This window comes from Apis laboriosa, unplaced genomic scaffold (genome assembly GCF_014066325.1).
Source record: "Apis laboriosa isolate Shangri-la unplaced genomic scaffold, ASM1406632v1 scaffold170_cov151, whole genome shotgun sequence".
In the NCBI taxonomy this organism is placed as follows: Eukaryota; Metazoa; Arthropoda; class Insecta; order Hymenoptera; family Apidae; genus Apis; species Apis laboriosa.
The window spans coordinates 3180-508484 of NW_025222134.1; the positions used below are offsets into that span (position 1 = coordinate 3180).

The 505305-nt window shown below is 25.8% G+C and overlaps 59 protein-coding genes and 3 long non-coding RNA genes across 144 annotated transcripts; 30 read left to right on the forward strand and 32 right to left on the reverse strand.

Annotated features, from left to right (window-relative positions):
- Positions 1 to 13233: 13233 nt before the first annotated feature.
- Positions 13234 to 25014, forward strand: LOC122711516 (putative uncharacterized protein DDB_G0287265). The gene is made up of 6 exons (XM_043930343.1): positions 13234 to 13372; positions 16783 to 16891; positions 23576 to 23611; positions 24034 to 24277; positions 24516 to 24702; positions 24793 to 25014. Exons 2-6 carry the CDS (start codon positions 16798 to 16800, stop codon positions 24817 to 24819), a joined length of 588 nt encoding a protein of 195 aa, XP_043786278.1. The 5' UTR covers positions 13234 to 13372; positions 16783 to 16797; the 3' UTR covers positions 24820 to 25014.
- Positions 25015 to 26180: 1166 nt separating this feature from the next.
- Positions 26181 to 34282, forward strand: LOC122711511. The gene is made up of 3 exons (XM_043930338.1): positions 26181 to 26332; positions 32510 to 32765; positions 33761 to 34282. The coding sequence occupies exons 1-3, from the start codon at positions 26274 to 26276 to the stop codon at positions 33848 to 33850; spliced, it is 405 nt and encodes a 134-aa protein (XP_043786273.1). The 5' UTR covers positions 26181 to 26273; the 3' UTR covers positions 33851 to 34282.
- LOC122711510 (protein hairy) lies at positions 27380 to 32576 on the reverse strand. Of its 4 annotated transcripts, XM_043930334.1 has the most exons (5): positions 32187 to 32576; positions 31978 to 32073; positions 31170 to 31377; positions 29922 to 30149; positions 27380 to 29623 (listed from the first exon to the last, which is right to left on the reverse strand). In XM_043930334.1, exons 3-5 carry the CDS (start codon positions 31350 to 31352, stop codon positions 28394 to 28396), a joined length of 1641 nt encoding a protein of 546 aa, XP_043786269.1. In that variant the 5' UTR covers positions 31353 to 31377; positions 31978 to 32073; positions 32187 to 32576; the 3' UTR covers positions 27380 to 28393. The 4 variants fall into 4 exon arrangements, with proteins under 4 accessions (XP_043786269.1, XP_043786271.1, XP_043786270.1 ...); XM_043930336.1 differs by lacking the exons at positions 31978 to 32073; positions 32187 to 32576 and adding an exon at positions 30233 to 30310 and having other exon boundaries at positions 31170 to 31305; XM_043930335.1 differs by lacking the exons at positions 31978 to 32073; positions 32187 to 32576 and adding an exon at positions 30233 to 30353 and having other exon boundaries at positions 31170 to 31305.
- An 11495-nt stretch (positions 34283 to 45777) lies between the features above and the next one.
- On the reverse strand, positions 45778 to 48288 carry LOC122711457. The gene is made up of 3 exons (XR_006346102.1): positions 48162 to 48288; positions 47109 to 47683; positions 45778 to 46490 (listed from the first exon to the last, which is right to left on the reverse strand). It is a non-coding gene; the product is annotated as an uncharacterized LOC122711457 (long non-coding RNA).
- A 4203-nt stretch (positions 48289 to 52491) lies between these two features.
- On the reverse strand, positions 52492 to 57425 carry LOC122711430 (uncharacterized protein CG3556). 11 transcript variants are annotated; one of them, XM_043930205.1, is made up of 10 exons: positions 57282 to 57425; positions 56308 to 56454; positions 56075 to 56217; positions 55887 to 55961; positions 55688 to 55808; positions 55182 to 55422; positions 54776 to 55023; positions 54211 to 54597; positions 53609 to 54097; positions 52492 to 53471 (listed from the first exon to the last, which is right to left on the reverse strand). In XM_043930205.1, exons 5-10 carry the CDS (start codon positions 55794 to 55796, stop codon positions 53410 to 53412), a joined length of 1536 nt encoding a protein of 511 aa, XP_043786140.1. In that variant the 5' UTR covers positions 55797 to 55808; positions 55887 to 55961; positions 56075 to 56217; positions 56308 to 56454; positions 57282 to 57425; the 3' UTR covers positions 52492 to 53409. The 11 variants fall into 11 exon arrangements, with proteins under 11 accessions (XP_043786140.1, XP_043786138.1, XP_043786143.1 ...); XM_043930203.1 differs by having other exon boundaries at positions 56302 to 56454; XM_043930208.1 differs by having other exon boundaries at positions 54217 to 54597; positions 56075 to 56454.
- A 1569-nt stretch (positions 57426 to 58994) lies between these two features.
- Positions 58995 to 61575, forward strand: LOC122711501 (protein I'm not dead yet-like). The gene is made up of 8 exons (XM_043930321.1): positions 58995 to 59156; positions 59230 to 59610; positions 59749 to 59801; positions 60114 to 60426; positions 60490 to 60632; positions 60745 to 60839; positions 60940 to 61223; positions 61297 to 61575. The coding sequence occupies exons 1-8, from the start codon at positions 58995 to 58997 to the stop codon at positions 61564 to 61566; spliced, it is 1701 nt and encodes a 566-aa protein (XP_043786256.1). The 3' UTR covers positions 61567 to 61575.
- A 180-nt stretch (positions 61576 to 61755) lies between these two features.
- LOC122711507 (PAXIP1-associated glutamate-rich protein 1) lies at positions 61756 to 62690 on the reverse strand. 2 transcript variants are annotated; one of them, XM_043930330.1, is made up of 4 exons: positions 62661 to 62690; positions 62487 to 62549; positions 62226 to 62386; positions 61756 to 62131 (listed from the first exon to the last, which is right to left on the reverse strand). In XM_043930330.1, the coding sequence occupies exons 1-4, from the start codon at positions 62673 to 62675 to the stop codon at positions 61906 to 61908; spliced, it is 465 nt and encodes a 154-aa protein (XP_043786265.1). In that variant the 5' UTR covers positions 62676 to 62690; the 3' UTR covers positions 61756 to 61905. The 2 variants fall into 2 exon arrangements, with proteins under 2 accessions (XP_043786265.1, XP_043786266.1); XM_043930331.1 differs by lacking the exon at positions 62661 to 62690 and having other exon boundaries at positions 62487 to 62653.
- Positions 62691 to 63398: 708 nt separating this feature from the next.
- On the forward strand, positions 63399 to 66214 carry LOC122711440 (gustatory receptor for sugar taste 43a-like). The gene is made up of 7 exons (XM_043930231.1): positions 63399 to 64353; positions 64481 to 64697; positions 64781 to 65132; positions 65290 to 65379; positions 65474 to 65748; positions 65805 to 65963; positions 66057 to 66214. The coding sequence occupies exons 1-7, from the start codon at positions 64178 to 64180 to the stop codon at positions 66210 to 66212; spliced, it is 1425 nt and encodes a 474-aa protein (XP_043786166.1). The 5' UTR covers positions 63399 to 64177; the 3' UTR covers positions 66213 to 66214.
- Positions 66215 to 66282: 68 nt separating this feature from the next.
- LOC122711439 (myotubularin-related protein 4) lies at positions 66283 to 72877 on the reverse strand. Its single transcript, XM_043930230.1, has 15 exons — positions 72425 to 72877; positions 71121 to 71435; positions 70866 to 71052; positions 70612 to 70790; positions 70324 to 70516; positions 70061 to 70251; positions 69759 to 69954; positions 69493 to 69678; positions 69257 to 69421; positions 68829 to 69079; positions 68476 to 68718; positions 67956 to 68268; positions 67745 to 67846; positions 67375 to 67559; positions 66283 to 67211 (listed from the first exon to the last, which is right to left on the reverse strand). The coding sequence occupies exons 2-15, from the start codon at positions 71426 to 71428 to the stop codon at positions 66896 to 66898; spliced, it is 3015 nt and encodes a 1004-aa protein (XP_043786165.1). The 5' UTR covers positions 71429 to 71435; positions 72425 to 72877; the 3' UTR covers positions 66283 to 66895.
- A 178-nt stretch (positions 72878 to 73055) lies between these two features.
- LOC122711550 (protein OPI10 homolog) lies at positions 73056 to 74885 on the reverse strand. The gene is made up of 3 exons (XM_043930435.1): positions 74701 to 74885; positions 74198 to 74327; positions 73056 to 74118 (listed from the first exon to the last, which is right to left on the reverse strand). Exons 1-3 carry the CDS (start codon positions 74728 to 74730, stop codon positions 73688 to 73690), a joined length of 591 nt encoding a protein of 196 aa, XP_043786370.1. The 5' UTR covers positions 74731 to 74885; the 3' UTR covers positions 73056 to 73687.
- A 701-nt stretch (positions 74886 to 75586) lies between these two features.
- On the forward strand, positions 75587 to 86768 carry LOC122711547. 5 transcript variants are annotated; one of them, XM_043930427.1, is made up of 15 exons: positions 75587 to 76969; positions 77211 to 77359; positions 77470 to 77630; positions 78099 to 78172; positions 78252 to 78361; positions 78444 to 78658; positions 78751 to 78859; positions 79078 to 79172; positions 79250 to 79313; positions 79750 to 79828; positions 79988 to 80215; positions 80334 to 80487; positions 80576 to 80804; positions 81665 to 81734; positions 86597 to 86768. In XM_043930427.1, exons 3-15 carry the CDS (start codon positions 77488 to 77490, stop codon positions 86659 to 86661), a joined length of 1635 nt encoding a protein of 544 aa, XP_043786362.1. In that variant the 5' UTR covers positions 75587 to 76969; positions 77211 to 77359; positions 77470 to 77487; the 3' UTR covers positions 86662 to 86768. The 5 variants fall into 5 exon arrangements, 4 of the variants coding, with proteins under 4 accessions (XP_043786362.1, XP_043786364.1, XP_043786361.1 ...); XM_043930426.1 differs by lacking the exon at positions 86597 to 86768 and having other exon boundaries at positions 75609 to 76969; positions 81665 to 82978; XM_043930428.1 differs by lacking the exon at positions 86597 to 86768 and having other exon boundaries at positions 75615 to 76969; positions 80382 to 80487; positions 81665 to 82978.
- Positions 82507 to 92881, reverse strand: LOC122711548 (GPI transamidase component PIG-S). 5 transcript variants are annotated; one of them, XM_043930432.1, is made up of 10 exons: positions 92682 to 92877; positions 92511 to 92597; positions 84968 to 85030; positions 84699 to 84887; positions 84379 to 84597; positions 84134 to 84322; positions 83930 to 84068; positions 83688 to 83835; positions 83208 to 83554; positions 82507 to 83118 (listed from the first exon to the last, which is right to left on the reverse strand). In XM_043930432.1, exons 2-10 carry the CDS (start codon positions 92557 to 92559, stop codon positions 83016 to 83018), a joined length of 1446 nt encoding a protein of 481 aa, XP_043786367.1. In that variant the 5' UTR covers positions 92560 to 92597; positions 92682 to 92877; the 3' UTR covers positions 82507 to 83015. The 5 variants fall into 5 exon arrangements, with proteins under 5 accessions (XP_043786367.1, XP_043786365.1, XP_043786368.1 ...); XM_043930430.1 differs by having other exon boundaries at positions 84968 to 85198; XM_043930433.1 differs by lacking the exon at positions 84699 to 84887 and having other exon boundaries at positions 84968 to 85198; positions 92682 to 92881.
- LOC122711546 (protein I'm not dead yet) lies at positions 85670 to 92342 on the forward strand. Of its 2 annotated transcripts, XM_043930423.1 has the most exons (10): positions 85670 to 86820; positions 88528 to 88609; positions 89130 to 89247; positions 89430 to 89701; positions 90353 to 90467; positions 90572 to 90630; positions 90705 to 90830; positions 90964 to 91293; positions 91485 to 91863; positions 91957 to 92342. In XM_043930423.1, exons 2-10 carry the CDS (start codon positions 88557 to 88559, stop codon positions 92206 to 92208), a joined length of 1704 nt encoding a protein of 567 aa, XP_043786358.1. In that variant the 5' UTR covers positions 85670 to 86820; positions 88528 to 88556; the 3' UTR covers positions 92209 to 92342. The 2 variants fall into 2 exon arrangements, with proteins under 2 accessions (XP_043786358.1, XP_043786359.1); XM_043930424.1 differs by lacking the exon at positions 85670 to 86820 and having other exon boundaries at positions 88594 to 88609; positions 89134 to 89247; positions 91957 to 92337.
- Positions 92882 to 93080: 199 nt separating the features above from the next.
- LOC122711415 (protein Dr1) lies at positions 93081 to 97448 on the forward strand. 3 transcript variants are annotated; one of them, XM_043930174.1, is made up of 2 exons: positions 93081 to 93141; positions 96760 to 97448. In XM_043930174.1, the coding sequence occupies exon 2, from the start codon at positions 96766 to 96768 to the stop codon at positions 97267 to 97269; it is 504 nt and encodes a 167-aa protein (XP_043786109.1). In that variant the 5' UTR covers positions 93081 to 93141; positions 96760 to 96765; the 3' UTR covers positions 97270 to 97448. The 3 variants fall into 3 exon arrangements, with proteins under 3 accessions (XP_043786109.1, XP_043786110.1, XP_043786111.1); XM_043930175.1 differs by lacking the exon at positions 93081 to 93141 and adding an exon at positions 95650 to 95741; XM_043930176.1 differs by lacking the exon at positions 93081 to 93141 and adding an exon at positions 96461 to 96518.
- On the reverse strand, positions 93178 to 96312 carry LOC122711414 (mast/stem cell growth factor receptor Kit-like). The gene is made up of 8 exons (XM_043930173.1): positions 95942 to 96312; positions 95629 to 95860; positions 95375 to 95538; positions 95067 to 95298; positions 94755 to 94931; positions 94256 to 94679; positions 93925 to 94184; positions 93178 to 93846 (listed from the first exon to the last, which is right to left on the reverse strand). Exons 1-8 carry the CDS (start codon positions 96169 to 96171, stop codon positions 93367 to 93369), a joined length of 2199 nt encoding a protein of 732 aa, XP_043786108.1. The 5' UTR covers positions 96172 to 96312; the 3' UTR covers positions 93178 to 93366.
- A 38-nt stretch (positions 97449 to 97486) lies between the features above and the next one.
- LOC122711431 (protein SMG9) lies at positions 97487 to 99610 on the reverse strand. 3 transcript variants are annotated; one of them, XM_043930216.1, is made up of 9 exons: positions 99490 to 99610; positions 99224 to 99410; positions 99098 to 99144; positions 98831 to 98900; positions 98453 to 98749; positions 98233 to 98377; positions 97993 to 98113; positions 97786 to 97897; positions 97487 to 97687 (listed from the first exon to the last, which is right to left on the reverse strand). In XM_043930216.1, exons 2-9 carry the CDS (start codon positions 99385 to 99387, stop codon positions 97609 to 97611), a joined length of 1035 nt encoding a protein of 344 aa, XP_043786151.1. In that variant the 5' UTR covers positions 99388 to 99410; positions 99490 to 99610; the 3' UTR covers positions 97487 to 97608. The 3 variants fall into 3 exon arrangements, with proteins under 3 accessions (XP_043786151.1, XP_043786149.1, XP_043786148.1); XM_043930214.1 differs by having other exon boundaries at positions 98831 to 98909; XM_043930213.1 differs by having other exon boundaries at positions 98831 to 99020.
- A 518-nt stretch (positions 99611 to 100128) lies between these two features.
- Positions 100129 to 103238, forward strand: LOC122711458 (exocyst complex component 8). Of its 2 annotated transcripts, none has more exons than XM_043930258.1 (8): positions 100129 to 100342; positions 100422 to 100783; positions 100873 to 101175; positions 101265 to 101412; positions 101492 to 102001; positions 102093 to 102223; positions 102363 to 102779; positions 102862 to 103238. In XM_043930258.1, exons 1-8 carry the CDS (start codon positions 100288 to 100290, stop codon positions 103063 to 103065), a joined length of 2130 nt encoding a protein of 709 aa, XP_043786193.1. In that variant the 5' UTR covers positions 100129 to 100287; the 3' UTR covers positions 103066 to 103238. The 2 variants fall into 2 exon arrangements, with proteins under 2 accessions (XP_043786193.1, XP_043786194.1); XM_043930259.1 differs by having other exon boundaries at positions 100130 to 100346.
- A 196-nt stretch (positions 103239 to 103434) lies between these two features.
- On the reverse strand, positions 103435 to 104073 carry LOC122711523 (sperm-associated antigen 7 homolog). The gene is made up of 4 exons (XM_043930358.1): positions 104048 to 104073; positions 103743 to 103980; positions 103640 to 103694; positions 103435 to 103538 (listed from the first exon to the last, which is right to left on the reverse strand). The coding sequence occupies exons 1-4, from the start codon at positions 104071 to 104073 to the stop codon at positions 103435 to 103437; spliced, it is 423 nt and encodes a 140-aa protein (XP_043786293.1).
- LOC122711484 lies at positions 103839 to 107879 on the reverse strand. 5 transcript variants are annotated; one of them, XR_006346105.1, is made up of 9 exons: positions 107469 to 107592; positions 106820 to 106936; positions 106485 to 106726; positions 106043 to 106417; positions 105693 to 105873; positions 105339 to 105554; positions 105063 to 105228; positions 104048 to 104136; positions 103839 to 103980 (listed from the first exon to the last, which is right to left on the reverse strand). XR_006346105.1 is itself a non-coding variant. In XM_043930290.1 (8 exons), exons 2-8 carry the CDS (start codon positions 107475 to 107477, stop codon positions 104989 to 104991), a joined length of 1380 nt encoding a protein of 459 aa, XP_043786225.1. In that variant the 5' UTR covers positions 107478 to 107509; positions 107783 to 107879; the 3' UTR covers positions 104913 to 104988. The 5 variants fall into 5 exon arrangements, 3 of the variants coding, with proteins under 3 accessions (XP_043786225.1, XP_043786227.1, XP_043786224.1); XR_006346106.1 differs by lacking the exons at positions 103839 to 103980; positions 104048 to 104136 and adding exons at positions 104215 to 104274; positions 104354 to 104451; XM_043930290.1 differs by lacking the exons at positions 103839 to 103980; positions 104048 to 104136 and adding an exon at positions 107783 to 107879 and having other exon boundaries at positions 104913 to 105228; positions 107469 to 107509.
- Positions 107725 to 111302, reverse strand: LOC122711551 (nucleolar protein 10). The gene is made up of 11 exons (XM_043930436.1): positions 111124 to 111302; positions 110979 to 111024; positions 110634 to 110848; positions 110417 to 110553; positions 110111 to 110323; positions 109779 to 110007; positions 109272 to 109691; positions 108895 to 109186; positions 108203 to 108422; positions 107964 to 108060; positions 107725 to 107892 (listed from the first exon to the last, which is right to left on the reverse strand). The coding sequence occupies exons 1-11, from the start codon at positions 111187 to 111189 to the stop codon at positions 107791 to 107793; spliced, it is 2037 nt and encodes a 678-aa protein (XP_043786371.1). The 5' UTR covers positions 111190 to 111302; the 3' UTR covers positions 107725 to 107790.
- A 643-nt stretch (positions 111303 to 111945) lies between these two features.
- Positions 111946 to 119267, forward strand: LOC122711480 (profilin). 2 transcript variants are annotated; one of them, XM_043930285.1, is made up of 3 exons: positions 111946 to 112140; positions 115593 to 115874; positions 116721 to 119267. In XM_043930285.1, the coding sequence occupies exons 1-2, from the start codon at positions 112030 to 112032 to the stop codon at positions 115860 to 115862; spliced, it is 381 nt and encodes a 126-aa protein (XP_043786220.1). In that variant the 5' UTR covers positions 111946 to 112029; the 3' UTR covers positions 115863 to 115874; positions 116721 to 119267. The 2 variants fall into 2 exon arrangements, with proteins under 2 accessions (XP_043786220.1, XP_043786219.1); XM_043930284.1 differs by having other exon boundaries at positions 111947 to 112140; positions 115593 to 115862.
- Positions 119268 to 123195: 3928 nt separating this feature from the next.
- On the reverse strand, positions 123196 to 154230 carry LOC122711391. Of its 7 annotated transcripts, none has more exons than XR_006346089.1 (14): positions 153826 to 154229; positions 152066 to 152125; positions 146989 to 147053; positions 139460 to 139689; positions 138155 to 138335; positions 136968 to 137100; positions 135533 to 136484; positions 134145 to 135373; positions 133777 to 134067; positions 133239 to 133594; positions 132656 to 132966; positions 126118 to 126180; positions 124361 to 124695; positions 123196 to 123683 (listed from the first exon to the last, which is right to left on the reverse strand). XR_006346089.1 is itself a non-coding variant. In XM_043930144.1 (14 exons), the coding sequence occupies exons 6-14, from the start codon at positions 138307 to 138309 to the stop codon at positions 124607 to 124609; spliced, it is 3579 nt and encodes a 1192-aa protein (XP_043786079.1). In that variant the 5' UTR covers positions 138310 to 138335; positions 138425 to 138539; positions 139460 to 139687; positions 146989 to 147053; positions 152066 to 152125; positions 153826 to 154229; the 3' UTR covers positions 123196 to 124606. The 7 variants fall into 7 exon arrangements, 5 of the variants coding, with proteins under 5 accessions (XP_043786079.1, XP_043786078.1, XP_043786074.1 ...); XM_043930144.1 differs by adding an exon at positions 138425 to 138539 and having other exon boundaries at positions 123196 to 124695; positions 139460 to 139687; XR_006346090.1 differs by lacking the exon at positions 123196 to 123683 and adding an exon at positions 129798 to 130037 and having other exon boundaries at positions 124644 to 124695; positions 132725 to 132966; positions 153826 to 154230.
- On the forward strand, positions 140373 to 147099 carry LOC122711392. Its single transcript, XR_006346091.1, has 3 exons — positions 140373 to 140573; positions 146571 to 146685; positions 146977 to 147099. It is a non-coding gene; the product is annotated as an uncharacterized LOC122711392 (long non-coding RNA).
- A 4824-nt stretch (positions 154231 to 159054) lies between the features above and the next one.
- LOC122711494 (sodium/hydrogen exchanger 9B1-like) lies at positions 159055 to 162559 on the forward strand. The gene is made up of 7 exons (XM_043930309.1): positions 159055 to 159668; positions 159788 to 159963; positions 160203 to 160321; positions 160543 to 160704; positions 160768 to 160914; positions 161438 to 161542; positions 161900 to 162559. Exons 1-7 carry the CDS (start codon positions 159088 to 159090, stop codon positions 162152 to 162154), a joined length of 1545 nt encoding a protein of 514 aa, XP_043786244.1. The 5' UTR covers positions 159055 to 159087; the 3' UTR covers positions 162155 to 162559.
- A 1856-nt stretch (positions 162560 to 164415) lies between these two features.
- LOC122711489 (putative mannose 6-phosphate receptor-like protein C530.09c) lies at positions 164416 to 166209 on the forward strand. 4 transcript variants are annotated; one of them, XM_043930302.1, is made up of 6 exons: positions 164416 to 164613; positions 164821 to 164899; positions 164997 to 165075; positions 165165 to 165371; positions 165472 to 165678; positions 165795 to 166209. In XM_043930302.1, exons 2-6 carry the CDS (start codon positions 164850 to 164852, stop codon positions 165849 to 165851), a joined length of 600 nt encoding a protein of 199 aa, XP_043786237.1. In that variant the 5' UTR covers positions 164416 to 164613; positions 164821 to 164849; the 3' UTR covers positions 165852 to 166209. The 4 variants fall into 4 exon arrangements, with proteins under 4 accessions (XP_043786237.1, XP_043786235.1, XP_043786236.1 ...); XM_043930301.1 differs by having other exon boundaries at positions 164417 to 164613; positions 164973 to 165075; XM_043930300.1 differs by having other exon boundaries at positions 164416 to 164899.
- Positions 166210 to 166244: 35 nt separating this feature from the next.
- On the reverse strand, positions 166245 to 169418 carry LOC122711418 (D-3-phosphoglycerate dehydrogenase). Of its 2 annotated transcripts, none has more exons than XM_043930178.1 (7): positions 169305 to 169418; positions 168754 to 168894; positions 168089 to 168240; positions 167661 to 168013; positions 167345 to 167563; positions 166841 to 167278; positions 166245 to 166785 (listed from the first exon to the last, which is right to left on the reverse strand). In XM_043930178.1, exons 2-7 carry the CDS (start codon positions 168886 to 168888, stop codon positions 166541 to 166543), a joined length of 1542 nt encoding a protein of 513 aa, XP_043786113.1. In that variant the 5' UTR covers positions 168889 to 168894; positions 169305 to 169418; the 3' UTR covers positions 166245 to 166540. The 2 variants fall into 2 exon arrangements, with proteins under 2 accessions (XP_043786113.1, XP_043786114.1); XM_043930179.1 differs by having other exon boundaries at positions 168754 to 168889; positions 169305 to 169385.
- An 8867-nt stretch (positions 169419 to 178285) lies between these two features.
- Positions 178286 to 181504, forward strand: LOC122711433 (sodium-independent sulfate anion transporter-like). 3 transcript variants are annotated; one of them, XM_043930221.1, is made up of 11 exons: positions 178286 to 178641; positions 178753 to 178934; positions 179024 to 179219; positions 179313 to 179533; positions 179663 to 179807; positions 179939 to 180103; positions 180345 to 180506; positions 180668 to 180808; positions 180935 to 181023; positions 181088 to 181249; positions 181356 to 181504. In XM_043930221.1, the coding sequence occupies exons 1-11, from the start codon at positions 178605 to 178607 to the stop codon at positions 181464 to 181466; spliced, it is 1611 nt and encodes a 536-aa protein (XP_043786156.1). In that variant the 5' UTR covers positions 178286 to 178604; the 3' UTR covers positions 181467 to 181504. The 3 variants fall into 3 exon arrangements, with proteins under 3 accessions (XP_043786156.1, XP_043786155.1, XP_043786157.1); XM_043930220.1 differs by having other exon boundaries at positions 178287 to 178641; positions 180878 to 181023; XM_043930222.1 differs by lacking the exon at positions 178286 to 178641 and having other exon boundaries at positions 178756 to 178896; positions 180878 to 181023.
- A 320-nt stretch (positions 181505 to 181824) lies between these two features.
- LOC122711434 lies at positions 181825 to 183234 on the reverse strand. The gene is made up of 3 exons (XM_043930223.1): positions 183018 to 183234; positions 182304 to 182435; positions 181825 to 182139 (listed from the first exon to the last, which is right to left on the reverse strand). Exons 1-3 carry the CDS (start codon positions 183171 to 183173, stop codon positions 181936 to 181938), a joined length of 492 nt encoding a protein of 163 aa, XP_043786158.1. The 5' UTR covers positions 183174 to 183234; the 3' UTR covers positions 181825 to 181935.
- A 1036-nt stretch (positions 183235 to 184270) lies between these two features.
- LOC122711572 (autophagy-related protein 9A) lies at positions 184271 to 188623 on the reverse strand. 5 transcript variants are annotated; one of them, XM_043930468.1, is made up of 8 exons: positions 188443 to 188623; positions 187577 to 187681; positions 186996 to 187315; positions 186462 to 186916; positions 186119 to 186303; positions 185072 to 186019; positions 184635 to 185006; positions 184271 to 184517 (listed from the first exon to the last, which is right to left on the reverse strand). In XM_043930468.1, the coding sequence occupies exons 2-8, from the start codon at positions 187628 to 187630 to the stop codon at positions 184332 to 184334; spliced, it is 2520 nt and encodes an 839-aa protein (XP_043786403.1). In that variant the 5' UTR covers positions 187631 to 187681; positions 188443 to 188623; the 3' UTR covers positions 184271 to 184331. The 5 variants fall into 5 exon arrangements, with proteins under 5 accessions (XP_043786403.1, XP_043786404.1, XP_043786405.1 ...); XM_043930469.1 differs by having other exon boundaries at positions 187577 to 187867; XM_043930470.1 differs by having other exon boundaries at positions 188342 to 188623.
- A 3043-nt stretch (positions 188624 to 191666) lies between these two features.
- Positions 191667 to 202379, forward strand: LOC122711482. The gene is made up of 3 exons (XM_043930287.1): positions 191667 to 191792; positions 192595 to 192672; positions 199750 to 202379. Exons 1-3 carry the CDS (start codon positions 191775 to 191777, stop codon positions 202300 to 202302), a joined length of 2649 nt encoding a protein of 882 aa, XP_043786222.1. The 5' UTR covers positions 191667 to 191774; the 3' UTR covers positions 202303 to 202379.
- A 1967-nt stretch (positions 202380 to 204346) lies between these two features.
- LOC122711534 (low-density lipoprotein receptor-related protein 2) lies at positions 204347 to 238595 on the reverse strand. Of its 2 annotated transcripts, XM_043930388.1 has the most exons (18): positions 238032 to 238595; positions 222742 to 222864; positions 221485 to 221616; positions 220921 to 221175; positions 220260 to 220514; positions 219883 to 219999; positions 211608 to 219812; positions 210954 to 211521; positions 210631 to 210874; positions 209919 to 210526; positions 209543 to 209835; positions 208661 to 209416; positions 208329 to 208583; positions 207738 to 208244; positions 207286 to 207662; positions 206608 to 207206; positions 206220 to 206319; positions 204347 to 205952 (listed from the first exon to the last, which is right to left on the reverse strand). In XM_043930388.1, the coding sequence occupies exons 1-18, from the start codon at positions 238186 to 238188 to the stop codon at positions 205677 to 205679; spliced, it is 13827 nt and encodes a 4608-aa protein (XP_043786323.1). In that variant the 5' UTR covers positions 238189 to 238595; the 3' UTR covers positions 204347 to 205676. The 2 variants fall into 2 exon arrangements, with proteins under 2 accessions (XP_043786323.1, XP_043786324.1); XM_043930389.1 differs by lacking the exons at positions 204347 to 205952; positions 206220 to 206319; positions 206608 to 207206; ... (1 more) ...; positions 207738 to 208244; positions 208329 to 208583 and having other exon boundaries at positions 208719 to 208971; positions 209042 to 209416.
- A 3310-nt stretch (positions 238596 to 241905) lies between these two features.
- LOC122711562 (aftiphilin) lies at positions 241906 to 246317 on the reverse strand. Of its 3 annotated transcripts, XM_043930449.1 has the most exons (8): positions 246156 to 246317; positions 245587 to 245703; positions 244338 to 245527; positions 244031 to 244243; positions 243818 to 243964; positions 243492 to 243552; positions 243174 to 243302; positions 241906 to 243031 (listed from the first exon to the last, which is right to left on the reverse strand). In XM_043930449.1, exons 2-8 carry the CDS (start codon positions 245687 to 245689, stop codon positions 242463 to 242465), a joined length of 2412 nt encoding a protein of 803 aa, XP_043786384.1. In that variant the 5' UTR covers positions 245690 to 245703; positions 246156 to 246317; the 3' UTR covers positions 241906 to 242462. The 3 variants fall into 3 exon arrangements, with proteins under 3 accessions (XP_043786384.1, XP_043786387.1, XP_043786385.1); XM_043930452.1 differs by lacking the exon at positions 243174 to 243302 and having other exon boundaries at positions 241906 to 243022; positions 246156 to 246316; XM_043930450.1 differs by lacking the exon at positions 243174 to 243302 and having other exon boundaries at positions 246156 to 246312.
- Positions 246318 to 246577: 260 nt separating this feature from the next.
- On the reverse strand, positions 246578 to 249378 carry LOC122711563 (zinc finger protein 678-like). Its single transcript, XM_043930453.1, has 5 exons — positions 249088 to 249378; positions 248224 to 248849; positions 247855 to 248148; positions 247182 to 247742; positions 246578 to 247111 (listed from the first exon to the last, which is right to left on the reverse strand). The coding sequence occupies exons 1-5, from the start codon at positions 249355 to 249357 to the stop codon at positions 246676 to 246678; spliced, it is 2187 nt and encodes a 728-aa protein (XP_043786388.1). The 5' UTR covers positions 249358 to 249378; the 3' UTR covers positions 246578 to 246675.
- Positions 249379 to 250281: 903 nt separating this feature from the next.
- Positions 250282 to 251755, reverse strand: LOC122711437 (spindle and kinetochore-associated protein 1-like). Of its 2 annotated transcripts, none has more exons than XM_043930227.1 (5): positions 251611 to 251755; positions 251358 to 251528; positions 251141 to 251262; positions 250559 to 251021; positions 250282 to 250484 (listed from the first exon to the last, which is right to left on the reverse strand). In XM_043930227.1, the coding sequence occupies exons 2-5, from the start codon at positions 251437 to 251439 to the stop codon at positions 250324 to 250326; spliced, it is 828 nt and encodes a 275-aa protein (XP_043786162.1). In that variant the 5' UTR covers positions 251440 to 251528; positions 251611 to 251755; the 3' UTR covers positions 250282 to 250323. The 2 variants fall into 2 exon arrangements, with proteins under 2 accessions (XP_043786162.1, XP_043786163.1); XM_043930228.1 differs by having other exon boundaries at positions 251358 to 251532.
- A 917-nt stretch (positions 251756 to 252672) lies between these two features.
- On the forward strand, positions 252673 to 254913 carry LOC122711438 (transmembrane emp24 domain-containing protein bai). The gene is made up of 5 exons (XM_043930229.1): positions 252673 to 253128; positions 253427 to 253571; positions 253646 to 253716; positions 254462 to 254588; positions 254695 to 254913. Exons 1-5 carry the CDS (start codon positions 252958 to 252960, stop codon positions 254814 to 254816), a joined length of 636 nt encoding a protein of 211 aa, XP_043786164.1. The 5' UTR covers positions 252673 to 252957; the 3' UTR covers positions 254817 to 254913.
- A 411-nt stretch (positions 254914 to 255324) lies between these two features.
- On the forward strand, positions 255325 to 256154 carry LOC122711521. Its single transcript, XM_043930355.1, has 2 exons — positions 255325 to 255589; positions 255966 to 256154. Exons 1-2 carry the CDS (start codon positions 255418 to 255420, stop codon positions 256034 to 256036), a joined length of 243 nt encoding a protein of 80 aa, XP_043786290.1. The 5' UTR covers positions 255325 to 255417; the 3' UTR covers positions 256037 to 256154.
- A 1259-nt stretch (positions 256155 to 257413) lies between these two features.
- Positions 257414 to 258397, reverse strand: LOC122711505 (mpv17-like protein 2). Its single transcript, XM_043930328.1, has 4 exons — positions 258329 to 258397; positions 257759 to 258201; positions 257539 to 257664; positions 257414 to 257451 (listed from the first exon to the last, which is right to left on the reverse strand). The coding sequence occupies exons 1-4, from the start codon at positions 258351 to 258353 to the stop codon at positions 257434 to 257436; spliced, it is 612 nt and encodes a 203-aa protein (XP_043786263.1). The 5' UTR covers positions 258354 to 258397; the 3' UTR covers positions 257414 to 257433.
- A 1003-nt stretch (positions 258398 to 259400) lies between these two features.
- On the reverse strand, positions 259401 to 264494 carry LOC122711452 (translation initiation factor eIF-2B subunit gamma). 5 transcript variants are annotated; one of them, XM_043930252.1, is made up of 8 exons: positions 264367 to 264381; positions 264105 to 264208; positions 261304 to 261987; positions 260904 to 261216; positions 260599 to 260825; positions 260277 to 260424; positions 259973 to 260037; positions 259401 to 259536 (listed from the first exon to the last, which is right to left on the reverse strand). In XM_043930252.1, coding segments are annotated over exons 3-8 (1431 nt in total). In that variant the 5' UTR covers positions 261981 to 261987; positions 264105 to 264208; positions 264367 to 264381; the 3' UTR covers positions 259401 to 259535. The 5 variants fall into 5 exon arrangements, with proteins under 5 accessions (XP_043786187.1, XP_043786188.1, XP_043786189.1 ...); XM_043930253.1 differs by lacking the exon at positions 264105 to 264208 and having other exon boundaries at positions 264367 to 264494; XM_043930254.1 differs by lacking the exons at positions 264105 to 264208; positions 264367 to 264381 and adding an exon at positions 263768 to 263886.
- LOC122711454 (tRNA (adenine(58)-N(1))-methyltransferase non-catalytic subunit TRM6) lies at positions 262406 to 263942 on the forward strand. Its single transcript, XM_043930255.1, has one exon. The coding sequence runs from the start codon at positions 262429 to 262431 to the stop codon at positions 263839 to 263841; it is 1413 nt and encodes a 470-aa protein (XP_043786190.1). The 5' UTR covers positions 262406 to 262428; the 3' UTR covers positions 263842 to 263942.
- Positions 264124 to 265472, forward strand: LOC122711455 (beta-1,3-galactosyltransferase 6). The gene is made up of 2 exons (XM_043930256.1): positions 264124 to 265099; positions 265177 to 265472. Exons 1-2 carry the CDS (start codon positions 264372 to 264374, stop codon positions 265460 to 265462), a joined length of 1014 nt encoding a protein of 337 aa, XP_043786191.1. The 5' UTR covers positions 264124 to 264371; the 3' UTR covers positions 265463 to 265472.
- A 1487-nt stretch (positions 265473 to 266959) lies between these two features.
- Positions 266960 to 268346, reverse strand: LOC122711490 (inhibitor of growth protein 5). Its single transcript, XM_043930304.1, has 4 exons — positions 268153 to 268346; positions 267507 to 267956; positions 267249 to 267427; positions 266960 to 267164 (listed from the first exon to the last, which is right to left on the reverse strand). The coding sequence occupies exons 1-4, from the start codon at positions 268187 to 268189 to the stop codon at positions 267063 to 267065; spliced, it is 768 nt and encodes a 255-aa protein (XP_043786239.1). The 5' UTR covers positions 268190 to 268346; the 3' UTR covers positions 266960 to 267062.
- A 410-nt stretch (positions 268347 to 268756) lies between these two features.
- Positions 268757 to 270247, forward strand: LOC122711496 (synaptobrevin homolog YKT6). 2 transcript variants are annotated; one of them, XM_043930314.1, is made up of 4 exons: positions 268757 to 268921; positions 269023 to 269257; positions 269323 to 269594; positions 269689 to 270247. In XM_043930314.1, exons 2-4 carry the CDS (start codon positions 269068 to 269070, stop codon positions 269827 to 269829), a joined length of 603 nt encoding a protein of 200 aa, XP_043786249.1. In that variant the 5' UTR covers positions 268757 to 268921; positions 269023 to 269067; the 3' UTR covers positions 269830 to 270247. The 2 variants fall into 2 exon arrangements, with proteins under 2 accessions (XP_043786249.1, XP_043786250.1); XM_043930315.1 differs by having other exon boundaries at positions 269060 to 269257; positions 269689 to 270246.
- A 951-nt stretch (positions 270248 to 271198) lies between these two features.
- Positions 271199 to 273086, reverse strand: LOC122711520 (NADH dehydrogenase [ubiquinone] 1 alpha subcomplex subunit 10, mitochondrial). The gene is made up of 4 exons (XM_043930354.1): positions 272873 to 273086; positions 271997 to 272638; positions 271521 to 271913; positions 271199 to 271423 (listed from the first exon to the last, which is right to left on the reverse strand). The coding sequence occupies exons 1-4, from the start codon at positions 272939 to 272941 to the stop codon at positions 271280 to 271282; spliced, it is 1248 nt and encodes a 415-aa protein (XP_043786289.1). The 5' UTR covers positions 272942 to 273086; the 3' UTR covers positions 271199 to 271279.
- A 499-nt stretch (positions 273087 to 273585) lies between these two features.
- Positions 273586 to 284236, forward strand: LOC122711519 (activated Cdc42 kinase-like). 5 transcript variants are annotated; one of them, XM_043930353.1, is made up of 8 exons: positions 273588 to 274012; positions 274930 to 275022; positions 275093 to 276679; positions 276790 to 277014; positions 277154 to 277290; positions 277601 to 277831; positions 282228 to 282829; positions 282917 to 284236. In XM_043930353.1, the coding sequence occupies exons 1-8, from the start codon at positions 274009 to 274011 to the stop codon at positions 283878 to 283880; spliced, it is 3843 nt and encodes a 1280-aa protein (XP_043786288.1). In that variant the 5' UTR covers positions 273588 to 274008; the 3' UTR covers positions 283881 to 284236. The 5 variants fall into 5 exon arrangements, with proteins under 5 accessions (XP_043786283.1, XP_043786284.1, XP_043786288.1 ...); XM_043930348.1 differs by lacking the exons at positions 282228 to 282829; positions 282917 to 284236 and adding an exon at positions 278514 to 282221 and having other exon boundaries at positions 273586 to 274012; XM_043930349.1 differs by lacking the exons at positions 282228 to 282829; positions 282917 to 284236 and adding an exon at positions 278514 to 282221 and having other exon boundaries at positions 273586 to 274012; positions 277154 to 277275.
- Positions 284237 to 288839: 4603 nt separating this feature from the next.
- On the forward strand, positions 288840 to 353379 carry LOC122711517 (cordon-bleu protein-like 1). 4 transcript variants are annotated; one of them, XM_043930344.1, is made up of 14 exons: positions 288840 to 288997; positions 294501 to 294784; positions 340448 to 340591; positions 341598 to 341742; positions 342774 to 342860; positions 343075 to 343201; positions 344977 to 345338; positions 345554 to 345836; positions 346115 to 346534; positions 348074 to 348997; positions 349656 to 350872; positions 350945 to 351042; positions 351111 to 352206; positions 352355 to 353379. In XM_043930344.1, the coding sequence occupies exons 2-14, from the start codon at positions 294645 to 294647 to the stop codon at positions 352370 to 352372; spliced, it is 5061 nt and encodes a 1686-aa protein (XP_043786279.1). In that variant the 5' UTR covers positions 288840 to 288997; positions 294501 to 294644; the 3' UTR covers positions 352373 to 353379. The 4 variants fall into 4 exon arrangements, with proteins under 4 accessions (XP_043786279.1, XP_043786282.1, XP_043786281.1 ...); XM_043930346.1 differs by lacking the exons at positions 288840 to 288997; positions 294501 to 294784 and adding exons at positions 304728 to 305047; positions 325530 to 325596; XM_043930347.1 differs by lacking the exon at positions 348074 to 348997 and having other exon boundaries at positions 288844 to 288997.
- A 692-nt stretch (positions 353380 to 354071) lies between these two features.
- On the reverse strand, positions 354072 to 355776 carry LOC122711485 (xyloside xylosyltransferase 1). Its single transcript, XM_043930293.1, has 3 exons — positions 355144 to 355776; positions 354590 to 355063; positions 354072 to 354478 (listed from the first exon to the last, which is right to left on the reverse strand). Exons 1-3 carry the CDS (start codon positions 355534 to 355536, stop codon positions 354272 to 354274), a joined length of 1074 nt encoding a protein of 357 aa, XP_043786228.1. The 5' UTR covers positions 355537 to 355776; the 3' UTR covers positions 354072 to 354271.
- Positions 355777 to 367137: 11361 nt separating this feature from the next.
- LOC122711514 (basic helix-loop-helix transcription factor amos) lies at positions 367138 to 370017 on the forward strand. The gene is made up of 6 exons (XM_043930341.1): positions 367138 to 367271; positions 368125 to 368261; positions 368606 to 368763; positions 368974 to 369085; positions 369498 to 369709; positions 369868 to 370017. The coding sequence occupies exons 2-6, from the start codon at positions 368158 to 368160 to the stop codon at positions 369972 to 369974; spliced, it is 693 nt and encodes a 230-aa protein (XP_043786276.1). The 5' UTR covers positions 367138 to 367271; positions 368125 to 368157; the 3' UTR covers positions 369975 to 370017.
- A 746-nt stretch (positions 370018 to 370763) lies between these two features.
- Positions 370764 to 374074, forward strand: LOC122711552. Its single transcript, XM_043930437.1, has 4 exons — positions 370764 to 370820; positions 371179 to 371561; positions 372012 to 372309; positions 372425 to 374074. The coding sequence occupies exons 1-4, from the start codon at positions 370764 to 370766 to the stop codon at positions 374072 to 374074; spliced, it is 2388 nt and encodes a 795-aa protein (XP_043786372.1).
- Positions 374075 to 374672: 598 nt separating this feature from the next.
- LOC122711513 (transmembrane protein 26) lies at positions 374673 to 378336 on the reverse strand. Its single transcript, XM_043930340.1, has 6 exons — positions 377814 to 378336; positions 376816 to 376993; positions 376310 to 376717; positions 375596 to 375951; positions 375180 to 375515; positions 374673 to 374803 (listed from the first exon to the last, which is right to left on the reverse strand). Exons 1-6 carry the CDS (start codon positions 378005 to 378007, stop codon positions 374767 to 374769), a joined length of 1509 nt encoding a protein of 502 aa, XP_043786275.1. The 5' UTR covers positions 378008 to 378336; the 3' UTR covers positions 374673 to 374766.
- A 2528-nt stretch (positions 378337 to 380864) lies between these two features.
- LOC122711527 (serine/threonine-protein kinase OSR1-like) lies at positions 380865 to 395454 on the reverse strand. 4 transcript variants are annotated; one of them, XM_043930369.1, is made up of 14 exons: positions 395230 to 395454; positions 395081 to 395156; positions 392760 to 393320; positions 390145 to 390199; positions 388851 to 388979; positions 386149 to 386486; positions 385068 to 385180; positions 384493 to 384743; positions 383900 to 384074; positions 383289 to 383524; positions 383095 to 383209; positions 382768 to 383021; positions 382233 to 382419; positions 380865 to 382163 (listed from the first exon to the last, which is right to left on the reverse strand). In XM_043930369.1, the coding sequence occupies exons 4-14, from the start codon at positions 390156 to 390158 to the stop codon at positions 382086 to 382088; spliced, it is 1890 nt and encodes a 629-aa protein (XP_043786304.1). In that variant the 5' UTR covers positions 390159 to 390199; positions 392760 to 393320; positions 395081 to 395156; positions 395230 to 395454; the 3' UTR covers positions 380865 to 382085. The 4 variants fall into 4 exon arrangements, with proteins under 4 accessions (XP_043786304.1, XP_043786303.1, XP_043786301.1 ...); XM_043930368.1 differs by lacking the exon at positions 390145 to 390199 and having other exon boundaries at positions 383909 to 384074; XM_043930366.1 differs by lacking the exon at positions 390145 to 390199.
- On the forward strand, positions 387892 to 395693 carry LOC122711531. 2 transcript variants are annotated; one of them, XM_043930378.1, is made up of 4 exons: positions 387892 to 387998; positions 394597 to 394815; positions 394881 to 395030; positions 395313 to 395693. In XM_043930378.1, the coding sequence occupies exons 1-4, from the start codon at positions 387972 to 387974 to the stop codon at positions 395478 to 395480; spliced, it is 564 nt and encodes a 187-aa protein (XP_043786313.1). In that variant the 5' UTR covers positions 387892 to 387971; the 3' UTR covers positions 395481 to 395693. The 2 variants fall into 2 exon arrangements, with proteins under 2 accessions (XP_043786313.1, XP_043786314.1); XM_043930379.1 differs by lacking the exon at positions 387892 to 387998 and adding an exon at positions 393767 to 393898.
- A 2-nt stretch (positions 395694 to 395695) lies between these two features.
- LOC122711526 (tRNA-dihydrouridine(47) synthase [NAD(P)(+)]-like) lies at positions 395696 to 399894 on the reverse strand. Its single transcript, XM_043930365.1, has 6 exons — positions 399348 to 399894; positions 398143 to 398385; positions 396621 to 397890; positions 396162 to 396529; positions 395964 to 396092; positions 395696 to 395869 (listed from the first exon to the last, which is right to left on the reverse strand). Exons 2-6 carry the CDS (start codon positions 398229 to 398231, stop codon positions 395797 to 395799), a joined length of 1929 nt encoding a protein of 642 aa, XP_043786300.1. The 5' UTR covers positions 398232 to 398385; positions 399348 to 399894; the 3' UTR covers positions 395696 to 395796.
- On the forward strand, positions 398310 to 402783 carry LOC122711525 (putative sodium-dependent multivitamin transporter). 4 transcript variants are annotated; one of them, XM_043930361.1, is made up of 10 exons: positions 398310 to 398357; positions 399426 to 399547; positions 400189 to 400317; positions 400391 to 400612; positions 400701 to 401041; positions 401109 to 401228; positions 401285 to 401502; positions 401663 to 401880; positions 401990 to 402216; positions 402300 to 402783. In XM_043930361.1, exons 3-10 carry the CDS (start codon positions 400198 to 400200, stop codon positions 402619 to 402621), a joined length of 1788 nt encoding a protein of 595 aa, XP_043786296.1. In that variant the 5' UTR covers positions 398310 to 398357; positions 399426 to 399547; positions 400189 to 400197; the 3' UTR covers positions 402622 to 402783. The 4 variants fall into 4 exon arrangements, with proteins under 4 accessions (XP_043786296.1, XP_043786295.1, XP_043786297.1 ...); XM_043930360.1 differs by lacking the exon at positions 398310 to 398357 and having other exon boundaries at positions 399288 to 399547; XM_043930362.1 differs by lacking the exons at positions 398310 to 398357; positions 399426 to 399547 and having other exon boundaries at positions 400188 to 400317; positions 400408 to 400612.
- Positions 402784 to 407793: 5010 nt separating this feature from the next.
- On the forward strand, positions 407794 to 414753 carry LOC122711528 (sodium-coupled monocarboxylate transporter 1-like). 5 transcript variants are annotated; one of them, XM_043930373.1, is made up of 9 exons: positions 407794 to 408162; positions 410639 to 410978; positions 411349 to 411702; positions 411963 to 412258; positions 412363 to 412581; positions 412733 to 412916; positions 413089 to 413373; positions 413479 to 413744; positions 413831 to 414753. In XM_043930373.1, the coding sequence occupies exons 2-8, from the start codon at positions 410649 to 410651 to the stop codon at positions 413725 to 413727; spliced, it is 1917 nt and encodes a 638-aa protein (XP_043786308.1). In that variant the 5' UTR covers positions 407794 to 408162; positions 410639 to 410648; the 3' UTR covers positions 413728 to 413744; positions 413831 to 414753. The 5 variants fall into 5 exon arrangements, with proteins under 5 accessions (XP_043786308.1, XP_043786310.1, XP_043786305.1 ...); XM_043930375.1 differs by having other exon boundaries at positions 411349 to 411574; positions 411635 to 411702; positions 413479 to 414753; XM_043930370.1 differs by having other exon boundaries at positions 413479 to 414753.
- Positions 414754 to 415817: 1064 nt separating this feature from the next.
- Positions 415818 to 418603, forward strand: LOC122711530 (45 kDa calcium-binding protein-like). The gene is made up of 5 exons (XM_043930377.1): positions 415818 to 416336; positions 416807 to 417260; positions 417567 to 417830; positions 418034 to 418215; positions 418339 to 418603. Exons 1-5 carry the CDS (start codon positions 416319 to 416321, stop codon positions 418513 to 418515), a joined length of 1095 nt encoding a protein of 364 aa, XP_043786312.1. The 5' UTR covers positions 415818 to 416318; the 3' UTR covers positions 418516 to 418603.
- Positions 418604 to 421299: 2696 nt separating this feature from the next.
- On the reverse strand, positions 421300 to 438319 carry LOC122711529 (PDF receptor). Of its 4 annotated transcripts, none has more exons than XR_006346110.1 (13): positions 437760 to 438319; positions 436896 to 437003; positions 430584 to 430741; positions 429963 to 430066; positions 429258 to 429402; positions 428763 to 428865; positions 428165 to 428285; positions 427748 to 427826; positions 427583 to 427668; positions 427136 to 427316; positions 426035 to 426149; positions 422557 to 422732; positions 421300 to 421451 (listed from the first exon to the last, which is right to left on the reverse strand). XR_006346110.1 is itself a non-coding variant. In XM_043930376.1 (13 exons), the coding sequence occupies exons 1-13, from the start codon at positions 437839 to 437841 to the stop codon at positions 421444 to 421446; spliced, it is 1389 nt and encodes a 462-aa protein (XP_043786311.1). In that variant the 5' UTR covers positions 437842 to 438319; the 3' UTR covers positions 421300 to 421443. The 4 variants fall into 4 exon arrangements, 1 of the variants encoding a protein (XP_043786311.1); XR_006346108.1 differs by having other exon boundaries at positions 421300 to 421456; XR_006346109.1 differs by having other exon boundaries at positions 421300 to 421456; positions 422553 to 422732.
- A 168-nt stretch (positions 438320 to 438487) lies between these two features.
- LOC122711404 (cytoplasmic phosphatidylinositol transfer protein 1) lies at positions 438488 to 463551 on the reverse strand. 4 transcript variants are annotated; one of them, XR_006346096.1, is made up of 12 exons: positions 463324 to 463551; positions 462969 to 463117; positions 462797 to 462885; positions 462701 to 462708; positions 462567 to 462638; positions 462398 to 462496; positions 462167 to 462322; positions 461975 to 462100; positions 458881 to 458946; positions 448085 to 448360; positions 443738 to 443863; positions 438498 to 438586 (listed from the first exon to the last, which is right to left on the reverse strand). XR_006346096.1 is itself a non-coding variant. In XM_043930155.1 (9 exons), the coding sequence occupies exons 1-9, from the start codon at positions 463372 to 463374 to the stop codon at positions 458896 to 458898; spliced, it is 801 nt and encodes a 266-aa protein (XP_043786090.1). In that variant the 5' UTR covers positions 463375 to 463550; the 3' UTR covers positions 458764 to 458895. The 4 variants fall into 4 exon arrangements, 2 of the variants coding, with proteins under 2 accessions (XP_043786090.1, XP_043786089.1); XR_006346097.1 differs by lacking the exon at positions 443738 to 443863 and having other exon boundaries at positions 438488 to 438586; XM_043930155.1 differs by lacking the exons at positions 438498 to 438586; positions 443738 to 443863; positions 448085 to 448360 and having other exon boundaries at positions 458764 to 458946; positions 463324 to 463550.
- Positions 463552 to 463848: 297 nt separating this feature from the next.
- Positions 463849 to 468016, forward strand: LOC122711459 (protein SMG8). The gene is made up of 15 exons (XM_043930260.1): positions 463849 to 464038; positions 464240 to 464384; positions 464468 to 464742; positions 464811 to 465041; positions 465114 to 465307; positions 465405 to 465508; positions 465573 to 465766; positions 465839 to 466078; positions 466148 to 466351; positions 466423 to 466526; positions 466589 to 466747; positions 466817 to 467027; positions 467100 to 467411; positions 467485 to 467664; positions 467839 to 468016. The coding sequence occupies exons 1-15, from the start codon at positions 463998 to 464000 to the stop codon at positions 467957 to 467959; spliced, it is 2715 nt and encodes a 904-aa protein (XP_043786195.1). The 5' UTR covers positions 463849 to 463997; the 3' UTR covers positions 467960 to 468016.
- A 942-nt stretch (positions 468017 to 468958) lies between these two features.
- Positions 468959 to 472406, forward strand: LOC122711478 (protein brambleberry-like). The gene is made up of 9 exons (XM_043930281.1): positions 468959 to 469222; positions 469324 to 469711; positions 470226 to 470411; positions 470504 to 470726; positions 470798 to 471094; positions 471182 to 471394; positions 471467 to 471703; positions 471772 to 472090; positions 472185 to 472406. Exons 2-9 carry the CDS (start codon positions 469340 to 469342, stop codon positions 472315 to 472317), a joined length of 1980 nt encoding a protein of 659 aa, XP_043786216.1. The 5' UTR covers positions 468959 to 469222; positions 469324 to 469339; the 3' UTR covers positions 472318 to 472406.
- Positions 472407 to 473163: 757 nt separating this feature from the next.
- On the reverse strand, positions 473164 to 474862 carry LOC122711400. Its single transcript, XM_043930151.1, has 5 exons — positions 474760 to 474862; positions 474402 to 474591; positions 473736 to 473844; positions 473471 to 473593; positions 473164 to 473399 (listed from the first exon to the last, which is right to left on the reverse strand). Exons 1-5 carry the CDS (start codon positions 474860 to 474862, stop codon positions 473235 to 473237), a joined length of 690 nt encoding a protein of 229 aa, XP_043786086.1. The 3' UTR covers positions 473164 to 473234.
- A 5334-nt stretch (positions 474863 to 480196) lies between these two features.
- LOC122711401 lies at positions 480197 to 481827 on the reverse strand. Its single transcript, XR_006346094.1, has 4 exons — positions 481583 to 481827; positions 481259 to 481405; positions 480762 to 481095; positions 480197 to 480471 (listed from the first exon to the last, which is right to left on the reverse strand). It is a non-coding gene; the product is annotated as an uncharacterized LOC122711401 (long non-coding RNA).
- Positions 481828 to 494707: 12880 nt separating this feature from the next.
- LOC122711446 (protein twist) lies at positions 494708 to 498442 on the forward strand. Its single transcript, XM_043930243.1, has 2 exons — positions 494708 to 496133; positions 497980 to 498442. Exons 1-2 carry the CDS (start codon positions 495167 to 495169, stop codon positions 498114 to 498116), a joined length of 1104 nt encoding a protein of 367 aa, XP_043786178.1. The 5' UTR covers positions 494708 to 495166; the 3' UTR covers positions 498117 to 498442.
- The last annotated feature ends 6863 nt before the right edge of the window (positions 498443 to 505305 follow it).

Below are 505305 nucleotides of genomic sequence, written 5' to 3' on the forward strand. Positions count from 1 at the left end.
CTTTGTCACTGTGCTCGTTGTTAATATGTAGTGTAGTAATAGTAGTAGTAGTAGTTGTATTTTCTGGCCGATGGATATTCCGGCCCAACGTGCATTATGGGCAAATGGGCAAATCGCGATTTTTTAATTAGTGTTGCGATAAATAAAGTACGGTTTGCATTAGTGTTGCGTTAAAAATAATGAACGCGTTTGTTGTAGTGTTGCGTTTTACGAGACATCGCGATTTTTGAAATTAATAATTTTCTAGAATAATTCTAGAATAGAATTTTTTAAAAAGTAATATTAAAATTTTGCATGCTTTCTTTGATTTGAGTTTTAAGTACTATTAATTTTATTGATTCATTTGAATTTTTATTAAATTCCTTTTTTGAAAGTAGTGTTGCGTTAAAAACGATCGCGTTTTTTAAAAGTAGTGTTGCGTTAAAAACGATCGCGTTTTTTAAAAATAGTGTTGCGTATATAAAATGCCCATGTTTCTTCCACTTATATTGTGGAAATGGTCCAGTTTTTGGATCACCTAATGCAGCTGTAAAAGTTGCAAAAGGGTGGTCACTTATCCCTTGATATTAAAGCATTTGTTAATGAAAATACTGCTAAAAAATTTACTTATATGAATATTTTTTGATTCTTGTAGTATCATTTAAAATCATTATTTTCGAAATTGCTGTGTAAAATATCAAAATTAAATTATATTCACTTATTTTATGATTTTTAATTTTTTTATTAATTATTTGTTATTAATGAAGTATATTATAATGTATATTTACTATGATCTAATTAATTATATTTATAATATATATATAATTTAAAAATATATATATATATACATTATAATATATTTCATTAAAAATAGTATTTAGGAAGGTTTAAAATGGTAAGTCAAGAATTATGTACTGAAGTCCACTCTATATATATACATTGCATAATTCCTTTTGATTATTTTAATTAATTTATTTTATTGCAGATTGGATTACAGAATAATATTTGGACAAGGATTATCTCCTTAACTTTTTCTCTTAGTATAGACTGACCAAGAATTATGTACTGCAGTCCACTCTATATATACATTGCATAATTTCTTTTGATTATTTTAATTGATTTATTTTATTACAGATTGGATTACAGAATAATATTATTTGAATCAATAATACAAGGATATTCTCCTTAACTTTTTTTCTTAGTTTAAATTGGTAAGCCAAGAATTATGTATTTCAGTCCACTCTATATATACATTGCATAATTCCTTTTGATTATTTTAATCGATTTATTTTATTGCAGATTGGATTACAGAATAATATTTGTACAAGGATATTCTTCTTAATTTTTTCTCTCTTTTTATTTCATTTCTCAACTTTTACTTTCTTTAAGTAGAAAATATTTCAAAATTTCTTTGACTATAATAATACAAAATTAATTTTTTTTAACCAAATTTTCTTTCCCTTCTCTCAAACGAGAATATCCTTGATACAGATAATATTTAATAATTAATTAATATTAATTAATAATGCGGATTTATTGTAAGCAAATTCTGTTCGAAGATATTCTCTCTAATTTAAAGCGAATAAATTCTTTTTTTTTATTTATTTTTTATTCGTCGATCTCTCTTATCTTCGTCTTCTATCTTCGTTCCAATCTATTCTTTCTTCCTTTCTTCTTCTTCATTTCTTATTTTTAAGGATAGTTGGAATTGCATTCATCGAATTCCATTTGGTGTTAGATCCATTCTCATTCGAATCATTGTCGATCATGCATTACGCGACAGTTGCAGGTATCGTCGAGCTGGTGCTCTACTTCCGGTGGTCAGTCAAAGGTCCGCGCTCTGGCCGATTGGTACGCTCGCGTACTCGGCCAGAGTTAGGTTTTGTGGTTGAACGTCGTCTTTGTAAATCGGCTCCGGTGGCCAAGGATCTAGTATCCTTGCTCCTTCCTGTGTCGTTGGGACAAGGCGTTCGATTATTAGACCGCTGTCGTAACCTTTCACTGACCACGACTGGTAAGTATCACCTAGTTCGATGACTTCTGGTAAGTCAATTGACGTAAGTCGTGATGTGAGATCGGCAATGATTCAGAGAGATTTCTGAGGTTCTTCTTCGAATGGTATGTTTTGGTTTCTTCTTTTTAACATTTATCTTCTTGTTGGCTTGCGTTTTGCTGTTTTCTTTGTGGGCACTTTGTGGGCATTTCGATTTGTTTTGGGCATTGTAATGCTATTTAAATGAAACATTTTAAATTTAAAATTTTTCTTTTTTCGCTTTAAATTAGATGAGAATATTCTTCGTACAGATATTGCAAATAGATAAAATTATAGATTTTAAATTTAGTATTAAGATTAAGAATAAGTCTAGATTAAGTTTAAGTTTTATTAAAATTTAATATTAAATTTTAGTAAAACTAGATTAAGTTTAATGTTAAACTTAAATTAAGGATAAGTCTAGATTAAGTTTAGTATTAAGTTTAAGAGTAAGTCTAGATTAAGTTTACTATTAAGATTAAGGATAAATCTAGATTAAGTTTAGTATTAAGGTTAAGGATAAATCTAGATTAAGTTTAGTATTAAGATTAAGGATAGTCTAGATTAAGTCTAGATTAAGTTTAATATTAAAGTTAAGGATAAGTCTAGATTAAGTTTAATATTAAAGTTAAGGATAAGTCTAGATTAAGTTTAAGATTAAGTTTAATATTAAGTTTAAGGATAAGTCTACATTAAGTTTTAAGATTATTCTAAATGAAGGTCTTAGATTAAGTTGAATTAAGTTTAGTTAAGGATACATATTTAATTTTAAATAATAAATTTATAATAAATTCTTTTTGTATATTTCAGCTTTTAATATTTTAATATTTATATTTCAGATTCTTTTTATATTTCAGGTTCTTTTTATCTATTTAACTTGTATATATTATAGCCATTTCCATTATATTAATATATTCCAATTTATACATATATATTCCAATTTAGATTAATATTTATATCTGTGATTCCTTGTTATATGTTCTCAACTGTAAATATGTTCTCAACTGTTGTGTTCCAGATTTTTCAAATTTCTTTAATATTATAACTAATTTTATTTTATTTTTATTAAGTTTTTTTCAGGTGGGTCTCGATACGTAGTCACCTCCTCGTGGTGAGACCTGGTAATTGACATCGCTTTTCAAAATATTTTTAATTAAAAAGATTAGATTGGAAAAATTATGTTAAATTATATTATAAAAATTATAAATTGGAAAGCGATGTCAAGCTAAGAACTACGTATTTTCAATCTATTTATTCTTTTTAGATTTTTCTATTATTTAGACTGAATAGCAAGATATTTTAAAAAATCGTCATCGTATCTAAGAAATACATTAAAAGCAGGAATATAATATGTATGTATACTTTTTTACATGAAAGATTAAGAAACATTATAATTTTAAAAGTGAAAATGTATTCTTTTGGTATTTCATATTTTATGAGATCGCGCGCCAATGACAAGCGTAGATAAGGAGAGGAAATAGTTAGAGAAAGACAGAGATAATAAAAATTAGAGCCATCAGCGCCATCTTCAGTGTGCCGTAAATGAAACAGAATAAAAATTAGAGCCATTAGCGCTATCTTCAGTGTGCTGTAAGTGAAACAGAATAAAAATTAGAGCCATCAGCGCCATCTTCAGTGTACCGTAAGTGAAACAGAATAAAAATTAGAGCCATCAGCGCCATCTTCAGCATACCGTATGAAATAAAACATAGAAGAAAGAAAGGATAGAAATATATTTAGAAAAGCATAGAGGTATGGTAAGAATTAATCGCTAGCGCCATCTCTTGAGAATTAAAATAATTATTTTTCTAAAAATTTTCAAGAGATGGCGCTAGCGATTAATTCTTACTATATCTCTATCCTTTTCTAAATATATTTCTATCCTTTCTTTGCATGTTTCATTTACGGCACACTGAAGATGGCGCTGATTCTCTAATTTTTATTATATCTCTGTCCTTCTTCAACTATTTCCTTTCCTTATCTATATCTTGAAAATTATACTACAAAATTTATGCATTCGAAAAACAACTTCGATATATGATTCTTCTTATCAATTTGTATGCTTAATTTTTTATTTTTTAAAAAATATTTTAATAGAATCCATTGGATTTAATTTTTATATTTTTAATGGAATTTTCTAAATTATCGATGGATAGTTTGTATAGCTTATATTATTATCGAGGTAACAGCGCTACTGATGTTAGACGAGAGAAATTGTAATTAAATATCATGAAATGTGTAAAATGATCGATTCATAATCGATTTAATGTAATCGCGATCGATTTATAGAATTCAGATTTAGTATGATTTGTCGATTATTTATTATTTTCTATTTGAAAATTGTTAATGTGCAAGTTCAATGCAAGTTTGGGAATTGTAAATGTTAAGTTTAGTTTTGAAAAATGTCGTTACTGCATTTTCATATGTGTAGTTTGGTTAACATTAAAGTGAATGAATTTGCCACAATCATGATCCAAATATCGTAAGTACTAATTTTAAAAAATCATATAAATTTAATAATTTTTTCAGTAGTATATATATTTAATAAATTTTTATTCGATTATATCAAAATGATGTGTAGTTAAATTTCTCAGAAGTATTGTTCACATTTTACGTGAAAGTATCGACATGAAGGTTAGAAGATAAAATCTTTTAAAATATCCTATTTAATATATCGAAATTTTAATCATTTTTGTTTTTCTAATTAAGGAAAATAAATTACATCTAATTCTAGATTTTCATAAAACATGTAGGATTTTCTAAGAACTTTATTTAAAAATTAAATATAAAATTTCAATTATATCGATATATTATATTGGAAAATAAAGAATTGCTAGATGGAAAATTTTAACTAAAGAAATAGAGGAATGACATTTTTCAGAACCATTGAATAGGATGGACGTAGTTAATAACAGGTCACGTATATTCACGTATTTTCATTGTCAGATTGACATTCGAAATGTGTATCTGAATGATGTTTCAAGAAAGGCTTTCGACATCAGTTTTCACTCACCATGCCTGATTTTATATTCGCACGTATTCGTAAAATTTGAATAAAATACGAATGACGCGACGCGCTACTTTGTCATCTTCTATAATATCAATGTTGAGATGCAATCAGATAATTTATAAATGACTACTGAAAAGATTATATTGTATTTTGGAAAAGATCAATTTTTCTATATTAAAATTTACTTATTTATTTATTAGTTAATTAGTTAGTCATTAATTATTTGAAAATTTAAAAAAATAAAAATTATGTAAAGGTTATGTTTCCTTATATGTGAACATAAAACTAAAAAAAATTATAAAGATATACATATAGATGAGCACAAAATCCAGAAAAAAATAAGATTCTTTCGAAGCATGAAAATCCACGGAAAGATATTTTTTATTCAAATAATAATTTGCAATGTTAATGCTCAATCTCACGATTTACTTTGAGTTTAAATTTATTCCTAAATTTTTTACTAAAATAGGATATAAAATATATCTATTTCTCATTTTAAACTTTCATAGAATATTATGATAAGCATTAATGATTCATTTTTGAAAAGACTTTTATTATAAACAATAATTCTTTATATTTTATAATATTTATGTACTATATTATTAATATAGTATTAATGTGTTAGTTTTTATGCAATAATAATATCAATATAATTTTAATGTCCTAACTAATTTTTATTTAGTTAAACTATGTTAACAAAATAATTTTGCAAAATTATTTATCATAGTTTTATAACTATATATATATTTATTTCGCAAATTATTATCAATGAATGAATATGTAAATTTCATTCTAATTGATCATCAATTGATCACTGTTTATTGGATAGACATTCATCACATCTTGGTTATAAATAAAAATCAGATAAATTAGATCTATTAAGGTATAAAATTTTATATTCTTTAATCATTGATAACTAATAAAGTAATAGTATTAGTAAATCAAAAAAAATTCAAAGGGAAAATCACTTTTTCCTAATTGCTTGATTCTTGTATATTTATTATAATTTTATGAAAATTTAAAAGTGGAAAGATGCACTTTCCACAATGCAGAAAAGTTCATGAATTTTAATGGTGTCGTTGACGTGTCCTGTACGGTTATCTATCCGTCAAAGTCAACAGTAATTAAAAGTCTATTAATCCAGGTGTTCGTCGTTGTTCACGTATGTGTCCATTGCTTGTCCCAAAAAATAACATTACATCAATTGTCATTAAATAGAGATGTCTGACTGAAGTTTTTTCATTTATATTAAATTATCATTTGATAGATGATAGAAACGCATCTTTTAAGATATTTTGAATCCTAACAAAATACAAAAATATATTTAATTACATCTAAAATTACAATATGTATGTATACAATTATCATACATTATTCTCTCTCTCTCTCTCTCTCTCTCTCTCTCTCTCTCTCTCTCTCTCTGTATATGTGTCTCTGTCTTTATCTTTCTCTCTCCCTCCAGAAAAAGGTTAAACATTATTATTAATATCTTTTAATATCTAATGTAAATCAAATTCATTAACCATTTTAGAAACAGATCAAAACATCCCTCATTGAGTTTTCCGTTTGTTAAATGATCCACATATTTGTCCGATGCGTAAATCGGCAATTTTCGAGCGATTTCGAACGATACATTTATGCAAAACGGTATGTCCATCCATAACTGGACGCGCCATGTGAAGTCGAATTCACGAAGAAGCCCATTTAATCCGATACATCTGTAAAAATAAAAGGGCAACGGCGCGAAACACCGCCCACGAATAGGATTGACGGCGCTACGACATTTCACGCGCCTCGTTTCTCTCCCTTTTTTATTGCAAATGCGTATCGGTCGCGCTCCGGTGCAATGGCTTGTAATGCGTTCACTGCGCATGCGTCTTGCACTTTCCGTCCAAATTTCCCGCTCTTTTTGCCCGTCTCGGATGCATATCATTGTTTTCCATCCTTAGATTGGGTCAGTGGGGATTATAAATTTGAAATTAAATCGATTCAATCGCGATTAGAAAAGAATGAAAGAGAAAAGTCGAAGGATGATTAAATTTGAAGATAATTGGAAAAAAATGGGAAAAATCTATTTCAATTTGTTATCCCTTTTGTAAAATGGGCTTGAAAAATTGTAATAATAAAGAATCAGATTATGTATTGAACATTTTTCAAGATGTTTGATTTTCGATGGCACATCATAATATATACACAAAATGAAATATGAAGATAAGAGAAGAAAAGAAGTAGTTAATATCTTATGGATATAATAGATAGAAGAAACATTTATATGATTTCATTTTGTGGATTCAAGTTGAATTTCTAATTATCGGCTCGCAATCTCCGGGCTAAACGAAGGGCTTATTCGTTATTGATTCAGAACTATTAGTTCAGAAATAGAAGAGAAATATACTAGAGGGCCAAGCCAATTAGAATACTTCCTGTCTTTAAAACAACTTACATATTGCATACTTTTTTCAGGAAAATACTTCACTTCGCTCACGAATCGTATTAGCTTTTTAACGACTATGTATGTTTCAATCGATTTATCTATTCATTACTTCTATATGAACGAAATGTACACTGTTGATTATTTATTAAATGTTACGAGAATTTTTTTGTAAATTTAAATGTTTAAATTGCTTTCTTATGAGTTTAAAAAATTTTATTATTAAAAATATTAATTTCGTATGTGATTTATCAAAATTAAAGATTATCTATACGATCGCAAGCTTACATAAACATCTAAAGTATTTCTCGAGAAGAATTAAATGAAAGAATGGGAAAGCGTTCCATTGTTGACAAGTGACGAAGTAATTGAGGACGAAAGCCAATCTGCCACTCATTCTTGTTTTGATGACTTAGGTTTTACGACTGTCACGAACTCTACAATAAAACATTGTTGACAGCATTTTTCGCATGATGAAAATGCTTTGGAAAGATGCTTCCTCCTACATTTATATATCAAATTTTTAGAATGTGGAAATAATTATCTTTATATTTTTAATTTCGTGATTTAATAATATTTTTCTAAATCGTAGCGTTATTTATAAAATTTCTTCTTCGACTAAAAAGATGAAGAAAAAAAGAAAAGAAACGAAAAGAAAAAAAATTAGAATAATCAAATCAGATTAAAATCAGAATATAACATTATAAAAAGTTTGAAGTATAATATATTTATAAAACCAACGGATAGAAGTTCAAATTTTACAAATTATAAATTTCATATACACTTTCATAATATGAAAGCGTCTCATTAAATGCAAAATTATTAAATTGCAAGTATCTAACATATTCTGCATTCATTATTGAATTTATATATTCGTTTTATACAAAATTTCCACGCAAGTATTTTGATGATTTTGATTTTAAACATTCGTTTGATTTATACATTGATTTTAAATATTTGACATTTCAATTCAAAATTTCTAATGCTCAAAAGTAAAAAAAAAATTGCAAAACTTATAAAATAAGAAAATTAAAAAGATAATAATATCAAATGAATCATGCTCGTAATACTCAAATTGAAAAATTGATAAAACAAAAATAAAACAAAACAAAGAAAGAACAAGCATTGATGAAACAATTAAATTCCAAATATAATAAAATTTTGTAAGATATATAGTTAATGTTTAATGTTTATCCCATCAATTATGAAAAATTCAATTATAAATAGTCGAAGCAAACTATATTGCTTATGATTTTTCTTTAATTAATGCAAAAGTCAGCCGGCGTTTCGCACTATATACGTTAAATTCTAATTCTAATTCTCCTAGTTTACATAAACGATTCGAAATATCGTTATTTTCAACTATAAAATTACAGTAAATACGCAGATAATATCTCGACTGAAAACTCAGATGAAATATTAATACAAGAGATTTATGATCTTTGTATAATGATATTGGCTTAAAATAACTTGGTTCCAGGTGTGCTACTACGCGACATTATGTTATGTGGTCGGACTGTGAATCGTTGTTACCACTAGCTTAGAAACACATGGCTGAGAGAAACGTAACTTCTACCACTTGTTGGTTCTTTAAATATACAAGTGTCTCTCGACCAATGGAAATTATCATTTGTTTATGAATAATCCATTTTCGACCATTTTTCGACTCATTCTATATGAACGAAATATACACTAATAATTATTTATTAAATGTTACGAGCATTTTTTTTTTAAATTTAAATGTTTAAATTGCTTTCTTATGAATTTAACAAGGAAAGATATTTTTCTTTGAATTGCTTAAAAAACAAACTCGCATTTAAATATACTCATCTTTTATAGATGAATTTGAATATATGAAATAATAAAAAAATCCATAATTGTATCGAATAACATAGAATATAATTTATTTTTTAATGATATAATATTGTAGTCATGATATATAATTTTATTTTTAAAATTAATTTATTAATAAATTGTGATATTGTGGAAAAGTATAGCATCATTTTTTTGACGTGACAACATTATTTTTGAAGATTATTAATTTTACAGTGATTTAGTATACTTGGTAAAGTAAAAAAATTGTTTTCTAATTAGAACAAAGACAAAGATTTTCATCGTCTATAAAAATTAATAAAAAAATATTTAATGACTATTCTCGATAAAAAATTATAATTGTGGTAGCCATAAGCGGTTTAAGGTGCATTAATACAGAGTTTCTTGGATTAAGGTTGTTTAAATTAAAGGTTGACAACAATGAATTGCGATTCATTATTGTTAACGATGATAAATATCATTTGCAGATAAATTTAATAATATAACTTTCTTTAATCTAGTTACTTGTTGAGCTTGATTAGTTATTATTTATATTTTATTGTGAAATTTTTGCACGTATTTCTGAATGATTTATAATGATTTATGTTAAATTAAAAGTTATTTTATTTCAATAAATTTTGAAAAGGAAAACAATGAAGAGAAATTTTCTTTTCTTCTCGAATTTTAAATTAATTTTTAAATACTTAATTATTTTCTTTTAGATTTATATATATAAATTTTTTTAAATTTCAATCTTTTAGAAGAATTATATTTATTTCATTATATTAATAAGAATTTTTAGATCATCTTTTATCTTTTTTTCCCATTAATTTTCCAGGATTTAGAATTCAAAATTTAATTTTAGAATTATTCGAAATTTTTGTTTTTTCTAATCATCAAAAAATATATCGTGTCTTTAATTCTGAGAAAAAGAGAATAATATTCTCATAGAAGAGCTGCAACAGATGTGTCAATGAAAGTTACAATTAAGTTAAGTGGACATTGTTATATTTCTAGAAATTTTAAAATTTAAATTTAAAAAAAAAAAGATAATTTTGTAAAAACTTTACTTTTATGAATTATTTTAAATTTTATAAATGATTTTTTAATTGATATATTTATATATATGTTCTATACAATATAAATTTTTATACAATATAAATTTTTCGAGGACTTTTTGATTGTTTTATTTTTTATTTATTTGTTACATTTTATCTTTTTTTTTTTACATAGTAATTACTTTCCACTCTTTGTATTATATATAGTTATGTATGTTATATAGTATTAAAATACTATAAATTTCTATTTCTCACTTCAAATCTCGACTAATATGTACAACGATTTAATTCAGTATTGGGGGTTTAATACATCCCATAGTTTCATCAAGGATGACACGCGTCATAGAGATTTTCCTTTATTACGCTCTGTTTAAGAGCGACGATAGGCCTACTCTGTCCGCGTAATTAAATTTCATCCTGTTCATATTGTTACAGTTGAATTCATATACCGTATTTCAATTCCTGAAATACGTTTAAATAAAGTTTAACATGAGATTTGCGTAGAAAAATTTTCTTGTTAGTTCTAAAAAAAAGTCTAAAAAATAATCTCTTTTAAAAGTACTTATTGTTAATATTATTAATTATATATAATTATTTTTTATTTTAAATCGATTCTCATTTATTTTCATTTATTTTCACTTATTTTCATTTCAATTTATTTGATTATAATAAGACTATTATAATAATTAAAAGATTGAAATGAATATTATAAAAATTATAGAATGTAATTAAATGTTGAGATAAAGAGAAAAAAAAGGAAAGGATAGAATGTTTTATTCTGGTCTTATTAGAGAAATTAGTCAGTAAATAAAGCTATTTAACAGACATGTGTTTTAGACATCAAGATCTTGGAGATTATGTCAAAAAGTGTACTTGTAAAAAATATGATCCATATGAACTTTTCTAGTGGTGAATATAGGAAACCTGTGGCAATATTGTAAATAATAAACAGTATTGTAAATAGAAGATTGAAATTTTAAGATGAACAGAATATTAAAAAATATATTTTTTTACTAAAATCCTCTAAAAATTATAAATCTCAACTTCCTCTCCGAATCAAACAATATATTTGTAGTATTGAAATCATTTTGTCTTATTTTACATTCTTGATTTTTTATCAAAAGATTTTTTTAAAAAATATTTGATTCCACTTTTATATCAATGTTTGTATGTTCAATGTGGGTTTCATAGTATTTATAATATTATACTGAAAAATACAGAAAACAATTTATATTTATTCAATGTGTAGAGTTAGAATAAATATTCGTTTATTTACACTTTTCATAAGCTTTACTTTTTTTAAAGTAAAAATTTATTTTATTATTTATATTTGATTATTTGGAAAAAATATAACATATTTGAAAAACATTAATTTACACATATTAATACACATATGACATCAATTAATTTCTGAAACAATATCATTTTAGGTTATAATTGAATATTCGTAATATCATAATTCTATCAAAAAATCATAATAAAGAAATATTCGAATATATTTCATAATAATATTTGAAAATATTTTAATTTTAATTACTTATTTTTTTATAAAATAAGTAATTAAAAGTCAAGTTAAAATAAAAATTCTGAAAAAACGATGTGCCAAATTTTTATTTTTACAATTATATATTAATATATTAGTTATGATAATTTATTAAACTGTAATTTGTAATATTTGCTAAATGTTAACAAACATTAACTTTCAAAACGACTATCTAATTCGATAATGTCTTTACTTTAAAACTTTACACATTTTCGTAGGCGCTTCCTGCACGTAAAAACCACTTTCATAGAGCTATACAAGATACTATACTATACTCGTAAAACTTCAATCCAATAAAATCGCAATTTCCATCTAATAGGAGCATTATTACCTTAGTACTAATCAAATTTTTCCAAGCTCGTTTATATATGTTAATTGAAATTTAAAGATTTATTTAAAAAAATAATTAATTATATATAATTACCACGTGGATTGCATACGTGAAAAGTTACTAAAAATCAGTTCTGAAAGGAAAGTATTAATTTAATTGATAATCTATATATATTATTAATCATAATTATTTTTACATTATAATACAAATAAAATATCTTACTATTTTTATTAAATAATACAGGAAACCTTTCTATCTAATCCAAAATTTTTCATTGTTTAAAAATAATTCTTGAAATTAAATTAAATTTATAAACAATTGTAATTGAATCAATTTTCTTTCTTTTATATGTGACAAAATTTTTAATTGATCTAATGAATAATACAGTATTGTCTACTATAAAAAGAAATATAGATATATATATTATCGAATATCAACACTATGGATGATATTAATATGTTTTGCATAATCGACATCGCAGTAATTTCATGTATGATTTTTAGAAGAAGGAAAAATTATATCTTACATTTTTATTTTATCTTATATTTTTGCATAAAAATTTTACATATTTTGTTTAAATAACTAATGTAAGAATTTTTTATGAACACGATCCTATTCGATAAATTCGAAAAAACACGAAAATTCGTAATTTCTATACGATTTATATTTTTTCAATCCCAAATATTGATCGATCGATCGATCGATCGACCCGATCTAACTCTAAAATTCACCAAATCGAACGGAACATTGCATGGAATCGCGAAATATATCTCGATTCTCACGTGTCGGGATTGGTTTAACACACGATCCCACGTAAATTCGAAAACGCGAATCCGTAATTTCAAAGGATATACACACACGATCGCAGTGGATGATTCGGTACGAAAGAACATCCCAATCCGCCAACGCAGGTGCGCGCTCAGAAGGCGCGCGGTGAGTTAACCCCACCACCATATACCACCATACTCGGCCGTGTTGCAGACACGTCTATAAAAGCCTTCATCGTGCCCGCTCGCTTCGAGTTAAGTCGGAAAACCCTTCGATCGGGATCCTACAACGGGTCGAACCGTGTCCGTCACTCTACGATTTTGGTGAACTTGTGCGAGCGGATCGGTTTCCCTGGAACTACGATTCCTGCCTGAAAAGGACGTCTTTTCTGTTTTTTCAATCTCGAAGGTGAACAAACTAATTGGGAATATGAATTTACAAAGTTGCAGAATTGGTATACTGGTTTTAATTTTATTTTTGAACGGAGAATTTTTCGAAAAAAGTGTTCCATAGTTGAAAATTTTATTTTTTCGAGTCTGATTTTATCTTTAATTTTTTTTTTTCTTTTTTTTTTTTATTCGTTCGTGTTTTTGAAGGAAGCAGCTTATTTTTGAAAGTGATACAGGGAGAAATTAATGAAAAAGTGATGGAGAGAGAATTTCGAAGATATGGAGAAAGTGTGCATGAAATTTATTTAGATTTAAGTTATACAGAATATTTTGAATTCCTTTTAAAATATTTTTTTTAATACTAAAATTCTACAAGATATTTTAGACTTTGTTATTCCACTTTTGTTTAATTTTGAGATTTGTATAAATTTGAGATCTGAGATTCTTATGAGATTCTCTTTTTGGTCTCTTTTTTACGATTTTCATAGAAAAAGATGAAGAAGGAAGAAAAAAAGAGATTTAACAAGTATACAATTTTTTTTATTAAGATTATATTAACAATTAATTAATTCTTTAAATACAGTCCTTTTTTTCTTTTTTATTATATATATCAAAATTGTAATACAAATTTTCTATTGAAATTTCTAAATATTTTTATGTAAATATTATCTATAAAATTTTTAATTTTTAAAAAATAGTCATTTTTTTTACTTCGAAATAGAGTTATATCAGTATTAACTAGGTAATTTTTTAAGTTAAACATCATCAACAGTTTAAAAGAATTTAAAATGTCGAATAAAAAAGATTTTACTTGAAAAACAGAATATTTCAAAATTAATTTTGATGTAAAATTTTTAGTTACAAATATTTCTTAATATGTTAATTTTCCATAAAACAAGAAGAAACAAAGAATTTGTTAGAAAACGATATTAAATTCATATTTGAAAATATTTTATTTATAAAATTGCATTTGTGTGAAAAACATTATTACATTATTAAGTTTTATAATAATATAAAAATATTTTTGTGAATTCAATTTAAAAACTGTTTTGATTCAACACATCTTCTATATCCAATATTTAAAATGTTAAATTAGTTTTTTCAATTTTCAAAATTGCTCTTAATTTAAACCTAATTCAATCATTCTTGCTTCTTCGTTCTTTTTTCCAAAAAAAAAAAAAAAAAGAAAGAGGAATTAAACTACTAAAAGAATTTAAATTGCAAAAAAGAATATACTTGTATAGAAATGCGAGAAAGATTTTCAATCAATTTATTTTTACAGAATGAACATTTTATCGATTCATGTAATAAGTTATATGCAACATTTTTTCATCTCAAACAATTTTTTATCATTTATTATATAGTTTCAGGATCATTTGGCAATCTTTCTTTTTTTAAATTATTTTTACGTAGATTTCCATATCACATCCAATTTTTTTCCTTTTAAAGAAAATTCATAAAGAATGGAATAAACGATATAAGCAATAAATAAATAAGATGGAACATCCCAGCTATGATAAATCTATTAACACTTTTTCACTTTTTTCGACATTTCTCTCTGATATTTCTTGCTGCGTTTAATGTCCAATTAGGATGAATATTTATCAAAATTTAACATTTTATTACATGGAAGCTAATAGATAATACTCTTTCATTCCAATTAAATATACAAACAAGATTGGATTGAAACTTGTAAAATATAAATATCTATATTGTCTACTATTTTTTAAAAATAAAATTAAATATCTTAGATTTATTTAATTCGAAAATAGATATTTTTATTGTAATTTGTATATCTTCAAATTTTTTATTTCTCCTCTTGTTGATTTATAAAAATCATATATTGATAATTTGATAATTAACATGTTTAAGATAGGATATATGTGTGACTATAATATTCAAAGTATCACATATTTAATTAAAAAATTTTATTATTCGAAATTTATAAAAATTGTTGATTTTGAAATTCAACAATTCTTCAAATTTTTTTCTTATATAATTCTTCATTTTCATTAAAATTCCTCTTAGAACAATTTATTACGTATGAAATAGATATAGAGAATATTCTGAATCATTTAAAGGTGTTAATATTATTTTAACTTTGCATTAATTGCTCTTTTGTCAAGTATGAAATTCATATAAGAAAGTTGCACAAATATTATTGCATATGATTGTTCATAATCAGTGGAGATTTTAATATTTATAAAACTATATTATTCAAATTCAAACTTTAAAAAAAAGGAAATTTCATATGCATCAATAAAATATAGATAATAAAATAAGATTTGCATATAGTTATAAGAATATCTGTGAATATTCTTAGAATCAGTTTCACATATTAACTTTATGGAAGGAAGCTTTAGTGCTGTAGCAATTTCATATTGTTATTGTATTGAAACTTAAATTTATGTAAGGGAACAATGAAATAACGTATAAAGCTATTCAATATACCGTTTCTGAATTATTATTGCACTAACTGAATAATTCTACTTAACATATTTCAATATGTTCTTCTAAGCATAACACAAAGTTGATAATATTAGTTATAAATAATGAAGATAAAGAGATAATATATTTTAAATCTTATCCAATCTTGAATTTATTTTATCAATCTGTTATTTTTATTATTCTTTATGTTTAAATAAAATCGTTATGAATATTAGAAATTTTATTAGATTTTTTTTTTTTATTTTCAATTCGAATCTTCTCTTTTACTTTATTAATATCGTTAATAAACATTAATAACATAAAAAACAAAAAATATTGTATATTTTATTTGATTTTTATCATTTTTTAATTCAACAATGGAACGTATAAAATTTTTGAAAATTGATTAAAAATTTCTATTATTTTTTAATTTATATAAATACATATTTAGAGAAAAACAATGAAAATTAATCAGAAAATACTTGCACGCCAAATATGTATTATCGCAAAAAGGAGGAAGAGAGAGCTAAATATTTTTATTTTTTCTAAATTCTTTCGTGTCATTATTATTTTTCACTAAACGAAAATATTTAATTCCACGCGAAAAAAAAATATATATGTATCGTATTCATTAATCACGTTTATTTTTCGAATAATTTTTTTAAAAATTGTCGAAATTATACGAATTCCTTTAAAAAAAAAAATATTATATCTCTACGCTATTATACGCAACGTATAATCGATGAGCATGATTTAATTTAATATTCTGGGAAAGATAATACAATTCTAAAATAAAAAATTGAAAATTTTATTATAAATTACTATTTTATTTATATATATATTGTAGAAATAATTCCCTTTCCTTTTCGTGCAAAATTTGATTAATATTCAATATTACAATTTATCGAGATATTTCAATCTTTCACTGAATGTTAAATTGATAAAAGATTTAATTATTTAATTTTTAAGATTTAATTTTTTCTTTATTGTTATTTTATGTAGAACACCAATAATCACATGGCGATCACTTCGGTCAACTCACAATCGGTGACGGTTCTTATACGCGCTTGGATTTTCATGATAATCTTTTGTTTCGCGGGTGGTGTAGCAGGTATGTATGTATATGTTTTTTTTTTTTAATTATACAAATAATATTTGTTCAAAAGCAAAAAGAATTCGAACGAATATTTAAATAATATATATATATTTTTTTAAAACTTAACACGAATTCTACATCTCAAAAATAATTAAAATTACACTAGAGATTATTGAATACGTTTTGATATTAAATAATTTAAAGTTCCATTAATTACAAAATTAATATTTAAACAATTTGAAAGGAAAAGAAATTTAGCAAAATGAGGAAAGTTATTGGAAAATATTTAATCGTAAGGAATTTGTTTACTCACTAGGGACCCTAAAGATTAAACTTCCTAACCTCACTTTCTGCAAATCTAGCAACATTTGTGCTTGAGGGCACATATGTAGACCAAAATGAAATCTCGCATTAAATGGGCATAAAGAACCTTTGACTACAGTCAAATGTCTCATCATTAAAGTTTAATATAAATTTATTCATCAAGAAATAATTATCTAAATATATATGAAGAAATCCCTCGAGCTATTAATTTACATATCTTGGTTATTCATGGTCTCAATTTTCAGAAATTATATCTCATAGGGATAATTATACTTATTCGTAATACAATTTTAGTTTTATTAAACGAACAAATTATAAATTCTATTATGCTAAATTTTATTGAAGAATTATGTATCGATAACGAGAATAATTCGTTATTTCCGTTTCCATGAAAAAAAAATACATAAATATTTTTAAACTTCCATTGAATTTAATTCATCGAAAATTTAGAAAATTTATATGTAAAAGATCAGAGAAACAATATTTTCATTATACTTTCGATAATTTTGAAAGTATTATTAAATTTTATTTTACATATTTGTTTCATTGATTTTCTAATTAATTGCCAGATAAATAATGGATATAATTTAAAAATATTACTGCAAAAATCAATAAAATTTATATTAGTAATAGTAATTAAACGTTATCCTTCATTAACCAAGTAAACTTTTTGTAAATTTTTCATATTGTTAAATTTTATTCATATATATCTATATTAAAATCTGATATTTATGAACAAAAAGGAATGGAACAATTAATTCAATTTCAAATTCAATCGTTCCGATGTAAAATATATATAATTTTGTGAAAATAGTACAATTTTAATTGCAAATCGTATCTGTATCTACTCTGAATTAATGCCACGGTTATAATAAACAATGTAAGGGATATTGCAATAATACAAGGGAAAAAAGTGAAGCATGAGAGAAATATTTAAAAAGATTGGTCAATTCATCAGCGCATGCGAATATTATATTTAAATGAAGAGGGGAAAAAAGTTGCACGTTTCTTGAAAAAATAATAACCATTTTCCTTCTTTTTATTTTTATCACTTCTGTTTCCATCATGTTTCCGATATATCTTCGATTAATAATATTTCCAAACAAATTTCTTTATTTAATTCAATATTATTACTGTTTATATTACTTATTAAATTTAATAATTTTTGAAATTATGGATTATTCAGAATCTCGACGTTGAGTTTGAAATTATTCGTTGTTTTTTCATATTATATATATTTTGCCTGAGTTTTAAAATTGCAAATTATGGAGATGTTCGTTAAGAAATAATATTAATAATTTATACAACTGTAATTTATATAAAATAAATTAAAGAATTGATTATATTATTTATATTTTTGAATCGAGATATATTAATTAGAAATATATATTATAATATTAGATTAAAATTTTTATAAAATAGGAAATCGATTCATATAAAATTATAAAATATTACTACTCGAGAATCGGTATCCAAAATTTTCGACATCGTTCAATTTCTTTAATTTCTTTTAATTTTTTAATTAATAGCTTTCAATTCTTTTTATGATAAAATTCTAAACTTAAATTGTAAATTGATTGCAAGTATGTCAAACAATAACTAGTGATCCAGTTTTTTATAGCAATTTTTATAACAAGATAAAGAAATTTAAATTGTATCCCAAGTAAAATGATATTTTTACTTTTTAGACTTATCTGATTTATTTGGCTGTTTTCTATTGATTTTTCTATTTCTCATTTTTTAATAATTATATTTACTTATATTTTCTTGTATTTCTTCTCTTGAATCCTTTTTAGTTTTTCAAAGAGATGTAGACAAATAAAATTTTAAATAAAAGGAAATAAAATATAGAAAAATATATTTTTAACTTAATCATTTTAATATGATTATTAAATCGAATAAAGCAATATGAAAATTTTAATCTTGTGTAATAATATATGGAATTTTATATAGTTAGCGATAATATGAAATACAAATTTATATTTTTAATAATCGAATATTGAAATATTTCAACAAGTATAAACTTATAACTCGGACAGTTCGTTACTATAAAACAACTCGACAAAACTCATTTAACTTTCACCTTCCAATAATTTAATTCATTATATTGAAATTATTATATGGATTATCATTTGTTCTTTCAAAATCATGTCCATTTTGTATATTATATCTATTTAATACATATCCATATTTATAATGACAATAAATTAGATTAGGTTAAGTTTCATTTTTTAATCTTTCTAATTGAAATTCTAAGAATTTTTTATTTTTACTTAACAGTTAAAAAAATCATTTCAAAAATTAAATAAAATCCATTTTCAAATATTATCGTCATCATCTTTGATCGACATCCTCATATCAATACTCCAATTTTTGTTTCTGGTAATTTTTTAGTAACTTTCTAGTGTAATATAATTTCATACTTGAATTCAAAATTCTCAATATCATTCTGTTTCTTATCTTCTATATCTTAATATAATTCTGAACTTGAAATATGAATTTCTCATTCGAGTAAATGAAAAAATTTTTTAATTGGATGATAAAAATAATTTAGACTTTATTTTAAAATAAAAAGGTACCCGGATACTCACTTATTGACGTAAGGGTGAAAAGGTGGACCTATTTTAAAAATTTTCCATGAACCAATTCTAAAAATATGTTTACAATATATCCGCATAATTATCACATCATTTTTCATAATATGTCTTCATATAATTTATTACATTAAATAACATAAATAATTTAACATAAATAATTGTTCGTTTCGTTTTCCTAAATATCTTGTTTTTTCAAAGATTAAAAATTATAAGTAACGATAATATTGTGTGGGCAAATATTTCTAAAGTAAGTTCCTCAATATTATTAAATCATGAATGAAAGTTCCAGTCGAGATAAATAGAGATCGTTATTATATGAAACGAAACCCAGGGTTAACAGAAAGGGTTGCTTAAGAAGGTGTAACGTGAACAATAATAACAAAGTTGGTGTAACTTCGATAATGGGATCATCTGTGGTCTAGCGATCCCTGCTTCCATCCATGGGCCGCGTTAAATTTTAATTACACATTGAGAATCTCTGCGCATTTACAAGTTATAAGATTAGCAACTTCACACGTTCCAACAGTTTTGTGGTGGTAACCTGTTGCAGCTAATCCTCGCCAGTCGGCTCTCTCCTCCTTCGTGTGTTCGTTGATCGATATTCGAATGGATGGACAATCTGATACTTTGTGGGAAAAGAAATGAGTTAAATTGTTGAGAATAATGAGAATTTTATACATGGAAATTATTATCTTTTGTGAATTGGATTTAGAAATTGAATGCTCTTTTCGTGAAAAATTTTAAAAGATCCATTATTGGAATAAATTTTTTTTTCTTTTTTATTATAGTTGCAGTTGTTATATTTTTTTAATTTTATATATATAATGTATATTTTAATTTTATATATTTATTTCAATTTTATATATTGTAAATTTAGTTCTTTTTAAATTAATATAAATCATTTCAAGACATTTTGAGATTTATTTTAATAACGATGTTTTTTTTTTAAATCTGTCTTAATGACAAATTATTATTTTATGATACGATGTAATTTTATTATTTAAAAGTCTTGTTGCATATCAACAAATTGCGGTATAAATTTAAATGAACATATGCATATGAGATTTGTGTATCTACATGTATATTAAAATCATGGAAGTACTGTCATTCTCTTCATGAAAGAAATTAAATAATATTTCATAAAATTTAGAAAGAAATATATATAATTGTTATATATATTATCATATATATTATTTCTTTTTGTTAATAAAAATTTGTAAAAAGTTATTGATCTAAATTTTTACAAATTTTGATTTTTTTATGATCTAATTATAAGAATTTTTATTGTCCTATATTCAGCATAATGAAGAATAGATAAAAAATAAGTTTCAGAAAGAAATAAAAACGTTTAAGAAAAAAAAAAAGGAAGAATATCCATTTCCATATCTATCCATCGACTCAGCTGACAAAAGTAACAATTGATTTTGCTGTTCATGACATTCTTCCCTTTTTTTGTTACTTTTCTCACTTGAGAGAAACGTGTGCAACACAACATGATACATTCTTTTTATTTTCTTTAGTATATCTTAGTATGAAGATATTAGAATATATAGAATGAATCACATAATATGTGTGTCAATTAGAAACAAAAAATTTAAAATGTATAATTATTTCTTGATGGATAAGAAAGAAACTTACTTGTCTTTAATTTTCCAAATTTTCGAGTAAAAGAAAAGAAAGATATTCTGTAAAATTAATTTTTAAAATGTTTTTTTCTTAAATCTTTCAATATTTTATTTTTATTTTTAAAAATATTCTTTTACTTCCAAATGATACTCACAACATAATAAATTGAAAAATGATAATTTTCTTAAAACTTCTTTAGCTTATTCCAAATCTAATTTAAATAAATATCTTCGTCCAAAATTATTTATCTATTATCATTATTATCTTGTTTGTTTTAAAAAAAAATTCATGATCTTTTTATAATTTATTCGTAATAATTTGCAACTTTGTTTGAATCATCATGTATAATTATAATTTCTACATTGATAATTCTTTGTAACAAATATTCATTCAAGTTCCATCCAAATTGCAAGTATATAGAACACGAAAGATTAATCTTTATAATATTACACCTACGAAGAAATTTGATTAACATTCTAAAATATAGGTTTTTTTTTTTTTTATATATATATATTTCACTTTCAATAGAATTTCGAATGAAATCCGTGTAGCTTTTCATTTTCACGTATCAGCCTCTTAGACGTCTTGTTGAATTTTTAATTAAGCCAATTTATCGCGTAGATAACCATACTCGTATTGTTTCATATATATCATAATGAGATAGATTCGCCCACCTTAGATTATCATTCAGAAAGATGAAAATCATTTTTTCATTCGATATATATAATATATGTTTAATTTATAATTGATATATAATTATATTATATATCATATCAATTAATATAATTATATTATATATCAATTAGATATATCAATTATAATTTATAATTTATAATTAATATATCTATAAATTTCATTAATAAAACATCGATATCGATTTTTATTTCATAGTGTTCTTATTATTATTCTTTCTGTGAAAAGTAGAAATATGCAACCAAAATAATATTTTTTTTTTGAAAATTAAATTAAATTAAAATTGAAAAAGAAAATGAAACAAAAGAATATTTTGTTAAATTCTAAAATAATCTTTCCCTCTCCCCAAGTGAAGAATACAAGGTTAAAACTTCCCAGAGTTAACTTCTACAATTATTTTTTCATCAATGGACTCTGTGTCCATTGACAGTGAAAGTTACTATCGTTACTATAGCAATCTTAACACACTATCCACCGACTATCAAGAATTATTTTTAAAGTATACTAAAACACACAAAAAAAAATACGTATGTATGAAGAATAAAAATTTTTATTCAAAATTTTAAATATATCGTTTTATCAAAAGTTCAATTGCATTTTGTCAAATTTTCTTTTATCAATATTTTATCAAAAACAATCATATCTCCTTTCACATACTTTTTACTCTGATTAACTTAACTCAACTTCGAATGTATAAGAGTCACTTTTACATTCTTATTAGAAGAGTTTTAAAATTTCAAAATGGAAGCTCCATTGAGATCTAGGGAGGATCCATTAGGATATCCTTAAAAATATATTTTGTTTCAAATTGATATTCAATTGATTTCGAAATACGAAACATCTTTGAAAAATATGAAAATTTGAGTAAGGAATTCCCGCAAGTACCTAAAATCTTTTTTATCTTAAAAATAACATCGGTGAAACTAGATGAAAGGTAGCATTAAGTATATCAGAAAGTTCACGCATGATTTTATATCATTCGTTTGTCAAAGTATTTTCTTTTATCTCTATATTGCATTTACATACGTTCCATATGCTGAAAATATGCAGACAAATAAAAAATGGTGAATATGGTGAATATATATATATATTATATAGTCATCGGTGAAAAAGCTTTGATATCGGAAGATAATAATTGTATTGAAGATTATAATTTGTATTTTTATTTCAATTTTTATTTCAAATGCGAGGAGATAATATTAAAAAGGTGTTTAAAAAAAAGTTTACAAATTTTACATTATTTTTTTTTAAATTATTTTTATAACACAAAAATGATTTAAAATGATTGGAAATAATTTTGGCTTAAAAGTATATTTATAAAAATTATAAATTTTTAATTTGTATATTTTAATTGAAAAATTGAGATTTCTAAAAATTACCTTTTGTAAACATTTTGTAAACATGAGATAATTCAATAAATTCAATGATGAAATAAATAATTATAAAATATTTGTTCCAGGTTCTTGTTTAAGCTATGGACATTCATGTTGGGGAGGTACGTTTTCACCTTTGATTAATTGTAAAAGGATTTTCACTATAGCGTGAAAAATTTTTTTCCCTTTTTCTGGCCTTTCCTAAGATAAAAAAAGATTTTAATAATAAATTATTAGCATGTTTTTTTTATCCAAAAATTTTATAATGAATTTGTTTTATATTACTTGTAAATTATAGATATACAAGATTTAAAGTGAATTATGAAAAAACGTAGACTAATAAAAAAATAAAGAAAATGCAAGAAAATCATATATATAATACAATTTTTATGAAGGATTTTTATGAAGGATATTAATACAATTTTTATGAAATTCTGTTTTTTTTTTTGTGTGTGTTTCTATTTCTCAAGTAGTATATTCCTAGCTTTATTAAATATATTATAAAATTATATATAATTATTTTAACATAATATCATAATTACAGGTCATGGTAAACGCAATGGAGGACATAACAATGGATATTTAATGCCATCCAAGACAATAAATGAACAAGGTGTACCATATCTTACAAAAGATCAATTCATACTTTCCCGTTTGATTGGTCGACCATTAGTATCTAACAAATATAAAGGAAGATGGGACAGGCTTTTCAAAATAAAAGCTAGTTTTCCAGAACATTGGAATGACGATGAATTTGATACCCATCTTATTAACAATGAACCTATTCGGTAAAAAAATATTATAACAAATAAGAAAAATTTAAAACATTTTATTTATTATTTTATCATGACATATGATTTTTATTTATGATATGTTATTTATAATTAAACTCATATTTGATTTCAATTAATTTAAAATAAAATTTTAATCATGAAATATTCTGAATGATGAATATTTGAATGATTTTCTTATATCTATTAAAAGATAACTTTCAATTTCAAATTATATCTTAAGATTGTGTTACAGAGATCAAAACAACAATGAAAACATGGACCAGAATAAAAGGAAACATATCGAAAATGTGCAGAATATGGTAGAATACGATAATATCAACGACGAAAAGAAAGAAATTCCAGAAATACTACTGATATCGAATAATGAGAATAATCATCATAACAGTAAACCACAAAATGTAGAGTTATTCAAATTTTTGGTATGATGAAATACTGTTTTGTTAAAAATACACTGCATTGTAAAAATTTAAATATTAGTTGTGATTAATTATGTTAATTATTATTTTCAGAGTAACACAAATGGTAATTTCGAATAAGAGAAACGAATATTGCTATGAAATATGATGTAAAATAAAAATTGTCATAACTATATTGTAATTGAACTAATAAGAATATTGTTTAAACTAATTTATTAGAAATTCTGTTTCTCATATTTAAAATTGAATTACTCGATTATTCTGTTAGTAGTTTATATAAATCCTATTTTTATCTTTATAAGATTTTATCTTTTAAAATCTGTACTATCTAGTTAAAATTTTCATCGCAATATATGAAAAAATAATTTATATTTTTTTTATTATTTAATAAGAAATAAATCATTTTTATTATATGTTATAGGACGAATATGTAATTTAAATAATTAATTAATTAATTAATTATTAAATATAATATTTATATTAGTAGAAGTATATAAAATAATAAATGAAATATTACTGATAAAAAATTTCTTATTTTACGATTTTAAAATTTTTTTCTATTTTTTTCAAATCAGGTTTTCGTGTATTTAATATTGCTACTGCATTATGAAAGACTTATATTTATTAAAATATATTTTACATTGAAAATTAAATCGCATTATAATATTAAAAAAGAATAAAAGAATGTTCAATTGACATTTCGTATTTTATTTATAATTGTGTAACAAAAGACAAAGAAAGCAAATAATGAGAAAAGGATAGAGATATGGAAAAAATTAGGCATTCAGCGCCATCTCGAGAGTGCCGCAAATGAAACATGCAAAGAAAGGATAGAAATATATTTAGAAAAGGATAGAGATATGGAAAGAATTAATCGCTAACGCCATCTCTTGAGAACTAAAAAAAATCATTTTTCTAAATTCTCAAAAGATGGCGCTAACATTTAATTCTTATTCTATTTTACTCTTCTTTTAAAAATGTATTTAGCACTCAACAGATGGCACTAGTAGTTAATTCTTATTCTATTTCTATCCTTCTCTTACAATTTTCTTTATCTTTTGATATGTTTAATCTACGGCACTCTGAAGATGGCGCTGATTCCCTAATTTTTTACATATCTCTGTCTTTTTCTTATTATCTACTTTCTTTGTCTCTACTTATTATAAATGCGTTCAAGAAACAATTCAAGAAATAGATATTTAACTTTTATTTTTTTTGTCTAATCTATTAATTATAAATATTAATAGAATCTATTTCTTATTATCATGCAAAAAATTTAATATTATCTTCTCGAAACCATTCATTTTTTTTATTTTATATTTTTTAATATTATCAAAAAAGAGCAAGATATTCTAAATAATAGATAGTTTAGCATGAAAAATATTTAAATTTTACGAAGTTGGTATGCGTGAACAAAGTGCCGTTAAATATCAACTTGTCAATTAATATAATTATATATCAATTAAAATATCAATATAAAGTTCTTTTCCATTTTATTTAAATAAAATCATCACATTTAATTATGAAGTTATTAATATTTAATAATGCAATATGATTTTATATATAAGTAATCTATGGTGTTTCGCGACAATCAAAAAGTCAAGTTGAAAACACAAGATCTTTATCATATATGGTATGAAAAATAATATTTAACATTGATATCTTATATTAGATTTGATCCATTTAAGTTTTACTTAAGTTTAATTATTAGATCTAGTAATTGTAAATAAAATTAAATTTGATTAGTTATTGTGATTAAATTAAGGTTAGCTATGAGATCAGGTTAAGTTTTATTCAGTTAATTTGAATTAAGCAAAATGCAGCCAGATTATATACAATATTTGTAAAAAATATATATCGCACGTGTCAAAAAAATATTTGATTAATGACTGCTGCTATTGTGTGTATTTTATGAAAAATGTTTATTATCGCTGATGTAATTATAATGTGTACTTGCATACAGATGTAAATACATGTTATATTACGTTAAAAATATAAAGTATAAAAAAAATTGCACTTGCACAAAAAAAAATTTGGAATTATTCAATCTTAGATTAAATATATAAAATAAAATTATAAATAAAATATCACGGTGAAATTAAGAGAAAGATTAATAATTAAAAAACGCGCGGATTGGCTGTGTGTTTCGCGAAAAAAAGGCGCGGAAATTCAGTGGCGCGAATTGTGACGTAACAGGTGGTTAAAGTGCTGTAAAACAAATACAAGGTTTGAAAAAGTCACTTACTTTATTTTTATTATTTTAAATAATGTCAGACCAAATCTTGTCCTGTTTCCTTTTTTTTTTTTATTTTGAATTATTCTTATCACTATCATATTAATTTTTTTGCAATTAATTAATATATTCTTGTTATAATGTTAAATTCATTTGTATTAATCTTATGCATAATAAAAATAATATATAGCTATAGCTATAAGCAATTGTAATTTATTATTATTAATATGAACATTTAATATTTTACACTAATTTTATTGATAATTATAGTAAGCACGTAAATATGTGCTTTGAAAGCACATATTTTTATCGATTCAATTAAATTTAATTAAATTGCTTTCTTTATAACAAGTGTAACATATTTTATAAACATAAAATAAAAATGGAATAGTAAGAAGTAAAATAAATACAAGCAAAAAAAAAATAATGTCAGGAAAAGATAGATAATTTGTCAGTATGCTTATTTATATTGATCGATGTCTAAGTACATTGAATAAGGAATTTTGAATCTCAACATAGTAATTAGAGAAGTAAATTGTGAATGAAAACTATGATTTTATCTAGAACGTGAACTTTTGCATTTTTCCAACACACATTCGATACAGATTCATCCGCATTCGCATCATTCTACATTTTCTTGTATGCATATACACCTAGTTAACATCAAAATAAATCTATATCCGGCATTAATTATAATTCCAATCGGGGTTATGTACACGACGGCGGAATAAAGTACTATGCATGAAACCCTCTCGTTTCTTCGGATCCTATAAATTTTTATCATATACATGTATATATATATATATATACCGTTATTTTTTAACGTTTCGAACAGGTAACTTATCTCGAATCCGTAATACATAGATAGATCCAGCACAGTGTCTTTTCCTTCCCCCCTCCCCCTGATAGCATTTCTTTTCTTCATTAGGCACTCCTCACATTAAACGAATGAACAACGATCGAATTGCAATAAAATGCTACGTAATATTTTGTATATCTAAGTAGCAAGTGTACATGATTTTTAGAACACTGACACTGTAAGTAATTATGTCGGTAATTAAATTAATTTCTCATATTCGTTCGAAATGGTTGATCAATAGCGTACATGCTATTTTTCAAACTAGTCATTCGTTTTAAGTGTCCGTTCTATTTTTGACAGATTTTTTCCACGCGCGTTATTGCGTTCTTTAACAATGACGAGATTAAAAGTGTTCTCAAACGCACATTTCACACATTTTTATGATCCACAATATACAATGCGTTCGAGTATCACCGTACACAACATGCAATAGTACATACTTTGTTATATTCGAAGAATTATTTTTACAGGTAATTCGTATATATTTCATCGTTCCATCGTCCATCAATACAGTTATTATATGTAACAATACACGTAACACATTTAACACAATGCGCACATTTTCGTATAATCCATAACCGCGAATGTTATTAAATCACAATCTACCAAGGCCTCCACATTCCTTCCTCATCCTTCGAAGGTTGTTGTGGGATTGGAGATGGTGAACGAATTCCTGTGACCAATTCGCTGCTCGTATGACTGGACGGTCTGCCTTCCGAATGCGGTGCAACTGATCCTTCCGTGGTTAAACGGCCTACGAATTGCTGTTGTTGATGATGGTGTTGTTGTTGCTGTTGTTGTTGCTGCTGCTGTTGCTGCTGTTGAAAATGATGATCGATGTTGCTCACAGCGGTTACCGATGATTTCGTGCTAGATTTTGGTTTCTTGGAGGTAGTTGTGAAGTCGAGCGGTTGTTCCGGTTGCTCGAGCCTTGGACTTTTACTTGGTTTTGTACCAATGGCTGAGATCGCATTGGTAGCGAAGGTAGAAACGGGGGCGGAAGCGGAAATGGAAGCGGAAACAGAAGCGTTGCCGGACGTAGCGGCAGCGGCAACGGTTGCGGCAACAGCAGCAGCAGCAGCATTAACGGCAACAGTGGCCGCGTCCTGCCATTCTTGTATATCTTCGTGCGGTCGTTTCGCGGCGAGTTTATCCGTAGCCTTGAGAAGAGACATGTTAGTTGCGGCCCATATGGCCGTGGGTGGATTCGGCCCGATACTGATACCGTTCGCCGCAGCGGCAGCCGCGAGTTGTACGTAATGACTAGGAAGCAAGAAAACTACCTGACCGTCGGGTAGTCTGGAAGGTATCACTTGCACGACTGACAACATATTTGGATTTTGTTGCGAGTTGGAAGCCTGATCGATAACCGATATACCGGGTGGAGGAGGTGGAGGTGGATGATGATGATGATGTGAATCAAGATTGGTGGTGTTAACCTGACCAAAGGCAGAAGTTGGCCGGCTGTTGCCGTTGCTACTGCTGTTGCTATTATTGTTGTTTTCGTCGCCGGCGGTAGTGCTACTATCCGGTCTAGCTGGTTCAATATCCGGAATCTCGGCTTTTATCAAACCGACCGGATTCAAAGATGTACTACAGTGTGCAGTCGATGGCACATGATGCTCCAGCGGACCGGGACTTCCCGAGCCTGTCACTCGATCCGTCACGCTTCCGGGACTGCTGCCTAATCCGCTATCCGGCCTCGAACCCAAATCCAAGTCTAATTCTGACACGCAACTATCCAAATGTCGTAGTAGCCTTTGCTTCACTGCAGGGTCCATCGGTGTCGTGTTCCCCGTAATTATGTCCGGGGCATCGAGATATCGACTTACCTGAAACGCAAAATCAAAGCGAAAGTGCAAAGTGAATGGAATATCGACAAATCTGAATTGTTCCTCATTATTCCTTGAACCGTGAACTCGTATCTTTTAATAGGATGCTAAATAAATATGGGGTCAAAATTGATTTATATCAGTAGCACTATCGCCAATCGCTAAATCGATCCAGTCATGAGTTCACAATTGATAGTTAATAAATAAACTATGTTGTATAGATAATATTTTTTATAATTATATAAATCATTACTTATATCTTCTCGTAAGAGACAAATAAATATTGAATGAAATGTACCTCTCTGGAACAATCTTGATAGCCAGCCTTATATCTTGATAAACCAGGCTGAGCAAGAGATCTTTGCCTTTGTAAATGCCGTACTGTTAATTCTAAAATGTCAGCTTTTTCAAGTTTGCTATGCTTCGTGTTCTCCAGCCGGGCGCTGTCAAGGATGAGCGCTTTCAGCGCCGCCAACGACTGATTGATTCTAGCTCGCCGTCGCTTTTCCATTAGTGGTTTGTTAGCCTGAAAAATAATGATGCTATTGCTAAATAGTATAGTAAAACATTAGAATATGGATGACCGTCATTTCTAAAATGTTCGCCTACCAATATCATCTATTCCTCCCTTCTTCTTCTTGCTTCGCGTCTACTCTTTTCTTATTCCATATAATACATAGGTATAAACTACGTATCACAATACAAATAAAAGGATTTAATCATTATAGAACTGAAAGAAAAATTTTTTTATATCAAAATTCAAAGAAATTATAAGAAAATCAAAAAGAAAATAAAATAGTGAGAGTATTGAATAGTTGAAAGAATAATTAACTATTTTGTCACATATTTTGTACATTCTATATATTATATTCTAATTAACAAGATTTAAATCTATCACCATATAATTAATATTTATATTGTTTTTACATATAGTATTATAAAATTGTGTTGAAAATTCAACTTTAATAAAAATAATAAATATTTAAATATTTATTTCAATTAGTTAATATATACATATATTGTTAGTTACATATAGTTATTTATATACATACTCAAAAAATTCTCAAAATTATTAATAATATCAAGCAAATTAAGATTTTTATTCAAAACTTATTTGTTATCTCAGTTTCATTAATCAAATATGGAACTGATCATCAGCATGAAAAATAAAATATAAGTTTTATATAAGCAAGTAACATAAGCAATAGCATACAATAAATATATTTATAATCATCAATATTCCCGCGCTTTTTTACGTATCCTAATTTAATTGAAACAAATCATTAAATTTTATCATGTCAAGATGTTATAATGTTAATGAAATCAAATCGAATATTATAAAATTAACAATTTTCAAGAAATTTTATTAATACATATAAAGTACAACAAAATTACAAAAAAAGTACAATATAAGATAAACGAAAAAATTTATAATACAATATAAAAATAATTTACAATACAATATAAGAATAAAAGAAAAAATTTAAAAAAAATTAAAAGGAAAAAATAAAATGAACAAATAATATAAAAATAAATATTTACTCACTCGACGTCCGTCCGAGTGTTTAGGGCTCGGGCTGAGACTAGGACTGGGACTGGCTGCCGGACTTGGTCCTTGATGTACGCTTTGTTGGTGTTGGGATTGTTGATGATGATGATGGTAATGTCTATGAGTGTTGCCGGCCGATTTCTTTTCTTGATGCCTCAACGAATGAAGACGAGCGGTCATTTTAGTAGGCCACGCAGGCCCTCCGCTGTGACGACAATAATGAGAAGGATGATAACGACAAAATTGATAATAGTGACACTAACAACAATGACAATAACAGCAACAACGATGGCAATGATGATGGTAATAACGAAGACCACGACGACGATGGTGATTTCGATAACAATGACAAAGATGACACTAACAACAGCCGCCGCGACGACGACGTCGACGACGACGTCGACGACGACGACGACGACGACGACGACGACGACGACGACGACGACGGCGACGACGACGACGGCGGCGGCGGCGAGGACGTCGACGACGACGTCGACGACGACGACGGCGACAATAACGGTGTGGGAGTTGTTATCGGTGTCGGTGTCGGTGTCAGTGACGATGACAGTGTCGATGACAAAATTGATTTTAGCGTCCAAAGTAATCGACTGGACGCAGCTGAGACACTCAGCATTTCGCGTTCTAAAAAATTACGCGCACTACGCTGACACTCTAATATAAATCGAAAAGTTTCAACACTGATACAATCGCTTGATTATCGTCTTTCAATATATCTTTTCATTTTTCTTAACATATTATTCAAAAATGTTCTATAGTCACAATATAAACACGCATATATACACACGTTGTATCAGCTGCAACTCCCTCTTTGCATCTTATTCCATTTCACGTAAGCCTGTCGATATAATTCCTCTACGATATCACGCGTTCCTCGTGCGATCTATAAGCACAATTCGATCACTAAACTTTTTATTATACAATTTTATTTTCATTTTGATAAAAGCACATTTCGATATAAAATTCAACACCACGTGGTTTCTCATACACACTTACAACGACAAATTTTCAATCATGTTTCATCGAACATAACCGTTTATAATTCGAATTATGATTTTTTTCGAGGATTCCATTCGATATATGTTTCATTTTCAAAGTAATTATCCGTAAGAAAGAAATTCAGAAAATTGCACGATATTCGTGTCTTGTCAAGCCACGTTGCAGTCACAAAAAAATTGAAGTTTCTTTCTATCATATTTATAATCTCTCAATAGAAACTGACAAAAAAAATTAGCAAGTTGAAAAAATTAAGTAAACGATCTTTAATTATCGAGAAATCAAAAGGAATAACGGAAATCTCATTTCGTTCTTTCTTCCAGTTTCTGTTCCTCCTTTATCTTCCTGTATCTTATGAGATCCACTTTCATCCTCACTGGTCGAGCAACGATGACGGACTGCGAATCGACGAGCGGTAGCTGGCGGCTCTTCACCAAGATTCGCGCGTGTGTGAGTCGTGGGCGAGAAGCCGGGAGCCGCACAGAGGATCGCGCCGCGGTTGGTCGTGCGTGTGGGGGGAGTTGGATGGTGGCTGCTTGCCAGAACCGCTGCCGTCAAGGGGCCGAGAGAGAGGATGAGGTTCGCTTGCCCGCTCACGCGCGCCCTTGCCTGCGGCTACGTATACCCCTCTCTCTTTCGCTACGCTCTTTCTCTCTTTTTGCCATTTCTAGCGAGTTGCTAGTTGCACGCGACCTACCTTGATCTCCTTTTTCTCTTTTTCGCAATGCCGCTTACCGTCTAACAACCGTGATGTGTCATTAAAACAGGAACCAATTTGAATTGTCTTCAAGTTTTTTTCTTCTTAAAATTTCAAATGGTTCAAAGATTGGACAGTAGATTTTAATAAAGTATGGGAAATGGATAATTCTTTATGATCCATGAAATACAATAGAGGAATAAGAATAAAATACCGGAGTAACAAAGTTGGAAATATTATGGAATAATAGAAATAATCGTTTATTGAAGATTTATACAATGCGAGATTTTTCAATTCTGCGTATTTAACGCAAAATTTTTCTTAGTAATCGATATGATTATGCATATAATTATAATTTACATTTTGATATATTGACGATTGTGTTTAAGAATTGTTCATTTTTTTCTTGATCTCAAAGAGAAAGATTATTTACTTTTTTTGATAATTTATTCTATGTTGTATATCTTTATAATAAAATAATTTTTTTGATTTAACAATTCGGAAAATAAATTACGTCACTGATCTTTGTTTATAATTCAAAGTTTTTTTTTTGGATGATTACCAAAAAAAAAATCATGTTTTAATATTTAGATTTGATAATTTATTTTATTTGTCTATTTCAAACATGAAAAAATTTTCAATTATATCAACAATATAATATCAATTTGTATATTTTTATTATAATGATTCTTGGGCATCAAGAAAAAGAAAATTTGGAATCGAGACATTTTTGTTACTGCCCACGATGATTTTTAATCTCTTTTTATTCATCCGTCTATCTGTGCCTACTATTCTGACTATTTCTCTCCTCACTTTCCCTTTTCTTTTTTTTTTCTTTTTATATATTTCTGTTCAGTCTTTCACTCGTTCTTTCTAGCTTGGTTGTCACCGTGCAAACGAAAAGGCGGCGATGGTAACGGCAGCGGCAGCAGGTCGTGTGCGTGTGACTGGATATAGACGAGGATAACACCGTGGCGTAGGAAATTACGACGAGTTGCCGAAGAAAGGTGGCAGTGGGATGAGTAAAGAGAGAGAGAGAGGTGGGGGAGGTGATGGCTCGTTGTCGGTGCTGGCATGGCACGAGCCAGCACGGCGCGGCGTGGTCTCTCAAGCGGCGTGGCACGATGCGATCCGACGCGGCGTGGCGCGATGCAACCCACCGCGGCGTGGCCCGAATCGAGCCGAGTCGGTTCAACGTAGCGCGCGATGGTCGAGGGAGTGGAGCAAGTGCCGTCACAGGACAAGCTCGATCCGTGCTGTTCGGCTCGTCGAGGTGATGAGCCCTCGAGGCGGGTGGCGGGCAGAGGGTGACGAGCGACTGGCGGCAGGCGGCGCACGGCGGCCGATGGACGGCATGCAGTAGGGGAAGAGGGGAGATGTTGGGCGGGCGTGCGGCCGTGCGGCGTGCGGCTATGAGGCGCGGTGTGAGGCGTGCGGCATGCGGCGTGCGGCAAGTATAGCGCGGAGACGACGGGCGGCGGCCGCTTCATGGCTTATAGAGAGGGAGAAAGAGAGGGAGAGAGCGGTCGAACGGATGGACCGTGGAGACCGTGAAGCGTGCAGCGAGTGTGTTGGAGGGCGATGAAGCGGAGGCGCTTGAGGGGAAATGAGTGAACCAGGAGGCAAAGAAGAGACGTGGGTGTAGAGAGTACGAGGAAATGTGTGCGATGGTAAGGCGTCGGCAGTGGGGTCGGAGGAGATAGTCGTCGGCACGCGCGGCGCAACCTCTCTCTACCCACGCAAACGTACGTGCGAATGCGCTCGTACGTGAGAGCGTGCGTGTCAAGCTGCCTGCGTGCCAGCGTGCCGCCCCTATCGGTCGCCCGCCACCGCGTGTCACCGTATATGTATAGTATACCATTTCCTCTACCTACTTCTATGCCTTTGTATATGTGAACGCACTAACTGATGTTGGTTGCACGCGTTCGTCCAGTGACAGAGCTAATCAAATGGTTCTACTATTTCGTGTTTCGAAATTAATCTCTCCCGATCAGAACAATTATGCCGACCGTAAAATAAATATTATAAATGTAAAAATATATAGTATTTATTTTTTCTTATAATCTTTGGATATTAGATATTCGATTACTTTAACTGAGTAATATGTATTACTTTATTATAAAGTTAATCATTCGCTTAATTTTATATATCTTGAGGTATCATTTTCTCATTATTTAAGATTTATTTAAAGTCTACGTATGAAATACGATATATATAAATTAAATTAATGTTATTGACATCGATGTTGCAAAACATATCGGAAACTATCCAAAGATAATAAAATTTAATAATCTTTTTAATTTAAAAATCATAAAATAAATAAATAAAGAAATAGAAACTGGGGAGAAAATTGAAAGAAAATGAAATATAAAGGAAAGGATTGAAGTAAAAAAAAAAGTGACAGATTACTTTTTCTTTTAGGGCAGACATACGTGAAGGAATCCGTTGTAAATGTAATTTGAAGTAGAAAAGGGAAGTAGAGGAAAATAGTGAGAAAGCAGCCGCGAAACCTAGGAACGCATACGAATAAGGAAAAAATTTGCGAAACTTTTTCGCGGTATGAGGTATCGCGATACGACCATACCATGGCCACGCCATTGCCAAGCCGTTACCACGCCGTTATCCCATCGTTCTTTACCACTCCAACCCACATATAACGCTATGTATCGCGGCATACCTCGCCACGTTGCAGTACACTTTACATCGAGGGCTCTCCTTTCTTTTTCTCTCCGTTAAAGCGCTTGCTTTCGTTTCAGTTCTTAAATACGACTAGGAGAGGTGAGGTGAAACGTACAAGGACCTATTTTATACGCACCTCGTCAACGTGTTTTACTTTGTATCTTGTTTTATAAGAAGGGACATAAAGGAAGGAAAAACAATAAAAAAGAAAGAGAGTGTGAACCAAGGAATGAATAATTGCGAAACATTAACGATCGTAATAAATAAAGGATTATCACCTAAAAATCTTGTTAAACATTAACTCATTTTTTTATCATTTTTTTGTTTCTATTATCTTATTTTTCTTTTTCTTGTATATTTTTATTTTTATATAGACACATATGTTGTATTTACAAAAGAAATAACTCTTATTAATTTTTGTTTAAAAAAAAAATAAAAATAGTATGATATATGTGCAATAGATTTAAATTTTCTTTAATGAAATATTTCATTATCATACAATGTTACATAATTATTGACAATATTATGAAATTGTGTACATTAAATTAAATTGTAATAAAATTGTACAATTGTCATTTTTGACATAGAAAATATTTTCTCAAAAAAATCATATATTCATTATAAAATCATATAATATTATATAATATACAATTATATATAATTGTATATTAATAATAAACAATTATATATAATTGTATATTAAAATAAAATATACAATTTTCACACGATTCTAAATATACAAATTTTTTATCTATTTTGATATTTATATTTGATATTTATAAGAATTTTCTGATTTCTGATGAATTCATTTTAATTCATATAAAAAAAAACAAAAGAATATTTTAATTATTTATGACAATTCAAATATTCAATAGTTTTTAAAAATTTTGTTAACACTAATATATACACATATATATAATGGTAATAATTCAACAGCTAGCAATTAATTGATCATTTTCAAATTTTGAAAAGTAGAAAACGTTTCATACGGATTCAATGAACAATTAAAAGGAAATATATATAAAAAATCTTATCGTTACTTTATATAGTTTTTCGAAAGATTCTTTCGAGGTTTCCGTCATCGCTCTTTGGAACTGTCGTCTCCATCGAGCACAACTCGATCGATCGACAGCAAACTCAACGTGCCACGTACTTTTCGCGATAAGGTGCAGGATAGAGAAAGAGAAGGGAGAGACGATAGTGTGACGAAGATAGGAGAGGGAAAGAGCGAGTTTGCCCGGTGGCTTCAGCATTGATCGTTCCTAGAAGAAGAGAAGGAGCCAAGCGAAACGAAGAAGAGGCGTACACGAGAAATTCGAGACGCCCGGCGTCGCCCGGCGGCGAAACGTTATCCGGTATGCAAGAAAGGACGTCCTCATTAGCGGGACCCGACGTCGTTTCAGCTCAACAGGAGCGATCGTGGCGTGGCTCGACGTGATACCGCGTCAACCCGTCTTGGTTCAGCTCGGCATAACTATCCCTCCCGCCTGTATTTACACTTTTCTTCGATACGTCCGAAAAATATGAAAAAAGCGAAAGAAAAAAATATCCGATTTGATTCGATGATCTATATTTAATAATGATTTCAATAATGATTGGAAAAAAGTACATTTAAAATTTCTGTTATTTTAATTGAATTAATTTAATAATTTGTCATACCTATTTTTTATTGCATTCTATGATTAACCTCATAATCATGCTCGATACTCTATAAATTCTTCAAACGTGATGCGTGATATAAGAGCATGGAGCATGGTAAAATTTCAGTTAATTTATCGTCAATCTTAGATATATGAATTTAGATATATGAAACATTATATATTCGTTATGTTAATATTGCAATATATTGGTATTTAAATAAAGTGTATATTGCAATACAATTTTCATTGTCATAATCGTAATTTATTCTATTTTCTTTAATCATTTTTGTAATCGCTCATTCACACTAGAACGTCTCCTGACAGAAGGCTGATCCCTCGAGCTGCGATGCCCAACTACTAAACTGCGACCTCCGTTCGAGTTCGCCGTTAATCCGTTTATCGCGTTACCGCCACCGCCAGTCTAGCAACCCCCGACCGATTTACCTACCACTCTCTCCCTACCGTCCAACACATATCAACGATGTTGGAGATGCACACCAACTTTAGACAGACGTTAAACTTTTACCACGAAATCTAATATTATATCTTATATCTGTCTCTATATCAATGTTGTAATTATACTTTTTTTACATTACATATATATAATATTACTTTATATGCATATTATATATATTTTTACACATTGCATTAATCCTTGGATGATCAATCATTAAAGAATTACTTATAATATACTTAAATAATTACTTAAAATATACTTTTTAAATTTTAAAAAACTGTTTCAATATCAAATATAAACTTTTGGTAAAAAAATTATTTTTAATTATTTATAGATATGTACTAACATATCTATAAATCATTCATCAGATCATAAGTGATTTTGTGTTAATTGATTATTAAAAGATAATAGTCTTGTGAAATATCATAAAGAAAAAAAAACTTTTTTTGATTTTTGAATTCAAAAAAAATACTACTGATAATTCATTTTATATAGTAAATTCTTTTTCTTATTGCAATGCAAATATAAATATAATTTGGAGCAAAAAGAATTTTTTTTTTGGAACACAAGTTACTTTAGAAATCGAAATAGTGTAGAGTTAAAGCATTTGAATATATTCCAGCATTCTAGTCTAGACTCAAGATAGAAGATAGTCTAGGTTAGCCGTAATCGTCACCCGCTACATTGCTGCATCTTATTGTCTTCTTTTCTCTTTCCATTTTTATCATCTCTTTTTCTTTATCCCATATACACTTTTACATATATACATACATACATACACTTTGAAACACATCTCTCGCTTTTCCTCATCCCTTTCGTTACAATTCTTTTATCACTCGCGCTTTACGTTATTCGTAACAGTGAGGTTGTATGCGTACACAAAGCACAAAGCAAGAAAGAAAAGGGACACAGATGAACGAACGAGTAACCGTTCTTCTCTTCCGTCGAGTCCCCTCGGGAATCCACAATCCGGCGTCCACGATCTCGTCATCCAAACCCTTACTTCACTCCGGCTCTCTTCTCAAGCCACATCGACCCTTGGTTCTAAAGATCCTTCGGATTTTAACTTCGTCCCTTGCAGAAACTACTGGCGAAAGAATTCTCTGGAGAATCAAACATGGACGATATTCTTCGTTGCTTGATTTACAATCTCTCTCGTAACTAAAAGAAAGTTTCTCTCTTGTATTTGGGTCGAATTTTTTGAAATATTATAGTTTTTTTGTAGTATTATTCTTAATCATTTCGTATTCATTTATCGCTCTTTAATATTATATTGAATTAATACATATATAAATATGTAAAATATTGTAAAATATTATTAAAATTTTATAAAACACAAAATGTTATATAAATTGACAATATTAATAAGTTTTTTGATGCAATAATAAGGAATTAATAATAAAATAATTAAAATAAACAAATTCAAACTTATTAAGAGTTATTTATAACAAAAATATTACGCATTAGTGATTCCTAATCTTTTCAAAATCACGAAACACTAGATTGCAAGAAAAATTTACGGAACACTAAAATCATCATCATATATTCTAATTAATACACGAATTTCATAATTTCACAAAACATTAATATTCCATAGAATATAAAAAATCACTGTTATACATTTTGAAAAATTCCGGATTTATTGATGTGAATAAAGAGATTGAAGGTTTTTATCGATATTCGAAAGTACGAATAAGACAAATTCCAAAGTAAAAGTATATCAAACTAAGAGAACAAAGAGTAGATTGTGTTAGAGCGAGAAAAGTAGCTAGCGTATGTTGCGTATTCGTATCTGGAGCCACCACGATACCAGTGGGAAGCCATTAGCCAAATTGCGAGGTGTCTGCTCGTTGCACCGCTCTATTACCTTCGAGCCGCTTTTCACCGCACCTCCTAACCCAGACTTGCCCATAGTCTTGCTATCTTTCCAACCTCTTTATTTTACACATTTCTTTTGCTTATTCTTCGATCTTATTTTATACAAATTTCTTTTTAATGATTTATGTAACCAAATTTTATAATATATAATGTGTACATATTAAGTTATTGAGAATTAAATTGTAATTTTTAATTTTTTTGAAGAAAACAATGCACTTTATTAATATATTTGAATTAAAATTAAATTTATTATTCAAATTAAATTTAACTATTCATGATAAGATTTAGTATGAGGAATACTTATTTATTTAAAATAATACTCATAATATTTGTTAAATTAAAAAAAACATACGTACCAATATTTTTTAATAAATGAATAATCTAATATAGAATATAAATTTTGATTTCATATTTTTTGTTATATAAACATTTTATTATAATTTAGGTTAAGTTATATATTTGTCTTTTATATATAATTAATTATTATATTTATCTATTGACAATAGAAACAAATTTATATAAATTTTTATAGGAACTCAATATTAAAACATTAAAAATTGTTTAAATTAACATAATAACTTAATCTTTGTTTATATTTTATTATATCAAAAGAACTATTTTTTTAGGGTATCATGCCAACTACTTACACACAAACTAGTGAAAAAAGAAAATAAACTAATCTACGCACGCGTTTGCGAAATTTTAATAAAGTAAATAATTGCGAAATTGACAAAGAATATCAGATAAGAAATGTTATATTTCCGTGAAATATTTTAAAGACTAAAAGAAATTAATTATAGAATTTAAAAAGATCTATTACACGAAAATATTAATAAATAAATTTGTGTTATTATAAAATTGTATTAATTATAAAATAAAAATAAAAAATATGATCGAAAATGAAGCTTAATTGGCATTTGTTCGATAAACGAGGAGAAGCAAAAGAATCTGTAAGCTTAGTGAAATCATTCGAACTTGCAGTGGTATTCCCTTGAATGTGGATCTCTCTCCATAGTATAGTGTGTGAGTTGACGTGCAAGCGTGCGGTCGTGCGAGCGTGCAGCGTGCGCGGCCCGGTTTCAAAGTGAACCGTTAAATTATTCGTGGCGCTTTCGAGCGACAAATGGACCAGTGAGACGTTTTAAAGGGTCTCGAGAGTCGGACGTCTATAAATAGGCAGGTTAAGGAAACGTTTAAAATTAGCATACAGAGATATATTGTAAACGCGCACGCGTATTTTATCGTGAGAAAAGCTGATTAAATTTTAAAAATCTAGTCACTTTTCGTTTGATTGATGAAAGAAAATGCGCTTTATGGAAAAAAATGCGCTTAAAAGGAAAAAAAAGGAATAGGGAATTTAACGAAACCGTTAAATCTATTCAAACATTTCATCTATAACTTAGATTCCATATACTTTATATATTTTAAATTCTATATATTAAGATAGAAATAAAAACAAAATATTATTCTTTCGATTTTTAATTCTTTCGAGAATTAGATGATTATATATACTAAATTTGAAAAGAGATAATGTTAAATGTTCTTTAGAATAAATCCATTCTTATCTCAATAATCTCGATTATTTAAATAATATTTTTTATCACATCACTTTTTAATCATTGAATCAAATAATATCAAAGAATTAAAAAGAAATGACAAATGCTTAGGTTCAAGTCGGTCACTAAAAAAAAAAAATAAAAACACACAAATGCATGACACATATCGACATCAGAAAAGTATGCATCCTGCTTAGCGACGTATCTGGCTGATACACGGTCATAGAATATTGATATGTAAATATAGCGGCACCGGTAGCGGCGGTGCAACGGCGGTTTATAGGGGCGCTAGCAGGTTAACGAGCGACTCGCAGAGTGCGCGACGGCGGGGTAAAGAGATAGATAGGAAAGTTAAGAGTGAGAGAGACTCTGAGAATGAAAGGAAAAGAGAGGTGGGTAGGGTCTCCCAAAGTCTGTAGGTAGGTTGATGGAGGTCGAGGGTGAGACAGATGGATGGATGGATAGATAGATAGGTGGTGAGAGCGAGGAAAAAGAAAAGAATGAGAAAACGACAGACAAAAGAGAAAAAGAAGAGAAAGATGGAAAACAGTGAGAGAGAAAAGGAGAAAGAGAGTTAAAGGAAGGAGAGACAAAGAGAGGTAAAATACAGTAGAGAGAGAAAGAGAGAGAGAGAGAGTGTAAGAGAGTGTGAGCACGAGAACAGCGGTAGGGGTAGAAAGCGGTAGCAGGAGACCAAAGTAGGGTGAGGTAGCATTGGGATGGGCGAGCGAAGAGTCGAGGGGTAGGGGAGTTGGGTCGCTGCCGGCAGTATAACAGAGACGGTCGGGCGTGCCGCGGAGCGTGCCACCAAAGGGGATGAGAATTTTCCACAGGTTGGAAAATTATTGTCGCAACTGATTCAAATTGAAATTTCGTAAAAAAATTAAATCGCACGTTAATGAGCATATGCATCTTACGTAAAGGTTACTTTCCATTTCAAAGAATGAATCAGAGAGAAAAATTTTTTTTTACGATTTGGAATAAATAATGGAATCACATGCATAAATGACAGTGCGGACAATAGTAAGTCAGTGGTGTATAGGGACATGCCCTGCGGGACACGGAACGGGGTGGTTGGAACGGGCCGCGGAAACACGGAGAGGGCGGGAACACGTCGGTCGAGCGAGGGTTGCCACGCTGCGAGCTGGAGAACGGGGATATAGGAGGGTGACTATGGCTTCGTATGTATGCCTCTCTACGAATAGACTTTTATAACAGTGTGCGAGCTCGCCAGCGCGCGTGACTGAAACCGCCAGTGGTACTATCTACGAGGGCACGTAGAGTCGAAGGGTATCATCTATAGACGAACACCTGGAAGAGATGTATCCTGTCGCTTCACCGCGACGTGTAAAATCTCTCTATCTTTCTCTTCACCTCCACCGATCTTCTCACGTCTGCATTTTTCCTCCTCGATTCAACAATCTTGTTCATTCGTTGCATTCTTTTCAAAGATTTAACTAAGTAAAAGTACATACTTTTATTACATTCTCTCTTTCTCCCCCTTCTCTTGCTTCGTTTATCAATTCATTGATAATCGTTTATCAAATTTTCTTACCGAGTCCAGTATTATCGATATTTTTTTTCTTTTCATTTTTTATTTCTGTTATTTATTTTTAATATATCTCTGATCTAAATTCTATAAAACTAGGATATTAATTTTGTGAAAAATTAAGATTGTTTTTTGAGAAAAAAATAACTTGAGAAAAATAAATAATTGATAGATATGAAAAAAAATAAACATCAAGAATATTTAAAACACAATGAAATATATAGAAAAATCAAACTGATCAAAATTATCAACATAAATCATTTGATTTCTCAGAAATAGAATATTTAATGCAAAAAATTTAAAATTCATAAAAAGCAAAATTAGTTCAATTTCATTTTTCAATCTTAGTTCAATTTCTAAATGATTCATGTTATTTATTAATTTCTAAAAGAAACAAAGTAAATAAATATTTTATTTTAGCTTATTTTTTTATTTTCTTAAATATGCACAAATATAGACAATTTAAATGCGATAAAAAACCAAGTCCTAATCATATAATTTGTAAATTTATAATGAACAGGAATAAATTGATTGGAATTTTCAGAAACGAAGACATATTTAAACGGTATCAACCAACGCTAGTATCGTGCACATTTGAACTACATATTAGTTTTTAATTAAAACGTGAATTAATGAAATGACGAAAGTAATGCAGACTTCTTGAAAAATACACACAACTCCACTGCGAGGAGACATAACCGTATTCCTCTTGGAAATGGTAGTGTGAAAGGAAACAGCCACCTCGTCTGCTTAGATGGTGGTGGGTAGCCGTGGGTAGATGAGAAGAATCCAAAACGATCGGAAGACTGAGAGAGAGAAAGAATGAAAAGAAAGAGAAGAGGCGAACAGCTAGGCGAGCATTAAATCGGAGAAAGATAGAGAGAAGATCGCGGCGGCAAAGGATAGTCGAAGTGGGAGGGATAGACGGGTGGAAAACGTTACGAGGGATCGGGAGAAAACGCAGCGGGTGTTGGCAGGCGGAGGGAGACGAGTACGATAGCGGCGCTGCGGCGTAACGACGCTATAACGCGAGCCGCCGGGTGATTACCTACCACCTCCGTACCCCGTTTACCCTCGTGCGTCGAGCGGTGCGCTTGTCGAGCCACGCCACGCCACACTGCGCCACGCCGTGCCGCGCCGTGTCGTGCCATGCCACTCGATACCACGCCGCGCGCCACGCCATCTCGCGATACGGCGTCACACTACGCTACCCCCTCCCCGCATCATACCACGCCATGCTATCGCGTTGACCGTACTATGCCACTACCACCGCGTCGGTAGCTCTGGATGCTACGCCATCGACCCGACATTACGCCCTACGAATTCCTCTCTTCCTCCATCTTTCTTTGCCTCTTTCGCATCCTGTTCTTCTCAGCCAAGTCCGTGGTGCACCGATCGGCGGCCTCGTGTGCCAGTGTCATATGTGTTGATCGCGACAGCCGCGTGTTCGTGTCGTGGTAAGCTCGACTAGCGAGGAACGTCGACGCCGTAAACGCGACGCCCTCGTAACGATGCCACCGGAGAGGTAAGAGGAGGCGGGTTTCAGAGCGGAGTGGCCTCTAGGCACGTCCGTATATACCCCCCACATACCTGACTCTGTCGTCTGCAACATAGCAAGAACGTATACGTGCGTGTAGTCCTACTTCTTCGTTCGTGTTGGTCGCCTATCTAGTTGGTCAGCTCTGCTTCGCCGACTCGAATCGCTCGATTCTCGTTAGAGGTTTCTAATGTCTACCATCTCATGGTTGCCTCTAACTTTTTTTTATTTTTCTTTTCTTGAATCGAAAAGGAAATTTTTATTTTATTCCCCTTGAATCGAAAAGGAAATTTTTATTTTATTCCGATTAAAAATACGTATTAGATACTTTCTTTTTTTTTTTTTTTGCTTCTTTTTTTTTGAATAAGTAGAATTTAAATACAGAAAGGCATTGAAAAAAAGAATGTTTTCATTGATATTTTTAAAAACCAACTTATAAATTATTAATAACTATAATTATTAATTATTAATAATTTCAGCTTTTATTTTCTACTCGTAGTCGATATCTATGAACTTAACAAATAAAAAACTTTTCGATTTTTAAATTTCCACTTGCTACTTTTTCTCTTTTTCAGTGTTTTGCTTTATCTTGATTTCATTACTTTATTCCACTTCCTTTCTCTCTTTTTATTCTTTTAAAATATATAAAAATTCTAAAATCATATTAGTTTTGAAACATTTTGTTTATTTCTTCATTTTTTTTTTATTAATTGCATTATACATTTAATCGATCAGTTAATTAACACATTGATCATCACGTCAGTTTTATATGTATATGTTTTGCTCTAAAAACAATAGAATAAAATTTTTATTATCCTAAATATATAATTATAAAGCATTGATTAGTATCATTAAATAAGATCAAATTCCTATTAATATTTTGTGTTCATTCTGTTCATTCATAATCACCGTGAAATAATAACACATTTGATTATTTTTAACACATCATCATTGATTTATAAACAAAAATATATGATACTTGCAATGCATCGAATGCAATATTGCGATAAAAGATACTTATTATTAAACAGTACTTTTTATATTACAATTTTTTCTAATTAATTATACATTTTACATTTTTTAATCTAATTCTTTTTGATTATTTACATTATTTGATATTTTTTTATCGATGTCATTTATTTTATTTTAATCCATCCTATAAATATAATAATATCAATAATAACGATTGGATTAACAAGAAAAAATTCATTACATGTGACTATCATAATTGTCAATATGTTAAGTGGATAGTTTTTGATAATAAAAGAATAATATAATGGAAAATAAATCAAAATAGATTATTTTGGTGAACGAATCACATATATTTTTCATATCGAAACTCTATTATTCATTCTATGGAACTTTAAATATACTCCTTTGTACTGAAGATAAAAGTTGATGACACATAACACATGCCAGTAAAGATCACATGTATTGTTACTTTCCTCATTTTCTTTACTAACTTTATTGCTAGTCTGAGATATTTAAAATATACAGAAATATTTTTATTCTGCTTTTTTTTTTAAATTTAATTAATAAATTAATAGTACTATTAGTTTCATGTGAGAAAAAATTTTTACTTATCTTTTTAAAAACTGTAAAAATAAATTCAAAAAATGAATTTTTCTTTCGTATATATTATTTCTTAATTAATTTTTAAGTTACAAATAATTGTAAATAATAGTGAATCAAAAAGAAAAAATTATAATCGATTCTATGATAAAAGCAATAAGAACATAATTTCTTTTCAAAAAAAATAAAATATTTTTCAATTTATTTTATTTCAGATAAGTAATTGAAAGAATCTCTATATCGATTAATTAATTTAATTTTCAATTAAGTAAATTAAAAATAAAATAAAAAAGAAATCAAAAATCTAAGTTTGACAACTTTCTTCCATTATTTCCATTTCTTCACACTCCCTGTTCGGTCTTTGTCTTTCTTCTCACGAAATCAAACATAAATTCATACGTGGTAAGTGAGACTCGCGTGCAGGCATACCGTCGATCGTTTGGTGTGGATATGTATGCGCACTCGCATAATAGCCTCGTTCCTGGCGCATTCGATGCTAGATACGTGAGACGTCGCGTAGATCCCTTCCAAGAGTTTGGGTCTCTGCGATAAACGATACTGTGCCACGCCACCCTAGGTCACGCTAGATGTAGTCTGGCGTGGCCTCGTGCCGTGAATCGGCAGGGGAATGGTCAGAGAAATAGTCACCACGGCATGGTATAGCAACGTGCTATTGGCGGCGCAACACGACGCTAACTTAACGGAGATAGCTTCGTAATAGTACCAGAACTTGATAAACCTTTGCAAAAAAAAAAAAAAAAAAAATACGAATAAGAAAATGCTTGGTTCAATTTCAATTCGAACTATAGGATTCTACTGCTCGTTTCAATTAAGATGTAAGTCGATGACGAAAAGTATGCTTTTTGAAATATATATATAAGTATATATATTATTAACTGCAAGTATATAATACATCTGTAAGGAATACGAAATTCGAGCCTGATTTCAATGATCTTAATCGATTGTAGAGAATAGCAGCTAGTGAAAAACGAAGAAGGATTGAAATCATTTGAAGAAATTTACGATATATTGTTTCAATATGATGTCACTTACTTCACTGAATGCAAGTGAATTCTTTCAATATTGGAGATGACTTTTAAATATATATATTTGCAATAAGAAACCGACCTATAACTTATCGAATATGTTTTTACAACAGGAAATCGAGAAATCTAAAAATTCATAGGAAAAATCTTAAATAATTCTTGATATTCAATTATAGAAGTTAAAACATATTGAAATGTTAAGAGAGTATGAAATGAACTTATGCTTCTTTTTATAAGAAAGGAGCAATAAGTTGGTAAAAAGTGAAAGTATAAAATATCTAATTTGATGAAGTAAAAAAATCGAAACGCACCTCGTATAGATTTCTGACGAACGATTTATCCAGTCAGATGGTTGGTTAGCTTGATAGGATGGGTAGGTGGCTGGATAGGTGGGTGGTTGGGTGGGTGGGAAACATGGATGGTTGGATAGTTGGGTGGTTCGGTGGTTAAGCGGTCGAATGGCCGTGCGATTCAAGTAAAACAGAAACGCGGGGTGAGGAAAGTGAGAGGAAAAGGTAGGGAACTAAAACAGGAAGGAAAGGGAAATAGGAAAGAGAAAAGAAATAGGAGAGAGTGACGACGGTATTGGATGGTGCGTCGTTAACGATAACGACGGCCACCGATTGTCCCGACGACGCCGGTCTGCACTCCGACGTTTCCCGCACTACTGCCGCTTCCCCTCCGACCTCTGGCTTGACGACACTCGGCCTCGAGCCGCCTTATTGCCGCGATAAATATAGAGCCTACTCCTCGAAAGCGTCTACCCACTCTATTTGGACTTTCTTCTTCCTCGTTGAATCTCTCCTTCTACTCCAAATTTTTAATTTTCTTGCTCTATATATATTTATATAATATATATATATATTTTTTTTTTAACTTTCTTATTCTGCAAATACAAAATGAAAAGTTATGAAAGGTGAGAAAATTATTAGGATATTCGGAAAAAATAAATTAAAGAAGTGATTGCAGAGATTGAAGAACAAACACGAAAAATATATGCACAAATGTCGATTGGATTTATTTATAAGCAATTTAATGTTACACTAAGTGAAATGGAATGAAGATAGGTGCAATAGAGAATGCAAATTAAAATTGTTAATTAATAAATAAATCTTGATCATTTTTGTATATCGACTTTTGTGTTTGTTTTAGAATCATCCTTATCATTCCAATTCTTAGAATCATCCTATTTTTTATCCATTATATAAAAACAGATATATTATTTATTAAGAAATTTTTACTTTGCAAAAATTCAAATATATAATTTAAAAAAAATATAATTTTTTTTGTAATTATAAAAATTAATTTGTCGAACTTATCGATAAAATAATAAAAAAATATGAAAAAGATCTGACAAAACTGACCTAATCCAAATGATACAATAAGTATAATTCGTTAATTTGATCATTAGACTAATTAGCTGATTTTTTTTTTTTTTTTTTACGTTCACGATGTTCAACCAGTTTCCACTTGCAAGTATAAGTGCGCCAAGTCTCTCTTTACCAGGCCCGACAGAGCGTCGTAATTTCAGCAAGAATAGAACGAGGTCGTGAACCAGACGTCCAACGAACAAACGTCAGACGAAAAGAGAAATGGTGAGGAGGTAGAAGAGAGAAAAGCAAAGATCGAAAGAACGAACAGAAACGGTCATATAGGTGGATGATGAGTTAGAGGAAGAAAAAGTAAGAGGAAAAGAGAACTGCCGAGAGAGGAACCTTGTTACAAAATCATTTCGTCGGCAGTACGATGGATCGATCGTAGCCATTTTGTATTCAGACATCGAAATACTGAGTTCAATGATTAATTATTGTATGCTTTGCTCTTTTTTCCTTTTCCTGCTGTCATGGATGCAATGAATTTGATTTGAAATCTCTTTTCTACTCTCCACATTAAGCGATAACGTTCTTATAATCTCGATGTAAATCTTTAATATAACAGTTATTTCGATAAGAGTTTTGAAAAAAATTACAAAATTTTTTAAAATTTATAAAATTTTAAAAAAATTTTGAAATATTATTTTTTAATCAATAATTTTTCAGTTTCTTTTTTTTATTACTACCCGTTATAGTGCACATTATCGTATAGTGTATATTATATAGCGCAAATTTAAAGCGGAAAATATCTTAAAGATGACAGTTCCATTCGAACAGCACAAGTTTCATTTAAATATAAAATTCGTGAAAAAACTTTTTTTTGATGAAATAAATGATTGAGCATGAAAAAGTGTAAATAAAAATAAGAATAAATAAGTAATAAGATAAATAATTTGTTGCTCTTTCAAAATAGAAATAAAGAAATATAATATAATAAGAGAGATAAAAAATGCAACTTATTCACAAATTCTTCAAATTTTTAGAATAAATCAATACAATACTCTTATTTGCAATCTTCTATGAATAAAAAATAATTTCGTATTTTCTCTTTTGTGGTTAAGATTTTTTTATTGTTTAAAATTTAAGATAACGCAATATCAAGTTAATTCATCTGTAAAATATTTTTATAATTTTATTCTCATTTATAGTATTATCTATTACTGAATATCTAAATGATTAACAATAAATCTTACAATCTTATTCTCACTGGTTGTATTTGCACAATCATAATCTATACATAATTAAATATGATCTATAATATATAATTAAAGACTGGATATAACAAACATTGAAAATATTAAAGGAATATTTTCGAAAGAATATTTTGATTATTAAAATGTAATATATATAGATAATATATAAAAATTTATTTTTTATGTATCATATTATATATTTTTAATTTAATAATTTAAAAAAATTTTAATTAACAAATATGATAATTATAAATATAATATTAATGATACAATATTATGGCATTTACAACTTTTTTTTAAGTCTTTTTCTTAATCTTAGCTATATTTATTATAAATCTATTAAATCGTTCAGAAATAAAATGTAGTAAAATTGTTAATCTTTCATGATTCTTCAAACGTTATAATAATAATATATCTATCTAATTTTTGGATAAAATACTGAAAATATCTGCTTTGAAAAAATGAAATGGAATGAATCAAAAAAACGAGAGAGAGAGAGAGAGAGAGAGAGAGAGAGAGAGAGAGAGATCAAACAAAAATGATACAGAATTGACGAGTAAATCAACAATTGATAACTTTATGACGACATATTGTATAATTACATGTATAATTATTCGAATAGAGTAAAAAAAAAATTACAAATTATAGAATTACAAAGATATGAATTCTCAACTTATCTAGTGATATCATTCGTTAATATGTCTATGGCCTGCAAACATTTATATATATGGCTATAATATATCTATCTATATTGGCAGCATCCCGAAATTTAAACATCGGCTTACCGCAAACCGATTACAAATTTTTCCACACGAATATCCTGTCAGCAATTTTCTGGCGAATATCTCGCCAACATAGATATCTATTTCGTTTTTTTTTTCTTGCTGATTTTTACTCTCTACCTGAGTTTTTGTTTTTACTTCAAATGCATCGATCGTCTGCATATGCTTGCTGATTCTCATTCACCGTATCCATATAATTGTTGTAATATAATCGATGATTATAAAGAATATAACATGAAAAGAAGATAAATGAAGAAAGAGAAGAAATTGATTTAAAAAAAAGAATTTTGATAAAATCTGCAACACATTCGGAAATGCAATAAAATATGTTGTTTATAATTTAATTTTTATATAAATTTATAGTTTTTGTAAAAAAAGATATTATTCAAAAATCATTTTTTATAAAAAAGATAAAAATGTATATTGAATTGTGAACTTAATTATCAATCATCAAAGATATAAAGGATAATTAAAATACAAAAAAATTGGAATATAATTAAGATTGGAATAAAATGTATAATATAATTTTTAAATTTATAATTTTCATTCAAATAATATTATTTGAAAATTATTTCTTACAAAAATAATAAAAATGTATAATAATATAAACCAGTTATTATTATGAAAGATCATCGATGAAAATGGATGAATTAAAAAAAGATTGAATATGATAGCCAAATTTAATTTTTTACGTAATTTTTTACGTAAAAAGTAGAAATGGATATAAGATACAGCTAGCAGCACATAGCACGACATCTATTATTCGTCACATTATGTGTATTTCATATGTGACTCTATACTATGCTACAATACTGCTCTTTTCAGATTAATTATCTTAATGTTTTGAAATATTTAAGAAAAATTAATAAACAACAAAGTTTTTATTTTTTATTAAAAATAAAAAATTTAATATTTCGTAATAGTTTATATTATTTTTTAGAATATATGTGTAGCAAATAATACATCATTAATATAGTTATCTATATATTTTGATTAACTAGATGTTAAAATATCGTGCAATGTTTAATCAATGATTGTTATTAATTATACTTGATAAATGAAGATAAAAATAATATATAATCATATTTTAAAAACAAGATAATCACAGAAAAAAAATTTAAGGTAATTCTATTTTGATCTTCTCATTTTTATATTATTTAATATAAAAAAAATATAAATTTAAAAAATTATTAACTTGTCAAAAACTAATTCATGAGATTCATCCAATCAATTAAATTCGCATTTCATAAAACTTTTTTATAGATCTGCACATTATATATATATATAGTATATAATATATATAGTATTCAATATAGTATTGAAAAAGAATCATAAATGATAAGCAATCAATTATTAGAATTATGGATCTAGTAATTCATCTAGTGATTCAAAATAAAAGAATGAAACAAGAAAACAAAAAAAGAAAACAGGTTAAAATGAAAGAGTTAAGTAAATCTAATAGAAATTGAGATTGATAATTATTATATTACAATTATCAAATATGAAACTTAAAATTGTAATTAAAAGATCAATTATATATAAAAATTACGTGAAATTTGAAATTAAAATTTTTCAACGAGATCTTTATTTTATAAAGTTGAAATTATACATTTTTAAGTATAAAATGGAAACGCTGAAACAAAAAATTAACAATGAAAGATAATATTGTTCGATATGTATGTGATTTTATAACTTTCAATTTTTTATTATTCTTTATAGGTTCTAATATGTTAAATACTAATCTGCAAACAGTTTTTCAAAATCCACATTTTTTAAAAAAATCAATTCTAAAAAAATTGAAATTCTTTTTAATTTTAGAAATATTTATTTTTACAGTAATAGTTATTCAGTTGTTCTTGATTTAAAATAATTCAATAAATTTTCACGAACACTATGTAAATAGTTATTAGATTATAAACATCTAAATATTTAAATAATAATCTAAGTTAAAAGGACACTAAAAATGCATTCATTTTTTTTTTATATTTTTCAATTTATTTTAAAAATTAAGAATCTAGGAGAAAATTTAAGTATATTATGTGATAGAGCGGAATTGCAGAATCGCAACAAAGCAATTTTTTATTAAAAGCAACTATTATTCTAAAAATATAAAATATTTTAAAATTAAAAAAATTATAATTTTTTTTAAATTAATTTTTTTTAAATTAATTTTTTTTAAATTAATTTTTATGATTTTTAGCAAAAATTGTTTGCAGGTTCGTATTCAGTATATTAATTTCTATAAGAAATATATATTGATTATGAAATTAAAAAAAAAAATTAAAATTTGTCAAAATAAAATCAATATAATTTATATATATTTTTAAGCATTGTGAATATACTTATTATATAAGTTTTTTTAAATAGCTAATCGATAAATTAGTTTTACTAAGAATAATCAATCTTTCGTTGATATTCATTAGTGTTATTAACACGAAGATGTAATCATATTTTATATATATAAATCTAATTCAAAAGAATAAAATGCCATAATACAATTAGTAATTCGACATTTTATTAATTTCAATATTATTTAATTTCAATATTAATTCAATATAGGAACAAAGGAAACTGTAGGTATATCATAATATTAGGCAAATTATGAAAAACTATTGATCAAAATGTATCTTCTTCCGGATTAATTTTAATGTATTGTGACAAGCAGATATTTTGTCTTGTAGCGCAGGTATTCGGTGATTATAAAGCAATATGCGCAGTAAAATATCAAGAAATAGATTAGTTACTAATACATATAGATATGGGATTTATTAAATATCAATCAATACGTTGATATTATATGGTATCGCCATATCATATAAGTAGGTACGATGTGGTTGTGCATTGCAGTTTCATAGAAAATATGCTGTTAGCTTAAATAACTATACGCATGGTACATCATTACTTTATACCACGTCAGTCCAATAGCGATGTCGTGTATTACCGACTTATTATTGAATCAGCTCGATTAGAGCAAAGTTTAAAGAATCAGTCACTGCCAACTCTATTTTTTCGGCACTTTCCTAAGAACACAACATACGAGCAATTCATACGAAGATATTCCAGGAAAATGCCGCGTACATTGTATGCCATACATATATTTAGCGATGGCAGTGAATAGAGTAAGCCCTCGTTTTCGAGCGACTAAGAATTATTTCTACTCTTTGTTTTTGTCTTCTCACAATCCTGTATGCACACACAGTTCCATTTTTCTATCATCTTTTGTTTTTCGTTTGTTTCGACTGAATGTCGATGTATTACTGCTTCTCATAGTTTTTTATACCAAAACAGATAATGATCTCCCTCGCTAATCTGTAGATCATCCACACCTAAAAAATAAATTTTTAGATAATCTTATAAAAATGATTTTAAAATGAGGAAATAACATAAACGCAATCTATAATTGATTATGCCCAAATAAAAAAAATTATATGAAATTATATGAAATAAAATTATTTTTACATACCACCAGGTGCGACTAGTTGATTACCCGGTGGTGAAGTTGAATCTGGTGGAGAATTAAGACGATATAACAACCAATAATGATAAGACATTGGTTCCTCCTTATAACCGGCTATCGTGTGGACATAATGTCCATTTGGCCATTCAGATGCAACGAATTGAAAATGTGGTGACATTTCTGCAGCTAGAAGCATCACTTCGTAAAATGTTTCATTTTTAGGAGCAGTCACTATCAAACTGTATGTCTCATTCACATTACTGCCAACCCATAAAGTATAAGAAACGTTCACCATGATTGGTGTTGTACTAGTAATGATTACGCCGTCTGTGTTATTCGTATTGAAAGTATTTGTTGCATTATTGCCATTAGTTCCACTATTACTATTATTTCCATTAGTTCCGTTATTTCCAGTAGTAACATTACTTGTGTTGGTTCCAGAAATTACAAATATTGATATACTATCGTTACGATTACTTGAAACTGGTGTTGACTCTGCATTATAACGAATATTATAACGAATCGAAATATTTATAAAAATACACAATAAAAAAAAGAAGAGAAATTAAATGAATGAAAGCAAAAAAAAAAAAAAAAAAGAGACTTACCATTACCATTTGTGGTAAATTTTGGTGATGAAGTTTCAGAAAATCCTTGTCCGCAATCAAGAGTTCTAATACTAGCTAAACCACGCGGTGCTATACCAAGTAGTGCTTCAGCAGTTACTCGAACATCCCCAAAAGAACCATCAGTTTGTTGTTGACTTGTTAACCAAGCTAAAGCGGTAGATCTATTCCAATTATCAGCAGGCTCATTTTCTACCTCTTCAAGAGCTTGCATTACCAAAGCCGTTGTTCGTATGTCTCCAAAACTACCATCGAGTTTTTGTTGCTGTGCTAAGCCGACCGATGGTTTACGCACAAAATGATGAAGATTTCGATGTCTGTGATCCTGAACAATGCACTTTAAGGCCAAGATTACCATTGCAACAGTATCTAAAATCAGAAAGATAAATTAAAAATTATCTGTAATTATTTTAAGAAAGAAATATCAATTAAAAGCTAACTATATATAATATAATCTATATATAATCTATATATAATCTATATATAATATAATATCTATAATCTATATATAATGTAATCTAGATAATATTGGAACAATAATACTCACCAATATTATGATCTTGAGCAGCGTTTGCAATATCTAATAACCGACGTATCTGTCTCTTTCGTACATGAGCTTGTGCATTACACGCAGCTAATGTTGTTAACGCAAATTCAAAATCAGTCGGTGGTTCATGATGTTGAAGCGTTCCAATCAAGTCATGACCATGGAATTGTCTTGGATCTGTGCACATAGCATTTAAGGCAAGTGTATAGCGTGCTAATCGAACAGGAGAAAAATTAACTTCTCTATGCCTATAAATAATATAATATATTACACAATTATATTTCTTCATTATCCAGCAAATAAAAATTAATCAATTCTATTTATTTATTTGTTAATAAATTGTTAATGAATTTCTATTTAAAATCTAGTTTCATCATGTAAATAAAAAGTATATTACAAATATTACCTCCACAATAGTAACACTATTTCAAGTTCCATTTGTTTACTACTCAATTGTAGTTCGAGAGGAGCTGCAGGTGCAACGTTATCATCTCGCGAGAGATTGCTCAATCGAAGAACTAACAAAACTCGATGAGTATCGTTTCCCCAACCGGCATCTTTATTACGTTGGCTCCACAACCATGTAGTTGCGCGTTCCAAAATGTTTTCTGCATTGATATCGCTCGAACCAGATTCTGAGATAGTATCTACAATAAATGATAAGCTTCTTTTTCTATTTTAAATTATCGTTTTTTTCTTTATCATTTTTTTCATTATTAAAAAATAAAAATTTTATTGTATTGAAGTATTGAAGTACGAACATTGATATAGAATGGCTAAAACAAAGTGACCTAAACCGATAGATCCAAATTTATTTAATTTTCATTATTTAATTAGCATTATCGCCGAATATTAATTTTAATAGATTAAAAATAATTCGATCATCGTATTAATAATAAAAAAATACTATACCTTTGGCATATACAATATTCAATGTGCACAAATATGTTAAAATCAGAATCATTATAGCTGCCATACTTGCTCTTCCCCACATTTTCACTGAATATCGAACAATACACATAAATAATGTTATCTGTAAAACAATATACATAATAATAAAAATGTTCAATTATTTTCTTCGTTGAAGCTAAACATTTAATTAACATCTTACTATTTTGTATTCATACTATACATATTACTTTTTCAGCCTGTTATATTTGAGTAATTTTCTTAGAATCTTAGAAATCTTAAAAATATCATTCATTAATAAAAATCGTGGGTGTTCAATGATCAAGAATAATGATGAATATTGCTCGAAAATTATATATTTGAAATGACATAGAAAATTAAAATAATCACCAGAATAATCAGACACTGGCAAAAAAAGATATGATTATCATCACCGCTACCACCACGATCACATTCAACGTCGCTACGCCCGCGGAAACGCTACTGGGTACAATGCGATATTGCGTGGGATCGATATCGCGGCACTCGCCATTCTACAAGTCGATATATATACATATACATACTACTTTCCAACTAAATATATGTAGCTGCTTTCTTTTTATGTCAGTGTCTCTCACCCTCACCCACTATCACCCTTTTAATCACACTGTGTTCCAACTTTGACTCGATTATTATAATTTCGTTTTTTATTTTCATTGTGAAATTTATTCATGACTCCTTATCAGCTCTATTATGCCTTTATGATCGTTTCTTTTTTTTTCATGAAATCGCTAAAAAGATTATACACTTTATTATTAATAAATAACTAACATTTGATTAACTTTTTTTTTTACCTTAGAAATAAGAAATATTCTTAAACAGTTGGAATACAATAATGGTAAAATTTTTAATAAATTTAATAATTATAAATGTTTGATAATATCTTGATTTTTTAATTGAATATTATAAATTATAAATTTATTATAAATCACGTTTTGTTTATTCATTGAAAGCATCGAATTTTCACAATTTTATATAACAGAAAAATAATCGATGATATAAATTTTAAATAAATAAAAATTATTATTCTTTTATTCTATCTCAATTCTATATTTAATTTCTTATTTTATGTAAATTTATATATATATTTTTCATCTATTTTTTCCTTTCATTTTAATCTAAAGAAAGTTTAATTAAGCCAATAATAATGAAGATATTGAAAACTATCATCTAAATTTAGTCAATATTCGTTTAAATTAGTCAATAATACGAAAGAAAAATAAAAAAAAAGAATAAAAAAAAATAAGATAATATAATTCCATTTATTTCATTATTAAAATTGAATAAGAAAGAAAAGAATAGTGATTAGTTTTTTGTATATAATTTATATTTCAAATGTTATTAAAAAAAAATGTCAAAAAACGAAATAGAATAAGAAATAAGAATATTGATAATAATAATAATAAATTATAATATAATATATTGTATTATCATATTATATTGTTTATTCTCTGAGAAAATCATAATTTAAATTAAGAAAAGATGTATTTCGTGAGTATAAAATTTTCGTGAGTCGAAAATAGATATATACAAATATGCATGCATATTATTTGCTTACCTTCCTAAAAATATATTATTTCAAATAATTCGTGTTTATTTTGCAACACACATTCACTCAAATGCATACAATATTTTCTAATATCTTTTAAAGCAATTAAACATCGAATATATTAACTTCAACAAATTTATTGATACGACTGACGCGGACAATCACTGTTGAGACCGATGCAATGAGAGGTAAAGGGTGTAAAGGGCTTCAAGATCGCCCTCTTTCTTTTATTATTGCAATAAATTGAGGCGCCATATTTAAGATTATATTATTGACTAGATATATCTACATTCTATAAATATATTATTAATCTTATTTTATTCAATAAGATAAATAAATCAAACTGGATGATATTATTGTTAAATTTGAAAAAATAAAATTTATTTTTTTTTCATTAATCATAAACAAACTCGTGCGCGCGCATGAACATATGCTACATCACATACGAGGATAAAAATAACCTAAGTACGAAATTCGTAATTTTATATTTATCATATCATATAGTATTCACAATTAAATTCAAATTTAATTTTAAATACAAATACAAATTATCACATAGAATAGATCTAATATTGCATTTTTTCCATTCCTCATTAATGTTGATTTACCATTTTATCATCATTTTCAACGTTATCAATTTGATTCAGAATAAAATTAAGCAACATTAATAATGTTTGGAATTAAAATTAAATTTCAATATAAATATTTTTATTTGTTATTATAAATAACAAATAAAAATAGTTTGTTATTGTATATCTTATAAACATATATAAAATATTGCATTTTATATATAATTATGTATATTTGTGAACATATATAGTTATGCACGACTTGTTTTTACTATGTGATATTTTATCTTTGTATAAAAATATAATAATGAGCAATTTTTTTTTTGGATTTTCTTTTTTTTTTTATCATATACATTTTTATGTAATATTATTCGCCAGACCACAGACTAAATGTAAAATCCAAGTGTTCAATGTCCGGTCGATAAAATAAATGTTTGTGATGTTGCTACAAGAATTAAGAATCAATGCCATCTCTTGAGTATTTTTGAAATGATGTTTTTTTGTATTTAGGAAACAATCAATTCTTATCCTATTTTTATCTTTTTCCTATTATTTATTCTTATTTATTTTTCTATTTTTCTATATTTATATTTTTTATATTTTCTTATTTATATTTTTCCTATTCCAAAATTAGGATATTATATATATTAGATAGAATTAAATAATAGAATGCAATAATAAAATTTTTAAAAATTTTGCGACTATCTCGAAAATTAAAATTCATCTTATTGTTAGTTTAAAAAAATAGTTTAAAAACATTTTTTTTAAATATTAATTTTTAAAAATTATCAAAATCGTAAAAGACACATTTTTTTAACAAGTTTACTTTGTAAAGATTATTTTAATTTGAATTGCTTATATATAAGAGAAAATCTGAAAAATATAATGATTTTTTAATAAAAACGCTTTATTCATTTTTTATTCACTAATTCATTGAACTCAATTTTTGTTCGCTTATTATCTGAAAAAACATTTATAAAAATCATCAAACATAAACATAAATTGTAACAAAAGAAATTAAAAACAAATAATACGTGCATAGATACATATATGATAAATAAAAACAAATCGATTAGAGCTAGTTTGTCACTCTTGATAAAAGAAATATTGAATTCGTTATTTAATCAATGTTTAGAAAAAATGATGTAAAAATATGGCCAATAGAGAAGATATAGTGGAACCGATACCAACGACACGACGGCTAATAGAAATTCTATGGCTGATATTACAATTTCTCAAAATATACTGGAAAATAGTGTTTGCCTTATCTTGGCTACTTATACTAATAATTTTACTTACGACTTATAATACTTCGGTATTATAATTTAGTTTGAAAATTAGTTTTAAGAAATTAAATTATAAAAAGATTTATTTTATGATATTTTTAGGAAACTAGATGCGCTTTTGTCGTATTATTATTGGCTGGTTATTGGATTACTGAATGTTTTCCTATGGCAGTTACTTCCATAATTCCAGTTGTGTTATTTCCAGCATTTGGAATATTAACTTCACAAGAAGTTTGTGGTTGTTACATGAATGATACTATAATGGTTTTTATAGGAGGTTTAATTCTTGCTATAGCAATCGAACATAGTGGATTACATTTACGAATCGCTCTTGGAGTAATGAAAGTAGTTGGATGTACTCATGCAAAAATACTTGGTAGTCTTTGTGCTGTAACCACTTTAATATCCATGTGGATTACAAATACTGCAACAACTGCCATGATGGTGCCGATCATATTCGCAATTCTGAATCAATTAGAACAGGTTCTTATTATTTTCATCTTAATTTTTTTTTTTTTTCATTCATCTGTAAATATATAATATATTTCTAATTATTTGAATATTACTGAGAAAATTCTCTTCTAATTTTATTTAAATCTTCAATCTTTTTCTTTTCTTTAGGCTGGACTTTGTGAAGTCTACATAGAGAAAATTGTTCCGGAATCTACAGAACCGTAAGATATAATAAATAACATAAATAAATAACAATAGAAATAATAAATATAAAGAAAGATAAGCAAAATATAAATGAAATTGAAATTAGAATGAAATAGAATAGGGAATAGAAATAAGATAAAAGGAAGGAAGGGAAAAAAAAAGAAAAGAGTAAAAAGAAACATCGAAAGAAAAAAAAAGGGAAAAATAAAAAAAAATAAGAAAAAAGAAAAAGAGGAGAAAAGAAGGAAAAAAGAGAAAGAGAAGGAAAAATTTACTTATTTGAATAATTATTATTATGATTATGATTTTCTCATTTTAACATATTGCAGAATACAAGAACCAACAAATATAACAAAAGCTTATTTACTGGCTGCTGCATATTGTTCAAGCATTGGTGGCACAGGAACACTTGTAGGTACGGGTACTAATCTTACATTTAAAGGAATTTTCGAAAGTACATTTCCACTTGCCGAGCCTATTACCTTCACAAATTGGATGATAGCTTCTATACCACAAATGGCTATTAATTCCTTCTTGACGTGGATTTATCTTCGCATAGCTTTTATGGGTTATCTTAGACCGAAAAGCAAAGATGCAGCAGCAGCAGCTATTGGTACAGAAGGAGAAGCGATTACGAACGAAGTAATCAAAAATTATACATTTTTTTATTACAGAATGATTTATTTATTATTCCTCTGTTTACAGGTAATAGGTCAAAGATATAAAGAACTAGGAAAAATGTCATTTCATGAATTATCAGTTGCTATCCTTTTTATTATTTGCGTAATTTTATGGTTATTTCGAAAACCTGGTTTTGTAGCAGGATGGGCAGAATATTTAACACAAATGTTAAATATCTTTTTATATGTTTTATTTAATTCTCATCAATTTAAAAAATATATAAATACACAAATATTTATTCATTATAAATCTTTCATTATCTATGAATTTCATTGACAGAGATGTTCGAGATTCATTGCCTGTCATAGGTATATCAGTCCTAATGTTTTATATACCGAAAGATTTAAATTTTCTTTCTAGTTTTAGCAGAGATCGTAAGTATAAAAAAAGCAATTGTGGATAATAATTTTCATTATATAATTTTTAGATATTCGAATTATCTATTTATCATAATGTCTTTCATTTTTTTCGTAGCGGAAATAAGACCTATTAAATCTTCTGAAGGTTTGATTACATGGAGCTTAATCCAAAAAAAGATGCCTTGGGGTTTAATGTTTCTTTTGGGCGGTGGTTTTGCAATATCCAGAGCCACTGTTGCTTCCGGAATGGCAAGAATGATTGGACAAGCAATGATACCATTACGATATTTGCCTCCAGCATTAGTTATGATTTTCGTTTCCTTTTTCATTGGCACTTTTACGGAATTTACTGCGAATGTCGGTGTTGCAAATATTACCTTACCAATTGTAGCACAAATGGTAAAAGATTACTTGAAAAACTAATATTACTTATAACTTATCAACCTGTTAATAATTACTTTTTTACTTACAGTGTATAGCAATGGAGATGAATCCATTATATTTAATGGTGCCAGCAACTATAATGTGTTCTTATTCTTTTCGATTACCGGCTGGTACGCCTCCAAATGCAATTATAGCTATGGTTGGAAAATTGAAAACTAAATATTTAATGATGGGAGGTTGCATTCCTTCCATATATACTCTTTTAATAAATTCTTTTTTTTTCATTATATGGGGTACTCGTGTTTGGAGTACAGATGAATTTCCAGATTGGGCTAAATACGAAAAACAAAACGTATAAATTTTTATATTTTTTTTTTATTTATTAAATAATTTAATATATTTAATATTTGTTAAATAAATATACATAACCATATTTAATTAAAAAATAATAAGTCGTATTGAAATACTTATATATACATATGTTCTGTGTCAAAAAAAAATACAAATAATATTTATCTACATATCTAATTAAATAATGCGAAAAATATTATGCTAATATAAAAAATTTTAATTAGAGTTTAAAATTGATATTAATAATCAAATTTAAATGTATTCAAATATTGAAGAAAAAAACAATCTACTAATCATAAAATTTTCATATATAAACATTTATGCTGAAATTGATGTAACGAGAGTTTTAGATTGGTTGTGTCTTTGATACAGATGATTCGATCTTTTTTGGACTTGAATTGATTTCCTGTTGCTCTAACCTACGATGTCGCAACATAGTAGATAGTACACCATTAAAGCTAGCAGTCTTCTTCTTAGCACTTCCTTTTGGAGTACTTTCTCCAGTTCTACGAACTGGTAATCTTGGTGATGACATTTCATCCATAAAATCAAAATCTGATTTTTCTTCCGCTCTAAATAAAAAAATAGAATGACAGTAACACGAAAAAATAAAATATGATAATAACAAAATTAGTGATAATCTTAAATATTAAAATCTATAAGTACTTGTATTCTTGTGAGCCATTATCTTGTTGCCGATTGTTTGAAGGAATAGGTGATGGACCTCTTCTACCAGGACATTTCCATTCGAGTTCTGAAACTCTATTATTAGTTTCAAGAGCTTCAATTAATGTTAATATATCATCAGGTTTCAAAGTCCATTCATTCTAAACAAATATCAAAATAAAAAAACAAAGAAAGAAAAGTAAACCATGTAAACAAAACTGTATATATTATTGCTTTTATTATTATTTCCTTTTTATTCACCTTTCCATCCATTTCATATTTCTCATCGTCTGAACATTCTATCGACCAATCTTCTTCGTTGCACTCCATTTATCAAAATATATAAAAATATTCTCAAATAATCATTTAATTAACATAAAATTTATATATTTAGAATCAAATATTTATATTTATATAAATATAAAACATTCTAACCTGTAACGAAACCATAATCTTGAATCAAGACTCACGACACAAGGTATAGTTGCAATTAATTTCACTAGTTGTCGCTTTTTAACAACATATAAATTCGAATACAAAGTTACAAATAATTATGAAAAATTAAAAAATATTTATATTATTATTGAAGATATACAAAATATGTATATTTTTTAAAATGATTTTGATTAATATAATGACTAATCGTAGCAATTTATTCTTCCAATGCACATTTTTATATTAAAAAATTATATTAAACAATTGTATTAAATAATGATTATAATTGTATATTTTATTCTTATTTATGAAATGATAGAAATGTCAAAATGAAAGGCAAAAAAGCAAAATACGATGAAAGAGAATGAAGGATTGATCAACAAATACGATAATGGTTAAAGATCAAATATCAAATATTATCAACGCGCATGTTCCTTCCCATAATTTTTTCAGCGTGATAGATCACATCGCATGAAAACGTTTTAATATGAATACTTATCATGTCGTTTTATCATTATTGAGTTTGTTGAAAAGAAGAATATTTCAATAAAATAAAACTTGCATTACATTTGTTTATCGATGCAATCTTATTTTCTTTTCGGTAACTTATATTACATGGTCCTTTATTTTATACTCTTATATTCTTTATAAATATATATTATAATTTATAATATAAATTACAATTGTTTTTTCCTTTTTTTATATTTATTAAATTTTTTATTCGTAAAATTAAATATTATATTAATAAAAAATAAAGATAATTATAAATAAAGGAAAATACACGTTTACATTTAGAAATTTATTTACAATCTCTTTCTTTCTTAACGCACGCGCGTATTATATTTTCAATAACTATATATAAACACCTGTTATGAACGCTCGCGCTCAATGATACCATTAAGCATTCACGGAGAAACATGTTATTTCTCAGGAAAGTCAATATTGTAATTTCAACAATAATTACCTGTCAACAATCTGACAAGAATGAATATATGGAGTTGAAACTAATATTTGATATCATATCCTTTTAGTAATAAAAACCAGAGAAAGAAAGAGAGTATACTGCAATAAATATTAATAAAGCAGTGTTTTTCTTCTTCGCTCGCAACTCATTTAAAATCATTTGGAATTTATTTAGACGAAGAAAATGTATTGTAATGTAGATGTTGTGGTACTTTTTATATATCTCTAATTTTACTTATCTTCATTTCTAATAATATTTAAAATATATATATATCAACCGAAAATGTGCATGCAATGGAACAACAATAATGAATGATGAATCATCGATAATGTCTCGAATAAAGTTTTTCACTTTATTCTGTTAATATTCATATATAATAATGAAAGGTGATAAGAAAGAAAAGTAAATGTGCAAGTTGAATATTGGTTTTTATTTTTTTAGTGTGATTCTCTTTGTGTTTGATCGATTACTCGTAGGAAAGCAACAAAAAAATATAGATCGAATTGTTTTGTTCACAAATACGATACAACTAAATTAGAAGATCGATTGAAAGATGGAGGTAAAACGAGTAGAAGAAAAAAGGAAAATTCTGTTTAACAATGAACTTTGCCAAGCAATCTTTCCGATATATTATCTTGGTAAATTGTGTGGCTTGATTCCAGTAAGATTTTTTGTGCATACTTCTGAAGGATGTCAGGCTCGTTTAAATATTATAGATCTTATCTATAGGTAAGAAAAAACAATAAATTAAATTGTTAAAAAATTTGTTTGTAACTCAAAAACATTTTTCTAATAGAAATGCAATAGGAAATATTAAAATAAAATTAAGAAATTATAATATTGATATATTTTATAGTTTATGTGTACTTATATTACTACTTAGTGCGGAAATTTGGGGTTTGTGGCGAGATTTAAAAGATGGTTGGGAATATAGTACCAGATTAAAATCTCGAACAGCAGTAATCGCAACTTGTAGTGATGTACTTGGGGTAATGAGTTTAACTGTGGTTTGTATTGTTGGCTCTCCTTTCCGTTGGAAATATTTGCAACTTGTTATAAACAAATTAATTGAGGTAAAGAATCAGTAAATTTTCTATTATTTTATCAATTATATGAAATGAATTTAAATATAAAATATATCCACATTTTTTTTTAGGTGGATGAAAAGATCGGTGTATCATCTGCAAAAGCGACTCGAAGATTCACGATTGTACTAACAATATGTAGCCTAAGTTATCTCTGGTTCAATTCAATTATAGATTTTTACACATGGAATCGTAAAACAAAAGTCAATAATAAAGCGATGACCGGCAAAGGTCCCATTAATTATGCACCTCTATATTTCATGTATACAGTAATTATTTCGACAGAAATTCAATACAGTGTCTCAACATATAACATAGGACAAAGATTCATTCGTTTAAATACTAGTCTCAAGGATTTGTTTAATGCAAATAGCAACAACAATGACAATGCAATGGATTATTTTCGAAAATATCCTGAGACAGGTAAATAGAATAAAATTAAAACAATCTTCAATATGATCGATAATAACTTTCTTTAATAATTTTTAATTTCATTTTATCAAAACAACTGAAATTATTTATTTAAAAATGGATATCATTAAAATTGAATATATTTCTTTTTTCTCATTCATTTAAGCAGCTGATGATATAGACGACAAAAAAAGATGGAACCTCAAACCAAAACGTCAAATTGTATTAGGCAGCTATAGACTATCGCGAAAATTAGATGGTATATTTTGTAGATAACTAATTAAAATTCAAATACAATGAAAATTGAATAGTAGAATAATATTTTTCATACTTTACGTATTATATATTTGCAGAAAATAAAATGTACGTAAACAACATATCTGAATTGATAATGGTTCATTCTTCGCTTTGTGATGCAGTCTCTCTTGTAAACAGTACATTTGGTGTTGTGATATTGGCTGTTACTGTAACCTGTTTATTACACCTAGTCATCACACCATATTTTTTAATATTACAAGCTGGTGAAAGACATGAATGGATATTTCTGATTGTACAAGGTGGATGGTGCATCTTTCATATAACTAGAATGCTGATAATTGTTCAACCTAGTTATTCTACAATTGCAGAGGTAGAAAAAAAATAGAAGAAAACAAAACATGAATTTGAAAAACACTTTCGTTTCAGGGAAAAAAAACGGCAGTTCTCGTTAGCCAGTTACTTTCTTGTAGTTTTGAAGCAAATGTCCGACGTGAATTAGAAATATTTTCGCTTCAATTGTTGCATCGGCCTCTCGAATTTTCAGCATGCGGACTTTTTTCCTTGGATAGAAATTTAATAACATCGGTAAGAATATTTTAAGTATTCACATAAAAACAAATGCATTTAAATAATATAAAACATATATTATTGTTGTACTGCATATGATATGTCATTTAGATTGCAGGAGTTGTGACGACGTATCTTGTTATTCTGATACAATTTCAAAATGCAGATGACACAAAGGACGATTTCGATATTATAAGAAATGCAACACAGATTTTAAAGAATGCATCACCGCTTCAGAATTTTACCGGATTGAAGACCATTGTATAAAAACCAACTAATTGCAATCATACGCATAAGCGAGAGAAAGAGAAAGTGAAAACAAAAAAACAATCGCATATTGCGATAATGACATTTAATATACCAATTTTCGTAAATAGCGGTAATATACAAATACAGATTACTCGTATCATTATTCAACTACTAATAATAAGGAGTTGTTTCATCGATCGATCGATTTATTTAAAGAGCACACCTCATATGGTATCTAGAATTAAACGTCAATCACAGCCTATCCAAAATATTTTTCGGTCTCGCTTGCTGTATCTTTAAGAAGGGAATAATATCACCTAAAAACAGGGAAACTTGAATAGGGTTTTGTGTTTGAAGAAGCCTAGTATCTCCTCGTTGATTCAACTAAGATATATACAATCTTTCGTATATTGACATTTTTTTCTCAATTTGTCCAATGAATTATACACTCTTTTCCGTACAAATGATTAATCTAGCAATAAATATTAGATCGCTCCAAATCATCTAACTGTAATTGTGAAACTATCGATTCACACGCAATATATACATCTGATCGAAGTATACATTGTACAGACATAGATGAAAAATGCGAGAACGCGTATCGCAGTTGATCGTATTAAAGATACACTCCTCGCGTCGTCGAAAACCAAATAAAAATCCGAATACTACAAATATTCCTTATTGAGTTCATGTGAGTTTTCTCAATTTACAGTGGCTGCTGTAACTGGAGGTTGTACTTTCTGATGCACAACTTGCAATAAATTATCGCAGCAATTGTCTTTCGTCAGATTCAAACCTTTTGATTTTTGACAAGTTGTCAAATTTTCAGAATTTGACGAGAGTTCCGTATCGTTTTCTCCTTTGCTTTGATGACGAATATTATACTGACAAGGACTTGTGTGTCGGTGAAGTCGAGAGAAACAATCACTACAAACTCTCACAGGATTGTATAGTTGTTCATTAGGAAGTGGTGTTGAATTCTCAGAACAATCCGCACAAAAGATTTTGCCACAGCATCTACGATAAAGAAGCAAATAATTCTATTTTAAACTTATATTCTCATATTTATTCTACACCTTTATTCTATACCTGGTTATATCATACAACTATTTTATTCAAAGAAATTATTATAAACAGTGATTACGATGTTACAAATGACATTGGTCTGCGTGCCGCATACCTGCAATGATGCTTACGTCGTCCTAACCAAAATTCTGTATCACATCCCATGCATCGATTTACAGCATGATCTGGTACCCAAAGAGTAGGAGCAGGACCTAATTCCTCCACTGCTTCCCATGACATGTCCGATGGTAATGATTCTCCATGATCGCCAGTACTTCCAACTGAATCGGGTAATGATCCCTAAAATAAATAATTACAGTGTTCGGATGTTTTTTTCTTTAATTTCTTAATAAATGTCAGACTTTTTCTTTTTTTCTTCCTTTTTATATATATACGTACAAATATTTTATCAATAAAATTATATTCTTATTTTTAATAATGAATCAAAGTTTAATCCAATCACTTTAAATAATTTTTCAACTCACGATATCATCAACGCGATCGGTTTCTGCGTTATGATTACAAACTTGTTTGATCAAAGCCATTCTTGTTGTATGTAATTCCTTCCTTAATGCTTCTTCCTTCAACTAAAACGTAATAAAAAAAAGAAAGAGAAAGGAAACAATATCATAATCATCCAACTCTAAACTTCTTCTTATTAATGAACACTTGTGTTCAACTAATTAAAATTAGTACCTTATGTTCCATGATAATCTGTTGCACACGCATCTGAACGTCGCAATGTATAACTGGAAGACCATCAACATCATCCAATCTATCAGGATTATCTGGTATTATGTCTTGGTAAATTGGTGAAGCTGGACAAATGCTACTAGGTGTTCTCGAAATTTGCGGCGCACTAATATCACTAACATCACTACCCTCATTATGATTATGATTGTAATTTCGATTACAAGAACAAATGATACGACTGGTTGAATTGTTCTCAATCCATGGAGATACGATGTCCGGTGGAGAATTTTTCTGCGTTTTGCTGTTCAAAAATTTGCTACGACAAATATTTTTATTGTTTTTATTCAAATTCAGATTTTTGATTCTATTTTCAATTTTGAATTTCAAAATTCAAAATTTAAGATTGAGTATATATATATATATGTAGATTTTAATTTATCGATTATTTTATCGATGATTTAATTAATTAAATCATCAATTTTAATTTTCTACATCGTGAATATATAGTTTTGATAATACTTACGTTTCCTTATCAACTGTATCAAATAAAAACTCGTTACTAGGTATTAGCGTATCCGTTGAACTATCTACTGATGGATTCAACGGCGAATCATTCAAAATTTGCATTGTTTTTGTGTAATGTTCCACTTTGTTCAAATCTTCCATGATATTTTTCTCTACTGTATCATCAATTTTACAACTTTCTGTACAATTGTGTTTCCCTTTTTCACCCGTTTCTGTGTCGAGTGTTAACGAATCAAATTTTCTATAATAAAATTATATGAATTACACATATATTATTTCATTCATTCTGATATAAAACATAAATAAAAAACATGAAATTATTATTATTAAAAATTAAATGAATTTAATTACTTTTCCATCGAAGCGCTTGGATCACTAAGTCGACGATGAAGATAGGCCGTATGATCGGGCGTGTGCATAAGATCGCCATATGAACGAGTTTTAGTCATTTGACCTTGAGGTTCTTCATTTTCAGCACCCTCAATATCTATCATTGTTACTTTTTGTTTATCATCTCTCATGCCAAGAGGACATTCCATAGAACCTAAATATACTTCGGACCATAAAACAAGATCACGGACATTACAACTTGGCCATAGTACCTAGCAAATAAAAAATTTTCTATAAAATGTTTTAAAATATGGAATGTGTCTATTATTACTATTATTCTATTACATTATTGAAATATTTATTATATGTAAATTTTACATAAAAATATCAAATTATCTAAATAATTGATAATGAATTTATCATAATATATATGATGAAAAATATCTTACTTGATTTTTTAAAGGAGAATACAAATGATTTACGAATGAACTGGTATTTAAAAAACGCCAAACAGAAAATGTACGTTCCCGTATTCTTAATTGTAATCTTTCTTGCATTGTATTACAAAGAAATGTGCCAAAAAGCTGAGAATATGTATGCTGTGCAAGTTTTACCTAAAATCGATTAATGTAATTAATTGAACTAATATTTTAAAACAGATATATATGAATTTCTGCCTATTTACAAGATATGCAGAGGACATTTGAAAACTGCACTTGAATTGTAAAATTAATTGATGTACACAATCGAGCCATTGTAAAAATACTGGACATCGTTCATTCGGATCTTCACAGCCTACCGTTTGTCCACAACGATCCGCAAATTTATGTCCAAAGTCTAACCATTCTCTCTCACATAAAATTTGGAATCCCTAGTAATGATAAAACGAAATAACGAAATGATTATTAATTATAAATTAATAACAAGAAAGAAAAAATACCTTTGGCATACCTCCATAGTTCGATAATAAGGATCAAGAAGAATTTGCGCTAGAGCAACAATCTGAGGCGTTCTATCCCAACCATCACTACAATGTACTAATACCGGTCGGCCATCCCTTTCTATTGCTGATGCTACAGTTACTGCAGCACGTAATAATCCAGACATATGTTGTAACCATCGTGTTCCTTCCAATAGACTGAGCCAACTATACAAATTGAAATATATATATGTATATATATCAATTTAATTCAAATAGTAAATGTTATTACCATAATAAAAAGAAAAGATAACTAAACATATAAAATATTTACTTAGGTTGATCTGCATCTGATGCACAGAGTTGTCTCACCGCGTGAAAACTTTTTCGTATCGAATGAATATTTGGTAAATTCATGAATTGTATATCACAACTTGGATAATATCCAGGATATTCATAACCACCTCCGCGTGCTCTATTAGCAAAAGCAGTTGAATATGACCTAGCATCCACGATTAAAACTTTCTATAAACAATATAAATTATTAATTCGCTAAAGATCAAATTAGTTTTAAATATTTATATATTCGATGCTCACTTTCGTTCTATTTGTCGTGACATTATCATCGCCAGAATCAGGGTAAATGCTAGACGAATCCGATTTACCTTTATCGTAGGAACATGCATCCGAAAGACCCTGCAAAAGCATTTCATCTTCCGGATTTCGCCAACCGAGCCATCCAACTTCCGGTTGACTGCTCCGTGCTATTACTGCACCATTATTTACATGCCTTTGAAATTATAAAAGACAAATGTGATATATTATAATAAAATGAATAATCATATCATCATGAATATTTTTTTTACTCTTTATTTTTTTAAGTACCTCCAAACAACGACAGGAATTCGTCGAAAACTTCTGTATTCTGCTCCAGCCTTGAGTTTATCATCAGGAACACAAGAAGGAACTAAAAGTAATGGTGGATAGGACGGGCATACGCGATAATCTTTATTGATTTGACTTATACGCCATGTAGTATGTAAATTAAATTTTAGTCGTTCTACCTAAGAAATAAACAAAATAATTAAATTATATTAAAATTAAGTTTACTTATGTTTGTTTTCTTATTAATTACTTACTTCTGAATTAAAGGTAGCACTATATGATATATTATCTTTTCCTAATTTAAAATTTTCTTTGCCTTCTTCCATAGACCAAGCATAATATGCAAAAGCAAATATATCTTCTACACTCTTTCGAGGATAAGTTACTTTATGTAATCGCTTGAACCATTCCAAACAATGTTCATTTGTTGCAAAAACACAACTGAAAATATTAAATTATATTATGATAAAAAACATCATAAACTTTAACAAAATAATAAAATGCCATACCTTAGTGAACGAGCATCCTTGCAAGCAATATGCAAGAAAAAAAGTTCTTTAACTTCTAACTGCTCTATTAAACCCAATGGAATATTGTAACATGCCTGACTTAATTGTAAATAGAGTCTGTAATTAGAAAGAGCCAATACTCCATCCGATGTACGTCCAAGTGCTACAATATTTTCTCCACTCAAAGGTGTAAATGGAACTGTAAGTGTTTGATCCTCGCATTCAAAATGTGTATGCTTTGGAAATAATTCCGAAGCATGTAAATGACAAATGGATTGCAAACTTGTTGGCTCTTCAGAATTCTCCATCTCCTCTCTATGTGACACATCATATATAAACTTGAATCTTCTTCTTGAACATGAAAAGTTCTTATTGCGAATTATAGATTATTCATATAGTTTATACATAATGTAGCATTGGAATATTCTAATTTTCATAATTATTTAATAAACCTGATTATTTATTAATAATTTATAAAATATTTTATATATATATTTTACATAAACATTATATAATTCTTCATAATATCGTTTCGTCTAAATTATATACATCTCTTATAAATTTTAATAAAAGCAAATAAATAATCATAAATATAAGTTATCAAAAATTTTCAATATTATATATATTTTATCGATTGATAAATATATATCATTTAAATCACGATTAGACATCAAATTCCATAAATCTATTCGAAATAAGATGATACCGCAAGTAAACGAGATATCGATAACATACGCTAAAGTGCTTATGTTTATTATCGCTTATTGATTTGTGTCATTTTAAAAATGTTATATATAAAAATATATTGATGAAATAAAAAATGTTTTGTATATAATATATACAAAACAATGTTTTATCTTTATGGGTTATCCGTTTTGTTTCAAAACAAAAATATTTACAAAAATAAATACAAAAAAAAATATATCATTCTTTATTGAGTATTAATCATTTAAATATACTTAAATATTATAACCAAAAGAATAAAATTTAAGAAATTAAGATAATAGAAATATAATAGATAATAAAATATATATTAAACTAATAGACATTTAAATTGACATACATATGCATATTCATGTTTGTTGAAGATTGATAATGCTACAAACTGCCACAAAATGTTTTAATTGCAATTATCAAACTAAATAGAATAAAAACATTTTATATAAAAAATTAAGAAAATGTTAAAAGATAAAAACATTTTCAAATAAAACAGCCGGATGTTTTTCGCATGTTCTTTTTTTCATAAATAATAATAAACTAAAAATAACAAGTTTATAATATAAGTAATAGTAATGATGTCTTACCTTGAATTGCGAAGTTTCTTCGCGATGGACGATATCCAATCGTTTTAATATTTCATACAAAATCCATGAATAATCGTTTATACAAGAAGTACAATGTAAACATTATTAAATTAAAAAAGAAAGCCTTTTTCCACATGGGAAAAAATATAACTATTTTGATTCCAAGCGTAACAAGTACCTAAGTATTTTAAATTTTTCTTAAAAGATACGTAGGTAGCTTACGGGATAAACGATTCTCTTAGTCTTATATGAACTCAATCCAAACGCGATCACTTTTCGTTACAACAATTCAGAAGAATGATCAGCATCATAAAGAGTGATCTCCATTAATTAAATTGTTTGTTTATTTTTTTTCTTAACATTTGCTGAATAATGATTTTATGAAGAATTCATTTTCTGATTAATTTTTTTAAAAAATACTCATTCTCACTCGATGCGAGAGTTAGAATGACAGATTAATCTATATACAAATTAAGCTGTTTTTCCACTATTCGGTATACTTCTTATTGGTTATTTTCAACATAAGAATTTTTTCTTAAAATCATTTTATCATAATACAAAAAATCACTTTTTATTTTTAAGAATCAATAAAATATAGATAACATAAAACTCTGGTCAAGTAATTGATATATTGAATAATTTTATTATGTAAATACATATTAATAGGTTTCAATTTTATCCTCATGAAAGTACAAATAATATCACTATGAAAATTTCTTCATCATTCATTGCTTTTCTCTTGTAACATAACAATCTATCTTTATAATTGTTCGTGGATATTCATAAACTTCACGAACAAAATGGAAGTCGACGCATGCGCCATTTCCATTGCTTTAATCATAAATTAGGTTTAATGGTTTTTTTTTTATCATATTATAAATTAAAAATATTTACATGTTTCTAATATTTTGCGTTATTTACGAAATATAGAATAATTAGAATGAAAATGATATAATTCTATTCTTTCATGACTAATTCAAAAAGCATATACTTGATATCAACAATAAAAAATGAGATGAATGTTTATATTAAACATTAACAGGTTGCAAGTACTGCATTTTGAATAAGGTACGCAATAGCGTCATAATTACTCTTATTATTATCATATTGTTCTTTAGTGAGAATATAAAAAAGTTGAATTTACGCGCACAATATGACGCATTTTGATACACCATACTTCGCGAACACAAAGCACGAGTGCTGAAAAATGACGCATCACTATGCAAAATGGAAATGAACTATTGAGAGTTGGTTGCTTTCTCATCATGCTTTCCAAAAATTTGGATTTTGTTGTAACCTCCTCTCAAAAGTTTCATACCATCCTTGAATAGCAGATAGCGGTACAAAGTTTTCTGTTGGATTTGGTGTCATTTGTGCTTGAGTCACAGAAAAACTTGAAACATAATTCAAAAAACTAGTAAGCATTTTTTGAACAAATTCTAAAAATGAGTTTGATGTAGCCTGTGTCACTGTAGCTGCTTGTTGTTCTATAGCTGCAATAGGTTCAACAGAAACCCCTATTTGTGCTACATGTGAAATTTTTCCAACTCCAAAAATTCCTAAATTGCTATTTTCAAACTCATGATTCTTCTTTAAATTTGATATTTTGAATATAGCAGATGGTTTAGCATTTGAGATATATCCAAGGAACTGCCAGTTAGGTGGAGCAGTTGGATCTGGCCAACTGAAATATACTATAAAAAAATCAATTCTTAGAATATCATTAATATCATATTTATATAATTTATATAATTATGTAATATTATAATATACCTGCACCACCTGTACCATCAGGAAATGGTATAGTACCTGTGAGAAATACCACAATATGATTTATATTATCTGCATCAGGTACTGTTATTAAAAACTGGTTTTCTCCTATCTGCTGAAAATCCGTTTGTACCTAAAAAAAATTTAATTTATAATAAATTTAATATACAATTACATATTATACATATATTTTAAATAATTCAGGTTTATTGACTGAAATTTGAAAAAGATTTAAATTTTTCGACATTACATTTCACATGTTCGATTAGATGCTCGTGTCAAGCTGACGACGGGGTAGGATGAGGTAGGGGCATTACTGAAAGGTAACAAAAACAAGATACGAAACAAAACCACATAATATATAAAGAATAATAAACTAAAAAAGAATAAAATGCACTTTAAATAGGAAAATTGATATATTTATGATTAAATAACATATTTGACAGTTTAATATCGAAAATGAAATACAATGTCGGTATTTATTATTATAAAACTTTAATACTTACGAGTCGACCAGATACAATTATACCAAGCATCTTTATGTCGAATCTAGATCATTCTACCGCCTTCTATTTATCAGGTTATACCAGTAAATATACGGTAAATACAAGACGTCGTGTCTCCGTCCAAACATTTACAACCGCGAGAATGGTGTTTATCACGATTTATACAACTATGTAGAGAGCAGAAACTAAAATAAAATTAGTAATTGCAAATAAAGCAGCATTTTTATGAGTACAAATGAAACAATAGAAATAATTTTCCTCAAAATTTTTAAATCACAATAAAAATAAATAAAAAGTATTTTATTGATCAATTTACTTACTTATTTATTAAATTATTTTTTTTTCTATTTTATGTTTCTTCACAAAAAAATTTTTAATCGATATATATAATAGATAAATATATAATAAATTCTAATTCAATTGAAATATAGCAATTTACCACCTGTTATTCAAGATTAATATCAAACTACATTTTAATAAATTTCTTAAGTATTTTAATAAAGCAATTTTATATATTTTATTTTTCATATTTTTATTTTTTCTTTTCTATATATTTTAAAATTAAATTTTGAAAAGATATATTTTTAAAATTTTCATTTTTTAAGAATTTACATATTACGCACGATTCACAATTATTTTATTTACATATACTATATCGAAACATTTTTTCTTACTTTCGTATACTTGACTCATATTATATAAATCTAAACAAATGATAATGTTTTTTTAAGTATATTTTTTGATTTTGTAAAAATAAATAATATACATAAAAAGTATAAAAATTATTGAAAAATATTCATTCACATTGAAGAAAACTTTCTTATTCTGGTTGAATCATTTTTCTATAGTAAAATTCTTCATATCAAGCATAGTAAAGAATCAGTTTTATAAATTATTTCTTATTCTCTACATGAATCTGTGTAAATAAAATGAATGAAAATGAACTAGAAAGAAATTATTAAAGGTATATTTATAACATATTTACAGTGAATGTGATCTTTTTTAGAAAAAAGAAAAATGAAATATATACGTAAAATGAAATGTACGTAAGTAACATGTGTAACATAAATCAATGACGTCAATAATTTCCTAAAGTGAATTTTTTAATCTTAAGCTTGATGACGAATTATTAAAAAAAACTTGTTTTTGATCATACTATTATTGTGTTTTTATTATTATTCGATTATTATGTTGAAGTATAGTGAAAAGTAAGATTTATATTAGAATATGATTTGCAATAAAAACATTCGGAATATTGTAAGTTAAAAACAAAATAAAAGAAAATTCTTGGATAAATTGCCATGGCGATGACAGTGATAGTGAGACCAAACCTCTACGAACTTCGCTGTGTGTGACATCACTCTTCATTGTTGGAGGTTTACGTCATTCTCGAGTCTGGTCCTAAGTCGGTGCGCGCGACCTACAGTAGTATATACACGCGTACAGCTAGTGGCGGGAAGTGATAGAGACGAAAAAGGCAAAAAACATAAATTATTATTGTAATTAAGTGAAACATATTAAACGTTTCGTTTTTCATTAAAATAAAATCATTATTTGCCTATAGTGACTTCTTTTTTTGAATCAAAAATTGGAAATTATTAAACTTATAAGTAAGAAAAGGAGAAAGGTGCCGATGGAATGGAGTGAGGGTAACTAATTGTAAGAAGAATAGAGAGGAAAGGGTGAAAGAAAAAGGAAAGAAGGTGCACGAGATAGAAAAGGAACATGATATGAAGCGCGACGTTTAACAGTGGTAGCGCTGATTTGTGATTTCATCAACGATTACTGATTTCGAGGGAACTTAATCTGAATCGAGTGTAGTGCTTTCGAACTGTAGAGTATTTTTCGCGCGGTAATAAAATTACGCGCGATATCACTGATATCAAAAGAATGTTCACGAGTATGTAATTTATTTGTGATTTGTTCACAGCAGTGCCTCTTTGACGACGCTCTTACATTTTAAATATAACGATGTATAAATAAGTATGAGCAATAGCGGGAGTGTACTATCAGATCTCTCATTGTTGATTTTTCCAGAGAATCTGAGTTTGATTACCGCGTTTTTTTATTCAGATTTGAGACTTATAAATGAATGCACATGAAATGCAGTCGAAATCAATGTTTTTCCCTTTGAAGTTTACCACATATGTTTTTTATGCGTGGGCATGCAGCACCGAACTATCATCAAGGTTAGTGTGCCTGACAGGTTCTCCATCGCCTTGCAAACTTACGCTAGTTCTCAATGGGTAGCAGTGAATAGCTGCAGTAGGTAATTAAATAGTGTACTTTAACGTGTATATTTATTAATAATAAAAATAACATTGTAAATGTTTCGAATATATACATTGTTATCATAATGATTACGATTTTCTTTATATTTATATCTCTGTTTACAAAGATGTAAAACAAATATGAATATTTTTCTCTCTATTCACTATATAATTTATAATTATGACATACTATATAAGAAAGAAAATAAAAAAAATAATAATAATCTTTCTTTTAAATAGGAAAATTCAAAATTCTCTTCTGTTGAATGATTAAGAGATAAATATATCAAATAGGCATAGATTCTTTGCCTAATTCATATTATTTTGTACAATGAAATCTTTCTGTATATCTGTTCAAGTTTATATCAACAGATATCGACAAAATCTATGTAAGTATAATTAACAAAAATATATTTATTATATCTTAATAATAACTTTAATATAAAAATTATACTTTGAACTAAAAAATTTCACTAATGAAAGTATAATTTTATTTCAGGGAAAAAAAACATACGTAATGTTGTCACTTGTATATTGGATACACATACACAAAGAGTGGCGACTTACTAAAAATTATCTGATTATTGGTCCTCATGCTTATATAATGCTCCAAGAATTTTATATTTTTATCATTGAATTGGCACGTTTGTGCAAAAAAAGGTAATGTAAATATTTTCTTTTAACTTATTGTTGCTTTATTTATTATGCAACAAAAGTGAATAAATATGTTACAGGCTTAAAATAATAAACAATTGGTTGTAATTAATGAAAGAAATAGTTTTTCAAAATGCAGCGTAACATGCTTTTCCTTGTTGCAAAAGGATTTGATACTTGGAAGTATGTTTAGCAGTACAATATTACATTAAGTTAATTGGTAATAAAATGATTTTAATATTACCACACTCTAACCAAAATCAATTCAACTTTTATCTATTATTTATTATTTATGAAATTAACAACTTCTAAATAGTTGGATGTATATAAAAAATGAATATATATATATATTGAATCCTCTTGCAAATCAGATAAAGATTGATATGTTCGCAGTTTGAGTGTGATAATACTGCTTTAAATCATAAACTGTTAGTCTTATGAAATTATGACTAATTTATGTACATCTTATTTCAGAACAGCCGCTTCTATGAATGCTACTCATTTGTTACACTGTGATGGAAAAGATATTAACAATAAAAGTGCTTCAAGTAAGTATATTTTAAACATGTACATTTTTCCACATATTAGCATATATCAATATATATATTATAGTATTTATTTTTGCAGGTAGAATGGCATGTGAGGTATTTCTGGGTGGATCTTGTAATCCAACCACATGGAGATCAGAAATAGCGATACCAACTTTACAAAAACTCGGAATTACTTATTACAATCCCGTATGTAACTATCGATATACGTTTTATCTTGATTTATCTGTTGTTAATAATTATTGATATAATTATAAATAATGTATTTCAGCAAGTATCACAATGGGGACCAGAATTGATAGCGCAAGAATATGAAGCAAAACAAACGGCGAAAGTATTACTGTTTGTAATCGATAATCAAACACGCAATAGTGCAGGCATCATTGAAGCAGCTCAGTTGGCAGCTACGCGCCGCGAATCTTTAATTCTTGTTATTTATCCATATCGTCAAGGTCAAACGATACTTGGCGAAACTGTATCTACTCAGTAAGTCCATTCTTTTTGATTCCGTTTATTTTTTGATCCTATAAATTAATGTTAATAACTATCAACTTATACAACAAACATTAATTCTTTAGAGAATATTGTGACCTGATGAATGGTTTGCTAGTACTTCAATATCTAATGGAGAAACAGAGGATACCAATATTCGAAAGTGTATCTGTTGCACTGAATTGTACATCTAAGGTATATATATACATATATCATTTTCAGAGAATGTGATTTACAATTAGTGATTAATTGATTTCTGAATTTTCCATGTAATATATATATTTCATTATATATTTCATATTATATATAATATAAAATAGAATTAAGATATAGATGATTGTTGTATGTGATATTTCATGAGTAAAATTGTTTTTAATTATTATTATTATTTATAAATCCTTTACTTTCACTAGGTGCTACGTGAGGAAATTAATGTGCAAGATCTGCATTCCGAAGATGGCATTAGACCAATTAAAATATCATTCAATCAAAATGGAATAGATTTAGTGTAAGAGTTTTTTTGTTGAAACTATATATATTTATGTAAATAAAATAGTATTAAATACTCAATTTTAATTTTATTAGTATACTCAGAGAGATTTTCAAGTCTATGGATATAAGTGACAGCGGAAGTGTAAACTTAGAAGAAGTAAGTTTAGCTATAATAATGTAAAATTATGATCTGTAATAAGCAATTTTTCTTGTTTAAAATAAGCAATTCGTTTTTTTTCTTTTTCTCGTTTTTATATTTTTTCTCCAAAGAAATGAAAGCAAGAAGTGATAAATCTTATTTCTATTCGGAATTGCTTAATGATAGAGTGAGAAAGCACGTTATTTTATTGTTTTTTTGAAAAATAATATTTATTGAGTTTATTATTTTATAATTTAAGTTTATCTCAATTTCCTTATTTCATTTGAAAACAAAATCAAGTTGAATAATATACTTAATCCATAATAAACAATTAGTCAATTTTGAATAAATTGCTTATTTCGAAATAAAACTATACAATTTATATAAAAAAATATAGATTACATAAAAAAGCACATATATTTTGTACATTTAGTTTGCATTTTTGATTTTGTAGGCTTGGATAGCATTACAATCGAGTGTTAAGTGCAATGTATCATCAATGCCGGAACTTCTTAGTATCGTGAACAAATCTGGTAATAAATTTTTATATTTATAATGAAACTCGATTATATATATTCATACATGCTATTATTTATATATTCAATCATACACATATTTATCACATATGATAGCAATGAAAACGGAAAATATTGGTTTGGCTATATTTTCTTTATTTGTTTTTATGTTTTCAGAAACTTATAGGTCATTGATAGATGATGGATTTTTGACCAAAAGGGATCCAACAGAATTGCGAATAAACTTTGAACAGTTTTGTGCCTTAGCTACTGAATCATCGTGGAGGATGAAAAGCAACGGCGTCTCTTGTGAAAGTGAGATACCTTCAATTTGGAGTATATTATGTAGGAAGGCAACGAAATTTCTTCGCAGAGCTATCGTGCAACCTTTTAATCGTTTCTTAGGTATTTCTTATTCTCAAAAATTTCCCACGACCTGTAGTAGTGTTTGTATTGTTAGCGTGTATGAACTAGCAAACAGGTTGTTAGAGACGTTCGTGCCTCGATTAATTGTTCACGAAAGCGTTCGAGCAGTCGAGTGTACGATTCGTTCGACCGTTCAACTTTTTAGATTGGACCAATTTCTTCGTGCCAGAATCCGAGAAGAGAGACTTGTACATTGGAGTAATCGGTAAAGATCAATTTTGGTTAGAAACAACCGCCATACCCTCGATCGAGTGAGCATTCGAGATGTAACGTTCTTTCAATTATTGCCATTTCGACAATATCGTTGTAAGTTTACATGTAAATTATTTATCATTTTAGATCTATTGGATTATCTTTATATCGATCAAGCCTGAATGAGTACAATGTAAGAGTGTTGCCACAAGAATTGCAGAGAATGAAAAATTCGCAGTTAATATTATTAATTGTACCGCAACATTCACGTGGTATCACTATAATGGCATTGGCAGCTCACCTCATTGGATTACGCGCAAAATTAGTCCTATGCGTTCAAATGCTTCCCGAAGACTGCGTAGTTTCTGGTGAAAAGGTGAATATTTTTGTATGTTTTATATGAGATATCTCTAAGAAATTAATTAACAAGATTTAACAGATAATCCTAAAAACAATTTTCAAGCAACTTTTTCCTTTGTAAATTTTCATTTTGATTGATTTTGTTTTAAGTTATTAATGAAAAATACTGCATAAAGTGCATAAAACTTTATTATATAGAATAGCATTCGTATGTGTTACCATATGTAAATCTCTGAATTTGAAAAAACAATCGAAGCAACTATAGTTGGGTAAAAAAGTATTATCCTTCAAAACAATTCATAATAATTGATTTCAATGAAATTTATAGCATATAATTGACAAGTTTACAAAATATAGTTTTTAAATTTTCATTAAAAGTTCAGATAAAAAAGTTGAAAAAAATGTTCTTCAATATTTCGATAATTTATAATTTTTGGAAAAATTCTTTTACTATTATCTAATAAACTAATTTATAAAAAAAAAAAAACTCAAATCATTAAATCCAATTGTAAAGAAATTATTATGTGTACCAATACTTTTTTGACCACTATATTAGATATATTGAACTTGACGATTAATTGATAGTTACAACGTTATTATCAAAACGCAATAGCTATAATGTTTTTCGTTAATAATTTATTAACAAAGTCGAAAATGCACAAAGAAAAATATTACTTAAAATGAAACTGTCTTAGAAATTATCAGTTAAGCTTTATCGATTAATTTCTGGAACAGTATAAATACCATATTTTATATAGATATATATTATCACATATTAAAAAAATATACAAAAATATTTTTCGTTCATATTTCTTGATTTTTTTCATTAAAAAAAATTCTATATATATTGTTATATAAAGTAACCTTTTTTTTTAGCTAACTGAACAAGCCATAAAAGACTACAATCGGGGAAGAATGTACCTGTCGGACTATGCGTCGCGCGAAGGTGTACCTGTTTTTCAGAATATCGTAGATGCTTTGCAACATGCGATACAACTAGTTCAACATCTCTGATTTTCTTCTTATTCCGATTCTTCTTTCTTTTTTCTTTTTGATTTTACACTCAACCCCTTCCGTCCTTTCCTCACTCCTATTTCTTCTTCATCTATGACTTCTATCTATTTTTTTATTATTATATTTTTTTTTTTTTTTTTTTTTNTATTTTTTTTTTTTTTTTTTTTTTGATATGAGTAAATGTTTCAATTCACCGATTAATTTATTTTTACTGTTAGCAATAATGTTCAACTACTAATCGAACGAATGAAAAATAAAATTGTGTTTGTTTCCGATTAGATTCCAATTAGATAAAGAATGTGGTATTAAATCCACAATAAATATGGTGTTTTACATGAATTTAAGAGTATATTAGATGAAAAAAGGAATAGTATTATCTCGATCTGTTAGAATTACGAAATATTTCATATAACGGATCGTTCCATTTTCATGAAGTTGCTCGTATCGAGTCGGCTACAGTAAAGTAATTTGAATTTCAGTGAAATTTCTTATAGTAGTTGAACATAGATTTTATAGTGATTCAATTCAATAATTTTGTAACCATTTGGTAACTGGTTGAGGATTGATATACGTGTATTGTATATAGATTATTAGCTGTTTCTAACGATCTAATGATAATTAATTTGAAATTTATTAAAAAAGAATGCATGAGAATGCGTGGAAGAAATTTGATAGGCAAAATGTGTGGATAAAAGACGCGTACCTGTGAATAAATAAAAATTTTATTTAGCTACTTTGTATTATATCATATGCTGTGACGTGTAATACGGTTTATCCGTGAATAACAGAAATTATGAAAAAATTATATTTCTAGAATTTAATCTATGTACGACAAAGATGCAGGACAAACAAATTTAGCTATATGTAAAATATCTTAAACTTATTTGATATTCGTTAGAACAATTTAAACTGCTCGACGCATTCTCTTCTCTTTTTCCTTTTCTTCTTTTTAATCTTTTAATCACTTAATCTTCTTCCTCTATTTTTCATTCACTCATTCATTTTACACTTTCTGCTGTTTTTATAACTTAATCAATATTTTCTTTGTACAATAAAAAAAATTGTTTTTATTTGTAATATTCGTTTCATCCAAATAAGATAATGTAACGTTTCGAAATTCGAAAATAAGAAAAAGAAATCGGAAAATTGATAAAAAACATTATTGTGAAAAATTTACAATTTTTATTTATTATAGTCTTGTGGAATCTTTCTTCTATGGATTATTTTTTCGAACAAAATAATAACGATAAATACTTTTTAAAGAAAGCAAGACTGGTACCATAGTTGGCAAAAATAAAGGTGTATATACAGCATATCTGAAATCAAAGAAAAAGAAATAAAATGAAAAAAACAATGAAGATTAGGATACTATGATGAATATTTCGTATGAATAAAGATATATTACTTTTGATCTGCAGGAAAATACAACAAAGCAAAAAGTGTTGGATCGGAAAATGCTGCTTCTGCGGTAATGAATGCTTCTTTGCTCAATAAGAAACCTGTAGCTAGATCACCCTGTGTTAATTGTTGAGCTGATTTTTCCACTAAACTCAAGGCTGTTTTTATTCTATTTCCTACAATATCTGTGATCACAATGTTACCAATTTCTTGAAGAAGTCGAGCAAGTGATTGCAAAGTCAATTTTGCTGATGTTAATTGCTCAATCGTGCGTACACGTAGCAATGCATCAACTTCCCAATTATGTAGTTTCAATCCTGGTAAAGGAACAATGGTAACACCATTCAAAAATTTCTAAAAAATTAAATTATGAAACTATCAAAAATCATGATTTTTTGTATCATTATTTACTTATATCATTACGTCATAGATAAATCAGTAATAAAAAATAAAAGAAACCTATAAAAATAGAGAAAGCAATAATTACCGGCTCAGGAATACCTAAGAGAAGTTTCAATTGCGTAAGAAATGTTCCAACAACGATAGTCTGTTCAGGAACAATGGTAACTAATTCATCAGATTTCACAGTCATACAAGTTTCCACGGGTGGATTGATTAATATTACACCACCCCACCTGTTCCAGGAAAAAATGACAAACACAATATTGTCAATAAAAGCAAAAAATCGTTTTATTTGCAAGATTTTCGAAATGATGAATTATGCATTACCTTGGAGAAAAAAATGCTTCAACGTTAGCGTTAATTTTTGATCGATGACCAGAACGTGTGTAAATATATAATGGAGCATTATCGCAAGGAACAACATAGATGACGAAATTAATAGTTGATCGAAGACTAACTTGCGAGGCTAAAAGAAATTTATCATTTATGTTTTATTTTTCATAAATAACTAAGTGAAATGAAGATACGAACCTAGTTTTTTTTCCAAAGGTGTGATTAGTTGTGGCAAAACATCTTCCGATAATGCAAAGTGTCTACCTAACGGACTACTATCAGGTACACGTTTCGGAGTCACATCCAAAGGTAATAAATACAACCACTGCGATTTAACCGAAAAATTACTCAAAATTGAAACCTCATCAAGAAAGGGTTCGACATATTCTAAAATCAAAAAATTAATCTCACACGGAGAATAGAGAAATTTTTTTCTTACCCACCTTCAACCATCTCGCGAAGATTCCAATCAATCTTCAATTTCTCTGGATCAGGATTAACGACAGTGATCAATATATCATACGCCGGACTAGTCGGAAATCTTCTTCTATTCTCCTCATCTAAACTATAAAGGGTTGGTTCAGTGAGTGCATTTCTTGTTAAAGCCAATGACTTTTCGTGCAACATCCATTCCGATAATATTTGTATCAAAGTGGAAGAAGCTGAAATAAAAACGATATCGATACGAAATTGCAATCATGGAGGAGATTAAGGATTGTAAGAAAGCAATGATATTTTAAAAGATACTTAATTGGCTGCTTACTGGTTTCAGTAGAAAAATAAATAGTTCTTTTCGAACCAACAAGAACTGCATTATTCAAGTTAGTTGTTTCAAAGAGTAAAAGTTGTCCTACATCAACATCAAAAGTAGATGCTATCTTCTCTAATTGATGATGCGTAAATGCGAAAGTATTGGATATTACACGATAAATGATCTCTATTTGACAGATACCTGTGAGAGATATCATGGATAAATGAAGAGAGAAGAAAAGAAAGATGAAAAATATGAAAACACAATTTTAAATTACTCACTGGCATTTTTGAAAGCTTCTTTTATATCATGAACCAATAATTCAGCACGATCTCGGGAAAGAGCTAGAACGATAAGTTTTGTTTTAATGTTGATTTCTAAGTTGGAAAGTTGCTCAATTCCATCATAAGGAAGCGGTACACGCGGAACTGCAGTAGTATGCCACCAAAGAGGAACTCCGATGCCCAATAATATTACAGCAAAGGATATACTCGCGTAAACTCTATATTTTTCTGGAAATTACAATAAGCTATAGTTAAAAAAAAGAAAAAAAAAAAAAAAGGAATTAAAAATAATGTTCAATTTTGTATTTACAGTTTGATATATAACTTATAATAATTATAAGTTATTGGCGATTTCAAATAAAAAACAGTTGTTGATGTAAGCATCGAACTTGAACGACTACGCTAGGTCAATGGTAATCGAATGTTCTCCGATTATGGTTACTAACGCTAAATTACATCATCACGTATATAGTATCTATGTATATCACGTACAGGATACAAAACGTGCAGTGAATTTGAAATTTTCTATTCAATTCTTTTTTTTTCTTTTGGTCATTTCCTTTCAAATGAAAATCAAAAGAAGAAGATGATAAATTTTTTAGCTGAGACAGAAAAATGATTAAATTAATTAAATTAATTGCAATTTACTCAATTTTAAATATCATTCACATTTATTTAATTATAAATACCCAATTCATTTGAAAAGAAATGATTATTTAATGATTATTTAGTAATTTATTAAATATATCCAATATTCGCTATATTATATATAATATATAATATATATATAACAATATTTCAAAACAATATTCTGTTATGACATCTGTTCAATTAGAATTTCGGTTGCGAAGAAACATGATAAGAATTTCATTCTCGGTCATCATATCGTGCATGATCTTTTCATAACTTAGAAAAACATAAATTTTTCTTCTTATATATATTTCTTCATCAATTTTTTATGAAGTAAGATAACTAACGATAGAAAATAGGGAGAATGTATTTCGTAATACTATTATGGATGGTTACATTTTCTACAACTATGTTTACCGGTCTATTTGAACCATAAGATGCGTCACGTAATAAACACGAGGACGAGTGATAGCATGAGCGGGATTAATTACTGGAGGGATTAAATTGATTCAAACGCCGCGCGTTTATTATACTGAAATGCGTATCTTGTATTCAAATCTCGAATTTAAATTATTTTTACCAAATTGATAATAATTATAAACTCTCATTATTTTGTTTATTCGGATGAATATTTTGTAATGTAATATATAATATTTCCTATATCAAGATAATACGAAATTAAAAATTTTCAATTATTATTTTTTGTTTTTTTAAAGATTAATATTTGTACAATGATTGCAAAAGCGATAAAAGTAAGGGAAAAAATTGAATTAATTTATTTTTAATTTTAATGTAATACATTGTCACGTTGATTTGCATTTTATAAATTATTTCTTATTCATGATCACTGGCACATTTGTTATTTGCAATCTCATATATCTAAAAAATTTAAACTTAATTTTATTTTTATCTTAATGCTCATTCGATTTTAGTCAAAATTTCATGTCGAATTCAAATCGCAAAGTATACATCTTAAACTGTGAATGAAAATTACAGAAAGAAAAAGAAAGAAGAAGGGAAAAGAAATTGATCGATTCGAAATCCGAATTCCACGTGGGTGATTGGTAAGTTTACGTTTGCAAGTAAACCTGCAATAAGAACATCGACGTACCAAGGACGAGAGACGGGGAACGATACCGTTTGTCACGAGTTGTTACTTCGTTGAGTTGACTTACCAGTCGTTGGAGAACCAACCAAGTAGGCAGAGGACAAACCACGAGGTAAGTAACAAATAAAAAGCATCAATATCTAAAAATGGGTAGGAGGTAGAAGAAAAAGAAGGAGGAAGAGAACGAGAAATTAGTAGCAATAACAGTGGCAGTAAAAAAAGAAGAAAGAAGGAGAAAAAAGAAATAAGAAGCAGAAGCGACCGCCGAGCAAGAGAAAGAAATCTAAAGGAGAGGGGTGATAGTTTAATCGCCAGTGGTCCGATTATGCGTGCCTAAGCGAAACCGAGCAGTGGTATAAAAGTTCGTGCAACGATCAAGAACTCGATTTGGAAGTCTCTTGGTGAGATCCATTCTTGAAACAGTATATACAAAAATATGCACGGGAGGCAATGATCATCCAACGATATACCGTACAACTTGTAATACGATGGTTCAAAATCCAGTATGCAAAGCGTTTATTCAGATATACGATATCGATTTAATCGATTCCGATCAGTATTATACTAGTACAATGCAATACTTAATTCGAATACTTAACTTCGAATCTTCCAAATAATTGATATTCGATATTCGTTGATAGAATTATCAATACGATTATTTGTTTAAAATATAAAATAGGATATAAAATAGCACCATAAAATAGAATTCCATAATATTCAAATAACTTTAAAACAAATGTTAGAAATTTTGTTTTTTCGCGGTTTATAATTTTATTTCGATTAGGATTTCATGATATCGATATATCGGTATAAGTTCGATATATTGATTGTTTTAAAATCGAATGTACTTATATCGTTGAGTTTATTACCAATTCGATGTCAGACAAAACGTAAGCTTTGTAACCAACACGATAAAAAGGCGATCTCGAATATTCTGGTGGCAATATAAGGGTATATGTACAAAGAATTGAATGTACGGATCAATTCATATCATATTCAATTCGAATATGATATAACATATGTTATTTCGTACGCAAAAATTCGATATAGAAATAGAAGCACAAAAATATTATACCGGTTCATCGATATCATATAAAACTATCGATAAAAGTATTCTTTTTTCTCGAAATCACTATTTTTAATTCAAAAAAACATACAAAAAAAAAAAGATTACGATTATTGTATTGAAAAAGTAATTTTGTTAATGTGATTTTCGATTTTCAAAAAGAACGCAACAGCATGTAATTACTTCATTAAAATATAAGCAAAATAAATTATAAAACAATAGAAAATTAAATCTGTTTAAAAACGCAAACATGTATATATAATGCAGAACAATTAGTAGCAATTAAAATATAAGGAAAAACTTGAATACAATTATGAAAATAGTAAAATGGTCGACAGGGTTAGATGACCCATTGTGCAAGACCTTCGAGGTCAATCTCGTTCAGTGTCACTTAGTGAAATTATTTAGCTGTAATCCGAGCACACGATACAAATGGGACCAGAAAGGAGGACAAAGGTAACAGGCAAAGAATAATAAGTTGCGCAATTCTTTGTATCATCGTGTGCCAATTCTATCATAAAAAATACATACTTAATTTCGATTGCCAATCTAACAGATATCTAATGTTATATTAGTCAATAATAAGGAATAAATGTTGGAATACTGAAACACAATTATCGTTCGATCATTATTTCAAATTAGCGATTATTGTATGATACGTCATGACATAAATCAATGTTCTTTGCAACGTTTTTTTTTTCCTGGATAAAAAATTACTCGTACAGAAGTATATATCTCACTTTTTTTTTTTAGGTACATGGCTTTTGACTAGACAAAAAACAATGGCTACACTATCTATTGATAATCCAATAACTACAGATTCTACGAACAGGAGGTACATATCTTTTTATATTGTAATTAAAGTTTACGTAAAAAAATAAAGAAATGTATAGAAATTATATACTGATTGATTCATAGTTAATTTAATGAACTATTTATCTATGAGTTTTAATATATAAAAATGATTATAATAATTATTATATTGCGGATGTATTTAAAATTTGAATGTATAAAAACAAAAAGTATATAACATGCAAAAAGACATAAGATATTTAGAATATTACACATTTATAATATTTGAAGAATAAAGCAAATTCTATTTGAGCTCTATTTTTTTAGTCATATTCATGAAAATTTGACTTTACATAAAAATACATAATTTAATAATAATTAAAGAATAATATATGACTTTGTGATAAAATATAGATCAATTAATATCAATCGTCATATTTTTTTTTTATTTATATTTTTTTTCTTTATTTTTTTCCTTTTTATTATTTCCAATTTTCCCTTCATCTTTATTCATTCATCAATGTATTCTTGATGTTTATTTTTGATTGATATGATTGTTTCAGAAAGACCGACAATTGTGGTAAACTGTTGATACAATTTCTTTTAATTTATTGGAAATCGTTTGTAATCATATTATGGCCACTGATTCTATTGCCCATTGTTATCATTGAAACTACCGAGGTTCGTTCTTCTTTTTTCGAATCTTCTTTCAATTCTCTTTTTTTTTTAAATTTGTTTTTACGTTATTCATTACATTTAGCATTTTTTTTTCACTTTTTCATTTGATTATTATACGTATAATGTACATCTATTCATTATCGTACATTATAATACGAAAAGGATTATGTATCGATTGGATGCAGGTAAAAGCGATGCGATGTCTATACGTGATTGGTTTGATGGCAATGTTCTGGATGACCGAAGTACTTCCTTTACCAATCACAGGTTTAATTCCTATTTTTCTTTACCCACTGATGGGCATAATGAGCACTGGTGACACTTGTATGTGTTATATGAATGATACTACAATGATGTTTATTGGCAGTATGGTGATTGCGATCGTTATTGAAAATTCTGGTCTACATATACGTATCGCACTATTGATCATTAAATTGATTGGTTGCAGTCATCGAAGGTAATTTAAAATGACTGACATAGTCTAAATGTTTTCAATAATCTTTCATTTAGTCTTTAAATCTTATCATACTATCAATTTTTCTTATATATTTGTATATATAAAATAGTAATAATAATAATATTATATATATATAATAAATATATATATATATATATGTTTTATTATATATCTTGTAATCTATTATCGTTATCTGTTGTTAATATAAATGGACAAAAGATGAAAAATAATTTGAAAATATAAAATAAATTTTTTCATTTCAAAATTTGTTTTCGAAAAAATTGAATTTGAAAATTCATCAATTACACGATTATATTTATTATATAATATAAGTAAATATTTTGATAGTATATATTCAAATTTGATTTTCTTTAAAAATTTTATTTTACATTTTATGTTTATTTTTATATGTTACATAAGAGAGAAATAGCCAATTTTAATTATATTTGAAAATTTTTCAAACTTGTTTTATTCGAAAACGAAGTTTAAAATAAAAAAATTTTATTCTATATTTTCGAATTATTTTTTCACATAAAATCACTTCTGATTATACTAGTTGTAAAATATTATTACCATATATATATCAAAATAAAATGTACATTATTTATAATATCATATGTATTACACTTTTATAAGCTATATCATTTTTAGATTAACATTGGGATTGTTTTGCGTAACTATGTTTTTATCTATGTGGATTTCAAATACTGCTGCCACTACTATGATGTTACCTATTGTCGAAATTGTTCTCTTAGAACTTGAAGCAGTAAGCGTTATTCCAATTTCTAAATATTTAATATTAATTTGATTCTCTATCATTAAATTCTTTTTCAAATTGATTTTATATATTTTTTATCTTTTAATTTTCAGCAAGGTTTGGGTGATATGTTCATACGAGAAGAAAATAATTGCGAAGAAAGTATAGAATCGTGCGTAATCATTTTATCAATTTTTCAAAGTTCTTCGTTAATGAACATTAATTAATTTATCTTTATTATTACAGATCAAAGAAACCAACACATATTACTATGACTTATTATCTTGTGACAGCATATGCTTCTAGTCTTGGAGGTGTGGGCACATTAGTCGGAACTGGCACCAATTTAACATTAAAAGGATTCTTTGAAAAGTAAGTGCTCTCTGATAAAAGATCCATTATTAATTTATCACCGATTTATCAATCGATCGTTCACAGACTATCAAGTACAATGTATTAAGTACAATGAGAAAGCAAGAGAAACAATCGTTCCTTCATGTCGCAGACGGTTCCCAAACAGTTCTGGCATTAGCCTAACATCGTGGATGCTTTATTCAGTCCCACCAATGCTTCTAATGGGATTCCTCACGTGGCTTTGGCTTCAAGTTATGTACATGGGAATGTTTAGACCAGGAAGCAAAGATGCAAAAGCTATTAATATTGGCAAACAGGGAGAAAAAGTTGCAACAACTGTAATCGAAAAAAGATACAAAGAACTCGGCCCGATTACGTGGCACGAATTCTCTGTTGGTCTCCTCTTCCTTGTAGTTGTACTACTATGGTTCTTCCGAAATCCTGGATTTGTACAGGGTTGGCCAACTTACATTACCGATTTGTATGTATAGCTTTTTTTTTTTCTTAATTATTGTTGTTATTGTTATTCTTTAAATCTTTCTTTTTTTTATATCTTTATATACTTTTGTTTGTCTGCTTTTCATCATTCTTATAGCCTTTTGCTACATAATAGTATTTTATTATAAAAATGTATTTCAACGACATATGCGCGAACAACCTAGTTCTTTATAGACACGTTAAAGATTCAACGGCAGCCGCTGGTGTTACTCTTCTTTTCTTCATATTACCATCTAAATTGGATTTCCTTCGATCATTCGACGCGGATCCTGTTAATCGTCCAACCAAACCATCGCCTGGCATGATTACTTGGAAAATGATTAATACGAAGATGCATTGGAGTTTGATTTTAGTTTTGGGTGGTGGATTTGCCATCTCAGCTGGAAGTACCACTTCCAACCTTTCTTCTATTTTAGGAAATGCTTTAACTATTTTGAAATCAATAAATCCATTTGCGATATTATTTATTGTCTGCCTATTTGCAGAAACTATCACAGAATTGACATCTAATGTTGCAATTGCAAATATTATTTTACCTGTTTTGGCAGAAATGGTAAGAAATTTCAGTTAATAAATTTCTTTTTTCTAGTCATTAATTTATTTTTCAATTACATCTAATTTATTATATATTTATATGTTGTTTCAGTGTATTGCTTTACGAATACATCCACTATATTTGATGCTGCCAGCCTCTTTATGTTGTTCTTTTTCATTTCATCTACCAGTAGGCACTCCACCAAATACAATTGCTATTACAGCAGGTCATATAAAAACTAGAGATTTCGCAATTGCTGGAATAGGACCTAGCATTATAACGCTTCTTGTAACAATATTTGCATTTTCCACTTGGGGCACCTACATCTTTAATTTATCTGAATTTCCTGATTGGGCAACTTAAAATTATTTCAGTGTTTCATTATTGTGTTTAGTACATCATTATCACTCAATGTTTTTAATAAATATCAAACTTCATAATCATATACATATATATTCTATTTTCCATTTTATTCCATATATTCCATTTTATATAGACTTATAAAAAAAAATGCAATAAATATTAAACTTATTATATTGTCGAAAAATATAATAACATTATTATATAATAGTCTTCAATTAATACAATTAACGAGAACAAAATTTTTTTAACAATACAGAAAGGTTATTATTAAAAAAACATAGAAGTCCAATAAATTAACTTACCATCTATAGTCGTATTGTAACCTATAGTGTCCATTATTTCTTCATTCATATTGTATTCACTTTATTTCGTTTTATTAATATTCATCACTAAAAAAATACAAATTATATTAATGTATATAATGTGTGTATATAAATTTTATGATTAAACAATACCAAAAAAACTTAACCAACCAGAAATTATATATAATTATGTTAATATTTTATATAATAAAAAAAATTTATTTCGCATTGCCATATTTTAATATAAACACATCTTTGTAATAAATGAACACTAATTCGCAGTCATATACTTAAAAATAGAACAAATTATAAAATATACTGAAAATTATTCCTTTTCTTCACAAATTTATCTTTCTTACGATCATTTTCATAAAAATTCCTTTATATACTGTTTATAAATTTGTCCGGAAGAGGGCACATACTATCTATAAATATTACTTATCTGTGAATTATATTAACTAGAAGGTTTGTTTTCATAAAACGAAAAGTTAATAAAAAAAATAATTTTTTATTGAATCAAATATTTTTTTTTTTTTTATTTTTCTAACTCAAAATATTAATTAACAGTGAAAAATATATCTTTTAACCACGCAGTTATTTTTATTATATTTGATTTATTTCTTTACTCTTGGTATGTATGTAACTTAATTTAATATTTTGACAATATCAAATAATACAATTTATATTATTTTATCGAAATCTTATATATTATTGAAATCATTTTTTTAAATTCATAAATATTTATTTATTAATATCCTGTTTGAAAATTCGATTTACATTGATATCCATGTGATTTTTCTTAACCTTTTTTATATTTAAACATATATTTTTTGTTTTTTAAAATAAATCTCTTCTTTTAAATGTTTTTTAACGAATAAATGCAATCGAAATTATTTTGAATAAAAGTTTTATCTGAAAGTGATAATGCATAACAAGGATTAGATATTGTCAAAAAAGTATTATCTAAAGATGCAATTAAAATTTGTAATTTAGAAAGCAGTTGTGTAAAATTTGGTCTGTTCTGAGGTTCTGTAGTCCAACAAGAATGCATTAACTTATAAATACTTGAAGGAACATTATCTGGTTGTTCCAAACGACCATTTTTATGAACAATATAATGTAATAAATGATCATCTTGTATATTAGAATAAGGAAAACCACCTAATGTACTAATTTCCCAAAGTACTATCCCAAAAGACCATACGTCACTTTTTGAAGAGAAAGCTCTATTATATAAAGCTTCAGGAGACATCCATCTTATTGGAAGATGATGTGTTTTTTCTTCTGTATTTTTTATTACATATACACCATTTCTTGAAAGCCCAAAATCAGAAATCTAAATATTATTATTAGATTTTGTTAAAACTTTTCATCTTTAAAAAAAAATTTCATATAATATTAAGTATTAGATTACCTTCACAGTTAAATCTTCAGTAAGGAGAATATTTCTTGCTGCAAGATCTCGATGAGTAATTCCTTTAGCTTCCAAATGTTCCATACCCATAGCAATTTCCTTAGCAAATTTTAAAAATTGATGTCCTTCCATTTTACCAATCCAACTTTCATTTTCATTTTTTGCTTTTTCTTTATAATTTTTAGTAATATTTACATATTGTTTAGATCTATAACTATTTGTTTTGTTTAATATAGTGGAACATATATTAGTATATAAAGCTAAAAATTAAGATTATATTAAAATTTTTAAATTTATAGTAAATAAATTTATAATTTAATAAATCATTTACTTTTTGAAACATAAGCTTCACATAAATCTTGTAAAATATTTTGATCATGATAAATGATTTTTTTATTTTGTTGATTGCTTTTTTGTTGATTATGTAAGTAAGTTAATAAATCTCCACCTTTCATATATTCAAGCAAAATGCATATAGGATTATTAGGTTTAATGCAATAACCTATGAGGCTTACTAAATGAGGATGATTTCCAGCTATTATCATTATTTCAATTTCTTGAATAAATTGTTGACGTGTTTCAGAATCAATAGATAGATCTATTTGTTGAGACATTTTTACTGCAACTAAACTATTATTTTTATCATTCAAACGACCAAGATATACTTTTCCAAATTGTCCAATACCCAATTTACGTATTAATTTTACACTTTCAAATGATTCTTTTAACTTATTTGTCTCTTCTATATGTTTTTCCTAAAAATCATTTTAATTAATATAAATTGTATAATATAATAGTTATTCATAATACACATAAAATTATCTTTTTACTTTAGATTCATGTTTGATATACAAAATATTATGCTGAAGTATTGTTTCTGTCCATTTGCATTTTGAAATTGTACATACTTTTTGCTTCATCATAAAAAAATTATAATTATGATATAATATAAAACTTAAAATTCCAATTAGAATACAACTGATTATTACTCCAATCAATATAAACCACTGAAAAATATAATTTGAAAAAATAATGAAAAATATTTTATTATTACACATTATTTTATATTATATAATTTTTGTTAATAATTTACGATATTGTTAATAATTACGAATTATATAATAATTATGATTGTAATTTACAATTTTAATATTTGATGATATGAAATATATAATAAAAGTTCCTTCTGGTCCAAAACATCCATAATTATTGACAGCACTAACTATTATTTTATAACCATTTTTAACTTGTATATTTTGATTGTTAATTTTTAAATCATATAAAAACATAGTTTTATTTACAGGTACCTGTCCTATTTTTGTTATATTATAAACAGGTAACCCTTTCCTTGATATGAAAAGAGGAATACCTATCCTATGAAATAATATATAAATGTTGAATAAAATCAAATATCAATTATATTTAAAGTTTTTTTAACTTTTAAATATACTTGATTATATAAAATTGAATATTGGATGTATTAAAAGTTGTACTCCAATTTATAACCATTTGATTTCCTCTTTGAGATATATTTACTTTTGGAATTGGTAGTGTTTTTTTAGCATTGATACAATTACATGAATTATTTATGCATTTAGGAACTGTATATAAAACCTATAGAATTTAAAAATTTTTTATTAATTTTATAGAATATATACATAAATATAATATATACATATTTATCATTGTGTATCAGTAACTTACTTCAGGAATATCTATCATATATTTTGTTCTTGGATTAGCAAGAACTTGTACTTTGTAAGAACAATCAGGTTTTATATATAGATCTGGTATATCATCTAAGTTACTGTATTCAGGTAATAATACATTAAATTTTTTGTCTTGTTCTTGTTTTAATATATAAAAAAGTGATCCTTCTGAACATTTTATGATGCTTGTTTTTTCTTCTATTGATGGTATGCCTGTGATTATAATACTATCATATACAAATATAGTACAAAATAAATTAGCAATAAATTGATTAAATTTTCTCTTATATTCATTAATGAATATTTACCTATAAGAAGAAGGTTGCCTAAAAGTACTTGGTGGTAACCAAGATATATTCAATTTTAAAAATTTATATGCATCTCGTTTTTCTATATATTTTGGATCTTTTAAAACTTCCACGCTTAAATTCCGCACAGTACCAACATATTCGCTCGTGCTTGTTACATATTTTCCATCACATAAGTAGAACAAAATGAGTATACCATATATCAATATAAATTGAATTCTTACTAACATTTCATTTTCTAATTATAACAGATTTGATAATAAATAATTACACTATTGCTCTATATTCAATCATAAAATCAAATGATATAAAATAATATATAAAATTTTCGCTATTTTTACAAAACGAAACAAACATATATTATCCGTAAACTCTTTATCTGATAATATTTTTCTTAGAAAGAGTATATAAAATTTTCAAGTATATGATAAAATGATAAGCTTTTAATATTTAAAATTAGAGATATGTATATATTAACAGTTCGAATTATTTAAAATATATATTGAAAAAAATAAATTTTCAAAAATATATCAAAATATGAAAGAAAAAAATAGAATTTTGAATTGAGTTGAAATATGTAAATTTTTTTTTCTTTTTTTTATGAATTACAATAATAGTTAATATAATAAATAGTTAATATATTGTATAATATATAATATAATATAATTATGATAAATTGAATAATTCGATAAAAATTAAAGAAATCAAAAAAAATAATAAGAATTAAAAATAATTAATAGCTTATAAATTTTTTATCAAAAAAATAAATAAAATAAATAATAATTAAATAAATAAATAATTTTTTTTGAATATTGCAGAAAAATATGGCCTCGGCTACTATATCACCAACCGAAGACGATGAATTAACTTTACCTCGTGCATCGATCAATAAAATGATCAAGGAAATTTTACCACATGTACGTGTAGCGAATGAATCCCGAGAATTAATATTAAATTGTTGTACAGAATTTATTCACTTACTTTCTTCTGAAGCAAATGAAATTTGTAATCAACAACAGAAGAAAACTATAAATGCTGAACATGTTCTTCAAGCACTCGAAAAACTTGGATTTGGAGATTATAGTGCTGAAGCGGAGGCAGTTTTGCGAGATTGCAAGGCTGTCGCAGCTAAACGAAGACGTCAAAGCACTAGATTAGAAAATTTGGGAATTCCAGAAGAAGAACTTCTTAGACAGCAGCAAGAATTATTTGCAAAGGCAAGAGAAGAACAAGCAGTAGCAGAACAACAGCAATGGCAACAATTACAAGCAGTTGCACAAATGGCTTCAATGCAACAAGTCGATAGTGAACAAGAAGATTACTCGTAAAAGTTTATAATTTTGTATTGATGTATTTAATCGATTCATTGACAACAAATAAGAGATAATTGTTTTCATTTTAGCAAATTTAAAATAATTGCAACAATATATCACTTTAATTTTTCTTTGATTTATTCATTACATATTATTACTTATACATAACATATACATAACTTTCAAAAATGCCAGCTTTCATATTTCTATGATTTTAAAATCTTATTGTGAATTTAAATAAGTAACAAAACATTATGATTTTTTTATATAGAATACCTAAAATTATTTGATACATAATGTACGTATATTTTTTTGCAGAAATAGTGTATAATACATATATATTATTATTAGAAATTATGGCATTAATCTTCCATACTCAGAAGAAAGATGACTTTTTTTAATCGCTTCCATTACTTTTGAAACGTAATGGTACCTAGATAATTCAATTATAAAGCGATTATTATGATTGTATGTTATATCATTATAACATACAATGAAGAAAAATTAATTTTTTTAATTTATTGCACTTACCAATTTTTTTCTGTTAAAGTAGATGGTGTCATTGAATTTCTGTTAACACCATGTATTTTTGTTTTTAGCTTTTCTATTAGTTTTTTCCCGTTTTGACGCATTGTAAATTCTTCTACAATTAAAAAAAAAAATTTAATCAAGACAAGCTTTAAAACATTTTCAATGTTTGAGTGAAAGTAAAATAAATAGAATAATGAAATACTGTACCTTCATTTGTAATACGAGGTATAAAAAACAAATTTAATCCTGCCTCCATAGAATGATTACTCATATCCAAACCACTATGAATTTGTAATCTAGAACTGGAGAATAATTTAGTATAAAATTCCTGCAAGTATAAATAAATAAACATCAGTGTAACTTTTCAAATTAATCATTTATTATTATTTTTAATATAAAAACTACATGTTTTAAAAACATATTAAAACTATATGTATTATATATTACCTTTACTTTTTCTATATTATGAGGAGTGAAATCTTGTAATTCAGCTTTATTATGTAAAAATACAATGTGTGGATAATATTCAACATAATCTTGGTCCATATTACTAGTTGAAGATGGTTTTAACATTTCTGCAGTTTGTAAAAATCTATGAAATATAATAAGTTTTAATTCTCACAAAAATTTATAACAAAGTATTATTATAAAATTATGCTCATTATACCTAACTAAATTTGGATCTACGAACCAATCTTGTACAAATATAATAACATGACAAACTGAAAAAAGAAATGCTGCAAACTGTGAAGATTGTAACTCTAAATTAGTTTCTATATTTATAAAATCTGTTGTAGGCTTTTTTTGATCATAACTTGTTGAATAATCTATTGTAGATCCAGACAATATAGGTTGTGTATCTAAATATATTACCCGATTTTTTGTTACAAAAAAGTCAATACCAATAGTACAATTTGCACCACTTTCATGATGTGATGTATCTTGAATTGGAAAAATACCAGTCCTATAATAATAAAAAAATGAAACAGAAATGATTTTCTTTAAAAATATAATATTTGCTTAAAGTTTTTGAAATAATACTGACGCAATGTTACATGTTAAAAGAGACATTATAGTTGATTTTCCTACACCTTGAGCTCCTAAACATCCTACAACTAAAAAATCTTGTTGATCATACAAGAATTCAAGAGGATATTCACAAAGTTGCATATTTTCATCCATAAATTTTACACAACTTGTCATTTCAAGACAAGTTGGTAATACAGTACGAATAGCTACAAATTATAAATCTATTAATATCATTGTATTAAAAATTGATATTTAAAATTTAAAATAAAAAGAAAATACTCACGATCTTGTATTTTTGATGAAACATTGGAAGATGCATCACCTTCTTTTCTGTAATTTAATGATATTATAATTTAAAAGTTCAAATATAGTTTAAATTTTTTTTATGCAAGAAATTATTTGTAAGTACTTGTTACCACCATTACGTTGATTTGGAGACACAGCTCTGTTTTCACCTTCTCTGGTTTTCAGTATAAATGTTGGGCGATCTATAACTTTAATTGTGCCTCTGCTATCGCTGTCTTTCACGTCTGAATCTTTAGAATTAATTGGTATCATTTTTTGTATATTCATTGCTTCCAATAATATTTCATTCTCTAAAATATTTATATAATAAATATTTTGATTATTAAAATTAAAAACAATTTTTATAAACAAAATTTATTAAGTACATACCTTTCTTTTAATTATTTATCCGTAAAAATTGTTTAGATTAAATTATTTATGTTTTCGACATAAATAATACATATATAGGTTATACAACTTTGATATTAAAGCTCAAAATAATAATTATTATAATAATATATTGTTATAAGAAATATTCAACGTATATATTATTTTAATAAAATAAATTAAAATTATATATATCTTTTCTTTTAATTATATTTTTTCATAAAATAAGACTAATAATTATGCGATCTATTATATCTCTTTTCATAAACAAATATAAATTTTTATATTAAATCAATAATATTAAATATAAAAGGAAGTTATTAAAAGAAATTATCATTAAAAAAAAAAAATAAAATTTATTATATTTAGAAATTCTCAAAATGAAATTTTTTTAGAAATATTATATTATTTACATTAAATATTATAGAATATTTTAAAAAAAATTTATATGATTAATATAATTACGGAAGAAACTATAATAAATAAAATATAACAATTTGAAATTTTCATTCTATAATATCATCGATATATTTTTTCATCTAGTAATTGTTACTATACAAAGTTTCAAGACTATATACTACATGACATTAAGAATAATATTTTTGTTGTCATTTGTGAGATATATCAAATTCATTATATGCATATGATTGCATTAGAATAAACGTATTTGAATGATTACAATTAATAAATATTTATACGAATATTGCTTATAAAAGGAAATTGAACATAATAAAGAATTGATTTAATCTTTTTTATTAATATATAAATGAATTTATTTAGGTCATAGCAAATATTTTTATAATGGCTAACAGTTTAGCAAAAGTTTTTGCAACTGAAGATTTTAATCCTGAAAAATGTAGGTAAATACTTATAAATTTTTGTTTATAAAACTTTAGAATTTATAAAACATAAAATAACATTTGTTTTGCTTATAGTTGTAAAAGAACTTAGCGCACAATGTGTTGGAGCAGATGAATTAAGACAACAAAGAGCTAAAATTCAAGAACTTGCAAATAATACTTCTGCACAATTAAAACGTAATGTTTATCAAAACTATATGCAATTTATAGAAACTGCCAAGGAAATTTCACATTTAGAAAGTGAAATGTACCAGTTATCTCAATTACTCAGTGAACAACGTTCATTGTTAAGTACATTAGGATCTACCAGAACTACTGGTGTTACTTTTGAAGATTTATCTGAATCCCAATTAGAAAATATTAATAATTCTACTACTAAAGAAGAAGAACAAAAACAAAAATTAATGCAATTACTTGAAAATGTAGAAGGTGCTATGGTAAGTTATTAAATTGTCATTTTTCTAGATTTGTAAATCAATAATAATAAATGAAAAATATTCATAATAATTGTCTTTTAATTTCATAGAGTTTAGCAGAAATACCTGGTCGTATATGTTTACATGAAGGATCTTTGTTAGAATTAGATCCATTAGAGGGGACTCCATTAAAAAGAGTTCATGCATATTTATTTACTGATATTCTAATGATTGCTTCTTGGTTAGCAAATGGAAATAGAAGAGGACCACCAAAATATAAAATGCAAGCTGTTTATAATCTTGAAAGTTTGGCAATTGTTAATGTCAGAGATCTTGGAACAGTAAAATTAGCATTCAAACTTTTAGCATTCTCTGATACTAGGGTATTTCAATGTGCAACTGCAACAAGTAAAGTTAGTATATTCAAAATAAATAATATTCATAAAAAATATTTTGAAAAAAATTGATTATGAAAAGATATAAATTATAATATATTTTTTAGAAAGAATGGTTAGATAAATGTGAACAAGCAAAAAGAATGAAATTGATTGAAGATAATCCAAATAAGACATCCGAAAATAATAAATGTTCAAAAGAAGAGAAAATAACGATGCCTTCTCGATCGATGTCACTCGATTCGAACACTCTCGGTATGAACGATAATTCAATAAAATTTGTATAATTAAATTAAATTAAATTTCATTCATTTTCTTAGTTATTCTTTTATAGGTATAGATGATGAAGATACAGAATATCATGAACCACCACCAGAATGGATATTAGAAGTGGCAGAAGATTTAGATTCTTGCATAGCACAACGTCATTTTGAGGAAGCTTATAGTCTTTTAGAAAAAGCAAAAACTTATTTAAAAGATGTACAAATAACACCACTTTTATTAGAAATCCAGTTAAAGGTAAATGATAGAGGAAAATCATTAATTGAAGTTTTAACAAAAGAACTTGAATTAAGTGCAGAAGCGAAATCTTTGCAAGGTGGTGGTTTAAGAAGTGCGCGTCGCGTAGTAAAACTATTGATACAATTAAATAGAAATGCTCAAGCCTGTCAATTATATTTGCGGCTATGTAGTGCTATGTTAAAAGCACGTTTAAAACGAGTTAAAAAAGAAGGAACTATTGCACCTTATGTAAAGCAACTTAGTGCAATTGCTTTTAGTAATATCGTTGAAATCACAAAAGAATTCTTAAAACTTTTCCCACAGTCAACAAATTGTTCATCTGGTAAGTTACAAATAAAAAAATCATGAATGAATGTTATGATTTGAAATCAAATCGTTTTTTTTAATTTTCTCCATTTTATATATATAATTAGGTTTGGTACTTTGGTGTAGTCAAGAAGTAAAATATTTAACAACACATTTAACTAAGCAACTTTTTATTCCACAAGTGTCTCTAAGCACTTTAGTAGAATGTATTGTTTGTGTTCGAAGTCACTGCGATCAGGTACGGTAATGATACGGCATTAATATTAATTTTTATTTTATATATATTATTATTAAAATAACAATTTTTTATAAATCATAATAATATATTTTCAAAAAATATAATTTTGTATATCTGTATTATACATTTTATCTTATAGTTAATGCAATTAGGAATGGATTTTCGTTATCAATTGGATGGTCAACTCAGATCCCCATTAGCAAAAGCTATACAAGATACGGGTGAAAAATACATTGATACTGTGAAAGAATATATAGCAAAAGATACGTGGCGGCCAACTAATTTAGAAAGTTACAAAAATATTCAAAAATTTCTATTAGAATTTGATGATTTTGGAATAACTGTTCCATCATCTTATATAACAAATGATTGTTGGATTGCATTAACTGATAATACTTTAACTTTTTCAAAAATTTATGTAAGTCTACTAGAAGATTGTCTTAGCGTTGCTACACCTGAATTAATGGCAATAATAGATTCAGTTTTAATATCAGTTATGCGAATTCAAGTGCAACATATAATAGTATCACTTACAAATCCAAGATTAAAGCAAGAGGTAATTAATTGCCTTTTTTTTTATATTATGTTTTTTCATAACCATATTTAAATAAATATTTATTTCTTTAATGTTTCTTTAGAAACAATTGGTGCATGATAATGCTTCATATATCCGAGATATTTTAATTATGCGGGGATTAGAATTGTATAAATCAACAACAAATCAAGTTTTTAAGAAATTGTTAGCTTTAAAAGAGCAAATTGTATTTGATTCGTCTCCAAGTAAACCAAAACCTGCTCCTAGGACTTCTGTACCTAAGTATTCTACCACAGAATATATTTAAAATTTATATTAAAATAAATATTTAAAACAAAATATAAATATACACATACATAGAAATATAAAAAACTGTTTGCAAAGGAAGTAATAGAATGTTTCACAATGTGCTATTTGTATTATACTGTATATATATAAGTTAATTTGAATTTTTTAATAAATACATATATTGCATTTCAATATTTTTCTGTTTCTATCACAGGCACATAATATTAATACATACATAAAATAAATAAGTTCATGTGTTATAATCAGTAAAATATGAATAATTTTGCATTTAAACATTTAATTTTATGTCATATCATTAATCTGAAATATTTACAAGTTAGAAATTAAATAAGTTAAATATTTTACATAATTTTGGACATTATTTATTTTATTTTGTACTTTCATCTTGATGATTTGACTCCTTGATACTCATTTCCAATTTTCTTTTCTTAGCTCGTATATCTGCTAATGTTTGTTCTATACTTCTTTGATCTTTTTTATTTTCACTAGGAACTAGAATAAATTTTAATTAATAACTAAATATATTTAACAGAGATATATATATATATATCTAATAACAATTGTTTATTTACCACAACCATAACTACTATTAGCTTCTGTTTTTCTAGCTGCTTCTAGAGCAGCTTCCTTTCCAATTAAATGTTGATATTTATCTTTATAATAACTATTTGGTACAAAATTATCTTTTCGTTTTTTGGGTTTAGTAGCAGCCTCCTCCTCTTCTTTGGCTCGCCTTTCTCTCTCCTCTATTAATCTTTTTGCTATTTCTTCGTTCCATTCTTCTCCTCTACGAAGTGCATTTAACTGATCTTCAGATGGAGCATGTTCCCTTTTAAAAATCACAATATGACGGTCAATGCCTTCTTCACCAAATGAATATGCCCATATATTTGCTACTTCAGCAACATCATGTCTATAATATAATAAAACATCAAGATATTATATTATTGATAACTGAAATGATTGTTTTTTTTATATACATTATACTCCTATAAATTTGATCCATTGGTGGAAATTTGTATTCCTTTGCATTGTCATCTTGAAGAAATTTATTAATTTTCTCTTCTACCTGAATCAACATAAAAGAAATAGTACACGTATAACCTCATTTAATAGAAATTAAGACGCAAAATTTAAACCTTTTCTCGGAAAACTTTTAATCTTTCAGCTTCTGCTTTTTGATGCTTTTGATACTCTTCTTTTTGCTCTATGTAATAAAAATTATTTTATAAATATCAAAATAATTAATTGATCAATTATAATATAGGTTAATTATTTTAACTAACTTTTCATTAAAGCCTTTTGTCTGTCACTAATTGTAGGAGGTTTATCCATTGAATTAAGAATAGATCCTAGTAAATCCATGATTTTTATATATAATAAACTGAAATAAATTTACATATACGAAATGAAAAAATTTCGGAAACAAATTTTTCCTTATTAGTTTTATCAGACGCAACAGCACGATAATACTTAGCAAATTCTCAATGTATTAACCAATGACAATTGATTTCATACAAATATACTATTGGCTTAATGCTCATTAACAAAAACAAAAAAGATATGATATACATTAATTTAATGATAATATTTATTAAATAAAAATAAAATCAAAAAAGATTGAAAATAAATTAGATATATTTATTATAATAAATATACATATTCAATTATATGTAGAATTTAATAAAAAGTTAATAATTCAATGTTAACTTTTCTTTTAATATAAGTTTTCTCTTTGAATGTAAATAATGATTAATTTAAATTAATTTTAATATGAATTATAATTTTGAAATTTCTAGATAATGAAGATATAAATGTTACTCTGATTTAAAATATCAATTACATATATATATATATATAAAATGAAAAATATGCAAAAAAATATTTGGTATAATTAGATTTATCAAAATATAAAAAATAATTAAAAAAATTGACATTGTCCTAATGTAAGGATCAAGATACTGCCTATAGTTAGGAGAAGACAAAGGTATCTACCCGTAATTGGTACTCTGAAGAGTTTGGCGCACATTTTCAATGACGATGTATACAAAAGTATAGTATCAAGGTCTTCACCCGGAGTGCTTTGATATACGAATGGTCTAATTCGTACTTCGTGTCCGATACTTTGAATCATAGAACAAGCAGCAGTTAAACGAGCTGCCTATTAAAAAAATAAAAGAAGTTCAAATATTTTTTCTTTATTTTGAATTTTCGAATTTTTGAATAATATCAAGTATTTATTTTGATCGTATTTTTTACAGATAAACATACCTGAATAAAGGGAGCTATTGATATTAAAATCCAAAGAATTACATTTATTATACCAATCCAAGTGACATGATTATTTGGCATATCGCTATTATCATACTGAAGCAACCAAACAATACTAGTGGCTGCCCATGATAAATTTACAATTGTATAAATACATACTGCTAATCCTAATTCATCATTGAAATATTTCAATAATTTTTTAAATTCACTAATTTCCTGTAAAGTAAATGCAGACCTGAATTGTATTCTTCTTTTTCTTATTCTTCTCTTTGTTTTTAATTTTTTAATTTTAATTTATTTTTTTTTTATCAATTATAAACTAAAATAATTATTTATAAAGGTAGATATACAAACCCTCATCCAATCAATAGGAGATAAAGTATGATAAAGTAATTTTCCACGAAGAAAATATAAATGTGCTAGTAAAAGTTGCCCTTGCAAACAATAGCTTGTAATAATTGTTCCTTGAACCATATCATGCCATAATGTACAGACAATTAAAAGTATCTTCAATATTATTTTTACTTGATTTGGACTACCCATAAAATAAATTTGGAAGAAATATAAATAATTTTAACAATATGAAAATAATTACTTTAAATGAAATGTTTCAAAATATGAAATTAAATATAGTTTAAAAATGAAAAAAAAATAAATTTTAATTATTATATTTTATTAAGCAAAAATTTTATATAGAAAATTACCTGTATTCTAACCATTGAAATATAATGCTTTCTTGGGCTATTAAGACATTTACTGTAATTAATGCCATAATTATCCATACAAGACTCAATGCTATAAATAACCACAGTATCCATACAAGTTTTCTCTGATTTCCACGATTTGCAGGATTAGATGATAAAAGAAATGCTCTTTCCATTAAATTTTGTAATTGTTCATTTTCTTTAATTCGAAATAGATATATAGTATATAAGTATGCAATTAAATGTAAAATACTGGGAACTAGATAACTAAATATAACATTTCCATAGCAAATAACTTTTTCTGAATGTTGCTTATTGATGGATGTCATTTGAAATTTCAAAGGCATTGTTTTATAACAAAAGCCTCTATCTCTCCTGAAAAATTAATTACTTAAATACTTAATAAAAATCATATTAAAAATACTATATTAGATATTATTACCTAAAACATGCCATATATTGTAAAATATATCCAATGCACATAAATATTGTGACCTGCAAAGTATGAAGATTTGCAAAAATACAATAACAAGAGCATCGTTGTGAATCATCACTACTCATTGGTTTTAAACCCATTATTCCTAATAATGTCAAATATGGTTTTAATATTTTGTGTTTACAATAATGAAGTACTGCAGATGTGTTTAATATTTCAAAATTTGGCATTTCTGTGATTTCACCAACCTATTAAGAGATAAAAATTATAACTTATATACATATTTATATATTTATATTTATATATATTTATATACTAAAGTGAGAAGTATTAAATCTTACTTCTGTACTTTGCATTTGTAAATCTGATAATCCAGATGGTGTAGATTCTTGCACTGTTTCTTCATGATTTTGTTGAGGAGGATCTTTTCCATTCTTTGATTCATTATGTGAACTTGCCTATAAAGAATAACAATTAGAATATAATTAAAACACAAAATAATTTTGTTATTTTAATATATTTAATATATATATTTGCTTTGATTTTAATATATTTGATTTTACAATATTAGAAAATTATTAAATCATTTATAATTATTAGAAAAAAAAAAGTTTAAAATAACAACATAATTATATTTTTTTTAAATGTAGATTTTATAATCTATTAAAATTGGAAATAAAATAAATAATTAAATTATAGATAGATTTAGAGAATTAACGATTTAAATGTAAATGTAGACAAATTAAAATAAGCAATACTTATTATATAATAAATTATAATAAATAAAAATAATCATTTTGGATTTCTCTTTAAATAAATATAAATTAATTTAAACTCTTTAAACAAATTAAGTGTTAATTTTATAAATTAAAATTTAATAGTACATACGATAAAATCGGGATATCATATTATATTTATCATATTATGTGATAATCTATATATGTAATTAATAAAAAAAAAGAATTAAATTAAATATGATATAAAACTTACTAATGTCATTTTTCTTGACAAACGGATACGATACTTTTGAACTTGAAAAGAAAACATTTGTATCACTATTTCGTATGATTCACCCTAATGTAAGAATTTCATTATATCACTCTTTTGAGATGACACTTCACCTCTGTCAAGATATCTACATACATCGCGTCAAAATAAATTATTTTATTCAATCTATAACTAACTTCTAGTACAGGATGACACTAAGGAATATAAGAGTTGTTCTTCAAAATAACAATGATAATAAGATAAAGATATTTTTATTTAAAAAAAAATAATTATTTAATATTTAATAAAATAATTACAATAAATATTAACGTTTCATCCTTTTCAAAATTCCTGCTGGTCTTAATAGATGTTTATATCCTTCTCCATGCCTCTCCACATGTAACTTTCTTCGTTTTGTTTGTTTATTCTATAAATAAACACAGATATAAAAATAGATATATATATATGTTTTCAAAGTATGTGTACATGTATATATACCTTTTCACTAATAAAAGTTATTTCTCTGTTTCCACGAGAAGCAGAAATTTTAATATCATTATTTTCATGATTTTTCAATCTTTCTCCTAAAGTAGTCCTAAAAAAAGAATAATAATGATAACAATAATAAAAAAAATTCAGAAGTTTATATTAGATATTTAGATATTAGATTATGTTAGATATTTATTTATTTTTAATCACATATATACATATATATAATAAATAATAAATATACATACTTGTTTTGCTTTTTTGCTATAGGTTTTGCATCTTTGAATTCTACATTTTCTTTAATTTCATAAAGTTGAGGTTCATTCTCAACATATTCATCATTATTTTCTTGTATTCGTTTTTCATTCTTCTTTATCAATCGGTATTGATTTTTCACTTCTTTAACCCATAATTTTTCATCTTCTGAACTACTATCATCATGGATAAAACTTTCATCTGAACTATTATCTAAAAATATAAATTTTTTTATTAAATTAATTAAATGTTATTTCTATTTCATTCAAATCAGTTTTCTAATATTTAATCTAGATTTCATATCTATCAAAGTTGCTAATATATTGTTTCAAGTGAAAATTAAATGATTTCAAATAGTATACATTTAATATAATTTTATATTAAACATAGAGAATATATAAAGATTAATTGTTTTTTCAAATAATATCATATAATTTCTTATATTAATCGATATGCAAATATAGATTATAGTTCTTTAAAATAAAATAAAAAATATTGTTCTCTAAAATAAAAAAGAGTTAATCATTATTCTTTGAAATTATTCTATTCTATTCTTTCTATTTAAAATATTTTTAGTATTATTCAATCTTGTAGATTTTCAAAAATAAATAATTTAAATTTAAAAAACGGAACAATATGTAATATATATATATATATATAATAAATATATCTATATTCATATAACCATAGTGTTCGTTTTCCACATCATCAATTTCTATTCTTTCTTCTATTTCTTTTTCAGCTTCTTTGGCCTTTAGCTTCTTTGCTTTACTCTTACTGAGTTGTGAAATGACAGGATTTAATAATAAGTACTCTTCTGAAGTTTTATCTACTTGAAAATCTGGATTAATAAACAATTCTTTAAAACGTTCATCTGTTAGAAGATTAGAAGAACTTTTTCTTTTTTTTTTCTCATTTGTTTCATTATCCATTAATTTTAATGCAAGTTCTTTATTTACAATTGGTATTTTTTGAATCTATAAATAATATAATATATTTAATATAAATGTATATTAAAAATATCACATAAATTATATTATAAAGTAATAAAGTATTCAATACCTGTACTCTACTACTGCAAGTTTCTTCTATTTTTTGTTGTATTTTCTTCTTTTTATATTGTTCAAATTCAAATGGTTTCATTACGTCTCTTGCTTTTCTATATAATCGCATATCTATAAAATAACCATGCATGTAAGCTCTAAGAAGATTGGTGCCTTTTAAATGTGAAAGACCTAATTCATCCAAATCTTTCTCAGTTATAAATTTATAATCATCATAGATTATTTCATAATTTAATTCTTCTAGTTCTTCTGTAAGATTATCCAGAAAACTACACCATGAGGGAGCTGGACCAAGAGATGGAACATAGAATGTTTGTATTTTTGTATGTTCATTAGCAATTAAAAGCATTCCTGTATTTGGTATAATACACATATCATTAAAATCATGTTGTGCTTCTATAGATGTATATAATTTACCCTAAAATATTATTTTAATATTTAAAAATAAATACTATTGTTATGTATTGTTTTCTTTATCACACATTAAATCACAAATTTTATTTACACTATTTTTTTCCCACATTTTTACTATGGAACTATCCATAGAATAAACTATATCCATTTTCTTATGGAATTCAATATTTTTAATAGGTAAACCATACATATGATCTTTTACTAAAAATGGTTTGTTTGAACGAATGTCATATAATAATACTTGTCCAGTTGATGTGCCCACTCCAAATGTTAAACTTCCTTGAAATTTTAAACTAGTAATTGCAGGAATTTTTTCTAATCTAAATAATAATAGAATAAAAATTTTGTTATTATAAAACAAATATTGTTATAAAAACTATATTTAAAAATACTATAAAATTATTGATATAATATATATCTTACTTATTATCTTGATTAATGCAATGCAAAGCACAATCCAAAATACCAACTTTATTTCTAGCACGAGGATCCCATGCTTCTATTGTTCCATCTTCTGTTCCAATAACAAGAAGATGATGTATAGGATTTATTTCACATTTATTTAATGATGATGCCTCTGTTAAAAAAGATTGTAAAAATTGTCCTCTTTCAAGATTTATTCTGTAAATTTCGTTACTGTAACATATACATATTGCAAATTAATGAAATATATTTTCAATAATTACAATTTTAATTAAAAATTATAACTCAAAATATTATGCACCAAACCTATCTCCTACAACAAAAATATCACAAGATGGATAATGATATTTCATATCTCTTCCAAAACGAGGTACTCTAAGTATGTAATATTTTCCATGAGCAACATGAAATTGAATGCTTCTATCGCAACATAAAAATATTAACTAAAAATAAAAAAATAATATTATATTTAATTATGAAAATATAATACTATATATAATATATATATAATGTAAATACATACTTTACTATAATCATCTGATAATATTTCAAAAGCAATAGCTTCCGAATCAAAACATCTTTCAAACTTTAAAGATAGATTCTTTACATCAAAGCATTTAACACGTGGTTTATATATACCTGTTGCTAAAATATATTGTCCATCATTTGTAATTTTGATAGAAGTACTAATACCAGGCATATCAAAATCTTGAATAAGTTCAATTCGACGTCGTATATCTATTATAATATTATGATTATATGTATAATTATATTTTATCATATTATCATATTTATTACATTTAATAAAATATTTATAATATATTTATATATTATTTATTATACCTGATAAAATATTTATGAAACTTACCAATATTTTTCTTTAATAAAGCACGTCTTTTTCGTTCAGATAACCACTGAAAAAAATTAAATGATGAAATGATAGAAATTAATATGTAGTTATATTTAATATATAATAATGATATATTTAAAAAAATGAAAATAAAAAGATTTACCTCTGGAAGAGATTTCCCAGCACTTAAGTTATATATTTTTACATTGTTTGGACAAGATACTTGCATTTTGAAAAGAGATTTAATAGCTAAAATCTATCAAATTTATTATTCATATTTAAAATTAATTAATCATGTTTAAAATTAATTAAAAATTAAATAAGCAAAACACGTGTATAATGTTTTTTACAAAGTAAAACTGTATATGCATATATTAAGTATACATGATATATATATATATATATCATGAACCTATGTATATATATTTTTAAAGAAAGATGTCGCTATAATGTTCTTTGTTCTGTATAAAATAAAAAAATGATTAAACAAAATGGTAAAGAACGAATGAATATTATTAATAAATTAAATAATAGTCATTTTGATTATTGTTTTATTAATTAAAAAGTATTAATTTCAATATAAAAAAAATTAAAAATATGTTAAATTAACATTTGAAATCGATATATATATATATATCGTATAAAGATATAAAGGAATAAAAAATAAAATTTTTATAAAACAATAAAAATATTAAATAAAAATTGTATCATTTAATGTTAGATTTAAAAAGAGAAAAAAAGATATGAATATAATATATAATTTTCATCAAAATAAGAAAAAACTCATTCTGGTTTTTAACATATTGATTGCAAAATCTATAAGTTGGCATAACTGTGTAGTCAATTACCGGCCGGTCATCAAGAGTGGGGGAAATACGATCATCGGCACCCGCGAGTCTGGAGGGGCCAAGAGGGGTCGCTACAAACCACGAAGAGACGAGAGGAGGGGCAAGAGAGAAGTGTGGCCGGCGTTCAGCGCATATAGGTAGTCGTGAGAAGAGTCAGTCGGTGACGGGTAGTGTCTTTAGTGGCGTGGTGAACGATTGAATTGAGCCGCTTGTGTTAAAAAATGAGCTGGCAGGATTACGTTGACAAGCAGCTGCTCGCGTCTCGGTGTGTTACCAAAGCTGCGATTGCAGGACACGATGGCAATCTTTGGGCAAAGTCTGAAGGCTTCGAAGTGAGTATATTATTCGACTAATGTCTCGCAAGCTTATTATTAGCTAGGCGACAAGAGGGAAAGTACGCACTGAATATATCTTGAAGAAATTTAGATATATAATAGCAGTAGCTTGTATTTGGTATTTTTTATTTCTTTTGATTTTCCTTTAAGTATTATTCACAACAAGTATCGAATATTTTCTATTTATTCAGACTCCAATCGCGTAGAATTGGATATATCTAGTATATGATATATTAATATGTAATGTATGTATTTATTCGTAATAGAATTTTATGCGTGTTGGTTAAGTACGTACAAGTTTTAATATATTTTATTGGAACTGAAGTGAATTTTGCAAAATAACATATATATATATATATATATGAATATATATATATATATATACACATATATATAGAATATATATAATAGTAATTTTATCATAAATAATAATACTGCGTAATCATTAAGACAATTAGTTCTTCCAAAACAAAGAAATACACATTCTCATGTGTTTAATAAATAGCAAAAATCGTTTAAGTTCCGCGTGTTGACCCGGCATGATTGTTCCCTCGTGTTAGCGACGCCGGTTAGATCGTTTAATAGTCCAAATTAAGTTGTGGGATATAGTTGAAATTTATCATTATATAATCTGCAATAATTGACATTTTTGAACATCTCCAGAATTTTGTCCACCGCCCAAATATGTCTGCAGCAAAGAGCCGGCCATCGTAGATGGTAATATTACTGAATCGATTGAAAAAATTAGTAATAGAATAAGTAAATGGATATATTTGTCTAAAAATTTTGAAAAAAAAATTCACTTGATATATTTAAAAAAGGAATCTGACAAGTTAGGGTGTGGCAATTTTTACTACAGAAAATTTTGCCTGGTCGAACTTGAATGGTTTTCGACTACGTTTAACATGGCTGCCTGCCGGGCACGTTGCCACTGCCGCCCATAGAAATGGTGGCTCTTATTCTCAGTGGTGGCTTCTATTTTTTGTTGAAACTGATTCATGCTTAAAATTTTTTCATTAGTTATAATGCACAGTAGCGAATATCTGAGAACTAACGAAAATTTGAACATTGATATTTGTTACAAAGCATGACTCATTTCGGAAACGATTCTCTGTTATCAAAAGACTATATATATATATATACGTATATATATATATATATATATACGTAGAAACGCCTACGTGTATGTTCAATGCATCAATCTTCTTTCTTTTCTTTTTTCCTATCCTTAAAATATTTGTTGAATAAGTAAAAAATGAAATAAAGATTTTATTACGCATATTGACATACGTCGTATGAAAATTTGTATTTTATATAATTTAAATTTTCAAGTATTATTTTTTAATTATTTTTTATTTTAATTATTTAAGTATATTTAACAATTAAATTTATTTAAATAATCAAGTTTTTGATATTTTATATTTTTTTCCTCATTAAAATTCTAAATTTATAATATTAGAAAAAAGGATCAGGGACAGTTCTAGAAAAGTTGATTCTGATCGATGCGCCATCTGCATTACATTTAAAAAAGCTTTTATGATCATGTCGGTAAAATTTAAGAGCCTTGAATTAGTCGTGTTAGTGAAATGAAATGATAGAGGTCAGTTAAGAATATTGAGAAAGTTTGAATAAGTGGATACAGATATAGGGAATTTATAATTAAAGTTTTCCTTGAATGTTTATTTGAATTTTGATAGATATATTATAAACGCTATTATAAAATCTTTTTTTTAAGAATTCTTTTTTTTTTTATTTTTATTAATCAATTGATAACATATTATTTAATTTTAAGATTATTTGTATAATTTGTATTAATCATGATTTTACTATACTTGCAAATAACCATCTTGAATTATGAACAAAATTAAAAATTTTGAAAATGTATAATTCGCAAATGACAAAATTTCTGTCAAATGTGAACAAGCGCTTTAATGTTGCGGGGAAAGAATAGCAATGCAAGAATGAAGCGTGTTCGGTTACAAGGTAAAGCAGTTCTTTCTTGATTTCAAAGAAAGGTTCTATGCGGAGAGACGGTAAAATGTAAAGATAAAGGTCGCCAGCTGCACCGTGGCCTCGCACGCGCACACACACTTTCCGGTTACGAATGCCAAAATGGCGATGCCGGCCGGGCAGCAACCTCCCACAGTACCGTACCTGAAATCGCGAAATGGTCGTTTTGGCACCCGATCAAATTTCTAATAAAATCTTGTTATTTCATTTTACTTTTAATTTTAATCTTTTATTTATTTGGAATTACATTATCTTGAAAACATAATATCACTTAATAAATTTTAATAATTAGAATATAAGATAATTAAATAAATAGAAATTTAGACTTAATTAAAAACTTGAAAATAAAACAAATGAAAAAAAAGAAAAAAAAATAATGTTTATTTTTATCTTGAAATGAATTTGTAATATTATTATTATTATAACAATAATTTATATATGATAACAAATTTTTGGATAACAAAGACCATATTTAAATTTTTATTCTAAGTTTAAATTTTAAAAAAGTTATTTTATTAAATACTCGTTATAATGAAATAAATAAGCAATTATTATTATATTTTTTCTCCTAATAGTTATATTTTATTTAAATATTTTTTTGATAAATTTGTATGTATAAATATATATATTTAATTTAATTCGAAATAATTAAGAAGGAATCCTTAAAGTATGATAAATATTCGATTGTGTTTTTTAAATATTCCAGTTATACTTATTTTTTCGTTAACAGAATTTTATTAAAGATCATATAATTATTTAAATGAAATTAAAACACAGCATTGTTTTTTAATATCAATATTAATTTTTATAACGTTGTAAAGTTAAATTCTATCATTTATAAAGTAGTTGCAATTTAAATGTATATTACAATTTTTCTTGTAATAATATAAGACAAAAATTATAAAAAATAATTATAAATATAAATATTTTTACTAACATGATATATTTCTAGTTATTTATCGAGCATATATATATATACATATATTTTTAATATAATTAAATTAAATATATTATAAATACTATTATAAATCAAATAAACAATTAATCTGTGTATTTTTATGATTATAATATATAATATTAAACTCTTTCTTTGTATGATATAAAAAAATGGACTTCTATGAATGTTATGAATTAAATACAAATATAAAGTAAATTGAAGTCCATAAAAACTTACAATATAATCTAAAAAAATATGTAAAATTATTTTTATATTATATATTATAAAAATATTTAATATTATTTATTTTTATTGGTGTATTGGTAATTGTATTAATTTTCGTTAAAATATTATTATAAAATTAAAACTGAGAATAAAACACAATAATGCGTTTGAATATAATAAACATAATAATTTCTATCATTTTTATCTAATTTTGATTTTATTTAATTTATTTCAATTTATATTAAGTCAACAAACATATGACGATTTGTATGTATAGGTAAGTAAAGAGGAGTTGACGAAATTGGTCCAGGGATTTGAAGAACAAGATATTTTGACGTCGTCGGGTGTCACCTTGGCCGGCAACAGGTACATTTACCTGTCAGGTACGGATCGAGTGATAAGGGCAAAACTTGGAAAAGTTGGCGTCCACTGCATGAAGACGACGCAAGCAGTAGTTGTCTCTCTTTACGAAGATCCTATACAACCACAGCAAGCCGCATCGGTCGTTGAAAAACTTGGGGACTACCTTGTGTCCTGCGGCTATTAGGTTAGTATATACGTATGTATCATTTGAGTATGGTATTTAGCATTGAATTTTTATTACATTTGTAGAGTAGTTTCTACGATATAATTGCGACGAAATAAATTAAAGCATTAAGTAGCGGCACCGATTAATAATTGTGTAACATACAGAAGTAGCATTTTATGCTTTTCAATAGAAAGATTGAATTAAAATTGAAAGTATGTGTTAAGCAATCCCAAGTTTAAGTTTTGAGTTTATATAACGTCAATTTGCTTGAATACATAAACGTTCCATATTTGATTTTATAATCTTATAATATAAAAGATTATTTATATGAGAGAATTTTGAATATGAATCCATGTAAATTTTCATAAAATAAATAAACAAACGATGAAATTCACAAATTTTTTTCACACGAATAAAAAGATATACGTATAAGTTCATAAGTCATTTTCGCATAATTTTAGTTAACCACTTTGGCTCGATGTATCAGTTTGCAATGATGACTAATCATAGACTTATGCTGTCCCTCGTTCTTGAATTGCGTGTATATTGCGAAGTATAAATATTTCTTACGGATAAATATTTCTTCTTTAATTAAAAAAAATGAACAATGCAAGAACAGCATAAATGTACTTTTTCATATCGTAATATTTTTTAAAAATAATTAAATAAGAAATAGCAATCAAATATGAGACGTAAAATTTTACAATTGAATGAAAAATGACTTAACAAAAAATAATATAAAAAATATATATAGAAAGTTTTAAATTTTTAATGCTTTTTTTTTTTGTTCATATCAATTAAGTAAATAAATATTATACAAGGAAATTAACAGTAAGGTATTTCCCACATTTTTTCTTTTTCTTTTTTTTGTTTCAGTAACCTCTGGGACCCAACATAAATATCTAATATTAATATTAAACGATCGATTATTTTAATGAACAGCGAATGGAATGCGTCATGCCGCACGAGTCGCGCCGGAACTGCCGCAAGCTTGCCGCGCGACATTCGATGAAAAGCAACTACATCAGCAACAACACCAGCAACACAGCTATCATATTCCAGTCGTCGTTCTCTCCTCTTCGATTCGGCTGGTCGACGTTCGAGGAACAGACGCAAGCGCTCATACATATGCGCAATAATTTTTGAAAAAACTCATAGGCATTTACTTGAAAAATGATCGCGCAAATTGTAATCGATGAAGTGCGGTCTTTTCATTGTTTTTGTTTCGATAGTAGCACTTATGTTTTGAATTTTTATTCCAATGTGTATTTACAATCGAGATGTCAATATTAACGACAGAATTCCAAAAACTTCGATGAAGAAAAAAGAAAAAAATGCTTTTTTACAATTGAATAAAAAAAAAAGAATAAAAAAAGAAATGAAAAAAATATAAACTAAAAATACATGCAGTTTTACATTTATACAGCTCCATATAAACAATAAATATTTACTTAAAAAGTGATAGTGATTGGGAATAGATCAAATAAACAATCTTTCATTTGCGAATGATCGTGTGTCGATTCGTCGATGGAGAGAAAAAATACACAAGAAGCATGCATTAAATATAAGAAATAATGATAATAAATAATAGTAAACTATTGCGTGTTAGATTTACAGTCTTTGTAGCGAATGAAAGGATAATAGAAATGGAGAGAAAGAGTGAGCGAAATATGAAAAGGATGAAAGAAAAAGAAAGAGAGTGAACGAAAGCGAGAAAGTATGTTAGAGAAAGTTTAAAGGGATAGAAACTAAAAATGGAAAGGGCGTGAAAGAAAAAATGAATGATCGAGTAAGAAAGAGAACGTGCGAATGAGAATAATAAGGGAAAAGGGGAGGTAGCATGAAAGGATTGATTTTTAAAGATTGAACAGCAAGAATCGTGAAACGGAAACAAGGAGCGGTTGTCTAAAGGTATGTCGGAGAGCGCAATAGAGGTACAATATCGATGATAAAGAACAAGAAAAAGAAATATGTAAAAGCGACTACGTCGATAAGATAGTGACGGTAAGGAGGACGGTGCGGATGGTGCGGGCAAACGTGCGGCAGAGGGTGAAAAGGCGTGGATTGATACGATCCTGGCCACCTCCCTCTCCCAGATCGATACAACCCTTTTAACTATTTACTCTCTTTAATATTGCTATGTGTAAGAAAAATAAAACAAACTGACAAGAGACATGTCATTTATCGAGAAAGAAATAGAGAGGAACGGGGATGAGAACTGGAACGAGAGTCGAAGATATACACCAAGATAATATAAATATATAAATATGACATTCGAGCGCGCGTGACATGCATACAGAACACAAAATATATGATTGCAAAAGTTGAAAGAACTATACACGGAACAGAAGTTAATAATTAAATTGTTCGATCTTCATATTTTCATTTATTCTTATATCTTTATTTTTCTTTCTTATTAAATGATCAATATTTCTTAGCACAATTTTTTATCAAAGATAATATTAATGTGGAACTAGTTGAAAATTAAATATATTAAAATGCAACATTGAAATTTGGATCTATTAAGCATTTAAAAGAATAGATTCCTTTGACCGTGTAAATGTTTCTCATTCGATTAATGCAGTCTTATACGAGTTATATCGAGAAATACCCACGCAGTCATACAGATGCGTTCACGCGTACACATACACACGCTCATATACATGACATACATACATTTAATACACGATACTGCTACCATTTATTATTACTGTAATATTATTGCTACTATTATTACTATAACTGATTGCTTGTCGATTCGGCTGGCGTCAAGCAGCAACCCAAACTACTATGTAACGATTTTTATTGATAACAAAATAAGGAATAAACATTGAAGTAATAATTGTAATAAAAGGTAACTCCCAGGCGTCGTTGAAATATTCGCATCTGCCTCATACTTTTAACTTTTCCTTTTTTATTTGGAAAAGGAATAATATATTTTGATCCTTTCATTTTATAAAATCATCGTATTTGAGATCAACGATGCGACTACTATATTTTTCGTGCTTTATTAAACTCAATGGCCGATAAACACTTCGACTTTTTAAGAATGTATAACGGAAGATGGTCGACGTTATGGTTCGGACAGGAAAAGCAGAAATAGAAAGCAAAAGCTGGTATATTGGACGGGGAGGGGGGGGTGAGCGAGTGAGGGTGATGGGTGCGCGCGTGAACGCGCGCGCCTGTGTGTATAAGAGAGAGAGAGAGCGAGGGGTACATTTTTGGTCGGTTAAAATTAGATATAACTTTGTAAAGCCGATATACTTGCTCTTAAGATTTTTTTGCATATGTCGATAAGAATCTTCGGAATCATAACACGAATAATGTTTAAAAAAAAAAAATAAATTTGTATAAAGCGGTGTAACGGAGCGTGTTTTGTTTCCATTTATTCATTTATTTCAAATACATTCATAATAATATTTATCGTGGAGTTTTTTTGCTTTACCACCAGATATAGTCGTAGTGGTATATATGATAAAAACCGCATTCTTCCGTCCATGAATGCGATTAAATCAACTTATAAACAATATGTAATTTCTCGGTTTCCAACACGTTGTTTTCGTTCCAATATACAACGATTATTCGAAATTTTATTTATTCGACATATCTTATCGGCAAATTAGACTTACCTGCATGTGCAAAATTAGCACTACATGAAATATTTGCGTTACATTTGTATCGAATGTTCCATTTTTCCGATGTTTTTAATATAAGCCAAAAGGAGATTTCTATAAAATGAATTTATTTGGATAAACGATAAAAAATCATTAAGGACATTAAACATTATTTTAGGTCTTCAACAGTTGCAAACTATTTGATATTATCAGAATTTTCCAATAATTTTTTCAATGATTAATATTATAATATTTTGTTTGATTTTATTCAGAAAGGAAAAAGAAGAATATACCTACGAATATTTCCATTTTCCATTCTATTTTGTTTTATATATTACTTTATTTTGTTGAATAATTTAAATGACTTTTTTTCTTAAAATCGGGAAATAATGGGGTATCCGGCAATATATATATATATATATATATATATATATATATATATATAAATATATATATATATATATATTTATGTACATGTGTACATGCATTATAACACATCATTTCATTTCATTTATAAACTGTTATTTAATTTATTGATAGATTAGAAGATTAAATAAGACTTTTTACAAAATTATCAAGAAAATTTACATAAAAATCGCTCTCGTTTACTTGCATTGATTTTTTTTCTTTTCTTAAAAAACATTACCTCTACTTATCGCGATCGAAATCGTCATATTTTATATTTTCTATCGATCAACGCCTTATAGTCTACTTTTTATCATTCTCGAAATTTATTCGATTTGTTTTGAGTAAATAATAGATGATAACTCAGATCTCTTTTCGCATACTAGAGATCGGTGACGCGTAAACCTTTGCAGTGGAAAAAATAATGCGTATAGATATATGAGATACAAACGAACATGGATGATCTCGGATAATACGTATATAATTCGAAGGAAAGGTTTGGATTGTAATTCACGGGATACGAAATGTCGTCGATATTAGTACCGAGGCGTCGAGCGCTTAATTCGTCGAACGACTTCCTAATCGTGTATTTGTAACCCTGCATTCGTATGTTGCATACTATGTGTTTATTGCCATATCATTTTTTTTAGTACCTTTTATTCTTGTTCTTTTTCACATCTTAAGCGATAAAGCTATTGAATTTGTACTAAAATTTTCCCCCTATCTCGTGTCAACGCGTTAATCCTTTTCCTTTCTACGTAATCTAACTATACAGCATATTTACCCGAGTTTGTTTTCATTTTTGACCCGTTTTTATCCGATTTACATATACTCGCCCAGATCACTTTCATTTAGGGAACAAAGACTAGAAAAACGATGCGCCCAACGAACCGGTCTTAACATCATGATTAGTTTAAATAATGTAAATTGATAATGGCGTACGAACATCGAATCATATCGTATAACTTGTTCGGTAACTTGACTTGAATGTGCGTGGTATATATCGGTATATGGAATTTGTCAGATACAATCATGTTAGAACACATGAAAAAAGTAGATGGTACCCATTAAGATAAGTCGATAATTTGTATTGCGCGGTGTACAAGTATCGTATATTTCTTTCTTCGCATTTGACTCGTAATTCTATAAATTTGTTGATTGTTCATATTTTTTCGATTCTTTCTAAAGATTTTAATCGTTTTTTTTTTTTCGGAAGAAAGAAAAATTTCTCATTCGTGTTTCGCTTCATGTTTATTTTTCAATGTTCATTTTTCTGAATTTAATTAGATTTATTAAGTATATGTATATCTCTTTTATATTGTTTCTCTTTATTTCAGAGAATCCCCATTATTATCGACAATGATTACACGATACCTGTTCTATCCATTAGACATATCTCGATACCCAAAGAAAATAATAGTTTGTATTTTTATTTAAATCGTTGATAAGGAGAAGAAAGAGAAAGAGAAAAAAGGGATGCAGGCAAATAAAAAGGAGGAAGAAAAAATGATGATATGATGAACAAAAAGAACAGCACTGACAAAAGTAATTGAACATGTAGGTTCACGTGCACGTACGCTTACATGCAAAATGATATAAATACCGATGTGGCGAAAATTGTTTTATAAACGTTTCATTTAAATGGCATTAAGTTTAAGTAGCATTAACCTTTATTAGATTAAGTTAAAGTCTTATCAGGTAGATGTGCATGCATCTCAACGAATATGCGACAAAGCGGCCAGCGTGCTCTCGACTTTGGAACTATGCTAATAACAGCAACGTTATGCTAGTAATAGCAACAATAGCAGCAGCAGCAACAATAGCACGCGGCCGAATGTATCTCGAATGCCCATCATTCTCACAGTCCAAATTCTAACATGCGATCTTTCGTCACGAATAGATCGCGGAATAGTTTCTCTTTATCTTCTTACACGTTCTTTTCCATGTTACACTCATAATTTATGATATTGTTATTTACAAGAATCATTATACATACATTGTAGCAAGACCGCGTATTATTTTAACTGTTAAAATAAATAAATATATCGCGTATAAGAAATGAAAACAATATCATAACCTACATTACGATTAAATAGCTTCCGCCATTTTTTTTCTTTCCTTTTCTTCTTTCTTATTTCTTCTTTCCTCTTCCAAGTTATAATAGAACCCTTTTAACCATTAAAGCACATTCACGTCATCGCTTTCGTAAATGTTAATAAATATCTACATACATATATATATTATGTGAAAACAATATGTATAATGCAAAATAATGTGAATAGAATTTTACGATGAATTTAATGATTCGTTCAGGGAATTTCTGTTTGAAAAATATTATTTTGAAAAATAAGAAATAACAACGATGATGATAACGATGACGACAACGACGACGATGACGACGACGAATTTGCGTCATTAGTTGGCACTTAAAACGAGAAAAGGAAAAGGAAATACATAGGAAAAGAGAAAGGAAAAAGATATTCGTTCAGTTAGTTATTTGTACAAAATAGAATCGATCAAACGAATACAAAGAAATGATTTTTATATCTTTGTATATCGGCGCGAGTTTTCGATTTACTTTAAGACAATCTTTGGCATTCAAGCGATTTTTCATTCGATTTTCTTTCGACTTCGTTAAATATCAAAGAGGAGAACGAATATATTATTATCGATTTTCAAACTTGTATTAAATGTAATTTAAAAAGTGTTATCGTTATTATCGTCACCATTTGTTACATTACTGGCTATAATCTTGCTTCTTTTTCCTTCGATATATAACATATCGAATAAAAAATTATAGATAATAATAAGTGAATAAGTAAGCAAGCAAAAAAGTAAGTAAATAAATAATTCAATTAATATGAGATTCGCAGCATTTTATAAAAATAATGCATTATTGTCCGCATTTCACTGCATGTTTCAATGTTTTTTTGCATGCATACAATTAAGTATTTTGGTGCTAGCATTAAAGAATTAACAATGATAGTAACAACGATCATAACAACAATTTATCATAATAATAATAATAAATAACAGCAATAAAAATGAAATTTAAAAAAAAGAAGAAAAATATAAATAAGGCTAATCACAATGATTATTCTGATAAAAATATTAGTATATCAATGATGATAAAAATAATAAATAAATAACTATGAGAAAGACAACAATAATGACGACATAGGCGATAATATAGTAAGATAACAATAAATATATTATAGATATTAACAAAAAAAAAATAATGAGAAGAGCAATAACAAGTTGATATTGCATTAATGGTAATGATAATAGTGATAATGATAAGAGTAATGATGTAATAAAAATAATTTAAATGGTAACGTTGAAACTCAAAAATATTTCATTCGTATAATTACAAATTTTTTAAATAATAATATATATGTAATACAATTTTTTTCTTTACATCGTTATGATTTTTCAACGTATTCGTTTTGTACGCTCTCCTCTTTCTCCTTATTGCTTGTGCCATAATATATATAATCTAACGCAATCTAACACGTATTGAATATTCGTGTACTCGAATACTGGATAACTTATAATTTATTACTCACTTTCTACAAACGTGCTCGCGCGTTGGATACACAAGGAAGATGATGGAAAAGAAACGCCTAGGTGACTGATGCTCGCGATCGGTCGCGACTTGTCGACCGGATGACTAACCACGATGATCGTCGATCGTCGTTGCGTCAATTAGAAAGCCGACTACTGTATTTTTGGCATTGCTAATCAAACAGCTGCCCGTTCCAAACGATTGATCTAACCTTCCACCCCGATGAGATTATTACGACTTAATCGGCGGTTACCTCTGTAAAGTAAAAGTTCCGTTCAATCGAAATCGATCTAGCAATTGGTAAAGCCATACAAGCTTGCGATTACCTCTCGATCCGAAAATTATCCAACTTTTTACCGCTCGAGATACGGAAGAGGGCGCGCGTGCGCATCTCGAAAGCGAAGCCTACGGTTATTGCGAGAAATCGCTATGGATATCGTGTTCGTTTTCAACACTTTCGGTTCGCGTTGAAAGGAAAAAAAAAAAAAAAAATAATAATTGAAAAAATAAAGGAACAAATTTGAAAATATCATCATTCAAATCTTTCGAATAAAAGTAAATATATATAACATTTACTTAAGTTGCGATTTGATCAAAGAATATCGAACGGCGAAAAATGATTTGATTTAAACGCCAGATGGAGATAAAATCGACACGATTCGCGCAGCACTTTACATTATTGCTTCTATTCTGTTTCACGCTTTAAAGTAAAATGCTGAAACGAACAAACGAGTTGTGCGAAAGGAGCTAAACAATATAATATACATAATACTTGTATCATGATGTAACGAAGTGAGAAATGAGATTGAATAAAAAAAAAAATAGAATGAAATAGAGAAAAGGGAAAAGAGAATGTGGGGGAAAGATGGAGAAGAGAAGGAAAAGAAATCAAAGAAAATTGAAAAACATAAAATACGCAAAATGATTTTTACCCACGGATTGACGTAGCTTGTTGTATTCGGAGACCACTGATCGGGCGGAATAAAAGCTCGATGAAATGGACGAAAGAACGCGAACCTTGTCGCTGGTTCTACCACGAAACGGGACCGAGGCTACTGGACGATGCAGCAACAAGCACTGTGCGTCAAAGCGCTTGTAGCGACGTGTTGTCGATAATGGTGTTGTTGCCGCGATGTCTGTCGTTGCTGGTGGCCCATCACCCTACCGCCTAACCTGGGCTATTGGTTCTCCAATGAATAATGACGTGATCTCTTCCAGAAACCTTTGAAGAATCCTTTCTTTTTAGGCGCGTCCCCACACTCGGCCGCTGAAACAAAAAGATGATATGGCTCTTTCGCCTATATACATGTTTCCTTTTTCTTCTCTGCTCTTTTATTACCAAGAATCATTCTTATTTATTTCTTATTTATTATTTCTACGAGAAAAAAATTGTTGCGGTAAGATTGCATTATCTATTGCGTTTATTTAATTTATTATATATCAAAATCCTTGTATCCGAGTTGGTAGTGGGGCGACGTACGTACCAAACAGCATCGTATATTTCAGCCACGTTTTTACTCTCACTATATGTTAATAGGGGAAGCGTTGGCAATTGTCTGTCGCCTGCATAATAATCAACGGTCTTTCCGGCCTTTCCTTCGAATCGACGGACGTTAAAAGCCGGCTACGATTGACGACGGATAGCCTCCCCCTCTTTTGATCAATGATAACTGACAATGAATAGAGAAAATTGCTATTCCCATAAATGGTTATTCTTGCAAATAGATTTTTTTTTCATCCCTTTATTATCTTATTATCTATCTAGAAAGAAAAGTGGAAAGAAAAAGGAAAAAAATAATTTTGTATCACGAAAATTATATATTTTTGCGATGCGAGGAGCTAGGGAGCGAGAACGAGAAAACGGTGCGTATTGGATCAATACCGATAGTGTGCGGCTATGTAGCGCGCGTAATAGACGCAAACTGTTGGGTGTGTCTGATCTCTGTTACTTTGCATCTCGAACTGTGTATCAATCATTTATTGCTGCTATGATCGAATCAATAAAAATAATTCTCAAGAGTTACATTTGTTTATAATATATAAATTGAATGGAACTCTTATACATAAATCTCTTCTTATTAAATTATTTCTTTGCTCTATTTCTCTTAGTAAGAAGTTTTCAAAAATAACTAAACAATATTAATAGAACTGATGTTCAGGCTAAAAGCGAAGCGTACATTACTAAACTTTTGGTGGGAAGGGAATGGATATTTTGGAATATCGTGTGTACGATTATATTACGCGTGTATATATATATTGCGTATATACATACACATGTGTACCTTACTATCAGCAATAAAATAAAAACTTAATATAAGTACATACTTACAAAGATTAAGCATCGGTATAGCATTGATCGAATAGTATCGTACCATATCTTTATAATCATAACTCGGTTTAATATTATATATTTTTTTAATATTTAATAATAATTTAAACCTTAAAATAATTATTTGATATTTAATTGAAATCAATATCAAGATCTATAATCTTTAAATTATGGAGATTTCATATTATTATATTATAATATTACGTAAAAGAAATCGAAGATTGATATTTTTTGAATTTAACTTACAACATGATTTGCTTTCTGAATCGTTTGCGTGAATTTGTAAAATGATGAGAAATTATATCGAATTGCGATTCATTTCTCAAACACATTTTTTTAAATGAAAAAAAGTAAACTTACCTGCATAAGGACCACACGGTGATGCATTATCTTTCCCACCTTTTCCATCTTTGCTTCCACTTCCTAGAACAAATCAATACAAGTTTCATCTTAAGAAGATTGAAAAATAAATTCTGTGCTTTTGTTCGTTGTTTCTGATTTCTGTATGTGACATATAATGAGAAATCATAGAACACTATGAAAAGCTAGCGAAAACTAAATGCGATGAAAAACATAGGAAACGCGTATATGTAGTATAAAAAGATACGACTACCTGATTTGTTTGGAGGTTAATCTCCAAATAGGCGCGTGTTTCCCTTGGAAAAATTAACCAAATAAAATGGCTGCCACATGCCAAGTATGAACATGACACAAGACAACGAGGACACGATATGATCCTAATGAAAAGCATTTATGACCAAAATTGTGCCTTCAACGATTAGATTAAGTTAGGTTACAAAGAAGAATATAAATATCGAAAAGAAAATATTCGAATAACTAAATTTCTGTTGCAAATATATACACATACATTTCTACTACAACACATTGATTCAATGATTGTTTCATAAAATTTTTATACGCACAAAAGTGTCTTTTTTCCATAATAAAAAATGAAATATTTTAAAAATATTTGAAAAAATAAAACTATTGAATGAACGGAACTAGAAGAGATGACGATACAAAAGAGATAATGACAAGAGATAGAGATAAATACATTCATAGACAAAAAGAGAGTTGAATATAAAATTATACTGCTTTGTGAATCAATAAAAACAAATTTATAAATCGAAACATAATAAATAGTGCAAACAGGTGTACATCTGGAATAAATTTATATACGTGCAAATGATTATAAAGCTTCAGACTTCTTTAGCCTTTGAACTATAATACAACGTTAACATTTTGATTAATGAATTAATTTATAATAAATATACACTATATACTGTTTTTTATATATTAATTTTTGATTTAGAATATACAAAATAATTATAAAATAATTGAATTGAAGAAAGACTATAGTTATTATTATCAAAACTATCAAAATATTGAATATTTTCCGAAATATAAAATAAAGAGGTCTAAATTTTTTGGCTGAATTTATCATATCCATGAATAGACAATCAACATATTAAGTTAATATATCAAAATCCTTTATTTCCTTTCCATCGAGAGTTTATTCGGCCACCAGTAACAACCACTAGTCTATACGTTCGCGACTCTATTTCTGGATGGATAATAATAACCTCTCTCCATATCTTGTTTCAACGGCTGGCTTCGGATGACAGAACGAGCTCTTTGCGAACAGTTTAACTTTGTAAAAGATGCGATGATTAGAAATGCTTGAAAAACACGAACGTGTGTCTTTTTCTGTTGCAAGTTCATTTTATTTCTATTCATCCATAAAATTTATTATATTCATCTTAAAGAAATTTTACACATCTTTTTTACAGTAATAGTTTTAAATATCCAAAAAAAAAAAAAAAAAAATTATATCAAACAAATTGAGGAAATATATACATACATGTAAATGTAAATGTATAAATGAATATTTGGTTTGTTTTTATTTATAAATATTTCTAATTTTTTTCTACGCATTTTTTCCATTATCAGTCATTATAAAGAGATTGTAATAATCGTTATTCAAAATTGATAATAAATAGCATAAATAATAAAGAAATAAAGAAAAAAGTAAAAAAAAGTACGAGAAACAAATACGTTACTTTCAATCGAGGTCAGGGTCGTGTCTAGAATTCTTATTCATTGCCATGGTTAAGTATCTCTACTATATCTATTATCTAACATCTATTTAAACGATAAGACAATTTTGGCTTATCCATGAAATTGGAAAAACATGATCAATCAAAAAGTAAACAAAATAAAGTTAATTAAAGTCGCAATGATAATTTTGAAATCTATATTTTGAAAAAGCAGATATTCATTGCATTTTCATGGAACTGACTTGCTATTACGTACCAAAGATAGCGAGAGTGATTACTCATCGAATCGATCGATTACTTTATGAACACACTAAACGCGTCTTTTATATTTCATTATTTTTTTTCTGTTTTTTGCTTTCTTCGAATATAAAAATTATTTAAATTTTAATATAAATATAGATATTTTCAATAATGATAACTTCACAATTTAATAATTTTTTCAATTTTAATTGTTTAATTTTTTCTTTTATTTTAAGAGAAGAATTTCTTTTAAAAATAGAAATTAATCGGATAATTTTTAAAAAATATTTATATTTAATGATTTCGTAAAAAAAAAAATAAATAAATAAAAAAAATTAATTTAGATTAATTGATCACTTCGCAAGTCTTGAGTTTGAATTTGATTAAATAGTAATTCATTACACAATTAATTTTTTTTTTTAATTAATTTTTTTCAATTATTCATTTGGAATCCAATATTTTTTATTTTTTCTTGTTATATGTTATAATAATATCATTAAGAAAAGTTCCGATAAACTTCTTCAAAAAATTACTTCATATATTTGAAAAGATTTTATTTATAATATTATTTTTTATAATATCCCCAATTGCTATTTCTTATAATATCAAAATTAAAAAAAAATATAGATTTAAATAAAAATTGAAAAAAATCATAAAACTGCTAAATAATTTTAATATTTGCTATGTTTAATATTTTATATTTGTTTATACCTACATAGATAGAAATATAAATGTAAAAAGAAACTTTTATATTTTAAAAATTTCGTTCACGTCTTGGTTTGAAGGAGATAAGACGAAGGGAAGCAAGATTAAGTTTGTTCAAGGACAAACAGAATCTCTCTTGGCAACATACTGAAACCAGCTGACGTTCTAAATGTCCAAACGTTCACGACTCAGTCTGGCATACAGTTCAGTCTGACCCATCCTTTTATGTCCCCACTCTACACACACACAGACACACACACACACACACACACACACACGACGAAATATGATAATACTAAAATTCCTCATCATAATAACAATGTTGTTTAAATTGATAATGATAAAAACAATTTTTGAGTTTGTACAATTTATCAGCTGTTTCTCCAAAAATTGAAAATTTTGTAATAAAAAGAAACGGAAGATAATTTCACATAATAAAAAATAAGTAGAAAAACAACTAAGTATAATGTTACATTTCAATTGCTGCTGTGCGATATTTAAAATGTTATCTTGTAGTTCAAAATGTTTCTAATAAATAATTGAGTTCATTATCGCAATGAATATAAAAGAAAGAAAAATATTTTTTTTTACAAAAAAAAAAAACAAACCAAGAGCAAAAAGAAATTATATTAAATAGATTTTAAAACTCTCGGTAGATCGAATCCGATACATTGATGATAAATATATATGTGTATATATATATATATATATATACATACTAGCATGTATTACGTACATCAACAGTGAGTCCTGTTTTGCAAACAGAGTGCAATGACGTAGATATAATTAGAAATATCGATAATAATAATAATAGCGTAGCTTTCATGAAAAATCAGTTATTGCGTGGGTGGATAACTATGTTTTCTTGTTGATTAACATTTATCGATTAAAATATTTTTATTTTTTTAAAAATCGTATAAGAATAGAGCAAAAGAGATAAAGAAAAGAAAAAAAGTGAAAAAAGAAGAAAGAAAGATAAGAGAGAAAAAAAGAAGAGGAAGAGAAAAGAAAAAAGAGTGAAAAAAGTGATAGACCGACATTTTCTATTGGGTTGAAAGATTTGTGACGAACGCAACTCGACCATGATACAAATCCCGGCTTTGGTAGGGATGGCATTTGGTTGGAGGGTTGCTAGACAGACCAACAGTAGACGGGAGTAACGATTGCCACCACCCTTGTACGAGGCGAGCTAGTCACCCCTTCCGTGTCCTTCCGACTTCCCACACGTCCCTGCTCTGCATCCAATCCGTCCAGCGAGCCGACCGCTTACTAACCAAACTGAAAACATCCCTTTGCTGGTCAATCGCCTTTGCTACCCCCTGCTGTTCTTCTACCAACCATTTTTTAACCGTTACACTATTAACTTCTTTCGATCTTTCCTATCTGTACAATATCCGTCGATCGATCAAAAAATTTTCGAATCGGAAAGGTATATTATAAAACAAAAGAGTTAAATGAAGGAAAACGTTATCTTGTTCGCATGCGCAGAAGGTCTTTTTCAGAGCATCGATACGACAGTCTATAAATAAATAATGATAAGACTCGAAAGGCTGACGTATAAATCTACATTTTTTCATTGTTTAATTGCAATTAAATTGAATGTAAACTGAAATAGAAGAAATATTATATATATATATATATACAAATAGAATAAATTCTGAATAATATTATTATGAATAGTATCATTCTTGTAAATAATATTTAATTTTATTTAATGTAGTTGACAAACACAAAAAAAAATGAGTATAGATTGTTCACTTGTTAATGCTGTATAAGCAACATTCAAAGAAAAAGGAAAATGCAGTTCGAGCAACTATATCTCTGCACGGATGAGTATTGATCCATGGCGCGCCCGTTTTCTGTATCAACATGACCAAATTCTTGTTGCTTACCATGAATTTATTAATGTTTAATTTAAATATCGTTATAATGTTTAATTTAAATTAAATAATTAAATTCGATAAATATTAATTTACATGTTTGTTAATTGTAAAATAAATATGCCATAAATAAAATATTTTTATAGAATCTAATATGACAATAAAACAGTAATGATATTTTAAAGACGATAGATAGAATGATATAAAAAATAATATTTGAAAAATAAAATTGAATATTTTTTTCTATACATATATATAGATAATGTGATAATAATACAAAAAAGAATATTGTTCATATTCGAAGATATTTTAATGTGAAAATCGTGAACTCATGCTCTTGTTGTAACGTCACTAGTTTTCTAGTGAATCTTTAGCATTTACCATTCTTATTATACCGGTTCTTGGACTGCCCTAACCGGCCGGCACAGCGCAACGTTGCGCTATTCGAAAAGAGAAGAGCACATACTTTGTCCATGTTACAAGATTCGAGAACAGTCAACGAATATGACTGATTAAAAATTCTGTTCTTGTATGATAGAATAGACATATGCAAAGCGAAAAATAATCTTCTAACAAGAAAAATATAATGAGATAGATTTATTTCGACGAAACAATGAAAATTAAAACTTATAGAAATAAGACTAGCTTGCCGCGTGTAACGCGGAGGAGGTCTCGTTCCTCCATCCTTCTTGTCTTATACATTTATATTTTCAAGGTCAGTTGATTCGTAAGTAGTTACAAAGTTTTCGCCAGATGGAACCACTGTACAGCTACGATATAACCGTAGCTTATCGAAAACTAAAGTTACTATTGCGAGGAAATGTGAATAGAGATTGACATTGATATCATGTTTACAACATTAAAACTTATTCACGTTTCATTAAAGTTTTTTATATGTGCAACGCATTGCCGATCGACCAAATGATAAAGCAAAATAAGAAAACGCATGATTTAAGCGAATTCTATTTATGAAACAGGAATAGCTGTAAAACTGCACAAATCTGTTAAATTGTTTTTCAAGTAATATAAAAGAAATCAAAGATTAAACTAATAGAAACAATAATAAATCAATCATCATCTACATATAGCTTATTATAGCAATATAAAAATGCAATAAATACATATACATGTATAAATATGTATTATCGTGAGAAAGAAACTAATTCTTTAAATGATAAGATTAAGAGAATCGTAAATTTCTTTCTTACGATAGAATCAGGCATGAAAATTATTTAAACAAACCATGTATAGAAAAAATATAGCAAGATTTAAATTGGTGACACTCAGTGCCACGAAAGGTCACGCAAGAAATAAGTTAGAGAAACTATTGACGCGTTGTTTTCAATAATTGTTACATGGATTCTGAAAATGTGTCACAAACCGTTTGAAAACTCGATGCAGGTGGTTTTTAAAATAACAATGATTTAATTTATATACATATACATACAAATATATATGTATATAAATATATATATGTATATAAATATATATATATATATATATATATATGTATATATATATTCCTATATTTTAATTTTTTATAATATCGATGTTGACTTCGAATTATTAATAAGTTACAACGTTGTAAAATCGAATAGAATAAAAAGTGTACTTTTTAAAAAGTGCACTTTTACAAAAAAAATTTCAAAAAAATTATTATATTGAATCGAAAATATGTAAACTTATCGATCGTTATTTTAAAAATCATGTTCGCAGCAATACTCGGTTTGCAAACATGTTTATGCGAAATATTGTTTTATGATTCATCCTATTTTATTACTTATGAAATTGTTTTTGAACACATATGGTCATGTAATTTGCATTATTTCATTTATAAGTTATTATGCAATTGCGGATCTAATCAGAAAACATTCATTCGGAAAATAAACAGGAATTGCAATGAACCGAGTTGGCTTAGCGAAAAGCATCGTATTTTCTACAGGCCACTTGATCGCGGTAGCGTTCACTGGTTCCACGATCATGGGCTCTTGTAATAGCGCAAATTCCAGCGCTTACCTTTCTTGATGAGCAAGCTAGTGACCCTCCGTAGCGCCTCGCGAGTACTGGAGGCGGAGCTGTGCTTACTTTGGCCGAAGTATTTGTTCGGTGTGATGTTTGTTGGTAGAGTCAATGGTTTCCTCTGGTCTCCGGAACCTGCCAAGCGTGGATCATACGCATTGTTCAGTCGTTCAAGATGTTCGATCGAAGCTGGTCGTGGTTGGTTCGCCTTCCTTGTTGGATACCATCCTCGATTCGGGCCACCGGCTAATCGCAATAATTCTGTCCCGATTATCGCTTGTTCCAGACCCGGATTATTCCTGCGATACCTATTTAAACAAATATCATTTATTTTTTTTCATCTATCTATTTTTTTCATCTTTTATTGTTATCTATCATCATTCATTTATTCATTAGTTCCATTATTTTTATTTTTTACATTCATGATACATATAATAATCAAATCTTAAAGTTATATATAAAATATATATATATATATAATTTATTATTAACCTAATTTACATAAGATATAAAACGCGATTTTCTATAAATACATGTAAATAAAATTCTCGTGAAATTGATAGTTATTGAAAATTCTTACCCGGTGGTAGCCGAGGTTGGGGCATACCAACCAGGTTGCCGACGCATTTGCGTAGGATTGCTGGCATGCTGAGGAGTTCTAGGAATATCGCTTCCTCTAGCAAAAACAGGAGTTTCCGGAAGCGAACAGGAAGTTTGCATCCCACTGGTACTGGTTGCTATATTACTACTGGTTCCACCACTAGTACTACTACAAGCTCCACTGTTAACTCCGTTTGTGACGGTATTACCACTGCAATTGCCATTTCCAACAGATGAGCATGGTTCTGCAGATGGTGAGTGTTTCTTTGTAAAAGGCCGTCGTCGCGATGGTCCTGGTAAATCCGTAGGCAAAGTTCTTCGTTCTACTGGTATTTGCTAAAAGGCATGAAGAAATAATATTAATAAAAGATAGATTTTTAATAATAATAATAATTATAATAATACTAATAACTGTTGTTATATAAAATAAGATCCAATTATTATTATTATATCATTATTATATAATTTTTTATCCAAAACATGATAAATTGTCCCGCGTAAATTTTTATAAAACGCACCTCACGTCTGGAAGTGGTGGCAGTAGGTGTTCTTTTACCCCGAGAGAATCCAGCATCCATGGATCTGGTATTGAGAGATATTTGTTGATCTTTCGAATCTGAGAACGAATGATTGGTAGTAACAGGGCCACGATGAGGTGGCACTCTAGGTCTATATTCCATTGTTCGATTGCTATGACTTTTTGGTTTCGAAACAATCATGGCACTCTGACCGATGTCCGAGCTTTCCTCATCTGCTTCTTCTACAGGGGAAGGTGGTAACGGAGGAAATTCGAGAACTTCTACACTTACCTAAAAGCAAAATGCGATCAATTATGATAAATTTCTTCGATTTTCAGAATATTTGATTTTATTAAATGAAAGCACACCTGAAAATCTGGATTTTTGGAATCCTCAAGAATGGCGTCGATCACATTTTCGATTTGCTTTTGATCGTTCCTTTGACCATCAACGACACCATTCTGTCGCAATCTTTTCCCTGATGCATAAATATCTGTTCCATTTATTCTTCTTCCCTCGATATCTGTCGTTTCTGGACTGGTCTTAGATGCTGAATCTGAATCAAGATCTGAATCAAGTTGTTTTTTCGCTCTAGCATCTGCAGTGACACGTTCATTGGATTCGTTATCGAGACTAGTTTTTCTTGTTAATGGCTGTTTCGCATCTCCACTACGGATCCATCGTTGTTTATTCTCCGAATAAGATTCACTGTTCTTCACGCTCTCAATCTCTTTTATAGCATCACTCACTTTCTCTAATTGTCGTCGATTTTCCTTCAAAGCTTTTTTTACAATTTGATCTTCAATTAATAAATTTACCGGAATCTTGGATGCTAAACGATTTTCATTACCAAGGCTGGAATTAGGTGATTTTCTCGCACTTGATTCTTCGATGAACGCGTTCCCGCTAGGTGGTGTTATAGCTAGACTAAATCCCTTAGAATAACTATTAGAAGTTGAAAAAGAAACTCCATTACATGTACTATTTGACTCATTATTTTCTTGATTTAAAGATTCAGCCAGATCGATTCGATCTTTCTCAGGCTTGTCATTCGATGATAATGAGGATGATAATTGGATCAATTCGTATATTTCTCGAGTCTTCTTATCTTTGTCCGAGAGATCTGAACTTTCTTCCTCTTCAACCGTGACTTCCAATTCCCGTGGCCAATTATCGGTTTCATCGTTAATCGCCGGAAGTGAGACTACTCTGACCAAATCGGGCGGAACAGATGGCGCAAATTCTATTGGCGGATCGTCTCGTCCGATCGGTTCGTCCATTTTATTTTCCCTTAAAAGACTTCTGATGTTATCAAAGGTACTCGAGTATCGTTTCACGTTGGACAACGGATTCTCCTCGCTGTTCTCGAAGGATAAACTTTTAGTTTTGGTAGGAGCTTTTGGCAATCCTTTTCGTTCTTTCTTTCGACCACGGCGTATCACATAGGTACCATTTTTCGTTAAATCTTGTGGCCGTATTTGATCAAGTTCATTTGTCGAAGAGTCCGAATATGGAGAGATTAAATCATCATCGGTAGTCGATAATCGTGGATCTTGCCAATCGTCGAAATCGCGAAGTTTGGATGCTGATCCAACACCTGAAAATTTAATCAATAATATTCACTATACGTTACATATAAAGGACAATAACTTACTAATATAAATAAAACTCAAAACTAATTTTTTCAAGATAACTGATTGAAAATTCCTGTTTGTTGTACCAAAAACAAATTTGAAGTTTGAAAAGAATAACTTACTGGACACATCGCTGCTCTTACGCCGTCTCCTACCGATCACTTTGGTACTTCCTGGAGCGTATAAAGGATCATCTTCCAGAGGTACTTCCCAAGCGATGGAATGCCTCTTGCTGATCGGAGGAGGAGGAGGTAAAAGTTCTTCCAATGAATCATCGGAAAACCGTTCCTCTTCGGATTGAGTTCTAAAATCCGTCGAGTTTCTGGTCGAGAAATCCGAGTTTCTGGTGGAGAACATGTCGGAATAACGCTCTTCGGAACATCTGTCAGAGGTTGGGGCCGAGAATCTTTCATTAGAATCGGTTCTCGTCGGTAAAGAAAACGAAACAAAGTCGAGGTTTCGAATTGAAAAAGGTTCGGATGTCGGCACGGAAACACGATCATTCGAGCTGGCACTGGCCACGGCTATCGAGAAATCTGAAGAATGGAATCTCTCGTTCGAGATCGAGTTCGCCCTTGAAAAATCGGAGGATCCGCATGTCGCTCTCATGGAAAATCTTTCGACACTGACCGAACTCGAGCGTGGGATCGAGGATCTCTCGGATTCGGAGTTTCTCGAGAATCTTCCTTCACTCGAATCAGAATCGTTCCTTCTACGACCGTTTTGTTCCGATTGTTCGTGATTCATCAACAATCGATCCTCTACACTGCTCGATTTCATAATTTCATTGTTTTGACGTTGTTTTCGCAAATGCGACGTTCGATCCTTCTCAAAATTCTGTCGATGGTTTTTGTTATTCCCTTCTAGTCCCTCTTCCTCGGAAGATCGACGTCTGACCTCGCGATGCTTCTCTATGGTCGTTGGATTGGTTCGAGGTGGGATCCAACCGAACGACACTTTACCATCGTATGGTAAGCTGGCGAATTTACTTGGTGGACTTGGAGGTTGAGCTAATTTTAATGGCTCACCATTACCATTTTCCCATCCATATGGTCTCTGGTGTCGAGTTTTAGGCTGCGAAAAAATATAATTCATCCATATTAAGATAAATTTTTGTCTTGATCTTTAAAATAATAAAAACGAAATAGATCAAAAGCTATACAGTAATTTGGATACATCGATTATTCCATAAAATCCAATATCTTTTGGTATTAATGATTATGGCATATATATTAGAAAAATATAATGTATTTTTAGATATTGGACAATTTTATCTGATTCTGCAGTACATGTATCAATGATAGATACGAAAAACAAAAAGTTGTTCGTTTAAAAAAAAATTAATTTAAATGTTCATTCAATTTGATTCGAATCTTATAAAGGATATAAAATGGTAATTTTATCTTGTGATTTTGATTTGAGTCATTAATAATAAGAAATTGTAAGAGTAACATATCATAGAGTCATATTCAGGCACTATTATATATATAAAAATGGTCGAATTTCATATTATTTTGATCGAATTTGTACGATCGAAAATGCTCGTTAGATACTCACGAGAGTTGTTTGAGTGGTAACAGTACCGTTTCCGTGTCGTATACTATCCTCCATAGCTATCATCCACTGTTGTCGTCCGCTTCGACGAGTTGATGGATGGCCGTTTCGTTTTGAAGAATTTCCAGGCGATACCCTATGGTTACATGCAATGAATTTAATTTGCATTAGAATTTGTATAAAAATTTGTGTTAATTTTTGCAATTGATGAATGAAAAAACTTGAGCGATTGTATTTTAATAACATTATATTTCATAATAAACTATATTTGACTTTATGTTAGCAAATTTGCATAACATAAAATAAATAGATTATAATTTGGATCAGAAAGTACATTCTAAGAAATCGTATGATATGTTTGATTTTCGTAAAAACAAAAAAGAAAAAATAATAAAAATAATAAAAGAGAAAAGAAGAGAATTTTTATTTTGTTATTCAATTATTATTAATATTAAATATTAGATTTTCCGTTTTTAAATATACTTTGATTGATATATGTAATGACTATTGTATATTGTTTCCATACAAACAAAATTAATATTGTTTTTAATGAATTATGTAGAGCAATCGTTTTTAAAAATTCTACGGAATCGAGCTTGATCAATGAACAGATATTAAAAAAAAAAAAAACGGTTCTGATGCTCACTAATTGCATATATACCGAGAGTTTATAGCATGTCTATTACTGTCGAGGATATGAATGTCACGTTTCTATGCTTAATATGCTATACAGAAACGTTATATTGTTACATCCATTAATACTTATCTGACCTTTATCTTTAATAGTTTAAATAGTATAAAATATGATTATCTCTGGAATAGTTGAAGGATAATCAATCCAAAATCAATAAAAGAATAATTAAACAATAAAAGAAAGAAAAGATTTATCTTTTTTTATTTTTTGTATTATCTATTGCAAAATTAAATTGTTCATAATTTAATAAATAAGTCTTAATTGACATTCTTGCAACGATTTTTATGCTTGACTTAGTGTCTATCGGTCCTTTAAAGGACGTTTATTAATATTATATTAATACTTTATACAGTAGCATAAGTCACAAATGATCCAGAATCGATTACCTGTATTGTACCTATTAATTAATTGAAAGAAATTGATCAAAGAATTAATACTTTCTTTAAAAATAATTTAATACAATTTCAACAGTTAGAAACAGAAATAGTGAACTTACATGGGCAACAAAGTAGAAATGATTCGTTCGGCTTCTTCCGGCGGTGGTGGAAATTCTTGGGTAGATATACCCGCAAGATCCTGTGGCTCTGGACAATCTGGAACCGGACGTAGTGCTACCAGAGCCATCTTCGCTTTCCGTCCATTCATACTCATGTAACCGTCGTCCTCGGATTGATGTCCTGTCAAGAGAGCGTGTATTCTTATAAATTTTATCTTTATCGCGATCGAAAGGATACATATCTTTCGGATACGTATTTCGATAGATTACCATTATCGTTCTTCCCTGCAAACACCTTCTACTTCGATCGAATTTTCTTCTTCCATATTATCCATTAATCTCGAACCATTTTCATTTTTTTTTCAAAAAGATCGAATTTCCGTTCCTTCATGTTATACAAATACTCGTTACATGATCGTTTTAGTTTTTTTCTCGAAGAATGTTCAAATTTTAAAATAAAATTTTAAAATAAAATTTCTAATAAATTTTTATTTATATTCTTCCTAATTTGATGAAATTGTTGATTTTTATTTTATATTTCTTGGATAGTTCTTATATTTTTTAAACATATATTATTCATTTTGTCTATATTATACGAAGAAGTCATTTTAGAATTAGAAAAAAATTCTAAAAAGATAATATTAGATAATGCACATAAAATTGTATTTTTTTAAAATTTGAATTCAATGAGTTATTATTTAATTTTTTTTTTTAATTATCTATCTATTCTATTAAGCAAAAAGAAATTTATAATAAATAGCATATTCTGAAAACTACATATATTTAATAAAATTTATCATAATATTTATGATTTCCATATATGAATTTAAAATCATCTTTTAATTGATCTACATCTACAAAATGAATAATTTTTTAATCAATGATCAATAAATTATTTAAAAAAAAAGACTCTTCAATTAAATATATATAATAACTTTAAATATATTGATACTTTAGAGATATATAATTAAATATATAGTTAAAGTAATTAATATAATTATAGTTAAAATAATTTTATTTTTAAAAAATTACATTTCATATGCACCAATCCAATATTAATTTTCGATCAATATCATCAAGCTTGATCGTGTGACAAGATGAACATAAATGATATACGGAAAATGGATGAAAAGAGAAGGAATGGATGAAAGAAGTAGAAAAAATAAAAAAATAAAAAAATAAACAGAATATCAATATTATCGCGAAGGTCATAGAGATGAAAGGAAGAAATAAAACGGAAGATGGCGTGAAGGAGAATGGAAAGGGAAGAAAGGAAAAAAAAAACGAAAAAGGGATAAAAGATACCTAAGGACGGACTTTCGTCGTCAGGTGTGAGACCAATACTTGGTTCGGTGCTGCTGCCACAATCCCCAACACCTCCGCCGCTCCCACCTCCACTACCGTCACCGCCGCCGCCACCGCCACTGCCGACGCCGACGCCGACGCCTCCACCACCTTCGCCCTCTGCTTCGTGCTCGTCGTACTCTGAGAGCACTTTGTCCAGCAGCTCGATCGATCGTTGTACATCGTCACCTCTGGAACAAACGTATCGTTCGATTCTATAGAGATCATGCATAAGATCTGTTTACTTTCTCTTGTCAAACATAGTATAATTTCTTCTCTTTTAGATTGCTCGATTTTATTATTTCGTTATATACTATATAGTGAGATGAAATTCTCTTGGATGGTACAAGAATAACGAATATTAGATAGAAGATGAAATAAATTATGCGATAATGATAATAATATACTTTTTTATATTAATGTTAGTTTGAACTTTTTGTTTAGTTGAAATATCTTACGTTAAAATTTTATTTGTATATATGTGAAATTTTCTACCAATAGGCACTCGTATCTTTATGATTTTATTCGATATACATATTAGAAATAACCAATCAAACAACCGCATTTCTTATTGAGGGCTTCTCCCCAGCAAGTATAGTACTCTAGGGAACTGAGAAGATGGCAGTAGGAACGGTATAAAAGGAAGGGAAGCGATGTTATTCGATCTTATTTTCGGCCAATAAACGTTTCCATTTTTATAATCGTATTCGATCTATCAGAAATATCCAATCAGATCTCTCATTCCTTATAAAGGAATCTCTGAGCAACACATAACATATACAGGTTATTTGATTAAAGATTTTCAATCAGAAAACGAATACGTTTCGATTATAACTTATAATATTCGATGTGAATCCATTTGAATGATCAAATATACATTGAATCAAACTTAATACGGAGTGTCTCGTATTGAATGACTATCAAAAAATATCAGAAGATTGGAAGGATGACAGAAACATTACTGTGCATGTCGATACTAGTGGTGATAGTAATGGCAGAAAATATAACGTCGAGATTGAGGAGGTCGGCGCCAAATAAGAGAAGGGAAAGGATGAAGCGGAAAAGGGAGAGAAAGGTAAGAGGGGTCGGATAGGGAGGAAAGGACGCGTAGAGGTCAGGGGGAGCAAAGAGGAGTATCAGATGGTGGGTGGTGAGAGAAATAGCAAGAGTAGCGAGGAAACGAGGGATGGTTGGCGAGGAAAATTGCAAGGCGGTACCGATAAACCTACTCGCGCGTACTGACGCAATGCGGTCTTTGGTTAGTGGTAATCGCGATTGTTAATTACCGTGGAAATACAACCATCGAGAGACAACTTTGTCGTCGAGATGAATGGGATGGGAGGAAAAAACTCGCTTATTATTCCAACTAATCATTGATCCATTTGTTCTCTCTTTCATCGAGAATATATATATGGTCGTCGTTTCACGTTTCGTTGAAAGAGGACTCAGACAACAATTTCTTGACCACCTCTTTGATACTTGTTTAACTTTTATTATGTCTTCGAACGTGTGCGGGTTATCTCGCATCTTCTCTTACACAATGGCATATAATAATTATTACAGATAGAAAAACTGTCTCGTAATTGCAATATGACAACCACTTCTTTCGATTCTTTTTCCTCTTCGCTTCCTCATTTCTATCGTTTGTTCGTGGTAAGTCATTATAATTGCGATATAACTGCATTGTTAAGAGAGAACGATTCAATTTATTTATTCATCAAGAGATTTGTGCAAATAAAAAAATAATATTATGTAAAGAAGATAAAAAATAATTGATTAAATAAGAGAGCGAAGGAATTTGAGAAAAACCGTTTTTCGAAAGTTTATCCAAAGAGAAATTTTTTTAATGATAGAAAAAAGACCATTTTCCTCTTTCCCCATCTTTCCCTCTTCATTTTTCTTTTACTTTCTTATTCGGCTTTTCAACATTACAGTACGAAGCACAGCAGCACTTCGTCATCATCAGATTCGTTAACGTTTGATTCATAATTCAAGATCATAATTATTCGAAAGTTGTTGGAATAAAAATCAGGAATATTCTCTTTTCTTTTTTTTTCTTTCTTCCTTTCTCGTCGAAGAATCATTCCAACGTTCCAATCATTGGTATAACGATTACAAATTTCAGATCGTTCTCTTTCATCAATGAATTGTAAATTTTATGCTATCGCGACAAATTTGTATCTTGTGTTATCTCATTTTATTACTTTTCACAATAGCAAATTTTCATCGATCGTTATCTTCGCCACAGAGCTTCGAATTTCGCTTGTAAAATAATCTTGTCTACTTTCTGCGGTTCAAAGAACGCCAAGCTGGTTTAGACATTCGATATTCCTTTCTTTCTTCATATTTATACGACTAATATTATGCACCTGCTTATGGATTCTGTTTTAGTTGATTTCTCTCTATTTGAGATATGAAAAAATATAAAGATAATCGTATCACTTGGTTTCAACTTGGCATAAAGCGTGCACGTATATGATCTTATTTATATAAATTGATATAAATTCAATGAAAAATGTTAGACCGAACTATCTAAACAACTTTCACGGATAACCATTCTGATGGTAACAGTGATCACGATTAAATCGTGTTTGAGATCAATACTCCTGAATTCAAACGTATTTATACTATTGTTCATGAGTATATAAAACATTCTTTGGTCAATTTGTTATAACAGCAAATTTTAAAACTTAAATTCTAATCAAATATGTATAAATTAATAATGAATTAATAAATGAGTAAAATTAATATTAATTATTATTTATTTATAATATTTATCCTCCTTCTCCTGATAGACTGAAAATTTAAATGATCTATTAAAATAATTCTCATTAACATATTACTTATATAAACTTATATAAATTTATATTTTTTTTGTAAAATTATTTTCTTTGTTATATTCTCTTTTATTAGGTAAAAATATCAGGTATATTTAATTATTTTTATAATTAATTCTGAACATTTATATAAATCTATTATATTTATATTATATATGAAACATTTGCCTTAATATATCAAGAGATAGATAATATATTGATTTATTAAAAAATTGTTTTCCAAATAATTTTAATTTTGTTTATTTAATTTTCAATTATAGACATCACATGACTATATTTTGAGTATCAATGCTCTTATATTCCCACTAATTAAACACTGTTACGTTGAAATTGAATAAAACTCTTTCAATCGGAACACAAAAAGTGCAAAAGAAATTCGATAACTCGAATCTGCTCATTAGCAGAGCTACGAGAAAGCAATAGAGAAAATTTTCTAATCAGCTTTCAACCGATGAAATTGTCTTCGCAAACAGTAAAATTACTCAAAGCTGAACGAGATATTAGGTAAACGTCGTATCGCGTCGCTTTTTCCTCTTTTCCTCTTTTTTCCTCTTCTCTTTCAATTGCTAGAAATTCCATGGAAAAAGCACCTCAATTTACGAAGAGAGCTCGTTCCTGGATTACCTTCCAATTAGAGTTGTTTACATACTAGGTGACAATCATTTTCTTTTCCAACAATGAAAAATTCAACTTGATGTGAAATTCGGCGTGTCTTTCGTATCATTAACTTTTCTGATTAATATTCTGCTTTATTGTTTAATCTTACATTCTGTATATTTGAATGAATACAACCGAAGAAAAATTATTTTACTCTTTGAGTTCGTATCCAAAGAGAATACAAATTAGTTGAACAAGAAATTATTATTCCAATTCTGATAGATATTCTCATGCCTCTTGAACCCTTCGAACTAATGAAATAATCGAGAATTTCGATTCCAGAACCTTTCAGTTATTTTCGATTAACTTTGGTAAGAATCGATTGCCCTTCGAGATTTTCTTTTTTTATCGGTCAATCAGAACTGATCGACTTTTAGCCATATCAACTTACCAAGATATATTAGTCGAAACTAAACGAAAAGAAAAGTATCAATACGCGAAATAATAAAATCGAACGCGCGGATATCCGTATATTTTGAATGTTTCATTCGAAGTAACAATCTTCGAAATTAACCGAAGAAACATATGATCAGACACTAAAAAAAGGAGAGAAGAGATAAAGAAGTAGCATGATTATCAGCGAGTTTCCTGCCTCCAATACATCTTTCATTTACTTCTTAGAGAAAGGATAACGCGTTCTAAATGAACGCGTACAGAATCTATATTTACGTATCTATGTAACTTCGCCTCTGGTGAAAGCAAAGAAAAAGGAAGCAGATGACGAAAAGGGAGAAGCTATTGTTCGCAAAAACATTGTTTCATTTAATTCAACGAATCGATGAGTATCGAGCGGCGCAGCCGTTTTCGGATATGGGTCAGTGGTCGATACGCGTGTCCTGCGTCGCGCACCTATCTACATGTATATGTATATAGCACATCCATAGAATATATAGGATATAGAAGCGAACGTGGCAATGCGCGCAATAATCGTAAATGCGCATGTACGTACGCACATACGTGTATACATACTTGTGACATTGATGATTGGTTGGAAAGTTATATAATTATATATATATATATATAAATTATGCGTCACAAACGAAACAAAATACACGCGATCATGATTGTGTTATAATTAATAATAAAATTATTGTTTATCATTCGAATCGAAGATGTGTTGCTTTACACGTATTGTAACCATAGAGACATTTAACTCAAGAGAAACGACCCATTTATCAAAGTGAACTCGATACAGTTTTGTCACGAATACCAGCACGAGTTTAAGTACCGATACACTCCATTTGAAAACTAAACTAATAGAGTAGAACGATAGCAGGTTCATCGACCTAAATCGCCATATCGATCGATTAAAAGGATGCGCGATGGATGTGCGGTTCTTCGCGAGTATATGGGTATGGGTGGGGTATGGGTGTGTCGGTCATACCTTGGTTTATTACTAATCGTTACATCAGTGTCTGCAATTACCATTTGATTCAGCATATTGTCTCGGGAGAGAACTATAGCTCATAATCGCGTTGTGAATATAACATGCAACGTATACGGTATAAACTTAAATCGCGATAAAGTCTATTTCAATTATGAAGTTCTTTTTTTTTTTTATTCTGCACAAGTCGGCGAGAAATGAAAAATAACGATTCGATCGAAATCGTAGATTGAAAATTGTTCGCACTAAAAGAACCATGTATTCATGGATTAATTTTTAATCTGTATTTTGTACATGAAGATCATAAGGGAAAAGACGATATAGCTTATTTTTTATGGATTTCTGATGTATATAGTGAAAAAATAGTTTCAAAAAAAAAAACTTTTTAAAAATAGATTGTAAATATATTCTATGAAATATATTCTGATTAATCTTATGATAAAAATATTTTTTAAATTTACAAAATTATGAAAAGAATATAGATTTCATTCTAAAATAAAACGAAAGTATCATGTTAGCAATGTAACATTACTTGATAATATTTTAAAATTATCTTTAAAAAAATAATTAAAATAATTATATGTTTATGTATCATGATCTTCATATAAATCTAGACTGGGATCAATACTTCTCGAGCGAAATAATTTTCGATTAATTCATCTGATGTAATAAGATCGCAACCCTTCCGGCATCCACTTTAACGCGCTGGCTAATGACTTAATCACATCCAAACCTAACTTTGAAACTTTCCATCGAATTATTCGGTGGCTAGACCTCGAGGATTTACAAGCATAACCTAACTTTTACTATAACTTTTTATATTTCCACGTCTTTAAAACGTATTTCATGTTTCTAAATCGCTAAGTATCCGAATACATGAAATGTTGAAACGTATACCAATCCGTTTCATTTCAAAGCGATTAATTTCAAAGACAAAGTATCACGGAACATTATAGGTTAGCTACTCTTGGGAGAGTCCTTGTCGTCTACACCTAATTACGTAATACTGTACTACTGGGAAGGATATACGAGTTCCGAGGATGGACGTAACATTAACTGTGAAGCTTCCAAGATAATGCAATTGCTAACGTCTGACAGGATTTTCAGTGCTGTCAATTATCGAATAAAGTGACATCGGCTCTACGTAAGTACCTTCGTGTACTTCCAGAGGGCGTTGAACTCGCTCAATATACGATGCCTTTCCAGTCGCAACGTATTGCATTAAAACATTGGCGATATACATAAATCCTTTCGACTTGAAAATGAAATTCAATATGACCAGGTAAAGAATACAAGATCTTTAACATCGAGACATGATATCTCGCAGTCTGTGTTCTCAAACGATTCGATTAAATCGTGCAATTACCGATTGTTACCTATTATAATGAGAAGAAAACAAATGCATAATATCAATAGCATTTTTTTTCTTACAAGAATACATTCCTTCCAGCCGACGGATTCAGAATCAAAGACTACCTATCCTTTCTACCTCTCCTTCTTCTCTTTCACATCCGTCCCTTCCTGTTTGCTTCTTTTTCCATCTTTCTCTTCTGTTTCTCTATTTATCCGAGCTAGAGAATACCTTGCGAATCAATAAATGGTAGACCCGATTTACAAGACCGACTAGTAACCGACCGAGTATGAAAGGAGCTTAACAAGCGGAAACGGACGGTGCGTATCCATCTCGGTCATAGATTCTACGCAATATCGGTAGAAACTCGACTAGAAAAGTTATTCACCCCGAATCGATCCGGTCGATTGTCGAGCTGATGAAAGCTGCCCTATAACTAGTTAATTGGTCTGCTACCGATACAGCTACTCTCCTTCACTCTGTTCCTCATACCCACTGCTCAATCCCGCTTCTATTCTCATTTTCATTTCTTTTCCATCATCAACAGCAGTAGCACCAATAACTGATAATTAATCCGCCCGGTTGCGCCGTCTATCAATCGAATTATGAGAGGAGAGGAAGACATTCTCGACTCTACCGCGATTTTTTCATCTTTTTCGATCCTTTTTTCCTTTTCTTTTTCTTTGATCGAAGTAATAAAATAAAAATAAACCAGATGAATAGAGAGAATGAAAACGTAAATGATTCAAAGTAAATTTGATTATTTTTTAACGTGACAACTAAAAATATTTTAATATTTTTGCATCGATTCTAAAAGGAAATAACGATATGAAATTTTTTTAGATTCGCTTCTCGATCAATCATAATTAGAATCACGACGAAGCATCCAATCGAGACTGATCAAAGATGTCCGAACTCGAAGACAAGAACCTTCTGTCTTATTCATCGAGATTGAAAGGTGGGTAGAATATTCGAGAGTAAAAGAGTATATACATATTGATTTCGCAGTCGAAAGAACTCGCCTATTACTGCCTCCACTTTACCATCCGGATTTCTCTGCGCGTTTCGAATCGATCGAAGGCCAATGTCGATGTCAAGCCGATACTTTGACTTTTTTCCCGATTCCTTCTCTCCCAATATTCTTTCTTCTCGGACTCAATTGGCTATACCATGCTTATTTTGATTTATTGAACAACGAGGAAAGTAAAAGGGCACGATAAACGATATTTCTATATTTTCTTTTATAAAGAGTTCTACTTACTCTGGAGCAGGATTTCTCCAACGTTGCGTTCCAGTCCACGCCATCGGGCATTGATCGCCCCCGACCTGGAACAAACAAAATATTTTCTGAATTGGTCTAGCTTGCTGCGAAGTGAAAAAGAACTAAAGTAAGTAATTGATTGCTTCTTGCAGATTAACATCTCGTGTTTTACAATTCAAATATCTTTGATGGTATGAGATCGCATTATATTATGTTTGTTTATCTATATTTTTATTATTTAATTATGTATTTAATTATGTATTGTATCCACGAGAAATTAAAAAAGATTGTGGATCTGATTGATAGATCCAATACATAAAAATAATATTACATTTGCAGATAAGATTATATATTTCATTTATATATATATATAAAATTGTTGTTGTATTATTATATAAATATGTATATAATAAGGCAGTTATAGTTCGCGCATGCATGTAACATGTATGTATACATGTATTGTATATAAAATGCATAAATATTTATATTAATTACTGCCATTAAATTGTAATGTTTAATTAATTTTAATAATTAAATATATTTCATATACGTAATATTTTATGTTATAATTTATGTTTACATTTATATTTAAATTTTTAGTAGACAAATTGTTTATATATGCTAATAAATGTTACGCGTAGATCATTAGATAAATAAATCTAAAGTTGATTATGTACGCCATCAAATCTATTCCATATGTCTTAATTATATCATAAAAATAGCAAAAAAGAAGAAACAGAAATTCACAACGCTAGATCGGTTAGTTATGAAAATTTTTCGCGAACGTAGCAGAAAGAAGAGGGACTCGCAGTTTCAGCAGTATTACGACCGCTGCTCTTCAAAACGCGCAGAGGGTACCCGCTTTTCCCTCTTCTCTTTTTCAGCTTTCTCTCCTTCTCTTTTTCGTCTCCTCTCTCAGAACCCTTTTCTTCCTGCCAGTAGTATCTGTCTCGGTCCACGATTCTACTTCTACACTCAACGTTGCTATCATCCCCCCACTCACTATTCTTTCCACTTTCCCCTTCCCCCCTTCACTTCGCAACTTCTCTATCCACCCTCTCTCTCTCTCTCTCTCTCTCTCTCTCTCTCTCNTCTCTCTCTCTCTCTCTCTCTCTCTATTCCTCCCTTCTTCTCTCTCTCTCTCTCAAGCCGCATCCCCCCACCCTACCACTCAATCTGCTCTCTTCCTTCTATTCGCTATCCCTTACGCGACTTTTCCTTCTTCTTCACTCTGTTCCTGACCTTTTCTATTCAAGAGACGTGATTGCAGCTTGCATATTTTACGAGACCAGCCTCGAAGCGTATGCTCATCTTTATCCATCTATCCGTCTATGTTGTATTCGTCTGTTCGCCAACTCAACCCCTTGCACTTCTCGTCGCACCACCAAGATTTTACCCTTCGCGCTCTCTCCCTCTCTCTCAATGCTTTGTATCGTGATTAACCTTTAAAGTTATTCGTTACGAAAATTTACAATGCAAAATCTTTTGGATTTACTTAACGATCAGTTTTATTTAAATAACGATAAATTGGGATTAGATAGATAAAATCGTTTCGGGATATCGTTGTTGTTTCGATATTGAACGAGATTTATCACGCTCGAAATGATCTAATTATTCCCCTCCTACTACATTGTTTACTGAATTAAACGATACATTCAATATGTTTCATCATATAGAAAATCATAGAAATAAAAATTCAATTGTATGGAGTAATAAAGATATTTGGAGATTTTATATATCGATATTTATATATCTGTATTTTATTTTTCTATAGATCGATCTTCGACTCATACGTCATACTCAAATCGATATAAAAAAAAGAGAGATACGTATGAAATAAAAAGATACGATATACGAGACACGTTCTTTCGCTGTATATACCATTTATAATCATCGAACGAACAAATTACATGTTTTTTACTTGAAAACATGAAATCTGGGTAATTATAATACTCCATTTTTTGGAGTATTATAGAGCTTTCACAGTGCTTTCATAAATACTGTAATTAGGGTAGATCTCCCTTCACCCAAGCTTTATCGTAATATGACAAATCACGCTTAATGCATCTTCTCTTCTCCCTTCTCGACTATAATACCATCTTTTATTTCTTTTCTTCTTTTTTTTTTCTTCTTGTAAATATATCAATTTATTTTATTACGATATAAAATAGTTTTAACAGTCTTTTCCATTTAATCCCAATGTTTTTTTCATCGAAAAAATTAGTATAGGTTAGGATTTAAATAACATAATATTTGTTATAGATTAGAGTTTAAATTAAGAAAAGATGGAAAGTGAAAAATTCGAGAGAGAGAAAAGAAATTACATTATGCAAAAATGTAGCGAATATGAAGAATGCAATAATCAATAGCTTTGCAAAGAATAAAATCCCTTGATATCGTCGCCCTATATCCAATGGTAATCCAGTGGAGGCTGTCACGCGAAAACACGTTTTGCATGCAAAATCGACGGACCAAATAACCGAGAGAAGCATTTCAAATTCCCTGACCAAGAGCCGTCTCTGTCGAGAATCGATATCTGCCTCCAACCGAGAGAAGCGATCGTTTTCGAAGGAACTGATTCGACCTTTCGTTGAAACGTAGATTGTATAATATCACGGCATGTACATGTATATATAAATCGATCTTATCAGCATGAAAATGGGATCGTAACAGCACCATTTCGCCTAGCTCCGTATTTCCGAAGATATATATATATATATATACATATCAAAGGTGTCAAAGATATTTCTTGGTTCGAATACCGTGAGATCGAATTTAGATTCCATTTCTCTGATTTTGTGCACACGTCAATCAATTACTTAATTTATTCTTCTAACAAAATTATATATATATATATATATCCTTCGATTAATAAGATGTACTCGTGTTGTATCATACTTCCTGTAATCAACCGCCGTGAAAAATTAATTTTCGTGCGAAAAATTTTACGATGTTTTAATAACACATACATAAATAAATTTTGTATAATTATAAACGTTGCATAATCATAGCGTGCAACGTTACATACATACTATACGAAAGAGAAAATTAAATTTTATGCACGTTTATACATATGTATCTTGCGCGCAGTATTACAGCCATTTGATATTATTCGTTGTCATTTTACGAACACGTTTGTCCTACTTTAGTAGTCGTATAAAGCTACATGCTCAATGACTATTGTCCCTGTCACGAATATGATAAAACAGTAAGAAAAATATTCGCATTGATGAAACTTCAAATTTCTACGATATATATATATATATATATTATATATACTTTCTATTCACAATTTAGAGTAATGGTATATAATTCTCTCGTAGGTAAGATAGGTGAAGCGCAACATTATGTAAGAGTACTAATAGAGAAAGTACGAAAGCAATCTAGCAACGAAATGAATCTAAATAAAAAAGTAAAAAGAATTTGGCATTGGTAGTGATGTCAAATGAATGAATCAATATATGTATGAATCAATATAATTTTTACAATGTTACAACATCTATTTGATAAACATTTATGATATTCAATTTTATTGCGCCAACTTTTTATATATATATATATATATATATTCAAAATTCAATGGAGAGGGAATGCTTTATCGTGTAGGCTTGTGTTTTTATTGCGTAGCTATTTGATGATTGCCTACGACGCTAAAATCGTCACTGACGTAAAGAAGGTGAATGGAGAGAGGGAAATAGATAGTTGAAAAGAATAAATAAATGACGAAGCGAAATGAATATTATAGAAGTCATTTAATACTTTGTTGAAAATTCTTGCTTACCAAAAAATTTACTGAGAAAAAGAAGTAATCGTGTCTGAAAATAAAATGAGAAGACAGTGAGGAGTTGTGTGAAATGCAGAATGCAACGTTCTCATATCTTTTATTCGTTGCATCGAGGTTGTTAGAGAAAGAGAAAGAGAAAAAGAGAGAGCAACATCCGCGTTTCACCGTTTCGTTCATCGATGGCATGTTGCTTACGGTTTTCTAGCTCCGTTTCAACTTACAAGTAATTAATTCATTGAACATATTAATAAGGAATTAATAAGGAATAGAAAATCACTAGATTTAAAAAATCACTAGAGCGATAAGATACGTGCTCGCAATTTTGAAATTATTTTACGTGTTTTGCAAAATGAAACGAAATAAACTTTCTCTCAGTTTGTAAGTTTTCCTCGATTTACCGTGGTAGCAGCAGAAGTGTATACTCGAGACTATTCAAATGTAAGCAAAACTCGATTCTATGTATGTATAGGTTATGTAGTAACTATCGAAGATTCCTGTAGACTGCGCGTTCAAACCGTACTTCGATGCATGTACAATTGCAAACAAACAGCATCTCTACTCACACGAATTGCTTCGAGAGCCATAAACGGAAGAGCTTATTCGTTAAATGTACGAACGTCTGGGCCATTCAATAAATATACACTGTGCATCTTCATTAAAAATATTTCGATACGATTTTTCGTTATTTTTTCATCGTGATTTCTATTTTTTTCTTTTTTACTCTCATTATTTTTCATTTCATTCGTGATCATCAACGAATCATTAATGAATCTTGATAATTTATACTTTTTTATCATATTTATTATATTTTAATGCAGTTGTTTAGAATATTAATTTATAAAAATTTAAACAATACAATATTTAACAAATTTTTTAAATCATATACATCCATATTATAAAATATATATTTTATGTAAATTTAATTCATATTTAATATTCAAATTTTCAAATATTATGTAATATAAAATATATTATATATATTTAAAATTGAAATTGAATTCTGAAATCTAGAAATTATATAGATTTTATTCGATTTTATAGCAGGAAAGTGGGAAAAAGGAAGCGCGAGAAGCAAAATTTCAACAGAGGAAGCTAATTCTAATAATATCTCGTGTTTGAAACGTTCTATGACACATGCAAGTACGTGCTTCTGTTGATTTGTCGAATCGACCTAATAACCTAATGATATCTAACAAGTTTTCTATTGCACAAAAAATTTCGCGGAAACTTAAATTAATAATCCAAAGATTATTAGCTTCATCTTAAATTTTTTCTATAATATCGAATTCGTACCTTAAATGATCCACGCGATTCTCGTTGTACGATCCATTGTTGTCCCGAAAAAGTATTGCTCTGGAATGTAAACGAAATACTACGATTAAATGTTACAAGAACACAATTGCGTAATACAAAAGCAAAGTATTCCGTCAGTTTATTGAAATTATTAATTGAAATATATAGAGAAATAAATATTCTTTATGTAATATTGTTCTTCGTTAAAGAATTCTCTCATGTCTTTCTCATGAAAGCAATCATTGCTTTCGACAAAAAAAAAAAACTAGTCTAAATTTAAGACAAATCATCTGGGATTGATTCAAGAAAATAGCTAATCCCACGAGATGAACTATCTTTTTCCCATTAATTAAGTTGATTAATTAAGAAGAAACTCATTTCGTGTACCAGTTCTTCGAGTATCCCGACGTCGAGACATAAAGTGTGAGATTAAACGCAAGCTTTTAATTAACAACATTATATTATCAATGATTGCGTATTAAAAATTAAAAAATGCCGGAAAAAATGTTATTATCATTTTTTTAATTTCCTTAAATTCGATTCGATGTGAACGTATATATAAATGATTATACGCGCGCGCGCGCACGCTCATATACAACGAACGAATGCCTTTGCCTAAGAATAACTTAGGTAAACCGGGTCACGTTCAATGCTTGCATATTCTTTTTTCATAGAACAGACATGCAATAATATCATTTTTAATAATCTTTTTTTTATTTATAATTCGATGAGTTATTGTAAGATTCATATTGTAAATATTTGTATAAAATGACGGACTGTAGATTGTTATCAATACGTGTTTTAGTTTTTCGCAAACTCAATATGAACTTGAATTGAAAAAAACAATCGGAAAAATCTTATAGTAGTAAAAGATGAATCACTAGAATTACGATGACCAAACTGCACGATATATTAGCAATTGTATTACGTAAGTTGTTGCATAGGTTAAAAGAATTGCATCCATCGATGACAATGAACAACGACAAAGACAGTAGAACTACAACGACAATTATTTAAAAAAGAATCAGCATTCGTTTTATCTTTGATTATTTAATCTTATATATATCGTTCGTTATTCTTGGATCTATCAGATTTTTTCAAAATTTATATATGTCAAACAGATGCACATTGGTATATCATAGAAAGGAAAACGAAAGTAAAGATCGTTGACGTCGAAAAAGAGATGAAAATTCAACCATTTTAGGAAAGATCAATTGGAAAAACACGAAAATTAACAATTAATTTTTTTTAATTTTCTGAATAATTGATCAATCATTTTAATCAACCATTTTAAAACGGTTCCTTAAATGTTTAATTATTCGATAAATATATTCGTGAACCTTGACACGAATATCAACATGCTATAATCATACCGAAGCCCGATAAATTGTTTTTGTTTTAAAATTGTAAATGTATTTATATATTTATATTATATAAATTTTTTATCGAAAAAATGTAATTCATAATTCTAATTAAAAATTTTTTTTTATATTTCTTATAGTTAAGTGATACAAATCAAATAGAAAGGACGCGACGGCCATTTTTCGACATTACGGTATAAATTTTTTTTTACATAGAAGTCATCATTGAAATCAAAAGAAATATAATTATTAGTGAAATAAAATATATCAAAAGAATTTATCTAGATTCATCATTTTTGACTATGTTTTTGTTTGAATAAACACGTCGCGAAAATATCATTCTTATTGATCAGTTTTTATATTAAAGAAATATAAAATCAGAAATGAGAATAAACATACCTTTTTAGCGCGAAACTCGCGCCTATTTAGCCCTTAATATACGACGTGTTAATCCAATATGGCAGAACACACACATGTCAAAACAAATCGGCGAATGGCGCGGAATGACGCGACGACGCTACACAATTCTACACAGCTACACGTTCGTATTCACTTCACCCGACATTGGATCGATATAGTTTCAGAGCGATTTTAAACATATTCAACGTTGCTATCAGAATTTATGTTGAATTTAAGTTACACAAATGTTAAAATATCATTTTTGAGACAATACAGGAAGCATCGAAGATATTCGATTGTGATTGGAAAAATGTTCTCGATCACAACTGTAAACTTGCTGATTTAAAGAGGCACGTAGACGATCAAGCTCCGTCGGTGACTGGCAACGCGAACCTATGTGCGTCGCGCCACTCATTGGCAACTTCGTGGCAGGAAAACCGAATGCACCCGAACGCTAGACTCTGTATGTAGCTATCCGAAGAGAGGCGCTGCTTCTCCCGACGTCGTTCATCGAAGTTTCAGTGACGCTCAATTCAAATGATTCAGTTTGTTTTCTTTTGTTTTTTTTTGTTTTCGATTTATTTTTTAATTTCCTTCTTCTTGTTTTAATTGTTTTAATTATAATTGTAATAATTTCATTTACAATTTGACTCAATAATATATATATATTTGTATATATGTGTACACATTTAAATGCTTGAAAAATTTATAGCGATATTTACAATAAAATATAAAATTTTACTTTTATAAGTCTTACATAAAGAATTATCATGTGTTATATATTTATATATCTTTATAATCAGTTACATAATTAACAAATTTAATATTTCAGATCAGATGATATTAAGAATATCAACATTGGAATAAGAGTAGATAAAACGAAGATAAAATTAAAGAATTAAAATACATGTGAGATATTCGATTTTTGAAAGTGATAAAATGAATAAATTAATGAATTTAATTTTCAAAGACAATTATTATATAACTAATTGATATTTATGCATTTATTTGATTGTACTAATTTCGAATCAATCAGCCTAAAAATTATACTTTTTTTAACACAAAGATAATATTTGAAATTTTAATTGATAGCGAAGCGTATTATCATCCAGATACCATCATTATCATCATCATCATATACAAATAAATTAAACTGAAAATTTCCAGCGATGTTACGCCAAATTTTTACGGTACATAAATATTATAAAACACAATTGATCGTTGGGTAATTAATCAAGCTTAGACTATCATCCGGTTGGACATAGTCCAACATTTCCTCCATCTGCCTACGCTTACCACTGTCCAATCGTATTCCGTATAATCCGAGTTTTCTAGTCATTCGAAAGAAAAGTATACTTTTCCTATATTAAAATGCAATACGTATTTCATGAAAATTAAAAGATTGCAATTTATAATATTATAAATATAATACATGTTATATTCTTCAGAATGCATATTCAATAAAATAAAGATATAAAATAAATCCGTTCTAATCGTGATATCTTCTACTCAACTGTCTGCCCTTTACAGTTTACCCTCGACTCAAGACCTTATTCTCGCTTTGTCCCTATTTTTCTCCCTTCTTTAGTTCCTCTTCAAGGACTTATACGTGACTCTAATTTTGATACGTCAACAAAATTTACCCTATGTACTTTACATTATTCTGGACTAGAGATGCACAATTTAAATTTTACCTTTGATTCCCAGAATGCCAATCTCATTTTAAAGAAAAGAAATATCCTTTTTTCTTCAAAAAAAAAAAAAAAAAAAAAACTAATAGTTGATTTTCTAGACTCAAAAACATCTTTGATATAGATTTCATGGATTCATAATTCTTGGTGAGTTTTCAAATAATATTATTCAATGATATTTGATCTCGGATAAAATAAGAAGGATACGTTTTATTATAAACATATGAAATTGACAATTAAATCAGAATATCACGTGATAAAGTAAAAGAAGCGGAATCAAGAAGAAAATCGAGGAAACGGTATAAGATGTAGAAAACAGTTTTACGCACGAATGTAGAGAAGAACAGAACGATGGATGACGAGTGCAAGAAAACTCTTGAGTTACAATACAGCCACGTCACATCGTATCCGTAGACGTCGGTTCGTGCTTCCCCTTCATGGTTTCGCGACTCTTCAACCCTTTTGCACAGCCTCTTGTTACACGGTTACCCTGCCCTTCCCTCTTTAAGGCTTCGTTTAGGATGGGGTTACCGGTCGTTACGGCCAGTTTGGAGGGTACTCTTTCCACGCGTACGACAGGAAACACGGACCCGTGTACTTTAAGTAGGCGCATCAAAAGAAGAAAAGCCTTTTTTCGCTCTTGTTCTTTGCTTCCTAACTTGGTCTCTTTCTTTGCCTCCTGCTCTATTCCCTCCCCGTTATCCTCTCTTTTGTCGAGATTAAAAATCGTCGCTAATAAACTAAGCGAATACTTGTTTCGACGGTTACCGTTTCGAAGAGATTTCGACCGGTCGAATGCAAAAGCTGCTTAACTGTATGGACGAAGAAGGGAAAAGGGTTATGAATATGAAAAATAATTGGTCAGAATCGTTCGAAAAGTTGGCAACAAGGCGAAAGATGAATTAGTTTTAGTATACATAGGTAATGGAGATCGAATCTTTGCAGATGTGAAATGTCAAGATAGGTATATAAGTATGTCGTTAGGAAAATGAGAAACAATGTTCTCTGAAGCATGTTGCACCGGTAACTAGTTGAAGCGTACAAAAAGGATCTTTGGTTAACAGGCAGACAAAAGAAGAGAGGGATGAGAGATGTCAGGGGTAGAGATGAACGGATAAACAGACAACGTAGAGCACGGGATGGACGAGCAAATGGCAAATGGACGACGAACACAAAACGCAAGAGACGCGATATGTAAAGCGATACGAAGACTAGCACATATTTTACGTATATACGTGTACATATTTTCGAGAAGATCGCAACGTACGATCATCACCGGTTTCAAATCTGCGAACGTTTTATTTTGTTTAAAAGCACCAGTCCATTTGAGAATTTCTTGAGAGTATTTCTCGTAAATTGTAATTTGTCGCACAATTTGAATATTACAAGTAACAATTATCTTCAGATAATCACTTTCAATACAGCATTCATTAGAAATAATTCTCAAAAATAATTTTACTTCTAAACGAACTTGTATCCTAAAAGAGTTTCAAGAATCGATATTATTGATTATATGCGATCTGAAAAAAATTAAAGAAAATTGAAAATATTACTGTAAAATTGACAACATTATTATCAATATTATTTACATATATGGACCTTATAATTTAATCTTTGGATAATCATTGCCATCCTCAATTTTTTCAAACTTCCAAATGGAATACTTTTCTATTTCGAATTTAAGAATCTGATCAAAATGTTAAAAAACAAGAAAAAAACATAGACGAGAATAAATGTATAATTAATGAAAAGTATGTATAAAATAGTTGAACATATTGATGTTTGCGCTCTGTCATTATTTGATGGTCGTCTCGCGATACGAATGCATGGGTGAATCAAGCGGCGCATTGCGACAGTTTGTCGAGAACTAGCTGACAGATGTATATATGTAAATTTTCCAGAAATAATAGTCATAGATATATCTTTCTTTTCTTCTGTTCTTTCTGTTTTCTCCTTTGTTTTATATATTGTACATTGCAAGTATCCGGAAACTTGGAATCGATCTTGTATTTCCAAGTAACAGTAAAGTGTACAAATTAACGATAAATTAATAAAGCAATATCTCTTAGTAAGTATCTCTTAATAAAACTAGATATTGATTTGTACTATTTATTAATAATAAAATAAAAGAAAAAATATGACTAGAGTAAAAAGTATTATTGGTATAATATTCTCTTAAAAGATATTGAAAAATAATATCTAAAACTTTGATATATATCGATACTGGCGTTGATAGACTCGATATCTTGAATTTGGCCCCTAACAATAATTAGTCGCAGTGTCAGCGAAATTGAGCTAAGGTGTTGGTTATAGGCGCTGCTTTTGCGATAACTCGACGGCAAACGCGCGTCGGTATACACGGAAAAGGATCAATGAGCAGGTTCAATAACCTGAAATCCACTTGACGTCCGACTATTGGTACGAACGACTGCGTCGTTTCAACAACCAAAATAGATATTCATTTTCCAAGAGTGCTATTTTCCCAGCCAGACACAAATCCAATACCTGGTGATTTAAGTGGTTTTGCTCGGGTCAAAGACCCGATGACAGAAACATGCTTGGATTACTCCGGCGTTTTCACCGAAATCACATTTACATATTGTCTAAACAGTAATTAACTGTTTATGATACACTTTTGGCGAAAGATAGAAGAAAAAAGCGATAAAAGCAAAGGGAAAGAGAAAAAATACAATGAAAAAATAATAATAGAACGATTTATTAATTGTATAAATTTAAATTTTGATTGTAATTTAATAAGTTGCAAATTTTTTTTTTTTTGAAATGAAAATGTGGCGAGAAATGTTAATGATTATAGTTTGATGGCATTTGAAAGAAGATGGGATTTGTATTGTAACTAGCGCGTGAATCCTATGTACAAATCGAGGTAAGTGGAACAAGAGGGAAGAAGAAAGGCCAAGTAAAACCAATAGAAGCTAAGAGTATTCATTAAGAAGGGCTAAGATAATGCATATATATATATCTATAATGTATATTTATATCTTACAGAACTTGACATAATTTTGCAATTTTCATAAAAAAGTCATCGAATTTGATTTGTAAAATTACTTAGCATATTTCACGAGAATGAGAACATGCGAAATGAATTTTGCGAAAAATTGATATCAATAGATTCTAATTTTCTATTCTATGATATTCTTTTTTTATAATTTTTAGATTTTTCCATTTATTAAAATCTATAGAATAATATTTTTTTTATTTGAAAGAAAAAATTAAAATTCAGATCAGAAATACTTAAAAAATTAAATTATATTGTATTGTATATATTTTAAAATTTATTTGTACTAATATACTTGTATTAATATTTTTGTATACATAATTTCGAAAATTCAATGATAAATCGATTATGAATATTCTTCGATATATTGGAGTATCAATCAATACTTCGAAGTCGAAGGAAACAATCGAAGAGAGACATAACCTCGATAACAAAATCAGTCATGTCTTGTAGAGAGTAACGAATATATCAATTTGGAACGATTGAAGAAAAAAAAATCTTAATTAATTAAAGTGTGATAAAAACAAAATAAAAAAAAATTAAAAATTAAAAAAAATGGATGAAGAATATGAAGATATCACGTGTTGTCATCGAATAACTATATTTCATCCCATGATACGAAACATACTTATAACGAAACCGGTTATACAGTATTTTGGATTCGATGTGACTTGGGCAAATTTATTTGACATAACGACTTACATAGGCATAATAGTAATGGCTTGGGCAGTATTGTATTTTTTATTGGACAAAACGATGATACCAAACAACGATGGTTTCGGTTTATTCTTTCTTGCAATATTTTCTTATTGTCTTGGCAATTTTTTTTCGATTATCCCATATGTAAAACTTCCACCCATGCTTGGAATGTTAATCGCTGGCTTGATTGTTCGCAACTCCGGACTTTACAATATTCACGAAGAACTTGGTATCATAACAACCGCTAAGATCAGAACATTTTGTGTAACTTTTATCATGATACGTTTTGGACTTCAATTATCATTTACCAGTATAACTAAGAATACAATGTTCATAATATTTTTGGCTATCGTTCCTTCTTCAATCGAAATACTCATGATCACAGTATATTGCAGATTCATTTTATTATTTCATTGGGACTGGTCCTTTATGACTGGGTGAGTGACCAATCGAAAGTAAATGTACTATATATATGCCATAATTTTTCTCCTACTGTTTTTTTTTCTCTTATTATTCTTTTATTATAATTTTTTCATTTTCGTATATTGGTACAAAGAACAATAGTTAGTGGTATATCGCCAGTGGTGATCATGAACACTTTCCTAACTTTAATCGAACAAGGTTATGGAGAAGCTAAAAGACTAGACACAATTCTCTCCACTGCTGCTTGCATCGACGCTGTGCACGTTATTTCCCTGTTCGTGCTTTGTTTTTCGATCGTTTTCGCTAACGGTAGGCTACCGTTCGTTATTAAGCTGAAATAAAATATAAAAACATAATCTTTTCTTGATTTCTAATAGTAAAATAGAAAATTATTTTCTATAGTTTTATTCGATTTTAATATTTGATTTATAATTTATATTCGATTTCAATTTTGATTTTTTCATTTTATTTGTTAATTTTTATTAATTTTATTCTAATTGTTTCCTGTGTTGAAAAACATAATATTTCCATGATTAATTCTTTTTCAGATGAATATAAAACTCAATGGTGGTTTTATTTATCCATCACTCTTCGCGATTTAATTTTGGGCCTTTCAATGGGAATATTTCTAGGGATTTGTTTCATCTTTTTCCCCCATCGTAGTCATGTAGGTATTTTATATGTTTTTTTTACTATTTTCTACTATTATTCTTCTGCTATTCTTTCTCTTTCTCTTTCTCTTTCTCTCTCTCTCTCTCTCTCTCTCTCTATATATATATATATATATATATATCTATCTATCTATCTATCTATCTATCTATCTATCTATTTATCTTTTTCTTTATTTCATTTATCATTATTAAATCAATTTATCAATACACCAATTAGAGATACGTAGATCGGTATCGTGTAATCTGCTTGATACTCGGCTCTTTGATGTGCACAACAGGAATTGCGAAGATAGCCATTTCCGGTGCAGGATTTTTATCCACTTTAACAATAGCATTTATCAGCATAAGTGGTTGGAAAATTTTGTCGCATAAATTTGATGTAAGTATCAGTTTTCAAGTTCATTTTCTGGTAGGTACATGTAAAGATTGCTAATATATTTAGTCAGCTAATTTACGAAGAATAATGCATACACTTTGGAAGCTGGCACAACCAATTTTGGTCGGAATTATAGGTGCTGACATTGATATCACACTGTGGACTATATCCAGATTCGGATTACATTTATTTTGCATTCTGATTGGATTAATGGTAAATTTATAAAATTTTAATACAGAATCTTAATTATTAAAATAAAAATTTTGGTAGCAACAGGAAAGAAAAAATATTTAAATTTCAATTAATTTAAAAAATTTATTAATTTTTTTTTAATGACAGTCATTTGAAAGACAGTGATATAACAAAATACCAGTCACTTTGTAAACATATGAAACTGGTGGAAAAAAATATGATTTTGAAAAAGTTTATAAATATTTATTCTGAACTAAAAATTTATTTTTATATGTCAAAAATTTTTATATTAATAAAACAAAATTTTTTATATTAACAAAAATAGCAAAAATATTAAAAAATTCATAATGAACAAATTAATCTAAATACAAAATATACAGTTCAGATAATTGTCTTGTTAATTGATGTTTTAATAATCGAATTTGTTGATCATAGAAGATATAATCGATTCATTCTGATAATCAAGATTCTATTTTATTTGGTTAAATTCTCTGCTTACATGATTAATTTGAACAAATATATTTTTTGTTATATACGAGCATAGGGACGATGCGTTACTGCTTATATTGTAGCATGGTCGATTAGTTCATTTACATGGAAAGAACGACTGTTCTTAATTACGGCTTCTATACCAAAAGGTACTTTGCAGGTATTTATATAATAGTTTTGATTACATTACATAATAATTGGATCAAGTTGAATATATATTTATAAATGCAAATCAAATGCAATATTCAAATTTTATTTTATAAGATTCAAATATTATTCATAAAATATAATTCATTAATATAATTCATTATATACTTTATTCATTATACTTTCGAAATATCTAATCTTATTCTTTGATCAGTTGGTTTCGAATCTTATTTCCTTCGAAATATTTGTAGAAGATATAAATCTGGTCTATTATCGAACTTATTTGTGATATTCGATATACTTGATCTCATTAAGATATTCATTATATTTCTATTTATCAATTCAAAAATTCATAAATTCAAATTTAAAGGCAGCTTTAGGGCCATTAGCATATGATCAATTAAGGAACAACGAAGGAAACGAGGAATTCGAAATGGCTTTAGACATCGTCAGATTATCCGTACTTACCTTTTTCCTGGCACCGATCGCATGCTTTTTGATGAACTACACTGGACCGATTTTCCTTGAACAAATTACTGAAGAGCAACGTCAAAAAGATCGCGAATTAAGTTATTTGCGAATTCTTTCTCTTTTGCCAGAATCATCTAACAATCAGGAATTATAAAGTTGTGCTTACATGCTTTTTCTATTAGAATCAATCGATTGCTGACATTGCAATATCGATAATCATGATCAATCAATCAGAGTTGTTGATATCTTCGCGACAAATGTTGCATGTTATAATATAAAATTTAGTAAACTTGATATGTATTAAAGTTTTCGTAGATAAATCCAATTGTTGATACGATTTTTCATCACTTTTTTTAAAAATTTTTTCAGAGCTGTTTGTTATGAATTTATGATTTTTATTTGATATTTTATCCTTAAAATAAGAAAAAATTTTTCATAATTTATAAAACTTTGTATTTGTAATATTAATTTATAACCTTAATTATATATAATCTTATATTGTCGTAATATCTTGTCTGATATCCTAATTGTATATTATTGATTAATTATGTATATAACAGTTATTGTTAAAAACTTTTGTCATTAAAATTAAACTTGTTTGTTGAAATATCTATTTTAAGAATAAACTCTCATAATCTCGTTTAATAGAATATGAAATACAAGATGAAATACAGGATAGATTTAACATTTAATATAGAATTTTGTGTCTCGTTTTGAAATACCGATTACATAAACAATTAAAATGTTTGATATGCTCTTTTTGATATAATTGCAGAAATTATATATATATAATTATATAAAATTATATATATATATTAAAATATTAAATATTATATATAAAATATTCTTATATATTATTACATTATATTCATAAATTTTTTAATTACTTTGAATTTATTGCTAGATTCATTTATGAATTAAATTATTCATGAATTAAAATTTATATCTGTATTTTTTATTATAATATAAAAATAATATCAATTTATGAAATTTATTTCTTTATATTACTATATTAAAAATTATAAATATTAATATTTATGTAACACAAATAACAAAATATCAAGAATTTAAGATCTGTAAAACTTTATGATCTGTAAAAATCTATAATTTTTAATATATTAGGCAAAGAAGAAATTAGAATCATAGAATTTCTGGATATATAAATCTTTATAAACTAAATAATATTAATATAAAAAATATTAATATAAATATTAATATAAAAAAAAGCAAATATTAGAATAAATACGGAGAAATTAAGGAATTAGCGCCATCTCTAGACTGTCATGAATAAAATAGTATAAACAAGAAAAAAAAAAAATAGGGATAGAACAAAAATTTAAGAATCAATACCATCTTTAAAACGGTATATATGAAATTAAATATGAACGAGAAAAGCAAATAATAAAAGAAGAGTAAAGATAAGATAAAATAGAATAGAAGTAACCATTAGCGTCATCTCTTAAAAAATTTTAGAAAATAATTCTTTTTCTAGTTCTTAAAAGATGGCATTAATGGTTACTTCTTATTCTATTTCTATCTTTTTCTAATATTTACTTTCTTTATCTTTATAAATTTAATCTATGGCATTCTAGAAATGGCATTGATTCTTTAATTTTTATTTTTTTTGTTTTTTTTTCACTATTAATATTTATTCATATATAATTATGACTAGAGATTATGATTAGAAAAAATATTGGATATCAATTGAATATATTTTATTTATTTATTTTATTTATTATTTCTCTTTGAAAACTACAATATGTTTTAATCTTTAATATAAAAGATTTATATATTTTCAGAATTATAATAAAATAACAATCTTATGTAGCTTATTTATATATAATATAGATATTTTGACATAAAGTATGATGACAGTATTTAATCTATTAATAAAAGAAATAAGAAGGAATTTTAAAATATTCTAAAAAAAAAAATGAATTTTCATTTGTCGAATCTATATATTATACTATACTACTATATTCACTATTTATGATCTTTTAAAACAGTTAATTAAAATAATAAATTGAATATAAGACACTAGAGATTTAATATTATTTAGTTTTATGAAAAAATATAAAAAAAAAAATTAAAAAATTTACAAATTAGTTTTCTAATTCAAGATTTAGAAGTTATTTACAAAATACATTTGACATTTGACATTTGCTATTTCATATTATTATTTTACTGTAGATTATCATTTAATTTTCATTTTTTATTTCATTGTATAATTTAAAAAGTTATTATTATATAACTATATATATTAATTACTTAATATAATAACTTAATTTATTAATAACTTATATATTAATTATAGACAAAAAAAATATTTAGATAAAAATTAATTTCAAATTAATCTTTACAGTTTAAATCTCGGATTGATTAGCAAAGTAATATTGATAATATCTATATTTATAAATAGATTTCATACGGATTTATCACTTTTTTGTCTCTACATATCTTTAGTAGATCTAACAATTATTTTAAATAGTATAATGCAATAGCATAATGTAATTATAATGATACAAAAAAGAAAAAAGAAAAGTAACTTTTAACCTGTTTGTAAAAATGAGTCTGATCTTAGTATCATTTAGATTGTTGTCGAATAGTTTTAAGGTTAGTAAATAAAAGTTTTTGTTTTATTTGAATGTTTTATATTTTTGGAAAAGAAATGTTGAAATTAATACCAATGATACCTTATATATGGTAATAGTGGTATAAGTGCTATAATTATGTATCAAAGATTATTAAGTATGATTGGGAAAAATGAAATATTACTCGTTGAGTTTTTTTTAATACTTTTTTGCAAACAAATATCTTCAGAATGTAGACAATTAACGGCTTGTTCGTGTATGTTTTCTAATGGACAAGGTTATAATTTGTCACCTCTGAGTAATTCAAGGTCAGTAGATTGAAAATTCTAACCTCTTTACATTTTACGCATTAATTTCTAATTAAAAATAAATATTTATTAGCTTAATAGCCACCGATGATTTCAGTAATTTCACTTTTTATTATCATCCTTGTATGAATACACCATTAGGCAATAAATCAACTGATTGTTATAAAGGTGTTTCTGTAAGTAAAATTCAAATTCATTAAAATAGCATAAATTTGTATTAAGTTTTATTGTCAATATTATTTAATATACTTCGTTTACATTCTAGTTATGTGCTGTACACGACAATCATACTTTTAGTCTAGGTAAAGCAGAAGAAACAAAAATAATTGTCGAAATAGATAATGCGAAACCGCCCGTTTTCATTCTTCGTAATGAAAATAATAGTATAACGACAATAGCTCTAGCTTGCTGTAATAATTTATGTGGTACTCATTTATATGTGGATTCTATCAATGTTGATAAGAATGAATACGTATGTTTTAAATTTTTTAATTCTAAAAATATATAATAATATAAAATAATATATTTTCCATTGTATGTTAAATATGCTTGCTTATATTTTCTTACTTCAGCATCTAATATTAACATCTTCTTATGCTTGTAAAACGACACAAATTAAAAGTCTTTCTACTGGTTCTATATTGCTTATCTATTTTTTTATATTAACTGGAATATATTTTATTGGAGGAACGATAATTTTAAAGTTTTTACGAGGAGCAACTGGTTGGGAAATGGTACCTAATCATGAATTTTGGCGGAATCTTCCTTCACTTGTTAAAGTAAGTGAGAATTTATATCATATTTTAATTGAATTTCTATCATATTCTGTTATTTTTTTTATATTAACATAATATAACTCATTATAAAATTAAAAAATTTTATTTTATTTTTACAGGATGGAGTTGTATTTACTTTTAATTGTTGTCGCTTAGACAGTTATGAAAGAATATAAAATTATATGATTATAATTTAAAATGCAATATAAATTTAAGAGATCATAAAAAGTACTCTTGTGGATTTAATTAGCCAATAAAACGCTAAAATAATTTTTTATTGTAAAATTATCAATGAATATATTCTTTAAGATATGTATATTTTTCAAAGATATAAAATGCTTATATGCAAATGTATATATGTGTATAACGCATTATGCATTCATAGTGTTTGATATTGTGTGAAAGTAGCTGAATATTTAATTATGTTACATACACATAATAATAATTTTATGATATGTAATATTTTATTAATGATTATTAATAATATAAAAATATAAATACTTATATATAAATTACATATACGGTCTTATATACATACACGTGTGCTTGCACACATATATATTTTTGTATATTTTTATTTTATAATACACGTGTATATATGAAAGATTTATAAAAATGTTTAAATATGTGCGATTGTGATGTTTTAAATAAAAACACAATCTATTGCGTTTTTACTTTCAATAAAATTAAACAATGCGCTATTTGTGCATCGATAATAGAGATATATCGGATATAACAAATAGAAATGACTTATATTAAATTTTAAAATACTGTGTTTTTTCTTTTTTATATAAAAATATAGAATAAATATATGCGATTTAATGTCACATATTTATCAAACCATTGTAATAAAAAAGCATTAATTTCAAAAGGATTCAATACCATTGACAGGTACAGAAACTTCTCGATCAGTTTGAATAATCATCCAACTTCCATTGATATTCAAGTTACAAATATTGATGTTTTTCAAGGAAAAAACGTTTACAATTTGCGCTAAATCTTGTATATTACTTGTTTGATATAAAGAAATGAAATCTCCTAAAGTTATTCCATCAGAAAACAATGCGTCATCTAATGAGAGTAACATCGGTTTGTTGTTACAAACGGTTCCTGCATAAAAATGAGAAATAAATCAATAATGCAATAATCTTTATTTCATTTTTACCTTTGATCCAATGACCCTCAGCTTGAATAACAATTGCTTCGATGTTCGTTGATTCTTCGTAGCTTCTTTTGATATCGATACCTATTTCTTGTGCTAATGTCGGTGCGTTGATCAAATTTAAACCATTTTTTGTTTGCCCTGATAAGATCCCAACAAGAACAGCTGTGTGAATGAATGTTTTTTTTTCCATTTCTTTATTGCCAATAATTTGATTATGTATGGTTATATTCAATTTTCCTTTCAAAATCCGACTGATCAAATTGCCTAATTTTTTCGATAATTCAATCCATGATGCGTTTTCATCTGACATAGCAGCGCTCAACATTGGAGCATTTACGATTCCGGTAATTATATATTCCGTTGATCTACCGGCTAACACCAAAAATTGTTGGGCTATTTCTTCGGCAACTCGTTGCTGAGCTTCCTCAGTACTTGCTCCTATACCATACAAAAAAAATTATTAATTTTTTGAAAAGGAATTTTATTTTATTTATCTTATTTTACCTAGATGAGGAGTAGAGATAACTTTAGGATGTGCAATTAATTCTAGAGTAACAGAGTTTTTTGGCGGTTCTTCTGTAAATACATCCAAAGCAGCGCCAGCACAGTGGCCCGATTTTAACGCATTCAATAATGCCTCTTCATCTACGATGCCACCACGAGCCACATTTATGATACGTACTCCCTTTTTACATTTCGCCAATGTTGTAGCATTGATTAAATCTAAAACAATTAGTAATTAATTATTAATAATAAACGATTTATTAAAAATTAAGAAACAATTATTTCGTAAATATTAGATAAAATTAAAAGATAGTACTTTTCGTTTGAGGAATAAGTGGTGTATGTACAGTAATATAATCAGCCACTGGCCATATCTCATCCAAAGAAAATTTCTCAACATCAAGATAGTCTGCGTCTTCAGATGTGAGTAGGGGGTCGAAGGCGATCACTCGCATTCCATATGCTTGCATCCTTCGTGTCACTTCACGTCCAATACGACCCATTCCAAGTACGGCAAGAGTTTTCTTGGATAATTCGAAACCGGAGTACAATTTTCTGTCCCATCTTCCGTCTTTTAATGATTGAACTGCTTGAGTAACATTACGCGCCAAATTAGAGATTAGAGCGCATGTTAATTCGCAAGCGCTAATGCTGTTTCCACCGGGAGTACTGAAAAAATTCAAATCGGTTAGTGTTTTCTTTTAAAGTTAAATAAAATTAAAAAGATAAAAAAAATGAGTATACTTCAATACAATGACTCCTTTTCGTGTGGCAGCTTCAAGATCGATGTTATCAACACCAGTACCAGCTCGGCCAACAACACGAAGGTTTGGACAACAAGCGAACACATCGGCAGTTACTTTTGTTTCTGATCGAACAATCAATCCTTCGTGATTCTGTTTTGAACATACGTATGTATATATATTATATAAATATGCAATTTTTTTTTTAATTATTTCGTTTCTTTTTTACGAATAAGTTATCATGGAGATTGCACATAACTGTGCATTCGCAGATGTATATACATGATAGAAGGGGAACTTGGGTAAAGTTAAGTACAACGACCCAATGAACCGGTATTCACATTCGCCAACTAAACTGGTTCTAGCCGGTTGAATCGACTAGAATGTAAGTGGTAATTTAGCGAGATTAAAAAATGAAAAGTGGAAGAAGGAAGAACGAGAAAGTTGAACTGTTACAGTTTAATACTATTGCTATTACATTTAAATTGAAATAAGTTGGTTTTGTCAATTGGTTTTTTCAAACAAAATAAAAAAATATAAAATAATTATAATGATTTCGCGATTTTTTGAAAATACTTGTTAATGTGAAATCGAAATATTTGCTAGGAGAAGAAAGACAAAAAGAGAAAAAGAAATAATTTAAATTAATATCAAATTTATACATACCTGTAGCTCTTTTATCAGTTTTTCCTTTGATAATTTACATTTGGTGGTAACTGAAATACCGTGACGAAGAAGTAACTCACCGCAACATGCGTCTACGGGATCGCTTATGAGAACGCTTCTAAGTGTGATTGACATGCTATCCTTGAATAAACAGAATTTAAGTATCTTGATTTCCGCTACTAATATATATCTTTTATTTTTATTTTTCATAATTCTATTTACATAAATTTCTTGTGTTTGATATATATATATATATATAACAACGAACCGATTGTTTTTATTTTACACGATTTGTTCTTATGTTCAAATTATTTATAAACTAAATTCCTTTTTTCTAACGTTTGATAATGATTTATATACTATTTAAGTAAAAACGATGAATTTGATTCTTAAGTAAATAATTATTAGTTATGTAAGTGAATGCGTAGAATATGCAGTATGAAAAATTGTAATGCATTTGCAACGCGATCAAAATGTAAAATAGTATAATGTTAATGTCATTCGTACATTCAATATGATCGATAGAAAAATGTTGATCGATTGACACATACCTTGAAGAAATGTTTTTCAATGTAGTTGAATATATATCTCTGACGATTCGTTGAAAACGAGCGTAAATTTCTACTGCTGCGTTCGGCAATCCAACCGTAAACTGTCTGTTCGTTGGTGATATATCTTCTTATAGTAGTGTCCCCACTCGGTCAGTGAAGCACGCATCTACCATCACTCATATATTTTGTTATTTTTGTTCAAATCATTATTGTTTCAAATAAAAAGGCGATTATCGATTTGGAAAGATTATTCGATTAATATGATAAATTTTTTACTATATAGTAGCACATATTTTATAAACTTTTTATTTGATAATAGAGAATAAATATGCATATTCTTTATAAAATCGATTGCTAAATTATTTTTTAATAGATTTAATTTTTATGACTTCAATTGAATATGAATTTTAAAGTAACTTTTGTTTAATAAGAAAACGATTATATTTATTACAATGATTATCACAGTCTAAGGTAATGATTTTCAGGTTAAAAAAAATTATTCTTATCGTTTATCGTTTTTAAATTCGTTTATGTTCATATTGTGTTTATGAATTCCTTTTCATTTTCATTAATTATTTCTGAAAAATTGAGAAAAAATACTTACGTTCGTGTTACACGTGCTTGATATACATCTACTGCAAACAGCAAAATATATTTTTCATTCTGGGGTCATCTAATGTTATGTGATGCAATTTCTGCTGGGGGTCTGATTTAGCAATAATAATAATTATTACATCGTTATCACGAGTTCTGGATTTGCTCAGCTCATTTATTTATTTTATTTTATTTTTTTTTTTCATTTTGCTTCTATTGTGAGATAAACCGCGAAACATTGCAAGTCTGATACATTTACGCGGCATCCAATTTACTTGAACTTTGAACATGTCAATCAATATTTTCCCATCGTCTTTCATTTTTTCAACTTTTTTTTAATTGTTTATTTTTATATTTCTTTGTCTATTTGCTTACGGCTTCTATTATCTTGCATTCGAAAATGTTTCAAAAATGTTTGCAAATGATAACAAATATAAGCGTATAATTTAAATAGTTATATTCTTTTTAATGAAAAATATTATCTTGATTGCAAAGTTTTTTTTTCTTATTCAATATCTATATATAATCAATTATACATATACATATAACTATATAAAAAAACTATATATAAATATAATAGTTTTTTTTTTATTAATAATTCTTGATATTAGTGGTAACTTATTATTAAAATTCATTTGTTTTTTAACAGCTATGATCTCATGATTATCGATTGAGATGCAAATGTCTTATTGAGAAATGATCAACCATTGTTTGATAAAATGCCTAGGGAGAAGTCGATGGACCGGAGTTAACCGGTTACTTAGCTGCGAACTCGTGACCCCAACTGATAACTTAAGAGGAAATAAAAAAAATGCAGATAATGCTCACATGATTCGACAGAAAGAAGGAAAAAGGAGAGAGTGGAAAAACGATGATGGATTGAAATGAACGAAGAGATAAACAGTGAATAAATGAGAAAGAAATTATATTGCATCTTAAATACTAAATGTCTATACAATATCTAACTGCGTTATTTAGATAATCCATGGACCTAGAAAAGGAATTTAAGTTTAGCTTTATAAATAAAAAAAATAAACTAAAGTCTTGCACTTTTTTATAATTTTAGTAAAATTACTCAACATTGAATATTTGTTTTATATAAAATTTTTATTACAATAATTCTTATTGAATATAGTGTATAATTTAATTTTTAGGTTAAAAATTATTTTATTGAACTTTGATATAGATAATAATTTTAATTTTAATTGATTATATAATTTTGATGCATTAACTGAAGAGAGAATTAATTTAAAATATAACAAAGCATCAAATTGAAATATTTGTCAAAGTTGAAAAGAAACGAAAAAAAAAGTTGCATGCAAGTTTCATGTGTAATGAATTGTAACAATATAATATTACTGATCTATTTTAACTCTGTTATAGTTTTCAAATTTTATAGCTTATTTTTTATTTTTTCAAATTTATAAATTCTTTAATAATAAGAAAATATAATTGAATTGAAAAAAAAATCAATATCAAAATACTTTATTATTAAATTATATGTATCTACGCAAACAATCGATAGAATATACGATAATATTTCCATATCATTTGACTATATCATTCTCCTTATTTTCATAAGGAAGTTTCAATTTCTAATGTTTCAATAATATTATTACGTTTTTGACCTAAATTAATATCTTGAAACAAGATATGTAGGATAACAAGATATATGGAAAATCAATTTTCTCGACATTTAAAATGGAATGATACAAAACATCGTATATTCCTTAATAAAATATTTATCGATTTTTACTTTTACTTTCTTTCCATTTCAATTATTGGATAATAATTGATCAATGTCATTTCATTAAAATTCTATTATAAATCTCGTTTTTAAATAAAATAAATTTCATTTTTTTTTTTCCATTATCATTCAATATGTATGATTTGATGTAGAAATCTTTTTGTCTGCTAAAACCACTTGTGCTAGTGCCAAATATGGATGATATGTTAACTTAATGCGAATTCCACGTAATTGGAAAACTCAACAATTCTGTTCTATTGATTCATCTTCTATTTCTTTATTTTAAAATTTTTTTTTTATATTTATTTTGCGAGAATAACCTTTAATCTTTTGATATAAATTTGTACTAGAAAATAATATTGAAATGACTATAATCTATTTTTATTTTATTTTTAGTATATATTCTTTTCTATATTCTTTTCTTTTTTTATATAGACTTCAGATCATGACAATGATATTATTATTATATTATATTATATTATTATATGATATATAATGACAAAAAAAAGAAATATAAAACAACATACACAAAGAAAATTAAAATATGGAAGAAAATGGAAGAAAATGTATATATTTGAATAAAAATAATTTCATTTTATATATTAAGAGAAAAATAAAGTAATAATTTCATATAGAAAAATTTTCGATTTATTTTAAAAGGATATTCTAATTTAATCATGAAAAATTTGTCAATGAAGCATATAAAAGAGTTTTGCAGCCAATAAATTAATTTCTTCAAATATTTGTTCTGTATCATATATATTATCATATTATATTGCAATTAAATTCTCGTTTAGTTTATTAGGAACTGAAATAAAATTAAATATAACAAATTATAAGGAAAAAGATTTATGTTCATTTTGTAATATTTGTGACGTGTTAATATAATTCTTTTAAGAAATTTTTTTATTTCTCTTCGAAAATTATATGAGAAAAAAGTATATAAAGAGTTTAAACAAGAGTTTGTATACGAAATAAAATTGGATAAGGTTAGAAGAGTGCTCAGATTCAACGTGCAATCATAATTCGAACTCTAGTGATGCTAGACTTGTTGCGACAAATTATACATGGTGAACATTCTCACCATAATGATCTATAACCGTAACATTCTAAAATTTAATTTTTTAATTTGATTATTATTCGATTTTTTTATACTTTAAGTATTTATATATATCCAATTAAATAAAATAAACTTATTATGTAAATATTTTAGAAGTCGAATCATTGAATGTAAACAAAATCACGTGACAAAATCTAGGGAAATCAGAGTTGCACTCAATATAATATAAGATATATAATATTAAGATATAAAATTACTTTTCGCACATAAATTTCTATAAATAGTTATTTGTTATCAATATAAACATAAACAATATAATAAAAAAGATAAATTGCTTCCAAGATAAAAATTTATAAATACAACTTATTTTCATGGAAATAAGCAATCAATATAGAAAAAAACTGGCATCAGTAACCGAAATATTTTACGTAATGATATAGTATATAAATCGATTCTGATATTGATTAGTTTGGTAACAAATATTGAAATTATTCGAAAGAAATTGAAGTTGCAATATCTGTCATGTGATTTGATTTGTTTATTTTTTTTTAAACGAAATATATGAGATCTATCTGGAATAAAAATTTATTCTTTTGAATATCTTAAAAATAAATCGCATAATCTTAATGTAATAATAATTTGAATTAAATTTTACTGTATGCATGTACATAATCATTGTTTTGTGCAATTCAATTATCAGTGAAATATTGTTGAATAAGTTTACATGTATTATGTGATTATCATGTCATTAATAATAATTGAATAAGATTTAAGTCTTAAAGAAACATTGTATAATTTAAGTTTGTTTTTTTACAAGATTTTTCTATAAGTTATAGTTTTTTCTAAATTGAAATCGCTATTGAATAAAAAAATTTCAAATTAGGAACAAAATATCAAATCATGATGGTGATTTTAAAAAGAAATTTTGCAAATTGTTTTGATATGAAAGATGATATGAAAGAAATAGTGAATTAAGTTTGTAAGTTTTGGATATTTTAGGATATTTTAAACTAAGAATTAAGAGATTATTCCCATATATGTTATGTTTAATAATAAATAATTCTTTTCCGAATAACCTCATATATGTAGTAATTATAGTATGATACATACCTTATCATACCATGTCTGATATAAAGTATATTTCTGCTTAATTTATGAACGTGATGAACACTATCGTCTTTGCTTTTAGCCGTTGAGCCTGATTCTCCAAGGTGCTACTTCGCCATAAACCGACGATAATTCTGTATAAAGGCAAGACATCAAGAGAAGTGGAAGTAAGTAAATAAAAATGAGATTTACCATATCTAATAGTATTTTGTTATACTTTTTGTTATTAGTTATATATATGATGGATATGATATATCCATTTTATTCATTAAATAATTTTTTGTGGTTTCAATATAGAAAAATTTTTGGCAAGCATAAACGGCTAAGTTCCAAACAATACCTATTGCGATTTATAATTGATTTCTAGTTTAATTTATACGGATTTGCATTTAATAAAATAAACAATAACTAAATATCATTCGATGCAAACTATTACTTAAATTAATATACTCGTTGTATAAGAGAAAGTATGAATGTGAGTTGTTAACTATTCATCAAATAATTTGTTAAAGTTTGGTATATGCAAAAAATATCGACGCAGAAATCAGGTATTGCCAAATTAATTAAAAAAAATTAATACTGCATAGTTGTCAAGAGAACACTATAAAGATCATCGTCAAATTATCTAAAATCAAATTTTATAAAAATATATTTCTGAATATATTTCATATGATCACTCTTATGTAATCGTATATTTATTAATATTTTCGAGCAATATATTATGAAAAGTTCGATTGTAGCATTTGTAAAATGAAGAGAAAACAGAGTTTAACGTAAAGAGTTTCATTATCAACTGAAAGCAGTGAGCGAATAAACAAAAGTATAATAAAGCTTCGATTAAACAAATCACTATTATTCATAATGTCAATCAGGATTTTAATTATTCTTAATCTTTTTCATAGACATAGAAAGAATTATAAGGCAGATAGAGTGGAAATATTCAATATTAGAAATGTATAAGAATTTGATTCTTATATATTTAAATTTAGATCGAGATAGTTCGATATATCGAAAAAAAATCGAGTCCGATTAGATCAAATCGGATTGGATCGATACTTGAAAACATTGAAATATTCGAAATATTAATTTTCAAGTATCAGAATTTTTAATTTTTGATTTTTGAGACATTTTATAGAAAAAACAATGCTATATTATAAAATCATAAGCTATATTATTTTCTTATTTTGTATATTAGATAACATTTTTCCAATTGTCATACAATAATTTATAATAATTACATTAAAAAAGTTAATCATTTTTTTTTCCAAATTTCGCTTATTCACTTGATTTATTCGCTCTTCTGATAATCGAAGTTCTATTGACATAAAATTCTGACATAAAAATAATTTCTGAATGACATGTCTTATGAAATTTTTTCTTTTGAAAACTTAATCTTCCTATTATGTTAAGATATAACCCAATCATAGTTTTAGATTAATATAATTTTTTAATATGAAATTTTTATTGAATGCAAATGTTGCTTTTTTCTTTTTATTAATTGTAACATACACAAATAAATTTTTAATAGATTTAAAAAAAAAACAATTATATCTGTTTCAGAGTTGGAATAAATTTTTACAAATATAATAAAAGGATTAATTAATTCTACTTTAGCATCGACATTTCATGAACACGAATATTTATTACAGAAATGAATTGAAATTTCGATTGAAGAACAGTTTTTATTGATTTACACCGATATTCGCGTTTTTTCATTTTGTCAAAAATTGAGAAAGAATACATTGGACACAATTGATACAAATCAATTTCATCATTGTATCAATCACAATATTTTGAGACTCAAGTAATAATCCAAGTGATCTAGATCAAGACGATCACTTACCGAGAAAGCAGAAAACGAAGACAATGGTATAAAGCATAATAAAAATTACTCTTATATCAATCCTGTCAAAAATGTACTCTTCATTTAGAGATATATCATACAAAGAAGTTTCGTTATCCATCAGCTTTTTTTATTATGAACTTCATGAATGATGATGTCACAGCTGTTGATCATTCTAAAATAAAATTGCAAAAAATACAAAATTATTAATTCTTAATATTTAAAATATAATTTGTTAAATATGAATTGCAATAATTAATTCCATCATGTCATTTTCGTTCTAATCATTTTTCTATTATTAAAAAATTTTTAAATTTTGAAAAATATATAAATAATTATACATTATATTTATAATGATACATCATTTTAAATTTCAAATATTACATTATAATTTAATATATTTTTTATCTATGTTCAACTATTATTAGATAAATCTATCATAAAATAGTTTATTAATAAGATACAGATATTTTTTGTATAAGTTGTAAATATTAATAGTATTTTTAGAAATATTAATATTATTTTTAAAAATATATCATTTTTAAACAAATTTCTAAATAAATTTTTTTTTATTGATTTTAGTTAAAATGAAAAGAAAAATAATAATAAAAAAATTCCAGTTTTTTATACGGAGAAAGAAAGAACAAGTTTTTTTTTTTATTATGCAGTATATTGCAGTATATTTTTGATTATGCTATACTTTTGACAATTGATCATTTCAAAAGAAGAAAACCACATTATAAAGAATTTATTAATCTTTAAATATTAATCAAGTTATGTAAGTAAATTTAATAAGCTGAAACAAAGATAAAATTAAAATTTGTATTATTTTGCATCCAATGTATGGTTTTTATCTTATTCTTCTTAGAAATATTATTTTATTTAATCTAAAGTATCATATTATATATATATTTAATATGTTAAAAAATACGTACTTATATATTAAATTATTTAAATATAATTCTATACTATTTTTTAAATTTAACTTTGACATTGTTTATGATACTATGAAAATTTAAATAATTTAATATTCTTATTCAAAAATTTATTCAAAAAGATACAAAGTATCATTATGAAAGTATCATAATATAGACAATACATATAGACAATTGTGACAATTTTTTCTGAGATTATTATTTTTAAAATATATATAATCTTCTATTTAATCCATAATATATTGTTCAACGATCGATTTTTGTTTTCGCGTATTAATCTAACATGTATTTAATTTTATCAACGATATCAGTTCAGTTAAATTCATACAAACAAAATATATAATTAATCAATTATACTTTTAATTTATATATGTTTCTATATACAAATAATTTCAATTATCATTGATTATTAATTGAAATAATTATGGATTGTTAAAATAATTAATAATGATATATTTAAAATTATAAATAAAAGAAAATAAATAGATAACTGAAAAGCAAAATGAATGATATTAATATAATCAATATAAATTTTATTGAAAAACACTGTTTTTATTTTATTACAAATTCAAAATATTCTGTAATATATATGCATTTCTGATATATTTTTTATGAAAATCATTAATATGCGTTATAAAATTTCAAGATACTCTGTGATGAATCTGTGTTTCTAATATATTTTTTTTATGAAAATCATTAATATTCATTATAAGATAATTATATTAATACAATAAATATATAATATACATAAATTAATATATTGGTACGTTTGGTTATACAATAAAAAATCTAGAATTGCAAGTTATGAAAATTTCAAAATTGTATAAACTGAATAAATCGCTTATTGTAATAAATTAATTTTGATAATTTATCGATGGATATTAAAAAAATAAGAATTAATTTAAATCACATAATTATAAATTAAATAGAATGCTGATGATGAATATTTTTTTTTATATTAAATGTTATATGATTACATTTAATTCTTTGTTTATAATTTTTATTATACTATTATCATTCATTATTAATGATATATAAGAAATGAATATTTTTTTATATTACTCTATGACTAATAGAAATTTTTAATCTAGTTTCTATCACATTACAGTAATCTTATTAATGATGAAATATTAAGAATTTTGTCCGATAATAATTTTATATAGGTTGATTATTAATGGAATTAATGAAATTGAATGTTAATATTTTTTTTTCTTTTGAATAATAATAGTTAACTAATTACGAAATTATAGTAACTAACATATAAAGTAATTAATATTAACATCTTTATTTTGCTTTATATTTTAGTACTGAAAACTGAAGACTTCCATTCATTCTTGCCAATTTGATCGAATATCCTTTTGCGCAGACATTTTCATTCTTTTTAATTTCTTTCAAATCATCAGAGAAATCATAAGTTGTTTGAATCATTAAAATTTAATTTTAAAAAATCATTAAAAAATCAGTATTGATAATTAAATGATTCTTTAAAAATAATGAATAGATATAATTAATGAAAAAATTATTATAACAAGAAAAGAAAAGAATTATAATGAAGATAACAGAAGGTAATATTAGAAGGTAATATTCAATATCTTGATAGCTTTAATAGTTATGATGATTGCTAAATCAAGTATTCGAGGAGTGGGAGTATCAGGATAAATACCGGCACTCGAAGCTTTTATAACTTCTTAGAGTAGCAACAGCATTTATTATAATCGACGACGTTATCGAATGATTGTGTTTTGTATCGAGCTCATGTTTCCTTATCATAAATAACTTCTTTTTGTATCATAATTATATTTGAGAACAACAAGAAATTTGAATATTTATTTTTCATTTTTTCATTGAAAGTATTTTTTATTTATCAAAATTATATTATCAAAATTTATTTGTAAATATTAAATATCACTCTAATAATAATGTGTACTAATAAATGTTATTTAAAATTGTAAATACACTATAGAAGTATAATAAGTTATTGTATTTAATATTTCACATAAAAATAATTTTAAATATGTTAAACAAGGCGAAGAACACGTTTTATCAGAAAAGTGAGTTTACATAATTTAATTTTGTGAAATATCGTTAGAAGATAAGGATTTAAATTTCTATTTTATCTTTTATTTCATTTTACAAACAAATTACTTATATATTTTTTTAAGTGTCTCAGTGTAACAAAAAATCTTGTTATGGATATATCAAACGAAGATTACCAATTTTATCGTGGGCAAAGGACTACAAATTCACATGGTTAGCGCAAGATGCATTAGCTGGCTTAACCGTTGGCCTTACAGCTATTCCACAAGGTATTGCTTACGCTATCGTTGCTAACTTAAGTCCCGAGGTAAATTAAAATGAAACGATATAACATATATCAATCATTGTATATTTACTTATTTGGCATTCACATTTTTTTTTAATTTTTTTTTCCAGTATGGATTATATGCATCTTTTATGGCCTCATTCGTATACATTGTTTTTGGTTCTTGTAAAAGTATTACTATTGGACCAACTGCTATTATGGCAACGATGGTGCAACCTTTGGTATCAAAATATGGTCCCGATATGGCTGTATTGCTTTCGTTTTTAAAGGGCTGTATGATAGCAATACTTGGATTACTTCATTTGGGTGAGCGATGAATTGATTTTTACTTATTTATTCCTCTTTTTTTATATATATATAAAGAGTGTATATAAAGAGTTTCAATCATATGGATTTTAGGTTTTCTGTTGGATTTCATTTCGTTACCCGTAATTACGGGTTTCACTGCAGCTGCGTCCATTAATATAGCTGCTTCACAAATTAAACCATTATTAGGTATCCCTGGTAGAAGCGAAGACTTGGTAGATGCATTAATCTCAGTATTTTCGAATTTTAATGACATTCGCTATCAAGATACGTCGCTAGGTGTTGCAACAATAATACTTTTGGTTTTATTAAAGGTATATTTGTATGCTTCATCGAAAATAAAGGATGAGTTAAGTGATACAAAGTCAAATTTAAATGATTTATTGTTATATAATTATAGATTTATTTGAAATTAAATTAATTTTTATTCGATTTTATTTAAGAATTTACCAGGGCGTCGAATTGGTAGCTGGCCACAGAAAATTGCTTGGGCTATTACTCTTGCACGTAATGCATTAGTGGTTATCATAGGTACTGTGACTGCCTATATTTTTTACACAAACAATGAAGAACCTTTCAAGCTAACTGGTAAGAGCAACATGATATTTGAAAAATTATATCATGAATATTTAATCATTTATTAAGTCATATGATAAACATTGCAAGTTATTCAATAAAAAAAACAAAGAAAAAAAATATAATATAATATTGCTTTATAGGATCGATGGGTAATGGATTACCACAGATTGGTTTACCACATTTTTCAATATCAGATGGAAATCGTACATACAATTTTCTTGAAACAATGGCTGCTATGGGAACAACACTTTTCTCTGTTCCGATTGTGTCTACGATTGAGCATATGGCGATAGCAAAAGCTTTTGGTATGCTATATCATTGACTGTTAGAATTCAACACGCAAGATATGGTGGCTGAATCAAAAATTATCCACATCAATAAATTCAAATTTGTTCAATTTTTCTTATTTAATTAATATTATTACTAATTACCATGTCGATTGCATAAAAAATAACTAGATCCAACCATTGATCTTTAATCATAAGAATTATACGGCTATACGACTTTATTTAATTATGATGAATATCTTTGAATAAATCGTTTTAGCAATGGGAAAATCTTTGGATGCAACACAGGAAATGTTCGCGTTAGGTTTGTGTAATATGTTTGGTTCATTCGTTCGATCAATGCCAATTACAGGTTCTTTCACAAGAACAGCTGTTAATCACTCATCCGGAGTTAAAACAACTTTGGGAGGTTTATTTACAGGTAAGTATATATACGATATCATCGAATTTATTATAGAAATTTTATTAAGTAAATAAAAAAGATATGCGTAAATTTGTCCTAATATATGATAATATGATATATATGATAAATGATTTCCTATAAATTATTTCTAATTTAATATCATAGTTCATTTCTTTCAGGTTGTCTTGTCTTACTCGCTTCTAGTTTGTTAACATCCACTTTTCGTTTTATTCCTAAAGCCACTTTAGCTGGTGTTATAATGTGTTCTATGTATTATATGCTCGACTTCAAAACATATGCATTAATATGGCGTGCTAAAAGTAGGTGAATTAGTATCGCGATAAACACAATTTAATTTTAAATTTATTAACATTACATTTGTTTTTCAGAAATTGATTTTCTACTGATGTTGATTACATTATTATTTTGTGTTTTTTATAAATTAGAATGGGGAATCATTATTGGTATAGTTTTGAATCTACTAATATTATTATATTTCTCTGCTCGACCTTCCGTCCATACCGAAATCGAACAGGTCAGATAAATGAATTAAATTTATTTTATTAATTGTGGAAAGAGAATGTATATTTTCTTTGTAGATAGAAGACAAAATCGCGATTCGTATTATTCCCGAAGAAAGTATTACATTCCCAGCAGCAGAATATTTTAGAGCCAGTATAATGCAACTTTCAGAAGAAAACTCGCTTAATGTTGTACTTGATTGTAAGAATGTAAAAAGAATCGATGTAACAGTTGCAAAGGTAAATGATGATTTGAAACTCTTATTAAAAAAAAATTCATTATTATATAATGAAAAACTTACATACATGATTTTTTGATAAAATCAAAATAATTGTTATTTTATAGAATCTTAAATTATTATCCAACGATCTACGACTTCGAGGACAAAATATTGTCTGTGAAAATTGTCCAAATAATATTGGAAATATATTAAAAACTGTTGCTCCAGATCTTTGAATATATACATGTACAAATTTATAAACTAATCCATGCAATCATGATTTTTATTTATTTTATAGATATGATATAAAGTATTTTAATATATATTTATATTTATATATATTTAATATATATTTTAATATATATTACAATATTTTAAATTAATGATGGATGATTGAAATATTATATAATATTATTATTATATTAATATATAAATGCTTATAAAAAATAATATTATTTATGATTATATCTATTTTATCTATATATCTATTCTAATAAAGAGATTTGAACGAATCTTATTTAAAAAGATATAATATTAATCAAACATCAGATCATATTTTAATCAAAAATTTCGAAGATAACAAATTCAAAAAGTTTAATCTACTATATGTATATAAATATGTTTATCGATAAATTAATCACTTTATCAACAATTTATGTACATAAAAAAAATATTATAGAGAATTATATTGCAATAGAGAATATATTAGATATTTGTTGTAATACCTGGATCAATTCGATGAGTATCTTCGAGATGTTTTTCCATTGTTTCGTTTCCTGATAGTATCCAGTAACAATATTTGCAATATCTTCGTCGATGACATTTTACGTGCGTAGACAATGATAAAAGTGTAGCTATTTGCTCGTGACAAAAATTGCATTCAAATTTCAAGGTTCGTTGTCCTGAAATCTATAATAAAAAAAATAATAAAAGGAAAATATATATACAATCACAAACATATCTATATTCTATTTTACTTATATTATATAATATTATTATTGATATACTTATATTTATACTTATATTTATATGCACATATTGTATTCATAGCAATTAAAAATGCAGTTACTTACATTTATTGTATTAACATTTTCGTTGTAATTGTTTTTTTCCGAAATAACAGCATATTGGGGCACTTTTGAATCAGTACTTTGTTTCTTTCTTAGTTGAAGTGGTAGTACAATTGGATATTTTCCTTCTTCCAACTATAAAAACATATTTTTTTTTTATAGTTTTATATTTTTATATTTCGAATTTGAAAAATAGATATCGTGCAGAAATTGTGTGACGCATATTACATATAATCATTATTATTGTTAATATTAAAAATAAATATTAAAAATATAACTAGTGTGAATTTAAGTGAAATTTCGTTAAAATTAAATACAAGAATTTATAGAGATTTGCGTAATTTATTAATATGAAGAATTTAGATTTCAAAATATTTTAAATAAAATATTTAATAAAACGCATAAAAAATATTTACAAGAAGTAATTGTTTGATCAACGAATATGTTAATATTTAACGTAATTTGTTAGAATTTCATTTCATCATTCCTTGAAAATTTTTCGCGGTTAAAAGACGCCATGTTTTAATGCACCAGTAGTGTCATCTTCATTTTAAACCATTAAAATTTGTATCTATTAAGTTTTTCAATTATATTTTAGTTAATAAATTAATATTCGATAATTCATTTTTAAATGCATTTATCATTAAAATAAACAATTATAATTCAAGTGAAGCAAACGCATCAAAGAGAAGATATACAAAGACTTTTGCAACTTGCCTTTCTGGAACTTTGAATTGGTGGGCGAATATCGTATACGAAGTCTTTTTTCGTCATCTTTTCGCTAATATTTCGGTTGCACCGTAAATTATATTTCATGGCGTCTCCTAATGTCCAATTTGTTGGTGAATTTCTATAACTTTGATGAGTGTTCATGTTTTATAAATAATATTTTTTCATCAGTCATATTTTTCGATAGTCTTTTGTTAAATTACATTTGTATACATATATGAACAAAAAAATTTCGTTTTTATGAAAATTATTATGTAACATATTTATTTTTTATATGTTATAATGGTAAATTACAAAGTATTCTTAAATTAATATCATCATTATTATTATTATTATTGTTTTTTTTTTAAAGTTTTTTTTATAGAATTATATTAAAATTTTTGTGAAATGGTTTCTTATTTTTTTCATTATATGTTGTTTTATTTGAAAGATTCTTAAAATATATGGATCGTAGCTGTTTGATCACGATAAGAATCTGTATTCATGAGTTATCGAATTCTAACGAAAAATAAACATAATAAATTAAGTTGTTATTAATTTATAAAATTTATGACTTATAAATTTTCGAAACATACAGTTTGCATTTTTAATGATTAGCTGCATTGTATAACAGTATTAAAAAAAAGAAATATATCTCAATATATCTTTTATAAGCGATTTTTTGCATATTGCAGCAATCATTAATATTCAGCCATCGTGCTTATCGAGAGTAACTATATTTTAATAAATAAATAATTCTTTATGCTATGGCGTGTGATTCACTTCATATGACTAGAGAATTGTGGCATTGAAAACTAGAGCTGATTTTATCACACGCAGACACACAGTGCATACATCCAAAAATATATTTTAGTATTTAGTTTCAAAAAAGAGAGAGAGAAAAAAGAATTAGTGTTTTATATTTACTATAATGAAATGTAAAAAGACTGAAATTTTTATTTCATAAATCTATGATAAGTGATTTCTATTTCATATTTCTATTATCATATTGTAATCCTTATGTTATAATGCAACATAATAATATTAAAAAATTTAGTACAATTTCAGGAAATATTTATAAGCATTTGATGCGCAAAATACACACACGTAGGCCTTTAGAATTAAAATAGGCATTTGAGATCGTTCATTTTCTAATCGAGTCTAATTAACGAATATTTCAATATTGTATTTACATCAATAACACAGATTCTTAAACGTTCAAGCTATTCTCTTGCTATAAAGTAAATCACGAGGACATCGTGTTGTAAAGCGAATTAAAATATTTTATTTTGTTAAAAGTGATGATATCACTGCACTTAAGATTCAGATGCTATCTAAATGAGTGTTTAAATTATATTTAAATTCTCTGTTATTTCTTATTGAAGAATCCTGATGTAAGAGCAAGGGTGCTCTTTCTTGTCTAACTTCAGGAAGGGTAGCAAGCTCTTGAACAGGACTTCGTTGCCATACACTTCTCATAGCCAATTCTTGATAGCCCCTTCTACGAACCTGTAATTTAGAATTATTTAATATTTATCATTTTTCTTAAGTTTTTTTATTGTTTTCCTTAGAATTTTTTTTTTTCTTTTAAAATAGTAAAGAATTAAATAGAGAAAAAAATCTTACTTGTCTATGATGAAGTTCATGCAGGTACAATGTAGATAGTGACATATCAGCAGCAATTAATTCCACTGGTATAGATAAATCAGTAGAAAATTCATGACTCGATACAAAGACAGAGGCGCCTAAAGATTGATTTGATATTTCTTGTTGTAACCCATACAATAATCCTTTTTCATTATGTACAGGACCTTCAGCTTTGCTTAAGCCACATTGAACTGCGTGCGGAAATATGTCTGATTTCATGTTCAACATTTCATTTCCGGAAGTACAAACAGAAGTGGTACAAGGTTGATTAGTAAACATAGTACTCGTGCTTGGCCCACTTGCTTGATTTACTATTGTGCTTCGAATTATGTTTGATATAATATCGTTGTACTGAAATAATTGAGCAAATTAAATTTAATGTCAATTTGATCTCAAATTAAAATCTAAACACTTACGCCTGGTCCTAAACCAGATAAACTATTTAAGCTTGCTAGAAGGGGATTGATTTCATGTCCGCCTCCATGTACATCTTTCTTTACTCTTTCTCTTAAGGCTGTGACAAAATTTTCAGCATGACTTGGTGGTTTCCATTCAGGATTCGTTAAGGTAAAATGTATAAGAGACAATTCCGTTTTCCCATCTTCTGCTTGAGTATACTGATCCGAAATAGGAATTTGAAGTTTCTCTGGATCTGTAGCATATTGATTATCATATTTCGCAGCCCGATCTGGGACAGGAATTTGAGCCGCTGTCTGCCACATTGGATTTCCATGTTTTCGCACATCCATTTGTGCAAAACTACAAACATCTCCAACTCCTGTGACTTCGATTGTAAAATTACGATAGAAGTCAACAATATCTAAGGCTCGTTGTCTCATACGAAAACATAGAATAAACGGTGTAACCAAAGGGGAAATTAGTTCTTCTAAAAGATGGACTGCACGATATTGAAATAATTGTGCTACTTCTGCTCTTGTAGTTTGAGTATGAGCATGACCTCGCCAACTATCAGGTCTATAATGTGTATGTGCTAGAACAGCGGTTAAAAGAGTCTCCGGACACCACACTAAATTTTCATCAGGTATAAATGCTCTTGCGCCTGCTACTATTGCACCTAGTATGGTTATAGTAGTCAATACATGTTCCACCGTTAGTACATCTTCATCATATACTGTTAATATTAATAAAACTGCCAATATACTTCCAGCCACAAAAGCAACATTCTTTGCAATAACTGTCATAATAGGAGATGTAAACATGCTCATATATTTCGAGGCAGGACGGTACGCACGATTTAAGCGGGCATTTAATTCATGATCGAGTTCGTTGAAATGACGAAGATACAATCGACCGTATAAAGACCACATTCTTGTACCTAAAGTTCCTGGTTCTCGCTTGATGATCTGTTCGAGACAGAAATATTTTCCAATACGATTATTCCTACGACACGAAATATATATATCGAGTGGGAAATTTATCGCGATTTAAATAAAATTACTCACCTCACCGTAATTAAAAAACGAATAGAGTATCTGCCATAATAAAATTAATGGGCAAAGTAGAAAATTTACAATTCCAACCCATAAAATATGTTTAGATAAAGCTCTTGCAAGCTCTTGTCTTTTATTTAATTTTTTATAGTCTTCTTTAAGATGCCAATTATTTTCAAATGGAGACCATGGTCCCCCTGTATATAAGAATAATTTATAGCAAACTGGCAAATTTAACTAATATATATAATATTTATTATATAAATATATATATATATATTTATATATATAATATATAATATATTATATATTTATTATATAATATTATATAATTATATAAATATTTAATGCTTACAAAACAAAAGTAATTCCATATTGTATTTTAATCCTCTTGTCAGGAAAATAATTTCTCCTATAATAGGGACTTTAAGTCGAATTGGTAACAAGGATTTATTGATCATAGCCACCATATAATTTTTAAATCTTAATATTCTATGATATATATCTAATTCTGTAAGCTCTCTTTTATGAATGCACATTTCTTGTTCTTTTTGCACTTCTCTGACACGCTTTTGTATTTCATGCCATGTAAGATTGTCCAGATCGCAGTCTTCAATTTTCAGCGCGGTGTTAAAAAAAAGCTTTATGTCCCAAAACTGCGTGCAATGATACAAAACTTTTACCAATCGCAAGATCCAAAATATTGCAGCTACTAAAATACAGATCCAAGTAATCAGACCCATAGATGCTACACATTCGCTCGTTGATAAAATTACGTCACTTATCGAAATTTTTCTTTCCTTTCCGTTCCTGGAATTATATCAATCTCATCAATCTGAATCTTCTTACCATATCAATAATTATATTAATATTTTTAACAAAATCTCACTTAAACAATAGAGAATAATTGATGCAGTGAAAAAGGAAAGTTGAAAAAGTAACTACAAAAATGAATTGTCCTAGTTCAAGCGCTTCTTGAAGTATCATACAAGCAAATCCATGTTTTTGATGATAATGGTACATTCTTGTAAAAAATGAATCTAAATCTTCAACATGATTCCATCTTGCTTTATTTCCTTCTGGTACTACATGTATCATAACACCAGATTCCTGTGGTGTTTCTTCATGTTCATCATCATCTTCTCCATCCTCTTCTTCTCCATCATATGGCTCCATACGTTGATAGCTGCCATCCAATACCGTTGTCATCTAGAAATATTATCTTTTTAAATTTATTATTAAATATTTCATGAATATAGCAAAAAATTTATATAATATTTGATAATAAATTAAAAAAAAAATTTTAAATCAATGCAAAAAATAGAATCATCATTTTTGAAAGAATATGAAAGCAAACTAGTTAATATGAAAGCAAATTAGTTAAAAATAATATTGAAAAAATAATAAAAACAACAAAATATATGTGACAAATACATCATAATAAATATCATCTTAAGAATATAATCTTACCGTTTTTGCTCGTCGGTTTGGCTCTACACAAGTAATGACAGTTTCTCGTTTCATTCTCACATGTCATTAAGAATAATTAACTACCGGTTGACGGTTGCTCCACATCTAAAATGTAAGGTACCCACCAAATGAACTTGTTAAAGCCATATAAAATGCATTTATATTTGTCTATTAGTTTGCATATTGCATTTCATTTTTATTATTATATATATTGAAAGGAATGAAACTTTTGTGAACTCTTCTTTGTCTTCTATTGATTCTTTGTTCATCACTTGACAATTCTTCTCTTATCTAAAGATTGCATCAATGTTTTTTAATCAATTATAAATTCACTCTTGAATCATATTTTTATAAGTATGTGCTTTGTATCAATGAAGATACTAATATTTAAAAAAAAAATTGTTAATCATTATATTTTCATTTAATTTTTTTGGAAGCATTTGAATGAAATTAATATCATGCAAAAAATATTAAAATATTCGCATCGCTGATATTGAAAAATTAGAAATGTACATACATACGTACATATATATATACATGTACAACAGTAAAGTTTAGATATATTAAAAGAATTAAGAGATTGAACGATCATTGAATGTGTCATAAAAATTGGACTTGCACTTCGATAAAAGGATTTTGTATTCAATTTTTTATGTTTTACGAGATGAAATCTTTCCGATTTTATAAAATTATCAATATAAGCCTAGCTTACGATGTATCGCGTTTGTGCATCAAGCATCACTTTTGTCTATGCTTTTGGCTGACCTTTATTCGACGAAAATAGAAGCGTCGTAGACGCTGCAGCGAAAGCGATAGGAATGTTTGGTAACACAGCTGATCTCCATAAACAAAGCATCCTGTCGTACCTTCGTTTTTGGCGACTTTTGTCCCACTTTCCAAATTGATACGTGTTTATTATTATCAGCTGCAAACTCATGAATCCTCACTTACATATTGACCGAAATACGAACAATTATTTACTACTAATTTAGATATTTAATTGTTAAAAGCATTCCACCAATTCCCCGTGTATCACCATCTTTACTGAATTTTACTTCTATTTGTAGTCTACTTTATTCTGCTAGTCACGAACCGTACGTTGATTTTAGGAAGTAAATCTAGTTGAACAGCTAATAAAAACAATTTCCTTGTTAACATTTATCGATTATATTTTATTTTGAAAAATTCTTTAAAATAAATGCTTTATGTAATAAATTTATTTTTTTATTTTATAAAATCTCAAAAGTTTAAAGTAAAAATGAAATTTAGTATATATTTATAAATATAATATAATATAATTTGAAAATTTAAATCATTGATCTATGGCACTCATGTACCTCTCTCCACTCAGTAATCATTCTTGGCAGGCAAGATGTGCGCTATCAGCAGTATCAATAATAGCAAAAGTAACTATCTGTAAATAAACTTTAAATGAATATATTTATATAATTTGAATCATGTTCGTAATTTTTATTACAACACAATTAAAATTAATATTAAAATCAAATTAAAATCAATCTGATATTTTTTTATAAAAATAAATTTATCAATTCTTCTAAACTAAAATTTTCTAATAATTAAATTATTTTCAAAAATACTCAAAAGATGGCACTGATATTTAATTCTTATTTTATCTTATCCTACTTTTGAAAAAATATCTCCTACACTCAAAAGATGGCGTTGATTTCTTAATTTTTAATTTATTTCTGTTTTTCTCTCACTATTTATAATTTTACTCTTACTTTTTTTGGTTGCACTTGACGTGAAACTAGATAAGATATGGAATGTCAATTGAATATACTTTCATCATTTCTTTTTCAAAACTATAATATATTTTAATTAACATAAAATATAGATATTATATTCTCAATTTTATAATATATTTCTAAGGCGATAACTTGTAATACACATATATATATATATATATATAAAACATATTTATATAAATTATTTTATATTAGTTTATTCATTTAGTTTTTTTAAATTTTTCTTAATTTTTATATTTTCCTATTTGATGACAGCGTTTACAATGATGATACTATTGGAATCATTGATACTATTGGAATATTTTTCTAATATTATTATTAGATATTTAATATTATTAAAATTTTGTTCAGATATTGGATGAGAAAAATGCAATAGATATGATAATTATAAATTTATAAATATTTCATGAACTGAGAATGGTTAGTATATCGTATATTCTATATTATATTATATTATATTATATTATATGCATGGTTAAGCTATAAAACTGTGTGATTTTGATTTCACAATTAAATTATTATTTGGGATTATAATTTTCTCTCTGTTATTAAATAATAACTACGAATAATAATATTATTAATTGTATTATCAAATTAAATAATGGTAATAATTGGTTAAAAAATAATTATATTATCAAATATAATAATGGTATCATTCATATATGAATGCATTTATGCATTATCATATATATTATTTCTTTAAATTGTATATATTGTATATATAATGTTAATTATATATACATAAAATTTTTGGAAAATCGAATTTCTAAATGTCTAAACAAATATAAAAGTTGATGTATAAAAATGTATGATTGTTATTAAATTATAAACAATTTAAATTTCTATTAAATAAAATAAGTCAGACAATAATATAAGAGAGATAGAGCTATTTCATTATATCTATTTTATTTTGTTAACATAAATATCAATTGTTTATCAATTTAATAAATAAGTCTCAATCGACATTTTTGCGTTTTTGTGTTTATTTTGGTCTTTTGAAAAATTTAAAGATATGAATATATTAATATTCTATTATATTATATTAATATTATATAATATTATATTAATATATATTATATATTTTTTTAATTATTTCAAATATTTAATTTTCGTTTACTCTAATAAGAAAAAAAAAAGATTACACGCACAATCGCGAAATAGTGAAAGATAATTGAAAGTAAAGAATGAAATCAAATAATTAGGGATTATTTTTTGTCTTCTTTCTTCAATGGTAAATTATATAAAAAAAAAATCATATATCATATATATCATATATATTAAACGAACTGTTTCAAAATATAATAATTAATCTGTTTTGACAAATTCTGCTTAAGAATTTATTTTGATATTCTATTAATATATTCTGTTGGATTATGTCCAACTATTTTTTTTCTATTTAGATATATATTAAATATATATTTTTTCAGGATTTTTTTTTAATTAAGTAGATATCAGGAGGTATTCTGGACAAATATACATAGAAATGATTAAAAACATATACTTTATATGAAATGAATTTTTTATATTATAGAAACATTTTTTTTTTTAATTATTAGTATTTGTTTTAAACAAATTTTGATTATTTACTTTATTTATATAATCATTCTTCTAGCTGAATATTATGCAATACATTTGTAAAATGCAAAGTTAGTTTATATACAACTTTATTTTTATATAACGTTATATATACATATAACAGATATTTTGAATGATTGTGATTCATTTTTAATTAAAAAATTATTCAAAAACTTTATGCTGAATAATATTTTAAATAACTACTTTCAGATATTTCATTATATACTGTATAACAATAACTTGAATGATTATTTCAAATGAAAATACAATATATTTAATTAATATTTTTAAAATTTAATATTTTTTTCTATGAATTTGTAATGGAAAAATTTTTTAATTTTAAATTTTTTATTTAATATAACATTTATTAATAGTAAATAATATAATTTTTATTTTTGTCTTAATAACAGAAATTAAACTTTTTTATTTTTTTATTTTAACTGATAGTAATACTAGCAAAATGAAAAAAATTACTACTTATGAACATGTTGATTTACAATTTATGCACTACTTCTTGAACTTTTTATAATACATTCCAAGTTCATTTTAATTTTTTATTTGCTTCAAATCATATTTGTCTATATAAAATATCGATAATGCATTCGATATGATCAAGGGATCTTTAGAAGTGATCGTATTAGCTCTCTTTGAGCTCCTTTGATGCGTGGGGATAACTGGAGCTACCAGTTAAGTCAAGTGTATCGCATCAAGACGAAGTAGTACACTGTTTCTTTTCGGAGTGTGTGCATCGGATCGAGAGGATTGGCATCGTATAAGAGAATAGAGAAGAACATCCTGGAAGTTTAGGGAGAACAAAAATTACTGTTCAATGAGTTATTAATCAGAATATAAAAGACATGAATCTGCATTATTTCGTAAGTGGTTTTTATCCTGCCTCATTACTATATTTTTCATTTTGTAATTTTATAAAATTAACATAATATTATGAAAATATTTATTCGAATATTAAAAAGAATATAACAGCTAAATATTGTAACAAAAGAATAATATATAATAAAATAAAATATAATAAAAATTCAAATTAAAAAATTTAATATTTAATAAGCTTTTATATTATCAGTTTAAAAAAATGTTCATAAATTTAAATTAATGTTCATTATATAATTTGTAAGCACATTACATTATAAAATAAATAGAAAGTAATTAATTTGTAATACAATTCCATTGAAGAATTGAAAATAAACTTGGAATAATAGTATTAATACATTCAATGTGTTAATAAGTTATATATATGTATATATAATTACTATTAGCAAAGAGATTAATATTTCATTTTATAATAATAATAATATGTATTCCATTATATTCTTTATATTCACATTATGATCTGAGTAATTTTTTCCATATGAATGATATTCATATTCCAATTATTTCATATTCAATTATTGTTAATTATAATTTCATTTAATTTATCAATCATTCTATTAAAAATTAAATTATTTTTATTATTAAAAATTTTGCAAAGAAGAAATATTAAAAGATAAATTTCAACGATTTAATAATCCATTTGTTATATATGATTTATTATATTCTTATTATTTTATTCTTATATATCCTATTTATTATTCATGATTTTTTTATCTATATATAAGAAGATGTATGATATATAATAAAAAAGAAAAAAGAAATTGATGAAACAAATCTCTTCTTTTTCAGATTTCTGTGGTTATATGGATAGCAACCGTGACAGCGACATTGGAATCTGATTCCCATGAAAACTGGAGCAACGAAAAGGTAAACGTAAACTTTCCTGTTTATTATAATATACAATTTCCAAATTTTTTCCGAAGTAATTTTATTTTCCCAATGATGATTTCAATTCTGATTGCATATTGAGATATATTTGTATTCAATATATATATTTCAAATATTCAAATTAAACATCACAGAATTTTATACTTCTATTTATATATATTTATAACTTTTTATTTTTTAATTAAATTATTTTTTTCTTAATTATAATTTTTATTTAATATTACATATAATTTTTTATCTCTTTTTTTATAATAATATTCCTATTTTTAAATAAATATTTATAATATTTATTAAATTGAATGATTATACAAATTTATTTTTTTATTGTTATCTTATAAGAATTAAATAAATATCTCTCATTAAAAAGATATTTTATTTTATTTAAAATTTTTATTAAATTTAATAATGTTTGTTATAAGAAAAGGGAATTCCTCTTCGCAATGTAAAAGTTCAGATTAGATAACAACTTGCAATCCAAGAGAGAGAATTTCAATTATCAAGTAAAAGAAACGATGCCGTCGAGGATATATTAATACCGTATCTACCTCGAGAAATTTACCAAACCATTCATTTTCCATTCATTTTCATTTTCATCCCTCTTCAATAATCTTCATAACTTAGAAAGTTTTTCTTATTTACATGAAATTAATGCGTCGCATGTTATTGCTCATATTTAATTTTATAAATGGAACTACTGATCATCTACCAATTTCTTGATGTCACATTGATCACAAAAAAATAATTAGTTGTCAAGAAATTTTATTTCACGAATGTCAATAAATAAGTTGATCGATGTAAACAAAATTGATAGATTTACAAATTTCATAATTTAATTAAAAACTTGTTAAATATATTACTATTTAGAAAGAATTTTTTCTTAAATCAAATTTTCCTTGTTATTAAATAATAATAAGAATAAAAAAGATTAAAAAAATCTAGTATGTGCTGTTTTTGTATGTAATATTTTCTTTAATTAAATTTCATAAATTAAATGAGACTATTACTTTTCTATTAGATTTATTATGATATTATTATAATATAATTTTTTAGGAAATCTATTTTTATTATTTCTCTATTTCAATCTATATCAAATATTATAAATTGGAGGAATTTCGTTTGCCTGCCTTGAGAATGTAATTGTGAACCAACTTCGAAACATTAGTTATACGGAGTAAACAATGCAGAACAAGTTTCGTTGCCTTACGTAAATCGGAAGAAGAACCTTTCACGCATAACCCCCACAGATTGAAGACACCATACGATATCCTTAACCTCCAAGCATAGAAATCTTTAACCTCGATCTACTTGCGGGCGTCATTCGAGTGCTACTTCGTGTATTGCTACCCGCCTTGAACATGCTTATACAAGTATGTTGATCATGCAATTAATTTTTATGTGCAGTCTATATTTTTTTTAGAAAAACGTTTATGATTTTTGAAAATTGAATATCACGTAAATAGAGATAGAAATTCTATTAATATTATATATATGTATATATACATATATACAGAATTAAAAATTTATCAAAATTGATATAATGATAATGGATATATAGAAATATTTTTTATTTAACAAAGATACGCTTATTTTCGTTTTATTTTTTAATAATGAAAATTTAAAGACGCAGATTTTAGGTATCTGCCAACAAACTTGAAAAAAACTTAATTATAGTGACAGTGTTTTAAATATAATTTATTTATTTATTTATTTATTTATTTGTTAGTTTGTTTAATTGCATATTCATTGTATTTTTAATTGCATAAAAAGAAATATATATATTTAAAAAATATATATTTATTATATATATATATAAAAATATAAAGTGATATTAAAATATTGTGATGAGAGATCAAAGAAGTTTTCGAAAATCTTACTTTAAAAAAATTGTTAAAAATTTTTTGTTGCTTCTAGTTACCAGTTGTGAACATAGTCTTCCTTCTTCCTCCTCCAGTCAAAGTCCTTCTTAACCATTTTAGGTGAAAGTTGTCCTTAACCTTCGCATACAGCCTAGGTCATTTCACTTGTGTCTCATTCTCTTCCTGCAAATCCATCTAACAAAATATAATTTACACTTTCCCTCTATGTTTCTTCTTAGAAAATGCTTATTCACAAACAACATTATATGTCATTACACGGTTCGAGAAACGACTAGAATACTTGTATGTTCTTTTCTTCTATCATAAGTCTTAAATTATATACTTAAATCCATTTAGTTTTATGACAGGAAATACAAGTTTGTACAATCGTCTTGTTTTAAATAAGATTGGTAGTTTTAGATTTAATCTTTGCTGAGTTTAATATAATCTAGTGAAATTTATTATTGATTAAAATGTTTGTGTAATTTTATTATTTTTGTTACATAATTTTTATTTTATTAATTTTTTTAATTTAAATTAATTTCATTTTTTATCAAATTTTATAAATCATTTAAAATTATATTATAATTCACTTTGATATTTTATTAATATCTTTATAATTTATTGATTTCTCAAATGATTATTATAATTTGATTTTCATGTTATATTCATTTTAAATTGTTGTATGTTAATGATTATCTAGCAAATTATTCAAGTTTCACAAGATACTACATATCATTAAATATTATTTCGTTTATTCTCATTGTCATTAAATTCTTAAGATAAGGGCAAAATCATTTCATACTTATTCTACTTTCTCTTCAAATGTAATTCTGTAGGTCACTTGCTGTCCAACGCGAAATAAAATCTCCTGTAATTAGAGTTTGCAATCTACGATCCAGATAAAGAAAAAAAATGTTATTCAATCATTAATTGCTAGAAATCTAATAATTAATAGTCACATCGATTAGAAACAAAATAATGTTACAAAATATTGTTTAATTATTAGTTCAAAGAAAATATATGATAATATTCTATTACTCTTCATATCTTCATCTTATTTTTTTTTTTTGTCTAAGAAAAACATATATATATATATGAATACTTACATTAAATTAATAATTTTATATTGGAATTTTAATATTCAAAAATTAAGATATATTTATTTACAAAAAATAATTAGAGGTGCGTATTGGAGGTGTATTGAAGAATCTGGGAAAAAAGCGAATACTTTCTCCACGCACTTTCGGATGAAAGCTGATTGACCCACCTACTGTCAAAAATTCGATATAAACAATCCTGTTCGTTTCCTTTCTCTTTCTCTTCTCCTCCTACTCCTTTTTCACGAAGCGATAAATCCTTTTATAATTTCTTTCTAATCTTTTATATTTCCTCTGCTTCAATTAACTTACTTTAATTCAATTATCAGTTTACATGTCTCGAAAAAAATGTATCACTAATAATTTAATATTTGAAGAAATTTTTCATTTGTAATTCAATCCCAAGAGAAATTTTCCTTCATAATTAAGAAAATTATTATTGGACGATCTAGAAAAAAATCTTCTATTATGAATTTCTAATAAAATTTTCTGCCAATGATTAAATTACTGGAGACATATTTATTAGAACTACATCATATAAAAAGTGCAAGATCTTGAAAGTGTAATAATCACAGTCTCTGATAAAGACATTGATCATTTTTTCATTCTTTTTTTTATGAGGCATAAAATAGTGAAAGTACTGTCCTTTGTTGGTCGCGTGTCTGAAAAGAATGTTCCAGCAGGACAATTTTGCACACGTAACTACGCTATAAAAATAAATTCCGTTCATTTATAAACGTTTTGCTCTCTTTCTTCTACTCCAAATGAAAGGGAAATTAATATCTTAATTTTCTCTGAAATATTCATTTCAACAGTAAAAATATCTTTTTCATTGGATAATTGCTAAACTATGATTAATGCGATTTTAATTATTATAAAACATATAAATAAGAAGTAAATCCTTCTTCAAAGTTTCATTTAATATCTTTTTTAGTCATTTCTGATTTCATCTTGCGAAACATTATTCAACGATCATTCCCAATATTCTGAAAAAAATTCAGAACAAGTGAAAACAGCGATATGACTTCATTCGGGGAATCCCCATTTGGGAAGAAAAACTTCGAAGAACCTTCCCAAGCCACATCGTAAATTTCTCTAGTAGTTCTTTCTAGCAATTATCAGACCAGTTCTCTAGCAAATTCGTCGGAAATGGTTAAACTTTTGTTGTATAAAAACACAATAATTCTATGAAATCTATGAAAATTTTTTTATGCTATAAAAAGAAATTGTTATTGGAAATTGCTAATTTAAAAACAAGTAAAAAATAGTCCATTTCAAAGCAAACTATAATATGAAAAGCATTAGATAAGATTGGTAAAAAGAAATTGAAGAAAACTATTCTTTTAAGTTTTCTTGATAATGTGTTTCAATACAAGTTTGATTAAAATAGCTTGCTTTTGATAAGATCGACGACTGATGCACGACTCTCACTGGTTTTTCTTTTGCACGAGCTGCAAGAATGCGGCGCGCATCTTTTCCCGTTTCGCCTTTCTTCTCGCTCGAATGGTACTGGAGAAAGGGAGACCGGTAGTAATGTCCACCTTTCTCTCATGTCGTCTGGCCAGCGTTATTTTCAATCTTCTCGCACTCAATGATATTCCATTTAAGCAAAAATTTTGTATTTTATCATTCTAGATCTTCTATGATCTCTTTCGATTCACTGTATTCCTAGGAAAATTTAATTTAAGAGAATAAAATAATCAATTTACAAAGGACATCCCAATAAAGGAAAAATATATATATATATTTTATATATATATAAAAATTAATTGAAACAATTTTAATTTTTTTCAAAAGGAAATTTTTATTTTTCGTCTCTGATCATTCTGTTTCTTTCTGTCATTTCTGAAAAGACATTAGATGTATGGAAAACGAAAATTTCGTTTAGAAATATTCGTTTAAATTCTCAATTATATTGATATAAATTCTCATAAAATATAATTTTCAATCAATTAGTAAAAAAAAATTAATACTTGAAAAATGTTATTGTGCACTTCTTTCGAAGTTTTCGAAGAAACATTAAATTTACCAAAAGTGGAAACTTCTTCTTCAAAAGTTGTTTAGATTATTCGCAAATAAAAGTGTTTTCTTCGGTTATTTAAAAGATTTTTTTCTTCAGTTATTTAATTAATAAAAAGAATCATACTTTTTGAGCCAAGATCATTAATTTTTATTAAAATTATCAGGTTAAACAATTTTCTATTTTTGTTTGGCCACACTCAGAATCAAGAGTTTCATTTCTAGAACCTTTTCATGATCTGTTTTCTACTTCTACCATGAACAAATTGGGTCAGATGCTCGGCCTCGCCCATTGACTCGTGTCTCAATAAGTGGTACAAGCTATATAGAGTATCATTTCTCTGATTGGAACTTCAGTTCTTCTGATAATGGAAAAAATTAAATGAAAAATTAAATGAAAAAAAAAATTAAATGAAATTGTTAAAAATATTAATTCAAATATTCTTATCATTTTTCAAATATTTTTTAAAATTATATTCTAATTTTTAAACTCTTTTTTAATATTTTATTATAATTGAAAAACAAGAAAGATTCATGAAACAAAAGGAATATTGAGTAAATTGTTTAAAGTGTATTGCTTTCATTTTTCTACATCTTGATTATATTTTGATTATTAAAAACTATTAAACACTAAATTTTATTTAACAATCTTTTAAAATTTTATTAAATAACGAAGTATAAATGTGATTTTTTTTCAAAATTTTTGAAAACCTAAAACCTAAATTGAAAAATGCGTGATTTTTATGTTAAAAAAATATGTCTATAATATAAAATAAAATTTTTATATTTGAAGTTTTATTATGGAATAAAATCTGATATTCTAAAATTGTTTTATAAGAGTTTTTAAAATACGCTTATGAACATAAATCATTCGATATTCAAAAAAAGGAAGAAATCAAACATCTCGAAGATCAATCTCAAAATCGAAATGAAAGAATCTTTGATTTCTCTCAGACTATTAATAAAAAAGAAGAAGCATCGCTGGTTGTCAAATTTATTAACAGAAACGAAAAAAGTTATAAAATGGTTAGTATTGATTATTCGTATTGAATAACTGGAGATTTCTTACGTGTCACATTCATATATATATATATATATATATATATATATATCAATTTTCGGATCGGGATAATTTTTTAATGTACAGATATATGTAAAAATATATATATCAAATATAAAAAAATCAATATTTTGAGAAAAAAATGTAAAAACATAAAAATAATATGTGTCTCAAAAAAAAAAAAAATATTAAATAAATCCTTGGAATTCATTTTTACAAAATTATAAAAAACTATAAAATTAAAATAATATAAGTATTGTGAACTAATTAATAAAAAAAATATAAATGAAATATTAAGATAAAAATGATTTTTAATGAATTAATAGATATCTATAAATAATCAATTTTTCAATTCAAGGAACAGCGATTTCCTCGCTTTCCCTTCCTGATTAGTGGAAAGTAATTCGCTTTCGATGCCACGAGTATTGACTAATCATATCGAAAAATATTTGCGTCATTCTATTCAATAATAAATATGCGTAAAAAATAGAATATTTTTTTCAACATACGTGACATAAACATAACTTATTTTTAACAAATCAAAATAAAAGATCATTCTTTAAATAATTGATCACATGAATAAATTCATATGAATTGCATATTTTCATTTTTCAATAATCTTCTTATAAATATGCACTTTTATTATGCATTATGTTAATATGCAATGATGTTTAATTTTGTAACAATTATTTATTGCATTTTGTTCATATTCGTTTTTTTATAAATATATATAAATATTCGTAAATATTTATAATTGGTTATAATATTTATCTAAGAATAAAAATTTTTCTTCTTTTTCTTTATTCTTTATTCTTTATTAAAATAATGTAAATTAACCACAATTAAAGATATTATATTTGATTAATTATTTAAGGATTTATATATTAATATTCAGAATAATATTATAATATTATAATATTATAATATTAAGAATATTTATAAAAAATCTTTAAATATATTTTTTTTCCATTAGTAATATATCTCAAAATTAATAATTCAATTATGTTCTTTTTTTTTTCAGAATGAATCCCAGCAATTTTCCATGCAAGTAGTTCAACCATATGTTCTACCTTTAAAAATAAAAAGCATGTTAGAAAACATTTCAAATGAATCGTTGGATAATATTTCAAAATTAGGAAGAATTAATCAAAGTGTAACTAACGAAACAGTCACAGTTCAATATATTCCTTCTCAAGAAGTCATTGTACAAAATTTAACAACCACTAAATATTCTCTTCAGAATATTGGCTCCAATGATCTTCGTCAAATAAATTCCAAAGAAAATATAGATGATGAAGGCATAAAAGAATTTGGGCAACGAGTTCGTTCATTGAGATCAAAAAACAATGAAAATCATGATCGACTAAAACAGTTTTTCAATATTCCACCTCCTGAGGATCATAGAGAACATTATAGAAAAAATTTTCGTTCCTACGAAAAACTAAATAATTCAGATAATAATCACAATGCATTCTCGAAAGATCAACATTCTTTTACTTTAACAAAAATTACAAAACTTCAGAAAACTTTAAAACAAAAAGAAACCGAAGAAGACTATACCGATAATCCAACTATAATTAAAAACACTTTTACAAGTACTTTTGCTCCTATAGTATCGGTTTCTTTGGGAAAATTTTCTGGACCAATAGTAGTTCCTGATTTCCCACAACAAAAGAAATATTCTTATGCAAATACAGATAATTATACTGAAAGCAATGAAATATCAAAATCAACCATAAAACCGCTAAAATCAAAAGTGTCAGAGAATGGTTATTTAGCAGCATCAACTATTATTTTAAATCCTCTTCAAGTTGGTGTTGCCTTGATGAATGCAGGACAGGATCTAAATTCAGTCAATGATCAAGATACTTTGACAAAATTGTATCTTCAAAATCAAACTAATACTGTAAAAGCTACTGAAATTGATAGTGAAAGTTTAATTCAAAGTGATGTTTCAGATTTTAAGAACTCCAGCTTCCAAAATGATCAAATATCACAGCAGAATTCTGAAGTAGTGATCACAAACTCACCATCCCAATTAGTAGAGATTCAAAAATCAGTGGAAATATTTCATACAGCACCTATCCAAGAAATTCATTATCCTGTGGAATTTGTACCTAATATTCAACAGCCTTTGATAAAACAACATCTTCAAGAAGATTATAAAAAACCCGTAAAAAATCAATTCAAAGATCAAAAACTAAGTCAGATTAATGTATATAAAAATAATGAGATTTTGGACGAAAATATTTCTCCAAATAATCAAGAACGCAATCGTTATGAATATACCTCAAATGAAAATGATATTATTTATTCGGCAAATAGTGATCAAATTAATCAAACCTTAGCTAATATTCATCCTGTGGAAACTAAATCCACTACTGGAGCTAAGGAACAAATAAATACTGCTCAGTATAATCAAATAATAATTAAACAATCTAGATTTCAAGGATATCCTGAAACTAATGTTAAACAAAATAACTATGAAATACCGAAAAAATCAATCTCCATTATTCCACAGCCAAGAGGAATCGATAATTTATCAAGTCTGACTAATCAAGAAAATCTTCAAGGAACTCAAGAATTGTCTCAAGTTCTGTTAACGAAGGTTACAAGTGAACTACCAACTGAACAAAAGTTTTTAATGTCAGTACCACAATCATATTCTGTAGAAAAAAATATTCATCATCCAGTGGAAATAATAGAAAAGAAGGTACCATTCTCAATGGAGAAAGTAATAGAAAAACAGATAACAATTCCTCAGCCATTCCCCATACACATACCAATAGATAGAATTATAGAAAAACAAATACGAATCCCATATCCTGTGCACGTGGAGAAGGTAGTTGAAAAAAAAGTACCAATTGCTATTCAGAAATTTGTTATACCCCTGCCAATTCACTTCAGAGTTCCTCAACCTATTCCAATTTCGGTAGAAAAAGTGATAGAAAAATCTATTCCGATTCCAGTACCAGAAAAAATTTTACCTAGACCATATTCTATGGAAATTGAAAAAAATAGACCATTTTCTTTAGAAAATACCAAACTTGTTAAATTAAATTCACTTTATAATATACAAGGTGATTATCAGCAACCATTAAGACAGAATTTCCAATCCTTAGAATCTTATGATAATGAACAGGATTATTATAATTCAACGATGCAGTATTATGATCAAGAGTATTTAAGCTTAAATCGTCCTCATACTAGGCAACCACCATTAATACACATGTTACCAAAGAAGTTTGTACCACATGGAATTCAATATCCATCTCATTCAATGACTTATTCGATGAATAATGGTAATTTAATTGCTTATGGAAGAATTTCAGAGAAAGATAAGGTCAAAAATGAATACATGGGTTCAGTACCACGAAAATTGCAAACTTCTTTTGGGATACAATCGAAATCTTTATATTCATCATCAGATATACAGACAACTTTAAGAAGAACAAGGCAAGAAATAATGGGAAATAGTGGAAACTTTAGACAGTCAAAAATGGAATATGGATTTAAACCACCTATGGTGCCTTCTGTTCAATATGATGAACAAACTGCAACTAAAGTGGAATAATTTGAATAAATTTAATAAACTATTATTTTTTAAATTTGAAAATTCAATTTTCAAAAATTTATTTATTTTTTTTTTATTATTTTCTACTTTGAATATTTTTTCTAGTATTTTGAATTATTTCGCATATTTATTATCTGATTTATCAATATCATTTAATTTTATTAATTAAAGTTTTCAATTTTGTGTTTTAATTATTTTTCTGAAGAAACATCTATAATATTTTTCTTATTCTTTTAAAATTATTTTTGAAAAAAAAAATATAAATTTTTTTAATATATAATTCTTTTCTTTCAGTAAAAGATATTATAATTGAATTTTTAATTCATAGAAGCGATAATATTTATTCAACTATCATTTGAAAAATTTGTTTTCTCAATAGTGCTGCATCTATTTTTTACCTGTGAGTGTAAATTAATTTCATTAAATATGAAGGAATTCTATCATCTTACTATTACACCACATTTATTACTTTTAAATATTAATTTCACAATCATTAACACATTAAGACATTTCATTTCTAATTTCTTTTTACATATTTTAATAAAATATTTACTGAATTTTTACATATTATTTCTTAATGAGTTAATGTTATGTAAATATAAAAATATAGGAAAATTTATCATAATAAATTATAATATATATATATATTATTACTTATAATTCTCATATGATTATAAAATTTTTCTCTCTAATATTATTATTATTATTATATTTATTATAAATGCAAATGCATTTTAAAAGATATCTTATATATAATTCATGATATATATATATGATATACATTTAATAAAAAATTTCATTAAATTGATGAATTTTACATTTTTGATTTTATTCGTTTAAATATATATTTTAAATAATAAAAACTGATAAAAACTATATAGCATAGAAAATAATATATAAAATTTTTATATATTCAAATACAATATAATTCTGAATTTATTAAATTATGATGTCATTCTAATTAAATTTTTATTATAAAATTATAACTAATGTTTTTTTAATTACAAAAACATGAATTAAGAAGCTGTACAATTTTATTAAAGATATTTTTTAATTAAGATTATTTAATATTTTTATATTTTAATTATTATTTTATATTTCTTATAATAAAATAATTATTTATATTTCATTTCTTAATTTTATAATTTCAGACTTTAATAATAATATTAATATATAACTAAAATAATATATAACTGGTTTATAGTTTCCTTTTTGTACGTTCATTAAATTATTTATAACATCAAATAAACTTGTTTTTATAAAGAATATTATTCTTAATTGTTCTCCTTTCTATTTTCACAATTAAATCTATTTACAGGTAGGAGGAATGTACAATGATAAAATTCAATGTTTATTCTTGGACGGTACTTGTTTAATTGCTCAATTGCTCAAACGATATATATATATATATGTGTGTGTATGTATATATATATATATATATATACATACACACACACACGCACGCACGCACGCACGCACACGCATACACACGTATGTATATATATATATATGAACAATTATCATATCTCAATAAAAAATACAGAAAATACTGATATAGTTAAAAATAATAATTAAAACACTCTAGAGCCCTGCCCAAGAGATAAAGTCATTCTTGATAATGATTAATTTATCTATACTCATATACATACATATACGTACATATATATTTATATTTATATATAGACTTTTTTATTTATATAACTTTATATATAATTTATAAAGAAGATGAGTCAGTGATTTTCTTCATTGATTTGTAAAATCTATATACAATGTATGTTTTACATTATATTAAAAAAAATTATAAAATATTAAATAATTTTTTTACAGTAGAAACTTGATTAAATAATCATAGAATCATATAGAATTTTTTGAGATAACCAAGTAATATATTATTTAACATTACTTTTTAGAATTAAAATATAAATTATAAATTGATAAATTTATAAATTACTGTTATGATTTGTAAAATATATAGTATTTAATTCGAAAATAAATATAAGTTTGATATCTAGAAAATTTTATTAACTTGATAATAAATGAATATTGGAAAAAAAAGTTACTGATTAAGAATTAGATTTAACAATCTGTATAATTTTTTATGCAATATACAACAACAAAAATACATAAATTCTGAAATTATACATCTTATAAATATGTTTAGTTCTTTCTATAATCGAGATTCTACTGTATTAAAAAATAAATCTTTAAGAAAGAAAGAAATAATATAAAAAGATTTCTTTTCTCACTCATATTTAGGGTGTACAAAAAATGAGTACACTTTGTTTAAAGTATTCACCTTGCATATTCGGATCCAATTTGTAATTTTTACAATCACAGTTGTTACGGAAGAAAAACTGTACACTGACATTCCTTGCGCATAAAAAAATGTACAAACACATATAATAACGTTCACATGTGATCAAATAAACTGGAAAAGAGAAAACAATTTTTCCTTTTCCAAAATAGATTCGTCTCCCTCTAGATCACGAAGAAAACGCTTAATAAGTAAAGTAACTCGTTTATCGAGATTTTTTTTTAAACGTATAGTCCCTTAAAACCCATTCTAATTCGCCTCTTCAAAAAAAATAATATGGAATGTTTCGTTCATTATGGTACAAGGACAATGTGAAGTTAATATTTTGTGATAATCATATTTACAAGACTTACAAATCGCACCTAAGATGACATAAACTCGTCACTAATTGCACTTTAATCTCAATATATAACAAAAAAATGAATACATTTTTCCCTCATTTTGTTAATGTTGTTATTTTTTTTTCTGTGTTTTAATGTATTCAATTTTGTTGGCTATTCTTTCAACATTATTAGTTGAAATTATATTGAGATAAAAGTATTATAGATGCGAGAGTATTCCTATAGAAGCAGTGACGTAGTCAGATGCATTCTTATATCTCCTTATTCTTTAAACTTCCTGTAAATAAGTTATAAATTTAATTATATAATTTAAATTTAATTATAATTTTATCATATTTCCTTCTAGAATTTTACAAAGACATGTAAAAATTATAAAAAATATATCGAATATATTCAGTCTTGTGTTTTATGAAAAATTCCTTTGTCAAAGATAAATAATACTTATATGAATATTAAAAAATCCTATAAACCATATTATTAAACCATAAAATAACACGATTCGGAACTATTTCAATTTATAAAATATTGATAGTTATTATGTTCTAAATCGATAACATGTTTTCAGATATAACAAATAACAATTGTAATAAATTTGTAAATAGATACATCACATTATCATTCATTAAATTCTTAAATCAATATGTTATTTAAGTGAGTCTGTTCTTTTCAAAATCATCAGAAAATTCTAACTACATCACTGCACAAAATTGTTAAACTATCTAACACTCGGACTTGTCTTCCTCGACCAACTGTTGCGTGTCTTTTCCCGAATCAATGGCTGTTGGATCAAGCTCTCTTCTTTTTAAATGCAACTGTGGTGGCTCTTTATGCTGAATACTAGATGGTTTCATTTCAGCTGGTAGTTCATATCTGCTGCTTGCACCAGTACCATTTGTTGCACCTGTTTCTGTGTTCACTGCATCATACATGGGATTACTGAAATCCCTGTTTTTGTTACTAACATCACCAAGATTGTACTCCACATCCAGAGGTTCCTATTTAATAATATAATACACAATAATATACAATAATATAATAAGAACTATATATATAAGAACTACATATAAGGACTATATATAAGAACTACATATAAGGACTACATATTATATTTCGTTTAATAATATTTAATAATATTTAATATTATTTAATATTATTTAATATTACTTAATATTACTCGTAATTATTTTAAAATTTTAAAATATTATAAATATATAAAATGTAGAAATAGTTATATTATAATACATTACAATTATAATACATACCATTCTTTCGTGAGCAGGTATGCCAAATTCAACATTACTTCCTTGCCTGAAGGATACACTTTGAGCACCAGTTAAACTACCAAGACCTCCAGGTTTTCCACTATAAAAATCATTAATCATCATTCATCATTTATTAATTAGAATAAAAATATTTTAAAAATAAAGAATTTTAGTGGTCATTATTTATAATAAAGTTTAATTATAAATATCAATATTTAAGATATAATAGGATATCCTATTAATACTTAGGATATAATAATATTACATACCTTATATATAAGGTCTAAATCTAAATTAAAATTAATAAGAATTTTATTATAAATAATTGTGTCTATCAACATTCTAAATTTAGAAAATTTAACATAAAGAAAATAAAAAAAAAACTCACAAAGGTCGCTTCTTCAGTACCATAATAATAGCTGCAGCTCCAAATAAAACCAAAATAGAAACAACAATAGGTATCACAATGGCAGCAGTGACATTAGTGGACCTAGCTCCTAACATAATCTCACAGAATTCTCCATGAAATGGAGCTGGACAATCACATTGCAATTTATCTTCGATTTCTTGACATAGTCCACCATTTCTACAAGGACAAATTCTCGGTGCAGGAAGAGGTCTTTCATTAGTTGCATCACAATGACGTTCGTTTGATCGTATAGTCTCTCTTTGTTGAAGAGGACCAATACTATCTGAGCAAAGACACCGATTACCACCAGGGATAGGAACACACAAATGTGTGCATTGATCTTCGTGACAAAGATTCCTTAAGGAAATATTATATCTTTGTTGATGATACACTTTAACTCCTCCTGAGTTGGGTACATGCTTGACAATAATCTCTGGCACGCCTCTACCAAATTTATCTTGTCTGATTAATTCACCAGTTCTCTTTGTTATCCAATACAAACTATTTTCAAAAACATCCAAAGAAATTGGATGTTTCAAACTGTCCCCTTTAAGGATTACTTTTCTATTTGATCCATCCTAAAGAAAAATTAATATTTTTGGAAATGAATGAGATTGAATTCAATAAACTGAATTAAATAAAATTATTCAAATTTACTTGTTCAATAGATTCAATGGTGTTAAGTTTACTATCAGCCCAATAAAGGACATGTTGCATAGAATAATCAATGGTGAGTGCTATAGGTTGTCCAATTCGATCAGAGACTAATTGTTTCCGTCTGTCACCATCCATCCAAGCGATTTCGATTTTGGGCTGACTACCAGCATCTGCCCAAATAGCTTTACCCAATTCTGGATCGACTACAATGGAAGTTGGAATTTCTAAGCCAACTGTTATCAAACTTCGACGATATCTACCGTCTGCTTTTGAGACCATTACTCTTCCAAATAACGTCGTTCCTGAAGAATCAAATTCTGTCCAATAGAGATTACCAGAAATCCAATCCATTGCCAAACTCGTGAGACCTGATTCACCTACATAAATTATTTTAAATTATTGCATAACATATTTTATAATAACATAATATCATAAATTGAAGAAGAAAGTACTTTTTATATTAAGATCCTGAGCATATCCAATCTTCACTTGTCCATCCTTAGCATTTACCATATATGATCTTTTAATGGAATTATCATAACCATCGATCCAAAATACGTATTCTGATCTAGGATCAAAATCTAGAGCCTGTACTCTTTTTTCATTCGCAATAACTTCAATTTCTTGTTTATCATAAGGATCATAAGCTCTAATTCCTGGACCATTAGCAAATAGAATCATCATGTTAGTATCTACAGCTCTGCATACACCACTACGATTGTCAGATAATTCGAAGCCTTGTCTGCAAGAGCAAGAATAAGTGCCATTTAAATTAGTACAAAGTTGAGAGCATTGGTGTTGGCCAGTAACACATTCATCAATGTCCTCGCAATGTTTTCGATTGTTTTGTGAGATTATGTAACCTGGATAACAAGCACAAATATATCCACCTTCAGTAATATTGTGACAATAATGAGAACAACCACCTTTATTGCTGTCCAGACAGGGTTTATTGTGATCTATGGATAATGAAAACAAGTGAATATATTGAATCATTTAAATTTCTGTAATAAATTTAATATTAATTAGATTATTAAACTTACGACAACCAAGTTCATCAGAGGAATCTCCACAATCATCAGCAAAGTCACAGAGCTTCGTTCGGTCAATACACTTCTTATTAGCACATGTATATTCGGTTATAGCATCACATGGACGAACTCTGGATGCACACATAGTCATGTTATTTTCATCAGAACCATCACCACAATTATCAATGCCATCACATAATTGATATTTAGCAATACATTTGTGATTAGCGCATTGGAATCTTCTAGTTGTATCACACTTGAAGTTTGCTGTAGAATTTTATTAAATGTTAACAAACTTCTATATCATTTATTCGATATTTAAAAAAATAAAAAAAAAATCATACCACACATATTGGTATTTTCGTCAGAACCGTCACCACAATCGTCACTTCCGTCGCATATATCTGAGAGATAAACACAGAGGTTGTTATCACATTGGAATCTAGATTGTGGGCAATATCTTCCTCCTGGATATCTTGGTGGACATCCAATTTCATCACTCATATCTCTGCAATCTCGTGTTCCATCACATCTTAAATATGATGCTATGCAATGACCACTTGCACATTGGAATGTATCATTCTTGCATACGAATTCTTGACAACCATTCTCATCACTATTATCGCCACAATCATCTTCAGAATCACACCTCCATCTGGAGGCAATACATTTGCCATTATCACATCGGAACTCAGACTCTGAACATTCTCTATAACGGTTCTTACACATTGTTTCAGCTTCATCACTACCATCTCCACAATCATCAGCAAAGTCACAGAGCCATTGTTTGGGTACACATCTGTTATTAGTGCATTTAAAATCCATTTCAGGATCACATTTGGGACAATTCTCAGCAAGCTCATCAGAACCATCTCGACAATCATCTTTGCCATCACAGAAGAGCCATTTCGGTATACAACGATAATTGGCGTGACCTGGACAACGTTGCCAACCGGTAGTACAATTCCTTTGACGACACATATACGCTGGTTCATCGCTATCATCACCACAATCATTGTCAGAGTCACACATCCATACTTTCTGAATACATCTGTTATTTTTGCAAGTGAATTCTGTGTTTGGATCACATGGTCGATTATCTAAATTAAAAAAATTTTTTGATGAAATAATTTTTACATAATTATGCATAAAATATACATAATATACATATACATAATTATAATATGCATAAAAATATATAGAAACATGTAGAAAAAAATACTTACGACAAATAGCAGGATCTTCATCACTGCCGTCCTTACAATCAGCGTCTCCATCGCATTTCCAAGACTCGTGAATGCAACGTCCATTAGATTTACATTTAAATTCTAATTCGCCACATTCTAGACTACAATGAGCCTCGTCACTCTTATCTCCACAATCATCTGCGCCATCACAAACAGCCACACTAGGTCTACAGTTACCATTTGCACACTGGAAAACACTAGGTCGACAAACACGTGCTGGACAACTGATAGGTTCGTCTGAACCATCCTTACAATCTTTTTCACCATCACATCTTGAAAATAAATTAATAAATAATTTAATTAATTATATTGCATTTACTAAAATTGTATTATTACAATATATTTTTATACTTACTTCCAATACCATGGAATACATTTTTCATCTGGAGGGCCACATTTATGTTGACCAGCAGTACAATTAGCTGTACAGGTCTTTCCATCTTTATCCAACACAAACTGATTAGGGCATTTGCATTTATATGATGTTACACCAGGTTGACCATAGCCTTCTAATAAATAAGAACTTGCAGGTGGTGAAATTAGACATAAATGAGAACATCCACCATTATTTTCATTGCAAGGATTGTTGTAAGGTAATTGTCTTAAAGGATGATATGCATGAATGTCATATGGTCTATGAGTTGTATTTCTAAGAACACGTAAATTATATCCAGAAAACTTTTCTGCTCTACTAATGGCCTTCAAGTTCCAATCAGTCCAGAAAATAAAATCATCAAATATAGTAATAGCAAAAACATGAGGTACAGCAGTTCCAGAAAGAACTTTGCGCTTATTATGACCTTCCAAGTCAGCAAATGCAATATAATCTAAATGAGCATCTGCCCAAAAAATTCTATCAGTGAAGTAATCAATAGTCAAAGCATTGGGCCAAGCTATATCATCCTCCCAAGTAAGAATCCTTGTGAAATTACTGCCATCCATTCCCATTTTTCCTATATAAGCCTGAAAATTAGAATAATTATTATATTGAATATGAATTATTATATGAATATAATATTTGATACCTTAAAGTTTTATACATTTAATTTGAGATCAACAAAAATCACCTGAAGATGCCATGAAGTGAAGTACAAATATCCTGTACCAGGATGAACAACAATGGCACGTGGATCAGCTATACCAGTCAATAAAGTCTTCCTGTTGGTACCATTAAGTTCAGCAACATCTAAATGTTTAGCATGACGATCAAGCCAGTAAAGTTTGCGTCCTATCCAATCAATTGCTATTCCTTCCAAACCAAGACTATCATGTCTAATAATCGCCTCTTTTTCTCCTCCTGCAATAGGTGCTCTGCAAGAAAAAATTATGAAAAAATTAGTTTTATCAATTTTGAGTAAACTATTTATTAAAATAAACCACTTGAATTAACCTGAAAATTGTTTTAGCAGTAACATCACAAAAGTAGAGCATTTGATCAGCATAATCAGCATCCAAAGCAACAACATTTATGAGATCCTGGTGCATCAGACTATAATTGAGAGCATCAATAGACATATTTCTGACATAGTATTTATTCGTAAAAATAATCCATGGTGTAATATTGTCTCTTCTCTTACAAGTATGCTCATCGGCAGCACGTTCATACCAGTAATGATTACACTTACAATAAAAGCTTCCTGGTGTATTTTGACATTGTTGACTACATACCTGTGGTGTTTCTACACATTCGTCTATGTCTTCACAGGCTTTACCATCTGCTAAAAGTCTATAACCTGGATTACATTCACAATAATAACTTGTTGGTGTATCAATACATTTATGAGCACACTGATTCATTTCTACCATTGCACATTCGTCTACATTACAATGAGCAGGTTCATCACTTTCATCTGCACAATCAGGTTCCTTATTACAAACTAATTGTTGATCAATACAATTTCCATTTGTGCACATGAATTCTTTTGGATTTAAACAGGTCATGTTTTTCATCTTTGGTGCTATAAATTAAAAAAAGAATAATTTAATAAGTTTTTATATATAGTTTATAGTTCTTAAATGATTTACATATCAATACATTACTTACGACATCCATCTTCATCAGAATGATCACCACAATCATCTTGACCATCACAATGAAATTGCTTCCTTATACATTTAAAGTTATGACAAGTAAACTCTTGATTAGTACAAGGTTTATATCTAGTATTACAGAATTTCCCTTCATCACTACCATCACCACAATCATTATCATGATCACACAACCAATTCTGATTTAAACAACGTCCATTGTCACAAGTGAACTGATTTTCAGCACAAGGTGTTGGAGTAGGACAATGATGCAATGTCACATTTTCATCAGCTCCATCTACACAATCTGGATCCCCATCACACAACCATTTTTTTGGGATACATTGTGCTCTGTGCCACACTTTATTTGCAGTACAAGTAAACTCAGTTTCCTCATCACATTTTCTATCATTACATTGGTGACGTTCATCTTCATCAGAATAATCCAAACAATCATTGTCTCCATCACAGATGTAAATTCTAGGTATGCAATTTCCATTATCACAAGTAAATAAATCTCCAAAACAAGTTCTACCTTCTGATTGACAATAACCAGGTGGTTCATCACTGCCATCCAGACAATCATCATCTCCATCACAATACCAAGTAGCTGGAATGCATCTATGATTAGGACACCTAAAAGAGCTCTGAGGACAAGTTCTTTGAGCACAATGTAATGGATTTTCGTCACTATTATCTCCACAATCATTATCTCCATCACAAAGCCAATATGGCTCTACACATATATTAGTTTTTTCACATTTCAGGTGATTAGGTGGACATGTAGTATTTCTTGGACAGCGTTCATGGGTCTCATCTGATGTTACATTATCTTTACAATCATTGATACCATTGCAAACCTGTGATTGAGGAATACAGCGATAATTGGCGCAAGTAAATTCTCCAGCAGCACAAGGAGGATATACACAGCCTTCTTCATCACTGCCATCACGGCAATCATTCTCATGATCACATTTCCAAGTTTTAAATATGCATCTGCCATTATTACATCTGAATTCATTAGGACTGCATGAATGATAAGAACAATAATTAGTATCTTCATCAGAACCATCGCCACAATCGTCATCACCATCGCATGCCCACATTCTTGAAATACAACGACCATTTCTACAGGCAAATTTACTAGAGTCACAGGTTACATTTTTGGGAACACACATTCTGTCCTCATTTACTAATCTGCTATTATCATCACACTTACATTCTGCTGAGCCATTTATACCTGGATGACAAGATTGATCACAACCACCATTTGAAATATTACAAGGATTTATTCTGCATTGTTGTCTAGCTGCTGAATAAATATGTAAATCTCTAGGTGAATCTTCCAATCGTTTTACTAATTCTACTTTATTTGCTCCTGTATGCTTCTCAGCGCGATAGACTCCTCTTAATTGTAGATCTGTCCAATAAATATGCTCTCTGAAAACTGTTATGGCAAAAGGATATATTGTTGCACTAACTAAGATTTGGCGATTACTTCCATCCAATTCTGAACGTTCTATCTTTTCTCTAACTGCATCAGTCCAATATAACATACGATCTTCATAATCAATTGCCAAACCACTAGGCTGAGAAAGATCTTTATCAATAACAGCCTTCTTCAAAGAACCGGCCATTGTAGTTTTAAAAATCTTTCCTGATGTTCCAAAACGACCCCAATCAGTAAAATATAGTGATCCATTACAAGGATCAACTACTATAGCCCTAGGTCTATCTACTCTGGCAATCATCACTAGATTTGACCCATTTAAATCCATTGCATAAATACTATTATTTGATGAATCTGTCCAATAAACTTTCTTTTGTGTCCAATCATAAGAGATGCCTTCAGGATTGATTCCTTTGCTAATTAATGTATGAATCTCAGAAGAAGAAGGATTTTCTGCCTGCATCCACGCTATTTTAGCCCAAGGCCTAATTTGAGTAAACAATAACTTTTTGTCTTGATAGTCGAAATCCACGCCCACTACATTAGTTAGATTTCCAATCGAATTAAATGGTATAGTCGTATTTTGTGGATCTAAACCAATAGCTCTAATCTCTGTCCTCGTAGCGAATACCAAATATTCATTGACATTTTCGCAGTTTTTTCCATCTACTGCTAATTTACCAACTGCGCATTCGCATTTGAAAGGAACTGAATTTTCCTTAGGCATAGCAAAACAGAGTTGTTTACAGCCTGCATTTCCACTTGATGAACAAGGATTTGTTGGATCTGGAGGTTGACTATTCTGATCAAACATAACAATATCCCTTAATTTAGGTAAATTCGATCTCACTGTTGTTGGCAAATTGATATCACTCTGCTTGCTAGCTTTGAATACTGTTCCTAAGTTTCTGTCAACCCAATAGACATCATTACCATAAATAGCAACACCCATAGGGTTAGGTAGATTCCGTCTAATGATTTGACGATTTCCACCAGTATATGAAACTTTTTGAATAGTGTCTTGTTTAGAGTCTACCCAATACACATCATGTGTAGTAGGATCAATAGTTATATCACGTGGAGTGCTAATACCAGATGTAACTATAGGCATCCAATTACTTCCATCCAAATAGGCTTTACCTAATCTTGGATATTGTCCATAATCTATCCAATAAAGATATTTTTTAATGGGATTTACGGCTAATTCTCTAGGGGAATCTGTAGTTTTCTTCACTAATACTTTTCTATTACTGCCATCTAATTTACATACTTCCACATAATTATCATGAGGGAACACATTGGTAAAATACATATTTTCAGCAATCCAATCAATAGCTAAACCTCTAATACCATTTGAACCTATACCTTGTTTTACAATATGCTGTAATTCAGTACCATTTGGTCTTACACGAAATATTCCATTCCACATTCCACGATTGAACTCTACCCAATAAATCCAATTGCCTGCAGTATAAACGTCTACATGAAGAATATGATGACCCATACCAGAGATTGGTACCATTGCTTCTTTTGCATCTTTTAAACTGTATCCTCTAGCAACATCCAGTTGAGTAACTACTGCAAAAGTCTTAAAAGGTTCACAAGAAGTGTCACTGACTTTACGGTATTCCATACCACAAGCACATACTCTAGTACCTCCAGAAGCTGGAAGACAGATCTGTTCACAACCACCATTATTTATAAAACATGGATGATCTCCAGTAACTCGTTTCTTATAAATAGTCAATGTCTTAAGCTCAGAATCATTATCAATTATTGTAGTAGGATTACCTCCATCAGGCAAATCTACTCTTTCTATTTTATCATACAGTGGATCAAGAAAGTACAATCTAGAATCATGAACAGCAAGTGCTTTTGGCAATGCAATGTTTTGTGATACTATAGTTCTCAGATTTCGTCCATCAGTTGATAGTGCCATAATCAGAGCTGGATATAATGAACTGAAGTAAATAGTCTTAGTTGGAATATCAATTGTAATAGCTTCTGGTCTTTCCACATTATCAACTAAAATAATGGGATTAGTACCATCCATATTAACTCTTCCAATTTTGGTAGGAATGCCAAAACTGCCATCGTCTACCCAGAATATATGTCCTTCAAGGGGATCAACACACATAGCCTTTGGTTTGGCTACAGAAGTTTTATTGCCATCATTAGCAAGTACTATTGTTCGATATCTAGTTTTTCCATCTATTTTTATAGCTTCTATATTAGAAGCATATTTGTTTCCTATGAACAAATTCCTTCCTAACCAATCAAATGCCATTGCAGATGGAGCTCCAACAATGCCACTTTCACCAGAAGCATTAGGGAATTCTGTTCTATTACCACCATTATAAGGAGTTGTATAAATAGTACCATTCTCATCATCATCATCTTTAGTTTGTAACCAATAGATCATTCTTTCTTTCTTATCATAGTCTATAAATTTACCACTCTCCACTCCAACAACTGGAGTTATATAACCAGTTTTAATACTTCTTGGTAATAAAGAAACATCCACAATTTGAGAGCCTCGTAAAACCATTAAATAAGGTATCTCCTCTTCCAAGCATTGTCCATTGAATAATCTGAATCCAACTTGACATTTACAAGTGTAACCTTGAGGTTTAGTAGGAGATAACAGGCACAAATGATCACAGGTACTATTTGCACAAGGATTTGCAGTGATTGGTTGTAGAACAGGATGATGAACATGTATTGACAAAGGTTGAGATATCAAATGAGATACCACAGTTTGGTTTACACCATAGAATTTATGAGCTGAGAGAACTCTATTCAATTGTCTGTCTGTCCAATACATAGTATCCTCAAATAATGTCAAAGAATGAGGATGCAACAAATAATGGGAACTAGCTAATACTTGAATTCTTTTACTACCGTCATAAAGGCAAGTATCAATAAAATCTAACTTACTATCAGCGAAATATATTCGCTTATTCGCAATATCTAAAGCAAGGCCATTTGGCCAATAAATTTTAGTGTTAATAATTGTTGATCTATTGGTACCATCCATACCAATTCTTTCAATTCTTGGATTTTCACCCCAATCTGTCCAAAAGAGCCATCTTGCTCCAGGACTAGGATCCAAACACATTCCTCTAGGTTGAGTAATATTTTCTTTAACCAATATCATTCTATTAGAACCAGTTTCTTTGGCTACTTCAATAGTATTCAGTTTGGAATCCAACCAATATAAATTATGACCTATCCAATCATAAGCAAGACCTTCCACTAAATCCAATCCAGTTGAAATCACATCTTCAGGATCACTACCTCTATCCAATCTTGATATTTTTTTCAGTTTCATATCTGACCAAAAAATAGTACCTGTATGCATATTACTAGCAGTTGCTACAACATTCTCTACATTAATTGGTACCCTTTCTAATGCTTGATCCTGAAGATCAGCAACTAGAATTGTATGTCTGTTAGATATGATTAAAAAGGCAACACTGTGATTAAATGCCTTACAAGTATGCTTATCTTTCTCTAAAGTATATCCTTCAACACAGTTACAATAATATCCACGTTTAATGTTAACACAAATCTGAGAACAGCGTCCTGGAGGTTCACATTCGTTCAAATCTTCACAAGTATATCCATCTTTGTTGAGTTCTTCCCCTGAAGGACATGTGCATTGTTTACCTAAAGGTGTTTCAATGCAATCATTACTACAGTAACCTCCTCTATATTCACATTCTTGAAAATTGCATGCTGGACCCTCATCTGCGCCATTAGGGCAATCAAATTTGTTATCGCAAACACTAGTTATATTCACACATATATTAGTTACATTTGGACATTTCCATTGTTGTGAATCACATTTGAATTCAGGTGCAGTACACGCATGCAATTCAGTATCTTCATCAGATCCATCACCACAATCATCTTTTCCATCACAGATATATGCTTTAAATACACATTTCTCATTACGACATTTGAAGAAACCTGGTTGACAGCCAACTTGCCCACAAGAAGCTGGTTCATCAGATCTGTCTGGACAATCTGGAGTTCCATCACAATACCAACTTCTTGGAATGCAAATCGCTGAACTAACACATTGAAATTGCTTATCAGTGTTACATTGATCAGGTGCTAAGGATGGACAGCCAACTTCATCACTGCCATCATTACAATCAGATATTCCATCACATTTATACGAATCAAGAACGCACATCTTCTGGTCAGCACAAGTAAATTGAGTGCTGAGACAAGTAACTGGTGGACAATCCATTTCATCTTGTTGGTCAAAACAATCGTTATCGCCATCACAGACCCAAGATCGTGGAATGCAATGACCTGATCTTGGACAAGTGAATTGAAAATAGGAACAAGTTTTTGCTACGCAAAAGTCTCCTTCATCGGAACTATCACCGCAATCATTTTCAGAATCACATTTCCATGTATTAGGTATACATCTGTTATTAGCACAAGCAAATTGATTGGCGGTACAAGTCACATTTGGACAAGAAGCTTCATCACTGTAATCTCCACAATCATTCTCAGAGTCACAAAGGAAGCTCATAGGAACACATCTACCAGACTTGCACTGAAATTGATTAGGAGCACAAGTTGGTTTGGTACAGTTCCGTTCATCACTGTTATCCAAACAATCATTTTCACCATCACAAACCCAGGCATGTGATATGCACCTCTGATTGGCACATGTAAAGTCCCAAGTATTAGGACAAGCTTCAAGTGGTGGTTCAGCTTCTGGATCAGGTGCACAAGTTCTGCCATTCTCTTGAATACGTTCGCCATAAGGACAACCACAAACTTTAGTTAATCTAGTAATACCATATTTATTAGTATTATTTTGAGGAATAGCAAAGCATAGTTTCTCACAACCCCCATTATCATTAAAACATGGATGATCATGTAAAAAAGTTTGAATTGAACGACTATAGACTTTCACACCATAAAGTCTATTCGTTTCAGGTTGGCGAACGAGAATAGATTCTTGTTCTCCAGTTTCTTTATGGAGTCGAATAATAGCATCTAATCGCCAATCAGTAATATACATCCACTGTTCATAGATAGCCATAGAAAAAGGATGTCTAATTAGTTTAGATTTAACTGATCTTACATCAGTACCGTTTAGATTAGAATGTTGTACATGATCCAAAAGAGCATCACACCAGTACAATCTATCTTTTGAAAAATCAATAGCTAAACCATTTGGCCAGCCCAGACTTAAATTTTTAAAAACTATCAAGTTAGAACCATCAGTATAAGCTCTACTAATGTTTGCAGGTCTATCCCATTCAGAAAAAAAAATATATCCCTGATTAGGATGGATTACAATGGCTCTTGGTCGTTTCAAATTTTTTAGCAATGTTCTGCGATATGTGACATTTCTAGTACTCAAGACATTCAATGTACCTTTTCTAGAATCAATATAATATAGATTCTTGGCAACCCAATCTACTGCAAGTCCTTCTACACCTTCATTCTGACTAGCTAATACAACTTCTCGACCAGCGCCACTTTGGCGAACTCTATAAATTACATCTTGCAAAACATCACTATAATAAATATATTGATCATATGCATCATAATCTAGACCAACGAATCTGGCTCTTCTGGAAACTACGGGTGAGATAGCATCGCTAAATCCTTCCATTACAGGATCTAATACTCTGCCTTTAATAAATCTTTGTTGTGAATACATTAAGAATTCTTGCACCAAATTACAATTTCTTTGGTCATTAGATAATCTCCATCCTATGTCACAAGCGCATCGATAACCTAATCTATTTTCTTGATCACTAGCTGCAGTTACTATACACATATGTTGACAGCCACCATTATTATTCCCACAAGGATTAGAAACCATTGGCTGAGTCAAAGGATGCAAGATTTTGATAGCTTTAGCATCTCTCATTTTATAAATCGTTCGTATAGAATAATCACCCTCTGTTTTGTCTACACTCATAATGGCCTGCTTTGTGCCGTCTGTCCAATAGATCCTGTTCTCAAAAAGTGTCAATCTTGTTGGAGATGGTGTATGTGTTCCCCTAAGTACCATTACTCTATTTCTTCCTAAATAATCAGCAGTTTCAATATAGTCCAGTTGGGAATCACACCAAAAAATTCTTCGAGCAATCACGTCTACAGCAATGCCAGATACTTTATATGCTGCTTCGAAAACAATTGGGAAATCTACAGTTCCATCCATGTTAGCTCTTAAAACTCGTTTACTATCAGCTATAAACATCAAACCCACTGTAGGATCTAGACCAATATCTGTTGGATTTGTCAGATTGGAACTCAATGCAATACCATGGTACCTTCCATCTAATTCAAGCACGTCGATTTTTTGGACTACTGAATCTACTACATATAATTTTTCTCCTATCCAATCTACTGCAATAGAAACTGGTCCCCATGAACTTGTTAAATATATAGCCACTCTAGAACTAGAACCTTCACCATTTAAAGGTTCTGAGTGCACTTTCTTCGTTTTAACATCACTCCAGAAAAGTAAATCTCTAGAATAGAGATAATCTACTCCACTAGCGCTAGTAGTATTGGCAACAATAGTTCTATCTTCTCCATTAGAAGACATCCTCCATACAGCTTTCTCTTGAGCAACTAACAGTTCTAATTTCACACCAGGATGTTGTTGAGCTCGACACTTGTTGAGTCCCTGTAATATAAAACCTGGAGCACAACTGCAAGTGTAAGAACCTTCTGTATTCTTGCATAATTGTTCACAGAAACCCCATTCTGAGCATTCATCACGATCTATAGTGGAATAATAAAAAGCTTATTTAGCTTTTTTATTTCTTTATAAAACGATTTAACATATACATACCTATACAAGTTGTCGAATCGTTTGCAAGAATCCAACCTGCAGGACAATAACAGACTCCTCCTGTGGGAGATGCCCGACATTTATATCGACATGCTAGTGAAGTACATATTACCGATGCTATAAACAAACAAAATAAATAATTATAAAATATCTATTTATTATCAAGATTTTTAAAACAGAAAGTATTGTACAATTATACCTGATCTGAAGATCCACATTATAGCATATCAATTAAAACAAAATAAATATTATTTTTTATTTAATTAATAAATTAGATAGATTCTAAATAAAATAGATTCTTCATAGAATTCATTATTTATTTCTATTTCTAATTTGAATAAATTTTTAAAGATTTTTATAAAAAATATAACACTTACAACAAGTAGCTTCTTCGTCTGCCTTATCTTCACAATCAGTTTTTCCATCACAAATTTGAGATCGATCTATGCAAAGTGGTTTGCCATCAGTCGTTCCTCTAGGACATACGAATTTGTTTTGAGGACAAGAGGTTGTAGTACAGGACTTCTCATCAGATCCATCATGACAATCTTTATAACCGTCACAAACATAAGATCGTGGTATGCAAAGAGAATTTGCACAACGAAATTGGTCCATCGTACATTGTTGAAAATCTGAAATTGTTCTTAATCTTTAATAATAGATATTATTAAATGAATAATTTATGGCCAAAAATGAAATAAAATTATTAATGTAATATTGGTAATATTATAAAATATATATATATTTTAAAATATATTACAAGACTATAAAAAAATTCTTAGATTCAAAAAATTTATTTCTAAAAAATTCAGAAATTCGTTAAATATAGAAAATCTTTAGAATACACGTCATTAAATTCCAAAAAAATCATTAGATCACAAAAAATTTCTGGATTTAGAAATTTTTTATATCGAAATTTTAAATTTTTTTTTTATAGTGGAAAAAATTTCTAAATTTTAAAAATTCATAGATACAGAAAATCTTTAGACTGATAAAATAAGTCAAACAATTTAAAATAATTACAAAATTGAAACATACTGCAATTTTCCTCGTCACTATTGTCTCCGCAGTCATCTTTGTAATTACACCTGGCTGATTGTTCGATACAACGTTGCGTGGAATTACACCTGAATTGATCTAACCTACAAGCTGGTTTCGAATTGTTCTCACATTTCTCCTCATCATGACCATTTCGACAATCCAAATAACCATCGCATTTCTTCTCTTTTGGGATACAAAGCTCTGGTGTTGAACTTCCACATCGAAAATCATCCGGTTGACATTTCCTGTAATCTTTTCAACAGTTGCAGTCAATAATTTGACTTAATAATTTTGGTTTTATCTTTCAAGCGATTTTAAAATAAATAAATAATACAATAAAATTTTAGATATAAGAATATTAAACTAAATAATCTAAAGACAAATAGTGTATGTGTATATATATGTATAATTATAAATTATAAATTATAAACGATGTAATATCATATCATTTAAAAATAATTAAAAATTAATGTTATTTTATAATTATCATTCTATAATTTGGATACTATATATTTTATCTTTCAGTATTAATCATGTATACGTAAAGTAATAAATACTTACTACAACCAGCTTCGTCAGTTCCATCGACACAATCAACAGTCATGTCACATCGCTGATGTGGAGGTATACAATAAGTTTTATTAAAAATGTACTGGCCACAAGTGATTTGACCAGCTTCACAATCTGGTGGTGCTACAAAAAAATATATTAAATTAAACATCTTTTAATTATTTATCCTTTAGTTACTAATCAATATAATTGATAATGAATTAGTATTTTGAATGAATTCATTTGCATTTTCTAAAATGGTAGTGCATTAGAAATATTTTTAAAAAAAATTCAATTAATAACAATAGCAGAAAATTATAATAATTGCTAATGATAATAATTTAGTCTTGTTAATATTTCATTGTAAATTTTACTATCTAGATATTCTAAATTATGTAAAAATAAAACTAATCTAATAATTATCAAAATATATATATTATTCAATTTAATTCTCAAATGTATATTAATTATATAAACAAGATATGTATATTAATTATATAAACAAGATATGTATATATTATATTAATACTTTATAAATTATTAAAAATAATAATTAATAATAAATTAATGAACACAATTATTTTTTAGCATATATGTTACCAAAAATAATAAAGTTATTTTAATTTTTATTAATTAATAATAAATAATCTTGACACTTATATCATATAAAATTATACATAAAAATCTAAAAACAGAATGGATTGATGAATTTTTTATAGAATCTTACATACAGTAGAACTATGCCAAAAAGATCATATATATAATAAAATTTTCTTTCCCGAAATATTTTTCTCATTAATTATTTTCATTCTTTTGTGTTTTGTTCTAATCGCCAAAACAACGAAAGTATTAATTAGGAATTTTTTATTTAAATTGTTAGAATAGATAAGCAATAATTAAAATTGAAAATTGAATTATATAATATATATATATATAAAGTATTAATATATTTGTGGAATATTTTTAGAGAACCGATTTAAGAAATTCAAAATAAACACAAAAAGTTGCTACATAAAAATATTTATTGAGATTTATTTATTAAATTATAAACAATTTAAATTTGCATTAAATAAAGCGAGGTGAGGACAGAATGAGATGACAGAAATAAAATTATCTCATTTTCCGTTTCTAATGCAAACTTAAATTTTTTATAACTTAATAAAAATTTCAAAAAATTTTTTGTTTATCAAATTTTGTGTTTATTTTGAAATATATTAAATTCTGTATAAATATATATGCACACAAATAATAATTTTTTAAAATACTTACTACAAGATTGAAACTCATCTTCCGCACTTTCGCAATCTTTTTGATAATTGCAAACTAAAGTTGCCGGTATACAAGTACCATCAAGACATCTAAAGCTATTGACACCACAACCACTGCCATCAGCTATTAGAAAATAAAAAAATAAATAATTAGTATTTATTTTAATCTTTAAAAAAAAATTTTAATTTCTTAAAATTGCTTTCCATATTTATCAAACAAATTCCTTAACATTTTATTATGTTTAATAGATATAAAAAATTAGATAATTTGACTAACCATATAATATTTTATTAATTTATTAAACATATTAATTAATTAAAAATATTAATTAATAATATGATAAGTGAATAGTTGAATAGATATTTAGAGATATATATATTGAAGATCCTTTTCTGCGAGAATGAAACAATTCATTTTAACGAATTAAAAGATTCTTTTTGTTTTTCGCATTTCATTTCACAAAAACAGAATGATAAAAATTATAAAATATTTGATTGTTGAATAAATTTCATAAAAATTCGTAGACAAAATATGATTTAGAATTTATATTCTAACCAAAATAAACGTCTATAATGGTAATTATACCATGAAATGAATACATATCTCGCAAAAGAGTAATAGAGTAGATAGTAAAGAAAATAATCTATCATAATGTGACAGGTTAAGATAGATTCTTTTCAATTTTAAATAATAAAAATATTAAGAAAATTTAAAAATTTTGTAAGATAAGATTCCATAGTCATAAATATTTTAAATATTTTCATGAATATGTGATATTATTGATGTGGATATAAAATATAGTTTAAAAAAATTTTTTAGTTGTTCATTAAAAATTAATATTACTTAGAAATATTTGAATAAAAAAAATTATATAAATATAGTAAAATATTAATATATAAAATAATAAATGTGATTAATTTTATATTGTATAAAATAATGTTCTAATGAAGAATTTGTTGAAATGGATTGAAATGAAGTAAATTATCAATTAACTATTTGCTGTTACATTTTGTAAAAAAAAAAGAAAAAAAAAAAAGAAAAGAAAGAAAGAAAAATAATATAATGATTTTGATTTTTTTCATATATACTAACTTTCTATAAAATTTATAGAAAGTTTTCAAGTTTTACATGAGAACAAGCTCCGTTCTCAATCCATATTGCATGTATACGCGCTATTATAATTACATACATAATTAGGAAAGCGCAAATCATAAAATTTTAACACATTTTCATTAAATGAACTACAGCGATCTAATTTATATATCTTACTTTCTTTTTATCATTTACTTAAACATATTTGAAATAAACGAAAAAAATAGCATTTTTAATTCTATAGAAATTAATTTTATATAACATATATACATATAAGTACTAACAATAAATAAAAATTATTAATAATGCTTCGAAAATTTTAGACACTTATTCAAAATAAATAACAAAAAAACCAATGATAAGAAAAATCTTTAAATTTAAAACTTTTAAAGATTTAACCGTGAGCTTTTTTATTCAAATTAATCATTAAATTGTAAATCTAGAAATTTTTATTCTTAAAAATCCTATTTTTCATTTTTCATTTGAACTAATTTATCAAAGAATTATGAAATAATAAAAAAAGCAACGAAAAGAAACAGAAAAATATCATCCATGGATCGGAGATAGAACGGTACCAACTGGTACCGTCGAAGAGATAGAATCTCAACGGAATCTAGCTGTAATCGGTTATCTAGCACGTACCTACCTGCCATATATGTGCATCCTTTCAAGGATAACATCAACAGGATGCTTAGCCTTTCTCGTTTGATGACGTACACTCAATAATATTGGCTCTTACTGCCACAAAATTATAAGGATACATCACCATGTACATCGCTATGTACATCACCATATATCATATAGGAATATTTTTTGGTATGTCCCTAGGGACATGACACCAGTTAAAGTTACAATTTAACAATCACATTAAAATAAAATATTGATTTATAAAATGATTTTAACAAAATTAATATAAATTTAAATGAACAATATTTAACTTAAGTAACTAAGTATAAATAAAAACATAAACAGAAAATTTAAAAAATAAAGGAAGAAATGAAAAATAAAAATATTAATATTTTTATTTCGTGTAAAGATATTTAATTTGGAAATATTTTAAATTTATTTCTGATCACGAAAAAACATGTCCTTAGTTAAAAAATAAGTGATTCTTTGCAAAATCAAAAATGACACGTTTTATATAATAAATATTTTTCATATTATTGAATGCTACATTACCTGACGTGCCTAGAATTTCATAAATGTTTAAGATTTTTCAAATAATATTTTTAATTCGTGAGATATATCATTAAATATATAATTAATTCTTTAAAATTTAAACTGAATTTTTAATTTTTAAAATATATTATCTTATGATATCATCTTATGAATATTCTTTTTTAATAAAATAATTAAAATATAATTTTATATATATTATATATAATTATTTTTATATAATATTCTGTGATCATGTTTTTTATACTAATAACATATTTCAACTTTATAATTATTCTCTCTCTCTCTTTCTCTCTCTCTCTCTCTATATATATATATATGATATTAAGCAATATATGAAATCTCAAGGAAAATGTAATTTTAATTACAAAAAAAAAAAAAACACAAAATTTGATATGCAAAGATTCTTTAGCTTTTGTTTTTCAAATTACAAAGAATTTCAATTTTCAATTTCCATCTTTCTTTCCTAATAAAAAATACAATATTAAAATAAAATTTTACTTTACTCAAACAAATATTTAATAAAATCTAAAATCTAATTCTATGCTCAACTTAATTCAATAATTAATATATTAATATATGCTCTCAAATAATTTAATGCAAACTGTTTATTAATTAATAAATCGAACATCGATAGCAATAATCCTCTTCTATATATTCTTATGCAGGTTGCGAATTTTCTCATCTCCATAAGTATACGTCATGAACAGAGGTGTGCTGCATCAGCAATTTGAGAAACAGAGAAGCACAATGAATCGAACTGAGACAACCACAGCTAAGAGGGTGACGGGAAAGAGGAAGACAGTGCACAGCTCGTACCAGGCGGTGCGCCCTGGTACCGACAGCACGTCGGTAGACTCGGCCAGCCTCAGCGAGACTTGATCAGAAGTCGTGGAAGAGAATCAAAGAGGGGGAAGCTCAGAGAAGTGCACTCGTCTACCTTCGTTTCTCGCCACTTTTTTGCACGATCCTCTCGCGACCTTCTCTAGTCAAGAAGCTCAATAGACTCCTGATCGAGGAAACTATTGATGAATTCGAATTGGAATTTTCGGAAAATAATTTCTTGAAATGTTTTTTTTTTAAAGAAATATTCGTACAAATTTGAATAGAATATCGATATTTTTTTTAACTTTGGAAAAAAATGTTAAATGAAATTAATGGAATTATTTAGAATACCTTATAATTAATAGATTCCCTCGTTGGTTATCCTTGGAAGATATTCAATCGCCGGCACAAATTTTATGATTTTATGATTTTATGTTTAAAGTCTACGCTAGAGCAGTTGGTTGCTCACACAAAGCATTCATTGTATTAATGCTATAGTCATAAAGTGGTAAGTCTGTTTTTACATGTCTGAAAGAATCTCAATAGTTAGAAATCACTTTTACTGACTATAATGTGAATACACATATTCGAATATCTAATTATCCTTGATGGATTAATCTTGCAACATTACACGTACAATTTTATAAATATACCACTAAAAGTATTTACAGTTACAATATTGAATCTATTATGTTCTTATTATATGATTATTATTTATCACATATGCAAATATATATCTATATTTAGTAATTAAATTATTATATAATGTTACAATGTCGATAGTTCCTCTTTTGAAATCAATAGAATGTATATCAACATCTACCTTAATCTTTAATTATATATGACATAGAGACTCGCTGACCTATTGCATTTTCTTTTCCTAATATAATATTCTTTATCCTACTAAAAGTATAATATATAAATCATATCAAAAATATAATATCATTAAAACTAATCTCCTTTACATAATATAAACAATATATTAATTTATTCGAATATTCATTTTCTTAATATTAATATAATTAAATCCAATTTGTGTAAAGTAATAACTTTGAATATTTTCTTTCTATTTCAAGCAATAATTTCTTTATTATTTTTTCATGATTTCAGTTGTAAAAAGAACTCATCTTCGACTATAAAAAAGATCTTAATAGCCTATAATTTGCGTTTACAACGGAATCGAAAAATCTCGACGTGTCATATAACGGATGACTGATAAATACAGCCTTGTCCCAGTTCTGTCGTTCAATCTAGATTCTTCATGACCAAACAAAGAGAGAAAGAGAATAATGACCCAAAATATGACCTGCAACGAATAGAGAATATCGAAATGAGGTGCGAAAATTCAATTCTTAATTCTATATCTCATTGTCTTTTCGATTTAATTACAATTTCTAAGTGACGATATTAATTTCGAATTATATGTTCGAAATTATTTAAAAAATAAATTCAATATTAACCTTTGATTTCTACCTATAACAATTGAAATAAGAAAATTGAATAAATTATTTTCTTTATATTACTTTTAATTCAAAATTGCAATAATTATATTGGTTTTTTTATTCAAAATCACTTTAATGTATAATAATAATAAATAAATTTTTAAATAATCTAAATTAATAAAAATTTTTAAATAAATAAAAATGATTTTTTATCATAATCCTGTTTTAAAATATATGTTTATCAATAATTGTAAATTTTAATGCAAATTTTCATAATATATAATAATTCTTTTTAATTATACAACAAAGATAATTTTCATAAAGTAAAATATTTTAAATGTATATATAAAAAATGAAGTTACTTTGATATTACATGCATTAAATTCAATATTACATATAATATCAACATAATATCAAAAATAATCAAACAAATCTTTAAACTAAAAATTATTTGTGTAAATAAAATAAAAAATAAATATAAAATAATATAAATATAAACGAGTAGACTTCGACGAGTAGATAATTTTTTTCTCAAAAAATTTAATTTATGCATATATAAATTTCATCTATGGAAATTTTATAACAGTTCATAGAAAATATGATTTTAAATGGCGAATTAATTAAAAAATTAAATAAAAAAAATTTAAGTAATTAAAAGCAAATTCATTCTTCCCATGAAGCTTATTGTCATGGATTCTCCTATAAAAATATAGCTGACCCTTTGCTTTTAAAAGAACGACGATAAAAACGAAACAATAGTTCTTGTGTGACTTGATATTTTCACATTTTCACACACATATTTAGTATAAGTATACTGTATAAGAAACTTTCACGAAACTTTAACTTATATATACGAAAAGAATCGCTTATTAATTTTATTAATTTAAGTTATTCTCTTATTTAAATGATATCTTTTTTATTCGATTGAGAAACAACTTCACCAAACTTCATGATTTTTTTAGATACCATATATAAAATTCCAATCTGTCCAATTGTCCATTATCTTATATGATTTAAAATTTTTATCCTAGAAGAGGACATTTAAAAAATTTAATTATTAAAAATTATTAAATCAAAGATATAAAAAATTTCATTTTTTTTCAAATGTGTAAATGAAAACAAATAAAAGATATGGAAACATATGGAAGAGGTTAATCTCAAAACAAATAATACATTGTAAACGATGTTTAAAGAAGCTCCCTTCACCCACGGCATTAATCGAACGTTCGTCTCTTCATGGCCTTGTAGACACGTACTACAAGTACAGTAGAAATGAGTCGAACGGTTGAATGGCACACCTACATATTTACGTGCGTTTCGATTGCCATCGTTCGTTGATTCAACTTGCTTAATTCACTTTAGAGCTTTCAATCAACAATACACAAGACGAAAGATTTCTATTATATCTGTTTTATAATGATATTAGCAAAATAAAAATCTTACATTATTTTTCTCACATTTTTGATATCTAAATTTTTCTAAATAATTAAAATTTTATAATTAAATTGACAAGAAATAGTATGAACAATACTATGAGCGATATCCTTAATGGTAGTTGATTTTATAATAGGAAGTATTTAGTATTGTTGATAATTGTTGTGGATAAAAAAGAACACGAACAAACCCTCGAAATGGCTCTGTTTCAAGCAATAAGAGCTTATTGTATGCTTGTTCCAATTCCAACCATCATAGCACCCGTGGTGCACTTCCTTTCGTTAGAGTCGATTCCGCTTTATAAAGCCAACATCGTTAGTCTTCCATGTGCATCATGCGTTTCTCCTCACTAAACTACAAACTGTATAATGCACTCTAAACTAATTTAATTAAATTACATTCTTTCTAATAAAGAGATAATTAACTATTTCGAATAATTAACTATTTCGAATTAAATAATATTATTTGATAAATTATTACAATTACAGTTATTATAATATAATATCAATATAATATTAATACCATTATTCATTTTCATTCATTATCAATATCAATATATAATATATAAAGCCAACTAATATCATTATATAGTTACATATATATAATAATAATTTTATAAAAAAAAATCACTAATGAAATAATATTATAATTATATTATCATAATAACAGATATTGTATTTTTATAAATTACCTATAATTATATATTTTATTAAATATAGTTTCAAGTAACTAATATAACATGTTAATAATATTATTCATTAATATTATATATATATAATACAACATATAATTATAATCTTTTATTACACATCATTGTTTGTAAATTAGAAAAAAGAGATAATAAACGTTTCACTAGAATCAAGAAAAGAAAAATTAAAAATCTCGAATAGAAACAACTGGCATTCTTTCTCGTTGATATTCTTTAATCGTGGCTCAATGCGCCTTGCTAAAGGTTTCCAGGTCGTTCGACACGATTCACATTTACAATGATTCTGGTTAGTGAAGTTCCACTAATAATTTACCTGTCTCCTTTATATATTATTATTTTCAATACACATTTCATATATTAAAGCAATTATTTCATAGATACCTATATATTTTTTAATTATATTTATGCAATTATTATTATATAAACAAAAATAAATGTTATGGATATTGATTTTAAATAAAAAATTGGATTCATAACATGAAATATTAATTTTTTATAGGAGTTATTAATAGTAAATAGTAAATAGTAAATAGTAAATTGTATAATATATAATATATAATATCATTATTATAATTGTATAATATATAATATATAATATCATTATTATAATTGTATAATATATAATAGTAATTGTAAATTAAATTTAAAATATAAAACAAAGAATAATATTATAATTTATTAGAATAAATACTTTAGCAAATTATTTTACAAATTTTTAAATCTTATTTTTTTAGAAAATTAAAATTCATAATGAAACATTATATCCCACATTATTAAATTAATTTTTCATAATTATTTCTAACATTTTTTTCTATTTTATTTTATTACTGTAAGTATAAATATTATTACTTTTAAGTAAGTACAAATATAATTATTTTTAAGAATATTCTAAAAAATTAAATTAATGAAAAAAAAACTAGTGACAATTATTAGATTATCAAAGCTAGTTAATAGTAATTAAGTTAATAGTCAAAAAAGATGCTTCAATATCTGAATAAACAAAAATGTATTGTATATGCATTACATTTACTGAAAATTGGCAAAAAAAAAAAATAATAATATATAAATCAACTTCAATTGAGGCGTATCATCTTTGCATGCTGACATTAAGGATTGCAATTCAGTCAACAGCAATTCAGAACCGCTAGATTCGTGCTATTCCTCTCATAATCTTATAGGTGAAAGTTGCAGTTTCCCACGCGATTGACTTGTGAACAAATCAATGGGATCTTTAAACTTTTATCTTCTTTGTCTTTGCACTTATTCAGTCGTTCATTCAACCTTGTATCTATTTACTTATCATATGCATAACTTATTAATTTATTTATATTTTATTACTTATTGATTTATCATCGAGTCAGTATAGTAATTGATTAGTTATCCTCTCATTCAAATAATAATCTATTTATTGCAATTAAAATCTGTAATTATAAGTCTTAATTATAATTTATAAATATATACTATATATATTATTATTAGTATATTAATATAAAAAAATAAATTATGAATATTAGAAAAATTTTTATTATAATTTATTTTTATAATTTATTTTTTCTATAGAAATCGTATTTTAAAAAACATGCAATATATATTCATTATTCATTATAATGAATACACATAGCACATAACTTGAATTTTTAAATATTCAAAAACCTATCACATAAAAAAAAATATTCCACACTTTCATTTCGTTGTTTTACGCAAAAATAATCCGTTATAATTGATTTCAATTAATTTATAAACTATGATGAATTATATCTTACAAAATACAAAAATATCTTAAGGGATTATAAGAGTTAATTTCTATTAATTGGTTTCCAAAAGACCAATAATCAAGTAGCTATTGCTTATTGCAATACATGAAACGTATTGGGATGGGAACATAGAAACAAAGAGAAAAGAAAAAAGAAAGGGAGGAAGGTATAAAGATGGAAGGAGAACGTAGAATCGGAGAGGCATGGTCCCGCTATCCGGTCGGCCGCTAGGCCGAGGTCAATGAACCTCGATCCGCCTACCGACTTTACCTGCCAACCTGAAACCTGCCAACCTGGCTCAGCTCTGAAGGTATCGGACAGGATATTTCGCCTACGACAGCTTTGCTATGAAACATTTCCTGTACAATCATATGAAACATTATTCTCGATAATGATAAGACATGATATTCATCTAAATCTAATATTAAAATATTATATTTACATAAATATCTCTTATAAAAATAATGATTTAAAAAATGATTTTTTCCATAAAAAATTTTCATAAAATTTTCATAAAATTTTCATAAAAATTTTCGAGAAGATTAAATTTCATCCTAAAACAACATAATATTTTTTAACTCTCTTTCTTGAATACTATAAAAATATACAAAGATCAAATAAAAAATTTATAATGTCTCATTAAATTTCTAATTATTATATAAAATAAAAACTTTAAAATATATTGTAAATTATTTTTTTATATATATTATTTTAATCTTACCTACATTAAACAATCAATTTATTAAAAAAATTCATAAAAATCTTATGAATATTAAGATAAAATATAAAATTTTTAGTGATACTTGTTATAATTAATTTTCAAATTATAGAGATACTGTACAATTTCTTTTCACTGAATAAATTCTTCCAACTTTTGATTTTTATCTACAATGGAGAGTAATTCGCAATGGCACACTTTACACGCTGTGAGTGCATTCATATATCTAATATTTTATTGTTAGTTTTTTAAATAGAATCAAATTTTTCAGGATAATTCTTTACAATATAAGATAAATTGAAAATTATAACCCTTATAAATCCTCTCAAAAACATTAAACAACTCGATATGATAAAATACGATTGTACGATATGAAAACTCGTACAAATTTGATGAGTCTATATCTCAATTATGAAATATAGAAGTTTGTAAAAAATATTTAAAATAAATATGATCGTTATGGTTTCGTATATGCTGCGTCTCAACCCTGGTAACAATGATTTCGCATCAAACATTAAAAAACAGCACGCTTTAGTAATTAAATTTGGTAATTTTTGTTGCATCTATCAAATATTTATACATTTAAAGAAAATTAAAAAAATAAAAAAATGTAAAATATTGACATATTCAAAAATAAATACATATATATATCTAAAATAAAATCATTATAAATGTGATAAATGAAACAAATCTTTTCTCTAATTTTCATTTTTTTAGTTCATAATATAGATTTATAAATAAATTTGTATCTAGTCATTAACATAAACACTTGCAATTTATAATAATTAATAATAATATAAATGTATATAATTAAAGATAAGATTTTATAATAATTATGCTATAATTATTAACTAGTATTAGTATTTTTTATGACTAATCATAATCAAGAGATTTACTAATCGTAGTAGACTCAATACATATAATGAAACATATACACATAGAAGAATAAAATGATTTCAGATTTTTTATTTTTAATTGTGTTTGTAATCAAAAAACTGATATATGTTATATGATTCTTTCTCATTCTTATAATTATTACTTACAAAATATATAATATATATAATAAGATAAATAAAATTAAATAAACAAACCAGAGAAAAAATTTCAAAATACTATAAAAAATATCTTCACTAGTCTAAGCAAACATCTAAATACCACAATATGGACGAGCTTCGTTTTTTCTTCGAGGTCAAAGGAAATGATGTTTCCTGAATGCACAAGAGGATAGCGGTACATCGATAGAAAATCATTAAACTCATGATCGTTGAAGTACTTGGATCAAATAATCGGATTATAATCCTAATTTATTATAAAAATACCATTAAAATTAGAAAAATTTATTTAATTCACTTCTATAAGGAATTAAGTTCTTTAAGACTAATTACAAAAACTAATTAAAAATCAAAAACTAAAAAGAATTATTTAGGTAAAAAAATTTTGTATTAATAAAAGATATTTCATAGTTAGTAATTTATTAACTGACATGCATGTTATTTATATTTTATTATTAATCAGTTTTTGTTATTCGGGTAGATCCTTTTATACAATGATGTGCAGTTATTAGTACGAGGAAAAAAAAGTAGCACGAATCAGCGAGTCGATGAAATTCAAGAACCTTGCACTCGAGAGTTGACTGAGTTTGTAAGCTCTGATTCCTTCTTTCTTCTTCCAAAGAAGGAGAAAGTTCCTCTGTCATAGTCATGAAAAGAAATTATATATAACTATATATATATATATCTTACTTTAATAGTCGTAAGTTAAAAAGTCGTTAAAATCACAAATTGTCCGATAATTTGCAGATAAATCGTAAATTTTCATATACTATTAGTGATATATACATATAATAACAATAAATTATAATATCTTGAATTAGATAATTTCAAGCATCTAATAAAATTTTGAATTATTTGAAGTTTTGAATTAATAATTGAAGATATAATCATTAAAATTTTAGATACCGAAGTGAACTTAATTTTGAATATTATATTTCACATACTATAAATTCATTTATAGTCAATAATATATTGATTATAGATTACATTTGTGAGATTAATAATCAAGTTGTCTAATGTAATTATCCGAATTTTCATTATTAATAGTCAGATTTCATTATTATAGAATTCACGTTTAAAAATATAAATTTGAAAATCTACTTATTCAAATAATATCTTATATTTTACTTCTCAGCATGTAAAATTATACACGTTCTTCTCGTTGAAATATAATACAACGATCATTCAAAACAATAGGTATCGAGTTACTCGGATCCATAACTATATACTTGGATTTTTTTTCATATTTTTAACAGTTTTTTGGTAGTTTAGTGATCCCCTGACATAAGAACTACCTAGATAGAAAATACAATGATTTTACATATTATTATATAATATTTGTAAAACAAACATTTTTAATGTTAAAAATTATCAAGATTTTATATTAAACTGATAATTGAATCTTTAAAAATATTTAAATTTAATATATAATTAAAAATCTAATATTATAACAGATTTCTTTGTCAATCTTTAATTTCAATTATTTGCTTATAAAATATGATTTTCAGTTGATCTTAAATTTATCAGTTATTCCAGATTGTCTTTAACTTGTATTCATAATAATATATTTTTCCGATAAATAAATATTTAAATCGATATTTTTTTCTAATTTTAATATAAAATTACGATAAAATATTAGAAAAAAAACTTAAGACATCATATAAATATTATATATATTCGTATTTCATATTTTTTTAATTAATATAAGTACTATTATATTATAGAAATTTCTAAGATTTTTACTTTTATATATTTTAAATTTTATTGATAATATAATATAATTAACAATTAGAGATAATTATAGTCATTAGATAATACAAAGATGGAAAAAATATGCAAAAATGGAAATTTTAAATATTTGGCAGTTGGATTCTAATTATAAAAAGAAAAATTTTCATAAAATTTCGTAAAATAGAATTTAAAAGAAGCTCAAGAAATGGAAATTTTCGAGAATTCGGAGCATTCTTCTTCGTGTTTATTACAAGTTCGAAAAACCGGTTTTCCTCTCTTCGAGATTTAGACTCGTGTGGATAATACATTAAAAAATGCGCGTCAGTAGCCCTTGATCGTATCGATCGTTCTACTATTTAAGAATTTAACAAAATCTAATTAGATATAATTAATTTAACATGAAATTAACTATTAAAATTAATTATTGAAAATTAAAACAGAAAACCAAAAAAAAAAACACCGTAACGATAAAACATTCCATAAAACATTCTATTGTAAGATTTATAATTTTTGCATAAAATAATTACATGAAAATAAAAAAATTCGCATGAAACTACATACATCGTTTCATTCTCAAAAAAATGCTGATCGGTTTATACATAAAGCTATAAGAGGAACCGGTTTCGTAAAGATTGCGTGCCTCGTGATGTTTGTCTGTTTATTTCGTTTGCTATCGCGAACATCGCACTGTTATTCTTTTCGGAAAGATTAGAGAATAAGAAAATGCATCGAATTTAAGGATGCATTATGATTAATCAAATAATTATAATTATTCCAGAAATATTGCAAAAATGTAATTTCTTAGTTGATTTAGAAGTTTTAACATTTGATAAAATATTTATTAAAAAGAATAAAATTGCTTTACAAATATTTGCTCATTTTACGATCGTTTGCATATTCTTCAAGTCTCATGTGACCAAATGGCGCAATCATCTGAGTTAAATAGCTGATTTTTAATTGACAAAGCATAAACATGTGTAATTTTATCATTTTAAATATTTTTTAAAAAAATTCTTATAATTTTTAATAATTTAAAATTTTTCTATAATATAATTCGATTAGTTACATTGCATCTGTGCAGAAACAAAATCAGTAATTGGTTGATTGATTTCTCTATCCGGAAAGATCGACTTACATTTTATCTTTTAGAAAAGCCCATCTTTAAATCTTAAGGTCATTACTTATCTTTTTTTTTTTTTTATGTATCATTTAATATTCGCGTATAATAAAATATGTAAATTTTTTTTATAAAATTGATTTGAATATTCTCTTCATAAAACATGTTAATTCTATCATAAATTAATTCTAGAAATATATTCAAAATTTCTAAAAAAATTTACAAATTTTCTAACAAACTGATTTTAAATTTTTATTTTTACAATTTCTTTCTTTGGTTTATATGAAAATTATATAAAAAAAAAAAAAAAAAAAAAAAAAAAAAAAAAAAAAAAAAAAAAAAAAAAAAATAGAAAGAAATAAATGGCTTAAATAGATTTAATAATTTTTAAAATTCTATTGACTTTTATAAAAAGATTAGAATTACACAAATTACATACACTTCATAAAACAAAAGTTATAGCGGCAACTGATGTTAACGGTAAATTCAACTCAATTCGTTAAATGCATTCTCATGCGAGATGGGATTTTTAAAAAGTCGGACGTCCGAGGAAAAGCACATGCGATAAGTCGTACACCTAGCGGGGAGTAGAGAAAGCAGAGACTGGAGATGTTTCAATGCAAAAACGACCGCGATTTCAACACCATAGCGTTTATAACAGAACTAGAATTAGATCAAGAATAACTATTCTAACTATTCTAATAATTTTACTTGAAATTTCATTTAAAATTAGAAATTAAAAAAAAAAAAAAAATAGAATGTGTGCAAAATTTGTAAATATTTTTTATTTTTTAACAAAATTAAGTAGATAAAAATTATTAATAAAATTTAATCAAAATTATACTCTATTTCATGTTTAAATTTTAAATTTAAAGTTCTTCAAAATTTCAATTATAGTCAATTCAAGTTCACTTCAAAATTTTCATTATATAAAAATAATATTTATTAATATTATATTAATATATTACATAATTTATTTATTAATATTTCTATTCTATTAACTAAATCCAAGATCCCATCCTATTTAAGATCGATTAATAACATTAATAATCATGCATTTAATTTAATTATTAATGTAATAAACGATTTCTTTAATGCTTTAATTTTTTTCCAAATTTTTTTAATTGCCACGACTCAAATTTAACTTCATTTCATATTAATTTCTTTTAGAATAACGGTACTGCACAGAATTTAATTTTGTCTGTAACTGTACATATAATTTTTGAAAATAAGCAATAAGAAATGGGTTTCAATACCGAGAATATTAATGGCCTTGAAAGGGGTCATAAAAATAATTTTGAGGTCATGACGATTACGTCATCGCATAATTCTTTTACCATTCATATCATTCACAGTAAACAGTTCTTTCCACGATTTATCAATTGTTTATCATCCTTCGGAATATTTTTCATATAAAAAAAAAATGAAACAAATTATGACAAAAACATTAATCGAATATTTATTTTTTATGAATTATTAAAATATTATTTTTTTTTTTAATAAAATATTAATAAAGAAAAAAGAAATACATTTACAATTGATTGAATGTCAACTAAGAAGTTCTAAGAAGATAAGCTATTCAATCAGAATATACGATATCATACGATTCTCTAAATAGCAAAATATAAATTAAGTCACACATAAGAGAAGAAAAGAAGAAATTCAATTACTTCATATATGAAAGCAAACAGATTTCTATTCATCCAATGGAACAAAGGCGAGTGAGAGTGTGTATATATATTTGACTTTGTAGAATTCGTAATTAGTTAACATGAAAGTTCATAGAATAGTAACAAATAATGGAAACACAATTGTTCCATCTACTACACTTTAATCATTGGAAAAATAAAAAAAAATACAAAGCCAACAATGTCACTTCAATTATATTAACATTTTCTTAAAAATGTAATATAACATCATGAAAATACAATTTAATCAAAAATATTTTATTTTATATAAGTATTTTCAATAACTCAATTTTCCTATGTAAATCTGTTGAATATTGATGGTTCTAAAACGCGATATATCGAAAAATATTAATTTATAAAATAGCATATATATGCAATTGTAATAAATTATAATATGATATAAAATTTCGTATAAAATTATTCATGTATACAATATTTTATATAAAAATTGTAATATTAATAAATTTTCATCAAAAATAAATATTATCATTTTTTCTCTAACAATAAAAAATATAAAATAACTATTTAGAAAGAAAAAATTAATGCACTTACCCAATCTAAGGGCAGCAATCTGTACGACACCGGCTAGGATTAAAATCAACGGAAATCCATCAAAAAACGACAGATTTTTCTTCCTAAAAGTATTTCTGGAAGCGCATTTACCGAAGAAGAGCGTGCGTGGCCGGCATGGCCCCACAGCCACTGCCATCGCACTGTCCTTCTCACCGTACACTATACAATATTTCAATTTTTATTTTCACTATTCGACTAACACCACGATTTTTATAGTACACTGGTGACTAAGATCGAAACTGTAAGCTTCTGAATGCACTTTAATCGATATTAGAAAATAGCGTGTATGATATTTATTAAAAAACAAAAATGTTTGAAACGATGTATTAAAATAAAGTTTCTCTTTTACACGAGGATTAAAAATATTGATTTCAATAAATTTATTATGTCGGAAAAAATCTGTTACGCGTGCGTGCTCTTCTTGAAGTGAAAAGCAAGTACGGTTTTAAAAACTGAAAGAAAACGAAGAAAAAAAAAAAAAAGAATGCGAAAAAGCACGAATGTCTCTCGAATTCAATTCATGGCTCACACACAACATTTGTACGGTCGCGGTCAGCGAACAACTAACTCTAAGGCGCGCATATACCCTGAATAGTGGAATTCCGGCTCAAGACGGATGCTACTGCGCATGTCCAAAAAGGAATTCTAAGGACCACGTGTGGCAAATTCTCTACTAAAACAGTACAGTATTTGACTAGCGAATATCTGTGAACGCTGTGACATGGATATTTAATACAACATAAAAGTAATCATTATTAGAAATAATCAATTAGTAGTCATGTTAGATTGATTTTTTTTATATATTTAATAATAATTTTTTTTAAATTAAATATATCTATATTTTTTTTTATATATCCTAAAATAGAATTTTAAAAGATAAATTATTAATTACTATAGTAGTTTATTTTTAAATAAAATTTTCTTATAATAATTTTATCTTATTTCCAAAACTAAATAACATTAAAAAAAAAATTGTCTTTCTATTCTTTGAAAAGAAACAATGCAGAGAACAAAGGTAAACAGGAAAAATTTACCTGATTTCACATTTGTTTTAGAATTCTCCTAAGTTTTTTCTATTAATAGACTTGAAATATTCCAGATTTACATCTGCATTTATTTTTTCAATTCTTTTAAGTTAAAATATTTTAAAACTAAATAATTTTATCTGCTTATTATTCTTATAGTAAAACATTTTTAAAAATATTATATTAAAATTTCAAATATTTTTTAAATATTATAATATTAATTTATATTTTTCAATTAAATTTAAGTAATGATAAAATTATTTTTAAATTAAAAAATCATAAAAATCAAATAATATATAAAAATGTAATAATAATATCTAAAATAACTTTGTATTTATAAGTAAAAACGAAGATTAACTACATGACGGCAGAATTAATTGGGAGCGGCATGTGTTCGAGAGGGAAACCTGCAATTTGTCCTTACATATACTGTTTGTGAATGAATTTGTATGGCGTAAACTCGTGCCACCCGTGCCATTCGTGCCGTGGTGCTGTTTGAAAGAATGATACGTTGCCAATTCCATTTTCTTACAAATGTTTATTAGTTAAAGCAAATGTCAGAATACATGTTCAATTTTTCTTATTGTCTGCAGCATATAAATATCCGCATTCTTTTTTTAAATTGAATTTATATACTATTAATTTTTTATATAAAAATTACATATAAAAAATCATATCTCAATAAACTTTCATTCGACACTAAAATTTTTCAAAATTAGAATATATATTAATGTAAAATTAAATTTTCAATTAAAAATAAATAATTATTTTTGTCTTATTTAGTATCTTAACTTAATCTATTAATATAATTATAGCAACATCCTGTTTATTTTTTTTTTAAGATGAATATAATTTTTATAGGATTTAAATTATATTTAAATAATCTCTGAAATTGAGTTCATAAAAATTTATTTTTGGTAAAAACATGACATTTCTATTATGATGTAAGTATGTTCTTTCACCTGTTATTTTGCTGTTCATTGGTTGCAGACTTCGCCAGAGCAATACAATAAAAAGTCTCTCCTCTTCTCGCATTGATTCTCTTCCTCCATGTATATGGGCATACGAGTCGTGACCTTGTGGCATTTGGTACCTGTCCGTACCAGTTGGCGCATGACTACGTCTGACGTGTATAATAATGGACACAATTACAGTAATAAATTACTAATTTCCCTAAACTTCTCATTGAATGAAAAAGAAATCTGTATTTTTATTCCCTTGATTGTGTTCAATTCTATACAAATATCTATATAGGTTTGTGAATAAGTAATATATGAATATATACATATATGTATTTGCATTGAATTCAAGCAATAATTATAAACAAATATAATTACAAATATTAATTATAAATAAATCTAATAATAATAACTAATAAAAATAAATATTTTTTTTGACATGGTAGAAATAAAGATAATTATTTTCATATTTCATAAATTTAAAGATTAGTGTTCAATGATATAAATTTTTCTTTAATGTGACTTACTTATAGAATTTGTTCTTAGAATATTTTAAACAATACTATGATTTCATAATTATTAAAAAAAAAATATTATCTAAAGAAGGTTAATTGAAGAATGTAAAACAATATTAGATAATAACTGAAATAATATTTATAACAAATAAAGTAATCATAATATCTGTAATACAATATTAGAATACAACTAATAAAATTAATAACATTTTTATGTTTCTATACTTTAAATATATTATTTGCTTACTACCTTAGACATTTTAAATAATATTTTAATAAGATTATAAATAAAATATCTATCTATTATACATTGCTTTCTATAATCATTTTAATTTTTTTCAAACTTTTTATTGAAGATTAATTTTCTTCTTGTTCATAATAGAATATTTAATCGAGCTTAAAATTATTATATATGTTATAATAAGAACATTCAATCTACAAAAAATAATTATCAAATGTCAAAGGTATAAGCTTCCCCATTTGAGTTTCTCACAAATATTTTTATATTTACTTGTAATATCTTATTAATATTTGTTAAGTCACTTTCGAACGCCAAGTATTTTCCGACAATTCCCTTCGAATTATTATATTATCAATGCTAAATCTTAATTCGAATATTAAACATTCGAAATCACTGATTATCTACGATTGTGGTACGGTCAGTTTCAAATTTATTGAAAAAAAAAAATGTAATTATAAAAATAAGGTAATTGTTCAGTTAATTTTTATCTCTTCCTTTAATTATATTCGCAATTATTTTTTTTTTAGTAAAAAATATGTACGTTTTTACAGAATAAGAAAAGATATATAAGATATAACATAGAATTATTATTAATATGAAACATAAATATAATTAAAAAAAAATTATTTAAAAATTAAATTTATTTAATTATTTAAAAATATTTTTTTTTAACAATGAATCTTTTTTAATATAGTCGTATAAGATTAATTCATAATATATCAATCTGGCTGCACCACTAACTTACATATTTTTATGCCTGTTCACGGAACAGAGTCAATATGTATAAAAAATTAAGTACATTATATTTACGAACTTTACAAACATAAAATTAATTAATTAAAAAAATAAATTGTGTCAATAAACTATTTTTTAATTAGAAGAAACAAAATTAAAATAAAATCATTAGAAATAAAAATAAAAATGCAAAGTTTAATTATTAATTAATAGATTATAACATTCACAAATTAATTTTGTATAATAACGTGAATTTTTTTAATATTTAGAAATAATTAAAAATAGAAATGATTAAAAATATAAATAAAATTAAATATATTATAGTTGACTATATTACTTGATACTATTTTAAACTATAAATTGGTCCATATTTAAGAATAGAAAATAAGATTGAAAAATATCTATATCTGAGTTAAATGAAATAACAATTATCATAAGAAAAGTACATATCACATATTAAAAGTGATGTTTTCATTATTAATATTTGAAAGCGTCTGGAAATCTGAAAATTATTAAAAATTCCAATTTTACATCTTAAATGATAAAATATCATGACTCCATTTCGTGAACAAAATATATATGTAAGTACAAATTTTCTAGACATCTTATTATGCAAAAATGATAGAAAATTTGTATTATCTGTATTATGTTCTTATGAACAGGAAATAGATATTCACCATTTCGCATATATATTCTATATTGAATCTCTTTGTTTTCCTGAATAAAGAGTATAGAATACTTCATCAGTCGTGTTTTTTTTTTCTTTCTTCATGAGGAAATAGATTAGGATTAAAGATCGGCCCAAGCGTGGGTTTGAAAGGTTAACGGAACGTTTTTTTCTCCTTCATTTCTACATCTTATAATTTTGTCCACAGGACAAAAAGAGATCTATTGAATGTTCTGACCTTTCAAACTCGCGCTCAGACCGACGTTACTCAGCCAGGCATTTTACGATTTATAATACTCATTTCACAAGCAATCTGCTTATTTTCCCGATCAAGCATTAAAGTTCTAGCGCTGAGAAATGAAAGATCTGGTAAATGATTTAATACTCTTGCTGTTTCTGACTGAATCGGCATTACTCGACCAAATCTATCCATAACCACGTGTTCAGATCCAGATCTCTTATTCACAAACTTTCCGCGATAAATGTCTCCCAAAATTGATTTATCAGAAGATAAATATTGCTTATCATTTGATAGAAACTGTTTTTCAATTGGTACAAATTGTTTTTCAGACGCATACTGTTTCTCGATTGTTGATAGAAATTGCTTTTCCATTGATTGTTTCTCCAGTGGAATATTTCTTTGAATACTTTTTTGTTTATGTCCTACATCGAATTCAGTTTTTTTCTTCCATTCTGATGCACGAGGAGTTGGCAAAGGCTCGATCATTTTTGAAGATTGTGGACATTTTTGTAATTTTGCAATATCACTTTCCAAAGAATCTATCATTTCCACTTTTGATGTTGAATTGCACCGTTCCCGATTTATTTCTGGAATATCTGTCGTTTTATAAAACATTTTTTTTATGAAACATTTTCTTGATTTCAAATATAGAAGAATAATGACGATAAAGGCATGCAGTAAGAAAACTAATATTTCTAATTACAAGACACAGAATAAAAATACAAGCCTAAAACTTACGATGATTAATAGGATTCCTTGCACTACTCGGTCGACGATAGGATTCAGAATTGGTGGAGTTATGGGATGTTAATAGAGGATCAAAAGGACATAAAAAATCCAGAGGTAGAAGAGCAGATAACCCACCACCTAGATTATACGATTTATGAAAGAATATTCCCAGCAATTAGCACATAATAAATAAAATAATTGCAAAAGCGTACACATTAAAATATAATGATATAAGAGAAAATATGTAATAAAATATCTAATATTTAAATTTTTGATATCAAAAGTTGTAATATATTTATATAAACATAAATTGCCCAAAATACTTACTAGCTTCTAAAGGATTAACAAGCCCAGAACTATTCCAATCGAATTGAGCTGCAGGTACTTCCTAATGAAATTATATCATTATTAATTACTATTTAACTATATTATTGATACAGTATTTTTTAAATAAATTAAAAAAGATTACAACAAAAGATTACTCATAATTAACAGGGATAGAAAATTGAGATAGGAAAATTATGTTTAAATTGATATAATATAAAACTTCAATGATTGATATTTATAGTTTTGTGAAAATTGATTTCAAAAAATATTAATAGAAAATGTGCTCATTTATCCAAATACAAAAATTATTATATTTTGAAACTTACTTCTGAATTATTTGAAGCTGGAATTTTATTGGTATTTGACAAAGCAACTGGTTGAGGATCAATTATAGCTTTAATTGGTTCTAGTGGAGTAAAACCAAGATTTGCAGCAAATCTTGGAACATTGGGATTCCATCTCGGTCCAAATAACTATAAATATTTAAATTTAACATTCAATTGATTATGAATTAATATATGTAAATAAATGTTACTTACAATATTGCGAGAATCAATGCCAAGAGAATTCAAAAGTATATTATTACTGGAACTGTTTGCCCATTGATATGTCAAAGCATTTGTTTCCTCGACATTTTTTATACTTTCCCAAACTTTATCTGTCTTATTTATCAATGACTGTATTTCAATTTCACATTGTTCCAATTCCACAGAGAACATTGTAGTTATTATGTCTTCTATTTTATTAGCAGCCTAAAAAAAATTTATAATAATCTCTGATATTTAATTAGATGAAAAATAAAGAAAATAAAATAAAGAAAATAAAATGAAAAATGAAAAAACTCACACTTTTATTTTCTATTCGACAAATTGAGTCTCTTATATTGATTTGTGATTGCTCTATTATAGACTGTTCAAATGCTGTTTCAAAATCATTAAAATCTCCAAAATCATCATCATCATCTTTTATATCAGATACATTTGTTTGACCAAATTCTTTAAATTGTGTATGTTCAGAAAAATTGGTAAAATCACCAAAATCATCATCTTGAAGCGTTTCTTCTTTTTTTTCATTAATTTCTACAGTATTTTCTGAAAATTCCTGACTCATAGTAATAGAGGATTCCAATATAGAATCATATTTGAAGTTACCAAATTCTTCATTAGAACACTTAGAAATATCTGGCAGTGATGTAGAAGATAAAAAATCATTTTCAATTTTAATATCTTTATTTTGAGAAAAGTGAAGATCTTTAGCAATTTCATTTTCTATTTGATTACTCTGAGAAAACTCATTCTTTGAATCATCAAATTTTGAATTATTAACTTCAAATGTAAAATCATCTGTTTTGTTGGATATATTTATATTTTGTACACACTTATCTTCCAATATTGACTTTTCAATAATATTTTCCAAATTCAAATTTGAATCTTTTTTAATTTCTATATTAAAATCTTTATTTAAATTATTTACATTACTCAAAGTATCTTGGAATTTAAAGTAATCAGTTTTTGAAATAGATGTATCACTCTTAGAGATCCAATTTTTTGAAGCCACAAACTGTTCATAATTATAAAAATCATCATCTATTGATTGTATTATATCAGAAGCAATACTCGGATCTTCTAAATCTAAAGATAAAGGTTCTATATTTTCTAAATTATTGACAGAGGTTTCTTCTTCGCTTTCTCTAAAATTATTGCTTTCCTTAGATAAATTAATTCCATTAGAAACCTTTCTTTCTATAATAACTTCCTTATTATTATTGTTTACATTTTCCAAGTTTCTTTTACTATTATCTTCTATTATTTCATCAAAATTTTCAACTTCTGTTTTGAGTTTGATTTTATTTACAGTATCATTAATTTTTTCAAGTATTAGAAGATCTTCTGTAATTATTTGTTTTGGAATAATTGTTTGTGAATTTTTAGGATTTTCTGGAATACCATTTACTTTTGGTGAAGTATTTTGTGATGTTAAAGGTGTTTGAATTGGTGTAATAAGTTTATGTGGTGAATCTGATGATACAGATAACCCTATAATGTAAATATTAATACATAAGATAAAGATATTCTACAAGAAGTGTTATAATTACCATCTATGCCTCCAGTTGTAAAATCACCAAATTCATCTTCTTCAGAATCTCCAAAAGTATCTAAAGGAGGAGGTGTAGAACTAACTAGCGGAGGAAATGCCATTCTTCATTGGAATCCTTTTAAAAAAAAATTATTTATATTTGTATTATTTGTAAAAATTACAAATGATTTTTTTAATTTATGTAAAATATTTTTTAATGTAGTAATAATAATAAAATAAAATTTAAAATTCTTTTCTTTATTTCCATTCTCGAAATAAAAAAATTATAAATATTATTTTTTTTTAAATATAATTTAATTTTATTTTATTTTTTTTTAATAAAATTTAAAACTAAAGTATTTTTAAAAAAATATATAAAATTTATGTCTTTATAATGATAATATACATATGTCAAATTTAATTAGGTTAGGTATATGTCATTGACGAATGAGTTTATTAAATAAAATATTTTAAAGAAACATTGATCAAATTTAATTGTATACTTTATTTTATCATAATATTTAGGTCGGAAACAGAATCAATGAATATTTGAATCAAAATTAAAAATATGACTGAATATAGACTTACGAAAAAAATATCAGGTACGTGAAGCACCTTAAGAAATGACTTTATCTGTAGTTCGTCATCATTTCAATTTTATTAAAATCAATCTTTATATGTATGCAATCTTTATCTATATCAATCGTAACTCATTAGAACCGTAAGGTTCTCTCATACGAATCACGAGACATCAGTCGTATCACCTGTTCTGTACGAGTTGCATCTGCGCACCTGTTTGTGCTTGTCATCGCGCCTATTTTTAAAAAAATACAAATTTAGAACATTTTATTATCATAATTTAATAATGTTTTTCATTTTATCTTATGAATTTAATATTCTCATAACCTTAAAATAATAATTTTTTAAAAAAATTCATTATTTATAATTTTTTAATAGTATGATTTTTAATAGTATCATTACCATTATGAAGCTTTTATTTACATTTTATTAACTATAACATAACATCATGTATGAATTATTAATTACAACGAAAAATTACAACAAAATATTTAAATTAAACTATTTAATAATTGTTTTAATTCTTAACCTATTTTGCATCTTGTTTAGCAATATGTTGTGTTCGTCTGTGTTTTCTCATATCTCCTTTCTGTCTGAAACATCTTCCACAAACATCACAAGCATGTGGTTTTTCACCAGTATGAATTTTTATATGATTATTTAAAGCTTCTGTCCTAGTAAATGCTTTTTCACAATAATGACACTTATATCTGCGATCTCCTCTATGTATTAATCTATGTTGATAAAATACAGAACCAGTTAAGAATGCTTTGTTACAAACATCACATTTGAATGGTCGTTCTCTTGTATGTTTTTTTCTAGTATGATCAGCTAGATCTGGCTTTATTGTGAATCTCTGATCACAATATTCACAAGCATAAGGTTTCACACCCATATGGAATCTTTTATGAGTCCACATATGACTGGATTGAGTATAACTTTTACCGCAAATATTACAAACATACCTATACAAGAATAAAAAAATTATAAATTGCAAAATTTAACATAACCTAAAATAAAAAGAATTGTATATACGGTCGTAGCCCACTGTGTCTTCTTTTGTGCGCATTCAAAGAATTTGCTGTTGGTAAAAGACTGCCACAAATATCACATGGGAATTTAGAGCATCTGTATTTTCCATGTTCTTGAAAATCTTCAATACTTATAAAAATACTTCCACAAAGTTCACAAATGAACTTTTCTTTACCTTTTTCTGATTTTCTAGGTACTGGTTGATGTCTTTTTTGTTTATGCTTATAAAGCAAAGATAATTCTTTAACATCTCTATCGCATATTTCACACAAAAACACTACTAGAACTTTGAATATTCTTGGATGTTCTTTCCAATGAAGAACAGCTTCTGCGAAGGATTTGAATATAGAGTTGCAATGATTGCAAGAATATGGTTTCTCAATAACATGTGATTCTCTATGACTTTTTAAATGATCCATATCTGCAAAATGACTGCTGCAAAATTCACAATGATATAGCTTCAATACTTGCATTTCTTCTATAAGACTAATTTTATCTTCATGTTTTTTACAATGCTCATCTGCAGATTCACAACTTCCAAATGTTTCACCACAACAAATGCATCTTAAATTATAAAAAATAAATTATGTTAATGAAGAAAATAATATAATATATATATAATGTATATAATAAATATATATAATAATATAATATATATATAATAACAAATATATACCTCCAAATAGTTTGACTGTTTTCAAAAATAATACTGTGTCCAGCTATATGTTTATTCAATCTTGATTTTTGTGTGAAGCTTTTAGAACATTCTGGACATTTATATGGCTTTTCTGGAAGATGAGTTACTATGTGACGTTTCAAAGTATAGCCATCACAGAATCCTTTAGAACAAACTTCACATACATGTGGTCTTGTTTTTCCATCCACACAAATATGTTTTTTTAATCCTTCTTGATTTTCAAATAATTTTCCACATTGTAAGCAAGATACTCTACCATCTTTACAATGATATCTACAAATAAAATGCAGATAAATAAATTCATAGTCATTAGATTTCTCATGACTATTTTATTTTTAAAGTTAATACCTTTTATAATGATAAAACAATTTTAATTCCTTTCCAAATGTAATTTTGCAAATTTCACAATATAATGCTTTTGCATCTTTATGAAAATGTTGATGAAATTGTAACCGTTCTTCAAATGTAAAAGTTGCAAAACAAATATCACATTTATAAGGCTTAGAAGTACATTGTAAATTAGGTTTGCATTTGTGTTCATCCAAAGTTTCTTTTGTATGATATAAATTCATACAAGCTCCACATTTCAAATATTTTTGTTTAGTACCCAAACAGAATAATGTTATGGATTCATTTTCTGGTTCTTCATCAATTTTAATTTCATTGGGAATTTGTTCCTCATCACTACTCTCAAGAACAATATCACTATCATATAATTCAACATCTTTTTTGGTTTCTTTATCCTCTTCATAAATTCTCATTCGTCCTTCAATGCATAATGGACAAGAATCTATATTTTCCTGAGAATTTTCCTGACAATCATTTTTAGTATTATTGAAAGAATGTTTCTGTTTTAAAATTTCAAAAAGAGTTTCTTCAGCTCTGATACACTGAATATCAAATTCATTACACCAAGTTATCTTTTCAACACAAGTTGGACAAAGTTGTTTTGGAAGAGGATCTGTTTTCTTTACCTATGAAAAAATCATAATGTTCAAGTTATTCAATGTTCATATTTAATAATATTTGTTATTTTAAAAAAATATATATAACAAAAAATTTCAATTAACAAAAAACAAATTTCTTTTACTTATTAAAATATTAACGTAGTTATCGGAATATCGTACTAGTTAAATATTTCTAATTTATTTGTAATTTACTTATAATATATTTATATAATTTTCATTACAAAAAGATTCAACAAATAATTACCTTAATACTTAAACAAGTATTTATTTTATGCAAAAGTCTCAAAGATTCACCGAATTCGGAATAAATATAAATCGGATGTAAAGTTTCTCCCGCGCATAAACGGCATAAAGATTTTAATTGATTTTGTTTTTCAGGATCTGGAGTTAATTCTAAAATTTCATTCGATGAAAGTGGTTCCTCTTGGGACCAAATAATTGATCCTTCAAATTCATCGAGATCATCTTCATGTTCGCTCAACGTACTAATTGACTCCGTTTTTCCACAGTTCATTATTAGATATTTACCAATTCTTTATCTAAAAAGTTAATAACTATTTTTTTTAAATATTAAAAGTTAATGTAAAGTAAATATTAAATAATGAATTAATTTTTATTTAAATTATTTGAAGTATCATATCAAATATGATATAGATTCTATAATAATATTTTTTTTATATAAATGTATATAAAAATTAAAATATTTTTATCATTTATAATTTTTTCTATTTCTTCGTATACCATATAAAAAGTTATTTTTATTTTTCAAATCCTTTTTTTTTTAATAAATTGATCTCTAAATATAATCTTTTAAATATCACATTTTTATAATTAAACAGTTATATTACAATCTTCTAGTTCAAATAAATTTTTGTTATTAAAAATTATTGTTACGCCATAAGATTACTATTAAATAATTAGAAAAAAAAATGATAGTTTCAGTTAGTCTTGTCTTCGCAAGTATAGTGTATTATCGAAAGTATTTCAGAGCAGATTACCTCGTTCCTTGGAAATGAAAAGGGAAGAATTCTTTCATGGCAAACTAAACTTGAGTCTTTGTATCGTCGAAACAATTCGATAGGGAGTCTAATCTTTAGTTTCCGGTAAACACGCTGTCACGACGACCAAAACAAAAGCGAATCTCAAAAAAATTTTTGAGTTTCATAATTATATTTTTAACATTAAAAATTTATTTTTTTCTTCATTTGACATTTCAAATATAAATTTTGTAATAATTTTCAAATTGTTACAAATAAAATGTTATTATATAAAATTTAAAAAATAAAATAACAACAAGAAATGGAATAATGGAAATATATTTTACAATAGTATTGACTACACATAAAAATATGTATCATTTACAAATTATTATAAAACTTATAAAAAAAATATATAAAATTATATGTTTAACTTCTTTGTACAATGAAACAATTTATTATGCAATCTTTTTGTTTTATTACTTAATTTAAAACTTAAGCAATTATTTTTTTGTTAATATTACATATCGCAAGTCGTTTTTTATCCTATGTTCTCTTAATCTTTTGCAATGTCGTAAAACTGTTATTAGATTTAATTTTATTTTATTTAATTTAGACTTCATTTGTTTTTCATAATCTTCACCAGTAAAAAAATATATGTATTCTGAAACATAATTTTTATATTTTTTTAAATAAAATATATGAAATATTTGAATATATGAAAAAAAAAAATCTTACCAGAATCATTACATAAATCTAATTCTTGTTTTTTATAGTGCAAATAAAGATTCAAATCTCCTTGTTTCCTTGCATGAGCTTTTCCCAGTGATAAAAATGTATATTTTGTTTTTAATATGTGATTAATAGTATTTATGAAATCATTTACAGTTTCTAAAGATTGTCTTCCAATAATATACTTTGGAACTTTATTGAACTCATCTTCACTTATCAAAGATATCATAGGACAAACTTCAAGTTCGTTAAATAATATTTTTTTACAGTCTTTCATTGGAGTCTTTTCTTTTTCTACATTTTTATTTCTTATTATTATAGGTGATTTCTGTATAAATTCTTTCTTGCACATAGTTTTCATTGATAAAGAATTTTCAATTTTATTATAATCACGAATTAATTCATGTGGAATATTTTTTTCCATATGAATAATTCTCTTATCCAAAGTTTCAATGAATGACAATAATTCCTAAAATTTTCAGTTTTCTCATTAAAATTTAATTGATTTTGATTTTTAGAAACAATAATATTTTGAAAAATATTTATTAAAGAATATATTATGTTATATTTATAAATTAAGAAACATACTCTACATTGATTATTTTGTTTTTTCATATCAACTAATTTTTTCCTTATCTGTTCAATACCATTATACATTTGTGAAAGTACTATACGCATTTTAAGGAATTCTTCTTTAATTGCATTTTTACCTGAATATAAAAAATTATATAGATAAAAAATTATATTTTTTAATAGAATGCTATTGTTTTGATAAAATAATTTAAAAATTAAAATGTAATCTTACTTTTAATAAATATTGTCGCAGTTTTAAGATCTTGTAATTTTTCACACTGTTTTTCTAAAATATCTTCCAGTGAGGTTGTCATTTTCAAATAATTATCGTTTTCAAATAATCGATAAGTTAAAACAATGTGAAAAAATTTATAAATTAATATCGTGTCACATTTATGCTATTCTGTCTTATGATAAATAAATATTGAAAAACAATTACTTATAGAATAAATTAAAAAAAATGAAAAATGGTATATCTAACTTACACAGCATTACAAATAACGGTTATTCCTGGCGCCGTTTGTAAACTTTGAATTTAATTCATTCAGTATCGTTTACAAATGGCGTTCTCATCAATAAGTTTTAAATAAAACAAATAAAGCCGCGTTTGAAGAAAAGAATCTTACTAATTAAACTGATTAAAATAATTTTAATTAATAAAATAAATTAAAATAATTTTTAATTAATCATTATGACATATTTATATAAAATTATTATAAAGTATTTAAAAAATGTAAAAACTATTACATATAGTTTATTAACTATTATATAGTTTTTATTATATAAAATTGTTATTATATAAAATAGTTTATATTATATAAAATTATAAATTATATATATTTAAAATACTATATAAACTATTGTATGTATAAAAAGAACAACAAATAATAAAAGAAAGATAGAAATAAGGTAAAAATTATGTTATTTCTTGAGTATTTTTAGAGACTATTCAAAAAATGCCATTATTCAATTCTTACTTTATTTCTATTCTCTTCTTTTTTTGTTCTTTTTGTTTTTATATTTAAATTTATTATATTTTAGAAAAAATGTCTAATTTTTAAATTATTTCTATTTTATATTTATTGTTTTTATCTATATTTATTTTAACCAAGGTAAATTGAATGTACTTTCATCATTTCCCTTTCAAAATTATAATATATTTTAATTTTTAATTATTTTTCTAAAAATTCGGCTTTACAATCTATCTTTAAGAGAAACATATTTATATAAATTATTTCGTAATAAGTTTTATAAATATAATCATATATAAAATACAGTACTTCGTATATGTCTATAAAATATAATAGAATATTTATTCTATTTCTTATTTATAATTATTTTTTATTTTTTATTTTTAATTTTATATTGAAATCTAATTTTAATTTCAATCATTACTTTTACTACGATTTTATTCTGAACAAATCGATAACGTTGAAAATAACGGCAAAATATTAAAAAGAATCCTGCATGGATTAGAAAATATATTAAATGCTAAGTCTATATTATATCTATGGTATCTATGGTAGATCTAAAAATATAAATAAGATATCTGCGTACATGTTGTACTTTTGATTTGCATAATAGATAATTCAGAATAAAAATAGCATAAAATCTAATGAAACAGTAGTTTATTTTAAATTTTGTCTATGGTAGTAGACAATGAATGATTAGTATAATATTTTTCATGTTTTCATTGTGTTTCGTTATCACGAATCACAAATTGTTTGAAATATTTAATGGCTGCCAACTCATCAATATATTGATAGTTTATCATTTATATTAAGTATTGCTATAAATTTTTATTAAAATTAGTTAATATAGTTTTATGAAAAATGCGAACTGTAATATTCATTTTCGCGATGTTACTCGCGTATGTACATAGTATACGATTTTATCTTGAACCGAATTCAATGAAATGTTTAAAAGAAGAAGTTCAAGCAAATGTCTTACTTGCTGGAGAATATGAAGTTTCTTTAGCACCAGCTGTTAAAACTGAATATGTTGTAAGTTTCATCAATTTTTTATAATATTTATGTTTATGAAACGAATTAAATATAATCTATTAATATTAAGATTAGATTAAGTTAACTTTTCACATATGTTATTTTATTTTGTTATTTTACTTTTATTTAAAATAAAATTTTCAACTTTTTAATAAATTTTATTAATAAATTATAATGAGAATTACTAATATTTATATATTATATTATATTATTTATATTTATACCAATATTTATATATTATATATATATATATATATATCATCATATATTAATTATCTTTTTGTATTTAATTTAATAGGTAAAAGATTCAAAAGGAGATATTCTTTCAAAAAAGGATGATATTCCTCATGGAAAAATATTGAAATTTTCATTTGTCACAGAAACTTATGATACATTTGAGATTTGTTTTATGGCACATTCCATACAACCATCTTTTTCAGGCAGTATGCACTATAAACAAAATTATATTTATTTAATAATTAGATAAAATTTTTATTAATTAAAAAATGTTTTTTAGATATTAAACAAATTAAACAAGAAATTTATTTAATCACAAAACGTGGAATCGAAGCAAAAAATTATGAAGGAGTAAGTTCTTTAAATTTGATTTAAATAAAAATGATTTTATTTATATATTTTAAATTTCAAATCATTAACAAATTTAATTTTTAAATAATTTTTATATTTTAAATTCATAATTTTTATCTATCAAATTTGTTTCAATTTTAATAAAATATTTATTGAATGTTAATAAAAATTGATAATTTTTAATCTTATTACAAAAATATTAAATTTTTTAAAATAATTTAGAATATAATAAAAAATATTTATTAATATTATAATTTAATAATTATTAATAATTAATAAAAAAGTTATGTTTTTTCTTTCATTTTTTAATCTATTTTATAGATTATGAATATCTATTTTGTTAAATTGATTTCAAAGTAATCTCACAATATTTTATGTTTTTTGTTTTATAAATATGTTATATTAATACAATTGGTAGTAAGAGTGGTTTTATTATGGCTTGTAATAACACAAATTTTAAAAGAATGTTTAAATATATGAATTAATAGTTTAAAAAATTATAAGAATAAAAAATTCATACATTTAAAAATTATTTTATATACATAAATAAAAGTTGCATATGTAATATTTATAATAAATATATTAACATGAAAGATGAATTTTTTGCAATTAATAACATAATCAATATATAATTTTCTATATATTAATATATAATTCTTTTATAATAAAATGATTTCAATTAATGATTTCAATTTCTAAATTTTAAAATAATAATAATATTATCAACTACATATTTTTATTTAAGATTGGTGAAGCAGCAAAACTTAAACCTTCTGAAGTTGAATTGAAACGTCTTGAAGACTTATCTGAAGCTATTGTCCAAGATTTTGCTCGAATGCGAAAAAATGAGGAAGAAATGAGAGATACAAATGGTAATTGAAAATTATAAAAATTAAATAATAAATATGAAATATAATTTATATAAAAATAAATAAATTTTATTATTAAATAATTAATTGATTTTTGTTCAATTTTCAGAGGCAACAAATACTCGAGTATTGTATTTTAGTATATTCTCCATGTGTTGGCTTCTAGGGCTCTCAATTTGGCAAGTTCTTTACTTAAGGCGCTTTTTTAAAGCAAAAAAGCTTATTGAATAATTAGAAAAAGAAAATAATGAAAGTTATCAAAATTCTTACAATATTTACATCAAACTAGATTTTATTTATTCTTTTTTTTTTTATTTCTTTCTTTCGTAAATATAATAAAAAATTCAATATCATTAAAATTGTAGGAAAATTGATTGATTTAAATTTTGTATACTCAAATTAAAAAATAAATAAGATTATACTTATATGTAGTAATTAATTTACTAAATTTTTATTCCTTTAGCATATCATTAAGTTTATTAAATTTCTATATTAATTATTTCCTTCTTTCAAAAAAAAATCTTTTAAAAAAATAATTATAGGTTAATTTATTTAAATGTTATCAAAATATAAAAATTCATTCCATATTTTGTATATAAAATCATAAAAAATAATTTTTCATAATTTTCATTATCTAAATATAAAAAATAATAGTCTATCTTCTAATGTACTATTTCAAAATTTTATATGAAAAATCGAGTTCGATTTATTTCGATCTATTATGAACGAAAATGTCAGTTTAAACATAACCTATATAAAATTAGGCTTATTCTTTTGAAGAAGTTTCATCATATATATTTTAATATTTTATTGTATAATTATAAAGTGAAAAATGCAAGAAATATCTACAGTGAGAAATATAATTAACAATCGAAATCGTGATTGTTTAGGTTGTAGAATTTTCAGTGGTTGTGGTCTTATTGGTTCTGGTTTATATGTTGCGTATCATTCAAAAAAATTTCAGAAAAAGATTGGAAAAACCATTATGTACTCAATTGGAAGCGGTAATGTATTATTTTTTTTCTACTTTTATATATAAATTTATACTTTTTTAACGTAGATTTTTTTGAAATATTAATATTCTATTTCTATACACTATTAATAAATTTTAAAATATTTAAAATATTTTTAAAATATTATTATTAAAAATCATTTAATGAACTAGAAATAATATTATTTATTATATGTTTATTTTAACTTTATTAATTTTTAATTTTATTATTTTAAATTTCATATAATAATTTAATAATAAATTGTTTTAAATACTTGAAATTTTAAGGTTAAAAGTTTGTGTGCGAAAATATACTTTTATAATTTATTAATATTAAACATAATTTTACTTTATTTAAATTTATTCATTTTTTTACAAAATTTTTACAGCTTTAATGCTCCTTGGTACTGCTCGAATTTTGGATCTTCCTCCATTTCGCAAACAATTTAACCAAGGATGATTATAAACAAATACTTATTCAATTTTCGTTTCTTATATAAATGTTTTAATATCTTTTTCTTATCTGTTTTGATATTTTTATTATAACTGCAAAATATAAATCTACAACTGTAGTTTAAACAATTTTAAATATTTATTAAATCCATATAGTTATTTTAAAAAAATTGCATTTATTTTCGTATTTTTATATAAAATATAATACATTTAATTTAATGTATTTATTTATAAACTAAAAAATTATAAACTATTATAAATATATACTATTTATTTATAAATTAATAAAAGTCAATAAAAGTCAATATAATGAATCAATGCAATTTCTATTATAAATAACACATAAACAATCGATTTATTATCATTATAAATTATATTTTGATTCAGAATTTGATTATAATTATTATACAAATTGTTAAAATTTTATCGAAAATTTATATCAGAAACTATTTAACCAATCATGTTATTACTAAGAAAATTTTTGTACATAATTGTCAATATTACCTAAATTATATTATTGATTACAAGATATAGAAATTTCTACATAAAAGAAATAAAATATGTATAGAAATTATTCATTGAATTGAATTTTCTTATTATTTTAATAAAAAGCGTTGATATTTATTTAAAAACTAAAATCTTTTCTTTTTCAACATATATATCTTTTATATTCCATGTATACATTATACATATGTTCTGCATATATATTTTATATATTCTTTAATATTTATTTACATTCTATTGTAATATAATTTTGGAAAATGCATCGATATCTATATACCAGTCATATTTATTGTTAGCTTGGTTTATTATTAATATTTACACATCAATAATCGGTGTTTGTTCACTGGCGACTGACGGCTTAGAAGGCTTGGTAATCCCATTGTCGCCAAATGACAAACAAAAACTGTCACTCTAATAAATATGTTGCATCCGATGGACTATTGTTACGGGCGATAAGGAATAAATATTCCTACAAGATGCATCAGACTTATTTGCACATTGACAAATATTGATAAATATTGTTTGGACTTAAAAAATAAATCTAAAGGATCAAAATTTCGAAACTTCAATACTATAGTAAATTTCGATAATAAAATAAATATATTGAAATATAATAACATATAATCATTTAATCTTCAATTAGTAAATACTAGAATTGTTATTTAATTCCAATTAATAAATAATAATAAGGTTTTAAAATTATAAACGATCTTTTTTGTATAAAAACAAAAATTTTTTTATTTTTTAGTAATAAAATTTTTTTCGTTGAATATTATACATTTTATATCATATATTATTCGGTGGTATTTATATTTAAAAATATATATATATATTATAAAATATGGAAAATCATCTAAAAAAATTATAATTTGTACAATAGACTAGCTTTGAAATATTCAATTATTGATACTGCACATCCTGCATCAGAGAAAATAATAAATATAATACGTTAAATTATATCGTAATTATAAAAAAATTTGGGAAAAAATTAAAAAAAAAACTTACATATTTCATATATGATAGAAAAATATCATAAATCATTGTCATAAAATTAGTATATAATACTCTATAACGAAGCGGTATGAAGAAAAAATTTACACATTGTGTTGGAGGCCAAAAACAGCAATCAACCTGAACATAAGTAGAATGAAAGGAAAACTATAATTACATATTTAAATATATTACTAGAAAGAGTAATAATAGTTCGAGAAAACTAAATATATACCTTCCACGTGTCGTATAATTTCACTTTCATCTCTTCATGAATCTCTTTCATATTGTGATGTTCTAAAAAGCCAAGACCAATAAAAAATATTCCTAGACAAATTGGGCTGGCAATAATTTGATCTAGACAAGTTTTTTTAATAACGGATACAGCATTTTTTCCGGGCAATACCTTTTCTAAAATCATATAGAACCAGTGATGAAAGGGACCTTGAAATAGGCCTACAATCATCATATTTTTAGTTCGCACATAATCGTGCATATAAATATCAGAAATCTTTAAATTATGAAACTTTTGTTCTATATCTGGAGATGCTGCCATTACATAAGTTCCATTTGGTAAATATTTATATTTTTTTAAGTATTCATTACGTTGTTGAATAATATCTGCTATTGCCATCATTAAACCACAGCTCACAGTATTTGTGACTAGAAGATATTTACCTATAATTTTTATATCTTTATTTGAATTATTTAATTATCAATTCAATTTGAATTTAATTTAATTATTAGCATCAATTTAAAGAAATTTTGAATTAATTTTAATATATCAACTATTTATAACGCTTACCAAATAATTTTCTCCAAACAGTCATTGAGTTTAAAATCTATTAAGTTTTTAATAGATAAGTAATTATTTCTTATTATTAATTTATAATTTTTCAAATATATGTTTTTTATCTTAAGAATGTTTTCTTTCTGTTTTATTTAAAATAATTTTGCTAAATTTTTACTCGTTTTTTGTGAAGATAAAATTGTGATTTGAACATGATATAATAATATACCGTTTGAATTAATTAAAGAGCAAGTATATTTTATATAGATATTAAAAACAGATATAAATTATCACTTTGCAATATAAATCTACGCGTTACTGAATATAAATTTGCGAAACTGTAGTTTTTATAAGACAGAATGTAATCGAAAGTTGTGCCGCGTTTGCGCAGTAAGTAACGCCCCCACCATTCACTTTTTACTTATTTAAACATTTTTTTGATTTTTGTTTGCTAAAAATATAAATAATATAAATGATCTGTTACTTAATCACAATGAGATTCGCTAATTCATGATCAGATTCTCATAAAAATATTACTTTTAATAGTATTTTACTTTAAAAAAAACTTAATTTAAAACATATAATAGGCATTCAGACTTTTTAAGTTATTTATTAAATGTCAAATTTTTATAGATATATAATACAATAATAAAAATTAAAATTATTTAGTTTGAACTGATTTAGGTTTTGGCAAACCTTCCCTAAATCCATTTCTGAAAAAAATAATATAAAAAATGATAAAAAAAATTTTGATTGTTTATTTGAAAATCAATATTTAATTTTTCTGTTATTTATTATAAGCTTATATTTAAACTTACTTGAATTTACGACGTACAATTTTTAAGTAACGCATACGACCAGTTCCAGTAGTCTTTCTTCTCTTAGCTTTTACAGACCAATTATCTAAAATTGATATAATATGATTAACTATTTATTCAGAAATTTATGATTAATATTTTTAGAATTATATTTTATATTAAATATATATTGAGCTCAAAAATAAAAGTCAATTCTTTATTTTACTCTTTTATCTGTGAAAAATAATTTTAAAAAATAGTTTTGGAAAATATAGTTTCAAAAATCTTACACGATCGCATTTTCTTCTGAGGATATCCACATTGAGCACATTGTGATTTTTGAATATGATATGAACTGCGACCACATCGTCTACACAAAGTATGTGTTTTATTTCGTCGCTTACCAAAACTCGATGTACCCTTCGTCTGTAAATATTAATTTAATTTAAAATTATAAACTTTTTAATTATAATATTAGATATTATTAAAATATTATCTTAAAATTTGAAACTCTAATTTTATAAACATTCAAAAAAGAATATAAATAATATACTAAATTATTATATTAGAAACTTACATATAATTATAATTTTGATAACTTTATTAAAAATATTGATTTTAATAAATAAGCAATTTTTAAGTCGAAATATGATTATAAACCTATTATTTAATCTCAGAAATGTTATATAACCTCAATTGTCATTTCATATTAATAATGCATTTATTTCAAATATTTATAGCAAAACTATAATTTTAAATTATTTTTACATATAATAAAAAAAAGTTTTAAGTATTTTTCAAATAAATAACTTTTATGATTGCTTTATAATATTTAGATTTTAAAATATTAGAATGCGCTTACCATTTTGCACGAAGAAACAACTTAAAAGAGATGGTTAGTTGTTCCAAAACCTTATGTTCCTTCGTCTATATTAATGAAAATAGAGGTTCTCATTCCAAACATAATTCTTAACAATATAAAAATTGTTTTTTGTTTTATATAATTATATTATAAAAATGCGTATATTTATATTATTTTACTTTTATTTCGAAATAGCATAATTTTAATTATAACTTTTGCAAATTCTTATAAAAACAAATTAATTCATACTAAAGTGAACAATATATTTAATAACATATTTAATATTTATAAATAATTAAATTACTATTAGATCATTTGAATCAGTAAGCACTTCATGAGAATATTGACTACCAGATGTTACAACATGCATAGGACCAATTATACAATCTTTCAATTCTGTGCCCTCTTCAATAAAACAACCTTTACACAATATGCAATTATGTATTATGCATCTGTAAAAGAATATTTATAAATAGCATATAATTATTATAAATTAATTATAAATTAATTATAAATTAATTTATTATAATTTATTATTTTATTTTATTATTTTATTATAATTATAATTAATCATAAATTAATTTATAATTAAAAGTATAAATAGAATTAAATTATTTAAATAATACCGTTGCCTGACTGTTACAGCTTCCATTAAAATACTTTGAGATATTCTAGTTTTTGATTCAATAGTTACGTTTTGTCCAATATGAGTATTTTTAATAGATGTTTTATCATCGATAAATGAATTATTATGTACACGACAATCTTGTATTTGTGAACTGCGTATTATTGCTGTAGTTGCAATATTTGGTAATGATTGTCCATCATTATCCTCATTCCACCATTCTGATATCTATAATATTAATTTTAATAATTAATGAAATATTTAAATTATATATTTATATATAAAATAAATTGTTATTAATTTTACCTTAGTATTAGCAAGATGATACATTTGTATAGTATTTGTTCTCAAACCAAATTTTCCATTACCAATATAAGCATAACATCGTATTATATCTCCATGATATGCATCTTCTAAATCAGTATTATGATCATTGAATGCTGACATTTTTCTAATTAATTCATCAAGTGGTTTTTCAATTGCAAAACGATAAACATCTTCCTTTAAATTCATACGTACTATAGAAGTATTTTTATCATCTAGACATTGTTTGGGAGGTTTCGAAAATTGCTTGCTAACGATATATGGAAGAAGTTCTCCTTTTAATGTAGTAAAATTTCTAAAAAAAAAAAAAAAAATAATTCATTATGAAAATTAAGAAATTATATTATTAAAATCTTTTCTAATTCTATTTAGTTCTACTAACTTATTGTGTACAAGAAAATCTAAAACCCATTTATTAATAACATATAAATGGGAATCCATTAATTTTGAATGCATAGTAAAACTTGGATGCTTTTTGAGTAATGTTTGTGTAATTTTTATTGTTTCTTCGAAGTCTGATGCTGATGCTAAGAAAATTAAACGGCCAGTTTCATTACAAATACCAATTAAATCAGTTTCAGGCTTTTGTTTGTTTTTTGGACCTGGAGTTATAAAATCATCTGGTATTTTAGGAACAGGCAACATTAATGCTGTAATACTAGCATTATGTTTTCTATAAAGATTTAAAATTTCACATATATCAATATTAGTGATTAAATCACAAGAAATCACTATAAAATCTGTATGAATTTTTTCATGAATAAGTCTAATAGAATCTGCTGTTCCCATATCTTCTGCATTTTTGACAATAACAATATCTGTTTTAATTTTAAGATTTAAATCACATAATGTTAATGAGATATTGTGCTCCATATTTTCAGATATAATAACAATAGCTTCTTTAAAACCAGCCCGTTCCAATAATTGAAGAGGATACCAAATCATTGGTATATTTCCAATTGGTAATAAACATTTATATTGACCTCGAGTAAGTTCAGTCATACGAGATCCTCCTCCTGCAGCAAGCACAATTGCTTGAAATTCTTTATAAGGGAACATTCTTCACCTATTACAAAACACATGTAATAATAATTATGAAATAATAATAATTAAAGTATGAAAAGAAAAATTATTTATACATCAAAATTAAATAATGTTTATTTTAATAGTTTTATAAACATAATAAAAAAATATAATAAAAAAAAAAGAGAATAAAATTTTTATTATTTTCTTCTTAACATTACATTAATAACCTCTAGTAACAGGTAATACGCGTGTGCCTTCAATATCGTGTTGATTAACACTTATGCGTTTAGGTTAGATCAAGTCGTATCTCAAATTTATTTGTAACTGTATTATAAAATAGAAATTGTAAAATTTCATCAAAGTAAAATATTATAAACGTATTATAGAAAATTTAAACAAATTTAATTTGAGAACGCTCGAAGTTATATTGTTTTTTAACTAAGAAGAATTATCAAATTCATAAAAGAGAAAATTAATAAATATGTGTGAAAACGAAGATAATATAATTACAATAGGAAAATATGTAATAGTAAAAAAATTAAATTTCAAAAAAATTTATAAAGTAACTATTGATGGTACTTTAATATTGGGAAAAGATTTAGTACAAATGCATGAAATTATTGGAAAACGTTTTTGGACCACTTTTGAAATGATACCAATGAAAGACAAGAAACGAACATATTTTTTAAAAGAGGTATTAGAAACAGAATCATTAAATGATTTATTAAATGAACTACCAAGTGGTACTGATAATCGTTCTATAGTTGATGATGGTAAGTCGCAAAAACTTTCTAAAGAAGAAATATTTCAACTTCAAGAATCTGGTAAGAGTAGTAAAGAAATAGTAAGCAGCCTGATTGAGAATAATAAGTCTTTCTTAGATAGAACAGAATATTCTCAGGAAAAATATTTGAAAAAAAAAGAAAAGAAATATTTTAGATATATAACAATATGGAAACCAAATATAAGTTCATTGCATGATATATATTTTAAGCTAGATCATAATAAAATTGGAAATTTAAGAATGGATTCTTTATCGCAATTATTGTCATACAGTGATGTTCAATCAGATGGATTATATATATTATATGATAGTGGATCACATGGCTTGCCAGCTGCTGCAATGTTAAATAGAATAGGTTCAAATACAAAAGGATATTTGATCAATTTGCATCCTGGAAATGTTCCTCAAACTGCTCTTGTTCATGCCATGAATTTTTCTACGGAACAATCAACGAGATTAATTAATGTTAATATTTACAGTTTTTTAAGACTATATTATCAAGGTGAAAATGCTGTTTTAAATAACATTTCAAAAAAATGTAATTTAAAACATAATGATTTGTCAAATAAAATAAAAAAAGATGAAAATAAAAATAATAATGAAAATCACATAAATAATAAAATTTCGCGAATAAAAGAAGAAAATATTAAAGAGCGAAATTTGGATAATATTAATGAATCAAATGAAACAGTCAATCATAGTATAGATAATAATTTAAAACGCAAATTAAATGAATGTAATGAATGTAAATTTGCAGAAGTAACGCCTGCAAAAAAACCAAAGTGGTTATTGGAAACGCAACGTGCAGTAGATCTTGTTACAAATTCTAAAGCTCGGGGATTAGCTATTGTTGCTAAAGAACATCCTTTAAATATCATTATTGCTCTTCTACCATTTTTAGGAGCATCTAGACCATTTGTAATTTATCATATGTATCGAGAATCATTACAAGAGACTTATATGATGTTAAAACAAAAACAAAATGTTATTAATCTGAGACTTTTTTCCAATTTCTTACGTTCGTATCAAGTATTACCTGATCGAACACATCCTGATATTTTAAGTAGTGATACAGGAGGTTATTTATTAACAGGTTATTTAGTTCAATAAAAAATAATATTGAATATAAAATTTTATATATTTAAAAATCGAATTCATCTTAATAAAATTTATGCGATAAATATAACGATATACTTTTTATAAATGCTTTAGATTTAAATTAATTTTTGGAAAAATAAAGAAATATTATTTAATATTTTATGTGTGATTTATAATTATAACACATTCAATATTTTCTTTAATTTTATTAAAAATTTATTTTTATATTTAAAATTTTTTATAATAATAATAAGTATAATTTTTATATCTATTACTTAGTTAATAGATTTTAACAGCTGATTTCCCTTGTTAAGAAAGTTAGGTTTTTCTATATCGACTAGTTCTGCCGATTTTTTTTATGAATTTCATTCAAATTTTACTATAAAAGAAAATCACAAATTTTAAAAGAAATGGTTAAATAATATATTTTATTAAAAATTTAAAAATAAGTATTTGAAAGAATGACGGAGTATCAAATTTTAATATATATAAAGATAGTATTTGAAAGGTTAAGAATGTGAATAAAAACGCATTTACCAAATATGGATTCTGTGACACTTTTGCCATTAAAATCTTCATCGAAAAGTTTATTTATGATGATTAGAAAAAAATTTCACATAAAATTAAATATTCCAATTTTGTTAATGATATTGTTGATTGTTTTCTTATGTGTACATTATTTACCTTCTACAAAGTGTTCTTCTAATGAACAAGAAATAAAAAACAAAATAAAAATTAGATTTATAATACTTATACTTTCTAGTCCTGATAACTTAGAACGAAGAGCAACTATTAGAAAGACATGGTTGGCACAAAAACAAGCTTCAGTCAAACATTTTTTTGTAATAGGAACTTTAGATACATTGCCAGAGCAAAAAGAAACTTTACATTCTGAAAAACAAAAATTTAATGATTTACTTTTATTATCAAGATTACCAGATTCATATGGAACTTTAACAAAGAAAGTTTTATATGCATTCAAAGAAATTTATGAATATTATGAATTTGATTTTTTAATGAAATGTGATGATGATACATTTGTTTTGGTACATAAAATTTTAAGAGAGCTAGATAAATGGGATAACAAAGGAACAAAAAAAGAATTATATTGGGGTTTTTTTAATGGAAAAGCACAAGTCAAAAGAAGTGGACCATGGAAAGAAATAGAATGGATATTATGTGATTATTATCTTCCTTATGCACTTGGAGGAGGATATATTTTATCTTATAATTTGGTAAAATTTATTGCAATAAATGCAGATATTTTCAAGTAAGATTTTGAAAATATAAAATTGAATTGGTATTAAAATATTATATAATGTTTTCTATTATTGAATATATTTTTAGATTATACAAAGCAGAAGATGTATCTATTGGAGTTTGGATAGCACCTTTGGCAAATATTGAAAGAAAACATGATGTACGATTTGATACAGAATATAGATCACGTGGATGTTCTAATCAATATATAGTTATGCATAAACAGACTATTGAAAACATGAAAAATATGTATGAATATTATCAAGCATCTGGAGCATTATGTATAAAAGAAATAAGAAATCGTATGAGTTATCAATATAATTGGACAGTTCCACCCAGTCAATGTTGCAATTTACAATCTGGCATTCCATAGTAATTAAAATTCTCTTTTTCTTTTTTTTTATATACATTTGATCTTCTAGTCATTATTTCATTTTATATATTTATATTTAACCAACTAAATATGTTGGTAAATACTTATAAATATTTTATTTATAATAACTATGATTATAATAATGTAATCTAAATAATAGTATGCTTTATAGTTTTTATAGTTAAAGAATGAATAATAATAAACATATGAAATACTTTGAATATAACATTATTATATTAAAATATGTTATTTCTTAATACTTATCTTTTATAATATATAAATTAAATATATTTATAATTATTTTTTATATATATGTTTGAAATAGAATTAAAAATAGAAATAAAAATTAAAAATCTTATTTTTGTAAATTAAATATATTTTTTTCATTATATATGTATAGTATACATACATACATGTGTATATATGATATATATACATAGAAAAAAATTTACTCTATATATATATCATTTACATTTATAAAATATAAAAACAATATTTTTTTTATTTTAATACAATAATTATGTAGAATAAGATATTATATTTCAATTGAGCAAATCACAGATATTCAAAAATGACCAATTTATAATAAATTACTACTTTTATATCTAAAAGAAATAATAGAAAGACAATAATAGTCATGGTCGATTTTCTCCTCTGTGATAAGCTATTAATTTACTGCATTTTCATTACATCTTATATTGCTGACATAAATATTATTAAATATAATATTTAATTATTTTTAATAAAAACTATAATAAATGTAAATTACTTTTAAAATAAAATACTTAATTTTTTTTTCCTTTTCAAAAAGAAGTAGGTATTTTAAGAATAATTTTTCCTAGCAATATTAGCTGTAATGTAAATCCAATTTATTAATGTACTTTTTTTATATACATATATATATATATATATATATATATATATATTATATGAATAATATACAATCAGTCACAATGATATTCATACATCTTGTGAAATTTAATTTACTAATAAATTATATCATCAAAATCAATAATAATAATAATGTTTTATATGAAATATTATATATATATAGATAATGGATTATATATGGAACAATTTTTTTATTAATAGAATATTATTTTGAAGAAATAAAATCAATCCTTAAAGTTTCAATATTTTTTGTTTTTTAAATATAATTTTATAATATGAGATTACAGAATATTAAACTATAAAATATTTAAGTTTTGCTTTATTAAAGATTTTCAATTGAAATTGTGTGTATAAAACAAGTAAAAATAATAAAAATTTGAAGATTGTTTTCATACATTCAAGAAAATTTTCTGAAAAATAAATTACTCTACATGTAACCTATTATGCTCTATATACATAAAAATTTTTATTAAAATCAGATTTTTTAAAATACTAAAATACTAAATTTCTTACTGAATATTTTTGTGACTGATTTTATATATATTTTTTTTTTTTTTTTACAAATTTCCTATTTGTTTATCTTTATACAAATTAATTCATTTTCATGTTAAACCATGAAAAATATTGTATTATAATTTTAGAAATAATCCATGATTTTTTTTTTTTTATTTTAAAATAAATTAATATTATTTCATTTCAGAAGAAGAACTTACTTCTTTTTTCTATCTTGTGTACATTTTGGACAATACCATTTTCCTTTAGGTTTTGTAGTTAATCCAACACATGCAAAATGGAACCACTCTATAGGACACTATATTAACATAATATATATATAAAGAGAATATTAAAAATTACAGATATTTAAACAAATTTACAATAAATAATATTCACTTACATCTGGATTATCACAACCTATCATTTCCCCATAAGAAACTTGATGACATAGGCAATAAGTTGGTTCATTAGGATCAACTGGCATATCTAAAACATCTGCTGGATGACCAAGTGCAGTAGAATCTACTTGAGCACCACTTCCTACAGCTCCAGCTGATGAAGCAGAAGCAACAGATCCTCCTAAAAATATATATTTAATATAAATAATTTCTTTTAAAAACATAAATGAATTAAAAAACATAATAGTAATTAATTTCACCTTTTTTCTGTTTTTTTCTAGCTGTTTTTGATTCGTCTTCACTGTTAGTACCTGCACCTTTCTTTCGTTTTTCTTTTTCTTTCAATTTTTTTCTACCCTTTTTACTAGCATTATTCTCTTCTTGTGCTCTACTACTATTTAAAGCTTTATCTTGTATTTCAGCTTCAAATCTAGCCAAATCAGAATCTAATCTCCTAATATGTTTATCAACTAATTCATATGTTTGTATTGCTAATTGTACTTTATCATCACCATATTCCTTTGCCTTATTAAATAAGTTTTGAATATGAGTCAATTGTTCCTTTTTCTTTTCTGGAGATTCTTTCTTTACATTTTTTAAATAATCATCTGCTAATTTATCTATATCTTTCATTAATCCTTGTGCTCTAGCATCAAGGTCTCGCATTAAAGTGAAATTTCTTTGTAATTCAATAGGTAGATGTTCCAAACCTGGTAAAATGAAATTAGATTAGCACAAAATATTTTATAAATAGAATTAGAATTAGAATGGTATTACCGAATGTTGAGTCTTTCATTATTATTGTATTTATTAAATAATATAATTTGAATTAATTCTACATTTAATATAAATGTAAAAAAATATAGTTTCCTTTATATTTTTTAACAAGAAAAATTGAATACTTACTGTCCAAATAATGTTCTAGATACAGTGCTGTTGTCATGTTTATTGTCACTTAAAGAAAAATGTAAGAAGATTTTATATTTTATATATTAATATTATTTTAATAATATTAATAATTGCAATAATTTTTTGCATAAAGATTTAAAAATGATATTATTAAAAAAATATGTTAATCTTCTTGAAAAGAAACGATCAATGATTATAAGATGCAAAGCAATATATATTACTGACATGGTTACCAACTATACATTATCATTGTTTTAATTTCCTGGCGGAAAACTGTAATTTCTCTAATATTCAATAATTTCATAGAAATTATATAAATAACTAGAAGTATACCTTATAACTAATATTAAAATGTGATTTTATATGATAGTAAAAAATATTCTTAGATCTTTTCTATTATAATTCTATTATAATATTATATTTCATAAATCATACATAATTTAAAATTATTGTAATATATTTTTATATAATATATTATTTATTAATTATGATATTATTTATTATGTGATATAATTGTTTATTATATTCATATAACGTAAAATAAATATATGAAATTTATAACGAAATGTACGATCGATCGAGAATCATATTATAAATAAGGAACATGGCGGTTTCTTTTTTACTAATATCAAAGTAGGTGTAGTCGTAAATGAAATTAGAGATAATCATTAAATTTTTCTTGAATGAACAAAAATTTAATAATAAATATAATCTGATGTGTTTTTTTCAATAAAATAAATTTAAATAAGAATATATATTATTTGTGGTAAGTTTAATGTATATTAGTGTCGTATAATAAAATATTTTCACTTTAGTAGCGATGTATCTGAAAAATTAATGCAATAAATCTTTTTTGCAAAATATTAGACATTTAACACAATTATAAAGATAAATCATTCTGCAGCTCAGAAAATGGTAAAGTTATATGCGTTGTCAGTTTTATACAAAAATCCTACGTCAGCGACAACATTGAAAGCTGCTTATGACGTAGATAGATTTTCGTTTTTTCAAAGAGGAAGCGTAAAGGAATTTATGACATTTATAAGTAAAACTATTGTGGAAAGAACTCAGAATTGCTCTAGACAGAGTGTAAAAGAAGGAGGTATTTGTGAAAACATCAAATCTTATATGGAATGTTTAAAATTTTTTGATTGTATTGTTTTGCAGATTATATGTGTCATGTATTTGTACGAGCAGATAATCTTGCTGCAGTACTTATATCAGATCATGAATATCCTAGAAGAGTAGCTCATACATTAATTACAAAAGTTATGGATGAATTTGCATCCAAATATCCACAATCTACATGGGATACATTAAATGAAGTTATGACTGATTTTGCGCAGATTAATGTATATTTAGCCAAATATCAAAATCCTAATGAAGCTGATGCTCTCACTAAAATGCAAAATGATTTAGATGAGACAAAAATCATTTTAGTAAGTATAAATCTTAAAGTTAATAATAAAGATATATTTTTTAAATTAATTTAATTAAAATCTATTAAATTTAATTTATTTTTTATGCATTTAGCATAATACATTAGAAGCTGTTCTTAAAAGAGGTGAGAATTTGGATGATTTGGTTTCTAAATCACAAGGGCTTAGTGCTCAATCAAAAGCATTTTATAAAACTGCACGTAAAACTAATTCTTGTTGCAGTTTAGCCCCTTAAAATTTTTGTTATTAAATATACTGATATGTTTCAGTGAATATTATTATAATTTTGTAATTTTAACTCAAAGTGCAAATGAATTAGTATCATAAAAATTTTATTAAAAGGAATAATTTCTAAATTGTATATGTAATTAGCATCATGTGGCAAAATTCAATATTTTGTGTATAAATTTATTGTATATAAGATATATGTATTAATGCACTTAAATGGTGTACCAGGTTACTGCCAGACTCATTCAATTGATTTCAAATTCAATACTTTTTATTGATTCATAATTATTTTTTTTTTCTTTATAAAAACTTGGTTGTAAAAAATTGGTATAGTTTATAGTTAATAGTTTGTGCATAGAAATATTTTGATTTTTATTTTATTTATATATTGACAAAATTCAAAGGAACATTGTAAAATAAAATTAGTACTTCATTATTGAAAAATAAGTATATAATATAAATATAATTGTTATGTTTATTTAAATGAAGTGATAATGAATTTTATAATGAATTTCTTTATTATTAAAAAATGAAGAAAGATAGTTTTGTAAACAATTATATTAATTTTTATTTACAACATAATATATTATAATAGTGAATGAAGAATATTTTTGCTATTAAGAGTTTGTTTTTTTCTTATTCCTTGATGTCTTTTATGTTTTTTTTTAATAAATACTAAGTAAATTTCATAAAATTAAATTGTTTAATACGATTAATATAAATTAAAAAATTGAAATTAAATTATAATATTGAATATAATTCTATAATTCATTGCTAAAGCATATAAAAATGAAATTGAATATTTTTAAATTAGTTCATAATTTTTATAAATTAATCTATCTGTATGTATATAAATTTTATTAGTTTTAAAGATAAAAATTCTAATTTATAATAATTTTAGTTAAATATATATTTATATGCGCACATATATGCATAGACAATTATACATATATATATATTTATTTATGTAATTTTGAAAATATATTTATATTTTTAATATGTTTGTTTTCTGATATAAAAATAAAATAATATTAAATATAGGCCTTCATATAACATGATATTTTTGCAATATTATTTTGTTCTAATACAATCAAAAAATTGAAAAACTTTATATAGTATATTTCCATCTAATACAATTAAATCTTTTTTAATATATACAATAAATAGATCATATAAACTATAATAATTCTAATAAATATGATTATTAAAACAAAATGATAATTTCATTAATTTTTAAAATCTGTTCTTATTTTTTTTTTCTAAATTAGTAATTTTTAATCTTATATAATATAATATTTTTTAAAACATTAGAATTGCTTATATTTTATTATGTTATTCAAATAGTCATGAAAAGAAACTGCAAACAGAATTATATCTAATTTATATACTATAATACTAATTTTCTTTATTATATTAATTTTGACATCTATAAAGATCTATATTACAAATAATTTTTACTATTCTAATTTAAATAAATCGCAATTTACAAAATCACGAGATGTTCGGCGATAAATAGAAAAAAATGGAGAGTCTTTTTTTGTAATCCATGGAATCTTATCATAATATGGATTATATCCAGCTTGATATTTCTCTGAATTAACCTGAAATATTATATAAAATTTTTATTATCTATACAAAAATTAATAATTTAATAAATTAGTTAATTATATACAAGATAGCATATTGATATATACTTACTGATTCAAGTATTTTCTCTTGAATTTCTTTTTCATCATTTATAAGATACATATCAGTAGCAACAATAGGTTCTGTCTTCTGATTCATATAATCGAATATGTATTTCTTATTTTGATACATCTCCAAAAAATTAATTAATTGATCAGTATCAACAAATACCCAATCTTTAAGTTTTTCTTTATATTGATCTTCTTCAAAATCTAAAGTTTCAATGTCTTGAATTATATCTATATTATTGCCTTCTTTTGACCAATCATAGATCAATATATGTGAGTGTGATGATAGCCAAGACAAACATTTTTCTTTAGTTGAATTTTCTAAATCCGTTAAATATTTTGTTGTTAAAACTTTGGAGTTAATTTCATCCACATTACCTCGTTTTTTTATTTTTTCCTATATATAATACATTCAATTAATATATTTGTATAGTTAATCTAAATTAACAATTTTTTTGAAAATAAAAAAAATAAACTTACTAGAATGATTTCTGGAGATGCATCCAAATATATAACTAAGTGTGGTCTTAAAAGAAATTTGAATGAGTTTTTTCTCATCATTTCAAATTCTTTCACAGTTAAATCACTAAGATATCCAGCTTTATGCATAGCATTCATAAAAGCATATTCTGTAAAAATGGATCGATTGAGTACTACGCCTTGTCCAGTTGCTAATATATGAACAAGTGCATTCAAATATTGTTCAAATCTCATATTAAAAAATCCTAATTGGATGGTTGCTGTTCTATAATGATAAGGATTTCTTAGGAAATCTTTTAAATCATAAAAACGACATGATTCTGGTAATTGAGGATTTAGATTACGAAGATCAAATCCATAATAATTTATAAATATTTCATCATGTGTTGGTGCTGGCATATATAAAAATCCAAAATCTTTTGCTATTTGTTCACAAAGTTTAGTTTTTCCTACTGCAGGAGGTCCATCTACAATTATTAATTTGGTATTATCATCATATCTAAGAGTTGTTGGATCCAATATCATATTGACTTCATTGCATATCTTTTTCCAATAAGGATATGGAGCTGGTTTAGGTATATATTCTTTAAACGCAATTCTTTTTATAAATGCCACTTGTATTATATTGTAATTCTTTGATATCTATAATATATAAATTTAATAATAAAAGATATTTAAATTAAAAAATATTCTTTAAGAAATTATTTTATTTTATTTATTTATTATATTTATTACGATTCATAAATATTCGATAAATATATAAATAATTTTGATAATATCTAATTATTTCTAAATATTATTTTATTGTTAATAAAAAATATTGTTAAATATTATTTTTATTGTTTTTCTAATAATATAATTATTAAAAGTACTAACCTTACATAATCGAGTTAAGTATCCGATAGAATTGTTTTTTACAATTCTAACAGAAAATATCGATGTCATTTTATTGAAATCAATATTATTTCAGTAAAAGATATTCATATATAATTAATTATATGCAACAAAATTAATATTCTTTTTATTATTAATTTTTTATCTCAAACTCAACAATACAATTCAACATTGTTGAGATATTCTGATTGTTCAGTGGTACTCATTTGAATATATTCTGTATTATTATTTTTAAATTATAGATATAGATTTATTTCTAATATTGATCTACAAATTTGAATTTTTATAAATATAATCATAGAAATGCAACTAAAATATAAAAAAATTTTTTCCGTTTTTTAAGCATTATAATATGTATTTTGTTTCGCTATATTCTATATGATTTATATTTAATAGATTTTTGGACATTTAAATACATAGACATTCGTAATCTAATAATTATAAAATTAGTTTTAAATAAAATTATATTTTAAAATAATTACAACATTTAAAAAAAATTTTGTATTACAATTCAATAATTAAAAATAATTGATATCAATATAATGAAATATTTTAATAATCACATTTACAATATTTTATATTGATATTGAAAATAAGAAAAAAAATATTTTTTTGTTTTTAGAAAATAAAAGTTAACAAAAAAAGTTAAAAATTATATAAATATATATAATCGAATACAAAAATTTTGAATTTACCTCTTATAATAATTTCTTTAATTTTCCGCCGAATGGAGCTAGTATCACAGTTATATTACGTTCGCAAACAAATAGAATTATTTGCAATGAAATTGAAATATTGAATTGTTTTAATCACTAATTAATTAAGTACAATAAACGCGAAAAATATTGTTATTCTTGAGTGATAAATACCAAAATAAATCCTATTTCTTTAATGAATAAAGAAAAGAAAAAATCGTTCAATACATTTTAAGTAATAAAAGATGTGAATTCAACAAAAAATATAAACGAAATTTGTATGGCGGAGGGGAGAGTTAAAACAACGAAGAAAGAGAGAAGTTTTGTAACTTCGGACCACCATTCAGTCGAACAAAGTGGCAGACGCTTGCGTCTCATGATAAGGAAAGGACCTCCGAGTGTACCGTGCTGCGTCATCGTAGAATGGGTGAGTACCACGATATGCAACTGACGAACTTGCTTATATAAATAATAATCTATTTGAAGCATACAAGGCGTGTCTTTCAAAGAAATAAAACGATTTATTCTAACTTTTATTTTTCATTCTTCTATTTTTCGTAGTCCATATATATATATATATATATATATATATAAGAAATGACTTATAAAGAACTGATGTTCGAGCAACGCGCGGTGACTTTCGGTACTTCGATTAACTAATCTATCAGGGAAAATTATAAGACTATGGTGCACACGTTACACACCGAGATCGTTGTCGCGTGCCTGGAATTTTGTACTCTCCCCACTCTGGTTTGCTTCTATTATTTTCTATTTTCCACCATTATGTGTATTTCATACTTTCTTTCTGTATAGAAACTTCGAGTTGTTCCGTATTTTTTTAGTGCTTTGGATAAAAACTTGTTTGCTTGATGCTGTTGGGATATTATTGGTGATAGACAATGTATGTTTATATAATAGCTGCATTTAAAAATGATGGTTTGTGTTTGATAACAATAAATTTAATGACAGCAAAAACAAGATTTTTATTCTTTCATCATTCAAGAATTTAAGAAATTTTTTATTTTGAAATATAAGTGAAATGAATTAATTGTGATTTAATGATCAATTTATCAACGAGAATTTGTTTTGATTTTTAAAATAATATTTAATTGAGTTAGATAGTAGTAAGGATTGCTTTTGTTTTTAGTTCTGTAAATAAATTTAAAAGTTTCATAAATTTTTATAATAACTTTAATATGAATATTAATTTTAGTATAATAATAATTACTATAATAATTATTATAATAATTTTTATAGTAATTTATTGTAATAATATTTATGCTCTATAGAATTATTTAATAGATATTAATAGTGTTTACATATATTTCTTTCATTTATTTAAAGACACACAAGGGGGAATGTCCCGTAACACTGGACCTGGTTTGTATGAATTCCTTATGGAAGCAGAACTCCAACAGTATTATCCTGGAATTCGAGGTTTGCAGTTTTATTGAAGTTAAAATTTAAAATTTTTAAAAATTGAAAATAATTTATTGTATTCATTTAGGGGACTTGAAAGTACAGACAACTGCTCAATTGAAATATGTAACAGAAGATGATTTAAATGCGATTGGAATGAGTAAACCAGAAATGCGTCGTTTAAAGAAATATTTTCAAAAACATTTTCCACAAAATTATTTATCTAAATTCAAAAAGATGTTACTACCAAAACGGGAAGAACCAACTACAGGTGCTTTAACTATGTTGCCAGAAGAAAGGCAAGATAGACCACCGATTCGTGTTCCTAATAAACATATGATACCAGCAGATGCAATTATTGTGAACAAAGAATTAGGAACAGGAGAATTTGGAGTTGTTCAACAAGGTGTTTGGACAAACGATGGTGAAAGAATACAAGTAGCAATTAAGTGTTTATCACGAGAAAGAATGCAGAATAATCCGATAGAGTTTTTAAAAGAAGCAGCCATAATGTATGCAATAGATCATGAACATATTGTAAGATTGTATGGTGTAGTTTTAGATACAAATTCTTTGATGCTTGTCACAGAATTAGCACCTCTGAGATCATTATTAGAATGTTTGAAAGAACCAAGTTTACGTAGCAGTTTTCCTGTACTTTCATTATGTGATTTTTCTGTACAAATCGCAGATGGAATGCAATATTTAGAGGCAAAGCGATTAATACACAGAGATCTTGCTGCTCGGAATATTTTAGTATTTTCTAAAAACAAAGTCAAAATATCTGATTTCGGATTATCTCGTGCTTTAGGAGTTGGAAAAGATTATTATCAAACAAATTTCAATGTAAATTTGAAATTACCAATAGCATGGTGTGCTCCAGAATGTATATCATATTTAAAATTTACTTCTGCTAGTGATGTATGGGCCTATGGAGTAACTTTATGGGAAATGTTTAGTTATGGTTTTCAACCATGGGCAGCATTAACAGGTCATCAAATTTTAGAAGCGATAGATGATCCTAATTTTCAAAGATTAGAACAACCAGAATGTTGCCCAAAAGAATATTTTTCACTCATGCAACAGTGTTGGCAACATGAACCATCTAAACGCCCCAAATTTTCTGAATTAATTAATCTTTTACCTGATTTGAAGCCAGAACAAGTTCAAGCTGTTCAAGATAGCATGGAAACAAATCAGCTTGTTTACAGACAAGGAGATGTTATTACTGTTCTTGATAAAGGAAGTAGTAACACATTATGGAAAGGTGTTCTAAATAATGGAAAAACTGGCTTTTTTAATCCTGCTCATACAATAGCATATCTTGGATCTAATTTACCAAGTAATAAACCAGGTGAATTTACACGTGGTGATGGCAAAAACACATTTTCTTCTCAAAGACGAAAGATTCGTACGGATATGATTTCATCTCCACAAGGTGATTTGAAACACACTGGTCATGTTGGATTAGATGGAGCTTATTTTGGTGATATCGGTTTTCTCGGCGGAAAATATTCACATTTACCACGACAAGTGGTTCCACCATATAAACCACAAGAAGATGTAACGGATAATTCTAGTCAAGCTTCGAGCCAGGAAACAAGAAGCGCGGATACAAATAGAGAATTATTGAGAGATTATAGGAATACACAACAGGATGTTCAAAATAAACATGGTATACATATCTATTTTATAACATATTTATTTTAAAATAATATTCTTTTATAAACTTTAAGATTATTAATGAATTCTTTAATATTATTGAATATATTTTTTTTTTATTAGAAAGTTTGTGGTCAGATGTAAATGAAGTGTGCCATACTGCTAATTCAAATAAACAATCTATTCCATTAAATATGGCTAGTAATAATGATCTTGGAGCAGATCATGAATATCATGAAATAAGTGATGAAGAAAATCAAGATAGTCCATTAAGATTTGATAAAACATTAAATTTTGATTTTGGTCCAAGTTTATTGGCTGAAATGGATCAAATGTTTAGATCACTAGGTAAATTTAATAATGATATGACTTAAAAGATTATGAAGAATTATTAATATATATATATATATATATATATATATATATATATATTATATATATAATTTTATATATTAATTTTTAATAATATACATTTTTTTTTAATTAGGATCTTCTCCTCCTCCACCACCTCCAATTCATCCTTTATCAACTGAACATGAAACAAGTAATGTTCGAAATGAACTGAGAGAAATACAAGCAAAGCAGAGCAATAAAAAAAAGCAAGCCACCGTGAGTCCAATAAATGTACAGTAATTTTTTTGTTTTATTTATTATTATGCTTTTTTATATTATTAATTTATCATTTATTTTTTATTTATTATTTGGTGCTATGTATCATTAATCTTTTATATATATATTATTTGCATGTTGAAGCATAAAACCCTAAATTTTTAGTATTCAAAAAAAAATAGAAATAATAAATATAAGAAAAACATATACATATACATTTATATATAATATATGATATATTAACATTAAATTGAAAAAAATAAAAAAATTGTTATATATTTTGCATTTACCAGATATGGTAAACATTTATTTCTTATATATTTAGGTGAAGCCTATCTCAGCTGCCGATCAGAAAACTCTCTACTCAGCCATTGCTATGGCACAGGAATTGACAGCACGTTCCATGACAGACCTTGAACATCCACCGGAGTCTCCCCGAACACCTGCCAGTCCTTCAAGACGCAGAAAGTTCTCTTTTAAGTTGCCACATCAACACAGTCCCAAACCAGACAGACGACACTTTTCAGAAGAAGCTGCCAGTATACCTGACATACAGGTACATTAAACATATTTTCGTTTGTTCATCAAACTACTAAAAGATACACATAATCAAAACACAATTTAATATTGTACCTTAAAAAATATTAATTCAATTTATTTTGTACCAAAATTAACAAGCAATATACAAAAACAATCAGTTCCTACAAACATAACATTATTTATTTCAACACGAACATAAATGATGTAATTCATACATTTCAAACGTCTTTTTTGATAAAAATATTTTTGAAATATCTTTTAAATCCATTTTTGTTGAAACTGTTATGGAACAGAGTTAATTCCTGATGCCACACAAAAGAGTAGGTATATTGTAATTGTATATGTTCTTAATATTCCAACCTAATTTATTTAATTGAGTATTAAGATAAAATACTTAATTTACAAGAAAGACTAATCTTGACTTTCCTCTAATCCTTTCCTGTCTGTTTATTTTTTGTTTGTTTTTGAATTTTTTAATTTTTTATTATTTGTTTTTCATTTTTTATTATATTGCCATAATTAAATATTCTTTCATTTCTATGTATTATATGCAATCATTTGTCAAACTTCTTATCTAATACAATATGCTTTGCTTTCAATTACGATATTTTTGTCTATGCCTTTTGTCATTGCTTATTATTTAATTTTCCTAATTGCATGATTATTTGAAAATTGATGATCAATATTGATCAATAAAGTGGTTGTGTTCAAGTTTGCAATCATTATCATCCACTGTATCAAGCATAGAATCACTTGGAGCACCATCTACTTTGAAATTACCATTATGGGACAAAGCATCTGCCGAATTTTGTTTCGCTAAGTCTCGTGAACTTCTAACTAAACCCACTGCATGGACTTCTTATATGGATATAGAATTCGATGCACATATCCTTGATAATGCAGTTATGAAACAAAATCTCGTGAAGTCAACGGAATTCTTGGAAAATGGTAACAAAAAGAGTAATTTCAATTGTGAAAGTATAACAGATATAAGTGGAAAACAAAATGTTCTTCAACAAAATGGAAAAGTATCTACTCTCAATATAGAAAATTCAAATTTCGATTTTTCTCGAGAACAAAAAAGAGTATCCACTAGTTATGTGGATCGTTATTTTGAACAATCAAAATATTTCGACGATGATAGTATTATAACAGGTCCTAATGAAAAAGTATCATATTTCGGCGATGATAAATACGATAAGATTAATAATTTAGAACAACCAAGTAAATCTGGATGTTATTCGAACATTCAGGATCAAGGATCTATTGCTGTGAATAAACATAACCAACAGATATCAGGCAAATTTGTTAATTGCGATCAATCATTGAAGGATAATGTAAATTTTGAAATACAATGCGAAGAAACTACTGGTTTTGATTTGATGAAAGAAAAATCTTCAAATTTTGTTGACTTTACATGTAATAAGTCTATTAAATTTGATTTACCCAGAGATAAGGTAATTAACATAGACCTCGGTACAAAACCGAAGATTTCTAGTTCTTTTAGTGATTCTTCTAAAATGAATATACCTGAATTTCCTAAGAAAATTGACATATCAAAGATGAGAGGTGGGAAAGTACCATTTGTACCAAGAAATCCAAGTCAAGAAAGTAAAGGTATCATTTTTGGATCTACAGATAGTATAAAAACAAATTTAAAAATGGGAGGATCAGACAGTCCTAGAGGAAATATGGAAGCTATGAGAATCAATATTCAAAGTTTCCGTAAAATAGAACAAAATCAAAATGGTCATGAGGCTTTTCCTTTTGTTATATCCAATAATCCTCTATTCATTGCAGAATCTGAAAAAAAAGAATCTCCCGTTTATAGTAGTTCTGAAAGTTTACGAGTTAATTTCCAACGACTTAGAAGAAAATCTGATGCAGAAGTAAATAATCAAATAGAATTGAGTAGCAAACTTCTGGCAGAGAAATATCAAAAAGAAGTATCAGGTTTGGAGAGTGTAAAGAATTATTTAGATTCAAAGAAAGGCCAAGGATTGAATTTAGGTCTGGGTAAATTGACACAGAATATGATTCAATTAGGAAAGAATATCGCGCAAAATTCAAGAAATATAGAAAGTACTACCACCAAATCATTGGTTACCAGTGTAAGGAATTTGGATATATCTGGTCAAACTCAAACATCTCTGAGAAGTCTAAATATACAAAAACCTAAACATTTAGATTTGAATATTCCTCTCCAATGTCAATCACAGACCAGTATAAAATTGAATCTGACTTCACAAAAAACGAATCCTCCATCTAGTCCCAGTCTACACCAACATATTTTAGAACCACCAAAATTGTATCAGAATGACAATACTAGAAAAGAACTATCTAAGACTGATACACTTTTAGAAAAAATGTCTACAGCTACCAATATATATAGACATAGAACGTCTTCCCTATCAGAGAATAGAAAACCACCTCTTAAAAATATAAGGAGATCTTTTCATCCTATTAATGATTCTAGTGAAGATTCAGATTCTATATCTCATTCGGAAACAGACATACGGAGCCGTTTGCGTTATAAGCGTCGTCATAAAAAACTTCCGCATAATCTACGATTAAATTTCAAGAATAAAGGTCATTTTTTGCATCCGGAAGCGGCTAGAGGATTTTCATCGATAGAACTTTGCGGAAAATCTCCGCCTCCATCGACCAGCTTTTTAAATTCTCTATCACCGCCTTTTTCTTCTAGAAATAATTTACTTTCTTGGCCAGAAAGTGCGCCCAGTTCTAGTCTGACATTTACTAGCAATTCTGATTTGGATTCTGACACTAGTTCAGAATACCCAGAATTCACAAATGACATATTGACTTTTCCACCATCCCCAGCCCCATAAATAATCTATAATGCTTTAGATTTGGTCTTAAAGCCTGATATCTATAATGTGTCATCATTGATATGCCAAATGCATGTTTTTGGCAAAAATATGTAGGACAATGCCAGAGTTGGGCAGAAATATTTTATTTTTTTTTAGATTAAATTCCATTGAACGTTTATACTTGATTATATTATAATATCATAATTAATTATTGATATTAAGGATGATGTTAAAATGCAAATATATTTAAAAATAAAATTCTTGATAGTAATTCGTGAAAGTTTTGAATGAATTCACATTAAAAAATTTTCTATGTTATAAGACAATGGCTTTTTCAATAGAATAATTTTCATAAGAAATCCTCAAATAGATATTAATATATTTGTGAGATAGGATTGATTCTAAAGACCAAAAAAAAAAAAGACAAGTTGATATACAAAAATATCGATTGATATTTATTTATTATAAATTATTATGTTAGATGAAGCAAGACAAAGATAGAGCGAGCCGTATGACGAAGATAAAGCTTATTTTCTACCTTCATAAAGTTACAAATAATTGAAATAATTAAAATGAGAAAAATGGCTCTATCTGTGTTACATGTATGACAGAAATTAATATCACATTATTATATACTAACTTTTATTTTGACTTCTAGAATTAATTCTCCAAAAGAGTCCCATGAATTATATATTAATATCTTATATATATATATTTAAAAATGAAAATATAATTCTTAATAAATGATATATTATGGATATGAAAGAAATGCAATTAGAGTTGCTGTTTTTTTTATTAAAATCTTTGCTATGGTCATTAAATGAAATGATTATTGCTCAATTATAATTAATAGCAAATATGATGAATTAAATTTTATTTTAAAGATTTTCTTGGAGATCATGTAGATTATATAAATCGAAAATAATACCCAACTCTGGACAATATACAGTGTACTTAAACGAAAAACTGTTCTGAAACAGTTCTTCAATCACATACGCTTAGCATGCTTGCATGTTACATAATAATAATTAAATAATAATATCTAGTCGATAATATGTTTGGATACATTTACACGTTTATACTATTTGTACTTGAAAGGAAATTTTAATGGGAATATGTTAATCATTGAATCACATATATCAACATACGAATCTTTAACTTTAATATTAATACTTTGTCTTATGTACATGTATAAGGAAATACATTGCATTTATTCCGTTTAAGATAATATTTTTAATCGGTCTATATCGAATATATATTTTATAATTTGTTCACCTTTTTTTGGTATATTGATTTGCATCATGAGGCATAAAGAGTGTGTTTATTATTTTTCCACGTGCTTGTGATTTACTTTCAATTAGAGAGGATCCAAGTTTCTGTATATGCTCTCAGAAGTCATTTTTTCATATTTTAAATTATAGTCACTCTCTCTGTCTCTCTCTGTCTCTCTCTCTCTCTCTCTCTCTCTCTCTCTCTCTCTCTCTCTCGCTCTCTCTTGCTATCTTTCCTTTTATTTGTTATTTTCGTTCTTTAATTTCTGTTTCTCTTTCCCAAATCTATCCCCTCCCACGACTTGTTTAGGCTACGTTGTCGGATGAAGCCAAGGAAGTATACAACAGCCTTGTGGAGACGCCCAGCATAGAAACCTCCCCGGATACAAATCCATTGCGCATGCTACGTTCAGGCTTACCCATTGTCAGACCCAGAATTCGTGGAAATAAACATGCCACTCTGGGTCATCCAGTGTCTCATCAAGATGATTTGGCTGCCGATCATTTTCATTTTGATGCCTATCACAGTGGTTCCAAGACACTGCCAAAAATAAGAGCGCCGCCACCACCACATGCACCGCCGCCCATACCTCATTCCCGTCATCTAGAGAGACATCATTCTACTCAGGAAATAGAAAACAATCAAAACCAGAATAATGTAGACGAGAATCCTATACCGTTGCCACCTAGAGACAGATCTAAAACGCTGCAACCAAAATCTAGTTTACCCAGGCATCAGAGAAAGCATCCTTTGATTATACCAGGTGGTGGTGTAACTAGAACTTTGGCCAAAATGGCAGTCACTACACCGCCTATCGAGGATCAGGTAGATGGAAGTATGCAGAGTACGAGTTCTTCCATAGCCAGTAGTTTATTACATGAAGGATATTCATCAGAAAATTCAACTAATAGGTTAGAATCTTTTTTACTATAATTTATATTATATTACTATAATTTCAAGATTAATTAATTGGATGCTAACAAGTTTTTCTTTTTCAGTCCAGAAGAATTTGAACAGCGTATAGACTCTGAATTTGCTGCATTGGACTCGTTATCGGCAGACGAAAATAGATTGCACCGCTTCAGTGTGATCTCTGAAGACCTACTTGAATTTTCTGACAATTTGATTGATTGTGATACATCAGATTATCGACAAAATACACAGGAAATTAGTGATGTACAATCTATTGATTCTTCAACAGAACGACTCCAGAGAAAAATTAGCATTGAATCAAAGACTTCTCTCAGAAGTAATACTTCGAAATATGTTCAAGAAAATGAAATAGGTGAAGCAAATAGAAACTCTACTCCATCAGATACGAATAAATCTGAAGATTCAATGATCTCTCTCAAAAGTGATCTCACGCCAAGTAAACTTCAAATATGTAAAAGAACATTATTAATTCAAAAACCTTCAAACTATATGATGCAGTTCAATTATGGAGAATATTCAGAAAACAATTCACAGTCACGATGTGATACAAACAAACAGCAGACGGAAATCTTAAAAGAATCCTCTATTACTGATTCAAATGATAGTTTTCATTCTACAGGTTTAACTAACTACAATAGATTGTCTAATGAAAAATTATCTAGACATACAAGTGATCTTTCGCGACAATCTGATCATGTCTCTTGTGAGGATTTATTGGAATTCGCTTGTGATGGACCAAATGCAAGAAGAACACGTGGTCCTCGAAATGGAGAACAGTCTGATGAAGTTAGAATCATGATGAAAGTATTGCACGAGCAGTCCACTCCAGAATCATGCATAGCTGCATTAAATGTCACTGATTGGGATGTATTGGCTGCAATTAAGCTAGAACGTCTTCAAGGTTTACTTAAAAAAGAAAACAACTTCGTTGGTCTGGAAGATTGCAAAGTAATGTTAAATCAATGTGGCGGCGATGTCGTAAAGGCGGCTGCACTATTGAGAAATACTGATGATACTGCTGCAGTTTAATTAATCATTTTTATAACAATTGGCAGATCTATATGGCATGGAACACTTAAAGGGGTTAAGTTTGAGTAACATTTTCGAAGTCAAAATGTTTTTTCCTTTTGTGTCCGCACGTAGACGAATTTACGCAACATTTATTTATTATTTTAGAATTAGTTAGAGTGAGATTATAGTATTATATAACACATTGTTGTTGCCTAAGCACTTCGATAGAGCTTCTGCAAAGGAGTAACGTATGATTGCTTATCTAGAAATAAAATAACTAATTAGTTTTAGAAACATATTGAAAAGAATGTTCAAATAAAATAAATTTTATTTTTTTTTCAATAATTTAGAATCACATACAATAAATTATAATAGTTCAGAATATTAAATATAGAATTATTCATTTTTCAATTTTTAATATTTATTTAAATATTAAAAATTTTAATATTTATTTAATAATTTATTCGGAAAATTTTATGTAACAATTTTATTTGTTTTAAATATTTTAATATCTTTCAAATTAAATATTTTCTTTCTAGTGAGGCAAACTTACGTATATATAAAATAACAGTTTTTTTATTTAATTTTTTCAGTGAAAAAAAGATAAAATTACATTTTTCCCTCTTCCTTTAATACGAACTTAATGTGATAATTTGCACAATAAATCGTTGATCAATTTTTTGTGATCGGATAAATCATACGTAGTAGAAACATAACTGAATATATGCGTATATATATCTTTAGTTAGACAAATGTTTAAGAAAAAGTATTATCAAAATCTATGATTAAACAGTAAATTAATTCTTGTACTGCATAAATTATCTCATTTCTTGTTTGTTATATTTTCATTTCTTATTTAGAAAATTGCATGAAAAATTGCATATTTTGTACAAGATAATTTTTTATTATCATTTGATAAAAAATTTTATAAGAAATCTAACTTATAAATTGAATATCTGGAAATTATTTATTCTCTCTATACATTTTCATTGTTTAAAACAAAAAAATAAAAAGGAGAGAAAAATATTTTTATTATTAAAAACAAGATTTGATTCCAAAGATAATATTCGCACGGTATTATTATTTGGGTATCATATGCACTATAGATTAATATTCAATCATATTCATTGCATATTAAATTTTTATAATTAGTCACTTCAAGAAAAAGATATTTGTTTGTATCAATGGTGACTAATGAAATACTATACATTGTTCAATAGAAGTTCTCTGAAGGCAATATGTATTTGATTAATTATTTATGATAGAGCAAATATAAAAATAGATATTGGCCAAAAATTTCTACAAATGAAACATACATCTTGTGATGGTGAATGAGAAAACAAATTCTTGTGCCATTTCATAGAACTTCTTAGTGTAATACTTATATTATATATCATTTTATATTAAATGCGAGTTTATCAATAAGTATATTGATAAATCTTAAATACGTCCTGTATGCGTAATAATCGCTGAAAATCAGCACAAATGGGAGAGAGAACGAGAGTGAAAGAGAGATTAGAAAAAACTGCTTATTATAAAGATTTAACATTTAAATTCTTAAATGGAGAATTTTTTAACAATGCAGAACTTTTTTTATCTCGTACAGGGATGGGAATAGGGGAATGTATTTTGACCCGGTAATAGGGTACGATAAGCACCAAATATTACGTACGGAATCTTTGTGTTCAATAAGATTGATTTTTATATTTTGCTAGAGAGAGTTTTCGTGTTAATTTTATTAAGTTATAAGAGATATTTAATTCGATTTGATTAGAGATGAATAGCATAAAAGAGAAAATATTGTTAATGAACGTACATAAAAATATGAATTAAATTCATGATACATTTAGTTAACAATTTGTATAGCGGAAATTTTTTTATTATGATTTTTACTTATGTCTCAGGTAAAATAAGTTTTGTTTTTTTTCATATAGTATTTCGAAAGTTTTGCAAATCTTAATTCGAATTTCTATAATGATTTGTAGCTATATATAATAATATATAAGTTGGTATTAGATTTGGATTGCATTATTTTCGAAGTACTGAAAATATTTGGAAATGTTCAATAGTTTGACGAGTTGAATAACATCCGAAACTGACTTTGGCTAGAGCAAACTGCTTAATCGAGATATATTTTTTCATATATCTTTTTTGTACGAAAATTTTTTCTATAAATGCTTTTTTTGGTAGTTTTGCTATAGTTCAAGTGAGTTCGGGAAAGAAATTTGCTCATTGTAATTTTGTGTAATTGACTAATAACATAATGTTTTATTATAAGAAAAGTGTTAAACAAAAAAAAAAAAAAAAAAAATGAAAGGACAATGTCTTATAAAATTAATTATGAGCGATTGAAAGTCTTTGCCGACCGTACTTCTATCTCTTAACAAAGCCAAATAGGAGCTTACGAAAATCGCCTAAATAATATTACTTAGTTTCTTTTTATAATAATATTGAACAATAAGGTTTTCGGTTCCTGAATAAAAATACGCGTATCGTATCGTATGTATTTTTTTATGTTGAATTTATATTTGTTCTATCATGTATTGGCTCTAAGAATATATATATAAGGTTAGGAAATAGTAATACTAACCTGTTATGAACTAAAGAATTGAAAAAAATCAAAGTATTAGGGCATTAATATTAAGAACGTAGAGAATGAAAATACACTGTTCAAAATAGTCAGAAAATATTTCTTGAATAATAAAAAAGTATAAACTAACCTCTAATCTAGATAATTATAACTGCAACAGTATTTATATCTTGAGTAAATTAATTAACTTTTATGGTATTGAAAAATGATTAACTATTAAGTGATATTTCAATCATATTGTTTAATTAAATTGTTTAATATCTTAGTGATTCATGAATAGTGACTCAAACAAGAAGTCTTATCTACTGATTTACCTTGAATAGTGTGAAATATACAAATATACAAATGAAATATACAAATGACAAGCGAAATGAAAAAATTTTCTTGAGCCAACACATAAATCAAATGAAGATCTACAAAACATAATAATGTTCAGTATAAAGAGATCAATTATTTTTGTGCAGGAACCACAATATGGAATAATTAGATTTAGCCAATTAGTAAATGTATCAATATCAATTTTTCTGAGCCAGCGTACTTAGTCGATTCTCGTGATGAAAATTTATATAACAATTTAAAAATCATCGACAGCAGAGCTTTCGTAGGATTTTTTTGAAATGTATGATCATTTTATATGAGATCGTTACTAATAAGATCTTTATGCGCTTCCTTTATGCGGATAAATCTAATAAATCCGGCGCTCTTGAATAAAATAATTGAAATTAAATCTGCCAAAACTCGTGAAGAGGAGAATCGACGCCTCTTACGGCAATAATAGTAAGTTCATCCTATAATCCGTTTTTTTTTAAAAGCGATATTACTACGATAAGATAACACATTTGTATGTCTATATGGATTATTATATTGCGCGGAAACACGATGTTTTATATCGATTGTATTTACGATAATATATATACACATTCATAAATGAAAAATTTTGACTTTTTTAAAATAATTTTTTAATTAAAAAATTATTTAAATAATTATAAAAAAATTTTATAAATATGAATTAAAATTTTTTATAAAAAAGAAAATTACAAAATTTTATTTTTTATTTATTTGAAAGTTTATTTATATTTGAAATTTATAAAATATAATTATTTTATAAAATTAATTTATAAAATATAATTATAAAATATAATTCGTAATATTTTTATATTCGTAATATCATATATAATATTTTAAAAAATTATTCTATAAGTATTGAAAAAGATAATTTGATATAAAATTTGATATAAAATATTTATAAATACAATAATAAAAGATATTTATAACAATATATTAATAATTTGATAATAATTTTCATAATAATAATGAATATATGAAAATCAATTGGAATACTCATAATACTCAAAATACAATTGGTGCATTAAAAAATCTTACATATTCATTAAAATATTTATAATTCGTTTTTTAAAATTAATTATCAATTTTAATAGAATTCAAAATCAATTGAAATTTGTAAATTCATTATCTTTTTTACAAAAATTTAAATTAAAAAAAAATATTTAAAAGAATATTTTAATATTCTATAATATGTATTTTAAAAATTTTTAGAATTTTTTTTCAAAACTAATATTTATGATAATAACTGTAATTAATTTATTTTATTTATTTTAAAAAACTTCATTAAAATAAAAAAATAAAACGTCAATGTTGCATGTAAATAAGTTAATACATGTAAATATAAATTTTTTTCAAACGAATAGCGAGCGGCCAAGCAGTTAGGCTGGTCTGCATTGGCCGCGACAGTCTGTATGTTCTCAGTGCACTTTAATCATTAACTGGATAAATATCGTTGTAAACTTTTCTTAGTATTGATTTTGTAATTTGAAAATGTTTAACAATTATAATTTTGAAATCAAGAGATTTCATAATTTGAGAAAAAATATTTTCATCATGATTAGATATAAAATATTTATAAATATAAAATTATTATTATTAGATATAAAAAATATATAGAATATTTCATTTTTAACTGAAATTTCAAAATTAGTTAATATAAAATATTTTATATTTTCAATTAAATTTTATATAATGTTTCTTAATTATTGTTTCACATTTTTTGTTTTACTATTTTTTTAATTCTAATGAAATATATTAGTAAATTTGAACTTGGTTATTATTTTCTATTTAGAAATTTATATTATAGCGTATGTTATTTATATTTTTAATAAAATTTATAGATAATAATGTATTAACATTTTATTTTAGCATTTCATTCACATTTTAAAAATATTTTAGATATAAATTATGATTGACAGTTAAAAATTCGATGTCGATTGTAAACTTCAGTTTCTCATTCGATGGTGTTCGAGATGCTTCGATTTATCGCTGGTTTACGATACGGTACGAATATCAATTAAAAAGATGAAATATTTTAACAATACAAAATGATATTTCACTGTGAATTTTGTGATGTGTAGTGAATAATAAAAAGAAAATCTACGAAGATTTATAATAGGGAAATGATATTGGCAACGTAAAGAAATATTTCAGTTAGAAGCTAACCTACTGAAATTTAATATTGATACATCTCGTTCAGGTAAGCTATAAAATGACTATTTTTCGATATATTATATATAAGAAAAATTATATATGTATAATTATTTGCATATATAATAATAAATACAATAATCTATAGATTTTTCTTAAAATTTATGAGTGAAAAGAAAAAAGAAATTGATGCAATAAATAACGAAATTGATAATAATAATATATAAATAATAATTTATATAAATAAAACGATTAATGGAAATACAGATAACCATAAACACTGAATGATATGATTATTTATATAAATATTAGCATTGTAATACAAATATAGAGATTAACATAAACAAGAATAATATCATAATATAAATACAAATTTATCATATATATGTATCATATATATCACTCGATTCTGAATATAGAAAAATGTTATATGTTACCGGAATAATTAAATAGAACAGAATTGGATTATTCCAGTTATAGATAATTTTGAGATTTGAATCATTCTCTCGCATATTTTAGTCTTGATTCTGTTGCATTAAGGATTCAAATATAGATTACAAAATCCAATTTTCCCTATGTATTACAATAGAATATGTGCGGAAGAAACGTCTAAAAGGAGATTCAGTTTATCGTTGCACAGCGAGAGAATGTTGTATGCGGCGCAAAGTAATAGGAATGTCAGCTCTATATTACAACGTGTCCAACGAAGCATTGTGTTTGAGGAATGCGCTCTGACTGAGCCACGCTTTCTAAGTATTTTCAAACTTCTTTTTTCACATGTATTTCCTTCATCATATAATCGGTTACGAAGTATTAATAAATAGTTCGAGTTCATTTATAAAAAATCTATGCCATGCAATGAAATCGGCAATTGATTTTGAACATTGTGAAATTAAAAAAACTAAAGTTTTCATATGAAAGGATTTAATAGTGATTAATAGTATACTATATAGTATGTTATATATTTTTTTTATTTAATCTTTAATGAGACTGATTTATAAATCTTGAATGCTGAATATAATTTATAAATTTAAAAATAGTAAATATAGTATTCTAGGATTCGTTTATAATCCTAATTAATGTAATGAAAATATCTCTAAAAAATGGTTGAAAATGTTATTTTTAATTCTTAAATTTTAAATTGGATCAAAATGAAATATCTGGATAATTTTTATCTATTCAAATAATCTTTCGAGATATTTGAGCATTTCAAAATCAATAACTATAAAGTCTATTTTTTTTCTATCAAAAATCTACTATATGTATTATATTATAGATACAACTATTATGTATCTGAATATTATAATCTCAGAAAACTAAAGAAATTCAAAATGAAGATGATTATATGAGAATTTTTTCATATTTCTAATTATCTATAAGAAAATCGTTAAACAACAAAATATAATTAGTTTGAAAAAATTATTATAGAAAAATGTATAGTAGACCTGTCAACATAGTTATCTAATGTTTTTCTGCGAATATTTACATAATTGATCGATCTGGTTGATTATCATAATGTACTGGTGCATCCGCGTCTCACTTTTATGCTAATTCGCAATTCGCTTTCGTGACTAGCTCACGTTGTTTATCTGTTTATTCATCGGTTGAGGATGCGCTTTGCAACGTGAAAATATTAGCGTAATTTCTATGATGGAGCCAAAGTGGAGGTTACCATAACTCTTATCTTTCTCATGGGCGAATTTTATAATATTGTTGCACTGTTATTATACGGAAATATGTTTTACTAACCCTTTCTACAGATATTACCGATATTAGTTACATATGTTTTACAAATGGTTGCCTATTTTGATGAAAAATATAAGTGGAAATTTAATGGAACTATAAATGATATATGAATGTAGTTTAATTGAGCTATTTAAATCTCTTTTGATTACATATTTTATATTCTTAAAAATTCTAGAGATTAGGAGTTGATTAGCTAAAATTTTTTCTTCTAAATTTTTCTAGGTTTGTTCATTTATATTCTTTATTTATTGCAATAAATTATTATTTCTTTGAAGTTATTTGATTGAAATCTGTTTTATCCAATACATAAATAATTTGAACTAAGATTAAAATTCTGAGATTATTGATATATTTAAATATTTATTCTAAATTGGATTAAAAAAATTATAATTATATTCTTTTTATTAAAAAAGTATAAATAATTAAAATCTTTAAATTAAAATCTTCATGGAATCAAAATTGTTTTATACGTATTTAAAGATTCATCAATCAAGATAGTTTTTTCTACTGAATTTATATTCACGTTTTATTATCCTTGGTTGGGACACTTTTATTTCATAAACGTCACATTGCATAGCAACAAACCTCTGGACCGGCTGGTGCATCCTAGCGGTCAGTGCAACATAACTGCATTTACTGCTGGCACAGCCGACTTCTCAGACTGCACAACACATTACCATATATCTCTGATGTGCACTATATATCAGAGTCTCATAAATCGAATTTTTTTGACATATGTATATGAAATTGCAGAACATATATATACATATGTATACACATAGTCTTAATTATTTCTAAATTGTCAAGAAAATAAATAAAAATTTAAAGAATAAAAAATACTGAGAGACTTAATAAGTTTTAAAATGTTGGATTTCATCTATACTAACTTTCAATTGAATTTTTTGAAATAACGTTATAAATTAGAAAGTTTTATATATTAGAAGACAGGAAGTTAACGGTAACAATAATTTCCTTAATAATCCATTAAATGTTAGTATGTTAATTATGTAAATCAGGCTTGAAGTTTTGACCCATATTTCGCATCCTCGTCAAAGATCATTGGTCATTTTAAATTACTTATTTATAAATTACAATCCACTGCATTTTGTAATTTGAAATAAATATTAATAAACATTAATTATTCTGAAATATATATATAAATTTTTTGGAAACTCTATATCTTCAAATAATAAGCGAAATTTAGAAAATACAGAACAGTATAGAATAGTACAGAAGAAATACTAATAAATTTTCTATCCTTCGTTAGCTCAAATTCAAAACAAAAATCATTGAACCATCTAGCATCTGATATTATTTTTAAAAAAATTCCCTGATATTAAATGTGACCATGCTTTTTTTAATATTGCATAATTTTTTTATCACAGGATAACGTTGACAAGAAAAAATTACAAATGTTTAAAAAGGAAAAAGGAAAATTCAGAAGAGATACTAATACATCTATGTTAGCTATTCAATCCAAAGGAAGGGAAGTGCATTCCGCGTGAATTCTGCTGCCAAGTCTATCCGTTAGACACCGAATGAATAATTTATTAGGAAGAATCAAGCTTGAATCATCACTATATCCACTGAATTCATCTTGTCTGAGAATCGTTTCTAATTGGTTGTTAGCGATGATCATTTCTTGACCAGTCCGATATTAATCAGGGTGGTTATTTGATAATAGAGTTAGATCATAATACTAATCTGTATTATTTGGAAAATCGCGTATATACATGATTTCGATTTCATACTCAGATACATGAGGCAACGGAATGAACTGAAAAATTAATTTTTCAACGTAATATCGATGATAAAATGTTTTCTAAATAATTTAATTATTTTTATTATGTATGGAATAGTTAGTTCTTGTTAAGAAGACTACAAAAAATATATATCATTATATATCAAATGTAATATATTTTTATTGTGTTTGTAATTCTAATTTATTATGACAAATTATCATTTGTTTTTTTGTAAATTTTATTAATAGATTATATTTTGTTTTCTGTTTTGTTTGTTTTTATATATTTTAGGTATCAATGATTCTACTAATATTAAAGATAATAGAAGAATAGATAAGTTAAGAAATTATAGAGAAAAAAATGATTCTATTTATGATTAAGTTTAGAAAAATCCGTATAGAAATATTACAAGATTGTCTTAAATAAAACGTATAAATTTAATCTTCTTTTAGTTAATGTTAGAGTTAAAATATGATTTCATTTTAATTTTGAAGGCTGTTTTCATTTCTTGGATATGGATGAAATCAATCATAAATTAAAATCTATAATAAAAAAATGGATCAAATATTTTTTCAAATATTATTTTCTCAAAAATTTTCATTGATGATTAATATATTCTTTTTTGTTAGCATTAAATTAATTTGACAATAATTTTTTTATGAATAATTAATTTTAATTATACGAATTTTGGAAAAAAGAGAGAACAATACCATAATGAATAACCATGATTACCAAATGATAAAAAAAATCGAAAAAAAAAAAAGAAAATAATAATATAATCAATTGATTAACAAGGCGAATGTGTAAAATTTAGAGAGCATGCTTGAAACGCATAATTAATTTTTATTAACGGTATTACATAATTCTGACACTAACAACGTTTTCTCATCGTATTCGGATTCCAGGTGAAAAGTGGGCAGAACTCGAAAGTGACGATTACATGAACGCCTCGACAAACATTTTTGTTATTCCTATCTCGTTCTTTCTATTTGAAAATTCGAATCGGTTGGCGATTCTCGTCTACTTCATTTTCGATTCGAGAATCGCGCAGTGACGCCGATTTGGCGCCACGTATATACCATCGAGATATCTATTGGGAATTCGAAACAATCTTTAATTCCTGGCATCAAATGCAGATTCCAATACATTAAAAAGCTCTTCTTGCTCATTATTGATCATTCGATTATTGATTACTGTTATTTTTAATATTACAAAAAGGAAATATTGTAAAGATTCTTTTATAATAGATACGAAGGAAAATAATTTTGGGATTGTTTTTATATAAATTTTGTATTTTCAGAATGATTCATAGTTTCTGGAGATTTTTTTTCATTTTTTATTCTGCAAAAAATGATATAAACTTTAAAAGTTTAACAATTAAAAGGTTTTCTTTTAAATAAATTATAGGTTCAGTAAGTTATTTGATTTATTTATGTCGCATAGTTAAATTTAAAATTCCGTTTAAACTAATTTCCAATTTAAGATTTAAATAAAGATAATAAATTGTTTAAAAAAACGTACAAAAATTATAATAAAAAAACTATTTTTTCTCTCTAGATTAAATTAGAATAGATTTAAAGAAAAAGGGAAAAAAATAAAAATATGAAAATACCGGTAAAACAAGTGGAAAGCAAGTGGCAATTAAAGAAACGGCATTTAACGAAATATATGCGGGACCGTGGCTGGTAGCCGGTGCCCCCGTAATTTTCGTGGGGGTCATTATCACCGGGCGCACTTGCGCCCGAGGAAGAATTCCGAACGTAGTCTTCAGTACAGTTATAACTCCGCCACGAGTCTGACGTCTCTCTCTCGTCGCCTCTGACAATCGACTTGCAGTCGCGGTTCCGCTTCGTTCTAAGTCGCATCCGGCCATTCTTCGAGTTGATAAAACTATAACTCAACTATAATCTAATTTTCATATATAATTATCAAACGAATTTAATTTATATTTGATTTAATATCAAATGTATTCCTAAAAATATTTATACTTAATATAAAGTTAATAACAAGTGATTATACATATATATATTCATCACTGATAAAAGAAACTGTGATTCTGTTCAGGTTGATGTAAACTTAAAAAAATGACCAATTACCAGAGGACATGAAGATGCACAGAGTGTGTTTTGGTACTCAGTTATGAGGTAGAATGAGAAACAGAGAATCCAAGTGAGAGAAAAAGAAAGTGTGACGAAGAAAGAACCAAAGATGTTGTGTTTGAAGAAGCGGAGGACGTACAGTTTCACGCATGGTGTTTGCACGGAACTGCCTAGGCGATCGAAAGAGGACAATCATCGGTACGAAGGGTCCTTGAACATGGCTATTACGACATTGCCTCGTAAGAACAGGTGAGTCACCTTTTCCTGTTGATTTGACTGTATAGTTCAATCTAATCCGTCATAAAGACAAGTGATCAACAGTTGTAAATTAAATTTTTTAGGATTTTTATCTTTGTCATTTCATCATATGAATTTATGAATTATGAACGCTTTGATGTCAAGTATTTGAAATGTTTTACATGTTTTGAGAAGGATACCTTAAATATATTAAATAGTTCTATTATGCTAGGGCATTAGGAATCTTTTATACATATAATTTTATTAGATTTTATTTTATTCATATTCCTAAATATTTAAATACATTGATAATATAATTTTATACTTTAAATCCTTAAATAATTAGTTTTAAATATTTAATAATTAAAATATTTAATTAATTAATTTCAAATATTCATTTCTTGAATTCATATTTTTATCTGATTATTTCAAACATTTAAAGAATTTAAATCCTTAATATTTTTAGATATATCAGAATTATTATTATTTGATGTTAAGATTTTTCAATTACTTCAAATCTTATTAGTACATCATAATATTGGAATAGAAACAATATTGGAATATTTCAGACGTTAGCTAGTAGGTACTAGTAGAATCTTATAGGTACTTAGCTCGTATGTTTTCGACAAGATCTCTGACCAGTCAAGCTTGAGAAAAGTAAGTCGCAACGCGAAGGTCAACCGGAGGTAAAAGTAGGTATCGTTCGATACTGTTGGACAAGTGGAATAACTTCCTACGCATGCACTGATGGAATGATCTCCGATTGCCCTCAGGATGTTGCACCCTATGTATCCGTGGAACGCAGTCACGTGTGACATGCAATTTTATACATGTGGGAGGTAGCATTTCCTTTTAATCGAAAACGATTCCCTTAAGAGAACTTTACTGTTGCATCAACTTTATTTTCATTCTTCTCATAGATTACTCTTGTAAATCGATAGATTATTTATTATATTTTTATTTCAATTCTAGATACATTGTAATTGATCTTACAATCATCTGAAGACAAGTTATAGTATTGACCGAGAAAGATTGTTGGAAAATATTTTTTTTCTCATTTGAAGAAGATTATTATTGAAATATTAGATTTTAAAAATATAGATCTTATAAATTAGAAAATCCTTGTATTTGGAATTTTATTAGGATAAGAATATTTTTTCATTTGTCTGGGAAAAATTAAGGTTCATATATTATATATATGATTATCTATCTTACAAATTGGAATCTTTCTTAGACATGAAGTAAAATATAACATGAGAGTATTGCACTTATTCTGTTGTCAAAGCATCTTTTTTATTCATTTGAGAAAAATTAATATTTATAAATGGAATATTAAATTCAATATAATATTTTTTGCATTTTATTTGATTTTTTTTCACAATTTATTAATTTTTTTTTTATTAAACTTTATCAAATTGATATCTACGTAAAGTTTATTTAAAATTCTACATCAAATTTTAAATTTTAAATTGTTTGATCAAAATAAAATAAGAGATAAGGAAAAACAAATATGAACTAGAAGAAATCTTTCATTGATAAATTTTAAATAGGTAATTTCCAATTCCAATAATGCAAAGCAAGACCAATATATATAATAATATAATTTCTATTATTATTATGATATTGTTAGAAGATTTTTTGTTTTTAATCAAATCAGATTTATTTACATACATTGTTTAATATGAATGTGTAAAATGGCCGCAAAAGATAAATTTGAATACGGTGATTAGTGTTTGCTACCGTTAGAGATGGAAGGAAAAGACAAGAGCAACGGTGCGAATCATAATTGCAATATTAATTTTGCGTAAATTATTAATCATTTTTTTATCTTCAACGCCAACCATATTCTCAAGCTAAAACAAAGTGTTCCGGTTCGAAACTCGGGTGTTCATAATGATGCATCATTATTAAATGATTATCGTTCGTTTCACTGACTCTTCTTCGTTTGTTAAGATTATGAAAAAAATAGAAGAATATTTTAAAATATGTAAAATATCTATTTTTTTCTTTTTACAAAAAGAAGTAAAATATTTGCATTTTTCATAGAGATAAAAAATATTGTTTATGATATACACATAATGATTTTAATTGAAATTCTCTTACTGACAGAAAAAAAGTGTAGAAACTTATTGTATAACAGTATCTATTAATCTTAAAATGTTGTGGAATTTTATGAAGGTATTGGCTACCTTGTAGGTGAAAGCGAATATTGATTAAACGAATAATAAACGAATAATAATAATAAAATTTATATTATTTGAAACAGTATGAAAATAGCAAATGATGACTTTACTTTTAACTTGATACTTGTCTAATAAATGTTCTTTTCTGATCTTTCTCATTTGATACTTACTTATGTGTATTAACCAATTGTTAATTATTGAAAAAATTAATTTCATATAAATATTTTTAGTATTTTTTTATTTTTGTTACCATTCAAGGATAATATAGCCAAAATGAGACTTACCTAAAATGATAAATCAATTTCGTAATTCTATTTTTTTTTTTTTCTCTTCTTCTTCAGTAATTGATTTTACCTTTTACCATTTATCTAGTTTATCGTGTTCGTCCTCTTTCAATAGCCGTGCAAGAAGGTTACGTGAGTCAGAGTATGGGCGTCGTGATTGTGCCTTATCTGGTATCGTTTCCTTCATCTTAGTTTTTTTCTTAGCTGGAAGTACCTTTGGAATCGTGTCAGCATGCTTAATTATTATTAATCAACATATAAAGCGGTATTAGTTCTTCTTTGTCATCCATCTTTTTTATAAAAAAGTATATAGGATATATTATATAACATACATTATATATTGAGAAAAATTTCTTATTTTGAAATCCAATTTCTTTAATATAAATCAATTAAAAAAAAAAATATATATATATATATATAAATCAATTAATATTGTATACATTGTAGATGCAATATTCAAAATAAGAATATTGAAAGAATTTTGAAAGGATTGTTATTATATTGCAAAATATCGTTGAAAATACTGTGTCGAAATAATGTACGTTGAATTAGGAAATTGGAAAGTTGAATAATTAGAAAATCGTGGATTAGAAAATTGCATGTTAATATTTGGAATATATTGCACTGCAATAAAGTGAAAAATAAAGTAAAAATTTAAATATATTTTTCAATATATTTGCAAGAAATCAACCTACCATTTATTGAAGAAAAATCATTTTATCAAGTTAGTCTTCTAGTTAATTATATTTCGTACCGTATTAATCTTCGCATTAATCTAACTACACTTATCGACGATAAGAAACTCTTTGTAATTCTAATTTTCAAGAACTTCTTGAAAATTACTTGCTCATTGCATAATTTTCTATTTCTAGTTGAACATTCAGTTGTTGCGTAGTAGTATTGAAATAATAATTTTACAATAAAACAACTCTTCAAATATCTAAGAGATTATAAAAATCTGTATTAATAGGAAACAATTATAGAAATAATAAATTACAGATTATTAAAGATATATCAGAGATTTTCTAATAAATTAGTTTGAGTAAAATGGTAAAAAATGAAATAGTAAATTTTTAAAATTTAATACTAGAGAGATATTTGATATCAAAATTATTATAACAAACCTAATAATGTACTCTTAAGATCTGATACCAAAATTATTTCCTGTGGATCATAAATTGTGCATGTCGAAGATCTTTTATGCAGTTAAATTTAAGTCCTCTTTCACTCGTAATTCTTCTAGCAGGCAGATCCATTGTTGCTCAGATAAGATGGTTCCAAAAGCTAGATTCTCACAATACTCCCGTTTTTCCTTAATAAAAAGAGCCTCTTCTCTTTTTCTCTCTCTCTCTTCGAATGCAACAGAAGATTAATGCGCGATTGTCCGGCTGGTAAACTAATTCCGGCTCCTGGAGTATGTTGGACATAGATTAACGTTTCTTTCCATGAGTGAACCGCTATCTTCAATCGATCTTTACTCTCGGTCTATGGTATCGTTTCTAGTGTTTTATACGTGTATATTATACAAGGTACCTTAGATAAAAGTAATAATAATTACTTATAAGAGATTGTACTCGCTATCCTCAAATATATCTCTCTTCTTATTTCTTCTTCTTGTTTAAATTACTTTGATTCATTTTTTGATTTTGATAATAACTCAACTCTTTTGAGACAATTTTTTCTTTCTTTTAGCAATTAATACAATATTATAATACAAATATAAAAATAAACTTAATCATTCTATGTTTCAGTAGATTTTTTGTCAATAATACTACAATACAATAAAAATTCCTTTTATTGTATTTAATGGATTTCATCAAAAGGATACAAACTTCTTGTGAATGAATTATAATAAACATCTAATACTATTATGTACCAGTGACCTCATTAAGTATGTATTACTATCAAATCTTGGGATCACATTAATAATTCAATAAAAGTGGGCATGGTGCACAAGCTTCTCGTGAATGAAGTCAAACAACAGCGGTTTAAGCAAGCACGTATCCTTGGTGGTGTCCCTCATTATCGGCGAACGACATTCCACGTAACAACGACCGACGACATAATTTCCATTCCGAATCGAGACTCGTTCAAAGCGAGCGACCATCGACTGGCATAGAAAGTGCTTAGGTAACCTTAACACCATGCTTATCGGACGGCATGCCAACAAGAAAATCAGTCCAACCGATGAATTTTTACTTAACCAGATCCCATGAAAATCGAAACTTGATCAGTTTCTCCAGTCCATTTCAACACTTGTCCTTATACTCTCTTTCTTCTCTTCTCTTGGAATGTTCTCTTGATTATTCATCAAATTTGTCTTAAGAAGATTATTGTACTTGGACGTTCTACTTGTTCTTTCAACGTGGTTTTCTTGAGATGCTTGGCCGGTTAAATTTAAATAGCAATATCTTTGTATTATTAACATGAACTTTCTCGCCGAGGTTTGATTGGCACTGTTTAAACAATGATCTTTCAATGGTCAAGTGACTTTTTGTGTATTTCTGCGTCAAGAGAAATTTTAAATTAACATTTTTATATTTCTAAAGAACCAGTTCTATTTAATTATCAAAATAATAATCAGTGTTTGATATTTTGTTTTATTTATAAAAAGCTTGTGCACCAGATTCATATTTAAAGAATTAACATCAAAAATATATAGATTTGTATAAAATCAACTAATAAAAAATTAACAAAATAGAATTCATTTTTATTGTAATAAAAATTAATTACTAATTAAATCAATTATTCAATGAGTACGACTTTTAAACATTCTTATTATTTATTTTCAGTTAGAAGAAATTAACAGACCACGATCATCTCGATGTCAACGAACTAAAGAAAATATTTTTATCCAGTCGCCAACAATTATTCTTCGATATCATTTTTATCATTTATTTACTCGTTTGTCCGACCAAACTATTTTCTCTCCTCACCATCATATCGTTTCTCCTGGCAACCAGCTCAGGTCAAGTTCCACTACATTAAACCCTATCATTCTAGACCGTGTATCGTGTTAACTCATCACCTGTTGCCTGGTAAATTGGCTCGTGGAACCATGGCGATCCGATCAAGACCGGTTGCCAAGAGAGAGAACGCAAAAGGGAAAAAGCGTTCAATTTAGAATGATAGCCGTGTCGTGGCGATCTGAATTCACTCCATCGATTCCATCGTTAAACATTGAAGACACGCATCTTTTTGGCACGGGGATGCATCGATGAGGATGCCCCGCCTAGTTGCAAGGAAACGATCGCTTACAAGCGTAGACGCGTTTCCAATCGTTCAGTTATTCCATCCACGGCGTTTCCGTTCTGACGGGAAGTGATATGAATTCATCGAGGTTTCATCGATTCATCGAGCGTTTGGCGGGAGCATTTCAATGGGATGGCTGCAGGTGTTCGACATTAGTTAGTCTGGAATGGTCGATAAAGAATACATTTGAAAGAAGTTTCTTCTCTTCAGCTACCAAAGTTTTATAGCTTTGGAACATTCCTTTACTTTTTTGGATTTTTTCCTTCTTAAGGAAAAATTTTTTATGACTTTCATGATTTTGTTTTTTATTATTGTCTTTCCTGGGAAGTTTTCTTTTAGTTTAATAGTTTTTATGAAGCCAATGATTTTTGAATTGAAAATTGAGCAAAGTTTAGAAGATTATTATTGATAAAGCAATGTATTTTTGCTCAAAAATTAAATCAGTGAAGCTAAATAAAAGTAATTTAAAGAATATAGATTTCAAGATGCTTTTATATAGTGATTGATTAATGAAAGAATTATAAGTAATGAATTCTTGAACAAAGTTATATAAATTCTCTATAATGCAGAAAATTATTAAAAATTTCTCAATATGGTAAAATGGCCAAAATTTTACATCTATTAAATTCTATATTGTTTATATTTTATGTAATAATCAGCAGAACAATTAATATCCTAATTTTCAAAATGACGTTATTCTCTGTACATCCATTCATCCATTTCTGCATACGAAACAGTGGGATCTGATTACATAAGAGTTAGGGATCCCGCTAATTATCCGTAATTACAATTAATTACGGCTGATGGCAGCCTCTAGCCCAGCTCTGAGAACGACACTGTTCTCAGACAATTTGTCGGCTGTGCAGAGATTGCATTTCGACTGCTTTCAAGAATGTCCTCATTACACACCGTTATCTCGTGTTCCTGCAGATCTCACACACGACTCGACGCTTCTGAAAATAACAATGAATTCGTAGAGAAAGTACCTGTGAACAATTTACATGCATGCATTCGCCTCACCTTCTCGTCACTTTACTTATACACTGTCCTTTCACTGCCATGATTTTTCTACTACCACATATATAATACCGTATTATATATTTCCTTCTTGATTAAAAACTAACTGTCTAGCATGTTGTTTCGCACTTTGAAATAATGATTCTCTTGTATTGTATCATATTGTTAGATTAGATTATGTTCATATATGCATATATGATTCTGTAGGATTTAATTATCATGGTCCAATCATTGAATAATATATGATAATATACATTATTTTCATCTATATCTTTTTAGAAAGTCTATCTTTGCGATTTAACAATTATACATATTATGCAAATGTAAAATATTGTAAAATAATATCATATTGTAGAGATATTTTCATATTTATATTTGATTTGCTGTCAAATAAGAGTCAATAAATCTATTTTACCAATATAATTACACGGCAGAATAACACGTTAATCCTGAAATTATAATACGTGAATATACGTGATATCTGTTTACATGGAAATCATAGTTTGAAAGTAAATTGAGTAAATAAATTCACATTGACAAGAAGATGGTCTTGGATGATACCAACAAGTTTTAAAATTGCGTGAAATCAAAACTTAACGAAAATGCGCAGTACATGTTCAAATATACCTTTATCTTTAGAAATCTCAATGTTTCGGAAACAGACGGAGCCATGCTTTCTAACTTTTGCCTTGTAAATCGCGCTCCATCGAAAGACGTATGCGAACCGATAATATCTTCCATTCTCGTTAATATATGCAGTGAAAACAGGTTAGAATTATTTGGTTTATCTTTTTTGTTGATATTGCATTAATAACGTGATAAATATAAATTGATGATTAATTCGATATGATCATTTCGGTTTGATTATTCATCAAAAATATAGAATTCGAAGTTTCAATAGATTGGATTTATTTGGATAGATAATTAGAATATATGGAATAGGATTAATTAGGATTAATTCAATTGAGCTAAAAAAAGCAATTAATTTTATTTATTATACGAATGGCGTAAACTATGCATGTCTCTGCGTCACTGCAATCATATTCACAATTGCGTAGATTATGTTGCATATAATGCAGGGGCTCTTTTCTATTCATTTTAGTTTATTCGATTTTCATTATTTATATGAAAAGTTATTTTATTTATAAATTATTCCGTGTGTACAATATACGGATATGTATATGCATATCTACATGTAAGAATCATATTAATTACTGAAACATAATTATTTATATGCTTTAATTCGATGTATCCGAATAAATTTTTATTAATTTTTATTCATTTTTATTAATTTTATTATTATTAATTCGAATTTTCTTCTTTTCAAAGTTCTTCGAGTTTTTTAATAAATCAATCTTTTCTTTCCTCACAAACTTATACATAATTGTTTCTAAATTTTATTTCGATTTTTATTTCAACTGATACATACCTTAAGTTATTTCTTGCGTAATAACCTATATTCTCAAAGCAAAAATTCAATTCCGGCTATATTCTATTTTTGTTAATAGTTTCTATTGAATTATCAAACTTATGAATCTTTTTTTTAATTTTTTAATTTTAGTTCAATATGAAGTTTAATATTCATTTTAAATAGTTTTTAACATTTATTTGTAATAAATTAGAAGATACAATTTATAAATTAAAATGCCTTAATCATAATGCTTTCTAAATTATAATTTTTTATTATTTTAGATTTTATCAATAAATTTTATCATATTTTATCGCGATGTATATGTTTCATTTTTAATTAAATTATAATAATTAATTAAATTTTTAAAAATAATTAACCTAATAGAATATGTGGCTCCATCATTCGTGCAACTATGTACATATGTGCAAAAGCGCGTGCCAAGCATGCGCAACTACGTAAGTGATTCGTTGCTTCGATTGTTTGCCTCGTGTTCAGAATTTAGTTTCTTATTCATCCTTTTCTTATTTTCTTGATTCAATACAACTTTTTCACTTCCCAGCCACAAAGAAAAGAGTCAATGGCAGGGTGTGACGGAGGTATACTTTTCAGAACTGGCAGTTTAACAGCTGCCACCGGTATTTTACTATGCTATCGTTGCCAACGGTCGCTGTGCATTATGCGTAACCCTCGTACGTACCCTCAGTATATTTTCAAATACGATCCTGTATGGTGTCCTTGATGAATCTGTGAAAAGAATTTGCGAAAATGGGATTAAAATTTTATCGTTTCTTCAAAATATTTCGGTAAGTCCTAATTTTTATCCAATTTGATAATCTTAATTTTATTTATTCTTAAATAATCGAACAATATTTGGTTATGCATGTTTTTTGTGTTCAATGACTTACTTTCATTTTATACATTTTTGAGATCTCAAATTGAAAGATTTTCAAATAAAATGTTAATGTAATTTCTGTAAATTAATGATCTAAAATCATAGATATGGTATGATGAAGTAATTCTTGTGTAAATTTAATAATGCAATTTTCAATGTGTGAATTGTATTTTAATCAATCTTGATCTTAGTTTTTTTCACGAAAAATATAATGAATTATTAATGAATAACAACTAATTGAACTCAACTGTGAGAAATCGCATTGACAAAAAACTTTCTCTCAATTACATATAATGGTAGGGAAAATATTTGTATAAACATTTCGTGAATAGAAATAACATATGACAGTAATAGACAAAATTGATAAATTCGTTGATGTATCTTTTAATAACATTTTTTAATAACAAATTAATTCATTATTGCAAAACAAATTAAAACTAAAAATGTGTACTAATCTTAATTCTTCTTTAAAATAATAGAAATATTTTAGTATTATTTATTTATTTATTATTTATTAAATTATTTAATCATTTAATTGTTTACTAAAAAATTAAATTATGTTGAATAACTATTAAACATAAAATAGAAATTTTTATATTAATGTATAATTAAATTTTTAAAATACATATTTTTTTCCTTTTTTTACTTTAAGATAAAAAATAATTGATCATCGATATTTAATATTTCTTAAAAATTTATGATAATATATGATAATAGCAAAAATTTTATGTTGATAAATTGCGAAAATCGTTCGTTTATTCTTAATTTCGAGAGTAAACGATGAGAGCCGAAGTTGAAAACCGAGAATACCCGAATGATTGTCGGAAAGGTACGACGAACGCGCGCGAAAACTACCGAAGTTATCCGCGCGAAAGCCGTTAGGTACGATCAGTCGTAGTTTGTCGATCAAAGAGAGAGGAGTATTAATTTTTTCTTTCCGACACGTGTGTTTAGTTCTATCATTTATATAAATTTTTGCATTTTAAAAAAAAAATTCGAAACGTTTGATTTGATTGAACTTTTTCATAACATAAGATTGTAGTTATAAATTGGGAATGTGATTGTTTGATGTGAAGTAACATAAAAATTTAAAACATTTTCTGACGAATTTATTACAAGTGTTAGTGAATAAAAAAAATTGTAAATTTATGACATTCGTGACTGGAAATGTATATTTGAGAGTCTAGAACAGAAGTTTAATAATTATCGAAATGACAAAGGAAAATTAATCGTTCGGTGAGTCTATTTCTCTTTAAATTTGTTTAAGTTTTTAAAAATTCAAATAATACAAAAAAAATATTGTCTTTCTTTTTCTTTGACGAAGTTTTAAGATTAGATAATTGGATATTTCCATTTTTACACGATAAATAATTGTAATTTTATCATTTATGCATACATAAATTATAATATTTGCAATAATTAAAATTTTTGCTTGCATAACTTTACACAAATTTCGATTTATCATTTATTTATCAAAATTGATAAAATCGAATTCTGAAAATTTTTATTTTGTACTTTAGAAATAATTTAGATTTTAATAGAAAATAGGTTATTGAGCGAATGTCCATGATGATCATGAAATGCATAGTGAATTACGTGTTATCATAACGGTAACTTTTATGATGTTTTATTTGGATAAACCACGATATAATATTATGTTGTTCCATAATATTAAATTGTCGTCTTCAAACAAAATATTTATTGCTTTTAGTTGTAAATCAATTTTTATCAATAACTTTAATTTTTCAAATGTCTTTTCTTTTTATCAATTTTCATAATTGTTCCGCAATAAACGTATATAATTTTTTCGTCAGAGATATAAATTGTCTCATGATATTGTAAGATAGTTATCCTTCTGATAAAATTTTTACGTGTTTTTACCTGATATGCTAAGATCTTGTGATAATTTTAACGTGAATATCACATAAAAATATAAACATATTCACGTTGCAAAACCGTCAGATTTGAAATTTATTCTTTATATAATTTGATATAAAATTTTATATTATAGCATTTCAAAATTAATCATATTATTTTAATCTATGAAATTTATGAAATACTTATGAAATAATATATGAAATACTTATGAATAATCTATGAAATACTTATTTTTTTCCATATTTCTCAAGGCATAATATTCTCATAATAACATATTTTATATAATAAATAATATAAATTAAAAAACGCTATTTCTAATTAATGAATCGTTCGTTAATTAATTTTCAATGATAAATTTCTATGTTTTCAAAAAAACACATTTCTTTCATTTACTTTTAATTGATGTTGAATTGATTTTAAATGCCTTTGAGATTTCATAAATCTCATAATAAGTATAAATTTATGCAAAAGTATCATCCAATGAAACATTGTATAAATGAATAATAATAAATTGATAATAATAATAATAATTACATTTTTTTTATATCAAATTACTATATCATATTTTAAAATTTAATTAAAGAAAAAAGATATTAAATAATATCAGTAGTAATTTTTTTCATCCGATATTGTAATTATTTTTATTATAATTAATTTTCATAAATAATTTTTATTATAATTAATTTTCATAAATAACAAAAAAGAAATAGTATATCATTCAAATCGTCAAATTATGTATTAGCGAATCTTATTGAAAGAACTAACAGTCAAATAAAGAGTGTGATGGTCATCATCTGTTTGTACAACTTAGCTCGTATTTGAAGTTTCCTTTTTAGTATTTCTAGTTTCTAGAATGCTATGTCGTAGATTCCGTATTTGTATAAGAATTGATCATAAGTGGTTTTTTAGTAATCGTGTGTTACGTGAAAAAATAGGGAAAAAAGAAATGCTTTGTAAGATATATGTATACGTAAAACAAATATAAATATATATATATTAAGTATATAAAATTCATGGCATAATTAATTGCCACATGGAACAAGAGAATTCAGAGAAAGTTTAAATAATAATGAAATATAATTCCAAACGAGATGTATCAAGGTTAAATGTTTCGAATATTCAACAAGATATTTATACTAGAACGTAATTTCGATCGCATGTTGTAAACACATCGTGCGTGACCTTTCCAGTGTGAATTCTGTTTGCTGGGGCCTTCGTCCCCTCTTTTTCTTTTTTTCTCATCTCTCCTTTTCCTGGAATTCGATCGAATCGAGGTAGCTATCACGTTCTGCGACACACCCGTGTTACGTGTAAAAATAGTTTTTTATGATCACTACTAGCTAGCATTCCGTTAGCTGGCAAAGTTTATGACCGACCATCTGCCCACCGAGCGGAATAATAATTATAAAATAGTCACCGATTGGTTCTAGGCGTGTTTATCCGTCGGCCATATTGAATTTCACGTTCTCAACGAATTTTAATAGACTTTTTTATTCGATTATTTGATTCAGCGTTAGTCAGAATGTTATTAAATAATTATTAAACAATTTTTTAATAAATGCTTAATTCATTGTGATAATGATAAAAAAATATATTAAGTGATTACGTATATAATGATTACATATATATACGCCTTAATTATAGCGGATGTTTAAATAATTATTATTCGATAATTAAAGAGATAAATTTATAATGATAAAATCGAATCATACAAGAATATGTTATGCAAGTAAAATAATATTACTAATTTAATATGCTATCAATAAATATAATTTTGAACATTATCTTATCGAGTTTAGATAATTATTTAGACTATTCGTTATCGGATCGATTATTTTGAATATGTTCATTCATCTTTTTCTCTCGTTTTTTGGATTCCTGTTGGATTTGCAATGTATAAAATATATTGCAGATGCACGGACACTTTCGCCGTCGACCGGCCAGGTTTTTGCTTGTCAGGTGTATGTATGTGAACAAACATCCTGGCCTTGATTTGAAAATCTGGGCCACGGTGCACCTCGTATCAGTGTCGTAATCAGACTGTATACAATGACTTATTGCATACGTTTATCTTTCGGCTTTTTCTATCCATTGAAAACCAATTTACTCTATCTTGTGTACGATCACTATTAAACTAGTTGTATACTATGCATATGTGTATAATATACTTGCATATATATTGAACTTAGGAAAAAAATAAATTGGTATCAGTTCAAATTTTTAAATCATTTTAGAAAAAATTATAAATTTCTTTCTTGGTACTTTTTTTATCATTATTATTAGAATTTCTTTTTTGAATTTATTTTTTTTATTATTACTTTTGGAATTCTCTTTTTGATATTTTTTTTGGACAGTTTTATTTATTATTGAAATATTATTTTAAAGTTGTCAAACTGATTATATTTTCTTCTAAAATATTTCTATATACGTCAATTTCATAAAGGTAAAATATAGGTAATAAAAATTCCTAAATAGGACATTATAATTTAGAAAATTATTTAAAAAAAAAATAATTGTTTTCTTATATACGGAATTTTATTATTTTTTTGCTCTGGTAATTTCCTCCAAATGATTATCTCTGAAAAAAATTTCCACAGTGAAGGCAAACTGCAATCAGGAAACTTGCACTGTCACTTCCCATCGTTATAAATCGTTGTCTATCCTGTTTGGATGACCAAGACTGATCATCAATAAATAATTAACGATATCAATGATAGTATTTTGTATTAAATTTCAAATATCTATCTTACATACCGTGCTTTCATAAGTAAGTCAGTTGAATTTAAATTGAACAAAATTATTTAGCTGTTTTATTAAAATTTTTTCTTCAATATGAATTTATCTATTAATAAGGAATCAAGGTTTTTCATTATTAAAAAAAAAAATAGGCTTTCAGGATGTGCAACGATTAATTTCTCATGAAACTTTCCTTTTCTTATCCTATTTCCTGTTTTTGGGATTTCTCAATTTCCTATAGTAGATGTTCATTATTCGTAGATAATTGATAAACCAGTTTTTGAATAAGTTGAATGGACATATTAATAATCTTATAGCGAAACACCTTTTATTAAAAAAAAATAATTTTTTCTTTAGTCATTTTTTAGCTTTCTCTTATATTATTATGAAGTGAAACTAGTAATTTCAAAAATCGATGATTCTAGTAAATATTTATTTAAATATAGTCCATAAATTAATTGTTATATATTATTTAAATTGTCATTTTTAAATTATTTCATTTTTAGATTATTTTTTTTTAAGCTACTTTTAATTTTTTTTAAAATAATAAAGAAAATATTAACATAAGAAGATTAATTAAAAATAAAAACAAATTTAAAAATTAATATGCAAAAATATTGATTGTCGCTTATTTATTAAGTTATAAAACACTTTAATTTTGTAATAGATAAAGCAAGATGAAGATAGAAACATCTTTGTCAAACATATTTCATTATAAGATATTGTCTTTTCATATCTCTTCAGATAGTATTTCGATATGACTCGTGGAGTATATAACTTGCGGTACAGAGATTTCATGTTTCTTCAAGTCATTACTTTGCATTATAAATTATAATCGTTGAATCTCGTTAAAGATGTTTGTTTGATATTTTTAAAAGACTTTATATATTTCTTCCGACAATGAATGACTATTTATTTATTTTTTACAAAAAGATTCAAACCAATAGAATATAGAAAATTTTGAAAATAAAATTTTGTTAAATTAACTTAGATTAAACTAAACAAAATTTTAAAAATATTCGAAAGAGATATTATTAAAAACAAAAGTCATTTTCATTTTTGTTTATCGCTGAATGAAACGGTGGAAAGAGAAAATCCTTGAACGTGAACGGGAATAAACTATGAATCTTGCGGTACATCGGGGTACGGTTTATGTACCGTTCCTTGCATGATGATGTAACACATAGATATATTATAATCTATATTATTTGCAATTAGTCTATATTTTTTTTTTATATCGTACCGTTAAATATAAAAAAAATAGGAGAGACAAGAAAATTAACTTTTAAAACTTAATGTTCTCAAATTAAATATATTTTATTTTTTGTTAGTTTGATATTTAAAAATTTTTAAATGTCTTTTTAACTAATTTACGATCAAATTATTTATATCATTTTATCTACGGAAATAATCATGCGTAAAAATTCTTCCGAAAAAAAATAGAATTTTACAAGTCGTATTTAAGTAGTCATGATTTGTTTGTTCTCGATTCGTTTACGTAAATGCGGAAAAGAAAGGAAAAAAATGCACGCAGTCTACATGACTTCACGTTCGTAGGAGCACGTATATTCTCGCATGTATTTAACATTTACAAGAAATGTTGAAGACAAATGAACAAAAGAAAGAGATAGCATAGCTTTCTCAACTCAATTTTTTTCCCCCCCCCCCGATTTTGTCAAGGTCACGGGAATTTGTCGCGCGCAGTTGCATTTTGTATGCAACTCGAAGCAGACACGTAAGATAGACCGTTATTCGCTTTGTATTGTAGATCTTACCATACTATACGTAGTGTACGATAAAATGGACAAGTCAGTACAGATTGTTTCAAAGATTGTTCGCAGTTGACAATATTTGAAGAAATAAGATGCATACAATTATGCATTATTTCAGCGTTATTATTAATATTATAGATTATGAATAAAATTTTCTACATTTATTAAAATTTCAAGAATTAAATTCACTTTTTGAGATTAGACAGAAGGATATAAAAAATTTAGGATTATTAAAACGGATTATTTAGCTAAGAATATTCTAACGTTGAAAATATTGAACTAGACGACGATGTATCCTTTCTGGACAATTCCGTGACTTATAAAGACGATCTAACCAAGAAAAAAATGAACTCTTGCGGATTGTGTTTTACAGTTACTCAATCAATGACTATTTTTAGTCCTTTTGAATATTTATCAAAGTTTTCCTTGCCTTTCTCCCTAATTTTTTTAATATTACTAGATCGTATTATTTGTCTAAACTCTTTAATATCTTTTTTCTTCAAGTATTAGATCTGTACAATCTTATTTATATATATGTGAAATTCTTCATCTTACAAATTTTTTTTTACTAATTATTTGAAATAAAGAATCTTTTCTGGATCGATCTTCAGTCATAAAACAATTTGAGATGTAATAAAATTGAGATTTCCTGGATCATCAACTAATCTCTTTCTTATGTTCGTTTTCATAGATTTTATTTTGTCCTTTTCAACCAATGTTGAGTTCATGACTTTGCCTGAGACATGATCACTGTTTGTTCTATGTTCTATATTCTTGATATATATGTTGATTACCAAAAATCGATTCTTGATCTTAGATTTCTCAGTCTTAAGATTCTTTAACAATTCATTAAATTTTTTTTATGATAGATTGAATAATTTTTATACACATGAAATAATACATATAAATAATGTATGGATTTCTTCTAAGTTATAAATTTTATTTAAAAATATATATATATATATATATATATATATATATTTTGTTGAAAAGATTAATTCAATTTTATTTAAGAAAATTATTATTATCAAGTATGTAATACATAATAATTGATTTATAAAATTTTATGAGTAATTTTTGTTAATTTCTAGTTATAGAAGAATTAATACATTTTTTGAATTAAGATATTTTTTTCACTTAATGGAATGTTTTTAATTTTGAAGAGAATTCTATTGTCTGATGAGATAAACTATCATCGTTATCGTATATAAATAAAAATCTAATAAAATATCGCTTTTGTGTCGAGTGTCTTGAGATAAGCGATAACATTATATTTATACTTATACTTGTGTTTCTATTGTCTGATAGAACAATCATCTAATAGATTTTAATTGTTTGATAACATTTTATCTAGATAAATATTAGATTTAGTATATAAAATTTCCTTTGTTTCAAAATAAAAAGAATTTTTTATATCAAAAATATACACATCATTCATATTTATATTTATATGTTTTTATAATATATATACAATGTTTTAACATGTTTCTATGGATATCTTATATAGTAGTGAATCGTAGACACATATTCAGGATTGAGATGATGGTAAATTTGAACATTTGTTTTCTCGTGAAAGATCGAATAATCGAGATCGAATGTTTCTAAGAAAATCGAATTTTCTTTTAATGCCAAAAACTAATCGAAATATATAATGTGATTCAATAAGTCATTCTCTAGATTATGATACTGATCATATATAGTATTAAATATGAAAAAAACTAGTGAAAAGCGATCACAATGGTATAGAATATAGTGGCGATTTCGAATAATAAATCTTGCTATTAATCGGCTCGTTGACGATATGTTTAACATCATGTTAAAATATATTTAAAATAAGTTTAAATAATCACTTAAATGATTTATCTATCACTTTAAGATTATTAAAAATAATATTAAAATGTTTTAAGTTTTGTATTTTTTAAATAAAGTCAGAAAATCGTATATATGTAGAAATTTAGAATTTAGATTCTAGATCTAATTTATTAAGAGTAATTAAAAATCTAAATTAATATTTTTATCTATAGAAAAATTAAGAATATATGTATATAGTTGGATTATATTTATATATTTTTTTCATATCATGATTCTTAATATTCTATGATAAAGTATATTTATATATCATAATTTTATACTTAGTTCTTATTTTAATATTTTATAATGTAATTTTATATGATATATTAATACATCATTTTAATCGTATAATTCATATGCATTATAATTGCACGAAAAATGAAATTATTCCTTCTTGTATCTAATATTTTCTTATCAATTATATTTTCCAACGTTAACTTTAAAAACTGTTTAATTGCTGCTTGAGCATCGCAAAAGTAGATATAATCTCGGTAATAAATTTACTTGTAGTTGGTAGTAGTTTCATTTTTATTATTTTATCTTTATTTGCTCATTTTTATTTTTTGTTTTATTTTATGTTTGAAAAATCGGAAAAAAATATATGACCGCCACGTTGAATCGGAGAATTTTGTAATCTTCATTGGAAAAATTGTAACTCAGTTATAATAAGTCATGCATTATTGATATTTTCTTTTCAGAAATTTATTCTATTTTTGAGGATTATAGTTAAATAATTATTTTAACATAGTGTATAGATCTTATCAATTTTAATGTTATTTCATTAACATTGATTGATTAGTTTCTTTGATAATGTTTAGAGAAATTTATATACTAAATTACGAATTAGGATTTATAATTCTTTTGACTTAGGTCATATCATTTCCTATAAAAGTCTCTTTTTACTTTGGAAATTGTGGGAACTAGTTCTTGAGAAAAAGTGTCTTAAAAAGAATGACTGTCCTCTTTAATTGAAATGCTCTATTCGAAGTGTTTAATTAATTACTAATTCTAAAAAAAAATCTTGTAGATTGTTGTATATTAGGAATAAAAACACAAAATAAATAATAAACGGTCATTAAATAAATAATAAATTTATTGGTTTGAGACATTGTGATGAAAAAATTGATATAAAAAAAGGTCTTGTTTTTTTTCTAAATTTCAAAAATTATGTTTTGGATTAAAATACTTTGTCAAAATTTATTCGAAGAAAGAATCGTAAAAAAAAAAGTTATTATGACTAATTGAGAATAATTTTAGGATTCACGAATCTAGTTTTATCTTCCGAGCATAATTTCTTTTCGATATTATGATCTCGGGATCCAACGTCGTTTCTGCTGAAAGAGAAGTGTTCGAATGTAAATCAGTGTTGTTCATTAAAATTCAGAAGATCAAATCGGATGGTCGTCTCGTTAACTCGTTTCTTTGCTTCGTCCTCTTTTTTTTTTATTTTCATAAATAACTTCTTTTTCTCTTTTTTGACTTCCCACGGCGACCTTAAATTCTCGTTTTATATTTTCTCAATTCACTGAACGCAGGGAAATCGCATCTGAATTCTACACTTTATAATTGGAACGAGTTTCTCTCTCCTCTCTAGATAAATCGGAAGTAGCTATGTCACGAGATTCGAATATTGCGCTCAATTTAACGTATCCGATTGGTTAATTCGATTGTTGTAAAATTCGAATATAATTCCGTGCGAACATAACCTTAATTTTGAATAAAATAATTGTAGTTAAAATAAAAATAATTTTATCTTAAGATAAAAAGTATGAAGTGAACGATTATGTTCCAAAACGATTAATTGTTATTAGATATATAATAATAATTAATTTTAAACATAGAAAAATATTTATTTGAAATTTAAATTAGGGATAGAAGAAATTTTTATTTTGAATCCTTTGAAATTTCCCGCCATATATTTATCCAAGAATGAATTCTCTTCTCTAATCTAGTTAAAATAATTATCGGATTATCCAAAACTGTTTTTAATTACAAAGATTACGAATCCTCTTTTTAAAAATATTTAATTGTATAGTATTGTGCTATCTTAATTATCAGTTTCTTCTATCCGGTAAACAACATGACATAGAATTATTTTCCAATTGAAACGAGGAAATATCTTGCGTGAAACAACTTATTACATCAATTTGCATGAATTTTTACAACCTGTTGCTTTCAGTTAATCTCTTTTTAACTCGCGGCCATCGGACGCTGACTTATGAAAGTTTCACATCTTAATTTATTCAATCCGTTTTATGAATTTTATTGTAAAAACGACTTTAGTTATATCGAGAACAGTTTTAACAATTAACACGAGTAAAATTATTTATCTTGATCGTTAAATTAAAAATAATATAAATAAAAATATAGTATAAAAAATTTAAGAAAAATAATCTTATTAATATAAAAGTCATTTCAAAAAAAATCTAAATTATATTTTATCTGTCTGTATATCATTGGAGAGCACAAATAAGAAATTATTAACTCTTAGGAACATATTTATATCTAGTATTTCAAATTTAATTTTTTTAAGATTTTTTTAAGATCAAAGAATGGATAACAAATTAATAAAATGAATCTAATTTCCAAAAGATTATATAGAATTAGATAGAATTAATAATTTCAGTAGTGGAATAATGCTATATTCCAGTAATATCTCTCTTTATCTCGATAGTATCAGAAAAATGCTAAATTCCATGTAAACCTTATCTTGGCATGTTTGATCCTAAAGATATTCTTAAACATTGTCATTTTCATTGAAACATAAAATATAAAAGTTCTTACTCAAGTCATACTCAACATACCGATAAACAGATTAAATTTCACGTCGCCCAGCAACAACGAAACCGTTGGACGAGAAGAAACGATGTGTCTAGCGGGGACCAGTTTTTCCACAACGAGAACTGAACGTTCGCCTCCGACGCGCTCCGATCTCGTTGGACCGCTTCTTGCAGATCGGTCCTCGGTCGGCGATCATCTGAAAGTCTCTACTGGAGAACGTTAATCGCTGCTCAGCTCGTGGTTACTTTCGATAAACGCAACTAACCGCGATCCGACCAATACCAACACCATCGAAAATCTCAAAGATAATCATTCGAATCTATCGAATCACTATGACTTAAAAAATAATAATGTAAATAGAAAAGAAGAACGATTATTTTTATTCAAGTATGAAATGATAAAAAGAAGTTTTGACTAGATTATTAGAAATTAGATATTAGTTAGTTAGGTTTAGATTTAGATTTGAATTAGATTTACATTAGGTTTAATCAAGCACTAGTAAAATTTAATCAGGAGAAAAAAAAATAGAAATCGTATACGCATAACAAAAACTAAAAATATTGTAAAAAGAATTTCTAATTTCAGAAAGTAGAAAATCTTGTAAATTGGAAAGCAATGGTTATAAATTGTGGGGGTATATATATATATATATGTATATTTTAAAATAACAAACTAAGAGAATTAGCCAATAATGATTAAGGATTGACGCAGTGAAAAATATTGGAAAGTTATGATATCTTTAAATCGAAATTGTGTGCATAAATATAATTTTTGAGCAGCTGGTACCCCTTTTAAGAAAGTCATCTTTATTAACCAACATTAAGGCCACCCTACGGAAAGTCTGGTTCCCCCGAGGGAAAGAAAGGCGACATCGCTCTCCATTTTTACTTTCTTACACGAAATGGAGGGAGAAAGTAACGTGAAATGGACGAAAGATGCTTGGTTTCCCAGAAACCAGTAGCAATTCCACAAGCACGTGGAATTTTTTTTCAATGATATATTGTTATTATTAAAAAGTCCATGAAAATATTTACGCGTTGCTTAATGCATGGTTAATAATTCGTAAGTTGTTAAATTGATTTGCGAAAATAAAAAAATTAACATCAAACAGATTTGTTTATATTAGCTTATTAACCAATGAAATTCAAGAATTTTTTTCTTGTAACATTTGTATTATCTAGAGAAATAAATTTTCTAGAAAAATAATCTAGAGAAATAATCTAGAGAAATACTTCAAAAATGATCATAGTGACATTCAAGTACCTAGTAATTTTCCATAGCAAGTTTATGAATTTTATTATTTGACTTCACAGATATAATACAGATATAATAATATTTTTAATTCAAATGGATACAAAGTTTATCGATGTATAAATGCAAGTCATAATTCTAATAATTAATATTGATTTAAAAGAATATCCTTTACATCACAAGGAAAACATTTTGGTGTTTGTGACTGCAATTGATTCTGATTAGCGGATATGTTGTCTAGTCGAGCATTAATCATGAACTCGCAGTTATAGCCGGGTGTCTCGAGGTCAGGGTCATGTTTAGCGTACACGGAGAAAGCGGGAAAAAAGAAACTGTGGTCGCCTTATCCAACCGAGGAGAAACGGCTCTCGGATGAAGAGAAAAAGCTGATTGGGACATGATCGAAGGGTGAAAAAGTTGAAAGAAAGTTAGCCTCTGTTTCTGCCAGGAAGGAAGAAGCTGTTAATGAAACTTATCTTCAATTTTCACCAGATGGAAATCGGAAAGAAATATAAGTAATTCTAAATAAAATATTAACAGTAATAATAATAATAAATAAATAATAAGATAGTATCGGTGATTGAAGAATATATTTTCAAAAATAATATTTAGTTCTTAAAGTAATTAAAAACGAACAAGGAGAAATCTTTTCTTTATTTTTCCTTGAGATCTTAATCTTAATAGTAATGGTATATTTTTTCTATCTCATTATCAAAAAATAAATTTTAAATGCATATATTATATTGATATTGAAATCGTCTTGACTAAAAGATTATCCTTCTTTCAGGATAAAAGAAATATTCTATATCATACATATATTAATAATACTATTATTGCCATTCTATTGCTTTTCTAAACTTTATATGATCACGATTGTATAATTTGATAAAATAATTAATAAAACTAATTAGAATGTTAAATTGTGGTAATGAAATTATGGCGAATAATAGAGACATATAGAATTATGGGCATAATCCGGGACCAATGAAAATCATAATGACAAGATGTAAGAGATAGATGATGAAATTATGCATGATGAATACTATCGTTAGAATTATCCTTGGCAAGAAAACCGGGTACCATATTTATACTATCCATATCAGGAACTTCAGACTCACTTGACGACGATCATTGAATCCTGAGCAGCGCACGGCTCATAAAAATGCATCAGATCTCCCCGAGAAAGTTTCACGAAAGTCACCGTGGAAAAAGAGATTTCAGGATGATCGGTTGGCAAAAGTGTGTCACCAGCCGTCGAATGAAAAATAATTACCTTATCAGAATCGAACAGAAGCTGTGAAGGTATCGTTGAACATATGAGGATTCCCTCAGATATGAACGTCTCGCTTGATTTACCGTTCTAGATACATTATATTGATAGAAACAGAAATTTCCCTAAGATTTCTCATCGTCGTGATATTGACGCCATTTCGAAATTTGATGTCTTTGGAGAAAATAATATAATGATAGAGTTTTCTTGTATGATAATTTATCGATTAATAATAGTAGTGTATTAAATTGTAACATTTTATTGCAAAATTTTTAAATCAAGTAAGAAAATAAATTAATTATAGATAATTTAATATCTATTCGAAAATCGTAAGATATCCAACAACTATTTCGAAGAATATTTTAATTGGTCGTTATTCTTGAACAAACATCAAGCAGTTTCTTTTTTCACGCGATTTTACGTGCGCTAGGAATCTTATCTTTCAGAGGATCGGAGATTTTAAAAATTTTAGTTTACATTTAATGACTCGTGATGTTCAATATAAAATTCGAGATAGATTTGAATGCTGTCTAAACATTTCTCTCTAGTGGAAACGAAAGAATTTTAAAAGGATATACAAATAAAATTATTTAATATTTTATAAATAATTAAATCTATAGCAATTAAGAAAGTAAAAATAAATTTGATATCTTATGTCATGCTTCTATTCTGACGAAGCCCTGATTGTGATTGTGTGAAATATAAAACACACTTGAGAATAGGAGAATAGATATTTTTAGCAACAATGTGTTTTAATAAGAGAAGAATTGATGTATTTTGTAATTTTTATAAACTGTAACAAATTGATCTCACGGATTTAGAGATATTTTATTTCGAGCATGTGTGTATCTTGCTATAAATTTCGCCCGATAAAAAGTAACTAATGCTGGAAAAAAATAACTAGAATCTAGTAAACAATCTTCGTATCTCACTTTGTAGTCACGTTTCTCATGTTTCAAAGAAGCATTCGATTAGATTGACCCAGTTCCAAAAGATCCACGGCTTACTTACCTTTGCCCCTCGTTCTAGAATCGATACGATGGTATTATATGCTCATGAAACTTGAGTGGAAAGGTCCTTGAATGTGAACAACCTAGGTTACAGAGTGACAACGACCTTGCTACTCTGACATATCCTCATGACATCCTTTTTCAATATTTTCTTGCGTGTTAATTTCATTCGTGTTAAATGGAAACGCAGGCTTAATTAATCTATAGAAACAAATGTTTTTTCATTCGATAAAAGATATCGACCTTGCGAGGACAATCTATATCTATAAATGCAGTAAAAACATTTCTTCTCCAACTGATGACTCTTTTTGACATATTAAAACTAGTTTCCAAATATAGTTATAAATTCTCATTTACTCTTTTATAATTGGCACCCCTGGAACTTTATAGGTACTCTCTTGTAAAGCGATTTCTAATTGCACAACACTTGTGCTATGATTCAAGAAACTAGTTAATGATAATCTTTGACGAGTTAAATTAAAATTAATTCATATTTCATATCGTTGGAATGATATCATAAGTTAGGTTAGGATAAAAGTTGTTGATTCAAAATTATATTTTGCATTAGTCTTAAAATTTTAGAATTATTGGGATAGAAAAGATTCAAGGATAAGGATGCTTCTGAGGCAAGTGCATAGCTATCTTAGAGTTGCAGGTGAGTAGCCTGGAATCTCCGATGGCAACGACCTTGCCAGCCGGCGCGACGTGTCCTCGCGTTATCCTCTCTCGCTGCGGCATCCTGTTTACATCCCGGTTCACCTGACGGTAAATCGACTTCTCTTTTTCTCTTGCTCGTTCTACGGACATTATTAATTCACGAGTGTCGAGTTCGTTTCGCTTGTTGCACGCAACAACGTTCCAAGCGCTCACTCCTCATTCTTTCCCTTGTTTATCCCCACTATCAATTCTAACGCGGATCTACTATTCCACCAGAAAACATTGGACTAAAACTATTTGCCCCGTTAAAAAATGGCTTCCACATGGAATGCTGGTACTTCTTACCGCTTCTAGCGATGGATAATCGTTAAGCACATAACCATCCTGGTGGTAAACGTAACACTCCGGTTTTACCTGCGATTTCTGATTGCATTAATAGTCTTGATCGTTTCCCGAAACAAAAATTCTAGAGATAGTAATTTATCTCTGTAAACTTTTTTGGGGAATCCTTTAGCTTCTTCTTAAAGTAAACGTTAAAGTTCAACCGAATAGAGAGAACGAACGTGTGTTATTTAAATTGTAAAATTAGAATATCTCCATTTCTCAATTTAAATGAAGGAGAAATTGAAAAAATTATATTCATAGGCAAATTTAAATAAAAAATTAATTTCATTATGAAAGCGAAATATTTCTGAGAGCGAAGTCCAAGGGAAGTGATTGGTTACATAAAATAAAATAAACCCGGGTTCCGTTCTTCGGAGAAGAGAAATTGAATCGTAAAGTCGTTCCGTGACGTGTTCAGCTCGTAGCTAACGCTGCGCGGACACGTAACACGTCGCGCGTAGAATAACGTAAGACGTAACGATGGTCCGCGGGGCTCGTACGGTAATACACCGCTCACGGTATGAAACACGATCCTTTCAGGTGAGTCGTGGTGCCCCGTGCACGTTCTCCTGAGTGACCTTATACACTCCACAGAGCAAACTTTTCTTCCGTAAAGAAAGCTCCAAGAAATCCCGTACACGTGGCCGCTTATACCGGGCGTCTTGAAACGATTTAAATATTATAGATGTCGAAATCTGATTTTTCGATTCTTGTGAAATTAAAATTTTGATTTTAAGCTTTTTTTAAGTTTAAATTCGTTAATTGTTATAATAACACTGATTATTTTTTGACTTTGGTAAAAAATTTAATTTTTATTTTTTATTTTTTTATTTATTTCCTCGTGACATTGTAGCGATATGAGAAATTAATATTAACAATGATGACAATTGAGATTGGATATTTAATATAATAATTAACTTAATTCTTATAATTCCAAGTGAGACTATTAATTTTAGAATTCTTTATAAGGTAGTATCAAGCATAGAATATATACATAGATAGAATTTCTTTCAATTATTTGATGAATTTTATTTGATAAATTTTTTATTCGCTTTCTGAGCTATTTTTTATTATGATTCTAGAATTATCCATGGAAAAGTTTTGGGATATAACCATTTAAAACGGTGACTAATACTCTTAAAAGTCATCTTCGATAATTAGCCATTTGAACCATATCAATTGGCCCACTTGTTCAAACATTTTGATCCTTTTCTAGTTCGTCTTCATTGTCGTCGTCGTTCACAATCAATTATGTTGACCAAGGAGATTCCACGGATCGTTAAAAAGTCTTCCTCGAATTTCCTGGTCGAATGATTTTATGAATGACGGTTCTTGGTCAATTCAAAAGAGAAAAAAATTATCGATATACATTTTTTCTTATAGCAGAGTCAAAAATGTTGAAAGATTTTTTTGTATAGAAAGATCAATCACATCTGAAACAAGTCTTCTTCTTTCTCTTTCTCTTTAATATTCATAATATTGATCACAATATTGATCAATATTTCTAATGAATGACCAATAGTTATTGACACTAACCAACTAATGACCACAATAATAATAAAAATTTAAGATTAATTTAGTTTAAATTAATTAATTTAAATTAATGTGATTACATTTTTCTTAATTAATAACAATTTTCTATCATTTTTCCATTCAAAGAAATAGTAAAAAAAAAGCATGTTGATTTTATGATTATTCCAACGTAATTTCTAAAAATCAAAGAACTTTTTGCGAATAAAGAAAAAGATGAGGCGGTATTATTACATGATATTGTTCTACTGTTGGTATGACTGTACGTGCGCATACGCATCTGCATACAAACATGGCTGAAACAGCTCTACTGAAACGAACTTGGAAAGATCGGAGATTGCATTCCTGGCAAGGGCGTTCGCAGGTTATATTCCCCTGAAAGAAACTGAGAAAAGGAAATAAAGATGGTGCGCTTGAAGGTCTCTTTGATCTTGTTTCTCATATACCTGTTTGACGTTTCTTTTGCGGCGTCTTCAAGCTTTCTCTCGCTTTTTAGCTCTTTGTTGATTTTGTCTTGTAGTTGGAAAATATTTGTAATTATTCTTTGATTTATGACTTTTTTTTTGATAGTTATTTTTATCTTATCTCTGTTCTGTTTATTATAAATAAAACTTTTAAAATGATTATTGTCATTTTTTTACTACTACATTTTTTTGTTACTATTATTATTATTCTTTTTTTTATTTTTTGTTTAGTTTATTATCTTTAAGATATATGAAAAATATTAGTAATTAACGTATATACATGAACAGTATATAACTTATTTATGAGTATGCTATATAATGTATGTATCTCATTTTTTGCTAATATTAATTGCAAATTAGCTACGTCGTTTTTAATTTTGTCATCTTAAGTGCTTCCTTCACTTGCATTTTCATGTATATCTCACTCAATATTCAATAAATGAGGCATATAAAACTCCCGGAAAATTTTCTATCGTAATTAAAATACTTCATTGAAAATAAGTTATGCAATCAATTCGAATCGAATATTTCGAAACGAAAATATTTCTAACGTGATTCATAAACTTCAGGGATTTACGAGGATACACTTTCTATAGTTATGTAGAAATTTTTATTCCTATGTGTCACGTACCATTTATTCTCATTGCATCTTTTATCGGATTCTTCGATTCTTCTCAGTAATTTCTTTGAAAAACTTTAAATTTAAATTATTTTTTTTTTTTTCATAAAAAATTTTCACAAAATTAAGTGCTGTCATATATAAATATTTAATTAAATTTGGTATTAGAAGTCAAAAACAATTTTTTGTAGAATAAATATATTATAAAAATAGAGTTTCAAGGTTAATTGTTCTAAGGTTAATTCTTTAAAAATCATTAGAATTCTGAAAAATAACTAACTTTTCTTCTATATTTAAAAAAATAAAAATTTTACTTTTATTTTTAATAAAATAAATAAATTAAGATTTTAATATGATAATTAATATCTATATATTACAAAAGTTTAATAAAGAAAATTAAAATATCTTTAAAGTTTAGAAACTAATTTATTTGTATGCTAATGCAAACATACATTACAAAATGCTGCATCGTGGAATAAATTATCTCTTTCCACGACCCTGATCGTGCGCAAATAATGCTATAGATCACTTTGCGTCACTGGAATGACAATTACGATCGTTTAAAGATGCAACATGCGCAGAACAGGTGATGACATTCGTCGACGACCTTCTCCTAGATATGTTCTAGACATATTTCATCTTTTCCTGGAAATATATGAAATCCAATATATCATACAAAGCTTATACCTGAATCATAAATCAAATGGAATTTCTAAAAGCATAAAATTGATAAAATATGATAAAATGAATTCTGTAGAACTTAAATGACTTAAATTAAAAAAGAATTATTATTAAACTCAATCAACTAAAATCATTTTATAATTATTTCTATAATCAATCTGTGATATAATTAAAGATAAACAATTTATTTATTATTTAACTTATTATTTAATCAATTAGAATCATTTTATTAAATCTTAATCAGAAATTTTCCATTTTAATGCAATTAAGAAAAAATAATTCTAATTAATTTAAGTTTAAAATCTAATTCATAGAAATATAAGTAATATTTATATAATTAAAAATTAATATAATTATTTAAGCAGAAAATATAAAGAAATGAATCTTTATATTTAAAGTATCGATCATCCTAAAGATTATCTTAAGATTATCTTAAAGATTAACTAGATATGCCCAGTTTACATCAACTCAAGATGAGTATTACTATGTAATATTGATTTCATAGAATTAAATAAATGAATAATCCTCACAAAATCTAAATCAGAGACAAAATGAACGGAAGCAAAAAAAAAAAAGGTGGTGACATTGCAAGGTTGCTAGCCAAGTTTTGCAATCGTGATTGTGATGCAATCGGACCCCGGAGTCTCGTCGACATTGAAACCAACACAACTTGCGTTCAGTAGAAGCCAGCTTTGCCACGAGTTTATTTTATATTTTCGAATGACGATTATTATTGTATGAAAGATTATGGTTTCTTTGTGACAAGTTCTTATTGTCTTTCCTTGTTTTCTTTTTCTTTTATCTATGTCACGAACTGGAATTATGCCTAAAGAATGATCTTAATGACTTTTATAGTACACACGTTTCCTTGTTCTTATTTAACTTCTTATTGCCTTTATTATAATTATTATATTTGTTAATTTCTTTGTGTCTACAGATTATATATACACATATTCGATTATGATATTTCAACGAAGTTCCTAATGGTTACAATAGAGCCATTATACATGCTATTTTAATTCTGGTAATTAAGTCAAGAATAATAATGAAATTAAAAATATAAAAATTACGAGAGTTGAAATTGTTATTTTTATGAAATGTTATTTTTTAAATTAAAAAAGAAAACTATTATTTTAATACTATTATTTTAGTACAAATATAAATACATAGTAAAATTCGTAATAACCGGTTTTTCTTAATATATTTGGTATCTTAATATAACACAAGTTGCTAACGATAAATAAAAATCCTTAAGGCTTTTAATTACAATATATTCAGGTTCGAAAATGTTCAATCGACAAGCAAGAATTATATTATAGAAGTGTTAATTGGTGGAAGAACTCGTTATATAATTTACCATGGACTATTAATGGCGAGAAACAATAGTATTCGTAACTTTCTCTTTTGTGTGCGATGAGAATCGGCCGGATATTGGTCATGTATTACATATAGAGATATTTATGCATTTATGTGATACTGTTGGATTAGAAACAAATTTTATTGCTATAAAAATTTATTTAAATAAAGAATTTCGCAAAATAAATGAACTTAAATTTTCGTATTCTAAATTCTCTATTTCAAAGAGAAGACGTATATGAGGCTCTAGTGACTAATTGGTAAATGACTATATTGTCATCGAACAATACTAGGAGAATCTCTTCAGAAAAATTTTGATAACATTTTGAGTTAACATTTTCTAATAATAGCTTAGTATTGAAACTTCGAAAAGAATATTTTTCGAGACAGAATTCTAGAAAGTGATTCGCTACACATGTCACCATGGCGAATTCCAAGAAATAATAAACGTATTATTGAACTGGATAATTGCAGTATCATGTTTCGTTGCTTCGATGAATTTATCTCCGTAGCGATATACATGGTGTCCATTATGAGTGGATCATATCTCGATTCGTGGATATTATTTATCGGATATCAATTTTTTCATACATTTTTTCATAGCATTTTTATCCATCGCTTCTTCGATAAATAAAAAGATTGTATTGTATTATTAATTCAATATTACATCGATTTCAATTATTCATTGATTTTATTTAAAAATATATATTGAAGAATTTTGACAAGAAAGATAAAATTAGAAGAACAAGATATTTACTTTAATGCGACAAAAAAATAAGGTTAGGTTAACGGCTTATTCAAGAATCTTTGGCTTTCCAACTTGCGACGCAGTACGGTAGAGGGCGTAATATGGTTGTTTTAATTAATCTAACCTAACTTATATTTTTCGTTTTTGCAATTTTTCATAATAGTGGTTTGCTTCGAAGGTTTTTTAATGAATATAGTTGGTTTTCATTGGATTCCTCGAATATTCTTTATAATCCTATTAATCTTTGACAATCTTATTATTCCTTCCCACTAAGCGAAAGATTCTATTCGATAAACGAGCACAACTTCCGTCTTCGTAATTTCCTTCCAAGCCATTTCTTCGATTTTACGAAGAAAGTTGTTTACTGACTATTCCCCTTATACTTTTTTTACTTCTTATGATCGACTCATATCATTGATTCGCATCATTGACTCGCATGAATTCTAATTTTTTACGTAATATTTCGAACAGAATTGCGTGCAAGGAATGCATTGTTGCGCTTTTTACATGAAAGGCTTTACCCGATTTCTGTTGATGCAACCAACGAATGCACACGATTCTCATAAATCAATCTGTTTTTAGTCATCTTATCATTAACCGGACTTATTCTTGCCTTTTTTTTTTACGATAGAAGGCTTTAGAATAAGAAACTTGGAACAAAGTTAAATGATAATGATATTTTAGTATTTGAATATATTAGTTATTAATAATTTTATTCTCTCTGTTGCAGGTAAGTCAAAATCTTGTCAGATGGCTGAAGTAATCCATTTTCATTTTGGGATTTAAAAGAAAAGATTGTAAGTTAGAATTTGATAAAACTGAAAACATTAATTAAAAGAAAAAAAAATTGATTTTTATTGAATCTATTCATTTATGATCATTCAAATAGATCATAAAAAGTAATTTTAAGTACAATGTATTATCACACGAAAAAAGTTCATAATTTGATAAAGAGTGATGAAGATTTCTCTGTATTAACAATTTGAGTGGTTTTTTGATTATAAAGAATTTCTTATTATACTATCATTATGTAACTTTAAATTGGAGAACGAAAGTTGTGGGAGTGGAGAAGTGCGATATAGATTAACATTACGAGCCAGTCGAGTCCACTTTCTCGCAAGAGAAGTAAAAACCAAGCTTACAAACACGCACATAGTGGCTATTAATTAAGTCCAAATTTATTTCAAATTAATAATTATAGAGTAACTGTTACTCTTCATGCTTATAATAATTTTTGAAATTCAATATTTATTATTCAACTTCTATTAATCTTAAAAATAGATGGAAGGAATCTTCACTTTAGTTTTCAAGGTAAACCTGCTATAAATATTACAGAACTTGATTGATTCTTCTAATAGTTAATTTATACTTGGATATAATTGATGTCTTTATAAAAAAGAAATAATTAAAATCTATAATTAAAATCTTCAACTATGTTTCAGAAACGCATTTAATAATTCAGAATTAAAAAGCTAATATAGCTAGACTATGAAAATTAGTAGATTTATACTAATTCAATACTTGTTGCTGTCTGATTAAACTTAAGTGATGTTTGAAATCTTGATGATTTTCAAAATACATGTAAAATAACCAATTTATTGATGAAGAAACTAATTCATAAAATCATAATGATGATTTCTAGTTTGCTAAATTATTAATGGTAATGTTACCTTCACTTGAATTGACTAATGAATGTTGCAAAAGAAGAGTGGCTGAAGAAACTATTTCTTTTTTACTTAGCCCAAAGTAAAAGTAAAAATTGCTTACTGACAAGCAAAGACTTCAAACGTTGAAAAAAAAATGAGGAAAAAGATTTTTATTTCCTCAAAGAAGTGTTACAAATTGAATGTTTGCATAATTCTTGGCACAGGACTAAATCAGGAAAAATTCATATTATGGGAAAGAGGAAATCCTTGTCTAAACAACTTGTATAAGCATATGCACTAATTTCATTAGGAAATATGTTGAACTATTTTTAATTATAATTTATAAATTAATTCTAATTTTATAATTGAAATAATTCTCAAAAAAATAATTAAAGATAATATATATAATTGAAGATAAATTATATTTGGATTTAATATTTGTTAAGTGCATATAAGAAATTTTTTTTTAATGATGAAGATGTAAACATAATTTTCTTAATTGAAGGGAATTTTAGTGAACATTTTTTATAATAATTAATGTTTTTTTCTAATCACTGTTCCTTGATCAATCTTTCAGATCTCTTCCAATTCTAAAATTCTATTTTAAAATTTTTTTTATGTTTTTTTAAATAATTTGCATGACGATAATATCGACATTTTTAAAATAATAAACTTATCATGGCAAGATTTAAAATCAATTATCAATTATGATCAATTATCTGACTATTCAAATATTTTCTATTCATCCAATGTAATAATTATTAAGAAAATCAGAAAATTGACTTTATTAATATTTTTGTCTTCTATTTAAATGCAATCAGGTAATATCTAAAATTCCAATATTTATTCAATCTACTGAGCTACTATTTCTACTATCCTTCTACTATCTACTATTCTTCTACTTAGTGTGTTTGGCTATCCAATTCCATATCATTAGTTATCAAGAAACCTGCCTTTGAAAACGATAGTAATAGAGATATATTGGAAAGAAAAATAAATTTTAGAAATATTTATAATATTCTCATGATGAGTACATCTTCTCTTAGTTTGTTTTTTTTTCTTTTTACTTTATTTATTTATTTTTTTTTATTATTTTTTTCTTTTCTTTAAACGTTTCTAATCACTGTTCTTTGATCAATCTTTCAGATCTCTTCCAATTCTAAAATTCTATTTTAAAATTTTTTTTTATGTTTTCTTTAATTTCATTTTAATGATTTATATTATTATTATTAAGAATCATTTTACTGATTTATATTATCTACTATTAAGGATTACACTTTATTTTTTAATTCTACTTTCAAGTTTCTCTTTTAGTTCTCTTTTTCATTTTCAATTTCTTTTCATTTTCAATTTCTTTTCATTTTCAAATTCTTTTATGCCTCTCTTCATTTATTCTGAATTCTTTTATTGTTTTTTATTATTATATACATATTTTTTACTATTATTTTTTTTATATAATATATTTTAAGTTTTTAAAAATATTTATTTTAAATTTTTGAATTCTTGAATCTTTGATAATTCTTCTAATGCCTGTGGCAATAGTTTTCTAATCTTGACGATTTCATTGCTCTTCTATTATGCATCAGATGGGCTCATAATCATTTCTAATAAGTAAGTGTGCATGTAATGCGCACGCATGATGCGACAAGCAGCCTCTGGAGAAGCTCTCTCCAGAGGAGGTCGCGAGCAAGGCCACTTGGGGCGTTGCCCTCATGAGTTCGATCTCGAGCTTAAATGTGGCTGGTTATCCGCATATCGATGACTGGTTCAGAATCGATCTACTGGGTGTCTTGATTTCATCTTCTGTTTAACTTTTTCGTGTCAATATCAAATAATTTTTTTTAAATAATCTTTATTTTCTTAATTAAAGCTTGATCTTTTTTGATAACGTTAATTGAATGACGAAAATTAAATCTTCTAAAATAAGTCATTTTTGATTTAATTATTGTCATCTGAGAGTTAATATTTTGCATGAAAAATGTTAGAGTTACATTTTTATCATGAAATTCAATTAGAATTCAATCCATGCAAACATTAAATAATAATCTCATTGGTTATTTCAATGAGTATAGCGATCATAATCTGAAGGTCAAGAGCAACGCATTGAGAATAATGATTCGTCTGAGATTAAAATGTATGCTAATAAATCGCGTAGGTGTCATTGTTTGAAGACTAAGAAATATGTAGATGTCAATTGTTCTTATGCTGTTTACAAGCTTGTTACATGAATCTAATGATTCAAATATGTGTATTTTACTTATAAATAATTTTATGGAAGATGAAAATATCATGAAAATATCATTCATATGGAAAATGCAAATATTGTCAAATGAAGACATGTTTATTAATAAGATTTGAAAATAGACACGTTTTGAAATTTATAAAACAAAAATTTGAATCAATATTGAGATTGACGATGAAAAACTTAATTAGCTCTCAGTTATGTAGTTTCTTATGACTACTTAGTAGTCTGGAAGAACTTTGAGAAACATATCTGTACAATGTATTCGAGTTCCCAGAGAAACATTCTGTGACGATCAAGTTACTAATGGAAGTTATGTAAGTGCATTATCGTCTTCTTAAAACAATACCTGCCATTTCCTGCTTCACAAAAGCTTAATAAATTAAGAACATAAAAGAAATAAATAGTTTTTACCTGTTAAAATAGCATTCCAGTATTACTTATAAAAGATCATATTAAAGATCATATTAAAGTTTGTGGATGTAACAAAAATAATTTTTTGTCAATATTTGTTCCCATCAAAAGTATGCAACAAAACTGTGTATAATAAAGAATATTTAGAGTACAATAGCCAAAATAAGACAAAAATAAATTCTTATTTTCAGTATGATATCTATATACGCATACATTGTGATTGTCTTTTTTATAATATTGCAACATTATAATATTTATATGCAATATTTTGCAACAATATTATGTCATGCTGCAAATTGGATTTAAATGTGGTAATTTGTGGAATTTTTATATAATTTTTTTTCCATTAGTTACATCAGATACAAATATGTTTCAACAAATATATGGAGAAAGGAATACCAACTATTTATAGAGCTGAAAGATTATATGTGATATAAATGGCGTTTAAAATTGCAAATCCGATTCTCAGTGTAGCTACAATTTCATATTCAATTGTAACAGTGAGAAAAACGAATGCTTGAAACGTTATTATTGATTCACCGACTGCCGGGAGTTATATAAATCTATGGCGTATTTTATTTTCTATAAAGCATTTTCTGTTACTTTCATTTAAAGAAACCAAGCAGAACACGTTACACGTAAGAAATGAATGTGGATTTATTTTTTACGGATGGATTGGCAAGATATGTGCCAATGTGAATAATTTACAAATTGAAAAAACTAATACAATTCACCAGGGAATCTATTGAAGAAAGAAAATCCACGAATTTAAATAAATTTACATTAATTGGAAAATAAAGAAATTATAACTAATCTGTATCTGTAATATTCTAATAAAAGTTTGAGAATCTGCTAGATATTATTTTAAAAAATTAATGTGAAATTAATACAATTATAATATCATAAATCTGAATTTCTTAATAGAAATATATGTCTTATTATAACTATATGTCATAAAAGCAAATATATTAATTACAAAAATATTAACTTAATAGAGGAAAAAAGTTTATAAAAAAAAATATGAAAAAATCGTAAAGTGCGATTAATCGCATTATATGGATTGATCCTAATACTATTATTAGATTAAATATTGTAATTTCACAAAATTGTCTCCTTACGTCACAAAACAACAATTACGTTAGTTGATATGGTTCAATAAATAGTTTTGCGAATGCTTATATTTCATGCAGCGATGGCAACCTGTTTCTTTTCTACAAGAAAGTTTTTTCAATGTTCAGTGAACCAGATCGCATCATATATTATTTGAAATGGATAGTATTGGTCATTTTAACGCTAAAAAATATTATCTTTAATGAAAAAACAGTGTATCTTTTAAAATAATATTTAAGAATTGATTCCTGATTATTAATGGTTTAAGAAGTCTTTGTCTTACCATAAATTTCTATTCAAAAGTGATAATCATTGGAAGACATTTGGAAAAAGGAAATTGAATTTAATTATGGCGTCGAATGTTCTTCAGAATGTATAATATTGGTAGTTATTAACACTGAAAAGTATTACCTTGTGAGTATCACCATTACAATTACTCAAAGGCAATATATGAGAGAATAAAAAGAACCGAGTGCATTGGCAAAGTGCAATCGCGTCTTCTTTGGTATTACGCGTATTGCATAATCGTATGTTATGTAATTTGCTCATAAACGGAGGAAAGAACGAAAAGGAAAAAGGCGAACAAGAGTGAGATCGATTGAGAAAGGTCTTTGAGAAATCTCTAATAACAATTTTTTCTTCGCTAATTACAATTAACAAATAGATATTTAATTCATGTGTCAAATATCTATTTATTTTTGTGTGCATATATTTAGAATTAAAAATATGGATTAAATATTATCAAAACAATTATTTAAAAAAACGAAGTAGCAAAATAATCAGTTATAAAAAATGTTATAGTAATTCCTTTGTATAATAATCATTAAAAGATACGTAATATCACAAAATATGCATATCATATGTTTATATGTAATAGTACAAATATATGTATAATATATAATGTTATATATAATATGTATAAGGTTGAAGCTTGATTACTATACTGTATTATTGTATACACTAATTACATAACGCAAAAGAGAAGAGTATAAAAGAGCTAATTCATTCTTCTTCATCTTTTGTGACTCATCTAAATGATTTGCACGTGTTTGGCATATTTATACTCCAATTATAAGTTATGTAGATCAAAATAATTAAAGATGTATTCAATTTTATTATTGAATCAACTGTCTTTGAAAATGTTCACATAATACACATAATAATTGATATTAATTTAATATTGATATTAAATACGTATCTATAATGAAAATATATATATAAAAAGTTATGAAACAATATGAAATTATCAATCTTATTTTAATAGAATTTTAACAAAACTGATTTAATTATTGTTATATCATTTAATTCTGAATAAAGATTCATTAATAATCTCATAAAAACAAATAATAAAAATTAGTTTCAAATTGTATATGATAAATGATACTAGATAATAATACTAGATAACTAGATAATAATACTAGATAACTTTAAGTTAGAAATAACCCTAGAGATCCTAGGGAGAAAATAATTTCAATTTCTATAAAAATTGTAGACTGACATATTTAACTCAATAATATAATTCATAAAGAATATATTATTCCTTTCAAAATTACAAATTAAAAATTCATATATTATTACATATCGATTAATTATAAAAAAAATTAACTATAGCAAGCTAATTTTAGCTGAACAAATAATTGATCTAATTTTAATTTTTAATAGTGAGCTTCGTTTAAAAAATTATATTTTTAATTGTATTAGATGATTTAATATTATTTCTTCTTGATTGGGAAGTGTTCGTTGATCTTAATAGCGGCCTATTTTCCCACATATTTCCCATCATTCACTTTGCTACAAACCAATCGTGATTTGTTATCGCAAATCGATCAGTGGCCGATAGTAATAGAAACTTTCTTGGTATCGTAACAATCGATTCTATAGTAAGTTTCACGACGGTTATCGATAGTCGTCTAGAGACGAAGCTAGAAATCTCCACTCAATGTGCTTCATTGAACACGCGCCACTTTTTTCAAATCTATCAATATTTCATTCCACTTAATTATGTTCCGCATCAATGGAGCTGGTGTAAACTGATATCTGAAAGTAATCGATCTGTGATCGTTTCGATCTCACATTTACATAATACAAACACAAATATTTTATATCTGTTGTCTTTGAATATCAAGGAAGAAAGTCTTCCTCTTTAAAAAAAAATATTTAGAAATGTAGTAAATGTGATAATTATGGCAAATTGAGGCTTATATTTATTAATAATAATAATAATAATAAAATGGCTTTAATATTATAGATAGAAAGAGTAGTTATGATTAATATTTTTATTATCGTTTGTGCTTAACTATTCAGTAAATAGAATCTCCAAGTAAAAAAAGGAGAGAAAACGGAGAAAGTTTGACGAATCCAAAAGAAACTTCACCTTGAGGTTATTGGTGTTTTATGACTTCCTAAAAGTCGAATAGTGAAGAGGTTAGGTTCGTGTTGTCATCTGACCATTTCATCTATATGTTTTTAAAATTCTTATTCCATATGGGAATTTTTATTATAATAAATTTTTTTATTTCTAATTAAAATTAATTTTTATAGATAATTATTTTTCTATTGAATCTCTATCAATAATTATATTGATATTATATTCAAAGTAGTACTAATATCAATTCAATTGGAAGTTTGTAATTTATTTCATATTTAAACATAATTCGATGTTATCTTTAAATTCAAGTTAAAGCAATTCTGATATAGTATCATTAAAATTAAGATTAAAAAAAAGATATCAACGATCAATTGTTGAGTGATTGACTCAGCAAATCTTCAATCGAAAAAAAAAAAAGAATCATGGAATTTTGTGATTCATAGTGAATGTTTGATTTTGCAAGAGTCTAAGATTTCTCGAACAATTTGCGGGAAAGTAAGAACGAATAAAAAAATGAAAAAAAGAGAACGAGTATTAGAAAAGTAGCTTCTGGAAAGACTGTATGCTGTGAAAATAGTGTTTTCTCTTTGAATAGATAGTTTTGCAACTGATTCACTGATCGATATACCTCGTTCTCGACAATACGATCTCGATTTCTCGGCCCTCTACGTCGAGAAAATTATTAAATTATCTAGTGAAAGGATTTTATTCGTAAATTTATCAAAATCTATATACAAATGTGAAATTTATTTATTTTTTTAATATTTATCAATTATTATTATTTTCTATTTTTTTTTTGTTAATTTAATTATAGTTGATAAGAATCGAGGAAAGAGAAAATACATGGAATTGCGTTAAATAATATCAACTTTCACGAAAATTTTATCCAACAGTAATCTTGATACCTTCCAAATATAGAAATATTACAATAAATATTAGAAACATAAAAAATTAAGAGCAACTGGAAAAAAAATATATATCTTATAAATTTCAATATAGAAATTATTCTTTTATGATACTTTATAAGAATATATATATTATAAGAAAGAAACGAAGAAGATCGAATTAAGGCTGATTTATCCATGCGTGAATAATTGCTTGTTTAAATATTCAGTGCACGTTGATCCTTGATGTGCTCTGCCTCTTTCCGCTCAGGTATGTAGAGCATTTCCTTTAATATAACCGGTATTTCTATTGCGTGTAGAATAGGACCTCCAAATGGAATCGCAAAACTCGTTTCCAAACGAACGGCGTGGTGCATGATATTCAATAATTGCATGATGGTGCAGACTAAGTCGTGAACCTACTTCGGTGATGGCCCTGTTCAGCTATTAACCTATATTCGATTTCATATGATATCACAAGTGAAAATATGAAAAAATGATATATTTTGCGATAAACTTTCTTAGCTAAGATGAGAAAATATATATGTTTATGCTTCAGGTATAATTAATAATTATTTAAAATTCAATTATTCAATTAATCTTTTTTTAATTTTTGAAAATTATTAAATCATTGAATATATCTTTATTGTCCAACAGAAACTAGAATTTTCTTACAATCAATGAAGTATAATAAAGCATTTAAATGCTCATAAATGGGGGATGATAGAATTGGTGCATACACTTATTAATTATATAATAGACAAAAAAAAACAGGAAAAAAGAAAAAGAATGAGAGGTAGAGATATGTACCATAGTTTGAGGCCTCCTGCCTTCCTAAATTCCAATAGCGCATCCCGTTATTTCTCCACCTGTCTGATCACTTTGTCGGAATAATAATTGACCACTTTCCAGTCTGTTTACTGTAGAGGTGATCGCTGTAGATTATGAATGGAATGAGTCAATTGTTTCTCATGATGTTCTCTGAAATACAGTCTAATGAAATATGAGTATTCAAGCAACAAATATCCCAAAGATATAATTTTCATCCTAATTTAACATTCATTCCTAATTTCTGTTGCAAGACATGTAAGTTTTTGGATTTTTATAATTAAATACAATAAAATTTTATTTATATGAATAGATAATATATATGTATATATTTATATTCTTTGGAAAATAGATATGTAAGTAATTCATATATATATATATATATATAGTTTAATGATTCTTGATAATGGAGAAATTTTTTGAAATTTTTAAAAAATTTATTTTTCTATATAATTCTCTTAGATGTAATTCCAATTGCAAGAGGTTATTTTATATTCTAGAAAATTTAATAAATTATAAAGAAAATATTTTCACTACGGAGGTTAGATTATTAACAATATTCATAAATGCTATTTAATATATTTTAATGTCTGAGTGTGAAAATGACATGAATAAACTATTTTTCGATTGTTATAACAAAATTATACAATATTGTTTTCTTATGATTATTTCGTATTTACGAGTACTATATATATATATATATATATATATATATACAAGAAATAGCACATGGTAATAGCATCCTGTCTCTGGAAGAATTATATCATTTCTACATAACTGATCGTGAAAGTATACGCAAGTACCAGGATATAGTGTTAAGTTTTATGTAACCGTAAGAAGTGTTGTAAATTCCAAAAGAACGCGAATTAATGGTAATACTTGTGTGTATTCTGCATTCATTGTATGCACAAACAATCGACACGCATTGCATTGCGATCTTTGTGGATTAAAGATTTTTATTACGTGTACATTAGCCTGTGAGACAGACTGCTTGTCGAAACCATGCTGTATTGTTTGGTGCGTGACTATTTTATCAATAAGTAGTATTTCAGGATTAAGAGAATAATTTAAGTGCTGTGGTAATATTCTAAAATATGTGAAATATATAAGTATATTATTTATATTTATAATTAATAAATAATAATTAATAATTTTGAAAAAAGTCATAGACAAACGCATTAAACTGAATTATATTGTATAATGAATTATAGCATAATATCTAGAGATTTAATATCATGTGACATATCACATATCATGTGACAGATCGTATGATACCTGTTATGTTATTTGAAAAAGTTAAGATTATAACTACAATAAAGAAGCTACAATAATGAGTAAAAAAAAGAAGATATGAATAGTTAAAAAAGAAAAAATAAGCTAACATCAGTTAAGTTATAGATGTATCACGGTCAAGGTCGTCTACTTACTTGATAAAGGTGAAGGCAAAGAACAGTAATATATCATAATCATTAAAATATTTTCAGAGCAAAGATTTCATTGTTAATTGATATTATATAGTAATTTCATTTCAAAGACATTTATTCACAAACATGATTTCTACTCATTAATTATTGTGTTATTCAATATAAAAGTTATATATATAATTGTTGATATATATATATATAGATATTTCATTTTAAATTTGTCTGATTCATTTATAGAAGTCATTTATATTATGATATTTATTACAAATGATTATGATATTATGATTTTTAGAATTTATATTTATATTAAATCAAATGTAAATTGTTAAACTATATAGTGAAGATAATTAAATATTTTAAAAAGTTATATTTATTATTCATTGCTAATATAAATGAAAAAATAAAATATTATTGAATATTATGTCAAAGAAAGCATTTAACATTTTTGGCATTGAGATGAGATAACTATTGAACTCTTAACTACTAGCTATTTGTATTTTTTTGATCATTTATAAATAAGAATTTTTTAAATAAGGATTCTTTAATTATTAATTATTAATTATTATAAAATATAAAATTTATTCATAATAATACACATACAGAATAATATACAGAAATAAATTAAATTAAAATGCTTCTAATAATATACAATTTTCTTTATTATAAAGAAAAAAGAAAAAAAAGTTTATCAATCACAAACAGGATATATTTCTTTTATATAGTATATCTACTATTTTTTATTAACTATTTCTTGAAATAAGATAGCAAAACAAGCAATTTCAGAACGTTACCTAGCAGGATATAAATCACGGCTCTTCCGTGGGATTTTTAACTGAAACCTCGGTCAAGAAAATACAGAAAAAACATTGATATTTCCTGCTTACGAGACACCTAGTCAACGAACCGAATCGTAAGAAATATCTTAAGGACGGTATCTTCTAAATAACTAGGGAACGTATAATCTGTAAACCTCGATACGTTGATTGACCAATTATCTTTTCTGGTTCGTGCAGATGCTGGACGAGAATAAAGCTGTTACTAGGAATTTGAAGAAATGATCACTAATAAAAAAAGACATAGAACAAGTGCAATTGAAAACTCTAGGAGTTTTGTATTAAGTATATTATTAACAGATGAAACTTAAAAACAACTAAAAAGAAAAAAGGAAATTAATGTATATTGATAAAAATTTATTAATTATTATTTATTAATTAATATTTGTGAATAATGAATAACATAAATCTACTATGTCAAATTAATTAAAAACCGTTTATTATATGAGAAAATATTTTAGATAGAAATTATAATATATATATATATTATTATAATTGAAAATAATCAAGATTATAAATAAATTTCTAAAGAATTCTAATTTGACGGTCAAAGGTTTTTAAGATATACATATGTCTTAATTAATCTGGTCATATTTTATTTTAAAGAAGACTTTGTTATATTACTACTTCAAACTATTAATTCAAGAGATATTTTAATTTCAAGAAGTAATTAAGATAAGTGAAACAAATTAATAGCAATCGATTTCGTAAATGTTTTCCATAAAAGAGTTGGACACTTTGGTAATTCAGACTTTCTGTTGCAAGAACGGAATTAAATCTGTAGTTTAACGTCTCCAGGGTACGCATTGCCCCCGCCTCATTACCGTGCTTCTTTCTCGCATACACCTCGTGGAAGAAAACGTGCCTACCACGGCAATTTATTGAGCAACCCACTACCACGAATCGCTTTAGGGACGCGTCTAGAAGTCACGTGTACCCGCACGTGGTGATACTCTTTGACAGAGTAAATTTGAAAAAGATTTATTAATTTGTACTTGGTAAAATGTTGTCGTTTCTAGACATCTAGAATAAACATATACCAAATCTTATTAATTGTAATTCATAATATATTAAAAGATTTCAAAAAAAAGTATAATTTTATAAAGTTAGTTTTTTTTTTTCTAAAATAATTTTTTTAAATAAAATTATATATTTTTTAATCTAATAGCTTATAATAATTTTTAGGATATATTATAGATCCTCAAAATTTATAAAATACTATTATTTTTGTAATTTTTTATGTGAGAATTTGTTTTTATTTGAGATGAGAAGACTGAAATTTGATATTTGCCAATTTATTTCTTTCTTTTTATTAATTTTTATAGTTTTTATCTATTAATTTTCTATGTTCATAGGATAATCCTAGGATAATCTATAATTTAAACAGAGATGAATCAACATTTCACCGATTCGAGTTTATTAATTTATTATATGCACAATACACGATACTTGCATAACTGGTTGTATTACATGCGTGCAATTAACATCGATGGCTGCGTTTGCCATTTTTAAGTGATAGTCGATTATGTAAAGAGTCTTTCTTCGAGATCCGAATTATGTAACGGTATCATTCCTTCGATATAATCATCGGTTACCCGTGACTGGAATGATTGATATTGAAATAGGTGTGTGGATCTCAATTTGCTTTGCTTGGTTGTCCAATGAAAAATTTTGCCTTTAAGCGATAAAACAATTATATTAGCTATCAACTTGTTAAAATTGTATCAAAAATCCAAGAGATAGATCTTAAGTGCAATAGATGATTCAATGTAAAAAATTGAATAAGGTATGATCATATGAATTTCTTTAATAAGAATCTCTTTTTCCGAGAAAATTAAATTAAAATTATGGAATTTCTTTCATTTTAGCCAAATCATTATAATAATAGCAGACAGATACAGTTAATCTGCTGTATCAAAAAATTTTAAGTTCAGTTTTCTTATAAACTGCATTATAGAAAAATATTACTCTTCACTTTTTGTTTAAACGTTTATAATTAATATTATGAAAATATTTTGCTATGTTAATGAAACATTGAAATATGATTCAAAGATTGTCAGTTTAAATGAAAGGTATTTTTTAATTTAATAGTTCTATTTACTTTGTATTCGAAAACCTGACATTGTAAAGGAATTTTAAACGACTCCAAGTAGTCGTTTTCCTTTCAACGGCCAACAGTCACGTTCATTCAATTGGCAAATGTCGCAATAGTGTGCGAGAGAGTCAGTTATGAAATCACTGATGAAACCATGTTTTCCTCTGCGACTTCAAAATAAGATTCATTCAGAATTTTATGTTATCATCTTTTGTATAACATTTCAATATAATCTATTTAAATCTACTAAATGGAATGGTAAAAGAGTAGATATTATTTTATATTAATACATTGTAAGATAATTGTTTAAAATTACAAAAAAAAAATATTATATTAATCACAGTATGAAATTGCATTCATTTTCAGAGAAATGCAGACATGATATATATACAATATAAAGTATGAATTGGGCTACAAGTATCACATTAAACGTTCCTGTATATCTATTCCTGACAAGTCGGATAAATGGTAATCGATCTCTGTCTGCTTTATTTGACACAAGAGACTGATAGGATAGATTGCGTTATAGGAAACGATACTTTTCTTTTTATCACGTGTTTCGTCTTCCAAGTGTCACCGTTCCACTATATCATTTTACACGCGTTCCAATATACGTTACTTAGATATCCATTAACATTGATAATTTAACTTTTTTAGTTACAGATGTTATATATGTGTATATATATAAATATATATGTTATACATGTATATGTGTAACATCTTTATAATTATTGAAATACCAAGAAAATATCTAAAGACTATGATAAATATGATGAATAAGTATCAAATAAAATACTGAATTATTTAAGTTACTATTGTAAAGTATTTAAGTTAATATTGAAGTACTATGACATCAAAATAATATAGTTCCTAAAAATTAAAATAACAGCGTGAAAACATAAAAAATTATATTACATTGATTTAAACTATTTAAAAGCAAAATAAAATTACTCTTTTAATTGATTGCTCATTTGCCAATCAATAAGATTTATAAATCTTATTGAAAAATTAAATTATCAGATTTACCGTGATTATTTGAAATATACAGATTTTAACGTTGTATTTAAGGTATATTTAAGGCATTTAACAGTCAGATAATTCATTGTTCGTTCCATGAACAAATTCAGTTCTTTTTCGATAAAATCATCGAGATTAATTCAGCCATGTTTTGAAACGGCCACGGATGATAACGATTGACATTGAATAATTGCGTGACATGGAAACATAAAAGTGTAATCGATGTATGTTTGCGGAAGCCATAGAGAATTTGTGTCACGTTTGTTTTAATGTACGCTTTCATTTCGTATACATTGAGAAATGTTAAGAAATCGTCATCAAAATTGTTTGCAGAATTATTGCTTGCTGAAATTGTCATATAAATGATACATTAAAATGTAAACCTAATGATTTGTATATTTATGAGAACAAAAAGTATATAACACAAAGATATAATAGATATGCATGCTAAATAATATTTCTAAAAAGCTATGCGGTATTAATTCATAAAATAGGATTGAAATACAATAATAATACAATAATAATACAATAATAATATATAATTATTTTATAAATAATACTTATATAATGTTAACATACTCGTAAAACATCTGTAAAAGATCGATTTTAGGAATCAAAGAAACATAAAAATTGATATATCAAAGCATTGATTGAGATTTATTTATCAATTTTATTCTAATTTTATTTTAATTTTTCTATAACAATATTTCTTTCTTATTCTTATTCTTATTCTTATTAAGTTGATTAAATATTTTTTTAATGAAAAATTTTCTTTCTTAATTTTTAGAATTAGAGAGGAAAGGCCATCCAGAATGGTTTTAACTGTGACCGAAGACACACCAGCAGACATGCTGGCCGGTAGTATGGAGCTTCTGGTCCAGTTACCTCGGGAACATCATCTTCAAATGCAAAGAGTCACGGTACAGAGAAGGTATACATATTTAATCTACTCTATAAATTCTTACAATACGGCCATGGAATACTTTTAAAATGATTTCTATCAGTAAATCCAGCTTTATTTTTATTTTCTAATTATTGTTATCGCCTGATTGATGAATCAACTAGATTTAACCATTAAAAAATACATAAATGAAGTGTGAAATACATAAATTAAGATGAACATTTAATAAAAAAAAAAAAAGTATTTTTGATATCTTTAGTTTTAAAAGGCTGAAAAGATTTTAGCGATAATCAGAATTCTTATCGCACAATCAGTAATTTTTATATTAATGATATTATTATATTAATGTTTCTGAAAGTTAATGAAAGTAATCACAATTCAATCATAAAATGAATTGTAGGACAATATTTACAATATTATAATCATTTATTTTTTATTTTATACTGATTATATTTATATTTAATATTAATATACTGATTTATATTTATTTATTTATATTTATATTTATACTGATTGATTATTTGATGATTATAGATAAAAATGATGTTAGAAAAAAATTTTTAAAGTGTAAGTGCAATCTTCATTAGAAAATTATCAATGCTTTTTAATTACAAATAGTTCTCTCTCTCTCTCTCTCTCTTTCTTTTTTTATTGATTTCTAACAAATTTTTTCTTTGAATAGAATTTTTTCTACTTTCTATAAATTCTACTTTCTATAAATATATAATTCTATAAATTTCTATAAATTTGTTTCATGGAAATGGTAACGAATAAAAAGATTAAATTTTTTTAATTAATAAATATATACAATATATTTAGTTTAATTAATAAAATTGTTTTATGAATAATAATTTCGAATTTAACTTTTTACGTTTTTCATGGCGCAAAATATTTATAGTTCAGGGATTTGATTTTTCAGAAGTATTAATGCAATGTGTTGTAAAACATTATAACATATGGCATGAAGATCTATTTTCGGTGCCCAGATTTCCATGAACGAATTCTAATTATTTTCCTTAATTTTTTCTATTTGCAGTACGCCGATGATGGATCTCCTTGTGCAAATCGCCACGGCTCACAAATTGACAGCTTCCAACTATACTCTACAAGCGATTGGAGAACGTGGGATGGTTTTATCTCATCAACCCAATACACCAATTGGTGCGTTGGATGCACTTCAGGTATTATATGTACACATTATGAAATGAATATATGTGCATATATCATACCACATGCATATACCATAATTACTCTTTTTTTTTTTTTATAGATGCAAAAATAAGCAAAATAATATTCATTTTAAATAATTCCTATTATATTCTTTTTCTTGTTTTTTTAAATAATATATTTATATTAATATTATTTTATATTTTAAAGAAATGATTGAAATATTTAGAATAGATATTTAATTATGATTTTCATTATTCTTAGTGAAAACTTTGATAAAAATTAAAAAAAAAATTTAATTTAAAGTTATTGAAATTATTTTACTCTAATTAAATCTTTTTTTTTTTTTAGAAAACAAGAATAATAATCAAAATTCTTGAAAAAAAATAATAGCTTGAACAAACAAATTTCATCATCGTTTATAATAAAAAGTATTTCATTTTTTGTAATTAAAAATAATAATAAAAGAGGAAATAACTCATACTCTAATTCATAGAAAATTTTTTTAAATATGATATTGATGAAAATTAAAAAAAATGTTGATGAAAAATGTTAATGAAAAATTGTTGAAAATTATTATTGAATAATTAAAAGATATTGAAAAAAGTTTTCTTTTAGAAATTTTAATTAAAGAATTTTTTTAAAGAATTCGAATAGAAAATTAGGAAAAAGAAAATACTGTTTCTCCATCTTTTTTCTATTTAGAAAAATGAAGAATTATAAATAAAGAAATAAAAAATTCCACGAATTCCTTGAAGAATTCCATGAATTCATGAGTATAGAAATTTTTAATTCTTATAAAAGAATGCTTTTAATCTTTTCTAATCACATCGTATTTAATTTGAATTATTTTGTTATACATGTCTAATTTTTTTCAAGATCTTGGCTATTTTTGCTATGCTTTTCAAATTGAATAATTTTCATATTTTATTTCAATCGTAATTTTCAGCAGAATCATTTATTATAAAGTATCAAATATATTGAAAATTATTTTACCAAAAATAAATATTTAAACATAAAAATTATTTTATGTTTAATGTTCCAGGTAAAATTATTACCTAAACAGGGGACTTTGGTACCAAGAAAAGCGAAACAAGTTAATCAACCGTTTGAAACTACTTTCAGGTTACAGGTAAAAATATGAGAATACAAAAAATATATATATCGCATATATTTGTTGCGTTAGAAATAATATTTAAACTCAAAATATTCCGTAAACATTTCCTTATAAAGTGGAAACTTTAGACGTTCTAGTTTTATCACCATTTTTAATATCTATTTTTATATATATACGATAGTTTATCAAGTAACGTGCTGGAAAAATCATGATTGTGCAATTATTGTAGGTACATTTACCAAGAAATCAATTGTATGTATCGAGAGTCAGTCCCAAGATGAACTTAGGTGAGATCTTGGAAGAAGTATGTCGTGAAAAAGATCTAGATAAGAACAAATATGAACTGCGTCACCCAGGTAAATAATTTAATTTTTATGTGATTAAAAAAAAAGTCATAAAAAAGAAAAAGAAAAAAAAATAGAAGTAGAATAACAAAGATAAAATTCTCAAAGATATCATTAAAAATTCTAAAATCTTGTTTGAAACATTAATAAAAGAAGTGAAAACATTGACTCAAAACCTGTTAGAAATTAAAAAATTAAATAAACTAGCGACGAACTATATTAAGCAATTAAAATGTTGACATAAGATTTTAAGAAAAAGAAAACAGATTTATTATTTGATTCACACAACGAAGAACTATTTGATAAAATTGTGTAAACGAATGACGGATATTTGTTGGAAAATAACAATTAAAATAGATTTTTAATTAAATTGTATTATACTACTATTTTTATGTGTGTGATTAATGTGCACATTAATTTGGAATAAAATTTATAAGCAGAAATGTTAATAACTGCATACTTCAGTTAGATTTGCTCGGATCAATATGGCTTCTGAAGCCATTCGGATCACGTCTATATAAATATATGTGTACATATATACATGTATGTAACATGAAATTTCAATCCAATTTTCTTAGAAATCTATATTCCTTTTTAGATGGATAAAAATATTTTCAACAAAATGTAATAAGATATATTTTTAATTTTTTTCTTATTATAACTTATAAAGAAACTATGGAAGATATTTTTTTAATCATTGCTGATTTAACTCATAAGTTCAGAACAAGTTTTCTTCATTTCTTTATGAGAAATTTATTGTAATTTTGATTTACATAATATATATTTTATAATTTAAAAAAAAATTTATCAAAAAATTAGTTTTAAATTAATTTTATATATTTTCCAATGCCCAATATTGAAAAGTTAAAATAAATAACTTCTAATAAAATAACAGGACTAATAGATAACAAATTAATAAAAAAAAATTACAATGTTTTCTTTTAAACTTTTATTTTTATTTATTATAATAATAATTATACTATAATTTTAGTAAATAATTTAATATCACTTGAAAATGAAAATTTCATATAAATCACCGTGTAGATGAATATCGAAAATATCCTACTATGTTCGACTATAACTAGATTTACTAGTAGATGACTCGACCATCCTCTATAGCCTATTTCCAATACTATGAATACTAGTGGGATCTCCTCGATTATATATCTCACGTTGGTGCACGAGATATTTCAGTTAGCTAGTTACACCAAGCCAGTTGTGTTAAGATCGCTATCGCAAGGTTACCGGCCGGCTCTTCCACTTGTTACTCCTAGTCGTTAAGCGTGCGTACGCATTGCTCTTTGGGTGCTTGTCCTCGCAGAAACCGATGTTTCCTTACACTTGTTACCGATCCCTTGGATCTATAATAATCTCTTTTTGCGCTTTTAAACCGTACCTCAATTGGAATTCACTTTTTGGGGAGATTGATTCTTATATCTAAAGGATTTTGATCCATTTTGGAGAATAGTTGATCTGTATTCTTATTGTGAGGTACTGTATTTATTCTATTTTTCAATATAGATTTCTTTATTAAACGAAGATTCCAATTTGATTTGAACTTCAATAAAATTAAACAAAGGTATTTTCTTTAAGGAAAGTTTGATTTAATGAAAAGTTTTATTTTAATAAAAATAAATTAATCAAAATATCTTCTTTTCTCTAAATGAAGTTTAAATTATATTAAAGATTATTATTTATTAAAAAAAGTTTATATTCACATAGAAATAATCTTAAAATTTAGAATTTTAAAAAAAATTAAAATATTAAAAATTGATATTCTTTTACAGCAAGCTTGGAAACATTGGACTTATCATTGTCACTGCAGGATTACCACTTACAGGAAGTTACCCTGTATGCTAGACAAGGCAGGACACTAGGCTCAGCTCTTAGCACTCAGGATATAATGGCTCTTCAAAGACAAGAAGAGCGACGTAGGCAGCAGGCAAAACAAGGTGTCTTTGGATTTGTATTCAAAAAATCCAAAGAAGGTTCCTTAAGTACAGATAGTCTTGGTGAACGTAGTGCGTCACCAGCAAGAAGTGACGAAACTGGAAGAAGTACGAGTCCTCTACAAGCACCTACTAGACCTCAAAGAAAACGGAGACCAGCTCCAAAGCCGCCTATTCAAGCTCAAGCAGATATTAAAAACGTTAGTAATTTTTCTACAATATATATATATATATATATACTAATATAGTAATTTTTCTTTATTACTATAGATATAGTTTTTATTACATGTGTATATTATAAGTATTATATGTATAATTTTTATTTATTTATATATACTATAAAGTTCAAAAAATTTTATTAATAAATGTATTAAAAACTGGCATTTTTTGACATAAATAATGTTAATTGTTTTAGGATATTGAAGAAAATTCTGGAGATTCTAGCAAAGATAAAGTGATGATTAGCCACAGTCGAAATAGCAGCGATAGCTCTGGTTATCATGAAGCTTCTGTGTTAAGTGATAATCCAGATTCCGCGGGAAGACTTCCAGAAACATTGCCCAGAAGGAACAAAGTTCCTTTTGAAATGTCCCGGAAATTAGCTCAAACGTCACAGTCCAGTAAAAGCCTGAATAATTTGGCTTCTGTACCTGGTACACTTAGTCATGGCATTAGCAATACTTCATTGAATTCTACAGGTGTAAATTTTTCTTATATTATTTTAGGAATGAATAATCTCTTTTTTTATAATCATTCTAGTAAATTAAAAATTTTTTTTAAATTTTGATTCTAAAAATATATTTTATAGAAAAATATAATTTAAAATAATCTCTCAAGTAAAAATATTTCATTCAAATTAAAATAATTGTTTTTTTTCATTTATTAAAATATATATTAAATTTTATTTTTATTTATTTTTATCTTTTTTTATTTTAACTTTTATAATGAATAGAATTTTTTTTGAACTTTTATATAGGATTACGAAAAAAAAGAGTTGCACCTCCTCCGCCAGTAACTAGACCTTTATCGTCAGCGATTTCTACTCAAGCATTAGAACGTATAGTTGACTCTGAAGAATCCTTAACATCAGATATGGATCCTTCTAAACCTCCTTCTGACATCGGTATTCCATCTAAAGCAAATTCAGATATAGAAGAACGTCCAAAAGCCAACTCAGATATTGGAATAACAACTGTTAGCTCAATATTGTCTTCGAGTATTGATTTTATAAAATCTGATACTACAAAAGTGGAATTAGAATCAAAGAGCGGCAAATCTGATCTTGAATCGTGTCATAGATCTGGTTCTATAAATGTTAAGTTACCCAGCACGGAGTCAAAATACCCTGCACCAATAGAAGATGCTCCTCTAGATGCTAGAGTACTGCGAAAGAGAGGTAAGCTAGTGCATAGCTGCGATAATATAGACAACAATCTTCCTTCCTATAGTTTTATGCCTATGAACAGTTTTGAAACTGTAGGAGAAAGAAGTAATTTTATAAAGAAACATACTAATCTTTTTGATTTAGAAAAAATTAAATTACAATCAAAAATTCAAGATTATAATGCAGATCAAAGGATTAAAATTTCTGATGATCTCAATTATTCTTTTGAAAATTGGTCAATCAAACCCAAAGTTAACTTTTTAAAATCAAAAAATAATCATTACAAATCACAATCCAAATTAGAAAAGTCACAGAGTTTTGCTTGTTCCAATATTGTAAACTCTAAAGCTAGACAATTAACCAAAAAAGTATACAGTTATTCAGGTAGTAAGGACATTTTGAATCAAAATTCGTTTAAATCCCAGAATAGATTAATTAAAACGCAAACTTTAGTTAACTTAGACAATATAGAAAAGAATATTGAAAATATATCTGAGTCTGGTGTTTTGGAAAATAAATTCAATTTCAGACTGAATAAGAATAATTGTATTTATAATGAAAAATGTCAATCTAAAGAATTGAAGCATAGTTTGAGTTTTCAAATCGGTTATAAATTACGAGAGACGAAAATAATAAATAATTTTGAAAAACCAAAATTATCGAATTCCAGAAGTTTTTGTACTCGAAAAAATGTTTTTGAATTAATGGACAATAAACAGCCAAGATTGGGAAATGTTAGTACGACAAAATGTTACAATGATTCAATTTCCTCTAGTTTTGATACAGATATATTCGAAAATTCAATAATAGATAATCACAAATCCAATCTTTCACCACCTCCATTGAGTAATTTACAGATATTTGCAATTTCTACAAAACCATTAGATATTTCAGTAACAAATATAGATGTTCCTAATAATATTGATAAATTGCCCTCTTTGCCTATTATTCATCATAATGAATGTAATTTAGAATCTGAGAAAAAGCTGAGTATCTTGGAACCACCTCCACCAGGTTTAGTCAGTCGAGAAGAGTCCACTGAAAATTGGAATAGATTTTTGGTTCAATTGAATTCAATATTAGAAAGTAGAGTTGGAGAATTTGTTTAAATGCTGTTTTATTATTAAATCAATATTTATTTTAGTGAAAAATTTTTCTTTCTAGCTTGGAAATTTTCATATTAATTTTTTATAATTTCTAATTAATATTTTTTAAAATAGATTGCAAAAATAAATTGATGACTATGATGATACTATGATACTATAATATATCCAAATTATTATTTATTTTATTCTATTTTTATTACTATGTAAGATTATATAAATTTAATTAATTAAATTTTTATATAATAATATAAAATATTAATTATATAATAATATAGTATATATATTACTGTTCAAAAAACATTTAATTTTGCATGCTTAGAACACTTTTGCATTTTGTTTTTCAATGCACATAAATTTTCTTTCTTAAAAATGATTTGTATTTATCTGCTTGCTAACTAGATTCATTGGTGATGGCCTCTTTTTTTTTCTTTCCTTCTGAGTATAGTTGCAGTATCTGTTCCACATCCTAAGCCTAGAAATACCACTACAATATGGCCCGAGGTTGCAAAACGCAAGTTAATATCACCTTCCCCATTGAGTAGAACCCTCAGCTCAAATTCTAATAATAATAATATAGACTACTTATCAAATGATTCTGCACAATCCAACATTGAAAGTTTAACTGACGCGAATTCGTATGTCACTGATGCAAAGAATTATACTGACAGCGATGGATCTAGCAAAAAAAATTCTGTAGGATGTGAAGAGAAATTGGAAGTCTCTTGTAATTACTTTACTAATGAAAAAAAAGTATTCATGACACCTGCTGGCGAAAGTGAAGCAAATTTCGATTATAATTCAGAAATTTTGCAAAAATATGATTTTAAATCTACAAATATAAAAAATGATGATGATGATGATGATAATAATGATAATAGAACTGATCATAAACAAAAATTGAATATAAATATAAATAAAGAAAATATAGAAAATTCTTTAAATAGAGATTCTATATTGACAAGCAGTGATTTAATGTCAATTAAGAGTACTTCTGGTCAAGAGAAAAAACTCTGTGCTGTAATTTCTACAATGCCAAAATGCAATCATTTGAATAAATTATATATCAATGATATGATTACACAAACTAAAGAAGGGGAATATTTAAAAGATCCAAAAAAAGCCAAACTACCTCGGACAGCATCAAAGTCAAATGATTTTGAAGTAAATTCATTGGAAAAGCAAAAAAGACATTTAACATCTCATGCAGAGGATATTACATTTGCTTTGAATCTGAATGTGACATCTATTCTGCTGCCTGATCAATCGAGAGAAGTCGACAAAAATTTTGCACAATTACCGAAGACGAAGAAAAATACTGATTCCAAAGATGTGGATGAAGAAAAATCCTGTATAACAGTGGGTTCATCAGGTGCATGTTGCATATCACTAATATTTATATGGGAATAATCATTTAATTTTCACTTGCATAAGCTATTGTATTTAAGCTATTGTCTATGCTTGAATCATTTTAAATGTAATAAAAAAAATGAAATTTAATCTTCAGATAACGATGACTGGATCAAATCTGATCTAAATATATAGCATTGTCTGCTTAATAATTTTTTTTTTTTTTTTTTGATAAGTCTTATCTATTCTCATCAATTTTAAATGAATTTTCTTTGTATTTCATTCGCTTTTACATACGATAAAATTTTGAAAAAATCAGCATGAATTGACTGTAAAACGCCAGAAAATAATCCGATCATCGTAATCCGAAGATAAATGATGGTTTTAGAAAATAAAAATATTAGAAATAATTTGAAGCAATTAACTCCTAATATGTAAATATGTTTAATACAATTAATAGTTTGAAGAATTGTTTGATATCTTAGGAAAAAAGGTGATGGAATTTAAAAAATGGAATTTAAAAATTTAAAATAATAATTAAATTTTCATAAAATTCTTAGTTTGTGGTTTCATAATTGGTTTGTTTTAACTATTTTTTAAATTTTAAATTTCTTTTTTTTTTTTAAGCAATTTCATATAACATAAACATTTATCTTATTTATTAAAATATTAAATTACAGATATAGATCTCTCAGAGACTGATGTCCTGCTCCAAAAAGTATTTGATACTTTATCCAATTCTGTTTCATCATCCGATGAAATAGTTGCTCCAGCAAAAACTAAATTAAAGTCAAAGGATATTTCCAAAGAAACAGAACAGAAAAATAAAAAGAATGCTGAATATCCTAATGATTTAAATATGAATACCAGTCCAAATTTAACTATAAATTCACAACAGGATACGTCAGATTATGTATCAACACTTGAAGAAGATTTATCCATCGTTGAATGGGAGTATCAACTTCCAGCTCCTCCAAGTGCCTTTAGAGACAATGCATCTCCAATTTTTGATAATTTTGAAGCAATCACTCCTATATCCGAGTCTTTAATAGATACAAAAACAGAAGAAACAATTCAAACTTCAAAAAACAAAAATCTAAAAAACATTATAGGAAAAAAAGAAAGACAAAAAAACAAGGAACAATTATTGGAAAATGAAGTTAAGAAGCCAAATTCACAAGAAAAATCAAATAAAGAACAAAAATCAGAGTCAAATATTAAAAAAGAAGTGATTTATGAATTAAAAAATAAGATAGGTATTTTACCCCAATCTGTAAATGATGTAGACTCTAAAAAGATATCAAATTCTTCAACTTCCAAAATTGCTCCTATAGATATCACTCTATCAAATTTTACTATTACAACATACAGTAAACAGAAGAATTTGAATATATTCGAAGAAATAGAACAGTTTAGACAAGAAAATTCTGATGATAAATTTATTAGATCTTTTGCAACTTTATCTAGAAATAGGAGTAATCTGGATGAGAATGAAAATAAAAACTCGAAAGAATTCAATATAGGGACTTTACAAGGAAAAAAAAAAGTAGTTACAGGAGATGATAAATTGAATAATATTAAAAAGCTGGAACCAAAGATACAAATGGAATCCTTGCAGAGGTGGCAGTATGGCAACGAAAAAAGCAATATTCAGCGGTCCAAAAGTTATATATCTATATGTGATAAACCTAATTTTCAAGGAAATATGTATGAAGACAAAAATATTAAAAATGTTAAACATACGGAAATGGATGATGCCGGAATGAAAAAGGCAATGAGCATTAATAATTTAAACATAACTATGCCTAAAAATAATGAAAAATTTTCGCAATGGCGGGATAATATTTTAAAGCGGCAAGAAAATCCTACCAAAGAAAAAGAATTACAGTCTTTACAGGTAATTAATTTTTTGCTTAAACATTTTTTTTTTTTTGTTATTTTTGTGACCATAATAAATGATATTTTTTAGGTGCTGAAAAGCATTTTGCCGCAGTTGAAAAATGCTCAACAGGCGGAGGAAAATGTGTCCAAAGATTCGAATAATACAATATTATTTGAAGAAAAAAGGTAAATTTTAAATCTCTCATAGTATAAATTTTTTAAAATCTAAATAATAATTTTTTAATTTGTTTAAGGACCGAGATCATGTCTAACGAATATTCGAAAGAATCGAATGTTGTTCCGACTGAATCTCAGTCAGCACCAAGTAGTAAAAAAATAGAATCAGAAACGAATTCAAAAATGAATGCAAAACGCTATATATATTCAGGACCTCCTACAATCAATTTAGGTAGTTGGTCTGAACGGCCGAGTGCCAATGTTCAGATAAAAATGGATTTAGATTACAAATTTGGAACGCAACAAGCCAATAGCAAAACAATTGTTAATGTAAATAATATTAAAGATGAGATAGAAACTTCCTCTAATAGTGAAACTTTTAAAATGCAAAAAAATAAATTTGAGATTACAACTTCAGATAAAAATAAACCGAATGATTTAGTCAAAAAATTGATTACTCATACAACAGCTTCAGGCTTTAAAAAATCAATGCCGAATAATATTATTGACACAAACTCAAAAGTTATTAATGATAAACCAATTGTAACTGGAGTAGAATTAAAAAAGAGTTCTCCAGAGAATAAACAAGATAACAATGTTATAGATACCACTCCAGTGAATTTTAAAGAATTAACGAAAGCATTTGGTCAAGATGTTTGTCTTAAATCGAAGCCAAAACAATCTAATATAATTCAACGGTCGGAATTTCAACAAAATAATTGCAGCATGCAAAATGGGCATAATCTTAATCAATGTTTAACAAATGTCTACCAAAGTAGTTTAAAACCTAAAAGTTTTACATCAATTGCAGTCAATCCAACACAAAATCAAAATAATTTGATTTTCAGAAATGGCATAAACTTGAAAGGAAATCAACTAATGCCTGTCGTAAAAGGATTTAAATTTTCAAATTTAAAATCGGAAGAAGATCAAGATCAAAAAATACAAGTCCATGTGATAAAAAAAGATACAAAGATAGGAATAAAGAGAGATGATATTAAAGAATTTTCCAAGGAATCATCAAATGATATTCCGAGATCTCCTACAATGCCGGTGATAACAGGTGTAACTTTGAAAAGCGCGAGACCGAAATCCATGCCCGTTCAAATAGATCAGCGAGACATTTTATTAGAATCGATTCGAAATTTTGGTGGTCGCGAAAATTTAAAGAGTGTAAGTATATAATTATGCGAATAATAATTAGTATTGTAATAATAGAAAATGTTTATTTCGAATTCAATTTTTTTCATAAAAATGAATTAAAAAATTCAAAATTCTTGTTATTTTTATATTTGCTTAATTTAAAAATTTATAATTGCAGGCAACGGAAAGATGTTAACTTTCAGAAGTTAAAAAATGATCCTATCTGAGGATAATATCCGAGAAGAACTGGCATTCTTAAAAAGATATTTTGGTGCTTTATGTCATATAGTCTGAGTGATAAAGAAAGAAGGTTGGCAATTATCAAAAAAAGAGGACAAGAATCATATATATATATATATATTTTTTGATCACGATTGAATGATCATTTATTTTTCTTTCTTATTTTTATTCTTCTTCTCGATTATCCAACCTATAATTTCTTCGAAATCATTCTATTAATAATTCGTTTGACTTATGTAAAAACCGACTCGTTACATGTTATTCGTTCACATGTAAATATCGCGTGTAAAAAATCGGAACAATCAAAAAGAAGAATTGTCAATAAAAAAAATCGATAATGTAAATATCGTTTACGCATTGAGGCGATAGGAAGAATATTTTCGTGTCCAAATAGTCAACGGACCTATTTAGGTTTGTTTTCGAAACATTGTTGCTCATTGTATGACGCAGTCTACGCAATTTTTGTTAAGTTTTTTTTTCTTTTATTAGTTCGATCAGCCATTCAGTCCTAATCTAAATAGAAAATGAATCGGAAATAGATCAGGTCTGAATGATTGAGTCAATGTTGACTAACACTTCCTATTTACGATTAACATTAAGTTTCTATCACTGGGACCAAAGGTGACATCTTTTATTTTACATATCGTACAACGAATTTAGATACAGTTAGGATATATTATGTATAATTATGAAAGATAATTTTTTTTTGTTTTGAGAAGGAGAAAAAAATCTGGTCAGTTATATAAGTTGAAAATAATTATAATTATGATGATATATTTCGAATGTGTGTTCACAGAATTAAAGAAATCGTTGTTTATCTCGTGTTTACATAAAACAATGAAGAATTATTAAATAATTTTAATTTTTTTTGCACTTGCAACATTTATTGTTACTAAGAAAAAAAAAAATTTCATTAAACATATTTTTGCAATTCATAATGATATTAATTTCAACAATTATATGAAAAAATTATTTTGTTAATATAATATTAATAATAGTCCAGAAGAGTCAACAAAAAAAATACGATTACTTATTAATATTTAAATTTGAGATATATATTTATTTTATGAATTATGATCTTTAAAAAGAAATATTTTTATGGCAAGTGGTAATCATCAAGGGTGTATTCTATACTGTAAATAGCATACGATGTGTTAATATTGTATTTAATATTATTATTTTTGCGTAAAAATATATTATGGCGACCTTTATTTATATATGTTGTTATTTAAATTCCATTAAAAATTTAAAGAAATCGTTGGTTTTTATTTAAATAATAATTGCTTTAGAAATAATTTTAAAGAAGATAACATATATAATCATCAATTAAAATGATGAATATACTTTTCTTTTTTGAATATTTTTATTTGCAAATAAAATATAAGTTATTGTTATACATAAAAAATTAAAATTACACAATTCACTTTTTTTCTAATAATTTTTCATATTTGTATAAAAATAGCACTTATTATATTGTAGAACATAAATCTAACAGTTAGTATAAAATTTTGAAAAATAATGTTTGGTAATTTTTGTTCAATTTAAATTTAAATCTTATATATATATAAAATATATAATATATTGTTTAATATCTAAAAATAGTTTTAATAAAACGAATAAATTTATTAATTAATATATATATATATATATATATATATATATACTTAATATTGCCACTAAGGGAAGATATGTATTACTATTAAAGAATCACAGACTCCAAAAATATGTTAGAATGGTAACAAGTACCATTTTTAAACTTTTATAATTGCATTAACAATAATTATAGTTTGTAACTTTCATTCTAATAAGATATTGTTATATTCATAAAATATAATTATAATATATAATATTAATATTAATCATTAGGTATAGGAGTATTACAATTTCCATGCCATAATTTTGTTTCTGAATCACATTTTGAATAATTCTCAAATACATCCGCATATCCACGGTCTTTCCACCATGTACATAATTGTCTATTCCATCCACAATCAATAGTGTGAATTAATTCGGGTTTTTCCATGCCTAAAAGAGTATAAAAATCTTGATCTCCTAAATGACCCTAAAAACAAGTTGAAAATACAACAGTTTTGTAATATATATTTATAATTGATATTATCATAGTATATAGATCAAATATAGGTTATATTTATTATATAAAAAAATCCATTACCTTGAAATGATATTTTGAAGTCATTGTATTTACACTTTCTTTTTTTACAATTTTATCGTAAACTGTAGAATTTCGTAATTTATCAAGATTAAAAAGTACCATTCCACTATTATAACCAGGATAACCACCTGAACTAGCAGGTTCTCCAAATAATGTATTAGGATGTTTATTACGATATAGATATAAAACATGTCTGTAAACTGGAGTGAGTTCTGGAGACAGACCAAATAATGCTTGATTTCCAAAAGTATTAAATTCTTCAAAAAGTTCCTTGATATCTTTACGAAACTTAGTATCAGCATCAAACATTGCTGCAACATTTTGTTCAATTGGAGCTATGCGATGTAGACCGAGAGATAGGAAAAATAATGCATCTGAATAATAAGTTCCTGGTTTGCTGCTAAAGTGTGGAGACATAACAGACACTATGTCTTCCAATTGTAATGCCAGCTCATGTACATCATAATATTGTATCTAAAATAATATAATAATAAAATAAATTAAATTTTGAAAAATTCAAAAATTCAAAATCTTCTAAATAAAATCATTTTTACTTTCATAAATTTTCCAGTAGATGAGAGAATATTTCCCAAAACTTTCTCAGCAATATTTTTGCTATCATTATCAGTCATAACATGAAATGCAATATCAACAGAAGATAATTCCAATAAGGATTCTGCAAAAATCTTAAATTTTCGTTTCATCGGAGAGTTACTAGCAACTTTTGTAAATATACACCAGACATTATAATAAATCTTTTTATTTGACAATAACATTGACGTGGTAATCGTATCATCAGTAGAACTTCTCGACTCAATAGTCGATGCATTTTCTTGTTCACCGTGCAATGTCCAATGTATACCATTTGATGTTTGATAACAATAGAATAAAACAAGAATTATAGCAAGAAGCGTCAAATTGATGAGCACCTTGCGTAACAAAAGCATTTAATTATCCAATCATGTTCAAGTTTTCTTCGTACACGAAGTAGCGATTTTCAAGAAGAAAATATATTAAAATATTTGATGGAACATTGATTCTTCAATATTGTATGGTTATGTTATTGAAGTTTTCTAAAATCAATTAAATGATTATCACTATTGAACGCATAATTAAATTAAGTTATATAATTATTATTTATAAAATTGTTATTATTGATTATCTATATACACTATAGAAATCACAAATTATTTAATAAAAATAAATACTGAATTGGGATCGAAAACAAAAACAATGCAATGTTGATGTAGCTAATTTAGTATTTGCACAAAAGATATACCATCATGAAATTTATAGTTTATGATTTATTATGATTTATTTTGAATCCTTTAAAAATCCAAAATAAATATGTACTATAAAATTTTAATTGATTTATTAAAGTATTATATAATATTTTAAATAATATTCAAAAAATAAAATTTTTATTAAAATATAAAAAATTGATTGAAAGATTAAAATTTAAAAATTCCCGCTGTTATAAAATTGTAAATAATAGTTCCAATAGTGATTACTAGATGGTACTGTTGACACAAATAATACTTATAAGTTATATATATATATAGAAATAATTAGTGTTTCATGTTCAATAGAAATATTCAAAATATTTTACCAAATATTTTAATGTTAAAATATTAATTAAGATCTATTAATTTATTTCTTAAAGAGTTTTTAGAAATATAAATATTATATTAAAAGTTTCGTAATTTTCAATAAATAGAAAAATAATAAAAATAAAGATTTTAATATTTTTTTTAATATAATCTATAATCTAAAGTCTCATCTCTCACAAGCACGTTTAATTCTAAAATTTAATATTTCCAGGAAGATAATTGTTGAAAAAGAAAAAAAAACTTTGCGGAAATTTATAAAAAGTTTGAAAAAATTTATTATTGACAATGGGATGAATGAATAGAAAGCGGAAAATTTTCAAGGACGAGCTTTAACGAACTCGTATTTTTTTATCCGTATTGTTTTCCATGTTGAAATTTAGACCAACAACCTACCAGTCCTGTGCAGAAAACCTCTCGCAGTATTGATTATTGTAGGAGGAAAAGCTACATTGAGGGATGGTCGATGAACACGTGGTATGAATCGAATTCTCAAGTGAGAATTTCTATTTTTCATATAATGAAAGAATTAATAAAAAATAAATGAAATTAGAAATAACTACAATCATATATCCATATTACTTAAAATTAAATAAAATTATTGTAATACAATTTTTCAAATGGAAAATATTGTGTTTTTAATGAAATGTTTTGACTAATGATCCAATTTTTATCAAATATGTAAATAAGGTTTTTTATAATCTTAAAATTATGTACATATTGACAAATATGATTTTAAAATTTGGTCTTTATACATCTATTTTTGATATCTCTTCTAATTTCTTAAATTTAGATTCAATATATATTTATTATATATGAAATATAAAATAAGTATAACAAAATAATTGAAAGCCAAATATTTAGATAAGAAAAATACTATATATTGATCCATTCAAAGATATTAAAAATTAATAATATGAGTTTAAAAATATTTCTAATAATCATGATTAAATATATCATTTTTTTGTTTGAACTTTAATTAATTTATTTAATTACTTACAAAATAATTTAAGATATAAAAATAAAAAATTTTATTTTCAAAAGGTAAAAAATATATGAAGAAAGAGACGTATAAATTTATCCAACTGTTCTCCATTTTGGATCCTTCTCCAAATTCAGAATACAGTTTATATATAGTTAGACAATGATGGGAAAACGTTATCGAAGGAAGCGGTTGGTCGAAGGGTGGGCTACGAAGGAGAGGAATGAAGGGAGAGACGAGAAGAACGCAATCAGAGGGGTTGATAATACGAGCAAGCCGATAGAAACCGACCCAAGAGCAGCGTAATGGTGTTGGTATATAAGGCACGAGCAGCGAACGTCTGCTTCTGACAGCCCATTACCACTGTACAAACGTGAGCACAGAGCTTTGGGAGGATGGCGAAGCTTCATCTCCCTCCCAACATTTCGACCCGTCTCTTTCTGCGTCTGTTTCTCTCCTCCATTCTCATAACTCCCTTCCTCCTCTTGTATAACTTGTTCGTCCCGTACAAGATATTGGAAACCACCTTGAACTAGTAGAACTTCTGCTATGATTTCGTCAAACACGGAAATCACGATCTTTTGCAGGAAAAGATTTTATTTTAAATTGTTTATGAATTTTTGATTGAAAGAGTGCCTATTGAGATTTAAATTAAAGGTTATTTTTAAGATTTTTAAAATTTTTTCCAATTATCAAATATAAAATTAATTTTTGAAAAACTTACTAATCTTTTTAAAAAGGTTAAGAAAAATCAAATAAGTTAAAAATTAAAATTTATTATTCTATAATATGATATTTCTTCTTTAATATTTATTTTCCATTCAATATTTTTTAAAATTTCAAAAACTAAAGAAAATATAAGAATAATTCTTGGAAAAATTTTATAATATTTTTTTTTATATTTTTCTTTCTTTTTCTATTAAACATTCAAATATTCTTAATAAAATATTTATATTTCTTAATAAAAAGTTATTTCTAAAGATTTGCATAATCAATTAAATTAGGTATTAATATTATATTAAACTTAAATTTCTTTAATTTTTTTTTAGAATTTGAAGAAGTTATATCATATAATATCAATTGTCTTTTTAATTCTTAAAAAATAAACAGGTAAATCTTTATTTTATAAGAGATGAATACATGTAAGAAAGAAAATATTTGTACAGAATCAATTTCCTCGTGTATCTCCATGGTACATAAGAGCGGGTGACTGGTGGTTTTTCGAGAGTGGCGTCCGGGCCACGCCTGTCGGCTAAGCCACGCCCGTTCATGAACCTACCCCCGGTGGCTGTCTCGAGGGCCGAAGGGCTAATAATTCACGTCACGAGCATACCCCACCATAAAGAGTCAGTCACAGCCGCTGCGTGTCGTATATTCCGTATCAACGTGCCGTATGAACATTATCCGGCACCAGTTACTGTTAATTACTGATCATCTTCCGTAATTAATTGCCTCTTCGATCGATGAGATCTTTCTATAACCAGCGTTTTACCTATTTTATTTACTTTATTAATTTTGTGTTTACATTACTATACAGTTTACATTACTATAAATGTGCAAATCATTTTTGCTAGGTTAGGTTATAAAAAATCGAAAACATTAAATACATAGAAAATTCTTTAATTCTACTTAATGAATTTTGAAAGTATTATTCTTTATAATAATAAAAATTAGAGAGAAAATTTTGAGAATTTTATTTTTAATTTTTTTTATATTATTTATTTATAATTTTAATATATTATGTATTATATATTGTATATTGTATGTTTATAGATTATTCAGATATTTGAAGATTCATAAAGTGGTTAAAAGAAATTGACATTGAGATAAAGAGAATTTTTAATGCATTAATAATAATAGATTTAAAAGATTTTAAAAATGGAATTGAAAAAAATTATGAAATCATAGATGTCAAAATTTATAGAAGTTTTCCAAGTTTAGAGAAATGATTCAGAATATTGGTAAGTATTAAATAAAAAGATTATTTATTATATTTTAATAAATTTGGAAAGCTTTATACTTGATGACAATGTAATTAGAAATTGAGAGATAGAGAAATAAAAAAATGTTAAGATTTATATATTTATTATAATATTTATAAGATAAATTTTTAGATTAATTACTCTCATTGATTTTGATGGTTTTGATATTTTAACATCAATCCATAACAAATTTGAACATTTCACGAATATTTCGAATCCACGGAATGCAAAAATAAAATAAAAAAAAGTATTCTTAAGCAATCGAAATTATATAATGATAATGATGTACTTCATACTGAATATCTCTTACTTAATATCTATTGTTATAACATCATTTTTGTAATTTTAATCGTGCTATTTTTCTATTCCGCAAATTTAAAAGAGAATCTAATATTTTCGTGAAGTAAAAGTTATTTAAAATGTCGATTTTTATATTCTATTACTTAAAAATTATAAATAATTTTTAAATAAATGAGAGAGAGGTTAATGTACAAATTCAACATATATTATTTATATTTTCCGATTTAAAGATTCAGTAATAAGAAATATTTATTTAAATGAAAATTTGAAATTGTGAATGAGAAAACATAATTAGAATAGTAAAAATAACAAAAAATAAATAGATAAAAATTATTGAGAAATTATTATTCAGATAATAGTAAAAATGATATCATGATATCAATGATAAATGTTATTAGATTAAATTTCCATTTTCAGCAAATATATCCGGAATCAACATTTAATTTTATTTTAATTTTGGAAATCGATAATCATCTTTTGTCATTTATTATCTCATTACGGAACAAGATAGAAATGATACTGCCTGGAGAGAGGTAATTAACTGATCTGACAATTATGTAACATATTGACTCATTCAATACATTCGAATCTGTTCCATTGTTATTTGATAATCAATCATTTTCATTTTGATAGTCATCATTTTCATGATTGTTTTCGATATGATGAATTTAATATCTAAATTTACTTCAAATTTCTGCAATTTTTATGAAAAGATTTTAAAGCATTTATTGGAAAAAAATTAAAATATAAATTTTTAATCTAAAATAACATTATGACTATGAACATAGTTATAAAAATCATTTTAAAGGAATTTTATATAAGTTTTTTAACCAATTATGTTTAATATATTTTATTTTTGTATTATTTTATACAGATATATATTATTATTACAATGTTATAATTTATTCATATTGTATACTAACTCTAATATTAATATGTTGTATACTAACTCTAATATTAATGTTGTATTAATATAAAATACACAATTATTATTTATAATATTATTAATTTTTAAAAGGTCATTATAAAAAAATAAATTATAAAAAATTAATAAAAAAAATTAGCTTAATCTAATCTAGTTAATTGAAAATTATAATATTTTTTAATAAAAATTATTAATTATGAATAAAATAACTAAGATTATTAACTACAAATAAAATTATAAAAGCTACCTTAAAATCCAAACAGTTCAACAATTTTAAAATTAAATAATTAGTTTTTAAATTTTCAATTTTATTATCATTCCAGGAGACATATTACTATTGATTTTAAAAAATGAAACTAAAATTCTCAAGTGCTCCAATGAAACAAAATAAATCCAGTGAAAATCGGTCACAGGATGTGAACCCACTGAAAGAAATCGACTTTGTCGTCGGTGGTCGACGATGTGCCCCTAAAATTAGCCACAGTGACATATTGAAGAGTACGGGCAGGCGGGTTACAGTGCCCCATAGGCTGCTTCCCTCATCTGATATTAGGCACAAAAGCAGTGCCCTGGGAAAATCAACTGACGCGTAACTAAACGGTGTATCATTAATTCCGACATGTATGTTTATATTGACAGTGTTAAGCAAAATTGCACGGCCAATTTTCCATGACGATCTCACCAACACTATAGTTTTTTCTTTAAACTCTTTTTTTTTTTTCATTTTTCAATCATGAAGCAGAGAGAGTTCCTTAAAATTACTGTTTAGAAGATATTAAATATATTTAAGAATTCTAATTCTAAGTAAGTTTTTTAAAAATAATAATTAAAATAGATAGATAGATAGATAGATAGAATAGTCTAAATTATAAAATGAATTTGAATATATAAAGTTAGTAATTATTCCAATTAATTCAATTATAAAAAAAATATCAAGATTAATAAAAGATTAATAATAAGCTTGATAATGGAAAAAGAACTTCTTTTACTTTCTATATTTCTTTCATTTTCTTAGGTTTTGTTTTATTATTTTTTTATCAAACGAAATTCATGTGCCATTAATTCTTTTTTCCCTTACGCAGTCAAGTTAAATCGAATATCCATTTCTGTTCATTTTTTCTTGACACCATCTTTCATATTCTGTCTTCGCTAACACCCGAGTGTGTCTTTTCCTTTTTTTGCTTTTCACACTCTGTCGTGACGAACGGATACCTTTCGTGCCAATCAATGGTCCTCCATCGCCGAAGGTGAACGCCGATAACTGGTGCAGGAAAATTGACGTTTTCGCTCGGTAGCTTTAACGCGTGCGAACAATTGCACGAAGCATTGAATTTTCAGTGAAGGAAGCAACGACAGAGTTTCGATATTGTGGGATTACAATTCAATTTCTTGTGGTTTAATTTTAAGAACGTAGATAGCTATATTTAATAATATTCAATATTGAGAACCAAAAAGATTGTGAATTAAGATTGATATATAATTCTTAAATGATATAGATAATTAAATAATTAATCATTATTTAGATTAGATTTGAATTTGGTTGGTGAATAAAAAAATTAAAAATACTCTAAAATTAAATAATTTGATTGAAATTTTTGCAGTAACGGTCAAGAATATCTAAGTTAAACTTAGATTGTGAATGAAAAATAAAGAAAATTAGTAGTTAACGGAAATATAATAATATAATGTTATCTATCTATAACAGATTACAGAATTAAAATATATAAATTTTTATCAAAACTCAGTGATGAAAAAGAAAGATAGAAACGAGTCGAAATGTATTAACCATTTAATTTTTTTTGTATCTTTGATCCTCCCAATGGAGGATAGTTAAAGAACCGCACGCTTCATTGTGCTTTAGACCGTTTCTACGGTGGTTCTTGGTTGGAGCAAACAGGCTTTGGGTCACCAAGCCTATTTGGTACACGTGTCCTAACACGTTGAATCTCTACGATCCTCCCTCCGTTTGGGACGAAGTAGAGACCGAACCCGTGACAAAAGGTCGGCACGCTTCAGCACGTGACTGCCAATGGAACGACTTCGGGGCACTAGAAAGTGGCAGCCAACAAGGAAGACAAGGAAATATAGGTATTCTCACTTCACTGTATTTTTTGTTTTTTTTTTATTTTCTTTTTCCTGTATTTCTTCATTAGATTAATTTGTTAGAATAAAAACAGATTTGAATTTTTTTAATTTGGATAAGTTGGTATACCTGTGGTATTGTAAGATAGTCATCAAAGAGGTTAGGAAATTTTGTTGATATTAAATGATATATGAAATTAAAATTACAAATTAAAATTTTGTATTCTTAGATACTATTTAGATTATAATTTAATTATAAGCATAATATAATAGATTAATACATAGTATAATAATAATACATAGTATAATAAATCTATGGATAATATACAAATTTTTTTCTTTTTTTATTATTATAATATTATTTTACTTTTTATTAATATTTTTTCTATTATTTCTTTTCTTTTATCATCTCATATTTTTCTAATCTCTTCTTTTATCTTTTCTAGTCATTTTTCTTCTTTCTCTTCGCAATTGTCCTCGTATATTTCTGAGTTCTCTTTGTTCAAAGCTTCTTTTCTCTTTCCACCCTGCTCTCTTTTCAACATCAGACCGTCGATAGGCCGCAATTCAGTGTCGCGTCGTTGCACACAGTTTGTGGCAGTGGACGTCAATTGCATTGCTCCGCATATTTCATTCTAGGCTGGTTCGGCGACTTGTCACCATTTCAAAAGATTTTAATAATTTTCAAAAGAAAAACTATTAAGTGTATCTTGGGAATTGATTAAAAAAATGTATGCAAATCAGTTACATTATGAAAATAATTGATATTTTTTTTTATAATAAAAATCAAAATTAAATATAATTTTTTATTTTACATGGAATTAATTTTGAATAATGCTAATAAAATATACAAAAGAACTAAAAAATTATTCAAAAAAATTATAGACTTAAGAAACATAATATTGGAGAAAAGATTCAATTTTTTAAATATTAATATTCTTTTGCTTCTTTATATGAAAATCATGCATGAATTAATATTAAATATAAACACTTCATTTCGTCGAGTCATATTTAACGTTGAACTTTTCATCAAAAGTTTTATTCTATTTTATTTTAAAAATATCTTTTATTTTGAATAGATATAAAAATTAAAATATGTTTCTTATAGACGCAAATTTGTTTTTAAATTTCGGATTTTTCATTATCAAAATATAATAATCAAAATAATGTTTAATAATTATTAATTATAATAATATCTAATTATTAATCTAATTATTAATAATATCTAAATATAAATGAAAAATAAAAATATAAATTAATCAGTAATTAAATATTAAAATTTTATTTATAAATCTTGTAATTATAAATTTATATTAAATTTTATATTATTAAATTTAATATTATTAAATTTACATTCATAGATGCATTCAAAATTATTACAAAAGGATCTATTTAAACAAAGATCTCTAAGAACGAGAGAACCATGAAAAATCTCGAGTTTACTTTTCCCAAACCGCAATTTAAACATATTCGTGGTTCAAATGGTGCTACTATCACTGAAAACAGCTTCCATCTAAGCGTATTTGACCAATAAATAATTTGGCAAACAAATTGATCCCCAGGGACTATAAACAGATACTTAGAGGCACGCGTTTCACTCTCCACTTCTGTCAGAAAATAAATTGACCATATGTTTATTAAATTAACATATATACTGATTGGACAATAAATATTCGATAGAGTATGAGACCCCTACTGTGAGAATCGAAATAGGGCCCGCAGTGTGAAATCTCTATTATCGAAGGGTTGGTATGGTATCCCGTTGTTCCAGCAGTTGTATACATATATATATGTATCTTGATAGAACTGGTGCTGACAGAGATCTTTCGATCCTTAGAAATAATGTAATCGCTAATTAAATGTTTGGATATCTATGGTCGTTTGATATTTTTTGTATCTGGAAAGAAAAAAAAGAAAAACGTAAGTATTTACTTATATATTTGTATGTAGCTACATACATGTACATAGCTTTATATACAGGTTAATTGGATGATTAATTATTTAAAAATATAAATGAGAAATGAAGAAGATAAAATAGAAGTGCTTCATTGTATTAAAAAATGATAAGAATTCTAATGATATAAATTCAGTAAAGTAATTATAAAAAAAAAGTCTAATAATCATCAAAGTTTTTTAAACTTTAAAAATTAAAAATTAGATAATAATAACAATTTAGATAAATAATAAATAATAATTTATCAGAATTTTATTTAATTAAAAAATCGATTCTTATAATTTGTAGATGGATTAAAGTAAAATTGAAAGAAATAAAAATATTCAAGAATTCGATTTCGAAAGTTTTTCTCTCCCCGTCTATGAGACAAATTGAGATAAATAATTGTTTGTGGCGATACAATACTCTCTTGAAATTTGTTATGGTGATACTCGAAACGGCACGCTCCTGAACATTTGCGAATTGATACTCGTAAAACTAACACTTGAATCGCATCTGGTGTGTATTCTCTGCTCAGAAATGATATTTGAAGATTTTATCAATATCAACCAATGACAAACGTTATAGTTTCTACTTCAGAATTTTTTTCTGTTCTAATATTTTAATCAATAACTTAACCTCAATATTATCATGACTATTTTTAATAATTTTTATATTTTTATTTTTTATTTTTTTCAATAATTTTTTTTATTTTTTTCATTAGTTATTATCAAGTTAGTTTTTTAAATATTCTATAATAAAAAAGTTTAATATAAAAAATGTTATATTTAAAAATTTATAATTATAAAATAAAAACTTACAACTTTAATAACTTTATAAAAATCAAATTTCTTCACTAATATTAATTCTTTATTATATTAATCCTATCTTCACTAACATTATTAACTACTGTTATTAAAGTTTAGCTAGAGTTAAATTTCAATCATTAGATAATATCGAAATATGAAAAGGATTTCTGATTCTTCCATTCGAAATGATTGTTCTCATATATTCTACGGCTAATCCTAATTATGTTGGCAGATCTGTATAGTAGATATATTGACGATTGACAATAATAATTCGCTTTGAGATTGTTAGTGAGCAGTTACACGTTTTTCAATCTAGATGTCGACAAAACTTTGCCAGTTAACTAGGTAGAACCCTAGCAAACTAGTATTGTGATCGTATTAACACCTTGCATAATTGCATCACCACCAACGCCGCCGCGTTTCTCATTGTGCGTCCGTTAAACACGTCTCATTTGAATATTGGCCCATTCAGCACTCTGTCTGTCGCATAACCTCTCTTTCTCATTCTAGGATGCTTGATCGTTGATAAAGGGGAAGCTATGTATTCGTTGCTTTCTACAATATGCTATGTATTCTTTCTCAGGCTGTCAGTTTTCTTTGATCATGCTTCATTTAATATAAATAACATGAGTATAATGATTTAATAGTTATTAATATAAATAGTCATTAATATAAATAACATGAGTATAATGATATAATAGTTTTGTGATTAATAATCCAATAATTATATATTTTTTTTGTAGAATATAATAAAATTTATTTTAACCAAATAAAAACAATAATTTGGGAAAATATATTTATGATTTACATTAATATGATTTATATTAATGATGTAATAAATAAATAAGTATAAAATAAGTAAAAAATAACAATAATACTTACGTACTTTTTTGAATTAACATAAATAATATAATAATATTATATAATAATTAAATTTATTAAATAATTTAATTTATTGAATTATTGATTTATAGTTATTTTATATTAATTATATCTTTTATATATAATCTTTAAAGAATGAAATATATCAACAATTAAGAAAATAATTATTTTTATATTTTTAATATTTCAAAATTAACTTCTAATAATATTTTCCATTTTTAACTTCTTAAAAAAATTAATTTTAAATAAATTATTAAAAAGTCACAAAATTATTAAAAAATTCAATCAAATACACCAAGAAATTGACTAAAAATTAGAAATAATTTCTATTTCGAATAGATATGATGATGATTTATTTGTATTTAACATTTTAATTTCGTCATTATCATATAAAGATTTTCAATATGTTTTTAAACTCAAAATTTTAAATAATTATAAACATTTTTATTAGATAAAATATCTTCTTTAAACTTTAGCATTTTTTTCTTTTCGATGAAAAACGAGAATTAAATGTCAAAAATACATTTTTTATTAAATAAAAAAAACCAGCTTCCTTAAAGAAATTTTTCTCAAAGTATCTCATATCATAAAACTTTTATAAATAAAAATAATTTAAAAAAAATATTCATTAATTTATTTTATTTATGTATGCTATAAAAACTTGCCTATTCAAAAATAATTTCTCATCGAAATTTTTCAGATTATAAGAAGAGTTCCTCCGATGTCTTCGGTTGGTCCGGTTGGAATTTCCACAAAATTGTGAAAAGAGGAAGGATGCCGTTGAACAATTTTACCGAGGGTACCAAATTGTAGGAAGATGGAAAACGATAGAAATAAAATTTCAGACCGGGCAGTAACAATAATCCGCAGAACTCTGGGGGTTTGCACTTTGCTCGTTGAACGATCCACCAATGGCTGGATGGGTCGAAGATAGGTTTCACTCTGGAACGTTCAGGATTGGCTAGATTCTCCGCCCAGGGGTTGCATCGATCATCCCCTTACCGCTTCACCAATCTCCGATATATAAAGCAGCCTCCCCAGGGACACTGAGGATAGTCTGATTCCTTTGCTGCTCTTGTGTATCCTTGGTTCCCTTCATCCAACCGTTGTGAAGTGATCCTTGGGAGATTGGAAATTAATCTTATTATAATTAATTGAAAGGAAAAATTATCATTAAGAGGTAGATACTTATCTTTAGTAGTGAATTAAGATTATAATTGAGAGATAGACATTCGTTTTTAATAGTGAATTTTTTTTGACAAGAGATTATTGAAGAGAAGTTGGACAGTTGAAAAGTTGCAGGTTTGGTGTATTATAGTTAATGAAACAGATATTATGAGATTATAAAAAAGGCATTTATTTAACAAAATACAAATCAATATTAATTTTGCTAAATACTTGAATAATTCTAATTGCAAAAATAAAAAATTTGAAGTCAATTAAATTGACTGGTTTAATAATGTTAATATTTTAGATTTATATATCATAAATTTTTATCAAATTAAATTTTAATATAAAAAAATGTATCTTAAAAGTAGAAATAATTGAATGAAATAGAATGTTAAATTGAATGATAGAAAATAGAATGTCGATTAAAAGATGATAAAGATTAATAAGAGATAGAGAGATTAAATAATTGGGAATTTCAATTGAATTAGCTGCACTTAAGATCGTATGTAATCTGCAAATACTGAATTTCACTTTTCAAATATTATTTATAAATTTATATTTAAAATTTTTGATCTTTTAATTAACACAATACTATTAAATGAATATTTTTATTAAATCCATTAAATGTATATTTTTCTTCAAAATTATATCGAAGAAATATAGATTATAATATATAAAAATATTAAAAAAAGATTAAAATTTATTTAATTATTATCACTGTTAAATTTTATTTCATAATTTTCATGATTTTTTAATTTTTAGTTTTTATTCCACATTTAAATTGATAATATAAATTATATTTTAAAAATATGAGTTTGGCGTTATATGTAGTAAACGTATGTTAATTTGAATTGCAATTGAAGTTATTAATGAGCTGGTAAGAAGAAAGAATATCTATGGCGAACCATTCGAGTTACGAGTACGAAGATAGAGGACAGAGGATGCGACATCGTGTTGGTACTACTTCCAGAGCGGCCGATTCTACTGTGGCCTGCACTAGGTGAAACTTGTAAAGTTTTATATCTTTATAAATAAATTTTATTTATTTATTTATTTAATTTTTATTACTATTATATTTAATTTAATTTCTTTTAAAAGATTGACATTTAAATTTTTATTAATTATTTATTTTCTAAAATTCTATCTTTATGTTTATATATAAATTAATAGTGCATAATGGTTTAAGAAAATTATTGTTTATTTATTATTATATATATAAATTTTATTATTTATTACATAACAAAAATTAATAATTTTGAAGAAACATATTATATGCATATTTATATTTTGATTAATAAATAATTTATATAAATAAAAATAAAAGATTTTTTAATAAAATTACAGTAGTCAATATTATGTGGGTCCAAGCAGTGATATTAGTGAGGAAGATTTGGCAGAGTTGCCTTCTTGTGTTTATGCGGGTAGATCCACTCAACACGTTGCACACACCTCCTCACATACTCATTCTCCTCTTCATTATCATATGCCAGTTTCTACACCTGGTAATTCGATTAATAATTTGAATTAAAAATTTAAATTCAATATTTAAGTATTTTTTTAATGTTTAAAATATATATATATATTTATTTTTATATATAATAATTAGGATGAAATTGATAATAAAAAACAAAATATAATACTTATAAAATATAATATTTATAAATAAATTTTAATATTGGCAAATCTAATTTGTTACATTGTGTTTGTTTTAGATCATAACGATACAGAGATAAATGGTGTAGAAGAGGGGTACTATCCAAATGGTAGTCCCTACAGAATTCAACGACATGCTGCCAATATACGTGAGAGAAAACGTATGCTGAGGTGAGAAATTATTCTCAATAAAAATTCTAATTTTATAATTTTAAAACTTTAATTTTCTGACTTTAAAAATTAATAATCATAAATTAATAATTATTATTATAAAATATTAATAATATAAAAAATATTAATAATAACAGTAAGATATTAATAATAACAGTAAGATAAATAAGTATAAGTTTTTCATATAAGTAATAATTATAAATTTAAAAGTTATCGATATTTTTTTGTAATATAAAATTTATTAAAAAAGTTATATAAAAGTATGTAAAAGTTATATTAAATTCACTTATTTGAATTTTTTCTTTCAATCGAAAAATTATATCGAGTGTTTTAAAAATTATACGAAACAAGAAGAATCAGAGAATAAAGTGAATGAAGTGAAACAGATTGTCAGTGTGATTGCGATTTTTAGCAGCATCAACTCGGCTTTCGACGAGCTTCGAGTACATGTACCAACGTTTCCATACGAAAAGAGACTGTCCAAAATTGATACTTTGCGTCTGGCTATAGCATACATTGCACTACTTCGAGAAGTGTTAGCTGCTAGACTTGATCCATTAACTTATGTTGAAAGGTGCCTTAGAGGAGAAATAAATGGGGAACGTGCCGAATGGAATACCAGCGGTGAGAATTTATTTTGCAATTTTTTATTTATTTTATATTTAGTAAAAATTATACAAGTATGAAAATATTTGAAAAAGTAAGCTATAGTTTATTTGAAATGAAATAATATTATTTATCATTTATAATTCTATTTATAATTAAATATTTTTTTATTATAGATTTGACAGCACGTTTATCATGGATAAATTGGGAAAATCTAGGTGTGAATCCAAATCGACGATCAGTCTTAACTACACTTGCTCTAACGACAGACAATATGAACTAAAATGCAAAAAATCTTTTCTTCCCTTTTCTTTGTAAATAAGTCCCAGTTGAATAGAGTGCCAAAAGATGTTATACATAAATACATATGTATACATTTCAGTTCTAGTCTGGACGTGCAATATGAACAATGATATTATATTTCGTATTTCTATATATAAATAATTATATAATAAACGTACACGCGTGTACATGTAAAAGAATAGTTATTCTAGTTTTAGTATTTTATTTGGAATAAAATAAGCGCTTATAAGAAGCTATAATTTTGTGTTTTAATTTAAAATTTATTAAATTTCCTCTTTCTACTTTAGAATTAGTTATTCTACTTTAGAATTATTATATAAATTTCAATTAAATTAAATTTCAAAATAAATCACAGTTTTTTAATTCTTACATTATTATTGTAAATATTATTGTATATATGAAAGTTTAATAATCTAAATATATTTTATTTTAATAATTTTTATATTTTAATATTTAGAATATTCTACAATTATAAGTTAATAAAATTAAATAATTTTTATTTAATATTTTCGTTTCTTTTTATAATTTCTAAATAATTATGTATAATTCTATAATAAATATATTTTATAGAATGATTATTAAAATATATATTGGCATTAAGTTTATATATATTTTCTATAAAATTTAATTAATATCAAATAAAAATTCAATATTTCAATAAATATATATAACTAACAGCAAGGTTCACAGCGCACTCTCGATCAGCTAATCTAATTCCAAAATAATATCCTATTTCACAGTATTACTGAACACAAGATCTGATTACCAGATGACACTATTGTTCCCATTATTGGAAACAAAAGCATGTGACACGTGTCTTGAACAAGTTTATTGGTTAGATTTTCTTTAACCATATTCTAAATAAGAAGAAATTTGTTTAATTGACAAGTGTTTCCAAGAAATTTCAAGACTATTACTCAATATAATAGTACATTTACTAGAAGAAAATCTTATATATTTTGACATAACCCCGATGATTGATTTTCTTTTTGAAAAATATGTTTTACATATATATTTTTTGATTTCAATATTTATATATTATCAAGATTATTGAAAATATTGTTCAACAAGTCATATAAAGAAATTATGTGTTCTAACAAATATTCGGATAAGTTTTTTTTTTAAGAAACGAAATAGAAGATTCAAAGAAAATGGGATCAAAACAAAAAAATTTTAATGACAAGGATGACGATGATGTGAGCGTGATAGCTGTGATAGGAAAAGAAAACGATCGAACTTCACGACAGCAGCAAGATGAAGAACTGGATGAGAAACAAGAGGATGAACGAGTGTTCGAGTTGAGTGACGAACGATCCAAAATGGCACTTCGGAAGCAACTCGATCTGGGATCGTTATCGACCGAGCTAGGTAATGTAGCACAGAATTACTATGAGGGCATAGAAATTTTGCAAAAGCTGCCTCCAGGAACAATAGTTATTAAACAAGAAAAGAGATATAAGGATGATAGTGATTACGTGCGGGATTCAACGGAAATCAGTAGTGGCGGATCGACTTCAAGTAATGGAGTAACGAAAGTTAAGAGGATTTATCGATCTACGAGGAAAAAGTAGGTCTTTAACGCAATCAAATTAAGGATTTTATTTTTATTTACAAATTCTATTTAGTATTTAGCAAATAGAAAATGGAATACGATAATAATGTCATTTGTTTTAGATTTTTTATGGTCTTATAATGAATAGTTTAAATTTATCTTTCATAATATATAAAATTTATATATATAAAATTTATATATATAATATAAGAATTTGTACATTAAAAATATTTTTATTATATATATCGTATATAGGTAATTAATTACTCAAAATTTTTTGAAATATTAATTAATAAAAAAAAAATATATTCATTTTTTAAGATTTTGATTCAAATTATTCAAATTTTTTAAATAAATTTTCGAATTGTAATATTTTTAATATCAGAATATTTAAGATTTTAATATTTACAATATAAAATATTTTAATCATAATTTTTCTATTATTTTTTAAAAAATTAATTACAGTCGTGGAACCACGGAAGTCAGAAGAAATCCTATACGTGTTACAAAAAAAGAACCAGATAAAAATTTTTCTCGGCCAAGGCAACGATTACTTTCTGCAAAACGGAAGGAAATGCTCTTCAATTCTGAGCCTACTAAACGTGGAAAATCTTCTACGATGCCCTATATGAACACAAGATCTGTTACTCGTAAAATGTATAATGTAGGAGCAACTTATCAAGCACCCACTTTAAAAGATGAAACAGAATGGAAAGAATGGCCAGTTCATGGTATGCATGAACGACCAGTATTTCATCCACAGGTAAAAATCTAATTTATATAAAAAAATATATTAAATATAATTTATATATTAAATATAAAATTTATTTATAATTTTTATTTTTACATAAATATTAATTGAATATTGAATATTTCAGATTGGTCTAGCTGCAGAATATTTAGGACGTTATTTTACGAGTTTAGATGGTCTCTCTTATCGAGAAATAATCGATCGACCGGAAATAGAAGTGGTATCCGTAGATCCTCATTGTGATTATCTTTCTTCATCTACGGAAAAAAAAAGAGATAAAAAAACGAAATCTAATAAAAGTTGTCCCAATTCTAAGAATACAAAAAAACCTTCTATGGAATCGTCCGAAAAGAATAAATCTTTTGAAAGTTGCATGCATGAAAGTTTTCACTGCGTTCTAGGTTATTGTTCGCAAGTAATGACACCAACTTATAAAATGAATGTAGAAGGAAAGATAAACATGTTAAACGATAATAAAAATTTATCTAATATTTCTAAAGAAATCGATAAAGAATCGTCTAAGTCGAATATCGTTGATCGGAATTCTAAACGCGAATCCTCTATTAGTTTTAAGGAAAATTTACAAAAATCAATTGAAGAAAACAAATTCCTTGATAATTGCGGAATTACTATGTTCCCACAAAATGTTAAGAGCTTCACTCAAGTTCCAAAAACGCGTTTGTTTCCAACTCAGAAGGTTTATATAGCTAATTCCTCGAAATCCATTGCTTTTACCAATCTAAAAACACTTCAAGGAGGACATATGAAGATCCAGGAAGTAATACGATCTTCTAAAAGTCCTTTTATTCTAGTAAATCCTCCTGATTCAAAAGAAACACCACTTTTAAAACCATTTACAAGTAATATAAATGTGAATAAAGCAGAAGAATTTCCTGCTAGTGAAGAAACTTTAGGTGAAGTAACATCTATATATAAGAATGTATCTAATGAAGAGTTGAATGCAAAACAAACGCCTGTAAAACGAGGGAATAAAGTAGAATTTACAGTAACAAAATATCTTTTGAATAATATGCAACAGAATAAAGTTCAAGTGGGAAAAGAATCATCTTCGATCGAAAAAAAATTATGTTACGAGACAACATGCAGAGAAGTGAACGTTAAAACTATGTCTGGTGGCATAAGTAAAACTTGGTGTGCCGGTGAGACCTCAGAAATAGCGAAAATTCTTTCAGAATATAATAAAAGTAATTTAAAAAAGCCAGCCATAGAAAATCAAACTTTCTGTAATAACATGAAGAATATTAAGATTAAAGAACTCAGTAATAAAGAAGGAAATGTGAAACAAGATGTCCAAGAAAGTGTTATGGATAAAAATGTGAATATAACCTTTCCTCAGGGAAAATGGCGGCGATTTCATTTAACTGTGGAGAAATTGAAAGATTTAAAAAGTAATTCTAATGAGAAAAAACATTCTTTGGGAGTTTTAAACGGACAATCATTATTTAAAATGGACCAAACAACCGGAGAAATTTCATCTGATAGAAAAATTGAAATTCCAAAGCAATTAGATATGGTCCAAATAAGTCAACCATCTATAATGAATTCCGAAAAGAAAGAAAATATTTCGACAGTTAATACTAGCGTAGATACAACAACAATGAAAACACAATCTTTACAAGAATTATTAGAAGATACGGCCATGTTATATTGCGCCGCCACTGGAACTCATCAAGATGATTTGGCTAATTATATTGATAACTTAGATGCTGCACAGAGTATACAATGGTTGGAAACTTGTAATGATTTAATTGCATGAATTATTATGTCATATAGAACAATTAGTTACAAGATTAATTTTTTTTAATTTTATGATAATGAATATTGCAATTATCTTTCGAGAAATTAATTAATTTTATTTTTTTTGTAATTGTTAAACAAATATTTTAATTAGGATATGATGAGAATGAATTTGAGAAGAAAATATGCTTTCATTCTTTTATTAATCAAGCAAAACTTAAGATAGTAGAAATATTTCTCAATCATTCTCATTTACATGGTTTAGATATTACATTATATATAAAGTAACTTTAATTAATGGTTAATCATATAAAATGGAATTATATTAAAATAATCTTAATTTCTAACTCATAAATTACAATTTTAAGTTAAACTACTCTAGTGCTGAGTTTTCAAATAGTATAATTTTTTATTGTTCTTAATTCTTTGCACTTCAATTTTGACTTTAAAATACATTTAGCATTTTATATTGGCATCTATTTTAATTAAATTCAATTAATAATTAATTATATTTATAAAAAGAATTCAAATTTTTTAATTTTTGTTGTATAAAATAATTAAAGTGCAAAGAAATTAATTAGTATAGATTATTTTCTTTAGTCTTGTTATTAATATAATGCCATTGTTGATCCCAGCATGTATAAAAAGCATGCAAATAATGAGGATCGCAAAATAGACAAACAAGAGAGTGATTATACCGAGGTATCGTTGTCAGTCTCTGTTTTGTCTTCGTTTTCTATGAATGTACCTACAAAAAACAATAAGTTTCTATAATCATCTTATTAAAATTATTTATATTTGATATTTAACTTAGCTAAGAAATTTCTTTATTTAAATTTAGAAGAGACTCCAATATGGGAAGAGATGCATATAAAAATATATAAGTGAAAAAAAAAATTTTTTATAGGAGTTTCTATTTAGTAGACAAATTTGTTCAATTTGTTAATTAATAAATCATTCATTATTATAATGACTCTGAACTATAATAAGTTATATACATAATGTTGTCTTTTGTTTAATAATTAATTTTTTATGTTTTATTAAATTCTAAAATAATCAAAAGATGTAAGATAAGAAGTTTATTTATTTATTATGTATATTTGATAATTTATTAATTTATTCACCTTTTTCTTTCTGATTCTGATTCACTTTCTTCGCTAACTGTTTTATCAGTTATTTCTTCCGTCGTTAATTCTTCTTCACTGTCTTCTTTGTATTTTCGATTCTTGCTGGAACTTTTACTAGAATCATCATTTCTAGATTTCATTTTAAAACTTTCCGTATACTTTTTGTTTCCTTTTATCGATAAATTTCTGTTAATTTTTCTTTTTTGTTTCTCATCATCACTGAAAATTTCAATTTCTTCACGTGACATTTTTTTTTTATTTCTTTGAGATTTCTCATGCTTTCCAGAATTTCTAGAACTAGAAGTAGAATATCCAGTATCTTGGCGTGTTTTTCTATAAAATTTTAAGATTTAAATAATAAATATACTTATTTTTAATTATTGAATTTTTATAGAAAAAATAATAGTTTGTACTTTTTTGAAGATCTAATATTCCTCGGAGAGGAATCAAATTTATCTGTTTCTTCTATTGTTTCTTCACTTTCTGTATAATTAGCTTCTATATCTTTGTCTTTTCTTTTTTTTCTTCGCTTTTCTTCGGATATTTTGCATTTCACATCTTTATAAATATTTTCCCTCGATATAATACTGATATTCGATATTTCAGATTTCTTCTTTCTTTTGCTCCTATTTTCCGTCTGAACTACATACAGTCGATAAAGTTGCAAGAGAATCACTAGAGTATTCTTGCACGTGAAGAAAATATTCATATAGCTGACTATGCGATAATGGATAATTAAAATCAACCTAAATGCAAGAAATGGTCCATCCTGTAATATTTTTTAAAAAATATTTTAAAATAATCTTTTAAAAATTATTTAAATAGATATAATCAATATATGATATAATTAATTTTTAATTGCATAATATATTATTCATAACTACAATTTTCATAAGATTTATTCTCATTAAATTTACAAAAATAAAATAATATATTTAACATAAATAATTAACATAAATATTTAACATAACATATATTTAATAATTTACTTAAATCTAAATTTTTAAATTAAAGTTAAATTAAAATAAAATGAAAAACAAAATTATCATAATAAATTTCGAAATTCTAATTTTACCATATAATTTTTTTTGTTTAATGATTTAGAAAATTTGTATAAATAAACAGACCTGTAAAATCATATTTAAAGTAATTCCCCAAACATCTATGCTACAACAACTAGTTTCAGTGTGTATTCTTCTTTTAACAGCATTTCCGGATGACAATCTAGACTTCCGGGATTTAGTAGCTGTTAGAACGACCGTGAATTGCATCAAGGACCACGCCCAAATCCCCAAAGTTAAATAAACTAGGACAGGTTCACGAGCTATGCGATCTTCCTTGAAGGAATCAAAGAATTCAATTATGTCTGCCGCTGTTCCAATATACACTAACAATAATTGACTCAATTGATCCCTGGTTAAATCTCCTTTTGGTAACATCCATCTTCCAATGATTAAAATTAACATTAAAAATTGTTCAATTAGAGTTACCCAAGTTTCTTTTGATATTTTTATGTTAGGTAAATGTATGTTCACCTAAATAACATATTAAAATATTTTTAATTCCTTTTTTTTATAACATTGTTGTCCGAATTTATATTTTGATTGTAAAACGAAATATAAATTGAACTTACACCTAATGCTTTTTCTAAATGTTTTAAATCTTTAGCAGCCAGATTTGTTAAATCCAAGTTCTCGGATTTATTCACATTCGTTTCGAATGTTTTTAATCTTCTGTCAACCTTATCTAGTTCTAAAAGCCATATTGCAGGAACAACACTGCTTAGATATAAGAAAACTGAAGGACAAAACCTTTAAAATAAAAAAATTTCTTTAATATTAAATTTATTTAATTATTAAAATATTTTTTATTCGATTGAATATATAACATAAAAAAAAAAGATAAATAATAAATTATTTATAATATAATATAATATAAAGAATATTAATTAAAATTATACAATGTTTTTATATGTATTAATAGTCTAGAATATTTATAATTAAAATATCTTTGTGCTCTATTTCATTTGTTTGTAATTTATATTGATCATTTTTAAAAATAGTAAAAAATATAATTTTTATTGAACATAAGTTCGATCAATCATATAATACAACTAAAAAAGAGGTCACTATTACATGGCTCTTTTTATATATCGATAATTTTTGATGTATAGTGGATTGTGTCTCATTTCACTCTTGTTACTAATGCTCCAATTTCCGACTGTCAAATTGAGACGGACCCATAAAAACACACCTTTTCCTTCCAAGAGAAAATTAGGTTGGTTTTATTCCATAGACTATTATATACTAAAAAAATTGCATGTAAATGCATCTTATACATTTATTTTAATAACTTTTTTCTATTTTTATTTATAATTCAAAATTATATATATAATAAAAATAATATATATATATATTTAAGTATTTATAGAAATATAAAAATGATTTTTAACCATAAAAGTAATAATTCTATTTAATTACAATTGAAATAAAATTTATTTTCGATTTAATTATTTTTAATAAAGATTATTATTATCATTTAAAAACTATGTTATATATTTATATATATATATAAATAATTATCGAAATATTATATTAACTACATATTAATAAATAAATTTTTATTACTTACCATTTCCATTCTTGATTTTCTTTTATAGTAAGTGTAAAAATTCCTTCAAAAAACAATAATAGAATTGGGCAACTCAAATACCAAAATAAAGAATTCTTTTTAAATGTAGTTACTTGCCAAATTGCAATAAAACCATGAGATGCAAAAACTAATCGAGTAATAATTGCTTTGATTGTAGCTAAAAATTTTGCCATTATCACAAATCATTCAGTTACTTGATCAACATTTATTTTTTACCTAATAAGTTTTTCACGAATTTTTTAATGTTCAATTTAAAAACTTTTTCTTGAAAACTATATTTTTGAATTCTTTTTTAGAGTAAGAAATTAAAAAATATTATTTTAGAATATATTTTGGAATATTATTTTGGATCTTGTTTAACTTAAGCTCACTGTATCAGAACTAAAATAAAAGTATAAAGGTTCCAGAGGGTTTGGATTTCAAATAGTCTTGCGCATGCGTTGTCGAAATAGTATTATAAGGAGCATATATTTATTTAAAAAAAAATTAATAATATCGCTAAATCAATCATAGAGAAAATATTTTAAAAGTTTTAAAGTTAGTCATTACTTTTAAAGCTAAAAATCTAATATCTATGGATAAATTTTATATTAAAGATCAAGATATTGTAATTTTTTGAAAAAGATATGGTGAAAATATATTGAATTAATATTTTCTATCTCATGTATGATCACTTGCTAAGAACAATAGACAAGAATAGAAGAAGAACAAATAGAAAGAAAGGAACAGAGATAAAGTAAAAGTTTGAGAATCAGTGCTATCTTTTGAGTGTCGTTAATGAAACTAATAAATAAATATATTAAGTAAAAAATATCAATTAAATAATAAAAATACCAATCAATTCTTGAATGCTACAGCATATAAGAAAACTAGATATAAATTCTTATACTTAGTGCATAACTTCGTTAAGAAGTATAAGAATTATTTCATCTACGATAATAAGTGTAGGAATTATATTAAATTCAACTACAAAAGTTAATAAACAGATTTTAAAAATAATTTCTTTAACATCTTTATTTAATATCATCTTTTCATAAATATATATATTAGATGAATTTATATCTTTGAAATCTTTTAATTATTATTAATAGTAAATAAAGAAACAAAAATAAAAAGTAACTATAACAAGTAAATATGCAAAAATAAATATTTCACAGATAAATATATATATTACAAAAATTTTTGTTGCGAAATTGCAGGAAAAATTTCACGTGTAACCTGGTATTGAATTATTTTCCTAATACAAAATTAAAAATTTTGATAAATTTTTTATCAAATATTTATGATGTATTAAAAAAATTAATTTTAAAATTTGTTAACTTTATCAGTTCTTGTTATTAAATTGAATATAATTTCTACATTCAATAATCAATTGCTACAAATAATTCTTATATACAATAATTCTTCACTTTTTTTATGAATTCATTTTCTTTTTAAAATCATATATTACTTATTATATAATATTATATAATAATAATATTAATTAATTAACAATAATTATTATTAAAAAAATTTTAAGGAATTTCACTAATTTGGATCTGTGTTTTTTATTGCTTCGCACTAAATCAATCATAAAAAATATTTTATAAATTTGTATTACTTTGAAATCTGTTTACTTGATTTGTAATTATTGTCAGAATGAATGCTAATGAATTTCATCATAATCAAATTCTATGTTTTTGAAATTAATGAAAATTGTTATAGAACTCTAGAAAATTTGCATCACATAAATATTTTGTTTGATTGGTCTATTCTTATATCTAGTCCATCAAAAATAATTTTTCCAAATAGGATGAAGTAGAATAAATATTGAAAATCAAGTCATCTTTTGACGACTTTTGAAAGATATATTTTTGACTTGATTTGAGATGCATTTGCATTACTTTTTACAGTTATTTTTTATAATATTGAACGTTTTTTACTATTTTAATTTTAGAAAATTTAGAAATATAAAAATTCATTCATTTAATTTTATCATTTGAAACATCATTTGTTTTGAATAATAATGAAAAATGTTTAAATAAAAATTAATTGATTTTATGAAATATTATATTCTAAGAAAAAATATCTATATGTGAATTTCGTTCTTTTTTATATATTTTTTTTTTTTAAATTTTGAAAAATAATTTATTTTTAATCATAATTTTTTAAATTAATTTATTAATTTTTATATAACAATAGATTGTAAAATAATGTTATGTTGTATCATAATTCAGGTATTAATTAAGGTATAATGAATCTACTTGAAAGTTAGTCATTACTTTATTCAAATTTGGTTATTGATTTATCACAAATAATTCAATTTCTTTTAATAGTTCTATAAAAATAAAGAATAGTTCGAGAAATCTATTTCTTAATCATAATATTAAAATGCATTGCTTGTCATTTAATAATAAATTTTTTAATTACTTATTGAAAATTAAATTTAATAGAAATAACAAGCATCAATATTTTTTTCTTTCAATAACAATTTTACTTATAAGCAAAACTTCATGAAATACAAAGGAATTTGTATTTTGTAAGTTAGTTTATAAAAATCTACCATACGCTTCTTACAATAGTTAAAGGATTTCTATTTCAATTAAAAAGTATCATTCCTTTATTAGAATAATTCTAGGCTTTATCCATGAAATCCTTTATTTTTAAGCAATAAATATTTTATTTTTATATATCTTTATATTTAGTGATATTTTCATATATCGCGAAAAATATTCATTTCGTTATCAATTTTATTAAGGGTTTTTATATGAACCGAAAATCAAAACCATATTATTTTAAAACAAATTAATTATTATAATTTGTTTGCATTTTATAATTTACACATATTTCACTTTTCTTTTTTAAAACATATATATATATATATATATATAATCTAAATCATTCTAATTATGTTCGTTAATTATGATTTCAATGCAACCTTTTTTAGAATTTATTTTTTTTCATATTAGATAGTTTTTGAAATAAAACTGAATAAGTAATTAAGTAATTTTAATTCAATAATTCGTTTTAAACAATAAAAATGCAACATTTTGTAATTAAATATATTTGCTAGACAAAAAATATTAAAATTTTAATTTGAATATAACATACCGAAATTTACAAAATATTTTTCTTTTTATATATAAATTATTAAAAAAATTTTTTTAACCCATGGTAGTATCTATTAAACCAAATTTGATTCAAAATAAAATTTCAAAAGATTAATATAGATCATTTCCTAATCCATCCGTGCATATTTATGTGTAATCATTCTTTAGAAATCATCAATAGAAATGAATTATAATTTTTTTTTCTTAATTATTTACCTCTAATGAAGCCACAAAATAATAAATCCACTATTATTAATTCTATTTAATTAAGTACAAAACACGTTCCTTTAGTACTTTCGCGTGTTCTACGTGATCGTGTAACGTGAAGCATAAAGAAATACGCTAATGATTTCTATCTTTATATTATACAGGAAAAAATATGACTGCTTTTTTTTTTGTTTTTAGTACATGATATGCATTCAAACATGACGCATATTTTCAAAAACTAAAAAAAACATTTATCTGATATTTCAAATAAATAAGTCAGATGTGTTTTTAAGCACCTTTTAACAGTTTACTCATTTGCTTAATTATTTGAAATTCTATTTTATTTATTTGTAAGAGTCAAATAAATCTAAGTTGAAGAATTGATCGACTATTAATATTTACAGGAATTAATGCAATAATATGAATGATATATGTAAATTTATGAAACTATAGTTAATGATTAGAGCAAATGAAACTTAAGCCATTACGAAATTGGATTTTTGCCATTCTTGTAAGAGTTCAAAATTGAATAATTGACAGAATTTATAAATAACTCTGATTAATTTCGGTCAGTTTTCTTGTCTATTAATATCAACTTTTATAACGATTCTATTTTCTATTCAGCAAAAATCTTTAAACGATTTTTTTTTTCAAAAACTCTTATCTGTAGGCAGCTTTGAATACGCATTAAGCAATTCATTTGTAAATGAATTCTATTCAATATCTATATTCTGTATTCTTTGCTTTATGTAAGAACTCTAATAAAGTAAAAGTAACAAAAGCTGTGAAAAAGAAAAAACCAATAGAAATCAATAGTTTATTGTTTGAATTATTAATTTTTTAAAAATTATTTTCAGACATCGAAAAAATCGATCAGCTTTTGATACTTTCCATTTTCTGAACTGATTCCTAATAATGATGTTCTGCAAAACTTCAAAAATTTCTATATGTTGTTTTAATCAGTGATGGAAATTTGAGCAAATCCTATTAATGCTTTATCATCTGGTACTTCATTGGCTGCATGACCAGAATTCTGAAATAATATCATTTATAATTAATCTATTCGAATATAATTTTAAAGAAAATTTAAATTAAAATTTACCAATGAAAACGTTACTGTTCGTAACTGGCCGGCACTGTCTATGAGTTTTTGCAAATTCGCTGCTATCACAACGATATCTTTGCCATCAACCAATCCTGCACCAACTAATTCTGCTGCAATTCCTTCAGCAGAATCCACTCCAACAGCAAATTCAAATCTAATATCGTTAAGCTCTCGCTTATGATTACTAAATAAAAAAAAAATTATCTATTTAATATGAAATTTTTTATGCTAGAGAAAAGTAAAGTTTTTGTTAGAAAAAAAACTAATAGTTATAAAGGATTAGGAGTTGGAACATACTCGAATTTATCCACAAGGGAAAAATGGGTTTCAGGACGTCTGAAATAAGAATAAATTATTGTAAATTGTAATAATTATAATAAATGTAATAATTGGAGAAAAAAATAGAGAATTATAAGACAATGATTTTACATTCTAAAAAGAATTTTCTAAGAATTATTAAAACTTTAAAAAATTTAGCATTAATATTAAACAGAAGTAAAATAGAGTTAATAAATATTAAAATAAAATGTACCGTAATCTTAACACCAAATTTATAGGAATACTTGGTTCATGCTGCACAACAATATGGCTTTGTGCAAATTTCAATTGTCCAAAGAATTCTTCCTCCTCTTCTTCACTAGTAGAATTTTCAATTGTATTAACTGGCAAAGCCTCTTTGCTTTCATCACCACTAGATACACTATCTTCTTCTTCTGAAGACCAAACCCACTCTCCTGTAACTGTTCTGTGCAGACGTCCCGATGTGCCAGGTTGTCTTTTTGAAGCCTAAAATAATTATATAAAATATTAATATAAATAAAAATATAGTTAACAAAATAATATAGTTAAAAAAATACACCTTTTGCACTCGAGTTTCAAGACTAGGACCACAAGCTACCAAAGTCTGTTGTAAATATTTTTTATCTTTTGCTTTTTTGAAAAATGGATGTTTCAACAATTCCGTTGCTGTTGGTCTGTAAATATTATTTTTATTTTTTATATTTAATGTAAATGATTTTTTGAAAGTTTTAAAAAAATTTCAAAAGAAGAAACCTTTTTGTCGGATCTTTTTGCAAACAATCGACGATCATTTTTCGGAATGTTTTGCCATAAGCTTTATATTGGTCTTTATCATCGGCAGCAGTATCTAAAGTTGGTGGATCATTTTGTAAAGTCAACATGAGCACTTTCATTGGTGGATACTTATGATATGGAGCAGTGCCACTAGCCATCTCAATAGCAGTGATGCCAAGTGACCAAATATCTGCTTTGAAATCATAACCATGGTCCTGTAAAATTATTTGCATATCATAATTGACTTTACAATGTATGTGAAATAAAATATCAAAAGTAAGATTAATCATGCTGTTTATTAGTAACATGCTTTTTTCAGTAATAGTGAGAAATAAAAGAGTTGTGAGTATTAATAAATATTTTTGACAAATATCTGTTACATGATTCATGCTCAAGAAAATATAAAAAAATATAAAAATATTTAAATTCTTCAAACTAGAACTCTTTTAAAAAAAACAAAAAATGTTATGAAACAAAATATAATATTTAAGTTTCAATTTTTTTAAAATAAGTAATTTTGCCTATTCTAAATAAAAAAGCATAAATATAAACATCAAAAATGCAGGCTAAGAAGTTGTAATGTTACTTTCCTCTCTCACCTGCTCCATGACCTCAGGTGCCATCCAACAAGGTGTGCCCACAAATGTATGTCTAACTTTCTGTCTGCTCAAATCTCGACCAGTTGCTAACCAGGCACTAACACCAAAATCAGCTATCTGGACAGTGCCATCTTCTCCTAGTAGGATATTACCGGCTTTTATGTCCCTAATATTATTCTGTTATTAAAATTTGTCTATGCATTATCAAAGAATCAAATATATTTACTTTGCATTTCATCAAAAAAAATTATCGGATATTTCGATAACATTTTTTGATTCGATTAAATACAAAATGAAATTAATTAAAAAATTTCTTTAAATAAAATATAAATAAAAATATATTAATATCAATATATAAATAAAATTAGAAAAATTTAAAAATACTATCAAAAAAAGTAAAAAAAAAATCTAAAAAATTTAAGAAAAGGAAAAATATTTAATTTGTTTCCAATTTAAATATTACAAATTAATTTTTTTTAAAAATTATTTTATAAAATTATTTTTATATTATTATTATATAAATAAAATAGTAAATTAGTATATATATTTATATTATAAATACAAAAAAATAACTAATAAAATACCTATGTATTTGCCCATTACTGTGAAAATATTCGAGGCCTTTAAGCACTTCTCGTAGAACTGTAGCTATTGTAGCTTCATCAAATACTCCATGTTTACAATTTGTAGTTCTCGTTTTATGTTTGATAATGTCCAATAGAGATCCACCCTCTAGCAACCTCAGAACAAGCCAAAGCTCCTCTTTTACAACAAATGATGTATAATACGTGACTACATTTTCATGATTGCAAGAGGACATTGCCTGTATTTCTTTCTGTTCATAAAAGAAATTTTTTTTTAAATAAAATTGTGTATAAAAATCGTTATAATATATAATTTTTATATGTATATATTATAAATATATTCTATATATGTCGATATATTTTCAAATAGTTATCAAAATAACCATTTTTCAATAATAACGATTTAATATCTTTATACAATAAATTAATATAAATATAGATTAATTTTCAATTAAAAAATGATAATCGCGATAATACAATTGTCAACAATCAATTTTGCTCTATAATTCATTATTAAATAATTTATATATAAATAACTTATATGTATATAATATTTAAAAAAAAATTAAAATTACCAAAAGTTCGTCCATGCTTGTGTTCCATTTTTCTAAGTTTATTCTTTTGATCGCACATTTTTCTTGTCGTGGAATGCAAAATGCTGCATGTACTACAGCAGTGGCACCTACGCCTACAATAAACAATATATATATAAAATATGTAATATTATATACATAATATTTTGAAAGAAATAAAATTTTATTTTGAAATATGAATAGATTAATTTGAATATTGAATAGATGTGACGTAAAATATGTCACAATACATTATGTGACTTCGTTCACGATATAAGATTTTTAATTTTAATATATTTTTTTTAATTAATTTTTCAAAACATTTATATTTTTATATTAGTAATTTTTCTTAAATTTCTCCATAAAAAAAAATAAATATTTTGACATTAAATTTTTTTTATTAAAAAATATTAAAACGAAATTATAAAATATAAAATTTAAAAAAAATATAATAATATTATATAATTTGTGAATTATTTTTTAAAATTTTGATTTGTAATTTTATTTATATTGATCAAAACATTTAAAAATATATTAAAATTTTATAATATTTAATTATTTTAAATATTTAGAATAAAATATTTCAATCTAAATAATTATAATATAAATTATTATACCATTCTATTTTTCTACTTTTGAATAAGAATTTGTAAATTCGTTCCAAATATTTTTGTACGTATTTTGTATGTATGCAATAAGAATTACTGGATTCGAATAAGTTAACTAGGTTAGGACGTATCGGACACCGGTATACGTGCCTTAACTGAGAGCGAGTGAGAAAGTAATCTAAGTACGACAGAGATAATCGCGTAAACGCGGACGAGGACAATGCGTCAATTTGAAGCTCATCATTTACGATCGTGAAATCATTAATTTTTTAATACATTTTATTCTATAACTCTGCACTTTTATGTTTCATTTAGTGAACTAAAAAATTTTCTTGAATAAAATCAAGAAACGGAATCAACTATTCATCAATGCCCGGTCATCATATATCACAAAAGGCATTCTCAGTCTAACAAAACCTATAGGAATTTTCGACATTGTAGACGATGAGGGATATAGAGAAGTAATGATTACTCACCAATAACCTCTTTCAGCTCATAGTCGTCTTTGGTGTTCGGCCAGCCCTGCACAACCGTGGTGGAGCTCGAGGACGCCATTTTGTTCGCCAGTGCTGTACCAAAACGTGCGTGCTTGCTGGTATTTCGGGCGCCCCGCGCAAGTAGTAACACACCGCTCTTTAAACGTGTGCCACTGTTAGGTGTTTTAGGCTCACGTGGACCTCTTGTATCGACGCTTGCGCGCTGATGGTTATTTGCCGCAGGTATATTCGCGTTTTTCGGTGGAGTTGAGGCGCGGAATGATTTCTGTCGAAATATCCCCGGTGAACAGGAAGGTAGAATCTCTGGTGAAATTTTTCTATAGAAATATTTGATTTTTCAAAAACAATATAATAAAAAATAAATATTTGTTTAAGATAACATTTGTTATAAGGTATAACAATATCATTTATAAAATATTAAATCATATATTTAATATGAAATAAAATTTGAAATAAAAAGAAAGATTAAAAAATTTGTTTAAAGAATTGTTTTTGCAAACAATACACGAATTAGGGCCGTAGTATTAAGGAGGCCACGACAATGTGTTTATTAGGTCTCAATTACATATAATTTTGTCAAAATAAATGCGTCGATAAAACGTCGACGCAACCTACGCAAGCCCCAATCTGATTCATTAAGTCGATTGGTCTTTCTTAGAGAAATCAACCACTTGAGTAATAAATTCTAATTTAGAACAATTTAATGTCTTCAAAGAAACTTTCTTTCCATTTTCAGTACTTTCACTATTTTCATCTATATTATTTAAATAAACTTATTAAAAAATTTTATTATAAAGAATATAAAATAATTTCATATTTAATTCACAATTAAATTCACATTATAGAACTATTATAGTAGTATAACATTTACTACTTAAAACAAATCTTATATAAAATACAAAGTAGAGGGAAATTTAAATATTACTCTTATCTTATTCTATTTTGAATAGGATGTTACATGGATGAAATTGAATTAATGGTATTATCGGGAAAAAAGTTAAATCTTATGAGCTCTTTAATCTTTTTTGAACATTTTTATTGAGATTTACTCACACATAAGTATCGAGTAGCCGAGGATTACGATTTATCCAACATAAGCAATGCAGTCTGGCGTGCAGGATTTGTCACTACTGTCGGTCAACAATTCAAAATATTTTTTCGGAGAGAGAGAACAAGAACCGCGTGATACGTGACCGCGATATTAAGGTTAATCCTGGTTCGTCTGTCTAAGTCCCACATAAACTCTGTCGATGACACGCTCTCCATGATTAGTAATTGAAGTGTCATTCGCGCGTATATCGAGAAGCGTGTTAAAAAAGTTGGAAAAAGAAGACTAAGCAAGAGGGTTAAAAAAACGGGAAATAGCCACAAAAGTATAATAAAAGAATTTATAAGAACAGAAAATAAAAGAAAAAATAAAAGATATATGAAAAAGAAAAGAAAGAAAGAAAGGAAAGAAAAATTAAAGAATAAATTAAAGAAACAGAAAAAGGTATAACTATATCTAATGTATCGTTCACGTTATCAATATCAATATCGAGAAAAATCAATTGACATGATTAAAAAATTTAATTAAACGGTTGGTAATCAAACATGATGTTGAGATATTGAATTTCTGTATTTGCAAAAAGATCTATTGAAGATGACCTTTAGTTTTCAAATGACACATGACGTTCAAATCCTGTGCAAGATATAAAAGAGCTAAATGAAAGTAGGTAGAACAGTAATCTGATTCACAGTTTCTGATAAAGGTGACTTTTTGTAAAACGGAAAACTGATTAAAACAAAATCATTTGGCTGCTATGTATCGACTAGGATATATCGCAATGGTAAGCAATTTTTACAAAAACGTTTATTTGAAATTTGATAAAAAAATTTTATTTCAAATTTAAAAATTCATATTAAAAAATATGAAAAATTAATTTTAAAGTATCAGTAGATTTAAAAATAAAAATAACAATTATATTGAAAAATATTTATACGTTTCATGCACATATCTGCATCGTCTATATATCGGTAGCTTTTAAACACTTTAATTATCATGGATGTACTACTACGTCATTAAGAAAACTTACTTTGTTTACATCAAACTATTAGTATGTCTCCGTATTTATGCCAATTCGTAATAACTCGTTTAAAAAGATGTTAAATATATTTGTTAATATGTAACATCACACATGAATTAAATTTAATATTTGCAAGTTTAAATTTATGTAGAAGCCATGAAGAATTTTAAAAAGCAAATCAAATGGTTATCATAATTAATTCACAATTCAAATTGTCCATTTATAAACGAAAATGATAATTATTTTTCAAAATGTGAAAATTATTTGGTAAAAAATTATAATTTATATTTTATTTTATAATTAATAATTATTATTATAATTTCAAGTATGTTAATTTTCTGAAACAAATAAAAATTTAAATTTTCAATTTCAATTTTTATAATTTCTGCTAATATTAAAAGTCCCTAGATTATTTTTCGATAACAAAAATCGATCACGCGACTACGCGCGCAACAATTCATTACTATCGATGAAATAACGATTGAATCTTTTGAATTTGCAAAGTAATTTAAAATAAACCTTTTAAAACCAATAATTGAAATGAATTGTTGGAGAGAGAATCGATGAAATTCTGAATTACAAAAACGAGCAAAATAAGAACAATGATGCACTTACCTATTTCTACCAAGAACTAATGTCGTCAAGAACCTGTTGTCTTGAAATTTCAATCGTTCTTCCTCTGTAGATATAGGCGCCGCGGCGCCAAGCGTGCCCGTCTTATGTTGCCTCATGTTGCCCGCAATTCTGCGCACAAAGAAAAAACATGTCTGTCAGATTGGTTACATATTTTAGGCGCGCTTACATTTATATCGAATAAATTTATTAATTAACAAATAGAGAAATAGTTTGATTAATAAAATATGAAAATATAAATAAAATAATACATGATTTGAAATTCAAAGAATTGTTAATTTTTAAATCTTAAATTAATTCGAAATTTATATATTTTTATTTCATAATGATGAAATTTTTTTGCTTAAAGTATAATTTTTATCAAAAGAATTTAGATATTTTATATGAATATAAGTTAATTAAATAAAACAGGAAAAAAATCATAAATTATTTGTCGATTGTTAATAAATTAATTAGACTTTTTTCAATTGGAGTATTATTATTTCAACGTTCTTTATAATATTTTATAAATTACTTATATTTTAATGTTATTAAATATTATTTTGATAATTTTCAATTTTGCATCTTTTCTCTTGTTATTGCGATGGAATATAAATACAGTTTTTTCTATCCTGCCAACATATTATTCATCTACAACGCAGCCTGAGATCTCCGGACTGCCAGCGTGTGGAATATTTCTAAATTGGCGGTCAGTCGATTGTCACCTAAATACCTAAATGGAATAATTGGAGTTGGATTGGCGGTACCAGCTATTTTTAGCCAGCATCAAGGGGTAGTCCCTATCTTGCTATCTAAAAATAATCTAATAGCGAATGGATCTTTGAATGTTTTCAGCACATGTACCTTAGAATTTTTTTTAACGTTTTTAACTAATATCGAAAATTTTCATCATGCTTGAGCAAAAATTAAAAAAAATAAGAATTAAAATCAAGAAAATGAAAAATAGAGAATACTATAGAACATATCAAGTTTTATGTTTTTAAAAAATAAATTTATAAATAACTATTTATTTGAATTTTCGTACACGTCATTCGCAATTTGCTAATTAAGGTTTAAATCTATCCTCGTGAAAATGTCTCACCAGTATGATCTAATTGTCTCTTTAAACACAAGGAACGTACGCATTCTTCCTTAATATAGTCATATAACAAGTTCTTTATGTTAAATGAAAAATAATCCCCTACCAATTCTTTTAGTAATGAAAACTTTTATTAGACAAAAAAGAAAAAATTATTAAACAAAGTGTTAACAAAAGTGTTAAAAAGTATTCACTGACCTTATTATATACATTCTTGCGAGACGGTGATTTTTATTTTTTAAATATTTTGAAACTGCAACAATTAAAAAAAAAGATTTCTCTGTAAGAATATATCAATTCAAGAATTATATATTATTTTCGAATATATATTACAATAATAATTTTAATTTCATAAAACTTTTAATTTTCAATTCAAGATAATTTGAATTTTAATTGATTAAATTATAATGGTTGATGGCATGAAAATACAAAGATTCCAATTTTAAAGAATAAAAAAAATAGTATGATTAGACTATTTTTTATTTGTGATTTTTAAATTATTAATATGGAGCAAATAATGTATTAAAAATGACAATAAACACATCACGTAAAGTTTCGATGGAATTCTTATTAGGTTTTACGCTGACTGGGACGAAGAATCTAATTGATTTCCTAAATTAACGAGTCTAATAGTCTCTTCTCTAATCGTTCTCGTTTACGAGCCGCGTCCCGTTCAGAATTTCGTGTTCTAAATTACGCGCTAACTGGTCGCTTTATTTCTTGTAATTTTTCAATGTCCAACAAATTGTTAAATTTCTTAGCTAAAAATCATTTATTACTTTATATTACTTTTTATCTAATACATTGATTTTTTTCTTTTTTTTTGAAAAAACAATTTTAAATTCAATTGACTTTAATTTTTACTTTATGATAATTCAATCATGAAGATTTAAGATTGATAATATAATAATTATTAATAAATGTAAATTATATTAATACATTTTGTAAAATCTCAGAAAACGAAATGTCCACTGTTCACAAGGCATATCCGGTAAAAACTGTTTGTAATAGGTTAATACTTGCCGATCGTTGTCAATATTATTAAAGAGAACACATGTTTGTGTTTAATTTTTTCTTTGACAGCAGTTACGTGAACATTTATTCTACGATATTTCATTTCATAATTGATAGTACATGAACATGTTTGTGAGTACTTGGAATATATATATATTTCATGGAAATATTTAATTCTTTGAATTGAGAAAAAAAGAAAAAAAAAAAAAAAAAAAAAGAAAACGGATATGAAATCGATAGAAAAATAGAAAATACCAAAAATCATAATAATTACTTCTTTTAACGTTACTATTGTTGGATTATTTTCGTTGGATATGTTTCTTTATTGTTAAAAAATTTTTGATATTCAAAAAAAATTCTGATTAATTTAAATTTCAAATTTGATTACTAATATTTAAAATATTTTGGAATAGAAATTTAGAATTTCGAGTGAAGAACTAAGTTTAATTTTTTTAAATTTAGTTTTTTCTATTTAAGTTTTGTCTAACAACGTTCATCAATGAACCTTTGGTCAGGAGGTCGAGGATCAATTGGTTATTAACTCAAGACAGCAGTAACGGCTATTAAATCGTTTCATTGTCATGAAAATTGACGTAAAAATCAGCAAATCACATTCTTATACGAATCAAATATTCGAGATTCGATCTCGCTTGAACTAGCAATTTTTATCAAATATTCAATATTCAAATTTCTTCTTCTTAATTTATAATTCTATGAATTCTAATGTAATATTTCATAAACTCATTTCATAGAATTCTATAATATTTCATAGAATTCTATAATATTAATTTATCTCATTCATACCTATTACCTATTATTATTCATTTTATATTCATGTTCTAATTCATTTCACATATTATTTCTATTTTAATCTATTTATTCATAGAATTTTATTAGATATATTTAAAATATTTAGAAAATATTTTAATATTATTTTCTAGTAACTACATAATTTATATATATTTATATAAGCTTAAAATAAATAAGAAATAGAAACAGAATTTAGAATTTACTATTAATTTATAAATTAATTTATTTATATATATAAATAAATAATACTTATTTAATATGTTCATTTTATAAATAATATATTTAGAATTACGTTAAATTAAAAAGATATTATTAAATTAAAAACTTTCAATTCTTTCCAAATTTACATTTGACATTCTCACTTTTTCTAATTTTATTAATTTTGTTTTTTTTTTATCCAATTTATATATATATATTTTTTATCCAATATTTCTGAAAAATATTTATATATATTTAAGAATATTTATATTTATTTATTTTCATTCATTATTTGCTATATAATTTTTATATTTCTATAGTTTGATTTCATAATTAGTTAAAAAATATGCAATAATTATTATGAATTATAAAATCTTTAGAAATGGACATATTTACTTAATAGTATATAATATGAGAAAATATTCATGTTTAATCGGTATTCCGTATTGTCGAAATTAAATATTCGTATCTGTATTGCTAAAAAACGTATACCATGCCAAAGAATTGCCATTTCAAGTGCAAAGAATTAAACAATCATAGATCATAAATAAATGTCTAATTCTTTGTAATTCATAATCTTCTAACTATATTTAACATTGAACATGAAATAAAAGAGTTTTATTAATATTAAATTTTCTATATTATTACTGACAATAATTGCTAATTTGAAATAAACTATAAATACAAATCTTTTCATTTTTAATCGATTCTCATCATTAATCAATCATCAAAAAATATAAGAAATAGTAACAATCTTATCTTAAGTTATTTCTTATCTACTTATATCTTACCTGTCGGACGTTGACTTCACGGATCCATTCGCGTACAAGTCGGCTGCCATGTCAATTGCATTTGTTCACTCGCATTTCTCTTCACGTTGAATATGTGTTTATTCCAAAAGGAAGCTGTCGGATCAACCGATTTTTCAGCTCGTCTATTGATAGCCAGAAAAGGAATTAGTTCACTGACAACGATCAACCTTGACCGCGTTGTTTGTTCTCACTAGACCAATAAACCAAAACACGATGTCTCTGGACGCATTTACAGGAATCATCATGTCGATTTTTTATATGTTAATATTTCAATCTTCCCTTTACTATTTATTTTTGATATGGTATTTATATGATTAGAAGAAGCACATGGTGGAAGAACGCAATTCATCAAAAGAATAGAATCGCAAAAACATCACTGTTGGTAGAAACGCAGTCAGATCATCCTAAGTTCGTCGACGACTGAACTATGTCAGACGGGGGCACTGTCAATTGGATAAGTACCTACCACACATCGACATACTACCGCGTGGAGTATATGTTTAATAGCGGTCCGTACTGACAATCGCCCCTGGCCCCTTCCTGAAAGTGTTAATTTAATTTTAATTTTAGTTATTCGACGATGAATCTTATTAAAGTATAAAAAATATATGGAAAGAAGAAATGATTATAAGATGTTCAAGAATGGATTTCTTTTGCTGTTTTTGTTTTGAAAATTTTTAGCGAAGAAATTAATGTTAACTACAAAAATGAAGGGAAATTTGATATAGTATTTAAAATATTTTCTATTTATGATCGTACAATGAAAAAATACTTTATAGAACAAATTAGTTTAATACCTTACAATTATTTTTTAACATTTTACAATTAAGTTTGCATTTAATATTAGTTTATCAAAATATTTGATGGATTTCCAAATTTTTTCCTCTATTTTTGTTAAATGAGTATTATTCCACTGTCAATTTAAAGGCAGTACTCTACAGAGATCGGCACGGGGAAGATCAATTTATATCGTACAACGCGAAGCACATCAACTCAATCACAATCGACCTTGCTGACTGGTTCATACTCTGTTTTTCGCGAGAGTATCATCGTCTTCAAAGAATCATCAACACGTCACGTTGATTTCTGACATCACTATCCAATTGATCACAAGACTAGTTCGTTTAATCCCTTTTAAATTTTAATTAATGATTTTCATTGAACTGATTTATAATATATTTCAACTATTTTATAATTTAATATAAATTTCAAGAAATATATATTTCTATGCAATAACAATATGCATAGAAAATATATATTTTTTTAGATAAAAATTTTTTTTATCGAATATAAATCTATAAAATTAAATATAATTAAAATAAAAACGATGATATGATATATTAAAATAAAAACGATGTTATAAATTTTTTATGACATTTCGTGACGTTATATTACGTCATCGTTAAAATTCAAGCATTGTCGGAGTTAGCATTAGAGACCCATCAAACTTGATAAAGCATAAATCGTATGCGGAGGGTTCTGCCAAGTGGGAATGGAAATAGAATGAATCGGTTGTTTAATAATGTAACTGACAAAACGCCAGAACGATCGTCGATTATTGATGGCTCACATTCTAGCAGATTTGATTTAAGTCTCAAAACATTTTTCTTTGTTACAAAAATTACTATTATACAATATCATATCGCCATATTTATAGCTAATTCTGTTACTATGCAATTCTTATATTTTATTTTTTGTATTCTTTACTGAATAAAATAGAAGAAAAATGAGTAAAAATTAAAAAATTATTAATTAGTTACAGAAAAATATGTAAATAAAAAAGTTCAATTATTTTTATAATTTAAGAACTTTATAGTTCGCAGGTTTAACTGTGATGGCGCAAGATTGTTACGACGTCTGCAAGAAGTGCAATAGAAGTTCTCAAGAATTAAAACCAGTGGATATTATTCATTTATATCCCCAATTACATTTTCCTTTAATACAAGATACACCTTATCTTCTTGAAGAAGATTTCATTAAAAATAAGCAGAATCATCAACATTCTCTTAACCGAAACAACAGAAATTTGTTGCCTGTTAGTTATATTATATTTGATAAAGAAAAATAAACAAGATCTAATATTCTGTATTTTGCCTATAGGAGTATCATAATCTATGTGAAACTATAACAAAAAAAGTGCAATTAGATGATTCTGAATACGAGTATCAACCGCCCTATTATCATGAAATCTACTGTAAAAGTTATAATTTGTTAGATAATTTGCGACGTGCTGTAAATCTATCAAAACAGGTAGATAAAAAAATAAGAAAATTGATTTTCGATAGTTTAAGAAAAATTACCTAAAATGTAGAATAGAAGCTTTCATTTAGTAGAATACTGTAGTATATAATTTAGCCCTTCAGATGATTCTTGAACCTGGAAAAAATGATTCGAATATTCATATATTATATGAATAAAATATTTTAAAATACATTAATTATTTGCTAACCTTTTTGCCAAATTTGGAAAATTATGTATAAGTGCTGGAAATTTTCCGTTTTTTCTTTATTAAATAGCATATATTTATTTCAGAAATGCGTGCATAATGGTTTTCATTGCGTGCAAAGAAGTAAAACGCTATTATTGGTAAGACGGCGATGGGATAACGAATGTTGGGAACCTTTCGTCAAACAGATTGCCAGTGGTTGTGATTGCATGTGGCCAGTTTCTGTTCTCGGAGATATAACTGATCATTATTAATCTCTATTTTGAAACTATAGATGGAGCAGAAAAGTTAACAATTAAAGAATGAAAATATCAATTTTTTTTACCACTATTTAATTGATCAATCATTTGCTGAAGCAATTGAAATTATTATGCATATTATATAAAATTATAATCTATATTATCTGTTCATTAAAGTTATTTATTTTATTTTTGTTTATATGGTTAAGTGCTTAAAAAAATAAAGAAAATTTTTCATTTTTTTCACCTAAAATTTATTCCGTGCGATGAATATTTATTAAAATAAGGAAAGGAATATTATAATATAAAATTATTTTGTTTACGTGACATATTATTTCCATGAATTCGCTTTATGTTTTGGTAAGAAATGAAATCCTTTGGGTACTTTTCCTAATAACATTTCTCTGAAAATAACATATAAGTTAAAAAAAAAAAAATTATATAATTATATATATTAAGTATAATATTAAATATGATGACGAATGAAAATATATTTACGATAATTTAATCCAATCTGCACAGTTCGAACTGGCCATTAAAGTTTCCATATCATCGCGGCCTTTATAAAATGGAGGTCTTTCATTTATTCTTTGCGGCGGTCTTTCTAATATTCCAACAGGAATATACCTGGAATATAATTAAAAATACAATTTAATATTTTATGTGTAATAATTAATTATAGTATCTTAAAGTTACCTATGTAAAAAAGATATCCATTCCAACATAAATCTTCTTGTTGTTTCAACACCACGGGTGTCCGAACCCCAATGTTCAAGACCATATTTAGAATATTTTTTTAAGATTTCAAATCTTTCTGTACTTGATATATCAATCAATTTTTTTTCTTTTATTTCTGTGAATATCCAAGGCTTTATTAGCGCACCACGGCCTATAGTGACACCATAAATGGAACTATATGTATCTTGAATTCTTTGATAATCATCAAAAGATAAAATATCTCCATTTCCATAAACTGGAATAGGATGTGCTGTTTTTGCGCACTTTTCTATATAATCCCAATCAGCCAATTTAGTATACCTCTGTTCACGAGATCTTCCATGTACCTATATTCATTTGTTATTAATAATAAATATTTTTTAGGATAATTAGTTATAATTTTATGATAACAATTCAAAATACACTTAACTTACTCACAGTAATCATGGATACACCCCAATCACGAAATTTTGGCATCAAAGTATGTGCAATAGGTTTGTCTATATATACACCTGTCCTAGTTTTTACAGTTAAAGGTATATTCATAACTTGATTAACAGATTTTACAACAGTTTCTAGAACATTTAATCGATTCAGCATACCACTGCCTCCTCCTTGTCTGTAAATTAGATCTATAGGACAACCTAGATTCAAATCAATAAAGTCTATATCAATTTGTTCATTTAACAATTGTGCACATCTTGTTAATACTCCTGGATTATTTCCACATAACTGTATACCAAAAATATCTTCAGATTCATGTCTTTTCACTAATGCCCATTCTTCATGGGCTCCTTTCAATATTCTTGGTGCCAAAGCCATTTCTCCACAAGTTATATCTGCTCCATATTCTTTACAGATTCTTCTGAATGGTAAATTGCCTACTGTTGTTAAAGGACTTAAAAATATCTTATTTTTCCAATCAATTGTTTTTTTTTCAGAGTTTCTACATTTTATTAAATCATAGTCTTCAATAGGACCAATTCTTTTTTCTGTATTTTGATTTTTAGAAATTTCATTCTTAGTTTCATTAACGGAAACATTTAACATTAAATTGTCCTTCATATTTAACTTATTTTTATTTGAGGATTCTTCAATTTGTTTAACACTTTCTGTTCCTGAATTTTTTCTAGAATGTTCATTTATTTTAACAATTTTTTCAGCTTTGTAGAAATTATATTTATGCTTTCTTAATAGAATTTGAATATTTTTATTTAAATGATTTTTTGTAAATGGAGGTTTTTTTTTAAATTCTTTCTCTTTTTCCTTGTCAATAATATTTAAACCATCTTTTGTTAAATGTTTAGAACCCATTCTACAAGTAGTGCCCCATAGACATCTACCACTGAGCTTAAAGAGATGACATTCATCTGAAATATCATCTGGCTTAATTTTTAAATATTCAATTCTATCATGTAAAAATATGCATCGTTTATTATCACATTTCTTTTCAGGTTCATCTACTGCTTGATCTGCTATCCATGGACAAAGATTTAATTCACGCTGTGTCTTAAATGGAGGTGGTCTTGCTTTATTCTGTCCTCTAAGTTTTTCTTTTTTATCATCATTTTTAAACTTTTTGGTTGGAGGTTCATCTAATAAAGAAGTATCATCATTTATATTAGTTGTATTATTTAAAACTTTTTGTTTATCAGTTTCAGTTAAACACTTTTCACTTAGAAATCTTATATGATCTTCTATAATAAATCTGAAATATTTTTAAAATTAATATTTAATTATAGTATTAAAAATAATTTTTTCAAAAAATAAAATTATAATACTTTTATTTAGAAAAAAAAATAATTCAATTTCATCATATAATTCAATTTAAATGGTTATAAATGACAGAATGCCACGCGGTTTTTATAAATTGAGGTTATCCAATACGGTCATAATAATAAATTGCAATAATTTTTTAAAAAACTAAAAAATTTAAATAAAAATAATAACGTTTACTTACTCTTCTTTAATTAAACATACACCTTTTTGTTTATCCTCACTGTAATCAAATGAACAGTCTTCTGTACATTTATCATTGTAATCCGCCATTTCAAACAATCGATTACTTACACTGTGAGAGATCGATCATCAATCAGTAATCGAGATAAAAATCTCCATGAGTTGACAATTAAACAAATCAGTGAAACAAGCATTTGTTAGTCAGCCATTACGAAGGTACTTTCATTTTAAATAATTGCAGCACCTGCATTTAAAACATTTTTTCATAAACTTTCTTAATGTTGGAAATTTGACATATTTTTATTATAAATGCTTCTGTTCTAATCAATATTTATTTATTCTTTATACTTGATTTTATTATCAATTAACTATTAGAATTAATGTCAAAATAACTTTTATTAAATTTTTAAAATTTAATAAAACTTTTAAAAATTAATACTTATATTTATTAAAATTTCATTATTCTATCCAATTCATTGATCTATTTAATTGAAAATAATAGTTTTTACTAATAAAATATCAATTACATATTATATAATTTTTACATAACATAAACATAAATAATCATTATATTGAAAATTTTTAAATATTATACGAAATGAATTCTGTTCAATTATTGCTATAATTATTATTTAAAAATATATAAATAAATAAATAAAATGACTAATATTATTAAACAAATGCATTTATTTTTAAAAGCATTAATTATTTAAATAAGAGTTACCTTTGCTCTGTTATATATGAATCTAATAATTCAAAAATGCAGAACAGTGATTCTCAATAGATATAATTTTTAAATCCTTTTAATATATATTTAATATATATTTAAAATAAAAGAATTTTAATTACAATTTTTTCATTACTAAAAATATTCTCAATATTATCTATAAATAAATTTCATATCTATATTATTAAACTTTTAGATTTACTACAGATATTCACAAGACATTGCTATAGATATTCACATGTAATTTTTTTTTCAGGATATAATTTTTAATAAATCTTTAATACAAAAATCTATTTACTAAGAAAATAATAGAAAATAATAAAAAAAATTTTTCAATAAAGAATTTCAAGAAAATAGTAATAAATTTTATTATTTATTATCTTATAAATAATTTCTAAATAATTGTAATATCAAAATTTCAAAATAATATAAAAATATTCTTTATAATTCTAATATATATTGCTCTATATATTGCTTACCCTTATGCTATTGTTTACATTTGCTCATGTTTTCCACGTGTTTTCTCTAAATACTTTATATGATCATTTTTTCGAAAGAGCGCATTGAAATCCACTATCGACAATTAAAGAAGGTCAGAATCGCGACACGGATCAAGATTGATCCGTGTGGCAAAACATTTTTATTCGTTATATCGGTGGACGACGTTGCCACGCTCCTGGTAAGTTTACGAGTTTATTCGTCAACGTTTTTTTTTTTTTCGTCATTATTGTATTAATATTGCACTATTTTTTATAAATAATTTTATAAATTATTATTTAAAAGATTTTCAATATAATTAAAAACTATGATTTAAATTATTCATAAAGTAGAATCATAAGACTTGGATTGATAAGATGTTCCGCTAATTACACAACCAAAGGAATAGTATTAAATATTGAATATTGTCTCTCTAACTATGATAAGATTTTTAGATAATACTACAATTATATTATAATATATAAATTAATTTTTTGTTATTATAAAAGCTAGAAATAAATAGAGTTCTTATGAACTTTTTTTGATGATTACCATATTTATTGTTTCTTAAATAATTTTATTACTATTTAAATTTTGCTTAAATTAAAAAAAATAAATGCAATTTAAGCAATTTGATCTAATCTTGTTTCCATAGATAATATTAGCAAATAATACTTAATAATGTGCTATAAAGATATACTTGACAAAAACAATTTATATTTAAACTGATATAATTGATAATGTATTGAGTATATTTCTTTCTTTAATAATATTATTCATTAGTTGATATAATTTATTATGTAATATATTTAAGATTGATAGATTTTTTTCTTGAATTAATAGAATAATAGTATGGAAAAAATAGGAACATTACAATGGGAAGACTATCTGGTCATAGCAATTACATTATGTATAAGTGTGGGTATAGGTATTTACTACAGATTCAGTGGTGGCCGACAGAAAACTATAGAGGTATATTTATCATTCTTTTAAAATTTTGGAATAATATTTAATTGCAACAAAACAAAATTATGTTTTCTGATAGGAATATTTCATTGCCAGCAGATCTATGAGCATTCTTCCTGTGGGTGTAGCATTAGTTGTTTCTTTTATGTCTGCAATTACGTTGTTAGGAGTTTCTGCAGAAAATTACACGTATGGAACACAATTTGTAGTAATTAATTTATCATATCTTATAGGAACTCCTCTTGTTTGTTATGGATTTTTACCAGTATTTTTTAAACTCCAAGCAACAAGTGCTTATGAGGTTTGTATTATTATTATATATACATAATTTCAATAATAATAAGAAACTATACATATATGTATATAAATTATATTTTCCTCTTCTCTAGTATTTAGAAAAACGTTTCGGAATAAAAGCTAGAACATTAGCTAGTTTTGTATACTGGCTACAACTACTTTTGTATTCAGGTGTTGTACTTTATGCTCCTGCTTTAGCATTGGAGGCTACAACAGGAATTTCTAAAACTGGCAGTATTATTATCATTGGATTAGTCTGTGCTTTCTATTCAAGTATAGGAGGCATTAAAGCTGTGTTAATTACAGATGTATTCCAAGGATTGCTTATGTTTATTTCTGTTTTTGTTATTATTATCACAGCTGCTAATGAAGCTGGAAGTTTAAAAAGAATCTGGGAAATAGCTGAAGAAGGGAATCGAATTCAATTTGATAGGTATATGCATATTACAATGAAAAATTTATATTTTTTAAAAAAATTTAAAAACAAACTATTTTCTTAGTATTTCTATAGACCCCACAGTTCGACATACTTGGTGGTCACTTATTTTTGGAGGCTTATGTACATTTCTGTCATTATATGGTGTAAATCAAGTTCAAATACAACGTATGCTAACAGTGAAGTAAGTATTATAATGAATAAAATAAGAAATGTTATTAATTTACACAATATTTTTAGAGATATAAAAGCAGCACAAAAAGCACTTTGGTTATCATGGCCAATTTTATCTTTACTTTCAATAACTACGTGTTTCTCAGGATTAGCAATATATAGTAAATATTATAAGTGTGATCCATTACTTCAAAAAAGAATATCATCTACAGACATGTTAATGCCATTGTATGTTATGGATACCATGTCTGATAAACCTGGTTTACCTGGTCTTTTTATAGCAGGTGAGATTTTTATAAAATTTTAAATAAATTATATTTTTTATGTTAATATTAAATATTAACATGTGTAATATGTTAATATATGTTAATAATACATGTTAAAAAAAATAATAACATTTTAATAAAATTCAAATAATCATATTTTTATACTTTTTTTCTTTAGGTATTTTTAGTGCTGGTCTCAGCACTATTTCAGCAGCATTGAATTCTTTGGCAGCAGTAACATTAGAAGATTATATAAAACCAACATATAAAAAATGTTGTCATAAAGAATTTTCTGTAACCATATCCACAACTTTGGCAAAGTTACTTGCCTTTATTTATGGAATTATATCTATTGCTTTAGCATTTTTAGCACAATTATTGGGTGGTGTTTTACAAGTATTTATTCTTATGCATTATTATATCAAAAGATTATATTATAAATATTATAAATATTTCATATTTTATTTAAATGAATTTTATTTAAATATTTATATTAATATTATAGGCTGGTTTAACAATATTTGGAGTAGTGGGTGGTCCACTTCTTGGCCTTTTTACACTCGGAATGCTTACAGAAACAGCTACAGAAACAGGATCCGTAACGGGTACTATTATATCCCTAATATTTTTATTTTGGATTGCATTTGGACAACCCAGACCTATACCACCAGCACTACCAGTTAATGATATAGATTGTTCAAATGCAACCATTTCTATCTTACAAACGCAATTGTAAGCAATGAATTTAATCTTGAAATTCTTATATTAAATTTCTGAAAAAATATAATAAAAATATTTTTGTTTTTTCTCTTTAGGAAATCGGATGATTCTTATTTTTATCTGTATCGACTTTCTTATATGTGGTATTGTCCACTTGGATTTTTGATGACATTTATTATTGGATTATTCCTTAGTTTCTGCTTAAAACAGATGTTTAAGAAACAAAAAATTGAGTTGGATCTCAATCTGTTTTTTCCTATAATAGCAAAACGAATACATCGTAGACAAATGCAAATTTCGGATACCAACTCAAATGATATATTAAAGGATACTACTACTGCACCAAGAAAGTATATTTTCGGTGTTAGTTCTGATGACATAGATATCATGGAAGATGTCAATACCAGCAAAGTTTAATTTTTTTTTTCATTTTTAATTAATCAGTTGTGGCTTGAAATTTGTAGATTTTTAAACATTCCATATTTAATTTTATAAGTTATAAAAAAATATATATAAAATTACAAAAAATCTATGAAGTAGATCTTCATAGAAAAAATAATGACATGTTCAAAAAATGAAAATTTAATTATCAATTTAATTTTAATTAGGTTTTAAAAAAAAATATATTACTTTTTATTTGATACATATAATATATAATCTTAATCAAAATAATCTTAATATTTAACCAGTTGAGCTAGGAAATAAATTATTTAAACATATTAATTTCAGGCAATATTGTATTATAAAAAAAAAAATACTTAACTTAGTGAATATTTAATTAATTAAATGTCTTCCATCTATTGTTCCTAAACTGCCAGTTTCTAATTTTTTTATTATTCAATGAAATAAGAAGAGTTTTAAAAAAGTTATTATAAATATTATTTCACATATCAGCAATAATGAAACATGATGAGAGTTAAAACAATAAAATATTTACAATACCAAAATAATACCAAAAAAAAATTTCATTTAAAAAAAATAATTATAAAATAAAAAGTACTTAATTATAAATTATTATGTTATATAAATTACTTTATAAAATTATATTTTTCGAAAATTGATCAAAAATGTTATAAATTTGAATTGCAAATTGTTATTGCGCACAAGTAATTAAATAAAATTTAATAAAACATGATGTTCTAAAAACGCTATTTTAGTTATTTCTAAACATAAAAAATATTTTTATACAACTTAATACAATATCGAGCACAATTATAATTAAATTTATTAAATATATAATTATATATATTTAATGTTTTATGATATGTTTTGTGTAATTTAGCGTGTAATTTAAAATATTTTAATTAATTAATGTGATGTTTACAATACTTATACTTATATTTTATTGTTTTCAGATAATTTTTTTAGTTAATAGAATGTAACAGAATATTTATCCAAGCTTTGTTGTGTACTTTGCACTTGTACTTTACTTTGAGTTAATAAAATAGTGTGTGTGAAAGAAAACGATATTAAGAGTAGCAGCAATTATTTTCAGTCTCTCCTCTTGTTTATCCAATGAAGAATCAAGTAGTTACAATTAACAGCAAGACAATCAAGCAACAGGAATGGAAATTTATTGTTAGAATTCGAAACTAAAATTTGCAATTTTTAATTTTTTTTCAATTCTTAAACTATTTATCAACAATTCTTTTTCTAATGAAAATAAGGAAAATTAAGATTCCTATGATTTCTTTAAATGTATATTTCTTCATTTTCTTTTCATATAAATTATATAATTTATACTTGAAATATTTTAGAGTCTTTATTGAAAAAGTTTTCTTGAAATTAATTTTAGTCTTATTTTTATTAGAAATCTAAAATTTTGAAAAGAAGATAAAGAAAAAAATATTTGAAAAGAAATTTTTATAGAAGAAAGAGGATAGCTTAAGGTGCTTCTTGAGAGACTTGTAAGTCCCAGATCAAACTACTAGTGGGCAGTTGAAACCAGTTTCAATTTATCTGTAACTCGCGCTTCGATCGGCACCGGGCATCTTTTTAATTATTTTTCTAGAAACTGTGACCGCCATTTTCTACATCCAGTTCTTCTTTAATGGTCAATTAATTCATCAAAAAATCCAACTAATGTTCTCGAGAAATGAAGAATATGTTTATATGTTAGAAGATTCAGCTTTTTAATAAAATTTATTAATCTCATCTTTAGTATAATATTCTCTATAAATATGAATCTTTAATAGGATAAATTTAAAAGTTTATTATATTATATATATTTATTAATTATTTGTTATAATAATTAAGTTTTGTTATAAGATATATATGTAATAAAATAAAAATAATGATAATATATATGTATTTATTCTTTATCAAATTTATTTTATAAAGAATTTATTTATCTGATAGATTTATTTTATAGTAATTTTTACAAATTTTAATAAAAATTATTTTATAAATAAAAAAGAATTTAATGTATATTCATTTATTATATTCATTTTATATTATTAAATTTCGTTTATTTTCCTAAGATTTTCCTTCTTCTTTCTCATGACACAGGACTTTCATGTTTACCTTTTAAATCAACGGTTTTGTAATTTTGATTTTGATGTTATATGTGTCATATATATATAAAATTATATGTAAAATTGTATATAAAATTATCGTACATTTTAAAAATCAAAACATTTTTTTAGATTAAGCTAAATAATAAAAATATATAAATAATAAAATATAAAAAAAAATAGTGTAGTTCAAATACGTGTGTATGTATTCATGTATTCTCAGCTCATGAAGCTGAATGAAAAATTCGAATTTTTCAGTTTTCATAAAATTAAACTATTGTTACAATTATTTGTATATAAAAAAATTGTTTCATCAAAAAGTAAGTACTATTCCTTTAAATTTTTTAATATTTAAAAAATTATAATAATTAACATAATAAACTAGACTCAATTAAAAATTTTAATATTATATGTCACTTATGTTTTTAAAAAAAAGAGATTAACTTTAGATGAAGGTTTTAATTTTTATATTTTGTATCATTTAATAACTTATTATGAAATTATTATTATATTATAATTATTATGAACTTATTATTATATTGAAATGATAAAAAATGTCATTGTATTCTATATATTTCTTCAATATATAATATTTTATTTTTCAATATTTTAAAAGGAAACTAATGATACATTCATTGCTAATATTTTTATTTATATTTATATTTTTCAATATATATATAATTTATATAATTTATATAATATATATATAAATTAATATATATAATTTATACATTTCAATACTTAATTTTATATTTTATATAGTTTATATACTATATAGTGATATTAATTTGAATTTTAGGAAATTGTTTTGAAAAATTTTTTTTTAAAGAAGAAATATATCAAATAATATATATATGACATTTTGAATTTATAATTATCGATAGGTGTTTAGTTCTATGTTCATTTATCAATGGACAACGTAACTTATTTAACTGATGTGAGTCATACATTCTTAATAGAAATAGCATAATCAGGATGAAAATTTCATTGAATCGCGTTGTGTTATAAATTATTCCAATCATCCCTTGCCTTCAGATATAAACATTACATTATAATTTCTAATGTTCAATTGTCTATATCTTAATCAAAAAATTCTAAAAAAATTTTAATCATATTCAGTACTTCATAACTTCTTATATATATATATTATATTTTCTTTTAATTCAGCTTCAGAAAATCTACACAAATTCATTCAAATAAATTCACAAATCACAAATTCAAATTTACAATGTAATTAAAAATAACTCCTTTTTCGAAATAATAATGCTTTTTTAATATTTTGCTGATTTTCTTTAAAATGCAATTATTAAAAAATAATAAATATCTAGAATCTTTCATGAATCTTATTCCACGTTTAAGAAATTTTGTTTTATTTAAAATCAGAAAATTATTTTCTATAGTTGATTGATAAAGATTACCGAGAAAAATTTATTCATTTAATTGCTCTCCATTATCCTGATGTTTAACAATAATTAAGACACGAGTCAGGTATTAATAAATCTAATAATAAATTTACGATTAGATAAAATACTTCTTTTTTTTTCTTTCTTTACAATTAATAAATCCGAATAAAACGATAAAATGATAGACTCATTGAAAAAAACCCATAACTTCTTTGTTACTGAAATATACAAAGTTTACTATAAAAAATACTATAAAGAATATAAATTAATAGAAGAATAAAAACTATAGAAAATTTATTATGCATTATTATAAATTTTTTTTGAAGTTTTTTTTAATAATTTTACATAATTTATGATTATTATTAATTATTAATTTTAATTCTTCTCAATATTTATTTTAAATGTTACTTTATTCATTAATTTTTCCAATCTTTTATAATTACTTTTAATTTTTAATTTTTTAGATTCTTTAATTTTTCTCAAATTTATCTTTTTTTCTTCATATTTTTATCACAAATATAATGTAAATATATCAAGAAGTAGAAAAAATTCAGAAATTTGAAGAATAATATCTATTTACATACAAGATTTTAAATAGCAACCGCTTGAATCCTGCTTCAATCATAATAACTGTAAACACAGTTTTTATGATTATATATTCTCATTCGTCAATTTTACATGTTTCAATTTTCATCTTATAGAGCGAGAAGTGATACATAGTTTATCAAGTTTATCAGTTTTCATTATCACAGAATCCAATACGACTGCTAGTTTATATCTTTCATTATGGTGTTTCATGAAATGAATTCTTGAGTTACTATATACAATATGGAGAATAAAAAGATAGAAATCTTAAGTAATCGTAAGTTAAAAAAAATTGAAAGAGATTCCTTAATTGATGAAAAAAATAATTTCATTAACGAAATAAAAATAAGAATAATAGAATTCTTCATTTAAATTTAAATTTTCTTTATTTCTTTTTGAATTTTTTTTGCAAATATTCTTCAATTTAATTTTTTTTTTCATTTATTTTTAAATTGACATATGCTTTTTTTTATTTCTTTTTAAATTAAAATGTTCTTCAGTTGTACTTCTTTTCTTTTTAATATCTTCGCATTAATATCTTTTATGATTTGAAATGATGATGAAATATTTCTTCTCTTTACATTTGTGTAATTTTTTTTTTTTTACAAAATATTATATATAATTCCAAAAATTAAAAAAAGGATTTCAAAAATATTATGAAATTCAATACCATTAAATGGATATTTCCATTTCGTCTTGTAAAGTTTTCTCTTTTATTAAAATTAACAGTGTTTCTTTTTTTTTTCATTTCACCTTACTTCTTCCCAGAAATCAGAATATTTTTTCTTTCAACACTGCAACAACATATTGATTCTTTCTTAATTATTGATATAATTCAAAATCGATTGATTAAATTTAATTTCAACCATTTAATCAATAATCTTCCTTAATTTTTCAAAATTAAAATTTTAAAAAATAAATAAATTCATGAATTTATTTCTTCTTCGCAGAATATTTTTTCATCCTAAATACACCTAATCCTTCGAATTAAAGCGTAATTATCATCATCGTTTCCATAAGTTTGCGGAATGCAAGAAACTCGTTACTCTGGAAGGGGCTGGTTCATATAAATGGACACATGTGACAATTAAAACGACAGTCTGAAATCGTTCTCCGCTTAATTCGCCGGCTCTGTTCAAAACGAGGCGCGTAAAATCGAGAGATCTTAATTAATTAATCGATCTGCATTTCTTTAATACATTCCCGGTCAAGCAGTTCGAATCAGTGATTGGTTAAAAAAAAATTCATATATGCGTTACGTTAGGAAGACCAGCAGCAAAATCATTCAGCTGCAATTTCGTACATTTTTACCAATTATTGAACACCATTAATATCTTAAGGGACTATTTTCATATTCCTTTTCATCAACATTTTCTTCTTTTCTTTTTCTTCTTGTTTCTTGATACAGAGAACAACAGATTTACCAAGATTGGAAGTAATTTAACATTTTTAAAAAGGTAAGATACATTAATTTTAGATTTTTTTTTTTTAATATCTTGGTTTTAAATACTTGATGTTTTTAATAAGATTGAAATAATAGATTTCTTTGAAAACGTTCAAAAATTTGAGATAAAATCTTTTAAAAAACTTGTAAAACAAGTTGTTGATCTTGAAGTTTTGAAGAGTTTTGAAGTTTGTGATGCATATGTTTTTATTGAAAAAATTCAGTTTTTCTTAGAATTAAAATCTAAAATTGTTAAAATTTAATAATTTAATATTTTGGAATAGTTATTGATCTTGAAGTTTGGAGAAATCTTCTAAAATAAAATATGTCTTCAATGAAAAAGATTGAATTTTTTTAAAGGACATATTTTTAAATATAATTTTCAGAATCTAATATTTAAAATATTTTAAACTAACTTTTCATTTGGAAATTTTTGAAGAATCTCTATAAGACAAAGATCATGAAAAAAAAAATCAATAATTACTTTATACTACTTTATTGATTTATTTGTCTTTTCTTCTGTAAAAAATAGTAATTTTATAATGGTAACTTTATATTTTTCCTTGTCAGATTCCAAATAGATTGTAATCTGTGCTTTGTCTCTCATTGAAAGTCTGATGACAATTCCTATGTCTATCGCATAATTTTAAATCAAAATTATTTAATGATATCATTGGTTGAATTTGTGAATCTGTATATTAACCAATATCACTTTTCAATTCTGAAAGAATATTTTTTTTTAATTAAATGATTACTTCTTAAATGATTTTTTCTTTTTTTCAATATATCAAATATTATTTCTTTTTGAAAAGAATTAATTCAAATCGAAAGATAAATAAGTTATATAATATGTATAAATCATTTTAATTTTACAATAAAAAATTTTAATTTTACAATAAGAATATATTAAAAATATGAAATAATTATTAGTATTATAAATAAAATCAATATTTCTTTTGAAAAGAAAAAATATATGAATCATTTAAATTTGAAGAAACTGGTTTTAACTAAATTCTTAATGAGAACTTAATTATAATTTAATGACGATTGAATATTATCGATAGTAAAAAAATTTAGTTAAAATTTATAACAAATACACAAACAATTCTTCTTCTATTTTCAAGATAATTATGTATTTCTCTTCATTAAAAAGAAATTTCAAAATTTCTTTTAGAAATATATTTCTTCTTTCATAAAGAAACTTCAGAAACTTTTAAATTTTCATATTTCATCGAAAATGATTTCAATAATTTCATATAGTTTATCCTAATTTCTTTATTTTTTCATTTATTTTTTCCTCTAAATTTATTTTTTAACCAAATCATTTGATTAGAAATCATATCTTCCTGAATTTAATGTCATTTTTTCTCTCATTATATCCGAAGAAAAAATATGGAAAATTTATCTTGTAATATTATTTATGCATATTAATTAAAATACAGTTGAATAAATTTATATGCATCGTATGGATCAGATTACAGTATTGTAAGAGATCTCCCTTATTCTGTTACTCTTTTCCTATACTGTTTGTATAAACTGGACCTGTTCGCCTTTGAATTAACTGGTTCTAGCCAGAGACAACCAGATTTCTTAATGATGATCGAACGCCCGTGTTAATAGCCACAACGATGGTGCAAATCCTACTAAACAATTACATCCATTGGTGGAGCATATACGTTCAATAATCACATCATTCCAACCAAAGCAAGCATACAGTGCATTACACTTTGCTTACGTAAGAGAAAGAATCAGTTGACTAAACGATATTACACCCATTCGGTTTGTGTATATATTCATATCTGATCGATACGCACAATTATTATGATTTTCAGGTTAGGATTCAATGGAAGAAAGATGAAACGTAAAAAACGAAGAAAAATAAAAATAAATAAAGGCATGATTGTATCGAAATATTTCAGGATCTTTAAAAAGAGGAAAAGATAGGAAAAGATTTTATAAATTTTTTCGAAAATTATTTTCTTCTTTGAGAAATTGATCTGGAAAAAGATATGTAATTAAATAATGAGGGAAAATATGATATATAGATCTTATAAATAATATTTTAAAAAAATTAAGAAATAAAAAATATATTAATAAAGATTTATAAAAAATTATATTTAAAAAATTAAAAATAAAATTTCAACTTTTCGATAAATTTCATTGATTTGATTTGAAAGACGAAATATGAGAAAAATGATACTAAAACAGATTCGCATAACAGATTAATCTAGATCGTGCGGAAGTGTCGATCAATCGTGTCTTTCATATGATCCTAGATTTATAGGAAATATTATATCGAATATCCATAAATGCAGCTCAAGGATATTGAATGCCAAGTACAATTGACATTTTCTATCGATTATTTTACTTACGAGTTTTTTTTTCATCTTCATAATTGATATTAAAACATATATAAAAAATTATATTATATAAAATATAAAATAATCTTCTTAAAGAAGAAAGTGAAAATTTTTATCCTTCTGTTCAAGCCCCTGAAAGATGAAGTCACGTTTCTTGGTACTATACTTCTTCTTGGCCATTTCTTCAGCAGAACAACGACCATCTGAAGATATAAATGAAATACACACTGAAAAATATTCACTTCTTTATTACTTTTCATGGGTTGATTACACGGTGTTGGCTGCCATGTTAATAATTTCATGTCTGATCGGCACTTTCTATGGTTTCATTGCTAAGAAGCAGGAAACTAGCCAGGACTTCTTGCTCGGAGGTTCGAGCATGGGAACATTTCCAATGGCAATGTCTCTCGCTGCTAGTTTCATTACAGCTATTGAACTCCTAGGAAATCCTACAGAAATGTATATACATGTATGTTTCTCTTTTTTTATTTGTTTAAATATTTTAAAATAACATATTGCTTTAGAGAATAGTAGAATCTAAAAGAAGAAATAGTGATCAATTTGGCAATTGAAATTCTAGAAAAGAATTCTAGAATTCTTTTTTTTTATCTCTTTATATATTTTTATTTTTTAATTTTTCTTCTCATTTCTATTTTCTCTTTTCAATATTATTTCTTCTTTATTTTACCACAATATTTCTAATCTATACATATAATCAATATATTTAAAAATCTTTTTTCTTTTCTTAAATTACTCTAAATATTTTGAGTAATTTAATCATAAAACTTTGATTTTAAGAAAATTGCTATTACATTTGAAAATATTTTTCAATTTCTTAGGGCACTCAATTTTGGATGACCTGTCTGGCTTTTATTTTCGTTGTACCTATTACCTCCTATCTGTACCTGCCTGTTTACATGAAGCTAAGATTAACTTCGAGTTATGAATATTTGAATCTTCGTTTCAATCGATATTGCAGGCTACTTGCCGGTGGTCTCTATATGTTACAGATGATTTTGTACACATCTGTAGCCGTATATGCGCCAGCGTTAGCTTTAAGCCATGGTGAGCAACATGATTCAATTAATCCTCATATTCTCTTGATTTATTCTTCTCTTTTTACAGTCACAGGTTTAAACACTTACATAGCCGTCACTCTAGTCTATGTAGTCTGTATCTTCTACGCGTCACAGGTACCTATTCCTCTTTTTAATTTTATTTGAAAAAATATGTTTGATATTTATTAATTTCTTTTAACTTTAATATTTTTATTTTTTTTTAAAGCTATCATGTTTTCGTTTCAAAGTTTTCTTCTAATTTTGCCTTTTTTCATCTTAAGGTATTTCTTCTTTTCATTTTTCTATCTTCTTCCTTTCTTTTTTTCTAAACAATTCTATCGAAATTTCAATTCTCTTCAATTAATTTTCTTCGTATTTTTTTTTTCCTATATCAGGGTGGAATGAAAGCCGTCATAATGACGGACACTTTCCAGGCAGTAGTTCTTCTTGGTTCCCTTTTTCTCATAGCTGGATACGGTCTCTCCTGGGCAGGAGGACCTTCCTCAATATGGCAAATTAACGAAAAATCTGGAAGAATAGAGTTCTTCAATATGGATCCTAATCCAACCGTTCGTCACAGTTTTTGGAGCGTGGTGATAGGTGGAACCATATACTGGACAACGATGTTTTGCAGTAATCAAGCTTCCGTCCAAAAATATCTTAGCGTTAGAAGCATTAGTCAAGTCAGAACGTATGTTTCTAAATGTCTTCAAGAAGATTACTAAAAAATAACAAAAAAAAATGTGTTAAATATGTTTTACTTCTAGATTATTTTAACTTTTCATTTTATTGCAGAGCTTTATGGGTATCCGCTTTTGGCATGATTATAATATATACCATAAATTTCTTGACCGGTATGATACTTTATGACACTTACAAATACTGTGATCCTCTCTTGGCTGGTAACATAACTGGCCAAGATCAATTATTACCACTGTACGTAATGAATTTCATGGGTAATCTCAAGGGGATACCTGGTTTCTTCGTTGCTGGAATCTTCGCCGCTTCTTTGGGGTATGTTTTATAACTCCTTCAATTTCTTCTTTGAAATTTGATTAGAAAATATATTTTTTTTTAATTAAAGAATTTTTAATACGAAAAAATTCTTAAATGAATATTTTAATGTGTCTATAGAGTGAAAAAAGATTTTTGGGATATTTTTCAGAACTGTAGCAAGTGCTTTGAACTCATTGGCAGCTATAACTTGCGAAGATATCCTACAAGGATTATTCAAAATTGATATGTCTGCGAGGAAAGGTGCAATTTATGCTAGATGGATCAGTATTTTCTTTGGAGCGCTTAGTTTTGCTTTGGTTTTTGTTGTGGAACAACTTGGCAGTGTCCTTCAAGTATAAATTTTTTCAATGAATCTTTTTTTTTTTCAAAATTATTTTTCAAAATTTTCAATATAATTTTTTAATTAAATTCATATTTAACTTTGTTTAATGCAATATAATTTTGAGAGTATTTAATTTTAATATCTCTAAACAATATAGAGAATAAAAATAAATTTTAAATTAGGTTGCATTATCATTCAATGGTATGGTTGGAGGCATCACATTAGGATTATTCTCTTTGGGGATGTTCATCCCATGGGCAAATGCCAAAGGCGCAATTACTGGTGCCATCATCAGTTTGATAATCATCCTATGGATTGGTCTGGGAGCTCAAATTGCTGTTTTAAATGGACAAATTTACTTGGACAGCAAACCTGTGTCAATTGATAAGTGTTCTAATAATAGTTTAATCATAAATTTCAATCATCAGTCAAGTAACAATCATAATGAAACTTATTCCATATATAAAGTAATTATCAATTTTTCCTACTCTTTATTTTTATTAAAAAAATAAAGATTAGATAGTTAATTATTTATCAAAAAAAATTCTAAAAATTAATTTTTTTTATTTCAGATCAGTTATTTATGGTATAGTGCAATAGGATGCATCCTAACAATGTTAATAGGTGTGATTATAAGCTTTTTCACAGGTGTTCAAAATCCAGCTGATCTTGATCAAGATCTTTTGAGTCCACCTATTGCTTCTTTGTTTCATGTGCAAACAAAACCGTGTGCTAATAAAGTACATGGTATCACAAACTTTGGTCTGGAATTAGATGATGAAAAATCTCAAGTGGAAAATGCCAAAAGTCCAAAGATATAAAGAAAAGTATCTATTATGTATGTAAAAATAGATTTTGCAACTAAAAGTTGCATTCTGAGTGATTATTTGAATGCATTCTGAGTGATTATTTGAATTATTTTAGAAAATTATATGAATATTTTAGAAGATTATAAGGATATTCCAAAGAATTGTTTAAAAGCAGTAGTTCCTAATATTGTAACAGTCCATTCATTATTTTTATTTCTTTAAGGTTGTTTTATAGTAAGTTAGAAATATTGACTGCACTAGAAAACTCTATGTGTTAGTTTTTAATGGAGCTTGCTGAATAATGAATTTATGAATACAGAAATGATCTTGAATTCAGTTTCTGAGAGCTAAGTAGTTATTCCACAAGGTTCCATATGTTAATCATGTTAGAAATTTAAGTTTTTTCAAGTACAATTATAAATTGCTTCATTTTGATAAACATTCTATAAATATGATGAATTAAAAAAATTGACTATTAAGAAATATTTCTATCTTGACAATATTTCTATCATGAAAAATAGATGAAAACAGATTGTAAATTTAAAGTTTTGAAATTCAAATGTTACAGAATGAAGCATTACAGATAATTAAATTAAAATAATCTCTTTGATAGAGATTCCTTATTTCCTTAAGACTCAATCAAATACCTTTGACATTGAGTATTAACCATGAAAAAAAAAAAATATTATTTATGGAATAAAACAATACAACAAAAATAGCCAGTGCATATTCAGGAATTAAATACAGTTAAAAATGAAAATAGTTTACTAATTTAGAGAGAGATTATTTATAGATATTCAGAGAAGACTTCTTGCCAGGAGATGACTTGTAAAGGCGTAAAATAGTTTATTTATAGCGCTAGTTGTTATATCTATTATATACTTAATATATTTTGCGAATTTCAACCATTTCTGAACGAGAAAATTCTCGTGGGCGGTTTTAAAATAAAATTATTAAATTTTTTTCTATACATTTTAATTATATATAAATATCTTTATATTTATGTAGAAAAAAATGTTTTTATAGTCTTCATAGATTAAATTTAAATTTAATGACAACTTTCATTTTAACTTTTATTTTAAATTTATTTTATTAAAGCATTTTCTCTTCGTTTTGACATTGAAAAAATATTTATTTTTATAAAGTACAATTTTTTCATTGATATTTTATCTTTTTTTTTTAAATTTCATAAATATAATTTAATATGCCAGTTTTTCTATTTCCAAGAAAAAAATTCCATATCGGTTTTATAATAATTTATATATTTTTCTTCAGCTTTTTAAAATAACTTCCGCCCCGAGATGTTTCTTTCGCGACGAAACGTCGACAATTCGTTTAAGAATCTCCTTTTTAACGCCTTGTCAATTCCGAAATATTTTTTCCCTTCTTTTCTCCTATATCTTGTTTTTTCTTTTTCTTTTTTCTTTTTTTTTTATTATCATGGAGATGAAAAATTATTTTTTCACTTGACTGCGGATCTGTACTTCGTTTCTTCGTGCGAAAATATTTAAATAATTAAGAGAAAGAATATATATGAATATGTTTTCAATAAGTTTCTTCGTTTCTAGATAAAATATTTGTACATAAAAAGAAAAATATACGAATTAAATAGATTTATTAAATCCATTTTTATTTTTTCTTTTATATAATGTTTTTTTAAATAAATAAATTTTTTATACCATTATTCAATGGATTTCTTCTTTTATTCTTTAAATAAATAAAATAATATCATAAAAAATAGATAAAATAAGATACCAAAAATGGAAAAATAATCAAATCTCTAAAGAAGAAACTAGATATTTGTTATAATTTGTTATAATTAGACAAAATTTTCCAAAAACAACATTCCAGGAGTAAAAAGAATAAAACAAGTATTCCTTAATAAAATTTATATTTACATCCAGAAATGAAGATATTAATTTTAAAAGAAAAACTCAAAAATTAATGCAATTGATCAAAAACAAAATGAACAATTATTATTATTATTTTAATTATGAAACAAGAGACTATTTCTATTTAATTAGAGAGACAATGATAGAGATAGAGATAAAAGTGGAACAAAGAAGAGTAAAAGAGGAAGAGAGAGGATTATAGAGAGAAAGGATACGACAGTGAAAGTGGATCAATACGCCGTTAACGTTTCGCCATACAACGTGCAACTAAACTTCTCCTCAAAACTTACTTTTTTTGTCAAAGAATAAGAGAGTTAATAGAAGATTAAATATATCTACAATGTTTTTAACATACATTTTTTTAATTTAAAAATTATTTATCATTTTGACATTAGTTTTTTCCATTTCTTGTTCAATGTCTTTCCCAAAGTGCATGCAAGATTTGAGTTCATTTGTGAAATTGTTATCAGTTGAAACAATCAGTGTATATTGAAATGTTCATATTACCATTGATGTGAATAGTGTTTAGTGTAGGGACCTGTAAGTGACAGATTTATTACTTGTGATGGCAATGGGTTGATAAAAATGCTTTTTCTGAGACAGAATATGTAACTAATAATGATTTAAGAATAAAATATAAATATATAAGGTTGGGAAAATTGAAGATGTATAGTGATTTATACTGATTTTGCATTATAAATTTAAACAATCATGTATTTTTCCTATTTTGTGAGTAACTTGGGATACTTTTCTTATCTATTTTTCTTTTTCTACTTTTTCAGAACTTTTTTAGCAGTGATTATTAGAATTGGTTTCAAATTTCTTTAAAGATAAAGAATTTTTAAAATTTCTAAGATTCTTAAACTTAAGAAAGAAAAAAGAAGAAAGATAAAAATTTAAATCTTAAAAACTTAATTTCTTGGAAATAGATATTGAATTAAAACTCTTTTTTCCATTTCCTTTCATAAATATTCTTAAAATTTATAAGATTCTAAATTTATGAAAGGAAAAGAAAAAAAGAAAAAGACCTATCTATTATTTTAGTTCTCTAGAAATAAACTTTATATATTTTTTTTATATTTTTTATATTTTATAAAAAAAGAATAAACTTTAAATTATTCCTTTTAACAAGAAATATCAATCTCATTTTATAAATACACAAATATCTAATTTCATTTTTCTTAATCATTTCTTCATAGATACACAAAGTTAATTGTAAGCCAAATTTGCGATGCTTCCGATTTATCCGTTGGACAATCCTTGTGTCTTTCGTTATCTATTTGTCTCTACTCTTTTTCAAGTACAATAGAAACGTGCCCTTAAAGAGCTTAACGTCCACTATATCTATACAAGATGATAAAGAATCTATGACTGAGAATCTTTTCATAGAATTAGAGGCAATGACGATCGACAAAAGAGATTTGGAACATTACAAGGAAATAGATCAGAATATAAAGAATATGAAAGAGAATCAAGAAAATTCGAGAATATTACTCGAAGATATATTTCAAAGAGCTGATACCGATCATGATCAATTGTTGGATATTCAGGAATTGGCCAGATGGATTCATACAAAGATCACGGACCATATAAGCCGAGCTATGAAAGAGAATATTGGTTTATTCACTGCGATAGATAATAATCCTCGAAATGGTAATTAATCTCTTGATAATAATTCTTGGATAGATTTTTAAAAAATTAAATAAATATCGTATTTCTAACTTAATAATGGATGTGATTATCTGAAAGAAAGAAAAAATTTAAAAAAAAAACTAAACGTAAAATAATATTTTTAAAATAAAAAAATATACAGATTTCTTCAGTAGAAGAAATTTAAAAAAGCAAAACTAAAGAGAAAAAAAACAAAAAATACTTTTTGCATTTACATATTGCAAATAAAATGAATAATAAAAAATATGAAAGAGATTTTTAAAATCTTATTATATTTTAATATTTCAGGCGAGGTCTCGTGGGAAGAATATCACGCGTACTTTCTCAGATCCCACGGATTTCCTGAGAGCTATGTGAGCTCGCACGATAAGAAGCATAGCGACATGTCACGAACTTTGAAAGAGAATATAATGAGAGATAGAGCCAGATGGTCGGAAGCAGCCAGAAATGATCCGGAAAGATTAGCACTCGACGAGTTTTTAGCTTTTACTCATCCTGAAAGCAGTCATAGAGCATTATTACAAATGGTTGAAGATCTATTTGAAAAATTCGGTATGGAAACTTATTTCTTTATAAAATTATTTCTACATAAATATCAATGTTATGTTTTTTTCATTTTTTTTTCTTCATAAAGCATTAATTTCATCGATAGCATTAATTTTTCTAATTTCTTCTTCATGATATTAATATAATTTATCTTGCAATATTAATAATAATAAATTTGTAATTAATTTTTATATTTACTTTTATTTTAGATCGCGATGGAGATGAACAATTGACAGAAGATGAGTTTTCGGATTTACCTGCAGAAGGGATGGGTTTAGAATTGAAAGAAGACAAACATGAGATGATAGGAGGAAGTGAAGACAGACGGAAGGAGTTCAGACATCTTATCGACAAGAATAAAAATGGAAAAGCCGATAGGACAGAGCTTCTGGTATGTACACTTAATCATCTCAAGCAGGACTAAAAAAAAAAAAAAAAGAAATAAAAATTAAAAATAAAATAATTAATTAAAATATATTGTTAAATAATTATAAATTTATTTATATTATTTCAGATGTATATAGATCCAAGAAATCCAAGACACGCTATACAAGAGGCCCAACATTTAATCAGTGTGTCAGATACCAATCTAGATGGAAAATTGAATTTATCCGAAATTCTGAGCAAAATGGATCTATTCCTAGGAAGCAAAATGGTGGACACAGAAAAAAGTTTCCATGATGAATTTTAAATAATCAAAATTAAAAGGAAATTAAATTTGAATAATCTTCAAGACAAAAATATGAGGATGCTTATTTAATATTTTAGGAGAAATTCCTATTTTTTACGAAAATTGGGCGCTATTTTTTATGGAATAATCTAATCTCTTAAATTAACAAGTTTTTTTATAAGAGATTTTTTTGCAATAAATAAATGCGCTCAATTTTGGTTTCACAGAATTTTTTTAAGAAAACTTTTATTATTACCGAAGCAGACAATATTTATTAATAATATAAGATGAAAATCTTTATTAAAGATCACTATGGGATTTTGGAATAAGAAAAAAGTTTGGAAAATATTTTACACATATTTTTTTATCTAAAATATTTTCTTTAATTTGTCTAAATAATATATTGAAAATTTAAATTTCTTTGTGGAATGTCTTTTACTAATTATTTAAATTCGTCCAATGACCAATTAATATAGTTTCTACTTAAATTTTAATAATAGTAATTAAGATTGAAGATTAAAAATTTATATTTTCACGAAAGCAAGTATTTTTTTGTTATTTTTTCTATTATTAGTTTAGCATAGAATTCTATTTTTCTGCTGAAAGAATTCTCTTGAGGAGATAAATCGCCAGTATTAATTTTAAACACTGAATTTTGTATGTTCGTTCGAAAGCACAGTGAAAGCACAGTTTCATGGGCTTTTAAAACATGTCTGTGATAATCTTTACAACATAAAATTTTCTGTAGATTGAGATTAATAAAGTTATTAATCTACAGAATTATTTTATTGATGAAAAAAGTTTTTTATATTACAACCACTATTTTTGTAAAATTATTTTTAATTTTTTATTATTTTTTTTAAATTATAAAAAATTAATGAAAATAATAGTAAAAGATAAATTATAAAATTATAAAAATTAGAGAAAACAATAGGAGATAAATCAAATCCGTCCTTTTATTAAATTTCTGCAATTATTTATTTAATAAAACTTTCTTCTTTTTTCATTTTTCTTTTAAAGTTTTAAACGAAACTGCTAATCTGTCAAATTTTCTTTTACTATTATATATATACATATATGTATGTGTATATATATATATATATATATATATATACACACATATATGTATGTGTGTGTAAACAGAATTAATTTGTGTATTTAAAAACTATTTATATAAATGTGTTTAAGTATATTTATAAAGAACATAATGTGTTTCACGTTGATCTAAATTTGTTAAAAAAAAATAAAATAAAATAAAATAAAAATTATAAATGTTATTTTTTAAAGAAACAAACTTGTACTTTGTAGAGCGTGTTTTTGTACAATTTATTATGGCAATAAAGATTGTTTTTAATTATAAAAATATTAATTCTAAATATTTCTTATTTCACAATTTAATTTAAATTTCAAAGAAATTAAATACAAAAATTATAAAAATTATAATTATCAAAAAAAAAATATTCTCTCAAATAATTGATGCACTAAGAACTATAGATGTCACAATAATTTATTTACATCTTAGAAAACGCACAGCTACAAAGTTGTACAAGCATAATGATGCATAATTACTTACGATTAATTACCCTGCGGTTTGTGATAAAGCTTAAAAACATTATTCTTTTTTACAGTAATCAGTCTATATTCATAAAGAAAATATTGCACAAATATTTGATAAAAATTATTTTTTCAAACAATCATTCAATTTTCCATTCGTCTAAAATAACAATGTAATACTGGAGGCAATATTTCTTCAAATTTTTAGATCCTTCAATTTTTATTATTGTTTATGTAATAAACACTGGAGGAAATATATCTTCAAAACTTCAATTTTTTCAATTTTTATTTTCTTGATTAAACTGCCTCTAGTATGATTTTTCAATAAAAATTATATTTTCCTTGTAAACATATGATAAATTACAGAGATTTTTTTTTTCCAATACATTTGACGATTCTAAAGAATAGAGATGTTTTTGAACTTTTATGTATACAATTTTATATTATTATTTCCCTGATTATTCTTTGTACGTATATGTATTGAAATTGATTTTTTTTTCTCAAAATATGATGCATTGTTTGGTATGTTTGATAAAATAATAAAGTATATAATATATCGTCCATTGTATCGGATATATAATATAGAAGATGCAAATTTGATGCGTATTATATAGACAATAAATATATTAAAAAGTACAAATAGTGTGTGTATATATATATATATTAAATTAAAATTATAAATATTGATATTTTTTATTTTAAATAAAGACATAAAAAAATAAATTGAATCTCAGTTGAACTTTGTTTTTATAAATTGTTCTTCTAATACATAATATATAAATTATTATTACTTAAAAAATTAATTCTATGAATTTTATGAATTTTCAATAATTTTTTAAAATATATATTTAATTTCTATGTTACATTATTCACTTTAAATAATTCTTATTAAGAAGAAAATGAACAAAATATATATTCACAGGATTCATTAACTTTCAATAATTATGATCAATGATTTCATTCACCATAATTTTATCATATATTAATTTATCTCTTCAATATTTCAATAGAAAGATTTTAAATTCTATATTTCCATTGATTGTTTCATTATTTCAGAAGATCCACACAAATATTTTAATAAATTAACAATTAACATCTTATCATGTTAATATATTTTACATAATTTTATTTTTAAAAAATTCCATGATTATCAATCAGAAGAAATTTATGAGAACATTTAAAATTTCAAATAATTCAAATTCTACAATGGACAATTATTATTATCATCCATCATTGTAATCAAATCACCAATTGAAATTCAATTTTTGAGTTTTTAAACAACTTCAAACTGATCAAATATCTTCATCATCTAAAAAAAATTCATAGCCCATCTTCATGATCTGAGAAGAATTTGGAAACTTCTGTCCAAGATTGAGGAGTCCAAAAAGGCTCCGGTCAAACAGCTGTTCTGAAACCAGAAATGATGATGGTTTCCAAAGAAGATAAATTTCTAATAAGAGTACTCTTTTCACCATGGAACATAGATTGGAAAACAAACTTTTTTTGGAGATTTATCTCTGAGAAATGAACAGAAAAATATTTAAATTTTGAAAAAAAACTTAAAATAAATCAAAAGCCTTATGAAGCATATATTACTGATTATATTTAATTAAAAAATTATTGTCATATCTTTAAATTTTTTTTAATATTTGCTAAATAAAACAATATATTTGTTATTTTGATGCATGAAAAATTTTTAAAAGAAATTTATTCATAACAAGAAAAATTTTTTGTTGTAATAAATATAAAAATGAAATTCAAAAAAAAATTGATTTATAAAAATTGAGAATTTAAAGAAATTTTAGATTTTATCATGCAAATAACTAACAATATATATGAAGCATTAATAAATATGTAAAGTCTATGCATGCAATAAACAATGCATTATAAAAATAGTGTTAAAAAGTTATAAAGCTTTAAAGAAACAAAAATTATTGAAAATCATACAAGAGAAGAGTTTTATGCAAAGAAAATTTTAAGACATTTTATGACATTAATAAATAAAATATAGAAAAACTCTTAAAAAACAAAACAAAATATAGTTAATTAATATTTTAGAAATTTCAAGTAATCAAAAAGAATTTAAAAAAATTTTAATAGAAACAGTTGCAAGAAATTCAAAAACTAAAAATACAAAACAAATCAATTTTAAAATAATTTAATTAAGAGAAGATTGAGAAAAATTTACTACAAACTCAAAAAACTCAATAAAGAGATAAAAAAAGATAAAAAACTAGGAAGAGCTTAGAGAAAACCAAAGAGAGGCAACAAGACTTATGGAGATTCCTAAAGATATCAAATCTATTATATCTTCACAAAAAATATCTTTTAAGAAAATTGAACTTAAAAATAAAAAATTGAATTGAAAGAAGAACTTAACTTCAACCAATGAAATAATCCAAAGCAAAAGTCATTGGAATACATTGAATTTCATTTGGTCATTGGGATAGAAGTTGAGATTGCCAAGAAGAAATGCAACAGCACATGCTTCTGTGCATTTTTACCTACTAGTATGATGTTGCGAGAAGGATCGACCGTCGATGCTGGTAATGATCTAAATGCGGGCGATTGTTCCATGATCATTACTCACTCGGCAGGTCGGTCCGGCGGTGGAGTGTTTCCACCTCGACAGCATAATCTTATCCATCCGCTGGATCTCATTTCTTCTTCCTCCATCTCGATCACTGCATGTATCAATATTCATTATTTTGTCATTCTTTTGTTTATTCTTTTCTATTCTTGATCTTCTGTTTCTTAGTGAATTAAATTTCTTTATGCCAAGAAATTTAATTCTATTTAATTCTAGGGTATTAGTAGAGAAGAATAGCCTATTGTTTTTCTTTCAAAGTTTGTTATATTTTATTTCTTTTTAAGATTTCTTTGTAAATTTTTTTATCTTAAAAATTAATAATCAAAATGTAAAGCAAATTATTGATTCAAGAAAGAACTTCATTCATAATTTCTAATGAATTTTCTTTTTAATCAAATAAATTTGTTTAATTTAGTTTAATTATATATATTATAGAACATCATTGTATTTTATTCCTATTTTATTCCTTTATCTTTTATTATTATTATTATTATTATTATTATTTTTTTTTTTTTTTTTTTTTAGATTTTTGACGAACACTTTTATTCTTTTTTTACTCTTATTTTGATCAATTTAATTAAAATTTTACTTTTAAGCAGTTAGTAATCAAGAAGTATTATGAAATACTGAAAAAAAGTTTTATTTCGCAATTTGATTGCTTTCTCAAATAACTTTAAATTCTCTTCTGATCAATTCCAACCTTTCACTCCCTAAATTGCGTACGAAATCGATTCAACAGAAAAGGATCTCAACTAAAACTTTTTCAACAAAACTTTTTCCTTGAGAAGTTCATAGAAAGAGATTTCTGGCTTTCACTAATTTGATTAAAACTCGCTAAGCTTTTTCAACAACTCTTTTGAATATTTCATGACCTTCTTTCAAAAATAATTTCGTAAGTATTTTGTATTTTGCAATATAATCATCTCGTTCAATTTTTTTGAAAATAATTACATAGAATAATTTGTTACATTTAATTTAAACGATTATAAAAAAAATATAAATAAAATTATTTATATAAAATAATTTTATAGTATTTATATTATATACATAATATAATTATAATTAAAAAATAGGGTTAATATATTGGAAAATAGGGTAACTATTTATATTAACAATAATTAATATTTAACAATAACTATTTCTATATAATTATTCAATTTATAAATAAACAATAAACGTTAATTGAGAATTTTGTAAAGGCATTTTTTTAATAATAATAATATATTAAAAATATTAATTATTTTGAATATTTTCAAAATGTCGTCAACTATGTAGATAATTATTTATTTACAATTGTTAACATTATTTAGATAACTGTAATTTGAGTAAAATGAATCTCTAAATACACTTAAATTATAAATAAAAAAAAAATTTCGTGAATTAATGGTCAAAACAAGAATAACCGACTGGCATATTTTGTAAACCGTATGCAATTCCTTTCCCAATTTGAATGCTTTATCGAGCTATAAGAAAATGATTCATCTGATTCTTACACTCTGTAGTAATGTTTTCCAACTTTCTTTAAATTACGATCCTTTTCTTGCAATGTTTAAATAATTTAAAACACTCTATTAATCTATATAAAAAAAATAAAAAATTGCGAAATAAAACAATGTTTTTTTAAATTATATAAGAAGAGAAGTACTCTAATAATTCTAATATCGAATTATACAAAATTATTAAATTATATAAAATAATAAATAATTATTACTAATTATATAAAAATAAATAAAAAGTTAAATGTCAATAATTAAAAACGATAACGATCTCTTAAAAATATTTTGTGATCCAATTATAAGTCGCGATTTAGAGGTTAAGAACCACTATTGGATAAATTTTAAATTCATTTTTTTTTTATGTGTATAATCATTGTTATAATCAAATAACAATGATTGAAAAACGAATGAATTAATAATATGCTGCTTTCTTTATTATTTTAAATGTTCTATACAACATTTCAAAATATTCAAGAAATTTGAAGTTTTACAATAGTTTTCACAATATTTTTATTAGGATAAATAAATTAGTTTATTACTTACAGATCTTTACAAAATTTATATGAATCTTTTAATTTTATTTAAAAAATTAAGAACGTATGAAATTTTAAATATTGCAATAGTGAAAAATTAAAAAATATTAAATTAGATATTTTAAATAAGAAAAAAAGAATCTGATTCAGAACATGATTCAAATTTTTAGTTATTTTTTTTTTCAAACTTTACATTGTAGTAAATAAAATTATTAAAATTAAAATAATATTTAAATAAAATAATTATTATAAAATATTTCAATTAAAATCAATTGCATTAATTAATTAAAAATTCTATTTCACTTATTATATGTTAAGCTTAATTAAATTTGAAATATATGTATATATTTATCCGATAAGAATATTAATTAATTGAATAATTATAATAAATTGTTGAAAATTTCAAAATAATTGTTAAAAATAAATTGTTGAAAATTGTTAAAAATAAATTGTTGAAAATTGTAATAATATGAAGAGTAATATTCTATAAAAATGTTATTACTTTATTAAAATATTTATGTATATATAAAATATTTGTTAATTGTTTATTTATATTTTTTGTTATTCATTAAATTTTTTAAAAATTAATATTTCGATATTTTTGTTTTAATATTAGTATATATATTTAATTATTTAACATTTGAAATTTAAATATATATAATATCTATAATTATTAATATTATATATATTTATATATATATAATATTAATTATTAATATTATAAATAATAATATATTAATAATAATATATATTATTAATTAATAATATTATTATATTAATAATTAATATTATAAATAATGAATAAAAGTACATTCATATTTATAGAAATATAATTCCTTTGTTAATATATAGTAGGAGGTAATATATTATCATGCATTGAAAATTTTCAATTATGCTTTATCTAATTCATTTGCTTTATTTAATATCAAAAAATAAATCAGCAGTGGGAATTAAAGATTTATAGTTAAATTGTATAATTGGTATATGATTATTGCATACTATTGCAAAACTATTATAAATATTTACACTTCTAATTTACACTTCTATAAAAAAAAATTAAAAAATCCTAAAAAAATTATAAAATTTCAAAAATTTTATTAAAAAATTATAAAAAATTTAAAAGATATTTCAAAATCACAAAACTCTAACAATTTATAGAAATTAGAATTTCTACTTTTTAAGAAAAATTAAAAAAATTAAAAATGAAAATGTTTATAATAAACATAGAGATCTTAAGTTATAATATAATATAATATAATATAATATAATAATATATAATATAATATATAATATAATTTAAGTTATATATTATATAATATAACAAAAGTTATATAAATAATAAATAATAAATTATTTTATTGACTTACCAGACGCAATTCTTTGGGGTTGACAACCACTGAATGTTGACTGTCTTCTTGCTTGCAAATCAGTTCCTCTTAAAGAAAGATATACGGAAATAGTTTTGTCCAGAGCAAGTCTCACCTATATACGAAATAGTAATTTAATCGTATTACTACACTGACCACTGATTGATTACGATACATTTAAATATAATTTCATTAGAAATGGAACGAAATGTAACGCGATGTAAATTCCACGACTGATAAACAAAGACTGACGCCAGACCCATACATCCGATAATTACGCCCCTCCTCTTAACCTATTTCTAAATCTATATATACAAATGGGACTTTGTAGTATAAACATTGACGTTATATGCGAAGCGCGAATTTTGTATTAATTACGAAGATGAAATAATCTTTTTTTTATGATTTATAATACATTTATAATAAAATTTTAAAAGAAAAATATTAAAAGATTATTAATTTTTTTTTTTGCTATATATATATATATATATATATATATACACTATACTATAAAATATAATATAAATATATATATACTATATATTATATATATAGTATAAATAAGTAATTTTATATAAATTTTTATATAATGTTTATTATTATATAATATTTATAATATTTTTATTATATAATATTTAGAACTATTATTTTTAATATTCTTTATTAAATAATAATAATTTTTATGAAATAATAATAAATAATAAATATAAATAATAATAAATAAATAATTATAAAAAATGTTAATATTTATTCATATCAATACTTATTAAAAAATAATTATTAATTAATAATTAATAAATAACTTCTAAATAAATTTTAATCGAATATTTCGATATTTCTATAGTGATAAATCATTAATAATAATTTTTTAGAATTTATATCTAGTTTTCGTATTTTCACAAATATGTTTATTTCTCATGCATAATGTATGAATTAATTATTGTAGAGTCATTTAATTATTGTAGAGAATTGATTATTAAAAAAAAATTTCATATATTTTCAGTATAAAATATAATTGCATATTCATATAAAATACTTCATATAAAATATTTAAGATGAAAAGAATAGAAATTTTATAATTTATAAAATAAATTTTCTCACCTCGCCATTTAGAAAACAGTAAAGAGTTGCAATGAAAAGTCCTTGAAAAGATTGAAGAAAATGCGTGGAATATGACCATAACGCGAACTTTCTTACGTTGTGCAAAGGTGCCTCGATCATAAAGAGCACGTTAGTAATACCCAATAGTGGTAAAAGCACTACGGCTGCTCTTACAGCTTTTCTAGAAAAATAAAAATAATAAAAAATAATTTTTTTTAATTTTTGTTAAAAGATATAAAAAAGATATACTGTATAATTTTATTAAATGCAGAATTATTTTCTTTTATTATAGTTTTTTATCTATTATTTGAAAAAGCTAAAATCGATTTACTTTTTTCAGTATTTATTAATTTTATATATATATTTTTTGGCTAAAAATTTTCAATTTGCAAATACTATTAATAATAAATGTTTGAACAAATTCAAATAGTGATATAAATTACTTACAAGACTTGCTCGATTTCACTAGTATGACTTTGTCGAAGTTTTACTACGAGCACTCTGACAATGTTCAACAAGAACAGAAAATTGAGCTGAAGAATTAAAATTATGGTATAATGGTTTTTATTTTTAAAGAATTTTTTAAGAATTTTTTAAATTAATATCACTTACCAATATTACTGCAAATCTGGGTCCCTCTAGGATCCAAAAATAGGAAGACAAATTATATCCAGACCAACATCTGGAAAATCTAATATATACATAAATTATTAGTCAATCAATTGATAACAATTAAAATCAAAATATTAAATAATATGACAATAAAATAATATGATATAAAAATTATATAAAAGAAAATATTTAGGCAATAAATTAAAATTGTTAAATATTTTCATTTCACTATTTAAATCCAATCAAATATTTTTTGCAATTGTCAAATCTACCAGAATGAATGACTGAATAAAAATTTCAAATACTCTTTATTTTAGGAATGAATTTTAGCTTCATTACTTAAAATTTAAATATAATATCCAATAACTATCCAACAATTTCCGTATCTATAATCATAGTTTTCTAATTTTTACTTACTTTGATTTTGGATGATAATAGAACGCGGTAATGATCGCCCAAATTAGCGTCATCATGACAGGACAACCCCATCCAATGAACCTGTACATCCTATAGTAAGAGTTTTCTTGAAACACTGTTACTGAAATAATAATTGAAAAAGAATTTAGTTTTTACTGACAATGTTCTGATTTAGTTAATTAATTAAAACTTAGAAATAAGTACTTAAATGATAGTTTTTTCGAAAATTTTTTATTTTAATTTTTTGAATTTTTAATTTTATAATAATCATTAATTATATAAATTATAAATATAATTATTAATTATATAAAATATATTGAATTAATGTTATATCATAAATAAAAATTGTAAATGTTATAATATGATTTTCATTGAATCAATTTTAACACAGAGACAATAGCATTAGTAGAACATTTTATTTCAAGTAAAAGAAATTTTTTCTAATATGAACTCAAGAGAAATCAAACCTTTAATTGGTAACATTGAAATATCTTAAAATTATGAAAATAGGTATGGAAAAGTTTACTCTTCAATATCTTGAATGTTCTTATTGGTAATTCCAAAGAAAATTTGAAGAATATTTTGTTCATTAATTTACCAGTGACCATGTTGTGAAGGAACAGTCCCTCTATAAACATCCACATAAACATTGCAGTTTTGGCATATTCCAAAAGTGCGTAACTGGCTTCACAAAGTACAGGCTGTAAGAGAAAAAAAATTTATAAAGTAAATAAATTTCTTTAAAAGACAAATCATCATATCGAAAATTATTTAATCTCAAATTTATATCGCGAAATCAATATTTGATTATTCAAAGAAATGACTTTGCAATTCTTCGAAAATAAAAGCGGTTGAATTTAAATTTTATTTATAAATAATTATTAATTAATTATTCAATAAATAAATATTAATCTCTTTAAATAATTTTATACAATTATTTCTTCTTGATCTGTATTGATATAATAATTACCGACATAATAAAATTTAACAAAATAATAAATAAATAAATAAAATAAATAATAAAATTAACAATTCCAATTTTCAAAGAAGCAAGAAGAAAATTTAAATTTTAGAAATTAAGAAAGACACTCACGGTGTTTCCTATGCCTCGTTGAATGCCATAAGTTTTCTTCCTCAAGATTTCGATATCTATGTAGATCGTTAATCTAATCAAAACCTGAACGACCATGGCGACGAATAAGTTCTTATGTATTCTAGTTCTGGTGTTTCTCAGGGACCTGTTTCACGTAAATATCAATAGAACTTCATCTCACATAATTTATTTACATTATAATAGCACGCTCGCTTAATGAAGAAAATATTGAATTTTTACATCTCATTTGTAAAATAAATAAATTTTCTATATTTTGGAAACAATATGACGCAATTAGAATTGTCATTACATTATATAAAAATAAACTTTTTTGTGGCGCAAATATATTTGATATGTTTTTATAAAAAATAAATGATTGTTGTGTATTAAAAAAAATATATTGTTTTATAATAAATCTATTTACAATAGAAATTAAATAGATACTATTAGTTATATTTGAAATAAAATATATATTTTAAATAGTTTTTATTTTTACGTGATCTTTAATACATTTTTTTAATTATTACAGAAAATAAATAGGATAAAATATAAATTTATTTTATTTACAATGAAATGTATTTCATTTATTATAAATTATTTATTAAATTAAATATTTTCATTTTATTATAGATTTATATAGTGAATATATAAATTTCCAAAATTATTTTTTAAGTACAAAAAATATAAAATGAATAAATAATTTACCTAAAACGACAGAATATGGCAAGTGAAGCAAATAGTGCTACTAAAGAGATGCTTAAACCCACGAACTCTAAGGTACGAGTTTTCTCAGCAATATCCAGCTTCATCTGAAAGACAAAAGAAGAAATTTGCTAATATTTTTATATTAAGGAAATACAAATTATCTTCATATTTCGTGAAATGAAAAATATCTTGAAAATAATCTATCAAACTGGAATTATTTTTCACAAATTTTTTTTCATTCGCTTTCGATTTATTACAATATTTAATTTCTACCGATTTTTTTTTTTATTAATATTTCCAATATCCATTTCAATTTCATCTCACTAAAAATTCATTAAATATAAGCATTATATAATTTATGATTAATACAAAAATTATATTCTTATTATTATATTCAAATAAAAATTGCATTGAAAATAAAAAATTATTAATTTTATTTTCTATAAATTACATTTTTTTTATTCCTTTTGTATTTTTTTTTTAATTTATTTTATTCAATAAATGCATATCTATTTTTATTAAAAATGATACCAATTACATTGTGAAAATTAATTCAACAATATTTCTTCATTCTCATTTATTAATTTCACTTTCATAATCTCAACTTTTACATATACTCACATTACCCTCAATGGCATTAGTGTAAACTTTTCCATGTAATCGAAGCATTTCCGGTGTCATACAAGTCGTGTAGTTTGCCCATCCATGAGAAGAATCGTTGTTTGTTCCGTTCTGACCCTCCCAACGGCCATTATATCCACATTTCTTCTCCACAGATTCTAAACAAACATTATATCAAATTATCTCTCATTTGTATCTCATTTTCTCAGTGTTATCAGGAAAACAATGCTTAAGACTACTTGACTACTAATTTGACTAATTAATTTGATCAGCTATTTACAAAGAACATCTCAACTTATTTTTGAAATATTTTCTATATAATTATTATTAATTATATATTAAATATTACCGTCTTTTGATCCCATCAATCTCAACATAAAACTAAGCTTTGGATTAAAACAAAACTTTCACCACGGAAATGTTGAAAGCATCGTTATCGAGAAAGATTTATTATCAGTTTCGGAAGTTTTAAAAAGCTTTATCAGAATACTAAAGTATTTGGTGCAAAATAAATAACTAGCGAAAGCAAAAAAACATAACTCTGATGAAAAATATTTGTTTTTAACAGTTTTTTCTTTTTATCATAAAGATAATAAATATTCATCAATACAATATTATTTTATATCATAATATTATATATTATAATATAATATATACAATATAATATTATATAATATTTTATATCATAAAATTATATTTCAATTTGAATTCAGAAAACATTCACAAAAAAAAAGATGAAAACTTTATATAACAAATTATATTATACATATATTTTTTTATATATAATAGTATGTAAAAAGCATATAAAAATATCAATATATCAAAGTTTTAATAACATCTGGATGATTATTGTTATAATTTTTTTTAATATAACATTAAAGATCCTTTATGTACATATACATATATTATCCATTTATTTTTTGTACTATCTGGTAACTTCTTTAGTTTGATTAAAATTTTCTTTTCTAATCTCAAAATACAGAGTCTATAAACGTATAAATATTGATAAATTTATAAAATTAATTTCTTAAACGTCTCTGTTAATAACATAATATGTAGAAAAGAATGCAAAAAAAAGTTGCAGTGGAAATGGCTTTGTTTATGCAGTTAGCGTTGACGTGTTGTGATATTATCGAGTGCAATCAAAATGTACAGAAATAGGTCGAGTGCCCGAGATTTCCAGATTTTCATTCTATCTCTCTGTATTATTGTCATTGTCGAAACGGAAGTTGTATGTCACAAATGCTGAGAGGCAAGTTCAAGTAAAGTGTCACGTGTGTGTGAAACCTGGCTGTGAAATCAATGTGTCCGTCTGTGAAATATTCTCCTGTTAAAGTTAAAGCTGACTGGCGATAAACAACTATATATTCAATCAAGTTTCGAATAGGATTGAAAGTGGATTTAGCGAAATTTTCCTCGAATAAACTATAATTATCATTTCAAATGCAATTAGAAATTACTTAGAAATTGTTTATTTACATTAGGGAAAAATATTTTTCATTTTCATTATATTGTATTTTTTTCTCTACTTTGAAATAACAGTTTATCGCATGCATAAACAAATTATAAATTGTTTATTTGTAGATACATTTATTTATTTACTTACTTGAATAAATAAAACAGTACATTACTGACTATATTAGAAAATATAGATTGAATTTAATTATTTATAATATTTGATGTATAGAATGTGATGTGTATGATTGAAACAATCACATCACAATAAACAATAAAATTATAGATCAATGTTAAATAGTTTAGATTAGTTTAAATTAGTATTTCACATATAAAGTTACGAAATATTCCAAATTGAAACAGACTGAGATTAGATAGCTACATCGTTTGATTAGATTTTGAGTAAAATTTAAGATATTATTCGGTTAAAGTAAGTACACTGGTTCAAAATTAATAACTATAGTAACTTCGACTAAGTTTGAATTTGGTTAGAAATTGTTTGTGAAACCTTTCTCGATGTTAAACAATATCGTTTGCTATCATGAAATATCCGCGTGCAAAGTATTCTTTAGTTAATGTAGGTGGAAATTAAACAATTATACAATTCAAACAGAGTTTCATTAGATTTGAGCTGAAAATTAATATATTAATCCATTACATTTTAGAAATCGATACGTATATACGTATCTTGTAAGAAATTTTTTTACATCAATATACCACTAGATTAATTATATTTAGAATGTAGAATCATAATTTTATAATTCGACGAGGAAAAAAAACGTGTTATCTCGAAACTTTTAAGAAGAAACACATTTTCAATTTATTAAAATTCTTCATTAAAGTTGATCAAATATTTGTTGTAAGAATTTCTTTCTCAATTCAAGAGAATTAAGTTCTACAAGAATAAGTAAATCTCTAGGAGAAAGAAGGAGAGGAATACTTATTGGATAAATCAAACGATGATTCGACATTGAACCGTATTAAATCTATCGGCTAGGATACTTTCAAATCCCTTGTCGGATTTTATTGTGACAACACAAGAAATTTGCATCCAGGTCGTAGCGCAGTTAACACGAAAGCGAGATTGAATCGAATACACTGTTGAGAATAGAGAAATCGTCGACAATAGTCACATCTCGTGCGACGTTAATCTCCGCCATGTAAATTTCTTCTGCTTTTTTCCTTTTTCTTTTTTTTTTTTTTTGTTCCAACGTCCTCGAATATGTTACATTTCTAGAGATCGTAGATGGTTCAAGGTTGTGATTCTGTTATTTGCAGTACTGGCTTTTGTAGTTTTCTAAAGAAATTAGTGATTGGATAGAAATTGTGATTTATGAATTTCCCAAAGATCTTGTCTTCTTTCTTTTTTTCTTTAATGTTAATTAAATAATTTAATTTTTTCTTTGATTTTAAATTTTGATTTTTAACATTTAAGACTCTTCTTATTATTAATAATAAATTTTAATTTAAATATTAATTTGATTCTTCTTTATATCTTTCAAGAATTCTTTATTCTTTTCTTCGAATTGTACATTTATTCAGATTTTTATAAATGTTGAGTATAAATTGAGAAATTGTGATTGATGATTTTCATTTAAGATAAAAATCCAAATTCAATTTTGACTTGAATTTGTTGTTTCTTCTTGTTTCTTTCTTGTTTCTAACATAAAGTTCCTGTCATACATCAATTTGTAACTTACTTTTATATTTCAATACTAATTTCAATATTAATTATTGAAATCTTAATAAGTTTCATAATTAATTCTTTATTACAATTCTTCATTACAATTTGTGAAATGTTCAATTACATTTTGCTATTTCATTTCCAAAATCTATCAATTAATTTTCCAGAAGATTTCCAAGATTTCCAGAATGTAAAAAATTTTGATTGCAAAAATTCTTGAAAATTTACATTTTATAAAAATAGTTTTTATAATCTACATCAAAAATTTTTAAAGCCACGATTAAAAGATCATTTAACATGCATTAAGCTTTTAAAAAATATGAAGAAATAGAAATTACAAAAAATTAAAGAATTTTAAAATCTGAAAATTAAAAAAATCTTTTGAAATCCATTTCTAAATTTAATTAATTAATTTCTAAAATTTCATTTAAATTTTAAAATATAAAAACATAAAAAATTATTAAAATAACATAAATAATATTCAATTGTTAAAAACCAACTATCTTTCCCTCCCCCTTTTTTCTTCTCTTATCAAATTTAAATGTCTAGCCTTGGGCAATCTCGATTCCTTTCTTTTTTAGACAGACAATTTCTTCTCAAATCAGGTAATTAGATGGAAGTTAAAAGCAATCAAGAATACTTGTTGCTGGGATGAAATGCAAATTGAGCTTCAATGATACGCAGTAAAAATTGGTATAATTATTCAAAAAGCCTGGCACAATCTGAGGGATCAGTTTAGTTCCTTGAGGAGCGAAGTTTCATCCATTTACATGTGGAAAAGTGGAAAATTTATGTGCATTCATTAAATGGCGAGGAATGATTCAATTTTAAAATGAAAAATTTAAAAATTCTTTGAAGAATTTTTTTTTATCAAATTCAAAAACAATTTAATTCTTTTTTTATAATAAATATATGTATAATTTTTTTTATTAATTTAAAACTGGAATTAGATTGCAATTAGAAATAAAAATTTAAAATGAAAATTATAAATAAATTGATATAAAATTAAGATAATAGAATAAAAAAAATAAAAACTTTTAATACAATTTTGTAAAAAATACAATTATTAAAATTTCAAAATGTATAAAATGTTTTTCCTATTACAAATACATATATATATATATTATAACTAATTATAACTTAAATATTCTATAATTTAGATATTTTATCAGTATGTCGAAAATCCTTTTTTGGTATATAAATGGAATTATCTACGAGGAATTTTTCATCTCTGAATAAGTTAAAAAATATATATATATATTATAAATTAAAAAAAAAAAAAGGGAAAATCTCTTCTTTTTTCCTTTCTTAATTAAAAAATGAACATTTGAAAATTTTGTGTTGATGTGGCTCGTGAAATGAATGAACATTCTTTCGGGAATAATCTTCCATGCAAATGGTGCCTAAGGAATTTCAAAGTTTTCCACTAGTTGGATTAATTAATCAATAATGCCGAAAAACTCTCTCAAAGCTTAGATTTTTCTTTAATTATATATAATATATATAATAATGACATAATTAATTATAAATAATAATGACAAAAGAAATCTTTTAAATCTTTTTTAACATTTATATAAATATTATAAATTATTAAGTTTATTATATATTTTTATATATCTTTATCTTACCTTATACATTTTTAATTCATTCTAATTAGATTAATAATATAGTTAGTTATAGTTACTTAATATAAATACTTAATACTATTCATTCATCAATCAAAAATTTCAGTACAAATAAAGAAAATTGAAAAATAATAATAAGATAAACTGGTTTTTTTAGAATTTTATTTTACTTTGATAATATGAATTTAATTATTAACTTTTTTATTAAATTATATCAGAAGAATATTTTTTTTTAGCTTTTCTTAGTTCTTTTTTTTTATTTCCAAGTTAATGATTTATTGGAAATAAATCTTAACTAAATCTAATATATAATTATTCTTCCAAAAAATTTTTTTTTCTTTCTCTTCTTTTTTCATTTTATATTTGATATTTATTGAAAACAAAGTTTAATCAAAATATACTGAACCATTATTCAGAATGTTTCTTGTTTTTCTAATATCTTTTTTATCGATTTTTTTATAGAATATCTTCTTAAATTCTTATTTTTACTATTTTTTTAAAAACACTTCAAACTTACGAGTAATTTATTCTCCTAGAATTATTTTTCACATTTCTATTTTTGATGTCTTTTTTTTCTCTTATGCAGAAAGCATTTTATTTTCCTTCTCCCCACATTTAGCGTCTCATTAAAAACGAGACTTAAATTATTAAGAATTTATTTTTAGAATTTTTTTTTTCGCTTCGATGACTAATTATATTAAATTTCCACTTATTTCACTGATTTATTCTTGTCGAATGCGTTCTATTTTTTTTTTTTTTTTTTTTTACGATAAATGGAAACATCTCGATGGAAAAAGAACTTAATCAAGGATATTAGCAATACGTAAAATTTTATTTTAATATTATTTTAAAAAAATAAGAATCCTAACATATATATATTCATTATTTTTATAAAAAAAATACGATATAATTAACTTTTTTTGGCTTAAATAAATCTATTTCTGAAAAAATTAAACTATTTCAAATATCAAAATCTTTTCTTCTTTATTTGTTTGCCATTTTATGTTAAATGTATAAATACATTTATTTATTTTCTTTTTTTTTTCTTATCTTTTCATAATTTCAGAATTTCCATTTGATTATATTTTTTTGCGCTTTTTGTAAAAAGCATGAAAAAATACATGAAAAAATAAATCGAAAACGGAATTCATAAAAATTTTTTGTATAAAACTTTTTATAACTTTCTATAAATCGATATTGAAAGATTCGCGTATAACTCTCATATGTGCATACGAATTAATTTATATCATATCTAATAAATCTAAATATATTATTAATATATATTATTCTTTTAATATCTAAATATTCTAAATAAAGTATCTATAAATCATCTAAATACAGGATCAAATAAAATTATTAATTTCAAACGACAATTTCAATTTTCTCAATTATTTAAACTGATGAAATAATTTAGATTAACATCAAATCGTATTTGAATTGCAATCGTTTTCCAATATTTCTATATCTGTTCCTTTTTGCGTGTACATACATCAGAAACATTAATGAACAATTTAAATGTACATTCGTTAAATATAATATCGTACTTACTGGTTGTATCGAATCCATCTTCGTACGGGCATCTTTGTTTGGCTGTAGTGGAAGCTTTGGTCGGCGGCCAACAGAGTAACGAGTCCCAGACTGGCTCGCACCACAACTCTGTAAAAAGAAACGATAGATCCGTATAAGGTATTACTGTCACACGAGTGATATACGCGTTGGCGTTTTATACAATTTGATATATCGGTATATGAATGTCTTTGAATTTCACATGGTAGCTGGAATAAATTATACTATTTCCTGCAAGCAGATTTGATTTTTTATTGATTATGTTTCGCTATTTTTTTGTCCCTGCTGTATTATATAGAAATTTCTTCTTTCAATTTCCCATTTTTTGATTAATATTGTATACATAATATTTTTTTTACAATTGTTGGAATTTTTCTGTTTGTCGAAATTTTTACAATATTGGTAATTAGTTTGTATTATTGTTATCATTGTATTTTTATAAAAAATGTTCAAGATTGAAAAATAAAAAAATATATTATCAGGGAGAATTCCCAAAGCTGTTTCTTTAAGACCGAATCTCCAAGATCTCTGTGTCCTTCTTTTTACTGGAATTTCCTCTGTGATACTTGTTTTAGTTTTTTAACGTCCTTGTTCTACTTTTCTTTAATTGATGAAATTCTTTAATATGACTTTTGCAACATATTCAATATCTTATTTGCACAAGATAATTTCATTCCATTCGTATTTTTTTTATTCCAGAATTAATTTCTTTCAAATTAGTTCTTCTCTTATTTCCCTATATATTTCTATCAAAACGAATTCAAATAAATCACTAGTTTTCAAAGAAATGAAAAAAAAAATTTTAATTCTAAAAGAAATATTAAAATATATTTCGAATATACTCACCACCTTCCAGAGGCATTAAATTCTTATATCTCGCGCTGCAGAAATCCGGCGTATTATTTTTAATTGCATTAGCGACATCCATATTTCTTTTAATTATCCATTTTTATTTCCTTTTGCCTCTGCATCCTCACTCGTCACAAGCTCGATAAATCACACGTAAACAACGCGTATCCCTCCTCTTTCTTCATTTCTTCATTCTACCAATTTCTTCTCTTTGCCAGGCGTAATCGAATTTCAATTCCGGGATTTCCCCGTAACCAACCCCGTTTCTGTTTCCTCTATCTCTACAAGCTGAATTCTGGCTGGTTGAATGCTTTATCTCGAGCGGAGAAACGCTCGAACAAAGAAGAAAGAAATTTCTGTGCTAGTGGACTGTTTCGAGTTGCCTCTTTGTACTTGTTCTCGCTTTATCAGAGGCCAGAATAATTTTATTGTCACTGTTACACTCGTTACTCCCTTTCCATGTTATAATCGATCGCGATAAGAAAAATGGGTACAAAATAATAAATCAAAATTCGATTAAGATATTCATTTTCATCGCTTCTAACATCTTATATTGATCATTTTTAAATGAATTTCGAATTCATCTTGTAGAAATTTCAATTTGTATATTTTTCTATTTGTAATTTTGTTTTTCAATTAGGAAAATATACTCATTCTTTCATCTGTTTTTAAAACTTGGAAAAATTTCAAAAATGTATTTTTATAATGGAGAAGAGTAGAGAATTGTTTTAAGATAAATTTTATGATATCTGAATTTCAAATTGAGAATAAAATTTGTGCCTTGGGCTGAATTATAAGATAATTGGTTCATTTATGATGTTCATCTGAAAAAGAAGAATTATAAAATTGTTAATTGAAAAAATATTTTTTTAAAGAAAATTTGAAACGAATTTTTAAAACTAAAATAAATATCAATAGTAAATTTAATTTATTATGAAGTATATTCTATACGATGCTATAGCGAAGTACTTTGAATGAAATGCAGATTTCATCTTATTGCTTCTGATAGATATATATTCATAAAATCTAGAAATATCATAACATTGCATGATGGTCTTTCATCCCAAAGGATTTCTTCTCAAAGCAACATATAATATTTATATATAATAAGCAAAAAAAAAAAGAAAGAAATTTACCTTTAATAATTTCAACATGTGAATTTAATTAATTATAAAATATTTAATAATAATTTTTAATAATATAATTAATAATATATATTCAATAATAATTTAAAAAATTTAAAAAAAGAAATTATAGAATTGAATTGTTTAAAAACAAAAAATTTTAATTTTTTTTTTACACAATAAATTTATATATCATACAAATTAATAATTAAATATTTCATTTCCATTTTATTTATTAAAACAACTTTTGAGGAGGAAAATGATGTTAAATGCCGAAACTTTATAAATTTTCTATTTAATTAATATAAAATTATTTAACCAAAATGAAAAACCTGAAATTTTTGTCATCATAAAAAAGAATTGAATATTAAGCTTGGAAAAGAATTTTCAAACAATCGTTCAATGTTTTTTTTCTCTTTAAACTCTTTAAACTTCCACTTTTTACAATGAAACGTGAAAAAAGTTTCAAATAAGATTATTTGCTGGTGATTATCTGGCAAATATGTCAGGTTACAAAAGAATTGACATTAATTGTCTGACATTGAAGTGAAAATTGGCAATAATCCTTGAACGATATTTGTTTTTTTTTATTTTTAATTCCTAACAAATTTTCTACCTTTCTCATCGCCATTTTCTATATGATTCAGCAAATTCACAATAATAAAATTAGAATTTCCAGCGTAATTTAATTTTTTTTAAATTTTAATTTTTTATTACATGACATCATTCTTGTTGATATACCAAAAATTTATTCTTGCATAAATTTTATCTCGTAATTTTGACTATCAAATTGACAAAAAAAATTCATATTCCATACTAAATAAATTTTCATACAGAATTTCAATTCAATATCATTTTTAACATATAATTTTTAATAACATCATTATTAATCTAATCAACTGAAAATTCCTCTTCCTTCTTTAATAAATTTTATTTCTCACTCTAATTTCAAATGATAAAAAAAAAAAAAAAAGAAAAATATCAACATTCGATATCAGGTGAATTTTTATTCCAAATTTATTCATAAAATCACTAGCTAACGCCATCCCCCAGTGGTTTAATGCACGCATCTAAAAATTGTATTTCGCCTATTCACCCGTTCCTCTCAACTTATCAACCAACATGAATCTTCTCTCGATGTTCTCCTCCTCCTCCTCTCTCCTCCTCCTCCTCCTCTTTCTTCGTTGATCGATTTCCAATTTTCTTCTTCGCCCTTCTAAATTTCGCGGAAGAAGTTAGAAGACTTACTGAAAACTTTATATACTATATATAACATAAACTTCACCATTGATCATTGAACGAGAGAAGACATCAAGGAATCGATTTGTAACACCTACTCGTTAAACTGGCTTTCACGAGGATAAAGGAGAGATTTTCTTTCTCCCTCTCTCCTTGATGAAAATGATGGATGTGATCGATTCCACGATCAAATAAATCGAGTCGTCGAAGAAGATAACGATATTGAGACGATATTGATGATGGAAGGGATCTCCTCTTTTAATCTCATGAGATTTTTCAATATCGATGGCTTCGATTAAAGAAGTTGTTGCATTGGAATTGGAAAAGTTATATATATATGTGTGTGTGTATGTGTGTTATGTGTATATATATTCATAATATCAATTTTAAAGATCGAGAAAGAAAGTTGATATACATTTAATGTATTTGTTAAATTATAAATATAATTTAAATTAGACAAAAGAATATAATAATATTAACTTTCTAATGAAATTTTGAGATATGTATAAATATATTATAATTATTTTTTTATATCTCGTATCTTCTCGTGGTATAAAAATAAGAATTCGAAAGTTCATGTCTGTCTTAAAAAAAGATTTCTTGATTTAATTTAATTTAATTATTAATGTTTCTTGCATATGTAGAATATGGTGGAATATGTATAAATGTCTCATATTTCTCATGAGTTAATAAAATTTAATTAATTGTTCTGATTGAAGTGCATAAAGTGAAATCAGTTTCCTTTTTTTTCCCAAGATGAAAAAAAGAATGAGCCAGTGAGACAAGTTTTCAAATCTATTTATATATTTTGTTTATATATTTTTATATATTATGCTGAATCAGATGAAAGTTTGCTCATAAAAATTTCCATTTCCATTGCACTTTTTGTACATAGTATATATGTGTACATGTATCGAATTCGAGAAAGAATTCGATATAAATCTTGTGAAAACTTTGAAATTGAAATAGTTTTTCGAATCTGTCTTTTCACCATCCTCGAATTTTAAGAAAGTTTATTATTATTAAGTCGTACTACTTACGCGATTATAATGTATAAGCTTATAAGTAGACAATGCTATTTTATCGCTGAGATGTACTACTTAAGATGTAGTACAGTACAGTTCTAAAATGTCCAAACTTTTCTTTCTCTAAGTTTTATCTTATCTATATACAGTTTTGATATCGTGAAAAATTTGACCGAGAAATTTTCTAAAAAATAAAAATTCTTTCTATTTTTATATTTAAAAAAATATTTAAAAAATCTTTTAAATTAAAAATAAGTAATCGAATATAATTAAAGATATTTCGAACATACAAATACAACAACATAATCTTTTTCGAACATACAAACTACTTAAATCGAATATATAATAATAAAATCGCGTTTTGATTCATTTATCATTGAGTTATTCTATTTGAAATAAATCTTAGAGAATAAATATTTCTTCATTACTTTAATTTTTTCTTAAACAATTCTAATGCGATTAATCTGTGGCTATTGTCATAAAATTAATTGAAAATTAATATTAAAATTTCTCAGGCGAGAAAAGTAGAAAAGAAATATATGTTTTAATTAATAAAAACATATTGTAAATTTCTTCTTTCAACCTATAGTCTATGTACCTATAGTCTATCATAAAATTCAGCGAACTATTATTGAACTTGTGTCTCCACAATTTATCGCTGACTTGTACTACTTAAAGCCACTTGTACAGTATCGGAATCTGCTTCTTTATTCTTGATTCTTTATCACTTCTAAAAACCAACTTCAGTGACATTAAAAATTCTTCTTAATTCGAAAAAATTAAAAAAAAAAACCACAAATTAAATTAACCAAACTGAAAAAATTCCTCCTATAATATCCAGAAAAAAAATCAATCCTTCTAACAAAATATGTAATATGTTTCAATTAAAAATATATATAACGATCTCCGTGAAAATTATAGTGTTTAAGGATCGCATCAAATCTGATGCTTTGTTGGATTTTTTTCTTCCAAGGCAAGAGATTTGTTTCGTCTGGAAAAACAAACAAAAAAAAAAAAAAAAAAAAAAAGAATCGTTGATCATTATTCGGGATGGATGTGAGCCATGAAATGGGCGGAAACGAATCGTTTCGAGGCTAAAGGACGGTCGACGGAAGTCAGCGAGTCGTTAACGCAAAATCCGGAAACGGGGCTGCGGCTGTTGAGGATCCTTGAGAAATTTAAACGGCCGTGGGTAATTTCGTATTCTCTACTCGACATCACTTGAATTCTATAAGCCAGGTTTTATTTTGTTTTTTATGTTTTTTCTTTTTTCTTTTTTTCTTCAAGAGAAGGAGAGAAATTAATGAATTAAAGAGAAATTTTTCCTTATCAGAGGAAATAAGGTAGACGTTGTTAATGACAATGACAAGAGATTTGAAAGTTTGTAAATTTGAGAAAAATATTTTTCTTTTTTTCGCTTCCAAGAATTGGGAAAACATGAGAAAATTCTTTGAGTTAATTTTCTCGTTATAATTTTATGATCATTTTTTTCTTTTAATAAAACTTTTGTTTTATTAAATATTAATGATTCACAGATTATTATTATTTTTAATTGGTTTAATAGAAGTTAGAAGAAGTTAAAAGAGTGATAATCTTTTCTGATTTCATGTTTAATGTTTATCGAATAAAATATAGGTAGATATTTCACAACCAATTAAATTCAATGGCGATCTATGATTTATTAAAGAAAATTTATTTTGTTTTGGTTTTTAATGTAATTATAAAAAAATATAATTATTTTTCTTAAAATCATATCAAAATAATGTTTTGTAATATTGCAACATTCTGTTATTTAATTATAAAATTAAACAAAAGAAAATATGCGTTATTATAAGAACACAAGAATTATTATTTCCAGTTTTTCAAGAGAAGTTTTTAAACAAATTATAAAGAATACTATTCTTTATAAAATTCTAATCATAATATTCTGAATAATTATTTTTAGATTTGCATCAACAATTTTTATACAATCTGAAGAAAAAAGGAAATGAAATTATTTGTTTCTAAATTCTAATCTAAAATCCTCTAAATGTGATGAAATAATTTCTTGAAATGAAAATTTAATACTCATAGAAACTATTTGCATTACAAGAAAAAAGAAGAAATTTTTTATTCCTAATCTTTAATCATACATTTTAAAAAAGTGCAAAAAAAAATATTATCTATTTTAAATATTGCATAATAAAGCAAAACACTGAAAATCTATAATCTTTTGTAAATTATTAAATCATATAAAAGAAATCCTTTACAAATAATAATAATCCCTTATTTCTAATCTCTAATCTTGACAAAACTATATATACTAATGAAATAAAAAATATTGAAAGTCTTGAAAAAAAAAAAAGTAAAATATAGTATGAATATATAAAAAAAAAAGGGGAAATCTCTTATTCTTAATATCTAACCATACATTTTAAGAAAGAGGCAACAGAGTCGCCAATGAAAGCTAGTTTTTGTGACTAGGAAATAGCTCTTAGAGTAGAGTGGTGAAAAAAAGAGAGAAAAAAAAAAGAGAAAAAGAGCAAAGAAGAAAATGGTACAGGCTAGTTGGATCATTGCCAGAAAATCTCGCGCGTGTACTGTGTACCTCTTGCCTCGTGTTCGTTCATGAATAGAGTCTGATTCGGAAACGTCGTGTTCTGCTGACAGGATTCTTGTTCATACCATGATCGTCCATTCCGTTTCAAAATGGCCGAAAGAAAGTGAATAGGATCTGTAAGAGAAATAGGTACAAAAACTTCAAGAGGCTAAATGAATGAATAGAAATGATTAGACGTATAGTATTTGTGTTTTTAGGTAAAAATTGAATTTTATATTTTTCTCTTTATCTTTTTTTTTTCTTTCCAATGAATATTCGAATAATATTTTTATCTTATTAGATATTAATTGATATACTAAAATTTTGCTGAATTTTTATTAAAAGATTTAGAATTTCTTTTTTTTATTAAATAATATTTGAATAATATTTAAAATTTGATTGAATATTTTTTATGGTATAATTTATTTGATATTAACATGATATTATTTTTTTATAAAAAAAAATTTATTAAATATTATTTATATTTCTATAAAATAATATTTTAATTGAAAATTGAATTTCCTATTTCTTTTTCTATTTCTTTATTATAAAATAATATTTATATATAAAAATAAATATGTAATAAAATTTCATTTGTTTTCAGCAAACAATTTTTAAAACGTTTTAAATTTATATATATTATCTTTTCAATGAAAAAAGAGTTTTTTGTCTTCATTTTTTCGTCGTCAAATTTAGTATGATTGCATTTCGTGGAAATAAGAAAACTTTGTAACACAAAACTAAAAGTAGACTTAAATAATTGTATTCTCAAATATTAAAAATTTTATGAGAGTTGTAAAAATGAAATGAAAACTAAAAATGTTTAAAAGCTAAATATTAAAAAAAAAAGAAAAGAAAAGAAAAGAAAATGGAGAATTCATTCTTTTCGTCCTTTAAATTATACTATATTAAATTATACTATGTTATATGTTGAATATTTTTTGGCGCAAAATGACCAGAAAAATGGTACGAAATTGCTCGAAAACATAGAAAAACAGTAGCAACTTGATGTTTCACTGACGTTTCAGTGAAATAGGTCAAGTAGAAGATCAACACGTATCTCATGAAACGAATTCACTGATGGATAAAAATGTTCTTGAAAAATTTTCTTACCGATTTTAAATCTTCGCTATTGTATCGAAAATGTTAAAGTTTCTCATCGCAAGGGAAAACTTTAAATCCATTTTCTCCAAAAGAAATGAATTCTTCTTTGCTCAACTACTTCTTTTTGAATTTTTCTATGCATTTTCTGGCAAGAATAAGTACCTCGAAAGAAATAACTTTTTATTGAAAAAAAAAAAAGAAAAAAGATAAAGAAATAAAATTCTACTATATTAATATCAGTTTGTAGATAGAAATTAATATTTTATTTCTTATATCTCATCTTTTTTAATGATCAAGATTAAAACCTCGAAATCAGATTTCGATCCACCTCTACGTAATTTCAAAATTAATTATTGTATCATTAATTTAAATAATTTTGTCGTATATTTAATTTTTAACTAATATTTCGCAATATATTTCATAATCAACTAATGTAAACTATTTCCACTTTTCCCCAAGTTCTCTTTTGAAGAATTCGTTATCAACCTCACCAAGAAAATTGAAAATTGCAAATATATTCTACAAAAAAACACGCAGATTTCCATTACATGATTAAACAGAGTTTCATCATTGAGCTGTGTTTAACCAGGTTGAACACAGTCGCTCTAGGTAGGGAACAAAGACGACGACAATTGATGAAATTTTCATAAAATTCAATTCCACTGAAATTGGAGTTTCAAGGCTAAATATAAATTTCGAATGATTTGCAGTTCTATGACAAAAATTCAGTATGCTTTACGTGAAATTGAGAAAAGAAACATTCTTAAGAAAAATTCATGAAAAAATTCATTAATGTCTACGTAATTTTATGAGAGATAAAAATAATATTCTGCTATTTTTCTTCTATAGGAAGAAAGACTTTTTTAATTTTTACAAAGATATCAAAGTAATCATATTTTTCTTCTTTTGTACTCTCTCATATATTTACACTGAATATTGAATAGGAGAATGGAAGAATAATCACTGTAAAAAATTACTCACATTTGCACAGCAAACAGATAAATCTTTCCACCTGTATGTAATATTTCGTATAATTTCTAAATATTTTTGTGTTTTTCATCTAAAATTTAAAATAAAACTATAAAATATTTTGAAAAATCTTTCTTTAATTTCATGAATAATTTTTTTGGAAAACCATCTCTTTGAATAAAATTTAATCATTTATGATTAATAACCGAATGAAATATCCTTATGAAATATTCTTCTAACATTCAAAAGAAATCTCTTTCCAAAATCCAAAAAATTTCTTTATGCATTCTGTTTTATGAACAACAAACTCTCATCATTAGAATAGTTCTTGGGATTGTGAAAAAAGCAATGATAAGAGAAAGAGAAAAACTTTTCTCAATCATCAAGAAACTTTCCTCCATTGAGAACGGATAGAAACTTCTTCCCTCGGTAGAGGGGAATATTTCGATCACGACTGCTTCATTCGCAGTTTCATGTTAGAATATTCACGTTGAAATGGGACAATCGATTGCGAGAGGCTGCTAGCAAGGACAACCCAACCGGTTTTTGTAGGTCAGAAATCCCACTATATGTCGACCTGCATCAACCAGCTGGAAAAGTGAAAAAACCACTTATTTTTGGATGGAGAAGAAAATTCCATGGAAATAGAAACATAGATCTTTAAAGCTTATATTTATATTGTCCACTTCGCGCTTCCATTATTTCTCGAAGATTCTGAAACAATTGTTGGAATCAGAATAGAGAATCTCTTCGGAAAAAAGACTTTTATAACGAGGATAATGAACTATAGTGCAAAGAACTTCTCAAATTTTTTTCTTTCTTTCTTTTTTTTTTTTTTTAAATGAATGCATCGATATATTCAATATCAAAATCATTATCATGAAATTCTATTCATTCATTGAATTGTATTATTTTAGCATTAGAATAATTTATAATTAGATAGAATGAAGAATTACCGTATGGATAATCTATTATGTCAACTGCAGATTTAATTACATCCCACGTTTTATATATGAAATAATGAACAACGAAGAACAATCATTTTACATCCTGTATTCACTTTCCATTTTTCAAAATGATACATTATATTATTTTTCTCAATTGGAAATTACATATCACTTTTGTTTCCGGATAAATAAATACGATTTTTAAGTTTTGTAAAGTATATTCGATAAAAATTTATATGATATAAATAATATTTTCTTCATTTTAGAAGATTATATATAAATAAATAATTGTATTAAGTTAGGTTAGATTTTCAAAGTAAAAATTAAATGAAATCATTTAATTGAAAAGTAAATACTATATCTATATCATAATACTATATCTATATCTATATCAATAACTATTAAGAATTATTTTAAAAGAAAGAAACAAAATCAGATTGAACAATAATCTGAAACAATTTAGCTCTTTATTATTTCTGAATACAGAGTACAAAATCACTTCAACAATCTAGAATTTGATCTAATAAAGTGGATCTAATAATCAAAACTAGATATTTTTACAAGCGTATAGAATTAAGAACAAAGATTAAATTTTACGAAGAAATAGGATTATTTTACAATAACTTTGTCATAAACAGAATTAAATCTCTAACGATAAAAATCGAATTGTATTAGAAAAGTGAGAAACTTTAGGAAATCAAAATTCGATCTTTAATAGAAAATAAAATCTTAAATTAATAAACAAAAGATTCTTACTTAGCTTAAAAACAGTTAAAAAAAAGAGATATAATCTATATTATGTAAATGTATCTATAATAGTCTTAAAGTATAAATATGAATCTTTTATTTCAAATGTAATTTTTTCCATAAACAATAATTTTAGTTTTTGAAGAAAATTTGAAATAATTCATATATTTTCAAACATTTTAAATAAGATTTCTCTGTTCAATAAATTTTTTTAAATAAACAAAGATTCATTCTTCGGAAATTTACGAAAAACTCATGCGAATCATGCAAATTAAACTAGATTATCTAACCTAATTTCTACACTAATCTAATTTTTTCGAGAATAATAATATCAAAATAACTTCGTAAGTTTGCATATAATTTATAATATCAATTTTTCTAATATTATTTACAAATGAAACATAGAATTCCATTAGAAATTATATATTCATTTAAAAAATTGAATTTATAGTTTGTTATATTTCTATTGTTATATTCCTGTTATAATCCTATATCATCATAATAATGCATTTATTAATAAAAGAAAATTTGTTTCAAAAAAAGAATAAATACTATGGGATTATGAGAATGAATATTAAATATAACTCACCTGAGCTAATCAAAGTCCTAGATTCCATGATAATTAGCCAACTATATCCAAGCTATTCTCTGTCCGTAATATAACGTTGTCTTTGTTAACACCATCTGCACAATCTTGTCCAATTATAGCATTACATATTAGTTTGCATAGTAGCACGATTATATCCTTTGTGAACAGTAACCTGAATTTCAATGGTGAAAATTCCACGCAGGAGATTCGAATTTCGATGTAACGTTCCAAATTTTGATCCGATTTCATCCATTCAATATGAAATGTAACTTGAATCTGTAATAAAGAAATGAAACTTGTTAGAAAATTTTCTTTTGGTTTTGGTATTGCTTAATTAGTTAGATGTTTAGAATTTCTGAAAATTTTAAAATTCTTCTATGTTGAAAAACAACTTAAAATTTTTACGATTTTTAAAATTCTTAAAATCTTTGAAATTTTTAATTTAATGGATTATATAATCTATAGTGATTTATTGGAAAATAATACAATGAAATAATAATTTAAATTGATATATATCAACTATAATTAGAAATTAATTACAATATATAATTAAATAAATATTAATATCTGTCGAATTAATGATGTTGACAAATGACTTCGTAGATTTTTTATTTGAAAAAATGCGATTATTAAAAAAAATCAATTTTCATAATTACAAAAAAAATTCATAAATATAATATTTAATATAGGAATTTAAAAATTTTAATGGAATTTAACAGAAATTTTATTCAAATACATAAAAAATAATGTATTTAATTCCAATTAATTAAGTACATTTAAACAAATTGGACATTTAAAAAATTAATCACGCATTAAAGTTGTTTCTTATTACAAATTTGAAAGTCTCTAACAGCTAGGAGAAAATGATTTTCAATTTATGGAGATTAGAAGAGTTAGTAATCGTGACGTCTTGTTACACGATTTGTGTGCCTGTCAACAGCACATAGTGATTGATCAACATGTGGCAAAACAATATTCGATTAAAATATCATCCAAGAATTGAAGAGGAATTCTATTAGAGTACACAGTTAAACAGATTATATGATTTAATATGATTCAATTTATATAAGAATTTAAATATTTATTTATACTTAAAAATATTATATTTAATATAGAAAGAAAATAATATAATTTTAGATGGTTAATTTCATCACATAAAGAAAAAAATATTCTTCAATAAAATTTTTTACAACATACCTCAACTTCATTAAAAGAGAATTAATTGATACATTATTAGCTCGAAAAATATTAGATTGAAAAAAATCTATGACTAAAGAAATTTTATTATGATTTTTTTTAAATTATACAAGTAGTATAAGTATTATCTATTAAAAATTTAAAATTTTAAATTATAGTTTATTTTTATAAATATTATTTTATTTGAAAAATAAATAAAAACTTTCTTTTTTTACAAATTTTATTGCTATCAATAAAATCACTATGAATACTACATTCGCATATTTTTAATTTCTAATAACTCTATAATTTTTTATCAATCTGATGCAAATTAAATATATATCTTAAACAAATAACTCTTTTAAAAAAATTTATTTTTATCAAAATTTCTTCTCACTTATAAACACTTAAATTGATGACTAAATCATAAAGTAAAGAACCAATAAAAAAGCTCGGCGACATGACACTTTGATTATCATTTTGATTGGTTTATATTCCGAGTCAAGAGAGCGGAGAGTTTAAATTCGTGGTTCTACAAATTCTACGGTTGATCAACTTGTTTTTTAATCTCGAGAGGCGTTATAAGGATCATGTGATATTTCTTTATGGAATATCTATGTAGGTAGAGGCTTTAATGATCAATCACATAGCAAAATAGTTACACAGAACTGTACGTCTCCAACAAAGATTGGCTATCAATCAAGAGATTACATTTTGAAGTGATAATTTTAATAGGTCTTATAAATTCTTTTAAGAGATTGATTAGATTAGATTGTAATTAAATAAATTATATAAAAAAATATGTAAAAAAATTTCTAATGTTCAATAATATCAACATAAATTCAAATTCAAGAAAGCTTTTTAACAATTATAAATAATTATCAATTTTATATTTTATATTTATTTTGTATTTTGTAATCACATATTTTATTTTATACATTTTATCTTATATTACTTACTAACAATAGTGTTAAATTATTAATTAAATAATAAACTAATTTATCCTAAGTTTAGCTAAAATTAATAAATCAATCTATTAAAGTGATAAGAAGATAGAAGAGTTTAAGAAGATATTTTGAAGACAAATCAGTAAATTTAAATTAAAATAGTGATATTAAATGCGATCCTTATCCATGATATTTGAGGTTAAACTACCGCTTAAGCTTAAACTTTTGAGAAGTCTCGTTAAAACTTCTCATAAGTGCATAACTGCATGACAATTTAAAGTTATTTTGAAAATCGATTCTCAACTCTATGAAAAGGCTGTCCTGTTTTTTCCACTCAAATCATAAATTGAATTGAACCTTCCTGAACAAGTTATTCATTTTTGTGATTATTTTAGTGATGAAATCGTTAAAGAAATCGAAATAAATCAAGTTTCCTCGCAAGATAGCTAGATTTTCAGCTAGATTTTCTTGCTTTTCAGAAACAAGAGGATAAGTTTTAAATGAATGGATTCAAATGAAAAATAGCGAATGTGTACATAGAAAAATCGTAGTTAAGAAAAATTATCTTATTAAGGTAAGGAAAAAAAATGAAACTTATTTTTTTTGAGATATTGTTTATCTTAATAATTTTTCAATTTTGATATCGTGAAATCTTTATTTCAACATTTGATATGAATAATGATATTAATTGAAAAATACATTATTAATATCAAAAATATATATTGAGGTTAGGATAAATATTAAATCAGGTTAAATATTTATGAATAATTCAATTAAATAAAACTTTTGTAATTAAAATTTTGTAGATATAAATATATTTGAATAAATAAAAAAAAATGAATATTAATTTTCTAATATAAATCTAATATAAATTCAAAATAAAAACTTTTATAGTTCGCTTTTCTTTACGTCAAGATTTGTTTTCTTTTGTTAAATTAATTTTACTATTTCAATATTATTCAATTTTAATTTATATTTCAATATTATTAATCTTTAAAAACGAAGAAAAAAGAAATAAAATATAATAATAATTTCTTTTTTTATACATAACATTCAATTTTTTTTATTCTAAGATTTTTTATATCAAAAAAAAAAAAAAAAAAAGAAAGAAGAAAAAAAAAATAGATATTTAAAAAAAAATCCATTTATTACATTAATTACATTAATTTCTCAAAGAAATAACTCAAATTGGTTGAAGACTAACAAGTAGAAAAATCTGGTTTATTCGTGGAATAAAACATATAAATCAAATAGAAATGCAAATGATAATTAGGATTCGAAAAATAGATAGAAATAAATATTCGCAAATAAATATCATCAAAAATTGTAAATTTGTGATAATCTAGATTTCCATGGTTTTTTAAAAAAGAAAAATTAAAAAAAATAATAAGTTAATAATTTGGGGAAGAAAAAAAAATTACTTGATAAAACAAATATATTAATTCCAAATGATTTGTAGATACTAATGGACTAAGATAATTACCTTCCACGCGTATTTCATTAAATTCTCTCAACAGAAAAAATCGATCCATCAAATTATTATTTTCCAAATGAATCATTCGGATAAAATCTGACAATTTTGGCAAAAGATACTTTTTACATTACAAAAATGATACGATTTCTCAAGAATATTCTAAAAAAATATACATATATTTTTATTGAAATAAAAATAAAAAAAAATTCTGTACTTTAAAAAAGAACACATACAAAATTTAAGATATTTTTTGAAAAAAAAATTTCTGTTTCTAATTTTAATGTATATATCCCATAAATCTTATTCTTCAAAGAGAACTTAATCTAATTAATGATAGAAATAGTCCATTGTACCATATTATATTAGCTTGTATTATATAAATTGACAATATTCAAAAGCTTGGAAAATTGATTTGTAAAATTTAGAAATTTAAATAAGTAAATACTTAATTATTAGAAGTTAAAGATGCACAAATTAACGAGATGTCTGGAAGCAACCAACCATGAATTATGGCTATGACTGATTATCGACAGGTATCGAAAATAATAAATATATGAATGAACATTGATTATATGCTTGTACGTTTAATTTCCATCCTGGAATATCGAGAATATTATTTATATATATATTATTTATAAAGCCATTATTTAAAACTGGTGAGCATATAATTATATATGAGATAATTCAGTAATAAGTTATGATAATAAAATTATTATATTATAATATTTTAAACTATTATATTATATTATCGAATATCATGTAGTCATCGTGAAAATATCTCTTTGAAAGTGATTCAGAGACGAATATTCCAATTCTTTATTTTTTTTTATCAAAGTTCTGTCAAAAGAAATTTTAAGATATTAAAATATCGATAATAAATTATCGATAAAAAATTATCGATTAAAAAAATATCGGTAATTATGAAAACATTCCACAAAAATATTTCGATTTCGAAGATTTTAAGAAGAATATTTTAAAATTGACTATAATGATGTTCAACTATAAAGTAAACACGAACGAATTCGCTATCTTTGTTACTCGTAGAAATATAAAATTCTATTCTATCATTATTTCATTTTTATTTATAATATATATGAATATAAATAACGATGAGTTAGCGAAAGACGTTTTTGTTCTTTCAAAAGATCAAAATTATAAGAATTCAAAAAAATTTCAATACGAATTTTTAATGTACTATTTCTTCCAGAATGATACCTGAACAGGTATTCGCGACAGGCGCACAGCGAATAAATATATCACTCGACAATCAATTCTCCGCAATGAATGTAACAATTTAGAATGAAACACCGGGCCAAGCGTGTGTTTCCTCGCCTTTCCTAATATTCGCTCGCTAATTAGCGCAATATCACGCGCTCATTGTTCACAAGAGAGGCTCTGTTGCGAATCCATCACGACTATTGGGCCTTGACCTGGATAAATACTTAACGATTGTTGCCAGAATTCAAGATCCCTTTGCGATTTTGTGTATGCGCGATTTTAATGAACGATATGGTGAAAATTTGATAAGGAAAATCGAATGGAAAAAGAAAGTTTTGGATTCTCAGATAAATAAATTAAACACATTTCAGTACGGATGTGCAAACTGTGGTTTCTAATTATGGCTTGTTAAAAAGTTTTCTCTCTCTTGTAATTTGGCAACTGAGTGGAACAACATGTCGAATAATACTGATGACGAATATTAACTATTTTATATTGTATCGTAAATTAATATCGTATATCTATTAATTCTATAATTATATCATACGTTTTAATATTAATTATAATTATGACGTTAATTTTTGTATCTAATAATTTCCAAATTTATATATAATTTATATATATATATNTTTTTTCTTTTTAGAATAGAAAGTTTAAATAAAACGCAAAAAATTGGTACATAAAAATATCAGTTAAGATTTGTTAAATTATAAATAATGTAAGTTTGCATTAAAATAAGACATTAAAATAAGATTTATCTTCACTTTACTTCATTCAGTGTAAATTTTATTTATTGTTTATATATTTATATATTGTTTATAACTTAAGCATCAATCAGAATTTTTGCATAATAACTTTTTATCCCTAAAATTGATCTTACAAAAATATATCTTATAAAGATTCTATAAATATTAATATTAGTTTATATAGTAATATTATTTTGAAATTATATTGATATTATTTTAAAATTAACGTTGTAGGTTGTAATAAAACAAGAATTTTACAAAAGTAAGAATCTTCATTAAGAATGTGCTTATTCGAATACATATCTACAGAGAATATTAAATATGGTTCAATGACTACTATGATTTCAGAATTTCCAGAATCATGGAACTTAAACTGAAATTTATGCAACACTGGTTGCATAGTATTAGAAGGATGGAACTGAATATATCGATCTAATAATTTCTGCGTGGGTAGATTGTACGTGTTGAATATCAAACGAGAAATTATAATTTTGCTAAATGCCCTATAAATTCGATTCTGTTCATTTTGGGTTCTTGAAAATCGAAGAAATGAATGCATTATTATTAATTGCAACTAAGAATTTCGAATTATTTTAATAATTTCTCATTTGAAAATTATGTTACAAATTATAATCTTATATGAAATTAGAATTTTATTAATTTTTCACGAAATTAATAAAATTTTATCAAATATTAGTAAAGTTAATTAAATATTTTATGAATTGATAAAAATATTGTGATTTTATGTTATAAAAATTTTTCTCTTTCTATTTTTTAATATTCAAAAAATCTTAATATTGAAAAAATCTTGATTTCACTGTTTAATAAAAAAATAGATATAATTTTTTTTTTGTAAAACTCTCTAAACTCGTTAACGCACTATGTAATTAAATATCTAATTAAAACTTTTTCTCATTCTTTCCTTCTTTAAAATCCAATAATAGGAAGAGAAGAATCGAATTCAATAGAAATCGAAGAAGTGAATTATCTTTATAGTTAGAGAGAATTACTTTAACAGGATACTATTATTTCATTTATTACACTTTAGATATGTCACATGCTCTAATTTTGTCTATAATTTAAGACTCTATCAACTGACTTTAGATCTAATCCATATCATGAAGAGATTAATAAACTGCTCTAATTGAAGAAAAATGACAAGATTAATTAGTTTAGTGTATTGATAATTCATGTGAATAAAAGTATAACCAAGTAAAACAAATCCAAAATGATCAGATCTAATAATGAATATAAAGTTAGTGAAGATTCAATTAAATTTTTTAATTAAGCATCTTTTTCTATTTGAAATATATTGAATATACTTTTTTTATTATATTTTATTATATTATATTTTTTGTTATATTATATTTCTTGATAATATTGTAGTGAATTTTTATTTATAAAAAAATATAATAAAAATTAATGATAATATTTAATAGTAAAGTTAATTAAAAATTAAAATAATAAATGAATTAATAAAATTGATAGAAAATAAAAGAAATAAGTTAACATTTTTTAATTATATTTCTTTCTTAAGAAGGTATAATTATCTGGAAAAAATTAAAGAAGAAATTTGTATGAAATATTTTATTTTTTATAATTATTCAATCTTTAAATTTAAAAAATAGGAACTTCGCAAAAAGAGAAACAGATTTATTTCTTTGTGAACTAATATAATAAAATTAGTATAATATTTACCTACTAATATTAATAATATCTTTAGATATATCAAGATATTATATCTTGATATATCTAAAGAAAATTCTATATATATTTTTTTTAGTAAGTTAAATGCAAAATTTATTTATTAGATTTTTTACTATTCTGTACAATAAGAATATAAATTCAAAATTACTCCTCTTTTATATCCCAAAAAAGTAATTATTTTGATATTTGGGATAAATTGGGGGCAATTTCAAACTCGAAAAATTCATCAAAAATTTTCATTTTATCACTATTTAATAAAAACTTAATAACTATTTATTTTATTATTATTATTTATTATATTAAAATATTTATTTTTTAGTAATAATTTTATAAACAATTTTAATTTCTTTATAAGAAATATAATAAAATTATAAGATCTAGATTTCTTTAAAATTCTAAGATTATAAAGTCAATAAGAAAAATGTCGATCAAAATATAAATAATCCGAATTCGAAACATTTCACAAAAACAAAAATAAGAAAAACATTTCATAAATAATTTAATACTGATACTTGTATAAAACTTTTTCTATATACAAATCGCGCTACATATTTGATGTTGCATTACAATATCGCAGAACTCCGATAAAATGCAAAATAAAAATTAATTATATTTCACATTTAATGCTAATATTGTCGATAATAGAAAATAATTGCTGATGAAGAAAATGATATTGATAAAAGATGGTGAATATCGAGGGAATTGCGAATAATTGGAAATCACGAGGATGTGCATTAATAATTGTGTGTGAATAATAATAATTTGATGTACATGTGAATAATTATGCATTAAAAAAATCTCAACGAAGATAGATGAATATTATTTTCGATACTCATACATATAAAATGTTTCTTTGACTTTCGTATTCAATAAATAAAAAGGCTGTCTCTTGTTCGTTAATGAGATGGAAGAAATGAGAATTAATCTTGTAAAATTATTGACGTAATTGTAATGATTGAGAAAAATATTATCAATATAAAATATGAAACATGTTTTTTTTAATAAATATTGGAAAACATACAATATATTTGCTAAAAATTTATATTGTTTTATTATTATAAGAGAATTTTACTTATAAAAAAGAAAAATGAAAAATAACTTCATTTTAATCCTATTACTTCTTAATACCAATGAAATCTTAATCAAATATTTACATGTTTCTTTCTCGATCAAACAAATAATAATAAATTAGATTAAATAGAATTTAAAATCAAACGTCGTTTAAAAATTGCGTTATCAATAATCTTAAATCGATTCAAATGAATTTGGTCCAAATAAATAATTCGTTAAATATTTCATATAAATAAAAAATTATTTAAAAAGAATGATATTTTCCATTATTAAAAATAACAATTAGAACTTACCACATGATATGAAAAAGCCAAAAGATCTTTTAATTAAGCATAGTTAAGTTAAAAATTACAAAGAAAAATAAAAGTTTAATAATAGAATCACAAGAAACGACACGAACGTGACAAAGTACGCGCGTCAACTGTTCCAAATTCGTTAGGGATGCGACTAGTCGCGCAAGGAATCACACTTCTACCCTATCGCCATCTAGTTGCAGGATTGCACATCAATAGATCCTTATTCAAATATATTGGATCAGCACAAAGATTGACGAAAAATTATTCTATGATCAATGAATTTTTTATTAGCTATTTAAATAAATTCTAGCTAAAATATTCGAGATGTTTAAGTGGTTTTATTTTTGAAAACAACAAGTAATAATACTGAGTTTCATTATATTAGTGGTTTAAGATTGTTATTGTAATTTATGATAAATTACTTTCATTTCGTGATGCATTTATATAAATGAAAAAATGAAAAAATTTCTTTTTTAATTTTTAAAAATTAAAAATCTAAAAGTATCTAGAAGTTTAATAAAAGTATATTAAGAAATGAAAAAATTATTTAAGAAAATGTTATTAATTTAAATTATATATTAATTTAAAATTTATCATTATTTTTTAGTAAAATATAATGATGATATTGATTAAGATTATTTTTATCAAAAAATAGTGGAATTTAAAAAAAATTAAATTTGTATATTTGAAATTTACTAAATATTAAAAGATAAGAGATAATTATTCAAATATTCTTTTTTATTATTAAATTATTAATTATTAAATTCCTTTTTTGAATTTAGAGAGTTGAAACAAATGATGAAACAAAATTTCTCCCGATTATATATATCGAATTATTTATATATCCTCTTTTATACTTATTCTATAGAGTTTTTTTTCAAATTTTAATTGATTGATTTCAAATCTTTTTATAGATCGATTTTCTCATTTTGTATGAAAAATTATTTAGAAATTCATATATATTAAAAATATATTAAATATATATATTAAAAAATCATCCATATATTAAAAAATACCGAAAATATAATATATGATTTATATTCATACAAATTCATATGAGAAATATAATTCATAAAATTATTCTTCATTTTTTCCATCAATATGTTAATCTAAATTTTCAATCATTCGAAATTACATTTTTGACTAATTCTAACATTGAATTCTCTAATAAAATCATCCCTGTACGCTGTACGTAATTCCGATTACGCAAATGCGAGGGAAAGAAGATAGATTAATTAAATGGATCGTCGATTACGAAACGTAAAGGGATGGATGAATCGTTAATTAATTCTAATAGTAGGAAGGACAACGTCGATCAAATGAATTCCCATTAATTCCAAAATACAATATCCTCAATTGAGTTGTTCACGTGTCAATGTCAATCTCACGCGGCCTATGGGAACACGTGATACACCATGGCCACGTGACAGAAAGGGAAAGCATTCTTACTTTCCGGTGAAAAGCAAGTCAGATCTTTCTTACCGCGTGACTATGATTTTAATCGCTTCAAATGTTTGCATAACATTTATAATAGGAAAATCCTTCTAACCTTTTCAATCGAGGATCAATTACAGTTAGTTGCATAATTGGAAGTAAAAAATGGATATTTTCTAAATTTAAAAGTTATTTCAGAAAAAAATTATTTCGAATCTATTATTGTTGTTAATTTATAAATTCATAAATTTGTATATAAAAATGTTATTTATATTAAATTTAAATTTAAAAAATAAAACAATGAATTCGATAAAATTAGTATTTTTTATTTATTGAACAATGAAAAAAAATATGCATAAATATTTTTCATTAGATATAACAATAAATGAAGATGTAATAAAATATATATAATAAAATATAGTATAGTATTTGAAGTATTTCACTTGACATTAAAACAATTTTTTTTTAATCTATATTCGTTAAAATTTTGAAAAAAAATAATTTTTTTACGAAACAATTTTTATTTAATAATTTATATAATATTATATAATTTATATAATATTATATTAATGATATAATATAAAGAAATATGAAAAATTAATGTAATAATTATATAATATATAAGAACAATGAAAAATTCATGTCATTGTAGAAAACACCTTCAATAATGAACTATAATAAATGAATATTTGTATAATCGGATATTATTAATTGAATAAATATAAACCTGTGATGCTACTTATTAGAATCGCACTTTAAAGCTGTTGAAGTAAGTTGAACAGGAAGACACCAACTGAAATAAAAGAAAAAAAAAGTTAAAACAAGAAATAATTTATTTATAAAAATCAATTTTATTCAACAATTGAATTTTCAATTAAAAGAATTTATTTATACGATAATCATTCAATATTTTTTATCAATATTGATTATTTTTAATTATTTATATATCATAAAAATAAATTCGATTATTAAAAATATCTATCTATGATCTTTCGAACGGATTATTTTATATTCAAAGTAATGTGATATAGAATATAAAAAATAATATAAAAATAATGTCATATAGAAAAAATTATTTTCATCAATTTCTATTTTTTTAAATTTTTTTTTTTTTTTTTTTTGAGAGAGAAAAGCAATAATAGAAGTTATAATTAAATTTCTATTTGGATTTTCTATAAAATTGGAACAATATTTTTTTTTCAAACAAAGCTATTTAAATTTAATATATAGAAGTATGTATTTTCTTTTAGATAAAATATTTATTTATTATACAATCGTAACAAAATCGTGAAAAAATAGATTTTAAATTATTTTGTATACATAAAAAAAATTATAGATATTTCATAAATTATTTAGATATTATTTAAATATATTATATCTATATAGATCTATATAGATAGATTATAGATATTTCATAAAAATATTAAAAATAAATTCATTAAAAATTATTTAAAAATTATTTATATTATTTTTTATTATTTTTGAAATACTATCATAACAAAAGAATAAAATTACAAAAATAATAAAAAAATAATAATTATAATAACAAATAAATAATAATAAGTAAAATAATAAGTAAAACTTCAATAATAAAAAATATAAAGTAAATCTAATATCAAAAAAAAAAATTTCAATTATGACATAAGATAATGATAATGAAATAAAAAAAAATAGAAATTTCAGCAATAATAAAATTATATAATTGATAATATTAATAATAACCAATGTATTTTTAAATGACTCAGAAAATTTCTAAAAAGATTAAATCTTTTTAACATTATATAAATTATAAAATAAATACGAGATAAAAAATTTACGTGTCGATGTAACATTATTCTTCATCGTCATAATTCTACTAATTATATTCTAGAATTTTAAATCAATTTGAAAAACAATTCGAAATCTCGATAAACCAATGCATAAAACCGTTTTTTTTTTTTCTTTTTCTGATACCGTATTCGAATTACTAGATGAATATAATGAATGATAGAAGAGGAGAAGGGGTAACTGGATCAAGCATTTCCTGAAACAAGTTTTATATTCATTATATATATTCATAGATTGAAGTTTATTAATTTCATGCCGATTTCGAAGACAATTAAAAGTTATGTTCTCTTTACGACATTCTAATTATTCATTCAAGCAATTATTTTATTGTTAATAGTTTGGCTCAAAGTTATTACACACTATTGCATAAAGTATTTTAATTAATGAAATTAGATGCTTTTAAGCTAAAAATGATAATAAATTTTGTAAATTTATGAAGAATAATTAATAAAATTATAAAGATAATCTTTTTTGAAAATGATTGATATAAGTAATTTAATGATTTTATTCATCCTTTGAGACACGAATTATTTATTCAATCTGTTTCTTTTTTTTAGCAACCTATTATAATTTTGGGAATTTAAGGTTGAATTAACCATAACTAGTAAGTGAACTAAACAATAAGATAGTTAATTCTTGAGAAAAATTGCTTGAAATTTTTATTTAAATACATACACATATAATAATGAAGAAATTAAATATTCTATAGTATAAATATCCTTTTAAATAGGAACACAATTTTTAAATGTGCCATAAACAATGGAAAATAAATAGTGAAATTCCTAAGCATAAAATCGAATATTTTTTTTTCATGGTATAATATACACATTCCAACTATGTATAGCTGCAATTGCAATCTATCTAAAAGTTATAAATTGTATGTGAATTTTTGTGCATATCTATTTTTGTTTTTTTATTTTGTTCAATTTTAATTTTTTTTTTTATTTTTGGTCCCAAGAAAATTTTAGAAAACAAATAAATAATTTAAATAAAAAAAGAAAAATAAAAATATTCAAATATTAATATACAAATAAAAATAGGTATCTTTCTTTACATTCTTTTTTGAAATTTTAAAAATTAAAATTATGCTTTAGCAGCAATAATTCTATATATACAATCTATTTATTTTTCAATTAAAAAAAACTTTATAGTTATCTATAATATTATAGTTTCTTCGTTAAGATTAAAGAAGAATGCAATTCAGTAGTGCCATGAAAATTCGTTGCAATTCAAGAAGCATACATACATATTTATATCCTTTGTGTACGATATTTTGCTACAATATTTAATAATTCTTAAGATAAATGCTATCACTGGTTTTTACAATATTTCATACATATTTAAGCTAATGTATATACTATCGACAAATATATTTGGATGCAATATACCTAGCCATATTAAAGATTCGCTAATAGCCTTGTTTATATGTTATAACGATTTGAGGACTACATCTTTTATTTTTCTCCTCTATTCTAGATCAATGATCAATAATCAATACAAATATCAAATAAATAATCACAAACGTAACTACTGAAAATAAAAAACCTGCTCCTCATTTAAAATATTATTTTCAATAAACTAATTTCTAAACTGATTAATATAAATAAAAATAGTTTAACATATATTAAACTATAAAAATATTCAACATTATTTAGACAATCAATATCCTTTGTTTAATAACCTTGCACAAAAACGATTTAGAAGCATAGAGCAGGAACTCTGGTTTACAAATCCTGTTACAGGTAACCTGACTATAATGTACACAGTATATATGTATATACACACACAGAATCGAAAATGCCGATGTTTATTTGCACAATTTTTAATTACGTTCCCTAGATAGGCTATCGATTACTCTAATTTTTTTAGAATTGTGGCTATGACCAAGAAAACCATGATCGATTGGTAGGAGATTTGGGTAATGGTGAAGATGGCACTGATGAAGTTGGTGTGAGAGGTGTTATTGATCTCTCATTTTGATTTCTGAGCCGTACTTTCTCATTTGTTTCGGCTTGCATCTTTTGTTCATACTGTCGAACATCTTCCAGTGTCATATCATACCATTCATCAATCCATGCAAACGCTTGTCGATGACCCAATAATAAAATATCTCTTATACACTACGGACATAAAAATTATATTTAATAATCTAATAATCATTTTATAGTTATAAATTATATAATTACTCTATGAATAAAGTCTTCAACTCGAGTTTGCATGCCCCAAACTTCAAAAGAAGCATGGACTAATTTATAAGAACACATTATAGGTTGTGTGATATTTTTCCAGCCTTCTACCAATGGTCCACGACCAGTTCGTTGAGATTGGAAAAATTTTGGATCCTAAAATAAAAAATATAAATCTTAAATCCTATAAATTTCTAAACATAAATAAACTAAATATATTAATAATAATACCTCTTCCTCTTTATAATGCTTTGCAGAAAGTTCATCATATGCAATGTCTACAAAATCAATTTCACGATGAATCAACTCAATGGGAGAAAGCCCTAAACACTGTTTTAATCGTAATATAAATAACAAAACTAATTATATTAATGTATAAAGCATATGCTTATTTACATACATTTTCTGTGGATCCATTGTTATCTTCATACCGTGTTTTTATTGAGATGTGAAATTTTGGAATAAATGAACACTGAAAAATAAAATTATAGATAGCAAAAAATCTCAAATGAAATATAACAAGTAGATACTTACAGTATATTCTTGATAGACCATAAATAACATGAAATAAAAATGAAATATTATTAAACAGAAATATATATTTATGAATTCTATTAATATCTAATGTACCTGTGATAGTAAAAGGATAATAATTCCAAGCTTTCTCTGTGACATAAAATATTCGTGGAATGATTGATTGAACCCAATATGGTAATTTACTGTAATATAATATGTAGAAAATAAGTCATCTTTTAATGAAAAACTTAAATATAAAAAAAATAAATGATATCATAATTATTACCTAGATAAATGAATTCTTTTTTCTGTAAATTGGCCTTTTCCATGTTCTGGATGATCACATTCTATGTTTTCAACTACCTCAACACCTTCATCATTATCAGATTGCTCATGACTATGTCTGGCAATCATATATAACTGTCCTATGCGATACTATAAGAAAGATTGAAATTATTCTTTAATTCAATAAAATGAAAGTTCAAAACTGTATTTAAAAATTTTGAAAATATATTAACTGACAAAGTGAATAATTACAATTGAAAATTGTTAATGAAATTGTAATAATTGTTTGTGAAAAAAAGGAATTATTAAAAATTATAACAACAATAAATATTACAAATTTAAAAAGGATGAATTACCTCTTCTGTAGTAAGAGGCATGCATATACGATATTCCTTCGTTAATACCATATTTGAAACGAAAATCTTACAAAGTTTTACAATTTTTAAATTTGCATAAAACTAGTAGTTCTTATGTATTCTTAGTATTCTCTTATGAAATTATAGTTTTTTTTCTTAGTTAATGAATAATGTATAACTGAAATTGTCATCTAAATAGTAACTTCACTATCCGAAGGCAATGAAGCAATAAACAATCGAATTGAATGAAGTCCGTCTCTTTTTCTTAAATCGATAATAAAGTTTGAAATTTTAGTTAAATAATAATATAACTAGAAGACTTATAAACAAAAAATCCCAACTACATAAATTATTTACTTATAACAATAATTAAACATTTTTTCTCTTAATCGATTTAAGTTTATTTTGTAATAAGATTTTTCAAATAATTGTTAAAATTTTTTAAATAAACTTATTTAGAAAAATAAATTATCAAAAATAAATTTTATAAAATAAAATAAATAAATATAATTATAATATAATATAATAATATAAATATAATATATAATTTTTTACAACTTTTTAATATTATTTCATAATTTATAATTTTCCTATATACTGAAAAGTATAGAGCTATAATATTTAACACATAACATGCAATAACATAACCTTTGTATCACCAAAACAAATATATAATGCGACCGCAAAAATTTCGACTTCCATGTAATATAGAAAGGTAATTGCATGAAAAAAATATTTTTTTAATATATATAAAATTCTTAAATTTAATAACAATTTGATTGATTTGTAAATATATCAATCAGCAATAACAATTAATGTTATACTTTTTCTTAATATTTTAATTGTTATATAGTTTTAAAAAAAATAATATATTTTTTTTTAAAATGTTAATAAAAATTTTCAATAATATTTTTAGTTTTATACACACGGATAAAAAAGTAGTGATTGTATCTGTGTTTGGAAAATCACAATATTATGCAAAAGGATGTAAAACCAATATGCTCAGTTCCATTCTACAAGTGAGCCTCCTAGATGAACCAGAAGTGGATAAAGAATCATTTGTAAGAAATAATATATTCAAAAATATATTAAAATTTCTAAAATAAATTAAATATAAGAATAATATAAATTATATTATTTCTAGTGTGAGATTGAAGGATATTATGATTCTAAAGATAGAACTATATATTTACATTTAAGAGGATTATTAGATACTCATACTCTTTTAATGGAATACGATAAATTTATAGAACAACAAGACTGTAAAGATTTTCTTAGTATATGGGCACATATGAGAGACAAATATGCAAGAGCATTACTTGTTTTGTTTCATATATCACATGTTATTATTCTTACTCATCCAACTCATACATTTGATTATAGTTATGTACACTTATTCCGAGCTATGGATATTGTAAGGTATATATTTATTTTTAAAAACATATTATTCTATGATTTCATAAATAAAATTTTTTATCAATTTTCAGACAAAAAGTTTCACCACAACTTTCTGATGTCTTAAGTTGTATCTATAGTTTACCTAAAGATTGGATATCAAATGTAAGACCCTGCTCTCCACGAGTTTTATTTTATTTTGAAACTTGCCCTGCAGTATTTCAAGATCCTACTAGTGGAGCTAATATTAAAAAATTAGAACATTCTTTGGAAGATCAAATATATCAAGTATTGAGAAAAAACCGTATAGTGACTAATATTAGGTATTAAAATCTAGAATACAAAATTTTAAAATTGTTTAATTTGATATAAAAAATATGTAAATTAATTTTTAGTTCAAATTCATTGTTTGCAATTCCTGCAAACCAAGAATTTGTTTATGTACATACGGGTACAACTGAGTCCAAAGATATTTTGGGTTATATGGCGAGAAAACTCATACAAAGTTGCAAAGTTAGTTCTGGAGGAAGTACTTCTAGAAGTTTAGCGAGTCAAGATTCCAATATTCAAATAGATAATACAGATACTGGTGTGTAAATCATTAAATGAAAACTATTATTTATATGTATGTGTGTGTGTGTGTGTTTGTGTGTGTATCAAAATAATAATAACTTATATCTTTGTAGAAATTCGTTCCTTTAGATCATTTCTACAACAGCACATAAACTTAGCTTTTGCGAGAGGTTTCGACGATAATGTTGGAAGACATTCTATACCTGCCTATTTTGAGGTAAGATTCACAATAAAAAAAAAATTAATATTTAATTAACTAATAATCTAATTTCCTTAATTAGATACCTAATGTCACAATATTCTGCGAAGTAGCGAATAAAATATATGATTATTTCATTTATGGAACAGATAAAGAATTACTAACTTTGCATAGCTTATTAGATACTGATGTAAAATTCAGTAAAAGCAGATGTAGTAAAGTACTTCCACGAGCTCTTCAGACTTATCAAGAAAATCTACCTCAACATTATACAAGGTATAAATTGAAATTAATTGAGATTTTCTACAAAAAATTTACATAAAATAATTCTATCGATATTTACATCAGAACATATCATGAGACAAAACTAGCTCATGCAATGGCAGTTTTTGAGATGCATGCAAGAGGTCCTCTATTTGAAGAATTCAGTGAAAAGTTACAGACTGAATGCGAAAAACATTGGAGATCTGGTAGGCAGATGTGTGAGGTATTGTCTTTGACAGGGAATCCTTGTACGAATCCAATACATAGAGGTGGAAGTGAAGGTGCTGGTGGAGGGGAACAGGCAGAACAAAGAGATAACGATAAGTATGTATTATTTGAAAAGTATTATTTTTCATTACACCTAATTTTATATGACATTTTTTTACTTTATAGTGATTTACCAATCAGAGAACATTGCAGTGGCGTTCGATATATTTGTGCTTGTAATTGTGGTCGGTGTCAAGGTTCAAGAGAAGATCCATTTAGTTTAAGACAAGCCAATTATGATTACTTTCAAATATTAGCCAAACAATGTGGCTGTGCACAATTGGAGAACATACAATTTCCAGTTTTCCAACCAAGCACACATAATTATAGGTAAAATATTATTTTTTATATTTTTAAAAATTAGAGTAATAGTTTTTAATTTTAAAAAATCTTTATTACAGACCAGCACAATTGTTTTCTACTAAACGAAAAGATTCTTTTAGTCATGGAGAGTCGTCTCAAGGAAATACTCAGGCTTGTAGCTTAGGAGTTAATACTTTAAATGGTACTTTTATTATCATTGTATTATCTTTTAAATTTGAGAGGATTTTTTTTATATTTTTTCAGATGATATTCGAACACCATATGGAAGTGGAGGTCAGTCACCTCCAACAAGCGAAACTAACGAAGATGTTCCTAAACTTAGTAGTAAAACTAGCTTAACACCTAGCGATGCGCATAAAGTTGTTATAGAAGTATCGGATAGTGATGCAGAAAATGCAAAAGGTAATTTTAACATAAGATTAATTATAATATCGTATGTTGAAAATAAATTTCAAATTTTAAATTTTGTAGAGAAATCTTTGGTCAGGCAACCTTCAACAACGGAATATCTACCAGGAATGTTACATACAGAATCACCAGCTGGTTTATTGCCACAATTTTCCAGTTGGTCTTTAGTTTGTCTTGGTCCAAGTAGTTTATATTCTCACAATTTGGGTTTACAACATCAAGCTGGTGTTTTATCTACTTCTGCCTTTCTTTTACCTTGGGATGTTACAGTAAGGTAATTAAATTTAAAACAAATTACTTATTTATCAAAGTTTTAATTACTTATTTATTAAATTTTTTCTTATAGATTAGAACATCAGAAAGAGAGAGGTTCTTTGTGGCCGACTATAAGTGATCATGGATCTCATGGCTATTGTCCCAGAGGAAAGAATTTTCAGAATATGAATACTATACGTAGTCGAAAATCAAAGGGTGGAAAAGAATTTGTAGTGAAAATATTTGTAGGAGTAGAATACGAATGTCCGCGAGGACATAGGTTCATGGCATCCGCGCCAGATAAGGTTTTGAAAGCTACCGGAAATGGAATTGTAAAAGATAGTGGAAATAAAGTTACATCCAGTACTGCGGATATGCCACTTTATTTTCCATGTCCTTGCAGGTATGTGAACATTAAAAATTTAATGCATGAATATTTAAAAATAAAATTAATATGGAATTAAATTTTATTTTAGACAAACAAAACCTTTAATTGCTCAATTAATGAGAATTCATGTAGTAACACCAAAAGCACCTGTTCATGTTACATTAAATCCTAGAGTACAACCTGGACCCCCACCTTGTCCAATTTTTATTACTGGTTGTGACGAACCAATAAAATTGTCGCAAAGTGCCTACTGGGTCTTAAGATTACCGTATCCTTTTAAAATTAATATTTATATAATTTGCTATACTTATGAATATTTGAAAAATAAAAATTATAAATATTTGAATTTAAAAATTTCTTTTGAAATCAAAATTTGAAATATTAAATTTATAATACAATTTGTAAAAAAAATCGATATTAAAAATTCTTAATAAAAATTTAGATATGTATATATGGATGAGAAGGGACCATATTTAGCGCCAAAAGAACCCGTTCCAACATCACATGGAAGATTATTAGCGGGAATGTACGGAATTAGCGAAGTACTTCCAGAAAAGAAATAAAACAGTATTCAATTTTTTATTAAAAAACAATTTATATGTAAATTATATCTTGTAAATATATAAAAATGAAAAAAATGCATATTATTTATAATTTTCAACCCCAATTTAAACGATAAAATTTAGAATTTTTTTTTGTATATATATTCAATTTTTTTAAAATAATATGAATTGTGAGAATAAAATAGTAATTAATTTGAAAATAATCATTAAAATGAACAAAGATAGTTCATAAATGATTTAATTTCTATAACTATTTGTCACATATAATATATATGTAGAAAATTTATACATAAAAATATATATTTTAATTTATCAAAATGCTTTATATTTTTGAAAATTATAAAAAATTAATTCATTATTTCTTCTCTTTTGTCTGATAATACTAATAATAATCAAATTTTAAAGTTAGTTACGCATATTTACAAAATATGCATACTATTTTATGCACACAAGTTATTTATTAAATTATTAAAATTTATATTTCTTATTTATTAAGAAATAATATAACATACTTGGAAATTCTTCTACCATACACTTTGAACATTATTTTCTAACACAAATTTTTAAAAAATGTTATTTTTGGATAAATGTAAAAACACATTCGCGCTGTCGAATTTATGACGCAGCTAATCTACGCAAGTGGTCATTAACTGAAAAGCATTCTGATTGGTTCATTTAAAAAACTGCCCAAGATATAACGAAAAGAAGACTTCTGATAGGTACGTTTCAATTATATTCTACAAAAAATTTAAATCATTTAAACTTATATTTATTTTATGAAATTTATTATTAGAATTAAAAGATTTAATATAAATTTGTAAAAAAATTATTTAAATTATTATAATAAATTAAAATAAATTTATTATTCTTCATATTAAAACAAGATTGATAAAAATTTGAAAAATTTAAAATAAAATTTCTCTTTCGAATTTTTCCGCCATTGCGTTATAGTGCTATGACCGTTATGAAATGCTATTGTGTGTGAGACAAAATAAACACTTGTCACCAAATTTTATCTGTGAAATGGTTATTTTTGTTCATCTACTAATAATATAAAGTTTATGATATCATTAATAAAATTTTGTATGTTATAAAAACATCTTATTGTCATTGACCAGTGAAAGTGATTTTACAAATAACTTTCTTTTAATATAAGATTTAATTTTTTTTACAACGTATTATAAAAAAATTAATTATGCAGTCTTATTAAATTTTTACTTATTAATCATTCAATTCATCATTAAATTATTTAACATTTAAAAGGTGATTTTTTTAACTTCTATTTTAAATAATTTAAATTTGATTTCATTCAAGGTAATTAAATAAATAATATAAATCATTTTATTTTTTTATTATATTTTTAGAAAAGTGTGATATAAAATGGCACAGACACAATATTTATTAATTTATTGCATTATATCATTATTTTATCAAAGTGGTTATGCCTCAATATTCGGATGGTTTTGGAATAAAGGTTCAGATGAAACTACTATGGTAGCTGATGGTATTCCATTACTTTCAATACCATATGAATCTATGACTGAGGATGAAAAATTCCTTCAGGAAGCTGCAAAATTTACAGAGATTCAAGTATCATCACCTTTAGAAACTTGCCAACACAAAGTCATTATGAAAATAAAAACCTCATGTTCTGAAATGACAGAAGAACAACTTGCCAAATTGAGTGTTAATCTTTTAAATTGTCAATCTGCAGTAGAAGGCAGAAAAATATTTCCATGTACTGATGAAATGGTAAAATTTAATTATTTTTTTTGTAATAAATTTCCAGGTTTTTATATTAATTATATACACATTTCAAACACATTTTTATATATTATAAATTTTAAAAATTCCAACTGTTTTATAATTTAAAATTTTAACTTTTATAAATTTTTATTTTATTAATTTTTAATACATTGTACTAAACAAAAGATTAAACTTTAAATGATATCAAACATCTAAATATACACTATGCTTTAATGCATTGTATATGAAATAACATGTGGAAGGGTAGTTGAAGCATGTTCAGACCTGCAACTTCCCCCACTTATAGCATATAGGCCACCACTGAGATTTCTAGTTTAGTCTCATAATATAAAATATCTTCTCAAGAATATGAATTGATTAATTGATTATTATATATTTTAAAAAAATTAATATTTCATCAAAAGATTTTTTAATATAAAAATTTAAAATAATAAAAAATATTAAAGAAATATTTATTTTGTGAAAAATTATAAAATGAGTGTATTTATATTTTTTATAGTCTCTAAAACAATGTACCACAGATATGGACGCAGATATGTGGAATGCATATCATTTAATGAGTAATAGAGCTAGAGCAGTTTGTTATGCAGCACGTAGTGCTCAATTCCGTGCTCTTTCAGAATTAACTGTGAACAAATTAATGCAAACTGCTCATACACAAATCAAAACATTGAGTTCTTTGAAAGTAAGTATCTAAAATGAATTATATTATTTTCATTATTTTATTATATTATTTTATTATTTAATATTTTGCTATTGTTTTATATATTAATTCAGGAAAGTCAGGATCGTTTAGAAGAACAAACTGTAGAAGCTTTAGAATCATTGTCAAAAGGCAATAAAGCATTATTAGAACAACAAAAATATTTAAAAGACGCACAAGCATCGGCTCATAATCTTGTGACAACAAATCTAAGAGAATTGAATAACGAAAAAGCTTTGATTCGATCTGGTCACGCACAACTTGCAACAATGGCCAATGATATTAGAAAAAAATTAGGTAATTAATTTAACAAATGGAGGTAAAAAATATTTGTGATTATTGATTATTTTATTAACTGAATTTTTTAGAGGAAGCAAATAAAAATTTAGAGGAACAAGCTATCGAACGTAGTCAAAATCATAAGGAAATACTTGAGGATTTAATGAATATTCAAGAACAAGCACACTTGATTTGGGATAAAATAGAATCTAGCACAAATCGAATTTTTACACAACATGAAGAAGTACTTGTCCAATATGAACAAACTTTGCAAAAATTAAGTCAAATTAATAATACTATTCAATATATTTGGGATATAACAAACAATATGCGTGCAGAAATGGATCAAAAACTTAATTGGTTAACTAAATATATAGGCGACAGTGGTAATACTTTTTTTCAATTATAAATTGAAAAAAATATATGATATAATATTGATAATAAGGAAACTAAATAATTTTCTTAATTTTCAGGAGAACAAATGCATCGAATATATCGTGTAGGTTTACACATTATTTATTTATTATTTGCTATGGTGATTGCTGCATTTCTTCATGCACCATTGCTAACTAGAATCACTATTATGGGGATTGTACCATTAAATTTGTTATCTTTCTTAAAACATGGCATGGATGCTTGTTTGGATTTTGTATCAATGAGTGTATTGATATTCTTAATTACGATGAGTATGTATCATATAGAAAAAATATGTATAAATTTATTGAATATTTTAAAGTCTTATTATTTTTAATTTTTAGTGCACTTTATGATGGTTGGAATTCAACGTATATGTGGTCCAAAAAATATAAAAAGATCAGAATCAAATCAAATCATTAATCAAAATGGTCATGTAAATGGTATAACACGCGAATATGTTTCTTCTTACTCTAATCTCCAATCATCATATACTCCTTCAATATCTTTCTACACAAATCTAAAAAAAAATACTTGGAAATTTTACATTTTTGTGTGCTACCAAATAAATCGCTGTATTGGTAAGTTAAAAAAATTATTTATAATATAATTTTCTTGTATAATAATTAAAATTAATTATAATTTTCAGAGAAATTTAGTTCGTTGGTGCAGGCAGTAGCTTCATGGAGCAAACCAAGTTTTGTACAAAGCGAGGAATTATCTTGTTCGTATATATCTTCGAGAAAAAATCGAGAAGATCTTATTCACAATTATGAACAAGAATATCCAAGTATGTCTGAAGATGTCACTGAAGATTATGAAAATTCGAATTTGATAGACGAAAGAAATAGAAGCGTTGATGATTACGAAAATTTAATCGATGCTAATGATCTTAGACAAAGATTAAGAAAATTAGAAAGTCTTACAAACAGATCTTCTTATTCTCATCAACAGTCGCCTTCCAGAAGGTATGTGAATTTTAATATATATAATAATATATAATGTATAATAATAATTGATTTTATTAAAGAATTCAATAATTATTTTCTTATTTTGTTTTAGTGTTACTCCATCATATACTTCAAGAATATGTAATGCTATAACAAGAAGTGGCAAAAGATGTCGATTACGTGCAATAAATGGACAAATGTATTGTAATAGACATTCTCTTGGAAGCTCAATTATGGGTGATTGAAAAATTTTTTAATAATTATAAAATAAAATAACAAGAAAAGAATTTATTTTAGTATGTGATAGTCAAAATATTTAATTTTATATAGTGGTGGTGGATATTTACAAATTTATTTTATATATTTAAAAATTGTGTGATAAATATTTAAAAATTTATCTTATATATTTAAAAATTGTGTGATAGATATTTAAAAATTTATCTTTTATATATATCTCATTATATTTTACAAGAAACTAATTCCATAAGAAAGAAAATTATAAGTTCATTTTAATGATTTCATCTCTTAAAAACATTTACGAGTGAAAAAAATTTGTATATTACAGATTTCTCACTCTATATACGAAATTTTATTTTTTAAATTTCTTAGATAAAATCTAAAAATTCTAAATCTTTTCCTTTCTTGTAATTAGAAATATTTTTCTATTAAAAATTAATCTGATTTCAAACAAAGCACAATATTGTTACATAATTAAGTTAAAAAGTTAAGAAATTGTTCTATCAATTATAAGTCTTGAATTCTATAAATGACTTATATGGTGCCTTTAAAATATTTATGGCTTTTGCTCTCTAACAAATATTGTAATTTGTATAAAGTAGATAATATTGTATATATTTGAATTTTGTAATTAGTACTTATTTTAAAGTAAAGACTCAATAAGAATTGTATAATAAAGATAATTATTAATATGTGATGTATTTTCCAATATATTTTGTATTCGTTATCACAGATTGTTAAGAAAAACATATATTTTGTAAGTTCATAATACTTAATTGTAATTTATTTTTGTAAATCCTCGCATTACGATTATTAATAACAATAAAAATATTACAACCTATTTGTAATTTTATTTAAAATTGTTAACAAATATAATTAAATTAAAATGTTTTATAAATAATAAAGAAAAATCAAAATAATTTTTTTAATTACAAACCGCCATATTATATTGTGTGCAAACTGTATTGCTTGTTAGTTCCAAAAATTTCAAACTTTTATCAAAACCAATCCCGGTTATTAAATTATGCAAATTACAGTAATTTGTACCATAATCAAATACTCTAAACCATTCATTTGATGTGGATTCTCCCTAGTAGTAAAAAAATAATGAAGTTTAATAAGAAATTATTATTTACTCATTATTTAAAAAATTAAACATACCGTTGCTATACAAGTTTTGTTAATTTGTTCGAAATCAATTTTCATCGTTTCCGTAGTTCTTAAATTTGAAGCAAGATGTGTAGCTCTAATTATATTACTTTCATTTGGATTTGGTTCTTTAAGCTAGAGAATGAAAATTAAATAATTAAAAAAATCTTTAAAAGTAAAGTATTAAATAAAATTATTAATTTAAAAAAATATTAAATATATTAAAAAGAAACTAAAATTATTCAAAATTTTCATAAATTAGAATTGCTTTTCTTACCGTATACAGACATTTACTACCACGTGGTCCACAATTCATGCAGGATGACCAATTAAGTATTTGAGATCGAAATTTCTGCATGACATATATGCAAGGATCTTCAAACTTCCTATTATAAAAAAGAAAATAAATTACAATACATATTTTTTTAATATAAAAAATAATAAAAAGTTATTAGAAAATAGTAAAGAAATTCTCACGATTGTCTATGGAAATAAGGATAAGATATATTTAATTCCAAATTAACTGTTTTATTCATGAAAATTTATTATCGTCTTTTGGCAGCATGGAAGTTCAAAGGGGAGAACCGAAATAACACAAGCGACGTTCTCATATGCTTGAAAAGTGTGGCTCGTATATTTTTCAAGCGGTGTCGTCTAGCCAAAGAAAAATATACGAGTTTCACTATTGCTGGTCAATACATATTGAATTTCTTTATGCACAAAATTGTTGCAAAATAGATCTTATCTTAAAATATTTTTCCTAAGTTTTTAAGAATATAAATGATAAAATATTAATCAATCATAAAAATTAATCAAAATGAAGAAAAAGTTCATAAAAAATAAAATAAAATAAAATAACTTTATATATCACAATAAGATTTCAAATAGAAATTATTAATAGTGAATATGAATATGAATATATGAATAATAAAAATCAAAATACCATTTTATAATGCAAGAAGCATGCATAGGATAAGGGAACACCAGAAAAATCCAAATAATACATATGAAGAATATCAGGAGCGCACAAATGGAATAGATAAATAATTTACATTTTGAAAACTTAGTACATTCATCCTTAACTATTACTGGTGGTGAATCATCTTGTTCTTCGAATTTGACCTTTCTTAAACCTTAAATTTCAATATTAATGGAGATGCAAAAAAAATATCTGAAGAACATTATGAAAAAGAAATGTTGTGAAAATAAAATTGTGAAAATAATATAAAATATATTATAAAAAAGATATATCTCTGAAATAAATTGTAAAAAAGAAATATTATGAAGTAATTGTAGAGAACCATTCTGTTTTTTCGTCGTGGAGATATTTTGCGAATTCATAAACTTATGTCTATCGACATGTGTATAAGGTGGTGGTCGTTTCGACATTGACCTGAGCTCCATGTATACTCTTTATACGGCGTTCCAACCTGACACTTCTCTTCGATCTGACTTTATAAATCGATCATCTTTCAACAGAACAGAGAAAAACAATGGACTGATGGTCTCTGAAATCTGTTAAGAAAAATGATAATATACGACTGTCCGTTCTTTTAATATTACCATAACTTTATTTCTATAAATATGATATTGGGTTGTTCGGAAAGTAATTTCGTTTTTCACACGTTTTTGTCATGAAAAAAAAAACAAAATTATTTTCCGAATAACCCAATATTATAGATATGAATTTTAATTTAAATATTGTATATTATATATTATATATTTATTTATATATTATATATATTATATATTTATATATATTATATATAAATATAAACTTTAATTTAAATATTAATTTTAATATTAAGAGTATTTCTTTTATAGTTCTTCGTAAAAAATAATAATTTTATTATTATGATCATAAAAATGAAAAAAAAAACATATAATTAAAAATTATTAATATATTATATAATAATTTATATAATATAAATTATTAATATTATATTTTATTTAAAAAATTAAAAAGATCGATCAAGTAATCTGCATATCGTTCACGTTTTTGAAAAAACTTAACTTCTTAACGATCGAATTATTCTTTTCGATTCTTTTTATCATATTTATTCGATATCCCTGATAAATATTATCTGAATATTATCAAAAACCATGAATGAATTCAATCCAATTACTTCCTTTTCTTTCCCTGTTCAATTTTGTTTAATAACCAACCTTGCAACGAATTTATATAATCAAAAGTATTTTTTTATAAAATTTAACCAATAAATTTAATAAATTTTAACCAATATTTATTTATAAGTATAATACAATAAAATATCATTCCATTTGTTAAAAGAGAAATTGAATAATTAAAACATTTTTATTTTTATTATTTAATTATATTAATTCTTTTTATGTTCAAATATTTTATTTTACCTTAAAGTTTTTCTTGAGAATGTAAAAAAAAAAAAAATAATATTTAGAGCGACATCTGACAATATGACATGCTTTGATGTTTCCTAATACCAGTATATATTCATTTCTTTGAATCGAATATTGTCAAAGAATCTCATCAATTCAAGATTATTTTGATTTTTAAATGAAGTTTGATATGTTGCAAGGTGAAGAAACTTGTCTGTACGAGCCTGAACAACGAAAAATGACAGATCAACGAGGCATGGTGTGACTTATGGTTGATTGTTTGAGAGTATAGAAAAGAAGCAGAAGAAAAGATAAGCGACTTCTGCGAATATGGGTCAGTAGAGAGGAATGAATGCTCACAGTGTTTTCCTGTTTACTGACTTCCACTAACACTGTCCCCATGTGAATGTATTGCAAATTGAACGTCCTTGATAAGTGCTCTTCTATAAAAAAGTCTCCGTATGTGATGACTCTTTTACACTTCTTCTAAAAATCAAATTTATTTCATTATTTATTCCATTATTATCGTTATAATAATGAATAATTAAATTATCTTATTACTTTATAAATCTTCCCATCAAATTTTCTCAAATTTTCTTTCTTCGATACGTCAGCAAAATATAATTTTCAGAAAGCCCTTATAAAAATGTAAAAAGAAGAAAGAAAAAAGGAATAAGCGAGGAGAGTCGTGTGAACCGGATCTTACAGTGGTGGCAGCTGTCGAGGGGACACGTCGACGACTTCTCCCCTCTTAGAAAGCTTGCATAAAAAGAAACTTACTGTGGGTTAGAATATAAGCAAAGTGAAGTGGAAGTATATACCGAGATAAAAATTAATAAAATTTTTTGATCATGATACCTGCAATTAGATTTTGTGTAAATGGATACGATTTTCCTTTGATGATTATTAATGAAGGAAAATTGAAAGATAGAAAGATAAGAAAAAAAAAAATTCTTACTTTCTTACCGGTTCTCCCGAGAAATGTATAATTCGAACCGCCTGTCGGCAACTAATTTCCTGTTTCGAGGGCGGGACTATGAAAGTTGAAACGGCTCAAAGATCTGACCGACTATATTCATTAGATATATATAAAATTGAAATCTATTATATATATAGTCATTATATAATATAATATAATAATATAATATAATATAGTCATTAAAAAATCTATTATTAAAAAAAGAACTCAGGAAGTATTCAAATTTTTGTTACACAATGAGTTTCTCAATTAAATAATTCTAAAAAAAAAAAATTAAAAAACTTCTTTGTCCATTTTGATTAATTCGAGTTCGTTTCAGTAAAACCAACTTTTTTTAAAGGAAACAGCTGTCCAACAAAAGTAACAACCTTTTTGAGAGATAGTGGATAATGGATCTACTTCTCTATCAAAACCGGAGGATTCATTTTGTCACCTCTTCGATTCCCCAGACGCTCTGACATTAACATCTGCACAGAAAAGATTTCAAAGCTTCATCCAATACTGAAAGCAACTCACGAATATCATCTTCAAAGCACTTCACACTTTTTTCTTCAATTTAAATTTGTCAGCATATCTTAACCCAAAATAAGAAACGTCATTTCTAAAGTTAATCTTAGACTTTTTTTTTTATAAAAAGAGAAAAATTATTTCTTTTTTAATATAATTTTTAATATAAGTAAACATATCTAAAAAATAAAAAATAAAAGAGATAGAAAAGTTGAAGATCAAAATTAAGATTACGAGTAATGTTTCTTATTTTACTTAAGAAAATTTCATAAATCGATCAAAGAGATATTTCTGATAGTAAAACGATAAATAAAAAGGAAGAGGAATTAATTCCATGGATACCTTATCGATGTCTTCTTTTCATCGAGTCGCGGACCAACCCTATTTTCGACTCGACTCTCCACTATTTGCGCATATAAATATTTTACGAGGGCCAGGAAAAAAACTCTATTTTTGTGCGAGCAAACCCTATCGCCATCGTTCATAAGGAGAGATTTACGACGAACGGAAGGTGATTATTATCTTCAGTCAGCTACCTCCTTCTCGACAATGAAATGTATTTTCATCATTTAAAAACAATTTCTTCCAATATTTTTCAACCTACAATATTTTACAGAATTTATATTTCTTAAAATAGAAATTATATATAAAATAAAATTAACTTTTCTATATCGAAAGATGAAGAAACGTATAAATGGACTCATTATAGCATTGAAAAAATTAGAAATATCTATTCTTCTGAAAATAAAATACAATTAATCGTTAAGAAGAAATTAAAGAACGGTGTTGGTGTGGTAACATGTTTCAAATCTCGAAGGCAATAATTCTTTTTAATAGTAGGGTAAATGAATCACAAAACAGTAAAAATAGCAGAAACGCGTCGAATTATATTGCACCAAAGTGTAGCAAATAAATGTCCTCACGAATTAAGAACCGCTACAAGCGTTCAAACCTCTATAATAGCAATTTACGCGCTGTTCCTTCATTTTTCAAGTGATACACCACGATACAGCGTCTCTCAATGATGATTTCATTCAATAATTGATTTTTTTTATTTAACGAGCTATCATCTAATTTATCATATTTCTAAATTCTTTAAACGACTAAAAAATATTTAAAAAATCTTTACAAGAATTCTCAAACAAGAATATTAAATGCTCGCATTCTATAATTATTATTAAAAAAAACCAATCAAATAATAATTAACTATAAACCAATGAAATTGAAATAATATATTAATTCAAATTTTTCCTTATTTTCATAAATTGTCAAATTGTCATTATTGAAAAAATTATAAGAAAATTATGAATAAATTTTTTTATAAAATATTTAAAGCTTGAGAAACACTGGAGTTCCAGTGCATCTCGTCTGTTGTCAATGTTCCGGGGTTCCTGGAAGGAATTACAGGATTTATGCCTAGTCGAAAGTATCCCCGCTAATTACCTTAGGGACGAAGATTTATGGAATTTTTCATGGCAAACCGCGAAGAAATAATTAAAATAGATCGGAACGTGGAAACAGTAAATTGTAAGGGCCGCCGCCCCCACCAATGGATGGAATTTACTCAGGCGATGCCACGGAATCACGGATCTCACAATACCGGTGCGGTACAGGCGCCAAGTAAAACTCGTTCGTTTTCGTACAGAGCAAAAAGACACCAGGAATTATTCCGGTGAAGTATATAGTGCCGTGTAAACACATTTGCAAAAGCAAATGGAAGCTCCTTCGCGGTTTGCCGTTTATTTCAGAACAGTGGAAAGATTTCTGATAGGGAAAATGATTGATCTAGTTGAAACCTGAAAAAGAAAGAAAAAATAATTCGTTTAGAAAAAAATTATTATTAATAAATACTAGAAAAAATGCATATTATCTTCAATCTTAAAATCTAACATTATTCAAAAACATAAATCTGTAACAACCAATTGTTTCACTTTTTTAATTAGAATCGAGGTCGTCACGGGTTTGAATAAGATAAATTAAGAAGGAACGGGGCATGAGAACCCAAATAATTTACGATTGGTGTCGCGAGGGCGTTAGACACCCCTTAGGAATTCTATGGGCTACTCTTACCGGAAGCACGGTGTGAAACCGAAGGCGTCTGCGCCTTGATGCTGCCATTCGAAAAGCGCCGCCCCTCTGCGACTGCATGTCGTCGGTTTAATGAAAAGAAAGTGGAAAAGGGCAACTCTGATGTCGGTTTCCTCATTGAAACGAAAAGGGTGGGTTATCTTCCCTTTCTATTGGTTGAATGTTATGGTGTTTTATGCAATATCCAAAATGGAAACTCCATTCCTAGAATGGTTACGATCTAATTTAAAGATTAAAAGAAAAAATTAAAATCAATCCCATCAAAGAAGCCGCTTTTAGTTATGAAAAAAAGAAAAAAAGGAATAACATGGATTCTAAAAGCATTACATAAAAAATGGTTTCCCCTGGCCAAAGTAGGATAACCTATTATGCAAGTCAAAGGGGTTGGTCTTTCAGAACCATGGCTCCTTTTTATTTGGACACCGAAAATGGTCTCCGCGAGGAGTTTTCTCGAGATATAAATTAACAGGCTAGGAAAAACACAGAGCGAGAGTCATTCAAAACTGATATATGAACACGTGATTCATTAACAGCCACTGATGAAGTATGTGTTAATGAAGAGAATCCTCTTCTTCGTCCTCGTTCCATCATCCCTAGGTTTAAACTATGTTTTCTCTATGAAACCATGTGGTTCGAGCGTTATTTTCGAAAAAGAACGTTAGGGCGATATTAGTTAATCCTTCCAATGTGAACTATTATCATATGCTATTTTCTTTTTAATAACAAAAATATAAAATTTAAATTAGATTCTTTAGATTCTAAAATTATTCTATTTATCTATTTACTTATTTTGTATTCTATTTATTTATTTAATCATTTTTATTATTTAATCAATACTTATTTATATTACATTTTTCATTAGTTTCTTTTTTTTTAAAATAGTCAATAATATTTAATAAAAAAAAAGCAAAAATTGGAAACTAACTTTTATAAAGTATGAAATGAAAGTTTGAATGGTGGGACCATTCATTAAAGCCATTTCTTTATAAATTAGGTTCTAAAGGGTCCTCACAAATTTGTGATAAAGAAGGATCCTTCTTGGAAGGTTCATTGAAGAAATTTTAATGATGTATCCTCATTTCATCTACGAAGAGAAAAAGAGAAAAGATAATATATTAAAATATATTTATATAAAAAAACACTTTTCTAAAAATTCCTCACTATCAAAATTCAAAAAAAAAAATTAGTATTATATATTCTTCTCTAATTTTTAATAGATATTAATAAAAAAAATTACTATTATATAGTAATATATACAACATAAGAATATTATAAAAAATACTGAAAAATATTAAAAATAATGCTAATCTTTTATAAGATAAAAAACAAAATTAATCAAATATTGAAATTAAAACATTTCTAACGATTACTCACTGTTATTCAGGTATTATTCATGAAGAAAGATTAGGAAACATCAGGAATTCGAGGATTTTCTAGTCATCGATGTCAGAAGGTCAAAAACGAGGGGAGACACAGCCGATTATGAAAAGTTTTTGTCACGCTGGCGCCAGCGAGTCGAACGCAACGTACTTTCCTTCCTTCCCGCCAGGCTTTGAATAGCTAAAATCATCCCGCGTGCCAATTTCAAAGCAGCGGCTCCGTCTAACTTCACGGGAAGAAAAGAAAAAAAAAAAAAAAAGAGCGATCGTCTCTTGTTACACATCCGTGACACAGTGCATTTAGCATGGCTGCAGTCGAACACAATAGCCTATGAATGTAACATATTGTTCATTTAAAATCAGATTATTGATTTTTATCTTTTTTTTAGAAATCATTTAGAAGATGAAGAATTAAATATAGAAATCATAGAAAAATATTAAAATCAAAGAAATATAAAAAATAGAAAAAAAATGCTCCAAAAAATAAAATACCTATGTGAAGATAAAATTTTCCTTGAAAATGATGAATACGGATAGAAACAACATCAGATAACAGTTATTTTGATAAAACGAAACAGCTTGTTGTTCCCAAAACATCTTCAGTGCAAATGTCTGTCACACTTACAAACGTTTACATTTCTAATATAAAAAAACAATAACTTAAACACTCTAAATTTTTCATTTTTTTACTATAAAAAAATTGTATTATTTAATATATTAAAGAAGAATGTTAAAGAAAAAATAAAGAGTAATAAAGAGAAAAGATTCATTTTGAAAAAATAGCGCCATTAAAGCTGGGTGGAGCTCATCTCTTACCTGTTCTGTATCTTCCAATCAGAGACTGGAGCATCTATCTTGTTCCACTGTTGGTGAGGATCAAACAAAAGGGGATCCAATACAGTATGGCGTTATTCACCATTTCTTTTAGATCTCTAGTCATTAATATTTAATATTTAGTTATTAATAAAATTGCAATACTTATCAAATTATATTTTTAAACTTATTTATATGTATAAACAAAATTATTATTAATACATTACATGACTAATATCTTAATATCATAAATATTGTTACTTTTAACATTTTTTAATAAATTTGAAAAGTGATTATATGAACTAAAGTAAGTATAAATAATGTGATGTATATTAAATAAATTGAATACAAATAGAATATCTTCCTTTTTTTTCAAGGATCATGTCGATATATCTACAACATCTGTTTAAGTTATTAAATTCATTTTATGTCTATTTATCAATAACTGTATTATAAAATTTATTCTAAGAAATTATTTTTTTTTTCAATTTTTATAAATTATGTTAATTGATAACATGTATAAAATCCGCTGAAATAATAATGATGAATCTATCATCAGTATGATTTCAGTGGTTCGTAACCATGGGGTTTCATGCATAAGAGAAAATAAAAAAGAACACGCTTCCTCTGAGTCGGGAAGTGTCGCGTGTCCTGATGGCTCTCTCCTTCCAAGAACTAGGATCGTTTAGATTTGACCTCTTAAACCGTGCCTTAGAATCTCCTGAACGAATTCACCAGACCCTGCAAAATTTCCATGGCAATTAGTGACTCGACATCCTATCATTAGTTTCAACTTTCAACATTTTTTCTTGTTTTTCTTTTTTTTTTCTTGACTACTGTATGACATATATATATATGTTATATATTTTTATATATTAATGTATTTTCAGAATATATATATAGAATATATAGAATGTTATCTATAATTTATTTTAGAATACTCAATGAATATTGTTAAATATTTATTAATTATTTAAAATGGAATATAATAAAAAAAATATTAAAATAAATATAACAAATAAGAAAAAAATTTATTACTTGAAATCATGGAATTTAAAAATAAAATTTGATATTGTTATTGTAGAAATAACTTAATATTTCGGAATAGTTTAAATTCATTAATTAATAATAATTAATTAATTTTAGAATTTAAATACAATGTTTATACAAAATTGGTTTGTAATGAGATATACAATTAGATATGTAAACTTATAAATTTTTTATAAAAAAAAGTTAAAATATTAGAAAATACTTCACCAGTATTCTCCAATTTCATTTTTGACAGTGAGGAGAAGAAATGACAATGGATCGTCGGGAGTGGTAAGAGAAACGAAAGAAATGTCCGAGGAACCCCCACTGAGGAATCCAGAGGCCCATCCATGCCATAACAACCCGTGAGGCCCTTTTTTTCTAATTCACGATCTTAGCATCAGGGTCCACGTTATTCACGTGGGTCTAATACCCCCTCGAAGACGTTAATTCGAGAAATTCAATCCAGATTCATCACCTCTCTTTTCTTGCCTGATTAAAAAAAAACATATATATTAGTTAAGAAAAATACAAATTTTCTTAAATAAAAAATTATATTTTATATTAATCTTTATTTAATTATATTTCTATTTTAATTATTATATTTATTTTTAATAATACTAGTTTTAAATTTTAGTATATTAATTCTTTCTAAATTGGTTTCTTAAAAAATTTTCTAATTAAATAATAAAAAATTATTTTAACAATATTAGAATTAAGAATTAATTTTTAATACAATTATAATGAAGAAAATTGTGAATTATTGGAAAATAAAAATGAACATTAATAGAAAGGATTAAAAGAGCAGAAAAGCGAAGGTCAAACAACCACTTGGACAACCTGATGGTGAACACGTGTGTTTGAAGTAGAAATATTTCTGAAATGCGTACAGAATCCGCACATGCATACTAAGCCGTAACAAAAATGTGGAGACAATAAGTCTAGGAACATTCTGACAGGTTTTGTTGCTTTTTGGCTCTCGCTATTTTTTCACTTCCGGACTTCTTGTGAATGAATGTTCTGAACAACTCGTATTTTTTTCTTTGCTGTCGTTGGAAAAAAAATAAAACAAAGTTACATTGATATACTTTATAAATATTATAAATATTATAATTGAAAAAAATTGTAAAAAATTTTAATGAAAAAAAAAATTTTTTAAATTGTATCAATTATTTCTTTATAAAAATATAATTTAAATAAAGAATAATATAAAATCTTGTAAGAAATTAGTAATTTGAACTTCACATTTATTTAGTAAATTTATTAGACTGAAATGTAGAGATTCGCAAATTACAAGATAGAAGATGAAAGCTCCTCGTTGACATCGCGACAACATTCACTAATCCAGCTGTTAGTTTCACCGGTTCAAATTTATCGTATTCGTAATCCAGGAACAGATGTGATTATTAGACAACTGTTTTCTTCAATTTGTTTAATCAATGTCCATCCATTTTCTTAACAAGAAATAAATATATTGAAAATTAAATTCATACTTGCTTAATAAATAAAAAGAATTTATATAAAGAATTTTTTCATTCTTTGTTACTTCATTATATATCTAAAAATATTTCTAAATAGATATTGTTTTTGTAAATTTGTTTTATGTTATTAAAAAATTTGTCATTAAAAAATTAATTGTATAAAGTTATTAATTAATAGGTTAGTTATTAATAATAGATTAGTTTAATTATTAATTAATTATTATTTAATAAGTTATTAAATAATATTATAAAAAAATTTAAACAAAAATTGAAATAAATATGCTCTCTTTGAATGAATTTTCTTCTCTGAATGTTTTCTGAATTCTAGAATGTAGTAAATATTATTTTCAGAGGCACATTCAATATTTACTAAGAATTTCAAGTGAACTAGTTTAATAGGCTTACTAATCCTGTTTAAAATATTTAATGTTCATTGAAAGAGATTCCTTGGTAAACTAAACTATTATCTATAAAGAAAACAGGTCACAGATATTTCTTCACAAAATATAAAATACAAAATACACAAAGAAGAAAGAATATTACTATTCTTTATTTAAAATAAAGTAAAAAAGAAATTAAGGAAAAAAGTTTCTATTACCTTAAAAAATTTATTTCTTTACAAAAAAAAAAGAAAAAATATATAAAATTTACTTATTTTTTTATTAATTTTTTTCTTTTATTTTTATTTTTTCTTTATTTTTCTATTATTTCTATTTATTTTGTTTTATTTTATTAAATTTAAATTATCAAAAATTTTATTTTAAGACATGAATATTTTGTTTGAAACTGAAAGTATATATTGAGAATCTAAATATTTCCATCATTGTAAACATAAAAATATGTTTAATAACCCTTTGAAACAAGCTAGCATCTGGAGAATTAGCGAGTTCGAGTTTCAATATTCGACGACGGCCAATGTCATATGATGAAGGGCGCACTTTTTTCTAATGGATAAAATTCGATGGAGACATGTGTTCGCCAGACGACGTCTCCAAGGTGCATGGGAATGAATTATGTTTCATTATGTCCGTCTTACAAGAGTATAAAGAACCGATGTTACACAATTTCTTTTCTAAATCTTTAATTCTTAACCTCTTCTTTCCCTTTCCTTTATCTCATCTAAAAAAAAAATATCGTTTAACCTTTCTTATAATATCGTTTTGATGAAAACAATTAATTCATAATAATTGCGATAATATTTAATATTAAAATAAATTGATAAATATACGAGATGCAAAAATTATGAATATGAAACATTCATATTCGTGTGTAATCGTGTAGTTGCATATCGAATTTTATACGTATTTTTTCCGTTATTGTAATCGATCATTTGATTCGTCTCAACTATTCTGTTAACAATACTTAATAAATAATAAATAAATGCGAAAACTGTACTGTAACTTCGACTAAATATTAAGAAATATTTTATATATAATGTATTGTTAATATAAAAAGAAATAATATATATGATTGTATATGTAATCAAATGGATTATATGTTCATTTATATTTTCTTTAACATTATATTTTAGCATTATACACATATACATGAAAAAATTGAATATTTACTAAAGTATTATGTAAAATATTGAAGATAAAATGATTATATAAACTGTTCACTAATTATGATTGGATTATGATTCTTTAAGCATAAATGATTTTGTAATTAAAATATAAAAGTTACATAATATGTAAAATACGACATTAAACTGCGCACATACTCTAAAACAGCGATCTCTCAGTGACAATAAACAAACGGTGACGACGGAAGTGCAGAAACGCAGCATCGGTTGTTTGTTTGATTTTCAGATCAACTTTCTTTCTGGCAGCATCCACGACGTCGACGGCTCCGTTGACGACGCGTGTACCGTGTATACATCGGTTCCAGAACGAGGTTTCTTGAATCGTGAGAGAGGACCACCCTGATCGTCGTCATATCTTCCATAACACATTACTTATTATTTCTTATGAACGAATTTCTTCAAAATTATGATTTAACTGCATTTTAAATATATTAATAATTTTCTATCATATATGGTTTTATTGAAATATTTATTTGATTATTATTTCTTTCCTTAATTCATTAAGGATTAGGAAAACAAAATTCACTTAACTATCTCAATGTACCTGTGGTCACTTTCGCATCTATCCCTAACCAATGAAATGTCGTGGCTGGATTATGGGGATTTTATTAGCCCCTATAATCCAAAAGTAGCAAGTACCTATGAGCAATATGTTTTCACAAAAGCATTTGGCACGTTCCTTCTTAAATTAACCTAAAGAATTTAACTAAAATCTACCGTTCAGTTAAGATTAGGATTCATTAGAAAATAAGAAATTTTATTACAAAATTAATATTTTTATAAAATTCTTCAATTAAGAAAAAATTATATTAATTTTATAATTAAAATTCTTATAATTAAAAAAATTCTATAAATATATTTTAATTCTATATATATATATATAATAAATTAGAATTATTTTATTTAATTATTTATATTATATGATATATTATTATATATTATATTATATGTAGCATTAAATTAGATAAAATTAAATTACTTTAATTAAGTAAATAAGATTTTAATTTATTTAACGAAATTGAAATATTGTTAGTTTTTTTATTATGAAATAAATAATTTCAAATAGTGAAATTATATATAAGTTTTTAGAAAATTAGATTTTCTTCAAATTTTCCTAAATTGGTTGTCATCCAGTCTAATAGAATTCGTGAATGTCTTAAGTACTATGTTCATATTAATGGTCACCTTCTATAATGAGGATTACTTTCATTGTTAACTTGCTGGTGGCGTACTTACTAGAATTTGCAGATGGTTCTTCAACCTGAAGATAATCTTTACTTATATTTCTATAGTTCGTGTTCGTAACGCCATATTGAAAAATAATATTCCATCCTAAAATTAATATTAATTTTTAATATATTTAAAATCATTGCACAGTTCGATGGTAAATTCATTAAAAAAAAAAATTGAAATTATCTTTGAAATCCTTAAATAATCCTTAAAATTAGTGTTTTTGTAACTAAATTTTGATTATTTGTCCAAGTAGTTTCTACTTGAAACTCACAATAATTCCCAGATTTTAGAATGTTAAAGCAATTATTAAACACAAAAAATACCAGATAAGCAACGTGACTGGAATCTCATTAAAGGTGTAGTGCACTCTATGATCACCATGTGCTCGCCAAATTCTCTAGTTTATACGACTGGCACAAGTCTTGACATGTGTTCAACAGAACTGCAGAAAGGTCAGTTATGTATTGACAGTCCAAACAGGTAGCACGTGCAATCATCACGGACACCTGGTGAAAAAATCGTCCTCCACGATTCAATAATAGTTAAATAAAAATAAATATATATATAAAATAAATAATAGTTAAATAAAAAAATAATAAATTATGAAGATGAGCTATTAGTTAAAAGTTTAAATAAAAAATAAACAGAAAATATATTTTTATGAAATGATAATAAAAAGAAATCTTTATTTTTTATTTTTAAATTTTTATATTTATTTTTTCAAGTAATATATCAACTACATCACAGGCAAGAACTATCATACATTGAAAATATATTACAGTAAATGATGGTTATATGAAAAAATACGTATATAATTTAAATGAAGTCAAAACTTTCTAGCTCACTTTCATGAATTAAAATAAAATTATGATTAAAATAAAATTATTCAGTAAATTAAATTTACTGAATAATTTATTCATTTTTAAAAACAGTTTAAAAATTCAAAAATTTTAAGTAAAATAAAATTATATTTATATTTATTATCTTTGAATTATTAACTTAATTATATCATTAATTAAGAAAAAAATATTAAAATATTAAATATATAAATATTCTAAACGTGGATTTACAATAATTTATAAGATTAAATCTATTGATGACGTAGAATATTGACTTTAGAGAATGAAGCAGGTATTGAAAGATTTTAAAGTTCGTAAATATAAATCTTGAAATGGTGAAAGGATCTTTAATCGCTGGAAGTCAAACAGTAATTCGGATTAAGAAAGCAGAAAAATATTTGCACTGAAAACAATAGACAGATTGGCGACTACTGGTTTTTTAATGATCGTGCATACTGTTAATATCCTAGCACATGCTTTCTTTGTCTTTTTCTGAAAAAACCAAAATTTAATCTTTTATCATTTTTAATACCAAGTTTTATAAATTTTAAAAATTTAATTTTCTTCATTTATCTTATTTCATTATTCAATTATTTTTATTTCAAAAACTTTTCTTTAAAAAAAGAATTCTATGAAATAATTTTTATGATATTTTGTGATGTTGAAAAAATTTGAGATTAATAATGATTTATAATGCATATATAGATAGAATACAATAAGTAAAAGTAAAATGGGAGGAGTAGTGCTGATGGTTGCCAGAGAGTCGAGTGGATCGGCATTGTGAGAGGCACTTGTCGCTATTCAAGAATCATAAACACGGATTGACTTCTAGTCTCGTGCCTCTTTTGGACGCTTTTTCCTCTTATTTAACAGATTTATTCACTCTCTTCTTTTCTGAGGAAAATTCTAACATCTTTATCTAAATACTTTCAATTTAAGATAAGTAACTTTAATAAATATTAATATAATAATTATATAAATTTTTTAAATATAAAAAATAAATATTAATATTAAAATAAAAACATAATCAAATAACTTCTAAAATAAATAATATGTATAATCCTTTTTTATAAAAACAATAGAAATTTAATTTGATAGTGGATTGAATAATATCTAATTTTCCACTTAATAGCTAAAATTAATAATAACTTATATTATATAATTTATTTTCTTTATTTCAAATGTTTCTTTACTGATGATAAGAGATGATGAAAGATGAAATATAGAAAAATTAATTGACGAAATTTAAAAGGAAACATATATATATGTATATACATATATTTATCTTATTTATATATTATTTATATATTTCCAAAATAACTGAAGAACTAAACACCATTCTAATCATAATCGTATTGTTATACATAGTAAATTCTTTAAGAACATACATAGTGAAACACATCCACGATGAGGTTAATCGTGATAGATGATGAATATGCTCGAACAAAATCTGGAATCGCAAGCAAGAAGTATTCGTCAATCTTTAGTCTATAAAGTCGAAACATTCAACGACAATATCTCTTATGGCTTTTCGGCTAACATTGCGCACGTACTGTTCACAAAGTGTCCCTGGACTAGGTCCGTACGCATTATAAACGCTGCCTTTACGATCCGCGCCGACAGATAATTTCTACAATGTTTGCACCGGCCACCATCTTCGCCATGTGTCGAACATACGGCACCGTCATCCTGGTAAAGAGCAATAAGCCTAGAGAAATTGCGTATTCTTTAGACACGGTCCTTTCTTGATCCTTACAATTGCAGTTGTACATGTACGGTTAGACCTGTGCAAATAGAATACAATTAAACATAGGAAATTCTATCACGCTTTCATGATTTATTATTAATAAATTTACTTTCATATAGAATTTTTCAAATTTTTCAGAATAAATGTTATACAAACATAAGATGTTTAAAGTTTTACTTAAGAAATTTACAATAAAAATAAGAAGTATAAAATAAATAATAATAGATATCTTAAAATAATAAAGATATGATAAAAATTCTGGTTTTTAATTCTGAATTTTGTAATATTTTTTCATAAGTCTGAAAAATTGAAAATATGCTGTATTATAAATATAGTAATAAAAACAAAAGTTGAATGAGTATAAAAAAATACAGATGTCCTTTATGACCTTGTGAATTTTCTTTTACAGAGACTTTCACCTTTTTCCCTCAGAGGAAACATGTGTTTTGACCACCAGTTTTCGGCAGGTCGCGAACACATGTTCCGGGTTGCCATTCAGCTCGTAAATGCAAATTCACGGTACAGTCGACATAGCGACACATGGACCACCATCCTACATCTATTAACACAATGTCCATCTTCCATCCTTGTGTTTTGAATAAACATCTGGATAGACTTTTTGAAAATTATATTTGTGTGCAAGTCAACAATGATTTTTCTGAGCAATGGAATTCTTTTAGAATCACGAAAAAATCAAAGATTAATTTTAAAAATCTATATATAAAAACATCATATCTTCTTAAATATATTTCTTAAATATATATATATATAAAAATATATATATAAAGATATATAAATATATATATCTTTTCTTAAATATATTTTTATTATAAATACTGATATAAATATGACTGTTAACATATGAAACTTCTATTTAAATGATAAAAAATTATAAAATCAAAGATTATCTTTATCAAAACTAATCAAAGATTACCTAACAATAAGATAACAAATTTATAATTCATAAATTAGAATATAATTAAATTACATAATTTATAAATATAATGTAAGAAGTTTTTGAATATTTATAAAATATAATTTACTATATAATATTTGTATAATTATATTTATATAATACTATATAATTTACTATTATATAATTATATATTATAATTTAATTATAATATATATAATATATATTATAATATAATTATATATTATAATTATATATTATATAATTATATAATATATTATAATATTTGTCTTTAGAAATTTACTAGAATCTCCATTGATCAATTCATAATTCATTTTTTAAAGATTAAAATAACTTCAGGGTAAAGATACTTCAGGTTACTAACGGAAGAAGTTTCTGGGGAATTCCCACTGTAAATATTCGAACAATTGTTCATAGACAGATCGGCGCCGTTTTATGACCATGATAAAAGACTTCTTAGGCCATCAGGTGTTAATTGCTTTGCTGGTGGCAGAATTCAACCTGAAATACCGAAATACCTTAATCCTTACAGCCAGTGTAAACAGGCTCATCCATAAATTCTCATCAAATCGGATTTTCTTTGACAGTGCACTACCTTCAAAGAATTATTAAAAGCCTCTTGCAGCTAATTAGCCTTTCTCGACAAGTTTTTGGAAACAGGCAGGTTAGAAAATATATATATATAATAACTATTTACTTAAAAGAAAATTATTATATATTAATAAATTTCTTTTAAAGATTATGTAAGAATGACATAATTATATCATGGCATTTGAACTTATATACTTGAATTTATGTTCATATGAAAGCTAATTGCAAGAATAAATCTTATTTTTAGTAACTTTTTCACCAAAAAAAATAAATTATATAAGATTCTATATTTGATACATGTACAAATATCAATGATTTCAAACATCAATTTTATTTGAAAATCTTTTGAATAACAAATTTTATATAATATATATTTTTTAAATATAAATACATAAAAAATAATTATAAAGTTGCATACGTATATACTGATAATATATATTGTTAATCTTATAATTATATAATTAAAATTTTTTGAATAATTTTTTTTAAATTAAATATTATTATTATAAGATTTAATATAAATTATATATTCTTTTATGATAAGAAAATGTAAGAATTAAAAAGAAAAATATAAATTAGTTTTTTTTTTTAAATAAAAGAGTGAGGAAGAAAGTCATAAAATGTAATGTAATGTATAGAAAAAGTAGTCTTTGAAAACCCTTAACCTGCAACGGTGCACGACGAAACATACATTCGCATGTGCATCGATTAAACGCAACCGCGTACGCATAATTAAGCTCACGTTAATATCGTGAAACGGTGCGTGCAGCAGAAACGCACGCACATCTTTGCAACTTTTCTTGTGTTGCATAGATGTTTTAGATTCTGAATACTGATGTTCATTTTATCTTTTGCAAATTTTCAAAATATTTTTTTAATTTATTATAATATATTATAATTTTATATTATAATTAATAAAAAATTTAAAAAAAATAAAAAATAAAGAAAAAAGCAAAAAATAAGATATAATATATCTTAACCTTTCATGATTCAGAGAAATAATAGAAATATTTTCATATTTTATTTTCATATTTTTCATATTTTATTTTTATATTTTATTTAATTATGATATCTAAATTATTTTATTTATTTTTTTCAGTTTACTATCTTCTCAATTATTTTTTCATAGATTAAATTAAAAAATTCTAACTAATAACAATATTTGATATTATTGTATGCACAAGATGAAATTATAGTAATTTTATTATACAATTTAAAAACTGCAAGATTACTTTGGTTTCTCTGAAAATATAAAATCAAACATTAATTTCATATAAGATTAAACTATTTCATATAAGATGTTTCTTATAAAACATTTTTCTTCTAAAATACTAAATTATAGATATTTTAAATAAGTCATCTTTCTTGATTACATACATGTAATCATCTAGAACTGCCAAAAAATCAAATCGTGATAAATCCTAAGGAATTTTCAACCTTAAGGAAAAGCCAAGGAAGCTAGGAAGATGGTGCAAGTTATTTGACTTTGATCAGCAACGAGTATTATTTTGGTGTTTGGCCGCGTTATTTATCGGCCTCTTTATTGGCGATCTGATTTTCAGTTGGCCACGAGCCAGGATCCGGGATTTTCTGCTTGCTCGTTTCGCTTCCCAGAAGTGAACGGCAGAGACGAAGAAGCAACGTTAATGTCTTTACTTTCGATAAACGTGTTTCGATGTAACGACAAATTCAGACGTATGTCCTACGACTTTCTCAAAAATGTAAAAAAACTTATTAATGACCACTAAATATTTTCATATGATGTTTTACTTCGAAATCACACCTTTCTGAAATAAATTTAATTCTTCTTTAAATATTATATTAATAAGTTACACAAAATTAAAAGAAAAAGAGATTAGAAATAAAAGAAGAAAAAATTTTGATAAAATTTTTGTAAATCAAGTATATCTGATACTATTTAAAGCTAATTTATATTTTGTGAACTAGAGTTCTTATAACATCATGATATTATGATATTTATGTAATGACTTATGATTAAAGTTACATGCTGATTTAAAAATTTTTATAAATTTATAGAAAACAAAGATAGAAATTTAATTTATATTTAAAAACAACAAAAAATATTATTTAATTTATTTAAAATTTTTTTCATAAAAAGTAATCAAATAATAAATAATAAATAAGTTAAATTATCAATAAAACAAAAAAAAAACAAAAAAAATGAGAAAAAATAAAGTGGAATTTAAGTTTGAAATTATTATAAGAAGATTCTTCCGATTAAGGAGAAATTCAATGATTTCGTTGATTCAGTCGCCATGTCTGCAACTAAATTTTAGACAGGCGTTACCACAACGTGGAGTGAGGCATAGTAAATCACGGGACTATGTAGGAAAACCGTGGAACCCGTGAAAGCTCGAAACGCGGAATTTATAGATACCTTCAAAAGAGCTTTCGACCGTCACAACAAACATGTCCCGGCAATCCAGCATAGTCATTCATCATTCAGCCTCGCCACACTGGAACTGCGGCTCGTCTATCAACGATTTTGAATCGTTCCATTCGCCTGTATTAATTTCAATTCGCGAGAAATAAACTTATTTTTGAAAATATCTAAAGTTTTGATGCTAATATTTAATGCATTAATTTATAATTTTTTTGTCGCATTAAAGATGGAAGAAATTTATGAGATAAATAATTTGAAAGGGTATCTAAAAAAAAAAAAGAAATTATTAATTTTAAGATTATTTAGATTAATTATTTAGTTTAATGTTTAAAAAAATGATTTAATATAATTTAAAAAAATCCAGATAATCTTTAAAAAAAATAGTATTTAGTATTTATATAAGTTAAACTTTGCAATCATACCTATTTGATCCAATTAGTCAGAACTAATTTTATATCTATATTGATATATGTATAATAAAAATTCTATGAATGAAAAAAGAAATAATTATAAATAAAAATAAGTATAAGTAATATATAAGTAAAATATATAAGTAAATGAATTATTAAATTCATTAACTTTACAGAAAAGAATTTGAAAAAGTATTTCAAATATAAATAAATTATGTTAACAATGAGAATAATCAAACAAAATTGACAAAGAGAAACAGAGAATCGCGCGTTTTCGCGCCATTTCATGCCAAGTGAATGCAGAGTTTTGCAGATCATAGCCCTGTTCTTCGCTATCCCTCGCTTTATTCTCACTGGCTCCTCGCGATATAAATATTCAACATGGGTCGTCCCTCAAGTCTTCTATCTCTTTCTTCGTGTGTTCCTCCTTTTCTGTTCTTTCTCTTATAACACTATCTCTCTTTATTACTACCAAGCCATTCAATTTCTCTCTTTTCAACTTCTTCAATCTTGCAGATCGAGATTACTGAAGCATCAGAAAAAGATCATCAATCATTCTATATAAAATTTAATAAAATTCCTTTCGGCAAAATTCAGAAGCTAAATATTCATATTAATATATCATTTCAAACAAATTTAATAAAATATCTAAAATAAATAACAAAATTATATTCGTTTCATGAATTTCAATTTTTTTACTTTCAGAAATCACTAAAAGAAGGAGCTAAGAAAATTAAAGCATAAGCATGAAAATGTAAAAAAAATGTTCAAATTCCAATTTTATCCATATTCTATCTTTTTTTTTTCACGTTTACAGTTTTGACAGTGGTTACAACTTTTGTAGCTCCCTGATCATGATCCTCAATCTCCCAAGCCCCCTTTCAGTATATCCTTTTCTTTCCAACAGCCAAGTTTTGTGGGTGGGGACTAACTGACAGACACGATGGATAAAAGAAACCGTCCCAGAGCATTGGAGGGGTTTATATAGGCGGATAGAGGGGCCAGGTAGGGGAACAGCTCCATAGTCGAAGGCGGGGTTCCTGGTTGACATGAAGAGGCAGTCCGAGGGCCGGTTCTTTCAGATGAGTCTGAACTTTCGAGCAGAGACGTATGCTCATTTACAAGTCTACTATAAATGTATCGACATTATATAGATGCTGAGCGTGTGTCCTATAATAACCCAAATCCTTTCATAAAAGAGTTACTTCATAAAGAATCCTTTGGAATCCTAGAAATTAGCTATAATTCTATTCAAACAGGTTCAAAGTGTTTGGGACGAGTTCTAGTGAGTGATGTCTAAGTGTTTAAATATTAACTAATAGCTAAAGTGAAGTTTGATGAAGATCATGCAGACCACGCAACCAGTGAGTCTCCAGACGCAAAGGATCCAGGGGCTCTATCTTCTGGACAATAATGACAGTTCTGGAATTCCTCACAGTGCTGAAAGCTCGGCTAGTAACTCTCCCGACCACTATGAGAGATTTTCTCCTTCGACACACTTAATGGATCTAAGCAGTCCACCTGAACACAGAGATTTACCTATATATCAACCTCATCATCATCTTCATCATCATCAAGTACTTTATCAACAATCCTCTTACCTGATGTATGAAAATCCTGATGAGGAAAAAAGATATCAAGAACATCCCAATGGGAAAATCCTTAGGGAACTTCAAACTGACTATGACAGACGTCTACATGATAATTCTCCAGGTTTTTTGTCAGACCATAGCAGAGATCAAGAACAAAATCTTTATTTAACCCCATCCCCTCAAATGTATTCCTCTGGAGGAGAAGAAATGACACCTAGACAATCTCATCAAAGTTATCATCACATGGATTCGGTTGAATACAAGCCGGAAGTAATGGAATACAAACCGGACGTAGAAGAGCAGCGATACAAGCAGGTGGAGATGAGCCAAATCACGGAACCTTCCTCTTCAACTAAAAGTTATGTACTCGAAGGATCTAGGAATGGTGGAAAGAGAAAAAGAAAATCGAGTACTATTGAAAATGAATCTGAAACGGAAAGTAACGCGTCTTCAACAAAAACAAAGATGAGAAGGAAAAGTGGAGCGACGTTTGAAGAAATTCAAAATCAGAGAGTGATGGCCAATGTGAGAGAAAGACAAAGGACTCAAAGTTTGAACGAAGCATTTGCTGCACTTAGAAAGATTATACCAACGTTACCAAGTGACAAGTTGAGCAAGATTCAAACATTAAAACTAGCTACTAGATACATTGACTTCCTGTTCCAGGTATTGCATTGCAATATGGAAAACACTGAGGGTGCTGATGATGCTAGTGAGTTTTCATCACATTTTATATTCAAGATAAAATAAAATTAAATTCAATTATAATGATGTAAGCTTTGAACTAAGCAATTTATATTTCTTAATTTCATTTTTGAATGCAGTTATTAGATATAAATATTAGATAGATATTTTGTTTTAAGTTTTATAATCAAGATTTTATTATATATAAAATATTTTTATAAATAAAAATTTTTTTATCAATCAATAAAAAATTTTTTATTTATAAAAATATTTTATATATAATAAAATTTTTAAATTTGTTTGTTAAAACAGATATAAACTATTTTTTCATCGTAGCAGCAGTAAATTATTTTTAATACTATTATTATTAAAATAAGAGTATAATGCATATTATATAGATATATTATATTTATGAATCTAAACATCTAAATAGTAATCTTTGATAGTAACTATTATAACGTATCCGTCGGTATACCTCCAGCCAAGTAGCACGTGTTTATAGAAACTAGTTCGTTTGTTTAAAGTTCCTGTAATTAAACAGATCCCCATGAAGAAGTAGTTTTGATTCGAATATCAACAACTATGCTAAGTAACTGTGTCATCTCTAGAGGTAGCTCTTCAGGTAAACATCTTTTCCCACTCGACTTCTGTTATTTGTCGTTAGGTAAAACAATCTTTATCAAACAAATTGATTGAAGAGAATAAATCGAGAATGAATCAATTTAAATTTTAAGAATCTTTAAGAATTTCTAGATTTGTTAAAATTGAATATATAATCTTTTCTTTGCATTCCAAATTTGATTAATCTCTTAAGTTAGTTTACGATTATATTTTTGATAAGTTTGTATCTTTGCTTGTTAAAAAATTTGTAGTATTCTTCTGAAAAAAATTATATTAATTTTATGATTTTGATATCATTAATAAAAATTAATTTGATATTTAGTCTAATTTTGTATTTCAACTTAAAAAAAAAAATTAAATAATTTATGGAATATTTTCTTTTTAAAAAATTTAATACCTGAAGATTTTTCTAATGAGATTTATATCAAAGAATTCTGCCGATATTGTAAAGGCAAAATATGCTTTTTCAGTATCTTGTATCATTAGTTTTCTTGCATCTCAGTATCTCTTAACGTTGACAATTAGTTAGGTGCGATTTAGTACGAGTCAAATAGTGGCAATATGTGCAGTACAATAACTTCAGGTGACTAAAGATATCGAGACACGCTAACTGTCTTGAAGACGAGGACGATGATTGGTCCATTTTCAGCGCGCCAACCGCGAACATTCACTATGTATTTCTTCCTTTCATTTTGCTTATCTGATATCTCATGACGTTTTTCGTCTTGGCAAGAATTCTTTTTACTTACCCTTGCCCGAATACTCTGATTTAAATTCTTTTAAATTATAATTACAACGTACAATATTTACGAATTTTGCAATTTATTTTTAATTTCAATATTTTCAATTTCAACTTTTCAATTTTAAAGTTTAACAATTTAGAGAGTTCACAATTTTGATTGTTCCAAATGTTTCAGATATTCTTACTTTCGAGCACTTGTAACATCATATGTATCTGCAATTTTAAGATTTTTCAATCTCAAGATTTTCCACTTCAAAAACTTTTAATTCGAAAAGTTTATAATTTTAATTCTAAGCATTCGCGATTGCAATTTTTTGCTATTATTATACTATATATATATATATAGTATTATATAATTGGAATTTTAAAAATTTTAATTTCTTGTTTCTTGATTTGCTTGGAATTTTAGGTTTTCTAATTCCGAAATAGAATTTCTTTTCTTGCAATAGACATACCAGTTCAAAGATCTCAAGTTAGAAAAGAATTAATCAAGCTCGATTTCTTGTTTCAGACGAAAGAAATCCAAGAAGTGCTGTTCTAGCCGCTAGAGAAATAACTTCATCGTCGTGCAGTTACATGGCTCACGAAAAACTTTCATACGCTTTTAGCGTTTGGAGGATGGAAGATGACTGGAATTCGAATCTCTAGAAACTTTAAAAAATATTTTTTGAACGCTCAACAAGGTAAAAGTTACTTTATAATCAACGCTTTAAACGTTGTATGAATATTTAGAAAATATAGAGAAATTTTAAAACAAGAGCTTAACAATGCTCAGCGATTATTTAAACATATTTCTATGAAATGTTCATAACGATGTGCAAACTGGGAGTTTGTTAAATTGCGTGTCGATTTCCTATTTTCGCTGGCACGAAAATATTGAAATTATGATAATAGGAAAAGACAATGTTATGGTATATATGAAAATAATCTATTCAGGATCAATGATGCTTTCATGGAACATATTATTTAAGCAACATTTAATTTTCAAAAATTATCGAATTTTTTAACATTATAATCATATAAGGAAACAATCTTTTTAATATCATATCTGTCTATTTCTTTCATCGTCTAAAACGAATAATTTTATGAATATTTCTAATTTTGAAAAAATTGAAATAATCATAAAATTATGAAGAATTATTTTTTGAACAATTTTTTGTGCCACCAATGTATTTCGTAGGCTTCTGTGATGTGTTTAGATATTATTCTAATTCACTTTTTATATATTAACAAAACAATATGAATTATTTTATTTACCTTTTTAATCTTTTAATAATTCGTTAATGTAATGATAAACAAATTAGAAAAAGATATCAATCAATTCGTTTTCCATTTAAATAGCGCTGATTTTCGTTTTTTAAAATATTATTTGACAAAAATTATATTAAAAATTATTTTTTTCTTTTATAAAATTAATTACAAAAGTTGCTTGTAATTTAAATCTGAAGCATGTCACACTTGCTGGCCATTACGAATGACTAATTAAGAGTAATTATTTCTCTAGAAGGACTAAACATCTTTTATTGATCTTGTTGAAATCACGATAGTCAACTTCGTGATAAATCAAGAAAGATTAAGTTCATAAGACATAACATAAGTCAATAATTTACGTCTTCTTCTCGCTCTATTAACATTGGAATGTTTTTGGCTCGTTAGCCAATTCCTCCATAATTTCTGAACCGTGTGAAAGTGATAATATAATAGTTCATTAACGATCTTTTCTATCAATCTCAATCTTCAAAATAGAGCAAAATGATCCAAAATAATTCTGTTCGTTGTATTGATTCGTTATATATGTTGGTACTTTTACTCAGTTATTTTTCATACTATTTATTTAAAAAATATATATATTATCAAACTGATATTATCAAATTTTCGTTTAATTTTTATATATTATATTATTTAACTAAATAAAATTTTTTATAAACTTACATACAAATTACATCTAAGTTTATATAAATATGATAATTTCCTACAACAATACTTATAATATTTTAATAGTACTTACATCAGAATAACCCCTAAATCGTATAATAGACACCATTAGATTCTCTAAACTTTACCAATTTTCCTTCTTCAGATCCACGACAGACAGTAGTATCATTGCTACAATTTTACGAGTTTTTTTACGAGTCTCGATGATCGTGGCAGACTAACGTCTCGACGTTGTGGAAACAAGTTCTAACTGCTCCGACGGGTAGATGAAACTTAAACAAAACAACCGACAGAGAAACATTAACGATCATTTTGGCGCCAATAGGTCGGGGAAGATATCATACCTTTTTCAATTTTTCTTCTTCTTTTCCATATTTTATTTGGATAATGAGAATAACTTTTAGTAGTATCTATTTTATTTCATAGATGTTATAGTTAGTTAAAGTAGAGGTTCCTTCATAGTTTAGTCAACTTTACATGAGAAGGTTTCGAACACAACCAGTTATTTTAAACCAAGAAGACAAGAAGGGAAAAGTTGGGTCTACGTTTGACTTGCTTAACGAAGACACGCTACGTTAAATCCGCCAGCGTCTTTATTGCCGCACTGAATCTTCGTGAAAAAAAGTTTGCCTCCAAACGAGGTGCCATCAGTGTCCCCCTTGAGAAGCTGTCAGGAAACTATTCTCTTTTCCTTTTCTTTTTTTTTCCCTTGTTAAAGCTTTATATTAATTTCGAAAGAAATTTTACTGAAAAAAAAATACATAATGTTCAAGTATCTATATCTATCTACAATTATAATTTTATAATTATATTAAATTTTACAATGAAATGAAATAAAAATTTTAGAAGATTTACTGAAACAAAATTACTTTTCAATTCTTATTTTTTAATCTTTATGAACATATTTCTTTTATCATTAAAATTTAATTTAAAATTTAATTTTACAATTATTTCTTCTTCATTGCTGTTTCTCTTTCTTCTTTTCCTTTTTCTTTTATTATCGGTAATGATATCTTGATTAAAATGGTAATAATGAATTATGTATAGAATTTTAGCAGCAAGTGTGACAACTTTCCTCGCAACTTTTCATTGATACGTTCCAAGTTAAATTTTTATAAATTGACTTAATATTATGCATATTATATTCAAATAAAAAATTAAATATCTTGAAAGAACTAAGCTTTGTATATTTTGGTATATTATTATGCTGATTAAAATGATTAAAAAATCATATATTATGATACTTAGGAAAATCACTATATATATAGAAAGAGTTATAATTATCACAATGCAAATAACAATTAATTATATCTGATTCACAGCTTCAACATCAGAATACATACATCAAACATACAACACAATATACATACATCAAATGAATCAAATGAATATATCAGATATCATTTTCAAAATGAATTATATATATATATGTGTATATATATATATATATATATATATATATATATATATATATATATTTCAATCAAAAAAATGTATATATATGTATACATATTGAATTAAATAGAACAGTTAGCTCTAATAATATTTTTTATAAAAAAATCTGAAGTTTTTAAATGATAAATTATTTCATATGTAAAGTAATCTCGAGTTTATCTTAACAAGATTTTTTATAAATTTCTTGTTAAGAAATGTCTATCCTATATATTAATAAAAATCGAGATTGCTAATTGTTCCCATGTATAGAGTTCTTCACATAGAAGATATATTGTACCTTATATAGCAAATTGTATTTAATTATAAGTTTTTAAATGCCTTAAACATACAGCAGAAAGAACCAAAAATTTTGTATATAGTAGATTAAGAAAAATTTTCTATGTTGTATATTCTCCAACAAAAAGATTATTAAAAAAACATCTATTTTCGTCATAAGTTCATCTTTAGTTTCATTACCTTAAGGTACAATGTGGCCGGAAATCGCAATAATTTATTTTTCACCAAATAATTATAATAATCATTAAACAATAATCTTGTAAATAATGTAAATATTAAAAATTTATTAATATTAAAATTAAATTTTTTAGAAGTTTAAATTAAAGAAAAAATTCTTTTGAAATTTTTGATAAAATTTCTATTTGTTTTTTTCTATGTAAATATATATTTATGCAAAAATAAAATTTACAAATAGAATCTACGAACTAATTAATATCTTAAAGAAAATTTTCAGTTTAAGTTTCAAAGTTAGAGTTTTCGTTTTTTTTAAATTTAAGATTTTTTCATTCTAAATATTGAATTATATTAATTTTTGTATGAAAATATAAATGATGGCATGAAATTATTTTTATATAATTCTTGATAATTTTTTTCGAGAATTGCAACTTTTGATGACAATGTTTCCTAATAATAAGGTAGCATTTGAATTTTCATTCCTTGAAACGATGCTAAAGTGCATTTTTTTAAATAACTTATCAGAATGTATTTGCACAATTAATGTACAGTATTTTTATATGTTAATTGCGAACAATGCAATAAAATTGAATACTAAATATAAATCTTTCACATTTTTTATGCACCAAATTTTCCAAACCTGTTGTTTTTAATTTATTTAATTTATTTAATTAATTGATAAATAACTTTTTACAATAATTAAAAAAGATTTTAATTTTTCAGTTTTTAAGAATTTTAAATATTTCATTTAGAAATATTTATTCAATTAAAAAATATCTAAATCTGCAATAAAATATATGAAAACGACAAAAATAAAATTTTTATTGCACCTACTAAAGTTCCATCAACACCGGAAATTCTATTGCGGAAGCGGATGACGTTTAATGCATAAAGGATCGTCGCATAATGCCTAGTTGATGTTACAAGAGTACTCGTAACGAATTCAGGCGCGAAACATATGGATATTCCCAGATCGTAAATTCGAAGAAGCATCTTAGAAAGACGAGGAACGAAACAGTGTTGGAGGAGAACTGATAAATAATTTACCAAATGCCAGCCGATGGCAGGCTTAATGGATTAGACGAGTCAGTGCAAATATTATTGCAAGGAAACGGCAGTTAGCAACGCCCAGTTTGTTCGATTGGTCAAAAATGATGTCAACCGGTTGTCTTTTGGCCAATCAACGTACACCGGATGTTCGTCGGATCTTTTCAATACATTTTCTCCACTATTTGTCTTCTATGTCGTAAGGATATTATGATTTTTTTTCTGAAATCTTCAATATTACTTCTTTTCGATCCCTATAATGTATATATAATTTAGAAAATTAAATAACTTCAATAAAATTTAAATTACAGAGAGAATTTATTATTTTCTTATTATTTCCTTAACCAAGAAAGCAGAAAAGGAAATTCTGGTTTACGCAAATGAATTAATATATTAACATTATTAATATTATTTAATCACAAATTACGAATAATGAATAAAAGAATTTTTTCGGAAAAAGAAAAAGAAGTAGATATTTACTATATATCTCCAATTCTTATCTTTCTTTTTTCTGAAACTAAAAGCAGTCATCATTGAATTAGTGATCATAAAGTAACCAACCGGTAGCTGGAAGAACTGTCACATTCTCTCATGGTGATCCCAGAAATCTGAGAAACCACCTAACCTAAACATAGCGACCCACCACGCTTCACTGGTTTATTTACGAACGCGAGAACTCGATGGAAATCCTGCCATCAGCCCTATGCGCGACTGTTTTATTATTTCGTCTCCTTCTTTTTCTCCTTTCGTAGATACGAGACAAATTTTTAATCGGATATTTTGTTAATATTATATATTCTTTAATCCCAATCTCTTTAATTCCATGTTTTCTTTACAATTATTCAAATCAGAATTTCAATAGATTTTCTATAAGAATATTTTAAAACTTATTGTTTGATTAACATATTATCACAAAATCAACATGAAAAAGAAAAAAGAAAGAATAAATATTAATAATATTCTCTTTGTTTTATTATCATTTGCAATTTCTGTCACTCTGTTTTTTTTAGAATAATTAATTGTGCGTCGTTAATGCCAATTGTAATCATTATCTTCTTTATAATTTCCTTCAATATCATTTGTAATATACTATATATGAGATTGATTTAATAACAATATGCTGTCTTACATAGTCAGTTTGTTTTATAATGGCTTACATCATCAGAAATATAAATAAAAGTTTATACTTACAGTGACAAAAAAATATCCTGCTATTATATTTCAGCTGCAATTATTTTTATTATCCTTCAAATCACAATAAAGAAAATCTTAACAATTTTCTTGTCATAAGCAATTAAAATTCTATTTAATATCAATAATAGTTTTGAAAATTTATATACTTGAATTCCAGTAACTTCTATAACCTATAAAACATTATATATATTTATTACTTAATTTTTTAAATTATATACATATGCTTCACAATTAAAAAAATCTGAAGATCACAAGATTACAAAATCCATTGTTTAAAGTATTTATAATATTCTCTTGGTACAAGAATCATTTTAAGTTCAATTGAAGAAATGAAACCATTTTAAGAAATCTCAGTTGAAAATCAAAGATGGAGTGAATTAATAAGAAATGCTAAGCAGAAACATTCACATAATTTGATTATCCATCCAATTTTTGGTTTTCATTTACAGAAACAATTTCCATGAAGAATATAAATATCAATGGCAACTAATTAAATCGCATAATTAATTCATTTTTGCATTAGTTATTTTCAAAATAGTTTTTTTGATGAGTAATAAGATATGAAGAATTCATTAATTCACGATCTCCTAAATCATGTCAGTTTTATTATTTATTATTATTTATTCATTGGTTTTTGACAATAATAAAGTATTTTTAATTATGTATTTTTTATTAGTCCTTCATAAACAAACTCTTTTGTTTATTTTGTTCTAATAATAATTTATATAATTCAGATAAAATATTATGTTTGAATTTCTTTCTTTTAAATTTTTATTTGTATTTTTATTAAAATTTTATGAAAAATATTTTTATTTTTTTATATTTTTATCTATTATTTACTATATATTAAGTAGAATTTTAAATATTTGATTATATAACTGCAAATATTTATATACTTATATATTAAAATGTAATTGTAAATATACAAATCTAACAAATTTTATGATAAAATGATATGAGATATATCGAAGAATATAGACATGTGTATTTTCATTTCATAAGATTTCACGATCAAGTGTTATTTATTTTAGTTATTTTTTTTCAGACGCTTTTAAGACAAGATCGAAAAAGAAGAGGTTAGAATTGTGAAAGCCAGAAAAAAAACTTAATTTCCTTATTTTATGATCAAATAAAATTGAAATTTATATATAAAAAGTTTTTGAAACAATTGCAGAATTATTTGAACATTAAAATCCATAAAATGAACTACGAAAAATATTACGGAAGATTAATTGAAAATCTAAATAAATAAGCTTGTTAGAAAACTTAAATTCTATTTAAATTATATTTAAATTAATCTAAACAAGATTAAAAATTTGAAATCAATTTTGAATCCTTAAAAAATATTTATTTAATAATTCAAATTTATTCAATTTGAATTATTTTGCATCAATCATGATATTCTCCAATATTTTTTATATTCTATTTGATGTTCACTTAAACGGTTCCAATAGCAAGAATTAAACAGAGTTGGTAAGAAAGTTAAAGATGGCTTCACAGGATATATCCTTCCTCCCGAGCGCACTCAAACAAAGAGCCATTGAAAGAAAATTCTAACTGTTTATCGTTTCAATAAACCGCGACTGCTTCCGTTTCCTTTCTTCCTTTCTGATCGAACTATTAAATGATACTTTAAACAAAAATACTGTATGCGATATGTTTCAATCGCATTTCGATTAAATATACCAGATGAATCGATCTTTCAAACTATCGATTGATATTGTAAATGAAAATATAAAATGGAATTAAAACAATA

Coding starts and splice junctions, on each gene's coding strand:
- LOC122711400 (XM_043930151.1), bottom strand. CDS start 474,862: ATGGAGCTCAGGTCAATGTCGAAACGACCACCACCTTATACACATGTC. Junction 473,594..473,735: donor GTAGTAAATGTCTGTATACG/GTAAGAAAAGCA, acceptor TTCATTCTCTAG/CTTAAAGAACCAAATCCAAA. Junction 473,400..473,470: donor ACAAAACTTGTATAGCAACG/GTATGTTTAATT, acceptor TTTTACTACTAG/GGAGAATCCACATCAAATGA.
- LOC122711531 (XM_043930378.1), top strand. CDS start 387,972: ATGTATCGACTAGGATATATCGCAATG. Junction 394,816..394,880: donor ACAACAGAAATTTGTTGCCT/GTTAGTTATATT, acceptor TTTTGCCTATAG/GAGTATCATAATCTATGTGA. Junction 395,031..395,312: donor CTGTAAATCTATCAAAACAG/GTAGATAAAAAA, acceptor TATTTATTTCAG/AAATGCGTGCATAATGGTTT.
- LOC122711519 (XM_043930348.1), top strand. Junction 276,680..276,789: donor GGATGTTCAAAATAAACATG/GTATACATATCT, acceptor TTTTTTTATTAG/AAAGTTTGTGGTCAGATGTA. Junction 277,015..277,153: donor TCAAATGTTTAGATCACTAG/GTAAATTTAATA, acceptor TTTTTTAATTAG/GATCTTCTCCTCCTCCACCA.
- LOC122711550 (XM_043930435.1), bottom strand. CDS start 74,730: ATGCTTGGTATAATTGTATCTGGTCGACTC. Junction 74,328..74,700: donor TAATTGTATCTGGTCGACTC/GTAAGTATTAAA, acceptor AATTTTTTTTAG/GTACAAACGGATTTTCAGCA. Junction 74,119..74,197: donor TGATGGTACAGGTGGTGCAG/GTATATTATAAT, acceptor ATTTTTTTATAG/TATATTTCAGTTGGCCAGAT.
- LOC122711454 (XM_043930255.1), top strand. CDS start 262,429: ATGTGTGAAAACGAAGATAATATAATTACAATAGGAAAATATGTAATA.
- LOC122711530 (XM_043930377.1), top strand. Junction 417,261..417,566: donor AGATAATAATCCTCGAAATG/GTAATTAATCTC, acceptor TTAATATTTCAG/GCGAGGTCTCGTGGGAAGAA. Junction 418,216..418,338: donor CCGATAGGACAGAGCTTCTG/GTATGTACACTT, acceptor ATATTATTTCAG/ATGTATATAGATCCAAGAAA.
- LOC122711446 (XM_043930243.1), top strand. CDS start 495,167: ATGAAGATCATGCAGACCACGCAACCAGTGAGTCTCCAGACGCAAAGG. Junction 496,134..497,979: donor TGAGGGTGCTGATGATGCTA/GTGAGTTTTCAT, acceptor TTCTTGTTTCAG/ACGAAAGAAATCCAAGAAGT.
- LOC122711526 (XM_043930365.1), bottom strand. CDS start 398,231: ATGGCGGATTACAATGATAAATGTACAGAAGACTGTTCATTTGATTAC. Junction 396,530..396,620: donor GGGGTGTATCCATGATTACT/GTGAGTAAGTTA, acceptor AAATGAATATAG/GTACATGGAAGATCTCGTGA. Junction 396,093..396,161: donor TGGATATCTTTTTTACATAG/GTAACTTTAAGA, acceptor ATTATATTCCAG/GTATATTCCTGTTGGAATAT.
- LOC122711496 (XM_043930314.1), top strand. CDS start 269,068: ATGGTAAAGTTATATGCGTTGTCAGTTTTATACAAAAATCCTACGTCA. Junction 269,258..269,322: donor ACAGAGTGTAAAAGAAGGAG/GTATTTGTGAAA, acceptor ATTGTTTTGCAG/ATTATATGTGTCATGTATTT. Junction 269,595..269,688: donor ATGAGACAAAAATCATTTTA/GTAAGTATAAAT, acceptor TTATGCATTTAG/CATAATACATTAGAAGCTGT.
- LOC122711529 (XM_043930376.1), bottom strand. CDS start 437,841: ATGGATGTCGCTAATGCAATTAAAAATAATACGCCGGATTTCTGCAGC. Junction 429,403..429,962: donor GCCATATTCTGTCGTTTTAG/GTAAATTATTTA, acceptor TACGTGAAACAG/GTCCCTGAGAAACACCAGAA. Junction 428,286..428,762: donor CCTTCACAACATGGTCACTG/GTAAATTAATGA, acceptor TTATTATTTCAG/TAACAGTGTTTCAAGAAAAC.
- LOC122711458 (XM_043930258.1), top strand. CDS start 100,288: ATGGCTAACAGTTTAGCAAAAGTTTTTGCAACTGAAGATTTTAATCCT. Junction 101,176..101,264: donor GTGCAACTGCAACAAGTAAA/GTTAGTATATTC, acceptor TATATTTTTTAG/AAAGAATGGTTAGATAAATG. Junction 101,413..101,491: donor ACTCGATTCGAACACTCTCG/GTATGAACGATA, acceptor ATTCTTTTATAG/GTATAGATGATGAAGATACA.
- LOC122711440 (XM_043930231.1), top strand. CDS start 64,178: ATGGAGGTAAAACGAGTAGAAGAAAAAAGGAAAATTCTGTTTAACAAT. Junction 64,354..64,480: donor ATTATAGATCTTATCTATAG/GTAAGAAAAAAC, acceptor TATATTTTATAG/TTTATGTGTACTTATATTAC. Junction 64,698..64,780: donor TTATAAACAAATTAATTGAG/GTAAAGAATCAG, acceptor ATTTTTTTTTAG/GTGGATGAAAAGATCGGTGT.
- LOC122711548 (XM_043930430.1), bottom strand. CDS start 92,559: ATGAATGAAGAAATAATGGACACTATAGGTTACAATACGACTATAGAT. Junction 85,199..92,510: donor TTACAATACGACTATAGATG/GTAAGTTAATTT, acceptor TGTAATTTCCAG/AAAAATATAGAGTTTACGCG. Junction 83,119..83,207: donor TATTTTCCTGCAGATCAAAA/GTAATATATCTT, acceptor CTTTGATTTCAG/ATATGCTGTATATACACCTT.
- LOC122711534 (XM_043930388.1), bottom strand. CDS start 238,188: ATGGCAGTGGCTGTGGGGCCATGCCGGCCACGCACGCTCTTCTTCGGT. Junction 208,245..208,328: donor CTCTGATGAACTTGGTTGTC/GTAAGTTTAATA, acceptor CATTATCCATAG/ATCACAATAAACCCTGTCTG. Junction 206,320..206,607: donor GTACTGAAGAAGCGACCTTT/GTGAGTTTTTTT, acceptor TGATTTTTATAG/TGGAAAACCTGGAGGTCTTG.
- LOC122711546 (XM_043930423.1), top strand. CDS start 88,557: ATGGCTACACTATCTATTGATAATCCAATAACTACAGATTCTACGAAC. Junction 90,631..90,704: donor TGCGAAGAAAGTATAGAATC/GTGCGTAATCAT, acceptor TTATTATTACAG/ATCAAAGAAACCAACACATA. Junction 91,864..91,956: donor TACCTGTTTTGGCAGAAATG/GTAAGAAATTTC, acceptor ATGTTGTTTCAG/TGTATTGCTTTACGAATACA.
- LOC122711513 (XM_043930340.1), bottom strand. CDS start 378,007: ATGGCAAAATTTTTAGCTACAATCAAAGCAATTATTACTCGATTAGTT. Junction 376,994..377,813: donor GAAAATCAAGAATGGAAATG/GTAAGTAATAAA, acceptor TTTATTTTAAAG/GTTTTGTCCTTCAGTTTTCT. Junction 376,718..376,815: donor ATTTAGAAAAAGCATTAGGT/GTAAGTTCAATT, acceptor TATGTTATTTAG/GTGAACATACATTTACCTAA.
- LOC122711480 (XM_043930285.1), top strand. CDS start 112,030: ATGAGCTGGCAGGATTACGTTGACAAGCAGCTGCTCGCGTCTCGGTGT. Junction 112,141..115,592: donor CAAAGTCTGAAGGCTTCGAA/GTGAGTATATTA, acceptor TTGTATGTATAG/GTAAGTAAAGAGGAGTTGAC.
- LOC122711563 (XM_043930453.1), bottom strand. CDS start 249,357: ATGAACTGTGGAAAAACGGAGTCAATTAGTACGTTGAGCGAACATGAA. Junction 248,850..249,087: donor ATACTTGTTTAAGTATTAAG/GTAATTATTTGT, acceptor ATTTTTTCATAG/GTAAAGAAAACAGATCCTCT. Junction 247,743..247,854: donor AACAGTCAAACTATTTGGAG/GTATATATTTGT, acceptor TTATAATTTAAG/ATGCATTTGTTGTGGTGAAA.
- LOC122711507 (XM_043930330.1), bottom strand. Junction 62,387..62,486: donor AATATGAAATGGATGGAAAG/GTGAATAAAAAG, acceptor ATATTTGTTTAG/AATGAATGGACTTTGAAACC. Junction 62,132..62,225: donor AATGGCTCACAAGAATACAA/GTACTTATAGAT, acceptor TTTTTTATTTAG/AGCGGAAGAAAAATCAGATT.
- LOC122711404 (XM_043930154.1), bottom strand. CDS start 463,374: ATGGTATTAACGAAGGAATATCGTATATGCATGCCTCTTACTACAGAA. Junction 462,886..462,968: donor AAAAGAATTCATTTATCTAG/GTAATAATTATG, acceptor ATTATATTACAG/TAAATTACCATATTGGGTTC. Junction 462,101..462,166: donor TTGAAGACTTTATTCATAGA/GTAATTATATAA, acceptor TTATGTCCGTAG/TGTATAAGAGATATTTTATT.
- LOC122711452 (XM_043930253.1), bottom strand. CDS start 261,980: ATGTTCCCTTATAAAGAATTTCAAGCAATTGTGCTTGCTGCAGGAGGA. Junction 261,217..261,303: donor GATTTTCTTGTACACAATAA/GTTAGTAGAACT, acceptor TTTTTTTTTTAG/AAATTTTACTACATTAAAAG. Junction 260,425..260,598: donor GCTGTAACAGTCAGGCAACG/GTATTATTTAAA, acceptor ATTCTTTTACAG/ATGCATAATACATAATTGCA.
- LOC122711484 (XM_043930289.1), bottom strand. CDS start 107,525: ATGTTTTCTTTTCAAGTTCAAAAGTATCGTATCCGTTTGTCAAGAAAA. Junction 106,418..106,484: donor CAATATATGGCATGTTTTAG/GTAATAATATCT, acceptor TTAATTTTTCAG/GAGAGATAGAGGCTTTTGTT. Junction 105,874..106,042: donor TTTCAATGGTTAGAATACAG/GTAATTTTCTAT, acceptor TTTTATGGGTAG/TCCAAATCAAGTAAAAATAA.
- LOC122711517 (XM_043930344.1), top strand. CDS start 294,645: ATGTTGTGTTTGAAGAAGCGGAGGACGTACAGTTTCACGCATGGTGTT. Junction 345,837..346,114: donor TACTTCATTGAATTCTACAG/GTGTAAATTTTT, acceptor ACTTTTATATAG/GATTACGAAAAAAAAGAGTT. Junction 346,535..348,073: donor TAGAGTACTGCGAAAGAGAG/GTAAGCTAGTGC, acceptor TTCTGAGTATAG/TTGCAGTATCTGTTCCACAT.
- LOC122711494 (XM_043930309.1), top strand. CDS start 159,088: ATGGATGAAGAATATGAAGATATCACGTGTTGTCATCGAATAACTATA. Junction 159,964..160,202: donor TTCGATCGTTTTCGCTAACG/GTAGGCTACCGT, acceptor ATTCTTTTTCAG/ATGAATATAAAACTCAATGG. Junction 161,543..161,899: donor TACCAAAAGGTACTTTGCAG/GTATTTATATAA, acceptor TCAAATTTAAAG/GCAGCTTTAGGGCCATTAGC.
- LOC122711521 (XM_043930355.1), top strand. CDS start 255,418: ATGCAAGAAATATCTACAGTGAGAAATATAATTAACAATCGAAATCGT. Junction 255,590..255,965: donor TATGTACTCAATTGGAAGCG/GTAATGTATTAT, acceptor AAATTTTTACAG/CTTTAATGCTCCTTGGTACT.
- LOC122711516 (XM_043930343.1), top strand. CDS start 16,798: ATGGCGATCACTTCGGTCAACTCACAATCGGTGACGGTTCTTATACGC. Junction 16,892..23,575: donor TTTCGCGGGTGGTGTAGCAG/GTATGTATGTAT, acceptor TATTTGTTCCAG/GTTCTTGTTTAAGCTATGGA. Junction 23,612..24,033: donor TGGACATTCATGTTGGGGAG/GTACGTTTTCAC, acceptor TCATAATTACAG/GTCATGGTAAACGCAATGGA.
- LOC122711520 (XM_043930354.1), bottom strand. CDS start 272,941: ATGACATCGATATTTTCTGTTAGAATTGTAAAAAACAATTCTATCGGA. Junction 272,639..272,872: donor ACTTAACTCGATTATGTAAG/GTTAGTACTTTT, acceptor TATATATTATAG/ATATCAAAGAATTACAATAT. Junction 271,424..271,520: donor AAGAGAAAATACTTGAATCA/GTAAGTATATAT, acceptor ATAATATTTCAG/GTTAATTCAGAGAAATATCA.
- LOC122711551 (XM_043930436.1), bottom strand. CDS start 111,189: ATGCAAGTATCTTGTCCAAACAATGTAAAAATATATAACTTAAGTGCT. Junction 110,849..110,978: donor TTTATTAAAGAAAAATATTG/GTAAGTTTCATA, acceptor ATATTATAATAG/ATATACGACGTCGAATTGAA. Junction 108,423..108,894: donor TGTGGAAAACGAACACTATG/GTTATATGAATA, acceptor TTATATTTTTAG/ATAATAGTTCAGATGAAAGT.
- LOC122711547 (XM_043930426.1), top strand. CDS start 77,488: ATGTTGTCACTTGTATATTGGATACACATACACAAAGAGTGGCGACTT. Junction 77,631..78,098: donor GCACGTTTGTGCAAAAAAAG/GTAATGTAAATA, acceptor ATCTTATTTCAG/AACAGCCGCTTCTATGAATG. Junction 78,860..79,077: donor CACTGAATTGTACATCTAAG/GTATATATATAC, acceptor TACTTTCACTAG/GTGCTACGTGAGGAAATTAA.
- LOC122711439 (XM_043930230.1), bottom strand. CDS start 71,428: ATGGAGAATTCTGAAGAGCCAACAAGTTTGCAATCCATTTGTCATTTA. Junction 71,053..71,120: donor AAGGATGCTCGTTCACTAAG/GTATGGCATTTT, acceptor TAATATTTTCAG/TTGTGTTTTTGCAACAAATG. Junction 70,517..70,611: donor ATTCCTGTCGTTGTTTGGAG/GTACTTAAAAAA, acceptor ATAATTTCAAAG/GCATGTAAATAATGGTGCAG.
- LOC122711485 (XM_043930293.1), bottom strand. CDS start 355,536: ATGCTTTTGTTACGCAAGGTGCTCATCAATTTGACGCTTCTTGCTATA. Junction 355,064..355,143: donor CTACTGGAAAATTTATGAAA/GTAAAAATGATT, acceptor ATATTATTTTAG/ATACAATATTATGATGTACA. Junction 354,479..354,589: donor CTTCAAAATATCATTTCAAG/GTAATGGATTTT, acceptor ACTTGTTTTTAG/GGTCATTTAGGAGATCAAGA.
- LOC122711418 (XM_043930178.1), bottom strand. CDS start 168,888: ATGTCAATCACACTTAGAAGCGTTCTCATAAGCGATCCCGTAGACGCA. Junction 168,014..168,088: donor AAAGGAGTCATTGTATTGAA/GTATACTCATTT, acceptor GAATTTTTTCAG/TACTCCCGGTGGAAACAGCA. Junction 166,786..166,840: donor TGAGGGTCATTGGATCAAAG/GTAAAAATGAAA, acceptor ATTTTTATGCAG/GAACCGTTTGTAACAACAAA.
- LOC122711489 (XM_043930299.1), top strand. CDS start 164,730: ATGTATCAAAGATTATTAAGTATGATTGGGAAAAATGAAATATTACTC. Junction 164,900..164,972: donor TCACCTCTGAGTAATTCAAG/GTCAGTAGATTG, acceptor AATATTTATTAG/CTTAATAGCCACCGATGATT. Junction 165,372..165,471: donor ATGTTGATAAGAATGAATAC/GTATGTTTTAAA, acceptor TTCTTACTTCAG/CATCTAATATTAACATCTTC.
- LOC122711414 (XM_043930173.1), bottom strand. CDS start 96,171: ATGTTAGTAAGAATTCAATTTATATTGATATATGGTATACTCATTTTG. Junction 95,299..95,374: donor ATTCAATTTTATATAATCAA/GTATATTTAAAA, acceptor ATTATTTCATAG/GATAGGTATTCCTCTTTTCA. Junction 93,847..93,924: donor CTGAAGATTTAACTGTGAAG/GTAATCTAATAC, acceptor AATAATATTTAG/ATTTCTGATTTTGGGCTTTC.
- LOC122711523 (XM_043930358.1), bottom strand. CDS start 104,073: ATGGATCAAATTTATAGGAGTATAAT. Junction 103,981..104,047: donor CAAATTTATAGGAGTATAAT/GTATATAAAAAA, acceptor ATTATATTATAG/ACATGATGTTGCTGAAGTAG. Junction 103,695..103,742: donor AAAAACGAAAAGATAATTTT/GTACCAAATAGT, acceptor TTAATTGGAAAG/GAAGCTGCTCTAGAAGCAGC.
- LOC122711501 (XM_043930321.1), top strand. CDS start 58,995: ATGGCCAATAGAGAAGATATAGTGGAACCGATACCAACGACACGACGG. Junction 59,802..60,113: donor GTTCCGGAATCTACAGAACC/GTAAGATATAAT, acceptor AACATATTGCAG/AATACAAGAACCAACAAATA. Junction 60,427..60,489: donor GAGAAGCGATTACGAACGAA/GTAATCAAAAAT, acceptor CTCTGTTTACAG/GTAATAGGTCAAAGATATAA.
- LOC122711415 (XM_043930174.1), top strand. CDS start 96,766: ATGGCCTCGGCTACTATATCACCAACCGAAGACGATGAATTAACTTTA.
- LOC122711434 (XM_043930223.1), bottom strand. CDS start 183,173: ATGAACACTCATCAAAGTTATAGAAATTCACCAACAAATTGGACATTA. Junction 182,436..183,017: donor CAATTCAAAGTTCCAGAAAG/GCAAGTTGCAAA, acceptor ATGTTTTTATAG/TTGGAAGAAGGAAAATATCC. Junction 182,140..182,303: donor AAAATGTTAATACAATAAAT/GTAAGTAACTGC, acceptor TTTTTATTATAG/ATTTCAGGACAACGAACCTT.
- LOC122711455 (XM_043930256.1), top strand. CDS start 264,372: ATGGATTCTGTGACACTTTTGCCATTAAAATCTTCATCGAAAAGTTTA. Junction 265,100..265,176: donor ATAAATGCAGATATTTTCAA/GTAAGATTTTGA, acceptor ATATATTTTTAG/ATTATACAAAGCAGAAGATG.
- LOC122711572 (XM_043930468.1), bottom strand. CDS start 187,630: ATGAAACGAGAAACTGTCATTACTTGTGTAGAGCCAAACCGACGAGCA. Junction 186,020..186,118: donor CGTTTTTTAATTACGGTGAG/GTGAGTAATTTT, acceptor TGTCTCGAACAG/ATCATCAAGCGAGAACCAGG. Junction 185,007..185,071: donor TATCTGGTTTAGGACCAGGC/GTAAGTGTTTAG, acceptor CAATTATTTCAG/TACAACGATATTATATCAAA.
- LOC122711490 (XM_043930304.1), bottom strand. CDS start 268,189: ATGACAACAGCACTGTATCTAGAACATTATTTGGACA. Junction 267,957..268,152: donor TCTAGAACATTATTTGGACA/GTAAGTATTCAA, acceptor TCATTTTACCAG/GTTTGGAACATCTACCTATT. Junction 267,165..267,248: donor TAGGTTGTGATAATCCAGAT/GTAAGTGAATAT, acceptor ATGTTAATATAG/TGTCCTATAGAGTGGTTCCA.
- LOC122711438 (XM_043930229.1), top strand. CDS start 252,958: ATGCGAACTGTAATATTCATTTTCGCGATGTTACTCGCGTATGTACAT. Junction 253,572..253,645: donor ACAACCATCTTTTTCAGGCA/GTATGCACTATA, acceptor AATGTTTTTTAG/ATATTAAACAAATTAAACAA. Junction 254,589..254,694: donor AGAAATGAGAGATACAAATG/GTAATTGAAAAT, acceptor TTCAATTTTCAG/AGGCAACAAATACTCGAGTA.
- LOC122711562 (XM_043930449.1), bottom strand. CDS start 245,689: ATGGCATTTCCTCCGCTAGTTAGTTCTACACCTCCTCCTTTAGATACT. Junction 245,528..245,586: donor TACAACTGGAGGCATAGATG/GTAATTATAACA, acceptor TTTACATTATAG/GGTTATCTGTATCATCAGAT. Junction 243,032..243,173: donor AAGGAATCCTATTAATCATC/GTAAGTTTTAGG, acceptor ATAAAACGACAG/ATATTCCAGAAATAAATCGG.
- LOC122711433 (XM_043930220.1), top strand. CDS start 178,605: ATGTTAAACAAGGCGAAGAACACGTTTTATCAGAAAA. Junction 178,642..178,752: donor GAACACGTTTTATCAGAAAA/GTGAGTTTACAT, acceptor TATTTTTTTAAG/TGTCTCAGTGTAACAAAAAA. Junction 180,507..180,667: donor TTTGGGAGGTTTATTTACAG/GTAAGTATATAT, acceptor CATTTCTTTCAG/GTTGTCTTGTCTTACTCGCT.
- LOC122711510 (XM_043930334.1), bottom strand. CDS start 31,352: ATGACCGCTCGTCTTCATTCGTTGAGGCATCAAGAAAAGAAATCGGCC. Junction 30,150..31,169: donor AACACTCGGACGGACGTCGA/GTGAGTAAATAT, acceptor ATTATTTTTCAG/GCTAACAAACCACTAATGGA. Junction 29,624..29,921: donor ATCAAGATTGTTCCAGAGAG/GTACATTTCATT, acceptor TTTGCGTTTCAG/GTAAGTCGATATCTCGATGC.
- LOC122711527 (XM_043930366.1), bottom strand. CDS start 392,809: ATGGCAGCCGACTTGTACGCGAATGGATCCGTGAAGTCAACGTCCGAC. Junction 384,075..384,492: donor AGTAATGGGCAAATACATAG/GTATTTTATTAG, acceptor GAATAATATTAG/GGACATAAAAGCCGGTAATA. Junction 382,164..382,232: donor GAACAGTAACGTTTTCATTG/GTAAATTTTAAT, acceptor ATATTATTTCAG/AATTCTGGTCATGCAGCCAA.
- LOC122711437 (XM_043930227.1), bottom strand. CDS start 251,439: ATGACAACCTCACTGGAAGATATTTTAGAAAAACAGTGTGAAAAATTA. Junction 251,263..251,357: donor TGCGACAATATTTATTAAAA/GTAAGATTACAT, acceptor TTTTATATTCAG/GTAAAAATGCAATTAAAGAA. Junction 250,485..250,558: donor AGATTTATGTAATGATTCTG/GTAAGATTTTTT, acceptor ATTATGTTTCAG/AATACATATATTTTTTTACT.
- LOC122711482 (XM_043930287.1), top strand. Junction 192,673..199,749: donor AAAACTGGAGCAACGAAAAG/GTAAACGTAAAC, acceptor TTTTTTTTTCAG/AATGAATCCCAGCAATTTTC.
- LOC122711478 (XM_043930281.1), top strand. CDS start 469,340: ATGGCACAGACACAATATTTATTAATTTATTGCATTATATCATTATTT. Junction 470,412..470,503: donor AAACATTGAGTTCTTTGAAA/GTAAGTATCTAA, acceptor ATATTAATTCAG/GAAAGTCAGGATCGTTTAGA. Junction 471,704..471,771: donor CCAAATAAATCGCTGTATTG/GTAAGTTAAAAA, acceptor TATAATTTTCAG/AGAAATTTAGTTCGTTGGTG.
- LOC122711514 (XM_043930341.1), top strand. CDS start 368,158: ATGGCGAACCATTCGAGTTACGAGTACGAAGATAGAGGACAGAGGATG. Junction 368,262..368,605: donor TCTACTGTGGCCTGCACTAG/GTGAAACTTGTA, acceptor ATAAAATTACAG/TAGTCAATATTATGTGGGTC. Junction 368,764..368,973: donor TATGCCAGTTTCTACACCTG/GTAATTCGATTA, acceptor TGTTTGTTTTAG/ATCATAACGATACAGAGATA.
- LOC122711391 (XM_043930142.1), bottom strand. CDS start 147,032: ATGGCGTGGACTGGAACGCAACGTTGGAGAAATCCTGCTCCAGA. Junction 135,374..135,532: donor TAAGAGCAGCGATGTGTCCA/GTAAGTTATTCT, acceptor TTAAATTTTCAG/GTGTTGGATCAGCATCCAAA. Junction 134,068..134,144: donor CCAAAAATCCAGATTTTCAG/GTGTGCTTTCAT, acceptor TTTTGCTTTTAG/GTAAGTGTAGAAGTTCTCGA.
- LOC122711552 (XM_043930437.1), top strand. CDS start 370,764: ATGACACTATTGTTCCCATTATTGGAAACAAAAGCATGTGACACGTGT. Junction 371,562..372,011: donor TATCGATCTACGAGGAAAAA/GTAGGTCTTTAA, acceptor AATTAATTACAG/TCGTGGAACCACGGAAGTCA. Junction 372,310..372,424: donor GACCAGTATTTCATCCACAG/GTAAAAATCTAA, acceptor TGAATATTTCAG/ATTGGTCTAGCTGCAGAATA.
- LOC122711528 (XM_043930370.1), top strand. CDS start 410,649: ATGAAGTCACGTTTCTTGGTACTATACTTCTTCTTGGCCATTTCTTCA. Junction 412,259..412,362: donor AGCATTAGTCAAGTCAGAAC/GTATGTTTCTAA, acceptor ATTTTATTGCAG/AGCTTTATGGGTATCCGCTT. Junction 412,582..412,732: donor ATCTTCGCCGCTTCTTTGGG/GTATGTTTTATA, acceptor GATATTTTTCAG/AACTGTAGCAAGTGCTTTGA.
- LOC122711431 (XM_043930213.1), bottom strand. CDS start 99,387: ATGAATATACAAAAAATGATACCAATTAATTCTAAAGATTCAGACGTG. Junction 99,021..99,097: donor TTCATCAAAAATACAAGATC/GTGAGTATTTTC, acceptor TATAATTTGTAG/CTATTCGTACTGTATTACCA. Junction 98,114..98,232: donor ATAATATAGAAAAAGTAAAG/GTAATATATAAT, acceptor TTATACTTGCAG/GAATTTTATACTAAATTATT.
- LOC122711525 (XM_043930360.1), top strand. CDS start 399,407: ATGATCATTTTTTCGAAAGAGCGCATTGAAATCCACTATCGACAATTA. Junction 400,318..400,390: donor GCCGACAGAAAACTATAGAG/GTATATTTATCA, acceptor GTTTTCTGATAG/GAATATTTCATTGCCAGCAG. Junction 401,503..401,662: donor ACCTGGTCTTTTTATAGCAG/GTGAGATTTTTA, acceptor TTTTTTCTTTAG/GTATTTTTAGTGCTGGTCTC.
- LOC122711505 (XM_043930328.1), bottom strand. CDS start 258,353: ATGACTGTTTGGAGAAAATTATTTG. Junction 258,202..258,328: donor TGTTTGGAGAAAATTATTTG/GTAAGCGTTATA, acceptor TAAAAATTATAG/GTAAATATCTTCTAGTCACA. Junction 257,665..257,758: donor AATTATACGACACGTGGAAG/GTATATATTTAG, acceptor ACTTATGTTCAG/GTTGATTGCTGTTTTTGGCC.
- LOC122711459 (XM_043930260.1), top strand. CDS start 463,998: ATGCGACCGCAAAAATTTCGACTTCCATGTAATATAGAAAG. Junction 465,509..465,572: donor CTATACCTGCCTATTTTGAG/GTAAGATTCACA, acceptor TTCCTTAATTAG/ATACCTAATGTCACAATATT. Junction 467,665..467,838: donor TACTGGGTCTTAAGATTACC/GTATCCTTTTAA, acceptor ATAAAAATTTAG/ATATGTATATATGGATGAGA.
- LOC122711430 (XM_043930202.1), bottom strand. CDS start 55,796: ATGTGTATTGTTCGATATTCAGTGAAAATGTGGGGAAGAGCAAGTATG. Junction 55,024..55,181: donor ATAGTGTTACTATTGTGGAG/GTAATATTTGTA, acceptor TATTATTTATAG/GCATAGAGAAGTTAATTTTT. Junction 54,098..54,210: donor ATTTACCACAAATGGTAATG/GTAAGTCTCTTT, acceptor GTTATAATGCAG/AGTCAACACCAGTTTCAAGT.
- LOC122711511 (XM_043930338.1), top strand. CDS start 26,274: ATGGTGTTTCGCGACAATCAAAAAGTCAAGTTGAAAACACAAGATCTT. Junction 26,333..32,509: donor CAAGATCTTTATCATATATG/GTATGAAAAATA, acceptor TCTTTCTTCCAG/TTTCTGTTCCTCCTTTATCT. Junction 32,766..33,760: donor GGGCCGAGAGAGAGGATGAG/GTTCGCTTGCCC, acceptor CGTTCTTTCTAG/CTTGGTTGTCACCGTGCAAA.